The sequence below is a fragment of the Scyliorhinus torazame genome, chromosome 2, assembly GCF_047496885.1.
Source record: "Scyliorhinus torazame isolate Kashiwa2021f chromosome 2, sScyTor2.1, whole genome shotgun sequence".
Classification (NCBI taxonomy): domain Eukaryota; kingdom Metazoa; phylum Chordata; class Chondrichthyes; order Carcharhiniformes; family Scyliorhinidae; genus Scyliorhinus; species Scyliorhinus torazame.
The window spans coordinates 257985164-258561879 of record NC_092708.1 but is presented as its reverse complement, the minus strand read 5'-3'; the positions used below and the strand labels follow the sequence as shown (position 1 = coordinate 258561879).

Genomic DNA, 576716 nt, shown 5'->3' with positions numbered 1-576716 from the left:
GCTCGTTCCTGGTTCGCATGCCTGATGGCTCCATTCGCCGCCGCAATCGCCAGGCTCTTCGCCTGCTTCCGGTCTCGCTATGTGATCATACGCCTGTGGTGTTGGGCGTTCTGACACACAGATGAGCCAACACAGTTGTGTTTGGTACAACGCTGTTTCATTCAAACTTACTATCTACAGTTTTGTCTTGATACTCTGCACGTGGGGACTCCCTGTCTGTGATGTTATTACAGGTCTTGTCGTTGTCCTTGTCCCCAGATCTACTGCCCACCAGGTGTCGTGTTTGTCCTTTTATACTGTCCCTGTCTTTGTCTGTGATTGGTTGTGGTGTTGTGTGTTCTGATTTGTCTGTTGGTGTGTCTATCATGATGTGTGTGTTTGAATATCATGACATCCCCCCTTTTTACAAAGATATGTGCCTACGTGGTTATAAATATAATCGTGTCGTGAGTGCATCTAAGAGTGTGTGTGTTGTGTACAGCGTGTGTATATGACGTAACTATTTACATGGGGCAATGTCGGGTGCGTCATTCTAACGAGGTTGTACCATAACAAAACATGAATGCAAAAAAAAACTTTGAATAGTGGTCCGGTCAAACGATACCTGGAACGATAAACAACAACAGGTTATAATACAGTAGTGTTTAACTTTTTAAATGTATGAACTGTGTTATAAGTCCAGTCTAATGGGTGTGCGACGAATTCGGGTTGACCGTCAGGGTGGCACTCCACTCATCGGCCGGATTGATGGCGTTGACCCTGTTTACATCAATGACGGAAACCCGGAAGGCATCCTGGTCATCTGCATCATTTAGCTGGAAGTCTTTGTGCGTGGGCTGGACGGTCCTGACCTGTCTGCGAGGTTGCCGGAGATGTGTAGGATCCATGGGTTGAACCGCACGACAGTAGGCAGCATAGTGGCCCATCTTGCCACATCGGAGGCACTGTTGGTGTTTAGCAGGACATTGCCCTTTTAAGTGTACAGCTCCACAGTTGCCGCACGTCATGACGTCACGGCGTTCGTTGCGCCACTGCGCATGCGCAGTGCAATCTTGCATTGGGCGCGCCTGCGCAGTGCGTCCCTCGATGTTGCCGTTGGTTTTGGCACGCACAAGCGCGGGAGACCGCGAAAAGCGCGGGAAGCGGGCGATTTCTCCTTTTTCTCCCATGTCCATAAGGAATACTCCCGGATAGATTTCTTCGTTTTGGGAAGGTCACTGATTTCGAGGGTGGAAGGAACGGAGTACTCGGCCATAGCTGTTTCAGACCATGCCCCACATTGGGTGGATCTGGATCTAGGAGACGAGAGGGAGCAGCGTCCACTCTGGCGACTGGATGTGGGATTATTGGCGGATGAGGGAGTCTGCGGAAGAGTGCGGGGATGTATCGAAAGGTACCTGGAGGCCAACGATGATGGGGAGGTCCGAGTGGGGGTAGTATGGGAAGCGCTGAAGGCGGTGGTCAGGGGAGAGTTGATCTCCATCAGGGCTCACAAGGGGAAAACAGAGACCAAAGAAAGGGAAAGATTACTGGGGGAGATTTTGAGTGTGGATTAAAAAATATGCGGAGGCCCCGGACGAAGGACTATACAGGGAGAGGCGACGACTCCAGACGGAGTTCGACCTGCTGACCACAGGGAGGGCAGAGGCACAGTGGAGGAAGGCACAGGGGATGAGATATGAATATGGGGAAAAGGCGAGTCGCCTGTTGGCCCACCAGCTTCAAAAGAGGACAGCGGCGAGGGAAATAGGGGGAGTTAGGGATGAAACGGGAACCACGGTGCGGAGAGAGGGAAGGTAAATGAGGTGTTCAAGACCTTTTATGAGAGGTTATATAGGTCCCAACCCCCGGAGGGAAAAGAGGGGATGCAGCAGTTTCTGGACCAACTAAGGTTCCCGAGGGTGGAGGAGCAGGAGGTGGCAGGCCTGGGGGCGCCAATTGGGGTGGACGAGGTGACTAAAGGGCTGGGGAACATGCAGGCAGGGAAGGCCCCGGGACCTGACGGGTTCCCGGTGGAATTTTATAGGAAATATGTGGACTTGTTGGCCCCGCTGCTGGTAAGAACCTTTAACGAGGCCAGAGAAGGGGGGACCCTACCCTCGACAATGTCGGAGGCGACGATATCACTAATCCTGAAGCGAGATAAAGACCCGCTGCAATGCGGGTCTTATAGGCCTATCTCACTCCTAAATGTGGACGCCAAGTTGCTGGCAAAAGTGCTGACAATGAGGATAGAGGATTGTGTCCCGGGGGTGGTGCACGAAGATCAGACAGGGTTCGTAAAGGGGAGACAATTGAATGTCAACGTGCGACGGCTATTGGGGGTGATAATGATGCCCCCAGCAGAGGGGTAGGCAGAGATAGTGGCGGCAATGGATGCAGAGAAGCCATTTGATAGGGTGGAGTGGGAGTATCTATGGGAGGTGCTGAGGAGGTTCGGGCTCGGGGAGGGGTTTGTCAGTTGGGTTAAACTCCTCTATGGGGCCCCAATGGCAAGTGTGGTCACAAATCGGCAAAGGTCGGAGTATTTTCGACTACACAGGGGAACAAGACAGGGGTGCCCCCTGTCCCCATTACTGTTCGCGCTGGCAATTGAACCACTGGCCATAGCGCTGAGAGACTCCAGAAAATGGAGAGGGGTGGTTAGAGGGGGAGAGGAACACCGAGTGTCACTCTACGCAGATGACCTACTGCTGTATGTGACGGACCCAGTGGGGGGGATGACAGAGGTCATGCAGATATTGAGGGAGTTTGGAGATTTCTCGGGATATAGGCTTAACATGGGAAAGAGTGAGCTTTTTGTGATACACCCTGGGGACCAGAGTAGAGGGATAGATGGCCTGCCGCTAAGGAGAGTGGAAAGAAACTTCCGATACCTGGGGATTCAGATAGCCAGGAGCTGGGGAACCTTACACAGACTTAATCTGACACGACTGGTGGAACAAATGGAAGAGGATTTCAAAAGGTGGGACATGCAGCCACTGTCACTGGCGGGCAGAGTGCAGGCAATTAAGTTGATGGTCCTCCCGAGGTTCCTATTTGTGTTTCAATGTCTCCCTATATTGATCACTAAGGCCTTTTTCAAAAAAATAGATAGGAGCATCATGAGCTTTGTGTGGGCACGGAAGGCCCCGAGGGTAAGGAGGGGGTTCCTGCAATGTAGCAGGGACAGAGGGGGACTGGCATTGCTGAATTTGGGCGACTATTACTGGGCCGCCAACGTGGCGATGATCCGTAAGTGGATGATAGAGGGAGAGGGGGCAGCGTGGAAAAGGCTGGAGATGGCGTCCTGTAAAGGAACGAGCTTAAAAGCGCTGGTGACGGCGCCACTACCGCTCTCCCCGAAAATGTTTACCACGATCCCAGTGGTGGCGGCAACATTAAGTATCTGGGGGCAATGGAGGCGACAGAGGGGTGCGTTGGGAGCCTCGGTGTGGTCCCCGATCAGGAACAACCATAGGTTTGCCCCAGGGAGGTTGGACGGAGGGTTCCAGAGCTGGCACCGGGCAGGAATTAGGAGAGTGGGAGACTTATTTATAGATGGGACGTTTGCGAGCTTGTGAGCACTAGAGGAAAAGTATGAGCTGCCCCCGGGGAATATCTTTAGGTATATGCAGGTGAGGGCGTTCACGAGACAACAGGTGAGGGAATTTCCGCTGCTCCCGACACAAGGGATCCAGGATAGAGTGCTTTCGGGGGTGTGGGTCGGGGAGGGCAAAGTGTCCAAAATATACTGGGAGAGAAGAGGGGGAGGAGCTGGTGGACGAACTGAAGGGAAAATGGGAAGAAGAGCTCGGGGAGGAGATTGAGGAGGGTTTGTGGGCTGATGCCCTAAGCAGGGTAAATTCCTCTTCCTCGTGTGCCAGGCTTAGCCTGGTCCAATTTAAGGTGCTACATGAAGCACATATAACGGGAGCGAGGCTGAGCAGGTTCTTCGGAGTGGAGGACAAGTGCGGGAGGTGCGGGGGAAGCCCGGCGAACCACACACATATGTTTTGGTCGTGTCCGGCACTGGAGGGTATTGGAGGGGAGTGACGGGAGTGATCTCGAAGGTGGTGAAGGTCCGGGGCAAGCCAAGCTGGGGGTTAGCTATATTTGGGGTAGCGGATGAGCCGGGAGTGCAGGAGGCAAAAGAGGCCGATATTGTGGCCTTTGCGTCCCTAGTAGCCTGGCGCAGGATTTTACTCATGTGGAAGGAAGCGAAACCCCCCGGCGTGGAGGCCTGGATAAACGATATGGCAGGGTTCATAAAACTGGAACGGATGAAGTTTGCGCTGAGAGGATCGGCTCAGGGGTTCACCAGGCGGTGGCAACCGTTCCTCGACTATCTAGCGGAATGTTAGGGGGAAAATAGATAGCCAGCAGCAGCAGCCCAGAGGGGGGGGGGGTAAATTGTTTGTGTTCTAGATGGGGTGAGGGGGCGGGTGAGGGGGCGGGGGGGGGGGGGGAGCACTATTTCGTGTTATTTTGTTAGTTCACTATTTTATTTAAACAATGTTATCAACCAGTTATCATGTTACCGGTTTTGTTGATTTATAAGGGGGAAAAATTGTGTTTGGAAACTTTAATAAAATATTTTTTTTAAAAAAAGAAATGTTCCCTTCCAGTCGGGGAACACTTCAGCAGTCAAGGGCATTCAGCCTCTGATCTCCGGGTAAGCGTTCTCCAAGGCTGCCTTCAGGATGCACGACAACGCAGAATCGCCGAGCAGAAACTTATAGCCAAGTTCCGCACGCATGAGTGCGGCCTCAACCGGGATCAGGGATCAGGGATTCATGTCGCATTACATTCATCCCCCACCATCTGGCCTGCGAAATCCTACCAACTGTCCTGGCTTGACACAATTCACACCTCTTTAACCTGGGGTTAACCCATCTCTGGATCTGTGACTTAATTACCTGCAAATGCTCGCATTCTAAGCATTGTCTTGCATCTTTGAATCTGTCTATATATATGTTTCTGGAACCCACCTCTTCATTCACCTGAGGAAGGAGCAGTGCTCCGAAAGCTAGTGATTTCAAACAAACCTTTTGGACTTTAACCTGGTGTTGTAAGACTTCTTACTGTGCTCACCCCAGTCCAACATCTCCCCATCATGGTAATAAGAAGGCAGTAGAGGAGATTTGATGGAGGTATTCAAAATGATGAGGGATCCTGACAGAGTAAATAGCGAGAAATTGTTCACATTGGTGGAAGGATTGAGGACCAAAGGACACCGATTTAAGATGAATGGCCAAAAAAACAGAGGCAAAATGAGGAAAATCAGTTCTAGGCAGCAAAGATCTGGAATGCACTGCCTGAGATTCTGGTGGAGGCAGAATCGACGACGGCTTTCATTGGTTAATTAAGCCAGGGTACGGGGGAAAGGTGAGGCAGTACGGACACAATGGCCGAATGGCCTCTCTCTGCACCTCAGCCATTCTCTGGTCCCATTTATTGTCAGATGTCACATGATCATACGTCGTGCAGTTAGGATGCACCAGCTGTTCAAACCTCCAGGTACGCCCTCAACTGAGTTTGGGAACTGTGTACAGACTGTGGAAAAACAGGTGCACGGCGATTTCATAAATGCTGCCTAAGGCCCACCGAGGTCAAATGGATTCAGCTATCTTTTTACGCAAAGAAGGAAAACAGCAAGCAGCCACATGTGTCCAGCCACTCTTGATTAGTGTCTTCATATTTTAAGTCATCGAACCTTCCCGCACCGACAGGCCATTGAGCCCAGCGCACCTGGCCCAGCAATCTGCGAGAGAGATCCCCTCAGCCCCCACCTCCCAAAAGCCGTCGATAATTTCTCATTCTTAAATGTTTCTCCTCTTCCTGTCTGAAAGCTGTTTCTGGCTTGTGTTTGCAGCAGTGTTTCTCACGGAGCATTCCACACCCTGATAACACTCAGAGTTCAAACTGACAAGCGCAGATAGGACACCTCACTGCAAAACATCTGTGTGTGATCGATTCAGAGATTACACACACAGTCCTGACTCTCTTGGATCTCGTGTGTTGAGTCACACTGGTAACGGGGTCTACTTTAAAGGCAGTGTCTGTGGCAGCAAGATTTAGATAAACCTTCCATTCGACAAAGTACAGGAGTCCACGGCTAATTATCACATCAATTCACCATTAGTAGTGAAATGCACGAGCGCAGCTCATGGGGCTGGATTCTCCGTTTTGGAGACTAAGTCCCCACACCAGCGTGAAAACGGTGGTCTTTTATGCCAGGAAACGGCCACACATTTGCCGTTTTGCTAGGGGCTAGCAGGGATGCAGCGTAGAGCTCGCAGTTCTAGCTGCCGATACGGCCCTGAGCACGTCCGGTTCCGAGGCTACGCATGCGGACGGTGGCGGCCTGCAGCGGCCGCACCGTACTCCACGGCAGACCCAGCCCGCGAACCCAGACCGCAAAAGTAGTGCCTCCCTTTGTCGCTCGCGCACCCCAGACCACTCGCCCACAGTGCCCCCAGCCCCGAATGAAGACCCTCCTGCCCGCGGATCGGCCCTCCCTCGACTGTGGCGGTGCTGGACTGAGTCCGCAGCCGACACGCGAGGTTCCCGAATGGGTGAGACCGTGAGAGTTCCACGCCGTCGGGAACGCAGCATCGCGGGGCGGGCCTCAGGCAATGGCCTGAGGCCGTGGATAATCGGTGCGGCGTACTCCTGGAGAGCAGAGAATACAAAAACCGCTCCCGATATTGGCGCCAGAACAGATTCTTCGCACCATCACCGAACGCGATTTTGGCGTCGGAGAACGGAGAATCCAGCCCATTGTGTTTAGTGAAATGTGTTAGTGTAACTCACAATTTCCAGATGAATTCATTAAAACAGCGAATTACATGAATGCTTTTAAATTGAAAGTGATCGACTAGCGACCTGTACCAGGAATAAACTAGCAATGGAAACAAACAGAAGTTTGCCTTAGTGCACCGCGTGGTGCGGGAAGAAACTTGGAATTGTAACTTGTAATAGCGAGTTGCACTGATGCATTTCACTAAAAGTACTGAGTTACTGAAGCAGTTTACTAGACAAAAACAATTGTAAAGCAACTGCTAGAAGTTGACTAAGATGATTCTATGGTTCTATGATAGATGGCCAACTTGTAGCCACTACTAATAACAGCAACAACTTGCAACCATATAGCGCCATGAAGTGCCTTTGGATATTTTACTGTGTTAACGGTCTTATGGTCTAATTGCACCTTGAACACAATGAAATATCCAAATGGAAATGTTATCAAATAGAATTATGACACCATACCATGTCTAAGTAGATATGAAAGCAGATGACTAAAAGCTTGGGCGAAGAAGCATCATAAAGCAGGAGAACAAGGTAGAGAGGTTTGGGAAGGAAAGTCCAGAGCCTCGGCTGCTGAAGGCAATGGCCACCAATGGTGAAGCGACTAAAATCAGTGAAGCCACAAGTGGTCAGAATTGAAGGAGCGCAGGGCAGCACGGTGGCGCAGTGGATTAGCCCTGCTGCCTCACGGCGCCGAGGTCCCAGGTCCGATCCCGGCTCTGGGTCACTGTCCGTGTGGAGTTTGCACATTCTCCCCGTGTTTGCGTGGGTTTCGCCCCCACAACCCAAAGATGTGCAGGCTTGGTGGATTGGCCACGCTAAATTGCCCCTTAATTGGAAAAAGCGAATTGGGTACACTAAATTTATAAAGAAAAAAAGAATTGAAGGAGCGCAGAGATCTTCGAGGCATGCCGAAAATATCTGAGTTCCTGATTCAGGTTTGAGGAATATAATTTCCATTTGGGGAATTGAAGTTTTAAAAAATAACAGAGTGGAAGCACCAGATTTGGAAGGTTAGTAAAGAAGCTTAAGGTGATTGCAATTCAAAGGAAGGCCTGTGTTTATTTAATAAGGTCAGAGTTGAAGTGGGAAAACACTGAACAAATGGGAAAACAGTCTCTGAGATCCTGCCCCAGCTCGTTCTGAATATGGAGCCGACATGAAATGAAACTGCTTCGTTGTAGAGATTTCTCTTCCGAAGAAGGCAAACCATGTTTACGGCATTAGTTGCCATATTCTGCTGGTGAGGACATGCTGTCCTCATACCGTCTTCATACCGGATTTAAGTTATTCATGTGATACCCCAGATCAAATAAAGATGGAAAAGAAACCAATAAATAAAGGAAGTTTGTAAAGTATTTGTATACTTTTAAATCGAAGGACAGGCTTGGGAATTGAAGTTAATTAGTTAAAATCTCTATGTAGGAAATGCAGGTGTGCCTTGTTGCCATGGGGATACGTTCCAAGAGAGGTACACTTTTGTGAGGGTTTATCTGTGTCTTCCTTCACATATACATGCAATTTACATCTGGATCTGGAACAACTTGGATACAGGCAGAGAGAAAATGCCCCCAGGAGCTGCAGACCACTACGAAAGCAGGCGGTGAAGCCTGTGCTTGAACAAGGGTGTCCAAACGCATGAGGAGCTAAGGAGAGTTAGCAGGTTTCTGAGCCAAATGCTGATGGAAGGACCCCAAGTATTCTCATGTCTCAAGGAAAACAGGAATTTTGAAGAAAATCAAATGCATTCAAGATAGCTGTGGCACCCCCAGAGAAGTGAAGGAGTCCTCAAGTTCCTGGAAAGTATAGGGAAACTCTTGGGTGGAAATAAAAGTCATTCAGGGAGTGACCCATTGAGATTTTTGACTGAAGAATTACACATGAATGAAATATACACCTGAATCCTCTGAGGTGCGACAGACGCGGACACGATTTCCACTCCGCTCTTACTTTTCTACATCACACCAGAGCTCCACGTTCCAGAAATCCTGTCTCTTCTGAAATATGGAGCCTACATGAAATGAAACCAATTCTTTGTCGAGATTGCTCGACAAAAGGGAAGACAACCACTTTTTATGGCATTAGTTGTCATATTATGTAAGGTAAAGAGTTTAAATGACCCAAAATGTATTTGAAACGCTGTGGAGAGAAAGTAAGAGTATAAGGGGGTAGAGTGGGGAAGGTAAGAGCTTAAGATAGCAAGTGGCAGGGAGGCAGGCAGACACGGTGGCAGGTGGGTGAAGTGGTAGGCTGGTAGATGGGTAGGGTGGCAGATGGATAAGGTCATAGGGTGGCAGTTGGGTGAGTGGGTGTGGTGAATGTATTGCTGTAATAATTCACCATGTACATATCTGTATTACGCTGTTTCCCATGTGGGCTCCACCTATGGACCATTGTAAGGTGATGTAACATGTTGGGGCCTGTGTGGGCTCCGCCCCTGGCTCCACCCCTTGAGGGGAGGTATAACGAGCAGTCACCCTGTAGACAGCTCCCACTAACAGATCAGTCGCAGGCAGGCACTGTTCTAGTTGATTAAAACCACAGTTTACTTCTACTCCTGGTTTCGTGTGAATTGATGGTCGCATCAATTTAATCAACTACAATGCCACTATGGAATCGGCCTTCAAACCTGACCGACTGGAACTCGATCCGCAGGCCGCGGAGGTGAAAGATATTTTTTCGCACTGGCTCCGCTGTTTCAAGGCCTACCTCGCCGCCCCCTCCTCGCCTTCCATCACCGACGAACAGAAGCTGAGTCTCCTCCACGCACGGGTGAGCCATCGAATCTCTGTTCAACTCAAGGAAGCCTCCACCTACGCAGACGCCCTCGCGATGCTAGAGCGCCTCTACGTAAGGCCCGTGAATGAGGTATACGCGCGGCATCTCTTCACCACTCGCCGTCAGCGTCCCGAGGAATCACCGGAAGAGTACTTACGTGACCTCAAAGTCCTTGCACGAAGCTGCAATTACCAGGCCGTTACGGCCACTCAACATATGGACCTCGCCGTCTGAAACACCTACGTGGCTGGAGTCAGGTCCAACTACGTGAGACAGCGCCTACTCGAAAAGGGTGCCCTAGATCTGGAAGAGACGGTAAAATTAGCCTCCTCTCTGGAAGTAGCGTTCCAAAGCCAGAACGCGTACCCGTCTGATCCGCGACCCCCTCGTGGACCCCTGACCAAAGAATACCCCAGGCGTGTGCCACCCGGCTGCCCGCCCACCATGGGGGGCTACCCTGTTATTTCTGCGGCCAGCCTCAACACCCCGGCAGCGCTGCCCGGCCCGGAACGCGAACTGCAGCGACTGCGGGAGAAAAGGACATTTTGCTAAAGTTTGCCTGGCCAGGTCCAAAAACTCTAAATCGCAGGCCCGACCCTCAGACTCACAGACCCGCAGATCCCGCAGTGTGACAGCGTGTCTGCCAGCTCCGCCCCCACCCGTGCGACCAACGGGGGTCGCCATCTTGGCCACCATCTGCAACGCCGCCCGACACGTGCGACCAATGGGGGCAGCCATCTTGGAACCGCCCCAGCACCTCCGACCACGCCGGCTACCCACAACTCAGTGCGATCACCTTTGACCAGTCGCGACCCAAACACCCCCGGAGCTCTATGATGACCATCCAGGTAAACGAACACGAAACACCCTGCCTCTTCGACTCCGGGAGCACAGAGAGCTTCATTCATCCAGACATGGTAAGATGCTGCTCGCTCCCAACCTTCCCGGCACATCAGACCATCTCCCTCGCCTCCAGGTCGCACTCGGTGCAGATCCGGGGGTGCACTACCGAAACCCTTGCAATACAGGGCGCCGAGTACGCCAATTTTAAATTATATGTACTCCCTGACCTCTGCGCTCCTCTTCTATTGGGACTGGATTTCCACTGTCACCACAGGAGCCTAACCCTGAAGTTCGGCGGGCCCCTACCCCCACTCACCGTATGTAGCCTCGCGAACCCAAAGGTCGACCCTCCCCCGCTCTTCGCAAATCTCACCTCCGACTGCAAACCCGTCGCCACCAGGAGCAGGCGGTACAGTATCCAGGACAGGACTTTTATCAGGCCCGAGGTCCAGCGGCTCTTGAGGGAGGGGATCATCGAGGCAGCAATAGCCCCTGGAGAGCCCAGGTGCTGGTCGTCAGGACCGGGGAAAAGAACCGGATGGTTGTAGACTACAGCCAAACCATAAATCGTTACACGCACCTCGATGCGTACCCCCTTCCCCGGATAGCGGACATGGTGAATCAGATTGCACACTACCGGGTGTTCTCCACGGTGGATCTGACGTCTGCGTACCACCAGCTCCCAATCCGCCCCGATGCACCACCACTACACGGCTGTTGAGGCAGACGGCCGCCTCTTCCACTTCCTCCAGGACCCCTTTGGTGTCACGAACAGGGTCTCGGTCTTCCAAAGAACGATGGACCGAATGGTGGACCAGTACGGGCTGCGGGCCACATTTCCGTACTTGGACAACGTCACCATCTGCGGCAATGATCAGCAGGTCCACGATGCCAACCTCCAGAAATGTCTCCAAACCGCCCGAACCCTTAACCTCACTTACAACAAGGAGAAATGCGTTTTCCGCACAATCAGACTAGCCACCCTCGGCTACGTCATGGAAAACGGGGTTCTAGGACCCAACCCCGACCGTATGCGCCCCCTCCTGCAACTCCCCCTCCCCCACTGCCCCAAGGCCCTGAAAAGGTGCCTCGGGTTCTTTTCATATTACGCCCAGTGGGTCCCCAACTTTGCGGACAAAGCCCGCCCACTAATCAAGGCCACCATCTTCCCACTGGCGGCTGAGGCCCGGCAGGCCTTCAGCTGCACCAAGGCGAATATCGCCAAAGCCGCGATGCGCGCGGTGGACGAGTCCGTCCCCTTCCAGGCGGAGAGCGACCGCATCAGAGGTTGCCCTTGCCGCTGCCCTCAATCAGGCAGGCAGGCCAGTAGCGTTTTTTTCACGTACCCTCACCACCTACGAAATTCGACACTCCTCAGTCGAAAAGGAAGCTCAAGCCATTGTGGAAGCCGTGCGGCACTGGAAGCACTACCTCGCTGGTAGGAGGTTTACCCTAGTCACCGACCAACGATCGGTAGCTTTCATGTTCGATAATACGCTGCGGGGCAAAATCAAGAATGATAAGATCTTGAGGTGGAGGATGGAACTCTCCACCTATAATTACGATATAGTATATCGTCCTGGGAGGTTCAACGAACTCCCAGATGCCCTGTCCCGCAGCACATGAGCCAGCGCGCAAGATGATCGACTACGTGCTATCCACGATGACCTTTGCCACCCGGGGGTCACCCGGCCTCTCCACTACATCAAGGCCCGCAACCTGCCCTACTCCACTGAGGAGGTCAGAGCCATAACCAGGGACTGTCAAATCTGTGCGGAGTGTAAGCCGTACTTCTATCGACCGGATAAGGCCCACCTGGTAAAGGCATCCCGGCCCTTTGAGCGCCTCAGTATCGATTTCAAAGGGCCCCTCCCCTCCAATAACCGCAATATATATTTCCTCAACAGCATTGACGAGTTCTCCCGCTTCCCCTTTGCAATCCCTTGCCCCGACATGACCGCGGCCACCGTCATTAAAGCCCTACATAGTGTCTTCACCCTGTTTGGTTTCCCCACGTACGTTCACAGTGACCGGGGCTCGTCGTTCATGAGCGACGAACTGCGTCAGTACCTGCTCAGTAAGGGCATCGCCTTGAGCAGGACTACCAGTTACAACCCCCGGGGAAACGGGCAGGTGGAGAGGAAGAACGCGACGGTCTGGAAGACCGTCCTGCTGGCCATACGGTCTAGGAATCTCCCAGTTCCCCACTGGCAGGAGGTCCTCCCCGACATACTCCACTCTATTAGGTCACTCCTTTGCACGGCCACAAACGAGACCCCTCATGACCGCCTATTTGTTTTCCCCAGGAATCCAACTCCGGGGCCTCGCTTCCATCCTGGCTGAAGACACCGGGTCCCGTCCTACTCTGCAAACACGTCAGGAGCCATAAGTCCGAACCCCTGGTTGAGAGGGTCCAGCTCCAACACCCCAACCCCCAGTACGCATACATCAAACACCCCGACGGCTGACAGGATACGGTCTCCCTCCGGGACCTGGCACCCGCAGGTTCCACTACCACCGCCACCCCATCGTACCCCGCCCAACCTATGCTGACCAGCGCCCCCACCCCTACATGGCACTCGCACCCCCTCCCGCCCGTCATTCCCCCTTCACTGACCCACAGGAATGAAGCCCCAGAAGACACGCTCCCGGAGTCCACGTCTATGCCCGCACCGGCGACTTCACTACCGATGCCAGCACGGCGGAGTTTGACACCCGGGCCAGCTGCGATACCAGAGCATCGGCGATCACGGCGCACCTGAACTTATGAACCCTTTACCCCCGCCAGACTTCATTTTTTAACAGGGGATAAATGTGGTGAATGTATTGCTGTAACAATTCACCATGTGCATATCTGGATTACGCTGTTGCCCATGTGGGCTCCACCTATGGACCATTGTAAGGTATTACCTATGATGTAGCATGTTGGGGCCTGTGTGGGCTCCGCTCCTGGCTCCACCCCTTGAGGGGAGGTATAAAGAGCAGTTGCCCTGTAGGCAGCTCCCACTAGCAGATCAGTCGCAGGCAGGCACTGTTCTAGTTGATTAAAGCCACAGTTTACTTCTACTCCTGGTTTCGTGTGAATTGATGGTCGCATCAATGGGTCAGGGGTGAACCAGGTTAGTTTGGGGGAAGTTGGTGTGTTGGAGGGGTAGTCAGGTAGGATCGGGAGCTAGTCATGTCAGGTCAAGTGGGCAATTGAGGGGTTGTGGTGTAGCAGGGTAGTGGGGGCTCATCAGATCAGGTCGGGGGGATAGTTGAGGGGTTGGGCTTAGTCAGGTGTGCAGCTAGTCAGGTGAGGAAGAGTTGGTGGGTCGGGGGAGTTAATCACATCAGGTCGGGGTCTACTCTTTATGGTCAGAGGATCGTCACGGGGTTAGGAGAGTAGTTGGGAAGTGAGGGCTGGTCAGGTCAGGTCAGTGGGGGCAGTGCAGGGGTCAGAGGAGATGTCAAGGGTAATAGCTGGGGGGGAGAGCGGTCTGTGTGAATGATTGGGGGGGGGGGTTCAATTGTATAGTTACCCAGAAGTTAGACTAGGTTTTGTCTGTCTAATATTTCCTGGGAAACTATCCAGGTGGTTAAGTCGAAATTATCCCAAGTCTCTGACTCTTTGCAGAGTTTATCTGAGGGTCCCGGGGAGCAGAGGATTTGCGCACCTGGAGTACAAACTTCCCAGGCAATTCCCACTGAGTTCTTACATTGGGATCTCCGAGGGGTCCAGTACCATATCTTCCGCATACGTCCAGTCTCTGACAACCCGGAAAGCTGAAGCTCTGCATCACAGATTTAGGTTAGTAGTAGTTGCTATGAGTTAATGTTTGTACAGGAGGAGCTGTTGTTTAAACTGTGAAACCCTTGTGTCAAAATTCTTTCTTAATTTATTTTCAAAGTTAATGATCCCCCTCAAGATTGTGACAGAGGATTGGAGAAGTGAAGGAGATTACAGTGAAAAGGAGGGGTGAGGCTATAGAAGCCGATAAGTCACAATAAGTCTCATCCTACAATGAAATGAGAAATAAAACTGGAATATGCACAGCAGCTTAATCAGTGTCTAAAGAAGAAGGTGATGGGGCCCATGTTGACACCAATGGAAATGGTAAGGAGAGATATATATTGGGTGGTTGATCGAATATTGTTGATTTTATACAATCACACCCCCCCCCCCGCCCCCCAAAGTCCAAATAGCTGCCAGAGACTCCTGATGAATGCCTGTGTCTGAAATATTAAATTAGCTTTAGTTTTTCAATGTTTTATAGTCTAAAAATAGCCCTGGTGATTTCTTACACGGTTAGAGTTAAGTTTTACTCTTTGGAGTTTTCCATAACACAGCACACAATCACTCTGGACTGAGTTCGCAGAGGGGGCAAGCAATGAGGGAGGGGTGGGGTGTATTGTCAGGGAAGAGATAGCTGAACTACTGTCCCCTGAAACTGGTGCAATTCTCCAACATTCTGCTTTCCTTTACATCTGACAGGTCACTTCACCCAGAACACTGAGCAGCATGTGTTTTTTATTTACAAAGACCATTTGGAGACATTCTTCAACTGACAAGCTATTTGCCTCGTTTCCATATCAAGGTCGTACCAGCAAGGGCCTGGTGAAGTTTTAATTTTTCTTGAATACGTTAGATAAAAAGTTCTTGATGCGTCCCTCCGTGTGCTTTCCTTCCCATTCCTGAAAGGAGCTGCCTTGTGTCAGGTTCCACGAGCTCTGATAGCCTTCCATTACATCGACCAAGTGATTACTCTTCCTGTGCTGGCTGTTAATGAGCTATTCCACCACAAGACGTGTTGCCGATCAGAGGCCAGATGACCACAGACTGCTTTCCTCTTTGAGGGGGAGAGCTGATTGGTGGTGATATAAACTGAGGATCACCACAGCTCAGGCGAGGGGCATGGTTGAGAAAGCGGGACCTTCATGCATAACCCCAGCAGGTACTCGAGTTGAACCAGCACTGCTGGCTTTGCTCTGCATCTCAAATCAGCTGTCCAACCAACTGACCTAATTGAGTGTAACCTGGATGATGATTAGGAATAACTGTTCACTTTAATCTCTCTTCTCTAAACCAGCAGGAAATAGCCTCGAGATTATACCCGTTCCTCCAATTCTGGCCTCTTCAACATCCCAGATTTCAATCCTTCCACCATTGCCATCCATCCCTTTAGCTACTAAGACCTTTATCTCTGAGATTCCCTCCCTCAACCTCTCTACTACATTTCCTCCATTAATGTATTCTTTAAACCCATCTCTTTGACCAAGCTGTTGTTCACCTGCCTTTGAATGAAATGAATGAAAATCGCTTATTGTCACAAGTAGGCTTCAATGATGTTACTGTGAAAAGCCCCTAGTCGCCACATTCCGGCGCCTGTTCGGGGAGGCTGTTACGGGAATTGAACTGTGCTGCTGGCCTGCCTTGGTCTGCATTCAAAGCCAGCGATTTAGCTCTGTGCTAAACAGCCCCATCTCAACCCAGTGACTGAACATCCATCAATGATCTCCCGGTCTTCAGGACAACTCAAGCACCGTGATGGCCGTTGGAAGCATCCTCCAAGTCCACATTGATGGACTTTCCAGGGTGAATTGCGCATATCTTGCAAACGTGTTGAAGGCCCATGACTTCAATGTCCTCCCGCTCGAAGAAACCCATGTTTCCAACGGCTGACAGGACAGGTGCTACCTTGTCCAACCTCACAACTAGCCTTCACCACCAGAAATATGGCCATGTACATGAAGAATAGCAGCACAGGTTTCAATGTCTTTCACCACATCTGATGAAGCAGCTTCACAGGACACCACCCATTGCACATTACCAACATGTATGCAGCCCCTGATTTTAGATGCTGAAGTCAATGCACCCAAATGCAGAAATCCCCAGCCTTATACTTTGGTAACTATGTGGGGCCACGAAATGAATGAACCAACAGTGAAGACCCCACAGGCTAGGTGATATGCAAAAGATCTGTAACTGGTATTCAATCCCAAACAGGGAGCAACTTTCCATGCTGATCATTGGCAATGGGACTACAATCCTGGACCCCACTGCCGTTTCCAACAATCAAAGCAGAAACACACTCCACACGCTCCAAGTGGCAAAATATTCCCCAACATCCCCAAAGAGCCAACATTGACCCATCATCACCCACAATGACATCAAAATCCCTGAGTTACCAGGCCAAAGACATTTGCGAGAGGGAAGCTATTGACTAAATGGTGACTTGAATCCCTGCCACATCGGAATGCTATCATTGATATCCTTCCCATTGCCACCAAGAAAGGTACCTCGTGCTGGAGAGTCCCACCACATATTTTTATCAAAAAATCATTCATACTATTTGTAAAAGTAACAATTCAAATGTGCAACACAGTTTAATTTCCTTTAATATGGTGCATGGGGCATCTTGATACACTTATTTGTTTTATGTATTGGATGTGGGCATCACTGTAGTTTGCTCGGCCATTTCAGGGTCAACCACATTGCTGTTGGTCTGAAGTCACATGTAGGCCAGACCAGGTAAGGGTGGCAGAGTTCCTAAAGGACATTAGTGAACCTGACAGGTTTTTGCAACAAACGACAATGGTTTCATGGTCATCATAGACTTTTAATTCCAAAGTTTTATTGAATTCAAATTTCATAATTTCCCGTAGTGGGATTCAAACCCGGGTCCCCAGAGCATTACCCTGCGTCTCATAATTTCTAATCCAGGGCAGCACGGTGGCGCAGTGGGTTAGCCCTGCTGCCTCACGGCGCTGAAGTCCCAGTTTCGATCCTGGCCCTGGGTCACTGTCCGTGTGGAGTTTGCACATTCTCCCTGTGTTTGTGTGGGTTTCGTCCCCACAATCCAAAGATGTGCTGGTTAGGTGGATTGGCCACGCTATATTGCCTCTTAATTGGAAAAAAAAATTGGGTACTCTAAATTTATTTTTAAAATAATCATTTCTAATCCAGCGACAATATCACTGTGCCACCACCACCCCAGGGATTGACTGCAATATACAATATACATTGCATGTCAAACATTCTCTGGTGCAAACAGCCTGAGGAGTTTTACATGGGTTCCAGCCTCAGTATACTACAATAGGAGGACTTTAGCCTTACCCCATTGAGCCTTTGTGGAAGTTCCCTCAGTTTTAGTCTGTCCCTCAGCAATGTAGTGCTGGACATTGGCATGTGCCAGTCTGAATAACTTGGTCATCGACAACTCTTTGCACTGGAAAGCCAAGGCATCTTTTACCCAGTTGATGATCCTCCAACAGTATTTATGTTTATCTCAGTGCATGTCCCTGGGAACAAATCATAGAGTGCAAAGACCTGTGTCATGGAGCTGCTCGGGATGAACATGAAAAAAAACCACTGCGTCTCTTTCCAAATTTGCGTTGCAAAGGAGGTAGGTGATGATCACTTCCCCACCACAGTGGCCTCAATAGCAGCACGTGGAGATGCCGAGACTCCAGGCATGCAGGAAGGATCTGCAGGGGAGGAGAACCTTCTCACCGTCAGCCAAGTTACGTCTTGGTACTTGTCTGAAAGCTATGGCAATGAGGCATTCTGCAAAAGGACTTTGACGGTCAGGCTGCTAAAGTCTCTGAACTCAAGCAAGCACCAGCCATGGATTGAGCGTGAAGGTCTGGATGCCAACGGCAAGATTATGGAGCCACTAATCCAACAAAATATCGGATCTCAACTTCACAGTTCACCAAGAACGCCAAGCATTAGAGCAATCATCAACTACACCTGACAATGAGCACAATCCATCCACAAAATCACACTAGCACAGGAGTGAAGGAAAGTTGCAATGCAGTGTATGTTATTCTCCAATTCTGAATAACGCCTGTAGACTTACAGTTAACAGTTAGCAGCAGGCCGTCAACTTCAATCAGTTCTGACTTGACATGCTGAAATTGTGGACATTGTCCCCTCGTCCAATTGTGCTGGAGTAGGTGCAGCACCCTCTGTAAGGTTGCGTCTTTCTGCGTCTCCTGTCGGATTAGGCAAAGCTTCTCATCCGAAGCAGGCAAATTCTCCATGCATAACTGTGTTTGGGTCTCGATTTCTCTGATAGGGGCTGATGGTGCGTTGTCAGTGCCAATGGATCAGGACAGTGCATCGGGAATGGCAAGATCTCTTCCCGGAGTGTGTACTAGGGTGAAATCATACCTTTGCAGCTTCATCATGATGCACTGCAGACGAGGTGTCATGTCATTTAGATCCTTGTCTATGATATGGACCAACGGTCTGTGGTCGGCTTCCACTATGAACGTGGGCAGGCCGTACACATAGTCATGGAACTTCAGAATCCCAGTGAGGAATCCGAGACATTCTTTTTCGATCTGTGCATATCTGCACTCAGTTGGGGTCATGAACCTGGACGCGTATGCCATCGGGACCCAGTCAGACTGGTCGTCCTGTTGGAGGAGAACAGCGCCAATCCCGTCCTGGCTGGCGTCAGTGGAGATCTTGGTGGGTCTGGTTGCGTCAAAGAAAGCAAGGGTCGGTGCCCTCGTTAGTTGCTGTTTGAGATCCACCCATTCATTTTGGTGACGTGTCCACTCAAACGCAGTGGTCTTCCGTAGGAGATTGCGTAAAGCTGCCATCCGTGCGGACAGGTTTGGGATGAACCTGCTGAGGAAGTTGACGAAGCCCAGAAATCGTAGCACCGCCTTCTTGTCATGTGGCGTCTTCATGGCCCTGATTGCAGCGATTTTCACCTCATCAGGGCTGACACCCTGAGATGATATGGTGTCACCCAAAAAGGTTACCGACTCCTTCGCAAATGTGCATTTTGCCTGGTTCAGTTTCAAACCATATTTCTGAATCCTCTGAAACACCTTCTTCAGACGACAGAAGTGTTCTTCTTCAGTGGTGGACCATACGATGATGTCATCCACATAGACTCTGACACCCTCGATGCCCTCGGTCATTTGCTCCATTATCCTGTGGAAGATCTCTGACGCAGAGATAATGCCAAAGGGCATGCGATTGAAGCAGAAACGTCCAAATGGCGTGTTGAACGTGGACAGTAATCTGCTCGGGTCATCGAGCTGTATCTGCCAAAACCCCTACGAGGCGTCGGGCTTGGTGAAGATACGAGCATTCGCCATCTCAGATGTGATCTCTTCATGCTTGGTGATGGGGTAGTGTTCCCGGCGAATGTTCTGGTTCAGGTCCTTCGGGTCTCTACATATGCGAAAATCTCCAGAAGGTTTCTTAACACAGACAATGGAGCTAACCCAGTCAGTCGGCTGTGTGACTCGCAATATTACACCTTGTGACTGCAGTCTGTTGAGTTCCGCTTTCAACTTCTCCCGCAGTGGAGTTGGAACCCTCCTGGGCAGCTGAATGACGGGTTGCCGTCTGTCTTCAGCATGATTTTGTATTGGAAGGGTAAGGTGCCCATGCATTTGAATACGTCGGGGTATTCTTGTAGCATGCTGTGGATTTTAGCTTCCAGGCTTGATGGATCCTTGGTGTGCATGTAAATGTGTTGCACCAGCCGCAGGTCTTTGCAGGCCTGAGGGCCTAACAGTGATGATTTATTGTTGTCTACAATCTCGAATCGTAGCTGCTTGCGTATCGTCTTGTTGTCCACCCGGAGATGGCACGATCCCTTTGAGGCGATCTGATTGCCATTGCAGTCCTTCAGCCGACATGCAGCGGGTATTATTTAATGGTCTCCTGGAATCGAATGGAGATCCTTGCTAGTGAGGAGATTAGCTGAGGCCCCAGTGTCAAGCTTGAAGACTAATGGAAAGTCATTGACTTGCACAGTCGCAGTCCACTCACTGCTGGAATCAATGCTGTTGACCGGGTGAGGCGTGGCGATTGTTGCGTCATGTTCCTCGATTGTCTCGATCGTGTCCATGACAAACGAATTGTCGCAAGCGAGGTTGGCCTCATCCGAGGAATACTCATCATTGGGTTTTTTTGTGGTCCGTTGAGTCTATGCTTTTTACATTGAAGTTCATGTGTTTCTGTCTTGTTGTCTTCATTAGCAGTGGAGCTCTGCACTGTGAGGCAAAGTGGTTGTATTTGCCACACTTTAAACATTGTTTTCCAGAAGCTGGACATTGCCCTTTTAAGTGGGTGTGTCCACAGCGGGGACACGTCATGACGCTGTCCCTCCATGCTCGCGCATGCGCAGTAGGCCTTTCTTCCGTGTCAAATCATCGGGAGAACTGCGCATGTGTGTGGCCTGCATCCAGGTTCGCCCGCGCGGGATTGCCGTTCAAGGAGCGCCTTCTGGAAGCCTGGGCCACCATTTTGACAGGCTCGACCTCGTGGTGAAGGCCTTGGTCCCAGTAAGTAAACCCCTCATATTCTTCTTTACTTTTTTCATAAGTAGAGCTTCTTTGCATGACTGTTTCTAGGGTTAAGTCTTTTCGTTTTAATAAGGATTTTCTAAGTCCCTCATCAGATATACTATTGACTATTTGGTCTCTGATGAGGTAGTCACGGAGGTTTTCAAAGTTGCAGGATTGAGCTACTAATTTTAAATCAGTTACAAAACTGCTGAAAGATTCTCCCGGTTTTTGCAAACGCCTGGTGAACTTGAATCTTTCAAATATCTCATTGACTTCAGATTGACAGTGGGTTTCAAATTTTTTGATGATTATTTCCAGCTTGCCCTTGTCCTCCCCTTCCAGATAGGTAAAGGAATTATATATTTCTAATGCCTGTGGACGTGCCAGGGATAAGAGCAAGGCTATCTTCCTGGCATCAGACGCTGAGGTTAGATCCTTAGCTTCTAGATAAATTTTGAACTGTTGTATAAAAAGTTTCCAATTGGAATGCATATTACCAGTGGTCTTGAGCAGGCGTGGAGGTTGGATTGGGTCCATCGTGCCGATTGGTATCTGAAGGATCCGAATGCTGTGAGGCCTTCCTTGGTCGAATGTCTGGTTTAAATTCTCTTCTCTTACTGGTGTCTAGCTGGCTTGCGGAAACCACTCCTGGTACCATATGTTATTCTCTAATTCTGAATAACGACTGTAGACTTACAGTTAACACAAACACTTTATTCAAAGGGTTCGTTCTGCTTCCAGAGCTCATCTAGATGTCAAACAGTCAAGAAGTATCACCAGTGAAACTAAGGTAAACTGCCAATGCTAAGCTATCCCTGAGTGCTGCTGCTCACTAGCTCTGTCCTTCTAAAAGAGGCGGATCCTGCCTTGGGCTCGACCCTTTTTACCCGTCTCTGATGCTCCCTCTAGTGATGCTGTGGCTGTCACATCTGTGCTGCAGTCCCTGGTGTATGTGCAGATGTATGTACAGATGTACAGATCACTACACAATGAAGGAAAGGAGAGCAGCCAGCAAAGATGTATCACCTCGGAGAATTTTCTTACCAAGTAGGCCCCAAGTGACTCCAATATCTGGAGAAACTAAGTCAATAACATGGAAACTGGAAGCAGCCCAAAAGCATGCTGAGAGGCGATGGTCTAAAACCAGACTGGTTAGCAGAAAAGCTATTTGCCCTGTGTATGATCTACAAACTCCTAAAGTATATCATCCCTCAGAGAAACAGCTCTCTCACCGGGTAGGTGACCCCTGGGGATTGTGATGCCTGGAGAATAGCTGAGGTTCTGGCGGATTCTCAGCTGGTGCCATCAAGTTTTGACCCACATAACACACCTGGGGCCAGATTCCAGAAAAAAACCGAGACAGGTACAGCCTTTGCAGACCTATATTATCAGCTTCTGATAGGCTCGGCCTTAAAGGACTGATGCCGAAACTTACAACGGTCACCCCCTCTCACAAAACAATATCATCATTCTCAGTTAGCAGTTAAATTAAGCCGGAATGGTTAGCTCTGCCTTGTTGTAGTCTCACTGGGGATTGATGGTTGGCTATTTTGATACGAGTGAAACATCTTTATATTCTTCCGAAAACCATAGTTGCGTAGGCGCACTGACATTAACTCTTTGACCAACAGTGTCTCAATACTATTGCAAGTAAGTCTATTTTTGTAAACGTTGATCAAATTCCTACCCCATCTTCTTGCTGTCAATTGTACTCGCCCAGCTTGTTGCCTCTCCCTCAACCATGCATTTGTCAACTCCCCACTTGGCCAGTCCAGTAATCTCCTGGCTTGGCATCCCATTTTTCATAAATGTGAGCCCATCCAAACCTCTGTTGGCAGTCTGTTAACTTGCATCAAGCCTTGTCCCAGGGAGAATAGATGGAGGGTTTTCAGGGTGGCACAGGGCAGGGATAAGAAAGTTGGGGGACCTGTTTGTGGACGGGAAGTTCGCGATCCTGGGTGAGCTGGAGGAGAAGTACGGGCTCCCCCTGGGAAATGCCTTTAGGTATCTACAGGTAAGGGCGTTTGCCAGGTGGCAAGTGGTGGAATTCCCGCTGCTGCCGCCACGCACGATACAGGACAGGGTGCTCTCGGGGGGGTGGGTTGGAGAGGGGAAGGTCTCGGCAACATACCAGGTGATGCAGGAGGAGGAGGCCTCGGTGGAGGTGCTGAAAGGCAAGTGGGAGGAGGAGTTGGGAGAGGAGATCGAGGAGGGGACGTGGGCAGATGCTCTAGGGAGGGTGAATTCTTCCTCTTCGTGCGTGAGGCTCAGCCTCATACAAGTTTAAGGTGCTGCACAGGGCACACATGACCGGGACAAGGATAAGCCAGTTCTTTGGGGGTGAGGACATGTGTGTTAGGTGCTCAGGGAGCCCAGCAAACCACACCCATATGTTCTGGGCATGCCCAGCGTTGGAGGAATTTTGGAAGGGCGTAGCGAGGGCGGTGTCGAGGGTGGTAGGATCCCAGGGTCAAGCCGGGCTGGGGGCTCGCAATATTTGGGGTTGCAGAGGAGCCGGGAGTGCAGGAGACGAAAGAGGCCGGTATTCTGGCCTTTGCATCTCTGGTAGCCCGGCACAGGATTCTTCTTCAGTGGAAGGATGCGAGGCCCCCAAGCATGGAATCCTGGATCAACAATATGGTGGGGTTTGTTAAATTGGAGAGGGTGAAATTTGCCTGAAGGGGATCAGTGCAAGGGTTCTTCAGGCGGTGGCAACCGTTCTTGGACTTCCAAGAACGGTAGACAATGGTCAGCACCAGCAGCCCGGGGGGGGGGGGAGGTTCTGTTTTATCTTTGTTTGTCTATACTGGGGGATCTGAGGGGGTGTATATATTTGCTATGTTTGCTATGTGTTTTGGCGGGTGTTAATATATTATTAATGTATAGGGGGGAGGGGGGCACGGGGTTGTTTTGTTTTGTTTTGTATTTAATTTTATTGGGTTCCTTTTACATTGTGTTGTTGAAATTTTGTGAACACTTTAATAAAAATTATTTTTTTTAAAAACTTGCATCAAGCCCCACTCGCCCATCACTCCTGTACTCACCAACATACATCAACCCCCCAGTTCCTTAACACCCCCAGGTTAACATTTATCATCCTTGAGTTGGACTCCCTCCATTAGCTCTCCCCTTCCTATCTCGGTAACCTACTCCAGCCCGACAGCTCTCTTGATATCTCCGTGTTCCTCTGACTCTGGCCCCTTGGCGCCCTGATTTCCTGCTCCACTTTATAATAATCTTTATTGTCACAAGTAGGCTTACATTAACGCTGCAATGACGTTACTGTGAAAAGCCCCTAGTCGCCACAATCCGGGGCCTGTTCATGTGCACAGAGGGAGAATCCAGAATGTCCAAATTACCTAACAGCACATCTTTCGTGACTTGTGGAAGGAAATCGGAGCACCCGGAGGAAACCCACGCAGACACGGGGAGAACATGCAGACTCCGCACAGACAGTGACCCAAGCTGGGAATCGAACTTGGGACCCTGGCTCTGTGAAGCAACATTGCTAACCAATGTGCTACTGTGCCATCCTTCAGCAGCCTGGAACCTAAACTCTGGAATTCCTCGACTAAAACTCACTACTTCTGTCTTACTTCCCTCAAGATCCTTCTTTAAACGTATCCACTTTTTGACCAAGCTTTTGCTCTCTGCCTCAATGTCTCCTTACGGGTCAAATTGTGTCCAAGCAGATTTTCCCACTGCAAAGGGGAAGACGTTCATGTTTACACCTGCTTACACTGTCAGGTGACCAAGGTCACTCACTGCCCCTTGTTTTAAGAGATCATCCCGTGTCTGAGTCCCGCATCCCAGGCTGCATGATGCCGGAATTCTGATCTCTAATTTCCACACGTATGCATCACCAGCTCTCCTCTTGTTTTTGTGCTCTCAGTTAGCAACTCACCCAAACCCCCACAGCTCTGGCAGCAATGCCTTCTTCCCCCTCCCTGCAACCCTCACAGCAGAAGCCCCCCTTCCCCCACCACCACCCTTCAACTGCAAATGGGGTGGCACAGTGGTTGGCACTGCTGCCTCACAGCGCCAGGGTCCCGGGTTCAAATCCATCCTTGGGTGACTGTCTGTGTGGCGTTTACACTTTCCGCCCGTGTCTGCGTGGGTTTCCTCCGGGTGCTCCGGTTTCCTCCCGCAGCGCAAAGATGTGCAGGTTAGGTGGATTGGCCATGATAAATTGACCCCTTAGTGTCCAAAGATATGTAGGTTAGGTTATGGGGTCATGGGGATGGGGCAGGAGAGTGGGCCTAGGTAGAGTGCTCTTTCGGAGGGTTGGTGCAGACCCGATGGGCCAAATGGTCTTCTTCTGTACTATAGGGATTCTATGATTCTATAATGGAGAACTACATGTTAGGCAGAGGTCCTGACTGCCCTCCTAAGTGGACATAAATATTCCAAGGAAGAGAGGAGACTGTAGTGTAGTGGTAATGTCTGGATAGTAATCCAGAGGTCCAGGCTAATGCTCTGGGGACATAGGCTCAATTCCCAACTCGGTGGAATTTAATAGAATTAATAGAATCTGGAATGAGAAGCTAACCTCGGTAATGATGACCATGAAATTACCATTTGACAAAGATCTAAAGAACTGAAAATGGGATGAGATTTATATTGTTGGGGGCGTGGGAGGGGGGGCATGGAGGAGTGTGGCTGGTAAGAGGGCTAGCGATAGGTGGAGATTGACAAAGATGATGTGGACAAAAGGACAAAGGGGATATAAATGGTGGTGCTTGTGGTGATATGCATCACTGTAAATACACAAAGGGTTAATGCAAATATACTCAGACTAAGTAAACACTAGAGGGAGCACCAGAGACATCATGACACACAGACATTCAACCGATAGGTCAGTAAGATAGGACACGACCAATGGGCAGTCAAGACACCCAGAGGTGACACGACCACAAGGGGGCTACCCAAATAAAAGGACAGGGCACACATGCTCTTTCTCTTTCCGTAGGCGACACTCGGAGAGACAGGGGCAGATCAGGAAGCATCACACCCACCGCATGGCTTAGAGCAGACTGGTTAGTTAGATTGAGTTACTATAGCAAGATTAGCAGGAGAGTCAAACTCAAGTAGGAGAATTGTTAACTGTTCAATAAATGTGTTAAACCTATCTCCAAGTCTGAACCTTCCTTTGTCAGAGTATACATCAAGGAAGCAGCTTATGCTACATGAAGAAGCATAACACAACAGTGCTCAAGGCTACGAAGGGTGCTGATATTGGTACATTAAAAGACCCCAATGTGTTAATGGCAAAACAGGGGTAAGCAATGTGTCAAAGGTGAACTTGGAACAGGGAACAGATGGCCAAAGTGGGATTGGGGGAGGGAGGGGAGACAATCGTGAGGGAAAAACGGATCGATGGAAGTTGACAGAAATAGAAAATGGGGTGAAGGTGGAGGAGGGAGTTCACCGTCTGAAGTTGTTGAACTCAATGTTAAGTCCGGAACATGCCTAATTGGAACTTGAGGTGCTGTTCCTCCAGTTTGTGCTGGGCTTCACTGGAACATTGCAGCAGGCCAAGGATGGACATGTGGACATCCGAGCAGGACGGTGAGTTAAAATGGCAAGTGACAGGAAGGCCTGGGTTCTGCTTGCGGATGAACCGAAGGTGATGGAGGAGTGGACCAGGGTAGCCCAGAGGGAATGGTCCCTGCAGAATGCTGACAAGGGGAGTGATGTGTTGAGAACCCTGACGACCCCAGTGGGTGGGAAGCCATGATTAAGGAAGAAAGTAGACATGTCAGCAGCACCGTTTTGGAAAGTGGCATCATCAGAACAGATTTGATGGAGGTGAAGGAATTGGGAGAGTGGGATGGAGTCCTTCCAGGATGTGGGGTGTGAAGAGCTGTAGTCGAGGTAGCCGTGGGAGTCAGTGGGTTTGTAATGGATATTAGTGGACAATCTATCCCCAAAATTGGAGACAGCGAGGTCTGATTTCTGATCTCTTAATGTACCCTACAGCACACTTCTTAGTCATTATCACCACCATTTACATTTCCTTTGTCGTTTTGTCCAGGACATCTTTGTCCTGCGATGCCCACACACACATGAGAGAATAAAGAGGAGGGAAGTTCTCCCTGGTGGTGTGGCCAATGTTTATCCTTCAACCGACATCACTAAAAACATGATCTGGTCATTATGACGTTGCTGTGTGTGGGGCCCATGCTGTGCACAAATTGGCTGTCCAGGGGCGAAATTCTCCGTTATCGGCGGAAACTCCGCCGATCGGCGCAAAAACCGGCGCAAATCCCACTTGCGTCACGTCATAAAAATGGGCCGATAGTCTGCGGCCCGAAATGGGCTAGCAGCGACGTAACGGGATCCGCGCTTGCGCAGTGGTTCACGCCGTGCAGCGTCATACGCGCTGCACGGCGTGACGGCTCATAAGGCCGCGCAGCTCCCCCCCACCCGACCGGAACAGCCGACCGCAACACCCGACTTGATGGCTGGCCGTCGCTCAGCCCCGAGGTTCGATTCACGCGATGTGGAGGCGCTCCTGGATGCGGTGGAGCAGAGGAGGGACGCCCTGTATCCCGGGCACGGCCGCAGAGTTGCCCCACGCCACAGCCGGCGTCTGTGGAGGGAGGTGGCAGAGGCCGTCACCGCTGTGGCCCTAACACCACGGACAGGCACCCAGTGCCACAAGAAGGTGAACGACCTCGTCAGAGCAGGCAGGGTGAGCGTCCCCCATATCCCCCATATCCCCCATATCCCCCCTCCCCCATATCCCCCCCTCCCCAATATCCCCCCCTCCCCCATATCCCCCATATCCCCCCTCCCCCATATCCCCCCCTCCCCCATATCCCCCCCTCCCCCATATCCCCCCTCCCCCATATCCCCCATATCCCCCCTCCCCCATATCCCCCCTCCCCCATATCCCCCATATCCCCCCTCCCCCATATCCCCCCTCCCCCATATCCCCCATATCCCCCCTCCCCCATATCCCCCCCTCCCCCATATCCCCCCTCCCCCATATCCCCCATATCCCCCCTCCCCCATATCCCCCCTCCCCCATATCCCCGATATCCCCCCTCCCCCATATTCCCCCCTCCCCCATATCCCCCATATCCCCCCTCCCCCATATCCCCCCATCCCCCATATCCCCCCCTCCCCCATATCCCCCCTCCCCCATATCCCCCCCTCCCCCATATGCCCATATCCCCCCTCCCCCATATTCCCCATATCCCCCCTCCCCCATACCCCCCCTCCCCCATATCCCCCATATCCCCCCTCCCCCATATCCCCCATATCCCCCCTCCCCCCATATCCCCCATATCCCCCCTCCCCCCCCCTCCCCCATATCCCCCCTCCCCCATATCCCCCCTCCCCCATATCCCCCCCCCATATCCCCCCTCCCCCATATCCCCCATATCCCCCCTCCCCCATATCCCCCCCCCATATCCCCCCCTCCCCCCATATCCCCCCATATCCCCCCTCCCCCATATCCCCCATATCCCCCCCTCCCCCATATCCCCCCTCCCACCATATCCCCCCATATTCCCCCCTCCCCCATATCCCCCCATATCCCCCCCCATCCCCCATATCCCCCCTCCCCCCATATCCCCCCCTCCCCCATATCCCCCCATATCCCCATATCCCCCCTCCCCCATATCCCCCCTCCCCCATATCCCCCAATCCCCCCATATCCCCCAATCCCCCATATCCCCCCTCCCCCATATCCCCCCTCCCCCATATCCCCCATATCCCCCCTCCCCCATATCCCCCATATTCCCCCCTCCCCCATATCCCCCCTCCCCCATATCCCCCATATCCCCCCTCCCCCATATCCCCCATATCCCCCCTCCCCCATATCCCCCATATCCCCCCTCCCCCATATTCCCCATATCCCCCCTCCCCCATATCCCCCCTCCACCATATCCCCCATATTCCCCCCTCCCCCATATCCCCCATATCCCCCTTCCCCCATATCCCCCATATCCCCCCTCCCCCATATCCCCCATATCCCCCCTCCCCCATATTCCCCATATCCCCCCCTCCCCCATATCCCCCCTCCACCATATCCCCCATATTCCCCCCTCCCCCATATCCCCCATATCCCCCCTCCCCCATATCCCCCATATCCCCCCTCCCCCATATCCCCCATATCCCCCCTCCCCCATATCCCCCTCCCCCATATTCCCCATATCCCCCCCTCCCCCATATCCCCCCTCCACCATATCCCCCATATTCCCCCCTCCCCCATATCCCCCATATCCCCCCTCCCCCATATCCCCCCTCCCCCATATCCCCCCTCCCCCATATCCCCCATATCCCCCATATCCCCCCTCCCCCATATCCCCCCTCCCCCATATCCCCCCCTCCCCCATATCCCCCCTCCCCCATATCCCCCATATCCCCCTCCCCCATATCCCCCCTCCCCCATATCCCCCATATCCCCCCTCCCCCATATCCCCCATATTCCCCCCTCCCCCATATCCCCCCTCCCCCATATCCCCCATATCCCCCCTCCCCCATATCCCCCATATCCCCCCTCCCCCATATCCCCCATATCCCCCCTCCCCCATATTCCCCATATCCCCCCTCCCCCATATCCCCCCTCCACCATATCCCCCATATTCCCCCCTCCCCATATCCCCCCTCCCCCATATCCCCCCCTCCCCCATATCCCCCCTCCCCCATATCCCCCATATCCCCCATATCCCCCCTACCCCATATCCCCCCTCCCCCATATCCCCCCTCCCCCATATCCCCCCTCCCCCATATCCCCCATATCCCCCCTCCCCCATATCCCCCTCCCCCATATCCCCCATATCCCCCCTCCCCCATATCCCCCATATTCCCCCCTCCCCCATATCCCCCCTCCCCCATATCCCCCATATCCCCCCTCCCCCATATCCCCCATATCCCCCCTCCCCCATATCCCCCATATCCCCCCTCCCCCATATTCCCCATATCCCCCCCTCCCCCATATCCCCCCTCCACCATATCCCCCATATTCCCCCCTCCCCCATATCCCCCATATCCCCCTCCCCCATATCCCCCATATCCCCCCTCCCCCATATCCCCCATATCCCCCCTCCCCCATATCCCCCATATCCCCCCTCCCCCATATCCCCCCTCCCCCATATCCCCCATATCCCCAAGTGAATCCAGCCCTAACCTTAACCTCTGCAATGCACGCGCAACCGATGGCGTGCATTCATATACCTGCCTAACACTGTTGCCTTTTACCCCTGCCACCACCGCCCCCCCCCCCAGGAGAAGCGCGCACACAACAATAGGGAGCATGTGAGGACTGGAGGAGGGCCCGCTGATGAGAGGCCACTGACCGTACACGAGGAAAGGGCCCTGGAACTGGCTGGCTGACCTGAGGACCGGGAGGTTGCTGATGCAGAGGTCGGGGCCCCACGAGCAAGTGAGCCACCAACAGCCCGTCCCCATATCCCCCCTCCCCTATATCCCCCTCTCCCGTATCACCTGATCACTGCCTGATGTCTAACCATGCATGCTTCATTGTGTATCGCAGGACCAAACGTCCAGGCACCCATCCCCGCAGATGCAGACCGCCCGCAGGATGCCCCTCGGAGACCACGGGAGACGGAGAGACCCGCACCCTCCAGCATGCGACGCCCGCAGGATGCCCCTCCGAGACCACGGGAGACGGAGAGACCCGCACCCTCCAGCATGCGACGCCCGCAGGATGCCCCTCGGAGACCACGGGAGACGGAGAGACCCGCACCCTCCAGCATGCGACGCCCGCAGGATGCCCCTCGGAGACCACGGGAGACGGAGAGACCCGAACCCTCCAGCATGCGACGCCCGCAGGATGCCCCTCGGAGACCACGGGAGACGGAGAGACCTGGAGCAACAGGGAGACGACACCCCCGTCACGTGCGGGAGCGACCACCCAGCGATGAGGGGGGCAGCCACAGGCCCCCGTCACATCCGAGCCAGGACACCACTACCCAGGACACCACTATCCAGGACACCCCTACCCGGGACACCACTACCCAGGACACCCCTACCCGGGACAGCACTACCCGGGACAGCACTACCCGGGACAGCACTACCCAGGACACCCCTACCCGGGAAGACGAAAGACCGGACAGTGACTCAGAGTGGATGGGTGGAGACGAACCCCCACCCCAAAGTGCCATGGACTCAGAGTGGGACGAAGAGCACGACACAACGCCACTGCTGTCACCAACACCCTCCACCACCGCAGAAACACTCACCACGGTTGGGCACTTTAGTGATGAGGCGTCTGGTACACTCACTGGTGCGCACAACACAGCCGTCCCGGTACAGCAGGTGGAGGTAGGAGCAGCAGAGGGACCGGGCGGTCGGAGGGCAGCCCAGGCCAAGCGAACATCTGCCGCCCAGATGGATCCCGGGTTCCTGCAGTTACCACACCCACACATAGATCCGATGCAACCACCGACACGGAGACGAGCGAATAGGGTGACGGGTGGCTTGCGGCGGCTGCGGTCGCAGGTGGAGGAGTCCACCCGCGTCCAGGAGCTGGGAGTGGTCCCGGTCATGCGTGCCACCCAGGCTGACACCGCACGGGTGGCGTCCGCGGTGGAGGCAATGGGTGCGACGGTGTCAGACATGGGGAACGGTTTGCGAGGCCTGGGGCCTTCCGTGCAGGCGGCGTCTGTGGCCCAGGAAATGGCTGCCCTCTCACAGGAGGCCATGAGCCAGTGCCAGCGCCAGATGGCAGAGGCGCTCAACGCCATAGCCCAGTCTCAGCAGGCCATGGCCCAGTCTCAGCAGGCCATAGCCCAGTCTCTGCAGGCCATGGCCCAGTCTCTGCAGGCCATGGCCCAGTCTCAGCAGGCCATCGCTGAGGGCATCGGCGCCAGTGGCCATGTGCGAGCTGGCGTCGCACTGTCGCAGACAGGGTTCGACAACCCCCTGGGCTCCATGGCTGCAAACCTGCAGACCCCTGTCGATACCAGCACGGGCCTCCAGGACTGGCAGCACCAGATGTCGGGGGCGCGTCGGATGGCCAGTCCGTTCGCATCCCCCACCCATGTAGAGGCCTGGGGGCCATCGGGCACCCCGAGGGAGGAGGAGGTGGTGTGGTCCGTCCCGGCTCCCTCTGTAGGGGAGGTCCCGGTACACCGCGACACCTCGGACTCCCCCCCTTCCGTCCCAGGTGCATCGGGTGGGCAACGGGCAGGACAGGCTGGCAGCTCGCCATCCCAGTCGCCCGGGCCGCAGCCTGGCCCATCTAGGCCAGGACGCCCCAGGAAACGGCCGCCAAAGGGATCCAGTGTCAGAGGGCAGGAATCACAGGAGTCCACCTCCAGTTCTGCTGTACCGTCTGGGGAACCACGTAGACGTAGTCAAAGGGCCCGTAAGGCCAAACAATTAGACACTGAGTAAGTTGGCACGGGTGCAGGGCACAGATGAGTTTTAGGCGCTAGGGCACGTGCATGAACTCCTTTGGTTATTAAAGTCAATGTTACACCTACCGAAGCTGCCTTTGTGCTCTGTCCAAAGTGTGCGGGGGTGTCATGTACGTTGAGCGCAAGTGTGTGTGTGAGGGGTGGTCTTACCTCAGCCCCAGGTGAGTCTGCCCCCTTCCCCCTGGGCCGCCATCAACATCCCCCAGGCAGAGGACGGGACCGTGCGCTGCAGTGTCACAGCCGCATGCAGGGATGGTCCGGGTGGATGGTGGTACTGTGGCCATGGGTCAGACATAGTCCAACGATGTAGAGCCAGGAGCTCATCGGAGGCGGGTTGTCATCATTCTCCATGGCCTGCGATAGACACGCGTCCACCCGCAACTGGGTGAGCCCGGCCCGTTGTGCCGCCGGTGGATCGGCAATTGGGAGTGGGGGGGTGGTGTGCATGCGGGTGGGGTGTGTGGGGTTGGGGAGGGGGGTGATGGTGCTGGGTGGATGGATGGGTGGGGGGTGTGGGTGGTCGGCTGTTGTCATGGTGTGCGGTCTGTGGCCATACTACCCGATTCCCACGCCCATCTAGTCAGTGAAGCGGGCGTCTATCAGTCTGTCCCGTGCCCGCTGGGCCAGCCGGTAACGGTGGACAGCCACCCGTCTGTGTCTACCCCGTCTGCCCTGACCATTGCCCCCATCCCCCTCATCTGGGGAGGACTGGGCCTCTTCCTGCTGCTCCTCCACTCCGCCCTCCTCTGCCTGCGGCACATCGCCCCTCTGCTGGGCTATGTTGTGCAGGACGCAGCACACCACAATGATGCGGCCGACCCTATCTGACTGATACTGGAGGGCGCCCCCAGAGAGGTCCAGGCACCTGAAACGCATCTTCAGCACGCCAAAGCACCTCTCGATCACTCCCCTTGTCGCTACATGGGCATCATTGTAGCGGTTCTCCGCCTCATTGCGTGGCCTCCGTATAGGCGTCATCAGCCACGATCGCAATGGGTAGCCCCTGTCGCCCAGCAACCAGCCCCTCAGCCGGGGATGGCGTCCCTCGTACATGCCGGGGATGGATGACCGCGACAACACGAATGAGTCGTGTACACTGCCTGGGTAACGGGCGCAGACGTGCAGGATCATCATGCGGTGGTCGCAGACCACCTGTACGTTCATCGAATAGGTCCCCTTCCTATTAGTGAACACGGCCCTGTTATCTGCAGGTGGCCGCACGGCGACGTGCATCCCATCGATCGCGCCCTGGACCATGGGGAACCCGGCAATGGCAGAGAAGCCCACGGCCCGGGCATCTTGGCTGGCCCGGTCCACGGGGAAGCGGATGTAGCGGTGCGCCATGGCATAAAGGGCATCTGTCACTGCCCGGATGCACCGATGCACCGATGTCTGCGATATGCCGGACAGGTCCCCACTCGGTGCCTGGAATGACCCCGTTGCATAAAAGTTCAGGGCCACCGTAACCTTGACGGACACGGGGAGAGGGTGTCCCCCGCCAGTGCCACGTGGTGACAGGTGTGCCAGCAGGTGGCAGATGTGTGCCACGGTTTCCCGGCTCATCCGGAGTCTCCTCCTGCATTCCCGGTCCGTGAGGTCCTGGTATGACTGCCGGGGCCGGTACACACGGGGCGCCCTCGGGTGCCTCCGTTGCCGTGGGGCCGCGACGTCCTCCTCCCCCTCCTCGTCCTGTCGGTCAGGTGTCCCTCCAGCCTGGGCGGCTGCCGCCTGCCCCTCTGCGGCAGCCTGCGCCGCCTCTCTGGCACGCTCCTCCTCCTCCTCCTCCTCCTCCTCATCCAGGGCAACATAGACATGAGCGGCTGCCACCACGGCGGCCAACATCGCTGGATGATCTGAAAACATGACGACCTGGTGGGGGGGAGGGGAACGACGACATGTCATCATTGCCCATATCCCCTCCTCCCCCCAGCCAGGTGGCATGGACCGCATGGGTCCAACTGTTGGAGGCTGGCACCTGGCCAGGTGGACCAACTCATTTGCCCTCCCATCACCCACCCCGGCACGGACCCCCTCCCCAACCCCAACCTCCACCCCGGCACGGACCCCCTCCCCAACCCCCAACCTCCACCCCAGCACGGACCCCCCCCCCCAACCTCCACCCCGGCACGGAACCCCTCCCCAACCCCCAACCTCCACCCCAGCACGGACCCCCCCCCCAACCTCCACCCCGGCACGGACCCCCTCCCCAACCTCCACCCCGGCACGGACCCCCCCCCCCAACCTCCACACCGGCACGGACCCCCTCCACAACCCCCAACCTCCACCCCGGCACGGACCCCCTCCCCAACCTCCACCCCGGCACGGACCCCCTCCCCAACCTCCACCCCGGCACGGACCCCCCCCCCAACCTCCACCCCGGCACGGACCCCCTCCACAACCCCCAACCTCCACCCCGGCACGGACCCCCCCCCCCAACCTCCACCCCGGCACGGACCCCCTCCCCAACCTCCACCCCGGCACGGACCCCCCCCCCAACCTCCACCCCGGCACGGACCCCCTCCACAACACCCAACCTCCACCCCGGCACGGACCCCCTCCCCAACCTCCACCCCGGCACGGACCCCCTCCCCAACCTCCACCCCGGCACGGACCCCCCCCCCCCAACCCTCCACCCCGGCACGGACCCCCCCCCCCCCAACCTCCACCCCGGCACGGACCCCCTCCCCAACCCCCAACCTCCACCCCGGCACGGACCCCCTCCCCAACCCCCAACCTCCACCCCAGCACGGACCCCCCCCCCAACCTCCACCCCGGCACGGACCCCCTCCACAACCCCCAACCTCCACCCCGGCACGGAACCCCTCCCCAACCCCCAACCTCCACCCCGGCACGGACCCCCCCCCCCAACCTCCACCCCGGCACGGACCCCCTCCACAACCCCCAACCTCCACCCCGGCACGGACCCCCTCCCCAACCTCCACCCCGGCACGGACCCCCTCCCCAACCTCCACCCCGGCACGGACCCCCCCCCAACCTCCACCCCGGCACGGACCCCCTCCCCAACCCCCAACCTCCACCCCGGCACGGACCCCCTCCCCAACCCCCAACCTCCACCCCGGCACGGACCCCCTCCCGGCACTCCCCCGGAGCCCAGCCTACTCTAACCACCCCCCCCCCCCCGCCGCACACACACACAAGCCGAGACACACCTCTCCTCAGGCAATCAGTCTGCGGCCACGCCATTTCCTGCCCAGAGCCAACCCCCCAGGCCGTCACTCACCTCCTCGCTGGTCGGCGTGAGCCTGGAGCACCGGGTCACGCCGATGAAAAGGAGGTTTGATTCACGTCGACGTGAACGCTCATCACGTCGACGGGACTTCGGCCCATCCGGAAGGGAGAATATCGGCAGGCCGAAAATCGGCTGCCTTGCGCAGACCCGTGACATTCTCCGCGGCAGCGGCGCCATTAACGCCCCGCCGACTTTTCTCCCTTCGGAGACTTCGGCGGGGGCGGGGGCGGGATTCACGGCGGCCAACGGCCATTCTCCGACCCGGCGGGGGGTCGGAGAATGACGCCCCTGTTTCCTACATCAAAACCGCCGTAACCATCAGCTGGATCATTTGATCTCACCATTGGCCAATTGCAAGCCACCTCTATTGTTGGAAGAAATACTGTGGGGAAGGGATCGGGGGGCTGGAAAATCCCACCTGTGTTTCTCTCTTCACTGAAGGATAGAGGTTAGGCTTCAGGCAAGCACAGATCTGATGAGGTAGCTCTCTCAGGTATCTCTTGTTACACACATGGGACAATGAGGTCATCTCTATCAATGCCACAAGGTGGTGTGATTGTAAATCATCCTTGGATTGGATTGGACTTGTTTATTGTCACGTGTACCAAGGTACAGTGAAAAGTATTTTTCTGCGAGCAGCTCAAACAGATCATTAAGTACATGGAAAGAAAAGGGAATAAAAGAAAATACATAATAGGGCAACACAAGGTATTCAATGTAACTACATAATACCGGCATCGGGTGAAGCATACAGGGCTGTAGTGTTCATCAGGTCCGTCCAGAAGAGGGTCGTTTAGGAGTCTGGTAACAGCGGGGAAGAAGCTGATTTTGAGTCTGTTTGTGCGTGTTCTCAGACTTCTGTATCTCCTGCCCGATGGAAGAAGTTGGAAGAGTGAGTAAGCCGGGTGGGAGGGGTCTTTGATTATGCTGCCCGCTTTCCCCAGGCAGCGGGAGGTGTAGATGAAGTCAATGGATGGGAGGCAGGTTCGTGTGATGGACTGGGCTGGGTTCACCACTCTCTGAAGTTTCTTGCGGTTTTGGGCCGAGCAGTTGCCATACCAGGCTGTGATGCAGCCCGATAGGATGCTTTCTATGGTGCTTCTGTAAAAGTTGGCAAGAGTTAATGTGGACATGCCGAATTTCCTTAGTTCCTGAGGAAATATAGGCGCTGTTGTGCTTTCTTGGTGATAGCATCGACTTGGATGGACCAGGACAGATTTTTGGAGATGTGCGCCCCTAGGAATTTGAAACTGCTAACCATCTCTACCTCGGCCCCGTTGATGCTGACAGGGGTGTGTCCAGTACTTTGCTTCCTGAAGTCAATGACCAGCTCTTTAGTTTTGCTGGCATTGAGGGAGAGATTGTTATCGCTGCACCACTCCACTTGGTTCTCTATCTCCCTCCTGTATTCTGACTCATCGTTGTTCGAGATCCGGCCCACTATGGTCGTATCGTAGGGTGACTATGGTCCTTGGGGTGATTAATCAGTTATACCCAGAACAGTATCAAAGGGGCTATGTTAATTTTACAAGTGGGGAACAAAGCTGTGTGGAGGATACAAAGAGCCTGCAAAGTGATACAGACAAGTTAAGATCATTGAGAAAGAACTTGGAGGATGGAATATAATGTGGGGAAGAGTGAAGTCATCCACTTTGGAAGGAAAAATAGAAAAGCAGAATATTTTTTAAACAGTGAGAGAGTGGGAAATGTTGGAGCTCAGTGTCTTTGGACATGAATTGCAGTTAACTTGCAGGTACAAGGAATGTAAATGACTTGTCATCTTTTGTTACAAAAGGATTGGATTATGAGAGTTACAAAACCTTGCTGTAATTATATAGGGTCTTGGTGAGACCACACCTGGAGTATTGTGTGCTGTTTTGATCTCCTTATTTAGGAAAGGAGGTACTTGGCTTGCAGAGAGGGCAGCAAAGGCTCACGAGACGGTTTCCTCGGAAGAGAGGATTTAAAAAAATTAATTTACAGGATGTGGACATCACTGGCTAGGTCAGCATTTATTGCCCATCCCTAGATTCCCTTGATTATGTGGTGTTGAGCTGCCTTCTTGAACCACTGCCGTCCCTCAGGTGTAGGTATACCCACAGTGCTGTTCGGGAGGGAGTTCCAGGATTTTGGCCCAGCGACAGTGAAGGAACGGCGATATATTTCCAAGTCAGGATGATGACTAACTAGGGCGGCACGGTGGGGCAGTGGTTAGCACTGCTACCTCATGGTGCTGAGGACCCGGGTTTGATCCCGGCCCTGGGTTACTGACTGTGTGGAGTTTACACATTCTCCCCGAGTTTGCGTGGGTCTCACCCCCAAACTCATAGATGTGCAGGGTAGGTGGATTGGCCATGCTAAATTGCCCCTTAATTGGAAAAAAAAGAATTGGGTAGTTTAAATTTTTTAAACATTTTTTAAAAAAGGACGGTGACTGACTTAGAGGGGAATCTCAAGGTGGTGGGGTTCCCTGGTATCTGCTGTCCTTGTCCTTCTAGGTGGTTGTGGGTTTCAAAGGTTTTGTCTAAGGAACCTTGGTGAGTTACTGCAGTGCCTCTTGTAGATGATACACACGGCTGCCACTGTGCATTGGTGGTGGAGGGAGTGAATATTTGGGGAAGGGATACCAATCAAGCATGTTGCTTTGTCCTGGATGGTGTCCTGGATGCTGCTTGAGTGTTGATGGAGCTGCACTCATCAAGGCAAGTGGACCATGCCCCTGACATGTGCCTTGTAGGTGGTGGACAGGCTTTGGGGAGTCAGGGGCTGAGTTATTTGGTGCAGGATTCCTCGTCTTTGGCCTGCTCTGGTAGCCACAATATTTATATGGTTAATCCAGTTCAGTTTCTGGTCAACCCCTGATGTTGATTGTGGAGGATTCAGTGATGGTAATGCCATTGAGTGTCAAGGGGTGATGAGGAAACATTTGAGTAGACTTGGCCTCTATTCAATGAAATTTAGAAAAATGAGCAGTGATCTTATTGAACCCCATAAACTGAGTGCAGCTCCAACAACACTTAGGAAGATCCACACCATCCAGAATACAGCAGCCTGTGACAAATGTACAGCATTTAAAGAGTTAATGTTATATTAAGCCTAGCCACTAGAGGGAGCTAAGCGGCAGTGCTATATATTGCACAGACAATCGCCAGGCAGGAATGTTCCCTTCCAGTTGAGAACACTTCAGCAGTCAAGGGCATTCAGGGTAAGTGTTCTCCAAGGCGGCCTTCAGGACGCCCAACAATGCAGAATCGCCGAGCAGAAACTTATAGCCATGTTCTGCACACAAGTACGGCCTCAACTGGGACCTTGGATTCATGTTGCATTACATTCACCCCCCACCATCTGGCCTGGGCTTGCAAAATCCTACCAACTGTCCTGGCTTGAGACAATTCACACCATTTTAACCTGTGATTATCCCTCTCTCCAGGTGCTCCGTCTGGACCTGTAAAGATTTAATTACCTGCAAAGACTCACATTCAAAGTATCGTCTTGCATCATTGACTTTGTCTATATATATATATTTCTGGAACCCACCTCTTCATTCACCTGAAGAAGGAGCTGTGCTCCGAAAGCTAGTGATTCTAAACAAACCTGATGGACTTTAACCTGGTGTTGTAAGACTTCTTACTGTATATTGCACAGGTTCTTGGACTTCTGGGTCAGATGAGGTTGGAGCTCGAGATGATTAGATCCATAGTGTATTGCAAAGTTAGTTAAAATATATTTGTCGTAGTTAATAGATGTAGATAGTGTTAGTGAGTGTAGTTTAATTCTTATATGTATGTTTGCTATTTGGAATACGTGTCAAACTCACACTTAGCAGTGTTAAAATAAAGTTAGTTTAGTTCTTTAAAAAGAGCTTTGTGTATCTTTGTGATCACTACATCTGACATCCTGGAAACGCATCACCAAGATCACCACATGGTACCAGGTTGTGTATTCCAGAAAAGCAAGCAGTAAGAAAGAAGAAAGAAAATAAATCAGCGCATCGCTGTGGTCACTCCCACTTAAAGCAACACTGTCCTGCATTTGGAAATAGGTGTACAACATGTAATAAATTGAATCATTTTGCCACACAATGCAGATTTAACACAACACAACAGAATCAATTTAAAAAGACATTTCAACAGTATAAAAAGTCAACACCATACAAAACAAAGAAGAAGATGAAAAAAATCAAAGATTGATTTAACTATGCCTTCTTCCTTGGACAACTTTGTAATAGAAGTAATCACTAAAACAAATGGAAACGATACTACTGATAAACCAATCAGGCAGCTATCTGATAGAACTAGAGATTGGATAGAAACATTGATCATAAATGGATCAGAGGTACACACACTAATCTGATCACACAATCAGATTTGGGCAATGTGTGGACCCGTCCAAAATATAAGAAGTCACATTGTAGATTAACAGAAGACAATGAAAATGAAATAGCAACAAAAGGTTCATGCTACCTCATAGTTCAGAGGGGTGACATCAAAATTCCACTTGATTTTGACGTTGTGGATGACACAAAATCCTCACTTATTGGAGCAGAGGCATGGCTAAAATTAAAACTGCTGAAATTGACTAAGCATGTCAAAGCATCTCAGCAAAGAAAAATTTAGTACTTAAGGATACGTTATCCAGATCCACAATGCACAAGGACAAAGTTATTGACGGTGTATAAAGTAATGAAGAACAAGCCAACTTCATCACAGCAATGCTACCTCTCACAGATGCTAAACTACAAATAATCAAGGCAGAAACTCTACGAGATACGACACTTCAGCAAGTGATACAATGTCTATGTACTGATGTAGATCCCCAAATTTCTTTCTCTGTCAGTCTGGCCTCAATAAAAGTTGAGACGGATTCGCACGTAAACAGAAGTTATTTATTTAGCTTGCAAGCTTGAATCATCTTACAGAAATGTAAGAGACATCCAGCCTCTTTCATTCCAGAAAACGACTGAACTAAAAGACAAAGGGATCTCTGCAAAATCAATTCAAATGGTATCAAGTTTCACATACTCGACGGACATAGGTCAGCCTATGTCCCTCCTGACCTGTTCGATCTATTCTGATTGGCTCACTTCCAATCCCTTTCTCTGGCCCCTATCAATGAAGCATCACTCTCATAGACACACCTCTTCCTGCTTTTTCCATGCGGTCTCAAATTCCTTTGTCCCTAACTGCAAGAATCAAAGTGGCTTATTTCTACATTACATTAACTAGTAACTCTAAAGTAACTATTTTATATCACATTCGTCATTCCCTCCTTTTATCATTCCATGATAACCGAACTATCCAATCTATAGCTACGGTTCCTCATCTAAAAAGATCCGTCGCTGCATTTCCAATTCCTGTCTTAGCCCCCCTTCATCTGCCTCACCCTCATGGATTTTAACAGTTAAATTTTTTTTTCTCGGTGATTGGGGCGGTGATCTGATCTAGTGCACCCCGCATTCTACCCATCACACATTTAAGGATGGCCAGGCCCACAAAGATGCAGCCGATAGCTACCACTAGATACATGGCCATATTTATCAACCAGTCCTTCCATCCTCCAGATCCCCAGTTACCCCAAGAGTCAGGATCCTGCATCCCGTCCAAGTGATCCCGTATGCGATCCATAAATTTAGTAATGTTAGCGGTCAAGTCCTGAACACCCATGATCCACTTGCCCTGTACTATGGCGCATACCCCACCCTCACGGGCCAGAAGATAGTCAAGAGCATACCGGTTCTGCATTGCAAACAACCGTAGCTGAGACAACTCCTTAGTTATTGCCCCGAGGGCTCCCAAGGTTTCATTTCCCAAGATGGTAAGGCCGCAAATAAAATAATTCCGATCACGAACAGCCAAGGAACCCCCCACACCTCCCAGTGTCAATACGCTCAGAATGCCCCACCCGGCTGAGTGGCCCCGGTTGGGTGCAAGAACCTGAGGTTTTTTCCAGTTCTCGCAAAATTCAGCAGAGACTGCCCGGCGTGCTAACTGATTATGCAGGTTCCACGCCGAAGGGCAGGGGACTGTGGTAGGGACTAGAGTCCCTATAGCAATTCGGCGGGGAAATGGGGTGACAAAACGTTGGTCGCCGTACCATTAAATAAAAAGTAGTATCCTTGTTCCGTGTGGAGACTAGCATCACAATCAGCATATCGGTTGCGTAAGGACCTCCCAGTAGCCCAGTTTATCCAATTTTGAAATGCCCATTCGGGCCGCCCAGCAATGCAGAAAGCCCTATTCCCAACAGTGATATGAGAGACATTCGCCCAGCCACAAAGGAGCTGGAGGCCAGCGTTCAATGGAACGCAAGTGGTGTTATAACAAACGCATTGGCCAGACGCCTGGGTGATATGGCACCTCCTGTCCGTACAGGTGGGAAACAGACATGTTATATTTGTGTCCACCTCTACCAGCAAACAGCCGTACCCTTCACTGCTGAAGCAATTCTCGTACGACCGGGAATCCCTATTGGGAGTGAAGTGGCTAGGTATGTACGCCCTCCACCGTCGCAGCCTATCGTACTGTGAATGGGAATTATCCCGAGGGAGGGGAAGGCAAATAGCCGGTGGTGCTGAATCCGGATCGTAAGGAAGAGTGACTTGCTCGGGCAATGGCTCGGAACGCTGACAATGAACCACCGTTTGGGGAGTGCCCCAAAGCGGTGAAACAGAAAATAACCTAGGCACCGCTGCGGGGTTTGGGTAGCAGACAACCCGTCCCTGGCCATACAGACGGTGGTAAATCTGGTAGAAGAGATTCATACTACCCGGGTTTTCCTCAGTTTGGCCTTTAATTAACTTAAGTGCATCTCCCGGTAACCTACGTTCTAGCTGTACTTCCCTTCTCACACGCCCCGTCCTCTCTCTAGTCCCTTTCTCTTTCTCATGGTCTCTTCCTACACTCTTCTGACAGCCTGATGTTACCTTTATTGTACCACTTTTAACACATCCAAAATCAAATTTACATGTATTCCAAAAACAAGGCAATGTCCATATAATGTTCCCTTCCCATCGCCGGGACCGGTGCAGCTGCTTCATGACTCCCGCATTCTCCTTAACTTTGATGACCTTCCATGAGTCGATACCATGTCCTCGTATATGGGGGCAGCGAAGAACATCACCTTTGCATAGGTGATGTATCCTTGTAGATTGGTTGGGGCTACACAGATACATAATATTCCCCTTTTCCATGTCCATCGCCAATAACACGCCAAGCGAAGTGAGGCCAAATATCAGACAGACGATGCGTAGCCACTCCATCATGCTCCACACCTGTAAAATAGCACTGGAGAAGGGAGGCAGGTTAGTATCCGACCTTTTACAGTAGTGGAGATGGACTCAATTTACAGTGATGTAGGTGGACCCAAGCACTTCGTCCCTCCACTTTAACTGCTGTGGGGGTGGTAAGGAGAACTTGGAAGGGCCCGTCCCATCGCGGCTCCGACCCCTTCCTAGTCCAATTTTTGACCATGACATAACTACCGGGCTGGACTGAAAGTGAGCTAGGTACTGGGGCAATGGCTGGTGAGCCGCACGGACTGGGCCATGGAGTTCCTTGAGCACTTGCGTAAAGGCTAGAACATAGGTGGTCATTTCTTCAGTCATCTGATGAAACTGAACCCGTCTGGGAACCTGCAGGCTCCAAGGAATTCTAAGAGGCCTGCCATAAAGAATCTCGGCGGGAGAGAGCCGGGCCGGTCCCGCAGGTGTAACCCGCAGCTGGAAGAGGGCAACGGGGAGCAACTTAAGCCATGTCAGTCCCGTGTCTGCTCTTAATTTAGCCAATTTAGTTTTGAGGGTCTGATTGTGTCTCTCAACCACCCCGGCTGCCTGCGGTCTGTAAGCACAGTGTAACTGCTGGCGTATGCCCAACTGGGAGCAAAACTCCTTGTTAATTTGTCCAATAAAATGAGGCCCATTATCAGAACTTAACTGAGCTGGTATACCGTACCGGGGAATGATTTCCCTCATCAAGACTTTAACCACAGTAACAGCTTTACTATAGATAGTCGGATACGCCTCAACCCATCTGCTGAACACATCCACAATGACCAAAACATATTTATAACATTGACACCTTTCCAACTCAATGTAATCCATTTGGAGCGTCTCAAAGGGACCACTGGGCAACGGGGTTTGCCCCTTCCCACAAGGGATACCTTTTCCGGTGTTATATTGCTGACAAATCAAACACCGATTACTGATACTTTGGGCCAACCCCTGCATTTTAGGGTGCCACCAAGTGTCCAGCAACAAATCACTAGTCCCTCGAGCCCCACAATGAGTTGCAAAGTGTACACATTCAATGACCCATAAAGCCAGCACATCAGACATACAAGTCTGATGTGCAGGCGTGGTCCATAAAGAGGAAACAGAATCATATGTACAACCTAACCGTTTCCACATTTGTTTATCACTCTCAGGAGCGTCCTCCTGTAACCTTATGACGTCTTGGATGGTTGCCATTGACTTGTCAGAAGCAGACATATTTATAGTAGATCGTTTAGTCTGACTTAACATCTTAGGCACCATCACTTGCTGAATTTGCGCGGCTGTTCGCGCTGCACAATCTGCTCGTTCATTACCAACGTCAACTGGGGTTGTACCATTCGTGTGGGCAGCGCATTTAATAACGGAAATCTGCGCGGGCATAAGGAGGGCCTGCAGTAGGTCATTAACTAAACCCCGGTGGGATATTTGACCACACATAATCATGTCAGGTTGTTCTGACGAAATGTCACTCAAATCGCCCCTTATTGTGGTAGCTTCCTGAATCAAGGCTAAACAGTCGTGGCCAGGTGCGTCTTCATGGACAGGGGGACCACTAAGAAAACAGGCTGGATTGATAGTGGTACAGTATTTAAATGTCAGACGTGGATTGTTCAAAAGGTATATCTCATACCTATTCTGACGAGCTGCGGTAAGATGCTGACCATTCGCCCCATATCCCTGGCATGGTACTGGTCATGGACCTGACGTGTAATATGAGGGCTTACCGAAGCTGACTGTGGCCATAAATGTGGTGATATTGTAACAAAATCGGCTGTACCTTCTTTTCCCGTGACTGTGGCTGTAACCTTGACTGGCCATTCGGTCTCAAGTAATGGCCGGTATTTGTCCTCCAACTCCCTGTTTTGTCCAGTTCTGTCATAGGCCAGGGTAACGTGATGCAGTGACTGTTCAATGTCTAACGTCCACCACTGGGGGGTGATAGAAATATAGCACTGTTGTCTCATCCTCCTCTTCGCTGATCCACCCACCCAAAGTCACTATATTGGAGCTCCTGCTGGTAAACTACCATTTCTGCCGCTTGTTGGGATCGCAGATCATCCTTTTTCATTACATACTCAGTCTTAACCTTTGTAACTGAGCCTCCTTCTTGGCCTACACCCTCCTTCCAGTAAAATCTGACTGCCCTTGCCATCTGGGAAGGGTCGTTCTCTGTCCAATTCATGTTATTACATTTCACAGCAGTAACCACAGAAGGTGGTAGGCAATGCATTAACATAGCACAGTATTGAGGGGAATTCTGACCATTTTGATACAGCAAATCGCCTGACTGCCCCCGGTAGATTTCATTAAAACGCCCCAGACATTCCTATGGCTCGTCAATCTTCCTAGGTTTTAGGTCTAAGATAACAGAAAGATTTATGGGCCTTTGAAATGTGCTATTCAACGCATTCAAGATCTGTGTCCTTCTTTTCTCTATTTGCTCTCTTTTTTTTTAAAACTTAAAAATGTTTGAAAATTCAAATTGAATTACTGCAACTTGCAAGCTTAGCTCTGATCTCAACTCAGAACTAAATTTACAATTTGCTTAACACAAACTTGTATAACATTTACAACTTAATTATTTCTTTATCTTAACAATTTTTCTTTTAACAAGTTTTTTTTCTGTTACATACACATAAGTATTAGCAAAATCAACTATCATAAGTATTAGCAAAATCAACTATCATAAGTATTAGCAAAATTAATTATCATCTCCAGATTGACACTTTTTAAAATGGTGTCCATGATCTTCTTTAAGTTTCTATTAATCTCCAGATAAAATGAGATAAACCTTATTTCAAGTAAGTAAAATTTAAGGTTCTGGCAATTTCAATCAATTGCTTTCGAAAATAATAACTTTTATCAAAGAGGTGGAGAAACCCACTGGTTTCCTTTAATTAATTCAAAACGTAACTTTGCTGGTGTTCACTGACTCAAAGGAAAGGTATCCGATTACACTGCAGACTGGTGCTGTTATCTCAAGGCCTGAGTGAGAAGCACTGTCTGTTTTCAAATCCGCCTGCTGCTGTTAACCCTTTGAGAGACTTCTGCTTCAACCTCACAATCTCAACTAGACCTCGGAACTTTACAGTCCAAGGAGACAATTTTAGCTTAATCAACTATATATTTAAAACACTCACACATAGAGTTGAACCATCTTCAGATTTAAAAACAGTTATACTGGACTGAACCTTCATTAATTAAGTCACATCAGCCTCTGAACCCTGATAATAGACTGAACCTTTATTATTTAAGTCACATCAGCCTCTGAACCCTGATAATAGACTGAACCTTTATTATTTAAGTCACATCAGCCTCTGAACCCTGATAATAGACTGAACCTTTATTATTTAAGTCACATCAGCCTCTGAACCCTGATAATAGACTGAACCTTTATTATTTAAGTCCCATCAGCCTCTGAACCCTGATAATAGACTGGACCTTCATTATTTAAAGTCCCATCAGCCCAAAACCCTAACCCAAGCCGAAACAACAATATGAAATCCCATCAATTAAAGTGCTAATCCCCAGACTGACCTGTGATTTCGTCGAGGCGGTCTTTCTGTGCCAACCGCGAGTGACCAGACTAATCAGACGATAAGAAGAGGGGAACAATCAATGCTGGTCGTTTTCCATTTCTACATTGAGGGCCCTTTGTTCCCGTCCTCCTGTTCATAATCAGTCTAATTCTGATTTCGCAGTTGGATCAGGATCGCCCAGAGAAATCCCGGGTTTCGGCACCAAATGTAGATCCCCAAATTTCTTTCTCTGTCAGTCTGGCCTCAATAAAAGTTGAGACGGATTCGCACGTAAACAGAAGTTATTTATTTAGCTTGCAAGCTTGAATCATCTTACAGAAATGTAAGAGACATCCAGCCTCTTTCATTCCAGAAAACGACTGAACTAAAAGACAAAGGGATCTCTGCAAAATCAATTCAAATGGTATCAAGTTTCACATACTCGATGGACATAGGTCAGCCTATGTCCCTCCTGACCTGTTCGATCTATTCTGATTGGCTCACTTCCAATCCCTTTCTCTGGCCCCTATCAATGAAGCATCACTCTCATAGACACACCTCTTCCTGCTTTTTCCATGCGGTCTCAAATTCCTTTGTCCCTAACTGCAAGAATCAAAGTGGCTTATTTCTACATTACATTAACTAGTAACTCTAAAGTAACTATTTTATATCACATTCGTCACTGACTGGCCCAAAGGAAAATGTGCAAACTTTCGCAATGTCAGAGAGGACTTGACAATCATAGACGACTTTCTACAGTAATTCCATCATGTCTTAGACAACACATTCTCGCACACAACCACGAAGGACATAAAGACATTGAGAAATGTAGAAGATGAGCACGGAAATCAGTGTATTGGCCTGGCATCAACAAGGATATAGACAACTACATTCAACAGTGTCGATATGTCAAACACACCAATCGGCACAATGTAAGCAGACCTTAGTGGAAAGTGAACTAGTTACTCAACCATGGACTAAAGTCTCAATGGACATTTTTACTTTCAAGGCTGTGATTATTTGATAATCATTGACTATTACTCAAATTTTCCGGAAGTTGACACTTGGAGGTTCTTGCACCCGGGGGAGCTTTTTCCTCTTTGGTTCATTAGGTCTACTCGCGGATAGATTTTTTTGTGGTGGGGATGTCGCTATTGGCTGGGATCAAGGGTCAGAATATTGTGATATTGGACCATGCACCACACTGGGTGGACATGGTGTTGGAGAAGGGAATAGTGCAGAGGCTGGAGTGGAGATTAGATGTGGGGCTGTTGGGGCACCAAAGGTTTTGTGATAAGATTGGAAAAGTGATCGAGGAATATGTGCTGTTTAATTGTACGGGTGAGGTCTCACAGGCGGGGGTTTGGAAAGCTTTGAAGGCAGTGGTGAAGGGGGAGGTGATATCGTTTAAGGCAAAGGTGGATAAGGAAGAGAGGGTGGAACGGCAAAGGTTAATAGACAAGATGTTGGAAGTGGAATGGAGGTATGCAGAGGATGTGGATCCAGCACTGTTGGAAAAGAGGAAGGAGTTGCAGGCGTGTTTTGACCGGCTGTCCACAAGGAAGCTGGTGCGCCAATTGAGGCGGGCTCGGGGGCGGTCTACAGATCGGGAGAGAAGGCAGGGCACAAGTTGGCAGGCCAGCTTCGAAGGGAGACAGCGGCGAAGGAAATCGTTCAGGTTCGGGATGGGACAGGGAAGTTGGTGGTGGCTCCGGATGAGATTAATTGGTGTTTTTGAGGAGTTCTATGAGAGGTTGTATAGGTCGGAACCACCTGGTGAGGATCGGGAAATGCAGGAATTCCTGGATGGTTTGGAATCTCCACGGTTAGGGAAGGAGGATAGGACCACATTGGAGGGGATGATAGGGGAGCAGGAGATAAAGGACGCGATTAGGAAGATGCAGTCAGGGAAGGTAGCAAGGCCGGATGGGTTCCCCGTGGAGTACTACAAAAAATAAGTTGGCGCCGCTGATGGTGGGGTTGTTTGATGAGGTGATAGGGGAGGGGGTGCTGCCACAGACTTTGAGACAGGCATCGATATCCTTGTTGCTCAAGAAGGATAAGGATCCAACACAGTGTAGGTCGTATAGGCGCATATCACTCTTGAATGTGGATGCAAATGTACTGGCGAAGGTGTTAGCAGGTAGGTCAGAGAAGTGTGTCCCGAAAGTAATAGGCGACGACCAGACGGGGTTTGTAAGAGGGAGGCAGCTTTTTTCAAACATTAGGATGGTTCTGAATGTAGCTATGGCACCGGTGGAGGGGAGGGAGTCAGAGGTAGTCATGGCGCTGGATGCTGAGAAGGCGTTTGACCGATAGAGTGGGGGTATTTGATGGCGGTTTTGGAGCGGTTTGGGATTGGGGCGCTGTGTGTGGATTGTGTAAAATTACTTCACAGGGAGCCGAGGGCGAGTGTCCGCATGAATAATATGAATTGTGGATATTTTGCTCTACATCGAGGGACCAGGCAGGGGTGTCGTATGTCCCCCCTGTTGTTCGCACTTGGAATTGAGCCTTTGGCCATCGCACTGAGAAATTCGGGGATGTGGAGGGGGATTGTGCGGGGTGGGGGGGGGGGGGGGGGGGGGGGGCGGGGCTGGAGCATAGGGTATCCTTGTACGCAGACGACTTGCTACTGCGTCGGAACCGTGTGCGTCGATGGGTGGTGTACTGGAGCTGCTTTGAGTGTTTGGGTCTTTTTAGGGGTATAAACTAAATTTGGATAAAAGTGAATATTTTGTGGTGTCCCGGCCAGGGGTGGGAGCAGGGGTGGGGGGGCTGCCATTCCATAGGGCGGTCACCCATTTTAGATACCTGGGGGTGCAGGTGGCACGGGATTGGGGGGGAGTGCCATAGATATAACATTACTAGTCTAGTGGGGAGGGTGAAAGCGGATCTGGCAAGATGGGATTGTCTTCCTCTGTCGCTGGCAGGTCGGGTACAGGTAATTAAGATGAATGTATTGCCGCGGTTTTTGTTCATTTTTCAGTGCTTGCCGATCTTTTTATCAAAGGTGTTTTTTAAGGAAGTAGAAAAGATGATTGCCTTGTTCATTTTGGGGGGGCAGGTGGCGAGGATTAAGAAGGTGCTGTTGCAAAGAGGATGGCAGTCAGCGGGGTTGGGTCTCCCAAATTTATTGTATTATTACTGGGCGGCGAATGCTGAGAAGGTGAGGGCCTGGGTTAGAGTGGGGGACTCCCAGTGGGTTAGATTGGAGGAGAGTCTATACAGGGGGTCGGGGTTAGGGGGATTGGCAACAGCACCGTTCCCCATGGCCCTGGAAATATTCAGGGAGTCCGGTACTAGGAGCGACGCTGAAGATCTGGAGGCAGTTGCGGCAGCACTTTAGGTTGTGGGCGGGGTCAAGGGAAATGCCGATACGATGGAATCATAGATTCGAGCTAGGAAGGTGGGATGGGAAAGAGAGGGGAGTTAGGGTATTAAAGGATTTGTTTCTGGGAGGCCGGTTTGCGAAGTTGGAGGAGCTGGGGGAGAAATATGGGTTGGGGCAGGGGGAGATGTTTAGGTATATACAGGTCCGAAATATTGACAGGAAAGAGGTACAGAGCTTTCCGATGGAGCCGGCTGTTTGGAAGAGATATTGGAGAAGAGGGTGGTGTTGGCGATTTGTGGGGTGATTCTGGGGGAAAATAAGGGATCGCTAGAAAGGATTAAGGCACAGTGGGAGGAAGAGTTGGAGGAGGATATTGAAGAGGGGTCATGGTATGAGGTGCTCCGGAGGGTGAATGCGTCAACCTCGTGCGCGGGGTTAGGGCTGATACACTTGAAGGTGGTGTATAGGGCGCACCTCAGAAGGGTGAGGATGAGTCAACTTTTTGAGGGGCTGGAGGATGTTTGAGAATCGCATTCATATGTTTTGGTCCTGTCCAAAGTTGAGGGGTATTGAAGGGAGGTCTTTAAGGTAATCTGAAAGGTGGTGCATGTGGTACTCGAACCGGGTCCCCTAGACGCTATATTTGGGGTGCGTCAGATCGGCCGGGGTAGGAAGCGGGAGGCAGATGTCTTGGCCTTCACCTCGCTAATCGCCCGAAGGTGGATTCTGTGGGGGTGGAGGTCGGCTTGTCCACCTTGTGCCTCGGCGTGGCGGGGGGATCTGCTAGAGTTCTTAACGCTCGAGAAAGTAAAGTTCGAGTTGAGGGGGAGGATAGAAGGGTCCTACAACTCATGGGCCTTATTCATCGTGCATTTTCATGAATTGGATGACATCGAACATTGGGGGGGGTCGGGGAGGGTTGGAATGTATAAGTTATTGATTCTTTTTCATTGGTGTTTTGTAGTCAAAATGTTGGGAGCTGTTTGAGGATGGGTGGGATAAGGGGATTGTTGGCTGGGGAATTGCCATTGCATTTGCTGATTATCTGTTGTAAATTTTGATGAAAATGTGAAAAAGGAGAATAAAAATATTTATTTTTTAAAAGTCCAAGTGATCACAGGGGTGATCCCGTGAGGACAGGCGGACACGGACCAGGCATATCATGTTCATGGACACCCTAGTTAAACCATTTATATTGTTTATGCATATTACCAATGTATAAAGTAAAGATAGTAATCATGTTTGTACATAAACATCAATATCTCCTAAGGAAGGGGGATGTGGTGATATGCCTGTAGATAATATTACATGTATTGAACAGTGCGACCTCCCACCAGCAGGTGGCATCAGATATACGTCAGGGCATATCCGGCTATCTTCAGAAGGTTGTAAGGCGTACATGAGGGCAGTTGTGCATAGGGATAGTTCCAGGGGAGTCTAAAGGAACTCTATGATAATTTGCTCTGTATCTGATTGCTACCTTACCATGTGTACATAATAAATCCTAGTTCTGGCGAAGTCACCAGCACTTCTGTAGATTCATTGCTGGACAAGAACACCGTTCACAAAAACCCGCAGTTGCGTCTCCTGAAGAAAGACCACCCCTGCCTTCAAGGTCCTCAAGTGCACAAAGACCCAAGACCTCTTAACCCGCCTGTTCAGCCCCAGTACGTTACATGTTACAATCATTACAGGAGGCTTGTTCCTCCATTCCCCTCTACTGTCTGCCATCCTCCCCTTCCATTTCTGTCCCCATTAATTTCACCCTAAACCGGGCCCATCCAAGACGGCCGCTCTTCTCCATCCAAGACCCCGCTCCTACTCCAACATTGCCACATCGCATCCCCCCACCTCTCCCCCCTGCCCCCCCCCCCCCCCCCCACGCACCTCACCTCCCTCCCCGCCCGGCCTACCCCCATGGGCACCTCACTTCCGTTCACCAGCATTATCTGCCAGTGTGGCAGCTCCTGGCCAAAGGCTCCTCCTATCTACCCCTCCACCCCTCCCCCCACCCTTCCCTCCCTGGTCTATGCAAACGACTCCCTGTGGACCTCCCCCTCCCCCACCCAATCAAACACAGATCCAAATCCACAGGTCACCTTATCCAAAAAATAAAAACCGCTACAGGCGGATTGTGTGTGAGGGGGGGGGGGGGGGGCTGCTTACGAACGCATTGCCTCTTAGTGAACAATCACAACAACAAAATCACCATACCCGAGAAGAAGAAAAAAAGAAACACCCTCCAGCTCCCACACTGCTCGTGTCTTCCCAACTCCGTTCTTCCGACTCTTTCGTCTTCCATCAACATTCAGTTTTCACCCAGTTTATGGTCTCTAATAAAGCCATTGGCCTCCTCTGATGTTTCAAAATAATAATCCCGGCCTTTAAAAGTCACCCACAGTTTTGCCAGGTACAGCGCCCCAAATTTGATCTGCCTTCGTTGAAGAGACACTTTGGCCCTGTTGAACCCAGTGCGCCTTTTCACCAGCTCTGATCCAATGTCCTGATAAGATTCGTACTTTGTTCCCCTTCCATTCGCAGTTCCGCTTCTCTCTGGTCCACCACAGGCTGTCCTCGTTCTCACCCATGGCAGCTCCCCCGCTCTTGGCTTCTGTCTCAGAGACCTGTGTGCTCTATCCACCTCTGAGGCCTTGTCCAGCACCCCCTCCGCCACCAGCCCTGCCAACATCCTCGAGATGTATCTTGTAGCACTCGTACCTTTCACTCCTTCAGGCAGGCCGACAATACGCAGGTTCTGCCTTCCAGATCTGTTCTCCTGCTCCTCTATCTTTACCCTTAATGATTTTCAAAGGTCTCCCACAAGCCCTACCCCCGCCTCCAATGCCACCACCCAATCACTGTGGTCCGACATCACCCTCTCCATCTCCCGGATCTGTGACCCCTGGGCCTCCAGGCACTTTTTGACTCTCTCCATCGAGTCTTTCTAGGGTGCTACCACTCTTCTGATGGCCTCTGATCGGTTTTCCTGTATCTTCTTTCTTTGTTAGCGGAACTCCTCTCTAATAAACGGCATCAATTGCTCCATCTGGGGTTTTCCGACCTGCGCCAACCATTCCCCCTCCGCCATCTTTCCAATTGTTGATACACCTAAATTCCTTGCCCAGGTCTTTAACCTTCTACTGCCGGGTCTGATAACCAGCAGACATGCCACTTCCAGGGGGACCTTTCCTCCACACCTTCAGCGGCAGTTTCCTGTCAAAATTCCCCCATTTTCAGGTAAAAAGAGCTCAAATTGATGCCTTTGAGCTGGAGCTGCCCTGTGTGCAACCACTCACTCCATGGCCGCCACCGGAAGTCGAGAAGGAAGCTCTTATGAAACAACGGCTAAGGGAGAAGAGCTCCCACGACCACAGCGCCTGCAATCACTGGACTCTGGAACAGTCAGTTGGACAGTCAGAATGCAAAACCAGGCTTCCCAACTCAACAGCGACGTGATGGCCTCAGGTGGCGCCTTGTATGTCAGGAACCGGTGTGGTTAGTTGCAGGTACCCGAACCAGCCCGGCTACCAGCCGCAGAGGCTGATACACTGAGTCTGCTGTCTGTGCCTCCCACACCAGCTGAGATGGAGGCCCTTCCTGCTATCGATGCAGCAAACCCTACGGCTCATCCCAGGATCACCTGCTGCTATCCGCTGCCGTGTGGACAATAACCCGGCTGCCTCCCAGGAACAGCCAACCTGTGTGACTACACGCTCAGGGTGACTGAGCAGACCAAGTTAAAGGATTATGTTCCAACATAAATATGTATGAGCTTCCTCCTGAAAAGGGAGCGGTGGAACACATTAGTGTCAATTCCAGCTCAAGCTCATGCTCCATTATTTTTTAACTGCTATTTTTTTGCATGCATTTGCAGGTTGTCCTAACTAAGACGCGGAAGATGTAGAACGTGCATTCATTTACATGTTGGCAAGTGACCTGCATACCAGTAATGATATGCCATTGTTGATTCGGTTACAGGTAAGAACAATGGAACACTTCTGTAATAAGCTGTTGAAGCTATCATCTGTGTCCTCACTCCCACACAACACGTTAAAAATTACACCACAGACAACATCACCCAAACAGCACTAATTTCTCCTCTCAGCAACCATCCGTGTTTTCACGGAAAACACTGTTTTCAGTGTTTCAGGCTGTTTTCAGATTTGATTCCCCCTTTGCAAGTACTGGCCTATTTCCCAATCTCTCGGGAATTTAGTGTGATCCAATTTTCTATTAACATTCTGGCATCTCCAAAGACGGGCGGATAACACTCGAAGTACCAGGGAAGCCTCGCCGCAGGAATACAATTGTCAGCCGCAAGGGTGCTATAAGTATGACCAAAGGACACAACCCAGGCAAGGCTGCCAGAATCAGCAGTATGTGTGCAGCCCAGGCCGGAAGCCAAAGCCACCTCAGGCCCAGGCCTTGCAAGTCTATCAACCCGTAGAGGATGAAATGATGCAGCTAGACTGCATTATCACCCCTAAGGTTGCCTCGATAAAGATAACTTTCTTGGTCAATAGCCGTTCCCAAGAAATGGAGGTGGATACAGGAGCTGCGATCTCCATCGTCAGGGAACAGACCTTCCAGCATCTCTGGATGGGCAGCTTGCCCCTAGGCCTGTGAGACACCAGGGCCAGGTTGGCCACATGTACAGGGAAACTTTTGACAATTATGGGAACCACTGTGATCCCGGTTACCTTTGGGCAGAAGATGACCCAACTCCTGCTGATATGCAAGGACCAGAATCCAGCCTCTTGGGCAGAGACTGGCCCCCAGAGGATCATCTGGGCTGGTTACACATTTTTAAACCCGGCACTGGTGGACTGTATGAGGTCATTGGCAAAATCCCAAGGTATTCTTGGTAGAATAAAGGGAGCAAGGGCAAAGATTTATGTGGATCCCAGCACCCTACCCAAAAATTTCAGGGTTCGACTAGTCCCATACGCTTTACTTACCAAAGTGGAGACCGAACCTGAACAATTAGAGAGCCTTGGGAATTACAACCAGTGCAGTTTGCAGAGTGGGCTGCACCAGTAGTCCCTGTCCTCAAGCCTAACAAGTTGGTTCATCTTTGCAGGGATTATAAACTAGAGGTTAATAAAGCCTCACATTAAATCAGCACCCCATGCCACGCATAGAAGATCTATATGCCAAACTGGCAGGGGGACAAACCTTCACTAAACTAAGTATGAGCCATGTCTACTCCAGCTAGAATTAGGCAAGTCATCCAAGAAATACGTGACAATATCCATATGGGCTTATATGAGTATACACGCCTACCCTTTGGGGTCTCATCAGCATTTTCAACGCATGATGCAAGACATTCTCCACAGAATACCTAAGGTGGCAGTCTACTTAGATGATGTACTAATCACAGGAAAAAGAGCACCTAGCAAACCTGGAGGAGGTTTGAGATGATTATATGACGCAGGTGTCTGTCTCAAACAAGAACAATGTGCGTTCCAGGCAGGCAAAGTAATCGACCAGGGGTAGCCAGGTGATTAAAAAAGGCCAACGTCCCGTGGAGGATAAAGTTAAGGCCACCAAAGAGGCACCGACCCCGCGACATGCGACAGAATTAAATCTTTCCTCGGCCTCGTAAACTATGGGAAACTTATCCCAAACTTGGCCACTTTGTTGTCACTCCTGCAGACACTGTGGTTGTGGCAGCCACCGCAGGGTGAAGCTCTCGTGAAGGTGAAACATGCATCATCAAACAGCCTGGCTCCTTACAACCCCAAGAGAGAACTGATATTAACATGTGCTGCCTCTCCATATGGAGTAGGGAAGTCCTTTCCCATTGATGGGATGATAGCACAGAGAGACCTATAGCATATGCATCCAGACCCCTGGTGAATGCAGAAAGACTATTCTCAGATGGAAAAGGAGGGATTGGTTGTTATTTTTGGAGTGAAGAAATTCCACCCATACGTCAACAGTTGACATTTCACTATCGTAACCGATCATAAACCCCTACAGGCTCTTTTCAAAGAGCATAAAGCAATTCCCTCCATTGCTTCAGCTCAGATCCAATATTGGGCATTATTGTTATCGGCCGACGAATACTCTCTCTCAATACCCTGAGTCGCCTCCTGCGGCCCACATGCTTGGGCCTCTGCCGACATGTCATCACAAGTTTGAACTTCCTGGCTGCCTTGCCAATGTCTGGAAAGCAGATTCAAGTGCGGGCCCAGAAGGATCCCACACTGACAGAATTACGGCATATGATCCTGAGTGGCGGAAGCAAGGGACACCCCACGGATACAGGAAGCCCCACCTCACTAACCAACAAGAGCTGAGTGTAGAGGATGGCATCATCCTGTGGGGAGCCCGAGTAGTCATTCCCCATCCAGGTCAGCATCCATTCCTGAAGGAATTTCAGAATGGACAACACGGGATATCCAAGATGAAAATGCTCGCCAGGATCTAACTCTGGTGGCCTGGGCTCAATACAGACTGACATCGAGAAGCTGGTGAAGCAGTGCTCCTTGTGCCAGGAGAACCAGACGTTCCCAACTTTTGCCCCTTTGCACCCATGGGAATGGCCAGGAAGACCATGGGTATGGGTGCGTGTGGACTTCGCTGGCCTGTTCTTGGGGTTGATGTTCCTTATTATAGTCGGTGCCCACTCAAAATGGTTGGGGGGGCAGGGGGGGGGGGGGTCAAAACAGGAGACCCGAAAAAGGAACTACCGCCCCAGAAAACCCGAAAGGACCTTCAGAACGGGAGATGGCGCCCAGTGGATCCCAGGAGTCGTGCTGGAAAAGACTGGTCCAGTTTCTTGCAAAGTCCAAGGGAAGGCCGTGAAAAATACCTGGACCACTTGAGAAGCAAGGAACCCACTCCAGCAGAGACGATTTCAGCAGAGACGATGTCCTTGATGCCCATTGCAACTACCTCCGGCCTGGGGACTCAGCCTATGGGGGAATTTGAGAGTCGTTATCACCCCCCCCCCCCCCCCAACCCCCGCAGGGAGAATTCCCCCCCGCCCCCGCAGGGAGAATTCAGAATGTCCAATTCATCTAACAAGCACGTCTTTCGGGACTTGTGGTAGGAAACCGGAGCACCCGGAGGAAACCCACGCATACAGGGGGAGAACGTGCAGACGCCACACAGACAGTGACCCAAGCGGGAATTGAACCTGTGACCCTGGTGCTGTGAAGCAACAGTGCTAACCACTGTGCTACCATCTACCACATTTTAAAAGTATGTTCTTGGTTGTGAACAACTTTAAGATTTCTTGAGGTTGTGATGTGCACTATATAAATACAAGTCTTTATTTATTTTAAATAAACAGCACTTGCCAATCTCAGAGTTGGAAGACGTTCTATTGAATAATTTTGGTTTAAACGGAACCTATTTGGGACTACTCAAAGTTAAAATCCAGGAGCAAGGTAAAGTCATGCACCATTTCCAACGCACACTTTGATTTCCCAGAAAGGATCTTAACTAAACACACCACGTTTCCTTTTAAATTACTGCTGCTGGCCCTGCGTACATCCAAGAGTGCTGTGGATTTGCTTTGAGTCACTAGGCTGCTGGAAGATTAATTAAGGAGCATTCTTCCAAGCTGCTTATCAGTCTGTTAGAGCCTGTGGCTAAATCCCAGTTAAACAATTGCCTTCTTACATTTTGAGTAGATGCAAGCAATGTTTGCCTCCTGCGCCATAGCAACCAGTTGGAAACCTTGCTTCCTATGGGTTTACCCAGTCACAGGAAATTTGTATCTGATCTCAGACTAGAAAGATCCATTGCTTCATTGCTCCTCCGCCACCTCAATTATGTCATTCTTTTCCCCCTAATTTTTTACTGGCTCTCTAATAATCTCCAACAGACAAAGCACAAGAACATGAGGATTAATCCTCGAATCTGCTACACTTTGCAATTAGATCATAACTGTCCTGCGCTCCACTTTCTACATTTGCTCTATATTCCTTGATAGTCTTATCCATTATATGTTTCAACGTAAGAGAGTACATTACTTACCCAGCCCTTTGAGCAATCAGTTTCACCTTTGAATAAATGCAGGCAGTGGAAAGATGAACTCATTCCAGGATTCAAATCGAGCTCAAAATCATGGGGTGGAGTGAGCTTCCCCGGGTGTTGTCTTTCAGAAACACTCATGAAGCAAGATTGACCAGTTCAAGTATATATCCTTCTTGAAATATATCCACCCTCATTAAATGACTGCCTGTACCCCAGTCTCAGGTATACGACATGCAAATATAAACCATTGAACTCCTCGATTCGATTCCAGTCTGCAACTCACTCTCAGGTATCCATTATCCTACAGATAAACCATCTGACCCCTCGTTTAGATTCCAGTCTGTAACTCACTCCCAGGTATCCATTATTCTGTATATAAACCATCTGAACCCCTCGATTAGATTCCAGTCTGTAGCTCACTCCCGGGTGTCCATTATTCAACATATAAACCATCTGAACCCCTCGATTAGATTCCAGTCTGTAAATCACTCCCGAGTATCCATTATTCTATATATGAACAACCTGAAAGGCTCGATTCGATTCCAGTCTGTAGCTCACTCCCGGGTATCCATTATTCAACATATATACCATCTGAACCCCTCGATTAGATTCCAGTCTGTCATTGAATCTCGGGTAACTATTGTTCTAGGAATAAACCAACTGAACCCCCCGATTAGAATTCAGTCTGTAAATCACACCTGGGTATCTTTCTTTCTGTATATAAACTATCTGAACCCCTTCGATTAGATTCAAGTCTGTAACTGACTCCCAGGTATCCTTTTTTCTAAAAATAAACTATCTGAACCCCTTCGATTAGATTCCAGTCTGTAACTCACTCCCGGGTATCCATTATTCTATATATAAACCACTTGTACCCCTTGATTAGATTCAAGTCTGTAACTCACTCCCGGGTATCCATTATTCTATATATAAACCATCTGAACCCCTGGATTAGATTACAGTCTGTAACTCACTCCCGGGTATCCATTATTCTATATATAAACCATCTGAACCCCTCAATTAGATTCCAGTCTGTAACTAACTCCCGGGTATCCATTATTCTATATATAAACCATCTGAACCCCTCAATTAGATTCCAGTCTGTAACTAACTCCCGGGTATCCATTGTTCTGTACATAAACCATCTGAACCCCTCGATTAGATTCCAGTCTGTAACTCACTCCCGGGTATCCATTATTCTATATATAAACCATCTGAACCCCTCAATTAGATTCCAGTCTGTAACTCACTCCCGGGTATCCATTATTCTATATATAAACCATCTGAACCCCTCGGTTAGGTTCCAGTCTGTAACTCACTCCCGGGTATCCATTATTCTATATATAAACCATCTGAACCCCTCAATTTAATTCCAGTCTGCAACTAACTCCCGGGTATCCATTATTCTAGACATAACCAACTGAGCCCCTCAAATAGATTCCAGTCTGTAACTCACTCCCGGATATCCATTATTCTATATATAAACCATCTGAACCTCTCGATTAGATTTCAGCCTGTAACTCATTTCCGGGTGTCCATTATTCTATATATAAACCATCTGAAAGGCTCGATTCGATTCCACTCTAAAACTCACTCCCGGGTGTCCATTATTCAATATATAAACCATCTGAAGCCCCCGATTAGATTCCATCTGTAATTCAATCTCGGGTAACTATTATTCTAGAAATAATCCAACTGAACCCCTCGATTAGATTCCAGTCTGTAACTCACTCCTGGGTATCCATTGTTCTATATATAAACCATCTGAACCCCTCGATTAGATTCCAGTCTGTAATTCAATCTCGGGTAACCATTATTCTACACATAAACCATCTGAACTCCTCGATTAGATTCCAGTCTGTAATTCAATCTCGGGTAACTATTGATCTAGAAATAAATCAACTGAACCCCTTGATTAGAATCCAGTCTGTAACTCACTCCCAGGTATCCTTTTTTCTATATTTAAACTACCAGAACCCCTCAATTAGATTCCAGTCTGTAACTCACTCCTTTTTTAAAAAAAATATATTTTATTCAGATTTTTTGGCCAAACATAACAGTACAAATTTTTTCCTTTTTAACAACAATAAAGAAATAAAAATAACAGTGGCCAGTTTTTAACAAATAAATAAATAATATATAAACAAAAAACTAAATGGCAACTGCCTTATCAAAAATAATTACTCTCCAAAAATACAATCCAACAGTCCAATATACATTACCTAAAACAAATGCCTATACATATATAATGACATCCCTGCGAGCCCGCCCATGTCCTCCCCCCCCCCCCCCCCCCCTCCCCCCTGGGTTGCTGCTGTTACCTTCCCATTCCCTCTATCGTTCTGTGAGGTAGTCAATGAACGGTTGCCACCGCCTGGTGAACCCCTTGAGCTGAACCCCTTAATGCGAACTTTATCCGTTCTAGTTTTATAAACCTTACCATGTCATTTATCCAGGTCTCAACGCCCGGGGGTTTGGCTTCCTTCCACATAAGCAATATCCTTCGCCGGGCTACTAGGGACGCAAAGGCCAAAACATCAGCCTCTTTCGCCTCCTGCACTCCCGGCTCTTCTGCAACCCCGAATATAGCTAACCCCCAGCTTGGCTCGACCTGGACCCCCACCACCTTTGAAAGCACCTTCACCACCCCCACCCAGAACCCCTGTAGTGCCAGACATGACCAGAACATGTGGGTGTGGTTCGCTGGGCTTCTCGAGCATCTCCCACACCTATCCTCTACCCCCAAAAATTTACTGAGCCGTGCTCCAGTCATATGCGCCCTGTGTAGAACCTTGAATTGTATCAGGCTTAGCCTGGCACACGAGGACGACGAGTTTACCCTACGTAGGGCATCGGCCCACAGCCCCTCCTCAATCTCTTCCCCTAGCTCTTCTTCCCCATTTCCCTTTCAGCTCATCTACCATGATCTCCCCCTCGTCCCTCATTTCCCTGTATATATCCAACACCCTACCATCCCCCACCCATGTCTCTGAGATCACTCTATCCTGCACCTCTTGCGTCGGGAGCTGCGGGAATTCCCTCACCTGTTGCCTCGCAAAAGCCCTCAGTTGCATATACCGAAATGCATTCCCTTGGGGCAACCCATATTTTCCCGTCAGTGCTCCCAGACTTGCAAACGTCCCATCTACGAACAGATCTCTCAGTTGCACTACCCCAGCTCTTTGCCATGCTCCAAATCCCCCATCCATTCTCCCCGGGACAAACCTATGGTTATTTCTTATCGGGGACCGCACCGAGGCTCCCGTCCTTCCCCTATGCCGTCTCCACTGCCCCCAAATTTTTAATGTTGCCACCACCACTGGGCTTGTGGTGTATTTCTTCGGGGAGAACGGCAACGGCGTCGTCACCATTGCTTGTCGGCTGGTCCCCTTGCAGGACGCCATCTCCAATCTCTTCCACGCCGCTCCCTCCCCTTCTCCCATCCACTTACACACCATTGAGATATTGGCGGCCCAGTAATAATCACTTAGGCTCGGTAGTGCCAGCCCCCCCCTATCCCTACTACGCTGCAAGAACCCCCTCCTCACTCTCGGGGTCTTCCCGGCCCACACAAAACTCATAACACCTTTCTCAATTCTCTTGAAAAAAGCCTTCGTGACCATCACCGGGAGGCACTGAAACACAAAGAGGAATCTCGGGAGGACTACCATTTTAACCGCCTGCACCCTACCTGCCAGTGACAGGGACACCATGTCCCATCTCTTGAAATCCTCCTCCATCTGTTCCACCAATCGTGTTAAATTAAGCCGGTGTAAGGTTCCCCAATTCCTGGCTATCTGAATCCCTAAGTTCCGGAAATCTCTTGTTACCTTCATCAGCGGTAAATCATCTATTCCCCTGCTCTGCTCCCCCGGATGCACCACAAACAATTCACTTTTCCCCATGTTCAATTTGTACCCCGAAAAATCCCCAAAATCCCTAAGTATCTGCATTATCTCTGGCATCCCCTCCACTGGGTCCGCAACATACAGCAATAAATCATCTGCATACAAAGATACCCGGTGTTCTTCTCCTCCCCTAAGCACTCCCCTCCACTTCCTGGAACCCCTCAGTGCTATGGCCAGGGGCTCAATCGCCAATGCAAACAGTAACGGAGACAGGGGACACCCCTGCCTCATCCCTCTATGAAGACGGAAGTAATCAGACCTCTGTCTATTCGTGACCACACTCGCCACCGGGGCCCTATACAGCAGCTGTACCCATCCGATATACCCTTCTCCAAAACCAAATCTCCTCAGCACCTCCCACAGATAATCCCATTCCACTCTGTCGAATGCTTTCTCGGCATCCATCGCCACCACTATCTCCGCCTCCCCCTCTGGCGGGGGGCATCATCATTACCCCTAGCAACCTCCGTATGTTCGTGTTCAGCTGTCTCCCCTTCACGAACCCGGTTTGGTCCTCATGGACCACCCCCGGGACACAGTCCTCTATCCTCGTCGCCATCACCTTGGCCAGAATCTTAGCATCTACATTTAAAAGGGAAATGGGCCTGTAGGACCCGCATTGCAGCGGGTCTTTTTCCTTCTTTAAAAGGAGCGATATCGTTGCCTCCGACATAGTCGGGGGCAGCTGCCCCCTTTCCCTCGCCTCATTATAGGTTCTCGTCAAAAGCGGGACCAGGAAGTCCATATACTTCCTATAAAATTCCACCGGGAATCCGTCTGGTCCCGGAGCCTTCCCCGCCTGCATGCTCTCAATCCCTTTCACTACCTCCTCCATCTCAATCTGTGCTCCCAGTCCCGCCCTCTCCTGCTCCTCCACCTTAGGGAATTCCAGCTGATTCAAGAAACACATCATTCTCTCCTTCCCTTCCGGGGGCTGAGCCTTATATAACCTTTCATAGAATGCCTTGAACACCCCGTTCACTCTCTCCGCACCCCGTTCCATCTCTCCCTCCTCATCTCTCACCCCCCCTATCTCCCTCGCTGCTCCCCTCTTCCTCAGTTGGTGGGCCAGTAACCGACTCGCCTTCTCTCCATATTCATATTGTACACCCTGTGCCCTCCTCCATTGTGCCTCTGCATTACCCGTGGTCAACAGGTCAAATTCTACATGTAGCCTTTGTCTTTCCCTGTACAGTCCCTCCTCCGGTGCCTCCGCATATTGCCTGTCCACCCTCAAAAGTTCTTTCAGCAACCGCTCCCTTTCCCTACCCTCCTGCTTTCCTTTATATGCCCTGATGGATATCAGTTCCCCTCTAACCACTGCCTTCAACGCCTCCCAGACCACTCCCACCTGAACCTCCCCATTGTCATTCAGCTCCAAGTATCTTTCAATACACCCCCTCACCCTTAAACATACCCCCTCATCCGCCAATAATCCCATATCCATTCTCCAGAGTGGGTGCTGTTCTTTTTCCTCTCCTACCTCCAGGTCCATCCAATGTGGAGCGTGGTCCGAGATAGCTATGGCCGTGTACTCCGTCCCTGTCACCTTCGGAATCAGTGCCCTTCCCAAAACAAAAAAGTCTATCCGTGAGTATACTTTGTGGACATAGGAGAAAAACGAGAACTCCTTACTCCTAGGCCTACTAAATCTCCAGGGGTCTACTCCTCCCATCTGCTCCATGAAGTCCTTGAGCACCCTAGCCGCTGCCGGCCTCCTCCCGGTCCTGGACCTCGATCTGTCCAGCCCTGGGTCCAGCACCGTATTAAAGTCTCCTCCCATTACCAACTTTCCCGCCTCCAGGTCCGGGATACGTCCCAACATACGCCTCATAAAATTTGCATCATCCCAGTTCGAGGCATATACGTTCACCAGAACCACCGCCTCCCCTTGCAATCTGCCACTCACCATTACGTATCTACCCCCACTATCCGCCACTATGGTCTTTGCCTCAAACAGTACCCGTTTCCCCACTAAAATAGCCACCCCCCTGTTCTTCGCATCTAAACCCGAATGAAACACCTGCCCCACCCATCCTTTACGTAGTCTGACCTGGTCTGTCAGTTTCAGATGCGTCTCCTGCAACATAACCACATCTGCCTTTAATTTCTTTAGGTGTGCGAGTACCCGTGCCCTTTTAATCGGCCCGTTCAGTCCTCTCACGTTCCACGTGATCAGCCGGGTTGGGGGGCTCTTTACCCCCCCCCCCCCTTGTCGACTAGCCATCCCCTTTTTTAACCCAGCTCCTCACCCAGTTCCCACGTACCCGTATATCCCCCCGACGGCGCCCTCCCGCCTCGACCACCCCACCCCATACCAGCTCCCCTTCTCCTTAGCAGCAGCAACCCAGTTAACCCCCCCCCTCCGCTAGATCCCTTTCTAGCGTAGTTGCACCCCCCATGTTGCTCCCAGAAGTCAGCAAACTCTGGCTGACCTCAGCTTTCCCCCTTGTTCTCGGCCCCCACTGTGCGAGGCCCCCTCCTTCCTGCGTCCCTGTTCCTGCCATAATTACCATAGCGCGGGAACAAAGCCCGCATTTCCCACTTGGCCCCGCCCCTAATAACCAGCGCCCGGTTTCTCATCTTCCCCCCCCTCCCCCACAACATGGGAAGAGAGAAAAGTTACAGGGTCGCAAGATTAACAACTTGAAAAATCATCCCCTCCCCCTTTTTCCCCCCCTCACCCCACATAATCACCCCACCACTTTGTCCCAAACGTTCTTTTTCTCGCCCGCCTATTCCAGCTTCTCGTCCACAATAAATGTCCACGCCTCTTCTGCCGTCTCAAAGTAGTGGTGCTTCCCTTGGTGTGTGACCCACAGTCTTGCAGGCTGCAACATTCTGAATTTGACCTTTTTGTGAGCACCGCCTTAGCCCGATTAAAACTTGGCCTCCTTCTCGCCACCTCCGCACTCCAATCCTGGTATACGCGGATCACCGCGTTCTCCCACCTACAGCTCCGAGTTTTCTTCGCCCATCTGAGGACCATCTCTCTGTCATTATAGCGGAGAAACCTCACCATTATAGCTCGAGGTATTTCTCCAGCCCTCGGTCCTCGCGCCATAACTCGATAAGCTCCCTCCACCTCCAAAGGGCCCGCCGGGGCCTCCGATCCCATTAGCGAGTGAAGCATCGTGCTCACATATGCCCCGACGTCCGCCCCCTCTGCGCCTTCGGGAAGACCCAGAACCCTTAAATTCTTCCTCCTCGAATTATTCTCCAGCACCTCCAGCCTTTCCACACACCTTTTGTGCTGTGCCTCGTGCATCTCTGTCTTCACCACCAGGCCCTGTATTTCGTCTTCATTTTCAGCAGCCTTTGCCTTCACGACCCGAAGCTCCTGCTCCTGGGTCTTTTGCTCCTCCTTTAGCCCTTCAATCGCCTGTAATATCGGGGCCAACAGCTCCTTCTTCAGCTCCTTTTTCAGTTCTTCCACACAGCGCCGCAGGAACTCTTGTTGGTCCGGGCCCCATACCAAACAGACACCTTCCGACGCCATCTTGCTTTGAGCTTGCCTTCCTTGCCGCTGCTCTAGAGGATCCTCCGCAATCCGGCCGCTTTTCTCACCCTTTTCCATACGTGTCCGGGGGGATTCCCTTCTAGTTTACCGCACAGTGTTTTTAGCCGTTAAAATTGCCGCTGTAGCTCCTATTAAGAGCCCAAAAGTCCGTTCCACCGGGAGCTGCCGAAACGTGCGACTTAGCTGGTCATCGCCGCACCCGGAAGTCTGTAACTCACCCCTGGGTATCCATTATTCTATACATAAACCATCTGAACCCCTCGATTAGATTCCAGTCTGTAACTCACTCCTGGGTATCCATTATTCTATAGATAATCTATCTGAACCCCTCGATTAGATTCCAGTCTGCAACTCACTCCCGGGTATCCATTATTCTATATATAAACCATCTGACCCCTCAATTAGATTCCAGTCAGTAACTCACTCCCGGGTATCCATTATTCTATACATAAACCAACTGAACCACGCGATTAGGTTCCAGCCTGTAACTCACTCCCGGGTATTATTTTATTCTATATATAAACCATCTGAATCCCTCGATTAGATTCCAGCCTGTAAATCACTCCCTGGTTTCCATTATTCTATATATTAACCATCTGAACCCCTCGATTAGATTCCAGTATGTAACTCACTCCAGGGTATCCATTATTCGATATATAAATCATCTGAACCCCTCGATTAGATTCCAGTCTGTAATTAACTCCCGGGTATCCATTATTCTATATATAAACCATCTGAACCCCTCAATTAGATTCCAGTCTGTAACTCACTCCCGGGTATCCATTATTCTATACAAACCATCTGAACCTCTCGATTAGATTCCAGTCTGTAACTAACTCCCGGGTATCCATTGTTCTAGATATAACCATCTGAGCCCCTCAAATAGATTCCAGTCTGTAACATGCTCCCGGGTAGACTAGAGACAAACCACCTGAATCCCTCAATTACATACCAGTCAGTAATTCACTCCGGTGTAATCATTATTCTATATATAAACCATCTGAACCCGTCGATTGTATTCCAGTCTGTAAATCACTCCCAGATATCCATTATCCTATATATAAACCATCTGAACCCCTCTATTAGATCCTCGTCTGTAACTCACTCCCGGGTATCCATTAACCTATATATCAACCATCTGAACCTCTCGATTAGATTTCAGCCTGTAACTCATTACCGGGTGTCCATTATTCTATATATAAACCATCTGAAAGGCTTGATTCGATTCCACTCTAAAACTCACTCCCGGGTGTCCATTATTCAATATATAAACCATCTGAACACCCCGATTAGATTCCATCTGTAATTCAATCTCTGGTAACTATTATTCTAGAAATAATCCAACTGAACCCCTCGATTAGAATCCAGTCTGTAACTCACTCCCGGGTTTCTTTTTTTCTGTATATAAACTATCTGAACCCCTTCGATTAGATTCCAGTCTGTAATTCACTCTCAGGTATCCTTTTTTCTACATATAAACTAACAGAACCGCTTTGATTAGAATCCAGTCTGTAACTCACTCCCGGGTATCTTTCTTTCTGTATATAAACTATCTGAACCCCTTTGATTAGAATCCAGTCTGTAACTCACCCCCGGGTAACTTTCTTTCTGTATATAAACTATCTGAACCCCTTTGATTAGAATCCAGTCTGTAACTCACTCCCGGGTTTCTTTTTTTATGTATATAAACCATCTGAACCCCTCGATTACATTCCAGTCTGTAACTCACTCCCGGGTATCCATTATTCTATATATAAACCATATGAACCCCTCGATTAGATTCCAGTCTGTAACTCACTCCCGGGTATCCATTATTCTATATATAAACCATCTGAACCCCTCGATTAGATTCCAGTCTGTAACTCACTCCCGGGTATCCATTATTCCAGATATAACCATCTGAACGCCTCGATTAGATTCCAGTCTGTAACCAACTCCCGGGTATCCATTATTCTATATATAAACCATCTGAACCCCTCGATTAGATTCCAGTCTGTAACTCACTCCCGGGTATCCATTATTCTATATATAAACCATCTGAACCCCTCGATTAGATTCCAGTCTGTAACTAACTCCTGGGTATCCATTATTCTATATATAAACCATCTGAACCCCTCGATTAGATTCCAGTCTGTAACATACTCCCGGGCAGTCTATATACAAACCACCGGAATCCCTCAATTACATACCAGTCAGTAATTCACACCGGGGTAACCATTATTCTATATATAATCCAACTGAACCCCTCGATTAGAATCCAGTCTGTAACTCACTCCCGGGTTTCTTTTTTTCTGTATATAAACTATCTGAGCCCCTTCCATTAGATTCCAGTCTGTAATTCACTCCCAGGTATCCTTTTTTCTACATATAAACTATCAGAACCGCTTTGATTAGAATCCATTCTGTAACTCACTCCCGGGTATCTTTCTTTCTGTATATAAACCATCTGAACCCCTCGATTAGATTCCAGTCTGTAACTCACTCCCGGGTATCCATTATCCTATATATAAACCATCTCAACCCCTCAATTAGTTTCTAGTCTGTAACTCACTCCCAGATAATATCCATTATCCTATATATAAACCATATCAACCCCTCGATTAGTTTCCACTCTGTAACTCACTCCCGGGTGTCCATTATTCTATAAATAAACCATCTCAACCCCTCGATTAGTTTCCAGTCTGTAACTCACTCCCGGGTATCCATTATTCCAGATATAACCATCTGAACGCCTCGATTAGATTCCAGTCTGTAACCAACTCCCGGGTATCCATTATTCTATATATAAACCATCTGAACCCCTCGATTAGATTCCAGTCTGTAACTCACTCCCGGGTATCCATTATTCTATATATAAACCATCTGAACCACTCGATTAGATTCCAGTCTGTAACTAACTCCTGGGTATCCATTATTCTATATATAAACCATCTGAACCCCTCGATTAGATTCCAGTCTGTAACATACTCCCGGGCAGTCTATATACAAACCACCGGAATCCCTCAATTACATACCAGTCAGTAATTCACACCGGGGTAACCATTATTCTATATATAATCCAACTGAACCCCTCGATTAGAATCCAGTCTGTAACTCACTCCCGGGTTTCTTTTTTTCTGTATATAAACTATCTGAACCCCTTCGATTAGATTCCAGTCTGTAATTCACTCCCAGGTATCCTTTTTTCTACATATAAACTATCAGAACCGCTTTGATTAGAATCCATTCTGTAACTCACTCCCGGGTATCTTTCTTTCTGTATATAAACCATCTGAACCCCTCGATTAGATTCCAGTCTGTAACTCACTCCCGGGTATCCATTATCCTATATATAAACCATCTCAACCCCTCGATTAGTTTCCAGTCTGTAACTCACTCCCAGATAATATCCATTATCCTATATATAAACCATATCAACCCCTCGATTAGTTTCCACTCTGTAACTCACTCCCGGGTGTCCATTATTCTATAAATAAACCATCTCAACCGCTCAATTAGATTCCAATCTGTAATTCACTCCCAGGTATCCATTGTTCTATATATAAACTATCTGAACCCCTCGATTAGATTGCAGTCTGTAACTCACTCCTGGGTATCCATTGTTCTATATATAAACCATCTGAACTCCTCGATTAGATTCCAGTCTGTAACTCACTCCCGGGTATACATTATTCTATATATAAACCATCTGAACCCCTCGATTAGATTCCAGTCTGTAACTCACTCCCGGGTATCCATTGTTCTATATATAAACTATCTGAACCGCTCAATTAGATTCCAATCTGTAATTCACTCCCAGGTATCCATTGTTCTATATATAAACTATCTGAACCCCTCGATTAGATTGCAGTCTGTAACTCACTCCCGGGTATACATTATTCTATATATAAACTATCTGAACCCCTCAATTAGATTCCAGTCTGTAACTCACTCACGGTTATCCATTATTCTATTTATAAACCATCTGAGCCCCTCGATAAGATTCCAGTTTGTAACTCACTCGCGAGGGTCCATTTTTCTATAGATAAACTATGCAAACCCCTCGATTAAATTCCCATCTGTAAATCACTCCCGGGTATCCATTATTCTATATATAAACTATCTGAACCGCTCAATTAGATTCCAGTCTGTAACTCTCTCCCGGGTATCCATTATTCTATATATAAACTATCTGAACCCCTCGATTAGATTCCAGTCTGTAACTGACTTCCGGCAATCCATTGCTCTATATATAAACCATCTGAACCACCCGATTAGATTCCAGCCTGCAACTCACTCTGGGCAGCACGGTAGCATTGTGGATAGCACAATTGCTTCACAGCTCCAAGGTCCCAGGTTCGAATCCGGCTTGGGTCACTATCTGTGCGGAGTCTGCATATTCTCCCCGTGTGTACGTGGGTTTCCTCCGGGTGCTCCGGTTTCCTCCCACAGTCCAAAAATGTGCAGGTTAGGTGGATTGGCCATGGTAAATTGCCCTTAGTGTCCAAAATTGCCCTTAGTGTTGGGTGGGGTTACTGGGTTGTGGGGATAGGGTGGAGGTGTTCACCTTGGGTCGGGTGCTCTTTACAAGAGCCGGTGCAGACTCGATGGGCCGCTGGCCTCCTTCTACACGTAAATTCTATGATATCCATTGTTCTGTGTATAAACAATCTGAACCCCACCAATTTGATTCCAGCCGGTAACTCACTCCCGAGTATCTATTATTCTATATATAAACCATCTGAACCCCTCGATTTGATTCCAGCCGGTAACTCACTCCCGGGTATCCATTATTCTATATATAAACCATCTGAACCCCTCAATTAGATTCCAGTCTGTAACTCACTCCCGGGTATCTATTATTCTATATGTAAACCATCTGAACCCCTCGGTTAGAATCCAGTCAGTCACCCACTCCCGGGTATCCATTGTTCTGTATAGAAACCATCCAAACCCCTCGATTAGATTCCAGTCTGTAACTCACTCCCGGGTATCCATTATTCTATATATTAACCATCTGAATCTCTCGATTAGATTCCAGTCTGTAACTCACTCCCGGATATCCATTATTCTATATATAAACCACCTGAATCCCTCAATTTGATACCAGTCAGTAACTCACACCGGGGTAACCCCTATTCTATATATAAACCATCTGTATCACCCGATTACATTCCAGCCTGTAACTCACTCCCGGGTATCCATTATTCTATATATAAACCATCTGAATCCCTCGATTAGATTCCAGTCTGTAACTCACTCCCAGATATCAATTATTCTATCTCTAAACCATCTGAACCCCTCAATTAGATTCCAGGCTGTAACTCATGCCCGGGTATCCATTATTCTATATATAAACCATCTGAACCCCTCGATTAGATTCCAGTCTGTAACTCACTCCCGGGTATCCATTATTCTATATATAAACTATCTGAACCCCTCAATTAGATTCCAATCTGTAATTCACTCCCAGGTATCCATTGTTCTATATATAAACTATCTGAACCCCTCGATTAGATTGCAGTCTGTAACTCACTCCCGGGTATACATTATTCTATATATAAACTATCTGAACCCCTCAATTAGATTCCAGTCTGTAACTCACTCACGGGTATCCATTATTCTATATATAAACCATCTGAACCCCTCGATTAGATTCCAGGCTGTAACTCATGCCCGGGTATCCATTATTCTATATATAAACCATCTGAACCCCTCGATTAGATTCCAGTCTGTAACTCACTCCCGGGTATCCATTGTTCTATATATAAACTATCTGAACCCCTCAATTAGATTCCAATCTGTAATTCACTCCCAGGTATCCATTGTTCTATATATAAACTATCTGAACCCCTCGATTAGATTGCAGTCTGTAACTCACTCCCGGGTATACATTATTCTATATATAAACTATCTGAACCCCTCAATTAGATTCCAGTCTGTAACTCACTCACGGTTATCCATTATTCTATTTATAAACCATCTGAGCCCCTCGATAAGATTCCAGTTTATAACTCACTCCCGGGTATCCATTATTCTATTTATAAACCATCTTAACCCTCGATAAGATTCCAGTTTGTAACTCACTCGCGAGGGTCCATTTTTCAATCGATAAACTATGCGAACCCCTCGATTAAATTCCCGTCTGTAACTCACTCCCGGGTATCCATTATTCTATATATAAACTATCTGAACCGCTCAATTAGATTCCAGTCTGTAACTCACTCCCGGGTATCCATTATTCAATTTTAAACTATCTGAACCGCTCAATTAGATTCCAGTCTGTAACTCACTCCCGGGTATCCATTATTCTATATATAAACCATCTGAACCCCTCGATTAGATTCTAGTCTGTAACTCTCTCCCGGGTATCCATTATTCTGTATATAAACCATCTGTACCCATCGATTAGATTCCAGTCTGTAACTCTCTCCCGGGTATCCATTATTCTATATATAAACCATCTGAACCCCTCGATTAGATTCCAGTCTGTAACTCTCTCCCGGGTATCCATTATTCTATATATAAACCATCTGAACCCCTCGATTAGATTCCAGTCTGTAACTGACTTCCGGCAATCCATTGCTCTATATATAAACCATCTGAACCACCCGATTAGATTCCAGCCTGGAACTCACTCTGGGCAGCACGGTAGCATTGTTGCTAGCACAATTGCTTCACAGCTCCAAGGTCCCATTTTCGAATCCGGCTTGGGTCACTATCTGTGCGGAGTCTGCATATTCTCCCCGTGTGTATGTGGGTTTCCTCCGGGTGCTCCGGTTTCCTCCCACAGTCCAAAAATATGCAGGTTAGGTGGATTGGCCATGGTAAATTGCCCTTAGTGTCCAAAATTGCCCTTAGTGTTGGGTGGGGTTGCTGGGTTGTGGGGATAGGGTGGAGGTGTTGACCTTGGGTCGGGTGCTCTTTACAAGAGCCGGTGCAGACTCGATGGGCCGCTGGCCTCCTTCTACACGTGAATTCTATGATATCCATTGTTCTGTGTAGAAACAATCTGAACCCCATCAATTTGATTCCAGCCGGTAACTCACTCCCGAGTATCTATTATTCTATATATAAACCATCTGAACCCCTCGATTTGATTCCAGCCGGTAACTCACTCCCGGGTATCCATTATTCTATATATCAACCACCTAAATCCCTCAATTTGATACCAGTCAGTAACTCACACCGGGGTAACCACTATTCTATATATAAACCATCTGTATCACCCGATTACATTCCGGCCTGTAACTCACTCCCAGATATCAATTATTCTATATATAAACCATCTGAACCCCTCGATTAGATTCCAGTCTGTAACTCACTCCCAGATATCAATTATTCTATATATAAACCATCTGAACCCCTCGATTAGACTCCAGTCTGTAACTAACTCCCGGGTATCCATTATTCTAGATACAACCATCTGAGCCCCTCGATTAGATTCCAGTCTGTAACTAACTCCTGGGTATCCATTATTCTATATATAAACCATCTGAACCCCTCGATTAGATTCCAGTCTGTAACATACTCCCGGGCAGTCTATATACAAACCACCGGAATCCCTCAATTACATACCAGTCATTAATTCACACCGGGGTAACCATTATTCTATATATAAACCATCTGGACCCCTCGATTAGATTCCAGTCTGTAACTCACTCCCAGATATTAATTATTCTATCTCTAAACCATCTGAACCCCTCAATTAGATTCCAGTCGGTAACTCACTCCCGGGTATCCATTATTCTATATATAAACCATCTGAACCCCTCGATTAGATTCCAGTCAGTAACTCACTCCCACGTATCCATTATTCTGTATATAAACCATCTGAACCCCTCGATTAGATTCCAGTCTGTAACTCACTCCCGGGTATCCATTATTCTATATATAAACCATCTGAACCCTCGATTAGATTCCAGCCTGTAACTCACTCCCGAGTATCCATTATTCTGTATATAAACCATCTGAACCCCTCGATTAGATTCCAGTCAGTAAGGCAGGTCAGTGCGTGAACAGAGCCGTGGTTTGCATCATGTTTAATGTGGAATTTGTGTGTTGACTTCTTTTTTTTGTTTGTACTGTACAATGTCATTTTTTCTACACGCCTAAAATACCGCAATAAAATTGTTTGTTAAAAAGAAAAAGAATCCGGTCAGTAACACACTCCCGGGTATCCATTATTCTATATATAACCCATCTGAACCACTCGATTACATTCCAGTTTGTAAATCACTCCCGGGTATCCATTATTCTATATATTAACCATCTGAACCCCTCAATTAGATTCCAGTCTGTTACTCACTCCTGGGTATCCATATTCTATATATAAACCTGTGGTCGTCACCACTGTAGTGTTATATTGTATGTATGTGTATTACGGTAAGGCCCCTGTACTACAGATACGGGGGTAGATCCCTGCCTTCTGGCTCCGCCCAGGAGGCGGAGTATAAATGTGCTTGCTATCCGAACAGCAGCCATTTCGTAAGCTGCTGTAGGAGGCCACACATCTCTGTGTAATAAAGCCTTGATTTTTCAGAGATGGACGTCCGAATCAAGTCGGATCGCCTGCAGCTGCATCCTCAAGCAGACCATGGCAAAAAGGACTTCCAACATTGGCTAGCTTGCTTTGAAGCATACATTGCATCTGCGCCAGACCCAATCTCAGAAGCACAGAAGCTCCAGATTCTGTACACGCGGCTGAGCTCCAATGTTTTTCCCCTCATCCAGAACGCGCCTACCTACGCAGAGGTCATGGCACAACTGAAGGAGAATTACGCTCAGCAGACCAACAAGATCTACGCAAGGCACCTCCTATCCACACGGCACCAACTTCCCGGTGACTCTGTGGAAGATTTCTGCCGTGCCCTGCTCGCCCTGGTGAGAGACTGTGACTGCAAGACCGTTTCGGCCACTGAACATTCAAACCTGCTAATGAGAGACGTGTTCGTTATGGGCATAGGGTCTGACTATGTCCGCCAGCGCCTCTTAGAAGGGGCCACACTTGACTTTGCGGCGACCAAGAAACTAGCGCTCTCGCTCACGGACGCCTCACGTGACGTACAGGCTTATGCCCCCGACCGCATGACCCAGCCCCCCTGTGTATCGTGGACCCCGCCAGCGGCCACCCCATCGTGGACCCCATCAGCGACCGCCTTCAGCCAACCCCACGCTTGCGCCGCGCGGCAGCCAACCAACCTCGGTGGACCCAAGTGCTACTTCTGCGGACAGACAACACACCCCCGGCAGCGCTGCCCAGCGCGGAGCGCGCTCTGCAAAGCCTGTGGCAAGAAGGGACATTTCGCTGCAGTGTGCCAGGCCCGCTTAATCGCCGCTATTGTCCTGGCACCCCCCACGTGCGGCCAGTGGGCGCCACTATCTTCCTCTCCTCAGACCACATGCGGCCCGTGGGAGCCGCCATCTTGCTCCACTCACAACACGTGCGGCCCGTGGACGCTGCCATCTTGCTTGCCTCAGAACCAATGGGCACCCGTACCAGCCTCCCCGAACAGGCGCCGGAATGTGGCGACTAGGGGCTTTTCACAGTAACTTTGTTTGAATCCTACTTGTGACAATAAGCGATTTTCATTTTTCATTCATTTCTTGCCTGCCCCAGGATACATGCGGCCCGAGGGTGCCGCCATCTTGTCTGCCCCAGGACACGTGCGGCCCGTGGGTGCCGCCATCTTACCCACCTCAGGACCCCTGCCCGTCGGGCACCTCATCGAGCCGCTCGTCGCCTGCAACCGCCGATGACCAGCCGCATCTCGCCTCGGTCACGATCGACCAGTCCCGACCGCACAACCGCGCGATCTCTTTGACAAAGGTGAAGGTCGACGGGCACGAGATATCCTGCCTTCTGCACTCCGGGAACACTGAGAGCTTCATCCACCCCGATACGGTAAGGCGCTGCTCCCTCGCGGTACACCCCGCTAACCAAAGAATCTCCCTGTCCTCCGGATCCCACTCGATGGCGATCCGGGGGTACTGCATCGCCACCATCACCATTCAGGGCGTAGAGTTCAGCGGCTTCCAGCTCTACGTCCTCCCCAACCTCTGCACTGCCTTGCTACTCGGCCTGGACTTCCAGTGCAACCTCCAGAGCCTAACCCTGAAATTTGGCGGGCCCCTACCACCCCTTACTGTACGCAGCCTCACGACCCTTAAGGTCGACCCGCCTTCCCTGTTGGCAAACCTCACCCCGGATTGCAAACCCGTCGCCACCAGGAGCAGACAGCACAGCGCCCCAGGACAGGACTTTCATCAGGTCTGAGGTCCAGCAGCTGCTGCGGGAAGGCATCATCGAGGCCAGCAACAGCCCCTGGAGAGCCCAAGTGGTAGTGGTGAAAACCGATGAGAACAACTGGATGGTCATTGACTAAGGTCAAACCATCAGTCGGTACACGTAGCTCGACACGTACCCCCTCCCACGCATATCTGATATGGTCAATCAGATTGCACAGTACCGGGTCTTCTCAACAGCGGACCTGAAATTCGCCTACCACCAGTTCCCGATCCGGAAGGCGGACCGCCCGTCCACCGCGTTTGAAGCAGACGGCCGCCTTTACCATTTCCTTAGGGTTCCCTTCGGCGTCACCAACGGGGTCTCGGTATACCAACAGGAGATGGACCGAATGGTTGACCGGTACGGGCTGCGGGCCACTTTCCCATACCTAGACAATGTCACCATTTGCGGCCACGACGAGCAGGACCACAACGCTAACCTTTCCAAATTTCTCCACACCGCCACACTCCTCAACCTAACTTACAACAAGGAGAAGTGTGTGTTCAGCACGAACCGATTAGCCATCCTCGGCTATGTGGTTCAGAATGGAGTTCTCGGGCCCGACCCCGATCGCATGCGCCCCCTCATGGAACTCCCCCTCCCCCACTGCCCCAAGGCCCTCAAACGATCCTGGGGTCCTTTTCGTATTACGCTCAGTGGGTCCCAAACTATGCGGACAAGGCCCGCCCACTCATCCACTCCACCGGTTTCCCACTGACGCCCGAGGCTCACCAGGCCTTCAACCGTTTCAAGGCCGACATCGCCAAGGCCGCGATGCACGCGGTCGACGAGACGCTCCCCTTCCAAGTCGAGAGCGATGCATCAGACGTCACTCTGGCCGCCACCCTCAACCAGACAGGCAGGCCCGTGGCATTCTTTTGCCGCACCCTCCATGCCTCCGAAATTCGGCACTCCTCCATTGAAAAGGAGGCCCAAGCTATCGTAGAAGCTGTGCGACATTGGAGGCATTACCTGGCCGGCAGGAGATTCACTCTCCTCACTGACCAACGGTCGGTTGCCTTCATGTTTAACAACACACAGCGGGGTAAGATCAAAAGCGATAAAATCTTGAGGTGGAGGATCGTGCTCTCCACCTAAAATTATGAGATTTTGTATCGCCCCGATACAAGCTCAACGAGTCCCCCGATGCCCTGTCCCGAGGTACATGTGCCAGCGCACAACTGGACTGACTCAAGACACTGCACGACGATCTCTGTCACCTGGGTGTCACCCGCTTTTACCATTTCATTAAGGCCCGCAATCTGCCCTACTCCATCGAGGAAGTCAGGGCTATCACCAGAGACTGCCAGGTCTGCGCGGAGTGTAAAACGCAATTCTACCGGCCAGACCGTGCGCGCCTGGTGAAGGTCTCCCGTCCCTTTGAACGCCTCAGCATGGACTTCAAAGGGCCCCTCCCCTCCACCAACCGCAACACGTACTTTCTGAATGTGGTCGACTAGTATTCCCGATTCCCCTTTGCCGTCCCATGTCCCGATATGACGTCTGCCACTATCATCAAAGCCCTCAACACCATCTTCGCTCTGTTTGGTTTCCCCGCCTACGTCCACAGCGACCGGGGATCCTCATTTATGAGCGAGGAGCTGCGCCAGTACCTGCTCAACAGGGGCATTGCCTCGAGCAGGACGACCAGCTACAACCCCCGGGGAAACAGACAGGTGGAGAGGGAGAATGGGACGGTCTGGAGGGCCGTCCAGCTGGCCCTACGGTCCAGAAATCTCCCGGCCTCCCGCTGGCAGGAGGTCCTCCCCGACGCCCTTCACTCCATTTGGTCGCTCCTGTGCACCGCGACCAACTAAACCCCCCATGAACGTCTCTTTGCCTTCCCCAGGAATTCCACTTCCGGGGTTTCGCTCCCAACGTGGCTGGCAGCTCCAGGACCCATTCTCCTCCGCAACCACATGCGGCTCCACAAGGCGGGACCCGTTGGTTGAGAGAGTGCAGCTACGCAGTACACCTACGTAGCGTATCCCGATGGCCGGCAAGACACAGTCCACCTCAGGGATCTGGCACCAGCTGGGTCCTCACACAACACCCCCCCCCCGCCCCGGCGCCACACTCCCCTTCCCCGGTGCACCCCACCACAGCCCCCACTCCAGGACAATCTGTCCTCCCCTGCTCCCACCCGGGGATGAAGAGGATTCCGACATGCTCCCGGAGTCACCGAAAACCAAGCCGACGCCTGAGTCGCCACCAGCACTGCGGCGCTCTCAACGACAGATCAAGGCGCCCGATCGTCTAAATTTGTAACCTTCGCTGTAATTTTAAAACCAATCTGTATGTAAATAGTTTTCCACCACCCCTGCTGGACTCATTTTAATAGGGGGTGGAATGTGGTAGTCACCACTGTAGTATTATATTGTATATATGTGTATTACGGTAAGGCCCCTGTACTACAGGTACGGGGGTAGATCCCTGCCTGCTGGCTCCGCCCAGGAGGCGGAGTATAAATGTGTGTGCTCTCCGAACAGCAGCCATTTCGTAAGCTGCTGTAGGAGGCCACACATCTCTGTGTAATAAAGCCTCGCTTACATTCTACTCTCGTCTCGCCGTAATTGATAGTGCATCAACCATTATTCTATATATAAACCATCTGATTCCCTCAATTAGATTCCAGTCTGTAACTCATTCCTGGGTATCCATTGTTCTATATATAAACCATCTGAACTCCTCGATTAGATTCCAGCCTGTAACTCACTCCCGGGTACCCATTATTCTATATATAAAACATCTGATCCCCTCGATTAGATTCCAGTCTGTAACTCATTCCTGGGTATCAATTGTTCTATATATAAACCATCTGAACCCCTCAATTAGATTCCAGCCTGTAACTCACTCCCGGGTATCCATTATTCTATATATAAAACATCTGAACTCCTCGATTAGATTCCAGTCTGTAACTCACTCCCGGATATCCATTATTCTATATATAAACCATCTGAACCCCTCGATTAGATTCCAGTCTGTAACTCACTCCCGGGTATCCATTATTCTATATATAAACCATCTGAACCCCTCGATTAGATTCCAGTCTGTAACTCACTCCCGGGTATCCATTATTCTATATATAAACCATCTGAACTCCTCGATTAGATTCCCGTCTGTAACTCACTCCCGGGTATCCATTATTCTATATATAAACCATCTGAACTCCTCGATTAGATTCCAGTCTGTAACTCACTCCCGGGTATCCATTATTCTAGATATAAACCATCTGAACTCCTCGATTAGATTCCCGTCTGTAACTCACTCCCGGATATCCATTATTCTGTATATAAACCATCTGAACCCCTCGATTAGATTCCAGTCTGTAACTCACTCCCGGGTATCCATTATTCTATATATAAACCATCTGAACCCCTCGATTAGATTCCAGTCTATAACTCACTCCTGGGTGTCCATTATTCTGTATATAAACCATCTTAACCCCTCGATTAGATTCCAGTCTGTAACTCCCTCCCGGGTATCCATTATTCTATATATAAACCATCTGAACTCCTCGATTAGATTCCAGTCTGTAACTCACTCCCGGGTATCCATTATTCTAGATACAACCATCTGAACCCCTCGATTAGATTCCAGTCTGTAACTCACTCCCGGGTATCCATTATTCTATATATAAACCATCTTAACCCCTCGATTAGACTCCAGTCTGTAACTCACTCCCGGGTATCCATTATTCTATATATAAACCATCTGAACCCCGCGATTAGATTCCAGTCTGTAACTCACTCCCGGGTATCCATGATTCTATATATAAACCATCTGAACCCCTCGATTAGATTCCAGTCTGTAACTCACTCCCGGGTGATGTGTTAAGTAAGTTGGTTCAACGTTGACTGCAACTGGATGCAGTGAAACTAGAAACAGCCATCCGACACAGGAGCTGGTCCAACACTGTTTTATTGAACTTCCTGATTGCAGTACATAGTCTGCTGTGAGTTGACACTCGATCAATCTAACTGATAACCTCCTACTGGCTTGACCAGACTAACTCTCTACCTCATGGTGATAGTGCTCACTGGCTTGTGCACTCTTACTATCTCAGTAGCTGTGTCCTATAGAGAGAGGGAGAGTCTTAATGCCCTGTGTGCTTTATAGTGGTTGCGTCCTGTCTGGTGATTGGTTGTTATGTGTTGTGTGTGTTCATTGGTTATCATGTGTGTCAATCACTGCCTGTCTGCATCTCATTGTATACATGAGTGGATATTATGACACCGGGTATCCATTATTCTATATATAAACCATCTGAACCCCTCGATTAGATTCCAGTCTGTAACTCACTCCCGGGTATCCATTATTCTATATATAAACCATTTGAACCCTTCGATTAGATTCCAGTCTGTAACTCACTCCCAGGTATCCATTATTCTATATATAAACCATCTGAACCCCTCGATTAGATTCCAGTCTGTAACTCACTCCCGGGTATCCATTATTCTGTATATAAACCATCTGAACCCCTCGATTAGATTCCAGTCTGTAACTCACTCCCGGGTATCCATTATTCTATATATAAACCATCTGAACCCCTCGATTAGATTCCAGTCTGTAACTCACTCTCGGGTGTCAATTATTCTATATATAAACCATTTGAACCCTTCGATTAGATTCCAGTCTGTAACTCACTCCCAGGTATCCATTATTCTATATATAAACCATCTGAACCCCTCAATTAGATTCCAGCCTGTAACTCACTCCCGGGTATCCATTATTCTATATATAAACCATCTGACCCCTCAATTAGATTCCAGTCTGTAACTCACTCCCGGGTATCCATTATTCTGGAGGGGGGGAGTGGGTCACTATGAGTGAAGCGGAAGAGATCAATTGTCTCGTGACCCAGCATCTAGACCAGGATTTTCCTGTGTAACGTTTCCTGGGGAACAATCCAGGTAAATCGGAATTGTCTGAAGTCTCCGACCCCGACTCACAGTTGGAGATCAGAGGATGCCAGGGAGCATGGGAATTGTCCAGTAGAAGATCCATCTTCCTGGGTTATTCCTACAGTCATTACTTGGAAATTTCCTGGGGCTGCCAACTGTGATTAAATGTATTCCTGGAGGATTCATCCATGACTTGCCCCTACACTCTTGCCATCTGTGAGCATTCACAACCATCCTGTGACTCACTGCTTCCCTACACCAACTACAAACCAAAATGACTCATTCCCAATTGGATGATAGTTGAAAAGGCCAAACAGCCTTTCCCCCTCATATTCAACAATTTATTTATCTGGTAAAGTCCTTATGGTTTTTCGCCAGGTTTGTGCATAGCCGTGTATGGAGATTAATCTTTAATTCCTGGGGACTCCAGGCCAATCCTGGAGGGCTGGCAACCCCAAGACATGAACGGGGTCCTGTAGCACATCTTCTGAGGACCGGACTCACTGATACTGTGAACCCAGGGCCGCCACCCTGTAGTTCAGCAGATAGGAAGCACGGACAGGGTTGCAGGTGCCGGGGAACAGGGTAACAGGGTTGGGGGGGATCTGCTGTAGGGAAGGTGCACGGGGAGGGGGTGATTGGATGGGGGGGTGGATATGTGGGGGTGGGACGGGATAGTTAAGCCGCCGGTGGCCAGGCCCCAGAGTTGGTGAACCTGGTGGTGATAAGCACATCCTGTGTGCGGCGGCCCAGGCACACACGTTGTGTGGTCTCCAGTGGCTACCTGGGCCCCATGCCCTGCCCATGCTGGCCCTCCTCCACATCCTCAACATTGGACGAGGTCTGGTGTTTATCCTCATCCAGCATGTCATTGCTCTGCAGTGCAATGTTATGGAGGACGTTGCAGGACACCATGATGTGGGAGTCCCTCCGTGCTATACTGGAGAGCCCATATATGGGCATATGCATGGGCATCGTAGCGGGTCTCCACATTGGTCTGAGGCCTTCAGGTGGCGTCATCAGCCATGACCACAACGGATAACCCCTATTGCCCAATAACCAACCTCTCACACGGGGGTGCGCGTCGAAGGTGTTGGGTACCGTTGAGTGCGCCAGGATGAAGGTGTCGTGCACCTTGCCCGGGTATCAGGCACAGACGTGCATGATGTACAGCTCATGGTCTCACACCAGCTGCACGTTCATCGAGTGGAATCCTTTCGGTTTGTGAAGACAAATCTGTCATGGACCAGCCGCTCATAGGGCGACATGCGGCCTGTCGAGACCCCCTGGACCCAGGGCATCCCAGCAATGTGGCGAAACCAGGCAACCTGGATGCCCGGTCCATATTCAGCTTGATGCATTGCGTGCCCAGGCATACAGGGCCTCCGTGATGGTGCGGCTGCACCTGCGCACAGAGGTCTGTGAGATCCCAGACAGGTGCCTACGCGGCGCCAGGAAGGACCCCGTCGCGTAGATGTTCAGAGCGACCATCACCTTGACAACCACTGAAAGCAGGTGTCCTCCCCAATAACCCCACTGTTCCAGGTGCACGACGATCTGGCAGGTATCTGTATGGTCCCCCTGCTCAGCCAGAGTCTTCGACAGCATGCCTGGTCCGGCAGGTCCTCGAATGATAGGCGCTGCCGGTCCTCCCCAGGCTTTACGCGGCGCTCCCTTCCCACCTCCTCGGCCTGTTAGGAGGTCGACTCTCCATCCTCACAGGCTGCAGCCTGTCCCTCTGGGGCAGGCTCCGCTGCTGCAGGGTCCACCCCGTATGGCTCCTGCTCGTACAGCCTCAGTGCATTCCCCAGAGTTACGGCGGCTAGGATGAAGGCCACCATTCCTGGTTGGATTCAGAGGTCCATCATCTGCAGGGGGTGATAGGCAGACGTGTTAGCATGGTGTATACATCTGTGCTGCTCCACCGGTGGGTGGTGCCCAGTTTTGGGGAGGCCTACGGTAAGGTGGACGGTGGGGCTGGAATGCAGGGGTGGTGGGTGGGGCCACTCATACGGCCGATGTCATTCTGCGCAACTACGAGTCATTGGGTGTGCAGCAAGATGGCTGCCGTGCAGGCCGCAGCAGTGGCAGTCCATGCCTGGATACCCCAGTCCCAATGGGTCCACCAGACCCCATGGCCCCCCTGGTCACCCCCTGTTACACCCCCCACCCCTCCCCACTACTCGCCCTCCCCCCGACCATGGCAGACACCTTCCCCTGCCAGTGGCAGAACTAACCCTTAACCTAACCATAAACCCTAACCCTAACCTGCCAGCTCTCTCTCCCTCAGCAGCCACAGTCCCGATTTCTAAAATCACAACTGAGGTTCTCCATCAGTAATTTCTCCTGGTGGAGCCGGAGCATCGCAGAGGCCCCAGAAAATACCCGGTCAGGCTCGTTAATGATATGCCAACGCTGTTTACTCTGCGTTCAGAGTAAAATGCATTGATGCCACTATCGAGGCAACGGAGCATGGCATTCAGTTGGGCACCAGGCGCTGGCCACAATTTTCGCCTCATGCATGATTCTTGTCAAATCGCGTTTCGCGATTCTGATATCGCTGGATCCCACCCAGTATATTAATCATGGGTAACTTTAATCTTCATGTGGATTGGGCAGCCATGAAGGAGAATTCATAGTTAGTATTCGGGACAGTTTCCTAGAACAATATGTTGTGGAACCAATCGAGGATCAAGTTATTGTAGTTCTAGCAATGTGTAATGAGGCTGGTTTATTAAACAATCTCAGAGTAGAAGATCTCCTCGGAAACAGTGACCATAACATGGTAGAATTTAGCATTCCGTTTGAGAGTGAAATACTTGGATCAGAAATAACTGTGCGAAACTTAAATTAGGGTAATTCCAAAGGAATAAGAGCAGAGTTGGCTGGAGTGGACTGGGAAAGGAATTTAACAGAAGAGATGATTGATCAGCAATTCACAGTCATTTCTGAAAATAGTTCATGACTCACAACAAAGATATATCCCAGTGAGGAAGAAGGATTCCAGGAAGGGGATAAATCAACCATGGTTAACCAAGGAAGTGAAGGCTGGTATTAAACTGAAAGAAAAAACATTACATGTGGCAAAGATTAGTGGTAAACCAGAGGATTGGGAAAGTTTTAAAAACCAACAAAAGATTACCAAAAAAAGGAGGTAAACTAGCAAGTAATATAAAAATAGACAGTAAGAACTTTTTTTTACATAAAAAGGAAGAGAGGCCAAAGTGAACATAGACGCCTATGAGAATGAGACTGAGGCAATAATAATTGAGAACTAGCAGACATAATCACCTTCACACCCAGCAAGGGCAAACGCCTCATTACCATACATTTAAATACATTATAATATGCAAAGTTGGCTTGAGGCTGAATCTTCCAGGTACGTGCCATGTTCCCACCCAATCGGTATGTCGTGGCGCTGGTCTGACTCACTACTAGTCTCCACAAATGGAGACCAGACATGGTGACCACGCTGAGGGGGCTCGGAGGCCATTGTAACCCCTGGGAGGTCGGGGACATGGCAGGGCAGTTCCTGGCATGCCCAGGGTTTCAGGAGCAGTGCCAAGGGGCCTGAAGGGCCAGGACATTTGGAAGCCCCATAGTGGAGTGCCACTTACTTGGGGCGGCCTGATGCTGGAGACTGGGGGGTGGGGGCAAACATTTGCTGGCAAGGATGGGGCCGGTGGGGGGTCAGGTCACCCTGATGCCTGCATGTTGTGGGGGGTGTGAACCGAACATTTAGTGGTGAAGGAGAGGTTGCCATTGTCAACAGGGGGTCATGATGTCTGTTGGGCAGGGAGGGGGTCTGTCACTTTATTTTGAGATATGGGAACCCTGATCCCTGAGGAGCCAGACCCCGTCCCTCTTAATGGCCGGTGCAAAACACTCCTTCTCCAAGTGCAGGAAGATCGCAATCAAAATCATGTTTTGCACTAATTGTTGCGCCTAAAATGACACTTAATAATAATAATTAGTAATTTTGTGGGAAAATCCCACCCAATGAGTCTACGAAGGGATAGAGATCGGTTAATGAGAGGGCAAAAACTTGGCAGATGGAATATAATGTCGGAAAATGAGAAGTTATCCACTTTGGTATGAAGAATAAAGGAGCTGAATATTATTTAAATGGAGAGAGACTGCAGAAAGCTGCAGCACAGAGGGAGTTGGGGGCCTTTGAGTTTTCCTTTGAAAGGATTTTAACATTTATTTACCCCATCCACTCACTTGACCACCATAATGTGGTCACTTGTCACACTACCAACTTGGGCATCTAATTAATCCAGACGTGAAATTGCAGAAAAATATGTCCCATCAATAAACAGTGCTGCATTATCTTTTTCCCACATACCATTAATGTTGGAATCTGCTCAGGTGCGGCTCATGGTTTTCCGGCCCTCACCCTGTCTCAGCCCATCTGTTCCTGAAATCCTCGTCCTACTTTTATTATTTCTACACCCAATGATTGCAATGCTCTCTTAGCCAGTCAACAATTTTGCACCCTCCATAAACCTGACCTCAAAACTTGTTCTTCGTACCCTAACTCAAACACAGAGTCCCAGTCACCCATATCCCTATCGTTGCGCGCTCCTTGCAACGCGGGAAGGTTCTGTCCCCTTCAGTATGGCGGACGGAGCACTTCATTTTTTAAAAAATATTTTCATTCAAGTTTTCACTTTATATAATACAAAATAACAGAAAAGAATAACACACAGTTACACATATAAACCCCTCAAAACATAAACTAACCTAATACATAGCCCTCCCCCTCTCCCCCTAGTAACTGACGGTGACCAGTTGTGGTAAACCACGGTATTGCATTGTATTGCATTGTGTTGTGTTGTACATGCCTGGGCTTGTCCAGGCTGGCTCCGCCTGTGCCTCCTCCCCTCGGGCTCATGTATAAGTTTAGTTTCGGGAGCCGTTCGGAGGAGGAGGAGCAGTCTCTGTGTGAGTATAAAAACCTACTTTAACCCGGGGATCGCGGCCTAGTTTGGGAACCGTTTGGAGGAGGAGGAGCAGTCTCGGTGTGAGTATAAAAACCTACTTTAACCCGGGGATCGCGGCGTAGTTTCGGGAGCCGTTCGGAGGAGGAGGAGCAGTCTCGGTGTGAGTATAAAAACCTACTTTAACCCGGGGATCGCGGCCTAGTTTCGGGAGTCGTTCAGAGGAGGAGGAGTAGTCTCTGTGTGAGTATAAAAACCTACTTTAACCCGGGGATCGCGGCCTACTTTGGGAACCGTTCGGAGGAGGAGAAGCAGTCTCTGTGTGTAATAACCTAATGGTAACTTCCTGTTTTCCACTTTTTTTTTCAAAAGTGGCGTCAGAGGGAAGCTGTGATCTAATTGGCTGATAGCAAATCTGCCCCAAATTTAAAAAAACACAGCTAAACTCGTAAACAGGTGATGTGCTTGAGCTGCTTGATGTGGGAGCTGGCAGATCCCATTGCGAGCTGCAGCGACCACATCTGCAGTAAATGTTGGCTGCTCGAAGTGCTCCGGCTTAGAGTTGATGAGCTGGAGTCTGAGCTTCAAACACTGAGGCACATCTGGGAGGGGGAGACTTACCTGGACACTGTGTTTCAGGAGGCAGTCACACCTGTCAGAGTAAGTAGTTTAAATCCTGCCAGTGGCCAGGGACAGCAGGGTGTGACTGCAAGTCAGGCAGGTAAAGGGAACCAGCAGTCAGGAACTCAGGAGCCTCAGCCCTTGACTCTGTCCAACAGGTATGAGGCACTTGCTCCCTGTGTGGATGGCGAACAGGGCTGCAGGAAGGATGAGTCAGCTGACCAAGGCACCATGGTTCAGCAGACCATTCAAGGGGAGGGAGTAAATAGGCAAGTTGTAGTTGTAGGGGATTCTATTATCAGGGGGATAGATAGTATCCTTTGTGAGCAGGATAAAGAGTCCCACATGGTATGTTGCCTGCCCGGTGCTGGGGTGCGGGACATCCGCACCCTAGCAGGTTGAGTCTGTAATTAAGAAAGCAAATACAATGTTGTCATTTATCTCAAGAGGCTTGGAACATAAAAGCAGGGATGTACTTCTGAAGCTTTATAAAGCATTAGTTAGGCCCCATTTAGAATACTGTGAGCAATTTTGGGCCCCACACCTCAGGAAGGACATACTGGCACTGGAGCGGGTCCAGCGGAGATTCACACGGATGATCCCAGGAATGGTAGGCCTAACATACGATGAACATCTGAGGATCCTGGGATTATATTCATTGGAGTTTAGGAGGTTGAGGGGAGATCTAATAGAAACTTACAAGATAATGAATGGCTTAGATAGGGTGGATGTAGGGAAGTTGTTTCCATTAGCAGGGGAGACTAGGACCCAGGGGCATAGCCTTAGAATAAAAGGGAGTCACTTTAGAACACAGATGAGGAGAAATTCCTTCAGCCAGAGAGTGGTGGGTCTGTGGAATTCATTGCCACAGAGGGCGGTGGAGGCCGTGACATTGAGCGTCTTTAAGACAGAAGTTGATAAATTCTTGATTTCTCGAGGAATTAAGGGCAATGGAGAGAGAGCGGGTAAATGGAGTTGAAATCAGCCATGATTGAATGGTGGAGTGGACTCGATGGGCCGAATGGCCTTACTTCCGCTCCTATGTCTTATGGTCTTATAAAGGTGGCAAGTCTCTGCCTTCGACGCAGAACTCAAACTATATCCACCAGCGATTACTAGAAGGGGGGACACTTGGCCTCCCAGAGACAGTGCAACTCTCCAACTCGCTGGAGGTGGCCTCCCAGAACATGGGGGCCTACACCTCCGACCGCGTCGCACCCTCGTGGGCCTCGTGGGCGCAGCCATCAACCGACCCTGGTGCGACACAAGGCTGTGCCACGCAGCGGCCCGCCAACGCTGGAGGCCCGAGGTGCTACTTTTGCGGCCAGAGTACTCACCCCAGACAATGCTGCCCGGCACGGAACGCAACTTGCAATGGCTGTGGGAAGAAGGGCCACTTTGCAAAAGCCTGCCAGGCCCCAAAAACCTTGAAGCCCAGCAGCGCTGCCTGTCAGGCCGTCCCCAGCTGCCGCGCCACCGGCCATGTGCGACCCGTGGCCGCCAGCATCTTCGCCGCCATCTTCAATTTTGGCTGCCAGGTGCGACGCATGGGGGCCGCCATCTTTAACGCATCCTCCGACCACCAAGCGCGACCCACGGGGGCCGCCATCTTGGACACCATCGCCGCTGCCACCCGCCACGCGCGACCCATGGGGGCCGCCATCGCCGCTGCCACCCACCACGTGCGACTCATGGGGGCCGCCATCTTGGGACCACTCCGAAGCCTCCCGGGAGCCCAGCAAACCCGACCGTACGCTGGCCGCCGCTACCTCCGTCCGACCTACCAACCACCTTCCGAAGCTCGCCTCCATCATGCTCGACCAATCCCGGCCGCACCACCTCGCGAAGTCTACGATGACCATCCGGATCAATGAACAAAACAAACAAAGAACAAAGAAATGTACAGCACAGGAATAGGCCCTTCGGCCCTCCAAGCCCGTGCCGACCATGCTGCCCGACTAAACTACAATCTTCTACACTTCCTGGGACCGTATCCCTCGATTCCCATCCCATTCATGTATTTGTCAAGATGCCCCTTAAATGTCACTATCGTGGGCAAGAGATGGGCAAGAGATGGCCTGCCTTTTCGACTCCGGGAGCACAGACAGCTTCATACACCCAGATACGGTAAGACGCTGCTCCCTCCCCATCCTACCCGTGACCCAGAAAATCTCCCTGGCTTCTGGATCCCACGCAGTGGAAATCGGGGGGTACTGTGCCGCGACCCTTACTGTACAAGACGTAGGGTACGCTAACTTCAAAGTCTATGTCCTTCCCCATCTCTGCGCTGCCCAATTACTGGGGCTCGACTCCCAGTGCCACCTCCAGAGTCTTACTTTAAAGTTCAGTGGACCCCTGCCCCCCTCACCGCCTATAGCCTCGCGACCTTTAAGGTCGCCCCACCCTCCCTCTTCGCTAACCTCACCCCGGACTGTAAGCCCGTCGCTACCAGGAGCAGACGGTACAGTGCCCAGGACAGGGCCTTTATCAGGTCAGAGGTACAGCGACTCCTGCAAGAGGGGATCATTGAGGCTAGTAACAGCCCCTGGAGAGCCCAAGTGGTGGTCGTCAAGACTGGGGAGAAGCACCGGATCGTCATCGATTACAGCCAGACCATCAACCGGTACACGCAGCTCGATGCGTACCCCATCCCCCGCATATCTGACATGGTCAATCAGATTGCGCAGTACCGAGTCTTCTCCACAGTTGACTTGAAGTCCGCATACCAACAGCTCCCTATCCACCCGGAGGATCGCCAATACACTGCCTTCGAGGCAGATGGCAGCCTCTACCACTTCATCAGGGTCCCCTTCGGCGTCACCAACGGGGTCTCAGTCTTCCAAAGAGAAATGGACCGAATGGTTGACCACTACGGGCTGCGGGCCACGTTCCCGAACTTAGACAATGTCATCATCTGCGGCCATGACCAGCAGGACCATGACGAGAACCTCCCGCACTTCCTCCACACCGCGAAACTCCTGAACCTCACCTAAAATGGAGAAAAATGCGTCTTCCGCACAACCCGCCTAGCCATCCTCGGCTACTTCGTGGAACACAGTGTCCTAGGGCCCGACCCCGACCACATGCGCCCCCTCCTGGAACTCCCCCTCCCCCACTGCCCCAAGGCCCTGAAGAGATGCCTGGGGTTCTTCTCTTACTATGCCCAGTGAGTCCCCAACTATGCGGACAAGGCCCGTCCACTTATTAAATCCACCCTTTTTCCCCTGACGGCTGAGGCCCGCCTGGCCTTTAACCACATCAAGGCAGATGTTGCCAAAGCCGCAATGCACACTGTGGACGTGTCCATTCCATTCCAGGTGGAGGGTGATGCGTCGGACTTTCCTCGGGCCGCTACACTCAACCAGACGGGCAGGCCCGTGGCTTTCTTCTCCCGTACCCTCCATGCCTCCAAAATGCGATGCTCCTCCGTCGAAAAGGAAGCCCAAGCCATTGTAGAAGCTGTGCGACATTGGAGGCATTACCTGGCCGGCAGGCGATTCACTCTCCTCACTGACCAACGGTCGGTTGCCTTCATGTTCAATAACACACAGCAGGGCAAGATCAAGAATGACAAGATTCTGAGGTGGAGGATCGAGCTCTCCACCTACAGCTATGATATCTTGTATCAACCTGGGAAGCTCAATGAGCCCCCAGATGCCCTATCCCGCAGTACATGTGCCAGTGCACAGGTAGACAGACTCCGGGCCCTCCGCAATGACCTCTGTCACCCGGGGGTCACCCGTTTTTTTCACTTCATCAAGGCTCGCAACCTGCCTTACTCCATCGAGAAGGTCAGGTCCGTGATGAAGGACTGCCAGGTCTGTGCGGAGTGCAAGCTGCACTTCTATTGGCCAGACAGAGCACACCTGGTAAAGGCCTCTCGCCCCTTTGAGCGCCTCAGCATCGATTTCAAAGGGCCCCTCCCCTCCACTGACCGTAACGTGTACTTCCTCAACATCATTGACGAGTACTCAAGATTCCCCTTCGCCATCCCGTGCCTGACATGACCTCTGCCTCCGTCATCAAGGCCCTGCACTGTCTTTTCACCCTGTTCGGGTTCCCCGCCTACATAGCAGTGAGCAAGATTCCTCCTTTATAAGCGACGAGTTGCGTCAGTTCCTGCTCAGCAAGGGCATCACCTCCAATAGGACGACCAGCTACAACCCCCGGGGCAACGGACAGGTGGAGAGGGAGAACGCGACGGTCTGGAAGGCCGTCCTCCTGGCCCTACGGTCGAAAGGTCTCCCAGTCTCCCGCTGGCAAGAGGTCCTCTCCGACTCGCTCCACTCCATTCGGTCGCTCCTGTGTAAAGCCACCAACGAGACTCCTCACGAGCGTATGTTTGCTTTCCCCAGGAAGTCCACCTCCGGGGTCTCGCTCCCGTCCGGGCTGGCAGTCCCAGGGCCCGTCCTTCTCCGGAAGCATGCAAGGAACCATAAATCTGACCCCCTCGTCGAGAAGGTCCTGCTCCTCCATGCCAACCCACAATATGCCTACGTGGCACACCAGGACGGGTGACAGGACACAGTCTCCCTCCGGGATTTGGCACCTGCAGGTTCCCCAGCGACCATCACCACCACCCCTGATCCTACACCGTCTTCCCCCACCCCTGCCCACCTACCTCACGAACTACCACCCGCAGGCCCACTGGCGACAATTGCCACCACCTCCACCCATACACCGCCCACCCACCCCCTTCACCGACTCAACATCTGGGTGAAGAAGAAGACAACACGCTCCCGGACGCGCAGGTCTCGACACCGGCGCCCACACCACAGCCGGGACTGAGGCGATCATGGCGGAAGGTCAAGACCCCCAACAGACTTGACCTTTAAGACCACTACATCCCCGCCGGACTCTTTTTTTTAAACAGGGGGTGAATGTGGTAAACCACGGTATTGCATTGTATTGCATTGTGTTATGTGGTACATGCTTGGGCTTGTCCAGGCTGGCTCCTCCCCTCGGGCTCATGTATAAAGGTGCCAAGTCTTCCTTTCCGACCCAGTTCGGGTCCAGAGGCAGGAGGCTTGCTGTTTAGTGTTTTAAAGCCTCAGTTACGTTCATCACTTGTCGTGTGTTTATTGATGGCATATCACCAGTTCCTTGAAATAAACAATAAACGGCGCCAAAAACCCCTCAATTGGCCCCCCTCAAGGTGGGGTGGCACATTTCCGACACAAAATGAACACATACGTGCCACCTGCTGTATGGGATCCTCAGATGCCTGTTTTGCACTTCTTTGAGGGCACCCTTTGCAAAATAGGCTGGTGTATGACCACAGCATGCTCAGCGTTTTCTGATGCAAGGCAACTGTTCTGAACTTTTTGAAGTAATTTCACAGTAATTTCCTGAGGTTTAAAACCAAAATGCCAGCAGATAAAGGTCACCTTCTAATTTGCTAAGAGACCTGACAGAATCACCACAATAACCCTTCCCCACCATGATGGACTCATTCCCCTTCCTCCTTTTCCCCCCTCCTATTGCCAGGTTGGTAGAGCTGGCTAGAGATTAAATGCAGGGCGGTTCCCCATAAAGGAGTAGGTACGAGTTTGGCAAAGCTCCCTATCACCATCACTCAATCATTAACTGCTGCCAGGTAGAGAGTGCCACAAGCTAGAGTTGGCAAGTTCAATGATACATAGGCCTAGATTCTAAAAAAAAAGAAAATCCCTAACCAATAACGTAAGACTTGGACATACACGAGACAGGAGCACTCATTTGACACCTGACATGTTAACTTAGATACACAACCTGCTGATACAGGCCCAGACATGGCCTCTGCTGAAGCAACTTTCAGCTTGGCATTGAGCCTCGTCCAGCTCATTGAAGGTCTCTTTTTCTCAGCCTCAATTATCGCCATTTTATCCAAATGTGTCTCAATAATGAAAAGGCTCCTGTCTACCCTGAGTGGATTGACTGGATCAGCAAGGAAAAGGAACAACTTGCCTTTCACAAGCTCAGGATTTCCCAAAATGCTTTGCAGCCTTGTGACGTGCACTGAATGTGGGACTGTAGAAAACACAGCGGCCACGTTGTTCACAGCACACTCCCACAATGTGGGGTGTTTCTTTATGTTCACTGAGAGGGCCGGCTGGTCTTCGTTTAACTTCTCATCCCAAAGATAGTGGGTGAGATTCTCAATCGGCCGACAGCAGAATCGGGAAACGGGATTGGGCGGAGAACCGTTTTTGATGCCAAAATTGTGGCGGGCGCCGGTTTCACGCCAAATTGAAATTCTCTGGTGCCTCGACAGCGGCGACAATGCGTTCCAGAACACAGGTATAGTAAACACTGTTGCCATATCATTAGTGTGCCTGACCCGGTATTCTCAGGGGTCTCTGCGATTCTCGGCCTCCACTGGGCCGAATTCCCGACGGCAAGGTTCACTTGTGCTTTTAAAAATCATGAAACAGACACCGTGGCTGCTGAGGGAGAGGGGGTACGGAAAGTGTCCAACATCGCCATAATTTGCTGACAGTCCTACTGCTGGCCGGGGGGGCTTCTGCCAGGGCCGGTGGCCAGGAGGTGGGCTATGGGGTCGGGATCGGCGGGCACGGAACACCATTGCCGCGGCCTACAAGGCAGCCATGCAGTTGTGTACTCCGCTGACTGCCCACTGTGAACATAGGGTCACAGGTCATATGGGTGCCCCCCCCCCTAGGCCAACCCCATGGATGTCCTCTAGCCCAAGTTGACCCATCAGTAGGATGGCCGCACTCCAGCACAACCAGTGACATCTTTTTGGCTGGGATAAGTGTGTGTGGGGAGTGTAATGTGTATGTGCGGCTGCAGCTTGTCAGCCTTCCGAGTGTCAATCACGGGCCCAGCGAATCCGGCACCGATTCTCATTGGAATCGATTGTGTTCCATGTGGCGCCGGTGCGAGCCCTTAACAGTCGCTGGATCGGTCCAGGTGCGGCACCAGTTTTGCTGTCGTGGAAGTCCAGGAATCCTGTCCCGGCACCAACACTTAGCTTCAGGAACGAACACCCCCGCCGAGTGGGACTGCAGCACTCCCTCAATACACATCAGCCAAGTAGTGGGACTTGAATCCAGGCCTTACTGACTCAGAGGTGAGAGTGACACCCACTGATCAGGTCGATGTGCAAAGGGCTGGCATTTCTTTTCAAATGTGTTTAAGGGGCATGCTAAGTGTCAGCCGTGGCTCAATGGTAGCATGCTTGCCTCTGTCAGCCCAAATGGATGTGAAAGATCCCAGGACACTCTTTTGAAGAAGAGCCGGGGAGTTCTCCCCAGTGTCCTGGCCAAATTCACCCTTCAACCAAACTTGTGAACAAAGCAATCATGTAGTCCTTGTCTCAATACTGTTTGTGGGATGCTTGTTGTGTGGAGATTAGCTGCCAGATATCATGGCCGAGATTCTCCAACCCTGCCATTTTTCAGGGATTGGCGGGGTTCCCGCCATGCCGGTCGGGGGCTGTTGACAGCGACCCCCCTGGCGATTCTCCGGGCCCCGATGGGCTGGGTGGCCGACAAGATTTGTCCAGTCCCGCCGGCGTACTCACACACGGTGGGACCTGGCAGGTAAGTGTGCAGTGGCCGTCCTGGGAGGGGTGGGGGGCTCCCACCCGGGGGGCGGGGGGGTGGAGCACGGTGGCCTGGCCCGCGATCGGGGCCTACCGATCGGCGGGCGGGCTGGTTCCGTGAGGGCCTTCATTTTCTCCGCGCTGGCCCACTGTGCAGCTCTGCCACATTGCCCGGAGGCCGGCACGGAGAAGGGAACCCCCGCACATGCGCGGAAGTACGCCTGCTGTTCTGCGCATGCGCGGAAATACGCCGCCCGCTCCGCGCATGCACGAACTCGCGCCGGCCCTTCGCAGCCAGCTGGACCTGCGGGAACCACTCCACCGTCAACCTAGCCCCCTAGAAAGTGGAGACTTCCTCACTTTCGGGGGCCGTTGACACGAGAGTGGTTGGTGACGGTTTTCAGGCCGGCATGGGGACATACCCCCATTATATGCCCCACATATTGCAACTGTGACTAAACTTCAAAAAGTGCTTCATTGGCAGTGAAGCACTTTGGGGAATCCTGAGGTTGTGAAAGCAGTTATATAAATTCAAGTATTTCTTTCTTTGCATTTGTTCAAACAGTAATTTTCTGAGACGAAGCCCAGAGAGACTGTTTACTTTCGTTGGAACAAGACAGATAAATGGGAAATGTTTGAAATGACGAGACAAATCAGAATGGGACAGAAGCAGGGGGCAGCACGGTGGTGTAGTGGTTAGCATTGCTCTGGTTCACTGTGTGGAGTTTGGATTTTGCCCCCACAACCCAAAAAAGATGTGCATCATAGGTGGATTGGCCACGCTAAATTTTTTTTTTAATAAACATTTTATTGAGGTATTTCTTTGGCATTGTAACAGCAACAAAATCAACAATGTACATAACAAGAAAAATATAAACATAGTACAAATACTGCCTCCCTCTCCCACAGGTCTTGCCATTGCTTACCCCCCTAAACTAGGCTAACTCACCCCCCCACCCCCCCCCACCCCCACCCCCACCCCCATCTTTCTGCTGACGATTAATTCTCTGCGAGGAAGTCGACGAATGGTTGCCACCTCCGGGCGAACCCCAGTTGAGACCCTCTCATGGCAAACTTAATTTTCTCCAGGCAGAGGAAGCCAGCCATGTCCGAAAGCCAGGTCTCCGATTTCGGGGGCTTTGAGTCCCTCCATGCTCGTAATATACGCCTCCGGGCTACCAGGGAAGCAAAGGCCAGAACATGCACCCCTTTCTCCTCCTGGATTCCTGGATCCTGCGATACCCCAAAAATCGCCACCTCCGGGCTCATTGCCACCCTCATATTTGATACTGTGGACATGGCGTCTGCAAACCCCTGTCAAAATCCCCTCAGTTTTGGACATGTCCAGAACATATGGACATGATTCGCTGGCCCCCCGTGCACTTCGCACACCTGTCCTCCACCTCAAAGAATCTGCTCATCCGGGCCACTGTCATGTGAGCCCGGTGAACAACCTTAAATTGGATCAGGCTGAGCCTGGCACACGTTGCGGTCGCGTTGACTCTACTCAACACGTCCGCCCAAATGCCCTTCTCTATCTCTCCCCCCAGCTCCTCCTCCCACTTTTGCTTCAGCTCCTCGGTCTGCGTCTCTTCCGATCCCATAAGCTCTTTATAAATGTCCGAGACGCTCCCCTCCCCTATACATCCTCTGGAGACCACCTTGTCCTGAATCCCCCTCAGTGGCAGGAGTGGGAAGGTTGCTACCTGCTTCCGCAAAAAGTCCCGCATTGGAATTAATTTCCCCCCGCCAGTGAAAACTTCTCCTCCAGCGCCCTCATATTCGGAAAGCTCCCTTCTGTAAACAAGTCCCCAATCTTCTCAATCCCCGCTCTCCGACAAATTCGGAACCCCGCGTCCATCCTCCCCAGGGCAAACCGATGGTTATCACAGATTGGGGACCACACCAACTCTGCTTCCACATGTCTCCTCCACTGCCCCCAAACTCTATGGGCCGCCACCACCACTGGACTGGTGGAGTACCGTGCCGGCGGGAATGGCAGGGGCGCCGTTACCAACGCCCCCAGACTTGTGCCTTTACAAGAAGCCACCTCCATGCGCACCCATGCCGGCTCACCCCCCACCAGCCACCTCCTCACCATGGCTATGTTAGCCGCCCAGTAGTGATTGCTGAAATTCGGCAGTGCCAGCCCTCCATCCCCCCAACTCCGCTCGAGCATCGCCCTCTTCACCCGCAGGGGCTTGCCCCCCCCCACACACAGCCCACGATAATCTTATTGACCCGCTTAAAAAAGGACCGCGGGATGAAGATGTGGAGGCATTAGAAGACGAATAGGAATCTCGGGAAGACCGTCATTTTTACCGACTGTACTCTGCCCGCCAGAGACAAGGGGAGCGCATCCCATCTCCGGAAATCTTCCTTCATCTGATCCACCAATCGGGCCAAGTTCAATTAATGTCGCCTATCCCAATCCCTCGCCACTTGGATACCCAGGTACCTGAAACTGTCCCCTACCACTCTGAATGGCAGTTCCCCCAGTCGCCTCTCCTGACCTCTCGCCTGGACCACAAACATCTCACTCTTCCCCATATTGAGCTTATACCCCGAAACCGGCCGAATTCCCCTAAAATTCCCATAATTTCTTCCATCCCTTTAATTGTGTCTGAGACATACAGCAGTAGGTCATCCGCATACAGCGAGATTCTGTGCTCCACTCCCCCCGCGCCCCCCCCCCCCCCCCCCCCGGCCCCCCCGGACCAACCCCGTCCAGCCCCTTGAGGCCCTCAGAGCAATTGGCAGCGGCTCTATAGCAAACAGCAGTAGGGAGAGTTGGCATCCCTGTCTCGTCCCCCGGTGCAGTCTAAAATAGTCCGAAATAGTCCTGTTTGTCTGTACAGTTGCAACCGGAGCCCGGTACAGCAACCTAACCCAGTCAACAAAGCCCCTTCCAAACCCGAACCGCTCCAGCCCCTCACATAAGTAATCCCGCTCGACCCGGTCAAAGGCTTTTTCCGCGTCCATCGCAACCATCACCTCAACTTCCCTACCTTCCGGGGGCATCATGACCACGTTTAGCAGCCTTCTCACATTGGCCATCAGCTGCCTGCCCTTAACGAGCCCAGTCAGACCCTCTACTATAACATCCGGCACACAGTGCTCAATCCAGGAGGACAAAATTTTGGCCAGATGTTTGGCATCCACGTTCAGCAAGGAAATCGGCCTGTAAGACCCACATAGCTCCAGGTCCTTGTCCCTTTTCAGAATGAGCGAGATCATGGCCTGTGACATCGTCTTGGGCAGAGCCTCTCTTTCCTTGGCCTCGTTAAAGACCTTTGATTTGTTATGTTGTAGGTGTAACATAAGCGGCTTCCTTGTGGTGCACTTGACAAAGGAAGGTTGAGACGTGGAGATAACCTCAACACGTTTATTAAACTATTTACACTTCACTTAATCGGGTTTGACACCACTGCTAATCCTACTATAGCTACCCAGACTGACTAACCAGTTGCTGCAATCCACGTGGTGGGTGTAATATTGAATCAACCCTGTATCTGTTCTCACTGACTGTCTCCACTGGAAAGAGGCAGATCATATGTGTGGTGTCCTTTATATGTGGGTTGGTGTAATGCCCCCCTGTGGTCGTGTCACCTCCTTGTGTATCGTGAATGTCCATTGGTCTTGTCTATCTAACTGATCTATTGGTTGAGTGTGTGTGTGTGATGTTTCTGGTGCTCCCTCTCGTGTCTAGCTAGCCTACATGCATTTACATTGATGCACATCACCACAACCTTCATCAGCACCAGCCCCAATATTCTGGAGAACTTTTCATAGAACACAGCTGGGTACCCGTCCGGTCCCAGGGCCTTACCCGACTACATGGCCTTCAAACCCTCCACTACCTCCTCCAGACCGATCAGGGCCCCCAGCCCTTCTACCAGCTCCCCATCCACCTTTGGGAAAGTCAGCCCGTCCAAAAAGTGCCTCATCCCCTCCAGCCCCGCAGGGGGTTCCGACCTATACAACCTGGTATAAAATTCCCGAAAGGTCTTGCTCACCCCCGCCTTGTCCCCAACAAAGTTCACATCCCCGTCAACAACTTTCCCTATTTCCCTAGCTGCTTCCCTCTTTCTGAGCTGCTGTGCAAGCATCCTGATGGCCTTCTCCCCGTGCTCATAGATCGCCCTCTTCACCTTTCTGAGCTGTTCCACTGCCCTCCCGGTGGTTAACAACCCAAATTCCGCCTGCAGCCTCCGGGGTTCCCTTAACAGCCCTGCCTCTGGGGCCTCCGCATACCCCCTATCAACTCGTAGAATCTCTTGCCAGTTGGTCTGTTTCTGCCCTATCCGTCCTGTCCCTGTGAGCCCCGACCTAGATCAGCTCTCCTCTCACCACTGCCTTCAGCGCGTCCCAGACCACTGCTGCAACCTCCCCCGTATAGTTTACCTGCAGGTAGTTCAGCATGCACTTCCTCAGCCTCTCGCACACCACTTTGTCCGCCAACAGCCCCACATCCAACCTCCATTGCGGGCGCTGCTTGCTATCCATACTGACCTGCAGGTCCACCCAGTGCGGAGCATGGTCAGAGATCGTAATCGCCGAATACCCCGTGTCCACCATCCCTGCCAACAGGGCCCTGCCCAGAACAAAGAAATCCATCCGGGAGTACACCTTGTGTACGTGGGAGTAAAAAGAAAATTCCTTGGCCCTCGGCTGCCTAAATCTCCATGGATCCACCCCCACCATCTGCTCCATGAACCCTTTCAGCTCCTTTGCCATTGCTAGCACCTTGCCCGTTCTCGAGTATGACCGGTCCAGGCCTGGATCAATAACCCCCTCCCATAATCAACTTGTGCGAATCCAGGTCCGGAATCTTCCCCAGCACCCTCTTTATAAAATCCCCATCGTCCCAATTTGGCGAATATACATTGACCAGCACTACCTTCATCCCCTGCAGCTTGCCGCTAACCATGATATAGCGACCTCCCACATCCGAGACTATTCTCCCTACCTCAAATGTCACCCGCCTGTTAACCAGGATCGTAACCCCTCTAGTCTTTGTATCCAGCCCCGAGTGGAAAACCTGACTAATCCAGCCTTTTCTCAACCTGACCTGATCCACTACTTGAAGGTGTGTCTCCTACAGCATTACCACTTCCGCCTTCAATCCCCTCAGGTGCGCAAACACACGTGCTCTCTTTACCGACCCATTCAGCCCACGGACATTCCAGGTGACCAGCCTAATTGGGGGGTAAAGTGCCCCCTCCCCCCCACCTGCTGGTCAGCCATCCCCTTTCTTGGGCCCGCCTCCAGCCCATGCGCCGTGCCTTCTCCGGCCCGCCCCATGGCAGCCCCCGCCCCCCTCAGTGACCTTCCATCGAAGTCCCTCCCACGTCAGCAGAACCCATCCCCCCCCCCCCCCCCCCCCCCCAGCAACACTACTCTAAAACCCAACCCATCTAATGAACTAAGCATATACACATCCCCCACTGTGCTTCCGTGAGCTAGCTCACCCAGCTAGCTTGATGGGCCACGCCCTGGGTGCCAAGAAGTCTCCCACCTATTGTTCCCTCGCTCCCCTCCCCCCCGCCCATGTAAACAAATTCCCTCCTCTAACAATCCTCAAACAAACACCAAGCAGCAAGAAAACACAAAAACAATAGCACCACCCACCGAAACTCAAACAGGCATGTCTCCATCCCACAAAAGTGCACATCAATAAAAACACACAAGATAAAACACAAAAGGGACATTGCCAACAGCTACTGGGAAAAAGCACCAAAAGAAAAAAACGACAAATCGACTTTTTCCCTCCCCTCCGCCTTTTCCCTAAGCAGAGCTCCAAAAACAGGTACAAAGCAATAAGAGAAGGCATAACCAATTTAAAAACAGGAAAACAAAACCCACCAAATACCAAGGGGGAGAAAAGAAAGAAAAAACACAAAAACAGCAAAAAGGGCCCAATATAGGCCAACAAGTTGTCTCTAAGTCCGAGAGTTCTCAGACTCCCACCAGTCCTTTTCTCGCAAAGTCTAGCGCCTCATCGGGCGACTCAAAATAGTGATGTTGGTCCTCATGCGTGACTCGTGACCCAAAGATGCCCCGGATACAGCAGACCAAACTTCACCTGCTTCTTAAAGAAAATAGCCTTGACTTGGTTGAAGCCTGCCCTCTTCCTCGCCACCTCCACGCTCAGGTCCTGGTACACCCGCCGGATGCTGTTATCCCACTTACAACTCTGCGTGCGCTTGGCCCACCAAAGAATGCATTCCTTGCCCAGGAACCTGTGGAATCTCACCACCATCGCCCTCGGAGGGTCCCACGCCCGTGGCTTCCTAGCACGTGCCCGGTACGCCCTGTCCACCTCCAATGGTCGGGTGAATGTCCCCTCCCCCAGCAGCTTTTCGAACATACCCACCACGTATGCCCCCGCATCTGCTCCATCAGCTCCCTCCGAGAGCCCGACAATTCTTAGTTTCTGCCGGAGGGACCGGTTCTCAAGGTCCTCCACCTTCTCCAAGAGCCCTTTCTGCTGTTCCCAGAGCACCCCCACCTCCAGTTCCACTGCTGTTTGATGCTCCTCTTGTTCAAGCAGAGCCTTCTCCATCTTCTGAAACGCCCGGTCCTGGGCGCCCAGTCTGCTCTCTAGCCGATCAATTGATTCTTTGATCGGGTCCAAGCATTCCTGCTTCTGCCTGGCAAAGCCATCCTGAATGGCCTGGATCACTGGGTCCGTTGGTCGCTGCGCTGCCACCCCAGGGGTCCGACCCTCGGCTATACTGTCTCCCGCTGCAGCTTCAACACAGCTCGTTACTGACTTCCTGTTTCTGCCCTTTCGTGCACTCCTGGTCCTTTACTCCGTACACCAGTGCGTGGAAACAGTGCGCAATTGCCTCAGCCTACGAATTGCCCATTCAAAACCGGAAAAAGTCCAGGGGAAAGGTCCAAAAGTCCGACCAGAGCGGGAGCCACCAAATGTGCGACTTACTCCTCCATAGCCGCCACCGGAAGCTTGGCCACGATAAATTGCCCCTTAATTCGGAAAATGAATTGGGTACTCTAAATTTATAAAGCAAAAAAAAAAAGAATGGGACAGAAGCAGAATAATTCCTGGAAATCCTTCATCTTAAATTTTCTCCAGTGTTGACATGCCAGTGTCACTTAAGTCATGTCCTGCTTGATTTGTTCTTGATACAATTGCAATACAAGACAAGGGAGGAGGTGGCATAGCGTTAATGATACTGGACTAGCAATCCTGAGGTCCAGGCTATTTCTCTGGGGACATGCTAATTCCACCTTCCAGCTCTTGGTCTGGAGCCCTGCAGGTAACAGCACCTAAAGCACAAATCTGGTGTTCTTGATTAATGTGGGGATCTCTTGATTAATAAGGGGATTAGGGGTTATAGGGAGAAGGCAGGAGCTTGGGGATGAGGAACATATCAGCCATGATCGAATGGTGGAGCAGACCCGATGGGCCGAATGGCCTAACTCTGCTCCTATATCTTATGGTCTAATGGGTTCAAATCCCACTGCAGCCGCTGGTAGAATATAAATTTTATTCATAAAATCTGGAATTGGAAAGCTAGTCTCAGTGATGATGACTGTGATAGCTGTCATAGATTGTCACATCTGGTTCACTAATGCCCTTCAGGGAAGTAAATCTGGTCTGGCTCACATGAGACTCCAGACACACACCAATATGGTTGGCTCTTAAATGCCCCCGGAATTAGCTTACCAAGCTATTGTGTTCGGTGGTAATTGGGGGTGGATAGCAAATGCTGGCCTTGCTTGCGAGGCAAACATCCCATGAAAGAATTTTTAAAATTTGAATTCATTATTGTCCCTGCCAACGTACCTCGAATGAGTTACCAATTATTACCTTCCATGCCCCCTTCTTCATCCATTGCCTTTAGATAGGAATATGCCTGGAATTACATAATCTCAGCTGGCATTGCCCGCGCCCAATCATCTCTATCATCTGGTAGTTGGCACCTTATTGCTATAATGAATCTAAATATGCAAGGTGTAATTTCTATTGGGCTGCATTCTCCTCCGCCCGTCACCGGTAGTGGAGTTACTGAAAAGGCAGAGAATCTAGTATTGTCAAAAAAATGGGCGCCAGGTGCCAATCCTTATCCAATGCTCCGGTCAAATTGACCCATTTGCATTCTATTAACGGGCTGGACATTGGATTCTCCAAGTCATCGTGAATCTCTGGTCCTCTGGGCCGGGATTCACGTGGGTGAGAAGTGGTGCAGGAATTTCTCAGCATGGCCCTGGCACAGTGGACATCGTAGTGGCAATCAGAGGGCCCACCCTCACCACCACAATGCAAATCCTGCATACCCTTCCCCCCACCAGAGACCCCCCATAAGAGAGACCCCCACCAGAAACCCCCATTACGAAGACCCCCACCATAAACCCTTCCATAAGAGAGACACCCACCTGAGACCTCTCATAAAAGAGACTATCGCCAAAGACGGTCATTACAGAGATCCTCACAAGAGATCCCTGATAAGAGAGGGCCCCCACCAGAGACCTCCGATCAGAGAGACCCCTGCCTGGAAGCTGGAGAGCAGTCCAGACAGAGAGAGTGAAACAATAATTGCTTTAAAACCTTTTTTTAAAATCCCTTTATTGGCATTTTTCATATTTATAAACAATTGTATATATACATCACATTTTTCTTACCCACTTTAATTTACATAGATTACATAGATTACATAGAACATACAGTGCAGAAGGAGGCCATTCGGCCCATCGAGTCTGCACCGACCCACATTAATCCCTCACTTCCACCTTATCCCCGCAACCCAATAACCCCTCCCAACCCTTATGGACACTACGGGTAATTTAGCATGGCCAATCCACCTAACCTGCACGTCTTTGGACTGTGGGAGGAAACCGGAGCACCCGGAGGAAACCCACGCGGACACGGGGAGAACGTGCAAACTCCGCACAGACAGTGACCCAGCGGGGAATCGAACCTGGGACCCTGGCGCTGTGAAGCCACAGTGCTAATCACTTGTGCTACCGTGCTGCCCCTATATTGACCCTATATACTCATTACTTTAAAATTTACCAGTGCCCTACACCGCTGACTCAGGCAGAGAAAGCAGCAGCTGTAAATTCCTAGAAAATGAAAGCAACATGAGCTGGTTTAAACCCACTCAGATCTTTGATCTGCTAGCCTTTTTTTTACATCAATGTGAAATTGGTTTTACTAGGCTGTGTTTGACACCTTGTACACAGTCAGCTGCTGGATTGTTTAATTTCATTTCCCTTCATGCTTGAATGGATCTCAAATACTCTGCTGTGTAACTAACCACAATGTTTCTAAACATCTAGCTATGATTGGCAGCACTTGGACCACATCAAAAGCAGTTAAGTGCTTTCTGCAGAGTAAAAGATGAAGTGAGAGCACTAAACTGCATTGGCCTGGCTCTGATTTTAAGTTTATGTTTCTACCAGTTCCCGGAGATGTGAATAGCCCCTTCCCACCTCATCACGATAAAGGATGGACATTAAAAAGATGAATCACCTCAGTTATGGAACAGTAGCTAAAGTGAACCTATGCGAGACGTGAGCTAGTCCTCTCTATTCTTTGAAATATACAACCAACATGTGATTCAACCTTTTGTGTGGAAAATGGGTTTGCGATCAACAATGAGAACGCACAGACTGTCACACGGAGCAGGGCTCTTCTTTCCCTCTACTATAAGGTCGGCAACTCTGGCTGGGTATGTTCCGGGAGATGCCGCTGGAAGGGACATCATTGAAAGCCAATGGCGTAGCAGGAGCAGGTCGGGGAACGTGTGAAAATACCAAGACATTCCCACGGGATAATCTCTGTCTGAAACATATCCCTGCCTCATGAAGTTTACATGAGATGTCCACTTTCTTCTGATGAGAAGCCCCTCCCCTGGTTTTGGGCTGGTCCCGGGTAAAGGAGGATCCTACCTGTAAACTCCCAGCTCCAACTCCCGCTGTCCCTGGATCATTGAAAAGCTGCGGCTTGGAGCTGCTGTAACCAATCAGAGCCACGATAATACAATGTCCAACATGCCCAATCAGCAGCCTGAGGAGTCTGAACATGCAGCAAACTCAGAGGGCGCAGCCACAGGCCCCAAACTTGCCCACATTAAATGTGGCGCAAACCAAACAAACATGAGAATAATCCCTGCCTTGGTAAATCTGGCCTGTGTACCTGCTCCATTTTCCATTGATGTTGCAGTTTAATATCTCCTGGCAGGCTTTCTTCGACCACCAGAAGATTATTGCCAATTTCAGAAACTCTCAGACATTCCGGGAGGGATACTCTACGACATTCTATCTAAACCTACACACTGTTTTGCCACATCCCTGCACTAAACACAGGCTCTACTACATTTCCCACAACAGGGTTTCCAGGAAAGAAAAGGAGGCCTTGTTAACCCTTTCATGGGTTTGGGTGTCACTAACAAGCTGCCCATCTCTAATCACCTGGCTGGACCATTTCAGAGGGCAGCGAAGAGTCATGTGTAGGCCAGACCAGGCAGATGTCCTTAGTGAACCAAATGGCTTTTATGACAATTAATGATAGTTTCATGGCCAACATTACTGAGACTTGCTTTTGAATTCCAGATTTATTTATTGAATTCAATTCCACCAGCTGCCGTGGTGGGATTTGAACCCATATCCTGAATGATTTCGCCTGGGACTGTGGTCCTGTGTTATTACCACTACGCCACCACCATCTTCCCCACAATTAAAAATTCACTGTTAAAGTGGAAAAACCTAACCCCGGACACAATCAGTGACATTTATTGACTTCATCTTTTTATCTGCATCTTACCTGGCAAAGTTTAACATCTGCTATTATGTAAACCTTTTTTTTCTCTGCATGGTTGGAGTTTGAGTGCATGTTTGCATGCATTAAGGGAAGTAGGATGCATTTGAACAGTTTCAATATTTTCCTGAATAGGTTTTAGTAAAAAGTAAAGTCGGCATATTCCCTGATGACCATAGGCTACTTCCACCTTTGAGGGGGAGAGCTGACTGGTGGTGATTTAACCTCAGGATCACCACACCTCAGGCGAGGGGCAAGGTTGAGAAGGTGGGGCCTTCATGAATAACCTTAAGCCGGTACAGGAATTGAAACTCCTGTTAGCCACGCTTTGCATCACAAACCCAGCTGTCCAGCCAACTGAGCTCAACCGGTTTTAGCATAATAAAACTAATCCCTTAAATGTTTAATTCAAGAATAATTGTCTGGCTTATTTCTTACAAGATGACAAACAGTCAATTACAGACTGAATCGGTAATCCAGCATTCTTTTAAAATTCAAAACCTCCGCGACAACCAAACGGGGAATGGGAAAGGAGGGAAACCCGTCTATCCCTCCATTGGTTTGCACCACATTTAATGCAGCTAACTTGAGCACATGTGTGGGACCTGCAGCAGCGTCCCCTGAGTTGGTTCAGACTCTCCTGGTTGGAGTCAAACAGTTGGAGCCCTAGGAACATTCCTTCGCAGGACAATATTTCCTTACTAAGGTGTGGTGCATGAACTGGGTACCTTGCCCAAATATTGGCCAACAAAATCTTTGTATAAGCACAATGACGACTCTTTTATATTCTTGCCCTCTAGCAATTAACACGAACATTCCATTCACGTTTTATTTTCAACAAATTTAAAGTACCCAATTATTTTTTTTCCCAATTAAGAGACAATTTAGTGTGGCCAATTCACCTACCCCGCACATCTTTTTGTCGTGTTGGGTGTTCCGATGCACAAATGATCCAACACGGCTGTAGATGGTACAACTCTGTTTTATTGCCTTAAACAATAACAACTACTAACTGCTGGCTGTGGTTCGTGCTTCACCAGCTAACCTGTGGACCCAGCCCTATCACTATCTTGGTGAGGCACTCGTGGCGGAGAACCTCGGCGGTTGCCGACCAGCCACCCTCCGGTAGGTGTATGCGGACGTTGTCTCCAGGCGCCAGGGCAGGAAGATCAGTTGCCCGAGCGTCATGTGCCACCTTCTGCTGAGCACGCTGTTGTTGCATCCTTCGCAGTACTAGAGCATGGTCGGGTTCAGGAACATGAATGGACGGCACAGTGGTCCTGAGGGTGCGACCCATCAACAGCTGGGCTGGCGAGAGGCCTGTGGACAGTGCTTCGAGCGATAGGCCAGCAGGGCTAAACAGAAGTCAGATCCGGCATCAGCAGCCTTGCAGAGGAGCCGCTTCACAATGTGGACGTCCTTTTCCGCCTTGCCATTCGACTGAGGATGCAAGGGACTGGACGTCACGTGTGTGAAGTTGTATGAAGTGGCAAAGGAAGACCATTCTTGGCTCGCAAAGCAAGGCCCGTTGTCAGACATGACGGTGAGCGGAATTCCATGGCGAGCAAAGGTTTCTTTGCAAGCCTGGATGACAGCTGATGATGTCATGTCGTGCAGGCGTATGACCTCCGGATAATTTGAGAAATAGTCAATCAGGATGATGTAGTCCCTGCCAAGCGCATGAAAGAGGTCCACGCTCACCTTCGCCCAGGGGGACGTGACCAACTCATGGGGCTGAAGTGTCTCAGGGGGTTGCGCCGGCTGAAACCTTTGGCAGGTGGGGCAGTTGAGCACCATGTTGGCGATGTCGTCACTGATGCCCGGCCAGTACACAGCCTCACGGGCCCTCCGCCTGAACTTTTCAACTCCGAGATGGCCTTCGTGCAGTTGTTCGAGGACAAGCCGGTGCATGCTGTGTGGGATCACGATCCGGTCCAACTTCAAGAGGACACCATCAATGACGGCCAAGTCGTCCCGGACATTGTAAAATTGTGGGCACTGCCCGTTGAGCCACCCGTCCGTCATGTGGTGCATTACACGCTTGTTATAACCTGCCTGCTTACCATTGGCTGGGGACTAATGACAATCCCACAATCCTGTGGGAGTATGAGCTTCCCCAATGAGGGGGGCGGAGAAACCATTAGTAAACTCCAAGTATAAATAAAGCTGGCCAGTTTGGAACCAGCAGGAAGGAGTGTGCAGCAAGGGACGTTGCTGCTGCTGTTATATATATATATATATGTTATTGTAAATAAATGTTATTACTTTGTATCCTTAAAACTCATGCTGGATTCTTCATCGCCCTCACAAAACTGGCGACGAGGGTTAAAGTGAATAGCTGTCTACACTGCTGAAGCCACCTCCCTGGATTTTTGTTGGATACAGGTTGGAAGGTGTTTTCTATTATACCATACCTCTGTACGGACGTTTGGATGTTTTTGATGCTGCGCTGGAAAGCTGGAACCAGTACGCACAACGGATGCGTTACTATTTCCGGGCAAACAATATCACCGAAAACGAGCGCCAGGTGGTCATATTGCTCACCGCCTGCGGCCCGCATACGTTTGGGGTGATTTGGAGCCTTACGTACCCAGCTGCGCCGGGCACCAAAACGTTTGATGAACTTGTGAATATAGTGGGGCAACATTTTAACCCAACCCCGTCCACGATAGTCCAGCGTTACCGGTTTAATACCGCTGAGAGGACCCCTGGAGAATCCTTTGCCGATTTTCTATCCAGGCTACGCAGGATTGCAGAGTACTGTGACTATGGTGAGACCTTGTCAGAAATGTTATGCGACGTTTGGTTTGCGGTATTAACAATGCGGCCACCCAGAGAAAGTTGTTAGCTGAGCCAACATTGACTTTTTAACAGGCCATTCAAATAGTATTGTCCCGAGAGAGCGCAGAACGAGGCGTGCAGGAGCTACAGGGAATGGAAGTGCATTCCTTGGGGCGCAACCCCTTCCGTCCGAAAACGTCCCCCCGCACTCCTGCGGTACCTTGGGCGAGGTGACGTCCGGACCGACGCCAGTGGCCGTCGGGCATTCCTCCCCAAAGGGAGCCTTCTCCAGAACCAATGGATGAGGAGCCATGTCCGTGTCAGACTTGTAGGCGCCGACCCCGTCGCAGACGCCGGTCCTGGGGACGCCAGAGGCACCGTCGTTCTGACCGAAACTGGGACCAGCCCAGGGGCCGTACCTTCCATGTGGATGAACCTGCGGCGACTACTCCTGAGAACGTGGAGACGGAGGACGACTGCCTGCAGCTGCATTGTGTGGCAGCTCCCTGTGTGGCCCCCATTAAGGTGACAGTAAGGGTCAATGGTCACCCGCTTGAGATGGAGTTGGACACTGGCGCAGCGGTCTCCGTGATCGCCCAGAGGACATTCAACCGCATCAAGCAGGGTATACAGGGTATACATTAACCGACTCACAGGCTAGGTTGGCCACCTACACGGGGGAACCACTGGACATTGTAGGAACTACAATGACCCCTGTTGTTTATGGACGCCAGGAGGGGCATTTCCCACTTATCGTGGTGCGCGGCCATGGGCCCAGCCTGTTGGGTCGGGACTGGTTGCGCCATTTGCGGTTGCAATGGCAGCACATCCTCCAAACAGTTTCTGAAGGGTTGACTGGGGTGCTGGGACGATACCCAGATGTATTCCAGCCTGGTTTGGGGAAAATAAAAGGGGCCGTAGCCCGTATCCAAGTCGAACCAGGAGCCACGCCGCGCTATTTCCGGGCGCGCCCGGTGCCTTACGCCTTGCTCGAGAAGGTAGAAGGGGAGCTCACTCGTTTGGAGAGTTTGGGTATTATCAGGCCCGTCCATTTTGCTGACTGGGCAGCACCAATTGTACCTGTAATGAAGCCAGATGCCACAGTTCGCTTGTGTGGCGACTATAAACTTACAGTAAAATGGCTTCCCGACTCGACCGATATCCAATGCCTCGCATAGAGGATCTCTACGCGAAGCTTGCAGGCGGACTCGCCTTCACAAAATTAGTTATGAGTCACGCCTACCTACAGTTGGAGCTGGACCTTGCCTCCCGACCATATGTAACGATTAATACACACCGGGGCCTGTATGAATATACACGGTTGCCCTTTGGAGTATCCTCTGCCTGCGCTATATTTCAACGTGTTATGGAGGGAATTTTGAGAGGTTTACCACGTGTTGCTGTCTACTTAGATGACGTTTTGATTACAGGGACGTCGGAGCAGGAACATTTGGAAAATCTGGAGGCTGTCCTTAGACACTTTTCGGAGGCTGGAGTCCGTTTACGTCGCGCAAAGTGCGTATTTGAGGCAAAGGAAGTAGTCTACATAGGTTATCGGGTGGACCGCGAACGTTTGCACCCCGTCGCAGAGAAGGTGCGTGCGATTCAACAGGCCCCCGCCCCGACTGTCACTTCGCATCTTTGTTCTTTTCTCGGTCTCGTAAACTATTTCGGGAAGTTCCTCCGCAATCTGGCAACTACGCTGGCCCCGTTGCACCTGCTGCTAAAGAAAAATCACACCTGGGTTTGGGGTCAGCCGCAAGAAACCGCTTTCGGCGGGTAAAGCAACAAATGTCGCCGTCTAACCCACTATGATCCTGGAAAGCCTTTGCTCGTCACATGTGATGCATCCCCGTATGGTATTGGGGCTGTCCTGTCCCACAAGATGGAAAACGGGGCCGAGCGACCGATAGCTTTCGCCTCCCGCACATTGACTGCAGCGGAGAAAAAGTACGCGCAGATCGAGAAGGAGGGCCTGGCAGTGGTTTTTGCGGTGAAACGCTTCCACCAGTACGTGTATGGCCGCCATTTCACTAGAAGATTCCCCGCCCCCGGAGCTTGTGTCTACAGCCGCAGAGACCAGAGACAAGGGAAGGTAGTTCTCACAATCTTCCACTGGTGCCTCCCTTGAAGCCTGCGCAGGTCGTTACAGAACCGAATGGAGATAGAGACGCTGACATGACAGAGGCAGCAGACTCTGACTCCATGATGGAGACACAGGATGCATCAGAGGGGGAATCCTCGGGTCCACGGGCCGTGGATGTACAACCGTTATGCCGTTCATCACGGAAGCGCCGGTCTCCGTCTCGTTACATGCCGCTGGATCCAGCGCCACATGCAAATGGTGTCTGGGCTGCGGCAAAACGAGTCCGACGCCCTCCTTCGCCAGGGTCTTCGGTGGATTCCTTGGACTTTGGGGGGGAGGGATGTTATAACCTGCCTGCTTACCATTGGCTGGGGACTAATGACAATCCCACAATCCCGTGGGAGTATGAGCTTCCCCAATGAGGGGGGCGGAGAAACCATTAGTAAACTCCAAGTATAAATAAAGCCGGCCAGTTTGGAACCAGCAGGAAGGAGTGTGCAGCAAGGGAAGTTGCTGCTGTTGTTATATATATATATATGTTATTGTAAATAAATGTTATTACTTTGTATCCTTAAAACTCGTGCTGGATTCTTCGTGGCCCTCACAAAAACGCTGTAGAAGGGGGTCAGCCGCAGTCTCACGACGAATGTGGGCCAGACGTGCGACAGTGGCCGGCCAATTGGCCGATTTGAAGGCTACTTGTGCGTCAACCTGACAAACTAATCCCTTCGATTCGGGCGGTGTGTTAACCGCCCTGGACAGAGCATCTACGATTATGAGGTCCTTCCCCGGGGTGTAGACGAGTTGGAAGTCGTACCTCTGGAGCTTGAGCAGAATGCGTTGGAGGCGAGGGGTCATTTCGTTGAGGTCCTTCTGAATGATGCCGACCAGGGGGCGATGGTCGGTCTCCACAGTGAACTGGGGAAGGCCATACGCATAATTGTGAAATTTATCGATGCCGGTCAACAAGCCTAGGCACTCCTTTTCAATCTGCGCATAGCGCTGTTCTGTGGGGGTCATGGCACGCGACGCATAGGCGACCGGGGCCCATGATGCGGTGTCATCCCGTTGCAGGAGTACCGCCCCAATGCCGGACTGGCTGGCATCAGTTGAGATCTTTGTATCCCGAGTGGTATCGAAAAACGCCAGTACCGGGGCGGTGGTGAGCTTGACCTTGAGCTCCTCCCATTCACTCTGGTGTGCGGGCAGCCACTGGAATTCCGTTGTCTTTTTGACCAGGTGGCGAAGAGCCGTCGTGTGCGAGGCAAGGTTAGGAATAAACTTCCCCAGGAAGTTGACCATCCCGTGAAAGCGCAGCACTGCCTTCTTGTCTGCCGACTGCTGCATGGATGCGATGGCTGCCACTTTGTCGGCATCCAGCCGCACCCCTGACCGGGAGATGTGGTCCCCCAAAAACTTTAGCTCAGTCTGGCCAAAAGAGCACTTGGCTCGGTTGAGGCGCAGGCCCTGATCCCGTATCCGTGCAAAGACACGCTGGAGACGATTGATGTGCTCCTGTGGTGTGGTGGACCAGATGATCACGTCGTCTACTTAGACGCGTACCCCTTCGATGCCCTCCAACATCTGTTCCATGATGCGATGGAACACCTCGGAGGCCGAGATGATGCCGAACGGCATCCTATTGTAGCAGTATCTGCCAAATGGAGTGTTGAAAGTGCACAGCTTCCTGCTGGACTGATCCAGTTGAATCTGCCAAAAAATCTTTGAGGCATCAAGCTTGGTGAATATTTTTGCCCGAGCCATTTCGCTCGTGATTTCTTCTCGTTTAGGTATGGGGTAGTGTTCCCTCATAATGTTGTGATTCAAATCTTTTGGGTCAATACAGATCTCCGCGGAGCTCGCCGGAGGGCTTCTTGACGCACACCATGGAGCTGACCCATGGCGTTGGCTCCGTCACCCGGGAAAACACTCCTTGGTCCTGCAGGTCCTGCAGCTGCTGCTTGAGGCGGTCTTTGAGTGGTGCTGGGACTCTACGAGGTGCGTGAATGACCGGGGTGGCGTCCGGTTTGAGCCGTATTCTGTAGGTGTAGGGCAGTGTGCCCATGCCCTCGAAAACCTCCTGGTTGTGCGCGAGGAGTGAGTGGAGCTGCGCCCTAAAGTATGCATCCGGGAAGTCGGACGTACCTTCTGGAGACACCCACTGAACGAGGTGGAGGATCTTGCACGCCTGTGCGCCTAACAGAGAGTCCTTCGAGGATCCTACGATTTCAAAAGACAATGTGGCTTTATGTGAGTTGTGTGTAACCTCGAGCTGGCAGGACCCCGTGGCCGGGATGACGTTTCCATTGTAGTCAACCAGCTGACAGTGGGATGGCAGAATCGGTGGTTTAACCTTCAAGGTCTGGAAGGCTGACCATGAGAGGAGATTGGCGGAGGCACCAGTGTCCAAGCGAAATGTGATCTGTGATCGGATGACTGTTAGGATGGCACACCACTCATCGCCCAGATCAATGCTGTGCACTGGCAGCGGCTGGTGGTTCCGACTTGGGGACATCCGGTTCTTGTGGATTACCGCAACGCGGAAGGGTTCCCTGTCTTCGGTATCACTGGTCTGCATGTTGTCAGGATTTAAAAAGAGCAGGAGCTGTGAGTCGGAGCGGAGATTTGAAAAGCGCGGGAGCTGTGAGTTGGAGCGGAGATCCGGAGATTTAAAAAGAGAGGGAGCTGCGAGTCGGAGCGGAGATTTAAAAAGAGCAGGAACTGCGAGTCGGAGCGGAGATTTGAAAAGCGCGGGAGCTGCGAGTCGGAGCGGAGATTTGAAAAGCGCGGAAGCTGCGAGTCGGAGCGGAGATTTAAAAAGAGCAGGAGCTGCGTGTTGGAGCGGAGATTTGAAAAGCGCGGGAGCTGCGAGTTGGAGCAGAGATTTAAAAAGCGCGGGAGCTGCGAGTCGGAGCGGAGATTTAAAAAGCGCGGGAGCTGCGAGTCGGAGCAGAGATTTAAAAAGAGCGGGAGCTGCGAGTCGGAGCAGAGATTTAAATAGCGCCGGAGCTAAGAGTCGGAGCGGAGATTTAAAAAGCGTGGGAGCTGCGAGTCCGAGCGGAGATTTAAATAGCGCCGGAGCTGAGAGTCGGAGCGGAGATTTAAAAAGCGTGGGAGCTGCGAGTCCGAGCGGAGATTTAAAAAGCGTGGGAGCTGCGAGTCCGAGCGGAGATTTAACAAGCGCGGGAACTGCGAGTCGGAGCGGAGATTTAAAAAGCGTGGGAGCTGCGAGTCCGAGCGGAGATTTTAAAAGAGTGGCAGCTGCGAGTCGGAGCAGAGATTTAAATAGCGCCGGAGCTGAGAGTCGGAGCGGAGATTTAAAAAGAGCGGGAGCTGCGAGTCGGAGCGGAGATTTAACAAGCGCGGGAACTGCGAGTCGGAGCGGAGATTTAAAAAGCGTGGGAGCTGCGAGTCCGAGCGGAGATTTTAAAAGAGTGGCAGCTGCGAGTCGGAGCAGAGATTTAAATAGCGCCGGAGCTGCGAGTCGGAGCGGAGATTTAAAAAGAGCGGGAACTGCGAGTCGGAGCGGAGATTTAAAAAGCGTGGGAGCTGCGAATCCGAGCGGAGATTTAAAAAGAGCGGGAGCTGCGAGTCGGAGCAGAGATTTGAAAAGAGTGGGAGCTGCGAGTCCGGGCGGAGATTTAAAAAGATCGCGGCCTAGTTTCGGGAGCAGTTCGGAGGAGGAGGCGCAGTCTCTGTCAGGGAGATGTAGCCACCTAAAATGGCTGATTTCCTATTAATTTGGCCAAAACCCGATTTAAAATAGCTAACCGAAAAAGCTGATGGGAAAAGCAGCCAACAGGACACAAACGGACAGCTGCAGACAGAATAGCGTATTCGGCTCTGGGGAAGTCGGCCCAGGTCGATACTCAAGACTATTAGCAGCACATCAACCCAGACATCTGCAGTTTAATCGGCTATCCCCGGGAACAATTGCAACATATTAGCAATTGAATGCCGGGCCAGACCTGTCGGCGCCTGCCGTGGCCGATACAAAGACAGGTGAGCGACCACCCCCCGATCGAGGAATCGCCCCATTATTGGAGCATATCAAACCCAGTGATTGGGAACAAGTCTATCACTTGGGACTCAGGGTCAAGGGCCGCCCCAAGAGGCGGGAAGCCCCTGGGCCTTATAAAGTGAGGGGCCAAGTTCAGATCTCTCTCTCTCTCTCTCTCCCTTCTTCACCTGCTCGCAACCTTCGCAAGAACATCGACCAGAAACTGTAAGTTTGACTCCAGCGATCGCTACCCGATAGAGATTCCTAGCCATCGACCCGTATCAGCCTTTTGAATCCCGCAGGCCAGATCCAATTCGATTATTTCCCTGACCTGGTGGGCCATCTCCTAAAGTTAAGTATTGGCTAGTAGTGGTAGGTTTTGATTTAGATATTAGGATTATTGTGTAAGTATTGATTGCTGTACATAATAAATGACCGTTGATTTCAATCTTACTAAGCGATGTGCTGACTTATTAATCATAACTCGAGCTTGAACCACGTGGCGGTATCAGAAAGATACCTGGCGACTCGTGAGCAAAGGTGACATAATCAGAGCTAATGGACTAAGGCTAAAAAGAGCAACAGAGAGAACCTGAGAACATCTGAGGCCCTCAGAAGTAAGTGATTTTTACTCATTTTTACTTTTATTACCTTTTTAAATTGTGTGTGTGTGGGGGGCGGGGGGGGGGGAAACTGAAGTGACATCACAGAAAAGCTGTGACCTGAGTGGCTGGTTGGGAATCTACACTAAATTTTAAAAATTAAGCATTTTTTAACTAATTAAACATAATTACTTAATTATAATTTAGAGGGGTATCTAAGCCAGAGATCGGAGAGTACTATATTTAGCTTTCATATTTATAGTAGAAATCTAGTGCTAGGAAACAGATAGTTAACAGTAACTTTTTTAATTTTTTTAAACTTTTAACTTTAATTTACTAATGAATTGACGCAATGTCAGTTAGAGGGGTGCAGTGCTCTGACTGTGAGATGTGGCAGGTCCAGGAGGCTTCCAGCGTTCCGGATGGCTTCATCTGCAGAAAGTGCACCCAACTGGAGCTCCTCACAGACCGCATGGTTCGGTTGGAGCAGCAATTGGATGCACTTAGGAGCATGCAAGTGGCGGAAAGCGTCATAGATAGCAGTTATATAAATGTGGTCACACCCAAGGTGCAGGCAGCGAAATGGGTGACCACCAGAAAGGGCAGGCAGTCAGTGCAGGAATCCCCTGTGGTTGTCCCCCTCTCAAACAGGTATACCCCTTTGGATACTGCCGGGGGGGATAGCCTATCAGGGGAAAACAGCAGCAGCCAGAGCAGTGGCACCACGCCTGGCTCTGATGTTCAGAAGGGAGGGTCAAAGCGCAGAAGAGCAATAGTAATCAGGGACTCTATAGTCAGGGGCACAGATAGGCGCTTCTGTGGACGTGAAAGAGTCTCCAGGATGGTATGTTGCCTTCCTGGTGCCAGGGTCCAGGATGTCTCCGAACGGGTAGAGGGCATCCTGAAGGGGGAGGGCAAACAGGCAGAGGTCATTGTACATATTGGTACTAACGACATAGGCAGGAAGGGGCATGAGGTCCTGCAGCAGGAGTTCAGGGAGCTAGGCAGAAAGTTAAAAGACAGGACCTCTAGGGTTGTAATCTCGGGATTACTCCCTGTGCCACGTGCCAGTGAGGCTAGAAATATGAAGATAGAGCAGCTAAACACGTGGCTAAACAGCTTGTGTAGGAGGGAGGGTTTCCGTTATCTGGACCACTGGGAGCTCTTCCGGGGCAGGTGTGACCTATATAAGAAGGACGGGTTGCATCTAAACTGGAGAGGCATAAATATCCTGGCCGCGAGGTTTGCTAGTGTCACACGGGTGGGTTTAAACTAGTATGGCAGGAGGGTGGGCACGGGAGCAATAGGTCAGAAGGTGAGAGCATTGAGGGAGAACTAGGGAATAGGGACAGTGTGGCTCTGAGGCAGAGCAGACAGGGAGAAATTGCTGAACACAGCAGGTCTGGTGGCCTGAAGTGCATATGTTTTAATGCAAGAAGTATTACGGGTAAGGCAGATGAACTTAGAGCTTGGATTAGTACTTGGAACTATGATGTTGTAGCCATTACGGAGACCTGGTTGAGGGAAGGGCAGGATTGGCAGCTAAACGTTCCAGGATTTAGATGTTTCAAGCGGGATAGAGGGGGATGTAAAGGGGTGGCGGAGTTGCGCTACTAGTTAGGGAGGATATCACAGCTGTACTACGGGAGGACACCTCAGAGGGCAGTGAGGCTATATGGGTAGAGATCAGGAATAAGAAGGGTGCAGTCACAATGTTGGGGGTTTACTACAGGCCTCCCAACAGCCAGCGGGAGATAGAGGAGCAGATAGGTAGACAGATTTTGGAAAAGAGTTTGGATGGCGGATTTCTGAGAGGGTGCAGGTAAGTCTCACAGTCGCTGGTTAGCTTCCACTACTGGTATCATGTCGTGTTGGGTGTTCCGATGCACAAATGATCCAACACGGCTGTAGATGGTACAACTCTGTTTTATTGCCTTAAACAATAACAACTACTAACTGCTGGCTGAGGTTCGTGCTTCACCAGCTAACCTGTGGACCCAGCCCTATCACTATCTTGGTGAGGCACTCAGCACATGGTCTATGTCTGAGTGGCACGCTGTGAGCTCTGTGCTCTGAGCTATCTCCTGGTAGAATGAGCGGGAACTGTGGTGTTCCCTGTTTTATAGTGCGTGTGCTCTCACTGGTGATTGGCTGCGATGTTGTGTGTGTGTTGATTGGTACAACTACCTGTCCATCAGTGTGTGTGTGATTGCACCATGATACGCTGATGTGGATATCATGACACTTTTTGTGTTGTGGGGGTGAGACCCACGCAGACATGAAATGAAATGAAAATCGCTTATTGTCACAAGTAGGCTTCAAATGAAGTTACTGTGAAAAGCCCCTAGTCGCCACATTCCGGCACCTGTTCGGGGAGGCTGGTACAGGAATTGAACCCGCGCTGCTGGTCTGCCTTCGTCTGCTTTCAAAGCCAGCGATTTAGCCCTGTGCTAAACCAGCCCCTTTCATGGACAGAATGTGCAAACTCCACACGGACAGTGACCCAGGGCTGGGATAAAACCTGGGTCCTCGGCACCGTGAGCCAGCAGTGCTAGCCACTGCGCTACCGTGCCACCCTCCATTCGTCTTTTGATTAGTTTTTCTACCTAGCCGTGGTATTTTAGTGATCTGTGCACATATGAACCCCTAAATCTCCCCGAATTGCCACTATTCCTAATTCTTCACGATTTAATTAAACGTAAGATCAAACAGAGACATCGGTTTACATTCCAAATTTTGGACGTATAAAGATTGCCACAGGTTCAATGACACTGGTAAATGGATCTCATGACTTTTATGTTCCAGACTCTGGTTCATGATAAGCAGCAACCCCAATTTCCCATCCTACTCTCTCATCCACCTTCCCATCCAGTGTGCCTGCAGGGGGCTAATCTTTTTTTTTCCCTTTTTATAAATTTAGAGTACCCAATTAATCTTTTCCAATAAATGGGCATTTTAGCGTAGCCAACCCACCTAGCCTGCACATCTTTGGGTTGTGGGGGCGAAACCCACGCAAGCACGGGAAGAATGTGCAAACTCCACACAGGCAGTGACCCAGAGCCGGGATCGAACCTGGGACCTCGGCGCCATGAGGCATCAGGGCTAACCCACTGTGCCACCGTGCTGCCCCACAGGGGGCTAATCTTGCCCGTCTCCTGTCTATCCTGTTGACCCTGTGAACTCTGTCAGCTCTCACTGCCCTGCTACAGAATATCCATTCACTGGTGAACATTTCCATCCAAAAAGCATTTATTTTTATATTCGCTTGTGGGATTTGGGATTCACTGGCTGGGCATTTAAGTGTCAACCACCTTGCTGTAGATCTGGAGTCATAGATAAGCGAGACCAGGTGAGGTTGATAGATTTCCTTTGCTGAAGAATATTAATGAACCAGATGGGTTATTAAGAAAATGGTTTGCATCGTCATCATTAGAGTTTTAATACTAGACTCATACAGAACTCAAATTTCACCATCTGCAGTGGTGAGATTTGGACCACTACCCAGAACATTATCTGTGTCTCTGGATTATTAGTCCAGTGACAATATAACTACACCACTGCCTCCTCTGTGGATATTGCTTTAGCAAACGCCCTGGCATGTTAAATTCACGGGGGGATCAATGAGAATGGGCAGAAGCACACAACACACCCACTTTTGTTTCCACCCACCCCAGCCACTTGTGCCCTGTAATGTTCCGCCCATGTTTCCAGTCGTGGAGAAGACCAAAACAAAAGGATAATAAATATAAGAGCGGGAATTCCACGGCTGTTCACTGGCAGCGGGATCCTCTGGTCCCACCGGCAGTACACTCCCACCCGTGGGTACCCCGGCAGCGTGGGGTGGCTTCAATGGGAATTCGCATTGACAGCAGTGGGAGCAGAGAATCCCACCACCAGCAAATGGCGCCCCACCTCCCACCACCGGGAAACACGCGGCTGGGAGGCCGGAGAATCCCGCCCAAGATAATCATTAATAAATCCAATAAGGAATTCAGGAGAATTTAATTCTTTACCCAGGGAGTGGTGATAATGTAGAACTCGCTCCCAGATGTAATAGTTGAGGGTAATATTGAAGATGAGTACTTGGAAGTGAATGATAAAATAGGACTGAGTCAGCACGGCTTCGTCAAGGGGCGATCATGTCTAACAATCTGTTAGAGTTGTTTGAGGAAGTAACAAGGAAGTTAGACAAAGGAGAACCGTGGATGTGATTTATTTAGATTACCAGAAGGCCTTTGAGAAGGTGCCGCATAGGAGACTGTTAAATAAGTTAAGAGCCCATGGTGTTAAGGGTAAGATCCTGGCATGGATAGAGGATTGGCTGACTGGCAGAAGGCAGAGAGTGGGGATAAAGGGGTCTTTTTCAGGATGGCAGCCGGGGACTAGTGGTGTGCCTCAGGGGGTCTGTGCTGGCACCACAACTTTTCACAATGTGTATAAATGATCTGGAAGCAGGAACTGAAGGCACTGTTGCTAAGTTTGTAGATGATACAAAGATCTATAGAGGGGCAGGTAGTATTGAGGAAGCAGGTGGGCTGCAGAAGGACTTGGACAGGCCAGGAGAGTGGGCGAAGAAGTGGTAGATGGAATACAATGTAGAAACGTGTGAGGTTATGCACTTTGGAAGGAGAAATGGAGGCACAGACTATTTTCTAAATCAGAAGCACGTGCGTCATTCTCCGACCCCCCAGCGGGTCGGAGAATGGCCGTTGGCCGCCGTGAATCCCGCACCCGCCGGTTGCCGAAGTCTCCGAAGGGAGAAAAGTCGGCGGGGCGTTAATGGCGACGCTGACGTCGGAGAATGGCACGGGTCTGCGCAAGGCAGCCGATTTTGGGCCTGCCGATATTCTCCCTTCCGGATGGGCCGAAGTCCGTCGACGTGATGACCGTTCACGTCGACGTAAATCAAACCTCCTTTTCATCGGCGTGACCCGGTGCTCCAGGGTCACGCCGACCAGCGAGGAGGTGAGTGACGGCCTGGGGGTTTGGCCGCTGGGCAGGCGATGGCGTGGCCGCAGTCTGAATGTGTGGGGAGAGATGTGTCTCGGGTTGTGTGTGTGTGTGTGCGGCGGGGGGGGTGGTTAGAGTGGGCTGGGCTCCGGGGGTGTGCCGGGAGGGGGGTCCGTGCCGGGGAGGAGGTTGGGGGGTCCGTGCCGGGGAGGAGGTTGGGGTCCGTGCTGGGGAGGGGGATGGGGGGGTCCGTGCCGGGGAGGGGGATGGGGGGTCCGTGCCGGGGAGGGGGATGGGCGGTCCGTGCCGGGGAGGGAGATGGGGGGGGTCCGTGCCGGGGAGGAGGTTGGGGTCCGTGCCGGGGAGGAGGATGGGGGGATCCGTGCCGGGGAGGGTGATGCGGGGTCCGTGCCGGGGAGGGGGATGGGGGGATCCGTGCCGGGGAGGAGGTTGGGGTCCGTGCCGGGGAGGAGGTTGGGGTCTGTGCCGGGGAGGGGGATGGGGGGCCCGTGCCGGGGAGGGGGATGGGGGGGGGGGGTCCGTGCCGGGAAGGAGGTTGTGGTCCGTGCCGTGGAGGAGGATGGGGGGGTCCGTGCCGGGGAGGGGGATGGGGTCCGTGCCGGGGAGGGGGATGTGGGGGGGGTCCGTGCTGGGGAGGGGGATGGGGGGTCCGTGCCGGGGAGGGGGGTGGGGGGTCCGTACCGGGGAGGGGGATGGGGGGGGTCCGTGCCGGGGAGGAGGTTGGGGTCCGTGCCGGGGAGGAGGATGGGGGGGTCTGTGCCGGGGAGGGGAATGGGGGGTCCGTGCTGGGGAGGGGGATGGGGGGGGGTCCGTGCCGGGGAGGGGGATGGGGGGGTCATTGCCGGGGAGGGGGATGGGGGGGGTCCGTGCCGGGGAGGGTGTTGGGGGGGGGGTCCGTGCCGGGGAGGAGGTTGGGGTCCGTGCCGGGGAGGGGCATGGGGGGGTCCCGTGCCGGGGAGGGGGAGGGGGAGGGGGGGGGGTCCGTGCCGGGGAATGGGATGGGGGGGCAAGTGAGTTGGTCCACCTGGCCAGGTGCCAGCCTCCAACAGTTGGACCCATGCGGTCCATGCCACCTGGCTGGGGGGAAGGAGGGGATATGGGCAATGATGACATGTCGTCCCCCCACCCCCCCGCGCACCAGGCCGTCATGTTTTCCGATCATCCAGCGATGTTGGCCGCCGTGGCGGCAGCCGCTAATGTCCATGTTGCCCTGGATGAGGAGGAGGAGGAGGAGCGTGCCAGAGAGGCGGCGCAGGCTGCCGCAGAGGGGCAGGCGGCAGCCGCCCGGGCTGTAGGGACACCCGACCGACAGGACGAGGAGGGGGAGGAGGACGTCGCGGCCCCACGGTAACGGAGGCACCCGAGGGCGCCCCGTGTGTACCGGCCCCGGCAGTCATACCAGGACCTCAAGGACCGGGAATGCAGGAGGAGACTCCGGATGAGCCGGGAAACCGTGGCACACACCTGCCACCTGCTGGCACACCTGTCACCGCATGGCACTGGCGAGGGACACCCTCTCCCCGTGTCCGTCAAGGTTACGGTTGCCCTGAACTTTTATGCAACGAGGTCATTCCAGGCACCGAGTGGGGACCTGTCCGGCATATCGCAGACATCGGTGCATCGGTGCATCCGGGCAGTGACAGATGCCCTATATGCCATGGCGCACCGCTACATCCGCTTCCCTGTGGACCGGGCCAGCCAAGATGCCCGGGCCGTGGGCTTCTCTGCCGTGGCCGGGTTCCCCATAGTCCAGTGCACGATCGATGGGATGCACGTCGCCGTGCGGCCACCTGCAGATAACAGGGCCGTGTTCACCAATAGGAAGGGGACCTATTCGATGAACATACAGGTCGTCTGCGACCACCACATGATGATCCTGCACGTCTGCGCCCGTTACGCAGGCAGTGTACACGACTCATACGTGTTGTCGCGGTCATCCATCCCCGGCATGTACGAGGGACTCCATCCCCGGCTGAGGGGCTGGTTGCTGGGCGACAGGGGCTACCCATTGCGATCGTGGCTGATGACGCCTGTACGGAGGCCACGCAATGAGGCGGAGAACCGCTAGAATGATGCCAATGTAGCGACAAGGGGAGTGATAGAGAGGTGCTTTGGCGTGCTGAAGATGCGTTTCAGGTGCCTGGACCTCTCTGGGGGCGCCCTCCAGTATCGGTCAGATAGGGTCGGCCGCATCATTGTGGTGTGCTGCGTCCTGCACAACATAGCCCAGCAGAGGGGCGATGTGCCGCAGGCAGAGGAGGGCGGAGTGGAGGAGCAGCAGGTAGAGGCGCAGTCCTCCCCAGATGAGGGGGATGGGGGCAATGGTCAGGGCAGATGGGCTAGACAGGCGGGTGGCTGTCCACCGTTACCGGCTGGCCCAGCGGGCACGGGACAGACTGATAGCCGCCCGCTTCACTGACTAGATGGGCGTGGGAATCGGGTAGTATGGCCACAGACTGCACACCATGGCAACAGCCGACCACCCACACCCCCCACCCAGCACCCTTACCCCCCTCCCCAACCCCACCCACCCCACCCGCATGCACACCAACCCCCCCCATTGCCGATTCACCTGCGGCACAACGGGCTGGGCTCACACAGTTGCGGGTGGATGCGTGTCTATTGCAGGCCATGGAGGATGATGACAACCCGCCCTGCGGTGAGCTCCTGGCTCCACATCGTTTGACTATGTCTGACCCATGGCCACAGTACCACCATCCACCCGGACCATCCCTGCATGCGGCTGTGACACTGCAGCGCACAGTCCCGTCCTCTGCCCGGGGGGATGTTGATGGCGGCCCAGGGGGAAGGGGCAGACTCACCTGGGGCTGAGGTAAGACCACCCCTCACACACACACTTGTGCTCAACGTACATGACACCCCCGCACGCTTTGGACAGAGCACAAAGGCAGCTTCTGTAGGTGTAACATTGACTTTAATAACCAAACGAGTTCATGCACGTGCCCGAGCCCCTAAAACTCATCTGTGCCCTGCACCCGTGCCAACTTACTCAGTGTCTAATTGTTTGGCCTTACGGGCCCTTTGACTACGTCTACGTGGTTCCCCAGACGGTACAGCAGAACTGGAGGTGGACTCCTGTGATTCCTGCCCTCTGACACTGGATCCCTTTGGCGGCCGTTTCCTGGGGCATCCTGGCCTAGATGGGCCAGGCTGCGGCCCGGGCGACTGGGATGGCGAGCTGCCAGCCTGTCCTGCCTGTTGCCCACCTGATGCACCTGGGATGGAAGTGGGGGGAGTCCGAAGTGTCGCGGTGTTCCCGGACCTCCCCTACAGGGGGACCCGGGACGGACCACAGCACCTCCTCCTCCCTTGGGGTGCCCAATGGCCCCCAGGCCTCTACATGGGTGGGGGGTGCGAACGGACTGGCCACCCAACGCCCCCCCCGGCATCTAGCGCTGCCAGTCCTTGAGGCCCGTGCTGGTATCGACAGGGGTCTGCAGGTTTGCAGCCATGGAGCCCAGGGGGTTGGCAAACCCTGTCCGTGACAGTGCGACGCCGGCTCGCACATGGCCACTGGCGCCGATGCCCTCAGCGATGGCCTGCAGAGACTGGGCCATGGCCTGTAGAGACTGGGCCATGGCCTGCTGAGACTGGGCTATGGCCTGCTGAGACTGGGCCATGGTGTTGAGCGCCTCTGCCATCTGGCGCTGGCACTGGCTCATGGCCTCCTGTGAGAGGGCAGCCATGTCCTGGGCCACAGACGCCACCTGCACGGAAAGCCCCAGGCCTCGCAAACCGTTCCCCATGTCTGACACCGTCGCACCCATTGCCTCCACCGCGGACGCCACCCGTGCGGTGTCGGCCTGGGTGGCACGCATGACCGGCACCACTTCCAGCTCCTGGACGCGGGTGGACTCCCGTCACCCTCTTCGCTCGACTCCGGGTCGGTGGTTGCATCGGATCTATGTGTGGGTGTGGAAACTCCAGGAACCCGGGATCCATCTGGGCGGCAGATGTTCGCTTGGGCTGGGCTGCCCTCCGACCGCCCAGCCCCTCTGCTGCTCCTACCTCCACCAGCTGTACCTGTACGACTATGTTGAGCGCACCAGTGAGCGTACCAGACGCCTCATCACTAAAGTGCCCAACCGAGGTGAGTGTTTCTGCGATGGTGGAGGGTGTTGGTGACAGCAGTGGCGTTGTGTCGTGCTCTTCGTCCCACTCTGAGTCCATGGCACTTTGGGGTGGGGGTTCGTCTCCACCCATCCACTCTGAGTCACTGTCCGGTATTTCGTCTTCCTGGGTAGTGCTGTCCCGGGTAGGGGTGTCCTGGGTAGTGCTGTCCCTGGTAGTGGTGTCCTGGGTAGTGGTGTCCTGGGTAGTGGTGTCCTGGGTAGTGGTGTCCTGGGTAGTGGTGTCCTGGCTCGGATGTGACGGGGGCCTGTGGCTGCCCCCCTCGTCGCTGGGTGGCACACGCCTGTGTTGTCGCTCCCGCACGTGACGGGGGCGTCGTTTCCCTGTTGCTCCAGGTCTCTCCGTCTCCCGTGGTGTGCGAGGGGCATCCTGCGGGCGTCGCATGCCGGAGGGTCCGGGTCTCTCCGTCTCCCGTGGTGTGCGAGGGGCATCCTGCGGGCGTCGCATGCCGGAGGGTCCGGGTCTCTCCGTCTCCCGTGGTGTGCGAGGGGCATCCTGCGGGCGTCGCATGCCGGAGGGTCCGGGTCTCTCCGTCTCCCGTGGCCTCCGAGGGGCATCCTGCAGGCGGTCTGCATCTGCGGGGATGGGTGCCTCGACGTTTGCTCCTGCGATACACAATGAAGCATGCATGGTTAGACACGCAGGCAGTGATCAGGTGATATGGGGGAGGGGAGATATGGGGGAGGATGAGATATGGGGGAGGGGGGAATATGGGGGATATGGGGGAGGGGGGATATGGGGGAGGGGATATGGGGGAGGGGGGATATGGGGGAGGGGAATATTGGGGGATATGGGGAGGGGGGATATGGGGAGGGGGATATGGGGAGGGGGATATGGGGAGGGGGGATATGGGGGAGAGGGGATATGGGGAGGGGGATATGGGGGAGGGGGATATGGGGGAGGGGGATATGGGGGAGGGGGGTATGGGGGAGGGGGATATGGGGGAGTGGGGATATGGGGGAGGGGGGATATGGGGGATATGGGGAGGGGTGGATATGGGGGAGTGGGGGATATGGGGGAGGGGGATTTGGGGGAGGGTGGATATGGGGAGGGGGGATATGGGAGAGGGGGATATGGGGGATATGGGGGAGGGGGGATATGGGGAGGGGGGATATGGGGAGGGGGGATATGGGGGATATAGGGGAGGGGGATATGGGGGAGGGGGATATGGGGGAGGGGGATATGGGGAGGGGGATATGGGGAGGGGGATATGGGGAGGGGGGATATGGGGAGGGGGGATATGGGGGAGGGGGGATATGGGGAGGGGGGATATGGGGGAGGGGGGATATGGGGGAGGGGGATATTGGGGTATATTGGGGAGGGGGGATATGGGGGATATGGGGGAGGGGGGATATGGGGGAGGGGGGTATGGGGAGGGGGATATGGGGGAGGGGGGATATGGGGAGGGGGATATGGGGAGGGGGATATGGGGGGGGGATGGGGATATGGGGAGGGGGGATATGGGGGAGGGGGGATATGGGGGAGGGGGGGAAATGGGCGAGGCTCACCCTGCCTGCTCTGACGAGGTCGTTCACCTTCTTGTGGCACTGGGTGCCTGTCCGTGGTGTCAGGGCCGCAGCGGTGACGGCCTCGGCCACCTCCCTCCACAGACGCCGGCTGTGGCGTGGGGCAACTCTGCGGCCGTGCCCGGGATACAGGGCGTCCCTCCTCTGATGAGGGGGATGGGGGGCAATGGTCAGGGCAGACGGGCTAGACAGGCGGGTGGCTGTCCACCGTTACCGGCTGGCCCAGCGGGCACGGGACAGACTGATAGCCGCCCGCTTCACTGACTAGATGGGCGTGGGAATCGGGTAGTATGGCCACAGACTGCACACCATGACAACAGCCGACCACCACACCCCCACCCAGCACCCTCACCCCCCTCCCCAACCCCACCCACTCCTCCACTGCGTCCAAGAGCGCCTCCACATCCTGTGACTGGAACCTCGGGGCTGAGCGGCGGCCAGCCATCCAGTCGGGTGTTCCGGTCGGGTGTTCCGGTCGGGTGGGGGGGAGCAGCGCGGCCTTATGAGCCGTCACGCCGTGCGGCGTGTATGACGCTGCACGGCGTGAACCACTGCGGAAGCGCGGATCCCGTCACGTCGCTGCTAGCCCATTTCGGGCCGGAGACTTTTGAACCATTTTTCCGGCGTGACGCAAGTCAGATTTGCGCCGTTTTTTGCGCTGATCGGCGGACATTGCGCCGATAACGGAGAATTTCGCCCCACATATGGGACTTGGGAGTTCTTTACTGAAGAATAAAGGGATTAAGGGTTATGGTGTTCAGGCCGGAATGTGGAGCTGAATCCACAAAAGATCAGCCATGATCTCATTGAATGGCGGAGCAGGCTCGAGGGGCCAGATGGCCTACTCCTGCTCCTAGTTCTTATGTTCTTATGTTCTTGTTCACGATTCTCTTAAGGTTAACGTGCAGGTTCAGTCGGCAGTTAGGAAGGCAAATGCAATGTTAGCCTTCAGGTCGAGAGGGCTAGAATACAAGAGCAGGGATGTACTTCTGAGGCTCTGGCTCTGGTCAGACCCCATTTGGAGTATTGTAAGCAATTTGGGGCCCCGTATCTATGGAAGGGTGTGCTGGCCTTGGAAAGGGTCCAGAGGAGATTCACAAGACTGATCCCTGGAATGAAGAGCTTGTCGTATGAGGAACAGTTGAGGGCTCTGGGTCTGAACTCATTGGAGTTTAGAAGGATGGGGAGGGATCTTAGTGATACTGCGTGGCCTGGATAGAGTGGATGTGGAGGGAATGTTTCCACTTGAAGGAAAAACTAGAACGAGAGGACAAAATCCTCAGACTAAAGGGACGATCCTTTAAAACAGAGATGAGGAGGGATTTCTTCAGCCAGCGGGCGGTGAATCTGTGGAACTGTTTGCTGCAGAAGACTGTGGAGGCCAAATCCCTGAGTGTCTTTAAAACAGAGATCGATAGATTTTTGATCAATAAAGGGATCAGGGATTATGGGGAGAAGGCAGGAAAATGGGGATGAGAAAAATATCAGCCATGATTGAATGGTGGAGCAGACTCGATGGGCCGAGTGGCCTAATTCTGCTCCTATGTCTTGTGGCCTTATAGCACTTAAGGGAAAGTTAGATGAGTACATGAGGGAGAAGGCAGTAGAAAGATTTCCTGATCGGATGAGGTGAAGTAGAGTGGGAGGGGCTTGTGTGGAACCAAAGTACCAGCATGGAGCAGTTGGACTGAATGGTCTGTTTTTGTCCCGTAAATATGATGTAATTCCATGTGCATATGACTGAGTGTTAGCAGCAGTACCAGAGGGGTTTTGTAAGCTTGCAAATCAAGGCACATTTTCCCAAATAGCAGGTGATGTGTTCCACTTATTGCTTTATTTGGTGGAAAGGAACCCCACCTACAATGCCCCCTTTCCCAGTGAGGGCACAGGCCTGCTTTCTCTCTCCCTTTCTTCTGTTTGATTGACCCTTTGAACATAGGCCCGTTTTCCTTTTATCGGTCAATTCCAGGTTCATGCTTGTCCCACCCCCACCTCCAGTGAGGCCGCTCACCACCAGCCATTAACCTTGGGCATGGGGCATGTCCTTGCCATGTATCAAGGCTTGTCATGCGTTAGTGCTACGTTGATAGCATTCCTGCCTTTGAACCAGAGGTGTTGGATTCAAGTCCCACTGCAGAGGCTTGAGCCCAGAAATCCTAGGCTGACGCTCTGCTGAGGTTGTGCTACACTGTTGAAGTGCTTTTTGGATGAGAAGTTAAAGCAAGGCCCCATTCACACTGTCAAGTAGACACAAAGATCCCACTGCACTACTTCAAAGAGTGGCAGAGAGTTCTCCCTGGACAATATTTATCCGCTGACCATTATGACTAAAAGAGATTATCTGGTTAGTATCTCGTTGTTGTGGGATCTTGCTGAGCACATATCAAGCTGTCACATTTCGCACATTACAACAGTGACTCCACCTCAACTTATTGGTTGCAAAGTGCTTCGGGACATCCTCAGTGTAAGGTGCAGTATCAATCTTTTTTACAAGCGTTCAAAGAGGAACATTTTTGGTGCAATACCTGTCAAGGATGATTAACAGAGAGGGAGAAGGACAGTCGCTGTTTTTCCTGTTGATGAATCCTCCGGGCTGTAATGTTTATCTGCACTGCAGTTGACCCCAGCAGCTGTGAGTGTGATAACAGCTTTGCTGGCCTCGGCCTGTGATAGATTGGGGAGTACCCTACAGATTAGATGCGATGATCTTATCCCACAAGCAGGCTTGAGTCAGGAAGAGGGTTTCCAGGCCCGTGAGTTCACAGTGTTCTGTCGCAACCTAGAATTCGCTGGTGCATGTCCTATCAGTTCGACATTTTCTCCTCACCCTTCAGCTCAAAGACTTGTTGCTAGGGTTGCCCACCCTCCAGGATTGGTCTGGAGTCTCCATGGATTGAAGATCAATCCTGGAAAAAAAATCATTGGGACATTTAAAAAGGATTTTTTTTGTCATTTTTTTTTAACATTTCTCTTTACCAGATATAAAAATATTGAAAATGGTGGGGGGCAGGAAATGGCTGTTTGGTTGACAGTCAAGCATTATCCAATTGGGTAGTTTGCTTTCCCAATTGGTGTAGGAAGGTGTGCATCACAAGGGCAGATGTGTTGGCTGACAAATGGCTGGATTGTGAGGGCAGGTCACGTGACGAGACCTCCAGGAATACATTTAATCACAGTCAGCAACCTTATATGTTGCCCTGTAGGTGGCTGGGAGTGTGGGCCGCATGGTGTGGCAACTCCAATAAGGCCCCTGGAAATATGTGGATGAAAGGATCAATAGCTTATCTCCTAGTGAGAATGTAAGATACAGAGAAAACATTGGAGAAGGAACTTGGGGGATTTTGAGGGAAATTAGGTACAGAAAGAGAAATAAAGAGAAGGGGGGAAAATTGGATTAATATAGAATGTTCCTCTGATTATTTTTCCCTCTCCCTACCCTGCCCTTTATCTCCTCTCCCTACCCCTCCATAAACAGAAGAGTGGTTTTGATCTCTGATTTCCCCCTATGTAACTGGTGGCCTATTTTTATCAACTCTTCAGTTTAGTGTGAGCCACACCTCTATTAATAATCACACAATAAACTCAAGGTAAGGTCAATAAGGTCACATAAGAGAGTTGGTTTTGTGGGTGGGGGGGGACATCATGCCCCTGAACTCATGTTTAGCCATGAGGGCAGGTTAACAAGAGCAACAGGAAGGCAGCACGGTGGTGCAGTGGTTAGCACTGCAGCCTCACGATGCCGAGGAACCAGATTCGATCCCTGCCCTGGGTCACTGCCCGTGTGGAATTCTCACATTCTCCCCATGTTTGCATGGGTCTCAACCCTACAACCCAAAGATGTGTACGGTAGGTGGATTGGCCACGCTAAAGTGCCCCTTAATTGGAAAAATATGAATTGGGTACTCTAAATTGTTTGTAAAAAATGTTTTTAAAACAGAGCAACAAGCTCCAAAATGGCAGGTCAGATGTCAATTGGCCTTAGACTCTGACTGATGACCTGATCTGGCCGCAATGGTACACACACATAATGCCTACAGTTGTAGCCATCTGGGATGGCCACATCCCGATTACAAAATGGACACTTGCAAAGAATGCAGGGAAAATTGGACAATACCGAAAAAGCAAACAGGTGCAAGGTCTGTCTGTTGATTAGAGCTGTAGCTCTCAGACAGGACCGGTACTGCAGAACCATCTACATACTAATGAGCCATCCCCGGGAACAAAAGGCATTTTTAGGTAAACAATACTAAGACAGACATCCCGGCGCCAGAGGAAACTAAAACAAAGCAAACCAACGGTCACCTAGGACACGCCCAGCAACCAGGGAACCCACCCCTCTATTGGAGAAAAATCGATAAGAACAGTTGGGAAATGGCCCAATTAATTGGGGCCAAGTTCAAGGCCCGCCCAAAAGCACGCAAAGCCCTTTTGAGTATAAAAAGGATTCCCCAAGAGAGAATTGCTCTCAGCGAGGAGAGACCCGCCAAAGCTGCTCCAGACCAAGTAAGTTCCAAGTCAACACACGCTATGAGATAGACGCTCCTAGTTGCTACGTTGTAAACAGCTCAACCCAGCAGCCTCAGAACCGAGCAACGGCCATTGTTCCTCTGACTGAGTGGGCACCCGAAGCTAAGTATAGGCTTTTAGTAATAGTGATAGTTTAGGTTGTAGAGTTTTATGCATGAGTAGATTTGACTGTGTGTAAATAAATGAGCATTGCTTTTGAACTTACTAACTGGTGTATCGAGTCTTTGATCAGTATTCGGTTCTGAACCTTGTGGCGGTATCGAAAGATACCTGGCGACTCTTGAGCAAACGTAATTAAACAGAGTCAAATTAAGAGACAACAGCAAGTTAGCAACATTTACTGACAACATCTGACGGGACCCGACTTAGAAGTGACATAACCACTCCGAGAGAACCCAAATTTGAATTGAGAATCCAATTGGAAACAGAAAAACCACAAGCGTAAGAACAGTACTGATCAAGCCTCTGAGATTCGGAAGTGTGTTAATGCATGCGTACTAACAGGAATATAAGGTAAACCTGAGAGATTTTGTTGCGTAAAACTGTCGGGAGTTCTGTAGGCTGGAAATTAGCATAAGCCGTACCCGTGTTTACATCACCACTTTATCACCCCCTGTTCCAAATTCAGTAGAGAACCTAGATAGAGAAAATGGCAATGAAGGCAATGGAACGCCTTATGAACCCCCAGGAATTCGAGGTCGCAGCGACCAGTACAGTAGGACAGTGTCCCGTTTGGGAAGATGAGATCAGGAAATATCTCAAAGGGATATTTGGAGTGAATTCTGCGCCAATGACGAAACTGGTCCCGGGAGTATAGGGCATACTTGGTGGGAGAACCTGTCAGAGATCCACAAGAAAAGCTTAGGGAAAGCTCGCAATCCGATGGCAATCATGTCCTGTTTGGTACAATTACGAGGCACAGAGGAGGTCATTAGGACGCTCCGTAGAGAGATATAGGAAAGAGACAGAAGTAGTGAGATAGACGTGAGCAAAGTAGAGAAGGAGAATAGAGATTTGAGAGAGCAGTTAGCAGCAAGGGACAGAGAGGTGGATGATGCCAAAAGGGCACACCAGTCTTGTCTTGCGCATTTGAGTAGTTTCCAAACGCAATATGATAAGGCCTACCAGGACACGCATTGTGCGGTCTTGGCAAGACAAGAGATCGAGCAACAAGTTGAGAAATTGCAGAAACAGTGCAATGATTTGAAAGCAGCCCTACGAGCACTCCATACATCCACAACGGAACAAAGGCAGAGCTCCGTAGACCACACAAAGTGCTGAAAGCAAATTGCAGAATTGCAATCTCTGCTTTCCGTTCAAAATGGGTTTCAAAGCACATTTGGACCCCAATTAGATCAAGAAAGTGGCCCCGATTGACAGGAATTGAATGAGACTGCCCATAGATACGTACATGGGACATGTACGCAGGAAAAACCCCAGAAAAGGAAAGCGCCCCAACTCCCAACCGAACAGGCAGAACACACCCCCATGAATCCTGTAACCACACACTGCAGGGCCGCAGGAGAAGGAGACACAGATTTCCTCTATACAACCCCGTTAACCGTGACCCAATTACGGGACGCATGTGGAAAAATTACACCGTTCCTTCCCACATCAGACCCCCACTAATTTTTCGCGAAAGTCAAACAGCAGGCTACCATGTACGGCCTGGATGAAAAGGAGCAAGTGAAGCTCACAGTTTTAAGCCGCGACCCTTCAGTCGTGGCAGCCCTTCCCGACCCACAGAATGTAGGAGGAGGCACACTCCAAGAAATGCACACAGCGATTCTTGATGCGATCGGCTATAACAGAGGAGACCCCGTGGAAGGCCTAAACAAGTGTAGGCGAAAGTAGACAGAGCACCCTATTAGCATTTGCTGGACGCTTGTGGATACACTTCACAGCAGTTTTTGGAGAGTTATCCCGCGCCCATTTGTCCCCAGATAATATGGCCAAATGGACTTGAATCCTAGTCTCTCACGCGAAAGACACAGGACAGAAAGCTTGCGCAAAATGGGTTTTGAAGAAATTGTCCCGTGCTTGGGAGCAATCAGTCCAAGGCAAAACCGCATTTATAAAACGCGATAAAGAGCAAGCAGACATGAATCCAGTTAAAGCACACCAGAACCCCGCATGGGTAAATGAGGGCAGGAACAGCCCACCCCAGCCCAAAGCTCAAGAATGTTACAATTGTGGACAGTTAGGACACTTTGCACGAGAGTGCAACGCGCCCCAGCAGCAGCAGAGAAGCCAACAGACAGGCACCCGAAACAGGAATAGGGCAAAGCCGATCCTTAGCGTTAGCGCCCGTTCAGAGAATGCAGACATGAACAGCACCGACTGATGTTGTTCGGGCTCCCCAACTTGAGTCTGCGTCACCCTTTGGGACAAGTCCGGTAGACCGGTAGTAGCAGGCAACGTTCGGGGACACCCCGTAGAATTTCTTTGGGACACAGGAGCGTCCCGCACCACACTCAGTTCCTCCACGATGTTTCAGTGAGAGACGTAGCCCACAACAGACACCATCACACTCAGCGTTTTTACAGGTCATTTACAACAGGGACACATCACAGCCCCTGTAACAATACAAATAGGGAACATAACAACTAAGCACCCCGTAGTTTTGGTTAATCTGCCCCAGACAGCAGAACATATCCTTGGGTTCGATTTCATGAGCTCCCATAACCTTTTTATTGACCCAGTGAACAAGTGTGACTGGAAAATGGCAAAGGCAGCACGAGCCCCCGCCATGCTCACAGTCGGAGAGTATGTAAACAGGATTAGCTCAGTAGGAGACTTCTGGTCCGACCCTCGAGCCATTAGTGCAGACAAACAGGTTAGGGCAGTCCTGCAGGAACATAAAGCAGCATTTGCACAGCACAAGCACGACTGTGGCAAATTGGCCGGCTTTGTGAACATTACAGGTCCCGACCCTAAACCCCAGAAGCAGTACGGATTTCCCCAGGAAGCAGAGGGAGAAATCTCCAAAGTGATAGCGAGTTTGTTGAATCAAGGCATACTCAGGTCAGTAGCCTCCACAAACAACGCACCGATTTGGCCCGTCAGGAAACCGGATGGATCATGGCAACTGACCATTGATTACCGGGAACTGAACAAAGTAACCCATAGCAGCAGCCCCCACCGTAGCCACGGGTCCCGAGACCATGCTCAAACAGGGAATCCAGTCAAATGTTTTTCGGTTTTGGACATTAGCAACGGCTTTTGGTCCATTCCATTGGCTAAAGCGTGCCAATACAAATTCACCTTCACATTCCAGGGACAACAATACACGTGGACGTGCCTTCCACAAGGCTTACATAAATCCCCCTCCATTTTCCACCGACAGCTGGCAAATGGATTAGCAAAACTTTCCCGCCCCGATTGTCTGGTCCAGTATGTAGATGACTTGTTACTACAGACAGACACAAAGGGAGAGCACATTTCGCTTCTTGCCGAACTCCTAGGTCTCCTAAAAGAGATTGATTGTAAAATCAACCCCAAGAAGGCCCAGATTTTGAAAGAGAAAGTGATTTGCTTGGGAACAGTGATCACTCATGGTAAACGCGAGATCGAGACAAAGAGAATTGCCTCGATCGTCAAATTGCCCCTTCCCCACAATGTCTCAGCTATCCGGTCATTTTTAGGACTGGTTGGCTACTGCCGAAACTATATTGACGGTTTCGCCACTAAAGCAGCGCCCCGATCCGAACTTCTCAAGAAGCAGGCGCCTTGGGAATGGCTTCCACAGCATACAGATGCCATGGGTGCTTTAAAAAGAGCACTCAGCACAGCCCCCGCACTGCAGGTCCCAGATCCACTTTCCCCATACGTGATCGAAGTTGCAAGCACCGACTGAACCCTTTCGGACGTGCTCCTTCAGGAACGCCATGACCAATTACGCCTCATAGCATACGCCTCACGCGTGTTAGACCCCGTAGAGCAAGGAGTTTCTGCCTGTGAAAGGCACCTGCTTGCAGTTTTTTGGGCAGTACAGTACTTCGCCTACATTACAGGACTCAACCCCATCACCATCCGCACAGAACGCACACCGACACAGTTATTGTTAGACGGTCGACTTAAAGATGGCACAGTCAGCCAAATCCGCGCAGCCCGTTGGACCCTTCTTTTACAGGGACGGGACATCACAATAAAAAGAACCAAGACCCACACCTTCCTTGCCGATAATTTGCAGTTTGCAGGCACCCCTCATGAGTGTGAGATCATCACCATGAATCAGAACACAGGCGCATTTATTCCCAAAACACCCCCCAGGAAAACAGGTAGTGCACCCCAGAGACCCCAGCCCACAGACACGTGCGCACCCCTGAAGATTTATGTGGATGGCTCCTCCATAGTGTTAAATGGAATGAGAATCACCGGTTGCGGTATTTACGTAGAGGACGCGCAGGGATGCGCCCTAGATGAGATTTCACTAAAGTTGCCAGGACACTTAGGCTTGCAGGCGGCAGAGCTGGCAGCGATTGCATATATTGTAGACCACCCAGACTCGTTCCCGACCCCAGCAGACATCTATTCGGACAGCTTGTATGTCTGTAATAGTTTAACAGAGTTCCTACCCCTGTGGGAAACAAGAGGATTTGTTTCCGCGGACGGTAAACCCCTACCCTCAGCCCCATTACTCCGCAATATCTTAGAGACAGCGAAGGATTGAAAATATGGAATAATTAAGGTTCGCAGTCATCACCGTTCTTCCCCCCCCTGGTAACGTTAAAGCAGACGCCCTAGCGAAGGCAGGCTCCAGGCATGGTTATTTTTGGAACAGCCCCCGAAAGCACCCCAGTACACGCAGTTCAGGTCTCAAAGACCAATATTCAGGATCTAGCGAAGGCACAGAAAGAGGATGAGAAACTCAGGGAAGTTTTAAAGGGAACCTTCCCAGCCCCGTACGACAAGTTTAAAAAAGCAATCACCACACACGACGGTGTGATTTTAAAGGATGGCATTTATACAGTTCCCAGCCAGGACAGGAACCAGATCATTTGTCAGTTCCATGACAATCATGGACACCAAGGAATTGAACCCACCCTAGCCCACCTCAGACCGCTCTGCTGGTGGCCTGATTTAAAAGTCAATGTTACCCACTACAATGAGAATTGCTTAATCTGTGCCCAGAACAATCCAGGCAGATATGCAAAAAAGGCTCAACTTAGTCATACCCACCCCGTTAATGGACCCTGGACAAATCTACAGATAGACGATATAGGACCCCTACCCATGCCGAAATGGTTATATAAGTATGTGTTGGTGGTCATAGACACCTTCACAAAATGGGTGGAAGCATTTCCATCGAGAACTAATACGGCCAAGACAACGGCTAAAATATTTTTCTTTTTAAATATATTTATTCAAATTTTCAACAATTTTCAACAAAACACTCCAACCAGAAAAAAAACGAATAAAGCACAAATCAAGCAAAAATTATACTTGAGATTTCCAACAAAATACAATAACCCCCATTTAACAAATAAACACGCCAGTAAGGAAAACGCCCCACTTTAACCTAAACAAAACAGAAAAACCAAAGGCCCCCACCACCCCGCCCCCTGGGTTGCTGCTGCTGTTGACCTCCACCTAACGTTCCGCGAGAAAGTCTAGAAACGGTTGCCACCGCCTGCAGAACCCCTGCACAGACTATCGCAAGGCAAACTTTATCCTTTCCAGCTTGATGAACCCTGCCATATCGTTAATCCAAGCTTCCATGCTTGGGGGCTTCGCATCCCTCCACATTAGTAGGATCCTCCACCGGGCTACCAGGGACGCAAAGGCCAGAACACCGGCCTCTTTCGACTCCTGCACTCCCAGCTCGTCCGATACCCAAATAGTGCTATCCCCCAGCTCGTCTTGACCCAGGTGTTCACCACTTTGAACATAGTCCTCGCAAAGCCCCCCCAGAACACCTCCAGCGCCGGGCACGTCCAGAACATGTGGGCGTGATTTGCTGGGCTCCCCGAGCACCTCGCACACCTGTCCTCCACCCCAAAAAACCTTCTCATCCTCGCCCCTGTCATATGCGCCCTATGGACAACTTTGAACTGTATTAGGCTGAGCCTGGCGCAAGAGGAGGAAAAATTAACCTTACTCAGGGCATCAGCCCACAGATCTTCATCCAGCTCCTCCCCCACCTCCTCCCACTTAGCCTTTAACTCCTCCACCGAGGCCTCCGGCAGTTCCTGATAGTCGCCGAGACCTTGCCTTCTCCAACCCATACACCTGAAATCACCCTGTCCTGAATCCTTCGTGCTGGGAGACAATGGCTAAAATATTAACACACCACATCTTTACAAGATGGGGACTCCCCCGCAGTATAGAGTCCGATCAAGGCTCCCATTTCACTGGACGTGTAATGAACAACGTCCTCACGATTTTTGGCATTAGACAAAAGTTCCATATCGCATACTACCCCCAGTCAAGTGGTATTGTAGAATGAATGAATAGGACATTGAAATCCACCCTCAGGAAAATGGTACAGCAGAACAACAGCACCTGGGATTCAGTTCTCCCATTGGCTTTAATGTTTATAAGAAACACAGTATCTACATCCACATGTTACACCCCCCACACCCGCATGACCGGACGCCCCATGAAAGGCACTGAGTATTTACTAGGACTGGATTTGGCCAGCCCCGCAGTCACAGCCCTCACGCATGAAAATGCGGCTCAACAATTGATACAGAACATAAAGGCGGCCCAACTCACAGCAGCAGTGAGACTTGGAACCAGGAAGAAACAGAGCAAGGCTTGTTTCGACAAAACAGTACACACCACTGAGTTTGTAGTAGGGCAGCAAGTGATGCTTTCCCTATACAACCCCAGTTCATTCCTTTCCCCTAAATTCTCCAGACCGTACTCCATTTCGGACAAAGTCAGCCCCTCGGTATACAAGATTACATATCCCAATGGTACGTCTGCATGGTTTCACATAAACCAGCTCAAGGCTTATGGCTCGCAGAATAACCACACACACTACATCCTGCTCGCAGCAGCAGACGATCACGCCCCGCCCACAGATGACGTTTTCCTCCCCTCCCCACCCAGTCCAGCCCACCCTCAGACATGACTTCAACTCCACCCCCAGAGGCATGACTCTCCGCCTCTCCCTTCCTTCAAACAGCAGCGACAGCAACAGTGATAGCGATCACGATGACGATAGCCACAGCACACCACGTTATGACTATACCCCTGTACCAGGCCCCACTCCCAGCGATTCCGAGCATGATTCCACTGACCCCTTGGAGATTACATATAACAAAGCCCCTGACCCAGACCCACCACCCGCCGATTATGGATTGAAACATAGTAGCTCCAACCTCGACACACGATTCTGGCACCGAGACAATTCGTTCAGGCTCATCCGGAATGATGAGATGGACCCCAATTCGCCCCAAGCAGCTTTAGCACGGTTACTGCAGTCAAGAGTTTGGCAGCCAGGAGAAGATGATGACATAGAGTCTGACCCCCACCAAACAAATCCCTTTGCGACCCTGTTCGCTATTGAGCAGTGAGGTGTCCAGATGATGGGGGAAAAAAAGGAACCGATGGAGAGATACGGTGTCCTTTCTGATGGAACCTGCACCATGTTTGTTGAATGTTTGTTCGTTAGTGTTAACGTTAAGTGTTGTTCGTAAACTCGAAAGTTCTCACGGCCCCACGTCACCACTCCTTTGATGCCCCCTGGCAGTTAATGGAACAGGTTTGTCCCCAGACTAGAGGAACTAGTTTGTCAACAGAAACCAGTTCAGAGGAACTAGTTTGTCAACAGAAACCAGTTCAGAGGAACTAGTTTGTCAACAGAAACCAGTTCAGAGGAACTAGTTTGTCAACAGAAACCAGTTCAGAGGAACTAGTTTGTCAACAGAAACCAGTTTAGAGGTACAAATTTGTCAGCAAACAACAAGGCAACCCCCACGACGACCACATTCTTACCCGTTCTTGATGGTTGCTCAGGCAGTGGAGAAATGGCACTGGTCCCCGCCCTACCTGAGGACCCCCTCTGGTCAGCTACGCTCGGGTAGAGCACAAATGGCATTGATCGCCGTCCTACCCGGGGATTCCACCCATTTGTTACCCGCCGCGGTCCATACGCACCCCATTTTGGCACTTTCAGTTCAAAATTCTTTTGTTTGGTTTTGGCAATCCTTTGGTTGCTTCCGTATGCTATTTACATCCTAAAACTAAATTTACATCCTAGATCGCACAGGCTGCGAGACAGCTCGCACTATGTCAGTATTTTTCTCGGATGACTTGTCCCAAATATTTGTTTTTTTTTTAAATGAGGGAGTCACAGATGGTGACCAATTATAAAAGGAAATTGGCAACAAAGGACAGACAGACAGGCATATGAGATTTTAAGCAAGATAATAACAGATATTATGCTTGTATTCACAGAACTCCGGAACCTCAGGAACCCCAGAGGAAGACAAAGAAGAAGGCAGAAAGACGGAAAGATGAAGACGACCTCCACCTTGTTCACCTGGATCTTAGCGGGATCCCTTCAGTTGCGCGTGGACACTACCCCCTGACCCCTACCACACAAGCCGTGAATGATTCCCACCCCTGCAATACACAGAACCCCGAGATAGCTAGCCCCGCGACAGGTAACAATACCCCGACCTGGTGTGATAGGTTTATCACCTGGTACTCACTATCGTATGTAGTAGAAGCCCTCTTAGTACTGGCGATACTTTGCAGTGTCGTGCCAGGAAATGGCGAAAGAGAGCATACCGCTCTTGCACCCCGGTATACAGGATTAGGTCCCCAATTTTCGGATTTCACCAAATCCCCGAACCCCTTGACATTAATTAAAGTGCATCCATTTTCTCTTTACATGTATTCCGTTAAATAAACAAATGTAAACCTCTGTGTCTGACTGCCAGGCCAGAGAAATTTGTGTGCTGCTATTTTGTACATTTAAAATGTTGTAGATTATTTTTGATTGTTTGAGTAAGGATAGTTTATTGAGGATAGTTAGAGGTTCCAGTTTTTTATTTTTCTGTAATGCATGCATTAATGTCATAGCGCCCCATAGAGTTTTATAATAATGTATGTATTTAAAATTATTTAGGTAAAATTATGTTTCATAGGATAGGGCAGAGTAGAGCCTGATTATAGGTGCCCCGTTTGGTCAGAGGACGAAGACGACGCAGTAATGTGATCCTTCACGCTTCACGTTGAGGATCACAAGTAGGGAGTGTAGCCATCTGGGATGGCCACGTCCCGATTACAAAATGGACACTTGCAAAGAATGCAGGGAAAATTGGATAATACCGAAAAAGCAAGCAGGTGCAAGGTCTGTCTGTTGATTGGAGCTGTAGCTCTCAGACAAGACCGATACTGCAGAACCATCTACATACTAATGAGCCATCCCCAGGAACAAAAGGCAACATTTAGGTAAACAATGATAAGACAGACATCCCGGACCCAGAGGAGACTAAAACAAAGCAGGCCAATGGCCACCTAGGACATGCCCAGCAACCAGGGAACCCACCCCTCTATTGGAGGAAAATCGATAAGAACGATTGGGAAACGGCCCAATTAATTGGGGCCAAGTTCAAGGCCCGCCCAAAAGCGCGCGAAGCCCTTTTGGGGCATAAAAAGGATTCCCCAAGAGAGAATCGCTCTCTTGGCCTTGGCTCTCAGCGAGGGGAGACCCGCCAAAGCTGCTCCAGACCAAGTAAGCTCCAAGTCAACGCACGCTACGAGATAGGCGCTCCTAGTTGCTATCCTGTAAACAGCTCAACCCAGCAGCCTCAGAACCGAGCAACGGCCATTGTTCCTCTGACTGAGTGGGCACCCGAAGCTAAGTATAGGCTTTCAGTAATAGTGATAGTTTAGGTTGTCGAGTTTTATGCATGAGTAGATTTGACTGTGTGTAAATAAATAAGCATTGATTCTGAACTTACTAACTGGTGTATCGAGTCTTTGATCAGTATTCGGTTTTAAACCTTGTGGCGGTATCGAAAGATACCTGGCGAATTTTGAGCAAATGTCATTAAACAGAGTCAAATTAAGAGACAACAGCAAGTTAGCAACACAGTAACACCTTTAATAATGTGGCATTCAGAATGCGTCACACCAGAAATGATTAACAGAAACACTAATACAAGGACTTCTGGTGGCTCCTGGTCAAAGTGAATTTTTTTGGTCTTTTTCCTGCCCAAAGGGCAAAGTATTTGAGGACAAATTGTACAGAAGTGCCTGGGAAAGGTAATACTCCTCTGGTGTGGCTGGTGGATGGATTCACGGGCAAGGAGTGGTGCAAGAAAGAAAGAGCAGTGGGAGTGGACGAGTCCTTGTGGTGAGCCACAGGAAAAGATGGCAGGAGGCAAGGGGGTTGCACTCCCTGCCCAGTGGTCGATGGAGCAGTTGGTAAAATTCCTGAATAATAAGTTTCGGCAACAGAGGAAAGAGGCTCTGGAAGACTTAGCCAAGGTGGTGGAACCGCTTAGACCTGGGATCGAGTGAGTGGAGCAGAGGCTGGAGTCCTACGGCCTGGCGATCCAGAAAGTGGAGGAGGCGGTGGGGGAGAAATTAGCCTCGTTGGTGGCTGAGGTGGGGGTGATGCGGGAGGTCCAAAAGAGGCTGAAGGAGAAGGTGGAGGATCTGGAGAATCACTCCAGGAGGCAAAGCCTAAGGATTGTCTGGATGCCTGAAGGTGCGGACTTTGCAGTGTATGTGGCAAGAATGCTGGAGAAATTGATGGGGCAGGGGGCCTTTGACCGGGCTCTGGAGTAGACCGAATGCACAGGGCGCTGAGGAGAAGGCCGCAGGTGGGAGAGCCACTGTGTACGATGGTGGTGTGGTTGCATTGCTTTCTGGATAAGGAGAAGATCCTTCAATGGGCGAGGCAGACCAGGAAATGTACCTGGGATCGAGCTGTGGGTTTACCAGGACCTGGGAGCAGAGCAGGCCAAGAGGGGGGCCTGATTCAATTGTATTAAGGCTGTCCTCTTTGAAAAGGGGGTGAGGTTTGCGGTATTGTACCCGGCATGCCTGTGGGTGACTGTCCAGAAGCGAGAATTTATTTTGACACGTCAGAGGAGGCGATCAAATTCATGAGGGACAATGGACTGGGAGGGGTGTGTGGACATTGAACTTTGGAGGAGTTTTGTGTGCTTTTCAAAGTGTTTGGTGGTTGGCTTTCTGGGGCAAGTTCTCAGGGGGAGCAACAAGAGTGAATTGGGGGGTTGCCAAGAGGAAAGTGAGGGGGAGGGAGTTGGTTCTTTCTTCAAGAGTGGGGGGGAGAGGGGGAGAATTGCTGACATGGGTGTGGTTGGTGTGGCGCAGTTGGAAAAGAATCGGTGACGGTAGACATCCGAGGATGGGCCTGGAGCAGCGCATGACATGGTCCGAGGGCAGGCTCCAAAAGGGATATGGATGATCGTCAGGGGAGGGGGCGCAGGGAACCCCCTGACCAGGCCGGTCACATAGAACGTGAGAGGGTTGAATGGGCTGGTCAAACATTCGCATGCGTTCACGTATCTGAGGAGTTTGAAGGCAGACGTGGCCTTCCTGTAGGAGACATACCTGAAGATAGGGGGTCAGAGGTTGAGAAAGGGATGGGTGGGGCAGGTGTTTCATTCGGGGCTGGACACAAAGACAAGGGGCGGCGGTGTTGGTCAATAAGTGGGTGGCATTCGAGGTGGGGAGCATTGTGGCCGATCCAGGGAGATATGTGATGGTGAGTGGGAAGTTGGTGTGGATGCCGGTGGTTCTGGTGAATGTTTATGCCCTGAATTGGGATGACATAGATTTTTTTTTTTAAAATATGTTTATTCAAATTTTCCAACAAAATTTTTAACAAACCCTCCCCCCCCAAATAACAAAAAGAAAGAAACACAAATACAACAGTCAAAAATTATACAAAACTTTTACATTGGGTTTCCCCGTATACAGTAACCGCCCCATATGACATTCAAAGGTACCCGTAGGGAAGCCCCCCCCCCCCAACCCACCCGAATTCCCCCCCCCGAAAGAGACCCCCCCCCCCTCCCCACCGACCTTTGGGTTGCTGCTGCTGCTGACCTCCTCCTAGCGCTCCGCGAGATAGTCTAGGAACGGTTGCAACCGCCTGAAGAACCCCTGCACAGACCCTCGTAAGGCAAACTTTATCCTCTCCAGCTGAATGAACTCTGCCATGTCATTTATCCAGGCTTCCACACTGGGGGGCTTCGCGTCCTTCCATAATAACAAGATCCTCCACCAGGCTACCAGGGACGCAAAGGCCAGGATACCGGCCTCTTTCGCCTCCTGCACTCCCGGCTCGTCCGTTACCCCAAATAGTGCCAACCCCCAACTCGGCTTGACCTGGACTTTCACCACCTTGGACATAGTCCTCGCAAGACCCCTCCAAAACCCATCCAGTGCCGGGCACAACCAGAACATGTGGACCTGATTCGCCGGGCTTCCCGAGCACCTCCCACATCTATCCTCCACCCCAAAGAACCTACTCAACCTCGCCCCTGTCATGTGCGCTCTGTGAGTAACCTTGAATTGTATTAGGCTGAGCCTGGCGCAAGAGGAGGAAGAATTTACCCTGCTCAGGGCATCAGCCCACAGACCCTCATCTATCTCCTCCCCAAGCTCCTCCTCCCACTTGCCCTTTTGCTTCTCTACCGAGACCTCCTCCTCTTCTTTCAGCTCCTGGTGGATCGCCAAAATCCTGCCTTCCCCAACCCATACACCCGAAATCACCCTGTCCCGAGTCCCCTGTGCCGGGAGCAGCAGGAATTCCCTCACCTGCCGCCTCACAAACGCCCTCACTTGCATATACCTGAAAGCATTTCCCGGGGGTAACCCAAACTTCTCCTCCAGCGCCCCCAGGCTCGCAAATGTCCCATCTAGAAACAGGTCCCCCATTCTTCTAATCCCTGCCCGATGCCAGCTCCAAAATCCCCCATCCATCCTTCCCGGGACAAACCGATGGTTCTCCCGAATCGGGGACCAAACCGAGGCTCCCACCTCGCCCCTGTGTCGTCTCCACTGGCCCCAGATCTTCAACGTCGCCGCCACCACCGGACTCGTGGTGTACCTTGTCGGCGAGAGCGGCAGCGGTGCCGTCGCCAGCGCCCTCAGGCTCGTGTCCACACAGGACGCCATCTCCAACCTCTTCCACGCCGCCCCCTCTCCCTCCATTACCCACTTACGGATCATCGCCACATTGGCTGCCCAATAATAGCTGCACAGATTCGGCAGCGCCAGCACTCCCCTGTCCCTGCTACGCTCCAGAAACACCCTCTTTACCCTCGGGGTCTTATTTGCCCACATGAAACCCATGATACTCCTACCTATCCGTTTGAAAAAGGCCTTGGGAATCACAATGGGAAGGCACTGGAACACAAAGAGAAACCTCGGGAGGACCATCATTTTAACCGACTGCACCCTGCCCGCTAGCGAGAGTGGCAGCACATCCCATCTTTTGAAATCCTCCTCCATCTGCTCCACCAACCGTGTCAAATTGAGTTTGTGCAGGGCCCCCCAACTACCAGCCACCTGGATCCCTAAGTACCGAAAGCTCCTTTCCGCCCTCTTCAACGGCAGGTCGTCTATCCCCCTTCCCTGGTCCCCTGGATGCACCACAAAGAGCTCACTTTTCTCTACATTGAGCTTATACCCCGAGAAGTCCCCAAACTCCCTTAGGATCCGCATGACTTCCGCCATCCCCTCCACTGGATCTGCCACATACAGCAACAGGTCGTCCGCATACAGCGACACCCGATGTTCCTCTCCACCTTGGACCAGTCCCCTCCATTTCCTGGACTCCCTTAGTGCCATGGCCAGAGGCTCAATTGCCACTGCAAACAGCAAGGGAGACAGGGGGCACCCCTGCCTCGTCCCTCGGTACAGCCGAAAGTACTCCGACCTCCGCCGATTCGTAACCACACTCGCCACCGGGGCTCTATATAGCAATCTGACCCAGCCGATGAACCCCTCCCCGAACCCAAACCTCCGCAACACTTCCCAAAGATACTCCCACTCCACCCGGTCGAAGGCCTTCTCCGCATCCATAGCTGCCACTATCTCCGCTTCTCCCTCCACTGAGGGCATCATAATCACATTGAGGAGCCTCCGCACATTAGTGTTTAGCTGCCTGCCCCTTACAAATCCTGTCTGGTCCTCATGAATCACCCCCGGGACACAGTCCTCAATTCTCATAGCCAGCACTTTTGCCAGCAACTTAGCATCCACATTGAGGAGCGAGATCGGTCTATACGACCCACACTGCAGTGGGTCCTTGTCCCGCTTCAGGATCAGCAAGATCAGCGCCCCGGACATTGTCTGGGTGCAAGGTCCCCCCCAACCTTGCCTTATTGAATGTTCTCACTAACAACGGGCCTAGCAGGTCCACATATTTCCTGTTAAACTCGACCGGGAACCCATCTGGCCCCGGGGCCTTCTCCGACCACGCTCCCCAATCCTTTACCCAGCTCCTCCACCCCAATTGGCGCCCCTAAACCAGCCACCTCCTGCTTCTCCACCCTCGGGAACCTCAGCTGATCCAAAAATCGTCGCATCCCCTCTTCCCCCGCTGGGGGCTCAGATCTGTACAGATCCCCATAGAAGTCCCTAAATACCTCATTTATTCTCACCACACTCCGCACCGTATTCCCCCCCCGCTATCCTTAACTCCACCTATCTCCCTCGCTGCCTCCCTCTTACGAAGTTGGTGTGCCAGCATCTGACTCGCCTCCTCCCCATAATCATACGTCACCCCCTGCGCTTTCCTCCACTGTGCCTCTGCTTTCCCTGTAGTCAACAGGTCGAACTCCGTCTGGAGGTTCCGCCGCTCCCTGAGTAGTCCCTCCTCGGGGGCCTCTGCATATCTCCAGTCCACCCTTAAGATCTCCCCCACCAACCTCTCCCTCTCCCTGCTCTCTTTCTTCTCCCTGTTGGCCCTAATGGAGATTAACTCTCCCCTGACCACCGCCTTCAACGCCTCCCAGACTACCCCCACCTGCACCTCCCATTGTCATTGGCCTCCAAATATCTTTCAATGCACCCCCGCACCCGCCCGCACACCTCCTCATCCACCAATAATCCCACATCTGGACACCACAGCGGGCGCTGGTCCCTCTCCTCTCCTAACTCCAGCTCCACCCAATGCGGGGCGTGGTCTGAGATGGCTATGGCCGAATATTCCGTTCCCTCCACTTTCGGGATTAGCGCCCTACTCAAAATTTCAAAATCTGTCCGGAGTAGGCTCTATGGACGTGGGAAAAGAATGAAAATTCCCTGGCCTACGGCCAGGCATACCTCCATGGATCCACTCCCCCCATCTGATCCATAAACCCCCTAAGCACCTTGGCCGCAGCCGGCCTCTTACCCGTCCTGGACCTAGAACGGTCCAGTGCTGGGTCCAGCACCATGTTGAAATCCCCCCCCATTATCAACTTCCTACCTCCAGATCCGGAACCCAGCATGCGTTTCATAAATCCGGCATCATCCTAGTTCAGGGCATATACATTCACCAGTACCACCCGCACCCCCTGCAACCTACCGCTCACCATCACATATCGACCTCCATTATCCACTACAATATTCATTGCCTCAAACGACACCCGCTTCCCCACCAGTATTGCAACCCCTCTGTTCTTCGCATCCAGCCCTGAATGGAATACCTGTCTTACCCATCCCTTTCTCAGCCTAACCTGATCTGCCACCTTCAGATGTGTCTCCTGGAGCATAACCACGTCTGCCTTCAGTCCCTTTAAGTGCGTGAACACCTGGGCCCTCTTGACCGGCCCGTTCAGGCCCCTCACATTTCAAGTTATCAGCCGGATTGGGGGGCTGCTCACCCCCCCCCCCCCCCCCCCCCCCCGCCGACTAGCCATCTCCTTTTCTAGGCCAGCCACGTGCCCGTGCCTCCCGCACCCTCCAGTCCCCCAGACGGCGGACCCCCGCCCCGACCACCTCTCCTACTTCCAGCTCCCTTTTGGCCAATGCAGCAGCAACCCTCCCTCTGCCCCCCCTCCCCCCGCTAGATCCACCTGATATGGATTTTATGAGGCAGGTGTTAGGAAGATCCCGGACTTGGGCTTGCATCGGTTGATTAATTGGGGGGGGGGAGATTTTAACACGGTCACAGATCCGTGTTTGGACCGGTCAAGTCCCAAGTTGTCGAGGGTGTTGGCAGTGATGAAGGAACTGAATGGGTTTATGAAGCACAGGGGGGCGGGGGGTTGGGGGGGGGGGACAGGTTTGTGAGGCTGAGAGCGAAGGAATTTTCATACTTCTCCCATGTGCATTGGTTGTACTCCCGGCGTGTTCGGTGATTGTGTATTCTGACCACGTATCGCAGTGGGTGGCCAAGGGTGGGAGGGCTCAGTGTCCGCACTGGAGGCTGGATGTGGGGTTGCTAGTGGATGAGGAGGTGAGGTGGGTGAGGACCGCCATTTGAGGCTTCGTGGAGCTGAACGACATCGGGGAGGTCAGTCAAGGCTGTAGTCAGTGGGGAGTTCATATCAATTTGGGCACATAGGGAGAAAACAGAGCGGGAGGAGATGGCAAGACTGGTGGACGAGATTTTGAGGGTGGACAGGAGATACTCGGAGGCACCAGAGGCAGGGCTGTTGAAGGACAGGCAGAGGCTACAGATGGAGTTTGGGCTAGTCTCTACAGGGAAGGCAGTGGGGCAGTTACGAAGGGTCAGAGGGCTGTGTATGAGTACGGGGAAAAGGCAAGCCGGAAACTGCCCCACCAGTTGAGAAAGCAAGAGGCAGTGAAGGAGACCGGCAGAGTTAGGGATGATAAGGGCAAAGTGGTGATGGACCCGGAGGGGGAGAATGGGGTGTATGAGACATTTTATTTGAAGCTCTACAAGTCGGAGCCCCCAACCGGGGAAGAGGGGATGTGACAGTTTCTAGATGGGTTGTAGTTTCCCAAAGTGGAGGAGGAGCTGGTTCAAGGACTAGGAGCCCCAACTGGGCTGATGGATGGTATGGGGACGGTGCAGGCGGGTAAGTCCCGGGGCCGGATCGGTTCACAGTAGAGTTTTATAGAAGGTTTGGGGCAGATCTGGGGCCACTGCTGATGAGGGCATATAATGAAGCAAGGGAGAGGGGGGAGCTCCCCACTACATTGTCGCAGGCTTCCATCTCTCTGATTTTAAATAAGGAGAAGGATCCGGAGCACTGTGGGTCGTACCGCCCGATATCACTTTTGAACGAGGCGGCAAGTTATTGGTGAAGGTGTTGGCTTTGCGAATTGAGGACTGTATCCCCGGGGGTGATAGGTGAAGATCAGTCGGGTTTTGCTGCATCGTGGCCCACTCTCCCCATTGCTTTTCACCTTGGCGATAGAGCCGCTGGCAATGGTGTTTAGAGCATCAAAGGACTGAAGAGGGATTGAGCGGAGTGGGATGAGCATCATGCACAGGGGCTCATTGTATGCGGGCGACCTGTTATTGTATACTTCTGACCCTATTGGGAACTGTCGCCATTTCTTCATTCTCCTTCTCCAGCCCAATGGAATCACTGTATCTGAGATCAGTCAACTCAGCAGAGCTCAGGGATTAAAGGTGGAACCTTCTTGGTCTGTATACAACTATTACATCCCATATATCTGCTAGGTGGCAGTAGGAAGGGGGGTGGGGGTCAAGTGTATCCCACACGAGAATTCTGTGCTCAATCATGATCTCTTGTGGTAGGGTTTCAGATTTCCTCCTCCTTCTGAGTGCTTGTTTGGTCATACATCCAAGCTACACCTCAAGACCTCAGAAAGGATGTTGTCCTCGCGTGCTTGATTGCGAGTTTCTTCCTTGGTGTACAGCAAAGCATCAACATGGTATACCGACCACATTTGAGGCACAGGTTACTGGATCTGCGTTAGTATAAGGTAATCTTGACAAACAATCTGCTTTGCCATTTTGAACTCCAGTATTTAATGTCATTAAAAAGTCCTGCTGGAGGCACTGCCCACCTTTGCATTCTCTCGCCTGCAGAGACTGGTAACCCTTTGTGTGGGCCTTGCAAAGCAGTCACCAGTTTCTTATCCAAAATGTGTGCAAACGTACATCCTTCGACATGCATGTAAAACTTTTTCAGCGCAGACACGATAGCCAAAGCTTCGCATTCTACCTAAGATCATTTCCATTCAGTCTTTGGTAACGCCAGATAAGAATCATATTTCCAGTAAGAATTAAACATTCCCACATGGGATTTCAACTGAGGAACATCTGTAGGTCAAGGCATGTTTTCAATTTGCTGCACCTTCTGTTTTGACTTGTGTACCCACTGCGCATCTATCCCGTGTCCTAAGAACTCAACTGAGTCACACATACATTTGCACTTCTCTTCCTTGAGGCCGCACTCCATCTCGGTTTATCATGTACTCTTCTTGCAGCTAACCTGTGACTAAAATATCATCCAGTTATGCCTTCACCCCAGGTTGTCCTTGAAGAATCTTTTCTGTGATGATATACATAAAGCAATTCTGTAGGTAATATTATACATGACCTCTGACCACGAGGTGGCTGTGTAAACCCACCATGTGACCCTGAGTCTCGTGGGCTGGGAGTAAGTTGTGCTGAAGGATAGACGTATTTTGCAGTAGCTCTATAGCAGTTAGTTAGTGTTAGTAGTTTATTATTTTATTTATCCTAGTTATCTTTATCATGCAGTTGTTTCACAATAAATTGCTTAAACTAGATGTTCTGTAGTTCATCATTCTTATACTGAACATGACATGGTACCAGGATTGATGATTGAATAAGAACAAGAAGATTCTGCAAAAAAGTCCGAACCGCTAAAAATAACTTGGAAGAAGAAAGAAAATGTGTTTTATCCACAAACCTTGCAAGCTACTGTCAACTGATGCTCAATGCACGATAAAACTTTGAAGCCTGGGATGGAAGGTATCAAGGCACCTCAGCAGCTTCAGATTACCGGAAATGTAGATGAGAATTGGAGAGTGTTTAAGCAAAAGTTTAAAGTCTATGTTGCAGCCATTGGTCTGCAGGCACAGCCCGACGAGAGGTGTATCACATTGCTGCTCACAGTAGCAGGTCCCCAAGCAATTGAAATTTCCAACACATTGAAAGAGTCTGAACTCTTCCTCAAAGGTATTTGAACGTGTGTTAGCCAACTACCATGGCTGACACCCTTGTGTCGAACTCCACACTTAATGGTCACCGATGAATCATAAGGACTATTTCTATTGGGGCTGTTTTGCTTACTTTTACCATATCCGGCCTGTAAATTTCTGATTCCCCTTTGGGGTTCCTCTCTACTTTATTCACTGGAGTTTTTATTAAAACTTAGCACACCCTGCCTAGCGCAGCAATGTGTTGGATGTGGCCCTTCCTGTTGCACCTAAAGCAGATGAAATCTCTGCAGTGACACATTTCTTGGGGGTGATCTCTCCCACATCTATAATATCCGTCATTATTCCTGGGTTGATAAAGTTTTTATTCCTGACCTCTGATTACGATCCTTGTTCCTGGGATCATGGCTGATGCTCCTGTGTGCCTGTTGACCTCGATGCCGCCTTGCAGACATTCCACTCCATGGTTTACCTCACCCTCCTGTACATGCTGAATCTCTGATGCATTCTTCTCAGTGCATTTGTTTGCTTGGGCTATTTCAATCAGCTTATCCAGGGATATCTTTGTCTCGGACAATCATTTCCTGTGCACATCAATGTTGTTGATTCCGCATACCAGACGGTTGTGCAGCATGTCGCTCAACGCTGCACAGAACTCACAGTGTTTGGTCATTTGGCAGAGTCTGGCAACAAAACTGAAACCATCTCCCAGGGATCCCTGACAGCTGAGTTAAACTTATAGTGCTGCAGTATGATGGAGGGTCCGGGGTTGAAGTGCTCTATCACAAGTGTCACCAATCCGGATTAAATAGTCACCCCCCCCCAAGATAGACATAGGGGTCAGGATTCTCTGTTTCGCCCGCTGGGCAATGGGGTTTCCCATTGTCGGGCAGCCCCACGCCGTCGGGAAACCCTCGGGCTGCCAGCAAAATGGAGGATCCCGACGGTGGAGAATTTAGCCCACGAACCACCGTCTCCATTATAGTGGAACAGACTTTCAGGCGACTCCAAATGGGCATTTTGGCCCAGGACCTGCGAGATACCAGGGCCAGGTCAGCCACGTATACAGGGGAGCCATTACGCTTCTTAGGAACCACCGTGCCCTAGTCACACATGGGCAGCAGACAGTCCGAATCCCCTTAATAGTAGCACAAGGACCAGGACCCAGTCTTCTGGGAATAGACTGGCTGCAAAAAATCCATCTGGATTGACAAAAGGTGGAAGCAGGGACGATAGTGACATTTAAGGGACATCTTGACAAATACATGAATAGGATGTGAATAGAGGGATACGGACCCAGGAAGTGTAGAAGATTTCAATTTAGACGGGCAGCATGGTCGGCACAGGCTTGGAGGGCCGAAGGGCCTGTTCCTGTGCTGTACTTTTCTTTGTTCTTTGTTCTTTGTTCACAAAGGAACTCACCAAACACTTCAACTTGTCCAAACCAGAATCTTTTATTGAGTCTCATGTGGTGAGATAGCAATCTGATGCAGAGCATGTTATCATGGAGTCTGCTAACTACTCTGGAACTTGCACCTAGCACTGACCATTCACAGGTATGTCTTATTACCCTCTCAATCTTCTTCTCAAGATGGCTGGATGTGTCTCCCCTTATATCGTAGTCACATATCACATGACCTTGGATGGTCTATGGGCAGACGCGTTGAGTAGAGTCAACGTGTCTGCAACATGTGCCAGGCTCAGCCTGATACAATTTAAGGTTGTTCACCGGGCTCACATGACAGTGATCATACGACGCAGATACCTCCTTCGGTAGTGATGCAGACAGCGATTGAGAAGGAGACGTTGAGTTTGGTGCTAGCTTTGCAACATTTTCACATTTATGTGACCAGCAACCTGTTTGACACCGTTATATATACTGATCATAATCCGTTTATGTTTTTGGAGCGATTCCATAATAACAATGCAAGGCTGTTTCATTGGAGTTTATTGTTACAGTCATTTCATTCAAAAATAGTACATGTGGCAGGACGGGAAAACATGATAGCCGATGCTTTGTCACGAATGTGTTGAACGGAAGCAGTTTCAGTTGGAGGAAGAAGAACAAAAAAAAAAGGACTATATTATTATACCTGTTTGCATGTGTTGTTTTTTGAAACAAAAAAGTATATTTACTGTGTACATTTCTTAAAGGACAGTGAAAAGGTGAAAAATGAAGCCATCTTGAAGTTGATGGTTTATTTTTTATTTCTTGGGGGGAGGTGTCATGTGAGAGTACTTTTAAGAAATGGGTGTTTAAGAAATGGGTGTTTATCAGTGATGTCAGAGTGTGGGTGGAGCTGGGCTGTTTGTCAGCTTTTAACTTTCGTTTTAGGCTGTTTGCTGCAGGGTGTGTTTTAGTTTCGTTTTCAGAGCTGGATAGCTGCAGTCACAGCCAGAAGGGGTATTAGTCTTTCTCTGTGTAATCGAAAGACTGTAAATCGATCCTTCGGTGATTCAAATCTAATAACTATTCTCAGTAGTGACTTTAACCTGAAGTGCCTCTGTTTAAAGGTTTTGTCTAAGTCTTATGGAGGTTAAAAGGACAGCGTACGGATTATTTAGTGTTGTATTCTTTGGGGGTTGTATTTGAATTAATGGCTGCAAAGATGTTCACTGTATGTTTTAAAAAGGTTAACTTGAGTTCAAAGAATAAACATCGTTTTGCTTTAAAAAAATACTTTTCCACTTCTGCTGTACCACACCTGTAGAGTGGGCCATGTGCTCCCCATACCACAATCTGTTAAAAGTTGTGGGTCAGGTGAACTCCATAATACACTTTGGGTTCTCTAAACCCTGGCCCATAACAGTACATGCAGATTTGATCGGACTGTTCATGGGATCTATGCTTCTAATCTTACTGGATGCATATTCCAAATGGATGGATATGCAACGGATTCCACTACTTCCACTCCACCATAGAGAGACTCCCAACAGTCATTCAGCAGCCATGGAATAACGGAGGTCTTCGTAATGGATAACGGGACCCCATTCACCAGTGGGGATTTCAAGGTCTATATGAAGACTAATGGAGTGAAGCACCATGTCACCAATCCTCAAATGGTTGAATCGAACGGGGGGTCAAAACATTCAAGAGTGGCATAAAAAACAAACCACAGGCTCGCTCAAGACAAAATTAGCATGGTTCCTCTTTAATTATAGGACCAAGCCACTCACAACAATAGAAGTGTTGCCAGCGGAACTATTAATGGGTCGGCGCCTCCAGACCAGACTCAGCTTAATAATAATCTTTATTATTGTCACATTAACACTGCACTGAAGTTACTGTGAAAATCCCCGAGTTGCCACAGTCCGGGGCCTGTTCAGGTACACTGAGGGAGAATTCAGAATGTCCAATTCACCTAACAAGCACGTCTTTCGGGACTTGTTGGAGGAAACCAGAGCACCCAGAGGGAACCCATGCAGACACGGGGCGAACATGCAGACGCCACACAGACAGTGACCCAAGCCGGGAATCGAACCTGGGACCCCAACCACTGTGCTACCATGCTGCCCATGATCCCCAACCTAAACAGGAAGGTAGACTTGAAGCAAGAGGCCCAGAAGAAAAACCACAACAGCTGAAGACCAGACAAGGGCCGGGATACTCCAACAATTGGGCTAAGTCCCCATGACCGCAAGAAAACGGGAGCGAATCACTCCGGACTTTTTTCTCCGATTTTGGGCTTGCAGAGTCCCAGCGTGCGCCACGCAGCTCCTGCTGCCGATATGGGGCCCTGCACGACATGGTGGACCCAAACAGTGGGCCGGCACAGAAGGTAGGCACCCCCCAGATCGCACGCGCCAGCCGATCGGTGGCTCCCGATCGCGGGCCTGGCTGTCGTGCAGGCTCCCCCCCCCCCCAGATGACTGATCCCCCCACCAGGATGCCCACCGCAGCCGCGGCGCTGAGCTCCCGCCAGGTGGAAGCATACGAGAACCATGCCGGCGGGATCTTGGCCGGTCGACCGCGGAGAATCGCCGCGGGGGCCTCTTTCAACGGCCCCCGACCGGTGCCGTGTCGACCGTGCGTGCGGGCTGGTCGCTGGCGAATCACGCCAAGATACCGCGGGTCCGACACCCCATTTTCAGCCCCCGCGCCATGCGCGATTGCGGCGCCGGGGCTCAGAGACTCCTGGCCAAGGTCTTTAGGCTGGGTGACACCGTCCTTGTCAGTAATTTCAGAGAAGGATCCCTTTGGATCTAGGGAACGGTAATAGAGAAAACGAGGCCTGTATCATATATGATCAAAACCAGAGAGAATACCTTAAGAAAACATGTGGATCATCTCAGAAGCAGGGAACCATCCACTGAGGAAATGGCTTCTGGAGAAAGAGTATCTTCAGCGTCCTTCATACCAGCCGACAGACATGGGACGCAATCTGTCATGGACCTGAGAGTCAGTCAGCAAAACAATGAGGACTCGATCTCTGAAATGGAAGTAGAAATGACAGGACCCCAGACTGATGGGGGTGGCGAATGTGATAAACCCCACAAGGACCACGGGGGATCAATATTGGAATTCCCCGTGGGGCACGTGGAGTACGAGTTTCCCTGGTAACGGGTAGAAGCCCACCCAGCAGGGACTCATTAATTCAGCCCTTTAAATGCCAGCACGAACCTGAACCGACAGTTCTGGTAGTCCCGGGTTAGGACTCTACTGTTGTCCATCAAGGTAGTGTCTTTACTTTTGATTTATAAATAAACAAAGTTAACTTTCCAAGTCATGATTCCTGGATTACTGCACAATGTGATTCCACGAAACTGGTGGACAGAATGCTGCTGTAGCTAACTTCAAATTACAAGGACGTTGCTCAGGGTTGTTCGAAACGCTCTGAGAACGACAAAGGTCAGAATGCACTATTAACTGGTAAACATAGAGAAGATGATATGGGGCAGAAGATTACAGAGTGAGAACAAGGTCGGCATTGAAAGTGGAAAGAAATGATAAAAGAAAAGGAGTAAGGACCTACGTAAGAGATAGTGACTCAGCCAAACAGCTGGAGGTCACCAAGATGAACTCAACCATGGGTTTCTTTTTGGGGCAATGTGCTTCGACTCAAGGGCCTGCAGTTGGCTTGGGAACTGTTCTTTTCTGAGTTCATTTTTAAACGGACTGCTTTCCCACACATTAAAAAAGAAACTTGGGCAGCACGGTGACGCAGTGGTTAGCACTGCTGCCTCACGGCGCCGAGGTCCCAGGTTCGATCCCGGCTCTGGGTCACTGTCCGTGTGGAGTTTGCACATTCTCCCCGTGTTTGCATGGGTTTCGCCCCCACAACCCAAAGATGTGCAGGGTAGGTGGATTGGCCACGCTAAATTGCCCCTTAATTGGAAAAAATGAATTGGGCACTCTAAATTTATATTGAAAAAAAGAAACTTATTCGGCAACCCTTCTGTCAATTTGGAGAGGGAGGACTCGAAAACTGGGTGACGTTTGCATATTGACAATATTCTGCTAGCAAAGTTCAACCTGACTCATGCCTTCGCATCAGGTGTTCACAAAGTGGTTAGCACTGCTGCATCACAGCACCAGGGACCAGGGTTCAATTCCAGCCTCGGGTGACTGTCAGTGTGGACTTTGCACGTTTTCTCCCTGTCTGCGTGGGTTTCCTCTGGGGGCTCCTGTTTCCTCCCACAGTCCAAGAGCAGGGGATTGGGCCTAGTTGGGGTGCTCTTTCGGAGGGTTGGTGCAGACTCAATGGGCCGAAAGGCCTCCTTCTGCATTGTAGGGATTCTATGAAGTGTTTTCTTTTTCTCAAAGGCCATTCCCCTTTAAGTTGTATTATTTCCACCTCTTCCTTTGTTAGTTTATTTCCCTCATGTCCTGTCACAGGGTAGATCTAGACCTCAGAAGATAAAACATACCGGCATTTATTTTCACCAAAGGTGAAAACAGGTGCTGAAAAGGTGCAATGTGAATGAGACTTGTCTATTCAAATGTTCATGGTTCGCACAATTTCTACCCAAAGTGCTGATGACCATAATTTGAACTGCCCTGGGGGTTGCTAAACAGAAACCTGCAGGTTTTAACATGCAGCTGCTGATCTAATGCAAGTTTTAATGGATCCATTCCCCGTGCCCCTCCCCAACCCACCTGGTGATTGTGCATGTGGCACATTGCAGAGTGGTTCAGAAATCAAGGGCGAGGGCACACAGGTTCTCGGACGTGGCACTAGAGATCCTCGTGGAGGAGGTCCAGAGGCAAAGAGATGTCCTGGTTCCGCAGAGGGTGATACCACCTCGGCCTCCATCCCTCTTGCCTGCAGTGGCTGCTGCTGCTCTACCCAGCCTCATACCCTCCTCTCAATCTTTCTGCAGGACATGGGTCCTTCGAGAAAGATGCCCATGACCTCGGCCCCCCCTTTTGTCGTGTAGCCCCAAATGGGTGCCCAATAATGTAGAGGAGCATGGCAATACCCTTTCAGGTGAAGTCCTCTGGGATAAATGTTGGTTAAATGTTGGTGAAGTCTTGGCGAAGGTTTCAGAAAGCCTCCTGATGTTTCAAAGATCCTACTCACATCTCCAGCTCAACAAACCTGAAATGGTGAGTATCCCTTTAAGTGGTGAGCATCCCTTTAGGTACAGCTTGAAATCCACATACACCATGTCTACTCACTAACAACTTACCACTGTAAGGTAAGCGTGTTATTTGAAGCTCTCACCACCATATCTCTGCATGAGTCCTTTAATAAGCACCAGCAGGAATTTTAGGTGCCAATCAATTGTTTAACAAGTCTCCAGTGGCCATTTCTGAGCACTTTCTTCAACTCCTTTAGCAAGATGGCGTCTAACGCCGAACCGGGACTAAACCAACTGTTGCCACTTAACACCTGTCTTGACCTGCTCTTTACACCTATAGTGCCTAAAGGCTCAGTGAAAATCAACCCCAGAATGTCTAATCAGGAATAGTGATGGTGAGAATGTGGCACTCGCTGCACAAGGAGTAGCTGAGGCCAATAGTGTGAATGTACTCAGAGGAAAGCTGGATAAACACATGAGGGAGAAAGAAATAGTGAGATATTCTGATAGGGATAGTTGTAATGAGGTATGTTGTGTCTTGCCACAGTGTGCTTTTAACCCTTATATGGTGGGCAAAGAACTTCTTATTAATACAATAACATTTATTCAGTCACACAATTAATATTAGCTTATAGAACAATCAAGATTCAAATTAAACCTGAACTTTGGCTTAATTTTGAGTGACTGACAAGTACCCGAGGAGATATTGGCCTGTATCCACATGTTGGTCTCTGCAGTCTCCGCGGTATGGTCTGCTCTTTGGTCTGGTCTGATCCACTTCTTCTGTGTCTGGTCTGTTCTTCCTTCTTCTCCTCTGGATGGTCCAGGGACGTCCTTCACGATGGTCTCTAGAGTCGCCGCTGCTGGTGTGCCTTGGGTGCCTGTTTTTATCCCTCCTGCCTTTTGCAATTTCCCCTGACCTCCTGCCAGTGGGGTCTCAGAAGGGGGTCACGGCACCCACTGGTCCGATTGATGACTTATTGACAGGATACCTGAGCCCGCCCCAGGTGTCCATTGCTGGTGGTGTGGTGTGCACATAACCTGTTGCCATAAAAGGTAACTCGGTGACCGAATGTCTGGCCCGACCAGGGCTTTGACAATGGGCTTGTGCGTATCAATAGGGTGTGATGATCACCTGATCGTTGATTGGCATGCTGGTCTAGACATGTTCTGGCAGCTTATCTGTTGGCTGTGTATTCAAACTTGACCAGTTTGAATTCCCATGGTGCTGTGTGCCGGAGTGTCTGTGGCTTGATTTAAAGTGCCCAATGCTTCAATTTAAAATACACAATTTTAATTCGGCCTAAATCTATGCCTAGGTTACCACAGGTAGAAGACGGCTTGTGTGGAACACCAACTACTGGGCCTGTTTCTGTGCTGTGCGCTCTACATACAAGACTTTTATTAATTTGTTTTTAAGGTGCACCAACCAGAGATGATACCTTCAGCACTGTTGCCTCACAGCCCCAGGGGCTTGGGTTCAGTTCTGGTCTTGGGTGACTGTATGGAGTTTGCACGTTCGCCCCGTGTCTGCGTGGGATTCTTCCGGGTGCTCCGGTTTGCTCCCACAATCCAAACGTGTGCAGTTTAGGTGGATTGGCCATGCTAAAATTGCCCCTTTGTGTCCAAAGATGTGCAAGTTAGATAGATTGGCCATGATCAATGTACAGGGTTACGGGGATACGGCGGGGGAGCGGGACGAGGTAGAGTGCCCTTTTGGATAGTCAGTGCAGACTCAATGGGCTGAATGGCCTCCTTCTGCACTGTAGGGATTCTATGGAACATCCTGTGATTCTGTATCTTCAAGTCCATATGCTCTTCCTCTGCACCGTGCCAGCTTCTCTTCCCAAATGTCCTTTGGACTGTGGGACTAGTCAAACTCACCTGGTGTCACTTTTCCTCAAGCACCATTCTGTTGATAATACAGCACACTTTCTTCTTAAAATATTGAGTGATGACTTTGATTGCCCACCGTGCATCCAATGTGGAGCAGTCAGCCTCATTTACGTGGGACTGTTAATACACTTAGACATGCTGAGTATCATAAGACATAGCAGGAAAACTAGGCCACTCGGCCCATCTAGTCTGCTCCACCATTCAATCACGGCTGGTATTTTTCTCATCCCCATTCTCCTGCTTTCTCCCCATAACGCTTGATCCCCTTATTGATCAAAAAGCTATCTATCTCTGTCTTAAAGACACTCAGTGACTTGGCCTCCACAGTCTTCTGCGGCAAAGAGTTCCACAGATTCACCATCCTCTGGCTGAAGAAATTCTTCCTTATCTCAGTTTTAAAGGATCGTCCCTTCAGTCTGAGGTTGTGTCCTTGGGTTCTAGATTTTCCTACTAATGGAAACATCCTCTCCACGTCCACTCTATCCAGACCTCGCAGTATCCTGTAAGTTTCAATACGATTCCCCCTCAACCTTTTAAACTCCAACGTGTACAGACCGAGAGTCCTCAGCCGTTCCTCATATGACAAGCTCTTCATTCCAGGGATCATTCTTGTGACTCTCCTCTGAACCCTTTCCAAGGCCAGCACATCCTTCCTTATGTACGGGGCCCCAAACTGCTCACAATACTCCAAATGGGGTCTGACCAGAGCCTCTCGACATGAAGGCTCACATTGCATTTGTCTTCCTAACTGCCGACAGAATCTTTAATCAGACTCCTAAGTCCCTTTGTGCTTCCGATTTCCTCAGCCTTTTCCCGTTTAGAAAATAGTCTTTGCCTCCATTCTTCCTACCAAATTGCATAACCTCACACTTTTCCACATTGTATTCCATCTGTCACTTCTTTGCCCACTCTCCTAGCCTGTCCAAGTCCTTCTGCAGCCCCCCCTGCTTCCTCAATACTACCTGTCCTTTTACATATCTTTGCATCATAGAACCATAGAATGCGACCATGCAGAAGGAGGCCATTCAGCCCATCGAGTCTGCGCCAGCCCTTGCAAAGAGCACCTTACCAAAGCCCACGCCTCCACCCTATCCCCGTAACCCTACCTAATCTTTTGGACACTAAGGGGCAATTTAGCATGGCCAATCAACCTAACCTGCACATCTTTGGACTGTGGGAGGAAACCGGAACACCCGGAGGAAACCCACGCAGACACGTGGAGAAAGTGCAAACTCCACACCGACAGTCACCCGAGGCCAGAATTGAACCCAGGTCCCTGGAGCTGTTAGGCATCAGTGCTAACCACTGTGCCACTGTACCACCCTATCATCTGCACACTTAGCAGTGGATTGGCCACACTAAATTGTCCCTCAATTGGAAAAAAATAATTGGGTACTCTAAATTTATTTTGAAAAAATCTGCAAACTTAGCAACAATGCCCTCAGTTCCTGCTTCTAGATCGTTAATGTATGTGGTTCCAACACCGACCCCTGAAGCACACCAATAGTCACCGGCTGCCATCCTGAAAAAGATCCCTTTATCCCAGGCAATTGGATTGCGGTGATATTTGTTACTTGTACAATAATTAGATGGGAATGGTCGCTGTCTAAGACCTTTGAGTCATATTGAACTGAGGGGAGGGTTATTGGATAGAACCCCTTGGGCTGTATGACTCTCATTGAATGTACACGGTGAATATTACATGTAGCACAATTGTATTTGTAGCACCTTATACTTAATTGGAAAAAATAGAATTGGGCACTCCAAACTTATTTATTTTTAAAATTCTCAATGAACATCACTGAAAAACAGGTTATCGGGGTCAGTAACTCATTATTGTTTGTGGGAGCTTGGTGTGCATAAATTGGCTGCAACACAGTGACTGCACCTCAACAATACTTCACTGGCTGGAAATCATTTTACTTCTGCTAATAATCTGGTGACCATCTTTAGTGGCTTGCGTTCTGTTACAAAGCCTTTAAAGCCCTGCGCTTCCCTTGCACGTTTACATTTAACAAACGGAAGGTATAATAGCGGGCACATGCCCAAGGTCAGCACCAACGGGAGGTTCAAAGACGGGCAAATTATACTGAGGTTGGCTGAGAGGGTAGACGGAATTTGGTTTTCACTCTAGAGGCAGCAGCTCTGGCAGTGTGGTACTCCCTTGCCGCTACACTGGAGTGGCTGCTTGGATTCTTGCTCAAATTCTTGGAGGAGGGCTAACAACCTACAATCTCCTGATTCAGAAGTGAGAGCACTAACCCTTGGTGAAGGAAAGAGGCAGACCCCAGGATTAGGCCTGCAGAGATATCCCTTTATCATATCAACAACTCTACAACCCTCAAACTCCTTTGTGCTCCTCAAAATCTAGCCCCTTGTGAAAGTCACATTTCCTTTGCTCCAACATTGGCAGCTGTACCTTCAGCTGCTTTGATCCTAACTTCTTGAAGTCCCTCCCAAAATCCCCACTCTCTCTCTCGCTCTCCTTTTAAAATCCCTCTTTAATACTTTAGTCTTTGACCAAGTTGTTTTTTTGTTCTAGTACGTCCTCAGCATCTTTGACAGGTTACTCTGACAAGGGTGCTCCTTTAATCCTGAAGGAGTCCTTCGGTCCTTACAGGGTTAAATATTATTGTGTGGGTTTAGCACTGGTATCTATGGTAATTAATCAGACTCTCATTGTGCTAGACTGTTTAATATTAAAATACTTATTGACAAACTTTTCATTAGTGAGTGTTATTTGAGGACGGGAAGAGGGAGTTGATAGGGATTAACAGTGTGGCATTGTGTTTCACTGCTTTCCTGGCTATCTTCCTAGCTACCAACCTCCGTTAATTTAGCTCATTCAGAACTGTTAATTTGCATAGAGTTACTGTCACTCATAACCCCTGTGCTCACTGACCTACATTAACTCACAATCTGACAAGGCCCCAATTTAAAATTTTTTAACCTTGCATTCAAATCCTTCCATGGCCTCACCCCTTTCCTTCTTCTGTAATCTCCAGCAGCTCTACAACCCTCGAACGCCTTTGTGCTCCTCAAATTCTAGCCCCTTGTGAAAGTCACATTTCCTTTGCTCCAACATTGGCAGCTGTACCTTCAGCTGCCTTGATCCTAACTTCTTGAAGTCCCTCCCAAAATCTCCACTCTCTCTCTCCTTTTAAGATCCCTCTTTAATACATTAGTCTTTGACCAAGTTGTTGTTTTTTTGTTCTCATACCTCCTCAGCATCTCAGTGCCAGATTAACACCTACTGTAAAGCACCTTGTAATGTTTTAATCAAATAAAGGGCCTTGTATAAAAGCGAATGTTTTGTTGTTGGTTCACTCTCCAGTGTACATTTCAAAGCCTGATTGAGTTGATCAGATGCTTGACTCATTGCTAAAATGTCAGACCAGTGACACACAGCCCTGTAAATAGAACAAAGGTTAGTCCACAGTTCATTGAGAGGCAGGACTTCCACAGTAAGTCACAATCCTCGCTGGATGTCAGGTCACCTGAGATGAGAAACCATTTAACAGGAAATCAATGGGTTACCCTATCTGACTATCCACATACTCACTCTGTTCCAGATTTTGTAGATTCCTTAAAATCTTTGTGTCAAATTGGGAAGAAGAAAACATTTTCTTGCTTTTCTTCTGAAAATGTATTCTCTTCCTCCCATAGTCTGCTGATTCAAGCTGGGGTGTAGGTATCCCCCAACCACCAGTACCTCACCCCAATGTCAGCCCAGTCACATCAATATAGCAGACAGGTCAACAGTGAATATCACCAAAGTGAAGTGTCAACCCCCACAAACAAGTATAAATATACACATGTGTATATTTTACATATATATATACACATATATATAGAATCAATGGATTTTGAGATTCCCATTTCCCCCCACCTCTGCCCACTGCTGGCTAATGAATCAAGGAGCGAGCCCACCCACAATCCTGACATCTTCCCCGCAGCAATTTAAATTTGGGATCAATGTTAAATGCTTTAATGTGAGACTTCCACCCTTTCCTCAGGAGTACTCCCCACCTCAGAGAGCTGCTGACCAATCGGATGGCTGACATCTCTGTCGTGCCAGCCTGGAGCAGTGGCCACTGTTGGGACTACAGGCAGTCCCGCCAAGTTGAGGAACCCAGGACGTCGGGGATCTCAGTGAGTTGGGGGGTGGGGGGTGGTGAGGGGATGCAGGGGGTGAAAGGGTGGAATGGCTTGAGCACTGCCCCACTGGATCCAGGGGGCCTGCAAGTTAGGTTACCCCTACATGCCTGTCACCAGCCTGTACAGATAAAAGTTGCAGGGCCTCCTGCAAGATGTGGGCATCCCCCTGCCCGTGAGTAATATTTCAGCAGGGACAGACATGTGAGGCCCTTAAGTGGCCAGTAATTGGCTACCTAAGGACCTTAATAGGCCCAAGGGAGGGTGGGAAGGCCCCAAGCGGGAAGGCCTAAAGGTCAGGAGGCCCGGGATGGGAAGGCCATGGGTGGGAAGGCCATGGGTGGGAAGGCCATGGGTGGGGGGAAGGCCATGGGTGGGAGGGAAGCCCCCCCCCTCCGCCACCCCATTAAAATTTTAGTCAAATCACAGGCAGGCAGGTATGTGGCTGAAAGACCACATGCTGGATTTACATGCCCCTCGTTTCTTCAAATTCGCTGGCGAGGGAGGGTAAATTCCAGCCCCTAATATCTTACAGCATAGAAAGAGGCCATTTGATCCATTGTGACTCTGTTAACTGACCAATATAATCCCATATCCCAGCTTTTTCCCCCATGTCCTGTTGCGAGGATATTGCCTTCTCAAAGTTCCTATCGAATCTCATTCCACCACTCTGTCAGGTGATGTATTCAAGATCCCCGTGTAAAATAATTTCCCCTCGCCTTCTTTTGTCAATTATTTGAAGTTTGAAATGTCTGGTTACCGATTCATTGCCAGACAGTAATCGACTCCTTCCTTGCTCGAAAAGGAACCCTGGAAATTCTGAATACCTTTGTTAGAGCTCCCCTTACGTTTACCTACTGTAAAGAGAGTAACCCCAACTTCCCCAAACGCTCTACATAACTGAACTCCCTCATCCCTCACCCTGGTAACCCTCCTCTGTATACTCGCCAAGGCCTAGACATCTGCCTCAAGTTTATAGTGGAGGCCAGTGAGGAGTGCATTGAATAGTTGGTCTACAGCTAACAAAGACATGAATGAGTGTATCAGCAACATGTGAGTTGCAGTAGGGGTGCGTATACGTACATACATGTTGTACAAACATGCGCACATACACTCAAGATGATTTTCTTATTCTGATCCTAATTATAAAGCTGTATCCATTCCTTTACTCCCCATCTGAGCTTTAATAACTCAGTGCGGAGCAGAAATTAAAAAAACGGGCCTCTTTGTTGTGTCTTTTAAAGACTTGCAATTTTGTTTGTGTGTGTGTGGCCTGCAAACCAGCTCCTGTCTGAGCTTTAATTCTGACTGGGTTTGTGTCTCCACTGCTTCCCATTGATGCAGTAATTATTACAATTCCTGCTCTAATCCTTATAGAAAAGTCTTAACTCGGAACTACAGGCTACAGATTTGCCTTTACTTGTTTCCCAGGCCTGCAGCTATCGCCCTTGGCCTTCTAGACTGCTCGCTGCCCAGGCCTCCTGCTCCCTGATGGGCCTCCTGCCTTAGTCTGACACTCACTTTCCATGGTGCCTCAGTCTTGTCCTTTACACCACCACCAAACCCCTTCCCCAACCTCGCACACCCACAGCATTGGGCCACAGTTTCCTCAGCACCCAAGAAATGATCTCTCCACATTATACTCCTTTTTAGGTCTTCTGCTTGCATTTGGTGGTTTGTGCTGAGGTGCCACTTCCATTAGTGGCAGCAACCCTCCGCTGCCATGCTTAGTTGGCCATTCTTGATTTGTCTGCTAGGGGTGTGTTCTGGTGTAGACAATCTGAGCACTGTGGCCAACAGCCATCGCAGATGACCCTGGTCTTGTCCACACAGTCGCTTGTGCTGGAAATCATTGAATAACAATGGAAAGCAGGAACCTTTGACCTTCCTACTCCAACTGAGGGGATTGAGAAGGATGGGAGTGGAGCCGTAACTGCCAGGGGTGTGATTATCACAGGTTTGCTGACTCTGGGAGGACTACACTCATGGGTGTGGAGGTCTTATCACCTGACCACCTGACTCCACACTCCCCACACTCACACCATTGGTCTCATTGCCATGGCAATCAAGCAATAATGGCAGCTACAATACCCACGATCCTCTGTGCTTCACAACTACTTTCTCTCTCTCTCGTGGTTCAACCGGCTAGAACTCACTCGTACCTGCATCATGTTGCTTCTTGGAAATCATTGCAGCCTTCTCACTCATAAACTCGGATGGATTTAAACGGGAGCAGAATATTCCCCAATGACTTTTTTTTCTTTCCCAGGAATCACCGAGAGATCAGCCCTAATTCTGGGAGGCTCAGTGCAGCATGGTGGCACAGTGGGTTAGCACTGCGGCCTCACTGCGCCGAGGTCCCAGGTTCGATCCCGGTCCTGGGTCACTGTTCATGTGGAGTTTGCACATTCTCCCCGTGTTTGCATGGGTTTCGCACCCACAACCCAAAGATGTGCAGGCTAGGTGGATTGGCCACGCTAAATTGCCCCTTAATTGGAATTTAAAAAAAAAATTTAATTATTAATTAATTACTCCAGGGTAATCATGGAGTGTGGGCAACAACAACTTGCATTGATATAGAACCTTTATTGTAGTCGAAATTCCTCAAGGAGCTTCACAGGAATGTAATCAAATGACCTGTGCCACCTAGACACAGGGAATGTTGGGTCTGGTGACCAAATGCATGGTCAAAGAGGTAGGTTTTCAGAGGTTTCTTAAAGGAACAGAGAAAGGTAGAGATGTCTAGAGAGAATATTACATGGGACCCATTTAGCTGAAGGTACTACCAACAAAGTTGGGGCAAGTAAGAGGGTAAGGGGGCGGCATGCATAAGAGTCCACAATTAGAGTGCATATATCTCATGGGCTTGTAGGGCTGGAGGGGTTTACAGAGATAGAGAGGGAAGAGGCCAGGGAGGGAGTTAAAAATAAGGATGAGAATGTTAAACTTCGACTTGGGAACTCTGTGCCTTCGGTGGATCAGTGCCCCTCCAGACAGTGCAGTAAACCACCATCTATTGATGGGGCTTCCAAAATAATTTCCACGGAAAGAAACTGATAGATGCCAAGCCAATCAGTTTCTTTAAAGAGAGGGTAGAAATGTTCAACAGATCTCTTGTGCTCTCCTAGATTCACTGTGGGGAGGCTTTGAGCTGCACGACACTTTGATCCTCTAATTGGCCCCTGTGGCCATAAAGAGGAAATTGCTCTCCAATAACCTGCTTTTAATAACAGTACACACATTCCCTGGGGAAGAAAAATGTCGTTTAAGTTAAAATCCGAGCTTTCAGATGGGGGGGGGGGGGAACAAACACCACATGGATCATGCTTAAAGCCATCCAATTCCTTAAAAAGCAGAGAATGAGGTGGGCAGAAATTAGCTTTAACTATCTGACAATTCTATTCTTTTAATTATCCTCTGGTAAATGGCACATTAAACATCAGAATGATAGTGTTTCAGGAACAATATTGTATGAAGTGTGCATGTGCTGTGATGATCAATGGCACTGCAATAACTGTGGAGGGAGCTGGCAGTGTTGGGGTATACAACTGAACCAACCTGATCCGAGTGGTCTGCACGTAACATCCTAGACACCCTGTGGGAAAAGGAAATGGCGGATCCTGTCGGATTGTTCCCTCAGCAGACTGTCAAGGTCATTTGGTAGAATGCTTCATTGCCAGAACTTTCAAACAAGGTCCAAAACTAGCTTGGCTGGTGGTGAGAAAGGCTCTCCCTGTCAAACCCTTCCTACACGCCCAGAGTCTCACCCAACATTACCATTGAGGTGACTGTGGTGAGGAAGAGACTGTTGTTCACCTCCTTGTGGAATGTGCCTTTGCAAAGAAGGTCTGGAGAGAGAGGAGGTGGTGTTTGTTGGGGTTCATCCCGAGCAGCTTTGTGACGCAGGACTCTGTGCTCTACGGGCTGTTCCCAGAGACACACACCGAGACAAACATCAGCTGTTGCTGGATTCTGGTTAGTGTTGGAGTTTGGATTGGGGTTAGGGTTGGTTTGGGGGTTAGGGTTCAGGATGGGGTTAGGGTTCGGATTGGATTAGGGTTAAGGCTGTGGTTTGGTTTGGTTTGGGGGTTAGAGTTTAGGTTGGGGTTAGGATTCAGGTTGGGTTAAGGTTAAGGTTGGGGCTAGGATTTGGGGCTTGGTTCCACCCAGAGGCATGAATACAAAATCTAAACCGTTGCACCGAGGGAGTGATACACTGGCAGAAGTGCCGTCTTTCAGCTGAAATATTATATCATGGCCTAATCTTCCCTCTTGAAAGAACATCAAAGATCTTGGAACAGAATTCCAAAGAGGATTGCAATTACCCCTGGTACCAGTCAATAATTAGCCCTCAATCAACATCTCGTAAAGCAAATTATCCGACCATTGCTATTTGTGGGGAGCTTACTTACTGTGAGCAAATTAGCTGCTGCATTTTGGAAATTATAACAGGTAACACCTCAAAAACACCTCATTGTCTGTTGGGATATCCTGATATCACAAAAGGGGTTTTATAAATGCAAGTACAATTGGCACTTGACCCCCACGACATTTTGACTTGGAAATTAATGCCACCATTGAGCCACAACTAACACAGAGGAGCCCCCCCCCCCCCTCCCACTCCCCATCCGTGGTTTATTGCTTTGGCCTCAGCGCGTATATTTTGTCCAATTCTGGTCATACTTTAGCGGAGACGTCAAGGCCGCACGAAGGCAGAGAAGCGATTTACCAGGGTGGTTCTACAGAAGGCCAATAACCTGAAACATTCTCTTTCTCCACAGATACTTCCCCACCTGCCGAGCTTTTCCAGCATTTCCTCCTTATATTAACTCTTGTTGTGCCAGAGACAAGGGACTTGAGTTACAGTGTGTGGAGAGATGAGAGAAGCTGGGGTTAATCTCCGTCCAGTAGAGATGCTTAAGGGGTGTGTTGATTCTGATGGTCAAAATCATGAGGAGTTTTGGTCAGGTTTCTAGTGGGAAGGGCACTCCAGAGGGCAGGGATTTAAGGTAATTGGCAAAAGAACGAGAGTGGAAGATGAGGGTTTGTTTTGTTGTTGTTAACACTGTACAGAGGATTTAGGAGCAGAAGTAGGCAATCAGATCATGGCTGATCTCTTCCTGGTCTCAAATCCACCTCCCTACCTGTTCCCCATATCCCGTTTTTTAAAATTCAGAAATATATCTATCTCTGTAATCTGGAATGCACTGCCTGAAAAGATGATGTGAAAGCAGGGTCGGTGGTAACACTGAGGAGGGAAATGAACAGATCATTGAAATGAAGATATTGGCAGGGGAAAGGGCAGGAATAACTCGTTCAAAGATCCAGCAGGTGGCACGAGGGGCCGAGTGACCTCCTTCTGGGCAGTGGGTGTGTGTGTGTGATTTGAAGAGTGATGATTAGGAAGAGCGTGCATGCACATTGAGTGCGTGTTTGTGTATTGCCCTGTTGTTGGGCCTGATGTAATTTCCGTTGTTTGGTGGTAGGGGGCTGGCTGTGTAACCTGATCGCTTGCACGTCAAAGCCTGCGGGAAACAGGGGGATGTGGAAGCGGTGTGGCCGGGTAAAGGCAGCAGTCTGCACTTTGGAGCCAGAGGAGTCAGGAGACACAAGAGGGGAGGAAGTCCATTCACTCCCAGGCGCGATGGCGTTGGGACCTCACTGACCACAGGGGGAGTGAAGAAGGGAAAAGGCTGTTGACCCAAACAGAAGGTAATTTGCAGCCAGAGCCTCTCTCTCTCTCCCTCCCTGTTGTATCTGTCCTGCTCCAGCCCTGCCTGCCTGCCACACAAGTTCAGAAAGCTGCATTTTAAACCTTTCAATGACTTTCCCTCTTTCTCCTTCCTTCCCAGCCCCCGGGTCAGCTGTGTTTTGGGTTTGAAAGCCCAGAGTGTGTGTGTGTGTGTGTGTGGTGTAAACAGGGCGGTTGTTCAATCCCTGCTCCCCCAGATTCTGCTCAACTGTGGCGGGACTGTGAGATTCCGAGTTGATCAAGTGGATTCACTTCGGATCCAGTAGGCTTCGCGGCGAAGATCTGAGGGTTTTTTTTTTGCGAAGGACACGTCCACCTGCAAGAGAGAGAGAGAGAAAATAAAGGACAAAAAAGTTAGGTTTTTAAAAAATGTCAGTGAAGCCGCCAAGAGATTGATTTGCCCCAAAGTGTATGAGCGTCAATAACCGGTCAATATCAGAAAGAGGGGTTTCCCCTCAGTGTGAGACGGGATTTGGATTCTGCACTTTGAGCTTTGCAAACAGTGTCATGTGTTTGAAAGGAGTTTGCAATGTGATCGCTGCTCAACCATCGCTCTGAGAATTCCCACTTCCAGCCGTCCCGCGGCTGCATCAAGAGCCGTGGGAAAAAAGCCTCGACTCAATGAAGCGATCAGATGAAAGGGAGCGTGTCCACCTCCTCCCCTTACAGCTACAGTCCCTACAACTGACAAACCCACCTCTCTCACCCCGGCTCCCATTACTAACCCTGCACGCCCCTTCCCCCCCCCCCCCCCCACCTCTGGCCCTCGTCTCACCTCTCCTCCCCCCCCCCCCGCCCCTCTCTGCCCCCCGAGCCCCTCTCTGCCCCCCGAGCCCCTCTCTGCCCCCCGAGCCCCTCTCTGCCCCCCGAGCCCCTCTCTGCCCCCCGAGCCCCTCTCTGCCCCCCGAGCCCCTCTCTGCCCCCCGAGCCCCTCTCTGCCCCCCGAGCCCCTCTCTGCCCCCCCCAGTCCCTCTCTGCCCCCCCAGTCCCTCTCTGCCCCCCCAGTCCCTCTCTGCCCCCCCCAGTCCCTCTCTGCCCCCCCAGTCCCTCTCTGCCCCCCAGTCCCTCTCTGCCCCCCAGTCCCTCTCTGCCCCCCGAGTCCCTCTCTGCCCGCCCGAGTCCCTCTCTGCCCGCCCGAGTCCCTCTCTGCCCGCCCGAGTCCCTCTCTGCCCGCCCGAGTCCCTCTCTGCCCCCCGAGCCCCTCTCTGCCCCCCGAGCCCCTCTCTGCCCCCCGAGCCCCTCTCTGCCCCCCGAGCCCCTCTCTGCCCCCCGAGCCCCTCTCTGCCCCCCGAGCCCCTCTCTGCCCCCCGAGTCCCTCTCTGCCCCCCAAGTCCCTCTCTGCCCCCCGAGCCCCTCTCTGCCTTTTATCCCCTCTGCCCTCCCACACATCCCTCCATGCCCCTCCACTCTCTGTCACTCCACTCTCTGTCCCACCACCATTCTCTGCCTATACACCTCTGCCCCATCCCATACTCTTAACATTTTTAACCGTTCTAAGTTGAGTTGTGCATCTCCAGGCCTCTGTCACGCTTCATGTGGACAGGTCTTTTCTGACATATAACTGATTGCAATTTACATTTCACCAGTGCCTCTGACCTCTGCTCTGCTTTTCTTTAAGGCAAGGTTATCTTATCTAAGCTATTTAACATTGTATATGGTACACCCTGGTGGTTCATCTCTCTTTATCCTCCACCGCATGCAGTTAACTCTTTCCGGTCCAGATTTTGACTGGCACAAATTTAACTACTTCAGGTTCGGCAAGTCACTGTCAATGTGCACTGCTGGTAAATTCTTAAAATAAGTGTCAACTGGGGGATAGTGCTGCTGATCCTCTCTGGCTCCATGTCTCCAGTTGACAAATTTCCCGTTGTAACTTGGCACCCAGAACTATGCCAATACTTCCTGAAGTACTCGCATTCTCAATATGGTACAAAGCAAAGAGAGCCAATGAAATACTACTGAAGAGTATTAAGGTGCAATTATAAGGCAGGTGAGCTATTTCTTGGCCAGTGGAATCCATTGCCTGCAAGAGGTGATATTGCTGCAGGAACAAACAGACCAATGAAATAAATGACGATGGACAGTCCAAAACACAGCCCCAGATTTAGCTCCTTGCCCTCAAACCTAAAGTGGGTCTACAGCAGTGGTGGGCAACCTGCAGTCCAAGCCCACAAGCAACCCATCTGGGTTTTAAGTGTGGCCCAGGCGATATTTTATTGACTGTTGCCCACGCGCAGGGGCTGTTTAGCACAGGGCTAAATCGCTGGCTTTGAAAGCAGACCAAGGCAGGCCAGCAGCACGGTTCAATTCCCGTAACAGCCTCCCCGAACAGGCGCCGGAATGTGGTGTCTAGGGGCTTTTCGCAGTAACCTCATTTGAAGCCTACTTGTGACAATAAGCGATTTTCACATTCCACTGGGTTTCCATCCATGTAGGTTTTCCCCCACCGGTATGACTGATTTGCACGTAAAGCAAGGGCAAGTGAAGTGAGACGTGTGCTGATTGCTCACAACATTGACCATGAGTGCCATGCGCTCCCTCTGTGTCCAATCAAGCGTAAATATTTATTTTGTTTTTACCACTTCAAGTTCATAGAAATCATAGAATCCCTACACTGCAGAAGAGGCCATTTCGCCCATCGAGTCCACACTGAACCTCTGAAAGAGTACCCAAACTAGGCCCACTTCCCCGCTCTATCCCTGGAACCTGCACATCCTTGGACACTAAGGGCAATTTATCATGGCCAATCCACCTAACCTGCACAACTTTGGATTGTGGGAGGAAACCATAGCACCCAGAGGAAATCCACGCAGACACTGGGAGGAAGGCAAACTCCACACAGTCACCCGGAACTGGAATTGAGATCAGGTCCCTAGCACTGTGAGGCAGCACTGCTAACCCTTGTTGATTACAGTTCTACTAATATATGAATGATTAAGCATTTTCTATAACTCTTAATGAAATATTCAGTGTATTAAATGTATTGAATCGTATTCATAGGGTAATGGTTATTGAACAAGCCTGATTACAATCTTGTGGCCCACTGAGATGAAGGAGGGCCACTCAGAACAGTGGTTGGCACTGTTGCTTCACAACTCCAGGGTCCCAGGTTCGATTCCCAGCTTGGGTCACTGTCTATGCGGAGTCTGCACGTTCTCCTCATGTCTGCGTGGGTTTCCTCTGGGCGCTCCGGTTTCCTCCCACAAGTCCTGAAAGACATGCTTGTGAGGTGAATTGGAAATTCTGAATTCTCCCTCAGTGTACCCGAACAGGCGCCGTAGTATGGCAACTGGGGTATTTTCACAGTAACTACATTGCAGTGTTAATGTAAGCATACTTGTGACACTAATAAAGATTATTATTATCATTCAGCCACTCACTGGCGTAGGTTGCCCAACACTGGTCTACGGGACAATGATCATGCTATGACCCATCCCACGTTGAAATCAGGGCTATGGTTAACAGAAAGATTGCTTTAAATTAAAATTGATATGAAAGTGGTGCTGTTTGATGAGAGTTGTGCTGCAAAACCATGGGACAATGGCTTTGCAAACAGAACGTGTCCTTCAACTCACTGCCAACAAAAAACACAACTCAACACATGCCTTTGAGCCAACATGTCAATCTTCCTTCAACCACTGGTTTCGAACAACAACACCTTGCATTTATACCATAACGTATGTTTTGGGGAGATGGTTGCATCGTGTTAATGTCCCTGGACTAGTAATCCAGAGGTCCAGGCTAATACTCTGGAGACACAAGTTCCAATCCCACCATGGAATGGAATGCTATCCTTTATTATGAGAGGAATTGAAAATCAACGTTTGGATGTTCTGTTTCAGTTACTTAGGGCATTAGTGAAACCGCATCTTGCATATTGTGTGCAGGTTTGGTCTCTTTATTTAAGAAAGGATGTAAATACATTGGAGGTGGTTCAGAGGAGTTTACCTGACCTGGAATGTGCGGGCTGTCTTATGATGGAAGTTTGGACAGACAGGGTTCGTCTCCACTGGAGTTTAGGAGGGTGAGGGGTGACTTGATTGAAGTATACAAGATCCTGAATGATCTTGGCTAGGTGGACATTGAAAGGATGCTTCTTCTTGTGGGTGAGTCCAGAACTAAGGACTGTTTTAAAATTGTAGAACAAAGATGAGGAGAAATTTCTTTCTGAGGATTGTGCGACTTTGGAATTCGCTGCCTCAGAAGGGGGTGTGGGTAATTGAATGGGTTGTACCTTCCTGGCTCCCCAGCGTCTCATTTGGAGGGTACCTCGATGATGCGCTGGGGAATCCCTCTTGAAAGTTCACATGTAAGGGTTTATCCGGGTATTGTCCAGAAGGGCTAACTTCCCCTAGCCTGACACGACACTGGACACCTCTGGAGCCCCAGAGCTGTTTGGCCGCCCCTGCCTCATCCGGCCTGAGTGAGGAAGGTCAGGTGAGACGGGGGCATTGGAATTCCAATGAAGGTAAGTCGTTATGGAGTGTCACTCTGAGGAGGTTCCATTAATTTTCAGGTGGAAGTAGAAAGACTCTTGTTGGACAAGGGAAAGGTTAACAGAGATAGATGGAAATGTGGAGCTCAAAACACGAACCGATCAGCCACGATCCTATTGAGTGGTGGAGTAGGCTCGAGGGGGCGAATGGCCTAATTTTGCTCGAATTCCATATGTTCGTCTGGTCATATGACAGCTGTGGCATTTAAATTTAATTAATTAATACATATCAATTGATTCATTTTTTTAAATCCTGAAATTAAAAGCTTGTCACAGTAATGGTGAAATTACCACTGATTGTCCTAAAAAAACATCTGGTTCACTGATGTCCTTTAGGAAAGGAAATCTGTCGTTCTTACCTGGTCTGGCCTACATGTGACTCCAGACCCACAGCAACGTGGAGGAGCATGCTCCCTGCTGTCTGGGCAAATATTTAACCCTTAACTAACATCACTAAAAGTGATTATCTGATCATTATCACCTTGCTGTTTGTGGGATCTTACTGTGCTACACTTCACAGAATCCCTGCAGTGCAGAAGGAGGCCATTTGGCCCATCAAGTCTGCACTGATCCTCCAAAAGTGCACCCTACCTAGGCCCAATCCTCCACCCTATGCCTGTAAACCCACCTAACCTTTAGACACTAAGGAGCAATTTAGCATGGCCAATCCACTTAACCAGCACATCTTTGTCATGTGGGAGGAAACTGGACTACCTGGAGGAAACGCACACGGACAGGGGGAGAATGTGCAAACTCCACGCAGTTACCCAAGGTTAGAATCAAACCTGGGACCCTTGCGCTGTGAGGCAGCAGTGCTAACCTCTAAACCACCTTGCCACTTTGATGAAGTGCCTAGTTGATGAGCTGGACCCTTTACCATCAACAAAGGTCTGAACCTCAGGCTGTGGGGAGCAGAACTGGATCATCACTGTCCGTGCAACAAGCTCCCCTGAACTCAAAGATATCTTTGCTACTCCCTGTCAAAGATATTGACCCCAAAGTTCACTCGCAAAGGGATGCAGCACGGTTTGGTTGGAGATTAAAACATCACATGGTGCTGCCTTGTGTGCATTTTACTTCACTCTGAAACCGGTCAAAGGTCGCAGAGTTGAAATATATCGTTGCAAGCTCTTTTCCATCTGTTCCTAGTAGGAAACAGCAGCAGAGAGAGCAAAGTGCCTCGAAGTCAGTGCCACGTCCCAATCTGGTTGAGTCTGCAAATTCTTGTCTTGATTGTAAAAGTTTTCTCCAGTAGCTGAAGAGTTGTGTTGTCAGGCTGATCTCTCTCTCTCTCACTGTGCAGCTTATGATAGATTGATCTGTCATTGATACTCTGCTCTTCATTCGGGAGAACTCCTCTGCTCTTAGAAATCATCGAATCCCTACAGTGCTGAAGGAGGCCATTTGGGCCATCGAGTCTGCACTGCCCCTTGGAAAGAGCACCCTACTTAAGCCCACGCATCCCTATCCCCATAACCCAGTAACCCCACCTAACCTTTTTGGATACTAAGGGCAATTTATCATGGCCAATCCACCTAACCTGCACATCTTTGGACTGTGGGAGGAAACCGGAGCACCCGGAAGAAACCCATGCAGACATGGGGAGAATGTGCAGACTCCGCACAGACAGTGGGAATCGAACCTGGGACCCTGGAGCTGTGAAGCAACTGTGCTAACCACTGTGCCACCGTGCTGCCCCTAAGTGGTCACCACTTTTTCTAAGTGGTGGCCGTCCACCTGAGGACGACAAACGTCTCATCCGAATAACAGCTCCTCTGACAGTACAGCACTCCGTCAGCATCACACTGGGAATTGTTATGGGTCAGGGTTTAGAGAATCCCAAAGTGTATCATGGAGTTCACCTGACCCACAACTTTTAATAGATTGTGGTATGGGGAGCACACGGCCCACTCTACAGGTGTGGTGCAGCAGAAAATGGACCAGTGGTTTTTAAAATAAAACAATGTTTATTCTATGAACTCAAGTTAACCTTTCTAAAACAAACATCTTAGCAACCAGTAAATCAAATACCCCCCCCAAAGAATACCACACTAAGTAATCTGTATGCTGTTCTTTTAACATCCAAAAGACTTAACAAACCACCTAACAGGAGCACATCAGGGTTTACATTCAAGACTGAAAACATTTATAATTCTTCTGAATTCACCAAATGATTACGAGATAGTCCTTCATGGCAGAGATCAACAGCAGTGCAGCTCACACACACTCAGTGGGGGTCTGCAGGGATCCCTCAGTGGGGGGTCTGCTAGGGATCCTTCAGTGGGGAGTCTGCCAGGGGACCCTCAGTGGGGGGGGTCTGCCATTGGCAGGACTGGAAGATCCCGCCTGTGGGACGGGCCAGAAAATTTCAGCCATTGTCTTTTGGTTGATGGCCCCCTCACTCCCCACCACTGAAGTGTGCTGGGTAAAGTCCACCAACAACATCATACTTGGGTGGAATCAGCAGTGATTACACCGCATATCAGAATTTCGTCTGAGTGTTTTAGTTATTGCATCTCCTGCTTTGCAGTATAACAGTGTAAGGTGTGCAGATATTCAGTGTTAATGTGTCCTCTGTCTTTTCCCACTTAAAATGTATCTAATAAATTGGAATGGACCAGACAGAGTATTAACTTTCCTGTCATTTTCCTCCACTCTTTCACCCCCAGCCGCGTGCTCCTCGGCAATAAGAGGGGGCACGCCATTCGGTGGTGGTGCGATTCTCTGTTCACATCGTTGTCAATGGGATTTTCCATTGAAGATGCTCCATGCCGCTGGGAAACCCGCAGGCGGGGAGTGCTGCCAATGGCTAGAAATCCCAGCCTGTGGTCTTTTTCATTTCTTCCCCCTATCATTCTTCCTGTGCACATGTATCTCCTACCTCTCCCTCGTTCTGTGCCTCTCCATCTTCTCTGTACATGCCTCCACCGTTCTCTATTTTATCCCAATTTGCCGCTCTCTCGCTGACTGCGTGTCTCTCTCTGTCTCTGCAGCATCAACAATTGCATTTATATAACACCTTTTAATGCAGCAAAAGTCACAAGGTGTTTCACAGGAGCAGAATGGTCTACATCTGAACCTGCGGGGCACAAATATCCTGGGGGGGAGATTTGTTAGTGCTCTTTGGGGGGGTTTAAACTAATGCAGCAGGGGCATGGGAACCTGGATTGTAGTTTTAGGGTAAGGGAGAATGAGAGTATAGAGGCCAGGAGCTCAGATTTGACGTCGCAGGAGGGGGCCAGTGTTCAGGTAGGTGGTTTGAAGTGTGTCTACTTCAATGCCAGGAGTATACGAAATAAGGTAGGGGAACTGGCAGCATGGGTTGGTACCTGGGACTTCGATGTTTTGGCCATTTCGGAGACATGGATAGAGCAGCGACAGGAATGGATGTTGCAGGTTCTGGGGTTTAGGTGTTTTAGTAAGCTCAGAGAAGGAGGCAAAAGAGGGGGAGGTGTGGCGCTGCTAGCCAAGAGCAGTATTACGGTGGCGGAGAGGATGCTAGATGGGGACTCATCTTCCGAGGTAGTATGGGCTGAGGTTAGAAACAGGAAAGGAGAGGTCACCCTGTTGGGAGTTTTCTATAGGCCTCCAAATAGTTCTAGGGATGTAGAGGAAAGGATGGCGAGGATGATCCTGGATAAGAGCGAAAGTAACAGGGTAGTTATTATGGGAGACTTTAACTTTCCAAATATTGACTGGAAAAGATATAGTTCGAGTACATTAGATGGGTCATTTTTTGTACAGTGTGTGCAGGAGGGTTTCCTGACACAGTTTGTTGACAGGCCAACAAGAGGCGAGGCCACATTGGATTTGGTTTTGGGTAATGAACCAGGCCAGGTGTTGGATTTGGAGGTAGGTGAGCACTTTGGGGACAGTGACCACAATTCGGTGACGTTTACGTTAAGGATGGAAAGGGATAAGTATACACCGCAGGGCAAGAGTTATAGCTGGGGGAAGGGAAATTATGATGCCATTAGACGTGACTTGGGGGGGATAAGGTGGAGAAGTAGGCTGCAAGTGTTGGACACACTGGATAAGTGGAGCTTGTTCAAGGATCAGCTACTGCGTATCCTAGGATTCTCTGGGAGGCCAGGGAAGAGATTGCTGGACCATTGGCTTTGATTTTTATGTCATCATTGGCTACAGGAATAGTGCCAGAGGACTGGAGGACAGCAAATGTGGTCCCTTTGTTCAAAAAGGGGAGCAGAGACAACCCCGGCAACTATAGACCGGTGAGCCTCACGTCTGTAGTGGGTAAAGTCTTGGAGGGGATTATAAGAGACAAGATTTATAATCATCTAGATAGGAATAATATGATCAGGGATAGTCAGCATGTCTTTGTGAAGGGTAGGTCGTGCCTTACAAACCTTATCGAGTTCTTTGAGAAGGTGACTGAACAGGTAGACGAGGGTAGAGCAGTTGATGTGGTGTATATGGATTTCAGCAAAGCGTTTGATAAGGTTCCCCACGGTAGGCTATTGCAGAAAATACGGAGGCTGGGGATTGAGGGTGATTTAGAGATGTGGATCAGAAATTGGCTAGCTGAAAGAAGACAGAGGGTGATGGTTGATGGGAAATGTTCAGAATGGAGTTTAGTCACAAGTGGAGTACCACAAGGATCTGTTCTGGGGCCGTTGCTGTTTGTCATTTTTATCAATGACCTAGAGGAAGGCGCAGAAGGGTGGGTGAGTAAATTTGCAGACGATACTAAAGTCGGTGGTGTTGTCGATAGTGTGGAAGGAAGTAGCAGGTTACAGAGGGATATAGATAAGCTGCAGAGCTGGGCTGAGAGGTGGCAAATGGAGTTTAATGTAGAGAAGTGTGAGGTGATTCACTTTGGAAGGAATAACAGGAATGCGGAATATTTGGCTAATGGTAAAGTTCTTGGAAGTGTGGATGAGCAGAGGGATCTAGGTGTCCATGTACATAGATCCCTGAAAGTTGCCACCCAGGTTGATAGGGTGGTGAAGAAGGCCTATGGAGTGTTGGCCTTTATTGGTAGAGGGATTGAGTTCCGGAGTCAGGAGGTCATGTTGCAGCTGTACAGAACTCTGGTACGGCCGCATTTGGAGTACTGCGTACAGTTCTGGTCACCGCATTATAGGAAGGACGTGGAGGCTTTGGAGCGGGTGCAGAGGAGATTTACCAGGATGTTGCCTGGTATGGAGGGAAAATCTTATGAGGAAAGGCTGATGGACTTGAGGTTGTTTTCGTTGGAGAGAAGAAGGTTAAGAGGAGACTTAATAGAGGCATACAAAATGATCAGGGGGTTGGATAGGGTGGACAGTGAGAGCCTTCTCCCGCGGATGGAAATGGCTGGCACGAGGGGACATAACTTTAAACTGAGGGGTAATAGATATAGGACAGAGGTCAGAGGTAGGTTCTTTACGCAAAGAGTAGTGAGGCCGTGGAATGCCCTACCTGCTACAGTAGTGAACTCGCCAACATTGAGGGCATTTAAAAGTTTATTGGATAAACATATGGATGATAATGGTATAGTGTAGGTTAGATGGCTTTTGTTTCGGTGCAACATCGTGGGCCGAAGGGCCTGTACTGCACTGTATTGTTCTATGTTCTATGTTCTAATTGACACTGAGCCTCTTAATGAGACATTAGGGCAGGTGACCAAATTCTTGGTCAAAGATGTAGCCTTCAGGAACATCTTCAAGACGGAGAGAGAGGGAAGCAGTGAGGTTTGAGGTCAGATAGGACACCCAAGATGTGAATGATCTGGCTCAGTGTCAGACAATGGAGGAGGATGGAGTCACCGTTTAAGGACTGGGGTTTGTGATGCTGACCCCAGACAATGGATCCGCTGTTCCCAATGTTTTAACTGGAGAAGGTTTCTGCTCATCCAGTACTGGCTGCCAGATGGGCAGGGTGACAAATGGGAGGCAGGGCTGGGGTTGAGAGACGTGGTGATGAGATGGATATCGGTGTCCTCAACTTACACATGGAACTTGGAATTTTGTTTGTGCTTGATGCTGCCAAGGACATGTGTTCTCTCTCTCTCTCTACTTGTCCCTCTACCTTCCTCTGTCTCTATCTCTGTTCCAGCTTTCCCCCCCTCTCTCTCTTCCCCAGCCCCCGACCAATCTTACAGGTGAGCGCTATCCTTTGATTTTGCCTGACAGTCCCTATCTCCTGGCTGGTGAAAGGGCAAAGAAAAACGTTGACTCTCCAACTTCACCTCCAATGACCGTCAAGGCCAATATATATACACCAAGGTGGTAAACAGCAGATAGCACCATGTGGTTGCAGAGGCCTGTTTAAATGAGTGTCTTGCTGCTAAACGGCCCAAATACTGAAGATGATTGGATCCTCCTCACAGTGGCAGAGTGTATCTAACGGGAACATTACAAGTATTGAAAAGGTGAAATGGAAACAGAAAACGCACAATGAGTGAAAAAAGGATTGGTTGCCGTGAATCCTATGTTACAACGGGGGTTTGGGGAATCTGAGGATCTATTCCGGCACATACATTGGCCAAAAACAATGACTTGCATTATGTAGCACCTTTAAGGCAAAAAACCAATCCCAACGTGCTTCATAAGAGTGTTATCAGAAAACAATTGACACTGCGCCACATGAGGAGATATTATGGCAGGTAGGTTTTGAGAGAGAGAGAGATGGAGAGAATTAGGGAGGAAATTCCAGTGCTTGGGGCCCAGGAAGCAGTAGGCTTGGCTGCCAATGGTGCAGCAATTCAAATCGGAGCATGTACCCAGCGAAGATTGGAGGGATGAGAAGTTTGAAGAGGGGTTCTAGGGTTGGATGAGATTACCGAGATAGCGAGGGTTGAGGCCAAGGAGGGATTTGGAAACAAGGATGTGAATTTTCAAACAAAGTCTTTGTTTGACGAGGAGCCATTTAGGTCAGTAAGTTCAGGGGCCCATAGAATCCCTACAGTGCAGAATGAGGCCATCCGGCCCATCGCGTCTGTACCGACCCTCTGAAAGAGCACTTGCCGCCCTATCCCTGTAACCCCGCGCATTGATCATGGTAAATCCCCCTAACCTGTACATCTTTGTACAGTGGGAGGAAACCGGAGCACCCGAAGGAAACCCACGCAGTCAAGGGGAGAACGTGCAAACTCCACACAGACACCCAAGGCTGGAATTGAGCCTGGATCCTTGGAGCTGTGAGGCAGTGGTGATAACCACTGTGCCACCGTGCCGTGATAGGAGAATGAGACATATTGCAAGTTTTTAAAAAAATATATTTTATTGAAAATTTTTGGTCAACCATCACAGTACATTGTGTATCCTTCACACAATAATATAACAGTATAAGTAACAATGACCTGTTTTATAAACAAAGAATAAATAATATATAACAAAAACGAAAACTAAAACTAGATGGCAACTGCCTTGTCTCAGATAAACACTCTCCAAAAATATGATTTAACAGTCCAATATACAATTATTTATAGCAACGACCTATACATATTATACATATATATTAATAACCCTGAGACTCCTTCTGGTTCCCCCCCCCCCCCCCCCCCCCGGGGTTGCTGCTGCTGCCTTCTTCTTTTCCATTCCCTCTATCTTTCTGTGAGGTATTCGACGAACGGTTGCCACCGCCTGGTGAACCCTTGAGCCGATCCCCTTAGGACGAACTTAATCCGTTCCAGCTTTATAAACCCTGCCATGTCATTTATCCAGGTCTCCACCCCCAGGGGCTTGGCTTCCTTCCACATCAACAGTATCCTGCGCCGGGCTAATAGGGACGCAAAGGCCAAAACATCGGCCTCTCTCGCCTCCTGCACTCCCGGCTCTTGTGCAACCCCAAATATAGCCAACCCCCAGCTTGGTTCGACCTGGACCCCCACTACTTTCGAAAGCACCTTTGTCACCCCCACCCAGAACCCCTGTAGTGCCGGACATGACCAGAACATGTGGGTGTGATTCGCTGGGCTTCTCGAGCATCTCGCACACCTATCCTCTACCCCCAAAAATTTACTGAGCCGTGCTCCAGTCATATGCGCCCTGTGTAACACCTTAAATTGAATCAGGCTTAGCCTGGCACATGAGGACGATGAGTTTACCCGACTTAGGGCATCCGCCCACAGCCCCTCCTCAATCTCCTCCCCCAGCTCTTCTTCCCATTTCCCTTTCAGCTCATGACATATTGCAAGTTAAGACATGTCAAGGATGATCATTTAAAATTTGAGGCATTGATGGACAGTACAGGACAGCGAACACAGAGGTGATAGGTGGATTGGAGCAGCGTTCTGCATGCTGTATATTTTGTGACATTGACTCTTCGATCGACTGGGTTTAATGTTGGGAGGTGAAGCCGTCTCCTAGCATAACGACTGATCTGACCTCAGGGTGGGGAGAGGGTGGCTGGTGGTAGTGGGAATTACACTGAATTCCTGATAAAGGCTGTCATGTTCTTTGGTATGGCCATTGTTACTTGAAGAATGTTACTTGAAGAATGTTATGTGATATGACAGGACCTGGACTGCGAGAAATTAAAAGTTGCAGCCTTCTATTCAGTAAAAACGCATGGCAGGGAGTTTGGATGGAAATGTGCAGCAGGCCTGTCTTTTCCAGAGCTTTGAAATGATCACTTTCAGTCATAGTTTTACACCATTCATTTGGTGAAAATGATTAGCACCGAGTACATTTGGAAGTCCACGGAATGTTGGTCATTTTGTCCCTAGCGATGGGTCTCTCTTGACTCTTGAGCTCCCAACCTGCAATTCTGGCACCGTGACAGCCTCTCAGCCACTGAGCAGATCTGTTCTCTTGCTCCCCCGCCCCCCCCCTATCTCTGCTGGACTGTGTTTGATTACCGAACCTTGTCTTCATGTGTCTGTCATGCAGAAAGACAGTCGATCCATTGTGCGCCGATTATTCCAATTAACATATGGTCTGTGAGCATTGAATTGTGGGACAATGGCTGGAGATGGTTGGTTAAGTCAGGGCTTTGTGAATTTAGCCCCTATATGTGAAATTGACTCTTCTAATCTGTCTGTATGACAATAGCAGATTCATCTGTCCAGTCCCCTACTAGATTTACTCAGAGGATCCTTCAAGTGTGACCAACCCTGGAGATATGTTCACCCGTTGCCACAGCAGGAAAGGCCTCATCTGTGCCCTTTCCGCCCACTCGCCATTTTGATTTGGCCTCAATTAAAACACTTTGCCCTTGTGTCACCCACTCTATGGCCTCACTGTCCCTCTCTCTTTAACCTCCTCCAGGCCCCCAACATTTTGGAATATCTGTACTCCTCCAGCCTCAGACACCTTTCCCTCATTTTCACTGCTTCACTTTTGATAGTAGCACCTCTAGTTGTCCATTTCCTCAGATCTGTAATTCCCTCCCGAAACATCCCGATCTCTCTATCTCTCCCTCCACCTGTAAAGCCTATCTCATGATCACCTGACCAAATGTCACTTTGCAGAGCTGAGAACATTCCTGTGAAACACCTTGGGACTTTGAACCATGTTCAAGGTGCCACGCAAATACAACAGCTTGCATTTATATAGCACCTTCTAATGAGGAAAACATCCCCAGGCTCCTCACAGTGTCATTATCAAACAAAATCTGACATTGACAAAAAAGGAGACATTTGCAGGAGGTAACCAAAATCGCTGAAATGGATAGAGAGATGGAGAAGGTTCTGGAGAGAATTCCAGATGCTGGGGTCGAGACAGCTGAAGGCATGGCTGCCTATGGGAGCGCGGCTAAACATGTGGGACATGTTCGTGGCAGCCATTTTACACAGATCATGTATCCCCCCACCACCCCACAGCAGCAGTGCAAGTCTCTCTTTCACTCCCCTCCACCCCCCCCCCCCCCCCCTCCCCACCCCCGCCAGCAGCAGATCAAGTCTCCTCCAACAGCCATGTGATAATGACGAGCTAGCCTGGAAGAGTGATCTTAGTTGAGGGTTAAGCATTGACCTAGTCTTCTTCATGGTGTGCCAAAGGACCTTTTATGTTTACCTAGCTGAGAGGGAAGACAGAACCTTTGCTTGATATTTCACCTGAATGGAAGCACATCATCAGAACTAGTTGAAAGTATGAGATTGAAATAATATTTAGAATGCTCAATATTTATACCCCATCTCCCCAGCTTAAACCTTCACTCCCTCCACCATCTGGACACAGTGGCAGCAGATGGTACCATCTACAAAATGCAGTGTAACAATTTGTCAAAGCTTCCTCGACAGCACCTTCCAAACATCGCAACATCCACCATCTAGAAGAGCAAGGACATCAGGTGCACCACCTGCAACTTCCCCTCCAAGCAGCTCACCATCCTGACTTGGAACTCTATCACCATTCCTTCACTGTCACTGGGTCAAAATCCTGGAGCTCCCTTCAGCGGTGTGAGTGCACCGGCATCAAATGGACCGCAGCGGATCAAGAAGGTGGCTCACCACCGATGTCTCAAGGGAATTCCGGGATGGGCAACACATGCTGGCCTTGCTCGGGATGCCCACATCGCATGAAACAATAAAAAGAAACGCTGGCCTTGCACATATCCCAAGATTGTTTTTAAGAAAATATATCTGCAGTGGGATTTGAACCTAGGACCTTCTGAATGTGAGGAGAGGACATTGCCCAAAGCTGACACCAGCTACATAGGTTTCCTTACTATGGTCCCTCAAGTTTCCTTTTATTAAAATACATTTTTTAAAGTGCCCAATTTTTTTTTTCCAATTAAGGGGCACTTTCCAATTAAGGTGGCCAATTCACCTACCCTGCACATTTTTAGATTGTGGGGGCGAGACCCACGCAGACACGGGGAGAATATGCAAACTCCACACGGCCAGTGTCCCGGGGCCGGAGAACCTGGGTCCTAAGCACCGTGAGGCAGCACTGCTAACCATTGCGCCACCTTGCCGCCCTTACTCCCTCAAGTTTCCACATGGGATAGTGGCCACGGTGTGTTCATTGTTGGTTGTGTTGCTCTGTTTCGGTCCCAACAGCATCGCCAATACTGTGGGTATTTCTATTTATCTTAGTGAACCACAAGCCTTCCCTTATATCGATCAAATGACCACAACCAGTTAGTTAGTTCAAAAGATGGATTGAGTTAGCTCAACATGCAAACACAATATCTACTACGAGTTAATCTACACCTATCAGCTACAATAACCTATACTTAACTTCAGGGCGACCGGCACTGTGCAAATGGATAAGGCCTTTATCTGGATTTCACTTGGCTGATTCAAAGAAAGTGGTTCTGTCTCTGCTGGGCTCATCCGTCAGGTAGCGATCGTTGGTCGTGAACTTAGCTGGCTGTTCCTGCTGCAATTGGGTGGTACAGGCCGGATCCACAAGAGACAGAACCCATGGCTGTGCTCTCTTTTATCCCTCTGGAATTTCACACTCTTTGGGGCGGTCCTTAACCTTGGACCCAGTAGTTCGACAGGGCTCTGATCACTCTCTTCGATTTCGGCCAATAAAGGGGCGAGTGCCTTGGTGGCTGGGCGGGTCTGTTATAACCTGCCTGCTTACCATTGGCTGGGGACTAATGACAATCCCACAATCCTGTGGGAGTATGAGCTTCCCCAATGAGAGGGGCGGAGAAATCATTAGCAGACTCCCTGTATAAATAAAGCTGGCCAGTTTGGAACCAGCAGGAAGGAGTAAGCAGCAAGCGAGGTTGCTGCTTCTGCTGCTGTTGCTGTTGTATATATAAATGTTATTGTAAATAAATGTTATTTCTTTGTATCCTTGAAACTCGTGCTGGATTCTTCGTGGCCCTCACAAAACTGGCGACGAGGGTTAAAGTGAATAGATGTCCACACTGCTGAAGCCACCTCCCTGGATTTTTGTTGGATACAGGTTGGAAGTTGTTTTCTATTACACCATGCCTCTGTACGGACGTTTGGATGTTTTTGATGCTGCGCTGGAAAGCTGGAACCAGTACGCACAACGGATGCATTACTATTTCCGGGCAAACAATATCACCGAAAACAGGCGCCAGGTGGTCATATTGCTCACCGCCTGCGGCCCACATACGTTTGGGGTGATTAGGAGCCTTACGTACGCAGCTGCGCCGGACACCAAAATGTTTGATGAACTTGTGAATTTAGTGGGGCAACATTTTAACCCAACCCTGTCCACGATAGTCCAGCGTTACTGGTTTCATACCGCTGAGAGGACTACTGGAGAATCCCTTGCCGACTTTCTATCCAGGCTACGCAGGATTGTGGAGTACTGTGACTATGGTGAGACCTTGTCAGAAATGTTACGCGACCGTTTGGTTTGCGGTATTAACAATGCGGCCACACAGAGAAAGCTGTTAGCTGAGCCAACATTGACTTTTCAACAGGCCATTCAAATAGTATTGTCCCGAGAGAGCGCAGAGCGAGGAGTACAGGAGCTACAGGGAATGGAAGTGCATGCCTTGGGGCTTAACCCCTTCCGTCCGAAAACGTCCCCCCGCACTCCTGCGGTACCTTGGGCGAGGCGACGTCCGGATCGACGCCAGTGGCCGTCGGACATTCCTCCCCGAAGGGAGCCTTCTCCAGAACCAATTGATGAGGAGCCATGTCCGTGTCAGACTTGTAGGCGCCGACCCCGTCGCGGACGCCGGTCCTGGTGGCGCCAGAGGCGCTGTCATTCCGACTGAAACTGGGACCAGCCCAGCGGCCGTACCTTCCATGTGGATGAACCTGCGGCGACTACTCCTGAGGACGTAGAGACGGAGGATGACTGCCTGCAGCTGCATTGTGTGGCAGCTCCCTGTGTGGCCCCCATTAAGGTGACAGTACTGGTCAATGGTCACCCGCTTGAGATGGAGTTGGACACTGGCGCAGCGGTGATCGCCCAGAGGACATTCGACCGCATAAAGCAGGGTAAAAAGACCCTTACATTAACCGACACACAAGCCAGGTTGGCCACCTACACGGGGGAACCATTGGACATTGCAGGAATTACGATGACTCCTGTTGTTTATGGACGCCAGGTGAGGCGTTTCCCACTTATCGTGGTGCGCGGCCATGGGCCCAGCCTGTTGGGTCGGGACTGGTTGCGCCATTTGCGGTTGCAGTGGCAGCACATCCTCCAAACAGTTTCTGGAGGGTTGACTGAGGTGCTAGTACGATACCCAGATGTATTCCAGCCCGGCTTGGGGAAAATAGAAGGGGCCGTAGCCCATATCCAAGTCGAACCAGGAGCCACGCCGTGCTATTTCCGGGCGCGCCCGTGCCTTACGCCTTGCTCGAGAAGGTAGAAGGGGAGCTCACTCGTTTGGAAACTTTGGGTATTATCATGCCCGTCCGTTTCGCTGACTGGGCAGCACCAATTGTACCTGTAATGAAGCCAGATGCCACAGTTCACTTGTACGGCGACTATAAACTTACAGTGACTACGGCTTCCCGACTCGACCGATATCCAATGCCTCACATAGAGGATCTCTACGCGAAGCTTGCAGGCGGACTCTCGTTCACAAAATTAGATATGAGTCACTGTAGACGCCTACCTACAGTTGGAGTTGAACCCTTCCTCCCGACCATATGTAACGATTAATACACACCGGGGCCTGTATGAATATACTCGTTTGCCTTTTGGAGTATCCACTGCCTCCGCTATTTTTCAACGCATTATGGAGGGCATTTTGAGAGGTTTACCGCGTGTCGCTGTCTACTTAGATGACGTTTTGATCACAGGGACGTCGGAGCAGGAACATTTGGAAAATCTGGAGGCTGTCCTTAGACACCTTTCGGAGACAGGAGTCCGTTTACGTTGCACACAGTGCGTCTTTCAGGCAAAGGAAGTAGTCTACCTGGGTTATCGGGTGGACTGCGAAGGTTTGCACCGAGAAGGTGCGCGCGATTCAACAGGCCCCCGCCCCGACTGACACTTCGCATCTTCGTTCTTTTCTCAGCCTCGTAAACTATTACGGGAAGTTCCTCCCCAATCTGGCAACTACGCTGGCTCCGTTGCATCTTCTGCTAAAGAAAAATCACACCTGGTTTTAGGGTCAGCCGCAAGAAACCGCTTTCCGGCGGGTAAAACTACAATTGTTGTCGTCTGGGTTACTAACCCACTATGATCCTGGGAAGCCTTTGCTCGTCACATGTGATGCATCCCCGTATGGTATTGGGGCCATCCTGTCCCACAAGATGGAGAACGGGGCCGAGTGGCCGATAGATTTCGCCTCCCGCACATTTACTGCAGCAGAGAAAAAGTACGCACAGATCGAGAAGGAGGGCCTGGCAGTGGTTTTTGCGGTGAAACGCTTCCACCAGTACGTGTATGGCCGCCACTTCACTATCGTGACTGATCATAAGCCTCTGCTGGGACTTTTCAGAGAGGATAAGCCAATACCGCCCATTGCTTCTGCACAGATCCAGCGCTGGGCTTTGTTGCTTGCTGCATATGAGTATTCTCTGGAGCACAAACCAGGTACGCAGATAGCGAATGGCGACGCACTGAGCTGATTGCCTTTATCGACCGGCCCCATGTCGACCCCCACGACCGGTGAGGTGATTGTAACCCTAAATTTTATGGACACCTTGCCTGTCACGGCATCACAGATCCGTGAGTGGACCCAGACGGAGCCAGTCCTGTCAAAGGTTCGGCACATAGTCCTGTATGGTGGGCAGCATAGACAGCTCCCAGGCGAGTTGCGGGCATTTTCCTCCAAGCTGTCAGAATTCAGCCTGGAAGACGGCATCCTCTTGTGGGGGACGCGTGTGATTGTCCCGGAAAAAGGACAGGAGCTGATACTAGCAGACTTGCACAATGGGCATCCAGGTGTGACCAAAATGAAAATGTTGGCCCGGAGTTATGTCTGGTGGCCAGGCCTCGACACCGACATTGAGAAGGTGGCCCAAAATTGCTCCGTTTGTCAGGAGCATCAGAAGCTTCCGCCGGCCGGTTACTGGGAATGGCCAGAGCGGCCTTTTTGCAGGCCCTTTTCAAGGATCCATGTTCCTTTTATTAATCGACGCCCAGTCTAAATGGCTAGAGGTGCATAATATGCTAGGCACAACGTCCTGCGCAACAATTGAGAAGATGCGTTTGTCTTTTAGTACACATGGCCTCCCTGAGGTGCTGGTCACGGGTAATGGCACTCCATTCACCAGTGAGGTGTTTGCGAGGTTCATGAAGATGAACGGCATACGCCATATCCGCACTGCCCCTTACCACCCGGCTTCAAATGGGTTGGCGGAGCGGACAGTGCAGACATTCAAACAAGGCCTAAAGAAGCAGTCTTTCGGGTCAATGGAAAAGAGACTGGCTCGCTTTTTGTTTTCGTATAGGACCACCCCCCATGCGGTGACTGGGGTAGCTCCCGCAGAACTCCTAATGGGCCGGAGACTTCGCACCCGCCTTAGTATGGTTTTCTCGGACATTGGCGCCAAAGTATGCCGCACACAAGAACGGCAGGCACAGGGATTTTCTCGGCATCGGCCGATTCGGCAGTTTGTGCCCGGTGACCCAGTGTTCGTTCGCAATTTTGCCGGTGGTGCCCAGTGGGTCCCTGGCGGAATATTTCGCCAAACGGGCCCTATATCTTGCCAGGTGCAAGCCCAGGGTCTTCTCCAGCGCAAACATGTAGACCACGTTTGGTCCAGAAGACTATCCCTTCCAAGGATTCCCCGCCCCCGGAGCTAATTTCTACCGCCGCAGAGACCAGAGACAATGGAAAGTAGTCCTCACAATCGTACTCTGGTGCCTCACTCAAAGCCTGTGCAGGTCGTTACAGAACCGCACGGAGATAGAGACGCCGAGATGACGGAAGCAGCAGGCTCTGACTCCGAGATGGAGACACAGGACGCATCAGAGGGGGAATCCTCGGGCCCACGGACCGTGGATGTACAACCGTCACGGCGTTCATCACGGAAGTGCCGGTCTCCGTCTCGTTACACGCCGCCCGATCCAGCGCCTCGTGCAAATGGTGTCCGGCCTGCAGCAAAACAAGTCCGACGCCCTCCTTCACCAGGATCGTCGGTGGATTCCTTGGACTTTGTGGGGGGGGGGGGGGGGCGGATGTTATAACCTGCCTGCTTACCATTAGCTGGGGACTAATGACAAATCCACAATCCGGTGGGAGTATGAGCTTCCCCAATGAGGGGGGCAGAGAAATCATTAGCAGACTCCCTGTATAAATAAAGCTGGCCAGGTTGGAACCAGCAGGAAGGAGTAAGCAGCATATATATATATATATATATATGTTATTGTAAATAAATGTTATTTCTTTGTATCCTTGAAACTCGTGCTGGATTCTTCGTGGCCCTCACGAAAGGGTCCTTAGCGGTCATTGACCTTGGCAGTTGTGCTTTCTGAGTAAGGGGAGTGGCTGTAGCTGTACCGGTGCTTGATTGGAGTTCTATTGTCCTGGGAGAATGGGCCATTAAAATGCAAACGAGCAGGGGTTTTGATCAGGTCTGGTTACAGGTCAGGCTGTGTCGCTGTCTGAGTCCTGGGTTGGCCATAATTCACATAGTCCTTTGCAGGTGGCCATCTTAGATGGCTGCAATTGAAGTGCAGAAACATATCGGATTCAAGCCCAATCTTTTTCCACATATTAATTTTCAAGTCAGAAATTATAGGATTGAGCAAAGGATTTAAATGAGCAAGACAGGAGAACCATACACAAAAGTGAAAGAAGCCTAAATATAAACAAAACAGGAAGGGAGAGCATTGGATATCCTAAACAAAGGAAGGGCATAAATGACCAAGGAATAGAGTGGAAAAAGTGGTTAAAAATAAAGTGAGAGGAACTTGTATTAAAAATAGGTTGAAGTGTGGAACATTGCACACAGTGTCTGTGATAAAGTGGGGGGCAACTGGAGACGATAATACGTGTGAGGAACCAGATATAGGAGGGATTACTGAGATGTGGCTGTGTGGGTGGAAATAATAGACAAAATGAGATTAATCACACTAATAAAGGTAACCTACAAACGAATCAGGCAAATTAATTAAAAACAGGCAGCAACCATGAAGTGGGATTTTAGCTATCCTGATATTAATTGGATAGAAGACACACGTAAAGGGGATAAGGGAATGGAGTTTCTACAACATGTACATTCCTTTCTCATTCAATTTGTAAGAAATCTAACAAAAGAAGAACACTGTAGAATGGGGAATGTACAAGGGCAGATAACAGTAGTACAAGTAGTTGGAAATCTAGGTAATAGTGACCATAATTTAATATGGTTTAGGATAATAATTGAAGAGGACATGATGAAAAGCAAGGCTATAGATTGGAAGAAGCTCATTTTTGAGAGGCTGAATTGGAAGTGGGAAAACAAATTGGACAGCAATATTGGCAAACAATTATGTACAGCACTTATGGGAAAAATGTAAGTGTTTTGTTTTATTTATTTATTCATGGGATGTGGACATAATTGGTAATTGCCTGGCCACTTGTGTGGCACGAATACAATTTGCGATTATCAGCCGAAGCCTGAATGTTTCCCAGGTCTTCCTGCATGCAGACTCACACAGCTGAGTTACCTGAGGAATTGCAAATGGGACGTCCGAGTCCAAGAAAAGTAGAAATCCAAAAACAAACGAAATACTAATGGTACTACATAAAAATGCAAAGGAGAGATTGAGGGTCGGGAAAGAGACAGGCACTAATATGTGGACAGAGAAGAGTACAGAAATTATGAGGGAGGTTAAATGAAAGGAGTGCAAGGAGAAACTATGGAATTAAAACAACATAAAAGTAATTAAATATTCTACAGGCACATAAATTGTTGAAAAGCTGTGATGGGAATGGGACCACGAACAGATGGACTTGTTAAAAATTATAGACCCTTACTGTGAAATGATCGGATCTGCATATTTAAATCATCTCTTTTAACGCTTCACGAATTTGCATGTCATGCTTGCGCAGGGGCCATGCTAATCTTCTCTGTATCGTTCCAATTTTAGTATATGTGCTGCCAAAGCGAGCCCTGCATATTTAAATCATAATTTAATTAAATATGCCAGAACTGTTTGAAAGCTGATTTTCCCAGCTCCCGGTATCCCCCCCCCCCCCCCCCCCCCCCGGCACCCCCACACGCTCACAGCCGACGCAGCGTGAAGCTGGGGGGAATCGCTACTGTCCTCCATCACCGGAGATCAGACGTGATGCCCATGTCGGGGGTGGGGGGGGGGGGGGGGGGGGCTCGGAGGGCGTTGTAGCCCCAGGTGGTCGGAGATGTAGCAGGTCAGTGTCATGGCACTGCCCCTGGTACCCTGGCAGTGCCAGATAGGCACTGTCAATGGTGGGGCCTGAAAGGGGGTGGGACATGAAGGGGTGCTATGAAAGAGAGAACCATGAAAGGGGGATTTGACAACCCCATAGTGGGGTGTCCATACCTCGGCGGGGAGGGGAGAGGGCGCAGGCGGGCGCGGGGGGAGGGCAGGCGGGCGGCGCTGGTACTGGCATTTTGGTCGGATGGCCTGATGCCAGCAAGAAAGGGGAGTGGCCAAAAGGGAAACCCATTGGAGGGCCCTGCTACCAATGACCCTATGAGGGAGGAAGAGGGAATTTGTTGCCGACGAGGATGGTGGGAAGGGAGGCTGGGCACTGAAGCCCCGATGCCGGCGATGTTGGTGGTGGTGGTGGTGGTGGGAAGGGGGGGGGGGGGGGAAGCCTTTACTGTGCCCTTGTTAAAATTGACACCCCGATCTCTATGAAGCCAGGCTGCGGATACGGGGCCCTGCACTTCCGGTCGGGAGTCCGCGCAAGCGCACCCGTGCGACATGGCGGACTCACACCGCGGACCATGATGAACGAAGTAGGTCCCCCCCCCCCCCCCCGAGATCGCGCGCAGCTGCGGATCGGTGCCGCCTGATCGCTCGCCTGGCCGTCTGTGAGGCTGCCCCGGTGAAGGATCTCCCGCCCCCACCAGGGCGGTTACGGACTGAGTCCGCCGGCCATTCCCGACAGGCAAAACTAGAACCACACCGTCGGGAACTCAGCCAGTTTTCCTGGACTGCAGGGACCTTTGTCAATGGCCCCTTACCATCGCTGTGTAGACCGCGCGGCCGCGATTCGTGGCGATTCTCTGGGGACCGGATATCGGTGTAAATGCCCATTCTTCGCCCCCGCGCCGATCGCGATTTCGGCGCGGAGACTCGGAGAATCCATCCCCGTGTTCATCAGTCCAACAAATTACAAGACATGAATAAACTTGCAGACTTGAGTTCGGAATTTCAACGCTGACAAGTGTCAGATTGTACATTTTGGTGAGAAAAATAATTGAGCCACAGACTACTTTGAAAATAAGCTAAAAGAGGTATGGGAACAAAGAGATCTTGGATTACAAATAAATCACTAAAATAAGGAATCAGGTGATTAAGACCATTTAACGAAAAACAAACCAAGCACAATGGTTTATTCTAGAGGGGTCGAACTGGAAGGTGGAGACATTGTACTCGACTTGTATTGAACCTCGCTTAAATCACACTTTCAATATGCACTTCTGAGAGTCATAGTAGAAAAGGCTAGAGAGGCATTGGAGAGGATACAAAAAGGATTTACAATGATGGTGCAACGGCTGTGACATTATACCGCCAGGTACAAGATGAACAGGCTAGTTCTTGAAAAGAGTGAGCTGAGCGGGTGACTCAATAGAGATCTTCAAATATATGAAAGGCTTTGATAGAGTAGACACAGAGGGTGCAATGTAACCAAAAGGAAAGAGTCCTTTCTGGGCAGAATTAGCGGGGGCTTGTTGTAGCGGGTTCGACCCCGCTATCTAATGGCACTCTGTTTATTTTTAGCCCCCTGGTGGGAAAGCCCCCCTTTCCCTCCCTGTCCCCCATCCCTCCCTGTACCCTCTCACCTGTCCCCCTCCCCTAGGCTGAACTTAGCGGCATTTCCTGCTTTCCTGCACTGATCCGGCAGGTGGAGCTCCGACGTGCAGAAAGAGATCGGGACCCTATTTTTAAATGGGCGCCCCCCATCTCGTGACTCCCATCCCCTCCCCCCCCCCCTGATGCAACCCCTAGACATCCCCCAATGCCCCACCTATAAAGGGGTCATCGATCTTGCCTGCACCCCACCTCAAGCATGCAGTGTACCCCCGGTACGGGCAAAATTCCAGCCTGGCACCTTGGCAGTGCTCCTGAAACCTGGCAGTGCCACTTGGGCATCCTGGCAGTGCCAGGCTGGCACCTAGGTGGTGCTGCCAACGTGCCACCAGGGTGCCACCCTGCCTGGAGGCCGACCACCCGGGGGCCTCCGATCGCCTTGGAAACCCCCCATGCATCGCACCGCCTGGTCCCCATTGTGGGGACTAGTACTGAACTGCACCTGATAGGGGACTCCTCAGCGAGGCCAATAGATACCAGGTGACCGTTCGGTCCAGCGTCAGCATGGTGAAGTGGTGAGACTGGATCCTGCCCACACAACATCTCGCGAGATCTGGTTAGATCTAGTGAGGCATAATGGCTGTCGGGAATATCTGGGGAGACCTCACCTGGGATCTACCGGCCGCCTCGCGTTCCGGTGCCGGGAGATCGAGGCCGGTAGATCGCGCCCAGATGGAATGTTTCCTCTTGTGAGGAAGAGCATAACTGAAGGCCATCGAAATCACCAAGAAATCCGACAGGGACTTCAAAAGAAACTTCTTTACCCAAAGAGTGTTGAGAATGTGGAACACGTGACGACAGGGAGTGGTTGAGATAAAGGACATTGATGCATTTAAGAGGAAGTTAGATGAGCATTGTGGGGAAAAGGGAATAGGGGTTAAGCTGGTAATTGGATGAGGAAAGACGGGAGGACTGATTGGACCAAATTACCTGCTTCTCTGCTGTGTGTTCGGTGTATTTTTGTGATTTTATAAACTCTTGACTGATTGTTCTCAGGATGCTGAGGTAAGCTGTAGAACCTCAAACTATCTATGTGGCTAAAATTTGTCAACGTACCGGCTTTTGCTTGTTGCCCCTGGCTGGTGTACATGACCGAGTGGCACAGTACATGGTCCATTGTAGCCACTGAGGCTCCCCGGGCACTCCTTTCCATTCTTGTTAGATGTCAGTCAGTGAATAGCGGCGCGGTTGCACAGTGGTTAGCACTGTTGCTTCACAGCACCTGGGACCCCGGTTTGATTCCCAACTTGGGTCACTGTCTGTGCGGAGTCGGCATATTCTTCCCGTGTCCTCCGGACACTCTAGTTTCCTCCCACAAGTCCCGAAAGACGTGCTTGTTAGGCAAAATGGATATTCTGAATTCTCCTTCAGTAACTCCATTGCAGTGTTAATGTACGCCTACTTGTGAGACGAATAAAGATTATAAATAAAGATTATTATGAATAGCATTCTCACCTCTGAATTGGAAGGTTATGGGGCTGGTAGGGCAGCAAGGTGGCGCAGTGGTTAGCACTGCTGCCTCACGGCACCGAGGAGCCGGGTTCAATCCCGGCCCCGGGTGACTGTCCGTGTGGAGTTTGCACATTCTCCCTGTGTCTGCGTGGGTCTTACCCCCACAACCCAAAAAGATGTGCAATTGGCCATGCTAATTGCCCCTTAATTGGAAAAACATAATTGGATACTCCGATCCTCACGCCGCGTGTTTCTTGGTGGCTCACTGCTTGCTGCCGGCGGCATTTCGTTTCCTGCTGCTTGTCAGTGGGATTTCCCATTGAAGCCACCCCACACCGCCGGGAAACCCACGGGCAGTGGTGCGCTGCCAGTGGGAAAAGAGAATCTCAACGGATGTGGTTTCTTGTCCCAACTCGGTGACTTGAACATAAAGTCAGACTGGTGCTTCAGTGCAGCTGAGGGAGTGCCACAGGAAGGGGGCTGTCGTCATTCAGATTGAACTGAGGCTCTTTCTATCTTTCCTTTCTCTCGTAACAAGGAATAAACTCCAGTTGTCATTGTAATCTCCATTCAGGCGCTGGTTTTAACGGGTGCTTTGTTTGCAGGATTGAAGAACCTCGAGGACGTGCATCTCACCACTGGTGAGAGCTAGTTACCATGGAGACAGTGACGGAGAATGGCAGTGGTGGCTTCAGTTGGCAGAAGCGGTGCATGACACTGGAGTCCCAGCTCTTCAAGTTTCGGCTGCAGGCAGGCAAGATTCGGGAGCTGTTAGCTGAAAAGGTGAGCAAGGAGGAACACAAAGAACTCCCAACCAGAACGGTTCGGTTCACCCAGTGCGCTCTTCACTAATTTTGAACCGCATTCTTTTTTTTTTAAGGATGGTAAGTCAGGTAAATGTGTGAATGCACCAACTTTCTTGCTACTTTGCCCCTCTCCTGCAATGATACAGCATGGAATGTGACTATTTGGCTCATCGTGCCTGCACTGGCTCTCTGCTAGAACTCCCCAAATAATCCCATTCTGCTACTTTTCCCCACAGGCCTGTAAACCTCCCTTCACACAGTCATCCACTTCTCCTTTAGAAGTTAGGATTGAAGCGGCTTCCTTCACATTCTCAGGCAGTGCATTCTAGAACACAGCAACTCTGCTGTATAATAAGACATTTCCTTCGGTCACCTTTGGCTCCTTTGCTAATCATCAGCCACCTGTGTCCTCTGGTTATCCACCTTTATGCTGACTGAAAGAGTTTCTCCTTATTTACTCTCCCAAACTATTCACGGTTCATGATAAGTCAACTCTGCAGGAAATCCTTTTCCCTGTTTATTTTCTCCCCACGTTCTACATCCTGGGGAACACTTCCCTCCTTTCCGAGAGGTTGGTCAGATTGTTGTTGCTGTGCCCAAGGAAGACCTTTGTGATAGGGATTGCATAAAAGTTTGATAGAATGTGACACCCAGCCTGGGTCAGCTGCCCACTCCATGGAGGCAGGCAGCCGATTAAGGTAATTGTGGACCCACTTCGAGATGATTTTGCACCATTTCTCCCGCCGTTGCAGCGGTCACTTGCTGTGCGTGGTGGCTGCCAGGTCATCCGAGACATTACAGGTTGGGTGGCCATCAGAGATTGAGATTCCATGCCCCAATGACGGGGCCGCAGGGGTCAAAGGCTTCAACTCCATCCATCTCTAATCTTGGGAAGAGGTTTTTCCCCCCCAGCCCAATGGCTCTACCAGAATCAGACCTCTTTATTTGTTGATTTCTCTGCAAGAGCGCCTTCGTTGTCTCTTTCCTGGCTCAGCGATACCCTCCTCTCCTGGCCTGGCATCACTGTGGAGTCTCTTTGGGCCTCCTGTTTTCCTGGCTCCTTAAGTAGCTGCCTCCAGGAAGATTGCAACCAACCGCCACGACGGCCACATCCAGCCCGGAATTGAACCCAACACCGGGATCGAAACCCAACTGGGAAAATCCGGCCCATGATCAATTGATCCAGAAGCCTAGAGTAAGAATCCAGAGAAGAGAGCAGATACTTGGCATTGGGAGAGGATGGGGGATCCTGCACTCACATTAGCGTTGCAAGCCTTTAGAAGATTTAATTGACAATACCATGATGTTGTATTACCAGGATATTAAATGATGGGAACTGGTTTCATAAACTGGCCTTGAATTCGCTTGAGTGTAGAATATTAAGGAGTGGCCTCACCAAGGTTTTGAAAATACCAACAGAGTTTAGTTAAGTAAATCCAGAGAAATGGATCTCTTCCAGTGAGGAAACCCAGAAAGAGGCAACATAGAGTTGATTGAATTGTAGAGCCGGGTATTTTCAGTGTTGATCGAGAGGCTGTTACAATGTAAACAAGGGGCAGTATGTAGATGAGGACGAGGAAGGGACCTTCAAGGATTGATCTTTGAGAGACATCCAAGGTAATTAAGGTGAGAAAATATGTGCGCACTAGAGACACTTCAGTAACAATTGGATGGACAGAAGTAGAATGTAAACGGGGACAGTTACACTCAGATGGATAATGGAGTTGAGGCGTTTGAAGGGAGATGCTGTGGTTGTCCACCTCAAAGGTTCCAGAGAGATGGAGGTAAAGAAACACATTTGAACCGTAGGCATGGCGGAGCATGCTGATATTCCAATGAGGCCACGCCAATTCAGTAGGTTATATTGAAGCCAATGGATCATATAGAATTCAATGGGACTGAACTGGTTTCCACAAGTTATATGAATCCAAATGTGACTGAGCCAGCTCCTGAAGATTAATTGGAACCCAGTTAAATGTGGTACATATGGAAACCAGTTTTATAGAGTTCACTGGAGATTACCAAAGTCCTCTGGTTAAAATAGCAAGCGAGGAACCTATTACCTCTTCACTTGGACCAGAGATTGGCAGGACCAGGGGCTGGGGGTGAGGGGGGGGGGTTGTTGGCGAGGGGTTAAATTGACCGCTTGCTCCAAGGTTTCTGCGCTGTGAAACTGACTTGGGGATCAACAAACGTTTTTATACAAATGTTCTGGCGGAATCAAATCTTCTTGAGTCATCAGGCAGGACCTGGAGATTTAGTGGTAATATTCTAATAAGTGCAAGGGGTGTGGTGGGCTAAAGCAGGAAGACATGAGAGCGTGTTCTGCAGGATCGGAGGGGCAGTCTTGCTGGGTGGTAAGGTTAGATTCTTCCAGAAAATAACTTTGATAATCTAGATTTGCGGGGGCACGGGGCACAGTGGTTAGCACCTCTGCCTCACAACGCCAAGTATCCGGGTTCAATCCCAACCTCGGGTGACTGTCTGTGTGGATGTGTGGAGTTTGCACTTTCTCCCCGTGTGTCAGCATGGGTTTCCTCCGGGTGCTCCGGTTTCCTCCCACAGTCCAAAGATGTGCAGATTAGATGGATTGGCCACGCTAAATTGCCCCTTAGTGTCCAGGGATGTGAAGATTAGGTGGTGTTATGGGGATAGGGTGGGGGGGGTGGGCATAGGTGTGCTCTTTCAGAGGGTCAGTGCAGACACGATGGACCGAATAGCCTCCTTTTGCACTGTAAGAATTCTCTGATTTGGACCAGCACCCCAAACTTCTCCATCCACAGTTGTACCCTAAGTCTGACTGATAGTGCAGTTGTGCGTTTCGATGTCACAGTGGCTAATCACGTTACACTTTAACTATGTCTTGTTAAAATTGTGTCCGAGATCAGACTCTAATTTTCTGTTCATGTAGGTTAGCCTTTCATTCAAAACCTCTGGCACCTGTTTTTCTTAATAGCTCTGGATAAGACGTACAGTATTCTGGAGACCAGTCAACCGTGCTAGTCAGGTGTCAGTCTTGTCTCAGTGGCTTCTCTCTGAGTCAGAAAGTCATGGGTTCATGTCCCACTTTGGAGATGTTTCATAAAATTTCATTCTCAGGATATGGGCATCTCTGGCAAGGCTTTTTATTGCCTACCGCTAGTTGCAGCTGGCTTGTAATGCAGAACAAGGCAGCAGCGCGGGTTCAATTCCCGTACCAGCCTCCCCGAACAGGTGCCAGAATGTGGCGGCTCGGTGCTTTTCACAGTAACTTCATTGAAGCTTAATTGTGACAATAAGCGATTATTATTATTATAAAGTGCTGCCGTCTGTTGCTGAAGTGTTTCCTTGGTGCTGTTGGGTAGGGAGTTCCACGATTTTGACTGTGACAATAAAGTGGTAGAGAGGGGCAGCACGGAGGCGCAGTGGGTTAGCCCTGTAGTCTCACGACGCCGAGGTCCCAGGTTCGATCCCGGCTCTGGGTCACTGCCATGTGGAGTTTGCACATTCTCCCCGTTCTGCATGAGTTTCACCCCCACAACCCAAATGATGTGCAGGTTAGGTGGATCGGCCACGCTAAATTGCCCCTTAATTGGAAAAAATGAATTGGGTACACTAAATTTATAAAAAAATAAATAAATAAAGGGGAAGAGATATATATTTAATACATGTGATACATGGTGTAGTGCAACTTAATAATAATAATAAGAATAATAATCACTTATTGTCACAAGTAGACTTCAATGAAGTTACTCTGAAATGCCCCTAGTCACCACATTTCGGCACCTGTTCGGGGAGGCCGGTACAGGAATTGAACCTGCGCTGCTGGCATTGTTCTACATTGCAAGCCAGCTATTTAGACTGTGCTAAACCAGCTTGGAGGTAAAATGGATGAGAAGGTATTCCATAAACCTGCTAGCATTGTCTTTCCAGGTAGGGGTGGGGGTTGAATATGTTGAGGGTGCTTCTAAGGTAGCTTTGGTGAGTTACTGCAGTGTGTTTTGTAGCCAGCACACACTGTAGCCACAGTACAGAGGTGGTGATAGTGTTGTTTAAGCAGTGAAGTGGGTAAAGTTATTCAGTACGTAATTCATTCTAAAACTTCAGCGCCGGTCTGAGGGAGTGTTTCAATGTCTTCACCCCTGGATGAGACATTAAACCAAGGACCCGACTGCCCTCTCACTGGATGCAAAAGATCTCATGGCACAATTTGAAGAAAAGCAGGGGAGTTATCCCAAGTGTCCAAACCAATATCTATCATTCAACCTTTTTAAAGACAAAGTTTGCCCGGTAATTCGTCTCATTTCTGTTTGCGTGACGTTGTGTATAAATCTGCTGCGCAGCTCACTCCCATTACTGTGGCGGCGGCATTTCAGAAGTTGTCCCGAGGTTCTGAAAGACACTACGTCGTTAGATGCCGTTTCTTTTCTTTCTTTGTACATGTGGTCAGAATGGGATTGTCGATGGTTAAGACCACACCCAGTGAGATGGCGTCAAGTTGCTGTTGGGATGGTCCAAAAGGCTCCACACTTCACAAAGACTCAATGCAGACAGGCTCTGAAGTCCGTTTTCCTCCTCACTTTAAGGCTGTAATCACTGGATCCTGATTAATGCCAGATTCCCCAGTGGTTTCATTCTATAATTAGACATAGAACCTACCAAGGGAGGTGTCGGGATGGGAATGGCACTGGCAATTACCCTTAAATTGCTGGCTTATTATGTCCGTGGTTTCAGCATGAAGGAGCTACACGCCCATCCACCCCCCCCCCCCCCCCCCCCCCCCCCCCCCCCCCCCCCCGCCCCCCTAGAACTGAATCCTGTCACCAGAGGCAACATTTCTCTTGATTGTCCTCTTTTTTAATTTCCACTTCGGAAAAACTTTTCTGCTCTTTGAAGCAGGGAATCTTAATGCTGGGGAATGACAGAGGGATATCAGTGCCTGGGAATGACAGAGGGATATCAGTGCTGGGGAATGACAGGGGGATATCAGTGCTGAGGAATCACAGAGGGATATCAGTCCTCGGGAATAACAGAGGGATATCAGTGCTGGGGAATGACAGGGGGATATCAGTGCCTGGGAATGGCAGAGGGATATCAGTGCCGGGGAATGACAGAAGGATATCAGTGCTGGGGAATGACAGAGATATATCAGTGCTGGGGAATGATAGAGGGATATCAGTGCTGGGGAATGACAGAGGGATATCAGTGCTGGGGAATGACAGAGGGATATCAGTGGGGAATGACAGAGGGATATCAGTGCCTGGGAATGACAGAGGGATATCAGTGCCGGGGAATGACAGAGGGATATCAGTGCTGGGGAATGACAGAGGGATATCAGTGCCTGGGAATGACAGAGGGATATCAGTGCTGGGGAATGACAGAGGGATATCTGTGCTGGGGAATGACAGAGGGATATCAGTGCTGGGGAATGACAGAGGGATATCAGTGCTGGGGAATGACAGAGGAATATCAGTGCTGGGGAATGACAGAGGGATATCAGTGCTGGGGAATGACAGAGGGATATCAGTGCTGGGGAATGACAGAGGGATATCAGTGCTGGGGAACGACAGAGGGATATCAGTGCTGGGGAATGACAGAGGGATATCAGTGCTGGGGAATGACAGAGGGATATCAGTGGGGGACGACAAAGGGATATCAGTGCCTGGGAATGACAGAGGGATATCAGTGCTGGAGAGAGATATCAGTGCTGGGGAATGACAGAGAGAAATCAGTGCTGGGGAATGAGAGAGGGATATCAGTGCTGGGGAATGACAGAGAGATATCAGTGTTGAGGAATGACAGAGGGATATCAGTGCTGGAGAGAGATATCAGTGCTGGGGAATGACCGAGGGATATCAGTGGGGAATGACAGAGGGATGTCAGTGCTGGGGAATGACAGAGAGATATCAGTGCTGGGGAATGATAGAGGGATATCAGTGCTGGGGAATGACAGAGGGATATCAGTGCTGGGGAATGACAGAGGGATATCAGTGCTGGGGAATGACAGAGGGATATCAGTGCTGGGGAATGACAGAGGGATATCTGTGCTGGGGAATGACAGAGGGATATCAGTGCTGGGGGAATGGCAGAGGGGTATCAGTGCCTCGGAATGACAGAGGGATATCAGTGCCTGGGAATGACAGAGGGATATCAGTGCTGGGGGAATGGCAGAGGGGTATCAGTGCCTCGGAATGACAGAGGGATATCAGTGCCTGGGAATGACAGAGGGATATCAGTGCGGGGGAATGACAGGGATATCAGTGCTGGGGAATGAGAGAGGGATATCAGTGCTGGGGAATGACAGAGGGATATCAGTGCTGGGGAATGACAAAGGGATATCAGTGCCTGGGAATGACAGAGGGATATCAGTGCTGGGGAATGAGAGAGGGATATCAGTGCCTGGGAATGACAGAGGGATATCAGTGCTGGGGAATGACAGAGGGATATCAGTGCTGGGGAATGACAGAGGGATATCAGTGCTGGGGAATGACAGAGGGATATCTGAGCTGGGGAATGACAGAGGGATATCAGTGCTGGGGAATGACAGAGGAATATCAGTGCTGGGGAATGACAGAGGGATATCAGTGCTGGGGAATGACAGAGGGATATCAGTGCTGTGGAATGACAGAGGGATATCAGTGCTGAGGAATGACAGAGGGCTATCAGTGCTGGGGAATGAGAGGGATATCAGTGCTGGGGAATGAGAGAGGGATATCAGTGCTGGGGAATGACAGAGGGGTATCTGTGCTTGGGAATCACAGAGGTATATAAGTGTCGGGGAATGACAGAGGGATATCAATGGTGTGGAATGACAGAGGGATATCAGTGCTGGGGAAGACAGAGGGATATCAGTGCCGGGGAATGACAGAGGGATATCAGTGCCTGGGAATGACAGAGGGATATCAGTGCTGGGGAATGACAGGGGGATATCAGTGCTGAGGAATCACAGAGGGATATCAGTCCTCGGGAATAACAGAGGGATATCAGTGCCTGGGAATGACAGAGGGATATCAGTGCTGGGGAATGACAGAGGGATATCAGTGCTGGGGAATGACAGAAGGATATCAGTGCTGGGGAATGACAGAGGGATATCTGAGCTGGGGAATGACAGAGGGATATCAGTGCTGGGGAATGACAGAGGAATATCAGTGCTGGGGAATGACAGAGGGATATCAGTGCTGGGGAATGACAGAGGGATATCAGTGCTGTGGAATGACAGAGGGATATCAGTGCTGAGGAATGACAGAGGGCTATCAGTGCTGGGGAATGAGAGGGATATCAGTGCTGGGGAATGAGAGAGGGATATCAGTGCTGGGGAATGACAGAGGGGTATCTGTGCTTGGGAATCACAGAGGTATATAAGTGTCGGGGAATGACAGAGGGATATCAATGGTGTGGAATGACAGAGGGATATCAGTGCTGGGGAAGACAGAGGGATATCAGTGCCGGGGAATGACAGAGGGATATCAGTGCCTGGGAATGACAGAGGGATATCAGTGCTGGGGAATGACAGAGGGATATCAGTGCTGGGGAATCAGATAGGAATATCAGTGCCTGGGAATGACAGAGGTATATAAGTGCCGGGGAATGACAGTGGGATATCAGTGCTGGGCGAATGGCAGAGAGGTATCAGTGCCTGGGAATGACAGAGGGATATCAGTGCTGGGGAATGACAGAGAGATAGCAGTGCTGGGGATTGACAGAGGAATATCACTGCAGGGGAATGACAGAGAGAAATCAGTGCTGGGGAATGACAGATGGATATCAGTGCTGGGGAATGACAGAGGGATATCAGTGCCTGGGAATGACAGAGGGATTTCAGTGCTGGGGAATGATAGAGAGAAAGCAGTGTTGCGGAATGACAGAGGGATATCACTGCTGGGGAATGACAGAGAGAAATCAGTGCTGGGGATTGACAGAGGGATATCTGTGCTGGGGAATGACAGAGGGATATCAGTCCTGGGGAATAACAGAGGGATATCAGTGCCTGGGAATGACAGAGGGATATCAGTGCGGGGGAATGAGAGAGGGATATCAGTGCCGGGGAATAACAGAGGGATATCAGTGCTGAGGAATGGCAGAGGGATATCAGTGCCTGGGAATGACAGAGGGATATCAGTGCTGGGGAATGACAGAGGGATATCAGTGCTGGGGAATGACAGAGGGATATCAGTGCTGTGGAATGACAGAGAGATATCAGTGTTGAGGAATGACAGAGAGATATCAGTGCTGGGGAATGACAGAGGGATATCAGTGCTGGGGAATGACAGAGGGTTGTCAGTGCTGGGGAATGACAGAGGAATATCAGTGCTGGGGAATGACAGAGGGATATCAGTGCTGGGGAATGACAGAGGGATATCAGTGCTGGGGAATGACAGAGGGATATCAGTGCCGGGAAATGACAGAGGGATATCAGTGCCTGGGAATGACAGAGGGATATCAGTGCTGGGGAATGACAGAGGGATATCAGTGGGGAATGACAAAGGGATATCAGTGCCTGGGAATGACAGAGGGATATCAGTGTTGGATAGAGATATCAGTGCTGGGGAATGACAGAGAGAAATCAGTGCTGGGGAATGAGAGAGGGATATCAGTGCTGGGGAATGACAGAGAGATATCAGTGTTGAGGAATGACAGAGGGATATCAGTGCTGGAGAGAGATATCAGTGCTGGGGAATGACCGAGGGATATCAGTGGGGAATGACAGAGGGATGTCAGTGCTGGGGAATGACAGAGAGATATCAGTGCTGGGGAATGATAGAGGGATATCAGTGCTGGGGAATGACAGAGGGATATCAGTGCTGGGGAATGACAGAGGGATATCAGTGCTGGGGAATGACAGAGGGATATCAGTGCTGGGGAATGACAGAGGGATATCTGTGCTGGGGAATGACAGAGGGATATCAGTGCTGGGGGAATGGCAGAGGGGTATCAGTGCCTCGGAATGACAGAGGGATATCAGTGCCTGGGAATGACAGAGGGATATCAGTGCTGGGGGAATGGCAGAGGGGTATCAGTGCCTCGGAATGACAGAGGGATATCAGTGCCTGGGAATGACAGAGGGATATCAGTGCGGGGGAATGACAGGGATATCAGTGCTGGGGAATGAGAGAGGGATATCAGTGCTGGGGAATGACAGAGGGATATCAGTGCTGGGGAATGGCAAAGGGATATCAGTGCCTGGGAATGACAGAGGGATATCAGTGCTGGGGAATGAGAGAGGGATATCAGTGCCTGGGAATGACAGAGGGATATCAGTGTTGGGGAATGACAGAGGGATATCAGTGCTGGGGAATGACAGAGGGATATCAGTGCTGGGGAATGACAGAGGGATATCAGTGCTGGGGAATGACAGAGGGATATCAGTGCTGGGGAATGACAGAGGGATATCAGTGCTGGGGAATGACAGAGGAATATCAGTGCTGGGGAATGACAGAGTGATATCAGTGCTGGGGAATGACAGAGGGATATCAGTGCTGGGGAATGACAGAGGGATATCAGTGCTGTGGAATGACAGAGGGACATCAGTGCTGAGGAATGACAGAGGGCTATCAGTGCTGGGGAATGAGAGGGATATCAGTGCTGGGGAATGAGAGAGGGATATCAGTGCTGGGGAATGACAGAGGGGTATCTGTGCTTGGGAATCACAGAGGTATATAAGTGTCGGGGAATGACAGAGGGATATCAATGGTGTGGAATGACAGAGGGATATCAGTGCTGGGGAAGACAGAGGGATATCAGTGCCGGGGAATGACAGAGGGATATCAGTGCCTGGGAATGACAGAGGGATATCAGTGCTGGGGAATGACAGAGGGATATCAGTGCTGGGGAATCAGATAGGAATATCAGTGCCTGGGAATGACAGAGGTATATAAGTGCCGGGGAATGACAGTGGGATATCAGTGCTGGGCGAATGGCAGAGAGGTATCAGTGCCTGGGAATGACAGAGGGATATCAGTGCTGGGGAATGACAGAGAGATAGCAGTGCTGGGGATTGACAGAGGAATATCACTGCTGGGGAATGACAGAGAGAAATCAGTGCTGGGGAATGACAGATGGATATCAGTGCTGGGGAATGACAGAGGGATATCAGTGCCTGGGAATGACAGAGGGATTTCAGTGCTGGGGAATGATAGAGAGAAAGCAGTGTTGCGGAATGACAGAGGGATATCACTGCTGGGGAATGACAGAGAGAAATCAGTGCTGGGGATTGACAGAGGGATATCTGTGCTGGGGAATGACAGAGGGATATCAGTCCTGGGGAATAACAGAGGGATATCAGTGCTAGGGAATGACAGAGGGATATCAGTGCGGGGGAATGAGAGAGGGATATCAGTGCCGGGGAATAACAGAGGGATATCAGTGCTGAGGAATGGCAGAGGGATATCAGTGCCTGGGAATGACAGAGGGATATCAGTGCTGGGGAATGACAGAGGGATATCAGTGCTAGGGAATGACAGAGGGATATCAGTGCTGTGGAATGACAGAGAGATATCAGTGTTGAGGAATGACAGAGAGATATCAGTGCTGGGGAATGACAGAGGGATATCAGTGCTGGGGAATGACAGAGGGTTGTCAGTGCTGGGGAATGACAGAGGAATATCAGTGCTGGGGAATGACAGAGGGATATCAGTGCTGGGGAATGACAGAGGGATATCAGTGCTGGGGAATGACAGAGGGATATCAGTGCCGGGAAATGACAGAGGGATATCAGTGCCTGGGAATGACAGAGGGATATCAGTGCTGGGGAATGACAGAGAGAAATCAGTGCTGATGAATGACAGAGGGATATCAGTGCGGGTGAATGACAGAGCATATCAGTGGGGAAAGACAGAGGGATATCAGTGCTGGGGAATGACAGAGGGATATCAGTGCTGGGGAATGACAGAGGGATATCAGTGCTGGGGAATGACAGAGGGATATCAGTGCTGGGGAATGACAGGGGGATATCAGTGCTGGGGAATTACAGAGGGATATCAGTGCCCGGGATTGAGAGAGGGATATCAGTGCTGGGGAATGACAGAGGGATATCAGTGCTGGGGAATGACAGAGGGATATCAGTGCTGGGGAATGAGAGAGAGATATCAGTGCTGGGGAATGACAGAGGGATATCAGTGCTGGGGAATGACAGAGGGCTATCAGTGCCTGGGAATGACAGAGGGATATCAGTGCTGGGGAATGACAGAGGGATATCAGTGCCGGGGAATGAGAGAGGGATATCAGTGCCTGGGAATGACAGAGGGATATCAGTGCTGGGGAATGACAGAGGGATATCAGTGCTGGGGATTGACAGAGGGATATCAGTGCTGGGGAATAACAGAGGGATATCAGTGCTGGGGAATGACAGAGAGATATCAGTGCTGGGGATTGACAGAGGGATATCAGTGCCTGGGAATGACAGAGGGATATCAGTGCTGAGGAATGACAGAGAGATAGCAGTGCTGGGGAATGACAGAGGGATATCAGTGCCTGGGATTGACAGAGGGATATCAGTGCTGGGAAAGGACAGAGGGATATCAGTGGGGAATGACAGAGGGATATCAGTGCTGGGGAATGACAGAGGGATATCACTGCTGGGGAATGACAGAGGGATATCAGTGGGGAATGACAGAGGGATATCAGTGCCCGGGAATGAGAGAGAGATATCAGTGCTGGGGAATGACAGAGGGATATCAGTGCTGGGGAATGAGAGAGAGATATCAGTGCTGGGGATTGACAGAGGGATATCAGTGCTGGGGAACAACAGAGGGATATCAGTGCTGGGGAATGACAGAGGGATATCAGTGCTGGGGATTGACAGAGGGATACCAGTGCCTGGGAATGACAGAGGGATATCAGTGCTGGGGAATGACAGAGAGATAGCAGTGCCTGGGAATGACAGAGGGATATCAGTGCTGGGGAATGACAGAGGGATATCAGTGCTGGGGAATTGCAGAGGGATATCAGTGCTGGTGATTGACGGAGGGATATCAGTGCCTGGGAATGACAGAGGGATATCAGTGCTGGGGAATGACAGAGAGATAGCAGTGCTGGGGAATGACAGAGGGATATCAGTGCTGGGGAATGACAGAGAGATATCAGTGCTGCGGAATAACAGAGGGAAATCAGTGCCGGGGAATGACAGAGGGATATCAGTGCTGGGGAATGAGATAGGGATATCAGTGCTGGGGAATGAGAGAGGGATATCAGTGCTGGGGAATGACAGAGGGATATCAGTGCCTGGGAATGACAGAGGGATATCAGTGCCTGGGAATGACAGAGGTATATAGGTGCCGGAGAATGACAGAGGGATATCAGTGCTGGGGAATGACAGAGGGATATCAGTGCTGGGGAATGACAGAGGGATATCAGTGCTGGGGAATGACAGAGGGATATCAGTGCTGGGGAATGACAGAGGGATATCTGTGCTGGGGAATGACAGAGGGATATCAGTGCTGGGGGAATGACAGAGGGATATCAGTGCTGGGGAGTGACAGAGGAATATCAGTGCTGGGGAATGACAGAGGGATATCAGTGCTGGGGAATGACAGAGGGATATCTGTGTTGGGGAATGACAGAGGGATATCAGTGCTGGGGGAATGACAGAGGGATATCAGTGCTGGGGAGTGACAGAGGAATATCAGTGCTGGGGAATGACAGAGGGATATCAGTGCTGGGGAATGACAGAGGGATATCAGTGCTGGGGAATGACAGAGGGATATCAGTGCTGGGGAATGACAGAGGGATATCAGTGCTGGCGAATGACAGAGGGATATCTGTGCTGGGGAATGACAAAGGGATATCAGTGCTGGGGGAATGACAGAGGGATATCAGTGCTGGGGAGTGACAGAGGAATATCAGTGCTGGGGAATGACAGAGGGATATCAGTGCTGGGGAATGACAGAGGGATATCAGTGCTGGGGAATGACAGGGGGATATCAGTGCCTGGGAATGAGAGAGGGATATCAGTGCTGGGGAATGACAGAGGGATATCAGTGCCTGGGAATGACAGAGGGATATCAGTGCCTGGGAATGACAGAGGTATATAGGTGCCGGAGAATGACAGAGGGATATCAGTGCTGGGGAATGACAGAGGGATATCAGTGCTGGGGAATGACAGAGGGATATCAGTGCTGGGGAATGACAGAGGGATATCAGTGCTGGGGAATGACAGAGGGATATCTGTGCTGGGGAATGACAGAGGGATATCAGTGCTGGGGGAATGACAGAGGGATATCAGTGCTGGGGAGTGACAGAGGAATATCAGTGCTGGGGAATGACAGAGGGATATCAGTGCTGGGGAATGACAGAGGGATATCTGTGCTGGGGAATGACAGAGGGATATCAGTGCTGGGGGAATGACAGAGGGATATCAGTGCTGGGGAGTGACAGAGGAATATCAGTGCTGGGGAATGACAGAGGGATATCAGTGCTGGGGAATGACAGAGGGATATCAGTGCTGGGGAATGACAGAGGGATATCAGTGCTGGGGAATGACAGAGGGATATCAGTGCTGGGGAATGACAGAGGGATATCTGTGCTGGGGAATGACAGAGGGATATCAGTGCTGGGGAATGACAGAGGGATATCAGTGCTGGGGAATGACAGAGGAATATCAGTGCTGGGGAATGACAGAGGGATATCAGTGCTGGGGAATGACAGAGGGATATCAGTGCTGGGGAATGACAGAGGGATATCAGTGCTGTGGAATGACAGCGGGATATCAGTGCGGAGGAATGACAGAGGGCTATCAGTGCTGGGGAATGAGAGGGATATCAGTGCTGGGGAATGAGAGAGGGATATCAGTGCTGGGGAATGACAGACGGGTATCAGTGCATGGGAATGACAGAGGGATATCAGTGCTTGGGAATGACAGAGGGATATCAGTGCTGGGGAATGACAGAGGGATATCAGTGCCGGGGAATGACAGAGGGATATCAGTGCCGGGGAATGACAGAGGGATATCAGTGCCTGGGAATGACAGAGGGATATCAGTGCTGGGGAATGACAGAGGGATATCAGTGCTGGGGAATCAGATAGGAATATCAGTACCTGGGAATGACAGAGGTATATAAGTGCCGGGGAATGACAGTGGGATATCAGTGCTGGGGGAATGGCAGAGAGGTATCAGTGCCTGGGAATGACAGAGGGATATCAGTGCTGGGGAATGACAGAGAGATAGCAGTGCTGGGGATTGACAGAGGGATATCACTGCTGGGGAATGACAGAGAGAAATCAGTGCTGGGGAATGACAGATGGATATCAGTGCTGGGGAATGACAGAGGGATATCAGTGCCTGGGAATGACAGAGGGATGTCAGTGCTGGGGAATGATAGAGAGATAGCAGTGTTGGGGAATGACAGAGGGATATCACTGCTGGGGAATGACAGAGAGAAATCAGTGCTGGGGATTGACAGAGGGATATCTGTGCTGGGGAATGACAGAGGGATATCAGTGCTGGGGAATAACAGAGGGATATCAGTGCTAGGGAATGACAGAGGGATATCAGTGCGGGGGAATGAGAGAGGGATATCAGTGCCGGGGAATAACAGAGGGATATCAGTGCTGAGGAATGGCAGAGGGATATCAGTGCCTGGGAATGACAGAGGGATATCAGTGCTGGGGAATGACTGAGGGATATCAGTGCTGGGGAATGACAGAGGGATATCAGTCCTGTGGAATGACAGAGAGATATCAGTGTTGAGGAATGACAGAGAGATATCAGTGCTGGGGAATGACAGAGGGATATCAGTGCTGGGGAATGACAGAGGGTTGTCAGTGCTGGGGAATGACAGAGGAATATCAGTGCTGGGGAATGACAGAGGGATATCAGTGCTGGGGAATGACAGAGGGATATCAGTGCTGGGGAATGAAAGAGGGATATCAGTGCCGGGAAATGACAGAGGGATATCAGTGCCGGGGAATGACAGAGGGATATCAGTGCTGAGGAATGACAGAGGGATATCAGTGCCTGGGAATGACAGAGGGATATCAGTGCTGGGGAATGACAGAGAGAAATCAGTGCTGATGAATGACAGAGGGATATCAGTGCGGGTGAATGACAGAGGATATCAGTGGGGAAAGACAGAGGGATATCAGTGCTGGGGAATGACAGAGGGATATCAGTGCTGGGGAATGACAGAGGGATATCAGTGCTGGGGAATGACAGGGGGATATCAGTGCTGGGGAATTACAGAGGGATATCAGTGCCCGGGATTGAGAGAGGGATATCAGTGCTGGGGAATGACAGAGGGATATCAGTGCTGGGGAATGACAGACGGATATCAGTGCTGGGGAATGAGAGAGAGATATCAGTGCTGGGGAATGACAGAGGGATATCAGTGCTGGGGAATGACAGAGGGCTATCAGTGCCTGGGAATGACAGAGGAATATCAGTGCTGGGGAATGACAGAGGGATATCAGTGCCGGGGAATGAGAGAGGCATATCAGTGCCTGGGAATGACAGAGGGATATCAGTGCTGGGGAATGACAGAGGGATATCAGTGCTGGGGATTGACAGAAGGATATCAGTGCTGGGGAATAACAGAGGGATATCAGTGCCTGGGAATGACAGAGGGATATCAGAGAAAAGGAATGACAGAGAGATAGCAGTGCTGGGGAATGACAGAGGGACATCAGTGCCTGGGATTGACAGAGGGATATCAGTGCTGGGAAAGGACAGAGGGATATCAGTGGAGAATGACAGAGGGATATCAGTGCTGGGGAATGACAGAGGGATATCACTGCTGGGGAATGACAGAGGGATATCAGTGCTGGGGAATGACAGAGGGCTATCAGTGCTGGGGAATGAGAGAGAGATATCAGTGCTGGGGAATGACAGAGGGATATCAGTGCTGAGGAATGACAGAGGGATATCAGTGCTGGGGAATGACAGAGGGATATCAGTGCTGGGGATTGACAGAGGGATATCAGTGCTGGGGAATAACAGAGGGATATCAGTGCTGGGGAATGACAGAGAGATATCAGTGCTGGGGATTGACAGAGGGATATCAGTGCCTGGGAATGACAGAGGGATATCAGTGCTGAGGAATGACAGAGAGATAGCAGTGCTGGGGAATGACAGAGGGATATCAGTGCCTGGGATTGACAGAGGGATATCAGTGCTGGGAAAGGACAGAGGGATATCAGTGCTGGGGGAATGACAGAGGGATATCAGTGCTGGGGAGTGACAGAGGAATATCAGTGCTGGGGAATGACAGAGGGATATCAGTGCTGGGGAATGACAGAGGGATATCAGTGCTGGGGAATGACAGAGGGATATCAGTGCTGGGGAATGACAGAGGGATATCAGTGCTGGGGAATGACAGAGGGATATCTGTGCTGGGGAATGACAGAGGGATATCAGTGCTGGGGAATGACAGAGGGATATCAGTGCTGGGGAATGACAGAGGAATATCAGTGCTGGGGAATGACAGAGGGATATCAGTGCTGGGGAATGACAGAGGGATATCAGTGCTGGGGAATGACAGAGGGATATCAGTGCTGTGGAATGACAGCGGGATATCAGTGCGGAGGAATGACAGAGGGCTATCAGTGCTGGGGAATGAGAGGGATATCAGTGCTGGGGAATGAGAGAGGGATATCAGTGCTGGGGAATGACAGACGGGTATCAGTGCATGGGAATGACAGAGGGATATCAGTGCTTGGGAATGACAGAGGGATATCAGTGCTGGGGAATGACAGAGGGATATCAGTGCTGGGGAATGACAGAGGGATATCAGTGCTGGGGAATGACAGAGGGATATCAGTGCTGGGGAATGAGAGAGAGATATCAGTGCTGGGGAATGACAGAGGGATATCAGTGCTGGGGAATGACAGAGGGCTATCAGTGCCTGGGAATGACAGAGGGATATCAGTGCTGGGGAATGACAGAGGGATATCAGTGCCGGGGAATGAGAGAGGGATATCAGTGCCTGGGAATGACAGAGGGATATCAGTGCTGGGGAATGACAGAGGGATATCAGTGCTGGGGATTGACAGAGGGATATCAGTGCTGGGGAATAACAGAGGGATATCAGTGCTGGGGAATGACAGAGAGATATCAGTGCTGGGGATTGACAGAGGGATATCAGTGCCTGGGAATGACAGAGGGATATCAGTGCTGAGGAATGACAGAGAGATAGCAGTGCTGGGGAATGACAGAGGGATATCAGTGCCTGGGATTGACAGAGGGATATCAGTGCTGGGAAAGGACAGAGGGATATCAGTGGGGAATGACAGAGGGATATCAGTGCTGGGGAATGACAGAGGGATATCACTGCTGGGGAATGACAGAGGGATATCAGTGGGGAATGACAGAGGGATATCAGTGCCCGGGAATGAGAGAGAGATATCAGTGCTGGGGAATGACAGAGGGATATCAGTGCTGGGGAATGAGAGAGAGATATCAGTGCTGGGGATTGACAGAGGGATATCAGTGCTGGGGAACAACAGAGGGATATCAGTGCTGGGGAATGACAGAGGGATATCAGTGCTGGGGAATGACAGAGGGATATCAGTGCTGGGGAATGACAGAGGGATATCAGTGCTGGGGAAATGACAGAGGGATATCAGTGCTGGGGAGTGACAGAGGAATATCAGTGCTGGGGAATGACAGAGGGATATCAGTGCTGGGGAATGACAGAGGGATATCAATGCCTGGGAATGACAGAGGGATATCAGTGCTGGGGAATGACAGAGGGATATCTGTGCTGGGGAATGACAGGGGGATATCAGTGCTGGGGGAATGACAGAGGGATATCAGTGCTGGGGAGTGACAGAGGAATATCAGTGCTGGGGAATGACAGAGGGATATCAGTGCTGGGGAATGACAGAGGGATATCTGTGCTGGGGAATGACAGAGGGATATCAGTGCTGGGGGAATGACAGAGGGATATCAGTGCTGGGGAGTGACAGAGGAATATCAGTGCTGGGGAATGACAGAGGGATATCAGTGCTGGGGAATGACAGAGGGATATCAGTGCTGGGGAATGACAGAGGGATATCAGTGCTGGGGAATGACAGAGGGATATCGGTGCTGGGGAATGACAGAGGGATATCTGTGCTGGGGAATGACAAAGGGATATCAGTGCTGGGGGAATGACAGAGGGATATCAGTGCTGGGGAGTGACAGAGGAATATCAGTGCTGGGGAATGACAGAGGGATATCAGTGCTGGGGAATGACAGAGGGATATCAGTGCTGGGGAATGACAGGGGGATATCAGTGCCTGGGAATGACAGAGGGATATCAGTGCTGGGGAATGAGAGAGGGATATCAGTGCCTGGGAATGACAGAGGGATATCAGTGCTGGGGAATGACAGAGGGATATCAGTGCTGGGGAATGACAGAGGGATATCAGTGCTGGGGAATGACAGAGGGATATCAGTGCTGGGGAATGACAGAGGGATATCTGTGCTGGGGAATGACAGACGGATATCAGTGCTGGGGAATGACAGAGGGATATCAGTGTTGGGGAATGACAGAGGGATATCTGTGCTGGGGAATGACAGAGGGATATCAGTGCTGGGGAATGACAGAGGGATATCAGTGCTGGGGAATGACAGCGGAATATCAGTGCTGGGGAATGACAGAGGGATATCAGTGCTGGGGAATGACAGAGGGATATCAGTGCTGGGGAATGACAGAGGGATATCAGTGCTGTGGAATGACAGAGGGATATCAGTGCTGAGGAATGACAGAGGGCTATCAGTGCTGGGGAATGAGAGGGATATCAGTGCTGGGGAATGAGAGAGGGATATCAGTGCTGGGGAATGACAGACGGGTATCAGTGCATGGGAATGACAGAGGGATATCAGTGCTTGGGAATGACAGAGGTATATAAGTGTCGGGGAATGACAGAGGGATATCAGTGCTGTGGAATGACAGAGGGATATCAGTGCTGGGGAATGACAGAGGGATATCAGTGCCGGGGAATGACAGAGGGATATCAGTGCCTGGGAATGACAGAGGGATATCAGTGCTGGGGAATGACAGAGGGATATCAGTGCTGGGGAATCAGATAGGAATATCTGTACCTGGGAATGACAGAGGTATATAAGTGCCGGGGAATGACAGTGGGATATCAGTGCTGGGGGAATGGCAGAGAGGTATCAGTGCCTGGGAATGACAGAGGGATATCAGTGCTGGGGAATGACAGAGAGATAGCAGTGCTGGGGATTGACAGAGGGATATCACTGCTGGGGAATGATAGAGAGATAGCAGTGTTGGGGAATGACAGAGGGATATCACTGCTGGGGAATGACAGAGAGAAATCAGTGCTGGGGATTGACAGAGGGATATCTGTGCTGGGGAATGACAGAGGGATATCAGTGCTGGGGAATAACAGAGGGATATCAGTGCTAGGGAATGACAGAGGGATATCAGTGCGGGGGAATGAGAGAGGGATATCAGTGCGGGGGAATGAGAGAGGGATATCAGTGCCGGGGAATAACAGAGGGATATCAGTGCTGAGGAATGGCAGAGGGATATCAGTGCCTGGGAATGACAGAGGGATATCAGTGCTGGGGGAATGACAGAGGGATATCAGTGCTGGGGAGTGACAGAGGAATATCAGTGCTGGGGAATGACAGAGGGATATCAGTGCTGGGGAATGACAGAGGGATATCAGTGCTGGGGAATGACAGAGGGATATCAGTGCTGGGGAATGACAGAGGGATATCAGTGCTGGGGAATGACAGAGGGATATCTGTGCTGGGGAATGACAAAGGGATATCAGTGCTGGGGGAATGACAGAGGGATATCAGTGCTGGGGAGTGACAGAGGAATATCAGTGCTGGGGAATGACAGAGGGATATCAGTGCTGTGGAATGACAGAGGGATATCAGTGCTGAGGAATGATAGAGGAATATCAGTGCCTGGGAATGACAGAGGTATATAAGTGCCAGGGAATGACAGAGGGATATCAATGCCTGGGAATGACAGAGGGATATCAGTGCTGGGGAATGACAGAGGGATATCTGTGCTGGGGAATGACAGAGGGATATCAGTGCTGGGGGAATGACAGAGGGATATCAGTGCTGGGGAGTGACAGAGGAATATCAGTGCTGGGGAATGACAGAGGGATATCAGTGCTGGGGAATGACAGAGGGATATCTGTGCTGGGGAATGACAGAGGGATATCAGTGCTGGGGGAATGACAGAGGGATATCAGTGCTGGGGAGTGACAGAGGAATATCAGTGCTGGGGAATGACAGAGGGATATCAGTGCTGGGGAATGACAGAGGGATATCAGTGCTGGGGAATGACAGAGGGATATCAGTGCTGGGGAATGACAGAGGGATATCAGTGCTGGGGAATGACAGAGGGATATCTGTGCTGGGGAATGACAAAGGGATATCAGTGCTGGGGGAATGACAGAGGGATATCAGTGCTGGGGAGTGACAGAGGAATATCAGTGCTGGGGAATGACAGAGGGATATCAGTGCTGGGGAATGACAGAGGGATATCAGTGCTGGGGAATGACAGGGGGATATCAGTGCCTGGGAATGACAGAGGGATATCAGTGCTGGGGAATGAGAGAGGGATATCAGTGCCTGGGAATGACAGAGGGATATCAGTGCTGGGGAATGACAGAGGGATATCAGTGCTGGGGAATGACAGAGGGATATCAGTGCTGGGGAATGACAGAGGGATATCAGTGCTGGGGAATGACAGAGGGATATCTGTGCTGGGGAATGACAGACGGATATCAGTGCTGGGGAATGACAGAGGGATATCAGTGCTGGGGAATGACAGAGGGATATCTGTGCTGGGGAATGACAGAGGGATATCAGTGCTGGGGAATGACAGAGGGATATCAGTGCTGGGGAATGACAGAGGAATATCAGTGCTGGGGAATGACAGAGGGATATCAGTGCTGGGGAATGACAGAGGGATATCAGTGCTGGGGAATGACAGAGGGATATCAGTGCTGGGGAATCAGATAGGAATATCAGTACCTGGGAATGACAGAGGTATATAAGTGCCGGGGAATGACAGTGGGATATCAGTGCTGGGGGAATGGCAGAGAGGTATCAGTGCCTGGGAATGACAGAGGGATATCAGTGCTGGGGAATGACAGAGAGATAGCAGTGCTGGGGATTGACAGAGGGATATCACTGCTGGGGAATGACAGAGAGAAATCAGTGCTGGGGAATGACAGATGGATATCAGTGCTGGGGAATGACAGAGGGATATCAGTGCCTGGGAATGACAGAGGGATGTCAGTGCTGGGGACTGATAGAGAGATAGCAGTGTTGGGGAATGACAGAGGGATATCACTGCTGGGGAATGACAGAGAGAAATCAGTGCTGGGGATTGACAGAGGGATATCTGTGCTGGGGAATGACAGAGGGATATCAGTGCTGGGGAATAACAGAGGGATATCAGTGCTAGGGAATGACAGAGGGATATCAGTGCGGGGGAATGAGAGAGGGATATCAGTGCCGGGGAATAACAGAGGGATATCAGTGCTGAGGAATGGCAGAGGGATATCAGTGCCGGGAATGACAGAGGGATATCAGTGCTGGGGAATGACTGAGGGATATCAGTGCTGGGGAATGACAGAGGGATATCAGTGCTGTGGAATGACAGAGAGATATCAGTGTTGAGGAATGACAGAGAGATATCAGTGCTGGGGAATGACAGAGGGATATCAGTGCTGGGGAATGACAGAGGGTTGTCAGTGCTGGGGAATGACAGAGGAATATCAGTGCTGGGGAATGACAGAGGGATATCAGTGCTGGGGAATGACAGAGGGATATCAGTGCTGGGGAATGAAAGAGGGATATCAGTGCCGGGAAATGACAGAGGGATATCAGTGCCGGGGAATGACAGAGGGATATCAGTGCTGAGGAATGACAGAGGGATATCAGTGCCTGGGAATGACAGAGGGATATCAGTGCTGGGGAATGACAGAGAGAAATCAGTGCTGATGAATGACAGAGGGATATCAGTGCGGGTGAATGACAGAGGATATCAGTGCTGGGGAATGACAGAGGGATATCAGTGCTGGGGAATGACAGAGGGATATCAGTGCTGGGGAATGACAGGGGGATATCAGTGCTGGGGAATTACAGAGGGATATCAGTGCCCGGGATTGAGAGAGGGCTATCAGTGCCTGGGAATGACAGAGGGATATCAGTGCTGGGGAATGACAGAGGGATATCAGTGCCGGGGAATGAGAGAGGCATATCAGTGCCTGGGAATGACAGAGGGATATCAGTGCTGGGGAATGACAGAGGGATATCAGTGCTGAGGATTGACAGAGGGATATCAGTGCTGGGGAATAACAGAGGGATATCAGTGCCTGGGAATGACAGAGGGATATCAGAGCTGAGGAATGACAGAGAGATAGCAGTGCTGGGGAATGACAGAGGGATATCAGTGCCTGGGATTGACAGAGGGATATCAGTGCTGGGAAAGGACAGAGGGATATCAGTGGGGAATGACAGAGGGATATCAGTGCTGGGGAATGACAGAGGGATATCACTGCTGGGGAATGACAGAGGGATATCATTGGGGAATGACAGAGGGATATCAGTGCCCGGGAATGAGAGAGAGATATCAGTGCTGGGGAATGACAGAGGGATATCAGTGCTGAGGAATGACAGAGGGATATCAGTGCTGGGGAATGAGAGAGAGATATCAGTGCTGGGGATTGACAGAGGGATATCAGTGATGGGGAATAACAGAGGGATATCAGTGCTGGGGAATGACAGAGGGATATCAGTGCTGGGGATTGACAGAGGGATACCAGTGCCTGGGAATGACAGAGGGATATCAGTGCTGGGGAATGACAGAGAGATAGCAGTGCCTGGGAATGACAGAGGGATATCAGTGCTGGGGAATGACAGAGGGATATCAGTGCTGGGGAATTGCAGAGGGATATCAGTGCTGGTGATTGACGGAGGGATATCAGTGCCTGGGAATGACAGAGGGATATCAGTGCTGGGGAATGACAGAGAGATAGCAGTGCTGGGGAATGATAGAGGGATATCAGTGCTGGCGAATGACAGAGAGATATCAGTGCTGCGGAATAACAGAGGGATATCAGTGCTGGGGAATCAGATAGGAATATCAGTACCTGGGAATGACAGAGGTATATAAGTGCTGGGGATTGACAGAGGGATACCAGTGCCTGGGAATGACAGAGGGATATCAGTGCTGGGGAATGACAGAGAGATAGCAGTGCCTGGGAATGACAGAGGGATATCAGTGCTGGGGAATGACAGAGGGATATCAGTGCTGGGGAATGACAGAGGGATATCAGTGCTGGGGATTGACAGAGGGATACCAGTGCCTGGGAATGACAGAGGGATATCAGTGCTGGGGAATGACAGAGAGATAGCAGTGCCTGGGAATGACAGAGGGATATCAGTGCTGGGGAATGACAGAGGGATATCAGTGCTGGGGAATTGCAGAGGGATATCAGTGCTGGTGATTGACGGAGGGATATCAGTGCCTGGGAATGACAGAGGGATATCAGTGCTGGGGAATGACAGAGGAATATCAGTGCTGGGGAATGACAGAGGGATATCAGTGCTGGGGAATGACAGAGGGATATCAGTGCTGGGGAATGACAGAGGGATATCAGTGCTGGGGAATCAGATAGGAATATCAGTACCTGGGAATGACAGAGGTATATAAGTGCCGGGGAATGACAGTGGGATATCAGTGCTGGGGGAATGGCAGAGAGGTATCAGTGCCTGGGAATGACAGAGGGATATCAGTGCTGGGGAATGACAGAGAGATAGCAGTGCTGGGGATTGACAGAGGGATATCACTGCTGGGGAATGACAGAGAGAAATCAGTGCTGGGGAATGACAGATGGATATCAGTGCTGGGGAATGACAGAGGGATATCAGTGCCTGGGAATGACAGAGGGATGTCAGTGCTGGGGACTGATAGAGAGATAGCAGTGTTGGGGAATGACAGAGGGATATCACTGCTGGGGAATGACAGAGAGAAATCAGTGCTGGGGATTGACAGAGGGATATCTGTGCTGGGGAATGACAGAGGGATATCAGTGCTGGGGAATAACAGAGGGATATCAGTGCTAGGGAATGACAGAGGGATATCAGTGCGGGGGAATGAGAGAGGGATATCAGTGCCGGGGAATAACAGAGGGATATCAGTGCTGAGGAATGGCAGAGGGATATCAGTGCCGGGAATGACAGAGGGATATCAGTGCTGGGGAATGACTGAGGGATATCAGTGCTGGGGAATGACAGAGGGATATCAGTGCTGTGGAATGACAGAGAGATATCAGTGTTGAGGAATGACAGAGAGATATCAGTGCTGGGGAATGACAGAGGGATATCAGTGCTGGGGAATGACAGAGGGTTGTCAGTGCTGGGGAATGACAGAGGAATATCAGTGCTGGGGAATGACAGAGGGATATCAGTGCTGGGGAATGACAGAGGGATATCAGTGCTGGGGAATGAAAGAGGGATATCAGTGCCGGGAAATGACAGAGGGATATCAGTGCCGGGGAATGACAGAGGGATATCAGTGCTGAGGAATGACAGAGGGATATCAGTGCCTGGGAATGACAGAGGGATATCAGTGCTGGGGAATGACAGAGAGAAATCAGTGCTGATGAATGACAGAGGGATATCAGTGCGGGTGAATGACAGAGGATATCAGTGCTGGGGAATGACAGAGGGATATCAGTGCTGGGGAATGACAGAGGGATATCAGTGCTGGGGAATGACAGGGGGATATCAGTGCTGGGGAATTACAGAGGGATATCAGTGCCCGGGATTGAGAGAGGGCTATCAGTGCCTGGGAATGACAGAGGGATATCAGTGCTGGGGAATGACAGAGGGATATCAGTGCCGGGGAATGAGAGAGGCATATCAGTGCCTGGGAATGACAGAGGGATATCAGTGCTGGGGAATGACAGAGGGATATCAGTGCTGAGGATTGACAGAGGGATATCAGTGCTGGGGAATAACAGAGGGATATCAGTGCCTGGGAATGACAGAGGGATATCAGAGCTGAGGAATGACAGAGAGATAGCAGTGCTGGGGAATGACAGAGGGATATCAGTGCCTGGGATTGACAGAGGGATATCAGTGCTGGGAAAGGACAGAGGGATATCAGTGGGGAATGACAGAGGGATATCAGTGCTGGGGAATGACAGAGGGATATCACTGCTGGGGAATGACAGAGGGATATCATTGGGGAATGACAGAGGGATATCAGTGCCCGGGAATGAGAGAGAGATATCAGTGCTGGGGAATGACAGAGGGATATCAGTGCTGAGGAATGACAGAGGGATATCAGTGCTGGGGAATGAGAGAGAGATATCAGTGCTGGGGATTGACAGAGGGATATCAGTGATGGGGAATAACAGAGGGATATCAGTGCTGGGGAATGACAGAGGGATATCAGTGCTGGGGATTGACAGAGGGATACCAGTGCCTGGGAATGACAGAGGGATATCAGTGCTGGGGAATGACAGAGAGATAGCAGTGCCTGGGAATGACAGAGGGATATCAGTGCTGGGGAATGACAGAGGGATATCAGTGCTGGGGAATTGCAGAGGGATATCAGTGCTGGTGATTGACGGAGGGATATCAGTGCCTGGGAATGACAGAGGGATATCAGTGCTGGGGAATGACAGAGAGATAGCAGTGCTGGGGAATGATAGAGGGATATCAGTGCTGGCGAATGACAGAGAGATATCAGTGCTGCGGAATAACAGAGGGAAATCAGTGCCGGGGAATGACAGAGGGATATCAGTGCTGGGGAATGAGATAGGGATATCAGTGCTGGGGAATGAGAGAGGGATATCAGTGCTGGGGAATGACAGAGGGATATCAGTGCCTGGGAATGACAGAGGGATATCAGTGCCTGGGAATGACAGAGGTATATAGGTGCCGGAGAATGACAGAAGGATATCAGTGCTGGGGAATGACAGAGGGATATCAGTGCTGGGGAATGACAGAGGGATATCAGTGCTGGGGAATGACAGAGGGATATCAGTGCTGGGGAATGACAGAGGGATATCTGTGCTGGGGAATGACAGAGGGATATCAGTGTTAGGGGAATGACAGAGGGATATCAGTGCTGGGGAGTGACAGAGGAATATCAGTGCTGGGGAATGACAGAGGGATATCAGTGCTGGGGAATGACAGAGGGATATCTGTGCTGGGGAATGACAGAGGGATATCAGTGCTGGGGGAATGACAGAGGGATATCAGTGCTGGGGAGTGACAGAGGAATATCAGTGCTGGGGAATGACAGAGGGATATCAGTGCTGGGGAATGACAGAGGGATATCAGTGCTGGGGAATGACAGAGGGATATCAGTGCTGGGGAATGACAGAGGGATATCAGTGCTGGGGAATGACAGAGGGATATCTGTGCTGGGGAATGACAAAGGGATATCAGTGCTGGGGGAATGACAGAGGGATATCAGTGCTGGGGAGTGACAGAGGAATATCAGTGCTGGGGAATGACAGAGGGATATCAGTGCTGGTGAATGACAGAGGGATATCAGTGCTGGGGAATGACAGAGGGATATCAGTGCTGTGGAATGACAGAGGGATATCAGTGCTGAAGAATGACAGAGGAATATCAGTGCCTGGGAATGACAGAGGTATATAAGTGCCAGGGAATGACAGAGGGATATCAATGCCTGGGAATGACAGAGGGATATCAGTGCTGGGGAATGACAGAGGGAAATCAGTGCAGGGGAATGACAGAGGGATATCAGTGCTGAGGAATGACAGAGGGATATCAGTGCTGGGGAATGACAGAGGGATATCAGTGCTGAGGAATGACAGAGGGATATCAGTGCTGGGGAATGACAGAGGGATATCAGTGCCTGGGAATGACAGAGGGATGTCAGTGCTGGGGAATGATAGAGAGATAGCAGTGTTGGGGAATGACAGAGGGATATCACTGCTGGGGAATGACAGAGAGAAATCAGTGCTGGGGATTGACAGAGGGATATCTGTGCTGGGGAATGACAGAGGGATATCAGTGCTGGGGAATAACAGAGGGATATCAGTGGTAGGGAATGACAGAGGGATATCAGTGCGGGGGAATGAGAGAGGGATATCAGTGCCGGGGAATAACAGAGGGATATCAGTGCTGAGGAATGGCAGAGGGATATCAGTGCCTGGGAATGAAAGAGGGATATCAGTGCTGGGGATTGACAGAGAGAAATCAGTGCTGGGGAATGACAGAGGGATATCAGTGCTGGGGAATGACAGAGGGATATCAGTGCTGGGGAATAACAGGGATATCAGTGCTAGGGAATGACAGAGGGATATCAGTGCGGGGGAATGAGAGAGGGATATCAGTGCCCGGGAATAACAGAGGGATATCAGTGCCTGGGAATGACAGAGGGATATCAGTGCTGGGGAATGACAGAGGGATATCAGTGCTGGGGAATGACAGAGGGATGTCAGTGCTGGGGAATGACAGAGGAATATCGGTGCTGGGGAATGACAGAGGGATATCAGTGCTGGGGAATGACAGAGGGATATCAGTGCTGGGGAATGACAGAGGGATATCAGTGCCTGGGAATGACAGAGGGATATCAGTGCCGGGGAATGACAGAGGGATATCAGTGCTGAGGAATGACAGAGGGATATCAGGTCCTGGGAATGACAGAGGGATATCAGTGCTGATGAATGACAGAGGGATATCAGTGCTGGGGATTGACAGAGGGATATCAGTGCCTGGGAATGACAGAGGGATATCAGTGCTGGGGAATGACAGATAGATAGCAGTGCTGGGGAATGACAGAGGGATATCAGTGGGGAATGACAGAGGGATATCAGTGCTGGGGAATGACAGAGGGATATCACTGCTGGGGAATGACAGAGGGATATCAGTGGGGAATGACAGAGGGATATCAGTGCCAGGGAATGAGAGAGGGATATCAGTGCTGGGGAATGACAGAGGGATATCAGTGCTGAGGAATGACAGAGGGATATCAGTGCTGGGGAATAACAGAGGGATATCAGTGCTGGGGAATGACAGAGGGATATCAGTGCTGGGGGAATGACAGAGGGATATCAGTGCTGGGGAGTGACAGAGGAATATCAGTGCTGGGGAATGACAGAGGGATATCAGTGCTGGGGAATGACAGAGGGATATCTGTGCTGGGGAATGACAGAGGGATATCAGTGCTCGGGGAATGACAGAGGGATATCAGTGCTGGGGAGTGACAGAGCAATATCAGTGCTGGGGAATGACAGAGGGATATCAGTGCTGGGGAATGACAGAGGGATATCAGTGCTGGGGAATGCCAGAGGGATATCAGTGCTGGGGAATGACAGAGGGATATCAGTGCTGGGGAATGACAGAGGGATATCAGTGCTGGGGAATGACAGAGGGATATCTGTGCTGGGGAATGACAAAGGGATATCAGTGCAGGGGAATGACAGAGGGATATCAGTGCTGGGGAGTGACAGAGGAATATCAGTGCTGGGGAATGACAGAGGGATATCAGTGCTGGGGAATGACAGAGGGATATCAGTGCTGTGGAATGACAAAGGGATATCAGTGCTGAGGAATGACAGAGGAATATCAGTGCTGAGGAATGACAGAGGGATATCAGTGCTGAGGAATGACAGAGGGATATCAGTGCTGTGGAATGACAGAGGGATATCAGTGCTATGGAATGACAGAGGGATATCAGTGCTGGGGAATGACAGAGGGATATCAGTGCTGGGGAATGACAGAGGGATATCAGTGCTGTGGAATGACAGAGGGATATCAGTGCTGAGGAATGACAGAGGGCTATCAGTGCTGGGGAATGAGAGGGATATCAGTGCTGGGGAATGAGAGAGGGATATCAGTGCTGGGGAATGACAGAGGGGTATCAGTGCATGGGAATGACAGAGGGATATCAGTGCTTGGGAATGACAGAGGTATATAAGTGTCGGGGAATGACAGAGGGATATCAGTGCTGTGGAATGACAGAGGGATATCAGTGCTGGGGAATGACAGAGTGATATCAGTGCCGGGGAATGACAGAGGGATATCAGTGCCTGGGAATGACAGAGGGATATCAGTGCTGGGGAATGACAGAGGGATATCAGTGCTCGGGAATCAGATAGGAATATCAGTACCTGGGAATGACAGAGGTATATAAGTGCCGGGGAATGACAGTGGGATATCAGTGCTGGGGGAATGGCAGAGAGGTATCAGTGCCTGGGAATGACAGAGGGATATCAGTGCTGGGGAATGACAGAGAGATAGCAGTGCTGGGGATTGACAGAGGGATATCACTGCTGGGGAATGACAGAGAGAAATCAGTGCTGGGGAATGACAGATGGATATCAGTGCTGGGGAATGACAGAGGGATATCAGTGCCTGGGAATGACAGAGGGATGTCAGTGCTGGGGAATGATAGAGAGATAGCAGTGTTGGGGAATGACAGAGGGATATCACTGCTGGGGAATGACAGAGAGAAATCAGTGCTGGGGATTGACAGAGGGATATCAGTGCTGGGGAATAACAGAGGGATATCAGTGCTCGGGAATGACAGAGGGATATCAGTGCGGGGGAATGAGAGAGGGATATCAGTGCCGGGGAATAACAGAGGGATATCAGTGCTGAGGAATGGCAGAGGGATATCAGTGCCTGGGAATGACAGAGGGATATCAGTGCTGGGGAATGACTGAGGGATATCAGTGCTGGGGAATGACAGAGGGATATCAGTGCTGTGGAATGACAGAGAGATATCAGTGTTGAGGAATGACAGAGAGATATCAGTGCTGGGGAATGACAGAGGGATATCAGTGCTGGGGAATGACAGAGGGTTGTCAGTGCTGGGGAATGACAGAGGAATATCAGTGCTGGGGAATGACAGAGGGATATCAGTGCTGGGGAATGAGAGAGGGATATCAGTGCTGGGGAATGACAGAGGGATATCAGTGCCGGGAAATGACAGAGGGATATCAGTGCCGGGGAATGACAGAGGGATATCAGTGCTGAGGAATGACAGAGGGATATCAGTGCCTGGGAATGACAGAGGGATATCAGTGCTGGGGAATGACAGAGAGAAATCAGTGCTGATGAATGACAGAGGGATATCAGTGCGGGTGAATGACAGAGGATATCAGTGGGGAAAGACAGAGGGATATCAGTGCTGGGGAATGACAGAGGGATATCAGTGCCCGGGATTGAGAGAGGGATATCAGTGCTGGGGAATGACAGAGGGATATCAGTGCTGGGGAATGACAGAGGGATATCAGTGCCCGGGATTGAGAGAGGGATATCAGTGCTGGGGAATGAGAGAGAGATATCAGTGCTGGGGAATGACAGAGGGATATCAGTGCTGGGGAATGACAGAGGGCTATCAGTGCCTGGGAATGACAGAGGGATATCAGTGCTGGGGAATGACAGAGGGATATCAGTGCCGGGGAATGAGAGAGGCATATCAGTGCCTGGGAATGACAGAGGGATATCAGTGCTGGGGAATGACAGAGGGATATCAGTGCTGGGGAATAACAGAGGGATATCAGTGCTGGGGAATGACAGAGGGATATCAGTGCTGGGGATTGACAGAGGGATATCAGTGCCTGGGAATGACAGAGGGATATCAGAGCTGAGGAATGACAGAGAGATAGCAGTGCTGGGGAATGACAGAGGGATATCAGTGCTGGGAAAGGACAGAGGGATATCAGTGGGGAATGACAGAGGGATATCAGTGCTGGGGAATGACAGAGGGATATCACTGCTGGGGAATGACAGAGGGATATCAGTGTGGAATGACAGAGGGATAACAGTGCCCGGTAATGAGAGAGAGATATCAGTGCGGGGGAATGAGAGAGGGATATCAGTGCCGGGGAATAACAGAGGGATATCAGTGCTGAGGAATGGCAGAGGGATATCAGTGCCTGGGAATGACAGAGGGATATCAGTGCTGGGGAAAGACTGAGGGATATCAGTGCTGGGGAATGACAGAGGGATATCAGTGCTGTGGAATGACAGAGAGATATCAGTGTTGGGGAATGACAGAGAGATATCAGTGCTGGGGAATGACAGAGGGATATCAGTGCTGGGGAATGACAGAGGGTTGTCAGTGCTGGGGAATGACAGAGGAATATCAGTGCTGGGGAATGACAGAGGGATATCAGTGCTGGGGAATGAGAGAGGGATATCAGTGCTGGGGAATGACAGAGGGATATCAGTGCCGGGAAATGACAGAGGGATATCAGTGCCGGGGAATGACAGAGGGATATCAGTGCTGAGGAATGACAGAGGGATATCAGTGCCTGGGAATGACAGAGGGATATCAGTGCTGGGGAATGACAGAGAGAAATCAGTGCTGATGAATGACAGAGGGATATCAGTGCGGGTGAATGACAGAGGATATCAGTGGGGAAAGACAGAGGGATATCAGTGCTGGGGAATGACAGAGGGATATCAGTGCTGGGGAATGACAGAGGGATATCAGTGCTGGGGAATGACAGAGGGATATCAGTGCCCGGGATTGAGAGAGGGATATCAGTGCTGGGGAATGAGAGAGAGATATCAGTGCTGGGGAATGACAGAGGGATATCAGTGCTGGGGAATGACAGAGGGCTATCAGTGCCTGGGAATGACAGAGGGATATCAGTGCTGGGGAATGACAGAGGGATATCAGTGCCGGGGAATGAGAGAGGCATATCAGTGCCTGGGAATGACAGAGGGATATCAGTGCTGGGGAATGACAGAGGGATATCAGTGCTGGGGATTGACAGAGGGATATCAGTGCTGGGGAATAACAGAGGGATATCAGTGCTGGGGAATGACAGAGGGATATCAGTGCTGGGGATTGACAGAGGGATATCAGTGCCTGGGAATGACAGAGGGATATCAGAGCTGAGGAATGACAGAGAGATAGCAGTGCTGGGGAATGACAGAGGGATATCAGTGCCTGGGATTGACAGAGGGATATCAGTGCTGGGAAAGGACAGAGGGATATCAGTGGGGAATGACAGAGGGATATCAGTGCTGGGGAATGACAGAGGGATATCACTGCTGGGGAATGACAGAGGGATATCACTGCTGGGGAATGACAGAGGGATATCAGTGCTGGGGGAATGACAGAGGGATATCAGTGCTGGGGAGTGACAGAGGAATATCAGTGCTGGGGAATGACAGAGGGATATCAGTGCTGGGGAATGACAGAGGGATATCAGTGCTGGGGAATGACAGAGGGATATCAGTGCTGGGGAATGACAGAGGGATATCAGTGCTGGGGAATGACAGAGGGATATCTGTGCTGGGGAATGACAAAGGGATATCAGTGCTGGGGGAATGACAGAGGGATATCAGTGCTGGGGAGTGACAGAGGAATATCAGTGCTGGGGAATGACAGAGGGATATCAGTGCTGGTGAATGACAGAGGGATATCAGTGCTGGGGAATGACAGAGGGATATCAGTGCTGTGGAATGACAGAGGGATATCAGTGCTGAGGAATGACAGAGGAATATCAGTGCCTGGGAATGACAGAGGTATATAAGTGCCAGGGAATGACAGAGGGATATCAATGCCTGGGAATGACAGAGGGATATCAGTGCTGGGGAATGACAGAGGGAAATCAGTGCAGGGGAATGACAGAGGGATATCAGTGCTGAGGAATGACAGAGGGATATCAGTGCTGGGGAATGACAGAGGGATAGCAGTGCTGAGGAATGACAGAGGGATATCAGTGCTGGGGAATGACAGAGGGATATCAGTGCCTGGGAATGACAGAGGGATGTCAGTGCTGGGGAATGATAGAGAGATAGCAGTGTTGGGGAATGACAGAGGGATATCACTGCTGGGGAATGACAGAGAGAAATCAGTGCTGGGGATTGACAGAGGGATATCTGTGCTGGGGAATGACAGAGGGATATCAGTGCTGGGGAATAACAGAGGGATATCAGTGCTAGGGAATGACAGAGGGATATCAGTGCGGGGGAATGAGAGAGGGATATCAGTGCCGGGGAATAACAGAGGGATATCAGTGCTGAGGAATGGCAGAGGGATATCAGTGCCTGGGAATGACAGAGGGATATCAGTGCTGGGGATTGACAGAGAGAAATCAGTGCTGGGGAATGACAGAGGGATATCAGTGCTGGGGAATGACAGAGGGATATCAGTGCTGGGGAATAACAGGGATATCAGTGCTAGGGAATGACAGAGGGATATCAGTGCGGGGGAAAGAGAGAGGGATATCAGTGCCCGGGAATAACAGAGGGATATCAGTGCCTGGGAATGACAGAGGGATATCAGTGCTGGGGAATGACAGAGGGATATCAGTGCTGGGGAATGACAGAGGGATGTCAGTGCTGGGGAATGACAGAGGAATATCGGTGCTGGGGAATGACAGAGGGATATCAGTGCTGGGGAATGACAGAGGGATATCAGTGCTGGGGAATGACAGAGGGATATCAGTGCCTGGGAATGACAGAGGGATATCAGTGCCGGGGAATGACAGAGGGATATCAGTGCTGAGGAATGACAGAGGGATATCAGTGCCTGGGAATGACAGAGGGATATCAGTGCTGATGAATGACAGAGGGATATCAGTGCTGGGGATTGACAGAGGGATATCAGTGCCTGGGAATGACAGAGGGATATCAGTGCTGGGGAATGACAGAGAGAAATCAGTGCTGATGAATGACAGAGGGATATCAGTGCGGGTGAATGACAGAGGATATCAGTGGGGAAAGACAGAGGGATATCAGTGCTGGGGAATGACAGAGGGATATCAGTGCTGGGGAATGACAGAGGGATATCAGTGCTGGGGAATGACAGAGGGATATCAGTGCCCGGGATTGAGAGAGGGATATCAGTGCTGGGGAATGAGAGAGAGATATCAGTGCTGGGGAATGACAGAGGGATATCAGTGCTGGGGAATGACAGAGGGCTATCAGTGCCTGGGAATGACAGAGGGATATCAGTGCTGGGGAATGACAGAGGGATATCAGTGCCGGGGAATGAGAGAGGCATATCAGTGCCTGGGAATGACAGAGGGATATCAGTGCTGGGGAATGACAGAGGGATATCAGTGCTGGGGATTGACAGAGGGATATCAGTGCTGGGGAATAACAGAGGGATATCAGTGCTGGGGAATGACAGAGGGATATCAGTGCTGGGGATTGACAGAGGGATATCAGTGCCTGGGAATGACAGAGGGATATCAGAGCTGAGGAATGACAGAGAGATAGCAGTGCTGGGGAATGACAGAGGGATATCAGTGCCTGGGATTGACAGAGGGATATCAGTGCTGGGAAAGGACAGAGGGATATCAGTGGGGAATGACAGAGGGATATCAGTGCTGGGGAATGACAGAGGGATATCACTGCTGGGGAATGACAGAGGGATATCACTGCTGGGGAATGACAGAGGGATATCAGTGCTGGGGGAATGACAGAGGGATATCAGTGCTGGGGAGTGACAGAGGAATATCAGTGCTGGGGAATGACAGAGGGATATCAGTGCTGGGGAATGACAGAGGGATATCAGTGCTGGGGAATGACAGAGGGATATCAGTGCTGGGGAATGACAGAGGGATATCAGTGCTGGGGAATGACAGAGGGATATCTGTGCTGGGGAATGACAAAGGGATATCAGTGCTGGGGGAATGACAGAGGGATATCAGTGCTGGGGAGTGACAGAGGAATATCAGTGCTGGGGAATGACAGAGGGATATCAGTGCTGGTGAATGACAGAGGGATATCAGTGCTGGGGAATGACAGAGGGATATCAGTGCTGTGGAATGACAGAGGGATATCAGTGCTGAGGAATGACAGAGGAATATCAGTGCCTGGGAATGACAGAGGTATATAAGTGCCAGGGAATGACAGAGGGATATCAATGCCTGGGAATGACAGAGGGATATCAGTGCTGGGGAATGACAGAGGGAAATCAGTGCAGGGGAATGACAGAGGGATATCAGTGCTGAGGAATGACAGAGGGATATCAGTGCTGGGGAATGACAGAGGGATAGCAGTGCTGAGGAATGACAGAGGGATATCAGTGCTGGGGAATGACAGAGGGATATCAGTGCCTGGGAATGACAGAGGGATGTCAGTGCTGGGGAATGATAGAGAGATAGCAGTGTTGGGGAATGACAGAGGGATATCACTGCTGGGGAATGACAGAGAGAAATCAGTGCTGGGGATTGACAGAGGGATATCTGTGCTGGGGAATGACAGAGGGATATCAGTGCTGGGGAATAACAGAGGGATATCAGTGCTAGGGAATGACAGAGGGATATCAGTGCGGGGGAATGAGAGAGGGATATCAGTGCCGGGGAATAACAGAGGGATATCAGTGCTGAGGAATGGCAGAGGGATATCAGTGCCTGGGAATGACAGAGGGATATCAGTGCTGGGGATTGACAGAGAGAAATCAGTGCTGGGGAATGACAGAGGGATATCAGTGCTGGGGAATGACAGAGGGATATCAGTGCTGGGGAATAACAGGGATATCAGTGCTAGGGAATGACAGAGGGATATCAGTGCGGGGGAAAGAGAGAGGGATATCAGTGCCCGGGAATAACAGAGGGATATCAGTGCCTGGGAATGACAGAGGGATATCAGTGCTGGGGAATGACAGAGGGATATCAGTGCTGGGGAATGACAGAGGGATGTCAGTGCTGGGGAATGACAGAGGAATATCGGTGCTGGGGAATGACAGAGGGATATCAGTGCTGGGGAATGACAGAGGGATATCAGTGCTGGGGAATGACAGAGGGATATCAGTGCCTGGGAATGACAGAGGGATATCAGTGCCGGGGAATGACAGAGGGATATCAGTGCTGAGGAATGACAGAGGGATATCAGTGCCTGGGAATGACAGAGGGATATCAGTGCTGATGAATGACAGAGGGATATCAGTGCTGGGGATTGACAGAGGGATATCAGTGCCTGGGAATGACAGAGGGATATCAGTGCTGGGGAATGACAGATAGATAGCAGTGCTGGGGAATGACAGAGGGATATCAGTGGGGAATGACAGAGGGATATCAGTGCTGGGGAATGACAGAGGGATATCACTGCTGGGGAATGACAGAGGGATATCAGTGGGGAATGACAGAGGGATATCAGTGCCAGGGAATGAGAGAGGGATATCAGTGCTGGGGAATGACAGAGGGATATCAGTGCTTAGGAATGACAGAGGGATATCAGTGCTGGGGAATAACAGAGGGATATCAGTGCTGGGGAATGACAGAGGGATATCACTGCTGGGGGAATGACAGAGGGATATCAGTGCTGGGGAGTGACAGAGGAATATCAGTGCTGGGGAATGACAGAGGGATATCAGTGCTGGGGAATGACAGAGGGATATCTGTGCTGGGGAATGACAGAGGGATATCAGTGCTCGGGGAATGACAGAGGGATATCAGTGCTGGGGAGTGACAGAGCAATATCAGTGCTGGGGAATGACAGAGGGATATCAGTGCTGGGGAATGACAGAGGGATATCAGTGCTGGGGAATGCCAGAGGGATATCAGTGCTGGGGAATGACAGAGGGATATCAGTGCTGGGGAATGACAGAGGGATATCAGTGCTGGGGAATGACAGAGGGATATCTGTGCTGGGGAATGACAAAGGGATATCAGTGCAGGGGGAATGACAGAGGGATATCAGTGCTGGGGAGTGACAGAGGAATATCAGTGCTGGGGAATGACAGAGGGATATCAGTGCTGGGGAATGACAGAGGGATATCAGTGCTGTGGAATGACAAAGGGATATCAGTGCTGAGGAATGACAGAGGAATATCAGTGCTGAGGAATGACAGAGGGATATCAGTGCTGAGGAATGACAGAGGGATATCAGTGCTGTGGAATGACAGAGGGATATCAGTGCTATGGAATGACAGAGGGATATCAGTGCTGGGGAATGACAGAGGGATATCAGTGCTGGGGAATGACAGAGGGATATCAGTGCTGTGGAATGACAGAGGGATATCAGTGCTGAGGAATGACAGAGGGCTATCAGTGCTGGGGAATGAGAGGGATATCAGTGCTGGGGAATGAGAGAGGGATATCAGTGCTGGGGAATGACAGAGGGGTATCAGTGCATGGGAATGACAGAGAGATATCAGTGCTTGGGAATGACAGAGGTATATAAGTGTCGGGGAATGACAGAGGGATATCAGTGCTGTGGAATGACAGAGGGATATCAGTGCTTGGGAATGACAGAGGTATATAAGTGTCGGGGAATGACAGAGGGATATCAGTGCTGTGGAATGACAGAGGGATATCAGTGCTGGGGAATGACAGAGTGATATCAGTGCCGGGGAATGACAGAGGGATATCAGTGCCTGGGAATGACAGAGGGATATCAGTGCTGGGGAATGACAGAGGGATATCAGTGCTGGGGAATCAGATAGGAATATCAGTACCTGGGAATGACAGAGGTATATAAGTGCCGGGGAATGACAGTGGGATATCAGTGCTGGGGGAATGGCAGAGAGGTATCAGTGCCTGGGAATGACAGAGGGATATCAGTGCTGGGGAATGACAGAGAGATAGCAGTGCTGGGGATTGACAGAGGGATATCACTGCTGGGGAATGACAGAGAGAAATCAGTGCTGGGGAATGACAGATGGATATCAGTGCTGGGGAATGACAGAGGGATATCAGTGCCTGGGAATGACAGAGGGATGTCAGTGCTGGGGAATGATAGAGAGATAGCAGTGTTGGGGAATGACAGAGGGATATCACTGCTGGGGAATGACAGAGAGAAATCAGTGCTGGGGATTGACAGAGGGATATCTGTGCTGGGGAATGACAGAGGGATATCAGTGCTGGGGAATAACAGAGGGATATCAGTGCTCGGGAATGACAGAGGGATATCAGTGCGGGGGAATGAGAGAGGGATATCAGTGCCGGGGAATAACAGAGGGATATCAGTGCTGAGGAATGGCAGAGGGATATCAGTGCCTGGGAATGACAGAGGGATATCAGTGCTGGGGAATGACTGAGGGATATCAGTGCTGGGGAATGACAGAGGGATATCAGTGCTGTGGAATGACAGAGAGATATCAGTGTTGAGGAATGACAGAGAGATATCAGTGCTGGGGAATGACAGAGGGATATCAGTGCTGGGGAATGACAGAGGGTTGTCAGTGCTGGGGAATGACAGAGAGATAGCAGTGTTGGGGAATGACAGAGGGATATCACTGCTGGGGAATGACAGAGAGAAATCAGTGCTGGGGATTGACAGAGGGATATCTGTGCTGGGGAATGACAGAGGGATATCAGTGCTGGGGAATAACAGAGGGATATCAGTGCTCGGGAATGACAGAGGGATATCAGTGCGGGGGAATGAGAGAGGGATATCAGTGCCGGGGAATAACAGAGGGATATCAGTGCTGAGGAATGGCAGAGGGATATCAGTGCCTGGGAATGACAGAGGGATATCAGTGCTGGGGAATGACTGAGGGATATCAGTGCTGGGGAATGACAGAGGGATATCAGTGCTGTGGAATGACAGAGAGATATCAGTGTTGAGGAATGACAGAGAGATATCAGTGCTGGGGAATGACAGAGGGATATCAGTGCTGGGGAATGACAGAGGGTTGTCAGTGCTGGGGAATGACAGAGGAATATCAGTGCTGGGGAATGACAGAGGGATAACAGTGCTGGGGAATGAGAGAGGGATATCAGTGCTGGGGAATGACAGAGGGATATCAGTGCCGGGAAATGACAGAGGGATATCAGTGCCGGGGAATGACAGAGGGATATCAGTGCTGAGGAATGACAGAGGGATATCAGTGCCTGGGAATGACAGAGGGATATCAGTGCTGGGGAATGAGAGAGAGATATCAGTGCTGGGGAATGACAGAGGGATATCAGTGCTGGGGAATGACAGAGGGCTATCAGTGCCTGGGAATGACAGAGGGATATCAGTGCTGGGGAATGACAGAGGGATATCAGTGCCGGGGAATGAGAGAGGCATATCAGTGCCTGGGAATGACAGAGGGATATCAGTGCTGGGGAATGACAGAGGGATATCAGTGCTGGGGATTGACAGAGGGATATCAGTGCTGGGGAATAACAGAGGGATATCAGTGCTGGGGAATGACAGAGGGATATCAGTGCTGGGGATTGACAGAGGGATATCAGTGCCTGGGAATGACAGAGGGATATCAGAGCTGAGGAATGACAGAGAGATAGCAGTGCTGGGGAATGACAGAGGGATATCAGTGCCTGGGATTGACAGAGGGATATCAGTGCTGGGAAAGGACAGAGGGATATCAGTGGGGAATGACAGAGGGATATCAGTGCTGGGGAATGACAGAGGGATATCACTGCTGGGGAATGACAGAGGGATATCACTGCTGGGGAATGACAGAGGGATATCAGTGCTGGGGGAATGACAGAGGGATATCAGTGCTGGGGAGTGACAGAGGAATATCAGTGCTGGGGAATGACAGAGGGATATCAGTGCTGGGGAATGACAGAGGGATATCAGTGCTGGGGAATGACAGAGGGATATCAGTGCTGGGGAATGACAGAGGGATATCAGTGCTGGGGAATGACAGAGGGATATCTGTGCTGGGGAATGACAAAGGGATATCAGTGCTGGGGGAATGACAGAGGGATATCAGTGCTGGGGAGTGACAGAGGAATATCAGTGCTGGGGAATGACAGAGGGATATCAGTGCTGGTGAATGACAGAGGGATATCAGTGCTGGGGAATGACAGAGGGATATCAGTGCTGTGGAATGACAGAGGGATATCAGTGCTGAGGAATGACAGAGGAATATCAGTGCCTGGGAATGACAGAGGTATATAAGTGCCAGGGAATGACAGAGGGATATCAATGCCTGGGAATGACAGAGGGATATCAGTGCTGGGGAATGACAGAGGGAAATCAGTGCAGGGGAATGACAGAGGGATATCAGTGCTGAGGAATGACAGAGGGATATCAGTGCTGGGGAATGACAGAGGGATAGCAGTGCTGAGGAATGACAGAGGGATATCAGTGCTGGGGAATGACAGAGGGATATCAGTGCCTGGGAATGACAGAGGGATGTCAGTGCTGGGGAATGATAGAGAGATAGCAGTGTTGGGGAATGACAGAGGGATATCACTGCTGGGGAATGACAGAGAGAAATCAGTGCTGGGGATTGACAGAGGGATATCTGTGCTGGGGAATGACAGAGGGATATCAGTGCTGGGGAATAACAGAGGGATATCAGTGCTAGGGAATGACAGAGGGATATCAGTGCGGGGGAATGAGAGAGGGATATCAGTGCCGGGGAATAACAGAGGGATATCAGTGCTGAGGAATGGCAGAGGGATATCAGTGCCTGGGAATGACAGAGGGATATCAGTGCTGGGGATTGACAGAGAGAAATCAGTGCTGGGGAATGACAGAGGGATATCAGTGCTGGGGAATGACAGAGGGATATCAGTGCTGGGGAATAACAGGGATATCAGTGCTAGGGAATGACAGAGGGATATCAGTGCGGGGGAAAGAGAGAGGGATATCAGTGCCCGGGAATAACAGAGGGATATCAGTGCCTGGGAATGACAGAGGGATATCAGTGCTGGGGAATGACAGAGGGATATCAGTGCTGGGGAATGACAGAGGGATGTCAGTGCTGGGGAATGACAGAGGAATATCGGTGCTGGGGAATGACAGAGGGATATCAGTGCTGGGGAATGACAGAGGGATATCAGTGCTGGGGAATGACAGAGGGATATCAGTGCCTGGGAATGACAGAGGGATATCAGTGCCGGGGAATGACAGAGGGATATCAGTGCTGAGGAATGACAGAGGGATATCAGTGCCTGGGAATGACAGAGGGATATCAGTGCTGATGAATGACAGAGGGATATCAGTGCTGGGGATTGACAGAGGGATATCAGTGCCTGGGAATGACAGAGGGATATCAGTGCTGGGGAATGACAGATAGATAGCAGTGCTGGGGAATGACAGAGGGATATCAGTGGGGAATGACAGAGGGATATCAGTGCTGGGGAATGACAGAGGGATATCACTGCTGGGGAATGACAGAGGGATATCAGTGGGGAATGACAGAGGGATATCAGTGCCAGGGAATGAGAGAGGGATATCAGTGCTGGGGAATGACAGAGGGATATCAGTGCTTAGGAATGACAGAGGGATATCAGTGCTGGGGAATAACAGAGGGATATCAGTGCTGGGGAATGACAGAGGGATATCACTGCTGGGGGAATGACAGAGGGATATCAGTGCTGGGGAGTGACAGAGGAATATCAGTGCTGGGGAATGACAGAGGGATATCAGTGCTGGGGAATGACAGAGGGATATCTGTGCTGGGGAATGACAGAGGGATATCAGTGCTCGGGGAATGACAGAGGGATATCAGTGCTGGGGAGTGACAGAGCAATATCAGTGCTGGGGAATGACAGAGGGATATCAGTGCTGGGGAATGACAGAGGGATATCAGTGCTGGGGAATGCCAGAGGGATATCAGTGCTGGGGAATGACAGAGGGATATCAGTGCTGGGGAATGACAGAGGGATATCAGTGCTGGGGAATGACAGAGGGATATCTGTGCTGGGGAATGACAAAGGGATATCAGTGCAGGGGGAATGACAGAGGGATATCAGTGCTGGGGAGTGACAGAGGAATATCAGTGCTGGGGAATGACAGAGGGATATCAGTGCTGGGGAATGACAGAGGGATATCAGTGCTGTGGAATGACAAAGGGATATCAGTGCTGAGGAATGACAGAGGAATATCAGTGCTGAGGAATGACAGAGGGATATCAGTGCTGAGGAATGACAGAGGGATATCAGTGCTGTGGAATGACAGAGGGATATCAGTGCTATGGAATGACAGAGGGATATCAGTGCTGGGGAATGACAGAGGGATATCAGTGCTGGGGAATGACAGAGGGATATCAGTGCTGTGGAATGACAGAGGGATATCAGTGCTGAGGAATGACAGAGGGCTATCAGTGCTGGGGAATGAGAGGGATATCAGTGCTGGGGAATGAGAGAGGGATATCAGTGCTGGGGAATGACAGAGGGGTATCAGTGCATGGGAATGACAGAGAGATATCAGTGCTTGGGAATGACAGAGGTATATAAGTGTCGGGGAATGACAGAGGGATATCAGTGCTGTGGAATGACAGAGGGATATCAGTGCTTGGGAATGACAGAGGTATATAAGTGTCGGGGAATGACAGAGGGATATCAGTGCTGTGGAATGACAGAGGGATATCAGTGCTGGGGAATGACAGAGTGATATCAGTGCCGGGGAATGACAGAGGGATATCAGTGCCTGGGAATGACAGAGGGATATCAGTGCTGGGGAATGACAGAGGGATATCAGTGCTGGGGAATCAGATAGGAATATCAGTACCTGGGAATGACAGAGGTATATAAGTGCCGGGGAATGACAGTGGGATATCAGTGCTGGGGGAATGGCAGAGAGGTATCAGTGCCTGGGAATGACAGAGGGATATCAGTGCTGGGGAATGACAGAGAGATAGCAGTGCTGGGGATTGACAGAGGGATATCACTGCTGGGGAATGACAGAGAGAAATCAGTGCTGGGGAATGACAGATGGATATCAGTGCTGGGGAATGACAGAGGGATATCAGTGCCTGGGAATGACAGAGGGATGTCAGTGCTGGGGAATGATAGAGAGATAGCAGTGTTGGGGAATGACAGAGGGATATCACTGCTGGGGAATGACAGAGAGAAATCAGTGCTGGGGATTGACAGAGGGATATCTGTGCTGGGGAATGACAGAGGGATATCAGTGCTGGGGAATAACAGAGGGATATCAGTGCTCGGGAATGACAGAGGGATATCAGTGCGGGGGAATGAGAGAGGGATATCAGTGCCGGGGAATAACAGAGGGATATCAGTGCTGAGGAATGGCAGAGGGATATCAGTGCCTGGGAATGACAGAGGGATATCAGTGCTGGGGAATGACTGAGGGATATCAGTGCTGGGGAATGACAGAGGGATATCAGTGCTGTGGAATGACAGAGAGATATCAGTGTTGAGGAATGACAGAGAGATATCAGTGCTGGGGAATGACAGAGGGATATCAGTGCTGGGGAATGACAGAGGGTTGTCAGTGCTGGGGAATGACAGAGAGATAGCAGTGTTGGGGAATGACAGAGGGATATCACTGCTGGGGAATGACAGAGAGAAATCAGTGCTGGGGATTGACAGAGGGATATCTGTGCTGGGGAATGACAGAGGGATATCAGTGCTGGGGAATAACAGAGGGATATCAGTGCTCGGGAATGACAGAGGGATATCAGTGCGGGGGAATGAGAGAGGGATATCAGTGCCGGGGAATAACAGAGGGATATCAGTGCTGAGGAATGGCAGAGGGATATCAGTGCCTGGGAATGACAGAGGGATATCAGTGCTGGGGAATGACTGAGGGATATCAGTGCTGGGGAATGACAGAGGGATATCAGTGCTGTGGAATGACAGAGAGATATCAGTGTTGAGGAATGACAGAGAGATATCAGTGCTGGGGAATGACAGAGGGATATCAGTGCTGGGGAATGACAGAGGGTTGTCAGTGCTGGGGAATGACAGAGGAATATCAGTGCTGGGGAATGACAGAGGGATAACAGTGCTGGGGAATGAGAGAGGGATATCAGTGCTGGGGAATGACAGAGGGATATCAGTGCCGGGAAATGACAGAGGGATATCAGTGCCGGGGAATGACAGAGGGATATCAGTGCTGAGGAATGACAGAGGGATATCAGTGCCTGGGAATGACAGAGGGATATCAGTGCTGGGGAATGACAGAGAGAAATCAGTGCTGATGAATGACAGAGGGATATCAGTGCGGGTGAATGACAGAGGATATCAGTGGGGAAAGACAGAGGGATATCAGTGCTGGGGAATGACAGAGGGATATCAGTGCTGGGGAATGACAGAGGGATATCAGTGCTGGGGAATGACAGAGGGATATCAGTGCCCGGGATTGAGAGAGGGATATCAGTGCTGGGGAATGAGAGAGAGATATCAGTGCTGGGGAATGACAGAGGGATATCAGTGCTGGGGAATGACAGAGGGCTATCAGTGCCTGGGAATGACAGAGGGATATCAGTGCTGGGGAATAACAGAGGGATATCAGTGCCGGGGAATGAGAGAGGCATATCAGTGCCTGGGAATGACAGAGGGATATCTGTGCTGGGGAATGACAGAGGGATATCAGTGCTGGGGATTGACAGAGGGATATCAGTGCTGGGGAATAACAGAGGGATATCAGTGCTGGGGAATGACAGAGGGATATCAGTGCTGGGGATTGACAGAGGGATATCAGTGCCTGGGAATGACAGAGGGATATCAGAGCTGAGGAATGACAGAGAGATAGCAGTGCTGGGGAATGACAGAGGGATATCAGTGCCTGGGATTGACAGAGGGATATCAGTGCTGGGAAAGGACAGAGGGATATCAGTGGGGAATGACAGAGGGATATCAGTGCTGGGGAATGACAGAGGGATATCACTGCTGGGGAATGACAGAGGGATATCAGTGGGGAATGACAGAGGGATAACAGTGCCCGGGAATGAGAGAGAGATATCAGTGCTGGGGAATGACAGAGGGATATCAGTGCTGAGGAATGACAGAGGGATATCAGTGCTGGGGAATGAGAGAGAGATATCAGTGCTGGGGATTGACAGAGGGATATCAGTGCTGGGGAATAACAGAGGGATATCAGTGCTGGGGATTGACAGAGGGATATCAGTGCTGGGGAATGACAGAGGGATATCAGTGCTGGGGAATGACAGAGGGATATCAGTGCTGGGGAATGACAGAGGGATATCAGTGCTGGGGAATGACAGAGGGATACCAGTGCCTGGGAATGACAGAGGGATATCAGTGCTGGGGAATGACAGAGAGATAGCAGTGCCTGGGAATGACAGAGGGATATCAGTGCTGGGGAATGACAGAGGGATATCAGTGCTGGGGAATTGCAGAGGGATATCAGTGCTGGTGATTGACGGAGGGATATCAGTGCCTGGGAATGACAGAGGGATATCAGTGCTGGGGAATGACAGAGAGATAGCAGTGCTGGGGAATGAGAGAGGGATATCAGTGCTGGGGAATGAGAGAGGGATATCAGTGCTGGGGAATGACAGAGGGATATCAGTGCCTGGGAATGACAGAGGGATATCAGTGCCTGGGAATGACAGAGGTATATAGGTGCCGGAGAATGACAGAGGGATATCAGTGCTGGGGAATGACAGAGGGATATCAGTGCTGGGGAATGACAGAGGGATATCAGTGCTGGGGAATGACAGAGGGATATCAGTGCTGGGGAATGACAGAGGGATATCAGTGCTGGGGAATGACAGAGGGATATCTGTGCTGGGGAATGACAGAGGGATATCAGTGTTGGGGGAATGACAGAGGGATATCAGTGCTGGGGAGTGACAGAGGAATATCAGTGCTGGGGAATGACAGAGGGATATCAGTGCTGGGGAATGACAGAGGGATATCTGTGCTGGGGAATGACAGAGGGATATCAGTGCTGGGGGAATGACAGAGGGATATCAGTGCTGGGGAGTGACAGAGGAATATCAGTGCTGGGGAATGACAGTGGGATATCAGTGCTGGGGAATGACAGAGGGATATCAGTGCTGGGGAATGACAGAGGGATATCAGTGCTGGGGAATGACAGAGGGATATCAGTGCTGGGGAATGACAGAGGGATATCTGTGCTGGGGAATGACAAAGGGATATCAGTGCTGGGGGAATGACAGAGGGATATCAGTGCTGGGGAGTGACAGAGGAATATCAGTGCTGGGGAATGACAGAGGGATATCAGTGCTGGGGAATGACAGAGGGATATCAGTGCTGGGGAATGACAGAGGGATATCAGTGCTGTGGAATGACAGAGGGATATCAGTGCTGAGGAATGACAGAGGAATATCAGTGCCTGGGAATGACAGAGGTATATAAGTGCCAGGGAATGACAGAGGGATATCAATGCCTGGGAATGACAGAGGGATATCAGTGCTGGGGAATGACAGAGGGATATCAGTGCAGGGGAATGACAGAGGGATATCAGTGCTGAGGAATGACAGAGGGATATCAGTGCTGGGGAATGACAGAGGGATATCAGTGCTGAGGAATGACAGAGGGATATCAGTGCTGGGGAATGACAGAGGGATATCAGTGCTGGGGAATGACAGAGGGATATCAGTGCTGGGGAATGACAGAGGGATATCAGTGCTGGGGAATGACAGAGGGATAACTGTGCTGGGGAATGACAGAGGGATATCAGTGCTAGGGGAATGGCAGAGGGGTATCAGTGCCTGGGAATGACAGAGGGATATCAGTGCTGGGGAATGACAGAGAGATAGCAGTGCTGGGGATTGACAGAGGGATATCACTGCTGGGGAATGACAGAGAGAAACCAGTGCCTGGGAATGACAGAGGGATATCAGTGCTGGGGAATGACAGAGAGATAGCAGTGCTGGGGAATGACAGAGGGATATCAGTGCCTGGGAATGACAGAGGGATATCAGTGCTGGGGAATGACAGAGGGATATCAGTGCTGGGGAATTGCAGAGGGATAACAGTGCTGGTGATTGACGGAGGGATATCAGTGCCTGGGAATGACAGAGGGATATCAGTGCTGGGGAATGACAGAGAGATAGCAGTGCTGGGGAATGACAGAGGGATATCAGTGCTGGGGAATGACAGAGAGATATCAGTGCTGCGGAATAACAGAGGGAAATCATTGCTGGGGAATGACAGAGGGATATCAGTGCTGGGGAATGAGATAGGGATATCAGTGCTGGGGAATGAGAGAGGGATATCAGTGCTGGGGAATGAGAGAGGGATATCAGTGCTGGGGAATGACAGAGGGATATCAGTGCTGGGGAATGACAGAGAGATAGCAGTGCTGGGGATTGACAGAGGGATATCACTGCTGGGGAATGACAGAGAGAAATCAGTGCTGGGGAATGACAGAGGGATATCAGTGCCTGGGAATAACAGAGGGATGTCAGTGCTGGGGAATGATAGAGAGATAGCAGTGCTGGGGAATGACAGAGGGATATCAGTGCGGCGGAATGACAGAGGGATATCACTGCTGGGGAATGACAGAGAGAAATCAGTGCTGGGGATTGACAGAGAGAAATCAGTGCTGGGGAATGACAGAGGGATATCAGTGCTGGGGAATGACAGAGGGATATCAGTGCTGGGGGATATCGGTGCTCGGGAATGACAGAGGGATATCAGTGCGGGGGAATGAGAGAGGGATATCAGTGCCGGGGAATAACAGAGGGATATCAGTGCCGAGGAATGACAGAGGGATGTCAGTGCTGGGGAATGACAGAGGAATATCAGTGCTGGGGAATGACAGAGGGATATCAGTGCTGGGGAATGACAGAGGGATATCAGTGCTGGGGAATGACAGAGGGATATCAGTGCTGGGAAATGACAGAGGGATATCAGTGGGGAATGACAGAGGGATATCAGTGCTGGGGAATGACAGAGGGATATCACTGCTGGGGAATGACAGAGGGATATCAGTGGGGAATGACAGAGGGATATCAGTGCCCGGGAATGAGAGAGGGATATCAGTGCTGGGGAATGACAGAGGGATATCAGTGCTGAGGAATGACAGAGGGATATCAGTGCTGGGGATTGACAGAGGGATATCAGAGCTGGGGAATAACAGAGGGATATCAGTGCTGGGGATTGACAGAGGGAAACCAGTGCCTGGGAATGACAGAGGGATATCAGTGCTGGGGAATGACAGAGAGATAGCAGTGCTGGGGAATGACAGAGGGATATCAGTGCCTCGGAATGACAGAGGGATATCAGTGCTGGGGAATGACAGAGGGATATCAGTGCTGGGGAATTGCAGAGGGATAACAGTGCTGGTGATTGACGGAGGGATATCAGTGCCTGGGAATGACAGAGGGATATCAGTGCTGGGGAATGACAGAGAGATAGCAGTGCTGGGGAATGACAGAGGGATATCAGTGCTGGGGAATGACAGAGAGATATCAGTGCTGCGGAATAACAGAGGGAAATCATTGCTGGGGAATGACAGAGGGATATCAGTGCTGGGGAATGAGATAGGGATATCAGTGCTGGGGAATGAGAGAGGGATATCAGTGCTGGGGAATGAGAGAGGGATATCAGTGCTGGGGAATGACAGAGGGATATCAGTGCCTGGGAATGACAGAGGGATATCAGTGCCTGGGAATGACAGAGGTATATAGGTGCCGGAGAATGACAGAGGGATATCAGTGCTGGGGAATGACAGAGGGATATCAGTGCTGGGGAATGACAGAGGGATATCAGTGCCGGGGAATGACAGAGGGATATCTGTGCCTGGGAATGACAGAGGGATATCAGTGCTGGGGAATGAGAGAGGAATATCAGTGCCTGGGAATGACATGGGTATATAAGTGCCGGGGTATGACAGAGGGATATCAGTGCCTGGGAATGACAGAGGGATATCAGTGCTGGGGAGTGACAGAGGGATATCAGTGCTGTGGAATGACAGAGGGATATCAGTGCTGGGGAATGACAGAGGGATATCAGTGCTGTGGAATGACAGAGGGATATTAGTGCTGAGGAATGAGAGAGGGATATCAGTGCTGGGGAATGAGAGAGGGATATCAGTGCTCGGGAATGACAGAGGGATATCAGTGCGGGGGAATGAGAGAGGGATATCAGTGCTGGGGAATAACAGAGGGATATCAGTGCCGAGGAATGACAGAGGGATGTCAGTGCTGGGGAATGACAGAGGGATATCAGTGCTGGGGAATGACAGAGGGATATCAGTGCTGGGGAATGACAGAGGGATATCAGTGCTGGGAAATGACAGAGGGATATCAGTGGGGAATGACAGAGGGATATCAGTGCTGGGGAATGACAGAGGGATATCACTGCTGGGGAATGACAGAGGGATATCAGTGGGGAATGACAGAGGGATATCAGTGCCCGGGAATGAGAGAGGGATATCAGTGCTGGGGAATGACAGAGGGATATCAGTGCTGAGGAATGACAGAGGGATATCAGTGCTGGGGATTGACAGAGGGATATCAGAGCTGGGGAATAACAGAGGGATATCAGTGCTGGGGAATGACAGAGGGATATCAGTGCTGGGGATTGACAGAGGGATACCAGTGCCTGGGAATGACAGAGGGATATCAGTGCTGGGGAATAACAGAGAGATAGCAGTGCTGGGGAATTGCAGAGGGATATCAGTGCTGGTGATTGACGGAGGGATATCAGTGCCTGGGAATGACAGAGGGATATCAGTGCTGGGGAATGACAGAGAGATAGCAGTGCTGGGGAATGACAGAGGGATATCAGTGCTGGGGAAGACAGAGAGATATCAGTGCTGCGGAATAACAGAGGGAAATCAGTGCTGGGGAATGACAGAGGGATATCAGTGCCTGGGAATGACAGAGGGATATCAGTGCTGGGGAATGAGAGAGGAATATCAGTGCCTGGGAATGACAGAGGTATATAAGTGCCGGGGAATGACAGAGGGATATCAGTGCCTGGGAATGACAGAGGGATATCAGTGCTGGGGAGTGACAGAGGAATATCAGTGCTGGGGAATGACAGAGGGATATCAGTGCTGGGGAATGACAGAGGGATATCAGTACTGGGGAATGACAGAGGGATATCAGTGCTGTGGAATGAGAGAGGGATATCAGTGCTGGGGAATGAGAGAGGGATATCAGTGCTGGGGAATGACAGAGGGATATTAGTGCTGAGGAATGACAGAGGCATATCAGTGCTGGGGAATGAGAGAGGGATATCAGTGCTGGGGAATGAGAGAGGGATATCAGTGCTGGGGAATGACAGAGGGATATCAGTGCCTGGGGATGACAGAGGGATATCAGTGCTGGGGAATGACAGAGGGATATCAGTGCTGGGGAATCAGAGAGGAATATCAGTGCCTGGGAATGACAGAGGTATATAAGTGCCGGGGAATGACAGAGGGATATCAATGCCTGGGAATGACAGAGGGATATCAGTGCTGGGGAATGACAGAGGGATATCAGTGCTGAGGAATGACAGAGGGATATCAGTGCTGGGGAATGACAGAGGGATATCAGTGCTGGGGAATGACAGAGGGATATCAGTGCTGGGGAATGAGAGAGGGATATCAGTGCAGGGGAATGACAGAGAGATAGCAGTGCTGGGGATTGACAGAGGGATATCACTGCTGGGGAATGACAGAGAGAAATCAGTGCTGGGGAATGACAGAGGGATATCAGTGCCTGGGAATAACAGAGGGATATCAGTGCGGGGGAATGACAGAGGGATATCACTGCTGGGGAATGACAGAGAGAAATCAGTGCTGGGGATTGACAGAGAGAAATCTGTGCTGGGGAATGACAGAGGGATATCAGTGCTGGGGAATGACAGAGGGATATCAGGGCTGGGGAATAACAGAGGGATATCAGTGCTAGGGAATGACAGAAGGATATCAGTGCAGGGGAATGAGAGAGGGATATCATTGCCGGGGAATAACAGAGGGATATCAGTGCCTGGGAATGACAGAGGGATATCAGTGCTGGGGAATGACAGAGGGATATCAGTGCTGGGGAATGACAGAGGGATATCAGTGCCTGGGAATGACAGAGGGATATCATTGCTGATGAATGACAGAGGGATATCAGTGCGGATGAATGACGGAGGATATCAGTGGGGAATGACAGAGGGATATCAGTGCTGGGGAATGACAGAGGGATATCAGTGCTGGGGAATGACAGAGGGATATCAGTGCTGTGGAATTACAGAGGGATATCAGTGCCCGGGATTGAGAGAGGAATATCAGTGCTGGGGAATGACAGAGGGATATCAGTGCTGGGGAATGACAGAGGGCTATCAGTGCCTGGGAATGACAGAGGGATATCAGTGCTGGGGAATGACAGAGGGATATCAGTGCCGGGGAATGAGAGAGGGATATCAGTGCCTGGGAATGACAGAGGGATATCAGTGCTGGGGAATGACAGAGGGATATCAGTGCTGGGGATTGACAGAGGGATATCAGTGCTGGGGAATGACAGAGAGATAGCAGTGCTGGGGAATGACAGAGGGATATCAGTGGGGAATGACAGAGGGATATCAGTGCTGGGGAATGACAGAGGGATATCACTGCTGGGGAATGACAGAGGGATATCAGTGGGGAATGACAGAGGGATATCAGTGCCAGGGAATGAGAGAGGGATATCAGTGCTGGGGAATGACAGAGGGATATCAGTGCTGAGGAATGACAGAGGGATATCAGTGCTGGGGAATAACAGAGGGATATCAGTGCTGGGGAATGACAGAGGGATATCAGTGCTGGGGATTGACAGAGGGATATCAGTGCTGGGGAATGACAGAGAGATAGCAGTGCTGGGGAATGACAGAGGGATATCAGTGCCGTGGAATGACAGAGGGATATCAGTGCTGGGCAATGACAGAGTGATATCAGTGCTGGGGAATGACAGAGGGATATCAGTGCTGGGGAATTGCAGAGGGATATCAGTGCTGGTGATTGACAGAGGGATATCAGTGCCTGGGAATGACAGAGGGATATCAGTGCTGGGGAATGACAGAGACATAGCTGTGCTGGGGAATAACAGATGGAAATCAGTGCCGGGGAATGACAGAGGGATATCAGTGCTGGGGAATGACAGAGGGATATCAGTGCTGGGGATTGACAGAGGGATATCAGTGCTGGGGAATGACAGAGAGATAGCAGTGCTGGGGAATGACAGAGGGATATCAGTGCCGTGGAATGACAGAGGGATATCAGTGCTGGGGAATGACAGAGTGATATCAGTGCTGGGGAATGACAGAGGGATATCAGTGCTGGGGAATGACAGAGGGATATCATTGCTGGGGAATGACAGAGGGATATCAGTGCTGGGGAATAACAGAGGGATATCAGTGCTGGGGAACGACAGAGGGATATCAGTGCTGGGGAATGACAGAGGGATATCTGTGCTGGGGAATGACAGAGGGATATCAGTGCTGGGGGAATGGCAGAGGGGTATCAGTGCCTGGGAATGACAGAGGGATATCAGTGCTGGGGAATGACAGAGAGATAGCAGTGCTGGGGATTGACAGAGGGATATCACTGCTGAGGAATGACAGAGAGAAATCAGTGCTGGGGAATGACAGAGGGATATCAGTACCTTGGAATAACAGAGGGATGTCAGTGCTGGGGAATGATAGAGAGATAGCAGTGCTGGGGAATGTCAGAGGGATATCAGTGCGGGGGAATGACAGAGAGAAATCAGTGCTGGGGATTGACAGAGAGAAATCAGTGCTGGGGAATGACAGAGGGATATCAGTGCTGGGGAATGACAGAGGGATATCAGTGCTGGGGAATAACAGGGGGATATCAGTGCTCGGGAATGACAGAGGGATATCAGTGCGGGGGAATGAGAGAGGGATATCAGTGCCGGGGAATAACAGAGGGATATCAGTGCCGAGGAATGACAGAGGGATGTCAGTGCTGGGGAATGACAGAGGAATATCAGTGCTGGGGAATGACAGAGGGATATCAGTGCTGGGGAATGACAGAGGAATATCAGTGCTGGGGAATGACAGAGGGATATCAGTGCCCGGGAATGAGAGAGGGATATCAGTGCTGGGGAATGACAGAGGGATATCAGTGCTGAGGAATGACAGAGGGATATCAGTGCTGGGGATTGACAGAGGGATATCAGAGCTGGGGAATAACAGAGGGATATCAGTGCTGGGGAATGACAGAGGGATATCAGTGCTGGGGAATGACAGAGGGATATCAGTGCTGGGGAATGACAGAGGGATATCAGTGCTGTGGAATTACAGAGGGATATGAGTGCCCGGGATTGAGAGAGGAATATCAGTGCTGGGGAATGACAGAGGGATATCAGTGCTGGGGAATGACAGAGGGCTATCAGTGCCTGGGAATGACAGAGGGATATCAGTGCTGGGGAATGACAGAGGGATATCAGTGCCGGGGAATGAGAGAGGGATATCAGTGCCTGGGAATGACAGAGGGATATCAGTGCTGGGGAATGACAGAGGGATATCAGTGCTGGGGATTGACAGAGGGATATCAGTGCTGGGGAATAACAGAGGGATATCAGTGCTGGGGAATGACAGAGGGATATCAGTGCTGGGGATTGACAGAGGGATATCAGTGCCTGGGAATGACAGAGGGATATCAGTGCTGGGGAATGACAGAGAGATAGCAGTGCTGGGGAATGACAGAGGGATATCAGTGGGGAATGACAGAGGGATATCAGTGCTGGGGAATGACAGAGGGATATCACTGCTGGGGAATGACAGAGGGATATCAGTGGGGAATGACAGAGGGATATCAGTGCCAGGGAATGAGAGAGGGATATCAGTGCTGGGGAATGACAGAGGGATATCAGTGCTGGGGATTGACAGAGGGATATCAGTGCCGTGGAATGACAGAGGGATATCAGTGCTGGGGAATGACAGAGTGATATCAGTGCTGGGGAATGACAGAGGGATATCAGTGCTGGGATTTGCAGAGGGATATCAGTGCTGGTGATTGACAGAGGGATATCAGTGCTGGGGAATGACAGAGGGATATCAGTGCTGGGGAATGACAGAGGGATATCAGTGCTGTGGAATTACAGAGGGATATCAGTGCCCGGGATTGAGAGAGGAATATCAGTGCTGGGGAATGACAGAGGGATATCAGTGCTGGGGAATGACAGAGGGCTATCAGTGCCTGGGAATGACAGAGGGATATCAGTGCTGGGGAATGACAGAGGGATATCAGTGCCGGGGAATGAGAGAGGGATATCAGTGCCTGGGAATGACAGAGGGATATCAGTGCTGGGGAATGACAGAGGGATATCAGTGCTGGGGATTGACAGAGGGATATCAGTGCTGGGGAATGACAGAGAGATAGCAGTGCTGGGGAATGACAGAGGGATATCAGTGGGGAATGACAGAGGGATATCAGTGCTGGGGAATGACAGAGGGATATCACTGCTGGGGAATGACAGAGGGATATCAGTGGGGAATGACAGAGGGATATCAGTGCCAGGGAATGAGAGAGGGATATCAGTGCTGGGGAATGACAGAGGGATATCAGTGCTGAGGAATGACAGAGGGATATCAGTGCTGGGGAATAACAGAGGGATATCAGTGCTGGGGAATGACAGAGGGATATCAGTGCTGGGGATTGACAGAGGGATATCAGTGCTGGGGAATGACAGAGAGATAGCAGTGCTGGGGAATGACAGAGGGATATCAGTGCCGTGGAATGACAGAGGGATATCAGTGCTGGGCAATGACAGAGTGATATCAGTGCTGGGGAATGACAGAGGGATATCAGTGCTGGGGAATTGCAGAGGGATATCAGTGCTGGTGATTGACAGAGGGATATCAGTGCCTGGGAATGACAGAGGGATATCAGTGCTGGGGAATGACAGAGACATAGCTGTGCTGGGGAATAACAGATGGAAATCAGTGCCGGGGAATGACAGAGGGATATCAGTGCTGGGGAATGACAGAGGGATATCAGTGCTGGGGATTGACAGAGGGATATCAGTGCTGGGGAATGACAGAGAGATAGCAGTGCTGGGGAATGACAGAGGGATATCAGTGCCGTGGAATGACAGAGGGATATCAGTGCTGGGGAATGACAGAGTGATATCAGTGCTGGGGAATGACAGAGGGATATCAGTGCTGGGGAATGACAGAGGGATATCAGTGCTGGGGAATGACAGAGGGATATCAGTGCTGGGGAATAACAGAGGGATATCAGTGCTGGGGAACGACAGAGGGATATCAGTGCTGGGGAATGACAGAGGGATATCTGTGCTGGGGAATGACAGAGGGATATCAGTGCTGGGGGAATGGCAGAGGGGTATCAGTGCCTGGGAATGACAGAGGGATATCAGTGCTGGGGAATGACAGAGAGATAGCAGTGCTGGGGATTGACAGAGGGATATCACTGCTGAGGAATGACAGAGAGAAATCAGTGCTGGGGAATGACAGAGGGATATCAGTACCTTGGACTAACAGAGGGATGTCAGTGCTGGGGAATGATAGAGAGATAGCAGTGCTGGGGAATGTCAGAGGGATATCAGTGCGGGGGAATGACAGAGAGAAATCAGTGCTGGGGATTGACAGAGAGAAATCAGTGCTGGGGAATGACAGAGGGATATCAGTGCTGGGGAATGACAGAGGGATATCAGTGCTGGGGAATAACAGGGGGATATCAGTGCTCGGGAATGACAGAGGGATATCAGTGCGGGGGAATGAGAGAGGGATATCAGTGCCGGGGAATAACAGAGGGATATCAGTGCCGAGGAATGACAGAGGGATGTCAGTGCTGGGGAATGACAGAGGAATATCAGTGCTGGGGAATGACAGAGGGATATCAGTGCTGGGGAATGACAGAGGGATATCAGTGCTGGGGAATGACAGAGGGATATCAGTGCTGGGAAATGACAGAGGGATATCACTGCTGGGGAATGACAGAGGGATATCAGTGGGGAATGACAGAGGAATATCAGTGCTGGGGAATGACAGAGGGATATCAGTGCTGGGGAATGACAGAGGGATATCACTGCTGGGGAATGACAGAGGGATATCAGTGGGGAATGACAGAGGGATATCAGTGCCCGGGAATGAGAGAGGGATATCAGTGCTGGGGAATGACAGAGGGATATCAGTGCTGAGGAATGACAGAGGGATATCAGTGCTGGGGATTGACAGAGGGATATCAGAGCTGGGGAATAACAGAGGGATATCAGTGCTGGGGAATGACAGAGGGATATCAGTGCTGGGGAACGACAGAGGGATATCAGTGCTGGGGAATGACAGAGGGATATCAGTGCTGTGGAATTACAGAGGGATATGAGTGCCCGGGATTGAGAGAGGAATATCAGTGCTGGGGAATGACAGAGGGATATCAGTGCTGGGGAATGACAGAGGGCTATCAGTGCCTGGGAATGACAGAGGGATATCAGTGCTGGGGAATGACAGAGGGATATCAGTGCCGGGGAATGAGAGAGGGATATCAGTGCCTGGGAATGACAGAGGGATATCAGTGCTGGGGAATGACAGAGGGATATCAGTGCTGGGGATTGACAGAGGGATATCAGTGCTGGGGAATAACAGAGGGATATCAGTGCTGGGGAATGACAGAGGGATATCAGTGCTGGGGATTGACAGAGGGATATCAGTGCCTGGGAATGACAGAGGGATATCAGTGCTGGGGAATGACAGAGAGATAGCAGTGCTGGGGAATGACAGAGGGATATCAGTGGGGAATGACAGAGGGATATCAGTGCTGGGGAATGACAGAGGGATATCACTGCTGGGGAATGACAGAGGGATATCAGTGGGGAATGACAGAGGGATATCAGTGCCAGGGAATGAGAGAGGGATATCAGTGCTGGGGAATGACAGAGGGATATCAGTGCTGGGGATTGACAGAGGGATATCAGTGCCGTGGAATGACAGAGGGATATCAGTGCTGGGGAATGACAGAGTGATATCAGTGCTGGGGAATGACAGAGGGATATCAGTGCTGGGAATTGCAGAGGGATATCAGTGCTGGTGATTGACAGAGGGATATCAGTGCCTGGGAATGACAGAGGGATATCAGTGCTGGGGAATGACAGAGACATAGCTGTGCTGGGGAATAACAGAGGGAAATCAGTGCCGGGGAATGACAGAGGGATATCAGTGTTGGTGAATGACAGAGGGATATCAGTGCTGGGGAATGACAGAGGGATATCAGTGCTGGGGAATGACAGAGGGATATCAGTGCTGGGGAATGACAGAGGGATATCAGTGCTGGGGAACGACAGAGGAATATCAGTGCTGGGGAATGACAGAGGGATATCTGTGCTGGGGAATGACAGAGGGATATCAGTGCTGGGGGAATGGCAGAGGGGTATCAGTGCCTGGGAATGACAGAGGGATATCAGTGCTGGGGAATGACAGAGAGATAGCAGTGCTGGGGATTGACAGAGGGATATCACTGCTGGGGAATGACAGAGAGAAATCAGTGCTGGGGAATGACAGAGGGATATCAGTGCCTGGGAATAACAGAGGGATGTCAGTGCTGGGGAATGATAGAGAGATAGCAGTGCTGGGGAATGACAGAGGGATATCAGTGCGTGGGAATGACAGAGGGATATCAGTGCGTGGGAATGACAGAGGGATATCAGTGCTGGGGAATGACAGAAAGAAATCAGTGCTGGGGATTGACAGAGAAAAATCAGTGCTGGGGAATAACAGGGGGATATCAGTGCTCGGGAATGACAGAGGGATATCAGTGCGGGGGAATGAGAGAGGGATATCAGTGCCGGGGAATAACAGAGGGATATCAGTGCCGAGGAATGACAGAGGGATGTCAGTGCTGGGGAATGACAGAGGAATATCAGTGCTGGGGAATGACAGAGGGATATCAGTGCTGGGGAATGACAGAGGGATATCAGTGCTGGGGAATGACAGAGGGATATCAGTGCTGGGAAATGACAGAGGGATATCAGTGGGGAATGACAGAGGGATATCAGTGCTGGGGAATGACAGAGGGATATCACTGCTGGGGAATGACAGAGGGATATCAGTGGGGAATGACAGAGGGATATCAGTGCCCGGGAATGAGAGAGGGATATCAGTGCTGGGGAATGACAGAGGGATATCAGTGCTGAGGAATGACAGAGGGATATCAGTGCTGGGGATTGACAGAGGGATATCAGAGCTGGGGAATAACAGAGGGATATCAGTGCTGGGGAATGACAGAGGGATATCAGTGCTGGGGATTGACAGAGAGATAGCAGTGCTGGGGAATGACAAAGGGATATCAGTGCCTGGGAATGACAGAGGGATATCAGTGCTGGGGAATGACAGAGGGATATCAGTGCTGGGGAATTGCAGAGGGATATCAGTGCTGGTGATTGACGGAGGGATATCAGTGCCTGGGAATGACAGAGGGATATCAGTGCTGGGGAATGACAGAGAGATAGCAGTGCTGGGGAATGACAGAGGGATATCAGTGCTGGGGAATGACAGAGAGATATCAGTTCTGCGGAATAACAGAGGGAAATCAGTGCTGGGGAATGACAGAGGGATATCAGTGCTGGGGAATGAGATAGGGATATCAGTGCTGGGGAATGAGAGAGGGATATCAGTGCTGGGGAATGAGAGAGGGATATCAGTGCTGGGGAATTACAGAGGGATATCAGTGCCTGGGAATGACAGAGGTATATAGGTGCCGGAGAATGACAGAGGGATATCAGTGCTGGGGAATGACAGAGGGATATCAGTGCTGGGGAATGACAGAGGGATATCAGTGCTGGGGAATGTCAGAGGGATATCAGTGCCTGGGAATGACAGAGGGATATCAGTGCTGGGGAATGAGAGAGGAATATCAGTGCCTGGGAATGACAGAGGTATATAAGTGCCGGGGAATGACAGAGGGATATCAGTGCCTGGGAATGAAAGAGGGATATCAGTGCTGGGGAATGACAGAGGGATATCAGTGCTGGGGAATGACAGAGAGATAGCAGTGCTGGGGATTGACAGAGGGATATCACTGCTGGGGAATGACAGAGAGAAATCAGTGCTGGGGAATGACAGAGGGATATCAGTGCCTGGGAATAACAGAGGGATATCAGTGCGGGGGAATGACAGAGGGATATCACTGCTGGGGAATGACAGAGAGAAATCAGTGCTGGGGATTGACAGAGAGAAATCAGTGCTGGGGAATGACAGAGGGACATCAGTGCTGGGGAATGACAGAGGGATATCAGTGCTGGGGAATGACAGAGGGATATCAGTGCTGGGGAATAACAGAGGGATATCAGTGCTAGGGAATTACAGAGGGATCTCAGTGCGGGGCAATGAGAGAGGGATATCAGTGCCGGGGAATAACAGAGGGATATCAGTGCTGGGGAATGACTGAGGGATATCAGTGCCTGGGAATGACAGAGGGATATCAGTGCTGATGAATGACAGAGGGATATCAGTGCGGATGAATGACTGAGGATATCAGTGGGGAATGACAGAGGGATATCAGTGCTGGGGAATGACAGAGGGATATCAGTGCTGGGGAATGACAGAGGGATATCAGTGCTGGGGAATTACAGAGGGATATCAGTGCCCGGGATTGAGAGAGGAATATCAGTGCTGGGGAATGACAAAGGGATATCAGTGCTGGGGAATGACAGAGGGCTATCAGTGCCTGGGAATGACAGAGGGATATCAGTGCCGGGGAATGAGAGAGGGATATCAGTGCTGGGGAATGACAGAGGGATATCAGTGCTGGGGATTGACAGAGGGATATCAGTGCTGGGGAATGACAGAGGGATATCAGTGCCGGGGAATGAGAGAGGGATATCAGTGCTGGGGAATGACAGAGGGATATCAGTGCTGGGGAATAACAGAGGGATATCAGTGCTGGGGAATGACAGAGGGATATCAGTGCTGGGGAATGACAGAGGGATATCAGTGCCTGGGAATGACAGAGGGATATCAGTGCTGGGGAATGACAGAGAGATAGCAGTGCTGGGGAATGACAGAGGGATATCAGTGGGGAATGACAGAGGGATATCAGTGCTGGGGAATGACAGAGGGATATCACTGCTGGGGAATGACAGAGGGATATCAGTGGGGAATGACAGAGGGATATCAGTGCCAGGGAATGAGAGAGGGATATCAGTGCTGGGGAATGACAGAGGGATATCAGTGCTGGGGAATAACAGAGGGATATCAGTGCTGGGGAATGACAGAGGGATATCAGTGCTGGGGATTGACAGAGGGATATCAGTGCTGGGGAATGACAGAGAGATAGCAGTGCAGGGGAATGACAGAGGGATATCAGTGCCATGGAATGATAGAGGGATATCAGTGCTGGGGAATGACAGAGTGATATCAGTGCTGGGGAATGACAGAGGGATATCAGTGCTGGGGAATTGCAGAGGGATATCAGTGCTGGTGATTGACAGGATATCAGTGCCTGGGAATGACAGAGGGATATCAGTGCTGGGGAATGACAGAGACATAGCAGTGCTGGGGAATAACAGAGGGAAATCAGTGCCGGGGAATGACAGAGGGATATCAGTGTTGGTGAATGACAGAGGGATATCAGTGCTGGGGAATGACAGAGGGATATCAGTGCTGGGGAATGACAGAGGGATATCAGTGCCTGGGAATGACAGAAGGATATCAGTGCTGGGGAATGACAGAGGGATATTAGTGCTGGGGAATGACAGAGGGATATCAGTGCCTGGGAATGACAGAGGGATATCAGTGCTGGGGAATAACAGAGGGATATCAGTGCTAGGGAATTACAGAGGGATCTCAGTGCGGGGGAATGAGAGAGGGATATCAGTGCCGGGGAATAACAGAGGGATATCAGTGCTGGGGAATGACTGAGGGATATCAGTGCCTGGGAATGACAGAGGGATATCAGTGCTGATGAATGACAGAGGGATATCAGTGCGGATGAATGACGGAGGATATCAGTGGGGAATGACAGAGGGATATCAGTGCTGGGGAATGACAGAGGGATATCAGTGCTGGGGAATGACAGAGGGATATCAGTGCTGGGGAATTACAGAGGGATATCAGTGCCCGGGATTGAGAGAGGAATATCAGTGCTGGGGAATGACAAAGGGATATCAGTGCTGGGGAATGACAGAGGGCTATCAGTGCCTGGGAATGACAGAGGGATATCAGTGCCGGGGAATGAGAGAGGGATATCAGTGCTGGGGAATGACAGAGGGATATCAGTGCTGGGGATTGACAGAGGGATATCAGTGCTGGGGAATGACAGAGGGATATCAGTGCCGGGGAATGAGAGAGGGATATCAGTGCTGGGGAATGACAGAGGGATATCAGTGCTGGGGAATAACAGAGGGATATCAGTGCTGGGGAATGACAGAGGGATATCAGTGCTGGGGAATGACAGAGGGATATCAGTGCCTGGGAATGACAGAGGGATATCAGTGCTGGGGAATGACAGAGAGATAGCAGTGCTGGGGAATGACAGAGGGATATCAGTGGGGAATGACAGAGGGATATCAGTGCTGGGGAATGACAGAGGGATATCACTGCTGGGGAATGACAGAGGGATATCAGTGGGGAATGACAGAGGGATATCAGTGCCAGGGAATGAGAGAGGGATATCAGTGCTGGGGAATGACAGAGGGATATCAGTGCTGAGGAATGACAGAGGGATATCAGTGCTGGGGAATAACAGAGGGATATCAGTGCTGGGGAATGACAGAGGGATATCAGTGCTGGGGATTGACAGAGGGATATCAGTGCTGGGGAATGACAGAGAGATAGCAGTGCAGGGGAATGACAGAGGGATATCAGTGCCATGGAATGATAGAGGGATATCAGTGCTGGGGAATGACAGAGTGATATCAGTGCTGGGGAATGACAGAGGGATATCAGTGCTGGGGAATTGCAGAGGGATATCAGTGCTGGTGATTGACAGGATATCAGTGCCTGGGAATGACAGAGGGATATCAGTGCTGGGGAATGACAGAGACATAGCAGTGCTGGGGAATAACAGAGGGAAATCAGTGCCGGGGAATGACAGAGGGATATCAGTGTTGGTGAATGACAGAGGGATATCAGTGCTGGGGAATGACAGAGGGATATCAGTGCTGGGGAATGACAGAGGGATATCAGTGCCTGGGAATGACAGAAGGATATCAGTGCTGGGGAATGACAGAGGGATATTAGTGCTGGGGAATGACAGAGGGATATCAGTGCCTGGGAATGACAGAGGGATATCAGTGCTGGGGAATAACAGAGGGATATCAGTGCTAGGGAATTACAGAGGGATCTCAGTGCGGGGGAATAAGAGAGGGATATCAGTGCCGGGGAATAACAGAGGGATATCAGTGCTGGGGAATGACTGAGGGATATCAGTGCCTGGGAATGACAGAGGGATATCAGTGCTGATGAATGACAGAGGGATATCAGTGCGGATGAATGACGGAGGATATCAGTGGGGAATGACAGAGGGATATCAGTGCTGGGGAATGACAGAGGGATATCAGTGCTGGGGAATGACAGAGGGATATCAGTGCTGGGGAATTACAGAGGGATATCAGTGCCCGGGATTGAGAGAGGAATATCAGTGCTGGGGAATGACAAAGGGATATCAGTGCTGGGGAATGACAGAGGGCTATCAGTGCCTGGGAATGACAGAGGGATATCAGTGCTGGGGAATGAGAGAGGGATATCAGTGCTGGGGAATGACAGAGGGATATCAGTGCTGGGGATTGACAGAGGGATATCAGTGCTGGGGAATGACAGAGGGATATCAGTGCCGGGGAATGAGAGAGGGATATCAGTGCTGGGGAATGACAGAGGGATATCAGTGCTGGGGAATAACAGAGGGATATCAGTGCTGGGGAATGACAGAGGGATATCAGTGCTGGGGAATGACAGAGGGATATCAGTGCCTGGGAATGACAGAGGGATATCAGTGCTGGGGAATGACAGAGAGATAGCAGTGCTGGGGAATGACAGAGGGATATCAGTGGGGAATGACAGAGGGATATCAGTGCTGGGGAATGACAGAGGGATATCACTGCTGGGGAATGACAGAGGGATATCAGTGGGGAATGACAGAGGGATATCAGTGCCAGGGAATGAGAGAGGGATATCAGTGCTGGGGAATGACAGAGGGATATCAGTGCTGAGGAATGACAGAGGGATATCAGTGCTGGGGAATAACAGAGGGATATCAGTGCTGGGGAATGACAGAGGGATATCAGTGCTGGGGATTGACAGAGGGATATCAGTGCTGGGGAATGACAGAGAGATAGCTGTGCAGGGGAATGACAGAGGGATATCAGTGCCATGGAATGATAGAGGGATATCAGTGCTGGGGAATGACAGAGTGATATCAGTGCTGGGGAATGACAGAGGGATATCAGTGCTGGGGAATTGCAGAGGGATATCAGTGCTGGTGATTGACAGGATATCAGTGCCTGGGAATGACAGAGGGATATCAGTGCTGGGGAATGACAGAGACATAGCAGTGCTGGGGAATAACAGAGGGAAATCAGTGCCGGGGAATGACAGAGGGATATCAGTGTTGGTGAATGACAGAGGGATATCAGTGCTGGGGAATGACAGAGGGATATCAGTGCTGGGGAATGACAGAGGGATATCAGTGCCTGGGAATGACAGAAGGATATCAGTGCTGGGGAATGACAGAGGGATATTAGTGCTGGGGAATGACAGAGGGATATCAGTGCCTGGGAATGACAGAGGGATATCAGTGCTGGGAAATGACAGAGGGATATCAGTGGGGAATGACAGAGGGATATCAGTGCTGGGGAATGACAGAGGGATATCACTGCTGGGGAATGACAGAGGGATATCAGTGGGGAATGACAGAGGGATATCAGTGCCCGGGAATGAGAGAGGGATATCAGTGCTGGGGAATGACAGAGGGATATCAGTGCTGAGGAATGACAGAGGGATATCAGTGCTGGGGAATGAGAGAGAGATATCAGTGCTGGGGATTGACAGAGGGATATCAGTGCTGGGGAATAACAGAGGGATATCAGTGCTGGGGAATGACAGAGGGATATCAGTGCTGGGGATTGACAGAGGGATAACAGTGCCTGGGAATGACAGAGGGATATCAGTGCTGGGGAATGACAGAGAGATAGCAGTGCTGGGGAATGACAGAGGGATATCAGTGCTGGGGAATGACAGAGTGATATCAGTGCTGGGGAATGACAGAGGGATATCAGTGCTGGGGAATTGCAGAGGGATATCAGTGCTGGTGATTGACAGAGGGATATCAGTGCCTGGGAATGACAGAGGGATATCAGTGCTGGGGAATGACAGAGAGATAGCAGTGCTGGGGAATGACAGAGGGATATCAGTGCTGGGGAATCACAGAGAGATATCAGTGCTGGGGAATAACAGAGGGAAATCAGTGCCGGGGAATGACAGAGGGATATCAGTGCTGGTGAATGACAGAGGGATATCAGTGCTGGGGAATGACAGAGGGATATTAGTGCTGGGGAATGACAGAGGGATATCAGTGCCTGGGAATGACAGAGGGATATCAGTGCCGGGGAGTGACAGAGGGATATCAGTGCTGGGGAATGACAGAAGATTTTTCCATGCTGTTTCCCTGTGCCTTGTCTGTATTGGGTACCTCGAGTTGAAGATTGCCACAAGTTGTGTGCTGGAGGACGTGTGCAGCCCTTCCTATGCAAGGCCAACTCTGTCTGTTTTCATTTATTTCCTGGCTTGGTCCAGTTTGAATTGAGTAGATCTGGAGATTTGCAATGGGCTGTTTTAGTGCTGTTCTCTCTTTGCTGGGTACATCAGAACACCAAGATCTCCTGTTAATGGGAACATCAATTTATACCGTACGCACGGTCCTTCCCTGACTCTCCGTAGTATGCACAGTCATGGTTAATGGAGACGAAAAGATTTTGAACTCCTTGTTTTGTACTGTTCCATTGACTATTGATAAATCACGCACAACACAAATCTCCTACTGTGTCCCATTGAACGCAGCCAGATCAGATATGGCATTAATCAGATTCTAAGAGTGTAGTTGATGTGGAAGCTTGCTGTGTGTTCAAATTGATGGCTGTGTTTCCCATCTTTACAACAGGGACTACACTTCTAAGGTGCTTCATTGTTTGTAAGCTGTATATTGGGATATTCCGAGGTTATGAAAGACTCTAGGCTGGATTTTCCTTGCCCTTCCATTGTGTTTTCCAGCAGGGGAGATGGCTCGCAATTGGCCGAGGGTCGGATCTTCCAGTCCCGCCGATGTTTACAGCATTTTACGTTGTTCGCCGGCAACGCTGCCGGGGAACCCACTGTGGGGGTGACGCCATCATCCCGGTGGCAGAAAGGCCCGGAAAACTCAGCCCTTTGTATAAGTGCAATTCTCTTCTCCCATCTCCCTCCCCACCCTTCCTTGTCTTCGGAGGCAGTGCTCTGGGCACAAGGTGAACCATAAAGTCCTTTATCGTGGTTACGAACATTTTTATCCTTGTTTATCCTGGTTTTAGAAGCGATCGAGCACCTTGTCGCTCCTCCCTATTTATTCTCCGTAAACCCCTTCACCAGTGGTAGCCATGCCTTCAGCGGTCTGGGCCCTAAGCTCTGGAATTCCCTTCATAATGGTTGGATGAGATAGTGGAGGTGGATAGGACGTATTCTGTGACCCCCACGAAGGAGTTATTGATGGAAAGAGAGAGGTTGCAGGGGCAGTTTGATCAGTTGATGACGGGTAGGGTGGTGGGTCAGCTACAGCGGGCGAGGGGGTGTGCAGTATGAATATGGGGACAAGGCGAGTCTCATGCTGGCCCATCAGCTGCAATGGCGTGCAGCGTCGAGGGATATTCTTCAGGTGAGGGCGGGGAGGGGTGTCCGATCCAGATAGGGTAACTTAGTTTTTAAGGGGCTATATAGGGCCGGGCGATGGAGTGTATTGGCATGATGCGGTCAGGGAAGATGCCAGGGCCGGATGGCTTCACGGCGGAATTTTATAAGCCACTCATGACAAGAGTTGGCCCCTGAAGCAGTGGAAAATTCCAAAGATGTGCAGGTTAGGTGGATTGGCCATGATAAATTGCCCTTAGTGTCCAAAATTGCCCTTAGTGTTGGGTGGGGTTACTGGGTTATGGGGATAGGGTGGAGGTGTTGAACATGGGTAGGGTGCTCTTTCCAAGAGCCGGTGCAGACTCGATGGGCCGAATGGCCTCCTTCTGCACTGTAAATTCTATGATAAAAAGGGGAGTTGCCAGCAACGTTGGTGCATGCCTGAAAAAGAAGAAGGATCCCTGGAGTCAGGGTCCTACAGGCCCAATCGCGGCTAAACATGGACGTGAAAGTCCTGGCAAAGGTACTGGTGAGAAGGTTGGAGGGGTTGTGTGCTGGAGGTGGTTTCAGAGCATCAAACAGGCTTTGTGAAGGGGAGGCAGCTCTCTAGTAATATCAGGAGGTTGCTGAATGCAATTATGACCCCCATCGGGAGGGGGGGGGTTGGTGGTGGCATGAGTGCCGGATGCGATCGGTCCATGGCTGCCAAGAAGGCCTTTGATTGGGTATACAGTGGACGTGCATGTGACATTTTGAGGAGGTTTGGGTTTGGGCCGAGGATTGCGGTGTGGGTTTGGTTGTATGCGTCCCCCATGGCAAGTCTGCGAACAAATGAGATGAACCTGCGGTATTTTGAGCTGTATAGGAGGACAAGGCAGGGGTACCTGCTGTTGTTTGTGTTGGCAATTAAGCCCTTGGCGATGGCACTTCAGGCCTCGGTTGAGTGGCGGGGGTTGTGAGGGGTGGCAGGGAGCACCGGGTGTCGTTGTGCCCGATGACTTGTTATCGTTCGTGCCAGGCAGGATCATGGTCTTACTGGAAACATTTGGAGTTTTTTTGTTTTCATTAAGGGCCACTTTATCGTGGCCAATCCACCTACCCTGCACATCTTTGGGTTGTGGGGTGAGACCCACGCAGACATGGGGAGAATGTGCAAACTCCACACGGACAGTGACCTGGGGCTGGGATCGAACCCGGGTCCTCAGCGCTGTGAGGCAGCAGTGCTAACCACCGTGCCATCCTTTTCGAGTTATAAATTAAATGTAGGGAAAAATGAGATGATTCCGGCGAATGTGGTGGGGCAGGGGTAAAACTGGGAGCTCTGTCATTTGATGTGGCTAGGGAGAGGTTTTGGTACTTGGGGATCCTGGTGGTGAAGTTGAACATGCTGGCAAGGTTTCTGTTTGTGTATCAGCCCCTCCCGACTTTTCTCCCCAAGGCGTTTTTCCAGAGGGTAGATGCGCTGGTTTCGGAATTTGTGTGGGCAGGGAAGCGGCCGAGGGCAAGGTGGCCATTTTGCAAAGGCAGAAGCGGCAAGGGGGTTTGACACTCAGTAACTTGTTGCATTATTTTGGGGCAGCGAATGTGGAGAAGGTGAGACGATGGTGGGAGGTGGAGGGGCGGACTGGGTCAGGTTGGAGGAGGGGGTCTTGTAAGGGTACGAGCCTGAGGGCTCTGGGGACGGCCCCTTTGCTGCTCATTCTGAGGAAGTATACAGGGAGTCTGGTGGTGGAGTCGTCTGTACAAATCTGGAACAGCTGAGGAGGCACTTTAAACTGGATCACATGTTGGTATTGACGCCATTGTGTGGGAATCATAGGTTTAAGCTGGTGGGGGAAGGGGGGGGGGAATGGATGGAATGTGGCGGTGGAAGGAGGAGGGGTTGGGGCAGTTCAGGGACATGTTTTCGGAGGGGTGGTTCGCAGGGCGAGAGGAGCTGTAGGCCATGTTTGAGTTACCAAGGCGGAGTGAGTTTCGGTACTGGCAGGTGAGGGACTTTGCGCGTAAGGAGCTGCCCTCATGTACCGGAGTATACGCTTCTGGAGAAATTGCTTCTCCCGGATGAGGTGGGAGATGGTAAGATTGGGGATATATATGGGTGGTTGGGAGAGCAGGGCAAGACCAAAGTGAAAAGGATCAAGCGGAAGTGGGGGGAGGAATAACATTCCTGTGAAGCCTATTTCGGCTGCTTTACTGTGTTCAAGGTCCTGTATAAAGCCACACTGTTGTTTCGATGTACATTGGAAATGGCCGACAGTTATCACAGGATCCCTCTAAAAGGGATCAGCGTAATTATATCGGAACCTAGAAATTCTTGATAATAAAAGATCAAGGCACATCTGTTCCTCCTTTAACCACCTGGTACAGCACGGTAGCATAGTGATTAGCACAGTTGCTTCACAGCTCCAGGGTCCCAGGTTCGATTCCCTGCTGGGGCACTGTCTGTGCGGAGTCTGCACGTTCTCCCCGTGTCTGCGTGGGTTTCCTCCGGATGCTCCGGTTTCCTCCCACAGTCCAAAGATGTGCGGGTTAGGTGGATTGGCCATGACAAATTGCCCTTGGTGTCTAAAAAATGTTAAGTGGGGGTTACGGGGATAGGGTAGATACGTGGGTTTCAGTAGTGTGCTCTTTGTAAGGAGCCGGTACAGACTCGATGGGCCGAATGGCCTCCTTCTGCACTGCATGGATTCTATGATTCTATGTAGGTAGATTCCATTTGGCCCATCAAGTCTGCACCAACCCCCCCGAAAGAGCACTGCACCTGGACCCACTCCCCCGCTCTCCACTTAATCTGCACATTTTTGGTCACTAAGGGCAATTTATCATGGCCAGTCCACCTAACCTGCACATCTTTGGACTGTGGGAGGAAACCGGAGCACCCGGAGGAAACCCGCGCACACACGGGGAGGATGTGCAAAATCCACACAGACAGTCACACCGGCGTTGAGAGGCAGCAGTGCTAAATACTGTGCCACCGTGCCACTCATGATGCAACAATAATGGAGTCCTTGCCTACCACAGGAATCAATCTCTATTGATTAGTCTACAACCGACCCAGAATTTTAACTCACAGAAGGAGGTCATTCTGCCGTTTGTGCCCTTGCCAGCGCAGTGCAACAAATATCCAATTATACCTACCCACCCTCTTCCCGCCCCACACCACTGTTCTTTCCACAAAGTCTTGCCCATTCCCCTTTGAATCTGCTTTCACCAGCATTCCAGGCAGCGTATTGCAGACCAGAACAACTCGCAGCGAAAGAAAATTTATCTTCGTCTCCCCCCCCCCAGTTAGCTTCAAACTGTGTTCCCTGCTCAGCCGTCCTGCTGATGGAAACGGTTTCTCTTTATCCTCTCTACCAAACCCTTTGTGATTTACAACACCTCCATTAAATGTCAGTGTAACCTTCTCTGCTCTCAGGAAAGCAAATCCCAGTTTCTCAGGTCTTTCTACATCGCTGAAATTCTTCATCCCTGGCACGTGCCACGAGGAAAGCCATCAGAGCTGGGAAGGTTGGAAACCAGGGGTCCAAAGTCAGCTGTTCCCCTCAAGCACTTGGCACATAAAGGTCCAAGAAATAACATGGAACAGAAGCACAAGCCAAAAGGGCAAACGTTAGTTGATTACAATGACGAAAGTCACAGTCCCTTTCTCAAAATAACAATCGTTATGAAGTCTTTAATTTACGCTCAGCCTCGGTGGTTGAGAAGCTTTACTGGAGGACTTTACAAAATGCTCGAGTCTTTAGCTGCCAGGCAAAGGAGAAATGTGCTGAAGGGTTATTACAGACAGCTACATTTTTAGCCCTCTCTCTGCTTGCCCGGGAGAAGGCCACATTCAATTCTTGTCTGGGCACATTGACCGAACCTGTAGAAGTGGCAAAGCAGAGGTGACCTAGTACAGCAGGTCACAGGGTGAACAATAAACCCGTTGTTCTGCACAGTGCTATGGGGTTAACTCTGTGTGGGCTGGATTGCTGTGGAAGTGGATTTTGGTGTTGGCTAAAGGAGGAATGATCCAGGGTGACAGGTCACAGGGTGCACAATGAATCTGTTGTACTGTTCGGGCATCCAACTGGGTTAACCCCGTGTGGGCTGGTTTGCTATGGACATGGCCTTCTGTGTTGGGCATGAGAGATGTGTGTGTACGCGTGTGTTTGTGTATACGTTTGAACAATATCCAGCCAGAGCTCAAATCTATGACAAAGAAAAGATCTGGGTGGCACGGTAGCACAGTGGTTAGCACTGTTGCTTCACAGCAGCAGGGACCCAGGTTCGATTCCCAGATCTGCATGTTCTCCCTGTGTCTGCATGGGTTTCTTCCGGGAGCTTCGGTTTCCTCCCATAGGTCCCAAAATATGTGCTTTTTAGGTGAATTGGACACTCTGAATTCTCTCTCAGTGTACCCGAACAGGCGCCAGAATAGGCTGGAGGCGTGGGCTTAAGTGGGGTGCTCTTTCCAAGGGCCAGTGTAGACTCGATGGGCCGAATGGCCTCCTTCTGCACTGTAAATTCTGTGATTACTGTAATTGCAGATTTATTTATTGGATTTAAATTCCTCCAGCTGCCGTGGTTGGATTTGAACCCGTATCCCCAGAGAACTTGCCTGGCATTATTATTCCAGTGACATTGCCACTATGCCACCGTCTCCCCCATATGTTATAAGATTAAAACTTCTAAGGTTATAATTTTTGAGTTAGTCCCAGTACCGCATGACTGAGTTTAGGAATCGACGATCGACCAGGTTCATGCGAGGCTGGAGAATTGTGAGGGCTTCAGATATCTGGGACATTGGGACCAATTCTGGGCCATGAGGGTCATTGTGGGAAAGTTAACCACTGGGGTGGAGAGCTTAAATCAATTTCATCGGCACCAGAATGAAGCATTGGGAAGCAGAACTAAAATGAAGAGGCAAACATCAACTTGAGTAAAGTTCAGAAACTGGAGGGATGAGATGGGGGCAAATGCAAAGCACCCGAGGTGGGTTTCAAATGCAGGTGCCTCGACACAGATAGCAGGCTGAATGAAGACTGGTGATTGTAGGCACACATTGCTATATGTGATAAACTATACTAAAGGTGGCAAGAAAGTATAGGATGATTGGGAACTTAATATTGCTGGTTATAAGGCATTCGGGCAATAGAGGATGAAAAGGCTGCATAATCATGTGTATTATTACGTACTGGAGAGGGATGGTGTAGCAAGACTTGTTTAGTTTGAATTACGGAATAATAGAGGAGTCATGACATTGCTGGGTGTATACTATAGGCCTCCAAATAACGGTAAGGAGATAAAGGAGTAAATTTGCTTACAATTTGCAAGAACTATGGAGTAGTGATAATATGAGACTTCTAACACAATCACTCAACATCCCAAACACTTTACAGCCAGTGACGTACTGTTGGAGACGAGACATTAAACCAAGGCCCTATCTGTCCTCTCAAACAGACATAATAGATCCAAAACACTATTTTGAAGGAGAGTAGCAGAGTTAGCCCCGGTGACCTGTGCAATATTTATTCCTCAATCTACATCATAAAAACAGATCGTCTGCTCATTATCACATTGCTGTTTGTGGGAGCTTGCTGTGAGCTAATTGGCTGCCTCATTTCCCCCATTCCAATAGTGACCACACTTCAAAACTTGGCTGTCGGCTGTTGAAATGCTTTGAGACGCCTGAAGGTCGTGAGAGGTTCTATATAAATGCCGGTCTTTCTTTCCTTTATCATCATGATTATAATAATGATGAAGAAAAACACAAGGTGCGACCAATGATACAAACACTTACCCAGCGAAGACTTTAGTGGTTGAAAAGGGAGCTGGCCCAGCTGGACGGGAATCAGTAACTGGAGTCAAAACAGTAATGAAAGAAAGGAGATGGTTCAAGTACAGAGCAGACATGAGAGGGAAAGGGAAGGGAAACCAAAACTAGAACTCCCTAATTAACTTTAGATGGGGCACAAAGTGTTTCTGAGAATAATAAGGTTCACAATATAGTGGAGAATGAAGCTGAATACAGAAAGTACAGAGATCGACAAAGGGAAACAATAGGGCTGAACGAGAGTATAGGCCGAATTCTCCCTCCATACACCAGAGCCCGACTGCAGTGAATGGGAAATTGGCCGAGTGCCAATTAGTGACTAACACCAAAAAGGAACCCTCCAGTTTTTGAAGCACATAAATAGTAAAAAAGGTAATGAAAGGAAGGTTGGGATGGATTATGGACCAAAAAGGAAATCTTGTGGAGGCAGGGATATTGGTGCTGTGTCTGTCTCCACTCGAGAAGAGAATACAATCAATGGGGAGGTAGTGGTCACTGTTGGAATGGGGGAAACGAGGCAGCCAATTAGCTCACAGCAAGCCCCCACAAACACCAATATGATAATGAGCAGGCAATCTGTTTTTATTAATGTTTTTATCAATGTTTATCCTATTTTTGGATAGGATAAACATTGATAAAGAGGAGGTCGTCAAAAGGTTGGCTGTCCTCAGAGTAAATAAAGCCAGTGTCTCCAGATGGGAGACTGAGGGAAGCAGGGGTGACATTTATAGGGAACAGTAGCACACTGACAAAATTATTTCAACGAGTGATCCAGGGGCCGAGAGAAATGTTCCAGAGACAAGGGTTCAAATCCTACCATAGCAGCTGGGAGAATTTAAATTCAAGGAAATAAATCTGAATTACAGCGAGTCTTTTTAAAAAAAAAAAGAAAATTGAAGAGTGCCCAATTCATTTTTTCCAATTAAGGGGCAATTTAGCGTGGCCAAACCACCTAGCCTGCACATCTTTGGGTTGATGTGGAGATGTTGTAGGGGCAAAACCCACGCAAACATGGGGAGAATGTGCAAACTCCACACGGACAGTGACCGAGAGGCGGGATCAAACCAGGGATCTCAGCGCCGTGAGGCAGCAATGCTAACCACTGTGCCACCGTGCTGCTCTCCTAAAAGCGAGTCTTAAAACCCATAAGGTTTATTAGCAGCGAGACCAGGACAATTTTCAGGCTTGGGCTGAGAAGTGGCAAATAGCATTTGCACCTCGTAGGTACCAGACAATGGCCATCTCCAACAAAAAAAGAATTTGACCATTTCCCTTGACATTAAATTACATTATCATCGCTGAATTCCTCACCATCAACCTTCTAGGAGTGGGGTAGGGGGGGGCGGGGGGCGGTGGTTACCATGACCAGAAACTGAACTGGACTCGCCATATAAACACTGTGGTTACAAGAACAGGTCAGAGGCTGGAATTCTGTTGGAAGTAGCTCACCTCCTAACTCCCAAGGCCTGACGTATCCACAAGGCACAAGTCAGGAGTGTGATGGAATACTCTCCACTTGCCTTGAATGCAGCTCCAAAAACACTCAGGAAGCTCAACACCATCCAGGACATACACCGCTTGATTGGCACCCCTCCACCACCTTACACATTAATTCCCTCCACGACTGATGCACAGTGGCAGCAGTGTGCATTGTCTACAAGATGCACTGCAGGAACTCACCAAAGCATCTTCCAAACCTGCAACCTCTACCATCTAGAAGGATAATGGGAATATTGGGTGGCACGGTGGCAAGCACTGCTGCCTCACAGCTCCAGGGACCCGTATTCAATTCCGGCCTCAGGTGACTGGCAATGTGGAGTTTGCATTTTCTTCCCATGTCTGCGTCTGTTTCCTCCAGGTGCTCCGGTTTCCTCCCACAGTCCAAAGATGTGCAGGTTAGGTGGACTGGCCACGTTAAATTGCCCCTTAGTGTTCAAAAGGTTAGGTGAAGTTACTGGGTTATGGGGATAGGGTGGAGGCGTGGGCTTAAGTAGGGTGTTTTTTCCAAGGGCCAGTGCAGACCCGATGGGCCGAATGGCCTCCTTCTGCACTGTAAATTCTATGATTCTATCACCATCTACAAGTTCCACGCCACACACCACCCTGACTTGGAACTCTATCGGCATTCTTTTACTTTTGCTCGGCAAAATCCTGGAATTCGCTTCCCTCCCTTATTGTAGCGGTTCAATAGGGCAGCTCACCACCACCTTCTCAAGGGCAATTAAAAATGGCTGGCTAGCTTGCCCCTTCGATTATGAGGACCAGGGTTTATAAATATTGCATCCCTGTATAAATAAGAGGTTAAACCTGGTAACTACACTGGCTTGCTAGGCCATTTCAGGGGGCAGTTACAGGCCATACCAGGTAAGGATGGCATATTTCCTTCCCATTAGGGAACCAAATGTTTTTTTTTTACGACAATGGCCATCACTAGACTTTCAATTCCAGAGTTTTAATTGAATTCAAATTCCATCATTTGTCACAGTGGGATACGAACCCGGGTCCCCAGAACACTACCCTGGGCCACTAATTCAGTAATAATACCACCATGCCACTGCATCCATCTGCAGGTGATGCTGTTTTCATGGACCCTAAAAAAGGCTTTTGACAAAGTATCACATGATCAACTTGTTGAGAAAAATAAAACATAAGATTAAAGGGACAATGGCAGCATAGATACAAATTGGCTAAGAGATAATTCAGGGAGTAGTGGTTTAATGGCTCAACGGAGTCTGGCAGTAAACGAACATAGATTTATTTACACTATTTACAAAGGTCTACATAACGCAGCATATCACTCACCGTTCAATCCTACCTGAGAGGACTAACCACACCAGGCCCTGTTTTGGGCCTGCTTTATGTTTGCTCATAACGTGCCCCAGGTGGGACTCCACGAGTCGCAAGGGGAGATCAGTGAAGATTTCCCGTGGTCCTCGTGGGGGTTACGACAAGTGGTGAATGTTTATTTATTTGACTGGAGGTGGGATATAAGGTAGTAATCTGTAGGGTTCAGAGTTCGGCCAGATGTCTTTAGTTATCTTAAGACTTGTACTTTGGTATACAGGGCACAATTTCATATCTTTCCCGTGATACAAACCTCTGAAATGTAGGAAATAATGTCAAGAATAGTAACAAACTTCGGGAGGTCATAGACGGACTGGTGAAGGCAGCAGACACGTGGCAGGCAAAATTTAAAGCAGAGAAGCATAAAGTGATGCATTTTGGTAGGAAGAATGACGAGATGCAAATTAATGTAAAGGGTACAATTTGAAAGGTGTATTCAGGATCAGAGAGAGCTCGGGGTATACATATACAAATCATTGAAGGTGACGGGACAAGTTGAAAAAACTGTCAAAAAGCACATTGGCTCCTTGGTTTAATAATTGGAAGAGTATGGTACAAATAGAAGGGAGTTACACAAAACACTGCTCGAAGAAAACATTGCTTAATCGGTAGCTGGGGTATTATATTCATTAATGGACGCGACACTTAAGGTCCGATGTTAAGGCCCGAGAGCGGGTGCAGGAGATTTACGAGAACAGTCACAGGGAGGAGGGTCGTCTGTTATGTGAAGAGACTGGAGCAGCTGGAATTGTTGAGCAGAGAGGGATAAGTGGAGATTTGGTCGAGGTTCCAGATCATGACATGCGTTCAATATTGTAGATAAGGAGAGACCGTCTTCAGTAGTAGAATAGTTGATAACCAAATACAATAGGGAACAATTTTCAAAAGGGAATTGTGTAAGCACTTGAAAAGGGAAAATATTTACAGGACCATGGGGAAAGAATAGGGCAATGGAACTAACTAGGTAGCTCTACCATAAAGCCTGAGCAGGCACCATGGGTTGAATGGCCTCCTTCAGGACTGTACCATTCTGTTGTACCAAGCATGATCTCAAGCTTTAGATTGCCTGTTATTCTTTGCCCCACTTCCACGCCAACATCTCTGTCCATGGCCTCATACACTCTCCAAATGAAACTCAATGTAAGCTTGAGGACCAGGGCCTCACTTTCAATTCAGCACTTTACAACCTTCTAAAGTCAACACTGAGGTTAATAATTTCAGATCACAAACTTTTCCCCCATTAGTTAGACAGCGGTTGATGGTAATGTCTGTGCTGTTGCCATTTACACCTCCTCTGTGTCTTTTGTTTCTTTACTTGTTCTGTTACCCTCCCCCCCCCATCCCCTCACATTTTCCCTTGCACGATCATCCATTTTGCTATTCTCCTACCTTCCAAGCTATCACACCGACCTTCTCCTCTGTTCTTTCACCCCTTTTCCCTGTCATTGAAATAGTTTGAACCTGTCACATCTCTTAACTTTTTCCAGTTCTGTTTCTCTCTCAAACGCTGCTGGATATGTCTGGCATTTTCTGTTTGTATACGACTTCACCACACTCAAAAGGCCAGCGCAGACCTTCCCACACTCTCCAAACGCATTTAGAGTTTTGCTATTGCTGCTGAGAGAGCAATGCTCAAAGACCAGCCTCCTGGAATCCTTTATCAGTTCTTTGGAGGGTCAAAAAGGAAAGGATTTACATGTATTTATGTAAAGCCATTCTGTGATGATGCACTTTCAGCAACTTCATTAGTGAACAACAAGGGATTTATTTACAAGGATCTACAAGAGCAGCAGCATGTCTGCTGTTGGGTCTGGAATGCCTCCAGCCTAAGAGAACTTCTCTCCTTGGGGTGATTTTCCACTCGAGTCCCGATTGGTCACCCAGGCCAGGCAACCCTTACTCTGCTGTGTTGCCCTTAAAGGGACAATCACCACACTTTCACAAGCATAGAACATCCCAAAACACGTACTTTAGTTGGACACTTCAATGGAACACTAAACACGGCAGCACAGTGGTTAGTGCTGTTTCTTCGCAGCTCCAGGGTCCCAGGTTCGATTCCAGCTTGGGTCACTGTCTGTGTGGAGTCTACACATTCTTCCTGTGTCTGCGTGGGTTTCCTGTTGGCACTCCGGTTTCCTCCCACAAGTCCTGAAAAACGTGCTGTTAGGCAATCTGGACATTCTGAATTCTCCCTCTGTGTATCCAAACTGGCGGCTAGCGGCTTTTAACAGTAACTTCATTGCCAATGCCTCAATATAAGCCTACTTGTGACAATAAGGATTATTATGGAGGAGTGCTACACTATCAGAGGGTTCCACCTTTCCAAATCTACCCTCTCGGCTGGACATAAATGATCCCATGGTATGATTTTGAGGTAGAGCAGGTGAATTCCCCCTGGTCTCCTTGCCTATATCCATCAAAATCACTAAATCCCAAGCTATCTGATTATCTCATTGTTATTTTTGGGAACTGGCAGAGAACAAATTGGTTGCATTACACAAGCAACTGCACTTCAAAAGTACTTCAATAGCTGTGAGTGCTTTAAGATGTTCTGAGGTTGTAAAAGGTGCTTTGGAAATGCAAGTATTTTATTTATTTTCTTCTCTGACCCTCCCTTCTCCTTGAAGACACTCTTGAAAACCGACCCGCTTCATCAAGCATTTGGCCACCTGCCCTAGTCTCACCTCATGTGTTTCAGTGTCACATTTTATCTGACAATGCTCCTCTCGAGCACCTTGGGACGTTTTAGGATGTTCGATGTGCTGTAGGAAAGCCAGTCGTCATTGTTGCTGATTAATAATGGAATCTTCTGGGAAACACCATCTCATGAGAATGAGTTAATTTACATGCCTGGCGAGCAGGATGAAGAAATTGAAATGAGAAAGAGTCTGGAGGAGACTCACTCAGATGACTTAAGAGCGATTCTGCTCTCTGAGGTCTGGGCCTGGTGAGTGAAACAAATTGGAGCTGTAAGTTCTCCTGCCCGAATGCTGCTAAATCAAATGGATCATGTTTCTTGAAGGGCCCGGGGTCAAGAGGAGTATCTGACGAGGTTTACCTCAATCACGCTTACTGAGGAAGGACTTGTACCCATTGTAACCCAGCCCAGAATTTTGTTTTCCAAGCACTTTTCTATCTCTCTCCCATTTCTCTGTATTCTGCTTTGCAGTTTGGGAGTTACTGGCCGGGATTCTCCGACCCTACACCGGATCGGAGAATCCCTTGGGGGAATCCCTTGGGGGAAGCCTCGAATCCCGCCCCGCCGCCGGCTGTCCTGTGCTCCGCTGCCACTTTTCGGGCAGGGGCGGGATTCCCACCATGCCGGTCGGTGCCGCTGATAGCGGCCCCCCGGTGATTCTCCGGGCCTCGTTGGGCCGAGCGGTCATCCATTTTTGGCCAGTCCCGCCAGTGTGAATTACTCATCTCACGCACGGCATGTGAGTATGCAGGGGCGGTCCTCAGGGGGGGGGGGGGGAGAAGCGGGGGGGATCCGACCCCAGGGGGAGCCCCCACAGTGGCCTGGCCTGCGATCGGGGCCCACCGATCTGCGGGCGGGCTTGTGTCGTGGGGGCACTTCTTTCCTCGGCGCCAGGTCCCTGTAGGGCTCCGCCATATTGTCCGGGGGCCGACGCGGGGAAGAGAACCCCCGCGCCTGCGCGGAAATGCGCCGTCCAGTCCGCACATGCACGAGATCACGCGGCGGCCCTTCGCCGTTGGCTGGAGCAGCGCCAACAACTCCGCCGACAACCTAGCCCCCTAGAAAGTTGAGAATTCCTCACCTTGGGGGGCCATTGACTCTGGAGCCGTTGGTGCCGGTTTCCCCACCGGCGTGGGGACTTAGTTCCATTTTCTGAGAATCCCACCCACTATCTGTACCTTGCCTTGGAGATCTTGCCCTTGCACAATGGTAGTCTGCTGCGCCACAACAATTTACATTTTTATAGCATCTTTCAATGTAATCAAATGTGGCAGGAGCATTATCAAATGATCAGTCACAGAAGGAAATTTAAGGACAGCTAACTTAAAGCTTACTCGCTTTTCAGGGGCATCTAAAAGGAAGAAAGAAAGGTGGAGAGACAGCGACATTTGTGGGGGGGAATTCCAGAGCTCAGACCCTATGCAGCCAAAGGCAATGCTGCCATTAACTGGGGGAAGCAGCTGGAGTGTGGAGGGGGGGTGGGAGACCAGAGTTGTCTGAACAGAGTACTCATAGAGGTTAAGGTTTCAGAGGTGGGAGGCGGAGGCCATGACCGATGAAAATTTCAGACATTGCTGGACTGGGAGCCAATATTGGTCAGTCAGTACAAGGGTGATACATTCCAACCATGCCTTTCTCAGGACAGGTTCCAGGAGATGAGCAGTGAACCCTGGAGCGAAATACCTACCGATGTTTCCTGGCGTGCATCTAATGAAAACAGTCGGAGTCTATTCGGCCTCTCCGCATAGCTAACACCCTCCAGACCAGGCAACATCCTGGTAAACCTCCTCTGCAGCCTCTCTAAAGCCTCCACATCCTTCCTGTAGCGTGGCGACCAGAATTGTGCGCAATATTCTAAGTGCGGAATTACCAAGGTTCTATACAACTGCAGCATGACTTGCCAGTTTTTATACTCGATGCCCTGTCCAATGAAGGCAAGCATTCCATATGCTTCCTTGACTACCTTGTCCCCTTGTGTTGCCACTTTCAAAGATCTGTGGACATGCACGCCCAGATCTCTCTGACTTTCTATATTCCTAAGTGGTTGCCATTTACGGTATATTTCCCCTCGATGTTAGACCAACCAAAATGCATTATCTCACATTTGTGCGGATTAAACTCCATTTGCCATTTCTCTGCCCAAGTCTCCAAACTGTCTATGTCCTGCTGTATCCTCAGACAATCCTCAACACTACCTGCCACTCCACCAACCTTGGTGTCATCCGCAAACTTACTAACCAGACCAGCTACATTTTCCTCCAAATCATTTATGTACACTACGAACAACAGAGGCCCCAACACAGATCCCTGTGGAGCACCACTGGTCACAACCTTCCATTCAGAAAAACACCCTTCTACTGGTACCTTTGCCTTCTGTGACTGAGACAGTTCTTTATCCATCTTACCACCTCACCTCTGATCCTGTGTGATTTCACTTTTGTACCAATCTGCCGTGAGGCAACTTGGCAAAGGCTTTACTGAAGTGCATGTAAACAACATCGACCACCCTCCCCTCATCCATCAACATGGAGGATGGAATTGTTGTGCAGCCAATGGTGGGAAAGGTGGGGCAGGGCGGTTGGAAGCAGGAGGTAATGTGATGTAATCTTCAATAGTTGGCAATCTTAGCGCTACCCCCAAAACAAACCCTGATAGTCACCAGATACAGCTCCGCCCCACTGAGTGATTGAGGGGATGGGGTAGGCAGGGAAGAGGCTTCTTTTGATGGACAAGGTGACATTTAGACCAAGGATAGAACTCGGGGCAGAGCTGTAGGAGTTTTTCAGGATGGGGAGCATCTCTTCTCTGTGCCAGGTATACTTGGACCATCATCCCATTGATTATTTTAACGATTTGCAATATAGTAGCTAACATCCTGTCCAGCCGCAATTGGCTAGGCTGGGATGAACATCCTGGGGGTCGCCATTGACCAGAAGCTGAACTGGACCAGCTATATAAATGCTGTGGCTACACTGGCAGGGCAGAGGCTGGGCATTCTGCAGCAAAACCCACCTCATGTCTCCCGTAAGACTGTTCACAAGACACAGGTTAGAAATGCAATGGAATACCCTTGATTTGCCTGGATGAGTACAACTTCAACAGCACTCGAGAAGCTCTGCACCATCCAGGTCAAAGTGGCCTGCTTGGTTGGCACCCCATCCATCACCTTAAACGCTTACTCCCTCACCACCGACGCAGCATGTGTGTACCAACTACAAGATGCACTATCGCAACTCACCACAGCTCCTTTGACAAACTCATCCTTCCAAACTCACGGCTTCTGCCACCTAGACGGATAAGGGTAGCAGGTACCTGGGAACACCATCACCTGCATGTTTCCCTCCAAGCCACACACCCTCCTGACTTGGAATAACATCCTTCACTGTCGCTGGGTCAAATTCCTAGAATTTCTTTCGTACTGACACTGTGAGCAGACCTACACCAGATGGATCAGAGATGTGAGTTTAGATAGATTGGGCATGCTAAAATTGCCACTTAGTGTCCAAATACGTGCAGGTTAGGTGGGATTACGGCGTTGTGGGGATAGGGCGGGAAACTGGGCCTAGGTACGGTGCTCTTTCAGAGGGTTGGCACAGACTCGATGGCCCGAATGGCCTCCTTCTGCACTGTAGGGATTCTACGGATTCTGTGGACCACAGCAGTTCAATTAGGCAGCTCGGAGGCAATTATGGATTGGCAACAAATTCTGCCTTTCCAGACGATGTGCTTAAATCCCATGAACCAGTCAATAAAGAGATGACTTTGAACAAGACTTGGGCCAATGGTCATAGCTTTTGAAGGAATCTTGCTCAGTTTGTCGCCTCTACAAGTAAATCTGCTTTAGAGTTAAGTTCAGAAAGCACCTGCTCAGAGTTTAACACACTGTACGATATAGTCGGATTGAAGTGTTTTACTTGGTGCCCTTCAGGAAGGTGGGAGGTGACTTCCTGTGCTTTAAGGGGCACCAGGAGCCAATATAAGGGAATGGGTGCTTGGGAGTTGTACTAAATCTGGTGTGAAGGGGGAGCCCCTGGCTTCTGTGAGGCCTGCGGCCCAGCGGGGAGCCAACGCCTTTGAGAGAAAGGAGGGAAAAGAAGAATGAGGATGGGAAAAACAGCAGGGAAAGGGCTAAGCTCCCCGACTGATGTGCAGAGCGGGGGATTGACTCAGCAGCTTGTGAAATTCTGGGACCAAAGACATCTGAGTTGACAGCTGGGATTTTAATTGAGACACTCGGCCTTTTGCGAAAACAGATGGAAAGCTACTCGAGCAGCCTGGGGAAGACGGGAGGCTGTGTTATTAAATCTTCCCCAAGTCGGCGGAGAGGCTGATTTCAGGGCTGGTGTGTGCCTTTTACAACTTCCTCATGAGAAGCCTGGACTCAACAGGAGGTGAACGAGTTGGGAGAGAGAGGGGGGGGAAAAATGTTGGTTCAGACAAGCTGTGTAATTATTTTACACACATCAAACAGGTGATTTATGAAACGTAGACTTTCCAGCTTTCTCTCTGTCTGCTGTGTGTTTTTTTTTAATTCCCTTTTAAAGTGAATCCCTGTAAAAGATTTCAACTCTTTTCCCCTCCACCCCAACCATATTTTGGATCAAAGCCTCGGCCTCCACTCTACAATTACACGCCAGCTGCAAATAGGGATCTACATTCCAACAAACAGCCTTCTCCAGGGAAAAATCATTGCCATATATTGGGAAGATTAACCAAAAGAGTGTAGGCGGGATTTTCCACCCATGCCGTGGTTTGTTTCCGGTGCCGGGATGATTCGCCATTGGCGGCGGGCGGGATCACCCGGCCCTGCAAATGTCTATGCCGTTTTTCATGGTTTACCCTGTCCTGCCGCCTGGGAACCTGTCGCTGGCAGCGGAGCGTCACCTTCAGCAAGGCCGGAATGTCTGGCCGGCAGGAAGGATCAAAGAATTCCACCCACTTGTACTTCCATAGTGCCGTTCATGATCTCTCAGGACATCCCAAAGTGCGTTCCAGCCCATTAAGTACTTTTGAAGTGTAGTCACTGTTGTAATGTAGGAAACAAGACCACTAACTTGTGCACAGCAAGCTCCCACAAACAGCAATGTAATAATGATGAGATGATCTGTTTAAAAAAAAAAAAAATTTTTATAAAGGCATATATATCCACAGTAAATACAAAAACAAGAGCAAGAACAAACAGGAAGATCATAATAACTAGTTAATCAACCCCCAAACCCCCCTGTCCTTCCCCTCCTGCCGTCCTTCCTTCCCCGCTTGAATCCCTTTAACCTCCCCCTCCCTCTGCTGACACCTGTCCTCCTTGAAGAAGTCGATGAACGACTTCCACCTACGGGCAAACCCTCTCCAGGCGAGCTTGATCCTCTCCAGCCTCAGGAATTCCGTCAGGTCACTCACCCACAGCCCCGCTTTCGGTAGCTCCGAGTCCCTCCACCCAAACAAAATCTGCCCCCCGGGCTATCAGGGAAGCAAAGGCCAATTGGCCTCTCTCACCCTCCCAGGTGCTCCGACACTCCAAATATCTCCACTTCTGGACTCGGGGCCAACCCCCACACCTCGGACATTACGTTCGAACTACGCCAGAACACCTTCAGCTTCGGACATGCCCAGAACGTTTGGATGTGGTTTGCAGGCCTCCCTGCACACCGCTCACACCTATTCTCTACCCCCTTAAAAAACCTACTCATGCTGGCCTCCATCACGTGCGCCCTATGAACTACCTTGAACGGAATAAGGCTGAGCCTCACACGACGAGGAAGCATTCACCCTCCTCATGGTCTCCTCCCCCATCCCGGCCTCCATTTCCCTCCCAGTTCCTCCTCCCATTTCCGTTTGACTTCCCCTATTGGGGCTCCCTCCTGGTCCATTAGCTTCTTATAAATCTCGGACACCTTACCCTTACCCACTCCTTCCCTCGACAACACCTTATCCTGTAATCCTAAGGGCAGCAAACCAGGAAAGGACGGCACCTGCTTCCTCACAAAATCCCAAACTTGTAAATATCTAAATCCATTCCCGCTGGGCAGCTCGTATTCCTCCTCCAGGTCCTCTAACCTCGCAAAGCTGCCCCCCACAAACAAGTCCCCAAACCGCTCGATCCCTGCCTGTCGCCACCTCCCCTCGCGTGCAAACCCCCCCTGGTGCAGGCCTGCCCAGACTGAGGCACCTTCCAACCTCAGATGTTGCCTCCACTGCCCCCATACCATTAGGGCCACCACCACCATTGGACTCGTGGAGTACCCGGCCGGCGAGAACGGCAGAGGTGCCAACAACAGTGACCCTAAACCCGTTCCCCTACAAGAGAATGCCTCGATCAGCCCCCACGCTGACCCCCTCCCCAACTACACACTTCCTAATCATAGCTATATTAGCTGCCCAATAGTAAGTCATTATATTTGGCAAGGCCAGCACCCCCCCTTTCTCCCGCTCCAATAACACTTTCTTAATCCGTTGATTTTTCCCCACTCACACAAACCCCAAAATCAAAGCGTTGGCCTTGTTTAAAAATAACTTTGGAATGAAGATCGGGAGGTTCTGAAGGACAATTAAGAGCCTTGGCAGCATCGTCATTTTCACTGTCTGCATCTGCCCCGCCAGCGACAGTGACAACACATCCTCCCTCTTATAATCCCCCTTCACCTGCTCCACCAACCGAGCCAGATTCAGTTTATGTAGCTGTGCCCATCCATGTGCCACCTGGATGCCCAAATACCTGAAGCTCGTCCGCACAACCTTGAACGGCATCTCTCCCAACCTCCTCTCCTGCCCCCTGGCCTCGATCGGGAACACCTCACTCTTCCCCATATTTAGCTTGTATCCAGAAAACTGGACAAACTCCTCCAGGATACTCATGATTCCCCCAATACCCTGCTTACAGCGGGACCATTGTCAATGGCTCTGTTGCTGAGGCAAAAAGCAACAGGAAGAGTGGGCACCCCTGCCTTGACCCACGGTGTAACCCGAAGTACCCGGAGTTCAGCCGATTCGGCAGCACGTTCGCTACCAGCACCTTGTACAACAGCCGGACCCAGTCCACAAACCCCTGCCCGAACCCAAACTATCCTTGCACGTCCCACAGATACTCCCACTCCACCTGATCGAGAGCCTTCTCTGCATCCACTGCCACCTCCACATTCTGTCTCGCCGGGGGGAATCATTGTCACGTTTAATAGGCTCCAAACATTTGCCGACAATTGCCTCACCTTTACAAACCCCGTCTAGTCTTCCCCATCACCCCCGGCACACAGTCCTCAATACACGAGGCCAGGATCTTTGCCAGCAACTTAGTGTCCACATTTAATAATGATACCAGGAGGTATGACCCACACTGCTTCGGATCGTTATCTTTCTTCAATATTAGGGATATGGACGCCTGCGACAATGGAGGGGAAATCTTCCCCTATCATTCGCCCCATTATCTGCCCTCACCAGCAGCGGCCCCAGGACCCCCCCCCCCCCTCAAAATGTCTTAGAAAATTCCACAGGGAATCCATCCATGCCCGGCGCCTACCCTGCCTGCATTGTTCCCATACCCTCCATCACCTCCACCAGCCCGGGACCCTCCACCAGGTCCTCCTCCACCTTGGGGAACTCCAACCCATCCAGGAACCGCCGCATTCCCTCCCCCTCTGACCGAGGGCTCCGATTCATATCGCCTCCTCGAATACCTCATTCATCCCCATTTGGTCCAGTACCACTCTGCCCCTCCTGTTCTTCACCCTTCCCATCTCCTTCGCCGCCTCCTGCTTCCCAGGTTGGTGGGCCAGCATCCAGCTAGCTTCTCCCCGTACTTGTACACTGCACCTCTGGCCCTCCGCAACTGCCCCACTGCCTTCCCTGTGGACACCAGCCTAAACTCCATCTGCCGCTTCCGCCTCTCCTTCAGTAACCCTGCCTCCGGGGCCTCCGAATACCTCCTATCCACCCGCAGCTTCTCATCTACCAGCCTTGCCATATCTGCCTGTTCCTCCTTCTCCTTATGTGCCCGGATTGAGATGAACTCCCTCCTGATCACTGCCTTAAGTGTCTCCCATAGCGTGGCAGCCGAGACCTCCCCTGTATCATTCAGTTCCACATACCCCCGGGTGGCGGCCCTCACCTGCTTGCACAGCTCCTCATCCGCCAACAATCCCACACCCAACCTCCACTGTGGGCGCTGTGCCCCCCCCTCCCAGGTCTACTTGTAAATCCACCCTGTGCGGCGCGTTGTTCGAAACCACGATCGCTGGGTACCTAGAGTCGATGACCCATGCCAGCATCGTCTTGTCCACCACGAAAAAGTCAATCTGAGAGTACATCCTGTGCACATGGGAGAAATATGAGAACTCCTTCACTCTCGGCCTCCCAAACCTCCATGGATCCAACACCCCCATGCGCTCCATGAATCCCTTCAGCTCCTTCGCCACCACCGACACCCTCCCCAACCTCGGGCTCGACCGGTCCAACCCTGGTTCAATGACCGTGTTAAAGACCCCCCCCCGCTATGATCAACCGGTGAGAGTCCAGGTACAGGATCTTCCCCACCACATGTCTCATAAACGCCACATCGTCCCAGTTTGGGGAATAAACATTAACCAAAACCATTGGTATCCTCTCCAGCTTCCCACTCACCATCACGGACCTCCCCCACCCCCCCCCAAATCTGCCAGAATGTTCCCAACCTCGAATGCCACCCACTGCTTACCAGCAACACTACCTCCCTCGTCTTCATGTCCAACCCTCGAGTGAAAGACCTGCCCTACTCACCCTTCCTTTCGCCTTATCTGATCCCCGATCTTGTTAAAAAGCCACGTTCGCCTTCAAGCTCCTCAAGTGCTCTAGCACACCCGGCCGTTTACCTGGCCCATTCAGGCCTCTCACATTCCATGTGACCAGCCTGGTCGGAGGGCACCCTTCCCCCATCCCCTGCCGAGCAATCATATCCTTTCTTGGACCAGGCCTCGGCCTATGTCATGCAACCCTCCAGGCCCACCCTTGGATGCCCACTGTCATCACGGCATTTCTTGCTGCGCCACAGCAACCACACCTTTGTCAGCAGCCCCCCTCCCCTAAACAAAACAACAACATCATCCCGCTCTTCTGCGCTAACCACCTGGCCACCCTGCCACTGTGCTCTCGTTAGATAGCCCATCCAGCTAGCCTGGCACCCCCCACCCGAGGCTATTAAGCCTCCTACCCCCCCATTGATTGCCCGCCCCCCCCCGCCCGCATACCTCCATGGAACAAACAACAAAGAAACAAGGAAAATGGTTCACTCACCCTCGACGCTCCCAAGCATCCCGCCACCCAACCCAACAAAACATTTCAGACGTGAAAAGTTCTCCAACAACCATCAAACAAAAAGACAGAAAAAGCAAACATCTCCTCACCGCTCCTCCAAAGTTCAGTGTCCTCCTCCTCTTGCCAGTCCATTGTCTCGTAACAATTCCATCGCATCCTCTGGTGTTCCGAAATAGTGTTCTCGGCTGTTCAAAGTCACCCAGAGGCGAACCGGGTACAACATCGCAAACTTCACCCCCTTTTTAAAGAGGGCAGCCATCACCCGATTGAACCTGGCCCTCCTCTTTGCCAGGTCCGCGCCTAGGTCCTGGTACACCCGAAGCTCACTCCCCTCACAGATGCATCTTCGCGTCTGCCTCGCCTATCTAAAAATATTTGCCTTGTCCAGGAGCCAGTGAAGATGCACCACCATCACCCTCGGTGGCTCATTCGCCTGCCGCTTCCTCATCAGCGCCCTGTGCATTCGGTCAATCTCCAAAGGCTGGTTAAAGGCCCTCTCCCCCATCAGCTTCTCCAGCATCTAAGTACACACATGCCCGTGTCCGCTCCCTCGATGCTGTTTCCAGGTCCTCTACCTTCTCCTTTAACTGCATCTGAGTCTCCCGCATCACACCTATTTCGGCCGCCAACGAGGCAGCTGCTCCTCGTGTTCCCCCATCATCTCCTCCACCTTCCAAGTAGCCAGGTCCTGGGACTCCAGCTTCTGCTCCACCCGGTCAATTCTCGCTTTTAGAGGTTCCACCGCCTTGGCGAGGTCCTCCTGGGCTTCCCTCCTCTGCAGGCTGAACTTCTCGTTCAAGACATTCACCAGTTGCTCTGTCGATCACTGAATGGGCAGAACAGGCCCTACACCCTCCGCCCCCTCCGCCATCATGACCTGTGGCGCACAAAGATTCTCTTGCTCCAACTGCTCCCTTCTTATAGCTCGATTGTCTGCACTGAGGAGCTCCGTTTGCTGTTTCCAAATGGCGTCCCAATCTCCGAGGCCCCCACCCGCTCCCCCCTAGCTGCAACACGCTATTGGAGTGTCGACCCCTGCACCCCCACCAACACAGGGCACTCCCCGTCCAATTGCCAGCGCACAGAAAATGCCAGCTTGGCATCTTGGCAGTGCCAACATGGCACGCTGGCAGTGCCCATGCCTGCTGGCAGTGCCACCTGGTCACCCTGGCAGTGCCAAGATGTCAACCAGGTGGCACTACCAGGGTGCCCAGGTAGCACCAACTATGCCAGGGTACCACCTTGCCTAGGGGGCATGCACCTGGGGGCCTCCAAACCCCTGGGAGACCCCTACAAGTGCCATTCCGTCAGGTCCCCGTTTGTGGAGACCAGTACTGAACGGCACTCGCCTAAGGTCTCCAAGGTGAAGGAGATAGATCCCACGACTCGCGTACTTCGGGAATCTGCATATTGAAGTGAGACTAGATGGCTTGCTTTAATATGTAGATTTGCTAAATAATGATCCCGCCCGCAAAGTCTTGTGAGATCGTGTTAGATCTCGCGAGGGCATTGCGAGCCGGGTAGATCCCAGGAACGAGATCTCCCGGTTTCTATTGGCCACGCTGTGCCAAGGCGAGCTGCGTTTCAGGCGGAGGGTGGCCATAAAATCGTGCCCCAGATCTCTGGACTGATGCTTGAACTCGGTTTCCAGTTCTGAGGCGAGAGTGCTGCCAAATGAGTCACAGCGGAAACATGTGGAAGCAGTGAGAGAGTGGCTGGTGACAAACAAAAGTACAGAAAATAAACAATATAGCACAGAAAATGGCCATTTGGCCCATTATATGTATCATATTGTGGCATTTTTAAAGTACAGGCTTGCAGACCACAAAGGTACAAAACAAACAAGAATTCTATTGGAAAGGTGTTTTTTCACAGGTTGCTAGAACAGACTGACTGTTAGCCCGCCCAAACTGCCGACGTGGTCATGTGATCAAACTCTTAAAGTGACTTTGTTCTAACTAGGAACAAACATGAATACACAACACATATAAGTAAAACAAAACAAGTATTTGCAAGCTGCCTCATTACATGTAGTTGAAATCTCACTGCAATTCTATACAAATGATAGCAGCAGTCTCAGACATTTTGCATAGTGTGGGACTGATTTTGCCAGGAGCCTTGAAGCACCAAATATTTTCTGTGAATCATGAGAATAGTGTGTCTCAGGGAAACTCTCAGATTTCTGCCTGATGGTATGTGGCTTTAACTTAGAAAACACACTTTACTTCAAACGGTTTAGCAAGGGTGAGGAGTGGATGTAGGTGGAATTTCACACACTACAGCTGTCATGACAATACGAAATGATGACTTGAGTGAGATCTACCTCTAATTTCACCTAATAACCAAACCTAATATAGAGGAGCTGTTTTAAAAAATAATAATAAAAGAAACTGACCAATAATGGCTGTCACGAGTCACCTGATGTCTGATATTGTAAGTTTGCCACTTTTCTGGAAAGTCCTTATATGGATTGTCCTGCAGACCTGGCTTGACATGGAGTTTCACACCTGGTGGGCGTGAAAGTCATTTCAAAAAGGGACTCGTGAAAGGAAGACATTAGAAATACAAAGTCCGGACTTTAACCGACTGTGATTCTCTCAATGCTTTGGGTACTGTTAACCAATAGGCACAGTCCATGGAATGGGAGGCCTAAACCTTCCTTATCAGGCCCACCCCCTTAGTCTTTCTGACCTCGCAAAGGAAAGTTTAAAAGATGCCATTCCTACTTGGGCTTCCCGACAGGTCCCAACTCTCCTCCGCTCAGTTGAACAATGGTTTTCTTACTCATGTCTGAATTAAAATCACAATAATGTCATCAGAACTCGCCTTACGTTTAAAGGAGGACCCCACTGGCTTTAGGTGGGCAACATGGCTGCCTGTCCAAAAACCTGGATAAAAATCATTAATGGGGGCCTGGACCTGGCAACTCAAGAGCAGGTAAATTTGAATTGCACTCTCACCAGTTTCCGAAAAGCAGGTAGAGTTAAATTCATTCTCAATGTGTTAGAGTGAGGTACAGGATTGCTATTTAAAGTAAAAGCTCTGTTAAAGACCTTTTAACAGTGGCTTCTCATCCTATAGGTAAGCTTCACTGATTTTGGAAGCAATGTGTTGAGTAAAGGCTCTTCCCATGGATGTTGCTTAATTCTTCTCTTCTGTTCTCCTTACAGATGCAGGAGTTGGAACAAAGAGTGACTGAGGCAGACCAGCGGGCAGAGAATGCAGAGAAACAGGTATCCTGTGTGCAACAGAGTGAGACAAAGGACATGGCTGTCTGTTGTATGAAGTGCCCCTTCTTAGTATGTTTAGTGACACGAGCATAAATTCTCAGTAACAAATAGGATTACCTTAGTGGTGACTTTGAGATTAATCGTTCACTCATGGAGACGCTGTGAACAAACCTGAGAGAAATCAGAGTGGTGATTTCTTTTTAAAATTGCATTTCCTTTGAACACTTTTGCATATTAGTGCTGAAAATATTGTTCACCGAACAAGACCGACTGATGATCGAAAAGCATCAACAAGAGTCAATTTGCTTTCCGAATGATATAGAATCCGTACAGTGTAGGAGGAGGACGTTCAGCCCATTGAGTCAACACTGATCGTCTGAAAGAGCACCCAATCTAGGCCCACTCCCTTGCCCTATCCCTGTAACCCCACATAACCTGCACATCTTTGGACATTAAGGGGCAATTTAGCATGGCCAAAATCCACCTAACCTGCACATCTTTGGACTGTGGGAGGAAATCAGAGCACCCGGAGCAAACCCATGCAGACACTGGGAGGACATGCAGGTCCCCCAAGGCTGGAATTGAACTCGGATCCCTAGTGCTGTGAGGCAGCTGTGCTAACCACTGTGCCACCATGCCACCCAATTGGTGTGAGAAGATGTTACACCCTGAGGACAGGCATGTTCGGCAAACAATGGTGCGAGGCCTCCAAATACATCCATGGAGAGTGAGCTGTCCGAGTTGGGGAGTGAGAAACTTGGTGGAAGCAAGAGTGGGAGAGAGGGAACAAACTGGCATTCTGTCTGTTTTACCTGTGGCCCTGGCATTCATGGTTCTACACATTTGAGCATGCGCAGTTATCTTGGGCGTGATCTACTGGCCAGGTCGCGGTTGAACAGGTGTGCGGCGTGGCTGGTAGATGCCAGGTGAAGCCTCCTGCAAGTTTCTTGGCAGCCAGTACGCTCCCGCGAGGTGTCGGGATCAGGATCCCACCCATAATGGACATGACCAAGCCGTGCGTGCTTAAATCATTTTTAAACTGTCTTCAGCGAGCTCATTCGGGATCTACCAGCCTCCCCAGGGAGTCGGCAGCCAGGCGCCATTCAGTATTGATCCACACGAACATGGGCCAGGTGGAACGACACCCGGGGAGTCTACCAGACCATCGGACGCCCCCTGGGTGGTCAGTGCCCCCTGGCCCTCCTCCTGGAACATGGACACCTTGGCATTGCCAGGCTGGCAAACCCTTTAGCAGTGTCAAGGTGCCTGGGTGGCACTGCAAAGCCAGCAGGAGCACTGCCAATGTGGTAGTGCAGGATGCCAGAGGTGCCCAGGTAGCACTGCCAAAGGTCAGGCCCTGAGGGGGGGTCATGCCCATGAAAGGAGAGGGGTGGGGGGCCTGCAGGGTAGGTAAATAGGGACCTCTGGGAGGTAGGGGAGGGGGGGGGGCTGAAGGGTGGAGGTCCTGAAAGGGGGAGCCTGTAAGGGGTGTGGGGGTCATGAAGAGGGGCCCTCAGGGACCCCATAGCGCGGTGTCCTCACTTGGTAATGCCCGTGTGTGTGGACGGTGACATTGCCTAGGGGTGGAGGGTGGGGGAGAACCTCAAGCTCATTTGGAGATCGGGGCACCCTTTCAAAATGGCACCCCGATCCCTGAAGAGCCGGTCTGGCCAGCGGTTCAGCTCCCCAGTGATGGAAATAATTCTAAATGTGGGCTAGCCTGGAGAGAAATTCCCCAGGGCCCGGAGAAGTGACTATGTGTGGTTAGATAGCGGTGGACAACCCGCTGACAGAGCCAGGGAGAAACTCCCAGCCTAACCCGCCTGAAATGACCCTTAGAAACGTTTCCGTTAGATCACGTCCCTTGTTACGAATCATTTCCTTGGGTGATCACTTTTGGTGGGTGGGCGAACTCGTCAAAATCCTGCCGCCTCCCCTCATGGAATCGTAGAATTGTACAATACAGATGGGAGGCCATTCAGCCCATCATGCCAGTGCCAGCCTTTTAAATGAGTTCTCCAGTTCCTCCACCCCATCCCTGCATTTTTACCATCCAATTTTCTTTTTCAACTGAGTTTAAAAAATATATATATATCCATCACAAGTGCTTTTTGTTTTTGTCATTTCGGTGTACATTCGGGTAAGATTTAGAGTTTGATACTATGGTTATCCCCTTCCCATCCAGCTTCTTCCAAATCCAGGCCCTGAGGCAATGGCTGACACCTCAACCATTGTTTAAGTCCAGGTCAGCCAAGCTAGCACAGATCAGTGACTGACTCTGGGACCCTCCTGGCCTCAATGCCATCGGCTGTGCACTGGGGCATTGTATCCCGTGTATTAAGCCATCGAGGGTTGGGGACCTTTTTACAGCTCTGGTTATGCTGGACCTAATGTATTCCATCCAGTTCTGGTCACCACTCTTTGGAAGGGTGTGAGGGCCCTTGAGAGTGTGCAGAGGGGATCTACCAGCATGGCTTCAGGAATGAGAGATTTTAGCGACAACGTTAGGCTGGAGAAGCTGGGAGGTGTTTTCTTGGGACTGAGGGAAGATTGACAAATGGCAGGTTTGGATCAGGTGGACAAAGAAAAGCTGTTCCCTTTAGCTGATTGTACAAGCATTAGGGGACACAGATTAAAGGTTTTGGACAACACAGGGAGTGGTGATGACCTGGAACTTGCTAGCTTCCAGGACAGTGGAAGTAGGGATAATCAATTATTTCAAAAGATGATAGGGCACTTGAAGGAAACAAACCAGCAGCACAACGGAGATCGAATGGGGGAAATGGGACAGACTGGATTGCTCTACAGGGAGCTGGCATGAACTTGATGGATCGAATGGTCTCTGTCATGATATGCACATAATGAGATCCAGACAGGCAGTGACAGACACCCAGTACAGCCAATCAACACACAGGACAGAACACAACCAATCACCAGGCAGAACACTAGAGGGGGGTTTCCCACTACAAAACACACGAGGCATCAGCACTCTGCCTCTTTCCACTGGTGACAATCACTAGTGACAGTCAGGGTGTATATATCAGTTAGCACCTTCGACATGTGGCTGAGAGCTAGTCTGATCTAGTTAGTTATAGTTAGCACATTTAGATTAGTAGACTGTCAACCCACAGCAAGCTGTGTGCACTGCTCAGCAAGTTCAATAAAACGTATTGAACCAACGTCTAAGTTTGGTGTCTACTTTACAGTACAACTGCATCCAGTTGCAGTCCGTGTTACCCCAGGGTGAATAACACAACAGTCTCCTCCTCTGCCTTAAATGGCCTGTTTGGAAGGAGGTTGCTCATACCCTGACTCGCACCAGGTCCTGTTTACCCATCACCCCTGTGCTCGATGGCTATGCAGGCACCCACTCCAGCAACATCTCAATTTTTAAAAATGCTCCTCCTCATGTTCAACTCCCTCCCTCCCCTTCCAATGGCACCTCCTCCGGCCCGACAACAAATTTCCGGTATCGATGTTTGTCCTGTGAAAGGTCATGGGACGTTTTGTTATGTTGAAGGCGGGGGCAAGATCAAACCAAGTTAATGATGTTAGTGTTGTTGATGGTGTTGTCAGTGTTGATGTTGCTGGTGTGAAGTGGAGTGTGTTTGAAGGTCAGGGCTTGTACAGATTCTGCAGAGCCTCGCGTGGTTACCTAGGTGAGTGGGCCTAGTGCTGGGTTTTTGCTCAGAAGGTTCCCACAGCTCCCCTGGCAACTGATGAATGATTAAGCCCCTCCCCACCACCCCCTCCCCCCACATCCCCAGCTTCACAGCTCATTTGCTCACATCAATGTGTGCGCCTGGGAAAACCCCTGGAGTCAGGAGAGAAATGGAGACAGAGGCAGAATGAGGTATTTTATTGCTTTTAATGAGCAGGCACTGCCCTTCCCCCGCCCTCCACTCTCAACCCTTCCCCATCCATTCTCCAGCAGGAGATTTTACATCTTTGTTACCAATGCACTCAACAATTCCTAAGCGATTGTCGCCTGCCGCTCGCCTTGCAACCTCTGCTGACGTGAACTTTTTTTATAGAATAAATTTAGAGTACCCAATTAATTTTTCCAATTAAGGGGCAATTAAGCATGGCCAATCCACCTAACCAGCACACCTTTGGGTTGTGGGGGCAAAACCTACGCAAACACAAGGAGAATGTGCAAACTCCACACGGATAGTGACTCAGAGCCGGGATCGAACCTGGGCTCTCGGCACCGTGAGGCAACAGGGCTAAGCCACTGCACCACTGTGCTGCCCCTGCTAACGTGAACTTGCGATTCACTGCTGCCCACATCGTAACTCACAGCAAATCCCATTCACTCCTCACCTGATCGCTTGCTGACCTACATTGATTTCGGATCCAGCAACTGCTGAACTTCAATTTTCTCATCGACAAGTTCAAACCCCTCCCTTGGCCTTGTTGTCTCTGTTACTATGCAGGTCGGGAATATACAGTGAATGGTAGAACCCTCGAGTATTGAAAGTCAGAGAGATCTAGGTGTACAGGTCCACAGGTCACTGAAAGGGGCAACACAGGTGGAGAAGTCCTCAAGAAGGCATACGGCATGCTTGCCTTCATTGGCCGGGGCATTGAGTATAAGAATTGGCAAGTCATGTTGCAGCTGTATAGAACCTTAGTTAGTCCACACTTGGAGTACAGTGCTCAATTCTGGTCGCCATGCTACCAGAAGGATGTGGAGGCTTTAGAGAGGGTGCAGAAGAGATTTACCAGGATGTTGCCTGGTATGGAGGGCATTAGCTATGAGGAGCGGTTGAATAAACTCGGTTTGTTCTCACTGGAACGATGGAGGTTGAGGGGCGACCTGATAGAGGTCTACAAAATTATGAGGGGCATAGACAGAGTGGATAGTCAGAGGCTTTTCCCCAGGATAGAGGGGTCAATTACTAGGGGGCATAGGTTTAGAGTAGATGTACGAGGCAAGTCTTTTACACAGAGGGTAGTGGGTGCCTGGAACCCGCTGCCGGAGGAGGTGGTGGAAGCAGGGACGATAGTGACATTTAAGGGGCATCTTGACAAATACATGAATAGGATGGGAGTAGAGGGATACGGACCCAGGAAGTGTAGAAGATTGTAGTTTAGTCGGGCAGCATGGTTGGCACGGGCTTGGAGGGCCGAAGGGCCTGTTCCTGTGCTGTACTTTTCTTTGTTCTTTGTTCTTTGTACTTCCTCCAGCTCCACAATCTTCTGGGATGATCTGTGCTCCTCCGATTCTTATTGCTTCTGCATTGCGCTTCACCCCACCAATGCTGGTGTCTTCACCCGTGTAGGTCCTAAGCTCAGGAATTCCGATCCTCGACCTCTGCCCCTCTACTTTTCTCTCCACCCTGACCAGGTTTTTGGCTCACCTCTCCCCATACCTCCTGATGTGGCTCAGTGTCACATTGTAAGGCTGTCAGAAATAGGAGCAGGAGTAGGCCATTCAATCCCTCCAGTCTAATCCATCATTCCGTAAGATCATGGTTGAACTCCACCAACTCCCCCCCCCCCCCCCCCCCCCCCCCCCCCCGACCACCTTCCACATCTCCCTTGATTCCCTTGGTGCTCAAAAATCTATTAATCTCAGCCCTAAATGTCGAATTCATTGCTCATTGGGTGGAGAATTACAAAGGTTCACCACCCTTTAAAGAAATTCCTCCTGATCTGAGTCCAAAATGGCCGACCTAATTTGAGACTGCGACGCCTGGTTCTAGACTCTCCAACATGGGGACAACCTGTCTGTATCTATTCTGTCAAGCCCACTGAGAATTCTACACTTTTCAGTTGGATCAGCTCTTATCTTCTATCCTGCAAATTTAGGTCCAATCTGATCTATCTCGCATAGGACAATACTCTCATCCCAGGTATTTGTCCAGTGAATCTTTGTTGCACACTTTCTGTACCAAGAATATCCTTCCTTGGTAAGGAGGCCAAAATTGTTCATCTCTGATGATTGCTCTGTGAAGTGCCTGGGATGTTTTATCTGCATTAAAGGTATTATAAACATTCAAGTTGTCATTGTTAAACGGTCGACATTTATTGCCCATCTCTCATTGCCCTTGAGAAGGTGGCGGTGAGCTGCCTTCTTGAGCCGCTGCAGTTCATGTGGTGTAGGTGCACCCACAGTGCTGTTGGGGATGGTGTTTCAGGTTTTTGACTCGGCAACAGTGCAGGAAAGGCGATGGGTGGGATTCTCTGTTGCTCGACGCCGATATCGTAATCGGCGATCGGGCGGATAATCGACTCTGATGCCCAAATCGGGGCCAGCGGCAGTTTGAAATCGATCAGCCATGCTCCGCCCCCTCGGAAATGACGTAATCGTGTTGCGTGGCCCGTGCCGTTGCAAGGGTGTTGCCGCGTCATCGGCAGGCCCTCCAACGATGTCCCGCCCCTGATGGGCCGAGTTCCCGACAGCGCGGGACACGTGTGGTCTCAGAGGTCGGGAACCCGGCCTGGCGGCTATAGATTGTGTCCAGCGCCGCCACACTCGGCCGGGATCCGTGCCGCTGCCTGGGGGACTTCCGGGATGGCTGGTGGGGGTGGGCTGTGCGGTCGCGGATGGCGGGTTTGGTCCGTGCATGGCCAGCGCCATGTTGTATGGCGTGACCGCTGCAGATTGTCGCCTTGCGTATGCGCAGCCACGGACCCGGCCATTCTCAGGCCGTTTTCGGCGCGGGAGCCAGGAGTTTCACCCGGCACCAGTGCTAGCCCCTCACAGGTCCCGGGACCAGTGAGGGGTCAGCGCTGATTATTTCATCGTAAACCTCCCGCGAATGCTCAGTTCGAGCCGGCGCTTAGCCACTGAAACGGAGAATCCAGCCCCATAAGTCTGAAGAGAAAGATAAATATTTATTATTCAACACTCAAATATGTATGTAACCACACCCACTCACGCATCCATACAGACACATACACAGTCAAGAAAAGATTGTGAGATTACAAATGGTAGCATGCACTTTGGTCATGAGAGTTTGAAAGTTCTTTGGTCACATTTGCTTTCCCCGGAATAAAGTCTTTGAAAAGATGTAGACATCTGGGGCGAAATTCTCCGGAAACGGCGCGATGTCCGCCAACTGGCGCCCAAAACGGCGCAAATCAGACGGGCATTGCGCCGCCCCAAAGGTGCGGCATCCTCCGCATCTTTGGGGGCCGAGCCCCAACCTTGAGGGGCTAGGTCGGCACCGGACGAATTTCCACCCCGCCAGCTGGCGGAAAAGGCCTTTGGTGCCCCGCCAGCTGGCGCGGAAATGACATCTCCGGGCGGCGTATGCGCGGGAGCGTCAGCGGCCGCTGACGGCATTCCTGCGCATGCGCAGTGGAGGGAGTCTCTTCTGCCTCCGCCCTGGTGGAGACCGTGGCGGAGGCGGAAGGGAAAGAGTGCCCCCACGGCACAGGCCCGCCCACGGATCCGTGGGCCCCAATCGCGGGCCAGGCCACCGTGGGGGCACCCCCCGGGACCAGATCGCCCCGCGCCCCCCCCAGGACCCCGGAGCCCGCCCGCGCTGCCTTGTCCCGCCGGTAAGGTAGGTTGTTTAATATACGCCGGCGGGACAGGCATTTTAGCGGCGGGACTTCGGCCCATCTGGGCCGGAGAATCGAGCGGGGGGGGGGCCCGCCAACCGGCGTGCCGCGATTCCCGCCCCCGCCGAATATCCGGTGCCGGAGACTTTGGCAACCGGCGGGGGCGGGATTCACGCCAGCCCCCGGCGATTCTCCGACCCGGCGGGGGGTCGGAGAATCTCGCCCCTGATTTTACTGATCCGTTGAAATCTTGAGGTTTCAGAAAATTGATTCACCATGGATGCTTGTCTAATTTGTCTTGTTCCCTCCAGCTTAGGTTATTACAAAGCCCTATAATGAAAGCCCTGGCTCATTTCCTCAAATGGAGGAGTGAAGGCCAACCCAATGTCTTTGTCTCCTGATGGTTCTTAGGCAGGGTTTGGTTTCTTCGCTGTCTTTGTGTTTCTTCTCTTTCTGTTTCAAAAATGTGCTTTATTAAACGTCCTTATCAGAAGGTTTCTGCCGTAAAACCACAGGATCCCTGCAGTGCAGAAGGAGGCCATTTGGCCCATCGAGTCCACACTGGCCCTCTGAAAGAGCACTCTCCTTGGCATACTCCCTACGCCCAACTCCTGTAACCCCACCTAACCGTTGGACACAAAAGGGTAATTTAGCGTGGCCAATCCACCTAACCTGCAGATCTTTGGACACCCAGAGGAAACCCATGCAGACACGGGGAGAACGTACAAACTCCACACAGCCACCCAAGATCGGAATTGAACCTGGGTCCCTGGTGCTGTGAGGCAGCAGTTCTGTGCCACCGTGACAGCAACCCCCCCACCCACCCCCCCGAAATTGGACCCATGTCTCCTCCCTGTTGCAAAATCTCCAGGAAGATGTTGAGTCAGAGTTGAAACCCTTAATTCAAACTCAGCTCACAATTTAAAGTAACTTCTCCCTGCAATCTGGATTCTGATTCCCAGTGAAGTCAATAGCAGCTAGACTGAGGGAAAGTTGTCTGTAGGTAATTTGGACATTCTGAATTCTCCCTCTGTGTCCTCGAACAGGCGCCGGGATGTGGCGACTCGGGACTTTTCACAGTAGCTTCATTACAGTGTTAATTTAAGCCGACTTGTGACAATAAAAATTATTATTATACAGATTGGGATTTTCAGACTTCCAATCCGGCTTCTCCATGTTCACATTTGACTAAGTCACCATTAAATAGCGATGGTCCAGTATGTTTCCTCACAGTTCATTCTCCAGTCATCAGAAAAGTCTCGGCTTTAGACCAGCAGCGTGACAGTTAAAACCATGCAGCAATCGAGGCTTCACCCCAAGGCTTCCAGGTGAAACTTCAAAGGATTTAGGCCCGTCATTAGCCATATGGACAGATTGTCAAAAGAATTCAGACGATTAGCCCTCTCTTGTGTTGTCAAGGTTGGCACTTTACTCAATTACCAGGAAGCAGAGGCCCATTATTAAGACTGAGTGCATGTCAAGGCGGAAGGTTATGAGTGGGGTGTTGGGAGGGTTAGCTTTCCCACACTCTGTGCCTGAGTGTCAATAACTGTCTCCTTTGTGAGCATTCGGTCACAGAGTTGTGTTGTGTCAACACCAGTGAGGGCCTCCGAAGTTTGATCTGTTACCGTCTGCAAAACAGATTTAGCCTCCACTGTTTTTTTTGTGTGTGTGGGAGCTATAGGGGTACTTTGGACTGTGACCTTGTGTGGAGAATGGATGGCTTCAAGTTACAGCCCAACGCAAGCTTTGTTTAGCCGACTTTAAGAGCAGACATTAAACAAAGTCTTGGGTGGTCATTTCCTCAGCTTCTTCCTTCTGTCCAATCCTTTACCCGTAACACTATAATCATCGGGAAGGAATGAAAGGCTGGGCTCTTTTGTCTAAAAAAAGAAAAGGCTGAGTGGCGACCTAATAAAAGTCTTTACAATTATGGAGGGATTTGATGAGGGGAGATGTGGAGAAAAATGTTTTTACATGCGTTTGTCCAAAATTACAGGCCTTAAATGTAAGATATCCACTAGCAACTCCCATAAACTACACATGAGAAACACCTTTATCCAAACAGTAGCTAGAATATGGAATAGTTGAGGTAAATAGCATTGTTTGTTTCAAGAGGAATCCAGGTACATTCAAGAGGGAACCTAATAGAAGGATATGCTGATGGGGTTAGATGTACTAAAGGGAGGAAGCTCTTGGGAAGAATATTCATCAGCATACACCCGTGAACGGCCTGCATCTGTGCTGTCAATTCTATGTAACATCAGCTCTCTGTTTATGTCTCCAACAGAACTGAGAGAAGGTTGACCCCTCCCCCCAGCTGCTGGTACAGAATTCTGCACCAATTCATTTTTCCAATTAAGGGGCAATTTAGCGTGGCCAATCCACCTACCTTGCACATCTTTGGGTTGTAGGGGAGATACCCATGCAAACACGGGGAGAATGTGCAAACTCCACGCGGACAGTGACCCAGAGCCTGGATCGAACCTGGGACCTCGGCTCCGTGAGGCAGCAATGCTAACCACTGCGTCACCGTGCTCCCCTTTAAGATATGCTTATCAATGGAACATCGGAATGTGGAAATGAATCGCCCCATTAGACACGAAGGATAAATCGCAGGGAGCTCACCAGAATAAACTTTCGCTGGAGGGGTAGAACTGAGGGGGCGCTGCCCTGTCAGAGGTGTAAAACTGAGGGGGCGCTGCCCTGTCAGAGGTGTAGAACTGAGGGAGTGCTGCTCTGTCAGAGGTGTAGAACTGAGGGAGTGCTGGCCTGTCTGAAGTGTAGAACTGAGGGAGTGCTGCCCTGTCAGAGGTGTAGAATTGAGGGAGTGCTGCCCTGTCAGAGGTGTAGAACTGAGGGAGTGCTGCCCTGTCAGAGGTGTAGAACTGAGGGAGTGCTGCTCTGTCGGAGGTGTAGAATTGAGGGAGTGCTGCCCTGTCAGAGGTGTAGAACTGAGGGAGTGCTGCCCTGTCAGAGGTGTAGAATTGAGGGAGTGCTGCCCTGTCAGAGGTGTAGAACTGAGGGAGTGCTGCCCTGTCAGAGGTGTAGAATTGAGGGAGTGCTGGCCTGTCTGAAGTGTAGAACTGAGGGAGTGCTGCCCTGTCAGAGGTGTAGAATTGAGGGAGTGCTGGCCTGTCTGAAGTGTAGTAATGAGGGAGTGCTGCCCTTTCGGAGATGTGAAACTGAGGGAGTGTTGGCCTATTGGAGGTGTAGAATTGAGGGAGTGCCGCCCTGTCGGAGGTGTCAAACTGAGGATGTGCTGCCCTGTCGGAGGTTTCGAACTGAGGGAGTGCTGCCCCGTCAGAGGTGTAGAACCGAGGGAGTGTTGCCCTGTCAGAGGTGTAGAACCGAGGGAGTGTTGCCCTGTCGGAGATGTAGAACCGAGGGAGTGTTGCCCTGTCAGAGGTGTAGAACCGAGGGAGTGTTGCCCCGTCAGAGGTGTAGAACCGAGGGAGTGTTGCCCTGTCAGAGGTGTAGAACCGAGGGAGTGTTGCCCCGTCAGAGGTGTAGAACCGAGGGAGTGCTGCCCTGTCGGAGGTGTAGAACCGAGGGAGTGTTGCCCTGTCGGAGGTGTGGAATTGAGGGAGTGCTGCCCTGTCGGAGGTGTGGAACTGAGGGAGTGCTGCCCTGTCGTAGGTGTGGAATTGAGGGAGTGCTGCCCTGTCGGAGGTGTGGAACTGAGGGAGTGCTGCCCTTTCGGAGGTGGAACTGAGGGAGTGCTGCTCTGTCGTGGTGTCGAACCGAGGGAGTGCTGCCCTGTCGGAGGTGTAGAACCGAGGGAGTGTTGCCCTGTCGGAGATGTAGAACCGAGGGAGTGCTGCCCTGTCGGAGATGTAGAACCGAGGGAGTGTTGCCCTGTCGGAGGTGTGGAACTGAGGGAGTGCTGCCCTGTCGGAGGTGTGGAATTGAGGGAGTGCTGCCCTGTCGGAGGTGTCGAACTGAGGGAGTGTTGCCCCTTCGGAGGTGGAACTGAGGGAGTGCTGCTCTGTCGTGGTGTCGAACCGAGGGAGTGCTGCCCTGTCGGAGGTGTAGAACCGAGGGAGTGTTGCCCTGTCGGAGATGTAGAACCGAGGAAGTGCTGCCCTGTCGGAGGTGTAGAACTGAGGGAGTGCTGCCCTGTCGGAGATGTAGAACCGAGGGAGTGTTGCCCTGTCGGAGGTGTGGAACTGAGGGAGTGCTGCCCTGTCGTAGGTGTGGAATTGAGGGAGTGCTGCCCTGTCGGAGGTGTGGAACTGAGGGAGTGCTGCCCTGTCGTAGGTGTGGAATTGAGGGAGTGCTGCCCTTTCGGAGGTGGAACTGAGGGAGTGCTGCTCTGTCGTGGTGTCGAACCGAGGGAGTGCTGCCCTGTCGGAGGTGTAGAACTGAGGGAGTGTTGCCCTTTCGGAGGTGGAACTGAGGGAGTGCTGCTCTGTCGTGGTGTCGAACCGAGGGAGTGCTGCCCTGTCGGAGGTGTAGAACCGAGGGAGTGTTGCCCTGTCAGAGGTGTGGAACTGAGGGAGTGCTGCCCTGTCGGAGGTGTTGAACTGAAGGAGTGCTACTCTGTCGGAGGTGTCGAACTGAGGGAGTGTTGCCCTTTCGGAGGTGGAACTGAGGGAGTGCTGCCCTGTCGTAGGTGTGGAATTGAGGGAGTGCTGCCCTGTCGGAGGTGTCGAACTGAGGGAGTGCTGCCCTGTCGGAGGTGTCGAACTGAGGGAGTGCTGCCCTGTCGGAGGTGTAGAACCGAGGGAGTGTTGCCCTGTCGGAGGTGTGGAACTGAGGGAGTGCTGCCCTGTCGTAGGTGTGGAATTGAGGGAGTGCTGCCCTGTCGGAGGTGTCGAACTGAGGGAGTGCTGCCCTGTCGGAGGTGTCGAACTGAGGGAGTGCTGCCCTGTCGGAGGTGTTGAACTGAGGGAGTGCTACTCTGTCGGAGGTGTCGAACTGAGGGAGTGCTGCCCTGTCGGAGGTGTCGAACTGATGGAGTGCTGCCCTGTCAGAGGTGTCGAACTGAGGGAGTGCTGCCCTCTTGAGGTGCCATCCCAGAAATATTAGCTGGCCATTATACCATTGCAGTTTGTGTGAATCTTCCTATGTTGTAATTGGCTTGCACACTCCTACTTCACAACAGTGACTGAACGTCAAAATATAAGTACTACCATTGAGCCAAGCCTGGCACCTTATAGGCAAGGGAAGGAATTGGCCAAGCCAGTGAGTGCCAGCTCAGCCACTCCGCCACTCAGCCACATGGCACTGGGAGAAGGTGACTCAGGTCCACCAAGGCGAGAGAAGCCACCAGTGAGAATAAATTAAATTGAGTATGCATTCTTTCCTCCCCATCACTGTATACAAGGGTTCTAATGACTTAATCATAAGTGGCCCGAAGGTCACAGCATATCCTTGTCATCCCTAGCTTCAGCTAGCAGTGTCCATTCATTCATTCTATTAGCAACAACAGTGCCTTTCCTGTAAAATGTTTCTACTCAACAATTGTTTTCCTTTTAACCCTCTTCAGGTGCAGGCAATGAGGGAGAAATTGAAAGTGGCGAATGTCCAGACCTGCGAATCAGAGAACAGTTTATTCAAGAGGTACCAAGAAGTAACCAATACATTGCAAGAAAAGGACGATGTGATTCAGAGGCTGGAACAACAATTGGACAAACAGGTACCTCAACAAAACAGTTTGTGTTTGGAACCGAGTATCACAATTGCAATCATAAATCTTCAGGTTATTCGAAAACCAGGCAAGACAGTGAAAAATATTTTAATTTTTGCTTTTCTTCCCTTACATTGATGATAGAGGGCAAGTCTCGAGGGAATCACTGAAACCCTATGTGGTTATAACCCAATATAGTTTTCAATACGTTCTCAGGATATGGGTGTCACTGTAAGGTTGGCTTTTGTCGCCCACCCCTAATTGCCCTTGAGAAGGCATGATGGACCTTCTTTGTGAAATGTTGCAGTCCATGTGGTGAAGGTACACCCACAGTGCTGTTAGGGGATAGTTCCAGGATCTTAACCCAGCGATGGTGAAGGAATGGCAGTATGGTTCCAAGAAAGGATGGTGCATAACTTGGAGTGGAACTTGCGGGTGGTGGTGTTCCCATGCACCTGCTTCCCTTGTCCTTCGAGGTGGTGGAGGTCATTCAATGGTATTACCATCGTTGAGTCTCTCACGATCAATATCCTGGGGGTTACAATTGACCAGAAACTGAACTGGGCTAGCCATATAAATACTGCAGCTGTAAGAGCTGGTTAGAGACTAGGAATCCTGCGGCGAGTAACTCACCTCCTGACTCCCCAAATCCTGTTGCCACCTATAAGGTACAAGTCAGAAGTGTAATGGAATACTCTCCACTTGCCTGGATGAGTGCAGCTTCAATAACACTCAAGAAGCTCAACACCATCCAGGACAAAGCAACCAGGTTGATTGGCATCCCATGCAAAAACATTCACTTCCTCTACCACCGACGAACAGTGGCAGCCGTGTGTACTATCTACAAGATGTCCTGTAGGAACCCACCTAGGCTCCTTTGACAGCACCTTCCAAACCCATGACCACTACCATCTAGAAGGACAAGGACAGCAGATACTTGGGAACACCACCACCTGGAAATTCCCCTCCAAGCCAGTCACCATCCTGACTTGGAAATATATTGCTGTTCCTTCACTGTCACTGGGTCAAAATCCTGGAACTCCCTCTCTAATAGCGTAGTGGATGTACCTACACCACACGGACTGCAATGGTTCACGAAGGCAGCTTATCACCACGGTCTCGAGGGCAACTCGGGATGGACAACAAATGCTGGCCCAGTGAAGCACACATCCCGCAACATGAATTTAAAAATAAAATCATGGGTTTGAGAGGTGTGGAAGGGATTATATATCTGTATATAAAAGGAAGATCCCAGATTTGATTACCAGTGATGCTGACCTCAACAGGTGGCTGTAATTAACTCATGGTGTGTATCCAGTCATTACATTTTAGTCTGAAAACAAAATGGAGGCAAAAGCATGGACAGGAACTGGCCCTCAGATTATTTACATATACAATGGACATAAGGATTAAAGTGTTTGATGTGAGGTAGCCATTACAACGTAGCAGGAAATTTGTGCACAACAAGCACCCTGAACCCTGTAATAGTAACCAAATAATCTGATTTTGTGATGTTGGTTGAGGGAATAAATATTGAGCAAAACACTGGGGAGAAGTCACCTGCTGTTCTTCAGAGTAATCCATGAGACGACTGAGAGGGCAGCATAGGCTCACCCAAACTGCAGCATCTCCGGCAGTGCAGCACTCCCCCAGTAATGCAGCAAAGTGCCAACCTCTTCTACGGGGTTTTGCGTGCCCTCTGCTGCTGGGGAACATGCCACGGTGGGGGGTTGGGGGGGGGGGGGGGGGGGGAATCCGGCCATTGTGTGGAATGGCTGTTTATTATTTTACCTTGAGAGGCCTAGAACCTGTGTATTTGTATCCAACCTTGCAAAGTCCTCGTTCCATCTCACCTTCTTTATGTTTTGTCCTGCATTACTGGTTTATGTTAATTTTTAAATTTGGAACTTTATTCCTGCACAAGATTTGAAAATGATTTTAATTACCTTAATTACATTTCTCAGAACCAGTTAAGAACCCAGGAAGCAAAGGTGATTGAGGAGAAGGCAGCCAGAATCAAAGAGTGGGTGACATTCAAGTTAAGAGAAGTAAGTCCTGAGTTTTAGTTTGTGGTTTAACCTTGAGGCGGCTTTGCAACGTCGGCCGGAATTCTTCCATCCTGCCCATGGCGGGTTTGATGGCAGGCGGGCACAGTGAATCTGGTGGGAGCTGAAAAGTCGGAAACCCGGCAACATAAAATCCCGTTGCAATTCCCCCGATGGCAGGCCAGTGGCACAAACGCCATTTGCCTTCATTTGCATTTTATGGATGCTCATTAAAACAGCTTCCCACTGGCATCCTGTCAGGTCTTTCAATCTTGCATCACGCCAGCAGGAATTTACATTGGCGTCAAGCCCAATTGCTAATGAGCGGTGTGCCATAGTTCACCACAGACTTCAGGGTGAGTGCAACATATAAGAATTATAGAATGATATAATTTACAGTGCAGAAGGAGGCCATTCGGCCCATCGAGTCTGCACCAGCTCTTGGAAAGAGCACCCTACCCAAGCCCACACCCCCACCCTATCCCCATAACCCAGTAACCCCACCCAACACTAAAGGCAATTTTGGACTAAGGGCAATTTAGCATGGCCAATCCACCTAACCTGCACATCTTTGGACTGTGGGAGGAAACCGGAGCACCAGGAGGAAACCCACGCACACACGGGGAGAACGTTCAGACTCCGCACGGCCAGTGACCCAAGCCGGGAATCGAACCTGGGACCCTGGAGCTGTGAATCAATTGTGCTAACCACTATGCTACCGTGCATAGTGCATTTAAATCCATATGAAATACAGATCAGTTCCAATTTTTCCTTCTTTCAAGAATCCTCCCTTTCCTCCCATACCCACGATTTGGGACCACAGTGTGTGCTCCTTATGAACAAACCTGGCCGGCGAGGAACAATTCGATGAGAGTGACCAGTCTTTTTTCCCTGTTGATAAGACTTGGCACAGATACCTGAGAACACCGCCAGATTTGGAAATATATCGGCATTCCTTCACCTTCGCTGGGTCAAAGTCCTGAACTCCCTTCCGAACAGCGCAGTGGGTGTACCTGCACCAGATGGACTGCAGTGGTTCAAGAAGGCCACTCCGCACCACCTTTTCGAGGACAATTAGGGCCAGGCTGTGGTATATTACATGCTGGCGTAGACTCCGGAGCCCTTGAATGAATGGGGGAAAAACAGAGAGGAGAATTGAAAGAAAATAACAAATTCAGTGCATGGAGAGAAGAGTCATTTTCACTTTCCCTGCTCCTCACCAAAAGGCTTTATCCTATTGGTAGGAAGGGAATGTTGCATTCATCTGATCTAGACTCACATGTCTCTCCGCGCAAAAGTCTCGCTAGCGACTAGAGGGAGGAACCCTGTCATGTTCTCCCCATCTTCCCTCCGCCACCTCGGATAGTTATGGCATGCTGAAAGTGGCTAACTTGCTGAAGACCAGAGTTTGAATTCACTCCTTCATGCGCTCGCACCTGGTGCTGCATCCAGGCAATACATCATCATTCCGGAATCTCGGCACATTCCTTGACCTCTAACCCGCTGTTATCATGAGATGAGTAACGTGCATTCCTGGGCCACGATGTCAAAATATTATTAAACACCGAGCCTGGACTTAACCATTTGGAAGAAAGTCCTGCTCTTTGTTTATATTATCCCTCTGCAGTGTTCCAGAATTCTCTTTGTGTGTGGACAGTCGCCCTCAACGGCCTAGCTATAATTTTAAGGTCCTGTCCCCTTGTCCTGGACTCTGCTCACCAGAGGAAATAGTTACACTGGGCGGGACTTTCCCACTGATGGCATTTTCACGGTCCTGCCTATGGCGACCCCTTGCCCTGGGTTCCTCAGCACTGGGAAAACCCGTTTCCGGCGGGACCGGAAGATCCTTCCACCGTGGCAGGATCATGGCAGGCCGCCTTCGCCACAGCAAAAGCCGCTGTGGTGGGGATGGGAAAATCCTACCCTCGTTATCTACCCTATAAATTTCTTAAATCATCTTCAATACCTCCAGTAACTCGCCCCTTAATCTTCCATACTTGGGGAAGACAGGCTGAGCCCATGCAATCTGTCCTCATCATTTAACCCTGCTATCCCGGAATAATTCCAATCGGGGTCACTGGATGATGAGAAGGGCGGGATTGCCAATTGCTTTTCACTTTGTTTCTCGCTCCCCAACTCCGCGTCCTTTGGTTGTCTCCATGGGCCCTGCACCCCTCTCCTCAGTACAGACCAACTCAACCTGACTAAGTTGGAGGAAGTGGAGAAGCTCAGGACTGCATATTATTTATCCCCTTTGGTTGGGAGGCGGTGTTGGGGGGGCGCGGGGGTGGGGGGGAGCTCATCTGTTTACCATTTTGAGCTTTCAACTGTTCAACAATCTCTTCTCTGCTTATCCCAAATTCATATTCATGCTTACCATTGACCCTGTAATCCATGCACATCACTTTTGTGTGGTACTTTATCGAACACCTGGGGCTGAGTTTTTGACACGGCTCGGGGGTGCATTTCGGTGCTCGAGTGGCCACGTTTAATTTTTAGTTGGAGGAAATCCGACTTTCCTCCGTACTCAAACTCCGCACCGTTTTCTTCTGGGGTTTTTTGTGAGTTGGGAGGGCCTAGCGTGCTAAAGGCACACCCGCTACCACTGAGGTCGGGTTCCCCATTTTAAATGGGGGGTTAAAATCAGATTTCCACCTGCTCACCATTTTCATCTAGTGTTTTGCACACCCAGTAAATGCATGGCAGTTTTGAGATTGGTGAAGAAAATGGAAAACCCGCTGAGGTGTCTGGACTATCACAACTTCAAATGTCGCTTTAAGTTGCGAAGTGTGACATGGATGTGTTTTTAATGCAGTGATTCATCATTAGGATCCCAGGTAAGTTGAGGCTTATATTGATCTTTGTGTATTTGTTTGCATGTATTACAGTGCTTTTCTAATGAAGAAAGCGCATCATAATACAGTCAAAAATGATCAATGTCCTGTCAGCCTGTGCTGTCACCTTTCCTACTGTGGTTTGAATGGGTCTGGCTGATTGTTAAAAAAAGCATGGCATTTACACTTGGAAAAAAATCTCACCATCTGCTTCCCTACAGTGATTGAAATGAGCACCTGTTCTTTCTGTCCCAGGGAGCAGTCTATTATTTGGGCAGCTATGTCCGTTACCAATGTTCGGCTGAGTTTCAGGTGCTAATGGATTTCAGCACAGTAGATGTTCCATTCATCTGAGAATGAATGGCATTTCAAGAGGTTGTAATAAGCGATTGTCCCTTTCATGTAGTTTTAATAAATTAATAGAATTACAAGTATTACAAGATTTTGTTTTCATATTCCAGAATGCTATTTGTTTCTCTGTATCAATAATATGGAGGAAACTGAGGAGGCAAGGAGAATATGTAGGGGCAAAGAGTTGGTACAGGGGAATCTGAGTGGTTATGAAAAACACATGGGAGCGTAGAGGTAGCATAGGCAATCTGAAGGGATATGGTCTGGCATGACGCTGGGTAGGGGGGTCGAAATTCTCTGATAATGGGGCTATGATCCGACACCCATGTGAAATTGGGCGCGAATCACCCTGGACCTTCCTGGAGAAAGTCCAGAGTGATTCTCCGTTTTGTAGGGGGCTAGCAGGGCCCCAGAGTGCTCCTCACAGCTCCGGCTGCCAGAATGGGGCCCTGCACTTCTGGCTGCAGGTCCGTGCATGCGTGCGACAGTCGCGTGCGGCGGCCCCGCACAACATGGCTGGCCTGATATATTATCGGGGCCGGCCCTGATAATATAGGCCCCCTCCGAGATTGCGGCATCCGCCAATCGGTGGCCCCCGATCGCGAACCTGGCCGTCCTGGAGGCCCCTCCCCCCTGGTGACGGAACCCCCGCCCCCCACCAGGGTGGCTGCCAACTGAGTCTGCAGCTGCCACTCCGAGCTCCCGTCGGGTGGAACCATGAGTGAACCACGCCAGCGGGAACTCGGGCAGTTGCTGGCGGAGAATCTTTCAATGGCCCCCGACTGGCGCCATGTCAACCGCGCATGTGCGATTGGCGCCGATTCTCCGGTCCCCGGAGAATCGCAGGAGCGGCGTTCTCCACCCACGCGCCGAGCGTGATTGCGGCCCGGAGCCTCGGAGAATCCCGGCCCATGTGGGACAATCAAGGGATGCTTCTAACTGGCCGGCTGTGCGAATCATAAAAGTGGGCAGGCCAGCTTTTCCTCAGCCAAGAGGAATATTTGGTCCCTTAGTTTATCCTTCTGTTTTCAATTGCATTCCCATTCTTTTTTTGTGTAACATTAGAGTACCCAATTAATTTTTTCGAATTAAGGAGCAATTTAGCGTGGCCAATCCACCTAGCCTGCACATCTTTGGGTTGTGGGGGCGAAACCCACACAGAGACAGGGAGAATGTGCAAACTCCACACGGACAGTGACCCAGAGCCGGGATCGAACCTGGGACCTCGGTGCCGTGAGGCAGCAGGGCTAATCCACTGCACCACCGTGCTGCCCCCATTGCATTCCCATTCGTCTGAACCAAAAGGAATAGATTTGTGCTAATGCTGCTTTGGGAAAGTATTACTCACAATGAAATGGATTGAACACCAGACTGTAAGCCCCATTTTTCTCGCCTCAGAAAATACATTTTTATCGTGCGGCCTTTCAGACTAGGATGGATCGAAGGTTGTCAGATGGGAGTGAGGAAGTGAGATTAGTCACAGGTACTGTGGGTAATACAGCTTCACAAGATGGTGTCATTCAGCGAGGGATCCAATTACCAGTTTCCATTGTGTCTTTGTGTATTACACAACTTATTCCAAGATTACTTTACCTAAATTACAATAGAAACTACAGGGGGGTGGGCTTTTGGAAGGGGGGAGGAATTGGAGGCAAGGAAAATCAGAAAAGGTGGTGTTGGGCAAGAATGCCAACGTATTCTTGCCTTCTCCCGCCTAACATGTTTCTGTGCACTATGGTGACCCGCTCAGTAGAGGCGGAAGCCCGTTCAAGTTGTTAAAGAAGCAATTCATTTTCTGACAGCAATGAAATTCTATTGTAGAGTTCAGGGGCTACCCCGTAGAGCCTGACAATCGTGAACTCACAGGAGGTGAGTGCACGAGCAGGGGATGGGAGTGCCTTGAATATAACATGAAACCACACCCGTTCCCCGTCCCCCCACCCCCACACATTGTAGGGGCAAATGGGCAGGCCTGAGGTCATCTCAGGCCTGAGGCAGAGGCTTACGGCTGAATGATCTTCTGAACACCTGCTGCCAGGCGTTGCATTCCGGTGAAGAGGTGACTTAGTCTCCCCTCCAGCTGTTTTGCTCACCTGTTCCGCTCTGCCCTCCCTCCTTCCATTGACCTCGGCAGCGCCCTCTCTGCCGATGCAGCGAAGATCACCATCTACTCTTTAATTCACGCACCCTGAATCACCCTAAACCCGCCTACCATCCCCCCCCCCCCCCCCCCCCCCCCCCGCTATTGGATGCCCACCCAGCAAGCGCCCTCTCAACCTGATGTATCCCGGCAAATTGCGCCAGCGGTACAGCTGCTTCAGTGATCAGGATCGCGAACCAAAAAATGCTCCTGGGCATCGGGAAAAGAAACCCAGGGTGGAGAAATGCAGCCCGCCATTTCAGACCTTCCTGGCCTGCCCACTTTTATGATTCGCACAGAGGTTGCTTGAAGAAGGTGAAAGAAAGGTGCTGTCTAAATGCAAATCCCTTACTTTGTTTTGATTTTGCTTTTTAAAGCTGGAATTCGAAAACCATCATCTCAAAGTAACCACCCGGAAGCAAGCTGAGCAGATTCAAACCCTGCACGCCAAGATTCAAGGTACAGAGACTCTGCCTTCACGAAATTTGGAAGCAGAAAGAATTAAAATGTGAAAAAGTGGCAACACTTTTTATCCTTCATATTCTTGTTTGGCTAACTTAGAACAAGATGCTCCAGTGCACTGACTGACGCGTGGTAACATGAGATTGTGAAGTGGCGGAAGAAATCCTTGGTCTACCTAGGTGGTCCCAAAATGCAAAAGAAAAATTCCCATTCTAGCTTTCATGCCCTTCAAGGGTGCTACCTGGAAAATCATCTTCCGGTTCCTCTTAAACCTGTCGGTTTAATCCACCTCCCAGGGCACATTGTTCCTGCCATTCACCGTTTCATATGCAACTCAAACTGTACATTCCTCCACTTTGGCCTGGCCAATACCTATCCTTCAATCAACATGACAAAACCATGTCATCCGCTCATTTACCACATTGCTGTTTGTGGGAGCTTGCTATGCACAAATTGACTATCAAATTTCACACATTACGACCATGCTTATAGTTCAAAGGTGATTAATTGGTTGTGAAGTGCTGTTTCCTCTGAGGTCCTGGAAATTGAGGGCATACTTCTAATCTGGCAATTGGCCAATGTCAGATGGCACCTTGGCTGAAAGTCTCTTCTAAAAGATTGCAGCACTACACCGGGTCAGGGCTGGATGCTGGATTGCAGCACTACACCGGGTCAGGGCTGGATGCTGGATTGCAGCACTACACCGGGTCAGGGCTGGATGCTGGATTGCAGCACTACACCGGGTCAGTGCTGGATGTCTGGATTGCAGCACTACACCGGGTCAGTGCTGGATGTCTGGATTGCAGCACTACACCGGGTCAGGGCTGGATGTCTGGATTGCAGCACTACACCGGGTCAGGGCTGGATGTCAGGATTACAGCACTACACCGGGTCAGGGCTGGATGCTGGATTGCAGCACTACACCGGGTCAGGGCTGGATGCTGGATTGCAGCACTACACCGGGTCAGGGCTGGATGTCAGGATTACAGCACTACACCGGGTCAGGGCTGGATGCTGGATTGCAGCACTACACCGAGTCAGGGCTGGATGCTGGATTGCAGCACTACACCGGGTCAGGGCTGGATGCTGGATTGCAGCACTACACCGGGTCAGGGCTGGATGCTGGATTGCAGCACTACACCGGGTCAGGGCTGGATGCTGGATTGCAGCACTACACCGGGTCAGGGCTGGATGCTGGATTGCAGCACTACACCGAGTCAGGGCTGGATGCTGGATTGCAGCACTACACCGAGTCAGGGCTGGATGCTGGATTGCAGCACTACACCGGGTCAGGGCTGGATGCTGGATTGCAGCACTACACCGAGTCAGGGCTGGATGCTGGATTGCAGCACTACACCGAGTCAGGGCTGGATGCTGGATTGCAGCACTACACCGAGTCAGGGCTGGATGCTGGATTGCAGCACTACACCGAGTCAGGGCTGGATGCTGGATTGCAGCACTACACCGAGTCAGGGCTGGATGCTGGATTGCAGCACTACACCGGGTCAGGGCTGGATGCTGGATTGCAGCACTACACCGGGTCAGGTCTGGATGATGGATTGCAGCACTACACCGGGTCAGGGTCTGGATGCTGGATTGCAGCATTACACCGGGTCAGGGCTGGATGTCTGGATTGCAGCACTACACCGAGTCAGGGCTGGATGTCTGGATTGCAGCACTACACCGAGTCAGGTCTGGATGCTGGATTGCAGCACTACACCGGGTCAGGGCTGGATGCTGGATTGCAGCACTACACCGGGTCAGGGCTGGATGTCTGGATTGCAGCACTACACCGGGTCAGGGCTGGATGCTGGATTGCAGCACTACACCGAGTCAGGGCTTGATGTCTGGTTTGCAGCACTACACCGGGTCAGGGCTGGATGATGGATTGCAGCACTACACAGAGTCAGGGCCGGATGTCTGGATTGCAGCACTACACCGGGTCAGGGCTGGATGTCTGGATTGCAGCACTACGCCGAGTCAGGGCTGGATGCTGGATTGCAGCACGACACCGAGTCAGGGCTGGATGTCTGGATTGCAGCACTACACCGAGTCAGGGCTGGATCTCTGGATTGCAGCACTACACCGAGTCAGGGCCGGATGTCTGGATTGCAGCACTACACCGGGTCAGGGCTGGATGCTGGATTGCAGCACTACACAGAGTCAGGGCTGGATGCTGGATTGCAGCACTACACCGGGTCAGGGCTGGATGCTGGATTGCAGCACTCCACCGAGTCAGGGCTGGATGCTGGATTGCAGCACTACACCGGGTCAGGGCTGGATGCTGGATTGCAGCACTACACCGAGTCAGGGCTGGATGCTGGATTGCAGCACTACACCGAGTCAGGGCTGGATGCTGGATTGCAGCACTACACCGAGTCAGGGCTGGATGCTGGATTGCAGCACTACACCGGGTCAGGGCTGGATGCTGGATTGCAGCACTACACCGGGTCAGGGCTGGATGCTGGATTGCAGCACTACACCGGGTCAGGGCTGGATGTCTGGATTGCAGCACTACACCGAGTCAGGGCTGGATGCTGGATTGCAGCACTACACCGGGTCAGGGCTGGATGCTGGATTGCAGCACTCCACCGAGTCAGGGCTGGATGCTGGATTGCAGCACTACACCGAGTCAGGGCTGGATGCTGGATTGCAGCACTACACCGAGTCAGGGCTGGATGTCTGGATTGCAGCACTACACCGGGTCAGTGCTGGATGCTGGATTGCAGCACTACACCGAGTCACGGCTGGATGTCTGGATTGCAGCACTACACCGGGTCAGGGCTGGATGCTGGATTGCAGCACTACACCGAGTCAGGGCTGGATGTCTGGATTGCAGCACTACACAGAGTCAGGCCTGGATGTCTGGATTGCAGCACTACACCGGGTCAGTGCTGGATGCTGGATTGCAGCACTACACCGAGTCACGGCTGGATGTCTGGATTGCAGCACTACACCGGGTCAGGGCTGGATGTCTGGATTGCAGCACTACGCCGAGTCAGGGCTGGATTGCAGCAAAACACCGAGTCAGGGCTGGATGCTGGATTGCAGCACTACACCGGGTCAGGGCTGGATGTCTGGATTGCAGCACTACGCCGAGTCAGGGCTGGATTGCAGCAAAACACCGAGTCAGGGCTGGATGCTGGATTGCAGCACTACACCGAGTCAGGGCTGGATGCTGGATTGCAGCACTACACCGAGTCAGGGCTGGATGTCTGGATTGCAGCACTACACCGGGTCAGTGCTGGATACTGGATTGCAGCACTACACCGAGTCAGGGCTGGATGCTGGATTGCAGCACGACACCGAGTCAGGGCTGGATGTCTGGATTGCAGCACTACGCCGAGTCAGGGCTGGATTGCAGCAAAACACCGAGTCAGGGCTGGATTGCAGCAAAACACCGAGTCAGGGCTGGATTGCAGCACTACACCGGGTCAGGGCTGGATGTCTGGATTGCAGCACTACGCCGAGTCAGGGCTGGATTGCAGCAAAACACCGAGTCAGGGCTGGATGCTGGATTGCAGCACTACACCGGGTCAGGGCTGGATGTCTGGATTGCAGCACTACACAGAGTCAGGGCTGGATGTCTGGATTGCAGCACTACACCGGGCCAGGGCTTGATGCTGGATTGCAGCATTACACCGAGTCAGGGCTGGATGACTGGATTGCAGCACTACACCGAGTCAGGGCTGGATGACTGGATTGCAGCACTACACCGGGTCAGGGCTGGATGCTGGATTGCAGCACTACACCGAGTCAGGGCTGGATGACTGGATTGCAGCACTACACCGAGTCAGGGCTGGATGCTGGATTGCAGCACTACACCGAGTCAGGGCTGGATGCTGGATTGCAGCACTACACCGAGTCAGGGCTGGATGCTGGATTGCAGCACTACACCGGGTCAGGGCTGGATGTCTGGATTGCAGCACTACACCGGGTCAGAGCTGGATGCTGGATTGCAGCACTACACAGAGTCAGGGCTGGATGCTGGATTGGAGCACTACACCGGGTCAGGGCTGGATGCTGGATTGCAGCACTACACCGAGTCAGTGCTGGATGCTGGATTGCAGCACTACACCGGGTCAGGGCTGGATGTCTGGATTGCAGCACTACACCGGGTCAGGGCTGGATGCTGGATTGCAGCACTACACCGAGTCAGGGCTGGATGCTGGATTGCAGCACTACACCGGGTCAGTGCTGGATGTCTGGATTGCAGCACTACACCGAGTCAGGGCTGGATGCTGGATTGCAGCACTACACCGGGTCAGGGCTGGATGCTGGATTGCAGCACTACACCGAGTCAGGTCTGGATGCTGGATTGCAGCACTACACCGAGTCAGGGCTGGATGCTGGATTGCAGCACTACACCGGGTCAGGGCTGGATGTCTGGATTGCAGCACTACACCGGGTCAGGGCTGGATGTCTGGATTGCAGCACTACACCGAGTCAGGGCTGGATGCTGGATTGCAGCACTACACCGGGTCAGGGCTGGATGCTGGATTGCAGCACTACACTGGGTCAGGGCTGGATGCTGGATTGCAGCACTACACCGAGTCAGGGCTGGATATCTCGATTGCAGCCCTACACCGGGTTAGGTCTGGATGCTGGATTGCAGCAATACACCGGGTCACGGCTGGATGCTGGATTGCAGCACTACACCGAGTCAGGGCTGGATGCTGAATTGCAGCACTACACCGAGTCAGGGCTGGATGCTGGATTGCAGCACTACACCGGGTCAGGGCTGGATGTCTGAATTGCAGCACTACACCGAGTCAGGGCTGGATGCTGGATTGCAGCACTACACCGAGTCAGGGCTGGATGCTGGATTGCAGCACTACACCGAGTCAGGGCTGGATGCTGGATTGCAGCACTACACCGAGTCAGGGCTGGATGCTGGATTGCAGCACTACACCGGGTCAGGGCTGGATGCTGGATTGCAGCACTACACCGGGTCAGGGCTGGATGCTGGATTGCAGCACTACACCGGGTCAGGGCTGGATGTCTGGATTGCAGCACTACACCGGGTCAGGGCTGGATGCTGGATTGCAGCACTACACCGAGTCAGGGCTGGATGCTGGATTGCAGCACTACACCGAGTCAGGGCTGGATGCTGGATTGCAGCACTACACCGAGTCAGGGCTGGATGTCTGGATTGCAGCACTACACCGGGTCAGGGCTGGATGCTGGATTGCAGCACTACACCGGGTCAGGTCTGGATGCTGGATTGCAGCACTACACCGAGTCAGGGCTGGATGTCTGGATTGCAGCACTACACCGGGTCAGGGCTGGATGTCTGGATTGCAGCACTACACCGGGTCAGGGCTGGATGCTGGATTGCAGCACTACACCGAGTCAGGGCTGGATGCTGGATTGCAGCACTACACCGGGTCAGGTCTGGATGCTGGATTGCAGCACTACACCGGGTCAGGTCTGGATGCTGGATTGCAGCACTACACCGGGTCAGGGCTGGATGCTGGATTGCAGCACTACACCGGGTCAGGTCTGGATGCTGGATTGCAGCACTACACCGGGTCAGGTCTGGATGCTGGATTGCAGCACTACACCGGGTCAGGTCTGGATGCTGGATTGCAGCACTACACCGGGTCAGGTCTGGATGCTGGATTGCAGCACTACACCGGGTCAGGTCTGGATGCTGGATTGCAGCACTACACCGGGTCAGGGCTGGATGCTGGATTGCAGCACTACACCGGGTCAGGGCTGGATGCTGGATTGCAGCACTACACCGGGTCAGGTCTGGATGCTGGATTGCAGCACTACACCGGGTCAGGTCTGGATGCTGGATTGCAGCACTACACCGGGTCAGGTCTGGATGCTGGATTGCAGCACTACACCGGGTCAGGTCTGGATGCTGGATTGCAGCACTACACCGGGTCAGGTCTGGATGCTGGATTGCAGCACTACACCGGGTCAGGTCTGGATGCTGGATTGCAGCACTACACCGGGTCAGGGCTGGATGATGGATTGCAGCACTACACCGAGTCAGGGCTGGATGTCTGGATTGCAGCACTACACCGGGTCAGGGCTGGATGTCTGGATTGCAGCACTACACCGAGTCAGGGCTGGATGATGGATTGCAGCACTACGCCGAGTCAGGGCTGGATGCTGGATTGCAGCACTACACCGGGTCAGGGCTGGATGCTGGATTGCAGCACTACACCGTTGGTGGTCAGGGCTGGATGCTGGATTGCAGCACTACACCGAGTCAGGGCTGGATGCTGGATTGCAGCACTACACCGGGTCAGGTCTGGATGCTGGATTGCAGCACTACACCGAGACAGGGCTGGATGCTGGATTGCAGCACTACACCGGGTCAGGGCTGGATGCTGGATTGCAGCACTACACCGAGACAGGGCTGGATGCTGGATTGTAGCACTACACCGGGTCAGGGCTGGATGCTGGATTGCAGCACTACACCTGGTCAGGGCTGGATGTCTGGATTGCAGCACTACACCGGGTCAGGGCTGGATGCTGGATTGCAGCACTACACCGGGTCAGGGCTGGATGCTGGATTGCAGCACTACACCTGGTCAGGGCTGGATGTCTGGATTGCAGCACTACACCGGGTCAGGGCTGGATGCTGGATTGCAGCACTACACCGGGTCAGGGCTGGATGTCTGGATTGCAGCACTACACCGGGTCAGGGCTGGATGTCTGGATTGCAGCACTACACCGAGTCAGGGCTGGATGCTGGATTGCAGCACTACACCGGGTCAGGGCTGGATGCTGGATTGCAGCACTACACCGAGTCAGGGCTGGATGCTGGATTGCAGCACTACACCGGGTCAGGGCTGGATGCTGGATTGCAGCACTACACCGAGTCAGGGTTGGATGCTGGATTGCAGCACTACACCGGGTCAGGGCTGGATGCTGGATTGCAGCACTACACCGGGTCAGGGCTGGATGCTGGATTGCAGCACTACACCGGGTCAGGGCTGGATGCTGGATTGCAGCACTACACCGGGTCAGGGCTGGATGCTGGATTGCAGCACTACACCGGGTCAGGGCTGGATGCTGGATTGCAGCACTACACCGGGTCAGGGCTGGATGCTGGATTGCAGCACTACACCGAGTCAGGGCTGGATGCTGAATTGCAGCACTACACCGAGTCAGGGCTGGATGCTGGATTGCAGCACTACACCGAGTCACGGCTGGATGTCTGGATTGCAGCACTACACCGGGTCAGGGCTGGATGCTGGATTGCAGCACTACACCGAGTCACGGCTGGATGTCTGGATTGCAGCACTACACCGGGTCAGGGCTGGATGCTGGATTGCAGCACTACACCGCGTCAGTGATGGATGCTGGATTGCAGCACTACACCGGGTCAGGGCTGGATGCTGGATTGCAGCACTACACCGAGTCACGGCTGGATGTCTGGATTGCAGCACTACACCGGGTCAGGGCTGGATGCTGGATTGCAGCACTACACCGAGTCAGGGCTGGATGCTGGATTGCAGCACTACACCGAGTCAGGGCTGGATGCTGGATTGCAGCACTACACCGGGTCAGGGCTGGATGCTGGATTGCAGCACTACACCGGGTCAGGGCTCGATGTCTGGATTGCAGCACTACACCGAGTCACGGCTGGATGTCTGGATTGCAGCACTACACCGGGTCAGGGCTGGATGCTGGATTGCAGCACTACACCGCGTCAGGGCTGGATGCTGGATTGCAGCACTACACCGAGTCAGGGCTGGATGCTGGATTGCAGCACTACACCGAGTCAGGGCTGGATGCTGGATTGCAGCACTACACCGAGTCAGGGCTGGATGCTGGATTGCAGCACTACACCGAGTCAGGGCTGGATTGCAGCACTACACCGGGTCAGGGCTGGATGCTGGATTGCAGCACTACACCGTGTCAGGGCTCGATGCTGGATTGCAGCACTACACCGAGTCAGGGCTGGATTGCAGCACTACACCGAGTCAGGGCTGGATGCTGGATTGCAGCACTACACCGAGTCAGGGCTGGATGCTGGATTGCAGCACTACACCGAGTCAGGGCTGGATGTCTGGATTGCAGCACTACACCGAGTCAGGGCTGGATGTCTGGATTGCAGCACTACACCGGGTCAGGGCTGGATGTCTGGATTGCAGCACGACACCGGGTCAGGGCTGGATGTCTGGATTGCTGCACTACACAGAGTCAGGGCTGGATGTCTGGATTGCAGCACTACACCGAGTCAGGGCTGGATGCTGGATTGCAGCCCTATACCGGACGGTGGTCAGTGCTGGATGCTGGATTGCAGCACTACACCGGGTCAGTGCTGGATGCTGGATTGCAGCACTACACCGAGTCAGGGCTGGATGCTGGATTGCAGCCCTACACCGGACGGTGGTCAGTGCTGGATGCTGGATTGCAGCACTACACCGGGTCAGTGCTGGATGCTGGATTGCAGCACTACACCTGGTCAGGGCTGGATGTCTGGATTGCAGCACTACACCGGGTCAGTGCTGGATGCTGGATTGCAGCACTACACAGAGTCAGGGCTGGATGTCTGGATGCTGGATTGCAGCACTACACCGAGTCAGTGATGGATGCTGGATTGCAGCACTACACCGGGTCAGGGCTGGATGCTGGATTGCAGCACTACACCGGGTCAGGGCTGGATGCTGGATTGCAGCACTACACCGGGTCAGGGCTGGATGCTGGATTGCAGCACTACACCGAGTCAGGGCTGGATGCTGGATTGCAGCACTACACCGAGTCAGGGCTGGATGCTGGATTGCAGCACTACACCAAGTCAGGGCTGGATGTCTGGATTGCAGCACTACACCGGGTCAGGGCTGGATGCTGGATTGCAGCACTACACCGCGTCAGGGCTGGATGCTGGATTGCAGCACTACACCGAGTCAGGGCTGGATGCTGGATTGCAGCACTGCACCGGGTCAGGGCTGGATGTCTGGATTGCAGCACTACACCGAGTCAGGGCTGGATGCTGGATTGCAGCACTACACCGGGTCAGGTCTGGATGCTGGATTGCAGCACTACACCGGGTCAGGGCTGGATGCTGGATTGCAGCACTACACCGGGTCAGAGCTGGATGTCTGGATGCTGGATTGCAGCACTACACCGGGTCAGGGCTGGATGCTGGATTGCAGCACTACACCGGGTCAGGGCTGGATGCTGGAATGCAGCACTACACCGAGACAGGTCTGGATTGCAGCACTACACCGAGTCAGGGCTGGATGTCTGGATGTTGGATTGCAGCACTACACCGGGTCAGGGCTGGATGTTGGATTGCAGCACTACACTGGGTCAGGGCTGGATGCTGGATTGCAGCACTACACCGTGTCAGGGCTGGATGCTGGATTGCAGCACTACACCGTGTCAGGGCTCGATGCTGGATTGCAGCACTACACCGAGACAGGGCTGGATTGCAGCACTACACCGAGTCAGGGCTGGATGTCTGGATGTTGGATTGCAGCACTACACCGAGTCAGGGCTGGATGCTGGATTGCAGCACTACACCAAGTCAGGGCTGGATGTCTGGATTGCAGCATTACACCGGGTCAGGGCTGGATGCTGGATTGCAGCACTACACCGGGTCAGGGCTGGATGCTGGAATGCAGCACTACACCGAGACAGGTCTGGATTGCAGCACTACACCGAGTCAGGGCTGGATGTCTGGATGTTGGATTGCAGCACTACACCGGGTCAGGGCTGGATGCTGGATTGCAGCACTACACTGGGTCAGGGCTGGATGCTGGATTGCAGCACTACACCGTGTCAGGGCTGGATGCTGGATTGCAGCACTACACCGTGTCAGGGCTCGATGCTGGATTGCAGCACTACACCGAGACAGGGCTGGATTGCAGCACTACACCGAGTCAGGGCTGGATGTCTGGATGTTGGATTGCAGCACTACACCGAGTCAGGGCTGGATGCTGGATTGCAGCACTACACCAAGTCAGGGCTGGATGCTGGATTGCAGCATTACACCGGGTCAGGGCTGGATGCTGGATTGCAGCACTACACCAAGTCAGGGCTGGATGTCTGGATTGCAGCACTACACCGGGTCAGGGTTGGATGTCTGGATTGCAGCACTACACCGGGTCAGGGCTGGATGCTGGATTGCAGCACTACACCGGGTCAGGGCTGGATGTCTGGATTGCAGCACTACACCGAGTCAGGGCTGGATGTCTGGATTGCAGCACTACACCGGGTCAGGGCTGGATGCTGGATTGCAGCACTACGCCGAGTCAGGGCTGGATGCTGGATTGCAGCACTACACCGGGTCAGGGCTGGATGCTGGATTGCAGCACTACACCGGGTCAGGGCTGGATGTCTGGATGCTGGATTGCAGCACTACACCGGGTCAGGGCTGGATGTCTGGATTGCAGCACTACACAGAGTCAGGGCTGGATGTCTGGATGCTGGATTGCAGCACTACACCGGGTCAGGGCTGGATGTCTGGATGCTGGATTGCAGCACTACACCGGGTCAGGGCTGGATGCTGGATTGCAGCACTACACCGAGTCAGGGCTGGATGCTGGATTGCAGCACTACACCGGGTCAGGGCTGGATGCTGGATTGCAGCACTACACCGAGTCAGGGCTGGATGCTGGATTGCAGCACTACACCGAGTCAGGGCTGGATGCTGGATTGCAGCACTACACCGAGTTTTGGCTGGATTGCAGCACTACACCGAGTTTTGGCTGGATTGCAGCACTACACCAAGTCAGGGCTGGATGCTGGATTGCAGCACTACACCTGGTTAGGGCTGGATGCTGGATTGCAGCACTACACCGAGTCAGGGTCTGGATGCTGGATTGCAGCACTACACCGAGTCAGGGTCTGGATGCTGGATTGCAGCACTACACCGGGTCAGGGCTGGATGCTGGATTGCAGCACTACACCGGGTCAGGGCTGGATGCTGGAATGCAGCACTACACCGAGTCAGGGCTGGATGCTGGATTGCAGCACTACACCGGGTCAGGGCTGGATGCTGGATTGCAGCACTACACCGATTCAGGGCTGGATGCTGAATTGCAGCACTCCACCGAGTCAGGGCTGGATGCTGGATTGCAGCACTACACCTGGTCAGGGCTGGATGCTGGATTGCAGCACTACACCGAGTCAGGGTCTGGATGCTGGATTGCAGCACTACACCGAGTCAGGGTCTGGATGCTGGATTGCAGCACTACACCGAGTCAGGGTCTGGATGCTGGATTGCAGCACTACACCGAGTCAGGGTCTGGATGCTGGATTGCAGCACTACACCTGGTCAGGGCTGGATGCTGGATTGCAGCACTACACCGAGTCAGGTCTGGATGCTGGATTGCAGCACTGCACCGAGTCAGGGTCTGGATGCTGGATTGCAGCACTACACCGAGTCAGGGTCTGGATGCTGGATTGCAGCACTACACCGGGTCAGGTCTGGATGCTGGATTGCAGCACTACACCGAGTCAGGGCTGGATGCTGGATTGCAGCACTACACCGAGTCAGGGCTGGTTGCTGGATTGCAGCACTACACCGAGTCAGGGCTGGATGCTGGATTGCAGCACTACACCGGGTCAGGTCTGGATGCTGGATTGCAGCACTACACCGAGTCAGGGCTGGATGCTGGATTGCAGCACTACACCGGGTCAGGGCTGGATGCTGGATTGCAGCACTACACCGAGTCAGGGCTGGATGCTGGATTGCAGCACTACACCGAGTCAGGGCTGGATGTCTGGATTGCAGCACTACACCGAGTCAGGGCTGGATGTCTGGATTGCAGCACTACACCGGGTCAGGGTTGGATGTCTGGATTGCAGCACTACACCGGGTCAGGGCTGGATGTCTGGATTGCTGCACTACACCGAGTCAGGGCTGGATGTCTGGATTGCAGCACTACACCGGGTCAGGGCTGGATGTCTGGATTGCAGCACTACACCGGGTCAGGGCTGGATGTCTGGATTGCTGCACTACACAGAGTCAGGGCTGGATGTCTGGATTGCAGCACTACACCGGGTCAGTGCTGGATGCTGGATTGCAGCACTACACCGAGTCAGGGCTGGATGCTGGATTGCAGCCCTACACCGGACGGTGGTCAGTGCTGGATGCTGGATTGCAGCACTACACCGGGTCAGTGCTGGATGCTGGATTGCAGCACTACACCTGGTCAGGGCTGGATGTCTGGATTGCAGCACTACACCGGGTCAGTGCTGGATGCTGGATTGCAGCACTACACAGAGTCAGGGCTGGATGCTGGATTGCAGCACTACACCGAGTCAGGGCTGGATGTCTGGATGCTGGATTGCAGCACTACACCGGGTCAGGGCTGGATGCTGGATTGCAGCACTACACCGAGTCAGGGCTGGATGCTGGATTGCAGCACTACACCGAGTCAGGGCTGGATGCTGGATTGCAGCACTACACCGGGTCAGGGCTGGATGCTGGATTGCAGCACTACACCAGGTCAGGGCTGGATGTCTGGATTGCAGCACTACACCGCGTCAGGGCTGGATGCTGGATTGCAGCACTACACCGAGTCAGGGCTGGATGCTGGATTGCAGCACTACACCGGGTCAGGGCTGGATGCTGGATTGCAGCACTACACCGGGTCAGGGCTGGATGTCTGGATTGCTGCACTACACAGAGTCAGGGCTGGATGTCTGGATTGCAGCACTACACCGGGTCAGTGCTGGATGCTGGATTGCAGCACTACACCGGGTCAGTGCTGGATGCTGGATTGCAGCACTACACCTGGTCAGGGCTGGATGTCTGGATTGCAGCACTACACCGGGTCAGTGCTGGATGCTGGATTGCAGCACTACACAGAGTCAGGGCTGGATGCTGGATTGCAGCACTACACCGAGTCAGGGCTGGATGTCTGGATGCTGGATTGCAGCACTACACCGAGTCAGTGATGGATGCTGGATTGCAGCACTACACCGGGTCAGGGCTGGATGCTGGATTGCAGCACTACACCGAGTCAGGGCTGGATGCTGGATTGCAGCACTACACCGAGTCAGGGCTGGATGCTGGATTGCAGCACTACACCGGGTCAGGGCTGGATGCTGGATTGCAGCACTACACCAGGTCAGGGCTGGATGTCTGGATTGCAGCACTACACCGCGTCAGGGCTGGATGCTGGATTGCAGCACTACACCGAGTCAGGGCTGGATGCTGGATTGCAGCACTACACCGGGTCAGGGCTGGATGCTGGATTGCAGCACTACACCGGGTCAGGGCTGGATGTCTGGATTGCAGCACTACACCGAGTCAGGGCTGGATGCTGGATTGCAGCACTACACCGGGTCAGGTCTGGATGATGGATTGCAGCACTACACCGCGTCAGGGCTGGATGCTGGATTGCAGCACTACACCGGGTCAGGGCTGGATGCTGGATTGCAGCACTACACCGGGTCAGGGCTGGATGTCTGGATGCTGGATTGCAGCACTACACCGGGTCAGGGCTGGATGCTGGATTGCAGCACTACACCGAGACAGGGCTGGATTGCAGCACTACACCGAGTCAGGGCTGGATGTCTGGATTGCAGCACTACACCGAGTCAGGGCTGGATGCTGGATTGCAGCACGACACCGAGTCAGGGTCTGGATGCTGGATTGCAGCACTACACCGAGTCAGGGTCTGGATGCTGGATTGCAGCACGACACCGAGTCAGGGTCTGGATGCTGGATTGCAGCACTACACCGGGTCAGGGCTGGATGTTGGATTGCAGCACTACACCGGGTCAGGGCTGGATGTTGGATTGCAGCACGACACCGGGTCAGGGCTGGATGCTGGATTGCAGCACTACACCGAGTCAGGGTCTGGATGCTGGATTGCAGCACGACACCGAGTCAGGGTCTGGATGCTGGATTGCAGCACTACACCGGGTCAGGGCTGGATGTTGGATTGCAGCACTACACCGCGTCAGGGCTGGATGTTGGATTGCAGCACTACACCGGGTCAGGGCTGGATGCTGGATTGCAGCACTACACCGAGTCAGGGTCTGGATGCTGGATTGCAGCACGACACCGAGTCAGGGTCTGGATGCTGGATTGCAGCACTACACCGGGTCAGGGCTGGATGTTGGATTGCAGCACTACACCGCGTCAGGGCTGGATGTTGGATTGCAGCACTACACCGCGTCAGGGCTGGATGTTGGATTGCAGCACTACACCGAGTCAGGGCTGGATGTTGGATTGCAGCACTACACCGGGTCAGGGCTGGATGCTGGATTGCAGCACTACACCGGGTCAGGGCTGGATGCTGGATTGCAGCACTACACCGCGTCAGGGCTGGATGTTGGATTGCAGCACTACACCGGGTCAGGGCTGGATGCTGGATTGCAGCACTACACCGGGCCAGGGCTGGATGCTGGATTGCAGCACTACACCAAGTCAGGGCTGGATGTCTGGATTGCAGCACTACACCGGGTCAGGGCTGGATGCTGGATTGCAGCACTACACCGGGTCAGGGCTGGATGCTGGATTGCAGCACTACACCGGGTCAGGGCTGGATGTCTGGATGCTGGATTGCAGCACTACACCGGGTCAGGGCTGGATGTCTGGATTGCAGCACTACACAGAGTCAGGGCTGGATGTCTGGATGCTGGATTGCAGCACTACACCGGGTCAGGGCTGGATGTCTGGATGCTGGATTGCAGCACTACACCGGGTCAGGGCTGGATGCTGGATTGCAGCACTACACCGAGACAGGGCTGGATTGCAGCACTACACCGAGTCAGGGCTGGATGTCTGGATTGCAGCACTACACCGAGTCAGGGCTGGATGCTGGATTGCAGCACGACACCGAGTCAGGGTCTGGATGCTGGATTGCAGCACGACACCGAGTCAGGGTCTGGATGCTGGATTGCAGCACTACACCGGGTCAGGGCTGGATGTTGGATTGCAGCACTACACCGGGTCAGGGCTGGATGTTGGATTGCAGCACGACACCGGGTCAGGGCTGGATGCTGGATTGCAGCACTACACCGAGTCAGGGCTGGATGCTGGATTGCAGCACTACACCGAGTCAGGGTCTGGATGCTGGATTGCAGCACGACACCGAGTCAGGGTCTGGATGCTGGATTGCAGCACTACACCGGGTCAGGGCTGGATGTTGGATTGCAGCACTACACCGGGTCAGGGCTGGATGCTGGATTGCAGCACTACACCGAGTCAGGGCTGGATGCTGGATTGCAGCACTACACCGGGTCAGGGCTGGATGCTGGATTGCAGCACTACACCGAGTCAGGGCTGGATGTTGGATTGCAGCACTACACCGGGTCAGGGCTGGATGCTGGATTGCAGCACTACACCGGGTCAGGGCTGGATGCTGGATTGCAGCACTACACCGCGTCAGGGCTGGATGTTGGATTGCAGCACTACACCGGGTCAGGGCTGGATGCTGGATTGCAGCACTACACCGGGCCAGGGCTGGATGCTGGATTGCAGCACTACACCAAGTCAGGGCTGGATGTCTGGATTGCAGCACTACACCGGGTCAGGGCTGGATGCTGGATTGCAGCACTACACCGGGTCAGGGCTGGATGCTGGATTGCAGCACTACACCGGGTCAGGGCTGGATGTCTGGATGCTGGATTGCAGCACTACACCGGGTCAGGGCTGGATGTCTGGATTGCAGCACTACACAGAGTCAGGGCTGGATGTCTGGATGCTGGATTGCAGCACTACACCGAGTCAGGGCTGGATGTCTGGATGCTGGATTGCAGCACTACACCGGGTCAGGGCTGGATGCTGGATTGCAGCACTACACCGGGTCAGGGCTGGATGCTGGATTGCAGCACTACACCGAGTCAGGGCTGGATGCTGGATTGCAGCACTACACCGGGTCAGGGCTGGATGCTGGATTGCAGCACTACACCGGGTCAGGGCTGGATGTCTGGATTGCAGCACTACACCGAGACAGGGCTGGATTGCAGCACTACACCGAGTCAGGGCTGGATGCTGGATTGCAGCACTACACCGGGTCAGGGCTGGATGCTGGATTGCAGCACTACACCGGGTCAGGGCTGGATGCTGGATTGCAGCACTACACCGAGTCAGGGCTGGATGCTGGATTGCAGCACTACACCGAGTTTTGGCTGGATTGCAGCACTACACCGAGTCAGGGCTGGATGCTGGATTGCAGCACTACACCGGGTCAGGGCTGGATGCTGGATTGCAGCACTACACCGGGTCAGGGCTGGATGTCTGGATTACAGCACTACACCGAGTCAGGGCTGGATGCTGGATTGCAGCACTACACCGGGTCAGGGCTGGATGCTGGATTGCAGCACTACACCGGGTCAGGGCTGGATGCTGGATTGCAGCACTACACCTGGTTAGGGCTGGATGCTGGATTGCAGCACTACACCGAGTCAGGGTCTGGATGCTGGATTGCAGCACTACACCGAGTCAGGGTCTGGATGCTGGATTGCAGCACTACACCAAGTCAGGGCTGGATGCTGGATTGCAGCACTACACCGGGTCAGGGCTGGATGCTGGAATGCAGCACTACACCGAGTCAGGGCTGGATGCTGGATTGCAGCACTACACCGGGTCAGGGCTGGATGCTGGATTGCAGCACTACACCGATTCAGGGCTGGATGCTGAATTGCAGCACTACACCGGGTCAGGGCTGGATGCTGGAATGCAGCACTACACCGAGTCAGGTCTGGATGCTGGATTGCAGCACTACACCGGGTCAGGGCTGGATGCTGGATTGCAGCACTACACCGAGTCAGGGTCTGGATGCTGGATTGCAGCACTACACCGGGTCAGGACTGGATGCTGGATTGCAGCACTACACCGGGTCAGGGCTGGATGCTGGATTGCAGCACTACACCGAGTCAGGGCTGGATGCTGGATTGCAGCACTACACCGGGTCAGGGCTGGATGCTGGATTGCAGCACTACACCGAGTCAGGGCTGGATGCTGGATTGCAGCACTACACCGGGTCAGGGCTGGATGCTGGATTGCAGCACTACACCGGGTCAGGGCTGGATGCTGGATTGCAGCACTACACCGAGTCAGGGCTGGATGCTGGATTGCAGCACTACACTGAGTCAGGGCTGGATGCTGGATTGCAGCACTACACCGAGTCAGGGCTGGATGCTGGATTGCAGCACTACACCGGGTCAGTGCTGGATGTCTGGATGCTGGTGTTTCTCTTTTTAGTTTTAGTCTATTTGCTCTGTTTAGGTCACCTTTGTTCATGAGTCGCCAGGTATCTTTATGATACCACCACGTGGTTCAAGTTCAGGTTATGATTAATAACACAGCACACCGCTTAGTAAGGATTAAAACAACGGTCATTTATTATATACAAAAAGCAATAACACCCTAATACTACTTTCTATATACAAACCTATCACTACTGGCCAATACTTAACTTAGGAAGAGCCCACCAGGTCAGGGAAACGAATGGCTTGTCCAATCAAATCTGGCCCGCAGGATTCAAAAGGCTGCTACAGGTCGGTGGCTAGTTGTCTCTACCGGATAGCGATCGTTGGATTCAAACTTACACTTGCCGGTGGCTGGTCTTGCGAAGGTCTCGAGGAGGCGAACATAGAAAACATAGAACATAGAAAATACAGCACAGAACAGGCCCTTCGGCCCACGATGTTGTGCCGAACCTTTGTCCTAGGTTAATCATAGATTATCATTGAATTTACAGAAATGATAAAGAAGATGAGAGAGAAAGAGATCTGAACTTGGACCTTCACTTTTATAGGGCCCAGGGGCTTCCCGCCTCCCGGGGCGGCCCTTGACCCTGAGTCCCAAATGATTGGATTCTGTCCCCAATCTCTGGGGTCGATGTGTCCTATGGCGAGGCGATTCCTCGTTCGGGGGGTGGTCGCTCACCTGTCTTTGTTTTGGCCACTGCAGGCGCCGACAGGTCTGGCCCGGTATTCAATTGCTAATATGTTGCAGTTGTTCCCGGGGATAGCCGATTAAACTGTGGATGTCTGAGTAGATTAGGTGTAAACAGTCCTGAATGCAACTGTGGATACCTGGGTTGATGGGCTGTTGATAGCCCTGAGTATCGATCTGGGCTACGTTCCCAGAGCTGAATATGCAAACCTGTCTGCAGCTGCCTGCTTGTGTCTTCTTGGCTGCTTTTCCCAGCAGTCTTTCGGGTTAGCCGTTTTAAACTGGGTTTTGGCCAGATTCATCGGAACGCAGCCATTTTACATGGCTACAATCCCGCCTTGTGATCCTAACGCGAAGCGTGAAAGATCACATAAATTTTGTCCTCTTCGTTTCCCAACTGTGGGGGGGGGGGGGGGGGCACCTCCCACATGGCCACTACTCTGACCCTAGCTATGCACAAAAATTTACCTAAACAATTCTTGAGGGCGCTATGTGAGGCAGGCGCATGTGTCTGGAAAAAAATAAACCGGGAACCTCTAATTTTACCTGAACAATTCTTCAATTATTATACAATCTTATCTCTCTAAACATACAATAACAATTACAACATTTAATACATTCTTTCCTGGCTTGGCAGTCAAGCTCAGGATCATACATTTCCACACATTCTCTTTTTATTTACAGGAAAAACCGCCAGTGCATGTTTTATTATTCATATGTCGCGGGGGTCTGGGATCTGGTTGTAGCCGAATATCGGGGATTGGATCCAATAGACCGGGGTTCGAGGGCAGTACGCTCTTCTTTTCCACTTGCGGAGGCGCATGGTCTGTACTGCACAACTGAGTATGGCCAATGCTAACAGTGCCTCAATGACGTACGATAGGGAGTACCAAGTTATGAACTTGGCACGCCAGGATAATGCAGCGTGGTTGGTGACTGGGCCCTCGGTACTACGGGGCAGTGAAGCGTTAACGGCAGGGGTGTTTGGAGTAATGGGGTCCGCGTTCCCGCGCAACCAAATGTCCACAAAGATGTTGAGCACGAAGAAAGGAGTCCTCATGGCTGTCCTCTTTCTTTTCTTTTCCTGTTTTTTGCTGGTTTTCTCTGGACTTGGAGCTTCTGGAGTTCTGTAAGACAAGCGTAGTGTGTGTAAATACTTCGGTTTAATATCTGGTGTGTTAGTGTGTCTGTCCTTCTTGGGGCCAATTAAACCCTTATAATTGGTCACAGTATGTGACTCTCCCCCCCCCAATTTTTTTTTTTCAAAACAAATGTTTGGACACTGCACACTTCCCAATGGTGGACCAGTGCTAAGTTTATAATCCAAATATTCCAGGATGTAAATAGTATGTGGCAGCAACCCAAAGGTTGCCTAAATAAAATAAAACTGTTTTTGAAAGAAAAGGTCGAATGAGGTGCGTGTGGGCCGCGACGGGTACGATTTGGGTGGAGTCCCCGGGTAGGACGGCTACCAATACCGTATCTTCCCTACCCGAGCGTTTTTGACCAACGGGGGGGTCCCCAGGCAGGGCGGGCCTCACGCCGTTTCTCCACTGCCTGAGCGACCAAAGAACGGACAAAAATGTAGTCATCATGGTGGGGTTACTGTCCTGATTCTTCCATCAAATCAGAAGAGTAGTTACGATCGGGTGTCTGAGGCAAGTCCTCAGAGGTATCGGCCGAATGGGCGTGTGGCAGTGGGTGTCAGTGGGAAAAGTTAAAAAGTTCAGGTGAATGGGTGTGGGGCGGTGAGAAAATTCTCCTGTAGGACGAACAACATTTAACAAACAGACAGACAACATAAAACATTCTGCAGGTTCCATCAGAAAGGACAACACTTTTCACCAAGTATCTCCTTTAAATCATCATGTGGACACCTCAGTTCTCGGTCGCTACGGGCTCTGCCTTTTTCTTATCAAGAGTGCCGGTCTGTTGGGCACTCTGTGGTTTTTTAGGGCCATTGCAATCTCTAGCAAAATGTCCCAATTGTCCGCAATTGTAGCACTCTTGCGGCTTGGCTGGGGGGCTGTTCTTTCCCTCTACCCAGGCGGGGTTGTGGAGAGTGGTTCTTACTGCCTGCACATCCGCGGCGGCTTGGTTTTCCTTGGGTGTTCTAGTGGCTGATTTACCGTGAGCCGCTTGTTCCCAAACGCGGGACAATCTCTTGACCACCCACTTCTCATTATGAGCCTCCTCCGAGGGGTCATAATTGTTACAGGCATTCTGTCCTGCTTCCGTGGCATGGGAGATAAGGGTGCGGGTCCACTTGGCCATATTGTCTGGGGACAAATGGGCACGATCTACGTTGCCGAAAACGGCTTCAAAATGAATCCACAAGCGTCCTGCGAACGCTGTGGGATGTTCAGACCTTTTCTGTCTGCATTTATTCAGACCGTCTACGGGGTCGCCCCGGTTGTACCCGATCGCATCCAGGATCGAGGTATGCATTTCTGCAAGGGTGCCTCCTCCTACATTCTGTGGGTCGGGAAGGGCTGCTGCGACCGATGGGTCTAAGCTGAGGATCGTGAGCTTTACCTGCTCTTTCTCATCCAGGCCGTACATGGTCGCCTGGTGTTTGACGGTGGCAAAGAAATGGTGTGGGTCTGAAGCGGGGAGGAACGGTGTGATTTTGGCACACGCGTCCCGTAATTGGGTCACTGTGAGGGGGGTGGAATATAAGACTTCCACCTCGTCTGCTGTGGCGGTGCGGTGGGTTGTTACAGGGTTCATGGGAGCCTGTATTATCTGTTGTGTGGGGGGTGGGGGTGCTTTCCTCCTTTGGGGTTTTCCCTGCGCACATGCTCCCTGAATATATCTCTGCGCTGTCTCTTGCAATTCTTCCCAATCAGGGCCGTCTTCCTGTTCTAGACTTTCCCCAAAGGTTTCTTGAAATCCCTTTTGGGCAGAAAGCAGTGCTTTCAAGTCTGCAACCTGCTTTCGGCACTTAGCATGGTCTAAAGTACTCTGCCTTTGTTCCGTTGTTGTGGCGTGGAGCGCTCTCAAGGCTGCCTTGAGATCACTGCATTGTTTCTGGAGCTTCTCTAACTGGTTTTCTGTTTCTTTCTTTACCAGGACTGCACGCTGCAGGTCCTGAAAAGCCTTCTCATATTGTGACTGGAAACTACTCAAGTGCGCCAGACAAGATTGGTGACCCCGTTTGGCGTCAGCCACCTCTTCGTCCTTTGCTGCTAATTTCCCTTTCAATTCCTGGTTCTCTTTCTCAATTTCGCATATATCGGTTTTACTTATCCGATGTATGCCTTCTATTTCCTTGCGGAGCGTCCTGACGACCTCCTCTGTGCCTCGCGATTGTACCAGACAGGACACAATTGCCATCGGCTTGCGCGCTTTTGCTAAACTCTTTCTGTGAATCTCACTCAGGTTCTCCCACCAAGTATGCCCTATACTTCCAGGACCTGAGTCGTCGTTACTGCAGAAATCCTTCCACACGGGCCATCCTTTGCCCTGCAGAATTTTGCGGATTTCCACTTCCCAAACGGGACACTGTTCCGCTCCTACGCTGCTGACTGGTGCGACAGCAAAATCTTCGGGGTTCATGAGGCGCTGCATCGCTTGCATTGCCTGCATGGCTCTCTCTTATCTGCTCGTTACGTTCGAATTTGGAACAGGGGGCCAAGGTGGTGTGGTAGATGCGGGTACGGCTTGCGCTAATTTCCGAAATACCTACTGCCGATAGTTTTGACGCAACAAAAAGGCTATCAGTTTTGCCTTATAACCCTGTTAGTTACGCATGCATATACACACTTCCGAATTGTGAATTATTAACCAGAACCACTTGAACACTTGTGGGTTTTTTTTTTGTTTCCGATTGGATTCTAATTCAAAATGTTGGGGTTCTCCCGGAGTGGTTTTCCATTTCTAAGTCGGGTCCCGTCAGGATGGCGCCAATTATGTTGCTCTTTTTAGCTTTCGTCTATTTGCTCTGTTTAGGTCACCTTTGCTCATGAGTCGCCAGGTATCTTTATGATACCGCCACGTGGTTCAAGTTCAGGTTATGATTAATAATACAGCACACCGTTTAGTAAGGATTAAAACAACGGTCATTTATTATATACAACAAGCAATATTAATACCCTAATACTACTTTCTATATAACAAACCTATCACTACTGGCCAATACTTAACTTAGGAAGAGCCCACCAGGTCAGGGAAACGAATGGCTTGTCCAATCAAATCTGGCCCGCAGGATTCAAAAGGCCGCTACAGGTCGGTGGCTAGGTGTCTCTACCGGATAGCGATCGTTGGATTCAAACTTACACTTGCCGGTGGCTGGTCTAGCGAAGGTCTCGAGCAGGCGAAGATGAGAGAGAGAGAGATCTGAACTTGGACCTTCACTTTTATAGGGCCCAGGGGCTTCCCGCCTCCCGGGGCGGCCCTTGACCCTGAGTCCCAAATGATTGGATTTGTCCCAAATCCCTGGGGTCGATGTATCCAATGGTGAGGCGATTCCTCGATCGGGGGGTGGTCGTTCACCTGTCTTTGTTTCGGCCGCTGCAGGCGCCGACAGGTCTGGCCCGTTATTCAATTGCTAATCTGTTTCAATTGTTCCCGGGGATAGCCGATTTAACTGTGGATGTCTGAGTAGATTAGATGTAAACAGTCCTGAATGCAACTGCGGACACCTGGGTTGATGGGCTGTTGATAGCCCTGAGTATCGATCTGGGCTACGATCCCAGAGCTGAATATGCAAAGCTGTCTGCAGCTGCCTGCTTGTGTCTTCTTGGCTGCTTTTCCCAGCAGTCTTTCGGGTTAGCCGTTTTAAACTGGGTTTTGGCCAGATTAATCGGAACGCAGCCATTTTACATGGCTACACTGGATTGCAGCACTACACCGAGTCAGGGCTGGATGTCTGGATTGCAGCACTACACCGGGTCAGGGCTGGATGCTGGACTGCAGCACTACACCGGGTCAGGTCTGGATGCTGGATTGCAGCACTACACCGAGTCAGGGCTGGATGCTGGATTGCAGCACTACACCGAGTCAGGGCTGGATGTCTGGATTGCAGCACTACACCGGGTCAGGGCTGGATACTGGATTGCAGCACTACACCGAGTCAGGGCTGGATGCTGGATTGCAGCACTACACCGGGTCAGGGCTGGATGCTGGATTGCAGCACTACACCGAGTCAGGGCTGGATGCTGGATTGCAGCACTACACCGGGTCAGGGCTGGATGCTGGAATGCAGCACTACACCGGGTCAGTGCTGGATGCTGGATTGCAGCACTACACCGAGTCAGGGCTGGATGCTGGATTGCAGCACTACACCGAGTCAGGGCTGGATGCTGGATTGCAGCACTACACCGGGTCAGGGCTGGATGCTGGATTGCAGCACTACACAGAGTCAGGGCTGGATGCTGGAATGCAGCACTACACCGAGTCAGGGCTGGATGCTGGATTGCAGCACTACACCGGGTCAGGGCTGGATGCTGGATTGCAGCACTACACCGAGTCAGGGCTGGATGTCTGGATTGCAGCACTACACCGGGTCAGGGCTGGATGCTGGATTGCAGCACTACACCGGGTCAGGGCTGGATGCTGGATTGCAGCACTACACCGAGTCAGGGCTGGATGTCTGGATTGCAGCACTACACCGGGTCAGGGCTGGATGCTGGATTGCAGCACTACACCGAGTCAGGGCTGGATGCTGGATTGCAGCACTACACCGGGTCAGGGCTGGATGCTGGATTGCAGCACTACACCGAGTCAGGGATGGATGTCTGGATTGCAGCACTGCACCGGGTCAGGGCTGGATGCTGGATTGCAGCACTACACCGGGTCAGGGCTGGATGCTGGATTGCAGCACTACACCGAGTCAGGGCTGGATGCTGGATTGCAGCACTACACCGGGTCAGGGCTGGATGCTGGATTGCAGCACTACACCGGGTCAGGGCTGGATGCTGGATTGCAGCACTACACCGAGTCAGGGCTGGATTGCAGCACTACACCGAGTCAGGGCTGGATGTCTGGATTGCAGCACTACACCGGGTCAGGGCTGGATGCTGGATTGCAGCACTACACCGGGTCAGGGCTGGATGCTGGATTGCAGCACTACACCGAGTCAGGGCTGGATGCTGGATTGCAGCACTACACCGGGTCAGGGCTGGATGCTGGATTGCAGCACTACACCGAGTCAGGGCTGGATGCTGGATTGCAGCACTACACCGAGTCAGGGCTGGATGTCTGGATTGCAGCACTACACCGAGTCAGGGCTGGATGCTGGATTGCAGCACTACACCGAGTCAGGGCTGGATGACTGGATTGCAGCACTACACCGAGTCAGGGCTGGATGCTGGATTGCAGCACTACACCGGGTCAGGGCTGGATGCTGGATTGCAGCACTACACCGGGTCAGGGCTGGATGCTGGATTGCAGCACTACACCGAGTCAGGGCTGGATGCTGGATTGCAGCACTACACCGGGTCAGGGCTGGATGTCTGGATTGCAGCACTACACCGGGTCAGGGCTGGATGCTGGATTGCAGCACTACACCGAGTCAGGGCTGGATGCTGGATTGCAGCACTACACCGGGTCAGGGCTGGATGCTGGATTGCAGCACTACAACGAGTCAGGACTAGAACTCATCAGTTGCTGGTGCAGTGGTGCAATTTGAGCCAGTGATGATGAAGGAGCAGCAATATATTCCAAGTCAGAATGGTGTGCCACTTAGCCAGTTGATCTAGTAGAGATATGGAGGGTTGTAGGGGCTAGAGGAGTTTACAGAGATAGGCAGGTGTGTATGGAATGGAGGAGATTATAGAGATAGGGAGGTGTGTAGGGAATTGAGGTTTTTACTCTTATATGGAGGGTTGTAGGGGCTGGAGGTGTTTACAGAGATAGGGAGGTTTGTAGGAAATGGAGGAGGTTACAGAGATATGGAGATGTATAGGGGCTGAAGGAACTAGCAGAGAAAGGGTGGTTGAAGGGGCTGGAGGAAGTTACAGATATAGGGAGGTGTGTAGCGGATGGAGGAGGTTACAGAGATGGGAGGGTTGAAGGGAATGGAGGAATGAGGAACCTGGTGGTATTCCCAGGCACTTGCTGCCCATGTTCCTCTGGGTGACAGAAGCCAGGTGAGTTGTAGGGTCAGAGGAGTCGCCCGTTATTCCCTCCCCAGAAATGAATAGAAAGGTTGGTGTGTGCTGGAAGTTCAGCCAATATAATCCCATTTACACTATTGGCAAAAGCCTCAAGGTGTCCTTTATTATGTTCCCTCTAGCTGAATGGGGACAGAATCCTGTTGCACGAGATTAGCCAGGTGTTTCCCAGTGCTCGGAACTGCACTGCTATCTAATGCCCACCTGGGTAGATCGGGGACCTCAGCGGGGAACTACCTAATGAGGCCGCACTTAGCCCCGTTTTCTGCATTGAGGAGCTCCGCTCGCTGGAACTCCTCAGTGCTGGTGTTCGGTCTCTCGAGCCCCTGATGCAAACCCTGCACCCTCCCCAAGCCCCAATTCACTATAAGGAAGCCCTCAGGCCCCCTCTGCAACCATGCACAGGGCACACCCTGGCCCAATCACCACTGTGCAAAAAATGTCAGCTCGGCACCTTGGCAGGGCCTGGCTCTGCCAGTGTCCCTGCCAGCTGACCTTGGATGCCCAGGTAGCACCAGCAGTGCCAGGATATCACCTTGCCCAGAAGGCCTCCAATCCCCTGGCCTCATTGTGGAGACCAGCACTGAACAGCACTCGCCTGAGATCTCCAAGGGGAAGGGGCTAGATCCCGCAGCTTTGTCAGAACGTGATCCTGCCCACAATGGGGGGGGATTCCCCATCGTGTTGGATCTCCTGAGGCGTGGCGTGCCGGATTGACCCCGGAAGTGGGACCTCCCGGCACCTACCGGTCACATTGCACCATGCTGCTTTTCGGGCGCAACGCGACAAGTAGGTCCCGCCCAATTTCCAGGCGAATGTGCACAGAATGCTCTAAAATCTGGAGAGAAAGCACATCTGTGCAGCTGGAAAAGCTGCACGCCGGGTTTCCTGCCTCAGCCAGCTCTCTGTGCACTGAGGGGGAGACTCCACCCAATATGTTCTTAGTGTTTTATAAATTTGAATCCATCAGCAGGAGAAATTAGCTTCTGTGTATGTGTGGCTCTGAAGATGCAGTGTGCCTGACAGTGTTTTTATATATAGACATAGAGTACTGTTTCAACACCCAGTATTTATCTGATACCTTTAACATGTTAAAGTGTCCCACGGCACTTTGCAGGAAGTCAGACCAAAACTAACAGCAAGTCTTGGAAGGAGATGTTCGAGCAGAATCTGAGGAAAGAGATAGGTGAAACAACATCTTAGAGGGAGATAGAGAGCTGGAGAAAGCACGAGGTTAGCGCCAAGGTAATGCCACTGGACTAGTAATCCAGAGGTCCAGGCTAATGCTCTGGGGACATGGGTTCAAATGCCACCATGAACTGACCAAGACTCTTCAGACAGCATCTTCCAAACCCACGACTGCTCCCATCTGGAAGAACAAGCGCAGCAGACGGATGGGAACACCACTACCTGAAAATTGCCCTCCAAGCCACTCACCATCCTGACTTGGAAATATATCGGCCGTTCCTTCACTGCCACTGGATCAAAATCCTGGATCCCCTTCCCTAACAGCATTGTGGATGTACCTACACCTCAACGACTGCAGGGGTTCAAGAAGGCAGCTCACCACCACCTTCACAGGGGCAATTAATTATGGACTAGCCAGCGATGTCCACATCTCATGATTAAATATTTTTTTCAATGACAGCTGACAGAAAGCTAGCCTCAGTAATGGTGACCATGAAACCACTGTCGATTGTTGTATAAAACCCATCTGGTTGACTAATGCCCTTTAGGGAAGGAAATCCGCCGCCCTTACCTGGTCTGGCCTACATGTGACTCCAGAGCCTCAAAAATGTGTTTGACTCTTAACTGCCCCCTGAAATGGCCTAGCGAGCCACTCAGTTCGAGGGCAATTAGGGATGGGCAACAAATGTTGGCTTCACCAGCAATGTTCACATCCCACGAAAGAAGTAAAAAAAAATCGATCAAGCAAGTTAGGACACACGGAGGCAGTGAAAGGTGCTATATAAATGCAAGTCTTTCTTTCTCCAAACATTTTTTCCTGAGGCTCAGTCCCTCTCACCTTCTGACAATAATGTCAGCAAGGTTCACTCCTTCAGAATTGGCTCTTGCTTGACAAAAAATGTGAAAAACAGCCCAACTCACTACCTGAGGGATTGAATAGACAGCCATTTAGTTGGTTTTGGAAATATCTAATCTTGGGGTTTAATGTTTGACCACTTCCCATAACATTCTGACTGAATGACTTAATGGAACTCAGTAACAGATTTACAGGTCTGAAATGTAATCCTGTGCTTTGTTATTCAATAACTAGGGATTAACAGGTAGGAATGTCCATCACCTTGAGTTGGGCCATTCAGACTTTGCCAAACCAACAGCTCAGCTGTTTCTTACATCAAGAGAAACGAGGCAAGGGTCAGAACCGACGGATTTTCCTAGGCTCCCTTTCATTTCTCAGATTGCAAGAACAATGGGTGCGAATTCCTGAACTCGCCTTCGAAATACTAAATGAGGCCCAATTTTACCATAACCTTCATTACAGTTAAAGTTGAAATTTTATTTCCTAAGTAGTTTGCTTTTAATGTTGGACTTGATGCATGGTTTTGGCGGGAATATAAGAAATGGGAGATGGAGTAGGCTATCAGCTAATACTCCAATGGGCGGCCGCCGCAACTGGGGTATTGTGTCCAATTCTGGGCACCACACTTTGGGAAGGTTTTAGAGAGAGCGCAGAAAGGATTTACGAGAATGGTTCCATGGACGGGGGACATCAGTTCTGAGGATAGATTGGAGAAGCTGGGACTGTTCTTGTTTGGAGATAGTTGAGAGGAGATTTGATAAGATGTTGAAAATGATGAGGTGTCCGGGCAGAGTAGATAAGGAAGGAGAAACTGTTCCCATTGGTGGAGGGTCAAAAACCAGAGGATATTGAGTTGACATGAATGGCACAGACACCAAGGCACTTGAGGAGAAACATTTTCACACAGTGAATAATTAGGATCCTAAATGCACTGCCTGAGGGTGTGGTGGAGGCAGATTCAATTGTGGCTTTCAAAAGGTAATTGGATAATTATCTGTGGAGAGAAAGTGTGCAGGGATGCTGGGAAAACTCAGGAGTGTGGAACTAGCAGATGCTGAGAGCCGTCATGGATACAACAGGCTGAATGGCCTCCTTCTGTGCAAATACTATTCTCTGATTCTACACAGCTCCTCAGGCCTGCTCCGCTCCTGGCTGCTCTTCTACCTCAACACCACATTCCCGCACTATCCCCATAGCATAGAAACTACAGTGCAGAAGGAGGCCATTTGGCCCATCGCAACTGCACCGACCCTCTGAAAGAGCACTCTACCTAGACCCACTCCCAAGCCCTATTCCTGTAACCCCATAACCCCATCTAACCTGCACATCTTTGGACTGTGGGAAGAAACCGGAGAACCCGGAGGAAACTCACGCAGTCACGGGGAGAAAGTGCAGATTTCTCACAGACTTTCACTTGAAGCCAGAATCTAACCTGGGTTCCTGGCACTGTGAAGCAGCAGTGCTAACCACTGTGTCACCTTCATGTATTAGATTCAACAGATTTGTGTTCACACATACTTCTGCAAATCTTGTTCTTGTCACGCCTGTTTCTGTCACGCTATTGTTGTCACAATCAAACCTATTCATTTTACTTGGGGACACTTAAGTGTCAGTTGTACTTGTTTCTCACTCAGCCGAGGGACTTGACTTCTCTGTGGCATGGCGCATTGGGTACGGGGAGCACAGCATTGATTCACGAGGAGACTCCAGATTATTGATTTAACACTGGGTGCGATTCCCGGGGCCCGTCCGATGCGGGGTTATGACCGCAAACTCTCGGGAGAGGGCCATAATGGGATCCTCCCCGTGCCCCCCACCAGTGAAGTAGTCCCGCGCATGAACCTGATTTCCATGAATTTAAATGTATTTCAATATCATTATAATGTTTAACGCTGCTTTGTCCGAGTGTGTTAGATGTCCCCCCTCTGTTGCCGTGATGTCACTCCGGCGGGAATCACTACTGGCTTTCAAAATTAAAAAACAGTTGTGATGACTGTGCCAGGAGTGTGGAGGTGCCTGGAGCCCCAGGGTGGAGGGCTGAGCCAGGGCAGTGCGCCTGGCACTGGTGGTGATGTGGGCATGTCGCGGAACCAGTAATCTGGTAGCCCAGACTAATTCTCTGGAGACATAAGTTCAAATCCCACCACAGCAGTAGGTGGAAATTAAATTCAAATAATAAAAATCTGGAATTGAGAGCCTACTTCAGTAATGGCGATCATGAATCATCAATTGTCATAGAAACCCCTCTGGTCACTAATGCTTTTCAGGGAAGGAAATCTGCCATTTTTATCTGGTCTGGCCTAAATGTCACCCCAGACCCCGGCAATGTGGTTGACTCTGAATTGCCCTCTGAAATGGCCTAGCAAGCCACTCAGTTCATAGAATTTTTCATAGAATTTTCAGTGCAGAAGGAGGCCATTCGACCCATCGAGTCTGCACCGGCTCTTGGAAAGAGCACCCTACCCAAGTCCACACCTGCACCCTATCCCCAATACCCAGTAACCCCACCCAACACTTAAGTTCTCAGGCACTTGGGGGTACATGGGCAAGGAATGCAGCCATTGCCAGTGACACCCACATCACATAAAACAGATTTCTTGGGTGGGTACAATTTTTAAAAAAAAACCACCCTTCCCCCATGATAAGAATCCTTATTTCCCCAGCAAGCACCAGAACCAGACCCTCAAGATCACACCATGGAGAAAGTTGAACGTTGGTTTGTGTGGGGGAGGGATTGGCGATGTGAGGGGTCAGGGTGAAAGATGCAGCAGTGTTGTGGGTGGTCGGGACAGGCAGAGAGTGTGTGACCTTGTAACAGGATTGAAGGCTCAATGTTCCCACCTCAGCTCGTGCTCAAACCCTCTGCCCCCACAGCTAACACCCACCTATCGCTGAGAAATTGCTGGTATGAGGTTATCTGAACTCTTTTGGCAGTATTCACCTACCCACAAACCCCGCACCCAGCTCCCAGATTCAAGTTTTCCCACATCATTCCATTTCTGTCCCACGCTGTCACGCCCTCAATCTTCAGTCAGCCCCCCATTTTGCCCCAGTCACATTTTCCCTCCTCTGTCATACCCCTCTACCTCCATCATAATACCGCAACCCTGTCACACGTCTCTGTCACCCCCCTCCTGCCCCCATTAATTGTTGACAATAAGAAAATATCTCCAACATAAGTGAGGCTACATCCAATTACTAATTGTTATAGTCTGGTGGGGTTCCCAGTAACAACGACTGATTTTATATTGAACAGATTTACAAGGCAAGAGACCAGGAGCGGATATGACGGAAACCTCTGAACCTTCTCCAGTGCCACCGACTCCACAGGCATCCCCCACACTGGAAGCTCCTGACCCAGTTGTAAAGCTTCCCACTGAGGACGGGAAGGAGCTCCTTCAGCACAGCGCCACGGTAACAGCAGAGGAAGGGAGCCTTGGCGACGCCCAAGATCAGCGGAGCTGTAGTCCAATCCAAGCGAGCACAAAGACAGACGTGTGCACTTTGGAGCCTGCTGGTTCGTCCCTTGATAGTCAGTCAGATGTCACAGTGAACAACAGCCCAAAGCTTGAGGGAGCGAGGGCTGAACAGGCTGTGCCCCCATTACGGACGACTAAAGAAACCGCTGTGCAGAGAACATCATCAGACAACAAGAGTACTTCAGCCTCATCGACCACCGCGCAGCTGGCCTTGGACCAGGATGTTTCATCTGACGAGCTCAGCAGCAAGCTCCGCTCACAGAGGCTGGATTCTTCCTCATCCTCAAGTGAGGCCAATGCGCGAAACGCCGGCATACCCCCTGTCCCAGCTGCTAAACTACCCTCGCCAAGGCCCCTTCTGCCAACTTTCACTGCCAAGGAAAGCAGCATTGGCACCAGCATGACCCTGCCCAAGGTGAGGACTCCATTGGTGCCAAGGGACAGCATCCAGCTGGCGAAGAAACACTACAGCCAGCCGCAGTCTGGCGCGGAGAGGTTCAACCACATAGTATGTATTGACATCTGCTCCTTCAAACCCATGGCCTTCCCTCGCCAACCCGTCCAGGTACAGGAGACAGACATTGACGATGTTCCCGAGCAGATGGAAACGGAAGAGTGTGACGGCTCTCCCACGCAGGAGCTTTCCCTCCCATTGCTGTCCGTGTCAAAAGACGTACTGGATTCTGAAAGTGGCAAACGTGTCTCAATCAGCAAGCCTCCGCCGCCACCCTTGCATCGCTTCCCATCTTGGGTAAGATTAAACTTTCCCCGCAGAACATTCAGAATCTGTCTCCTCCTTGGACCCACCCCTCTCGGTATACCTCCCTACTAGGAGTTTTCTTTTCATTCTGTCACTGCATTGGGAGCTGCTGGCTAGGCCAGCATTTATTGCCCATCCCTAAGATTACAAGAGTTGGAGCCCCCCACCAGTATAATGGGGCTCCCCACCCTAGTATAACAGCACTTTCTCTCTTTCCTACAGTTGAATCGCACTCCTCCTAGCCCCCCTAGTTTAATGGTACCCTCCTTCTCCCTGAGTATAACAGTACGCTCTCTCGCGCTCCCAGTTTAACAACACTCTTCCTCTCCCAACTCCCCTCCCTCAATACCATGGCAGGGTGGGTGAGAGGTTCGGATGAGGGAGCGGAGGCAGTGGGATGGGGGTTGGGGATTGTGGGGTTATTAGAATATTTGACTTCTGGATTATGCAGACATTCCGTTCCAGTGCACCCACTTCATAGCTAAATGAAGGCAGGTTTAGATACATTTGAGTAACCCACTCATTTATTTGGCCTTAATTAGTGTATTAATTAGTAACTACCACATTTACTGTCCTGTGTGGACTTTAAATAAGTTTTTCTTATTCATTCACGGAATGTGGATGTCACTGCCTTCTTGAACCGCTGCAGTCTGTGTGGTGGAGGCATACTCACTGTGTTATTAGAGAGGGAGTTCCAGGATTTTGACCCAGTGACAGTGAGGAACAGTGCTGTATTTCCAAGTCAGGATAGTCAGTAACTTGGTGGGGAATATCCAGGTGGTCGTGTTATCACGTACCTACTGCCCTTGCCCTAGGCGATAGAAGTCATAGATGTGAAGATGCTGCCAAGGAGCCTTAATGAGTTCCTGCAGTACATCTTGTAGGTGTACACACTGCTGCAACTGTTTGTTGCTGGTGCAGGGAGTGAATGTTTGTAGATGGGATGCCAATCAAGCGGACTGCTTTGTCCTGGATGGTGTTGAGCTTCTTGAGTGTTGTTGGAGCTGCACTCATCCAGGCAAGTGGAGAATATTCCATTACACGCCTGGCTTGTGCCTTGTAGATGGTGGACAGGCTTTGGGGGGGACGGGAGGTGAGTTACTTGCTTTTAAACTGATTGTCACTGAACCTCAAATGTAACCGCTCCGACACAGGTTTCCTGCTTGGAAACCTGACAGCACCCGATGCTGAAAGGAGCGTGGAGGGAGGAGCAGCTCCTCGTGAACCTGATCCTGGGCCTGGCCAAACCTGCCATGAAACAGCAGCAGGCGACCGAGAGTGTAATCCAACCTGACTGTCTCCCCTCTACCGTGATTACATTCATAGCCAGGTTTCCTTGGAGAGCATGCAGTGTCCACGGGCACCATTGAGGCCTACCATGCCCGCTGGGTATCACAGGGACTGGGGTGCATTATTGACGCTTTTTATCACATTTTAGTTTGATAAGTTTAGTTTTTGTGATTTTTTTTTTTGTTGGTTTGAGGCACTATCCCTTTAAGAGGCTGCCACTTTTAATTTGTTCCTCAGTTTATTTAATTTGGTTTATTTGATTCAATCAAAATAGTTAGAAACCTGGCAGCTGAAGAGAGGTGAGGCTGATTGAATGGAGGAGGTAACTTTTTATTTTTATTCCTTTATTCCTTTCATGGGATGTGCGTGTCGGTGGCAAGGGCAGCATTTGTTACCCAACCCTAATTGCACGAGAAATGAGTGGCCTGCTCGGTCATTTCAGAGGGCAGTTAAGGGTCAGCCACATTGCTGTTGGTCTGGAATCACAAGTAGACCAGACCGAGTAAGGATGGTCTGGCTCGAGGAGGGGGCGGTGAGGGATTGTGGCTGGAGCGGGGCAAGTAGTCCTGTTCCTGGCACAGGAGAGACAATGGCCTAGTGCTAATATGACTGGACCAGTAATCTAGAGGCCCAGGGTAACGCTCTGGGGACATGGGTTCAAATCCCACCACAGCTGGTGGAATTTAAATTCAATTAAACTAATAACTGACCTCCGTAATGGTGATCGTGAAAATATTGTCGATTGTCCGAAAAAAACATCTGGTTCACTAATGTCCTTTAGGGGAGGAAATCTGCTGTCTTTACCCAGTCTGGCCTACATGCGACTCCACATGCACAGCAATTTGGTTGATTCTTAACTGCCTGAAATGGCCTCAAACCATTTGGTACAAGGTCAATTTTGGGATGGGCAACAAATGTTGGCCTTGTCAGCAACACTCACATCCCATGAAAGATTGAGGATTTTAAAGAAAAGGGTCAGTGTGTGTGTGTGTGTGTGTGTGTGTGTGTGTGTGAGCAGTGAACGTCAGACAGATGGCCTGGCAATGCCTTGTGAGCTGGCATCTTGTTCCATCTACCTGTCACATGATTTTGTAGCCCTACTTGCCAACATCTTTAGGCTGGGCTGTTTACTCTCCCAGATCCTCCTGCTAGCCAGGGGCATATTCTCCTGGGGAGGGTCCCCTCAGCTCTGGAACAAAGTTGCCTCCTCCCCTCCCATTCACTTTCGGAATAGTCTTCGGGGTTGGCACGGAGATGCACGAGGTGATTATGTGGTTCCAGACTGGAAGAGAAGACTGCCTGGATTCTCAATATAGGCAGGTTTTTATTCCAAAACACCGGAAAACAACAATTACTGGGATTGCATGTCTGAGCTTTCTTGGAAAATTGACTCACAGTGTACTCGGCATAAATTTATGAGTACTCCTTATCTTACTCGGTTTTCTATATTTGGAACCATCTAAATATGGGCTGAATTTTACACGGGTGGGGATGCTTCACTTTGCTTGGTCAGCTTATCCGGCAGACACTTAACAGTTGTCGGGTTTTAATTAACTAAATTCGGACTTCCAACCCGAAACAGGAGGCATCTTCCATCACCTGGCTACCAGATTGTCTGTGTTTCACTGGGTGACGTGGGCACTTGACGCCAGGCTCCACCGACTCAGCAAATATACCTATGGGGCAGGTGAGAGGGTGGGTAGGCGATGAGCATGGCACCATTGCCATGGCACCCAACTTTTTTACATGCCTGGGACAGTGGGTGGGGGTTAGTAAAATCCAGCCCTTAGCAGAGCAAATAACTGAACGGATCTTGTGTGACTTGGTTCACCGTGACTCAGATCTGTGTGACTACAGAGTAACTACAGCACAGAAACAAGCCATTCTACCCAATGTGGCTCTGCCAGTGCTCATGCTCCCACTCCTCACTATCCGATTTGACCAATATATTCTTCTACCCCTTTCCCCTCCATATTTATCCAGTTTCCCCTTGAATGTATCTACTCCGTTGACCTGTGGCATTCCCGGTGATAGCAGGTTCCATATTCTAACACTCTCTGGGAGATAAAGTTGCCCCGGGTTCCCTATTGGATTTATTCGTGATTATCTTTACCTTACATTCATCAATCCAACTTTTGGCTCCTTTACAAGTGGAAACATCTTGACATCTATCCTATCAATTCTTCATAAATATAAAGACCTCCATCAGGTCACTGCTTGTTCTTCTCTTCTCCAGAGGCTATAACCCCAGCCTATTTAGGTGTCCCTTATATTGATATCCTGACTTCTATCTTCATTTTCTTTGCCCACTTTTGTCACATCAAAACTAAACCGTGTCGATTTGGATTGTTTGGGTGTGTGTTTGTTTACGTGTGTGCGTGTTTACATGTGTGTGCGCGCGCATGTGTGTGTTTGTGTGTGTTTGTTTAAGTGGTTGTTTATGTGTCTGCATTTATGTATGTATGTGTGTTTATGTATGTTTGTGTGCGATTGGGGTGGCACAGTGGTGAGCACTGCTGCAACATGGCGCCGAGGACATGGGTTTGATCCTGGCCCCGGGTCACTGTCTGTGTGGAGTTTGCACATTCTCGCCGAGTGCGCGGGCCTCACCCCACAACCCAAAGATGTGCAGGCGAAGTAGATTGGCCACACTAAATTGCCCCTTAATTTGAAAAAAATAATTGGGTACTCTAAATTTATTTTTAAAATGTTTGTTTGTGAGTGTTTTTGTGTGTGCGGGTTTGAGGTTTTGTGTTTATGGGTATGTATACATGTTTCTGTGTGTACGTGTTTTATGTATATTTTATGTGTGTGTGCATGCATACGTGCTGTGATGCCAGGGACTAAGAACCCTAATAAATAATCCAAATAAATAATCCAACAAAATGATCCAACATATGGAGGCCGTGCAACCCACCAGGCCTGTGCTGGCTATTTCCGACCAGCCCATCGCCCCGCTCCTTATCCATTGTTCTGTAAATGATTTCCCTTTTGGGGGTTGGGGGATGATCGGATTGTAGTTCCGACCACATGTGCCGCTATTCCTACAATCCTCTGGGCAATCCGGGAAACCCAGAATCTTTTTTCCGAGGGAAAACAGGGGGAGGGGAACACAGTTGCAAAGCTGAAACTTAAAGGAAGTAATGGAAGGACCCCACCAGGAAAGAATGGCATGAACACGGAAAAGCTGACCAGCAGCAGTCCTGTGAGAGGTGGATAGATGGATGCTCACTCTCGATTGTGTGCGTGGTGCTGGACTGCCTTTGTTAGTGAAGCAATCTCTCTGCTTTCAGAAAGGAATACATTTATTCAGCCGCTTTCACAACCTCAGAAAGCCCCAAAACTCTTTGCACCCGATGAAGTGCAGCCAGCCTGTTGGAATTCAGGAAATGTGGCAACCAGTCTGCACACAGTAAGATCCCACACAGAGCACTGTGATCGTGGGGAGATTATCCATTTTTACCATGTCAGCTGAGGAATAAATAAAGGATAGGACAAGGAGAACATTAAGTCACAGAATGGGATCTTTTGCCTCCATTCCAAGAGGGCAGACAAGGCCTCGGCTTAATGGCTCATCTGAAAGAGGGTGCCTCCAACAGTGCAGCACTCCCTCTGTACTGCATTGAACGGTTGGCCTAGAATTTGTGCTCGAGTCCTGGAGTGGAACTTGAACCCACAATCTTCTGACTCTGGTGCAAGAGCATTATCCACCGTGCCATGGCTAAGTCACTAGTGAGACCCCTCTCCAGAGTAAATAGTTACATTCCTCTGCCCCTTCTTCAAACAGAGATTGAGATTAAAGATGAGTTACTTGAGCTTTGTACACAGTGACTGATTCCCAATGCCCCATTGAGTCCTTCCCTTGTCTTTACAGGAGGGTCGAATCTACGCCCTGGCCAAGTCTGGCATGAGGATGTCGGATGTGTCCTTTGGAAACAGCTCCCCTAAGAGACGTAAGTACAGCTATTCAAGTCACGCCATTCCTTGACTGTGAGCTCGCGCGTCTGTGTAGCTCTGGCTGCATCACAGTCGTTTCCCAGTCGAAGGGTACGAGGGTGGTATCATTCAGTCAGTACTCGGCTTCATCTCTGGTGAGGCCTATCTTGGAGACCCAACACCTTAACCAGCACAGAGGGAATACTTAGAAACCAATTAGTCAACTGATTGTGTTGCCTCATCAATAGGTAGAATTAGAAGAAAGAAGGACTTGTCTTTCTATGACACCTTTTCCAACCCCAAGCCAATGAACTACTTTTGAAGTGTAGTCATTGGAATGCAGCGTTTTGTTAGTTTACACCATCGAGGGAACAGGTAATCTGTTTTACATTGTGAGATAAATATTGGTCAGGGCATAGGAGAATCTTCTTTGCTGTTCTTCAAATGGAATCTTCTCACATATGCCTGAGGCGGGCCCTTAGTTTAACTTCTCAGCTGAAAGATGGCATCGCCAACAGTGCAGCACTCCCTCAGTGCTGTACTCAGAGCATCTGGAGCAAGGTTTGAACCCAAGGCCTTCCAACGTAAAGGTGAGTGTGCAGCCCTCTGAGCCACAGCTGGACTCTGTGGAGTCACATACCGAGGGCTGGTGACGATGTGCTCATGAATTGGTGCACTAGTGGGTAGGTTAGGTTGTCCAGCATGATGTGCCCTCATATTCCCGTATGTATATGTCAGCAGACTATTTTGTTTAGTAAATTGTAGACAGGCCCAGTCTGTGCCCATGTGGGCATGAGGCCTCGGGCTGCCAACCCGCCAGGATTGTTCTAGAGCCTTCAGCTACTGAAGATTAATTTCCTGGGCAATGCCGTGAGAGAAAGATACTTGAGAGAAATCACATTGGGCATTTTATTTTTAGTTTTGTTTTCTTTGAAACTTGAAAAAAATTATGTATAGAAATATTGGAGATGGGAAGAGGGCCAGTTGGAGGTGTGAGGCCATGTGATGAATCCCCTGGGAATCCCAGAGTTGGCGACCCCAGTGATGTTCCTTTCATGGAGTTGCTGTGTGCAGAGTGGGTGGCCCTCCATTCGCTTGGAAGGGACTCCTGGTCTGGTGAACCTTCCCGTCAACTTGTGAGCTCGAGAAGCTTCTTCCAGTGGCCACTCAAGGTGCTGACTCTGACACCTGCACAGCTGTCCCCGGGAAACGCTGGGTCTCCGATTGCTGCTGCAAACTAACAGGAGCAGCAGCCCCCACTTGGCCCCTGCAGCTCACATCCCAGATAAAAGGGAAGGGCTTCCCCCTGTAATTAAATCCAAGGAATGTGGGCTGTGTTTACCGGTAAATCCTCACGAGCTCAACTTCAAAGCCTTGAATAAACAGAAGACAGGGAGGCAGGTTCTGACGAGGGTTCGGAAGAATCAAAGAGACAGCATGAGAAAGGTGAATTCTAGGCCTTGGCAGAAATGAGTCTGTTTTCATCAGATTTGTTTCTTGGCCATTTTCAGGTTTGTTAGCTCGTTACGCTCTCTGCCCCCTTCAAAGCTGAAGGGAACAACTGCTGAGCTTCTGGATTATTGCTAGTGCCCACCTCACTGATGAAAGGGATCAGTGTCCACCCCTGCAGCTGTTATCCTAGATCACTTCACACCTAAGGTAGGGAGGGCTGATCGTAACCCTGCCCACACACCTTGCAGAAACCGGGCATTACAATCACCCAGGGTTACCTATCTGTTTCTTGCCTCCTACCAGATCCACGGGTGATGGAACCAAAAAAAGTCCAGCAAAGGGAAATGTCGACTTATTTTCCTGGGCCTTGCAGGAGCAGGGGTCAAGTTAATCTGTTCCGCCCTAGGAACCTCACCCTTCACAATGCTTGGGGTTACCCTGCCCTGACATTTTGTTATACGTTTTAGTTACCGTTGTATGAAGAGTCAAAAGTCCTGTTCCTTTTCACCAAACACCATTTATTTCACTTCCACCACCTCTGCACAAAACTCTAACAACACACCACCTGACACAAGGGCCACCTGAAGCCCCTTTACATATAACTGTCAATCATTGGATACTTAACATAAATGAGACAACTAATTGCAATGTCTCTTCATGCATTACTTAACTCTTAACCCATTACTTAACAGTCTCCCCTTGGAGAAAAAAATAATTAGGTGAAAAAAAAATTTCAAGAAACTCAAAAACACACACGCAATTTCCCCCCCCCCCCTTTTTTTCAAATTTTTTTTTTGGAAGAAAAAAAAAAGTCACAGAAACAGGCGCCCTTCATTAACAATATCCAAAAGTTAAATTTCTGTCAATATCTGTGATATATAAAAGGCCATATCCACCGTCTCTACAAAGCTTAACGTCTCAGCAGCCAGAGTGCTTTCGACCACTTTCCTTATTTTCTTTGTTTCCCATACAAGAGGACAACATTTACCATTGTTCCCCAAGAGGAAAATTATAAAACCGCCTGTGCTTGATTTGCATAGGACGCATCACTATAAACTATGAATTTCAAGTGCCTACGATCACCTAAAACCAGGCACCTCAAAACACACTCCTGCATTTTTAGTTTGGCCAAACGTTTATTTGCTCTTATTATGTCTTCCACTTTGGGATCATTCATTTTTGTACTCAACTCTAAGACATCAAAACTCACGTCCGGTCTAGTCTGTCTACCTAACCAATTCAGTTGCCCAATTAAACTTTGCAGTTGCTCTTTTTCCATCGTTAAAACGTTGCATCTTTTTGTGAAAACCCGGCCACAACTAATTGCTATTGGGCTGATGCTTTGCAAATAAGATTGCTGACGTAAAGTTGCCCCTAATTTAGTCTGTCCGATTTCCAGTCCAATATATTTAAATGCACCGGAAGCCTGACTTCCGACCCTGAATTCTTTCCTCAAACCAGAGATTACAAAAGCTTCAAAATCACTAGTCCCACCCCACAAAAATTATTTGATATGCATCATAAAGATGCCAGAAAGGTTCCCTTTATAGTGCCAGTAAAACATTACCGGATCTACTTTCAACTGGTAACAGCCTAACTTTAACAAAACTGACCTTACCATAAAATACCAGACTCTAGATGCAACATTTAAACCACATACACATTTGTTCAACTTCCAGAATACCCCTTCTGTGTTAGCTGCTTCTTTAGGAGGACGGAGAAAAATGTCTCTCTGGAGCTGATGTCCCTGCAAGAAGGCAGCTTTCATATCTATAGATTTACATTCCCATGCCTTTGTGGCTAAAAGAAGATCTTTAAAATTAACCTTTCCTGCTGTAGGTGAATCTACCCTTAAATCCTGATCTTCTAAGCTTTCTTCAAATCCCCTTGCCACAAGCCTGGCCTTTGCCTTATAAGTTCCACCCGGAAGAATCTTTTCCGTGCAAATCCATCTGTGGGACAGAGCACTTTGTCCCCTATCCGGTACTTCCGTGTATACCCCAAATTCACTCCAACTATGCAGTTCTTGCTGTTTAGCATCTTTGATAACTTTTCATATAATTTATTGGAAGCCACCAAAATCTCACGTGCACGTGGGCTTCTACTCCTATTAGTATTCGTAGTCTTACTCATGTTCCGAGACCTTGATAAACTACGTCCCCTCTCCCGCCTGGTAACTTGTTCTATACTGCTACTGCTTGATCTTTCCTATCTGCTGTGGGATGTCCTTTCAAAATTCTCGACCTTTTCCTGCAGACCTGTTCACTAACCGATGTACTATCTGAACTGGCACTGCGTTTCTGTGACCTCCATTTTTGAATTTTGTGTTCCCAATCCATTGTCTTAACTCCCTCCCATGAATGCTGTACATTCAATCAATGTTTATACTTTCCAGTGGCCTTCCCTGCTCTAATAACAGTTGCATCCTTCCATTGACTAGACCCTTCAGGCAAATATGTCACCTTTGTACAAACTTTTGGTAGTTGTCCTTTTGGAAAAATGGTCTTATCCCAGATCTTAAGGTCCACAGCCACAATGTCGTTAAAATCCCTGGCCAAAGGTAGGGTTACTATCGGTCGTGCTGGTGTCCTTCTGTACTTCCTACAAACTTCACAGCAATCACAAACCTGTTCACAAACCTGTTCTATCAGTTTAGTGTAGTCTTCGTCCCTTACCCCTGCATCCTTTAATAAATTTTTCAGCCTCCGAGGAGACGGATGTGTAAATTGCCTATGCAGTTTTAATACAACAAGCTTTTTATTAGCAAGTCCCATTTTCAACTGCCATTAACACATCCTTAACCACTCTACTTGAAATATTATTTTTCAGTAATGGAATACAATAGTGTCCCGACTGTCTAAATTGTAAGTCCACCGTCTTTCCAAAAACTGTTGCCTTATCCTGTTCCATATCCAGTTTCATGTGTGCTTTCTTCATCGACGGTCTGCTCAGAAGCAAAGGTATCTCACTTGATACAACATCCGTGCTAATAAAATGATTCACTCCGGCAATATTGCAAGGGATCACCACTCTTTTCAGCGACTTCAGAGTATTATCATTCCCAAACCTGAAACTTGTGGAACTTTCAAATTCCTTAACCTTGTTACAACTTTCAGCATTCAAGGAGTCCAGGTAACATTTTAACCAGTCAATTCCACACACAGTAGATGTGCAGCCACTGTCCAATACAGCACAATTGAAGGATTCTGCAACCAACACCCTCATTACCGGTGTAAAACTGCTTGTAAATAGGACAATGCCTTCTTTCTGGTCACTATCTTTTTCCTCTTCTGACTCTTCCGTGTCATGTGTCGCTTCAAACACTCTATCTTAATGTTTTGGACAGTTGAAGACATAATGGTATTGAGAGCCACATCGAAAACATCGATTTATCATGCCCCGTGCATTCCTGGGGTTCATCTTCCTACTGTAAGTTCTAACTGGGTTTCTGTCTTCATAATTTCCTTGTCTCGATCTCCTTCTCAAGCCTTGGGCCCTGTTCGTAGCCGTACAATTTCGCCATCCTGTTAGTAGTGTATCTTCCATATTCTGCTTTACAGCAGACTGACCTATTTGGGTCATCAGAGCCATCGGAATCAAATGTTTCCCCAGAAACTTCTTTCAAGCTTTTGTCATCTGATCGAATAAGGTATCCTCATCCGTAAACTGAACTGCTGTCAAAACCAGGAGCCTATCCATGTTGCTCACTCGAGCACAGTCAAGTAATTTAAAGGCCAACACAGACTGTGGAAATTCAAGGTTGTGTTTCTGCAGCCTTTTACATAGTCTGCCAAATTCCATTATATAGTCTTCCATGGAGAATTCCTCTATTTTCCGGAACTTATCAAATTCCGACCATGCTTCATACGCACTTAACAAGTCATCTTTCTTGTAAATCTTATCCATATAATGTAATACAGTCTCCAGACCTTCTTCTGAGTATAACTTCCAAATCCAGCTCAGAAAGCACTTTGTTTTGGATTTTACTGTCATAAGGTCGAGAAAGAGCCAATGCCATACCTTGTTTTCTCTTTCCCAAGGCAGTTGCCTTAGTCCACATAACTACTGCACTTCTCCATTGGTCGTACGTTTCCCTTTCAGAAAATAAGGGGTGATAGTCATATTCAGCCATCTTTATCCTGGGTTTAGCCATGTATCTTTTTTTTTTCCTTCTCACTCACTCCTTGGTTTGATCAGGAAAAGTTGTATCTTTCAAACCTTCACATTTGCACAGCAACCATCCTCTGCTACCATTGTTATACGTTTTAGTTTCCGTTGTATGAAAAGTCAAAAGTCCTGTTCCTTTTCACCAAACACCATTTATTTCACTTCCACAGCCTCTGCACAAAACTCTAACAACACACCACCTGACACAAGAGCCACCTGAAGCCCCTTTACATATCACTGTCAATCATTGGATACTTAACATAAATGAGACAACTAATTGCAATGTCTCTTAATGCATTACTTAACTCTTAACCCATTACTTAACACATTTGAGGCCTCAATATGGGAGAAGCCTGTTTGGTGCCCTGCACCTCGCCTGCCAGTCTTAAATATCTTGGCTTTAAAATGATGGGCTGGTCTCTTCACTGCGAGTATGTGAGGAATTGGCCAGAAGTGAAGTAGATCTCTCAATGTGAGGACGTGTTACAGGTTAGACCAGGACGGGTTAAGCTCTTTATCTTCATTCTAGTGCTAACCTCCTGTTTCTGTTTTGCTGCCCAGTATCAAACCTTCCTGCGAGTATAAGCTCTGGTCCCTTCACGCACCTCATTTACAAGAACGTGACTGTTCCCGTCTACACCACCTTGAAAGGGGTAAGACAATGAACTGTTTTGCAAAAGTATATTGACCAGATATACTGAGGGGCATAGACAGAGTGGATAGTCAGAGGCTTTTCCCCAGGGTAGAGGGGTCAATTACTAGGGGGCATAGGTTTAAGGTGAGAGGGGCAAAGTTTAGAGTAGATGTACGAGGCAAGTTTTTTACGCAGAGGGTAGTGGGTGCCTGGAACTCACTACCGGAGGAGGTAGTGGAAGCAGGGACGATAGGGACATTTAAGGGGCATCTTGACAAATATATGAATAGGATGGGAATAGAAGGATACGGACCCAGGAAGTGTAGAAGATTGTAGTTTAGTCGGGCAGTATGGTCGGCACGGGCTTGGAGGGCCGAAGGGCCTGTTCCTGTGCTGTACATTTCTTTGTTCTTTGTTCTTTGTATATGACCCACAAGGAACTCTTTTAGGACTTTCCAACGCTTTGTCACCATGTTTGGGCAGCACGGTAACAGAAGTGATTAGCACTGTGGCTTCACAGCGCCAGGTTCCCAGGTTCGATTCCCCGCTGGGTCACTGTCTGTGCAGGGTCTGCACGTTCTCCCCGTGTCTGCGTGGGTTTCCTCCAGGTGCTCCGGTTTCTTCCCACAGCCCAAAGACGTGCAGGTTAGGTGGCTTGGCCATGATAAATTGTCCTTAGTGACCAAAAAAGGTTAGGAGGGGTTATTGGGTTATGGGGATAGGGTGGAAGTGAGGGCTTAAGTGGGTCGATGGGCTGAATGGCCTCCTTCTGCACTGTATGTTCTATGTTGTTCTATGTCACTGGGGAGAGATATTCGCACTTCATCGGAAAAGGAGGAAAATGTGGCGAGGCGATTATGAGGCAGGTTGTCCCTTGTTAATTCATTTTAGGGATACTGAGGCCAGTAGGAGCAAGTCAGCCATCACCCCAGCTGTGCTAGCCCACGTTTCACTGTCCATGTACTAAATAGTGCATAGGTCGCTGGGGAGGCACATTAGAAATTATTCTTTCTTTATCCATGGCTGACAGCCAATGAGACAACCAATTTATGTCAAGCCTGCATTGTTTCCGTAACAAGGGCCCGTTTTATGTGAACAGGTTGTTACACTGTCTCACAACCCTTCATCAGGCTGAGTGATTAAAGGAGGGGTGTCCCTCCACTCCCATTAGACACAAATATATCCCAGCTGGGGACAGAGCTCTGGGGCTGGATTCTCCGCCGGCGGGAGTCTCCGTTTTGCCGGCAGCCCGGTGGTATCCCGACGGCGTGGGGCTGCCCCACAATGGGAAACATTGACCGGCCGGCGTAACAGAGCATCCCGCCGGCGGGTTGAGGCAGAAATGTGGAGCGGTGGGGCGGAGCATCCCGTGCTGGTCTTCAGTTCAGCAGCGTTACAGACCTGCTCATTGGTTCATCGTGTCTGGCTTCATCATTAACCACATGTCCATTTTCTCACTCTGTGCTTCCCCAGCTGGTGACGAGCAGTGATCTGTCATCACCGGCCAACTTCCATGTTTTTTGGTTCTGAATGTCACACGTGGACTGGGGAGGAGGCACATTGTGCCATGGAGTCGCCTTTGAAAACTAATTGGAGTGAAATTTTGCCAAATAATTTATCACAAAGACCATAGTTGCAGTTTTATCGCAGGATGGGGTTAAATTCTTAAAAGAAGAGAAACCTGATCCCCCAATCTATGGCAAATGTGCTCCGGTTTAACCAGTGGTCAGGCAAAAGTGACCTGACCTCGTGAGATGTATCAGAAAATATACATTTGATTGAGGTTCGGCTTCAGATTTTAGCAGCCACTTAGATTAACAGCTGCAGAATGTGGGTCTCTCTGACGAGGCCCTCCTTCCCTCCTCCACTCCAGTCCCTAAATGTAGTGCAGGCCTCCCCTTCCCTACAGCCTCTGCAGGCCTTCTGTTTCGGCAGCCAGTGCAGGCCTCCCCCTCCCGACAGCCTGTGCAGGCCTCCCCCTCCTGACAGCCTGTGCAGGCCTCCCCCTCCCGACAGCCTGTGCAGGCCTCCCCCTCCTGACAGCCTGTGCAGGCCTCCCCCTCCCGACAGCCTGTGCAGGCCTCCCCCTCCCGACAGCCTCTGCAGGCCTCCCCATGCCACCAGCCTCTGCAGGCCTCCCCCTCCCGACAGCCTGTGCAGACCTCCCCATGCCACCAGCCTCTGCAGGCCTCCCCCTCCCGACAGCCTGTGCAGGCCTCCCCCTCCCGACAGCCTCTGCAGGCCTCCCCATGCCACCAGCCTCTGCAGGCCTCCCCCTCCCGACAGCCTGTGCAGGCCTCCCCCTCCCGACAGCCTCTGCAGGCCTCCTCTTGCCACCAGCCTCTACAGGCCTCCCCTTGCCAGCAGCTTCTGCAGGCCTCCTCTTGCCACCAGCCTCTGCAGGCCTCCCCATGCCACCAGCCTCTGCAGGCCTCCCCTTGCCAGAAGCCTCTGCAGGCCTCCCCTTCCGTACTCTCAAAGAGCCTAATTTTCCCCATCTCCGGTAGTTTTACAACTAACAAATGAACGTACTCAAAGAAAATAAAAACAGCAGGCAATATTTTTAAAATTTCCCTGATGATATTTCTCCTGGGTTTTGCTCCTGGAGTCTCCAAGCTAATCTTGGAGTTTTGGCAGCCCTGAAGCAAAGCTGGATATTTCTCTACTCCAGTGGCTGAAGTTTCAGACCCTCAGTGAGAGATTGGGTCAGGCCATTTTAACTGCTGTTGTTTGTTCAAAATGAAGAGTTGATTCTTTTCTTCCCGATGGACTTTTCACAGAAAGCCACACAGATCAGCAACATTCCCTTCCCAGATGAGTCCTCAGGATCGGACGATGACAGCAGTTCCCAAGCCAGCTTCCGAACGTCCACCGTGGGATCAGAGCCGAGGAAAAACAGCGGCCCTGGGAGTCCCCGAGCTGTGAAAAGAGGTAGGTGATCAGTGGGATTGCAAACCGAGTGACAGGCATCAGTCCTCAGTGAGCAAAAGAAAAACAATGTGCATTTATGTAACACCTGTCAGCACTTCCATAAGCACTTTGCAGCCAATTAAATACTCTTGAAGTGTTGCAAACAGCGCAGTAGTCCCTCAGTAGCGCACTGAACTTTAGCCTTGATTACGTGTTCCGCTTCCCTGGAGTGGAACTTGAATCCACGGCCTCCTGACTCTGAGGTGAGAATAATGGGCCAAGAGCTGACACTGAAGAACTTTTATGGTATTGGAACATCCCCCGGAGATGGGAATCAGTAGTGATTGAAGTGGTGATCGAAGGCAGGTATAAAGTGGTAGTATTGCAGGAGGCTTTTGTAGGAGAGGAGTGAGGTGGCACAATAAAGGGACGTAGGAACCATGGTGGTTGGCGGATCGTGGAGCAGTTCGATGGTATTAGTGCTCAGGACATTCTACACCGTATCTAACCTTTATTGTGAACACTTGCTGATTGCATTGAAGAGACCCCCCACCTCCTTTACATAAAATATAAAACTACAAACAGCTCGTGGAATGGTGAATAAATTGGGGGCCTACCCATTGTTGAGGTTGCCTAGGTGACGAGCGAACTTGAGCTTTGCCACATAGTCACAATTTAAACGAGTCTGACAAGATTGTAGTTTGATTTAGTCTACCGTACACTTGGTGCACTGAGAAAGATTAGAGTGTGAGGTTTGGATCTACAGAGTAAGTCCCTGCAGGATTTTTTCTGATTGGATGACTGGGCTATAAGTGAGACCTCTTGGCACTGCGAGATTTCTGGTTGAGGTTATCTTGTGCACATGCCTTCATACAGGGTGACCCCATTGAAGTGTTTAAGGGGGAGTCGGTGATCTCGTGGTAAAGTAATGGGTCTAGTAATCCAGAGGCCCAGGCTCTTGGGGCACAGGTTCAAATCCCACTACGGTGAAATTTAAATTCAATGAATAAAATCTAGAATTGGAACAGTAACAGTAACCATGAAACTACCATTGATTGTTGTGAAAGCCCATCTGGTTCACTGATGCCCTTTAGGGAAGGAAATCTGCCATCCCTGCCTGACCTGGCCTACATGTGACTCCAGACCCACAGCAATGTGGTTGACTCTTCACTGCCTTCAGTACAAGGGCAATCAAGGGGCAAGCCCATGAAAGACTAAAGAAAAAAAATGATTGAAGGATTTAATAGGGTGGATAGAGGGAAACTATTTTGTCTGGTGATGGTGAGGGTGGCGGTGAATTAGGGGGCATTCAGGGATAATGCGAGGGAGCACTTCTTCACACATAGGGTAGTGGAAATCTGGAACTCTCTCCCCAAGAGGCTATTGAGGCTGGGGTAAGTTGAAATTTCAGAAGTCCAATTGATGAATTCTTGTTGAGCAGGGATATTAAGGGGTCGAGAATCAAGGCACTCTGATTGAATGATGACGCCTCCTCCTGTCACTAAATTCCAGTTCCTTCACTAACTGCTCATCATTAATGCCTGTGATTGGATGTGGTGGAAATGGTTAATGAATGAGGGAGAAATCACCGTGTGTCTTTCTCTGCAGGGGTCTCGATGTCCTCAGTCAGTTCTGAAAGTGATTATGCCATTCCTCCTGACGCCTGCTCCGTGGACAGCGATTACTCTGAGCCGGAGCACAAACTCCTTCGAACCTGCTCCGTCTACTCATCAGAAAGCAATTGCAATGTAGGTGATCAGACTGTATTTCCACTACATTAAGGGCCACTGAAAAAAGGATTGGGCATCACTTCAAGACAGTTATGGGCAACCTGTGGCCCAAAGGCCACATGTGACCCACCTGGGTTCTGAGTGGGGCCCGCAAGACATTTAGTTGATCGTTGCCCGCACGAAGGGTCACCACATTCCGTTGATTTCCATCCGTGTAGTTCATTTCCCACCGGTATGACTGAAGTGGTACACACACAAAGCAAGGGCAAGTTGCAGTGAGCTGCATGCTGATAGCACACAGCATTGTCTGTGAGAGCCGTGCGCTCCCTCTGTGTCCAAAATGTAAATGTTTCTTTTGGTTTTACCATTTGAAGTTGATAAGTTTTATTAATACATAAATGACTAAGCATTTTCTAGGGCTCGTTCTGAAATGTTCGGCGTGTATTAAATGTATTTAATCGTATTCATGGGGTGATGGTTCGTGAACAATCCTGATTTCCGGGCATGATTTAAAAAAAAAAATTAGAATACCAATTATTTTTTTCCAATTAAGGGGCAATTTAATGTGGCCAATTCACTTACCCTGCACATCTTTGGGTTGTGGGGGTGAGACCGACGCATACACGGGAAGAATGTGCAAACTCCACATAGACAGTGACCCGGGATCGAACCCGGGTCCTTGGCGTCGTGAGCCACCCGATCTGCTCCTCAACCATCTCTCAGAATGGCGGCCCAACCGAGGTTGGCTCCCCCACCTCCCTCCGAGCACCGGGGCAGCAACCCCAGTGACCCCAGGCTCTTTGGCTGTGAGCAAACTCAGCTCCCCGCAGCAGCCTTCCCGCTCGATTTTGGCCTCTCCCATGATTTAATGGCCTTGTCCCGCTCTTGTTTAAGTGCAATGTGGCCATTAAATCCCGCCCCTCATCTTGCGGCCCACTTGAGATGACGGACGGCCACTCATAGGGGCTGGTTTAGCACAAGGCTAAATCGCTGTTTTTGAAAGCAGACCAAGGCAGGCCAGCAGCACGGTTCAATTCCCGTACCAGCCTCCCCGAACAGGCGCCGGAATGTGGCGACTAGGGGCTTTTCACAGTAACTTCATTTGAAGCCTACTTGTGACAATAAGCGATTTTCTTTTCATTTCATTTCATTTTCATTTTTCATTTCATGCGGCCCACTTAGGTTGCCCGTCACTGCTTTAAGGGAGTGGATTAACCATCGAATGTCCCTGGGGCCATACATTCACACCCAACAAAAAGGTTATTTACATGTATTAGTCCACCTGGACAGGTGCAAGCTCCACACAACCATCTCTGTGGGCCAGTTCCCTCCGAGATTGTTGTAAATTAATTCATTTAGCCCCTTTACAAGCTTTTCTGATTCTCCAGTGCTCCTTGATGGTTCTAACCTTGTAACATTTGTCCATGGCTCTCACCTGTGTTTACAGATCGACCAATGTAGGCCAAAAAGTACAGGTAGCTGAAAAAAATATCCGGTTTTCAGACATCAGTCAGAAAAGCTTTTTATAAATTCATTAATGCGATGTGGGTGTCACTGGCAAGGCCAACATTTCTTGCCCACCGCTAATTTCCCTTGAACCGAGTAGCCTGTTAAGCCATTTTGGGGTCAACCACATTGCTGTGGGTTTGGAGTCACAAGTAGTCAGACAGGGCAAGGATGGCAGATTCTCTTTCCTGAAGGACATTAGTGAACCAGATGGGTTTTTACAACAATTAACTTTTTATTGAATTCGAATTTCATCATCTTCCGTGGTGGCATTTGAATCTGGGTTCCCAGAACATTGCTCTGGGACTCTGCTTCAGTGACAATACCACCACATCACCACCTCCCCACTGGTTGTTGTTTAGACATTGTACCTATATTTCATATCATTTACAGCACAGAAACAGTCCATTTAGCCCAACAGGTCTACACGGGAGTTTATGCTGCACTTTTTCCTAATTTACTACACCTTCCAGGAATGGGAAACGGAACTGCAGCTGAAGCTCCTAAAGGGTTACTGGCCCTGATTGGACTTATTCTAGTGCCATGACATGACTTGGGCTGATTGGCTTCACAATTCGAGGTCTTGAGATCTGGTTAGGCCACAACTTGCATCCAGTCCTGGTCTCCCCACTTTGGGAAGGAGGTGAGGGTCCTTGACAGGATGCAGAGGAGATCCATCAGAACAGTTCCGGGGATGGGGAGGATTTTAGCCACAAGGTTGGCTCTGAGAAACTGAGATTGTTCTCCTTGGAGCAAAGGAGATTAAGGGAAGATCTGATCCAGATTCTGGCCAGAATTTAACTTGAATGTGTGGACACGCGCCTCACCTGGAATCATGTGAGAAGATGTCGGACGCACATCCCGATGTCATTGCACCTGTGTGCAATATTATGTCCGATGGGACGCATGCAGGTATTGTTAAGCGGGCAGTTAACTCATTAAGTAGCCAATGATCAGTGACTTTATGTTGCCCGTCTACTTTTACTTGGCTAATCGGCCATGTAGCCTTCACGTTTCCGCTACAAACTCCATCCAGGGCTAAACAAAATAAAAGGAGATATTTGAGGGACGAGGTGCTCCGTGTCAGGTGCTTGAATTTGCATTGTAGACCCAGTTCGCAGCATTTCTTTGAGCTCATTTCATTTGTACACTGCCACAGCTCCCTCAGGCTGCTCCACAGAAGCTGTCATCCTTCAGGGAGTTCAATGGAAACGCCCTCGCTCACCCTCACTTTGCTCGGACACCTGTCCTCTTCCCACCCCACCCCCTCACTTTGCTCGGACACCTGTCCTCTTCCCACCCCACCCCAGCAGCACTTAGCCTTTCTCAGTGTCCGTTTGACGCAGGCTGCCAGTGTGAAATCGCGGTCGAGGGCTGATTGCGGCCAGAAGAACATTCCGGACCCACCGATCCTCTGCATGCAACAAGCGCAAGATTCGGGCCTATCCCAGATTTGGATAAGGTAGACAAATATATGCACGCCCACTAGCTGATGGTACAAGGCCTTGGGGTCACAGATTTAGGTTTTAGAACATAGAACAGTACAGCACAGAGCAGGCCCTTCGGCCCTCAATGTTGTGCCGAGCATTGTCCGAAACCAAGATCAAGTTATCCCACTCCCTGCCATTCTGGTGTGCTCCATGTGCCTATCCAATAACTGCTTGAAAGTTCCTAAAGTGTCCGACTCCACTATCACAGCAGGCAGTCCATCCGCACCCTAACCACTCTCTGAGTAAAGAACCTACCTCAGACATCCCTCCTATATCTCCCACCCTGAACCTTATAGTTATGCCCCCTTGTAACAGCTACATCCACCCGAGGAAATAGTCTCTGAACGTCCACTCTATCTATCCCCCTCATTATCTTATAAACTTCTATTAAGTCGCCTCTCATCCTCCTCCGCTCCAAGGAGAAAAGCCCTAGCTCCCTTAACTTTTCCTCATAAGACCTATCCTGAAAACCAGGCAGCATCCTGGTAAATCTCCTTTGCACCCTTTCCAATTCTTCCACATACTTCCTATAATGAGGTGACCAGAACTGCACACAATACTCCAAATGTGGTCTCACCAGGGTCATGTATAGTTGCAGCATAACCCTGCGGCTCTTAAACTCAAGCCCCCTGTTAATAAACGCTAACATACTATAAGCCTTCTTCACGGCTCTATCCACTTGAGTGGCAACCTTCAGAGATCTGTGGACATGAACCCCAAGATCTCTCTGTTCCTCCACGTTCCTCAGAACCCTGCCGTTGACCCTGTAATCCGCATTCAAATTTTTTCTACCAAAATGAATCACCTCGCACTTATCAGGGTTAAACTCCATCTGCCATTTTGCGGCCCAGCTCTGCATCCTATCAATGTCTCTTTGCAGCCTACAACAGCCCTCCACCTCATCCACTACTCCACCAATCTTGGTGTCATCAGCAAATTTACTGACCCACCCTTCAGCCCCCTCCTCCAAGTCATTGATAAAAATCACAAATAGCAGAGGACCCAGCACTGATCCCTGTGGTACACCGCTGGTAACTGGTCTCCAGTCTGAAAATTTTCCATCCACCACCACCCTCTGTCTTCTATGTGATAGCCAGTTACTTATCCAACTGGCCAAATTTCCCTCTATCCCACACCTCCTTACTTTCTTCATGAGCCGGCCATGGGGAACCTTATCAAACGCAGGAGGTACAAGGAGGACGTGAGCAAAGATTTTTTTACACAGAGAGCGGGACTGACCTGGAACTTGCTCCCTGCAAGGCTGGTGGAAGCGGAGACGATCAGTGATTTTGAAAGGAAATTGGATGGGCATTTGACGGAATTAAACTTTGTAGATTTAAGGGGATAGTTCAGAGGAGTGGGACTGACTGGATTACTCCACAAACTCGGCATTTATTCAAAGGACTGGATGTATCCTTCTGTATCGTATTATATGACCTCCCACCCTGCCTGCACTCACACCATCCTCTCATAGCCTATTGGAAAGCAAACAGTCTTTTCCTTATCTGATTGGATCATTCCTTTTTTAATTTAAAAAAAAAATTGTTAAAGATTTTTTCCGATGAAGGAGCAATTTAGCGTGGCCAATCAACCTACCCTGCACATCTTTGGGTTGTGGGGGTGAGACACACGCAGACCCGGGGAGAATGTGCAAACTCCACACGGACAGCGACCCGGGGCTGGGATTGAACCCGGGTCCTCGGCGCCGTGAGGCAGCAATGCCCCGATTGGATCATTCCTGAGGGTCAATCACCAGCAAACGAGACCGAATCATGTTGGTAAAAAGAAAACTAGGCATATATTTCCAATGTACATCAGATCCCAGCCGGGTCTGCTCTGTTGGTTCCATACCTGACTAACTTTATGCATATCTCAATCATGAATGTCCTGGGGCTCCCTGCCCCCTTAGCGGGGGAGGTCGTATTCGACTGGACTCACTGGGAGACTGTTCCAACCCCATAGGTCTCATGCGGGTTATAACACTGAGAGAGACAGCAAATCTAAAGACTGTACCGTTTCCTCACTCAGGTGCTTGCAGACCCCTTGACCCATTTATATGTCTGTTGGTTGCAGGAGCCTTTAGAAAAATCTGGTTATCTGCTGAAGATGGGGGGCCAGGTAAAGACATGGAAGAGACGATGGTTTGTGCTGAGGAATGGTGAGATCCTGTACTACAAGTCACCTGTGAGTACCCCAAGTCAGAGCGTTGTGTAGAGAAACGGGAGATACTCAGTTTATTATTGGATGGGTCTGAACTTGATGCTTTGAAGACGTGTTAAGTTTTTAACAATATGTTGTGCCCTTTTCTGTCCTTCGGTATTGCAGAGTGATGTCATCCGCAAGCCACAGGGCCGGATTGAACTGGGCTCCTCCTGTCGCATCGTTCGTGGTGAAGGAGCGCAAACCTTCCAGGTGAGGGCCTCCCATCTTCACAGAGCATGGCAGAAAGAATATAGGAGCTCACCTGGAATGTCCATCCCTCCTCGGGGCTGGGTTCGAACCACTGCCTCCCTCTCCACCCTGTCTCAGCCCACCTGCTACTCAACCCCTCGTCCGTGCCTTTGCTACCTCCAGATTCACCTATTCCAATTCTCTCCTTTCCATATTCCCCAACCTGCACCCTCTGTTAACTATGGCTCATCCAGAACTCTGTCTCTCCCGCTCTTGCTGACTTCCGGCCTTGCCGTTTACCAGCCGTGCTGGATCCTGCACTAATCAGTCCTGGCTTTGCCGATTCTGAGCTTGCCGATTTCCGTCCTCGCCAATTCCCAGCATTGCCGATTCTGAGCTTTGCCGGGTCCTGGCTTTGCCAGTTATCAGCTTGGCTGACTCCCGGCCTTGCGTCCCGCCCCTGCCGATTTCCATCCTTGCCACCTGACCTCTATTCTTACCTTAGTTCTTGGGGTCTGTTCTTCAGCAGCTCCTGTCTTCTGGCTCCCCTGCTGACTTCACTCAGCTTCACATCTGATCTTACACGGAAGTACTGGGCTCCATCTATTGGCAAGGATAGTTAGTGCAGGTAGATCTGTGCCTTCAGCTACTACAGGCACTAACCAACTTCAGCCCTTAGTTGGAGCCTGCTCAATCCAAAAGCACTGAACTGAGGTGACCTGTTGAGATTTTCCAGCATTTTCTCTTTTGGAATAGTAAGGAGGGTTGGTTTAGCTCACTTGGCTCGACAGGTATCTTACAGCCTTCTGGACTTAATATTGAGTTCAACAACTTCAGACGGTGAACTCCCTCCTCCTCCTCCACCCCATTTTTTTATTTCTATCAATTTATTTTCATTTCTTCCATTGATCTGCTTTCCCCTCACCATTGTCCCCCCTCCCCCCTACCCCACTTGGGCCAACTGTTCCTAGTGGCCCTTTGACACACTCTTTACCTCTGTTCTGCCAGTCACATATTCTAATCCCTTCTTAGCCTTAAACACCATCGGGCGGGATTCTCCCAGCCCCGCACCGGGCCGGAGAATCCCCGCAACCGCGCCACGCCGCCCCGACGCCGGCATGCAATTCTCCGCATAGCGGAGTTTGGAGTGGCGCCAGTCCGCAGGCCGCTCTACGCGGCCCAGCCGCCGATTCTCCGGCCCGTATGGGCCGAGCGGCTGCTCTAAAAAGGGAGAGTCCCGCCGGCGCCGTCGACACCTGGTGGCAGCCGGCGGGAACTCTGCGCGCAGGGTCGGGGGGTGGCCTGGGGGGGGGGGGGCTCCGATGGGGCCTGGCCCGCGATTGGGGCCCACCAATCGGCGGGCCTGCCTCTCACTCCCCGGGCCTATTTTCTTACGCGCCGGCCCCTGAATTCCCGCGCCACGTTGCATCGGGGCCGGCACGTTGAGGGCGGGTTGGCGCAGTTCGCGCCGGGACTGGAGGCTGGTGTTGTGTTATGTACTCTGGGATAATACAGGGTGCAACTGGATGCAGCTTTAACCAAAAGATATTCCAGACCTTGCAGTTAGTTCAATCTGATTTATTGAACTGTTAGCACAGGTCTCTATGAGTTTGACTCTCTGCTAACCTAAGTGTGGTTACTCTGACTGAACCAGGCTAGCTCTTAGCCATGTGCTGGTGGTGTGATACTGTAAATACACCCTGACTCACCCTGTAGATGTTCATCAGTGGGAAGACGTGGAATGTGAGTGCCTCGTGTATTTTATAGTGAGATACCATCCCTGAGTGTCCTGCCTGCTTATTGGTCATGTCCTGTTCTCTGTGTTCAATAGCTGCCTGTCTGTGCTTGTCTATATATCATTATCTGCCTGTCTGCATATCATGACATCTCCCCTTTTTAAAAATGTTTTGTTGGCACATGGGAACGTACTTACATGTGATGGCATAATTAACACATTTACATGCGGTGGCATATGTGAACATATTTACATGTGAAGACAGCTGTCTAATGTGAGAAAACAGAACATGGCAAACAAAACAAATGTTCATAAGTCCAGTCTCTGGTGCTTGCGTCTGATCCTTGTCGACCGCCGGAGAGGTGGTGGTGGGGACGACGGCGCCTTGACAGGCGGGATGGAAGCCTGACTGGTGGCCTCATAGTTCGAGGTATCAGGAGGTGGCAAAACAACGGATGGAAACGGAGAAGAAAGCGGTTGCGGGCAGGCAACTTTGCGCAGTGCCCGTCTGTTTCGTCGCACAACAGAACCATCAGCCATAGGTACAACATACGAGTGGGGCGCAGCCTGTCAAACAACGACAGCTGGAGCAGACCAGCCACATCCGGCATCTTGATCCTGACAGTGTCTGCCGGGGATAACAGTGGCAAATCGGTGGCATGAGCATCATAGCCCTGCTTTTGCTGGTTTCGGAGCTGCTGCACCTTCTGCAGCACCGGGAGGTGATCCAGGTTGGGCACGTGTATGGCTGGAAGTGTCGTCCGCGGGCCCCTGTTCATCAGGAGTTGAGCCGGCGACATGCCAGTGGACAGTGGGGTCGCCCTGTACGCGAGCAGCGAGAGGTAGATGTCAGAAGCAGAATCCGCGGCCTTGCAGATTAGCTGTTTCACAATGTGCACCCCTTTTTCAACCTTCCCATTGGACTGCGGATAGTGTGGGCTGGAAGTGACATGTTTGAAATGGTACGACTTGACTAACATAGACCATTCATGACAGTGAGTGGGATACCATGCCTGGAGAACGTCTCCTTACAGGCCCTGATGACGGTCCGAGATATGAGGTCTGAGAGCTTCACGACTTCAGGGTAATTGGAGAAATAGTCAATAATCAACATGTAGCCACGACCATTCGCACAAAAGAGGTCGATGCCAACCCTGGACCACGGGGAGGTCTCGATTTCATGCTGCTGGAGCGTCTCCTTGCTCTGCGCTGGCTGGAAGCGTTGACAGGTCGCACAGTTGAGGACCATGTTCGAGATGTCCTGGCTAATACAAGGCCAGGAGACAGCCTGCCTGGCTCTGTGTCTGCACTTCCCGACGCCCAGGTGTCCCTCATGGATTTGGCGGAGCACCAAGCTCTGGAGACTGAGTGGAATGACAATCCGGTCCAGCTTGAGGAGGATACCATCAATCACCGTCAGGCCGTCCTTTATAGTGAGATACCACCCCTGAGTGTCCTGCCTGCTTATTGGTCATGTCCTGTTCTCTGTGTTCATTAGCTGCCTGTCTGTGCCTGTCTGCATATGATGACAGCTGGAGTGGCGTGAACCGCTCCAGCGCCGTGCTGCCAGAATTGGTACTTCCAGCAGCCAGTTCACGCTGTCGTGAAACGCGACGGCTTTTACGACGGCATGGACACTCTGCCGCCGAATGGGAGAATCCCGCCCCCGCATTTACATTCATTTACAGGTCTTCTGCCCTTGGCATCTTTGTCAATCTCCACCTATCCCACCTCACACCCCCCCACAACCGTATAAATCCGACCCCATTTCCAGTTCCTTCTAGCTTTGGTAACGAGTCATCCAGACTCGGAACATTAGCTCCCTTCTCTCTCCACAGATGCTGCTGAGATTGTCCAGTATTTTCTGTTTTTGTGGCTAGACAGGTGGTTTGTGATGCAGAGCGAGATCAGCAGTGTGAGTTCAATTCCTATACTGGCTGAGGTTATTCATGAACGCCCGGCCTTCTCAACCTTGCCCCTCGCCTGAGGTGTGGTCATCCTATGGTGACTTTATCTTGCCTTTTACTGAGGTGAATGCTGTAAATATTTAAAATATTTAATTGCATTTTACATTTGGGGCTAGTTTAGCACAGTGGGCTAAATAGCTGGCTTGTAAAGCAGACCAAGGCCTGCAGCGCGGGTTCAATTCCCGTACCAGCCTCCCCGAACAGGCGCCGCAATGTGGCGACTAGGGGCTTTTCACAGTAACTTCATTTGAAGCCTACCTGTGACAATAAGCGATTTTCATTTCATTTCATTTTTTCATTTCATTTCTCTTATATTTGGGCGGAATGGTGGTGCAGTGGTTAGCACTGCTGCCTCACAGCGCTGAGGACCCGGGTTCGATCCTGGCCCCGGGTCACTCTCCATGTGAAGTGTGCATGTTCTCCCTGTGTCTGCATGGGTCTCACCCTCCTCAACCCAAAAATGTGCAGGGTTAGGTGGATTGGCCACACTAAATTGCCCCTTAATTGGAAAAAAAAAGAATTGGGTACTCTAAATTTAAAAAAAAAAACATTTCTTTTATATTTTGTAATACATTTTACAAATTATTTCTGCTAGGAATGCACAGTTGAGCAAATGTATGGCACTGTATTTCAATGGTGCACTCACCGAAAGAACCTAACTCTGGCTTCAGCGTTAGTTTCTATGGAAACCCATAATTCACATGAAGTTGGTTCACTTAAAGTCACGATTTTCAGGAATGCAACCACAAGTGGGGAATTACTGTACTGCTTTTCCATTCTTGCTACCAAAGTGAACGTGTTCACATTTCCCCACATTATATGCCTGGGTACACCTCTGTGAAACACCGTGGGAAGTTTTACCACAAATTATTATTCCACTAGGAAGTGAAAATTCAGAGTATCAGTTCTAAGTGGATTCACTTCATTCATTCAGTAAAACATACCTTCCTGTGTCAATAGAGACGAATGAGCACTCTACACTTGCCAAATCAACGGGTTGATTTACTTGACTTGAACAAAAAGCTGTTAACTTCCCTGCTGTATCTGACCAGAGCCTGTCTCCGTCTCCTCCCCCCCCCCCCTCCCCAGATATATCCCTCTGTTCATAGTCAGATGGAATCAGAGACTTCCAAACAAAATGGCTGTGATCCTCTGCTCACATTTTCGGCAGGTGGGAAAGCTGGAGGGAACGGAGAATCCAAGAGGTACCCCAAAACAGCATTTGTGGCGGTGGGATTTCCTGTTTCCATTGTCATCCCGCGCTCTCCACCCCCCCCCCCCCCCCCCGCCACCTCCAGTAATGTAATTGGGTTCCTGCCGTGAAAGGTTGCGAACCTCATTACCATATATTTACATCTAATTAGTGGGCCTCCCTGCTCTATTATCCCCCCCCCCCCTCACATTAGATAATCCCGCCCCCCGCCCTGTTTGCAATAGGTCTTGACAAACGAAGACCTGGCGAAGAGAACCTGCCAAGCGCACAGGTAAGCATAGCCCCCAGGTGGGAAAAGGAAATGTCAGGGGCAATGACAGAGGGCACTGGTGGAGAGGGGGTGGCATCCATTGAGGCTCTTGGTGAGGGGGGGGTGTGTGTTCAGTGTGTCCACGGGGGGTTTCCTGTGTCTGTGGGAGGGGGTGGGCGTTTCCTGGGGAGGGGGGGTTGAGTCTCCATGTCCGCCAGTGGTGAGGATCCTTTTTGTTGATCCATCTCTTGAAAGCCCAGATTCCTGGCGGGGTGGGTTCATTCACGTTTTAACTAAGTGACAAAAAAATCTGGTGGGAAAAGCCGGCAGTGGAGCCAGCAGGCAGCACATCACTTTTCCCACCTGAGTTGTCACTGAGTTTTTAAAAAATGAGGAAATTCTGTCCACTGGGTAGCACAGTGGTTAGCACTGCTGCCTCACAACGGCAGAACGTGGATTCAATTCCGACCTGGGTTGACTGTGTGGAGTTGGCACATTCTTCCCATGTCTGCATGGGTTTCCTCCGGGTGCTCCGGTTTCCTCCCACAATCCAAAGAAGTGCAGGTTAGGTGGATTGGCCATGATAAATTGTCCCTAGGTGGGATTACGGGGATAGGGTGGGAGATTGGGCCTAGGTAGAGTGCTCTTTCAGAAGATCAGTGCAGACTCAATGGGCCAAATGGCCTCCTTCTAAGAAAACCTGGCCACAGGTTCGGACAGAGACGCTGACTATTTCCAGCATTTTCTGTTTTTATATTGAACAAATTGAAAAAGTGCTTCCATGTAGCATATTAATGGCACTTCAGAGGTTCCTTCTTTAAAAAAAATGTTTGTGATTATGTTTTGTTTACAAAATCCCAACATTCAAACTCCTGTGGCAAAAAATAGTCCAAAATACGTCAAATCACCGAAAGCATGTTACACAACTCCAAAGGAGATTTGAGAAGGTTTTTTTTCCGAGAGTCTATTGAAGCCGGAATATTCGATGTACCCAGTGTGGGGTGTGTGGCTGAATTTGTTTTTGTTTTGTTTCTAATTTAGAGTACCCAATTCATTTTTTTTCAATTAAGGGGCAATTTAGCATGGCCAATCCACCTAACCAGCACATCTTTGGGTTGTGGGGGCGAAACCCACGCAAACACGGGGAGAATGTGCAAACTCCACACGGACAGTGACCCAGAGCCAGGATCGAACCTGGGACCTCAGTGCCGTGAGGCAGCAGTGCTAATCACTGCGCCACCGTGCTGCCCTATGCGGCTGAATTTGTATTGATGCAGCGGAGCCCTGCTCCAGGGATAATGAGAACTAGAACCCATTCAGTCATCAGTGGTTGAAGAGGACCGCCATCATAATTCATTGCTGCTTGTCTCTCCTGCAGCTGGTGACAGAGAAAAGGACGTACTACCTCACTGCTGACTCCCCAAATATCCTGGAGGAATGGATCCGAGTTCTCCAGAGCATTCTGAAGGTTCAGCTGGCCAGCCCGGTCATCACACAGATTGAATCAAAGCCGTCTGTCAGAGGCTGGCTGACCAAGGTAAGAGGCTGATGGGAACTTTGGCCATGATCCTACACTGTCAAAGCAATCACTCTCCTGCCCTCTGCCTCTCCTACCCCTCGGCCTTTGGATCTGTAAGGACATGCCAATAAACCTCTGGTATCACACCGAAAAGACAGTGAACTCGCTTTTGATCAGCACTCATTGGCTGAATTTTATGGTCCCTAGGGATAGGAGGATCCCCATAAAACACCCCCCACCTCACCCTGCCCAACCACTGCCATTTCTCTCCCCCCCTGGCCTGTCTGCCCCGACTCCCTACTTCCTCCAACCCCACTCACTCTAGCCTGGTCCCAGCAATACCGTCCCTTTGTACTCCAGTTCCTTGGATTTGTAGTCCCAGCAGTGGCCACCACCCACAGTGGCACTGCTGAGCTCAGAGTGCTGTCGGCCATTTGATTGGCTGGAAACTTTCAGAAGCGGTACCTCCTGCCCAAATGGAGGTGAGGTTGAGGTCCCGCCTTAAACAGTTAACGCCCCTCCCAGTGTTAAATGGCCACAGGGCAACATTTAATTCAGTCCATTGGTCTTAAAGATTGATCCTGGGTTCAGTCAGTTGAACTCTTGGCTGTGAATCAAAAGGTAGTGGGTTCAAGCCTCACCCCAGAGATCTAAGCTGTACTTTCATCTTTCAGGTGGTTTTTGGCTTTATAAATAGAATCACTGAATACAAAAACAAGCAAATTGTAATGAGCCTTTATCAAACCGGTTCAGCCTCAACTGGAGTGTTTAGTCCAATTCTGGGCAGCACATGTTAGGAAGGATAGAATGCTTTAGAGAGCGTGGAGAAAAAAGCTCACAAGAATGGTTCAATCAGTTACGTGGCTAGATTGGTGAAGCTGGGACTGTCCTCGGTAGAGAAGTGGAGGATGAGAGGAGATGTGATGGAGGTGTTCATAATCGTGAGGCAACTGGACAGAGTAGATGGAGAAAAACTGGCGGAAGGATTGAGAACCAGACAACACCGGTTTGAGATAAGGGAACCGACAGTGAGTGATTCGGATCTGGAATGCGCTATCTGAGAATGTGGTGGAGATGAATCAGTCACTGCTTTCAAAAGGGAATCAGATAACTCTCTGAAGAGAATAAGATTTACAGCGTGAAGGATGGGGGAGTGAACTAGATCAGTTGCTCCGTCAGAGAAGCCGGCATAATAGGTCGAATGGCCTCATTCTGTACGGTAACCATTCTATGATTCTGAGCCAGATGTTAAACTGAGGACCAATCAGCCCTCTCAGATGGACGTAATAAATCCGATGGTGCTATTCAATGAAGTGTAAGGGATGATCTCCCTGGTGTCCTGTGCAACATTTATTCATCAACCAAGATAACTCAAAAGAGATTATCTGGTTGTTTATCCCAATGCTGTTTGCTAGTGTCTACCACCTTTCTGACATGGCATCATGGCTAAGAAGCACTTTGGAGCATCTCAAGGTCACTTGTTAAGAATCTGTTGATGTTAAATGCGAGGGTATCCCAAAATCCAGAATAATAACTTGGAATACGAGTTTTTAGTGATGTACGTTTTCAATTTGCTATACTGTGAGAAAAGATATGCAAACCAGGGAGGAATAGTCTAATCGTTTTGTGATCAATTAATAAAGAATATTTATTAACTTAAAGGAACACCACATGACAAGAAGGACTATAATACACTACAACGCTTAACTACATTGATGACAATACACACAGTATTACATGAAATTACCCCTTTGACACCCAACTACCTACGTTTCCTGAACTCTGAGACGTCCTTTGTTCACAAACAACATCCAATATTATATAACTCGATAAGCTAGATCCAGCCAATAATTACCGTACACAGGTTATTTGTCCACATTTGGGAAAGCCGTCTTCAGTTTCAGCGAAGGCGTAATCTTCTTGGTTCGACTTTCTGATTTTAATCGGCTGCCCTTTTAGCAATAACTTGTTTTCAGTGGTGACTGTTTTTGTAGCTGGGTGTGACTGTGAGGGTAGCTGCTGCTACTGTGTCCCATTCTATCATTATTGGACTATGGATATATCATTCTTTCCCTTTGATGTTACCCACCCCATGAACCCAGCCTTTTAGCATTGTGGCACTCAGGCAAGTGACCATTTGGAAGCGATGTCTGTTGAAAAGTTCAGTTTTATTCTGGTTACTATACATTCCTCCTACTCCTCGAAAGGCCTCCTGCGCCTGGCCCACACCCGGGCTGGGATATTTATATCCCAGCATATCTAGGGAAAGGGGGGTTAGCCCCATCCGCTCACTTGGGTAGATCGTATTCAGGGGAGGCCACAAGGACTCTGGTGTTGCAGAACCCTGGGCCTCCTGCAGGGTTATAATACCCTTCCACCGCCCCCGTACCCCTCCTCCAAGTCCGATGCGTTGTCCATTGTCCATTTCAACAGGAGGGAAATCCTTTGCCCTCTTCGCTAAGGGCTGATTATCCAGTGTCCTCCGCTCTGAGCCCGGAGGCGTGTAATGGACCTGGGAGCGTCGCTTCCTGATCGAACGCCTGGGTGGTTCCTCAGCCTTTCGTTCGGCAGTCATCCCCGGACCTGGGTTGATGTCCGTGAGCAAAAACTCCATGTCCGACTCCCGCATTTCGGAGTCACAATGTCTGGTCGCCTTGCTGGGTACCACCGGCAACTGCTCCTAAGGGAGGGGCACCACTGAGCTCGGAATCTATGATTGGTCCTCGGGTACCTGTTCCACCCAGCTCTGGAGATGGTCCATGTGTCTATTCGAGTCCTTCCCTTGCTCCATATCCACACATGACTGTGTGGCAAAATTTGGCTCCAATCTATACAAGTTTGCTGATGACACGGTAATAGTGGGTTGGATCTTGAACAACGATGAGTCAGAGTACAGGAGGGAGATAGAGAACCTAGTGACGTGTAATGACAACAATCTCTCCCTAAACGTCAGCAAAACTAAAGAGTTGGGCATTGACTTTAGGAAGCGAAGTATCATACACACCCCTGTCTGCACCAATGGTGCCAAGGTGGAGTTGGTTGAAAGCTTCAAATTCCTAGATGTGCACATCCCCAACAATCTGCCCACATCGACGCTATGACCAAGAAAGCACAACAGCGCCTATACTTCCTCAGGAAACTAAGGAAATTCAGCATGTCCACATTAACTCTTACCAACTTTTATAGATGCATCACAGCCTGGTATGGCAACTGCTCGGCCCAGGACTGTAAGAACTACAGAGAGCCGTGAACACAGCCCAGTGCATCACGTGAACCCGCCTCCCACCCATTGATTCTGTCTACACATCCCGCTGCCTGGGGAAAGCGGGCAGCATAATCAAAGACCCCTCCCTCCCGGGTTATTCTCCCTTCCATCTTCTTCCATTGGGCAGAAAATACAAAAGTCTGAAAACACTCGCTAACCGATTCACAAATAGCTTCTTCCCCACTTTTACCAGACTCCTGATTGACCCTCTTATGGACTGAGCTGATCTCTTCTTACATCTTCTCTACTGAGTGGTATAACACTTTGTATGCTTCACCCGATGTCTGTGCCTGTGTGTTTACATTGTGTATTTATGTATGTCCTATGTTTTTTCATGTATGGAATGATCTGTCTGGACTATACGCAGAACAACATTTCACTGTACTTCAGTACACGTGACAATAAATCGATCATATCTAATCACCTGCACTGCATACGAGACCAGCCCAAAGCGTTTTATGACCATTCCCGGAATCGATAATGCACCGTCAGTAAAATTCTGGACGTAAACAGAATTGCCAGCGGCAAATTCTCTTGGACCTGGTTCGCTTCACTCTGGTCTGTTCCTGCTGAGCCTCGATGTCTGATGAAACGAGGCTCAATCACCTGTGCAAGCGATGACCCATCAAAAGCTCTGTGTACGACATGGTCCTATAGTAGAACAGGAAACGGGCGAGACAGGTTTCTGGTAAGCCTGAGATCTGTTTTCTCATCCCCAGTTTGAATGTCTTACAGCACGTTCTGCCAACCGATTTGAGGTCAGATGATAAGGCATGTCATGGACATGATGGACCCCATTTTGCTTCAAAAAATCCGCAAACTAGTAAACGCAGTGTCATTGTCCAGCACAAGTACAAGGGGCTTTTCACAGGAACTTCATTTGAAGCCTATGTCATGATATTCAGATAAACATATGGTGCAAACACACATACACACTGATGGACAGATCAACGGACCAATCAACACACACGCAACATCACAGCCAATCACCAGTGAGAGCACACGCACTATAAAACGGGGAACACCACAGTTCCCACTCATTCCAGCAGGAGACAGCTCAGGGCACAGAGCTCACAGCGTGCCACTCAGACATACACCATGTTCTGAGTGCCTCTCTAAGATAGTGTTAGGGCTGGGTCCACAGGTTAACGGGTAAATTACGAACCACAGTCATAAGTTTACAGATGTTGTTATCAAGAGTAATAAAACAGAGTTGTACCATCTACAACCGTGTTGGTTCATCTGTATAGCGGAACACCCAACACGACGGCCTACTTGTGACAATAAGCGATTTTAATTTCATTTCAAGTACCTCCGGGAGTCCGTGAATGGTAAAGGTCTGCCTGAGCCACTCGGTGGTGGCACGTGATGTAGTCATCGTCATCCGGTGTACATCCAACCATTTAGAATGCGCGTCTACTATTAGTAGGTACATTGACCCCTGGAAAGGCCAGGGAAATCCACATCCTCATCGCTAGTGTAAAGTCTCAGACAAGTGACCACTCGGGAGCGATGTGTGTAGAAAAGTTTGATTTTATTTATTATTTTATTTTTCCAATTAAGGGCCAATTTAGCATGGCCGATCCACCTACCCTGCACATCTTCCGATTGTAGAGTGAGACCCATGCAGACATGGGGAGAATGTGCAAATTCCACATGGACGGTGACCCGGGGTTGGGATCGAACCTGGGACCTCGGCACCGTGAGGCAGCAGTGCAAACCGCTGTGCCACTATGCTGCCATGATAAGTTCAGTTTTATTCAGGCTACTCGTCACTCCTCTAACTCCCCGAAGGGTCTCCCGTGTCCGGCCAGCACGCGTGTTGGGGTATTTATTTCCCAGCAGTTCTAGGAAAAGTGGGGTTAGCCCCGTCCCCTCATCTGGGTCGATCGTATTCAGGTGAAGCAACAGGGACTCGATGTTGCAGATCCCTGGGCTTCCTGTAGGGTTATCACAAGCTTATAAGTGCCAATTCCCTTATCCTTCCACTTTGAAGTTACATCTCTACCCCATTGTTTTCCCCTCGTCACAGAGGTAAACATTACTTTTCTCACTGGTATGCTTATTCACACATCAAAACACCCTTCAGACAGCTGCCCTTATCAGTTCCCCTTTTTATTTTATTTTGTCCCAATTTCATTTTTTAATCTTAATTTTCCCCAATTCATAACACATTATTGAAATGCCAGATCATTGTTCCTTCATTATGAACGCGTTCAGTGACAACAGTCTACTCTATGGGTTTTCCTGTTCCATCAGCTTCACTTAGCACCTCCAGAGTTCTGTTGGGACAATAGCCCAAATACCCTGGTTCATTAATATCGTTAGAGGTTCAGGGGTGGTGTAGTTTAAGACTGAGATGAGGAGAATTTTTTTTCTCTCAAAGGGTTATTAGTCTGTGGAATTCTCTTCCACCGAAAACCATGGAGGGTGTATCATTCAATTTATTCAAGGCAGAGTCAGATAGATTAAAAAAAAAAATTTAGAATACCACTTAATTTCTTCCAATTAAAGGGCAATTTAGCGTGACCAATCCACCTACCCTGCACATCTTTGGGTTGTGGGGGCGAAGCCCATGCAAACGCGAGGAGAATGTGCAAACTCCACAGGGACAGTGACCCAGAGCCGGGACCGAACCTGGGACTTCGGCGCCGTGAGGCAGCAGTGCTAACCACTCCACTAGCGTGCTGCCCAAGTCGGATAGATTTTTGATGGGCAAGATTGATGAGGAGCAGACAAAAATGTGGAGTTGAGGCCACAGCCAGCGAAGCCGTGATCTTATTGAATGGTGGGGCAGGCTCAAAGCACAGAGAAGTCTTCTCTTGCTCCTAGTTGCTATGTTCCCAGACGGATAGAGGGTTAACATTTCAGCTGAATGTCCTTCCCTCAGAAATGAAAGAAGCAGAGATTTAACAGTTTTGAAGCAAGTACAGAGCTAGCGAAAAGGGGAGGCAGCAAGGGTAGATCCGTGATGGTGGAAGGCGGGGCTGATTAGAGGAGATCTCATTTGATATTGTGAGGTGTCTCAAATGGAAATCTACTTATCAGAATAGGAAAGGGGAAAAACACATAAAGGAAAGTTAAGCATATTTGCAGAAAGTTAAATATTCCAGCAAAAATCTCTGACCTCAGCAATGTGAGGAAGTAAGTAACCTATGCAATGTGATGTTTGCCCACCGTGCACCTTTATTTTAACAGTGGAAATTCCCATTTATCTTTTTCCCCTGAAGACAATAATCCAGACAGGACATTGGGAAAAGAGCCGGGGAGTGGAATGAATTGGATAGCTCGACCAAAGGGCTGACAAAGGAACAATGCGCTGAATGGCTGGATCATTCTATGATTCCGTGATAGTATTCCAGCCTCACTCCCTGAGAACAGTAAAGTAAACAGGATTGGGAAGAAGGATTACTCCGTGTACACACTCTTCCTGCGTGTGTTACAAAAGACCGTCTAGCTGCAGTGTGAGACATCCTAATTCATTAAGAGACAGGCCTGCACAATGAGGACACTGCTTGAGGGAAGCAGACAGTGGAGGGTGTAGGGAGGTGAAATCACTTAATTTGCCCATTTGGCGAAACAGGCGAAATTAGATTATCAATCCATCTCACCGTCCCGATATTCTGTTGCGATAAAGTCAGTGGGTGGATTCTCCAATCCCCCAGCCGCGTGTTTCTCGGCAACGCGCCATGGACAGCACGGTAGCACAGTGGTTAGCACTGTTGCTTCACAGCTCCAGGGTCCCAGGTTCGATTCCCGGCTTGAGTCACTGTCTCTGTGGAGTCTGCACGTTCTCCCCGTGTCTGCGTGGGTTTCCTCCGGGTGCTCCAGTTTCCTCCCACAAGTCCCAAAAGACGTACTGTTGGGTGAATTGGACATTAGGAATTCTCCCTCTGTGTCCCCAAACAGGCGCCGGAATGTGGCGACTAGGAGCTTTTCACAGTAACGTCATTGTAGTGTTAATGTAAGCCTACTTGTGACAATAACGATTATTATTATTTGCTGGTGGCAGGATTCTCTGCCACTTATCAATGGGATTGTCCATTGAAGACACCCCAGACTGCCTGGAAATCCATAGGCGGGTCTGCGCTGCCGGCGGCAACAGAGAATCCCAACAGCCGGAGAATCCTGACCAGTGTCAATAAAGATAGAGGAAGGTGTGGAACAGCTGCTTATCCACTTTGCGGTATGAGCCATGGTCTGATTTCATCCCCGGGATGTGTGGTGTCTGCAGCATTGAGAGTCTGAGTACATAATGTGTTTGTTTCGAGTATGTTTTGACCTCGACACGTTGCCCAAAGCATTCAGCCTGCCAGATGTTTCTCCTGCATCAGCACAACTAAACAGCTGCTTTTCATTTCTGCGTTGGTTGTTGGGGAAGCTGGGTTGCTCACTCAGTTGGCACCAGTTCCGAAGCTATGGTTCAGCAAAACCAATTAAGTCATTTGAACTGGTGCCAGGTCAGAAGAATGTTCAAATCATTTCTGAGCTGTGTTTCCATGATAACAGTTTATTTTCTATCAGTTCTCCTGATTGAAGTTTCTCCCACACAGTTTTCAGCTCAAACCTTTGTCCCACCCTTTCTGCCCTGCACTTAGTGCCAGAGCCGGGCATGGCGGAGTGCCGCAGCCGGGCTGCGCGGAGTGCCGGAGGTGGGGCTGCGCGGAGTGCCGGAGCCTGGGCCACGTGTACTCCAGCTGAGGCCAAACAAGTGTCTTACACAAATTCCACATAACGTCCTTGCTTTTGTACTGTATGGCCCTGTTAATAACGCCAAGGATACTGTATCCTTTATCAACCGCTCTGCTACCTTCAATGGCTTATGCACATATGTACCCAAGTGTCTCTTCTCCTGAATCCTCTTTCAAGTTGTACCATTTATTTTATGTTGTCTCTCCGTGCTGTTCTGACCAAAATAAATCATTTCACATTTCTCCGCATTGAACTTCATCTGCCTCCTGTCTGCCTTTTGAAGTTCGACATGATCCTCCTCACAGTTCACAATTTTCTAAGCCCGTATCATCTGCAAATTTTGAAATTGTGCCCTGTGCGCCAAGGTCTGCGTCATCAATATATAACAGGAAAAGCAAGGTCCCAAAACTGACCCCTGAGGAACTCCACTACAAACCTTCCTCCAGCTTGAAAAACATTGATTAATCACTTAAGTGGATGTGTTAACTATGATTTTCCAAAATCCTTTCAATTTGGGAATGGTCTCACTAGATTGGGAGCTGGGTAATGTTACACACTGTTTTTCAAGAAAGGAGGGAGAGAGAAAATGGGGAACTACAGGTCAGTTAGCCTAGCATTAGTTGATGGAAAAATGCTGGAATCTATTATTAAAGAAGTCCGAACAATTCACTTAGAAAAGCTCAGCATGATCAGAATAAGTCAACGTGGTTTTATAAGAAGTCCTGTTTGACAAATGAATGAGAGTTTTTACGAGGCAATAAGTAGATAAAGGGAAACGAGTAGATGAAGTATAACCTAGATTTCCAAAAAGCATTCGGTAAGGTCACACAAAAAGCTAAAAGGAAGAATTGGGATTTGCTTTATTGTCATGTGTACCGAGGTATTGTTCTGCATACACTCCAGACAGATCATTCCACACATGAAATAAACAGAGGGCATACAAATACACACTGCAAATACATAGGCATCAGGTGAAGCATACAGGAGTGCAGTACTAAGCAGTAGAAAGGATGTGTGAAGAGATCAAATCAGTCCATAAGAGGGTCGTTTAGGAGTCTGATAACAGCGGGGAAGAAGCTGTTTTTGAATCTGTTTGTGCGTGTTTTCAGACTTCTGTGTGTCCTGCCCGATGGAAGAAGTTGGAAGAATGAATAACCCGGGCAGGAGCCGTCTTGGATTATGTTGCCCACTTTCCCAAGGCAGTGGAAGGTGCAGAACGAGTCAACTGATGGGAGGCAGGTTTGCGTGATGGACTGGGCGGTGCTCACGACTCTCTGAAGTTTCTTATGGTCTTGGGCCGAGCAGTTGCCATACCAGGCTGTGATGCAGCCAGATAGGATGTTTTCTATGGTGCATCTGTAAAAATTGGTACGAGTTGATGCGGACCAGCTGAATTTCCTTAGTTTCCTGGGGAAGTATAGGCGCTGTTGTGCTTTCTTGGTCGAAGCGTCAACGTGGGTGGACCAGGATAGATTATTGGTGATGTGCACACCTAGGAGTTTGAAGCTGTCAACCATCTCCACATCGGCACCACTGATACAGACAGGGGTGTGTACAATACTTTGCTTCCTGAAGTGATCAGCTCTTTAGTTTTGCTGAGATTGAGGGAGAGGAAAGAGATTGAGGGAGAGAGAGGTTCATAGAATTTGGGGGTAATACATTAGCATGGACAGAGAGATCGAAAACAGAGAATAGGCATAAAAATGACTCTTCAAAGTTGGCAGTGAATAGTCTAGTGCCACAGGAATCAGTGCTGGGACTTCAGCTATTTACAATCTATTTTAATGACTTGGATGAAGAGACAAGGAGTAATGTATCAAAGTTTGCTGATGATGCCATGCTAGGTGGGAAGGCAAACTGTGGGGAGGATACGGAGAGGCTGCAAAGAGACATAGACAGGTTCAGTGAGTGGGCAACAAGTTGGCAGATGGAGTATCATGTAGGGGAGTGTAAAGTTATTCATTTTGTTCTTAAGAATGAAAAGGCAGAATATTTTTTTAAAAGGTGTGAAACTTTGTAGTGTTGATGTTCAAAGAGACATGGTTATTGTGCTCATACAGGGAAGGCAGAAAGTTCTTTTTTATATATTTAGAGTAACCAATTAATTTTTTCCAATTAAGGGGCAATTTAGCATGGTCAATCCACCTATCCTACACATCTTTGGGTTGTGGGGGCGAAACCCACGCAAATACGAGGAGAATGTGCACACTCCACACGGACAGTGACCCAGAGCCAGGATCGAACCTGGGACCTCGGCGCCGTGAGGCAGCAGTGCTAACCACTGTGCCACCATGCTGCCTGGGAAAGCAGAAAGTTAGCTTGCAGGTGCAGCAAGCAATTGGAAGATAAATGGCACGTTGACCTTTATTGCAACGGGATTAGAAGTAAAAGAATAAAGATGTCTTGCAGAGATCTTTGGTGAGACTGAATCTGGAATACCGCGTTCAGTTTTGGTTTCCACATTTAAGAAAAGGTGGACAAGATTCTCTGGCATCCATTTGACGTGCTTCTTGACAGTGGGAGGGGCCCATCATTTGTCAGCCGCGGGATCCCCCCGCTGTCAATAGGATTTCCTGTTGAATCCACCCCATGTCACTGGGAAACCCGCGGTGGGGGTGCGCCCTCGGTGAGGCAGGAAGATCTCACTCGATATACTTACACTGGAGGCAGTATAGTGAAGGTCCCTAAGATGATGTCCTATGATGAGAGTCTGAGTAAATTGAGCTCACATTCTCTGGCATTTAGAAAAATGCAAGGCGATCTCATTGATACTAACAAAATTCTGAAGGGGCTTGATAGAGTAGACGCTACAAGATTGTTTCCGCTGATTGCGGAATCTAAAATGGGGGCAGAGTCTCAGGATAAGGAGCTGATCATTTAGGACTGAAATGAGGAAAAATTACTTCACTCGAGGAGTTATTTCTACCCCAGAAGGCTGTGGGTGCACCATCATTGAATATATTTAACGCTGGGATAGATAGATCTTTGGTCTCTCAGGGAACAAAGGAGTATGGGAAACACAGGGCAAATATAAAAGAGAAAGGTTAGTGTTAGTGCTAGAATTAAGTATTCAGAGATTAGTACGGTTATAGGAGATGTAAAAAGAGGATGCATGTGAGAGAGCCCGCAGCGAGTCGTCACACCCTGGCGCCATCTTGCTTTAGTGCAATTTTACTGTTTATATGTATTTGAAGACTTTGGGATTGCACTGCGGTAGCTGTAGGTTGCTGGTATATCTTGCTCCTTTCCTTGTGCAGATGAGCCGGGACCATTTATTACATCCTTTTAAAAAATATATATTTTATTAAAGTTTTCAAACACAATTTTTCCACTTTACAAATCAACATAAGAGATAACACAATAACTAATAAGTAACATTATTTAAATAAAATAGTGAACTAGCAAAGTAACAAAAAATAGTGCTCCTCCCCCCTTCCCTCCTCCCTCTGGGCTGCTGCTGCTGACGATCTATTTTCCCTTAACGTTCCGCGAGATAGTCAAGGAACGGTTGCCACCGCCTGGAGAACCCCTGAACCGATCCTCTCAACGCAAACTTCATCCGTTCCAGTTTTATGGACCCTGCCATGTCGTTTATCCAGGCCTCCAAACCGAGGGGTTTCGCTTCCTTCCACATAAGTAATATCCTTCGCCGGGCTACCAGGGATGCAAAGGCCAGAATATCGGCCTCTTTCGCCTCCTGCACTCCCGGCTCTTCCGCTACCTCAAATATAGCTAACCCCCAGCCTGGCTTGACCCGGACCTTCACCACCTTTGAAATCACCCTTGCCACTCCCCTCCAGTACTCATCCAGTGCCGGACACGACCAGAACATATGTGTGTGGTTCGCCGGGCTTCCCAAGCACCTCCCGCGCCTGTCCTCCACTCCGAAGAACCTGCTCAGCCTTGCTCCCGTCATGTGTGCTCTGTGTAGAACCTTGAATTGTATCAGGCTAAGCCTGGCACACGAGGGAGAGGAATTTACCCTACTTAGGGCATCAGCCCACAGCCCCTCCTCAATCTCCTCCCCCAGCTCTTCTTCCCATTTTCCTTTCAGCTCCTCTACCAGCGCCTCCCCCTCATCTCTCATCTCCTGATATATTTCGGACACTTTGCCCTCCCCGACCCATACCCCCAAAATCACTCTATCCTGGATCCCCTGTGTCGGGAGCAGCGGAAATTCCCTCACCTGTTGCCTCGTAAACGCCCTCACTTGCATATATCTTAAGATATTCCCCGGGGGCAACTCATACTTTTCCTCCAGCGCTCCCAGGCTCGCAAACTCCCCGTCAATAAACAAAGTCTCTCAATCTCCTAATTCCTGCCCGATGCCAGCTCTGGAACCCCCCGTCCATCCTTCCTGGGACAAACCTATGGTTATTCCTGATCGGGGACCACACCGAGGCACCCGTCACCCCCCTATGTCGCCTCCATTGCCCCCAGATCCTTAAGGTTGCCACCACCACTGGGTCTGTGGTATACCTTTTCGGGGAAACCAGTAGCGGCGCCGTCACCAGCGCCTTTAGGCTCGTTCCTTTACAGGACGCCATCTCCAGCCTCTTCCACGCCGCCCCCTCCCCCTCCCTCATCCACTTGCGAACCATCGCCACATTGGCGGCCCAGTAGTAATTGTCCAGATTCGGCAACGCCAGTCCCCCTCTGTCCCTGCTGCGCTGCAGGAACCCCCTCCTTACCCTCGGGGTCTTCCCTGCCCACACAAAACTCATAACACTCCTACCTATTTTCTTAAAAAAGGCTTTCGTGATCAAAATGGGGAGACATTGAAACACAAAAAGAAACCTTGGGAGGACCATCATCTTTACCGCCTGCACTCTGCCCGCCAGTGAGAGCGGGAGCATATCCCACCTCTTGAAATCCTCCTCCATCTGCTCCACCAGCCGCGTCAGATTGAGTTTGTGTAGAGTTCCCCAGCTCTTGGCTACCTGAATCCCCAAATATCAGAAGCTCCTTTCCACTCTCCTTAACGGCAGGCCGTCTATCCCTCTTCCCTGATCCCCGGGGTGTGCTACGAAAAGCTCACTCTTCCCCATATTAAGCCTATATCCCGAAAAATCTCCAAACTCCCTCAATATCTGCATAACCTCTGTCATCCCCTCCACAGGATCCGCCACATACAGCAGTAGGTCATCTGCGTAGAGTGACACTCGGTGTTCCTCTCCCCCTCTAACCATCCCCCTCCATTTCCTAGAGTCTCTCAACGCTATGGCCAGTGGTTCAATTGCCAGCGCGAACAGTAATGGGGACAGGGGGCACCCCTACCTTGTTCCCCTATGTAACCGAAAATACTCCGATCTCCTCCGATTTGTGACTACACTTGCCACTGGGGCCCCATAGGGGAGTTTGACCCAACTGACAAACCCCTCCCCGAACCCAAACCTCCTCAACACCTCCCATAAATACTTCCACTCTACCCTATCGAATGCCTTCTCTGCATCCATTGCTACCACTATCTCTGCCTCCCCCTCCGCTGGGGGCATCATTATCACCCCCAGCAGCCGTCGCACATTGACATTCAATTGTCTCCCCTTTACAAACCCTGTCTGGTCTTCATGCACCACCCCCAGGACACAATCCTCGATCCTCGTCGCTAGCACTTTTGCCAGCAACTTGGCGTCTACATTCAGGAGCGAGATAGGCCTATATGACCCACATTGCAGCGGATCTTTATCGCGCTTCAGGATTAGTGATATCGTCGCCTCCGACATTGTCGGGGGTAGAGTCCCCCCTTCTCTGGCCTCGTTAAAGGTTCTCGCCTGCAGCGGGGCCAACAAGTCCACATATTCCCTGTAAAATTCCACCGGGAACCCGTCTGGTCCCGGGGCCTTCCCTGCCTGCATGTTCCCCAGCCCTTTAGTCACCTCGTCCACCCCAATTGGCGCCCCCAGGCCTGCCACCTCCTGCTCCTCCACCCTCGGGAACCTTAGTTGGTCCAGAAACTGCTGCATCCCCTCTTTTCCCTCCGGGGGTTGGGACCTATATAGCCTCTCATAAAAGGTCTTAAACACCTCATTAACCTTCCCTGCTCTCCGCTCCGTAGTTCCCGTTTCATCCCTAACTCCCGCTATTTCCCTCGCCGCTATCTTCTTCCGAAGCTGGTGGGCCAGCAACCGGCTCGCCTTTTCCCCATATTCGTATCTCATCCCCTGTGCCTTCCTCCACTGTGCCTCTGCCTTCCCTGTGGTCAGCAGGTCAAACTCCGTCTGAAGTCTTCGCCTCTCTCTATATAGTCCTTCGTCCGGGGCCTCCGCATATCTTTTATCCACCCTCAAAATCTCCCCCACTAATCTCTCCCTTTCTTTGCCCTCTTTTTTCTCCTTGTGGGCCCTAATGGAGATCAACTCTCCCCTAACCACCGCCTTCAGCGCTTCCCATACTACCCCCACCTGGACCTCACCATCATCATTGGCCTCCAGGTACCTCTCAATACATCCCCGCACCCTTCCACAGACTCCCTCATCTGCCAATAGTCCCACATCCAGTCGCCAGAGTGGGCGTTGTTCCCTCTCCTCTCCTAGTTCCAGATCCACCCAATGCGAGGCATGGTCTGAAACGGCTATGGCCGAATACTCCGTTCCTGCCACCCTCAAAATCAGTGCCCTGCTCAAATCAAAGAAATCTATCCGGGAGTATACCTTATGGACATGGGAGAAAAAGGAGAACTCTTTGGCCAACGGCCTGGCAAATCTCCACGGATCCACTCCCCCCATTTGCTCCATAAACCCCCTGAGCACCTTGGCCGCTGCCGGCCTTCTTCCGGTCCTGGATCTAGACCGGTCTAGCCCTGGATCCAGCACAGTATTGAAATCCCCCCCCCATTACCAGGCTTCCTACCTCCAGCTCCGGGATACATCCCAGCATCCGCTTCATAAATCCCGCATCATCCCAGTTCGGGGCATATACGTTTACCAGCACGACCTCCTTTCCCTGTAATCTACCACTCACCATCACATATCTGCCACCGTTGTCCGCCACTATATTCCTAGCCTCGAACGACACCCGTTTCCCCACCAATATCGGCATCCCTCTATTTTTCGCGTCCAACCCTGAGTGGAACACCTGTCCCACCCATCCTTTCCTTAACCTAACCTGATCCGTCACCTTCAGATGCGTCTCTTGAAGCATGACCACGTCTGCCTTCAGTCCTTTTAAGTGCGCGAACACTCGGGCCCTCTTAATCGGCCCATTTAAGCCTCTCACATTCCACGTGATCAGCTGGATTGGGGGGCCGCCCGCCGACTAGCCATCCCCTATTCTAGGCCAGTCCCCCGTCCAGGTCCCGCGCACCCACCCGTCCCCCAGGCGGCGCACTCCAGTCCTGACCACCTCTTCCCTTGCCAGCTCCCTCTCGCTCCCAGCAGCAGCAACCCAGTTGACCCCCCCCCCCCCGCTAGATCCCCATGGTTACTCCCCCCATGATGATTCCGAAAGTCAGCTGACTCCAACTGACCCCGGCTTCCCCCGCTCTCTCCTTGACCCCCCCGTGTGTGGAACTCTCATTCTCCTTGCGCCTATCTTCCCGCCATCATCTCCCTAGCGCGGGAAAAAACCTGCGCTTTCCTGGATCGGCCCCACCCCCCATGGCGCAGCTCCCCCATTCCCCATCCCCCCCCCCTCAGTCCCTTTTTCCACCGGCGCCCACATTTCTCAGTGTCCCCCCGTCAAGAAGAGAAAAAACCCCGTCTATCGTCCCGATACTGTGAACCTCCCATTCCCCAATTTACATTTCTGTACATCAACATCGTCATCTCCCCACAGCATCAGTCCCTCAGTTCTGGTCCAATTTCTCTTCTTGGATGAAGGTCCATGCCTCATCCGACGTTTCAAAGTAGTAATGTTTGCCTTGGTGCGTGACCCACAATCGCGCCGGCTGCAGCATCCCAAACTTTATTTTCTTCTTGTGAAGCACCGCCTTGGCCCGATTAAAACTCGCTCTCCTTCTCGCCACCTCCGTGCTCCAGTCCTGATACACTCGTATCACCGCATTCTCCCAGCTGCTACTCCGTACCTTCTTGGCCCAGCTCAAAACAGCCTCTCTGTCGGTGAAGCGGTGAAATCTCACCACTATCGCCCTTGGTGGTTCTCCAGCCTTGGGTCTCCTCGCAAGGACCTGGTGAGCCCCTTCCACCTCCAGGGGGCCCGAGGGTGCCTCAGCTCCCATTAGCGAATGGAGCATCGTGCTCACATAAGCCCCAACGTCAGCTCACTCCACTCCCTCGGGGAGACCCAGAATCCGAAGATTCTTTCTCCCCGAGCTGTTCTCCAGGACTTCGAGCCTTTCGATACACCTCTTATGTAGCGCCTCGTGCGTCTCCATTTTTACCGCTAGGCCCAGAATCTCATCCTCGTTCACAGATGCCTTCGCCTTCACCCCACGGAGCTCTTATCGCCTGGGCCTTTTGCGTTTCTTTTAGTCCTTCGATTGCCAATAACATCGGCGCCAGCACCTCCTTCTTTAATTCCTCCACACACCGTCGGAGGAATTCCTGCTGGTCCGTGCCCCATGTCGTCTGGGCTCCATCCGTCGCCATCTTGCTTCTTCCTTCTCTTCTCTGCCGCTGCTCCAAAGGATCCTTCGCAATCTGGCCACTACCACCGATCCTTTCCATACACACCCGGGGGCCTCCTTCCTTCGTCACCCCACACTGGGTTTGGTCAAAAAAAAATTCCGTTGGGGCTCCCAAAAAGAGCCCAAAGGTCCGTTAGAACGGGAGCTGCCGAAAGGTGCGGCTTAGCAGTGCATCGCCGCAACCGGAAGTCCATTTATTACATCCTTAACTCTCCGACAAGAGATCAGCTAATTGGGACTGAGCCTGAATTACCTCCTCTTTCACCAGGGCCTGGGTAGCAGCATCTTCCTTGGTAAAGAGGAATACAAAATTTCTGGTGGCACAGTGGTATTTCCAGTGGACTCAGTAACCCAGGGTAGCACTCTGGGGAACCAGGTTCGAATCCCACCACAACTGATGGCAAAATCTGAATTCATCAAAATTCTGGAAGCTGTTGTCGAGTGATGGAAGCATGAAACCATTGTTGATTTTCGTAAAACCCCATTTAGTTCACTAAAGAACTTATCCGGTCTGGCCTACATGTGACTCCAGACCCACAGCAATGCGGTTGACTCTTAAATGCCCTCTGAAATGGCTCAGTAAGCCATTCATCAAGGACAATTAGAGATGGGCAATAAATGCTGGCCCAGCCCACATCCCATGAATGAATTTTTAAAAATGTAGCACCTCAGATGTGCTTTGTCTCCATGTGTAAATCCCCTTTTTGGTGCCGAGTAAGCCCTCCTCCTCCTCTTAGCGCCATTTTCCTATTTATATGTATTTGAAGACTTTGGGATTGCACTGAGGTAGCTGTAGGTTGCTGATATATCTTACCCCTTTCCTCATGCAGATGTGCTGGGGCCCAATTATTACGTCCTTAACTCTCCGACAGAGGTCAGCTAACTGGGGGTGAGCCTGAGAATGGCTGGTCTTTCTGTCACTTTTTTAAGATGAAGTTTGCGTGCTCTAATTTAGAGGTATGCCAAAGATAAGGGGTGCGATCTAACCAATTGGAACAGAGTCCCGTGATGAGTGTTTAGTCGGGAATTTCCCGGTACTTGAGAAACACTGCGCTATCTATCCGGACTCTGTTCCAAATCAGGGCCTCAGCGGGGAACTTCCCACCGAGATTGCACTTCATCCCATTTCCTGCACGGAGGAGTTCCGCTCGCCACAACTCCTCAATTTAGGAAGAGATCGGATGCCATTTTTAAATGGCATCCCAATCTCTCGACCCCCCCCCCCCCGATGTGACCCCTGAACCCCACCCCCCCCAAAGCCCCAACTCACCTATAAGAGGGTCCTCAAGCCCCCCTGCACCCCAGCTCGCACGCACACGATACCCCCGGGCTGAGCCCCAGCGCAGGACAAATGCAAGCCTGGCACCGCCAGTGCCCCTGCCAGCTGGAATTGCCCCCAGGGCACCTTGGCAGTGCTAGGCTGACACCCAGGTGGTGGTGCCAGGCTGGCAGTGCCAGGGTGCCACCCTGTCCAGAGGGCAAGCTCCAGGGTTTCCGATCCCTTGGGAGACCCCCACAAGTGCCTTTCCGTCTGATCCCCTTTTTTTTTCTCAAAAAATATACTTTATTCATAAAATCTATCATAAACATTGCAGAACATTTCAAATTGTCTTGACTACATTTCCATCAGAGTTACACATTCCCTTGACTTTCTTCCATTCAATTTTGATAACCTTACACACATATTGCTCTTTACGTCACAATTCCTTCTTAAACATTTACATTGTCATGTTTCTTTTATACATTGGAGTGTTAATGACCCAGACCGAGGGGGGTTTACACTGTTACCCGCCCCTCGGTGTACATTTGCTGGTAAGACCTTACACAGTGGTCTTTCCCCATTGCGCCTTGGCGGCAGCTGCCCCAAGCTTGAGTGCGTCCCTCAGCACGTAGTCCTCGACCTGCAACACTCGGTCGAGGACAGCTCTTTGCACTGGAAGATCAGCAAGTTTCGGGCAGACCAAAGAGCGTCTTTCACCGAGTTGATGACCTTCCAGCAGCAGTTGATGTTTGTGGGGACCAGCACCAAATGGAGGTCTCCAAGGCGAAGGGGTTAGGTCCCAACGCCTCAGCTAGGTCAGGGGAATTCATATTCGAGTGAGACTAGCTGTCAGACAATGATTCCACCCATAATGGGAGGGATTCACACCGTGAAGTCTCATGAGATTGCATTAGATCTCGTGTGGCGTGATGAGCCGGGGAGATCCCGGAAGAGGGATCTCCCGGCATCTGCCGTGCCGTGTCGCATTTTGGGCGCAATAGCTGATAGATCGGGCCCAAGCAATCAGTGCCTTTCTGAAGTTGTGGGTTGCACATATCATAAAGTGACAGCAGGTTTCACATTAACCCCGTTATTGTGCGTTCTGTTATTAATCTTATCATGAGAAAGGCTCTTAAAACAACCTGCCCCGGTGATTTTGGAGTATGATCGAAGGAAACTTGCCGAATCAGTCGAAAAGTCAACTCAGAAAGGTTATTTAAATTTTTGTTCTGCATTGAATGGGATAGATAGCTAAGTTGCCTCTGATTTTAAAAGCTGTTTTCTGTTCCGGGGCATAATGTTTGGGTAGAGAGATCGCCTTTCATTTTGCATACCTGCAATTTTTCACCATGGCCAAATAGTGAATATTGGTTAGTGTTCTATTCGAGGTTCCAAACAATTAATAAACTTGGAACAATTTTCCAGGAACCATCTTGTCTCCTGCAGGAGTCAATGATGAGAAGCATTGCATGGAAACAAAATGTTAATTGGATTATTAAAAGGGCGGAGCAGGAACAGGAGTAAACCCGAGGGGCTGAATGGTCCTCTCTTGCTCCTAATTCCTGTGTTCATATTGTAGGTCAAGTCTTGGCTATCGTGAAGTCGTGAGTTCCATTTACATGTCTCATGGTTACCTGATCACAAATGAAACACACTCCCCTGGTGGTTGACTTTTCTTCATGTCTGTTCCAGGTGAGGCACGGCTACTCCAAGCTGGTCTGGTGCTCCCTCATAGGAAAGGTCTTCTACTATTTTCGGAACCAAGATGACAAGGTATGACCAGTGAGCATATTTAGAAACAGACTGAAACCAGCTGATTAAGGGGGGCCATGTACATTCTGACTGCTAACCCTGGTTGCTAACAGCCTCTGCCAAGAATGAGTCATGCGGCTTGAATATATCAGTGTTATCCCAATGTGCTATCCACATGTGGCCAATTGGAAATCCAGATGTGGAAAATTGTTTTTCTGTGTTTGAGGGTTAAATAATGATATGAAAAGCAGAATGTTCTTTGATCTATTATTTTGAAAAATATTTGTATTCAACATTTTTACACAAACAGTACCCCCTCCCCCCCCCCCCCCCACCCACCCCTTGGCAGCAACCAGGTCTCCAAAGTGCAAAATGGACAACCCCCATTCTGTTGGAACACGTCATCTGCCGCTTTCAGAGCAAATTTTACCTTTTCCAAGGCCATAAACTCTTCCACATCCCCAGCCACACTGATGCACAGGGTGGAGAAGCTGACCTCCACCCCAACAGGACCCGCCTGCGAGTGATCAACGAGGTGAAGGCTAAAACATCTGCCCCCGCTCCCGCCTGCAACTCTGGCAGGTCTGACACCCCGAATATGGCCCCCAGGGGACCCGGCGCGAATTCCATCTGCAGAACCTCAGACATGGGCGGGATTCTCCGACCCCCTCCTCCGCCGGGTCGGAGAATCGCCGGGGGCGGCGGCGTGAATCCGGCTGTCGAATTCTCCGGCACTGAAAATTCGGTGGGGGCGGGAATCGCGCCGCGCCGGTCGGCGGCCCACAATGGGCCGAAGTCCCGCTGCTGTCATGCCAGTCCCACCGGGGTGAATCAAACCACCTACCTTACCGGCGGGACTGGCGGAGCGGGCGTGCTCCGGGGTCCTGGGGGGGGGCGGGGCGATCTGGCCCCGGGGGGTGTCCCGGCAGGCCTGTGCTGTGGGGGCACTCTTTTCCTTCCGCGTCGGCCATTGCCTCCGTGATGGCCGATGCGGCAGTCACACCACCCCCCCCGCCGCATGCGCGGGGATGACGTCAGCAGCCGCTGACGCTCCCGCGCATGCGCGGACTTCCGCCGGCCGTCGCAGTCCCTTCGGCCCCGGTTGGCATGGCGTCAAAGGCCTTTCCCGCTGGCCGGCGGCCGCCAACCCCTCCGGCGCGGGCCTAGCCCCACAAGGTGAGGGTTTGGCCCCTAAAGGTGCGGTTCTCTGCACCTTTGGGGCGGCCCGACGCCGGAGTGGTTCCCGCCACTCCATCCCGCCGGGAACCCCCGCCCCGCCGGGTAGGGGAGAATCCCGGCCATGGTGTTAAACACATCCCCCAATATCTCTCCAAATTCGGGCCGGACCAGAACGTATGGACATGGTTGTCTGGGTCCCTCCCACACTGCCCGAAGCTATTCTCCACCTCTTCAAACAGCCGGCTCATCCTCGACTTCATTAAGTGTGCTCTCTGCACACACGAGGTCGAGGTATTGACCCATCGTAACGCTTCACACCATAATCCTTCCGCTAGCCCTTCCCAACTCTTCCTCCCACTTGGCCTTAATTCCTTCCATAGACTCTTTATCCTCCTCCATAATCCTACCATAAATCGCGAGGCAAGTCCACTCTCCAACCCCCCCCCACCGACAACGCCTCCTCCAGCAACGAGGAGGGCGGAGCCACCGGGAAACTCAGAAAAGCCTTTCTTGCGAAATTTCCGCACCTGCATATACCTAAAGCCTTCCTCACGTTGCGGCCCATACCCCACCCCAACTCCTCTAGACTTGCGAATCTCTCCTCCAGAAACAGATCCTTCATCTCTTTCACCCCTTTCTCCTCCCATCACCGGAACCTCGAATCCATCCTACCCGACTCAAACCCATGATTCCCTCTTATTGGCATCATCCTCGACCCCATCCTCACCTTGAACTGCTGTCGGAATTACCCCAGATGCTCAGCATGGCAACCACTATGGAATTCCCAGAATACTTTCCTGGGGCTAGCAGCAGCAGCGCCACCACCATCCACAACCATAAGAACTCCTTTCTTCAACCTGCATTTTCACCACATTCACCGCCCGGTAATAGTGCAACAGATTTGGAAGAGCCAAAGCCCCCGACTATCACCCACTTTGGAGCACTGCGTTCCTTATCCTCACCACCTTCCCTACCCACACAAACAACAAGACCAGCCCATCCACCCTTCGAGAAAATGCCTTTGGCAAATAGACCGGTAGACACTGGAACTGGAACAGGAACCATGGCAAAATGTTCATTTTGACTTGCTGTACCCGGCCAGCCAATGACAAAGGGAGACTATCCCACCTCCCCAGATCCTCCTTCACCTTCCCTAGCAGGCTCGTGAAATTTAGCTTACACCCAAAGGAGATACGACAAAATACTCACTCTTCCCTAAATTCAATTTGTACCCTGAAAATGCCCCATATTTCCCGAGCAACCCCATTATGTCTATCATCAAGCCCGGGACCGTGATATACAGCAGTAAGTCATCTGCCTACCAATACACTCTATGCTCCAACATTCCCACCACCCACCCTCTTTATCCCCTTTCATAAGCCCAAACCCATCAGCGTAATCGGCAAGGGCTCAATTGCCAATGCGAACAAGAGGGGGGACATGGGGCATCCCTGCTTCGTTCCCCAGAATAGTAGAAATACTCCTACTGCATCTCATTTGTCTGCACAAAAGCTGTTGGTTCCTTATATAGCAATTTAATCCAAGTCGCAAACTTAGGCCAATCCCAAACTTCTCCAGTACCGCAAACAGTTATCTCCACTCCACTCTGTGAAATGCTTTCTCCGCTTCCAACGCTACCACCACCTTTGGAAGACACCCCTCCAACCTAACCGCCAGCACCTTCGCCAATATCTTGGCATCCACATTCAGCAGAGAAAAGGGGGCTATAAGACCCACACTCCACTGCGTCCTTTTCCTTTTTCACAGCACCCCCAAGTTCGATTCCCGCTTGGATCACTATCTGTGTGGAATCTGCACGTTCTCCCTGTGTCTACATGGGTTTCCTCCAGGTGCTCCAGTTTCCTCTCCCACCTCCGGCCGCTCCAGTAGCTCCAAAAACTCCCCCATCCCCAACTCATCCTCTAGCGGCTCCGACTTATAGCCCCCTATAAAAGTCCTCTAACACCCTGTTCACCTGCTCCATTCCACCACCAGCCCTCCCGTACCATTCCTAATCCGCAGAATCTCCCTCGCCACTGCCTGCCGATGGAGCTGGCCCACCAACAATAACCATACTCATTCACAACCTCCACACTTGCCGCAACTGCTGAACCGACCTACCCGTAGACAGAGGGTCAAACTTCACCTGCAACTCCTTCCTCCTCATCAACAGCCCCAGTTCCGAATCCCACGCGTATCTTCCATCCACCTCCAAAATCTCTATCGACCGCTGCCACTGCTCCCAGGCCTCCCTATCCACTTTCACCTTAAATACGATGGCCCCTTGTTGCTAACTTTGCCTTAGTTCAATTGCTCTGTTTTATTACCTTTGCTCTTGAGTCGCCAGGTATCTTTATGATACCGCCACGAGGTTCAAGTCCGAGTAATGATCAATAATCCAATACACCGATTAGCAAGGTTTAAATCAAAGCACATTTATTATACACAGTAATCGCTACTCATGCACAAATTCTAAGTTTAAGCTACTTCTACAACTAACAGGCCTATACTTAACTTGGAACTGGGGACTTCCGGGTGCGGCAATGCGGAGCTAAGCCGTGCGATTCGGCAGCTCCCGCTACCACGGACTTTCGGGCTCGCTAGAGGAGCCCCAAAGGAATTTTTTTTGACAAAACCCCGTGGGGAAGGGAAGAGAGAGGTCCCCCTCCAACGCCTATGTAACGGACCCGAAGTGCAACGGCCAGAAAAGCGGCACTGGAGCAACGGGAGAAGCGAGGTAAAGAAAAACAAAATGGCGGCGGCCAGGGACAAAGGGGAGCTGCAGGAGTTCATCAAGCGCTGCTTCGAAGAGCAGTGCGAGGAGATGCGCAAGGAGATGCTGGCGCCAATGCTTTCGGCAATTGAGGGATTCGGGATCACCCAGAAGGCCCACGAGGCTAAGATCCAGGAGGTAGAGAAAAGAGTCAGCCAGAACGAGGACGAGCTCTTGGGCCTGGCGGTGAGAGTGGAGCAGCACGAGGCGCTACACAAGAGGTGGGCGGGAAGACTCAAAGACCTGGAGAACAGGTCGAGGAGAAAGAATCTGCGGATCCTGGGTCTCCCTGAAGGAGTTGAGGGGGCTGATGCCGGGGCATACGCGAGCACGATGCTTGGGGCGATGATGTGCGCGGAGGCCCCTTCGAGGTCGCTGGAGTTGGACGGGGCACACCGGGTGCTGGCGAGGAAGCCCAAAGCAAATGAACCGCCAAGGGCGATGGTGGTGAGATTTCACCGGTTCACGGACAGAGAGTTGGTCCTGAAATGGGCCAAGAAGGAGTGGAGCAGTAAGTGGGACAATGGAGAGATCCAAATATACCCGGACTGGAGCACGGAGGTGGCAAAGCGGAGACCGGGTTTCAACCGGGCCAAAGCGGTGTTGCACCGGAAAGGAGTGAAATTCGCAATGCTGCAGCCAGCGTGACTGTGGGTCACATACAAGGGCCAACACTATTACTTCGAAACGCCTGAAGAGGCGTGGACCTTTATACAAACTGAAAAGTTGGACTCTAACTGAGGGTTTGTGAGGGTGGGGGGGATGTTTGAGGTTTGATGTGTGATGGTTGTTGTATATAGGGGGTCAATCACGCGCAGGACATGTTATATGGGCTGGGGGAGAGAGACAAGGCCGCGACAGGAGCTGCGCCAGAGGGGGCGGAGTGGGCTGCGGAACGCGCGGGAAGAAAGGCGGGAAGGGGAACAAAGGAACGCATATTGATTGGGAGACTCCCACACGGGGAGGTCAATGGGACGGCGGGGGAAGCCGGGGTCAGCAGGTGTCAGCTGACTTACGGGAGTGATATGGGGGGAGCAAAAAAGCTAGACAGGGGTCTAGCAGGGGGGAGGGGAGGGGGGGAAGGCGGGGGGGGAAAGGTTGCTGCTGCACTGGCCGAAAAGGAATGGGACACAGAGGAGGTGGTTGAGACGGGGCCCCCCCGTCTGGGGGACTGGAAGATGAGGGAGGCGTGGACACGGGACTGGCCCAGAAAAGGAGATGGCTAGTCGGCAGGGGGGGGTGTGAGAGCCCCTCCAATCCGGCTGATAACGTGGAATGTGAGGGGGCTGAATGGGCCGGTGAAGAGGGCTCGAGTGTTCGCGCACTTAAAGGGACTGAAGGCGGACGTGGCCATGCTCCAAGAGATTCTCACCTGAAAGTGGCGGACCAGGTCAGGTTAAGAAAGGGATGGGTAGGACAGGTATTCCACTCGGGACTGGACGCGAAGAATAGAGGGGTGGCAATATTAGTGGGAAAGCGGGTGTCATTTGAGGCCAAGACTATTGAGGTGGACAATGGAGGGAGATATGTAATGGTGAGCGGTAGGCTGCAAGGGATGTGGGTGGTGTTGGTAAATGTATACGCCCCGAACTGGGATGATGCAGGATTCATGAAGCGCATGTTGGGGTGCATTCTGGACCTGGAGAAAGGAGGCCTGATAATGGGAGGGGACTTCAGTACAGTGTTGGATCCAGCACTGGACCGCGCCAAATCAAGGACTGGAAAGAGGCCGGCGGCGGCCAAGGTACTTAGGGGGTTTATGGATCAGATGGGGGGAGTGGACCCATGGCGGTTTGCAAGGCCGCAGGCCAGGGAATTTTCTTTCTTTTCCCATGTACACAAAGCCTACTCCTGGATAGATTTTTTTGTTCTGGGCAGGGCGCTCATCCCGAGGGTGGAGGGGACGGAGTATTCGGCCATTGCCGTTTCGGACCATGCCCCGCACTGGGTGGAACTGGAGCTGGGAGAGGAGAGGGACCAACGCCCGCTGTGGCGGCTGGATGTGGGACTGCTGGCGGACGAGGTGGTGTGTGGGAAGGTGAAGGGGTGTATCGAAAGGTACTTGGAGGCCAACGACAACGGGGAGGTGCGGGTGGGGGTGGTATGGGAGGCGGTGATCAGGGGAGAGCTAATCTCCATCAGGGCTCATAGGGAGAAGACAGAGGGCATGGAAAGGGAGAGGTTAGTAGGGGAGATTTTGGACAGGAGATACGCAGAGGCCCCGGAGGAAAGATTACTTGGGGAAAGACGACGGCTCCAGACGGAGTTTGACCTGTTGACCACAGGGAAGGCGGAGACACAGTGGAGGAAAGCGCAGGCGGCGACCTACGAGTATGGGGAAAAGGCTAGTCGGATGCTGGCACACCAGCTCCGTAAAAGGATGGCAGCGAGGGAAATAGGGGGAGTCAAAGATGGAAGGGGAGCCACGGTTCGGAGTGCGACGAAAATAAACGAGGTATTTAAGGCCTTCTATGAAGAGCTGTACAGATCCCAGCCCCCAGCGGGGGAAGAGGGGATGAGACGATTCCTAGACCAACTGAGATTCCCGAGGGTGGAGGAGCAAGAGGTGGCTGGTTTGGGGGCACCAAATGGGCTGTGTCTAGTCTGTGACACTTGGGACGGAATTCTCTGGCCGGTCTCTGGCAGCGGGGTTCTCTGGTTCTACTGGCAGCTCACCTCCGCCCACCAGTTTCCCCACCGCCTGGCTTCAGTGGGAATTCCCATTGATAAGTGGCGGGAGCAGAGAATCCCGCCATCAGTGAGTGGCACGTGGCCTCCCGTCTCCAAGTAGCACGTGCTTAGGAGGCCGGAGAATCCTGCCACAGATAACACTGATATACGTAATTCCTCTGAACATAAATAAAGCAGTTTTGGAAATCCCATTATAAAGAGGACATGGGGAGGCTAAAACTAGGGGACACAGTTGTTTACATTTTAGCAGAGATGAGGATTTTGTTTTCTCTCAGAGGGTCATTCGTCTGTGGAATTCTCTTCCCAGAAAGCAGTTGAGGCCAAAACATTGTCTGCTTTCGAGAAGGATACAGCTCTAGGGGCTAAAGGGACCAAAAGATGGGGGGGTCAAGTGGGAACAGGTTACTGAGTTGGATGATCAACCATGATCATAATGAAGGCCGAATGGCCACTCCTGTTACTATTTTCTATGTTCCCGTGTTTAAAGATGCCTCCAGGAAGCTAAGGAGCGAAATTAAATGAGATTTCATTGCAGAGTGTTGTTGGAGAACAATACTTGACCACAGGTTTCCTTTGAAGGACAATTTGATCAAAAAGTGAAACAGTTGGAGATCTATAGCTATGGGAAGAGAGCAGGGCGGTGAGCTGAATTTTGGAATGCACTACCAATGACCCAGCACACACAATGGGCTGAATGGCCTCACCTACTTCTGTAAACTGGAAGTTATATGTGATATATTGCCATCAATAACAGTTTAGTTTTGTTCTTTATTATGTTTAAACAAAACTTAATTTGGTGTGTTAATGGAATGATTGCTTTATTTTAGATGCCCTGAAACATTTTCTCCTGATATTAAGATTGTAGAATGTTTGTTTAAAGGGAGGAAATTTGAGATCTAAGGAACATAATAGCCAGGTCTCCAATTGGCCTGCTGTTGGGATCTTTGCAAATGGTTCAATAGAATTTATGCTTCCTCTGGGACCATTTGCTCCTCTATCCATGATGACCCTGATCAGGAGACCATAACCAATCCATGGATATTTCCATGTACATCAATGAGTTAACAATCCAAAATGCAAGCTTTAGGAGGTGTGGGTATGGCCATCTCTGTCAGCCAGTTTTCCCCCTCGCTCTGTAGATCCCACACCAACCCTGTCCAACCAACGAAGAACAGCAATCAACAGAGTACAAAGTCAATAAAACAGTGACCTATAGAGCTGCTACAATTTGAAGGGGTCAAACTGTACAGACCTCTGGTCTGACCACACCCTGAGTAGTGTGACAGACCAGACATGCCAGGTCTGGGGATGATGTAGAATAGAATCTTGAGCAGTGGCTGCAGCATCAAGGGCCTGACTGGGTTTGTGAAAGATTAGACAGATCTAGGGGTGGATCAGCTAACAATTGGGCAGCCGACTTGAGTCCACTGTCCATCTCCATAGAGAAAGCCAGAGCCACTTTGAGAGCCAGGCCTCATTTAAGTAGAAGCCAAGCCAAAATGGGAATTGAGGCTGCCTCAATATTGGAAGGGGGGTGTATTTTGTGGGGCAGGTTATTTTTTCCAGACCCAGAAAAATAATTTGAAACTTGCCATTTTGGATGTGTTGTCAGTAAAAATGGCAAATGTGTGAGCGGCCCAGGCTCCAAATAGTCCGCCATTAAATGACAAAAAGGGCCCATGGGATCCTGATTGTCATATTAAAAGAAACCTCCCACCTGAAATCAGTGGGAGTTTCATCCTTTGAGCTCGGCCCTGGGAGAATGGCGATAACCAGGTCATTGTTGGTGACATTGCAGAAGATTGACAGCTCCCATTGTGAGGCCATTTTCCACCTGTAAAGGTTCTTGGCCTAATCCTGTGATGGCTTCATGTGTGAGGGACATCAGCGAAGGAGTTTCACCTTGACTGAAATGCTCCCTTTGCATTTTTAGTTCCCTCTGGGCCACCTGAAAGTCCGCAAGGCTAAAGTTGGAGAGGTAGACCGATCCTGCGATTCCGATGAGGATTACGAGGCGGGAGGCCGAGGGTTCCTCTCATCGCACTTCACTCTGGTCATCCATCCGAAGGATCAAAGTCCGACTTATCTGCTGATTGGTACCAAGCAAGAAAAGGTGAGAGATCTGTTCAATTCGGCCCCAAGTGTGTTCAGGAGAGGGCAGGAGAAAATAAAGAGAATATTTGCCAAGGATAACAGCCTTAGTGTTTTGACTATCATCAAGCTACAGCTATGTGTCTCAGTGGAGTTGCCCTCACTGTGGACAATAGACTCAGGCCTGCACACTGTGGTTCCCAAGATTCTAGGATTGCCCTGTAGTCTTCAGCAATTAAAGATTGATCTCTAGGATGTTGCTGTGAGCAAACCAGGGGAAATGCATAGGGATATTGAAAACATTTCTTGGCGAGATTTTCCCGGATATCAGCAAACGGCGCCTTTGGGTAGGAAAAGACAGCAATGGCCGCTTTGTCAACCATTTGGTGCCAAACAGAGGAAAATAAGCAACCAGCGGTCCCATGACATGTCGCTGGCAGGGCAGCCTCTGATTTGCCCACATCGCCAAAAACGTAGTTAGTCGAGGATCAGGGTGCCATTTTTAAAGGTCGCCCGGTCCAGAAAGAGAAAAGGTGCTGATCCTAGAACTCCTTCCCCAGCGATGCCCGGGGACTGCCTCCTGGCACCCCCAAGCAGTCTGCTGGATTAGCACCTCATTAACCATTTTAAACATTCACTCACTCTACCACCAACACCCGGTGGCAGCCGTGTGTATCATCTACAAGATGCACTGTGGCAACTCACCAAGGCTTCTTCAACAGCACCTTCCAAGCCCATGACCTCTGCACCTCAAACGACAAGGGCAGAAGATATATGGGAACCCTATCACCTGAAATTTCCCCTCCCAAGTTACAACGATCCTGACTTGGAAATATATTGCCGTTCTTTCACTGTCACTGGGTCAAAATCCTGGAATTCCCTTCCTAACAGCTGTGGGTGTATCTACGCTACCTGGACAGCAGTGGTTCAAGAAGGCAGCTCACACCACATTCGTAAAGTAATTTAGGGCTGGGTAGTGCTGGCCTAGCCAGCGACGCCTGATCACGGCAATTAAGAATGTGCAATGAATGCTGGCCTTTCCACATCCCAGTGAGAGAATAAAGTAACTGCTGCAGCTCATTTTTGTAGTGGTTTGATACAGTTTTGCTGGGCCACCTCAAATTCATGTGGACTCGAGTCACATACAGGTCAGACCAGGTAAGAGCAACAGGTTCCCTTCCCTGAAAGACAGAAATGAACCAGTTGGGGTTTTATAACAGTACAACAGTTTCATGGTGACTTCTACAGGTACCAGGGGCTGGATTCTCCGTTTTTGGGACTAAGTCCTGTTGTTGAAAACTCACCACTATTCTTAGAAGTCCCCCTATACCAAAAAGGGCCGACATTCTAAATGGTGAACAGGGATTCTCACTCCCTGACTCCGATGCAGGCTTCGGTGGGTGCTATTCAGGTCAAACTATATTTTCAAGTTATCCCCCGGTATAACCCATACCTTCATCGAAGATTTCATCTACTTACCACTTAGTAGCATCGATCCTGGGTCCCGCATTGCTAAGTAAGTAAAGTAGACTTTGGAATAAGCACTATTTCAGGTTAAAACTTTTAAGTTATTTTATTATTATATTTTTTCTTTAAAAAGCTGCAATTACTGTCTTTACAGAAAGGTAAAAAGATCTTGCTTCTGGATCCTTCTGGTTGGTTGAAGGGACCTTCAGGCCCAACTTGACAATCAATCTTCTTTTTAAAATCTGGTCTTCTTTAGATGTATTCACTGGTGATTCAAAGAATGTGTCCTATCTTTCCCATGGACCGAGCTGTGAGAGCTGACTCTGCTTGCTGTCTCTGAGCTGACTCTGCCGGCTCTTTAAATTCTGGTCTTCCTTAGATGTATTAGCTGTTTTAGCTTGGCTACTTGGCTTTGTCCCTTTCCCATGACCGAGATGTATCAGCTGTTTTATCTTGGCTACTTGGCTTTGTCCCTTTCCCATGACCGAGCTGACTGTAAGCTGACTCTGCTGGCTTCTCTTGTTCCTTCTCTGCTTCTCTCTCCCTCTATCTCCCTCTGGTTCTGGTAGTTCCTGCTCTCGTCTCTGGGTTTATATTCTCTTTCTAACAGTTAGTAAGTTTTTATGACTTTATTGTAAAGTAACTTTTATTTCACTTTGATTGTAAAAAGTATCTTTGATCTAAACATTCTAATACAACTAAGTATTCATTTTGACATGACCTCAGCTCTCAGGTCTCTGATTACAGTGTTTCCTTTGTGATGTTCAAAATGCTTTGATTTCAAGAGGGGTGTGAATTTTGGTTTGGTTCCTGTCATTTATATAGTTTTATTTTCCAATTGTGTCCTCAGCTCACAATTTTGACTTTGATTTTAGCTTTAAATTATGTTTCTCATAGCCTGATAGTCTCCAATTTTCTTTAATTTACTTGGTGCTAGCAGAATTTCACACCTAGAATTGTCACCAAATTCAACTGAACCTCATCCTTTCCTTTCCAGCTGCTGACTAAGATAGTTAATTTCAATGAAGGTGTGAAACATTGCTTTTAGCATAATGCTAAAAATCCACTTGGTTATAACTTGAAATGTTTACATTTATCATTGAACTCAACTGAAACCCTCATCCATGCTTTTCCAGATGCTTACTAAGATGGTTAATTTCAATGAAGGTGTGAGCCATTATTTTTAGCTTCATGCAAAAATCTTGTTTGCTACGTCTGTTTGGAAGGCTGTTTAGCACAGGGCTAAATCGCTGGCTTTAAAAGCAGACCAAGGCAGGCCAGCAGCACGGTTCAATTCCCGTAACAGCCTCCCTGAACAGGCGCCGGAATGTGGTGACTAGGGGCTTTTCACAGTAACTTTATTGAAGCCTACTTGTGACAATAAGCAATTTTCATTTTCAAGAAGGAATCTGCATTTTATAATGCTGCTCTTTGCAGCTGCTGTTAAACCTTCATGGGATCTTGCCCTGTATCCTCTCATGTTTCTCTCAGACCAGATATTGCCAGACCTCCATGTTTCAAATGACACATCTTTCCATATTATCAATTACACCCCGTCTTGACATTTGAAACATAACTAAATCATTTGGTCAATTATCCCCCCATCTAATTGTACTTATTTATCCCCTATCTTTCTCATTTGTATGTACATGTTGTGATTTTAAATTGTGCACCGAAATCAATTCGTAAATGTATCCATATCATGTATACATGACCAGTGTCGACAAGAGTTTTTTTTCGTTCTCTCCTCAAGTCCAATTACTGTGAACTATAGCTGCAGCCGCTCAGGAAGGTAACCCAATAGCTATATCCGTGTGTTTCACTACCTCCAAAGCATTTTACTTCCTTGGGGTAGCAGCACCATAGAAGCTTCCTCATGTCCCTTAGAAACAGCACACAACTCAGTCCATCAGTAACCAAAAAGGTCTTTTGTCCATCACTGGCTGTCTAGTGTCCCATTTTTCTGTCATCCAACTTGCTTTCCGTTTCTCATTGGAATGGTAAATTATGATATCATGTACCACCCACTGATTCCCTTGCCTCATTAATTTAAAAGGTTCAATTGATCCTGCTTCTAATCCTGACTTCCTCACATTAATGTCTAACATTGTCCTGAACCATGTATCTCTGCCAGCCCTGGTTTACAGGAGAGAATATCTTTCTGACAAATTTCCTTCAAATCCCTTTCATCTGTCATCATTTCCCTTACAACATGAAGTGTATATTTTCCATTACAACATTTGCAACATAATAAGCCAACAGTATTCGCAAAACCATATCCAACTATCATTTTTCGTTTTCCAAATAAATTCTCCCTATTGTTAAATACACAGTAAAACAAAAAATTAAGTCTTATCTCAATACATTACTCATTACCTAACCACACAAATAGACTGTGTGTTACAACTTTACATATTTGCAAATGTTTTCACAATTTCAATACTAAAAAATATCGACACATCCCTTCGTGGCTTTGGGACCAATAGTCATTACATACTAAATATGGGCGTGTAAACAACATCAATATTATTTGTGATGTTCTATGCAGTTAAATCAAGAAAACACACTAAACTACCACTATTCCCCCTTTATTAAAACATTCACACAGTTTAGAAATGCTGATCAAGTTCTCGAACGGCACACATACCCCCATTATCATACATAACAGTCCCTACCAATTTACATGACATTTCTTCTTTAATAACTATCACTGCTGTTCAATGCAATATTGTTTACTGCATTGGTAACAATTTTACCGCCGTGGCATCAAGCTACAAAAATTCTTAAACTACTTTCATTTAGTATGTTGGGGTTCCTCGTCAGTCGCTGCTGTCTGCCGAGACCCTTAATAACTCCACCGCGTAGTACATACCCCATGGAGACAGCAGATCATCCATCAGCTGATGCCCAGTTAGAGATGTCTGACCGGAGGTTTCACTGTTCAGTAATAATTTGATATTTTGATTTGTTTCTAACTCGTAAAGTTTTCCTCCTGGCTCTGTCATTTAATTCCCTCAAATATATAGCCAATTGTATCATTAGTTTCCCCCCAATCCTGTCTATTCTTCTCTGGAGTGTAGTTCTCTTCCTTCTTGTGAATTGGTTTGTCTGTTATTTATTTTTTTCCATCTGAAAAATCAAATGAACAGGTCAACGGTGGAGAGGGCCCTATTCTTTAATTTGTACTTTCTATTTTCATTTGGATACTCCAGAAGTGCCCTCTCCAGGACTTCAGGATTTCTTTTACCACCATTTCTTTCCTTTTTCTTTTTGAACTGGTTTATCTTCCTTATCCTTTATATACAACACACAATTAAAGCCTGTTAAGCCTCCTCCTTCTGTCATTGCACCCCTGAGTGAGATTCAAAGAATCTCAAACTCCTCTTTTGCTCACTCAGTGATCCAATCTGGCCGAAACCTTACCCTGATACATTCCTGATATTGCTACTGCATTTACTTTAATTACTTTATTTTGATTACGACTGGATTTTTATGAAGGTAAGTTCCAAACATGACATTTTAACTTCATCATCTGTCCAATCAATGCTGCTAACGGATTTTAATTCACTGTCTTCCCACCAATTGGGTCATGTGTTTTAATTGTGATACAATTTATTTTGCTCCAGATACCATGCTTCTCTAATTCAACTGTATGTTTACTCAGATTCTGAACAATCTTGTCTTTAAATTTTACAGCTTCACTGATTATTTTTCCTGCAGTTTCAGTTGGTAGCTTCACCCAAATTTCCTCTGTATTATCAATTGGTGTAATATCTTAATTTTTACCTGCATCTATTTTTATTAAATCTTTTCCTGCTATCAGATTCTCATTTCCTGATACTGCAAGTAATTCTCCGAATCTAATTGTTGGTCCAATATCTTTATTCTCCAAAGCTCCTTCTACAATGTATGTAACATTCTAAACATCATTATTTTTGCTCGTGGCATTTTGTGATCGTCGGGCACTAGGACCCTGCGGAGCTATGCAGTGTCAATTTCAACCCATCAATTTCAAAGTGACTACCTGCACGCAGCTGACTGCTGCGGAGTACAAACTCTTTATCTGTTTATTCTGAGACCAATTTAGTTCTGAACATACTGATTTACCACCTCATATTACTGATCCCAATTCTACCTGCCATTTATAACTTCGAATTAATGTGAAACCCGGTTTTGCAAAATACACATTTTTAAAAATACAAACACTAATGGAAATTCACATCCTCATTAAACATACACACACTCATTCATCCACTCAGATCTTGGATCTCTACTCTGTAGGGTTTCACAAATCCTTATTAAACACACACACATTTATCCATTGAGATCCTGGACCTCTATTCTGTAGGGTTCTAGTTACTCTTAATAAAAATTGAGACCCCCTCCGTGCTGATAAGTTTCTCTTATGCAGGAGTTCTTTTGCCTCTGTTAAGCTTTTCCACTCATGTTTCATTGCTTCAACTCTCTTGACCGTGTTTCAGAGCAAGAGGATTATTCTAATTGCCATTTTTCGGAATTCTAAGTTCTGTTCCTGGTTGTCCCTTTCAGTTGCACTCTGAAATTAAGGATAAGTACCCTTTCTGGGCCCTATCCAAGGCTAACTAAGGCACTATAGGGAGTATAAGGCTTCATTTTTATCTAAAGTCTAGTCTTTCTTTTATTTAGTTAATTAACTTAAAAGTCGCTGTTTGGTTTAGAAGAAGGTGAATTTTCAATCAGCTTTAAACAAAGCTTCTACTTGTAGGCACTTGCAGCTGGAGCTTGTTAATTAGTTAATTGGATTAGGCCAGTTTTCAGAGGCTAGATTCACAGTATAAAAGTGATCCCCTACAGTGCAGACTTTGTTTGCTCTGAGTGCTGAATTTGGTGCATTTGAGTGCTATAGTGAGAGTTTGGTGACTGAGGGATTACTGAATTTGGTGCATTTGAGTGCTATAGTGAGAGTTGGGTGACTGAGGGAGTGCTGAATTTGGTGCATTTGAGTGCTATAGTGAGAGTTTGGTGACTGAGGGAGTTAGGTGAGGAGGGAGCAAGGTGCTCCTTTCATCTTGTTTCCTACATTTCCACAAAGAGTGAGAAGAGAGCCAGGAGTTTACAGAGAGTGCAGCTGACTGGGAGCAGAGTCGGAGGGCGGTGATCCAGTTGGTCCACAGGGCAGCTATATTCTGTAAGGTAAGAGGGGATGGAGGCTAGGCCAGTTGCATGCTCCTCCTGTAGGATGTGGGTGGTGAGGGATACCACCTGTGTCCCCGCTGCCTATACCTGCGGGAAGTGCACCCAACTCCAGCTCCTCAAAGACCGTGTTAGGGAACTGGAGCTGAAGCTGGATGAACATCGGATCATCCGGGAGGCAGAGGGGGTGATAGAGAAGAGTCACAGGGAGGTAACCACACCCAAGGTACAGGACAAGAATAGCTGGGTTACAGTCAGGGGAAAAAACAAAAACAGGCAGACAGTGCAGGGATCCCTCGTGGCCGTTCCCCTTCAAAACAAGTATACCGTTTTGGATGCTGTTGGGGGGGGATGACCTACCGGGGGAAGGCCCTAGCGGCCAGGTCTCGGGCACTGAGTCTGGCTCTGGGGCTCAGAAGGGAAGGGGGAGAATAGAAAAGCAACAGTTGTAGGAGATTCAATGGTTAGGGGAATAGATAGGAGATTCTGTGGTCGCGAGCGAGACTGCCGGAAGGTATGTTGCCTCCCGGGTGCCAGGGCCACGGATGTCTCGGATCGTGTCTTCAGGATCCTTAAGGGGGAGGGGGAACAGCCAGAAGTCATGGTGCACATTGGTACCAGCGACATAGGTAGGAAAAGGGGTGTGGAGGTAATAAATGAGTTTAGGGAGTTAGGCTGGAAGTTAAAAGCCAGGACAGACAGAGTTGTCATCTCTGGTTTGTTGCCGGTGTCACATGATAGCGAGGCTAGGAATAGGGAGAGAGTGCAGCTGAACACATGGCTGCAGGAATGGTGTAGGAGGGAGGGCTTCAGGTATTTGGATAATTGGAACGCATTCTGGGGAAGGTGGGACCTGTACAAGCAGGACGGGTTGCATCTGAACCAGAGGGGCGCTAATATCCTGGGAGGGAGGTTTTCTAGTACTCTTCGGGAGGGTTTAAACTAATTTGGCAGGGGAATGGGAACCGGATTTGTAGTCCAGCAACTAAGGGAGCCGATATTCAGGACGCCAAAGCGTGTAATGAGGCAGCGGGGAAGGGAACACTGACAAAGGAGAGTACTTGCAGGCACGGATATGGGTTGAAGTGTGTATACTTCAACGCAAGAAGCATCAGGAATAAGGTGGGTGAACTTAAGGCATGGATCGGTACTTGGGACTACGATGTGGTGGCCATCACGGAAACTTGGATAGAAGAGGGGCAGAAATGGTTGTTGGAGGTCCCTGGTTATAGATGTTTCAATAAGATTAGGGAGGGTGGTAAAAGAGGTGGGGGGGTGGCATTATTAATTAGAGATAGTATAACAGCTGCAGAAAGGCAGTTCGAGGAGTATCACCCTAATGAGGTAGTATGGGTTGAAGTCAGAAATAGGAAAGGAGTAGTCACCTTGTTAGGAGTTTTCTATAGGCCCCCCAATAGTAGCAGAGATGTGGAGGAACAGATTGGGAAACAGATTTTGGAAAGGTGCAGAAGTCACCCGGTAATAACTTCCCAAACATTGAGTGGAAACTCTTTAGATCAAATAGTTTGGATGGGGTGGTGTTTGTGCAGTGTGTCCAGGAAGCTTTTCTAACACAGTATGTAGATTGTCCGACCAGAGGAGGGGCAATATTGGATTTAGTACTTGGCAATGAACCAGGGCAAGTGAAAGATTTGTTAGTGGGGGAGCATTTTGGAGATAGTGACCACAATTCTGTGACTTTCACTTTAGTAATGGAGAGGGATAGGTGCGTGCAACAGGGCAAGGTTTACAATTGGGGGAAGGGGAAATACGATGTTGTCAGACAAGAATTGAAATGCATAAGTTGGGAACTTAGGCTGTCAGGGAAGGACACAAGTGAAATGTGGAACTTGTTCAAGGAACAGGTACTACGTGTCCTTGATATGTATGTCCCTGTCAGGCAGGGAAGAGATGGTCGAGTGAGGGAACCATGGTTGACAAGAGAGGTTGAATGTCTTGTTAAGAGGAAAAAGGAGACTTATGTAAGGCTGAGGAAACAAGGTTCAGACAGGGGGTTGGAGGGATACAAGATAGCCAGGAGGGAACTGAAGAAAGGGATTAGGAGATCTAAGAGAGGGCATGAACAATCTTTGGCGGGTAGGATCAAGGAAAACCCCAAGGCCTTTTACACATATGTGAGAAATATGAGAATGACTAGTGCGAGGGTAGGTCCGACCAAGGACAGTAGCGGGAGATTGTGTATGGAGTCTGAAGAGATAGGAGAGGTCTTGAACGAGTACTTTTCTTCTGTATTTACAAATGAGAGGGGCCATATTGTTGGAGAGGACAGTGTGAAACAGACTGGTAAACTCGAGGAAATACTTGTTAGGAAGGAAGATGTGTTGGGCATTTTGAAAAACTTGAGGATAGACAAGTCCCCCGGGCCTGACGGGATATATCCAAGGATTCTATGGGAAGCAAGAGATGAAATTGCAAAGCCGTTGGCAATGATCTTTTCGTCCTCACTGTCAACAAGGGTGGTACCAGGGGATTAGAGAGTGGCGAATGTCGTGCCCCTGTTCAAAAAAGGGAATAGGGATAACCCTTGGAATTACAGGCCAGTTAGTCTTACTTCGGTGGTAGGCAAAGTCATGGAAAGGGTACTGAAGGATAGGATTTCTGAGCATCTGGAAAGACACTGCTTGATTTGGGATAGTCAGCATGGATTTGTGAGCGGTAGGTCGTGCCTTACAAGTCTTATTGAATTCTTTGAGGAGGTGACCAAGCATGTGGATGAAGGTAAAGCAGTGGATGTAGTGTACATGGATTTTAGTAAGGCATTTGATAAGGTTCCCCATGGTAGACTTCTGCAGAAAGTAAGGAGGCATGGGATAGTGGGAAAGTTGGCCAGTTGGATAACAAACTGGCTAACCGATAGAAGTCAGAGAGTAGTGGTAGATGGCAAATATTCAGTCTGGATCCCAGTTACCAGTGGCGTACCGCAGGGATCAGTTCTGGGTCCTCTGCTGTTTGTGATTTTTATTAATGACTTGGATGAGGGAGTTGAAGGGTGGGTCAGTAAATTTGCAGATGATACGAAGATTGGTGGAGTTGTGGATAGTGAGGAGGGCTGTTGTCGGCTGCAAAGAGACATAGATAGGATGCACAGCTGGGCTGAGAAGTGGCAGATGGAGTTTAACCCTGAAAAGTGTGAGGTTGTCCATTTTGGAAGGACAAATATGAATGCGGAATACAGGGTTAACGGTAGAGTTCTTGGCAATGAGGAGGAGCAGAGAGATCTTGGGGTCTATGTTCATACATCTTTGAAAGTTGCCACTCAAGTGGATAGAGCTGTGAAGAAGGCCTATGGTGTGCTCACGTTCATTAACAGAGGGATTGAATTTAAGAGCCGTGAGGTGATGATGCAGCTGTACAAAACTTTGGTAAGGCCACATTTGGAGTACTGTGTACAATTTTGGTCACCTTATTTTAGGAAGGATGTGGAAGCTTTGGAAAAGGTGCAAAGAAGATTTACCAGGATGTTGCCTGGAATGGAGAGTAGGTCTTACGAGGAAAGGTTGAGGGTGCTAGGCCTTTTCTCATTAGAATGGAGAAGGATGAGGGGCGACTTGATAGAGGTTTATAAGATGATCAGGGGAATAGATAGAGTCGACAGTCAGAGACGTTTTCCCCGGGTGGAACAAACCATTACAAGGGGACATAAATTTAAGGTGAATGGTGGAAGATATAGGGGGGGATGTCAGAGGTAGGTTCTTTACCCAGAGAGTAGTGGGGGCATGGAATGCACTGCCTGTGGAAGTAGTTGAGTCGGAAACATTAGGGACCTTCAAGCAGCTATTGGATAGGTACATGGATTACGGTAAAATGATATAGTGTAGATTTATTTGTTCTTAAGGGCAGCACGGTAGCATTGTGGATAGCACAATTGCTTCACAGCTCCAGGGTCCCAGGTTTGATTCCGGCTTGGGTCACTGTCTGTGCGGAGTCTGCACGTCCTCCCCGTGTCTGCGTGGGTTTCCTCCGGGTGCTCCGGTTTCCTCCCACAGTCCAAAGATGTGCAGGTTAGGTGGATTGGCCATGATAAATTGCCCTTAGTGTCCAAAATTGCCCTTAGTGTTGGGTGGAGGTGTTGACTATGGGTAGGGTGCTCTTTCCAAGAGCCGGTGCAGACTCAATGGGCCGAAGGGCCTGTTCTGTGCTGTATTTTTCTATGTTCTATGTTCTATCTTCCTGTTTTAGTTAAGGGTCGATTGGTTATTGGTCTCTAAAGGTTTCTAGGCATCCCTATTCCTCTGGGATGATCCCTCACAATCTGCCTTACTCGAAGGATGATTTATTTTTTGGCCTCCTTTTACCAGTAATGGATGCAAGATTTTCAGTGATGTCACCAAGATGTCTTGCAGACTTTTTCTCAGGGTCAGCATCTTCTAGTCTGCTGATTTTCACACCCAACCTGAGTTTTATGTCCCTCGATCCACAGAATAGCCTTACAAAAGTCAATCACACATGACTTTCCAGACTAAACTCGGCAGGTAAAGTCTGACTCACACACAGACCAGAAACTTCTAATATTCTAGCCTGTGTGCCGGTTAGAAACTTCTAATAGTCTAACCGTTTCTTGGGAACTAGAAACTTCTAATATTCTAGCCCCCACTCTAGCCCCCATTCGGCTCAGCTAGAAACGTCTAATATTCTAGGCCTCCACGCTGGGTGCCTTGGAGAAAGCAAAACAACTGGCTGGGCGTAATTTTCTTTCTCTTTTTTGAAAATATATTTATTCAAATTTTTCAACAAATTTTCAACAAACCCCCCCCCCCCCCACCCCAACAAGAAAAAGAAACAAAAACACAACAAGCCGAAATTATACATAGGATTTCCCCCAGATACAATAACCCCCCAGATAACAGTAGAAAACACAAATAGAGAAAGCCCCCACCTTAACCCAAACGCCACCCCAAAATAAACCCCCCTCCCTCGCCCCCTCCTCCCGGGTTGCTGCTGCTGCTGACCTCCTTCTAACGCTCCGCGAGATAGTCTAGGAACGGTTGCCACCGCCTGGAGAACCCTTGCACAGACCCTCGCAAGGCAAACTTTATCCTCTCCAGCTTGATGCACCCTGCCATGTCATTGATCCAAGCTTCCACACTAGGGGGCTTTGCATCTTTCCACAGTAACAAAATCCTCCGCCGGGACGCTAAGGCCAGAATACCGGCCTCTTTCGCCACTTGCATTCCCGGCTCGTCCGATACCCCAAATAATGCTAACCCCCAGCTCGGCTTGACCTGGCTGTTCACCACCTTGGACATAGTCCTCGCAAAACCCCTCCAAAACTCATCCAGCGCCGGGCATGACCAGAATGTATGGGTGTGATTTGCTGGGCTCCCCGAGCACCTCACACATCTGTCCTCCACCCCAAAGAACCTACTCAACCTCGCCCATGTCATATGCGTTCTGTGAACAACTTTAAGCTGTATTAGGCTGAGCCTGGCACAAGAGGAGGAAGAATTAACCCTACTCAGGGCATCAGCCCACAGACCCTCATCTATCTCCTCCCCAAGCTCCTCCTCCCACTTGCCCTTTAACTCCTCCACCGAGGCCGCCTCCTCTTCCTGCAGCTCCTGGTAAATCGCAGAAACCGTGCCTTCTCCAACCCATACACCCAAAATCACCCTGTCCTGAATCCTACGTGCTGTAAGCAGTGGGAATTCCCTCGCCTGCCACCTCACGAATGCCCGCACTTCCATGTTTCCCGGGGGTGGCCCAAACTTTTCCTCCAGCGCCCCTAGGCTCGCAAACGTCCCATCGATAAACAGGTCCCCCATTCTTCTAATCCCTGCTCGATGCCAGCTCCGAAACCCCCCATCCATCCTTCCCAGGACGAACCGATGATTCTCCCGAATCGGGAACCAAACCGAGGCTCCCACCTCGCCCCTGTGTCGCCTCCACTGCCCCCAGATCTTCAGCGTCACCGTCACCACCGGACTCGTGGTGTACCTTTTCGGCGACAGCAGCAGCGGTGCCGCCGCCAGCGCCCTCAGGCTCGTGCCCACACAGGACACCATCTCTAGCCTCTCCCATGCCACCCCCTCTCCCTCCATTACCCACTTACGGATCGTCACCACATTGGCTGCCCAATAATAGCCACATAGATTCGGCAGTGCCAGCCCCCCCCTGTCCCTGCTACGCTCCAGAAACACCCTCTTCACCCTCGGGGTCTTATTCGCCCACATGAATCCCATGATGCTCCTGCTTACCCGTTTGAAAAAGGCCTTGGGGATCAAAATGGGAAGGCACTGGAACACAAAGAGAAACCTCGGAAGGACTGTCATTTTGATCGACTGCACCCTACCCGCTAGTGAGAGTGGCAGCATATCCCATCTTTTTAAAATCTTCCTCCATCTGCTCCACCAACCGTGTCAAATTGAGCTTGTGCAGGGCCCCCCAACTCCTAGCTACTTGGATCCCCAGGTACCGAAAGCTCCTTTCCGACCTATTCAGCGGTAACTCGTCTATCCCCCTTCCCTGGTCCCCTGAATGCACCACAAAGAGCTCACTCTTCCCTACGTTGAGTTTATACCCCGAAAAGTCCCCAAACTCCCGAAGGATCCGCATGACCTCCGCCATCCCCTCTACTGCATCCGCAACATACAACTCCTCCCCAATCATCAGCATACAACGACACCCGGTGTTCCTCTCCCCCCCCGAACCAATCCCCTCCATTTCCTGGACTCGCTCAGTGCCATGGCCAGCGACTCAGTTGCCAGTGCAAACAACAAGGGGGATAAGGGACACCCCTGTCTCGTCCCCCAGTACAACCGAAAGTACTCCGACCTCCGTCGGTTCGTAGACATACTTGCCCAGGGGCTCTATATAGGAGCCTGACCCAACTGATGAACCCCTCCCCGAACCCAAACCTCAGCAACACTTCCCAAAGATACTCCCACTCCACCCGATCAAAGGCCTTCTCCGCGTCCATAGCTGCCAATACCTCCGTTTCCCCCTCCACCGAGGGCATCATAATCACATTGAGGAGCCTCCGCACATTAGTATTCAGCTGCCTACCCTTCACAAATCCCCTCTGGTCCTCATGAATCACCCCCGGGACACAGTCCTCAATTCTCGTAGCCAGCAACGTAGCGTCAACATTGAGGAGCGAGATCGGTCTATACGACCCACATTGCAATGGATCCTTGTCCCGCTTCAAAATCAAAGAAATCAGCGCCCTGGACATTGTCGGGGGCAAGGTCCCCTCCTCCCTCGCCTCATTAAAAGTCCTCACTAGCAACGGGCCCAGCAGGTCCACGTATTTCCTGTAAAGTTCAACCGGGAACCCATCCGTTCCCGGGGCCTTCCCCACCTGCATGCTCCCCAATCCTTTAACCAGCTCCTCCAGCCCAATCGGCGCCCCCAAACCAGGCACCTCCTCCTCCTCCACCCTTGGGAACCTCAGCTGATCTAGGAATCGTCGCATCCCATCCTCCCCTGCCGGGGGCTCAGACCTGTACAGATCCCCATAGAAGTCCCTAGATACCTCGTTTATTCTTACAGCACTCCGCACCGTATTCCCCCTCTATCCCTAACTCCACCAATCTCCCTCGCTGCCTCCCTCTTACGAAGCTGATGTGCATCCGACTCGCCTTCTCCCCATACTCATACGCCGCCCCTTGCGCTTTCCTCCACTGTCATCAGGTCGAATTCCGTCTGGAGGTTCCGTCACTCCCAAAGTAGCCCCTCCTCGGGGGCCCTCAGCATAGCTCCTGCCACCCTTAAAATCTCCCCCACCAACCTCTCCCTCTCCCTCCTCTCTCTCTTCTCCCTGTGGGCCCTAATGAAGATTAGCTCTCCCCTAATCACCACTTCAACGGCTCCCAGACTACCCCCACCTGCACCTCCCCATTGTCGTTGGCCTCCAAGTATCTTTCAATACACCCCCGCACCCGCCCGCACACCCTCATCCGCCAACAGTCCCACATCAAGGTGCCACAGCGGGCGCTGGTCCCTCTCATCCCCCAACTCCAGCTCCACCCAATGCGGGGCATGATCCGAGATGGCTATGGCCGAATATTCTGTTCCCTCCACTTTCGGGATTAGCGCCCTACTCAAGATGAAAAAATCTATCCGGGAGTAGGCTTTATGAACGTGGGAAAAAAAGGAAAATTCCCTGGCCAGCGGCCTGGCAAACCTCCATGGATCCACTCCCCCCATCTGGTCCATAAACCCCCTGAACACCTTGGCCGCAGCCGGCCTCTTGCCCGTCCTGGACTGAGAACGATCCAGTGCTGGGTCCAGCACCGTGTTGAAGTCCCCCCACCCCATTATCAAGCTTCCTACCTCCAGATCCGGAATCCGACCCAGCATGCGTTTCATAAATCCGGCATCATCACAATTCGGGGCATATACCTTCACCAGTACCACCCGCACCCCCTGCAACCTACCACTCACCATCACATATCGACCTCCATTATCCGCTACAATATTCAGTGCCTCGAACGACACCCGCTTCCCCACCAGTATTGCAACCCCTCTGTTCTTCGCATCCAGCCCTGAATGAAAGACCTGCCCTACCCATCCCTTTCTTAACCTGACCTGATCTGCCACCTTCAGATGCGTCTCCTGGAGCATAACCACGTCTGCCTTCAGTCCCTTTAAGTGCGCGAACACCCGGGTCCTCTTGACTGGCCCGTTCAGGCCCCTCACATTCCAGGTTATCAGCCGGATCAGTGGGCTACTCCCCCCCCCCCCCCCCCCCCGCCACCCCCCCGCCGACTAGCCATCTCCTTTTCTAGGCTAGCCACGTGCCCGCGCCTCCCACACCCTCCAGTCCCCCAGGCGGCGGGCCCCCGCCCCGACCACCTCTCCTACTTCCAGCTCCCCTTTGGCCAATGCAGCAGCAGCCCAGTCCCCCAAGTCTCTATCTCCCCCCCCCCCCCCCCGCCTAGATCCTCATCTAGCCATTTTGCTCCCCCCATGAGACTCCTGTAAGTCAGCTGACTCCTGCTGACCCCGGCCTCTCCCGCCATTCCATCGACCCCCAGTGTGAGAATCCCTCCACCTCCCCTTGGCAATTAGTGTGCGCTCCTCTCCAGCACCGCCCTTCCCCCCCAGCCCCGCCCCCTGCCTTCCCTAGCGCGGGAAAAAGCCCACGCTTTCCTGAGCCGGCCCCGCCCCCTCTGGCGCAGCTCCTTTTTGCGGCCTTATCGCAACTCCCCATCCCCGGGCCTACACCCCCCTCTTCCTCCGAGGGGCCCTGCCCCTCCAACACCGACACCCACACTCTCCCACAGCCCCCACATCAAATCCATTCACCCATCCCCACCCAGCACCAAAACAAAAAGAACATTCCCAAAACACAGTAAACACCGCAATCACCCCCGCGACAAACCCTCAGTTTGAGTCCAACTTTTCAGACTGGATAAAGTTCCATGCCTCATCAGGCGTCTCAAAATAGTGGTGCGATCTTGGAACATGACCCACAATCACACTGGCTGCAGCATTCCGAACTTCATCCCCTTCCGATGGAGAATTGCCTTAGCCCGGTTGAAACCAGTCCTCTTCTTAGCCACCTCCGCACTCCAGTCCTGGTAGATTCGGATCTCCGTGTTCTCCCACCTGCTGCTCCGCTCTTTTTTGGCCCATTTCAGGACACACTCTCTGTCCATAAAGCGGTGGAACCTCACCACTACAGCCCTTGGCGGCTCGTTGGCTTTGGGTCTCCTTGCCAGGACCCGATGAGCCCCATCAAGCTCCAGGGGCCTCGGGAAAGCTCCCGCGCCCATCAGCAAATTGAGCATCGTGCCCACATATGCCCCGGCATCGGGCCCCTCCACTCCTTCAGGGAGACCCAGAATCCGAAGATTCTTTCTCCTCGACCTATTCTCCAGGTCCTCAAATTTTTCCGCCCACCTCTTGTGCAGCGCCTCGTGCGCCTCCACCTTCACCGCCAGGCCCAAGATCGCGTCCTCGTTCTCCGAGGCTTTTTTGCCGCACCTCCCGGATCGCCGCCCCTTGGGCTTTCTGGGTCTCCCCAAGCTTCTCAATTGACGCCTCCATTGGCGCCAGCATTTCTGCCTTCAGCTCTGCAAAGCAGCGTTTGAGGAACTCCTGCTGCTCCTGCGCCCACGCTGCTTGGTCTCCACCTGTCGCCATCTTGCTTTTCCTCCCTCACACTTTCCGCTGCAGCAAAATCACTTTCTTAACCGCTCCACTCCTGGTCCAATCCATACAGTGCCGGGAGAACCTTGCTGTCACCTTCCCACACTGGCAGCCGTCGAACAATTTCTGTTGGGGCCCCTCTAAAGAGCCCAAAAGTCCGTTCCTGGCAGGAGCTGCCGAACGTGCGACCTACCTCGGCATGGCCGCAACCGCCTGGCTGGGCGTAATTAACACGGTGTTAACACGTCGGGTGCCATGTAGAAAATAAAGCAACCCGCTAGGCGTAATTAACAGGGTTTTAATTAAACGTTGGACGCTATGTTGTTGAAAATGCACCACTATTCTTAGAAGTCCCCCTATACCAAAAAGGGCCGACATTCTAAATGGTGAACAGGGATTCTCACTCTCTTACTCCGATGCAGGCTTCGGTGGGTGCTATTCAGGTCAAACTATATTTTCAAGTTATCCCCTGGTATAACCCATACCGTCACCGAAGATTTCATCTACTTAGCACTTAGTAGCATCGATCCTGGGTCCCGCATTGCTATGTAAATAAAGTAGACTTTGGAGTAAGCACTATTTCAGGATAAAACGTTTAAGTTATTTTATTATTATATTTTTTCTTTTAAAAGCTGCAATTACTGTCTTTACAGAAAAGTAAAAAGATCTTGCTTCTGGATCCTTCTGGTTGGTTGAAGGGACCTTCAGGCCCAACGCCGGTCGGCAGGCCCCCCCTGGCGATTCTCCGGCTCGCGATGGGCCTAAGTCCCAGTACTGTAATGACGGTCCCGCCGGCGTGAATTAAACCACCTCCCTTACCGGCGGGACCAGGTGGCGCGGTCGGGCTCCGGGGTCCTGTAGGGAGCGCGGGGTGATCTGTCCCCGGGGGGTGCCCCCATGGTGGCCTGGCCCGCGATCGGGGCCCACCGATCCGCGGACAGGCCTGTGCCATGGGGCACTCTTTCCCCTCCGCGTCGGGCGTGTAGGTCTCCGCGATGGCCGACGCGGAGGTGACTCCCCCCTCCGCATGCGCGGGGATGATGTCAGCAGCCACTGACGCTCCCGCACATCGAGGACTTACGCCGGCCGGCGGAGTCCCTTCGGCCCTGGCTGGCGTGGTGCCAAAGGCCTTCCACGCCAGCCGGCGGGCCGGCAACCACTGCAGCGCGGGCCTAGCCCCTAAAGGTGAGGACTTGGCCCCTAAAGATGCGGAGAATCCGCACCGGGTAGGGGAGAATCCTGCCCTTGGTCTCTGGGTTTATATTCTCTTTCTGACAGTTATTAAATTTTTATGACTTTATTGTAAAGTAACTTTTATTTCACTTTGATTGTAAAAAGTATCTTTAATCTAAACATTCTAATACAACTAAGTATTCATTTTGACATGACCTCAGCTCTCAGCTCTGATTACATTGTTTCCTTTGTGATGTTCAAAATGCTTTGATTTCAAGAGGAGTATTAATTTTGGTTTGGTTCCTATCATTTCTATAGTTTTATTTTCCAATTGTGTCCTCAGCTCATAATTTTGACTTTGATTTTAGCTTTAGATTATGTTTCTCGTAGACTGATAGTCTCCAATTTTCTTTAATTTACTTGGTGTTAGCAGAATTTCACACCTAGAATTGTCACCAAATTCAATAAACCTCATCCTTTCCTTTCCAGCTGCTTATTAATTTCAATGAAGTTAATTTCAATGAAGGTGTGACACATTGCTTTTAGCGTAATGCTAAAAATCCACTTGGTTATAACTTTAAAGGTTTACATTTATCACTTAACTCAACTGAAACCCTCATCCATGCTTTTCCAGATGCTTACTAAGATGGTTAATTTCAATGAAGGTGTGAGCCATTGTTTTAAGCTTCATACAAAAAATCCTGTTTGCTAAGCGTGTTTGGAAGAAGGAACCTGCATTTTATTATCCTGCTTTTTGCAGCTGCTGTTAACCCTTTGTGGGATCTTTCCCTGTATCCTCTCATGTTTCTCTCAGACCAGATATTGCCAGACTTCCATGTTTCAAATGACACATCTTTCCATATTATCAGTTACAGTCCCCATGCCGTCGTGAAAATTGTCGTCTTTTACGCCAGGAAAACTGGTCAAAAGGCCACTGGTTCCCCGTCTTGCTGGAGGCAAGGCAGCCATCGTACAGCTCGCAGCTCTAGCTGCTGATACGGCCCCCAGCACTTCTGGGTCAGAGGCCCCGCATGCGCATGGCGGCGGCTTGCAGCCGCCGCACTGTGCTCCATGGCGGACTCAGCCCGGGGCCAGCAAAGTAGTGCTCGCACACCCCGGACCGCCCGCCCACATTGCCCCCAGCCCCGAATGAAGCCCCCCCCCCACCGCCGATTGGCCCTCCCCCGACTACTGTGGTGGCCCCTGTGAGTCCGCAGCCGCCACGCGAGGACCCCGGACGGTGTGAGCACACGTAAGCCATGCCGTCGGGAATTCGGTCGGTCGGCAACGGAGCATCGTGGGACGGGCCTCAGGCAATGGCCTGAAGGGCCGGATACTCGGAGTACTCCGATTTTCGGGGGGGGGGGGCGGAGAATTTAAAAACAGGCGCCACTCCCGATCTCAGCAGGAAAACGGATTCTCCGCCCCGTCATTGAACGCGATTTCGGCGTCGGGGAGCGGAGATTCCAGACCCAATTTTTAAAAATTTGTGCTTTTAAACTGAATTCAAATTCTCAAACTCTGGTGGATAAGATTTGAACTCATGATCCCTGGATTATTAAGGCAGACCTCTAGATTTCAAATACAGTAACATAACCATTACCCTACAGTAATCTGCTGCTACTCTCTCACTCTCCGTCCCGCGATCTCCCACTCAGACTGAAGCATAATTCCTGTCATTTTTTTTATTATTCACATGTTGTTTCTTCAAAATCTTCTTGTCCAACAGGACACCTGGCAGTACCACTTGACTGTGGCAGCTGGGAGCAGCCATTCCAAAGTGGGCACTGAATATGAGCAGCTCATCGGAAAACTGTTGGATGTCGATGGGGAGCCAAGTGAGTGTGACGCAGCGAGATACTGGAACCGAGGTGACCAAGAGGGCCGGGATCTTCTTGTGGGATGCAAATTAAAAGAATATTCAAAATAGGTTTATTTTGTGAACAATATATGGTGGTGTTCTATTGCACCCATTGCAGACTATGCCAGAGGACTTTAAGATTCTGAGGAAGTTTAGGTAGCCTTGGGATAGATTCGTGGGAGAGTTCAAAACTGAGGGGGGGGGGGGTGGGGGGGAGGTCTTTCTATAGACTAGGGCCAAGATTTAACGCCCGAAAATCGGAGTCCCGTTTTGGGCGTGTATTGTACCCAGTACCGAGAACGACCCCACCATCGGGTCTCGGGTCAGGTTCACCATGTCGCTATTATCTCACTTCCTGCACTGACAAGCTCAGCTTGCCTGTGCAAGAAGAGATCGAGGAGTCCTTTTGCCACTTGGATCTCGCGACCCCGCCCCCAGACTCCCACCGCAGCCTCAGGACCTCCCAACATACCTCTTGGGGGTCCTCAAGCCCCCCCCCCTCCACTCAACCTCTTAAGGGCAGGGCACCCCGGAGCCTGATTCCTGGCAGGGGTAATCTGGCACCCGAGCATGTTGGCACTGCCAACCTGGCACCATGGTAGTGTCTCTTCCAGCCTGGCAGTGTCACCCGTACACACTGGCATTTCCAGCGTGGTACTGCCAGGGTAACTTTGTGGCAGTGCCAAGGTGCCAGGCTGGCAGTGCCAAGATGTCCAGATGGCAGTGGGAGTGTGAGGATGCCACCCTTACCAAAGCCCAGGGCCTCCGAAGGCCTGGGTGGCCTAATGTCGCACAGCAAGGGCGAGATCCAGATCACGACATCTCGCGAGATCTAATGAGATCTCACGCGGTGTTCCGAGCGTCGCAAATCTCGTGAGATCCCTCGCGTGAGATTTAACAACCTCGTCATATCACCGAGTCGGGAATGACGAGGCCGTTTGATCGTGCCCAAGATAGTCACTAATAAATCCAACAAGCAATTGAGGGGAATTCCTTTCCCCAGAGGGTGGTGTAAATGTGAAACCCGCTGTCATATAGATGTATTGAGGCAAATAGCATCGGTTTGGTGTTTTAAGGGGAAGCTAAATAATCACCTGAGGAAGAAATGAATTGAAGGGTGTGCTGATTAGGTGAAGTAGGGTGGAACATAAACACTGGCCTCGACCAGTTGGACTGAATGTCCTGTTTATGTGATGTAAATCCTATGTAACTGAAAGGGTGACAAAGGACTATGAATGAACCTCACACACTGGGATTGGTTTGGAGTCCACCCTGGTACTAATTATAGGTGCTGGAAATATAACAACAGGAGGAGGCCATTCAACCCCTTGAGTCTGTTCACATTCAATTCCGACATGTTTGGCCTCATCCCAGCTCCGTTTACCATCCAAGCCCATGTCCAGGCACCTTACTTTATTTATCTAACAGCATTGATGATGGTGTTGAGGAGGTGGGACTGTGCTTCCCAGTTGAGTTTTCTCTGCCTTGCCCTGGCTCTCTGATTGACAATTGAGGATGAATAAATAATCAGGAGAGAAAACACACCGGCCACCTCCATTATTACAAACAACAGACTTGCCTTGCCCGTGTGGACGCACACCCTTCGATGTGTTGAATGAGCGGGATTTGAGTTGGATTGGAATTCTCTGCACGGTCAGCTAATTTTGGAGTAAAAGCAGAGAATGCGGACAAACCCGGCAGGCCTGACAGCATCTGTGGAGAGAGAAACAGAGCCAACACCTCGAGTCCAACATAGTCGACCGTCCTAATGTTTACAGCTAATTTTGCACACTGCAGGTGCTGTTTAGTATTAACACAGGAAAGTGGAGGCTAGTAGGTTCAACACACTTCTCTTACTGCCGATCGTGTGGAGCAAGATATTTGACACTGATCTGATTATCGTCGTACTGTCACCTCTCAAAGATGGCGGCCACCTCAGTTGGTCTTTGTTTCTGCAAGAACAGCCTGGTCTCTGAGCCGTTTCCATAACAAAGGGTGCTTTTTATCTTTTACAAAGACTGGTTTTCGGATTGACTCGCACACAATCCTCGCCACCCATCCCAACAGGAGAGCCAGTGGACTGGCCTTTGGGTCTGCATCACACACCTTTCGATTCCATTTGGGTGGCCTGAGCAAGAGTTGTACTGTTGCCAACATAACTTGGGGTCATAAAAGCATCCCATCATAAACGCTTCCCATCATATTGAGCTGCAGTCCTTGGAGCAGGGGTAGTTAAGGAGTTTGGGGCAAGTCCAGTGCCAATATGGGTATTATCTACATGGGCCACTGGACTACACCATGAGGAATTGCAAAACCAATAGCTACAAAGATAACTCCTAAATCACACGAGCATTCCCTCTGCCTTTAATTTGTGGGTTTGTCCTTGAACTTTCTGGCTCAGGGATAGGAAGGTGCAGATTCATGGTGTGAATTGTCCTTTGTGACAGATGGGACTTGCTTCTTCTTGGGCAGCACGGTAGCTCAGTGGTTAGTCCCAGGTTCAATTCCCGGCTTGGGGCACTGTCTGTGTGGAGTCTGCACGTTCTCCCTGTATCTGCGTGGGTTTCCTCCGCGTGCTCCAGTTTCCTCCCACAAGTCCCGAAAGATGTGCTGTTAGGTCATTTGGACATTCTGAATTCTCCCTCTGTGTACCCGAACAGGCGCCGGAATGTGGTGACTAGGGACTTTTCACAGTAACTTTGTTGCAGTGCTCATGTTCTTGTGACACTAATAAATATTATTATTTTGCACATAGACTCGCCGACCTGGAAGCATCCTGTCCTGTGCAGCAGCAAAGATGGCCTCCCCAATGCCCTCACCACTCTCCCATCGGAAGCACTGCAGACTGAGGCACTCAAACTCTTCAAGGTAAAAACTGATGTATTACCTTTGATTGGTGCGTAACCAAAGCCGGAATCTTCCCAGAAAGTCACGGAGGGTTGGCTCTGGTGTGAAAATTAGTGTGAAGCTCGCTGGCTTTTCCCACCTTATTGAACAGCACTCTGTGCAACTTCAAAGGGGAAGTGAGACTAACGCCGTCAACTGGAGGGGTGGCCCTAAGAAGGCCGACAACGCAGGAATCCCTCGATCGGGCTGACTTTTATAAAGGCCGCCCCATCTCAGATTTAAACAAAAGGCATCCTCCCTTCACCCCACTGACTGTGAAACACCCAATAGACGTGGGGAACTCACCCCATCCACGGATATCGAGACCCCCATAGGGACAGGGGCAACCCCCACCTCCCACGGATAAGGGGAAACCTCCACCTCCCCCTCCCAACACACACAGACAAAAAGGCAAACTCCGCCCCCTCACGTCCATGGATAAGGGGAGCCCCAGCAATGGAACTCCCCAGAACTCCCCTGGCAGTGCCCCCTCCCAGGCATGCCCTCACCACGTGGGGGCTATAGCTACCTGTGCACTCCCGGGGTGGTCTCCTCGACTGGTTTTCATTTTTAAAACCAGTAGTGATTCGCGCCAGGATGGCTGGGTGGGCAGTTCACATGAGATCGGAAGTAGCGGCGTCAAACTCATTAATGCAATATGAATTTATTGCAAATCAGGCCATTCCTGGGCGTTAACCTGATTACATCACTGGTGGAGGGGGGAGATCTCATTCTGAGATCTCTCCAGCGCAAACCCTATTTTTGCCCTCTCGCGATATTTAGTGGCTCGTACAGGATTTACGCCCATGGCCAATGGGGCCATTAGATTGCGGCCCAAGTGTGGATGTGATCAATTATCTTTTTTTTTTCTGATGTATTTCCTATTGTTGCATGTTAAATGTGTAGCCCAGATGATCCGATGTAAAGATACTGGGTTGAAATTATAGTCCCTCATTCCAGGTGTGTTTTAAATAACAGGTGGCCAGCCCACCTCCTTCTTGCCCACTACTCCTGGTCTGTTTCCCCCATAATATGGGCAGTGGGTAAGGCGTCCATTATGCTATCTGCCTTTATGTGTATTGAGGCCCTTAATTGCCAATTATTTAGGAAGTTAATCAGCCTCCACTGTCACAAAATGCTGGGCAGTGGCAGCCCATCCACAGTACAAAGGCCATTTTTTAAAACTGCTTCTGTGAAAAAGTGGGAAGTGAGGGGTGATGTGTTGGGTACTCTGGATCTGTGGAGACTGCGTTTACCTTAGCAGTAACATAGACAGGCTACCAACACTTGTAATAGTAAAACTCTATTTTATTTAACTCAGAGCTGTTAAACATACTTGCACTGTAGTCGACACTATGTTAGATTGACTGAAGACCTATGCCTAACCTGACCAGCCTATACTGCTAGCACATGGTGGATGTTTGTGCTACTGACTGCGGGCTCTGTCTGTCTCAGAGGCTGCATCCCGAATGAGCGGGAAAGCTGGTGCCCTCTGTCTTTATAGTGACCGTGCCCTAACTGGTGATTGGCTGCTGTGTTGTGTGTGTTGATTGGTCTTGCAGCGTGTCCTAACTGGTGATTGGCTGCTGTGTTGTGTGTGTTGATTGGTCTTGTCAGTGTGAGTCTCTGCACCATCATATACTGATGTGTATATTATGACAAGGGGTGCTGGGGGTGGGGGAGCATTTCAATCACGGGGTGTCATGTGTACATTGGAGGCACCCCCACATACAACCCTCACCCGCTGCAGGGATGCCCCCCCACCAGCTGCTTTCTTCCTGCCTGCCTGGTCTAGAAAACTGGCCCCTCTCATCCCCACACCATAGAGTGGCCAATCCCTTCCTACTGTAAAAGCCCAGGACTTACTGGGATCCATCTTCGATCTCCATGGGCCTCATGGCAAGCCCAGCAGCACACACTACTGAGTTCTGGCACTGATGTGACTGCTGATTGGCTGGCCAGCAGCTCTGGAGGGCAGGATTTCCATTGAAGGCAGAATTCAATGCTCAGCATGTTTTCATTGGGGGGTAGGCTATCTGTTTTATTTTGAGCAAGGGTGGGTGGGTGTGCGTGCTGGGCAGTGCGACGCTTTGTGAAATCTAGCCCATTATTTGCCTTGGCGTGATTCTATTTCCAGTGATCAAAACTGTTTCCCCCATCACCCTTGTCATCACTGACTTCCATTGGCTCTCGATCCACAAAAGCCTCCAAATTAAAATTCTAATCTCGTATTTAAATCCCTTCGAAACCTCCTGTCTCCCTATCTCTAAATTCCTCCAGTCCTACAATTGCTAATTACTCCAACTCTGGCCTCTACTACATCTCTTCCCCAGTCCCACTGGCCCTCCCCCAAATCACTCCATCAGCCACGCCATTGGTGTCTGTACTTTTGCTATCTAGACCTAAACTCTGGAATTCTCTCCATAATCCCTGCTCTCCTGCCTTCTCCAACTTTTCCTAGGGTAGACATGGAGCAGATGGTCCCACATGCGGAGAGACCAGAGTAAACCCCAAATAAACCCAAGAAAGAAAACAGGAGATACTTCTTTACACAAGCGTGATGAGATGTGGAACTCACCACTACAGGGATTAGCTGAGGTGAATCACATAGATGCTTTTAAGGGGAAAGCTAAACAGAACATGAGGAAGAGAGAAATAGAATTATTTTTTTATTTAAAATTAAAAAAAAAAAAAAAATTTCGAGTACCCAATTCATTTTTTCCAATTAAGGGGCAATTTAGCGTGAACATCTTTGGGTTGTGGGGGCGAAACCCACGCAAACCCGGGGAGAATGTGCAAACTCCACACGGACAGTGACCCAGAGCCGGGATCGAACCTGGGACCTCGGCGCGTGAGGCAGCAGGGCTAACCCACTGCGCCACCGTGCTGTCACGAGAGAATTAGAATTGTACACTTATTATACATTGACGGAGCTAAATAAAAATGGGATGCGAGGATGATAAAGCAGAGGATTGGGTCGTTGGGCTGAAGAGTCTATGCTCTGTGTTCAATGGAATTCTATGTAAACTCACCTTTTTGACCATGAGTGGGATTTTCCAGTCCCACCCGCTCTGACACTGGAATATACCCCTTTTCAGTGTCCATCAAATTCTTGTTCTTCTCTGCCATGACCCATCATTCATGGGTCACTCGTATCAATAAGTATCTTTGTACATGACCTTCAGTTGAAATAGTCTATTTGAGCTTCAGTTCCGCATGGTGGGCAGGCCAGGAGTCTCTTGGTTGTCCTTGGTTGGTGCAGTAGGTGCAACCCGTTATATTCATGGACGGATACTTCACCATATTCTTCTGTCCCCACAGTCATGTCAACTGTTCATCAACGTGCTGGTCGAGGCGCCTTCGATTGACTACCATGTATCACTGGCGCAGAATGCACTGCAGGTTTGCTTGGCACACACAGAGCTACAGAATGAGATCTACTGTCAATTCATTAAACAGACCAGCCACAGGCAGCCGCACAACTTCTCCCTCATACAGGTAACCATTATTTAAAGGAATCTCGAGATTCAATCAGTCCTTCAGACTTTGGAGTCAGAAATATTTTTACCTTCAGCATGGGTTTCCCACCTGACTTGGGAGTTTAAGGGAACAAACCCTGGACCTATTCGGTGCGGTAGATAATTGTCTCTCACTTGAAGCCAATAATAGGCTCGTCGGAAGAAACTTACACTTCATACTAATCAGATTCTGGAAATTTTTGTTCTTCCCTGCATGACCCATCATTCATGGGCCATTCATATCAATAGGACTTTTTGTTTGTGACCTTCAATTGAAACAGTCCATTTGAGCTTCAGTAGCGATCATATATTTAACAAAGCATTTACTGAAATCTCTTCTGGCTTCTTGCTTCCTCTGCAGTGCTGGCAGCTTCTGGCTTTGTGCGTCGCACTTTTCCTTCCCCAGCATCATTTCCTGTGGTATCTCAAACTTCACTTGCAACGCCACGCTGACCCCAGGTATGAGACCTCTGTTGTAGTGTACATCAGGGAAAAACGGGTTGGCACGTTATGTGTGTCAGTAGAAATCTAGATAACCATTTCCTGCTGTATTAGAGTTGATGAACATCTGCTTTTTGATATAATTTTCTTTCGAGAATTATAGGGCCTATCTCTCAGTCTTTTAAAAGTTTTGCTCTCTTGTAGTTTTGTTCTTCAGTGTGCACTCCCATTTCCCAGGAAGGCAGGGAAAGCCAAAGCTGTTTCCAATACCACTGTAGCAGCAACTGCTGGGCGTGACTGGGGAATGGTTCTTGCTAGAACTATACTCAGAGGAGACATACTGGTCTCCATTGGCCCTTATTCTCACTCCCAACACTTTGACCAAGATTACTGATCTACCCTGCTTAGTTTTGGAACATTCTGGGCGTGATTCTCTGATCCTGAGGCTAAGTGTTGACGCCATCGTAAATGCCGTTGCGTTTTAGGACGGCGTCAACAGGCCCCAGGATCAGCGATCCTGCGCCTCACAGGGGACCAGCACAGCACTGGAGCGACTCACGCAGCTCCAGCTGCCAATACCAGCGTCAAACGGGCGCCACGGGTCTGTACATGCGCGCTGCGGCTGGCGTGAATTTGCGCATGCGCGTTATGACCGGCACGAACTCGCGCATGCCGCTAGTTTCCTTCTCCGCACCGACCCACGCGCAACATGGCGTAGAGCTACAGGGGCCTGGCGCGGAGTAAAAGAGGCCCCCACAAGAAGAAGCTGGCCCGCCGATCGGTAGGCTCTGATCGCGGGCCAGGCCACGGTGGTGCCCCCCCCCCCCCCCCCGGGTCGTACCCCCATCCCCCCCCCACCAGGCCGCCCCCCGCAGGATGGTCGCCGGGAAGGACCACATGTGAACGGCGCCGGCAGGACTCGGCCTATCTCGGCAGCCACTCGGCCCACCCGCGCGGAGAAAAGCTGGAGGAGCCGCATAGAGCGGCCCCCGACTGGTGCCGCACAGACCGCATCGGCGCCAATGGTGCCGATTCTCCGGTCACCGGTCGTGTGAACCCCCCCCCCCCTCCGATTCTCCGACCCGGCCCGGGGTTAGAGAATCCCACCCTCGATTATGTTTCACATTCAATCAAGTATTCCCAGGTTATGGCTGGAATTCTCTAGCCATTGGGATTCTCTGTTCCCCACTGGCAGTGCACCCCGCTCGTGCGTTTTCCGACCGCATGGCATGGCGTCAATGGGAAATCATATTGACAAGCAGCAGCAGTCAAGAATCCCGTAACTGGTGAACGGCCGCTGCCGAGAAACACGTGGCCGAGGGAAGGGAGGATCCCACCCCAGGTGTAGCATAGTTTAAATGCAGAGTAAAACTCCATTTGTAGTCCCTCATTAAGAAGCCCTAGCCTATCATAGAGTCATAGAATCCCAACAGTGCAGAAGGAGGCCGTTCGGCCCATCATGTCTGCACCAACCCTTTGAAAGGGCACCCTACTTAAGCTCATGCCTCCACCCTATACCCGTAACCCAGTAACCCTGCCTAACATTTAGAAAATATTTTTTTTCAAGGCATTTTCAGATATACAATCAGAATCAGAAGAACAAACAAACAATTCAGTAAACAACGAACAACTACTCCCCCCCCCCCCCCCCCTGCTCCCCTGACGTCAACCCCTATTCACATCCCGCCTTCCCCATTTTAACCCCCTTCAACCTCCCGAGCCCCTCCTTGCTGACCCCGCAAACCTCCTTAAATAAATCAATAATCGGCATCCACCTCCGGGTGAACCCATCTGTCGACCCCCTCAAGGTGAACTTGACCTTTTCCGCCCTCAGGAATTCCGCCAGGTCGCTCAGCCACACCCTGCTTTTGGCAGCTCCGAGTACGCCACCCAAACAAAATCTGTCTCTGGGCTAACAGGGAGGCAAAGGCCAAGACATCAGCCTCTCTCACCCCTTGGACTCCCAGGTTTACCAACACCCCAAATATAGCCACCCCTGGCCTCGGAAACCCCAGCACCTTGGACATCACGTCCAAGACCCCTGCCAGAACCCCTCAGTCTTGGACGCGGCCAGAACATGTGGACATGATTCGCGGCCCCCCCCCCGTGCACCACGCACACCTACCCACCATACCTTTTGACACTAAGGGGCAATTTAGCATGGCCAATCCGCCTAACCTGTATATCTTTGGACTGTGGGAGGAAACCGGAGCACCCGAAGGAAACCCACACAGACACGGGGAGAAAGTGTAAACTCCACACAGTCACCCGAGGCTGGAATTGAACCCGGGTCCCTGGAGCTGTGAGGCAGCAGTGCTAACCACTGTGCCACCGTGCTGTCCCTGTTTAGCACAGATAGCACCCGCAGGGTTATAGTTACATTGGTTATGTTACAGAACTAGTAATCCAAAGACCCCAACTAATAGCCACTCTAGTATGTGACTCCAGTCCTACACCATTGCTGTTGACTCAATTGTCACATCTGAAGGAGCCAGATTATCCACTCTGTTCTGTCAAAGTTCAACTGAAATTCTATTCTGTGGTTCAAGATTTGTGTGGGGCATTCGGACTAGCTTGGATCTATTGGGCCAAATGGCCTATTTCCATTCTGGAAACACTTTCTAAGAAGAAGGCCCAATGCACCTTTTCAGGGAAACCACAAATGGTAATAAATCCCAGACTTGTCGACGATGCTCATATCCAAGAATGAATAGGGTCCGATATCGCTGCGTTTACATATAAATCTCATTCTGATATATCTCCCCATGGATCATACTCCAGGTGACTGTCAGCAGGAGATGTCAGTACAATGTTTTGTGGAGCATGATGTGGGTTGACTGCAGTTATTACTGGAAAAGCGCCTGAGACTATTGAGCAAAACTGCTTATGCTAATCCAGGGCCACTGCTCTCTTTCTTCCCGTCCCAGAACGGAGATTGGCAAATACTCCATCTACTGCCAGAGGTCAGTGGAGCGCACCCTGCGGAACGGGGATCGGGAAGCCAAACCATCCCGGATGGAGATAATGTCAATCCTCCTGCGAAATCCTTACCACCATTCACTACCGTTCAGTATCCCAGTACACTTCATGAATGCTACTTACCAGGTTAGTGATGGCTTCCGAGTACTTGACATGCTAAACGGCTTCTTTGAAAACGCCAGACACGCTTTCGGGCTCACCCGCTGCAGACGTGTAGGCCACATCTGCCACCGCAGCATTATCTAAGGTTCATGTAATTTTTAGTAATAACAGGGTCTAACCAGCCTCATCATTCACTGCAATTGTGCCTCTCGGCAGCAAGGCCCTTACACACACCAAAGTGAAACAGCTGGAAAAGCACTCCTCTGCAAATATTTTTCTCTCCTGAGTGTCATTCAGATTTCCCCCACAATCTTTAGGGGTTTGACTTCCTTTATGAAACTCAATGCTTTGCCAAAACCAGATGTTAGGTGGTCAACGAGAATCCCGGGGCTGTGGTCCACCCCGGCAGAAGGAATTGTTTGGTCTCCAGATTTTATGACAGTCAGTGATCCAGCTTTGGACACCTTTAAGTTGAATTTTAAGCCACAAGAACAACCCTTCACTCCACTTTTGCCATCTTCATATTTCATTCAGGTTGTGGGCTTTGACGGTTCCACCACAGTCGAGGAGTTCTTGCACACGCTTAACCAGGAAATAGGGATGAGAAGACCACTCCATTCGGGATTTGCACTCTTTACGGATGATCCTTCTGGAAAGGATTTGGAACACTGTTTGCAGTGCAGTGTGAAGGTAAGGCTCCTCAATCCCACTGTGGGGGGCATTTTGAGGGGAGCTGGTGTCACCAGCACAGTGGGCTATTCACCAGAATCACAAATATACCTGTCAATCTATCCAACAAATATCCAACAACTTAGAACACTGCCTTACCCCTCACTGTGACACTGATACACCCCACACCCATCACTGTAACACTGATATACCCCACACCCCTCACTGTGACACTGATATACCCCACACCCCTCACTGTGACACTGATATACCCCACACCCCTCACTGTGGCACTGATATACTCCACACCCCTCACTGTGACACTGATATACCCCACGCCCCTCACTGTAATACTGATATACCCCTCACCCCTCACTGTAACACTGATACACCCCACACCCATCACTGTAACACTGATATACCCCAGACCCCTCACTGTGACACTGATATACCCCACACCCCTCACTGTGACACTGATATACCCCACACCCCTCACTGTGGCACTGATATACTCCACACTCCTCACTGTAACACTGATATACCCCACACCCCTCACTGTAACGCTGATATAGCCCACACTCCTCACTGTAATACTGATATACCCCACACCCCTCACTGTGGCACTGATATACCCCACACTCCTCACTGTAACACTGATATACCCCACACCCCTCACTGTAACGCTGATATAGCCCACACTCCTCACTGTAATACTGATATACCCCACACTCCTCACTGTAACACTGATATACCCCACACTCCTCACTGTAACACTGATATACCCCACACCCCTCACTGTGACACTGATATACCCCACACTCCTCACTGTAATACTGATATACCTCTCACCCCTCACTGTGACACTGATATACCCCACACCCCTCACTGTGACACTGATATACCTCACACCCCTCACTGTGACACTGATATACCCCACACTCCTCACTGTAACACTGATATACCCACACCCCTCACTGTGACACTGATATACCCCACACCCCTCACTGTAACACTGATACAGCCCACACCCCTCACTGTAATACTGATATACCCCTCACCCCTCACTGTGACACTGATATACCTCAGCCCCTCACTGTAATACTGATATACCCACACCCCTCACTGTAATACTGATATACCCCTCACCCCTCACTGTGACACTGATATACCCCTCACCCCTCACTGTGACACTGATATACCCCACACCCCTCACTAATACTGATATACCCCACACCCCTCACTGTGACACTGATATACCTCAGCCCCTCACTGTAATACTGATATACCCCTCACCCCTCACTGTAACACTGATACACCCCACACTCCTCACTGTAATACTGATATACCCCTCACCCCTCACTGTGACACTGATATACCCCACACCCCTCACTGTAATACTGATATACCCCTCACCCCTCACTAATACTGATATACCCCACACCCCTCACTGTGACACTGATATACCCCACACTCCTCACTGTTACACTGATATACCCCTCACCACTCACTGTAACACTGATATACCCCACACCCCTCACTGTAATACTGATATACCCCACACCCCTCACTGTGACACTGATATACCCCACACCCCTCACTGTAACACTGATATACCCCACACCCCTCACTGTGACACTGATATACCCCACACCCCTCACTGTGACACTGATATACCCCACACCCCTCACTGTAACACTGATATACCCCACACCCCTCACTGTAACACTGATATACCCCACACCCCTCACTGTGACACTGATATACCCCACACCCCTCACTGTGACACTGATATACCCCACACCCCTCACTATGACACTGATATACCCCACACCCCTCACTATGACACTGATATACCCCACACCCCTCACTGTGACACTGATATACCCCACACCCCTCACTATGACACTGATATACCCCACACCCCTCACTGTGACACTGATATACCCCACACCCCTCACTGAAACACTGATATACCCCACACCCCTCACTGTGGCACTGATATAGCCCACACACCTCACTGTAACACTGATATACCCCACACCCCTCACTGTAACACTGATATACCCCACACCCCTCACTGTAATACTGATATACCCCTCACCCCTCACTGTAACACTGATATACCCCACACCCCTCACTGTGACACTGATATACCCCACACCCCTCACTGTGACACTGATATACCCCACCCCCCTCACTGTGACACTGATATACCCCACACCCCTCACTGTAACACTGATATACCCCACACCCCTCACTGTGACACTGATATACCCCACACCCCTCACTGTGACACTGATATACCCCACACCCCTCACTATGACACTGATATACCCCACACCCCTCACTGTGACACTGATATACCCCACACCCCTCACTATGACACTGATATACCCCACACCCCTCACTGTGACACTGATATACCCCACACCCCTCACTGAAACACTGATATACCCCACACCCCTCACTGTGGCACTGATATAGCCCACACACCTCACTGTAACACTGATATACCCCACACCCCTCACTGTAACACTGATATACCCCACACCCCTCACTGTAATACTGATATACCCCTCACCCCTCACTGTAACACTGATATACCCCACACCCCTCACTGTGACACTGATATACCCCACACCCCTCACTGTGACACTGATATACCCCACCCCCCTCACTGTGACACTGATATACCCCACACCCCTCACTGTAACACTGATATACCCCACACCCCTCACTGTGACACTGATATACCCCACACCCCTCACTGTGACACTGATATACCCCACACCCCTCACTGTAACACTGATATACCCCACACACCTCACTGTCACACTGATATACCCCACACCCCTCACTGTAACACTGATACGGCCCACACCCCTCACTGTGACACTGATATACCCCACACCCCTCACTGTAACACTGATATACCCCACACCCCTCACTGTAACACTGATATACCCCACACCGTGACACTGATAGACCCCACACCCCTCACTGTGACACTGATATACCCCACACCCCTCACTGTAACACTGATATACCCCACATCGCTCACTGCGACACTGATATACTCCACACCCCTCACTGTAACACTGATATACCCCACACCCCTCACTGTAACACTGATATACCCCACGCCCCTCACTGTGACACTGATATACCCCACACCCCTCACTGTAACACTGATATACCCCACACCCCTCACTGTAACACTGATATACCCCACACCGTGACACAGATAGACCCCACACCCCTCACTGTGACACTGATATACCCCACACCCCTCACTGTAACACTGATATACCCCACATCGCTCACTGCGACACTGATATACTCCACACCCCTCACTGTAACACTGATATACCCCACACCCCTCACTGTAACACTGATATACCCCACGCCCCTCACTGTGACACTGATATACCCCACACCCCTCACTGTAACACTGATCTACCCCACACCACTCACTGTAACACTGATATACCCCACACCTCTCACTGTCACACAGATATACCCCTCACTGTGATACTGATATACCCCACACCCCTCACTGTGACACTGATATACCCCTCACCCCTCACTGTGACACTGATATACCCCACACCCCTCACTGTGACACTGATATACCCCACACACCTCACTGTGACACTGATATACCCCACACCCCTCGCTGTGACACTGATATACCCCACACCCCTCACTGTGACACTGATATACCCCACACCCCTCACTGTGACACTGATATACCCCACACCCCTCACTGTGACACTGATATACCCCACACCCCTGACTGTGACACTGATATACCCCACACCCCTCAATGTGACACTGATATACCCCACACCCCTCAATGTGACACTGATATACCCCACACCCCTCACTGTGACACTGATATACCCCACACCCCTCACTGTAACACTGATACACCCCACACCCCTCACTGTGACACTGATATACCCCACACCCCTCACTGTAACACTGATATACCCCACACCCCTCACTGTAACACTGATACACCCCACACCCCTCACTGTAACACTGATATACCCCACACCCCTCACTGTGACACTGATATACCCCACACCCCTCACTGTAACACTGATATACCCCACACCCCTCACTGTGACACTGATATACCCCACACCCCTCACTGTGACACTGATATACCCCACACCCCTCACTGTGACACTGATATACCCCACACCCCTCACTGTCACACTGATATACCCCACACCCCTCACTGTGACACTGATATACCCCACACCCCTCACTGTCACACTGATATACCCCACACCCCTCACTGTCACACTGATATACCCCACACCCCTCACTGTAACACTGATATACCCCACACCCCTCACTGTAACACTGATATACCCCACACCCCTCACTGTAACACTGATATACCCCACACCCCTCACTGTGACACTGATATACCCCACACCCCTCACTGTGACATTGATGTACCCCACACCCCTCACTGTGACACTGATACAGCCCACACCCCTCACTGTAACACTGATATACCCCACACCCCTCACTGTGACACTGATATACCCCACACCCCTCACTGTGACACTGATATACCCCACACTCCTCACTGTGACACTGATATACTCCACACCCCTCACTGTGACACTGATATACCCCACACCCCTCACTGTAACACTGATATACCCACACCCCTCCCTGTAACACTGATATACCCCACTCCCCTCACTGTAACACTGATGTACCCCACATCCCTCACTGTATCACTGATATACCCCACACCCCTCACTGTAACACTGATATACCCCACACCCCTCACTGTGACACCAATAAACCCCATACCCCTCACTGTGGCACTGATACATTTCACACCCCTCACTGTGGCACTGATGTAGCCCACACCCCTCCCTGTATCACTGATATACCCACACCCCTCACTGTATCACTGATATACCTCACACCCCTCACTGTGGCACTGATGTACCCCACACCCCTCACTGTAACACTGATATACCCACACCCCTCACTGTATCACTGATATACCCCAGACCCCTCACTGTGACACTGATATACCCCACACCCCTCACTGTAACACTGATATACCCACACCCCTCCCTGTAACACTGATATACCCCACACCCCTCACTGTGACACTGATATAACCCACACCCCTCACTGTGACACTGATATACCCCAGACCCCTCACTGTATCTGTGTTGCAGTGAGAGGTGTGGGATATATCAGTGTAAAATTGATGCAGTAAGTAATTATGCAATGAGATTATCTAACTGTGTTAATACAGGGCTATTATTTGTGTAATAATTTTAATAATTTTTTGAAGATTTGTGATGTAATTTCAAAATGGGAGCAAGCCCTAAAAGAACTACATCCTGGGAAATATGAAAGCAACAGGATTGTAAGACTGATATATAAAAGCAGGTAAGACCACAGATCAACAACTATACCACAGTGTGTTTTCCCCAAGTATACTCACAATCCTTGTGTTTATAATATACACACAGTGCTGTATCCCTGTGTTCAGAATACACGCACGGTGCCGTATCCCTGTGTTTATAATATACGCACAGTGCTGTGTCTCTGTGCTTCTAATACACGCGTGGTGTCGTTTACCTGTGTTTATAATATACATACGGAATTGTATCCCTGTGTTTATAATATGCACACACTGTTGTATCCCTGTGTTTATAATATGTACAGAGTGTATCTTGTGTTTATAATATGTACATAGTGTTGTATCCCTGTGTTTGTAATATGGACATAGTGTTGTATCCCTGTGTTTATAATATGTACACAGTGTTGTATCCCTGTGTTTATAATACACACAGAGCTGTATACCTGTTTATAATTCACACACGGTGCCCTATCCCTGTGTTTATAATATATACACAGGGTATCTTGTGTTTATAATATGTGCATAGTGTTGTAGCCCTGTGTTTGTAATATGGAAACAGTGTCATATCCCTGTGTTTATAATACACAGTGCTGTATCCCTGTTTATAATTTACACACGGTACCCCATCCCTGTGTTTATAATATATACACAGTGCTCTATCCCTGTGTTTATAATATACATATGATGCCCTAATGCTGTGTTTATAAAATACACATGGTGCCCTGTCCCTGTATTTATAATATATACACAGTGCACTATCCATGTGTTTATAATATACACACGGTGCCCTAATGCTGTGTTTATAATATACACACGGTGCCCTAATGCTGTTTATAGTATACACACGGTGCCCTATCCCTGTATTTATAATATACACACGGTGCCCTATCCCTGTGTTTATAATATACACATGGTGCTCCAGCCCTGTGTTTATAATATATACACGGTGCCCTATCCCTGTGTTTATAATATACACACGGTGCCCTATCCCTGTGTTTATAACATATACACAGTGCTCTCTCCCTGTGTTTATAATATACACACAGTGCTCTATCCCTGTGTTTATAATATACACACGGTGCCCTAATGCTGTGTTTATAATATACACACGGTGCCCTATCACTGTATTTATGATATACACACGGTGCCCTATCCCTGTGTTTATAATATACACACGGTGCTCTATCCCTGTGTTTATAATATACACACGGTGCCCTAATGCTGTGTTTATAATATACACACGGTGCCCTAGCCCTGTATTTATAATATACACACAGTGCCCTATCCCTCTGTTTATAATATACACTTGGTGCTCTATCCCTGTGTTTATAATATATACACGGTGCCCTATCCCTGTGTCTATAATATACACACGGTGCCCTATCCCTGTGTTTATAACATATACACAGTGCTCTCTCCCTGTGTTTATAATATACACACAGTGCTCTATCCCTGTGTTTATAATATACACACGGTGCCCTAATGCTGTGTTTATAATATACACACGGTGCCCTATCCCTGTGTTTATGATATACACACGGTACCCTATCCCTGTGTTTATAATATACAGACGGTGCCCTATCCCTCTGTTTATAATATACACACAGTGCTCTATCCCTGTGTTTATAATATACACATGGTGCCCTAATGCTGTGTTTATAATATATACACGGTGCTCTATCCCTGTCTTTATAATATACACACGGTGCCCTATCCCTGTGTTTATAATATACACATGGTGCCCTAATGCTGTGTTTATAATATACACATGGTGCCCTAATGCTGTGTTTATAATATATACACAGTGCTCTATCCCTGTGTTTATATTATACACTCGGTGCCCTATTCCTGTGTTTATAATATACACACGGTGCCCTATCCCTGTGTTTATAATATACACACAGTGCCCTATCCCTGTGTTTATAATATACACACAGTGCCCTATCCCTGTGTTTATAATATATACACAGTGCTCTATCCCTGTGTTTATATTATACACACGGTGCTCTATCCCTGTGTTTATATTATACACACGGTGCCCTATCCCTGTGTTTATAATATACACACGTTGCCCTATCCCTGTGTTTATAACATATACACAGTGCTCTCTCCCTGTGTTTATAATATACACACGGTGCTCGATCCCTGTGTTTATAATATACACACAGTGCTCTATCCCTGTGTTTATAATATACACACGGTGCCCTAAAGCTGTGTTTATAATATATGCACGGTGCCCTATCCCTGTATTTATGATATACACACGGTGCCCTATCCCTGTGTTTATAATATACACACATGCCCTATCCCTGTGTTTATAATATACATACGGTGCCCTATCCCTGTGTTTATAATATACACACAGTGCTCTATCCCTGTGTTTATAATATACACATGGTGCCCTAATGCTGTGTTTATAATATACACACGGTGCCCTATTCCTGTATTTATAATATACACACGGTGCCCTATCCCTGTGTTTATAATATACACATGGTGCCCTAATGCTGTCTTTATAATATACACACGGTGCCCTATCCCTGTGTTTATAATATACACATGGTGCCCTAATGCTGTGTTTATAATTATATACACAGTTCTCTATCTCTGTGCTTATATTATACACATGGTGCCCTATCCCTGTGTTTATAATATACACACAGTGCCCTATCCCTGTGTTTATAACATACACACGGTGCCCTTTCCCTGTATTTATAATATACACACGGTGCCCTATCCCTGTGTTTATAATATACACATGGTGCCCTAATGCTGTGTTTATAATATACACACGGTTGCCCTATCCCTGTATTTATAATATACACACGGTGCCCTATCCCTGTGTTTATATTATACACATAGTGCCCTAATGCTGTGTTTATAATATACACACGGTGCCCTATCCCTGTGTTTATAATATACACACGATTGCCTAGCTCTGTATTAAAAATATACACACAGTGCCCTATCCCTGTGTTTATAATATACACACGGTGCTCTATCCCTGTGTTTAGAATATACACACGGTGCCCTATCCCTGTATTTATAATATACACACATGGCTCTATCCCTGTGTTTATAATATACACACAGTGCGCTATCCCTGTGTTTATAATATACACATGGTGCCCTATCCCTGTGTTTATAATATACACACGGTGCCCTATCCCTGTATTTATAATATACACACAGTGCTCTATCCCTGTGTTTATAATATACACACGGTGCGCTATCCCTGTGTTTATAATATACACATGGTGCCCTATCCCTGTGTTTATAATATACACACGGTGCCCTATCCCTGTTTTTATAATATACACGCGGTGCCCTATCCCTGTGTTTATAATATACATATGGTGTGCTATCCCTGTGTTTATAATATACACATGGTGCCCTGTCCCTGTGTTTATAATATACACACGGTGCCCTATCCCTGTGTTTATAATATACACATGGTGCTCTATCCCTGTATTTATAATATACACATGGTGCCCTATCCCTGTGTTTATAATATACACATGGTGCCCTAATGCTGTTTATAACATACACACGGTGCCCTATCCCTGTGTCTCTAATATACACACGGTGCCCTATCCCTATGTTTATAATATACACACGGTGCCCTATCCCTGTGTTTATAATAGACACATGGTGCCCTATCCCTGTGTTTATAATATACACGCGGTGTCCTATCCCTGTGTTGATAATATATACACGGTGCCCTATCCCTGTGTTTATAATATACACACTATTGCCTAGCTCTGTATTAATAATATACACAGAGTGTGTTGAGCATTTTGAATTCCGTTCACACATGAGCTGTACATATTTTGGTGATATGCTCCCGGCCTCAGTTGATGTGGCCCATCACTCTGTTATCATTGTCGATAATGGACAGTCAGACTGTTCACCAAAATCCCATTTCATCTGGTGGATTATCATTGACATGTGCCTCTGCCGCCTCTTACTGGACATATATACCTTGACAAACGCGGTTACAAATCTGCAAATAGCATCTGTGTGAGAAACATTGGGCAGAATTTTACCAAAATATGACGAAGTGTAATTTCAAGCGCGATTCCCATCATGACCTTCCTGCACTTAGTCATTTTTTTGGAAGGGCCGTGATTTGCATCAGCATGGAGAGGGATGGGACCTAAACCATTTGCAGATCCGGCTCCTCCGAGATTGGGGCATTGTTCTTAATGCGCGCCCCGATCTCAGAATAGCTCTGCAGACTTCCCACCCCCAGTCGCCAGCATCAGGCCCTTCACCCCCCACCAATCACCAGTGCCAGCGTTGTTGTTTCCTCCCAAACCCCCCAGGTGAGCGACAGTCCGATATGGGGTTGTCAAATATCCTGCCCCTTCAGGCCCTGTCCCTTCAGGCCCCACCCCGTCATGCCCCACCTCCTGGCAGTGTCCCATGGCACTGGCCCCTGGCAGTGCCAATTTGGCACAACACAGGTTTGGAATGCCACGCTCTTGTTCCGGACCACCCACGGGCTACAGTGGCCTCTGAGCCAAGCCCCCTTGCGTGGTCATCACGTCTGGTCTCTGGTTATGGAGACTAGTAGTGATTCGCGCCAGGGTCACGCTGCATCAGCGGGTGGGAGAATTGCAGGAGATGGGAAAATTCAGCTTAAAACAGATCCTGTATATTTAAATGAGGATTTAAATGTGCCAATTGGGCTTGAACCAGATTACGTCTGCAGGGAGGACCTGGGAGCATTGTGAAATGTTTGATGCCCAACGCAAACCCCATTCCAGGGCTCACCAGGTATTTTTTCAACATAGCAGGATTCGTACCAGGCGCAACGCGGTCGGAATATTACCGTCCCAAATCAAAATGCCAGATAGTCCCCACTCAGCACACAGTGAGAGACGGAATAAATACGACAGAATATCCTTTGTTGCTTCACAACGCCAAGGACCTGGGTTCAATCTCTGGCTTGGGTCATTGTCTGTGCGGAGTCTGCGCGTTCTCCCTGTGTCAGCGTGGGTTTCCTCCGGGTGCTCCGGTTTCTTCCCACAAGTCCCGAAAGACGTGCCTGTCAGGTGAATTGGACATTCTGAATTCTCCCTCTGTGTACCCAAACAGGTGCCGGAATGTGGCGACTAGGGGATTTATCACAGTAACTTCATTGCAGGGTTAATGTAAGCCTACTTGTAACAATAATAAAGATTATTATTATTCCACACTGACCTGTCTCTTTGGCCAACTATGCTTTGTACTAGCAGCTCTCTCTCCTGTGCACCTTTGGTTGTCTGTGAATTGTGTGTGGTATTTTCCACACTGACCCCATTATTTTGCACAGAATGTATTTCAGAACTCAGGCAAAGGGCGAAACAGAACGAGAGCGCCTCCTGCTGACTTACCAGGTTAATGATGAGGTGGTGAACGGACGATTCCCTGTCAATAAAGACCTGGCGTTGGAGGTGACTGCATTAATGGCGCAGGTTAGTGTTTGGTTCAAAGAGCAGGTTCGTGTTTGGTTCAAATGGTGCCAGTGTGCACTATTGATGCAGGTGACACAGGAGGCAGATTTTCAGCTCTCTGTTCAAAGGGACATTAACTTTCAATGCATTGGATATGGGCCGGGGTTCTCCAAGCCCGCGCCGGATCGGAGAATCGCTGGAGGGGGGGGCGGCGAGAATCCCGTCACACCGCTCCGACGCTGAGCCGCCGATTCTTCGAGTGTCCGCCGAGTCCCACCTGGCGGGACCTCAGCATTCTGGCTGCAGGGGCCGTCCTGGTGGGGGGGCAGGGGGATCCGACTCCGGGGGGCCTCCACGGTGGCAAGGCCCGTGATCGGGAGCTACCAATCGGCGGGCGTGCTCATTCCGGGGAGGGGGGTCTATGTTCCTCTGTGCGGGCCCGTGTAGTGCTCCGCCATGTCGCACGGGGGCCGGCACAGAGACGGCAGCCATGCGTCGGCGCGGAGACGGACATGGCGCGCAAGCGCGGACCCGTGTTGGCCGTGGCTCGCATGTGCGGACCCGCGCCAGCCCTGGAGGGCTGGCTTTCGGCGCCAGAGCAGCGCACAGCACTCCGGCGCCGTTCTAGCCCCGAAACAAGAGGAGAATTATTGGGCCTGGAGGCCTGTTGACGCCAACGTCGCTCACACCGGGTTTGACGCCGGCGTCAATTCTTTGCCGCAATATCAGTGAATCCCGGCCATGGACACGTTCACGTAAGTCGTCAAACCCCGTTTCCGTCCTCTGCCCCTTACAAAGAACTCGCTGACCCTGCTATTTAGTGCAGCAATCCAATGGTGTGAGGGTGGCCTGTGGGAGACTGTAGGTGGATAGCCAGACTGTTCAGAAAGACTTAATACCAGCAGCATCAAGTTTCTCAAATTATCTCTTTTTCTCGATCATGTTTGTTCCCCTCCTCAGTCTCTCTCTCCTTTTGATTCTTTAGATCATCTGTCCTTTGTGTCCTCTAGCCTCCCTCACTTCCTTTCTCTTCATCTCTTGTCCAACTGTCCTGATCCTCACATCCCGCTCATGCTCTTGCTTATGATTCCCTATTTTTCTCTCTCCCTTGTTTATATCCTCTCCTGTTTCTCATGTTCCCCTTCTGCCTCTTTCACATGTGCCTCCTTCCCTTCTTCTCCCCTTCTCCTCCCCCTCCTTTCTTCCCTCTCTCATGTCTCTGTCATGCTCTCCTCTCTTTACTTTATCCTTATTGTTCCTTTCTCCTTCACGTCCACATCTATTCTGTTTTTGCTCCCGCTCTTTTCTCAGCTTTGTGTGTTGTATGTCACAATTTCCAGAATTCTTTCCTCGAAACAGCTGACTTCCATTGCTTGGGTACCTGTGAGGGTGTTTGGCTTGTTGCTGTAGCCAGTGAGCCACCTTGTAGCAATGGAGCTGTATATTGTTCCAATCATGTTGTCTTCCTTCTTGAAGGAGTGGGAGGGGATGGGACAGCCAAGGCTACCCCTGCCCCCCACCCAGTGGTGACACATACATACCTCCCAGTATGAGACATTGGACAATGTTTGTGGTCAGAAACCCTGGCGAATTGTATTTTCCCCTACTGGGCTCAGCAGCTTCAAAGCTGAATATGGTCACATCAGTTGCCTTTATTGAACCTTCTAGGAAGGAAAGAAGCCATTTTGCCCATTGTACCTCCACTGGATCTTTGAACCAGCTCTCCAATTGGTCCCACGGTCCACGTCTCGCCATAGCCCTGAAAAATTCTGCCTTTTCAAGTATTTGTTTAATCCTCTTCTGAAAGTTACTTCTGACTCTGCTACTGCCGCCTTTTCGGCTGGCGTATTTCAGATCGCAACGCCAGCATAAAAGAAATCTCCTCATATCCTTTTGCCAACTATCTTCAATCCGTGTCCTCTGGTTACTGGCGTGCCTGACTCTGGAAACAGTTTCTCCTTATTTGATTCAATCAAAACCCTTCATCATTTTTGCCCTGCAAAAATTAAAACTGCCCTGCACCTTTGATCAAAGAAGAATCTTCTCCAGTCTCTCCGCAGCTAGCTTAACGTAGACAAGAGAATCCAAGCTAGGACCTTTTTTGGTTGTGCGACTCGGTACTCTACATTACAAAACGTTCAGGAATGGTGCTCATTCCTCTGGGATTTACAAAGGAATCGAGGGATATGGGGATGGGGAAATTGGATTCGAGGTACATCAGCTCTGGTCTATATGACTGTTGGAGCAAGGTCAAGAGATGAGTGGCTGACTCCTGTTCCAATCTGTGTAGTCAAGCTCGGAGTTGCACTGCTGTGTTTTCTTGCATGGGCACTGAAGCAAACAGCTGGCAGCTCCAGGATTCTGTGGGGCAGACCTGCTGTTGACCTGACTCTTTTTAAAATGAAATTTCCCTGCAAGATTCCAGGAGTTGCTGTCTAATTGAAGGATTTTTAACTTTTCTGCCATTCATTCTGGTGGTATGGATGATGCTGACAAGGCCGTCATTTATTACCCACCCCTAGTTACCCTGAAGAAGTTGCTGGCGGACTGCCTCTGTAGTCTGTGTGGTGTAAGTACATCCACAGCGCTGTTCGGAAGGGAGTTCCAGGATTTTGAGTGAAGGAACAGCGGTATAGCTCCAAGTTGGGCTGGTGTGTGGACTTAAGAGGGGACTTTGCAGGTGATGTTGCTCCCAAGTACCTGCTTCCCGCGACCTTCTAGGTGGTAGAGATCATGGGTTTGGAAAGTGGGGCTGAAGGATGAGTTGCTGCAGTGCATCATGGAGATGGTACACACTGTTGCCTCTGTGCGCGTGTGGTGGAGGGAGTGATTATTTACAGTGATGTTTCAGAGTTTGTAATGGGATGTATGATTCCTGCAGGTAGAGTATGGAGATCTGGCACGCCCCAACCCTTCCAGTCCAGGCGGCAGTTCCCAGTCTAAGATGCAGCAGTTTCTGCAGCAGGTTCTGGAGAAATTCTACCCCAAACACTACAGACAAGGCCTCACCCCGGAGCAGATCAGGTAGGCTTCGCTTCTTTTCCGCTTTAACCGTACAAGTGAATTCTCTGCCTTTCACAAGGAAACTCAGTGATCAGAATGAAGCCTAAGAATGCATGACTGTGGTAGTCTGTGTCGAGGTATTACGGTACCTGGTAATGCTGGAACACCATTGGTAGATATTGTATGCTTCCTATTGGTCAAGCTGTATGGTAGCTCCGCCCTGCAAGGCAGGGTATAAGAGCCCATGCCGCTCCAGCAGCCTTCATTCTGTACCTGAGCTGCTGGGGGAAACATCTAGCTTATTAACGCCTTCAGTTGGACTACAACCTCGCCTTAGTGGTCATTGATAGTGCATCAGTGACAGCTTCTGACCTCTTGCCTGATTAAAGCTCAAAGTCAGGCAATGGCCTAAAGAGACCGTTAGCTAAAATTAAAGCTCATGGAACTGAAGGCAAAATATTGACTAAGTTAGGAAATTGGGTGGGTGATCAGAGAGTAGCAATAATGGTTATGTACTTGAATTAGAAGGATATGACTAGCGGAATGCCATAAGACCTGGGTTGGAGTCTCCATATTCACTAATTTATTAATGACTTGGATAACACAATCGAGAGCAAGGTATCCAAGTGTGCTGATGGCAGAAAGATTGGTGGCCGATTAAGAACGTCAAATTACAAAGTGACATTGTTAGATTAATTAGACTGTTATCTGAAAAACGAGAATGCGCTAGGTCACGGGGAGAAGATGGGGGGAGTGGCAGGGAGCTAAATAGCTCCCATGGCGAGCTGGCACATGATGGGCCGAATGCGCCTCAGAAAGGATTTTATTTTCTGTCATTGTAACCATTCCGTGATTCTGTGAAGTGAGTGGATAAACTGTGCCTGGTGGATTTCAGCATAAGTGGCCCAAAGGAAGATTGACCTGAGTGGTACTTAGTTGGTGAAAAGTGTTATTAACCGGAACACCCCTCCTCCACCCCCCTCCCCCACCAACACCCTGAGCCATTAGATAGGGAGATCATCACCTTATTTAGATTTGAAATTCCAGCACGCTCCTGACTGGCCTTCCATATTCTCCCACCCTGTGAGGTTTGGAGAAAATCATTCAGAGTTCAAAGCTCTGCCCCCTGTCCTGTTAAGTACCTTGGGTTGCACTGCCTTCAAAGTAGGTCAACCGGGATTCTCCCTCTGGAAATGTAACACATAAATAATACCACTTGGGTTGGATACTGGCAAGCTGACTAACCATTCCTGACTACTGTCCCTCAGGAAGGATATAATGGCCGTGGCGAGGGTGCTGTGCAGCTTCACCCAAATGAAACCTGGGCTAACTGGGGTTAAAGTGGGGGCAGCTTAGATAAAGCTTTCATTCCCTTGAGTTAATTTTCCAGCTCTTCCCATTGGCAGGATCTTCCGGTCCCGCCAAAGGCACTGGACATTTGAATGGCCCACTGCATTTTCCAGCCCCACCCCTGCCGCAACGGGGCTGGAACATTCCACCGTAGAAGATTGAGAGATGATCACATTGAGGTGTTAAAATGGTGAGATGATTCCGTAGGGCAGCCACAGAGAAACTATTTCCCCCTCTGGGGGAATCGAGACCAAAAGAATATAAGCTTCAAATTAGATAGAAATGTCAGGAGTAAAATCAGGAGGTACTTTTTCACAGAAAGGACAGTGGAAATCTGGAACCCTCTATCTCAAAAGGCTGCATATGAGGGACAATTGAAGCTTATGAGAGGGGTGGTGAGAATTTTGTTGGGTAGCGCCTCCAAGGACAGGGAGCAAACATGGGAGAATGGAGTTGAGTTGCAGGAGAGCCATGATCCAATTGAATTGCGGAACAAGGGGAGGAATGGTCTCATCCTCCTCTTCCGAATATCCCAATATTCCGAATGCTCCTGGAAGACTCAGCACTTTAACAAAGGAGGGGAGAAAATCAAGGTGGGGGGTGGGGGCAGTGGGGTGAAGACAGGAATGTTCCTAATGTACGCCGGCACTCTCTAGATTATCACAGTGCGGTTTCTCTTTATAATTCTGGTCATCTCTGCTCAAACAGACAACTGTCAGACCGACTGGCTACAAAATGGATGCTCCTGAGGGGCTGCAGTGGAGCTGAATGTGTGCGGATTTACCTGACGGTCGCCCGAAAGTGGTCGCTCTTTGGAGCAAAACTCTTCACAGCGAAGGTAAAATCCAAGTAACAAGGGAGGGGGGCAATCAAAAGACAGTAGGAGAATTTCTTGACGGTCCCTAGTTATGCTCTTCCCCACAAGTAGAAACAATCACTCCGGATCCACTGGATCGACACCATTTGTCATTTCAAAAGACACTCGGCTTTTGTTTTTCAAGAGAAAAGAGACCGAGCCTATCAACCCTTTCCCAATATGTGAATATTGATTCTCCTGTTGATTCGACACATCGGAATGTTCAGCAAGGAGTCCAGTTATTCACCACATATTTTGGTGTCGTCTCAAACGTGATGTTAAACCAAGTCTTGATTTTCAGATCCGATTGCAAATACGACATTGAGACTGACCGATGGAGGGGTGGGTGAAGGCACTGGCTTTGCGGCCTCGGGACCTGACTCTGTTCTCCTCAAATGTTGATATTTGAAGATGGAGACTTCCCCATTTGGATCTGTCCAAGGTTGTGTTTTCCCACGCAGTGGGGCCCAATTTACAGACTCAATTTACACACCAAGAGCAAAGGAAAAGCTCAGCAGGCCTGCCAGCATCTGTTTGGAGAGAAACAGAGTTAACGGGTGTGATTTAACGGCCTCGTTGCACCCGGCCTGGTGTTGAGGCGAGGTTGGTGTATTTGCGACATTCTAAACGGCTCGTGAGATTTAACGAGTCTCACAAGACATCGCGATCTGGATCTCGCCTTCACTGGGCGTGATCCAGATCAGCATATTTAAATGAGTCATTAAGCTCATTTACATATGCTTTCACGGAATTCCTGGCTTGGAAATATATCACCGTTCCTTCAATGTCAATGGGTCAAGATCCTGGAACTCCTTCCCTAACAGCACTGGGTGAATCTACACCTCAGGGACTGCAGCTGTTCAAGAAGGTAGCTCACCACCATCTTCTCAAGGGCAATTAGGGATGGGCAATGAACGCTGGCCTGGCCAGAAACACCCACATCACTTGAATGAATATATTTTAAAAACTATATCAAAGACCTTGGTCAGGTCAATGTACACTATATAATAATAATAATAATAATTAATAATTGCTTATTGTCACAAGTAGGCTTCATGAAGTTACTGTGAAAAGCCCCTAGTCGCCTGTTCGGGGAGGCCGGTACGGGAATTGAACCCGCGCTGCTGGCCTTGTTCTGCATTACAAGCCAGCTGTTTAGCCCACTGTGCTAAACCAGCCCCTGCTGGTTATATCATAGAATCCCTACAGTGCAGAAGGAGGCCATTTGGCCCATCGAGTGATTCATGTTCTGCTCATGAAGGCACCTGGCACTCTCAAAACTGGATAGCTCCTGGTATGTATACCCACCCATTTCTGATACCAACCTTGTAAATCTCCTCTGCACCTTCTCCATGGCTTTGACATACTTTTGAAAGTCTGTTGCCCAGAGTTGGCAGCAATACTCTAGATGGGGCCTAACCTGTGATTTATAACCATTTAGCATAATTAAAGTGGTACAATAATAAAACTGCTTAAATAGTGGCAGTAACTTTATTTTGGTAACGTTGATTTTTAATACTATTGTGCGCAGAACAGTATTGATGTGTAGACATTCCACTGTCCAGTACAGCAAAATTTCAGCCATTTTTATATTGAAGAAATGCCATGCTAGCCCCACAACATAATATGCACGTTAGTGTGACACAGTATGATTTCATGTTATTAACCCATCAAAAGAAATAAACAATGTTCCTCAGGTCTGCTTTTCATAACTTCTTTTGCTGTATCCAGTGAGACCTTTTGCCTCTTTCCACTGTATCCAGTGAGACCTTTTGCCTCTTTCCACTGTATCCAGTGAGACCTTTTGCCTCTCCATAAATGTGAGTCTCTAACCAGTTCTTCTCACCTCTCTAGCCAATTGCACCTTCACCCCTTGAAGAGAAGCCAGTGTGGTTAGCGGTGAACGAAGATGGCATCAACATACTCGAGTGCAGCACAATGGTATGAGTCCACTTTGGGAGACAATGGGCCTATTTAAGTCTGATGTGGGTTGACCTGGGAAAGCGTGTTCAACAGCGTGGTACAAAACATTGTTCCCAGGAGTGCGTAATTCTCCCTTCCCAATATTCCTCATTGCTTGCAAGCCTCTCCATTCCGGTACAGGTTTAGCTGGTCCTGGACTGTCGGGCCTGTTCACATCAAATACACTCTGACCTGGGTAAAGAGTGCTCAAAGTTGGTATAGGACTAGCTCATCACAGTACATGAAACATTAGTCTTCTATCCCTCATTCCAGACACAGGCTTTAATCAACCCCTTACATGGGCAGCATAGTGGTTAGCACTGCTGCTTCACAGCGCCAGGGATGGTTCGATTCTGACCTCGGGTGACTGTGCAGTTTTCACATTCTCCCCGCATCTACGTGGGTTTCCTCCGGGTGCTCCGGTTTCCTCCCACAGTCCAAAGATGTACAGGTTAGGTGGACTGGCCATGCTAAATTGCCCCTTAGTGTCCAAAATTTAGGTGGGGTTATGGGGATAGAGTAAGGGTGTGGCCCTAGGTGGGGTGCTCTTTCAGAGGGTCGGTGCAGACCTGATGAGCTGAATGTCCTCCTGGTGCACTGTAGGGATACTAAGATGCTCTCTTACGATCATCCACTGACAGGAATAGGGACAAAATTCACTGGCCATTGCTATTCACTTTTCCCGCCGGCAGCGCACCCCTGCCCTCTTTCCCGGCAGCGTAGGGTGGCTACTGAACGGCACTCACCCAAGGTCTCCGAGGCAAAGGGAATAGATCCAACGCCTCAGGTACATCGGGAATCTGCACATTAAAGTGAGACTAGCTGCCTCGCTTGGGTAGGATTTACATCGCAACGTCTTGAGAGATCGTGTTAGATTTTGAGAGGCACTGTGAGCCAGTTAGTTCCCGGGAGCGGGGTCGCCCGGCTTTTATCTGCCACTCTGCGCCACGGGAGCTGGCTTTCAGGTGCAGCGTGTTGATTGGATTGCGCCCACTATTTTTTCAAACATAAAACCAATGTAGATTCACAGATTATAAATCTCATCAGTGGTGTATTTAATCTCAAACAGGTTGGAGCTCTTTACTAAAACTGTATTACTGCATCTGAAGATGCTTTATCAAAAAATCCTACCCATTATCTCCATGCGTGTTAAAGAAGGAACAATCTTCCCACCATTGTCACTGTTGCCACGAACAGCAGCCACCCTAAAGAGTGAATCCTGACCCATGTATCCCAGCCTAATGCATTAATACATTTAAAAATGCATTTACCTACAAAGGAGTTCCCATAATCGCCTCCAAATCGGAGTTATTCAAAATATGCTTGTGGCAGCTGTTAATGCAAATACATTAATAAATTATAACTGACTGCTGAAAATCCTCTAATGTATTCAGCGTGTTCCACACAATTGTATAATCCTGTATATCACTATACATGTATAATATATGTATATATATATATATATATGAGATATGCTTCCTACCCATAAAATGTAAAGATTTCAGTTACCAGTTTTAATCATCAGTTTTATTTGCAATATTTTGAAATAGTTTTGTAGAATAATCTTTTATTAGTGTCACAAGTAGGCTTACATTAACACTGCAATGAAGTTACTGTGAAAAGCCGCTAGTCGCCACATTCCGGTGCCTGTTCGGGTACACGGAGGGAAAATTCAGAATGTCCAAATCACCTAATGCACGTCTTTCGGGACTTGTGCGAGGAAACCGGAGCACCCGGAGACACAGGGAGAATGTGCAGACTCCACACAGACAGTGACCCAAGCCGGGAATCGAATCCGGGTCCATGGTGCTCTGAAGCAACAGTGCTAACCACTGTGTTATCGTGCTGCCCTCGTCACACGGACTCGAAATGTTAACTCAGTTTCGCTCTCCATAGATGCTGCCTGGCCTGCTGGGTTTTCGCAGCATTTTCTGTTTTCATTTCAGATTTCCAACCTCCGGGTTATTCAGCTTTTACACAAGGGTGGGTTGTAGGCCAATTAATGGCTGGAAGCATGGGGGCAAGTCATGAGGTTGAGACCTCCAGGAATACTTTTAATCACAAGTTGGCAACCCTAAACGGAGAGTCAGCAGCCCCATGTGAACCAACCTCAGCAGCAGGAAGATTCAAAATTTCGACAAGACCTCTCACCGAGGTCGTGAGGGAGGCTGGATTTGCCTGAGAACTTGCATCTTTAGCAAACAATTTGTGAGGGCTGGGATGTATGAGGGAGAATGTGATTAATGGGAAGCCGACATTGAATAATAGGGCGACTCTACATTTTCTGTTGCCATGGAGCAGTAAGCCTGTCATCACTGACAGAAGGTTTGCTTTGTGTTGTTCTCAGCATCTCGTGATAAATTATTCCTACCTGTCGGTCATAACGTTTGGAGGCTGTCGCGATGACTTTATGATTGTGGTCAGCAAGGCTAAGGATGGGAACCCAACAAAGACCACCATTGAGAAACTGATATTTGCTATGGCGAAACCTAAGGTAAGGAATTTTAGATTGCTTACTCGGTTACTGAAACCTTTCTAATTATAGAAACCTACAGCATGGAGGGCCATTCAAATCATCATGCCTCCTGCTGGCAACAGAACTCTGAAATAATTATCCAGATAGTTCCACTCCCCTGCTCTCACCCCAAAGTCCGACAATTATTTTCCTCTTCAAGCAGATATCCAATTCCTTTCTGAAAGTTACTACTGATTCTATTTTCTTCACCCTTTCAAGTAGTGCATTCAGGGTCATCATAACTTGCTGGACAAAAATAATCCGCATCATCCCCTTTAGCCAATTACCTTAAATATTTTTTTTTAATTTAAAGTACCCAATTCTTTTTTTTTCCCAATTAGGTGCAAATTAACGAGGCCAATTCACCTGCCCTGCACTTGTTTGGGTTGTGGGGGTGAGACCCACGCAGACACGGTGAGAATGTACAAACTCCACACGGATAGTGACTGGGGCCGGGATCGAACCCGGGTCCTCAGCGCTGTCATGCAGCAGTGCTAATCACTGCTCCATCGTGCCGCCCTCTCTTTTTTAAAATAAATTTTAAACAATTGAATTTTCACAACTGAGATTTCAGTGTTTGTGGGGGGGGGGGGAATCACCAGGTGTGGAGCTAGGAAAGTAAAATTAAATTGAGCCGCAGGGCAGGCACGATCTATAATGAAAAGGTGAGACAGGCCCAATGGCTCTCTGGGCTACTCAGGGGGCTCACCAGTCTTTACCAAGCAGCAGATTGATGATTCCTGCACGTCAACTTGTGACTGTTCTTACACCCCCAGATCCTGGAGCTGACGCTGATACTTGCCAGTTACATCAACTACAGCAGCTGCCACTCCTCTCCCATCCCACCCAACCCACCTCCCACAACGTTCTCAGGCAAGAAGCTGTGGGAGATCGACAGCAAGCATTTCCCGACCATGACGCGGACTACACAAGGTCCTACCCTGCTCTGAGATGTCACGTTGACGAGCAGCTGACGGTGCGACGAGGTGTGCCCAAAGCTATCGGAGGACAAACCACTTGGGAAGATTCACAAATGGTGCATGGATCACTGTTGTGTCTGGACCTTATCTATTGCAGACTGTATTTAAGTAGTTTTTAGACTTGATTTTATTTTTAATGCTTCATAGATGACCACTACCCATCTTTTGTGAGCTGAGGGCGCAAATCCCAACATGCTTTGTGCCGTCAGTGCTAAGGCTGGTCCCTATGCGGTAAACCAGAACGGTACAGGCTGTTGGGAATGGTGCCCTGACAGGAAAAACACCCTTTATCGAAAAAGACCCTTCTCTGGGTCCCCCCACAAGAACTGAGCGTTTTGCCGACAAGATAAAATCCACCTAATATTAAATTTGAAGCTCCAATTCTGATGGAGTTGAGTGCAAGGGCGAGGTTGTGATGAAGTTGTGCTACTGATAAATTGTTTTTGAGTACAAGATGGGAAAAGTAACAGCAGGACAAGGGTGCCTTTGCATGAAAAACAACAAACAAAAGATCACAGCAGCAACAGTGGCAAGGCAGCGGACCTCCTCCCTGTAGAAATGCTGGCAGCCTCCCTCCATCAGTCAAAATAATCCAAAAAATTGAGTGCAGTTATTTGATGTGGAATCGATGCATGTGAACACTCCAGAGTGACATACCCGGGCTGGGAGTCAACCCCCAAGAGTAACAACCCCCAAGAGTAACAACCCCCGAGCTGGGAGTCAACACCCACAGTAACAACACCCAGAGCAACAACACTCAGAGTAACAGCACCCAGAGTAACAGCACCTGGCCAGGTAGTCAGCACCCAGAGTAATAGCACCCGGTCTGGGAGTCAGGACCCTGAGTAACAGCACCCAGGCTGGGAGTCAGCAAGCTGAGTAACAGCACCCGGGCTGGGAGTCAGCACCCTGAGTAACAGCACCCGGGCTGGGAGTCAGCGCCCAGAGTAACAGCACCCGGGCTGGGAGTCAGCAAGCTGAGTAACAGCACCCGGGCTGGGAGTCAGCACCCGGGCTGGGAGTCAGCACGCTGAGTAACAGCACCCGGGCTGGGAGTCAGCACCCTGAGTAACAGCACCCGGGCTGGGAGTCAGCGCCCAGAGTAACAGCACCCGGGCTGGGAGTCAGCACCCTGAGTAACAGCACCTGGGCTGGGAGTCAGCACGCTGAGTAACAGCACCCGGTCTGGGAGTCAGCACCCTGAGTAACAGCACCCGGGCTGGGAGTCAGCACCCTGAGTAACAGCACCCAGGCTGGGTGTCAGCGCTGAGTAACAGCACCCCAGCTGGGAGTCAGCACCCTGAGTAACAGCACCCGGTCTGGGAGTCAGCAAGCTGAGTAACAGCACCCGGTCTGGGAGTCAGGACCCAGAGTAACAGCACCCGGGCTGGGAGTCAGCACCCTGAGTAACAGCACCCGGGCTGGGAGTCAGCATGCTGAGTAACAGCACACGGGCTGGAAGTCAGCGCCCAGAGTAACAGCACCCGGGCTGGGAGTCAGCACCCTGAGTAACAGCACCCGGGCTGGGAGTCAGCACCCTGAGTAACAGCACCCAGGCTGGGTGTCAGCGCTGAGTAACAGCACCCCAGCTGGGAGTCAGCACCCTGAGTAACAGCACCCGGGCTGGGAGTCAGCACGCTGAGTAACAGCAGGGGCTGGGAGTCAGCACCCTGAGTAACAGCACACGGGCTGGGAGTCAGCGCCCAGAGTAACAGCACCCGGGCTGGGAGTCAGCACCCTGAGTAACAGCACCTGGGCTGGGAGTCAGCATGCTGAGTAACAGCACCCGGGCTGGGAGTCAGCACGCTGAGTAACAGCACCCGGGCTGGGAGTCAGCACCCTGAGTAACAGCACCCGGGCTGGGAGTCAGCACCCTGAGTAACAGCACCCGGGCTGGGAGTCAGCAAGCTGAGTAACAGCACCCGGGCTGGGAGTCAGCACCCTGAGTAACAGCACCCGGTCTGGCAGTCAGCGCCCAGAGTAACAGCACCCGGGCTGGGAGTCAGCAAGCTGAGTAACAGCACCCGGTCTGGGAGTCAGCGCCCAGAGTAACAGCATCCGGGCTGGGAGTCAGCACCCTGAGTAACAGCACCCGGGCTGGGAGTCAGCGCACAGAGTAACAGCACCCGGGCTGGGAGTCAGCACCCTGAGTAACAGCACCCAGGCTGGGTGTCAGCACCCTGAGTAACAGCACCCGGGCTGGGAGTCAGCACCCTGAGTAACAGCACCCGGGATGGGAGTCAGCACCCTGAGTAACAGCACCCGGACTGGGAGTCAGCATGCTGAGTAACAGCACCCGGGCTGGGAGTCAGCACCCTGAGTAACAGCACCCGGGATGGGAGTCAGCACCCTGAGTAACAGCACCCGGACTGGGAGTCAGCACGCTGGGTAACAGCACCCGGGCTGGGAGTCAGCACCCTGAGTAACAGCACCCGGGCTGGGAGTCAGCACCCTGAGTAACAGCACCCGGTCTGGCAGTCAGCACGCTGAGTAACAGCACCCGGGCTGGGAGTCAGCACGCTGAGTAACAGCACCCGGGCTGGGAGTCAGCACGCTGAGTAACAGCACCCGGGCTGGGAGTCAGCACCCTGAGTAACAGCACCCGGGCTGGAAGTCAGCACCCTGAGTAACAGCACCCGGGCTGGGAGTCAGCACGCTGAGTAACAGCACCCGGTCTGGGAGTCAGCGCCCAGAGTAACAGCATCCGGGCTGGGAGTCAGCGCCCAGAGTAACAGCACCCGGGCAGGGAGTCAGGACCCAGAGTAACAGCACCCGGGCTGGGAGTCAGCACCCTGAGTAACAGCACCCGGGCTGGGAGTCAGCATGCTGAGTAACAGCACACGGGCTGGAAGTCAGCGCCCAGAGTAACAGCACCCGGGCTGGGAGTCAGCACCCAGAGTAACAGCACCCGGGCTGGGAGTCAGCATGCTGAGTAACAGCACCCGGGCTGGGAGTCAGCACCCTGAGTAACAGCACCCGGGCTGGGAGTCAGCACCCTGAGTAACAGCACCCGGGCTGGGAGTCAGCACCCTGAGTAACAGCACCCGGGCTGGGAGTCAGCGCCAAGAGTAACAGCACCTGGGCTGGGAGTCAGCACCCTGAGTAACAGCACCCAGGCTGGGAGTCAGCGCCCAGAGTAACAGCACCCGGGCTGGGAGTCAGCACCCTGAGTAACAGCACCCAGGCTGGGAGTCAGCGCCCAGAGTAACAGCACCCGGGCTGGGAGTCAGCATGCTGAGTAACAGCAACCGGGCTGGGAGTCAGCACCCTGAGTAACAGCACCCGGGCTGGGAGTCAGCACGCTGAGTAACAGCACACGGGCTGGGAGTCAGCACGCTGAGTAACAGCACCCGGTCTGGGAGTCAGCACCCTGAGTAACAGCACCCGGGCTGGGAGTCAGCAAGCTGAGTAACAGCACCCAGGCTGGGAGTCAGCACCCTGAGTAACAGCACCCGGGCTGGGAGTCAGCACGCTGAGTAACAGCACCCGGGCTGGGAGTCAGCACGCTGAGTAACAGCACCCGGGCTGGGAGTCAGCACCCTGAGTAACAGCACCCAGGCTGTGAGTCAACGCCCAGAGTAACAGCACCCAGGCTGGGAGTCAGCACCCAGAGTAACAGCACCCAGGCTGGGAGTCAACGCCCAGAGTAACAGCACCCAGGCTGGGAGTCAGCACCCAGAGTAACAGCACCCGGGCTGGGAGTCAGCACCCTGAGTAACAGCACCCGGGCTGGTAGTCAGCGCCCAGAGTAACAGCACCCGGGCTGGGAGTCAACGCCCAGAGTAACAGCACCCAGGCTGGGAGTCAGCACCCAGAGTAACAGCACCCAGGCTGGGAGTCAACGCCCAGAGTAACAGCACCCAGGCTGGGAGTCAGCTCGCTGAGTAACAGCACCCGGGCTGGAAGTCAGCGCCCAAAGTAACAGCACCCGGGCTGGTAATCAGCTCCACGTACACTCCTCTCTTCAGGTTCCACAATATGAATGTATTACTTTTATAACCTGTGGAGCTCATGAAGCCACTGAGGAAGGTGTACTGTTACTTTCAGTTTTATTTCAGGCCACCATGTTACGGGCCTGGATAAGTATAGTTTTGCAGGGAGTGACTGAGCTCAGTAGCTTGACCTTGTCACCAACCCATCTCAATATCCAACCACATTACTTGTGTCTAAAGCATATACCCCATTGCTGACATAGAATCATAGAATTTACAGTGCAGAAGGCAGCCCTTCAACCAATCAAGTCTGCATCGGCCCTTGGAAAGAGTACCCTACATAGCCCACACCTCCACCCTATCCCTGTACACCCAGTAACCTGACCTAACCTTTTAGGGCAATTTAACATGGCCAATTCCACCCCCCCAGTTTTATCCTTTGGTACTGAATGACATTCCTCTTGGCAAAGGACATTTTGAAACTTCCTGCAATTAAGGCTGATGGGTCAGGGTGGAAGTCTGCCTATTCTGCCTCTGTCCCATCCAAGGACCTAAGAATGCACCTCAGAAAGATATATCACTTCCCCACTGAACAGATCTACATTTGGGCCTGAATTTTCCCTCCCAGGTCAGAAATGTGGAATCCAGACAACTCCAAGCCAGCATCCCCAACCCGGGAGTTCCCAAGGATGGCTAGGGTGGGGGGCGTGTCAATGGGAGACATGGCAGATGACCCCAGAAACCGTGTGTATGCTTTGGGTGTGGGGGCGGGCTGGGTGGAAGGTCTGCTTCAGTGCACTGGCTCTGTGTGAAAGTTTACATAAAACAATAAGTCATATAACCCTCCAGTCCTCGTCCCTCACACCCACACACAACCCATACCCCTTCAATGCTACCTCAAGCCCCCACCCATACCCATTGTGCCTTATGCCCTCAATGTCAACCAATGCCCTTTTCCACACCCCTCATGCACCTTTATAGCCCCTATGTCAACTTAGTGCCAACACATGCCCTCCCCCCCCAAACTACCCCCTCTTTGTCCTTACATCTTCCATGCAAACTCACCCAGTATCCATCATGGGCAGACGTCAGGATCCATGCTGATAAAATAAAGTTCTAGGTGTCGATTGCAGACATTTTGGGCGCAATTTAACCAGAGAAAAACTATGTCCAGTTGTGGGGGCACTTAACAGGGTGATTCTCGGTGGCTGCAGCCCCAAGAATTACCTCGCTATTCAACGGCACATGCCGTTTTTTTGGCATTCGAGTCATTTCTACTGGTGAGCCCAGCAGGAAAGGCTCCTCGCGGATCAGGGCGTAATTTTGTCTGGCTGCCCCGATATCCTCCCACCCCCGCCCCCCGTTTTCAACTACCCCTCTCCCCCAAACCTCGGGGAGGACCCGGGAACACCCCTCGCCCCACATCCACCTGGTAAGCCCCCCCCCCTCCCCCCACTTGCCTGAGCCCTTGCAGTGCCAACCTGTTGCCTGGGCATCTTGGCTTTGCCAGCCCAGCACATTGGCATTGCCCCTGCCAGGTTGGCAGTGCAAAGGTGTGTGGGTGCCAGGTTGCTATCCTGCCCTTCCCCCAACCACACGGGGGTCTCTAATCCCCTAGGTGCCAACATAACTGGTCCACGTTTCTGGAAACCAGGAATAAACGGTGCCCTGGCCAGGTCCCCAGACACGGCCGTTGGGTCCCGAATGCCAGGAGAATCCTGTGAATGCATATTTAAGTTAGGCTCATTTAAGTGTACAGATCTGGATCACACCCAGTGAGGGCGAGATCCAGATCACGACATCTTGCGGGATTTTGTTAAATATCACGAGGCATTTTGTGCATCACAAATCTCGCGAGAGGCCTCTCGTAAGATTCAACGGCCTCATCCCAACACCAAGTCGGGCGTGATGAGGCCATTGAATCGTGCCCTTTGTTTTAAAGGCATTCATTTTAAAAAGTTCACTACATTTACATCCCTTCAACTACATAATCCCTTATAAAAGCAACCATTTCATTCAAGTGCTTATTCCCTTATAACAACAAACTTTTTATTCATGTGCTTTAATCCTTTATAAAAACAAATATTGGGGGCAGCATGGTGGTGCAGTGGTTAGCATAGCGCCAAGGTCCCAGTTTCAATCCCGGCTCTGGGTCACGGTGTGGAGTTTGCACATTCTCCCCCTGTTGCGTGTGTTTCGCCACCACAACCCAAAGATGTGCAGGATAGGTGGATTGGCCACGCTAAATTGCCCCTTAATTGGAAAAAATGAATTGGATACTCTTTAAAAAAAAAAATTTTTTAAACAAATATCGGAATTAATAGTCCCACATCAAAGAGTCTATAACTATTTGTGGCAATCAATCAATCTGTGAAATGACAGGCATCCTACAGTGATATTGGAATGTTATGAAATCAGTTCTGCAATAATGATACCCCTCAGTCTTCTGTCAACAGAAAAGATTCTTTTAACAGTCTGCAAGATTTTTTTCAAAGATTTAAATGGCAGGAGTTTTAAATGCACTGACAGCTTGATATTTGCATTTGACAGCTCCTTTTGACACTGTTGAGTTTTTTTGACAGATCTCTTTATATCACTTGGCCACCCAATGGTGCCTTGGGACTATATCCAGAGGGCTATGGAACCTCTCAAAAGGGTACCCCACTTCTCCAAAGGACTCTGCAAAGTTTAGACCTATTCATATTTCCCACTCATGATTAATGAAAATGAGACATGATTGGTTGGAGGCGGCTGTTGATTTATACGGGCAGCTGTCTCCAAAACGCGCATGTGTAAATCCTGACTACCACCTCCCCGACCACTGCCATGAAAATGATGGATGCTGTGTTCTTGGGTGGGACTTCTGGATTTTAGCCAGCTCTCCGTCTTTGTGAAGATCCAGGCCTTTTTTCCCCAAAGCATTCCTACTTCTCTGTGACAATCTACTGTCAATTGAGTGTCAATTTGTTCTGAATTCTGAGCAGTTTCAGACAGTTGGGACCGTTCCCAGCAAGGACCAGACCAATACTAAAGTAAAATGCTGCTGTTGCTGGAAATCTAAATTATGAACAGAATGCTGAAAGTATTCAGCAGGTCAGGCAGCATCTGTGGAGAAGACCCTTTTGGTCGATCACCTTTCATCAAAACTGAAAAATGTTAAAGAGATTTAACAGTGTCGGAGCAAATAGGAACAGGGAAAGAGGAGGAGAGGAAAGAACGAAATGGAAAGTCAATGATAGGGTGGAAGACAGACAGGATTAAATGACAAAACGGATGATGGTGGAAAGAGCCAATGGGACAGTAAAGAAATGAAAAATGTGTCCAGCGCAGGTGCAAATAGTTACAACAGAAGCATCAACAAAGGCTGTCTGAAAGAAATGGGAATAATGATTATGAGCTCAAGTTGTTCAACTCAAAATTAAGGTTGGAAGGCTGGATACGGCCTAAATGAATGATGGGCTGCTGTTCCTCGAGTTTGTGTGACAGATTGGTCACCCCACTTCCTACCGGCTCAGCAGAGCTATGGAATTCCTATTCCACCCGGCTCTAACAGCCATCATTGAACAGGGTTGGATTAAAAGCTGTACGCCAGGTGAATAATGTCTGCCTGACCACATGAACCAAACTAGCTCAGTTCAATGGAAAGTATCCTCTTGGGGCGCTAACGAATCCTATCATGTTGGAGGAGATTTTCCCTGGTCACGGACACTAGTTTCAGCATGTCCCAATCAGCTATGTTTACAGTACCCAGTGAACTTTGTAGGGGGGGGGGGTTGCTTTACAACCAAGGTTTCAGGGAAGAATGGGGTAGTACTGAACAGCTGCTGGCCACGTAGGCAGCCATTAGCTGTCTTGACGGCCGTTTTGCAGCTTTTTGATGGTCCTCCGTCTACTGCTGGAGATGGGGCTCAGGGCCTGACCGGTGAAGACCGCCCTGGCGATTCCTTCACATACAGCCATGGGCGAATTATATCACTGATAGACTTGTAGCATTCTTTATCCACTTTGTTCCTTCACAAGAGACTTGAAGAAGACTTTTTGTTCGAAGATCGGTGCAGAGCCTAAACAGCCGATACAGAACAAATGGAGTTCTCGCAGTGTTGTCCCTGACGATTATGAGTGTGAGTGTAAATACACCACACTGTATAGTATATATTGAATACTTGAATGTGACAGGGACAAACCCATGCCTGTGAATGGTTATACCCAATGTACTGTACCTCTTATTTATTCTAACTGTTGAAGTGAACACTGTGATTTTCACACTTAAATTTGAGCAGTTGCCTATCGTTTGGGAATCAAGGTGTGATTAAAAGGGTAATACTGGAATGTCGTCGTCCCCCCGCCATGACTGGTAGTCAAAATAAAGAATACAAAAATAAAGAGGTAATATAAACATGCTTGCGTGTTATTAATCACCTGAAGCAGATTAATTTCACTACCATTACTTACCATGTGCTACTGGCTACTACCAAGTGGCACACCAAACGTATTTTAATGGAGCATCAGAACAGGTGGCAGAGTGACACAGCAGAAGAGTGTTGGGGCCTTAACCCAGAGGTCAATGGATCAAAACCATTATTAATGGAGCGTTACATTATGTGGATGTATTATGCAACATAATGGTCTGTGATGTTTACTTTTAAATCTTAAACCATTCAGATCTCTTGTTATCCTGTAAATTTGTGTAATGGAGTTAAATGCATTACCACGTAGTAAGTGCAGCATGCTGTGGTGAATAGGTGACTTTGAACCTATAATTCCAAAGTTCTCCATTGCAGAGGTTTTCCTCACCTCGTGAGTGGATCTGTTGTAGTCGAATTGATAAAGATTGATTGTGCTGATGAGTCAACTCCATTATAATTGTTCCAGACAAACATCAGGATCGGAGAAGGCCAATTAAATGGACTGTGGTATTCCATCCAACATTCCGATGTTGCTTTTTGTTTCAATCAAATCGTTGGCTAGACCAGCATTTATTACTCATTCCTAACTGCCCTCGGAAAGGTGATGGTGAGCCACATTCTGAACCTTTTTGACCCTTTGCTTCTTTGGACACTAAGGGGCAATTTATCATGGCCAATCCACCTAACCTGCACATCTTTCGACTGTGGAAGGAAACCCACGCAGACACGGGGACAATGTGTAAACTCCAAACAGTAACCCAAGGCTGGAATCAAACCTGGATCCCTGGCGCCGAGAGACCGCAAGATAACCGCTGTGCCACCGTGGCACCCTGTAACGATCTTCCCTTGTGCGAGGTATGACTCCAGTCAGTCTTCCCCAAGTTCACAACTTCATTTTACTCAGGCTCCTTGGAAAGGACGTACTGGCACTGGAGGGTGTGCAGAGGAGATTCACTAGGTTAATCCCAGAGCTGGAGGGGTTGGATTACGAGGAGAGGTTGAGTAGACTGGGACTGTACTTCTTGGAATTTAGAAGGATGAGGGGGGATCTTATAGAAACATATAAAATTATGAAGGGAATGGATAGGATAGATGCGGGCAGGTTGTTTCCACTGGTGGGTGAAAGCAGAACTAGGGGGCATAGCCTCAAAATAAGGGGAAGTAGATTTAGGACTGAGTTTAGGAGGAACTTCTTCACCCAAAGGGTTGTGAATCTATGGCATTCCTTGCCCAGTGAAGCAGTAGAGGCTCCTTCAGTAAATGTTTTTTAGATAAAGATAGATAGTTTTTTGAAGAATAAAGGGATTAAGGGTTATGGTGTTCGGGCCAGAAAGTGGAGCTGAGTCCACAAAAGATCAGCCATGATCGAGGGGCCAGATGGCCGACACCTGCTTCTAGTTCTTATGTTCTTATGTAAATGCTGCCTTAATGTGAAGGGAACACAGTCACCTGACCTCTGGCTTATAAACCATCACAGTTATAGTTTTGTAGCTAACTCATCATTTTGAATTGATGCTGTTCCATTTGAAGCACCCACTCTAACAGCAAGTACTCACATAAAGCAGCCACTTCTCCCGCTACCGCTGGGAAGCAGAGCAAAAGTAACAGCAAGAGGATTTCAGCACTTGCAACGAGCAGTCATGGTTGGGGCAGCTCACTGATGGAAACAATCCACTCAATACTGACCCTATCACCACTCCTATGTAATGTGCCCACCACCCTTACATTAAAAAATTAACAGCCAGATATTGACCAATCTGTTGCCTGCTATCCCTTCACCCATGGTGTGACCTATCCACCACTTCATCCAGGCCACTCACATTCACATCATAAAACCTGCTGCCCACTTCACCATCCGTTCACCTATATTGTAATTCCGGCAATATTAGATACCCTGCCTACATGGCAACCCACTCATCACCCACATCGTGACCCCTGCTATCCATATACTAACATTTATTTATACTTTGAGTAACCTCAGAATCCACTCTTTTTCGACACTGCACTGGAAAGCAGCTGACACTTTGGGTTTTAGAATAAACGTTTATTGACGAGTAAAAATTGGCTGCTTTCCACAAAATAAAGGTGAACCATTCGAGAATTTCCTGCTTCTCCATTTCACTTCAAAAATAAAACTGCTGCCTGGACATTGGGAGCATACTGGCCTCAGTGAGCTGGATGAAACTGAGGTTACTGCTGCCTGGACATTGGGAGCATACTGGCCTTCGTGAGCTGGATGAAACTGAGGTTACTGCTGCCTGGACATTGGGAGCATACTGGCCTCAGTGAGCTGGATGAAATGCCGGACAAATGAATGGTTTCTTGTTTACACACACTGACATACTGCAGTCACTCTGCGTCTTCATACCTTTCAAATCACTACAAAAGTTAATTTTGCAGTGCACCACATCACCAAAACACCACACACTATGTTCAAGACCATGATCTCCCAGTATATCCTGGATCCTTCTTGGTTTTGGTGACTACATGGTACAACAGCAGCGACTGAACTTAGTAAATCTTTTAATGCCTACTCACTGGTTAAATTACAGCACAACACACACAATCAGCCTTTAAACTGAGCCCCTCCATTACCCTACTTAGAAATAATTGTGGGGGGTGATTATACAACAATAAAATGGTCCAATACAATGCTGGGCACCACTGAATGAGGCATTAGGTGCAGGTCTCCAGAAAGAAATCCTGTTGTTGATTATTACCAGTGTTAGATATTATCTCAGTAATAACACCATTACTAAGTGAGAATGTTGTGTGTTCAGTTCCACTCCAGAGACTTGATCACTAATTCCAGGCTGACATTAACTGCAGTGTAGCTTTTGGTTGAGACATTGGGCACAATTCTCCCAATTTGGCACAATTCTCCCAATTTCTAAGTGGGCTGCAGCAGGAAATGAGGTGGTTCAGGACAATGCAGGGTGCAGTGCCAGGGCACTTCCCTGCGATGTACCCGACCACCCGAGGGCGACAATGGCCTAAGAGTGGTCATCACGTCTGGTATCTGTGGAGACCAGTGATGATTCCCGCTGGCAGGAGCTGGGAGAACCTGGATTAAAACAAATCCTGCATATTTAACTGAGAATTTAAATGCGCTGATCTGGCTCACGCCCCTACTAGGCGTAAACCAGATCATGACAGCTGTAGGCCCGGAGCATCGTAAACTGTTTTGGCACCTGGCACAAATCCCGTTTTGAGCTTCTCCAGGAATTCTCCCGTCAGCGGGATTTGTGCTGGGCGCAACGCAGCCGGAGAATCGCCCCCATTTAACCGAGGCCCCTCTCAGGAGGACATAAATGATCCCATCACTCTATTTCAAAGATGAGCAAGTGTGTGTCCTGGCTAACATTTATCCCTCAACGAACAACACTAAAACAGGTCATCAGGTCATTTCACATTGCTGCAAGCAGACTGGCTGCTGCATTTGCTAAATTACAATACTGACTAGACTTCAAAATACTTCATCAGGGGCTGGTTTAGCACACTGGGCTAAATCGCTGGCTTTTAAAGCAGACCAAGGCAGGTCAGCAGCACGGTTCAATTCCCGTACCAGCCCCCCCCGAACAGGCGACGGAATGTGGCGACTAGGGGCTTTTCACAGTAACTTCATTGAAGCCTACTTGTGACAATAAGCGATTTTCATTTCATTTCTCATTGGCTAGTATAGTGTTCTGACATGTCACATAATTGTGAAAGGCGCTATATCAAGGCAAGTCTTTATTATTGCCAGTGACAAATAAGTTTTAGATGTAAAACAGTTAAATGAACTTCACATTGAAAGTTAACACTTAATTATGTTGCCCATGATGTGATCACTCCAAAGTTCTTCTTGATGAAGTATCTCAACAACAGAAATATTGGGCTGGACTCTCCGCCGTCGGGATGCTCCATTTTGCCAGCACCCCGGGGGTTTCCCGACGGCGTGGGGCTGCCCCACAATGGGAAATCTCATTGACCAGCCGGCGTAATGGAGCATTCCACCGGCGGGGTGAAACAGAAATATGGTGCGGCGGGACGGAGAATCCAGCCCATAGTTTCAAATGGCCGGTGATACCAACTGATGGTGAAGTGATGTTGGCTATTTGGTGGGACCACCTTCTTGACTTTATGAGAGCCGTGGGAAGTTCCCTCTTCTTCAAAGCCTTGCTGCCGCAGTTAGTTGCAGACGAGTCCTTTGATGGGGCGATTGCTTCGTTTAGATACATATTTTTAAATAGCATTCATTGATGACAAATGTCTGCAGCATGGGCAATCGATCCAGGCTCCACCTGAAAGAGTAAATTCCACATCAATCTCTGACAGAGAAGGCTCTCTGGAATAGTCTTTAACCTTTCTTTTGGACTGATAGTATTGAGCCCTGAAAGTACACGTTTTATTGGCCAGTCCTTTCCCCACCTCTCCTGAAAGTCATCTGGCTGGGGTAGAGTTCCGCAGGCACCAGCAGCCCTCAAGTATCCCGTCCAAGTGACTATCTTTCATGTATGAGTCTGGACACCACGGGTTGGTCAGCTGTCCGACTCTCCTGTCCTCCTTTAAGGTGCACCTTAAAACCTAACTCTTTGATCTAGTTTGTTGGTTACCTGCCTTAATATCACCACATGTGGACTGATGTCCATTTTTTGTTGAGGTGCCTTGGGATGTTTTCATATGTTAAAGGTGCTATATAAATATAAATTGTTGTTGTCATTTGACTTCAAATGGCAGCAGCACAGTTAAGCTCACTTGACATTCATTCACATTTAATATCCACCAAATAATAATCCAAAAGAGGAATTTTTGCTTTTTTTCCCCGCCTTGGTTAAAATCAGGATCCAACATTGCAGACTGGTGAGAGAATTAAAGCCGACAGGATCATGAGGAAGTGCCAACTTTGATCCAAAATTGGCTTGGTGGCTGTCAGGGTAATGATAAACAGCTGTTTTTGTGACTGGAAGGCTGTTTCCAATGGGGTTGCCAGGCTTCATCATAGGTCGTTTTTTTGAGGTATATATATCACTGACTTAGGACACGATTAAGAAGATTGGTGGTGATACAAAAATTTACCCTGTGGCTGGCAATGTGACAGAAAGCTGTAGACTGCAAGAAGATATCAATGGACTGGTTAGATGGGCAGAAAGGTGGCAAATGGAATTCAATCTGGAGAAGCGCATTTGGGGGGACAAACAAGGCAAGGGAATGCACAGTTCATGGTCGGATACTGAGAAGTGTGGGTGGGGTGAAAGTAACTTCAATTTCTCCACAACCACCCCTTCCCACCTTCACTCCTGGACACTTAACTTCATGGATCCCTTTGCATGATGGGAAGGAATCATGAAAAACAATTGAACCGTCATTATTACTTCAGAGATTGTGTGGGGGACCTTTTTTTTAAGTCAAGTAAAGTGTTAGGACTCATCACAAGAGGAGTACATTCACAAATAGGGTGAGGATTTAGAATGCATTCCACAGATTCATGGAATTCAGGGCACAGGTTCATTCACCTGAGCACATTTTCCAGCTGTTCAATTATTAAAATCTACAGAAAAGTTGCGCTCATAAAATGTCTTCGAGATAAGGAAAAGCCTACACTGGAGATGATGAATGCAAGGTCTGGCATGTAAACTGACAATATGTAATTGGACAGTGCAAATTCAGTGCATATCAATTGCATATGGACGCTTGGCATCGTTCATCAGAAATCGCTGCGTCCAATATAGTTTCAAATAAATTAATCAATTACACATTGCAATCATGCTGGTCGGAGGATGTAAAGATTTGGATGGTGTTCCTCTCTCCAATATTTCCAAGTAGGCATTAGCCAATCAAAGGAAATTATTTATAGCCTCTGCTGGCACAGTGGTTAGCACTGCTTCCTCACAGCACCAGGGACCCAGGTTCAATTCCGGCCTTGGACGACTGTCTGTGCGGAGTCAGCACGTTCTCCCCGTGTCTGCATGGATTTCCTCCGGGTGCTTCGGTTACTTCCCACAGTTCGAAGAAGTGAAGGTTAGGTGCATTGGTGCAGTGATTCCCGCCTTTGTGGCACAGATGAAATCTTCCCAAGATATTTTGTACTGCAAAATAATTGCAGCTCAAGGTGAAAAGTACCTGCGTGAAATTCTTCACTCACTAACACAGGGAGACTATCCTCATCTATTCAAATGGGTGGGCGGCATTGGGGCACAGTGATTAGAACAGCGCCAGGGACCTGGGTTCAATTCCGGCCTTGGGTGACTGTGTGGGAGTATGCACTTCCTCCATGTGTCTGTGTGGATTTCCTCCCGGTACACCGGTTTCCTCCCACAGTTCGAAGAAGTGTGGAGAGCAGGGTCTCAAAGGAAGAAAAGAAAAATTCCTCTGTGGTTACCACAACCAATCATTTTACCCATAGAAGAATCCCTACGGTGCAGAATGAGGCCATTTGGGCCATTGAGTCTGCATTGACCCACTGAAAGAACACCCTACCTAGACCCACTCCCCCACCCTATCCCTGCAACCCCACCAAACCAACATATCTATGGACACTGAGGGGCAATTTAGCGTGACCAATTCATCTAACCTGCACTTCTTCGAACTGTGGAAGGAAACCAGTGCACCGGGAGGAAATCCACACAGACACAGGGAGGAAGTGCATACTCCACACAAACAGTCACCCAAACCCAGGTCCCTGGCGCTGTGCTAATCATTGTGCCCCAATGCTGCCCACCCCTTTGAATAAATGAGGATAGTCTCCCTGTGTTAGTGAGTGAAGAATTTCACGCAGGTACTTTTCACCTTGAGCTGCATTTATTTTGCAGTACAAAGGAGCATCCGGTGAAAATACCGTGGGAAGATTTCATCCGTGCCACAAATGCAGGAATTACTGCAGGAGGAAAATCAGTCGGGGAAATGTCCCAGGAAAAATCAAAGTCAACCTGATCTTAAAGTTGGATGGAAATGTTTGCTTTAGGAAGTGGAAGTACAGACAAAAATCGACGTCATTTCAATGTGCCATTATCTGCACCAAGAGTATTTGAGTGAAAGATTCTGAAGGTATTTAAAATGTGGTCAGGGGCTGGCTGTAAATGAGAGAGTAAATAATGAGCTGTGAAGGGTCAAGTGGTCTATAATCGGCCTTGGGTTGTGAGTTCTGGTATAAGGATCGTAATTGAGAATATGGAAAGATGTGTCATTTTAAACATGGAAGTCTGGCACTATCTGGTCTGAGAGAAACATGTGAGGATACAGGGAAAGGTCCCACGAAGGGTTAACAGCAGCTGTAAAATGCAGATTCCTTCTTCCAAACAGCCTTAGCAAACAAACAGGATTTTTGAATGAAGCTAAAAACAATGGCTCACACCTTCATTGAAATTAACCATTTTAGTAAGCATCTGGAAAAGCATGGGTTTCAGTTGAGTTAGGTGCTAAACGTAAACCTTTCAAGTTATAACCAAGTGGATTTTTAGCATTACGCTAAAAGCAATGATTCACAACTTCATTGAAGTAAAATCAGCAGATAGAAAAGAATGACTAGGGGCTTAAATATATAGGTGTGAAGCTCTGCTGAAATCAGGTGAATTAAAAAAAACTGGAGACAACCTGTCTACAAGAACACAAATTAGACCCAAATCAAAGTCAAAATTATGAGCTGGGGACATAATTTGATAATAAAACTATAGAAATGACAGGAATCAAAATTTACACCCCTCTTGAAATCAAAGCATTTTGAACATCACAAAGGGCACAATGTAATCAGATCTATGGGCTGAGGCCATACCCAAAATAAATACTTAGTCGTGTTAGAAAAATTCAGATTAAAGGTACCTTTTACAATCCAAGTGAAATAAAAGTTACTTTACAATAAAGTCATAAAAACTTAATAACTGTTAGAAAAATATATAAACCCTGTGAAAGGGGCAGAGAAACAGAGAAGCAGAGAGGGAGAGAAGCAGAGAAGGAACAAGAGAAGCAAGCAGAGTCAGCTTACAGTCAGCTCGGTCATGGGACAGAGCAAAGCAGCCGAGCTAAAACAGCTAATATATCAAAGGAAGACCAGAATTTAAAGAGGAGACAGAGTCAGCTGAGAGACAGCCAGCAGAGCCAGCTCTCACAGCTCGGTGCATGCAAAAGGTAGGACATAGCAACCGAGCTAACCAGCGAATACACCTAAAGAAGACCAGACTTTAAAGAAGATTGATTGTCAAGTTGGGCCTGAAGGTCCCTTCAACGAACCAGAAGAATCCAGAAGCAAGATTTTTTTACTTTTCTGTAAAGACAGTGATTGCATCTATTAAAAGGAAAAATATATATAATAATAAAATAACTTAAAAGTTTTAACCTGAAACAGTGGTTATTCCTAAGTCTACTTTACTTACTTAGCAATGCGGGACCCAGGATCGATGCTACTAAGTGGTAAGTAGATGAAATCTTCGGTGAAGGTATGGGTTATACCGGGGGATAACTTGAAAATATTGTTTGACCTGAATAGCACCCACCGAAGCCGCATCGGAGTAAGGGAGTGAGAATCCCTATTCACCATTTAGAATGTCAGCCCTTTTTGGTATAGGGGGACTTCTAAGAATTGTGGAGAGATTTCAACAACATGGCGGCCAACGTTTAATTAAAACCCTGTTAATTACGCCTAGCGGGTTGCTTTATTTTCTACATGGTGATGTGTTAGGCAGGTTGGTTCAATGTGGACTACACTGGATTCAGGGAAGTTCGAAACAGAAGTCTAACACAGGAGAAGATCCAACACTGTTTTATTCAACTAGATGAACTGCTGTACATATTCAGCTGTGGGTCGACACTATACTGATCTGACTAGTGACCTTGTAGTAGTCTGACCAGACTTACTAGCTACCGCATGGTGTTTGTGCTTGCTAGCTCGTGGACCTTGACTGTCTCAGTAGCTGGGTCCAGAGAGAGCGGGAAACCTAGTGCCCTCTGGCTTTATAGTGGTAGTGTCCTGTCTGGTGATTGGCTGTGCTGTGTTGTATTCTTACTGGTCATCCTACGTGTCAATCACTGCCTGTCTGCATCTCATTATATACATGAGTGGATATTATGACATCTCCGCTTTTTGTTTGGAGTTAAATAAATACTGAGGGGTGTATATATATATATGCCTGACTGTATAAAAACGGTGATTGAACAAACGTATATACATGGGAAGGTGTCGATAGTGCAGATACATGGCAAACTAAGCAATATTTAAAGAGTTAAGTCGATGGATTCAGTCACAAACATTTACAAAAGTTAAGTCTACAGATTCAGTCTTTGTGGCGGGCGACAAATTCTTGTCGATCGCCACAGAGGTGGATCAGGAGCCACCTGCACGTGGAGAGGTGGGATTGCTGCCATTATGGTGGTCGCGTGGGCCGGCAGGATCGCTAGCAGATCGGTGGCCTTGTGGCAGGGTACATCCGGAGGAAGCATGATAGCCGGCTGGAGCACTGTGGTCAGGTGGTGGGTGTGGAACTCTTCGCAATGTCCGTCTGTTGCGCCGTTGCAGGGAGCCATCAGCCATGTGCACAATGAAAGACCTTGGGGCAACTTGTTTGACAACAACAGCTGTGGCTGACCAACGGCCCTCAGGCAACTGGATGCGAACATGATCGGCTGGAGCCAGCTCAGGTAAATCCGTGGCATGAGCATCATATGTGGCCTTCTGTTGGGCCGGGGAATTCTGCACTTTTTGTAGTATCGTGAGGTGGTCAAGGGCTGGGACATGGATGGCTGGAACTGAGGTCCTCAGAGTGCGATTCATGAGCATCTGCGCTGGAGACAACCCAGTGGACAGTGGGGTTGCTCTGTATGCCAGCATCGCCAGGTTCAAGTCGGAGCCTGAGTCTGCAGCTTTGCACAGCAATCTCTTGACAATATGGACCCCTTTCTCGGTATTCCCTTTTGATTGCGGCTAGTGGGAACTGGAGGTTACGTGACGGAAGTTGTAGGACTGTGCAAAATCAGACCATTCTTGGATGTAAAAGCATGGACCGTTGTTGCTCATTACCATGAGCGGTATCCCGTGCCTAGCGAACGTTTCTTTGCAGGCTTTGATTACCGCCTTCGACGTGAGGTCGGACAGTTTCACCACTTCTGGGTAACTGGAGAAGTAGCCGACCAGGAGTACGTAGCCACGCCCCTTGGCGTGAAAAAGGTCTACACCGACTATGGACCACGGAGAGGTCACGATCTCGTGCTGTTGCAGTGTTTCCTTGGGTTGTGCCGGTTGAAACTTCTGACAGGTGGGCAATATCCTGGTTAATGCCCGGCCAGTAAACCGCCTCCCAAGATCTGCGTCGGCATTTCTCGACTCCAAGGTGATCCTCATGGAGTTGGCCCAACACCATAGCCTGCATGCTTTGAGGAATAACGATCCTGTCGCGTTTCAGAAGGATTCCCTCCACAACTGTCAGCTCGTCTTTAACATTAAAGAATTGGGGACATTGTCCCTTCTGCCAGCCATGGGTAAGGTGCTGCATCACACGCTGCAGTAAAGGATCCTTGGCCGTTTCCTCACGAATTTGGACCACCCGTTCGTCAGAGGCTGGGAGGTTGGTGGCACACAATTGCACTTGCGCTTCTATGTGGCAGATGAAGTCACCTTGTTCACATGGTGTGGTGATGGACCGGGATAGGGCATCTGCAATGATCAGCTCTTTGCCTGGCGTGTAGACAAGTTCGAAGTCATAGCGGCCGAATCGAAGAAGAATTCGCTGTAACCGAGGTGTCATGTCATTTAAATCCCTCTGGATTATGTGGTCCGTTTCCACAATGATTTTCGGCAGGTCGTAAACGTAATCATGAAACTTGACTTTCCTGTCAGGAGACCCAGACACTCCTTTTCGATCTGGGCATACCGTTGCTCAGTGGGAGTATTGCCCTGGAGGCATATGCCACTGGAGCCCAAGATGAGGAGTCATCTAGCTGGAGGAGCACCGCCCCAATGCCGTCCTGGCTTGCATCAGTTGATATCTTGGTTTCCTTGGTTGGGTCGAAGAACGCTAGAACTGGGGCTGTGGTGAGCTTTGCCTTCAGCTCACGCCATTCCGCTTCATGCGTGGGCAGCCACTGGAATTCCGTTGACTTCTTGACGAGATGGCAGAGGGCCATGGTGTGGGATGCCATATTGGGAATGAATTTCCCGAGAAAGTTGACCATCCCGAGGAAGCGGAGGACCGCCTTCTTGTCTTTGTGGCGTTGATCGCCAAGACCTTGTCGGCATCTGGCCGCACACCCTGCCGCGAGATGTGGTTGCCTAGAAACTTTATATCAGATTGACCAAATGAGCACTTGGTCCTGTTGAGCTGGAGACCATGTTCATGAATTCGCTGGAAGACCTGCTTGATGAGTTCCTGGGGCGTTGTGGACCAGATGATCACATCGTCCACGTATACTCGTACCCCCTCGATGCCCTCCATCACCAGCTCCATGATGCGATGAAACACTTCGGAGGCAGATATGATACCAAAAGGCATGCGGTTGTAACAGTAACAGCCGAACGGGGTGTTGAACGTGCACAGCTTGCGACTGGACGCGTCCAGCTGTATTTGCCAAAAACTCCGGGAGGCGTCCAGCTTAGTGAAAAAGTTGGCATGAGCCATCTCACTGGTTAACTCTTCACGCTTCGGGATTGGGTACTGCTCCCGCATTATGTCGCGGTTTAGATCCTTGGGATCAATTCAAATGCGGAGCTCCCCTGATGGCTTCTTTACGCAGACCATGGAGCTGACCCAGTCTGTTGGCTCCGTGACCTTCGAGATGATGCCCTGGTCTTGGAGGTCCTGTAGTTGGTTTTTCAGATGATCCTGGAGGGGCGCCGGCACCCGGCGTAGTGCATGGATTACAGCGGTGGCGTTCGGCTTGAGCAGTATTTTGTATCGGTACGGGAGCGTGCCCATTCCATCGAATACACTGTGGTACTGCGTGATAATCTCGTCTATGTCGGCTTGCAAATTTCCATCGGGCGAGGCTGTCGTTGGTGACGATGACATGGTGTGGACTCGCTGAACGAGTTTCAGGAGCTTGCAGGCGCGAGCAACGAGCAGGGACGCCCTGTCAGGCCTGACGATTTCAAATCGTAACGTTGCCTTGATCGCCTTGTTGGATACCGCTAGTTGACACGAGCCACTGGCAGCTATGGCATTGCCATTGTAGTCAAGGAGCTGGCAGGCCGGTGGAAGAATGCTTGGTCGGGCCCGGATGGTGTCAAGGTCAGATTGTAAGATGAGGTTCGCAGACGAGCCGGTGTCGAGTTTAAATCGGGTGCGAACCTTGTTAACTGTGAGGACAGCACACCACTCGTCGTCGGGATCCACACTGAGGATCGAGAGGCGCTGTGCAGGTGTGGTGGAGGCCAGCTCATGTGTGGTTATGATGCCCACCCGATATGGAGACTGGAGGCAGTCAGCATCAGGGTCCGTTGGGATCAAAATCTGGCATGTCTTGTTGTATTGAGCGGACACTTCTGCGCCGCAGTTGGGATCGTTGGCTGCTGAGTGGTGGAGCGGATCTGCAGAGGCCTGCCTAGTGGGCAAGCTTGCCACACTGGAGACAGCGGCGTCCTCTTGCCGGACATTGCCACTTTAAGTGGGCAGAGCCACAATTCGGACAAGTCATGACGCTGACATCAGCGCGATCCGTGCACCATCGCGCATGCGCAGTGCGGTCAGACAACATACGCACCTGCGCAGTCGAGTTTTCGGTCTCGACGTCCACTCAGTTGTGGCGCGCATGCGCAGGGATCCGAGAAAAGCGCGCGAAATGGCCACTCTTCTCGATGCTCAGGCCCTGCATCTGTGCAATGGCCTACTCCCTTTCTGCCTCGTGGGAGGCCAGCTTTGCAGTTTCTGCCGCCCTGATGTGAGAGTAACGATTCTTGGCATGCTCATGGATAACGCACGTCCCGATAGCGACAGAGAGGGTCAACTGTTTGATTTTAAGGAGTTGCTGCCGCAGGGTGTCGGAGTGGACTCCGAAAATGGTCTGATCCCAGATCATGGAATCAGCCGTCGAGTCATAGTTACATGACTGCGCTAGGATGAAGAGATGGGTCAAGAAGGGCTGAAAAGGTTCATCCTTACCCTGAAGCCTCTGCTGGAAGATGTACCATTCAGAGCTCTCATTCACCTCAATGTCGGTGGCTGTCGAACTTCAGCAGGACTGTTTTGAATTTCGTTTTGTCTTCGCCATCGGCGAACGTAAGCAAATTGTAGATATGGATGGCGTGGTCCCCCGCAGTGGAGAGAAATAGCGCGATCTTTCTGGCATCCAATGCTGCCTCGAGGTCGGAGGCCTCGATGTACAAGAGGAACTTTTGCTTGAAGATTTTCCAGTTGGCGCCGAGGTTGCCGGAGATGCGGAGGAGGCTGGATGTTTTCCATTTCGCTGGATGGCTGCTTGCTGGTCGATGCTGATTCACTCGAGGTAGGTCCGTCAAGATCAATATGACTCTGGTACCATGATGTGTTAGGCAGGTTGGTACGATGTGGACTGCACTCGATGCAGGGAAGTTAGAAACAGGTGTCTAACACAGGAGAAGATCCAACACTGTTTTATTCAACTAGATGAACTGCTGTACATATTCAGCTATGGGTCGACACTATACTGATCTGACTAGTGACCTTGTAGTAGTCTGACCAGACTTACCAGCTACCACATGGTGTGTGTGCTTGCTAGCTCGTGGACTCTGACTGTCTCAGTAGCTGGGTCCCGAGAGAATGGGAAACCTAGTGCCCTCTGACTTTATAGTGGTAGTGTCCTGTCTGGTGATTGGCTGTGCTGTGTTGTGTGCTTACTGGTCATCCTATGTGTCAATCACTGCCTGTCTGCATCTCATTATATACATGAGTGGATATTATGACACATTGCACCCGACGTGTTAACACCATGTTAATTACGCCCAGCCGGTTGTTTTGCTTTCTCCGTGGCACCCAGCGTGGAGGCCTAGAATATTAGAAGTTTCTAGGTAAAGCGAGGCTAGAATATTAGACGTTTCTAGCTGAGCCGAATGGGGGCTAGAGTGGGGACTAGAATATTAGAAGTTTCTAGTTCCCAAGAAACGGTTAGACTATTAGAAGTTTCTAACCGGCACACAGGCTAGAATATTAGAAGTTTCTGGTCTGTGTGTGAGTCAGACTTTACCTGCCGAGTTTAGTCTGGAAAGTCATGTGTGATTGACTTTTGTAAGGATATTCTGTGGATCGAGGGACATAAAACTCAGGTTGGGTGTGAAAATCAGCAGACTAGAAGATGCTGACCCTGAGAAAAAGTCTGCAAGACATCTTGGTGACAGCACTGAAAATCTTGCATCCATTACTGGTAAAAGGAGGCCAAAAAATAAATCATCCTTAGAGTAAGGCAGATTGTGTGGGAAAGCCTAGAGAAATGGGGACGTCCAGAAACCTTTAGAGACCAATAACCAATCGACCCTTAACTAAAACAGGAAGATAGTGCCTTAGTTAGCCTTGGATGGGGCCCAGAAAGGGTACTTATCCTTAATTTCAGATTGCAACTGAAAGGGACAACCAGGAACAGAAGTTAGAAATCCGAAAAATGGCAATTAGAATAATCTTCTTGCTCTGAAACACGGTCAAGAGAGTTGAAGCAATGAAACAAGAGTGGAAAAGATTAACAGAGGCAAAAAAACTCCTGCATAAGAGAAACGTATCAGCACGGAGGGGTCTCAATTTTTGTTGAGTACCTAAAACCCTCCAGAATAGAGGTCCAAGATCTCAGTGGATAAATGAGTGTGTGTTTAAGAAGGATTTGTGAAATCCTACAAAGTAGAGACCAATGATCTGAGTGGATGAATGAGTGTGTGTATGTTTAATACAGATTTGCGAATTTCCTTTGGTGTTTGTATTTTTTAAAATGTTGTATTTTGCAAAACCGAGTTTCACATAAATTAGAAGTTGTAAACGGCAGGCAGAAATGTGATCAGTATTATGAGGTAGTAAATCAGTATGTTCAGAACTAAATTGGTCTCAGAATAAACAGATAGAGAAGTTTCTACTCGGCAGCAGTCAGCTGTGTGCAGGTAATTACTTTGAAACTGATGCATTGAAATTGACACTGCATAGCTCCACAGGATCCTAGTGCCCGACGATCACAAGAATGTCACTAGCAAATGAAAAGAAATGATGTTTAGAATGTTAAATACAATGAAGAAGGAGCTTTAGAGAATAAAGATATTGGACCAACAGTTAAATTAAGAGAATTACTTGCAGTATCATGAAATGAGAATCTGATGGCAGGAAAAGATTTAATAAAAATTGATGTAGGAAAAATTAAGATATTAAAACAATTGATAATACAAAGGAAGTTTGGGTGAAGCTACCAACTGAAACTGCAGGAAAAATAATCAGTAAAGCTGTAAAATGTAAAGACAAGATTGTTCAGAACTTACCTTCATAAAAATCCAGTCGTAATCAAAATCAAGTAATTAAAGTAAATGCAGTAGCAATATCAGGAATGTATCAGGGTAAGGTTTCGGCCAGATTGGATCACTGAGTGAGCAAAAGAGGAGTTTGAGATTCTTTGAATCTCACTCAGAGGTGCAATGACAGAAGGAGGAGGCTTAACAGGCCTTAATTGTATGATGTACATCAATGATAAGGAAAATAAACCAGTTCAAAAAGAAAAAGGAAAGAAATGGTGGCAAAAGAAATCCAGAAGTCCTGGAGAGGGCACTTCTGGAGTATCCAAATGAAAATAGAAAGTACAAATTAAAGAATAGGGCCCTCTCCACCGCTGACCTGTTCATTTGATTTTTCAGATGGAAAAAAAAAAATAACAGACAAACCAGTTCACAAGAAGGAACAGAACTACACTCCAGAGAAGAATGTTTTAAACAGGATTGGGGGAAAACCAAATGAGACAATTGGCTACATATTTGAGAGAATTAAATGACAGAGCCCGGAGGAAAAGTTTACAGGTTAGAAACAAATCAAAATATCAAATTATTACTGAACAGTGAAACCTCCAGTCAGACATCTCTAGGCAGCACGGTAGCATAGTGGTTAGCACAATTGCTTTACAGCTCCAGGGTCCCAGGTTCGATTCCCGGCTGGGTCACTGTCTGTGTGGAGTCTGCACGTTCTCCCCGTGTGTGCGTGGGTTTCCGCCGGGTGCTCCGGTTCCCTCCCACAGTCCAAAGATGAGCAGGTTAGGTGGATTGGCCATGCTAAATTGCTCTTAGTGTCCAAAATTGCCCTTAGTGTTGGGTGGGGTTACTGGGTTATGGGGATAGGGTGGGAGTGTGGGCTTGGGTAGGGTGCTCTTTCGAAGAGCCGGTGCAGACTCGATGGGCCGAATGGCCTCCTTCTGCACTGTAAATTCTATGATTCTATGATTCTAACTGGACTTCAGCTGATGGATGATCTGCGGTCTCCACGGGGTATGTACTACGCGGTGGAGTTATTAAGGGTCTCGGCAGACAGCAGCGACTGACGAGGAACCTCAACATGCTAAATGAAAGTAGTTTAAGAATTTTTGTAGCTAGATGCCACGGCGGGAACACTGTTACCAATGCAGCAAACAATATTGCATTGCAGAGCTGGAATAGTTATTAAAGAAGAAATGTCATGTAACTTGTTCGGCACTGTTATGTATGTATGATAATGGGGGTATGTGTGCCGTTCAAGAACTTGATCAGCATTTCTAAACTGTGTGAATGTTTTAATAGAGGGGGAATAGTGGCAGTTTATTGTGTTTTCTTGATTTAACTGCATAGAACATCACGAATAATATTGATGTTGTTAACACGCCATATTTAGTATGTAATGACTATTGGCCCCAAAGCCACGAAGGGATGTGTCGATATTGTACTTTATTTTTAGTATTGAAATTGTGATAACAGTTGCAAATATGTAAAGTTGTAACACACAGTCTATTTGTGTGGTCAGGTAAGGAGTAATGTATTAAGATAAGACTTAATTTTTTTTTTTTTACTGTGTATTTAACAATAGGGAGAATTTATTTGGAAAACGAAAAGTGATAGTTGGATATGGTTTTGCGAATACTGTTGGCTTATTATGTTGCAAATGTTGTAATGGAAAATATACACTTCATGTTGTAAGGGAAATTATGACAGATGAAAGGGATTTGAAGGAAATTTGTCAGAAAGATATTCTCTCCTGTAAACCAGGGCTGGCAGACATACATGGTTCAGGACAATGTTAGACATTAATGTGAGGAAGTCAGGAATAGAAGCAGGATCAATTGAACCTTTTAAATTAATGAGGCAAGGGAATCAGTGGGTGGTACATGATATCATAATTTACCATTCCAATGAGAAACGGAAAGCAATTTGGATGACGGAAAAATGGGACACTAGACAGCCAGTGATGGACAAAAGACCTTTTTGGTTACTGATGGACTGAGTTGTGTGCTGTTTCTAAGGGACATGAGGAAGCATCTATGGTGCTGCTACCCCAAGGAAGTAAAATGCTTTGGAGGTAGTGGAACACACGGATATAGCTATTGCGTTACCTTCCTGAGCGGCTGCAACTATGGTTCATGGTAAATGGACTTGAGGAACGAACAAAAACAAAAAGACTCTCATCGACACTGGTCTGTGATATAGATACATTTAAAAATTGATTTTGGTGCACAATTGAAAATCACAAAATGTACATACAAATGAGAAAGATCGGGGATAAATGTTAGTTAGTACAATTAGATGGGGGGATAATTGACAAAATGATATAGTTATGTTTCAAATGTCAAGACGGGTTGTAATTGATAATATGGAAAGATGTGTCAATTGAAACATGGAAGTCTGGCAATATCTGGTCTGAGAGCAACATGAGAGGATACGGGGAGAAAGATCCTACGAAGGGTTAACAGCAGCTGCAAAGAGCAGGATTATAAAATGCAGATTCCATCTTCCAAACAGGATTTTTGTATAAAGCTAAAAACAATGGCTCACACCTTCATTGAAATTAACCATCTTAATAAGCATCTGGAAAAGCATGGATGAGGGTTTCAGTTGAGTTAGGTGATAAACGTAAACCTTTCAAGTTATAACCAAGTGGATTTTTAGCATTACGCTAAAAGCAATGATTCACACCTTCATTGAAGTAAAATCAGCAGATAGAAAAGAATGACTAGGGGGTCAAATATATAGGTGTGAAGCTCTGCTGAAATCAGGTAAATTAAAGAAAACTGGAGACAACCTATCTACAAGAACACAAATTAGACCCAAATCAAAGTCAAAATTATGAGCTGGGGACATAATTTGATAATAAAACTATAGAAATGACAGGAATCAAAATTCACACCCCTCTTGAAATCAAAGCATTTTGAACATCACAAAGGGCACAATGTAATCAGATCTATGGGCTGAGGCCATGCCCAAAATGAATACTTAGTTGTGTTAGAAACATTCAGATTAAAGGTACCTTTTACAATCCAAGTGAAATAAAAGTTACCTTACAATAAAGTCATAAAAACTTAATAACTGTTAGAAAAATATATAAACCCTGAGAAAGGAGCAGAGAAACAGAGAAGCAGAGAGGGAGAGAAGCAGAGAAGGAACAAGAGAAGCAAGCAAAGTCAGCTTACAGTCAGCTCGGTCATGGGACAGAGCAAAGCAGCCGAGCTAAAACAGCTAATATATCAAAGGAAGACCAGAATTTAAAGAGGAGACAGAGTCAGCTCAGAGACAGCTGAGAGACAGCCAGCAGAGCCAGCTCTCACAGCTCAGTACATGGGAAAGATAGGACATAGCAACCGAGCTAACCAGTGAATATATCTAAAGAAGACCAGACTTTAAAGAAGATTGATTGTCAAGGTGGGCCTGAAGGTCTCTTCAACCAACCAGAAGGATCCAGAAGCAAGATCTTTTTACTATTCTGTAAAGACATTGATTGCATCTTTTAAAAGGAAAAAAATATATATAATAAAATAACTTAAAAGTTTTAACCTGAAACAGTGGTTATTCCTAAGTCTACTTTACTTACTTAGCAATGCGGGACCCAGGATCGATGCTACTAAATGGTAAGTAGATTAAATCTTCTGTGAAGGTATGGGTTATACCGGGGGATAACTTGAAAATATAGTTTGACCTGAATAACATCCACTGAAACCTGCATCGGAGTCGGGGTGTGAGAATCCCTGATCACCATTTAGAATGTCGGCCCTTTTTGGTATAGGGGGACTTCTAAGAATAGTGGTAAGATTTCAACATCAGGATGCAGCAGCAGCACAGCAAAGAGCAACATTAACTCGTATGCATCACATTTGTGACAAGAAGTAAAAGCTAAACGCTTCAACCATTTTCCTATCGGTACGCCGTACCGACTTACTTTTACCTCTGAGTATAGAGGATCAGAGGTGCCCACAGATCCCTGAAGGTGCCAAGATAGAGTGGTTAGGAAGTCGCAAGGGATACTCTCCTTTATGCGCCGAGACTCAGAACATAAAAGCAGATAAGTTATGCTTGAACTATATAAATACTAATTAGGCCACAGCTAGAGTACTGGGAGCAGTCCAAGGAGGATGGGATCACATTAGAGAAAGTACAGAAGAGGTTAACGAGGATGTTGCGAGAAACAGAACGTTAGCTATGAGGAAATATTGGATAGGCTGGGGAAGATTTAATTGAGGTCTATAAATTTATGAGGGGTCACAGTAAAGTGGATAGGAAGGACCTATTTTCCTTAACAGAGAAATCAATAACCTGGAGCACAGATTTAAAGAAACTGGTCGGAGGATGAGAGGGGAGTCAAAGAGAAATTATTTTCACCCAAAGGAGGTGATACATCCTGTGGCTGACAGGGAGAAAGAAAGCTGCAGACAGCAGGAAGGTATCACTGGATGGGTTAGATGGCAAATGGAATTCAATCTCAGAAATCCTCATCTCATTTTAAAATTATTTGGATCTGCACATGAAGTTCTGTAACCTACAAGGCTACATACCAAGAGCTGGAAAGTCGGATTAAGCTGGATAACTCTCTCTCAGCTATCAGCGACATGATGGACCACATGACCTCCTTTTGTGCTGTAAAGTTCAGCAATCCTATGATTCGTCAGTATTTGTACTCAAAAAGCCAAGAGGAGAGCACAGACAGAATTGGCAGAAATCCAACCATGAAACAGTGGCCCTTTGCCAAGACCCTCACATCTGTGCAAATTGATGCGGGATATATTAAAAAATTGATGGGCGTTTGGTGAGTGAGGAAAATTATCTCATGTGGTCATTTCGATGCAGCCCGCCCCAGTGTCAACTGAGAACAGCCCAGGAAAAGAGTGCACAATTACCTGAAAGAATGAGGCCATTACTTGACTGAAGCTACGTTCACTGTTCTGCCTGTCTGTTGTAGGATTTCCTGGCAGCTTCTGTACACCTGGGATAAACAGTCCAGACGTGGTTTGGCACTCTTGAAATAGAAATTTGAGTAGTGTTAAAAATCTTTTACTACTTTGACATTTGTGTACAGATGCGATGCTCAGAATTCAGACTGTAGTCAAAATTCTTCTTTGATTCCTGTTAGCCCTCACGTCCCACAGATGCAGGTCGAGTATACTTTATCCAAAACGCTCCTGGCCATTTGCACTTCAAATTTCAGGTGGTTTGTCTTTCAGATACGGCAGATAAACTTTAATTACAATAGTCCAAAGCCAGGCTAGATGTAGCCTAAAGTAAATGAAATGACTAAAAAGGTAAGGTGTATCACAGAAGAATAAATACAGGTTACCTACAATAAGTTTCTTTTTGACATGTTTACCGCAACAAACGCAAGGTAAACACTGCAGATAAACAACTAGACTTCCCATATTTAAGGTCGATGAGGTTCAGATTTTTGGGTGTGTTGTTTCTGGATTTACAGATAAAGGATACTCGACCTGTATTAGTGAATCACAACGGTCTTCCTCAGTAATGTCGGTGAGCATCAGAAATGTAACATCAGCACCTCGAATGCACTGCCTGGAGTGGTACTGAGCCTCACAATCCACAAGGTGCCTGGTTTGACCCTTGTTCTGTGTTGAGTGTATCTCAGCCAGGCTGAGTGACAACTGGATTGGGCTCAGCTGTGACGTTCCATGCTTCTGACTTAAAAGGTTATGGGTTCAGAGATTTGAACTCAAAATCTAGGCAAACACTCCAGTGCAGTTACTGAGGGAATGTTGCACTGCAGGAGGCCCTTTCTTTCAGCTGTAATGTTAGACCAAGGCACCGTACTCCCTCACAGGTAACTGTAAAAGATCCTCCAGCACTATTTAAAGAACGATTGGGGGGGGGGGGGGAGTTCGACCTGCTGCCCTGCCCAATATTTATCCCCGAATCAACATTGCCAAAACAAATCAAATTAAAACAAATTACCACATTGCTGATTGTGGGGCCTTGCTGTGTGTCAGTGCCTCAAAAGCACTTGAGATGGCCTGACGTCGTGAAAATCATGCATATAAATGCAAGTTATTTCCCCTTTGATTAAACAGTCCACCAACATTCATCTGCAAAGTTCACCAGTGAATAATGTCCAATCAGACAGTATTGTGTGACCACAGCTGGAGCTATAAGTAGTTTCAGGATGCCGGGACAGGATGGTGGAGGAAGCCCACTGCAGTTCCCCATTTGACTGGCAAACCAGCAAACCCCTCTCCTCAAACCCCTTCACAATGATGGTGGACAGAGGTAAAGCCACACTTGGTTGCAACCCCCTTCACGGCTCAGCGGCCACCAATGCACACTCTGTGGGATTATGAAGATTCAGCACTTGAGTATGGTACCGGAGAGATATCAGTGCCTCGTGAAACTGGAGCCCAGCAAGAGGGCGAAGGGTTGGGGAAATAACTCACAGACAAATCAATGCAGAATTTGTTACAAAACCAGTATCATAGATGTTGGTGCGGTAGGATTGCAATGGATGGGGTGGGGGTTGTGGGGGGAGGAGATGAAGGAAACAGAGAGGGAATCATCAGTTACATTCACTCACAACCTTTTGATCTGACCGTGTTTTACCTGGAACACTGGTACCACTTCTGACACTCCTCTGGGGTTCCCAGGGTCTATTAGTAGTATACACAGGTAGTAAATAACCTTCTGCTGCAAGGAAGGACAAACAAAACATCTTATATAATAGGCTTCATCGTTTCTCACAAATTTTCTCCTAGCCTCTCTCCAACATAAATATCCTCTGAAACTGTTGCAGTCTGTCTGATGAAATTATTCCCACAAAGGGGGGGGGGGGGGGCGGATTGTTGTTTTATGGTTGGGGTCTGAAGATTGTGATGGGGGTGGAAGTGTTTATTGTACCATGTTTATGTCATTATTATTATAAGAACTTGCAAATACCCTAATAAAAATATTTATTTAAAAAAATAAATTATTCCCACAATCGTTGCAACTCGTGGGCAGTACAGTAGCACAGTGGGTAGCACAGTTGCTTCACAGCTCCAGGGTCCCAGATTCGATTCCTGACTTGGATTACTGTCTGTGCAGAGTCTGCATGTTCTCCCCATGTCTGCGTGGGTTTCCTCCAGGTGCTCCGGTTTTCTCCCACAGTCCAAAGATACACAGAAGATAGGAGCAGGAGGAGGCCTTTTGGCCCTTCGAGCCTGCTCCACCATTCATCACGATCATAGCTGATCATCCAACTCAATAGCCTAATCCTGCTTTCTCCCCATAGCCTTTGATCCCATTCTCCCCAAGTGCTTTATCCAGCCGCCTCTTGAATATATTCAAAGTTTTAGCATCAACTACTTCCTGTGGTAATGAATTCCACAGGCTCACCACTCTTTGTGTGAAGAAATGTCTCATCATCTCTGTCCGAAATTGTTTACCCTGAATCCTGAGACTGTGACCCCTGGTTCTGGACTCACCCATCATTGGTAACACCGTCCCTGCATCGACCCTGTCTAGTCCTGTTAGAATTTTATAAGTCACTATGAGATCCCCCCCTCATTCTACTGAACTCCAGCGAGAACAATCCCAACCTAGTCAATCTCTCCTCATATGGCAGTCCCGCCATCCCTGGAATCAGTCTGGTAAACCTCCGCTGCACTCCCTCATGAGCAAGAACATCCTTCCTCAGAGAAGGAGACCAAAACTGCACACGATACTCCAAGTGTGGCCTCACCAAGGCCCTGTACAACTGCAGCAACACATCCCTGCTTCTTTACTCGAAACCTCTTGCAATGAAGGGCAACATACCATTAGCCTTCTTTACCGCCTGCTGCACCTGCATGCTTACCTTCAGCGAATGGTGCACAAGGAAACCCAGGTCCCGCTGCACATTCCCCTCTCCCAATTTACAACCATTCAGGTAATAATCTGCCTTCCTGTTTTTGCTTCCAAAATGAATAACCTCACACTTATCCAAATTATACTGCATCTGCCATTGATTTGCCCACTCGCCCAACCTGTCCAGATCTTGCTGTAGGATCCCTGCATCCTCATCACAATTCACCCTCCACCCAATTTGGTATCATCTGCAAACTTTAAGATGTTACATTTTGTTCCCTCATCCAAATCATTAATATATATTGTGGGTCCCAGCACCGATCCCTGTGGCACCCCACTAGTTACTGCCTGCCAATTTGAAAAGGACCCATTAATCCCTACTCTGTTTCCTCCCTGCCAACCAGTTTTCTATCCACTCAATACATTTCCCCAAATCCCATGCGCTTTGCACAATAATCTCTTATGGGGGACTTTGTCAAACACCTTCTGAAAGTCCAAATATACCACATCGACTGGCTCCCCCTTGTCGACTGTACTGGTTACCTCTTCAAAGAATCCCAACAGATTTGTCAAGCGTGATTTTCCCTTCATAAATCCATGCTGACTCTGACTGATCCTGCCACTGCTTTCTAAATGTTTTGCTATAAAGTCATTGATAATGGATTCAAGCATTTTCCCCACTCCCGATGTTAGGCTTACTAGTCTATAAATCCCTGCTTTCTCCCTACCTCCCTTTTTGAATATCGGAGTGACGTGAGCTACCCTCCAATCTGCAGGGACAGTTCCAGAGTCTATAGAATCCCGAAAGATGACCACCAATGCATCCACTATTTCCAGAGCCACCTCCTTAAGCACTCTGGGTGCAGATTGTCAGGCCCTGGGGATTTATCCGCCTTCAATCCCATCAGTTTTCCCAGCACCAGGTCTTTACTAAAATCCCATCAGTTTTCCCAGCACCATGTCTCTACTAAAGATGTGCAGGTTAGGTGGCTTGGTCATGATAAATTGCCCTTAGTGTCCAAAAAGGTTAGGTGGGGTTACAGGATTATGGGGAGAGGGTGGAGACATGGTCTTAAATTGGGTTCTCTTTCCAAGGTCTGGTGCAGACTCGGGGGGCCGGGTGACCTCCTTCTGCACTGTTAATTCTATGATTCTATGAACTGCACCCACCCAGGCAAGTGAAGAGCTTTTCATTATAACCCTGATTTGTGCCTCACAGATACCAGAGAGGCTTGGAGAGTTAGGTGGTTAGCACTTACCTGCTACAGGATACCTACTGTAGTAGCCGTGGCATTTATTTAGCTGGTCCAGTTGAGTTTCCACTCAATGGTAACACCCCCCGCCCCCCCACCCTGGATGTTGATGGTGAGGGAAATTGCCAATGGTAATACCATTGAATGTCAAGGAGATATGGTTAGCCTCTCTCTTCTGCAAGGGAAGCTGTCTCTTTAAATTCAACTTGCAGTTTTTGAGGTACACCCGAACAGAACCGAAGAGGAAAAAAGCAGAACAGAGATATAAACATCAAAAGGAAACGGACCATCTGAGTCTCGAAGGACACAAAAACAAAAAACGAGGTTTGGAAACTAAAACTTCTGGAAAATTGAACCGAATTAAAAGATATAAAAGGACACAGATCTGTCCAAGCAAGGCAGCAGCAGTTGATGAACCCATTGGCAAAAAAACAAGTAAATTGATGAAGGCACAGTCCATATACAGAAACCGAGAATGAGTTGCTGAGGCAGTTTCTGTTGCTTAAAGATAATATTGGTGGATCTACACCATTCAGACCAGTTGAGCAGGCTCTGCAGACACGTACCATTTGTGGTGAAGTCTGTACCCATGGTTCGTTGTGTGCTGCGGTCAGCTGGAGATCAGACTAGCTCCTAGAAGGAACAGAGCTGCAATTCTTCACGAGGAAGACAGAGCTTGAAGGACTTTGTGACCGAGTGTTACCACCAAAATCTGAATGGACTGCTAAGCCAATTCATAATAACTGTTTTAGTTGTGTGTCCCATTTAATTTGCAATTTATAGTTTATATTTGACCACCATTTGCCTGTTAATTCATGTGTAACTGACGGTACTTAGTGTTTGCCTTGCTGACTCTTGTGCAGTAAACAAAAATTATTGTTTTATACTGTGCAATCTTGTGACTTTATTCTTTTAGTAAATTACTAAGATTTCAAATTTTGTCTCGTATTTTAAAAAGTTACTGGTCTCTACCAGATCGCAACACATGTTAGCGACGTCCATTGCGTGGCACAAATGTTACTTGCCACATAACAGATAAAGTCTGAATGTTGTTCCGATCTTGCTGCCTACAGGCATGGACTGCTTCATTGTCTGAGGAATTATGAATGGAACTGCACTTCCGGTGGCAGCCATGGAGGAGTAGGTCGCACATTTGATAGCTCCCGCCTGTGATGGACTTTTGGACCTTTTTCCCCCGTTTATTTCCGGATTTTATGGGATAAATCAGCGAATAGTGACTCAGTGAGGAGAAATCCCCCTCCAGAGTATGGAGAATTGGACCAGAAGTGCCGTGTGAGATGACAAAGTCCTACAAGGAAGACGTGAGCAGAGCTGGCAACGTGGGAAAGCATGGCGGAGAGCAAGGGCCGCGGGGAGACGGCACAGTGGTCGACAGGGCAGCTGGTGAGGTTTTTTGAAGATTGCTTTGCCAAGCTTAAGAAGGACACGCTGGACCCGATCAAGGCTTCAATTGATCAGGTGGTGCAGAATGAAGAGACCCACGGACGAGCGATCCAGGAGGTGGAGAAAAAGATGTCCAAGCAGGAGCAATACATAACCGTGCTCGAGACCAAGGTGGAGTTGATGAATGACCGCCAGAAAAGAATGCAGGAGAAGCTGGAGGACCTGGAGAACAGGTCCAGGAGGCAGAATCTGAGGATCGTCGGCGTCCCTGAAGGTAGTGAGGGATCGGATGCGAGGGACTATGTGACGAACATGCTGGAGAAGTTGATGGGAGCTGAGGCGTTCCCTCAGCCCCTGGAAGTGGATAGAGCGCACAGAGCCCTCATGAAGAAGCCCCGAGCGAACGAGCCACCGAGGGCGATGGTGATATGTTTACACCGATTCCTAGACAAGGAACACGTTCTGCGGTGTGCCAAGAAAGAATGGAGCAGCAAGTGGGAGAATTGTGAGCTGCGTATTTATCAGGACCTGGGCGCGGATTTGACCAAGAGGCGAGCTGGGTTTAATCGGGCAAAAACGGCCCTCTTTAAGAAGGGGGTGAAGTTCTGGATGTTGTACCCAGCCCATCTGTGGGTCACACATGAGGAACGGGACTTCTACTTTGAAACACCGGACAATGTATGGACTTTTATCAAAGAAAAAAGACTGGAGGTGAACTAAAAGACACTGAAGCCTTGGAAAGTACTGTAGTGGCGATTTGTTGTGCTGGGTTGTATAAGTAGTGTTATGTATAAGAAGTTAACTTTGACTTGCAGGGAGCTGGTTGGGGGGGGGGGGGGGGTGGGGGGCGGGTTCTGGGCTGTTTTGTTTTCTGCTGTGGATGTTTTTTCTGATGTTTGTTTCCTGGGGAATGTGATGCTTTGAATATATATGTCCAAGTGGGGGGAGAGGTGAGATAACAATGGGGCGACAGATTGCTTGGTGCAATGGGCGGGCGCTATAAAGTCAGCTTGGGTCAGCTGACTCACGGAAGCACAGTGGGGGGCGAGAAGTGTTAAGCTGGTGCTTGATATGGGGGGTTGGGTTTCTAGTTCTGTTGCGGGGGAGGGGGGAGGGGGAGCTGCTTTGCTGACAGGGGTGGAACTGTCACTCGGGGACAAATGGGAGGGCGGGAATGGCGAATGCCCGAGGGGGGACTCGTGGAGGCCGGGGGACGAGAGCTGTAGGCTGGCCTAAAAAGGGTGATGGCTAGTCGGCGCGGGGGTGAGGTTTGCACGGCCAAGGACAAAGGAGTTTTATTTTTTCTCCCATGTCCACAAGGTATACTCTTGCATTGACTTTTTTGTTCTGAGCAGGGCTCTAATACCAGGGGTGGTGGATACTGAATACTCAGCAATCGAAGTGTCGGATCATGCCCCACATTGGGTGGATCTACAGGTTAGTGTGGAGACTGTGGTGGCTGGATGTGGGGTTGTTAGCGGACAAAGCGATCTGTGGGCAGGTGATCAAGTCCATCCAGAACTACCTGGAAACAATTGATACGGGGGAGGTCTCTGCAGCGATGGTTTGGGAAGCTTTGAAGGCAATGGTCAGAAGAGAATGAATCTCGATACAGGCCCACAGAGAAAAGGCAGAACGGGCTGAGAGGGCTAGGTTAGTTGAGGAGATACTCCAGGTGGACAGGAGATACTCGGAGGCCCTGGAAGCGGGGCTTCTGAGGGAGTGGCGGAGGTTACAGGCGGAGTTTGGGCTGTTGACCACAGGGAAAGCAGTGGATCAGTTCAGGAAGGCAAGGGGGGGGGGACTTATGATGACGGGGGAAAGGCAAGCAGAATGTTAGCGCACCAGCTCAGAAAAAGGGAGGCGGCCAGGGAGATAGGGAGAGTAAAGAATAGAGGTGGGAATGCTGTCCTGGACCCAGTCGGGGTGAATGAGGTGTTTAAGGACTTTTACAGTAAGTTATATGAGTCGGAACCCTCGACGGGGGTGGAGGGGATGAGTCAATTTTTGGATCAGTTGAGGTTCCCGAGGGGTGATGAGGGGCTGGGAGCCCCAATTGAGATTGAGGAAATAATCGAGGGGCCAGAGGGCATGCAGTCGGGCAAGGCCCCGGGGCCGAACGGCTACCCGGTGGAATTCTATAAGATCTTTTCAGAGATACTGAGCCCACTGCTGATGAGGACATTTAATGAAGCAAGAGAGAAGGGAGTCCTCCCCCCAACAATGTCACAGGCCTCGATTTCACTGATCCTGAAACAGGAGAAGGATCCGGAGCAATGCGGGTCGTGCAGGCCAATTTCTCTACTGAATGCGGTCGCCAAACTGCTGGCTAAGATACTGGCCACAAGGATAGAGGACTGTGTCCCGGGGGTGATAGGGGAAGACCAGACCGGATTTGTCAAGTGCAGGCAACTCAAGGCCAACACTTTTAAATGTTATTATGATGCTCTCAGAAGGAGGGGAGGTGGTGGTAGCGATGGATGCCGAGAAGGCTTTTGATCGGGTGGAGTGGGATTACCTGTGGGAGGCGCTGGGAAGGTTTGGGTTTGGTGAGGGCTTCTTTGACTCGGTGCGGTTGCTCTATCAGTCACCAGTAGCAAGTGTGCGTACGAACCGGCTGAGGTTGGGGTATTTTTAACTACACCGAGGGACGAGGCAAGGGTGCCCCCTCTCCCTGTTTGCTCTGGCCATAGTGCCACTGGCCATGGCGTTAAGAGCCTGTAGTTAGTGTAGAGACCCGGGTTAGTGACATGGCTGGGTTTCTCAGTCTCGAGAAAATAAAGTTCGCCTTAAGAGGGTCAATGGTCGGGTTCACCTGGAGGTGACAACCATTCTTTGACTTTCTCGGGGAAAATTAAAAATGTCAGCAGAAGCAGTATTCCAAGGGGGGGGGGGGGGGGGGGCCGCGCGGATTGTTGTTGTATGGTTGGGGTGTGTGAAGATTAGGACGGTGGGGAAATGTTTATTGTACCATGCTTATGTCAGTGTTCTTATTATTATAAAAATTGCAAATACCCTAATAAAAATATATTTTTCAAAATGAATGGAACTGAACAAACACAAACACCTTATAATGGAGAATAAAGGTCACTGATAAAACTGCTGAAGACAGTGGGGCCGAGGGCAGTACTACTCCTGCAGTGATGCTCTGGAGCTACGATAATTGGCCTCTAACAATAACTATAACTTGCAATTTATATAGCACCTTTAATATAATAAAATGTCCCAAGATATTTTTCCCAAATGCTTTACAGGAGCATTACCAAACAAAATTTGATCAAATAACCACCTTCCTTTGTCCTTGGTATCACGCCAGCCATTAGCTATTCTACACCTACGCAACTCCCTGCCTCACCGATCCCCATTCACTTCAGTTTCATCAGGGCTCCATCTTGCTACATTTGGTTGAATCCCGCCTGGTACCTGGGACAGTCACCGCTCTGGAATTCCACACTTCTGTCCATATTTGGGCCCGCACCGTGCCATGGGAAGGCCTGTGCACAGCGGTAGCATCCCTACCTCTGGGCCTGAAGCCCCAGGTTCGGGTCCATGCCTCGGCTTGTTGGCCACAGAAGGAGCGTTCATAACGGGGTTCAAGGGGCTGATAATCAGCTCGGGAATCCTTCCACCACTCCCCCACTTTTCTTCAAAGGGAGAAAAGTGTGTGAGTGAAAAGTGTGTGAGTGAAGGATATGCCTCCATTTCCCCATCCACCGGACAGGCGGAGACTTCCTGCACAGGTCGAGGATGCAGCCAGATATCCAACCTCCCTTCCGGGAGCAGCAAGGTCAGAACGGTTGTTCACCATCAACTGTCACGAAAGGGGAGGCCCTGAAACATTAACTTTTGTTTCCCTCCAGTCTAATTTAGAATGACAAAGTGCAGAATGGGGCAACTTGGCCGACCATATTCATGCCGGCTTTTGGAAAGAGCTATCCAATTAATTCCACCTACTCCTGCTCTTTCCCATAGTCTTTCTCCTTTCCCAGTATTTATCCTTTACCAGTATTTATCCTATTCCCTTTTGTTTTCATCCACCCCCTCCCCCGAGCCAAATACATTTTCCTTCCTCTCTGCAGTTCTCATTTTTAAATGATTTCTTTTCTCTTACATCACCTTTTTAAATCATCCCCCATCGAACTCTCGGAGGGCCTGCTGATCTTTCCCTTTTACCTGTTTTTAAAAAAATCTGTTTTACACCTCCTACACATAATTCTGTTTCCGTTTTGACACTCTTGACAAGAGTTTGTTTTCCTGACTGCTCCCCTCCCCAGCCCCATCTGTCACCTTCTCTCACATTTCAGCTCGAGCTTCGAGGTTCTCTCTTCCAACCACTCATCTCAACCCCAATCCTTAGAAAAAATGCACACCCTAAATAAAAGTATACTTTTGTCAACACCTTTAAAGGAGTTATATATAAACCGTAAATTTTAATATTTTACTTTAAATTGACATTTTTTTAATTGGAATATGAAAGAAGATTAAAAGACATTTCCATCAATTTAAATATATACAGATTCAGAAGCAAAATACTGTACATTCTGGGAAACTGAAATTTAAACAGAACCACTGTAGGGGATTTCCCACTCCAGTTTTCGGTGGGTGGGAATGGTGGCTAGGGGGACATGCAACAGAAATCTCCGAATGGGTTTTGTGCTGTTGGAATTTCCTGTTCCGATTGACCCCGCCAATTATGTAATGGTGTTCCCACCATGAAAGGTCAGGAATCCCATTATTATACATTTCAATATTATTATCGGACTTCCCCGCTTTATTATCCCCATGTGTTAGGATTTCCAATCCCCCCCAGCACCAACGTCACGTTGGCGGGGTTTACAACAGCTTTTGACAAACAGGGACCTGGCAAAAGGAACCCACTGGGGGCGCACAGCTAAGTATAGCTCCGGGGGGAGGGGGGCAGGGGACAGTCATGTCTGGACACAGTGCCAGGGGACAATACTTAGGGGGGGTGGGGGGGGGGGGAAGGAAATTTATCTGGGGAGGGGGGGCATTTTTCTTATTTTAATTCTGTTTACATCGGGGCACTGTTTTTAAGGGGTGCCTCCACCTTTTGAAAGCCGATGTTGCTGGCAGGGCAAGCTTCTCCAGCATGACGTTGTGGGACCCGCCTCCACAATATTTTCTGACTAAGTGGTGTGATGAATGTATAAATTGTTTTTTATATTTCATATTTGTGGCAGTGATGTTATTAAAAATTCTGGTTTATAATACATACAGGAAGTATGTCTACTAAAGTTGTAATTAAGGTGTCATAAAAGGTGAGGTAATCTTTCATTCCAACCATCGAGATGGCTAATGGAACACTGTATTGATTGCAGGAGATTCCCTGGGGTATAGATAATTTGAGGGATTATATTTAGTCCTAGCGAAGCAGGTCATGGGACATCTTGGTGGGATACAGGTGATATAATTGAGAGAAGAGCCAGATCTGCCTGGAGTTGGCAGTTTTGCCAAATGCCGTTAGGTTGAGCAAAAGAGTCTGACAAGACAGAAGGATTTTCAGAATGTTCCTGCAAATAACCTGTTTTGTTAACTTCATCTACAAATGGCATTTGAATTGTATCGCATTGCCTAATTGGAATGAGTGATATGTGTAGATAGTAAGTTAAAGTTTTTTCTTTTATTTAAGAAATTTAATGGATAATTGTAAAGCTATTTCTTTGATGTTAATACGGTTAATTCTGTGTTTAAAGTTTGACTTAACAAACATAAAAGATACCTATTGGGCAGAGTCATCACTCCTGGGGAGAAGTATCCTTTATTCAGTTTTACAGGTTGAAAAATTGTATGGGATTTTTGGCCCGTATCCTAACACAAGTTGGGGTCTGGTCTAGTATCCCAACAGTGGCAAAAATTATGGTGGGAAAAGCTGGTTGTGGAGCTGGCGGGCTACCAAAAAATTGAAAATTCCGCTGCGTCTCCTGCCAACCAATATGGCCGTGCAAGATGGCTGCCAATACCCATCTGCGTTGCGTACTGCTCCAGTATGCACAGAAATCCAATGATGTCACTGCCAGTTCTTGCAGCCTGGGACTCAGAATGGAACGACAGGGAGGGACAGATTTGCAGATGTGAGCGCTAAAATCCTTTCCTTGTGGGATATTTTACTGCAGTCACATTGCGAGTGTTTCTATACTCTCTCTCGCTATCCCAGTATTGTGAGTGGATTGTATGTTGCTGTGAGTGTGAGATAAGGCAATATAGTCTAACATTCACAGCAAAAGACAATCCAAATACGGGGATCGTGAGCCAGAGTTTTGAATCGCTCACCAACGTGACTGCAGAAAGGCACTATATGAATGTGAATTGTTATTCTGTCCTTTCTCAATCTTCCAAAAACGTAGGAATTCTCTCATTTCAAGTGGTTTCTTTATTACAATAATAAAGACAAGCTAAAGAAAGTGTTAGCTTTCCTGATATAATTCCTCACAGGAACTGGTCAGTTTAGATGAAGAATTCTCTTAACCGTTAACCTGCCTCTCATTTTCAGAAGCTGCAGTTATAATTTCTCTGCAGTCGAGAATATCGGTAGATTAAGGAATCGTTATTTTTTGCCTCACTTACCATATAAATAGCTTCATTGATCACAATATCTTTCACCTTTTTCATCTCGATGAACCTCACACTCTCTCTGCCCGAGGCATACAAAGTGTTCATTTGGACTCCAACCGAACCAATTATCAGCACTGACTCTTGATCAATTTTAAATAAATGGAGGTGCAGTATCATTCCAAGGAGAGTCACGATAATGGAAGCTGAGAGCACAGAAGTGTTCTGCAAGAAACCATTCCCAATATCAAATGTCAGTTCAGTTTCTGCCACCTGTTCAGGAAGCAAACTTCAACTTCATGCCAATAATAAAAACAGAACATGCTGGAAATACTCAGCAGGTCATTTTCCTCTTCTGGTGAAATGTTGGGCGGGACTTTCAGCACGACCTGCGAAGGTGGCCTGTCATTGGCCCGTGGTGGGATCTACTGGTCCTGTCATTGTCAACAGGGTATTCCAGTTGAATGCACCCCTCGAAGCCGGGAAACGTACACTAGGGCTGTGTCGTCGCGGGACTGGAAGATCCCGCCAGCATGAACAGCCGGAACTCTGTTTCTCTATGGATGCTGCCTGACCTGCTGAGTGTTTCCAACATTTTGCACTGGTATTCGTGAACGCTTGCAATGTGCACCCACAAAGGTATCTACACTGTTATGTTCAGGCCTAATATCTTTCCCATTACTTTCAGCCATCCATCAGCTTAGGTTCATAATTGTACATGTACAAGGGTTGTCTGTATTTCTCCTAGTGGAAAGTGTGATGGAGTAGGGGTATCCTAGACTCCTTAATGATGTTGTAAACCCTCTAATAAAATTATACTCAGCTGGCCCTGCTCCTCCTGCGCTTTCATTGTACTCCTGCCATTATTTTCTCATCAAACACTTACCCAATTCCCTTTGAAAACCATGGTTGAATCTGACTCTGCCACACTCTCAGGCAACGCATTCCAGATCTTAATCACTCACTGCAAAATTTTCCCCCCCTCATATCACCATTGCTGCTTCTTTTTCGAAGTAGGCCAATCCAGCCCCCCGAGCCTGCGCTACCATTCAATAAGATCATGGTTGATCTCATAGAACATAGAACTGTACAGCACAGTACAGGCCCTTCGGCCCACGATGTTATACCGAACTAGTCTGAAACTAAGATCAAATCAACCAACTCCCAATCATTCGAGTGCACTCCATGTGCCTATCCAATAACCGCTTGAAAGTTCCTAAAGTGTCTGACTCCACTACCATAGCTGGGAGTGTGTTCCACGCCCCAACCACTCTCTGAGTAAAGAACCTACCTCCTATAGGCATCCCTCCTATTTCTTCCACCATGAACCTTATAGTTATGCCCCCTTGTAACAGCTACATCCACCCGAGGAAAAAGTAGCTGAACGTCCACTCTATCTATCCCCCTCATCATCTTATACACCTCAATTAAGTCACCTCTCATCCTCCTTCGCTCCAATGAGAAAAGCCCTAGCTCCCTCAACCTTTCCTCACAAGACCTACCCTCCAATCCAGGCAGCATCCTGGTAAATCTCCTTTGCACCCTTTCCAATGCTTCCACATCATTCCTATAGTGAGGTGACCAGAACTGCACACAATACTCCAAATGTGGTCTAACCAAGGTCTTGTACAGTTGCAGCATAACCTCACGGCTCTTAAACTCAATCCCCCTGTTAATAAATGCTAACACACTATAGGCTTTCTTCACGGCTCTATCCACTTGGGTGGCAACTTTCAGAGATCTATGAACATGAATTCCGAGATCTCTCTGCTCCTCCACATTCTTAAGAACTCTGCCGTTAACCCTGTAATCCGCATTCAAATTTGTCCAACCAAAATGAATCACCTCACACTTATCAGGGTTAAACTCCATCTGCCACTTTTCAGCCCAGCTCTGCATCCTATCAATGTCTCTTTGCAGCCTACAACAGGCCTCCACATTATCCACCAATCTTGGTGTCATCAGCAAATTTACTAGCCCAACCTTCAACTCCATCATCCAAGTCATTGATAAAAATCACAAATAGCAGAGGACCCAGCACTGATCCCTGTGGTACACCGCTGGTAACTGGGCTCCAGGATGAAAATTTACCATCTACCACCACCCTCTGTCTTCTATGTGATAGCCAGTTACTGATCCAATCGGCCAAATTTCCCTCTATGCCATCCCTCCTTACTTTCTGCATGAGCCGACCATGGAGCATCTTATCAAACGCCTTACTAAAATCCATGTATATGAAATGAAATGACATCAACTGCTCTACCTTCATCTATGTACTTAGTTACCTCCTCAAAGAATATAATCAAACTTGTGAGGCAAGACTTACCCCTCACAAATCCGTGCTGACTATCTTGGATTAAGCTGTACCTTTCCAAATGATCATAAATCCTATCCCTCAGGACCCTTTCCAATAATTTACCTATGACCGAAGTAAGACTAACCGGCCTATAATTCTCACGGTTATACCTATTCCTTTTCTTGAACAAGGGGACAACATTCGCCTCTCTCCAGTCTTCTGGCACTATTCCTGTAGACAGTGAGGACATAAAGATCAAAGCCAAAGGCTCTGCAATCTCATCCCTCGCCTCCCAAAGAATCCTAGGATATATCCCATCAGGCCCAGGAGACTTATCTAGCCTCAGGCTTCTCAAAATTTCTAACACATCTTCCTTCCAAATATCTACCTCCTCCAGCCTACCAGCCTGTATCGCACTATCCTCCTCAACAACATGGCCCCTCTCCTTTGTGAACACTGAAGAAAAGTATTCATTTAGGGCCTCTCCTATATCTTCAGACTCCATGCACACGTTCCCACTACTGTCCTTGACCGGCCCTAACTTCACCTTGGTCATTCTTTTATTCCTCACATAAGTGTAAAAAGCCTTGTGGTTTTCCTTGCTCCTACCCGCCAAGGACTTCTCATGCCCCCTCCTAGCTCTCCTAAGCCCTTTCTTGAGCTCCTTCCTAGCTCTCTTGTACCCCTCAAGTGCCCTAACTGAACCTTGTTTTCTCATCCTTACATAAGCCCCCTTCTTCCTCTTGACAAGACAGTCAACCTCTTGATTAACAATGCTACTCCTCCACCTCTTTTACTACCTTCCCTAATCTTACTGAAACGTCTAAACCCCGGAACCTCCAACAACCATTCCTGCCCCTGTTCTATTTACGTCTCCGTAATGGCCACAACATCGTAGTCCCAGGTACCAATCCATGCTTCAAGCTCACCAACCTTATTCCTGATGCTCCTCGCATCTTCAGACTCCATGCCTTGTGTTTCAAGGTACACATTCCCATCTACCCTAATAACCTTCTATTCCATTGTCTAACAAGAATCTATCTACCTCTGCCTTAAAAATATTCAATGATCTTGCTCCACTGTCATCTGAGGCAGAGAGTTCCAAAGTCACAAAACCCTCAGAGAAAATATTTCTCCTCATCTCTGTGCTAAAAAGGCAAGAAGAAGCATCCTCTCAATGCCCATCTGGTCAAGACCATTCAGGATCTTATATACTTCAATCCAAAAAATAGTCTCTGTCCTTGAATGTTACTCTGAGACGGGCTGGATAGCCTATCCCGATCCTGACTCTACTTTTATACAGGGCGGCCTTTGCTCCGTTGAACATGGCTCTTTTTTCCCGCCCATGTCCTGGTACAACCTAATGGAGTGGCCTTTCCATTTGAGATTGCAGTGCTCTCTTGCTCATCGCAGAACCTTCTCCTTTTCCTTCAAACTGTAAAATCTCAGTCACCATACACAGTGGATCTTCAGATCGAGGATTAGGCTGAAGCGAACAATGGGCCCGGTCCAGTTCAGGTGGTTATACCAATCTACCCGCACCCAACATCTTAAAGAACATGCCAAATGGTATTCCGTAGGGATATGGTCCTCAGTCCTCTCTGGCAACCCCACAATCCGGCTGTTCTGCCCCCTGGACCTGTTTTCCAGATCAATCAACTTGGCTCTCATTCTCCTCATGTCTGTGTGGGTCTCACCCCCACAACTCAAAGATATGCAGGTTAGGTGGACTGGCCGTGCTAAATTGCCTCGTAATTGGAGAAAAAAATAATTGGGTACTCTAAATTTATATTAAAAAAAACAAAAAAAATCTTGGCTCTCAACTATTTGTTCATATCAGTTAACAAAGTCAGATCGGTCTCAGTTCCTGCACCAGCATTAAAATTGCACTGCGTATTTTATGTTGCGTCCTACTCATTTCCCTACATTAAATGTCATCCACTATGTGTCCACCTGTCTCTATTCTTCTCCCGGTTCACAATACTTCCACGTTTTGTGTCATGTGCAAATTTTAAAATGATGCCCTGAGCAACATCTAGGTCATTAATTTGGATTAAGAAAAGCAGTGGCCCTAGTACTGATCCTTGGGGAACCCAATGTAAACCTTCCTCCATTGTAAAAAACAAATGTTTACTCTGCTTTCTGTCTCTTGTCACTCAGCCAACTCCAGATCCATGATGCCACTGTCCCTTTTATTCCATGGATTTCAACCTTGCTTGCAAGCTTGTTGTATGGAACGTTAACCAATACCTTTTGAAAGGCCATGGACTAGATTCTCCAATAATGGGGCTATGTGCCCACGCCAGTGTAATAAAGGCTGGCGTTTCACTCTGGACTTTCCTTAAGAAAGTCCTCAGTGATTCTCCCATCTGCAGGGGGCTCGCAAGGCCCCGGAGTGGTTCTCACAGCTCTGGTTGCGGATAAGGGGCCCCGCACTTCCGGGCGGGAGTCCGCGCATGCGCATGGCGGCAGCCACCCCATGCGACATGGCGGACTCGGACCGCGAACCGTGAAGAAAGAAGTAGCACGGGCAGCACAGTGGCTTCACAGCGCCAGGGTCCCAGGTTCGATTCCCCACTGGGTCACTGCCTATAAGGAGTCTGCACGTTCTCCCCGTGTCTGCGTGGGTTTCCTCCGGGCGCTCTGGTTTCCTCCCACAGTCCAAAGACGTGCAAGTTAGGTGGATTGGCCATGCTAAATTGCCCTTAGTGTCCAAAAGGGATAGATGGGGTTTTGGGTTACGGGGACAGGGTGGAAGTGAGGGCTTAAGTGGGTTGGTGCAGACTCGATGGGCCGAATGGCCTCCTTCTGCACTGTGTGTTCTATGTCTAAGTGAAGGGGCGTGTGAAGGGGCGTGTCATGAAGGACCAATCAAAGGCCGCGCGACACCTACCTAACCTGTGCGTCACCACGCCTGGCTCAGCCAATCGGCAGGTATGCTCCGCCCCCCCCCCCCCCCCGCGACGCACTGCCCATCTACCTGGGTGACGCAAAATATGCAGTAAGCGACCAGCCAGACTGCGGCGGTGTACACGAGTACCGTGCGGAGCGACAGCTTCGGAGAGATGACAGTAAATTCGCGACACAGCGAAGAGTGGCGGTTTTGCTCGAGGAGAATGCAGCGGCCGTTTATGTCCTTGAAGTCCGGCGCCATCTTTTCCCACCGGCTGTGCGACCGAGTCTGACGTCAGGTCGCCGTACGCTCGGCGAGACGTCACGGCGTCGGCTCGGGGGCGGGGACATTTACAGGGACATTTTCCCCCTTGACCCAGCTTCCAGGGGGAAAGCCATCCCAGAGAATCTGCACACTGAGAACTGCTGCAGTTACACTGTCACTTCTGTGGCAACATGAAATTCCCTATCACTGATGTTAGCTTAAGGTCTGTATCAGGTGAAGGTATTGACATCTCCATACCTGCTCTGCTGGTTATTTGCAGCCTTTTCTGCAGATTTTTAGCATCCCCTCAGTCAGTACCTTGTAATATGCTAGAATCCTTGTTAAAAGATCAGATAACAAAGCAGCTAGTGATGCAAAATATAATTTTAAAATAACAGATTCCTAAAAGGAAGGTGATGCTAAACAAGCCATCTTGATTTTTTTAAAGAAACAGCAGGGCTGCTTTATGCATGGATTTTTTTCAGAAAGTCTGCAATAAGATACCACAGAAGAGCCTCATGACTACATTTGGGTGCAGGTAGTGGTATAAAATTGATAGAAAAATGAGGAGAGACTATAAAATAAAGGGCTTAATTCTGAAGACAGTTGAGGAACAGAGACACCAGGGGCTTTATTTGCAGAATTTATTGAAAGTGACAGGGCAGCTTGAGAAAGTGGTTCAAAATGCATAAGGAATCCTGGGCTTCGTAAATAAAACCAAGGATGTTACGATGAACATTTATAAAGCAATGGTTGGGTCTTGTAAAGATGCACTTTCACAGACTTCATGAGAAACACAAAACATATTTATTAAGAACAAAAAAACAGCCTCATGGCTGTGGCCAGCTCCCAAAATGTCTCTTTGCCTACAAGACTCACTCACCATGGGGTGATTTGACACAGAGTCCCAATTGGTGCACAGACCATGTGACCCTTACTCTGCTGTGTTGCTCTTAAAGGGACAATATTTCAGAGCCGTCGTCCACAGTAGCACAGTGGTTAGCAATAAAGTGCTTCACAGCACCAGGTACAATTCCTGGCTTGGGTCACTGGCTGGGCGGAGTCTGCATGTTCACCCTGTGTCTGCGTGGGTTTCTCCCAGGTGCTCCGGTTTCCTCCCAAAGTCCAGAAAGATGTGCTTCTTAGGTAATTTGGACATTCTGAATTCTCCCTCAGTGTACCTGGCCAGGCGCCGGAATGTGGTGACTAGGGGCTTTTCACAGTAAGTTCATTGCAGTGTTAATGTGAGCCTACTTGTGACAATAAAGATTATCATTATTCTTAACACCATACCAACACCATATGGAGAGGCTTTGCAGGTCAATATCAGTTCTTTAGATGGGCCAAAGTGTACTAACAGATTTGAGAAATGCAGCAATTGCTTTACGCTGTTGAAAGCTTCCTCCTGGGGAGCCTTTCAAGACCAATGGTGTTTTTTCTTTAACAGAATATGCAAGGAGGGATGCAATGCCATCAATATGTTTCGTAAAACTGATCCACTTCCATCTCAAGAGGCTTCCCATTTACCTGGAGCATTACAGTAATAGGGTTTGCGTTGCCTGTTTTTAAATAAATAAATAAATAATCTTTATTGTCACAGTAGGCTTTCATTAACACTGCAATGAGGTACTGTGAAAAGCCCCTGGTCGCCACATCCCGGCACCTGTTCGGGTACACAGAGGGAGAATTCAGAATTCTCAGTTGGTATGGGAATTGAACCTGTGCTGCTGGCCTTGTTCTGCATCACAAACCAGCTGTCTAGCTCACTGAGCTAAACCAAGGTCTCCTTAAACCAACATGATTCTAGAGGGTGGTTGCCTCCACATCGATAACATCTCCCTTTATACATCACTGACGGATTGGCTATTCTGTGTGTAGTGATCTGTATATCTGTATGTACACAGGAGGTTAATGTAAATACACTACAACTAAGTAATCACTAGAGGGAGCACTAGAGATGTATAAAATAGACAGACGGAAGCCAGGAGCTCTCTCTTCACAGGAAACGCAACTAGTGGAAGGACACAGACAGACAGCTCACATGTAACATCTAGTATATGCTCTGGAGAGAGAACAAACTTACTCAATAAAGCATTTGCTTCAACTGCAAGACTACGAGCTTTATTCGGACATAAGAAATAATATATGGTACAAGGATTGACTTCAGAAAGCTTACTGGATTGAAAAGAGAAGAAAACTCGTACTGGATATTCATTGTACAGATATACATATCATCATTTATCTACCTGTTTTGTACAATTTTCTTGAACACAGTACAGAAAATATGTAAAAAGAAAAAAGGGGGGGATGTAGTGATCTGCATATCTGTATGTCGACAAGAGGTTAATGTAAATACACTACAACTAAGTAATCACTAGAGGGAGCACTAGAGATGTATAAAATAGACAGGTGGCTGAAATTGTTTTCCCACTTCGCTGCTGCTTCAGGGGTTCTGCCACCACGGCTGGCAGCAGGTCCTTGCCCTAACTGAAATTTACCATTTTGTGCACTCTGCAGCTCTGTGCACACTTTGCAACACTTTCCATGGCCAGTGCTATCTCCATTACTCGTTTCAAATTTATGTCAAGCAATCTGCATTGAATAATGTCTTTGTTCACGTCATTTAGGATAGTTCCAAAATCACAATGCTCTTATATTTGCTTCATTTTAGCAATGTAAGTCGCAATGGATTTGCCTGGGTCTCTCAACCTCAAATTAAATTTGGATCTCTGGAGTATGACTGGCAGTTGAAGTTACAGTTGAACCTTCACTAAATCCACAAGCTCACTACATTATTTGGAATCAGGCATGCTTCGGTCTGTAAGATTGCGAATAAGGTTGTAGGTCTGAATTCCACAAACATTTAAGATAATTGCTTTGCGATTCGTCTCCTTCCCTATTTTTGTTGCTTGTAAATAATACCAAGGCACGTGACGTATTCTGTCCAGTCCTTCATGGTGAGTCAATTGGATCTATTCACCCAAAGAAAGGTATTCTGGTGAGAACATTTTTTTTCATACTTCAATTAAAACAGGATACTCACAAATGTCAGGCCAGAGGCAGCATCAGGATAATTATACTCATTGCCAGATGTAAACATGCACTTTCACTGACTTCATTAGAAACACAAACGGTAGTTATTATTCATAATGTCTGTGGCTAGCTCTCAAAATGGTTCTGCCTTGGAGACTCACTTTGGGGTGATTCCACACTCTTGAGTCCTGATTGGTCGAATAGGCCACATGGCCTTTACTCTGCTTGTTTCCTTAAAGGGACAATCACTGGAGTGTTATGTTGAATTCTGGAGTATTATGTTGAATTCTGGCACTGTGCTTTAGGAAGGACGTGAAGGCATTAGAGAGGGTGCAGAAAATGTTCCAAGTATGGAGGCGTTCAGTTATGTGGTGAGATTGGAGAAGCTGGTATTGTTCTCCTTTGAAAAGGTTGAAAGGAGATTTGAAAGAAATGCTCAAAATCTGTGTGGTCTGGACAGAGGAAACAAAAGAATACAGTCCCCATCTGCAGAAGGGGCAAGAACAAGGACCAGAGGGACCTTGGGGTGCATGTCCACTGATCCCCGAAGGCAGCAGGCTAGACAGATTAGGTGTTTACGAAGGCATATGGGATACTTGCATTTGTTAGCTAGTGCATCGAGCTGTGTTTTTCAAACTTTTTTCCAGGGACCCATTTTTACCAACCGGCCAACCTTCGGGACCCATGCCGGCCAACCTTCGGGACCCATGCCGGCCAACCTTCGGGACCCATGCCAGCCAAACTTCGGGACCCATGCCAGCCAACCTTCGGGACTCATGCCAGCCAACCTTCGGGACCCATGCCGGCCAACCTTCGGGACCCTTGCCGGCCAACCTTCGGGACCCATGCCAGCCAACCTTCGGGACCCATGCCAGCCAACCTTCGGGACCCATGCCGGCCAACCTTCGGGACCCATGCCGGCCAACCTTCGCAACCCACGCCGGCCAAACTTCGCAACCCACGCTGGTCAACTTTCGCGACCCACGCCGGCCAACCTTTGTGACTCACGTCGGCCGACATTCGCGACCCACCATTTTCTCTTACCTATAATGCAAGAGCTGAGCCTGCTTGGTCTTCATGATCTCACTCCAATCAGGTACACAGGAGGAGAACGTGGATCTCGTAACTCAGTTTGTAAACTCTGAGTAGCTCCTCTGTTGACTGATTACTACAGTAACTCTTCAACCGGATGAAGTCCACTGTCATAGGGATTGACTGGTCACTGTTTCGATTCAATGCTTTAATGTAGTCTATAAGGTCATCAGAAAACTTAGCCACCCTTCAGTACACAGAGGACGACGATGTGATGATTTCCCATGGCTTTCATTATGTCCCTTGCCAAACATTCAGTCCTGTCCATGATTAAACCATGAGGAATATATACTCTCTCCAGATCATTACAGTAATGTTTAGGGATGTAAAACAAATCGAGGTCGTAGCCTTGTTCATCATCAGTGATCACCACGCAGTCAGCCGCCGCCATGCCGCGACCGCACTTTGACCCCAGGTTCAGGTCCCAACACACCCAGGCCGCATGCGCACTGATGAACGAACACGCTTTCGCAGAGTGCCTGCATGTTTTTAGCAGGTCGCGGCAGCCATTTTCAAAGCCGCACTCAGCCGGCATTGTTAAAAGCTGGCTGCTGCGGTGGTTGCGCGTGAATTCCCGCAAATGTGAACGCCGCGAAGGTTGGCTCCGCAACCCTCCCGACACCCGCCCGTGACCCATCGAAAGGTCATGACCCCCACTTTGAAAATGCCTGCCATAGAATATTAGAGCAGGGAGGTTATGATAGAACTGTGTAAAACGCTCATTAGGTCACAGCTAGAGTACTGTGCGCAGTTCTGGTCTCCACACCATAGGAAAGATGTGAATGCACCCGAGAGGGTGCAGAGGAGATTCATCAGGATGTTATCTGATGTTGGACTGTTTCAGCTATGAAGACAGGCTGGTTATACTGGAGTTGTTTTTCTTAGAGAAGAGAAGGCTGAGGGTGACCTGACTGAGGTGTACAAAATTATGAAGGACATAGATAGGGTGGATAGGAAGAAACTTTTCCCCTTAGTAGAGGGGTCAAGAACCTGGATCCATAGATTTAAGGTAAGGAACAGGATAATTAGAGCAGAGAAAAACTTAAAAGAGTTAAAAGAATTCACTGGAAGAAAACTGTTGGCAACAGTGCCTGTCCCAAGTGAGAATCCTTGGTGTGAAGCTCGTGGTGACTCTTCACTGCTTTATGTGTCTGTAAAGATGTGCGGTAGCATTGTGGATAGCACAATTGTTTCACAGCTCCAGGGTCCCAGGTTCGATTCCGGCTTGGGTCACTGTCTGTGCGGAGTCTGCACATCCTCCCCGTGTGTGCGTGGGTTTCCACCGGGTGCTCCGGTTTCCTCCCACAGTCCAAAAATGTGCAGGTTAGGTGGATTGGCCATGATAAATTGCCCTTAGTGGCCAAAGTTGCCCTTAGTGTTGGGTGGGGTTACTGGGTCATGGGGATAGGGTGCTCTTTCCAAGAGCCGGTGCAGACTCGATGGGCAGAATGGCCTCCTTCTGCACTGTAAATTCTATGATTATCTATGAGGTCTATTCTGAGCAAGGATCTACCAGGTCGATATTGCATTTCTTGAAGAAAGCCTTCAGAGTGTCTCTGAAGCACATTCCTTGTCCTCCTCTTGTTCAGAAGCTTCCTTGAGCTGGGCAAAAAAGATTTGCTTTGGTAGTCGGGATTCTGCCATCCTAAGAGCATAGCCGACCCAGCAGAGTTGGGTTCAGATGACCATGCGCTCGATGCTGGTGCTCTTGATTCTGTAGCCACCTGGCGGGTGTGGCTAAGTTGAGCTTTCTTTGCGTATCTGTCCGGGTTGTTTTGGGCACAGATAAGGCAATTCTCAACGTAGTGCATTATGTCTTCTTTTAAGCTTGGCCAGCAACAGAGCTGCCTGACATGGGCTGTAGTGGGATCAATTCCCTGATGCCCATGACTGTCATGGAACAAATAAATAAGCTGATTCCTGTCCTGTTCAGGAACCACATAAAGGGTGTCTTTTAGGACCACACCGTCATGTGTGGTTAGTGCATTTTTAAATCTAACGTAAGGTGCTGGAAATTTTCCTTTTAAAATCTCCCTGAGATTACTGTCTTGCTTCTGGGCCTGCACTAGATCCTCGATATTAGTCTGTGAGACCTGAACTGCATTCACTGGGGCGCTTTCGGGGGGTGTCCAAAAATGTCCATGCCTGGAACCTGCTTTAGCCAGTGCGTTGGCTTTTACATTTCTAGGTGGGGAGGAACAGTGGTGACTTCGAAGTTTAACAATACCAAAGGTCCTGTCCTGTGCTTTCTCTAAAATGTGGCAGAGCAATGGGGCTGAAGGGAGGGGTTTTCCGTCTGCAGAAACAAATCCTCTTGCTTTCCACAGGGGTAGGAATTCTGTAAGGCTGTTGCAGACATAGAGGCTGTCCGAATATATGTCTGCTGGCTGGGGAAGGAATCTGGGTGATCTATAATATACGCAACGGCTGCTAGTTCTGCCGCCTGCGCGCCTAAATGTCCTGGTAGTTTTAGTGAGATTTCTTCTAGGGCGCGTCCCTGCGCATCCTCGCCATAAATGCCGCATCCTGTAATGCGCTTCCCTTCTAATACTGTGGAAAAACCATCCACATATATCCTTAAGCGTTCGCAAGTGTCTGTGTGCGGGGGTGAACTACCTATCTTTCTGGGGGGGTGTTTTCGCAATAAAGGGGCCTGTGTTGTGGTGCGGTGAGATGATTTCACATTCATGGGGGGGTGCCTGGTTACTGAAGGTTGTCGGCTAGGAAAGTGTGGGTCTTGGTCCTTTTTACAGTGATGTTCCGTCCCTGCAAAAGAAGGGTCCACCTGGCTGCTCTACTTTGGCTGACTGTACCATCCTTAAGTCGTCCGTCCAGTAAAAGTTGGGTGGGGGGTGTGTTCTGTGAGGATTGTGATGGGGTTTGGTCCAGTTATGTAGGAAAAATATTGAACTGCCTAGAAAACTGCGAGCAGGTGCCTTTCACAGGCCGAAAATCCCTGCTCCACCGGATCTAAAAGTATGGAGGCATAAGCCATGGGTCTTAACTGTTCGTGCCGTTCCTGGAGGGGCACGGCCAAAAGGGTGCGGTCAGTGCTAGCTATCTCTATAGCATGGGGGAAAGTGGGTCTGGAACCTGTAGTGCGGGAGCTGCAATGAGGGCTCTTTCCAAAGCATCCACAGCATCTGTATGCTGCGGAAGCCATTCCCAAGGGGCTCCATTCTTTAGGAGTTCCGAGAGGGGTGCTGCCTTGGTGGCGAAACCGTCAATATGGTTTCGGCAGTAGCCAACCAGTCCTAAAAACGACCGGAGGGCTGAAACATTCTGGGGAAGGGGCAATTTGGCAATCGAGTCAATACTTTTGTGCTCGATCTCGCGTTTACCGTGCGTGATAATCGTACCCAAATATATCACTTTGTTTTCCAAAATCTGGGCCATTTTTGGGTTTACTTTGCTGCCAATCTGTTGTAGGAGTTCCAGGAGTTCAGACAGAAGCTCGATGTGCTCTGCCTTGGTGTCTGTTTGCAGTAATAGGTCGTCTACATACTGGACCAGACATTCGGGGCGAGAAAATTTCGATCATCCATTTGCCAGCTGTCGGTGGAAAATGGAGGGGTAGTTGTGGAATCCTTGTGGAAGGCATGTCCACGTGTACTGCTGACCTTTAAAAGTGAAGGCAAATTTGTATTGGCACGCTTTTGCCAATGGAATGGACCAGAATCCGTTACTGACGTCCAAAACCGTAAAATATCGTGAGTTGAGTCCCTGTTTGAGCATGGTCTCGGGACTTGTGGCTACCGTGGGGGCTGCTGCGGGGGTGACTTTGTTGAATTCCCGGTAATCGATGGTCAGTCGCCATGATCCATCGGGCTTTCTCACTGGCCAAATCAGGGCATTATTAGTAGAGGCTACTGATCTAAGTACGCCCTGCTCTAATAAGCTATCGATAACTTTTGCGATTTCTCCCTCTGCCTCTTGGGGAAATCCGTATTGCTTTTGGGGTCTAGGGTCAGGTCCTGTGATTTGAACGGAACCAGTCATCCGGCCACAGTCATGTTTGTGGGTCGCGAATGCTGTCCTGTGCTTCTGCAGAACTGCCCTAACCTGCTTGTCTGTGCTGATTGTGGTCGGGTCAAACCAGAAATCGCCGACTGCGCTAATCTTGTTTGCATACTCACCTATTGTGAGCGTTGCGGGGGCTCTTGCGGATTTTGCCATTTTCCAGACACACTGGTTGACTGGATCAAAGGACAGGTTGTGGGAATTCATAAAAACGATGCCCAAAATGTGTTCTGCTGTGTGGGGCAGGTCGACTAAGACTATGGGGTGCTTGGTGGTGATGTTGCCGATTTGAATGGGTACAGGGGCTGTGATGTGTACCTGTTGTGAGTGGCCTGTGAAGCCGCTGAGGGTGATTGTGGCTGTAGTGGGCCACGTGTCTTTTTGGAACATGGTGGAGGAATTTATTGTGGTGCTGGACCCTCCTGTGTCCCAGAGAAATTTGATGGGCTGTCCCCGTACTTTTGCTGCAACTACTGGTCGGCCGGACCTATCCCAAAGGGTGTCACAGACCCAGGTGGGGAAGTCCGAACACCGTCAGTCTGTTCTGTTCAGATTCGTCTGGTCCGAGCGGGTGCTCACACTATGTACGGGCTCTGTCCTATTCTTATTCAGAGTGCCTGCCTGCTGGGCTTTCTGTGGCTTTCGTGGGGCATTCCACTCTCGTGCAAAGTGACCTAATTGTCCACAGTTGCAACACTCCTGTGGTTTCTGTGGGGGGCTGTTCCGGCCTTCGTTTACCCATGCGGGGTTCTGGTGCGTCTTAACTGTGTGGATATCTGCCTCTGCCTGTTGTTCTTCGGGTTTCTTAATTACGGGTTTGTTTTGGACAGATTGCTCCCAGGCACGGGACAATCTTTTTAAAACCCATTTCTCATTGTGGGCTTCCTCTGAGGTGTCATAGTTGGTACAGGCTTTTTGTCCTGCCTCTGTGGCATGGGAAATAAGGGTGCGGGTCCATTTGGCCATACCGTCTTGGGACAAATGGGCACATTCTAAATTGCCGAAAACAGCTGTGAAATGGATCCACAGGCGTCCAGCAAACGCTGTGGGGTGTTCTGTCTTTTTCTGCCTGCACTTATTCAGGCCTTCTACTGGGTCACTTCTGTTGTAGCTGATCGTGTCTAGGATTGCCATGTGCATCTCTGCAAGGGTGCCTCCTCCGACATTCTGTGGGTCAAGAAGGGCTGCTACGACTGAAGGGTCTAAACTCAAAACTGTGAGCTTCACTTGCTCACGCTCGTCCAGGCCGTACATGGTCGCCTGCTGCTTTACTCTGGCAAAGAAGTGGTGGGGGTCTGAGGTGGGGAGGAACGGTGTGATCTTGTCGCATGCTTCCCGTAATTGGGTCACGGTTAAGGGGGTCGTGTACAGGAATTCCGTGTCTCCTTCCGATGTGACTGTGTGGCGGGTGGTTACTGGGTTCATTTGTGCCTGAACTATCTGCTCTCTGGGGGGTTGGTGTGCTTTTCTCTTTTGGGGCTTTCCTTGCGCACATATTCCCTGAACATATCTATGCGCTGTTTCATTTCATTCTTGCCAATCAGGGCCGTCTTCCTCATTTAATTGGGATCCAAAGGTGCTCTGAAACCCATTTTGCACTGAAAGCAAATACTGCAGTTCCGCAATCTGCTTCCGGCACTTTGCGTGATCTAATGAACTTTGTCTGTGCTCCATGGTGGCAGCATGGAGTGCTCTTAACGCTGCTTTTAAATCGCTGCACTGCCTTTGCAATGCCTCTACCTGTTTCTCTGTCTCTTCTCTTACCAGGACTGCACGTTGCGTGTCCTGATAGGCCTTTTCATATTGGGTTTGGAAGCTGCTCAGATGCGCTAGACAAGACTGGTGTGCCCTCTTGGCATCACCCACCTCTCCGTCCTTTGCTGCCAACTTCCTTCTCAATTCTATATTCTCTTTCTCGATCTCGCTAACATCAACCTTACTCATTCGATGTCTCGCTTCTATCTCTTTGCGGAGCGTCCGAACGACCACCTCTGTGCCTCGCTATTGTGCCAAACAGGACACGATTGCCAACGGCTTGCGAGCTTTTCCTAAGCTTTTCTTATGGATCTCTGACAGGTTCTCCCACGAAGTATGTCCTATACTCCCGGGTCCTGTTTCCTCATTGTCACAGAATTCACTCCAAAGGGGCCATCCTTTCCCTTTGAGATATTTTCTGATCTCTGCTTCCCAAACGGGACACTGACCTACTCTACTGCTGGTCGCTGCGACCACAAATTCTTCAGGGTTCATGAGGCGTTGCATTGCCTGCATTGCCATCTTTCCTCTCTAAATATTCTCTTAAAATTTGGAACGAGGGGTATTAAGGCGGTGCTGTAATTACGGGTACGGCGTTCGCTACTTTCTGGAATACAAACTCCCGACAGTTTTTCGCAACAAAAATCTATCAGTTTTACCTGATAGCCCTGTTAGTTACGCATGCAGAAACACACTTCCGAATTATGAGGATTGATCAGAACTGCTTGAACACTTGTGGTTTTTCTGTTCCCAATTGGATTCTAATTCAAATTTTGGGTTCTCCCGGAGTGGTTAAGCCACTTCTAAGTCGGGTCCCGTCAGATGTCGCCAGTAATATGTTGCTAACTTTTGGTTGGTTCAATTGGCTCTGTTTTATAACCTTTGCTCTAGAGTCGCCAGGTCTCTTTATGATACCGCTACGAGGTTCAAGTTCAAGTACTGATCAATAACTCAACACACCAATTAGTAAGATTCAAATCAAAACAAATTTATTATACACAGTCAATCGCTACTCATGCATAAATTCTACTTAATAAACTATCTCTATCACTAATAGGCCTATACTTAGCTTTGGACTGGCCCACCAGGTCAGGGGAACAAATGGCCTTTCGTTCGGGTTCTGAAACTGCAGGATTCAAAAGCTGGTATGGACTGGTAGCTAGGAGCGCCTATCTCGTAGCGTGCGTTGACTGGAGACTTACTTGGTTGATGCAGGAGCTAGGGCAGGTCACTCTCAAGGGTTGATTCGCTGCTGAGTGACCCTGCCAAGAAGGACAATTTGAACTTGGGGACTCTATAGTCCCCAGGGGCTTCATGCCGTTCAGGGCGGACCCCGTACCTGGTTCCAAGTGATTGGACTAAGTTCTGATCACTTGGATCGATTTCTCCAATAGTGGAGCCGTTCCCTGTTCGCTGGGTGGTCCTTGAGTGTCCGTTGGCTTTCCTTTGTCTTGGCTCCTGCTGGCGCCGAGGAGTCTGGCTTGGCCTTATTCACCTTAAACGTTTCCATTGTACCCGGGGATCGCTCATTAGTATGCAGATGGCTGTGAGTTTCAGTGCTGTCTGGGCTTTTGCAAGTTCTAATACACAGGATTTCTGCACTTGCTAGTTTTTGCTTGTGTTGGCTGAATTTCCCTGCAGCCTTTGTGGATCTCCATTTTAAGTCGGGAAGTGGCCTACCCAGGTGGCTACAATTCCTGCAAGAATACTAATGTTAGTATGCTGTCCTCCCAGCTGATCCGTCTCAGATAGTGTTGATGGTACCTCTCCAGGGCCTTGAGGTGGTGCCTGTACGTAGTTAAGGTTTCTGAGCCTTATAGAAGAGTTGGGTGGACGACCGTATTGTACACACGTATTTCCTGTCAGCATGGATGCCGCGGTCGTTAAAGGCTCTCGTCTTTGGGCGTCCGAAGAAGGCGACTTGTGAATTATTCGATCTCCACATCGATGTCAGTTTTAGAGGAGAAGTGGCGTATCGGAAATGTTCCACGTATGGTAGGGTTTCTCCATTGAGCATGATAGAGGGAGATCTTTCTCTGGGGTGGATTGGTAAAGGACTTGAGTCTTGAGGCTGAGACAGATTCTTTGGTATCCTTCCCTGAAGGTGTCAAGCATGGCTTGGAGATTCTCTTCTGAGAGAGTGGAGATGGCAATGTCATCCACATACTGAAATTCCACGAGCAATATCAGTGTCATTTTCTTCTTGGATTTCAGCCGGTTGAGATTGAAAGTTTTTCCGTCTATCCTGCAGATAACGTCCACTCCACTGAAAGCTTCTTCTTGACAAGGTGAAGCATGGTGACTGTGATGAACGTATGCTACTACAATTCACCACTGTATTATTGTGTTGTATTATGTTGATGTCCTTGTGGGCTCCGCCTGTGGCTCCGCCCCCTCGGGGGTGGTATATAAACCTGTAAGCCTGTAGGCGGCACTCAGTACAGAGCAGTCGCAGGCAGGCACAGATCTAGCGTATTAAAACCACTGTTCACTTCTACTCTTAGTCTCGTGTGAATTGATGGTCGCATCAGTGACGATGAAGACGAAGAAAAGGGTGGGGAGATGACACATCCCTGCTTGGCTCCAGTCTTGACCGCGAAGGTTTCAGTCCTATTTCTGTCAGTGAGGATTGTCGCCGACATCTTGTCGTGGAGGAGTTGGAGAATTTTGAAGGGTTTCTCTGGAAGGCTGGCTTTTGACAGGGTCTTCCAATTGACTGAGTCAAAGCCTTGGTCGGATCGATGGAGGCCATGTAGAGTTATCGATGTTGCTCCTGGCATTTTTCTTGAAATTGCTGAACAGTGAAAATCATGTCTGCAGTTCCACAGTTTGGTTGGAAGCCATACTTGCTTTCCAGAAGGATTTCTTCAGAGACAGGGTGAAGGCAGCTAGTGAGGATTCAATCAATAATCTTCCCAGCGATGGCGAGTAGGGAGATTCTTCGGTAGTACCTACAATCCACTTTGTCTCCTTTCTTGAAGATGGTGGCGATGACGCAAACCCTAAGATCGGCAGCAATTACATCTGTTCAGCAACAGCTGACGAAGATGACGGATGATCTCTTCTCCTCAAAGGTTGAAAATCTCCACTGGGATCCAGTCCACTCCTGTGGCTTTTCCACTCTTCGTGTGTTTGATGGCTGCTTTAACTTTGTCCATGCTTGGTGGGAGTCCAAATTCATCTTTGATGGAGTGTTGGGAGATTTCCTCAAACACTTCCTCAACTATCGCGGTTTGGGAGGTCTTTGAAGTGTTCTCTCCATTGAAGGCTAATGTTTTCTCTGTCACTCAAGAGGGTTCAGCCCATACCTCACACAAGTTTGAGGCCTATTGTATTGGGTCCATATATTGCCCTGGTGGTACTGAAGAAGTCCCGGGTGTCATGCTTGTCAGTGAGGAGTTGCAGCTCCTTAGCTTTCTCAGTGCACCATTGGTTCTTGATTGCCCAAATTCATCTTTGTACCTCCGCCTTGGCTAATTGATGAGCTCTCCTTTTTGCCTTGCTGATTATGTTGTCTTGCCGTAGTGCCTAGATCTTTCCTCTTCTTGTCAATGAGGTCTTGGATGGTGTGGTCGTTTGCATCCAACCAGTCTTGGTGTTTCTTGGTCTTGAAGCCGATGGTTTCTTCACAGCTGGTGATGATGGCTGTCTTCAGCTCTTTCCAGTTTTCCTCAGCCCCATTAGAATAGACTTTGCAGGTTTTGGACATTGTTGGAAGTTCACTAGAATGCTTGGCTCTTGAAGCCGCTCAACGTTGATCTTTTCTCTGAGCTGTTTCTTCATATTCCATTGCTTCTGATGGAGTTTGATGGACATAGAGGAGTGGATGAGCCGGTGGTCTGTCCAGTAGACGTCTACACTTGTCATCACTTTGACATCCTTTTGTTCTTGGATTGGGTGACAAAGTCGACATTGTGCTAGTGCTTTGATCATGGATGTCTCCAGGAAGTCTTGAACTTGTCTTTTTGCTGTGTTAGTGATGATAAGTTGGCGTTCCGCACATTTGGCAAGCAGGTGAACCCCACTGGAGCTGCAAATCCAGACTTCTTCCTTTCAAAGGTTCCTTTCCATATTTGGGAGTCCTTTCCACCCCTGGCGTTGATGTCCCCAAGAAGGATGATTTTATCTTCCATAGGATTGTCGGAGAGTGTGGTGTCCAGCGTGGAGTAGAAACCTTCTTTGGACTCACCATCTCATCATTGGAATCAAGGGTTGGTGCATAGGCACTCACGACCATTGCCTGCTGGTGTTTGGCAAGTTGTAGACGGAGGGTCGTGAGGCTCTCGTTGATGCCAACAGAGAGTTCCGAGAGTCAGTTGACGAATTTGTTCTTGATGGCGAAACCAGCTCCATATGTCCTGGGTTGATTCTAAGGTTTTCCTCTCCCGAAGAAGGTGTAACCACCGCCATCTTCCCTCAGCTGCTCTTTGCCGGCTCTTTGGGTCTCTTGCAGGGCAGCGACCTCAGTGTTGAAGTGCCTGAGTTCATGGTCAACAAGGGCAGTTCTCCACTCCTGTCGATTGTTTTGCTCATTATCCATGAGGGTTTGTTCATTCCAGGTTCCAAAATTCAGTTTAACTTTCATTTTCTGACCATAAGTAGATACGCCTGCTGGATGTAGTTTTCCAGCCAGGTTAGGGACAGAAAAGACGATCTTTAGGCCACCTTTTATAGCTCTTTCCCCATGCGGGGTGAGCAGAGTGAATCCTGAAGAGGGCTGCAGAGTTGTGAGAAAAGCTTTTGAAACGCCCGCCTGTTCCTATTCTAAGATGTGGAGATGCCGGCGTTGGACTGGGGTGAGCACAGTACGAAGTCTTACAACACCAGGTTAAAGTCCAACAGGTTTGTTTCGATGTCACTAGCTTTCGGAGCGCTGCTCCTTCCTCAGGTGAATGAAGAGGTATGTTCCAGAAACATATATATAGACAGATTCAAAGATGCCAGACAATACTTGGAATGCGACCATTCGCAGGTGATTAAATCTTTACAGATCCAGAGATGGGGTAACCCCAGGTTAAAGAGATGTGAATTGTGTCAAGCCAGGACAGTTGGTAGGATTTCGCAGGCCAGATGGTGGGGGATGAATGTAATGCAACATGAATCCCAGGTCCCGGTTGAGGCCGCACTCATGTGTGCGGAACTTGGCTATAGGTTTCTGCTCGGCGATTCTGCGTTGTCGCACGTCCTGAAGGCCGCCTTGGAGAACGCTTACCCGGAGATCAGAGGCTGAATGCCCTTGACTGCTGAAGTGTTCCCCGACTGGAAGGGAACATTCCTGCCTGGTGATTGTCGTGTGATGTCCGTTCATTCGTTGTCGCAGCGTCTGCCTGGTCTCGCCAATGTACCACGCTTCGGGACATCCTTTCCTGCAGCGTATGAGGTAGACAACGTTGGCCGAGTCGCACGAGTATGTACGGCGTACCTGGTGGGTGGTGTTCTCACGTGTAATGGTGGTATCCATGTCGATGATCTGGCACGTCTTGCAGAGATTGCCATGGCAGGGTTGTGTGGTGTCGTGGTCACTGATCTGAAGACTGGGTAGTTTGCTGCAAACAATGGTTTGTTTGAGGTTGCGCGGTTGTTTGAAGGCAAGTAGTGGGGTTGAGGGGATGACCTTGGCAAGATGTTCATCTTCATCAATGACGTGTTGAAGGCTGTGAAGAAGATGACGTAGTTTCTCCGCTCCGGGGAAGTACTGGACGACGAAGGGTATTCTGTCGGTTAGAACATAGAACATAGAACGATACAGCGCAGTACAGGCCCTTCGGCCCACGATGTTGCACCAAAACAAAAGCCATCTAACCTACACTATGCCATTATCATCCATATGTTTATCCAATAAACTTTTAAATGCCCTCAATGTTGGCGAGTTCACTACTGTAGCAGGTAGGGCATTCCACGGCCTCACTACTCTTTGCGTAAAGAACCTACCTCTGACCTCTGTCCTATATCTATTACCCCTCAGTTTAAAGCTATGTCCCCTCGTGCCAGCCATTTCCATCTGCGGGAGAAGGCTCTCACTGTCCACCCTATCCAACCCCCTGATCATTTTGTATGCCTCTATTAAGTCTCCTCTTAACCTTCTTCTCTCCAACGAAAACAACCTCAAGTTCATCAGCCATTCCTCATAAGATTTTCCCTCCATACCAGGCAACATCCTGGTAAATCTCCTCTGCACCCGCTCCAAAGCCTCCACGTCCTTCCTATAATGCGGTGACCAGAACTGTACGCAATACTCCAAATGCGGCCGTACCAGAGTTCTGTACAGCTGCAACATGACCTCCTGACTCCGGAACTCAATCCCTCTACCAATAAAGGCCAACACTCCATAGGCCTTCTTCACAACGCTATCAACCTGGGTGGCAACTTTCAGGGATCTATGTACATGGACACCTAGATCCCTCTGCTCATCCACACTTCCAAGAACTTTACCATTAGCCAAATATTCCGCATTCCTGTTATTCCTTCCAAAGTGAATCACCTCACACTTCTCTACATTAAACTCCATTTGCCACCTCTCAGCCCAGCTCTGCAGCTTATCTATATCCCTCTGTAACCTGCTACATCCATCCACACTATCGACAACACCACCGACTTTAGTATCGTCTGCGAATTTACTCACCCACCCTTCTGCGCCTTCCTCTAGGTCATTGATAAAAATGACAAACAGCAACGGCCCCAGAACAGATCCTTGTGGTACTCCACTTGTAACTGAACTCCATTCTGAACATTTCCCATCAACCACTGTCCTCTGTCTTCTTTCAGCTAGCCAATTTCTGATCCACATCTCTAAATCACCCTCAATCCCCAGCCTCCGTATTTTTTGCAATAGCCTACCGTGGGGAACCTTATCAAACGCTTTGCTGAAATCCATATACACCACATCAACTGCTCTACCCTCGTCTACCTGTTCAGTCACCTTCTCAAAGAACTCGATAAGGTTTGTGAGGCATGACCTACCCTTCACAAAGCCATGCTGACTATCCCTGATCATATTATTCCTAGCTAGATGATTATAAATCTTGTCTCTTATAATCCCCTCCAAGACTTTACCCACTACAGACGTGAGGCTCACCGGTCTATAGTTGCCGGGGTTGTCTCTGCTCCCCTTTTTGAACAAAGGGACCACATTTGCTATCCTCCAGTCCTCTGGCACTATTCCTGTAGCCAATGATGACATAAAAACCAAAGCCAAAGGTCCAGCAATCTCTTCGCTGGCCTCCCAGAGAATCCTAGGATAAATCCCATCAGGACCCGGGGACTTATCTATTTTCAGCTTGTCCAGAATTGCCAACACCTCTTCCCTACGTACCTCAATGCCATCTATTCTATTAGCCTGGGTCTCAGCATTCTCCTCCACAACATTATCTTTTTCCTGAGTGAATACTGACGAAAAATATTCATTTAGTATCTTGCCTATCTCATCAGACTCCACACACACCTTCCCATACCTGTCCTTGACTGGTCCTACTCTTTCCCTAGTCATTCGCTTATTCCTGACATACCTATAGAAAGCTTTTGGGTTTTCCTTGATCCTACCTGCCAAATACTTCTCATGTCCCCTCCTTGCTCGTCTTAGCTCTCTCTTTAGATCCTTCCTCACTACCTTGTAACTATCCATCGCCCCAACTGAAACTTCACACCTCATCTTCACATAGGCCTCCTTCTTCCTCTTAACAAGAGATTCCACTTCTTTGGTAAACCACGGTTCCCTCGCTCGACGCCTTCCTCCCTGCCTGACTGGTACATACTTATCAAGAACACGCAGTAGCTGATCCTTGAACAAGCTCCACTTATCCAGTGTGCCCAACACTTGCAGCCTACTCCACCTTATCCCCCCCAAGTCACGTCTAATGGCATCATAATTGCCCTTCCCCCAGCTATAACTCTTGCCCTGCGGTGTATACTTATCGCTTTCCATCATTAACGTAAACGTCACCGAATTGTGTGTCCCATGTTTATCTTCTGAGGAGGTCGGTGCGGTTTTTTGCTGTGGCGCGTTGGAACTGTCGATCGCTGAGTCGAGTGCCATATCCCGTTCGTACGAGGGCATCTTTCAATGTCTGTTACGCTCCTCCTCATCTGAGCAGATCCTGTGTATACGGAGAGCTTGTCCATAGGGGATGGCTTCTTTAATGTGTTTAGGGTGGAAGCTGGAGAAGTGGAGCATCGTGAGGTTATCCGTGGGTTTGCGGTAAAGCGAAGTGCTGAGGTGACCGTCCTTGATGGAGACGAGTGTGTCCAAGAATGCAACTGATTTTGGAGAGTAGTCCATGGTGAGTCTGATGGTGGGATGGAACTTATTAATGTCATCATGTAGTCGTTTCAGTGATTCTTCGCCGTGGGTCCAAAGGAAATAAATGTCATCGATGTATCTGGTGTATAACGTCGGTTGAAGGTCCTGTGCGGTGAGTAGGTCCTGTTCAAACTTGTGCATGAAGATGTTGGCGTATTGGGGTGCGCATTTGGTCCCCATGGCTGTTCCGTGTGCCTGGATGAAGAACTTGTTGTCGAAGGTGAAGACGTTGTGATCCAGAATGAAGCAGATGAGTTGCAGAATTGCGTCTGGAGGTTGGCAGTTGTCGGTGTTGCGTACTGAGGCTGTTGCAGCAATGCCGTCGTCTAAGAGTAAGACGACTGAATCAAACTCCACCACGCATGTCGGTCCGAAGCTAGGGACTTCCAGATCTCACGCGCCTGTTCCCATCATCTATCACCAATCGCCATTGGGCTTGTATGTGGGGGGTGGGGGGGGCGGGGGTGGTGAATGCTGGTTTCCTCAGCTAAATGCCTGGTGCAGGACATCTTTTTACGTAGGTGTGCCGTTGCACAGCAGCAGACAGACAGTCTTTGATGGAGGGTATGTCCAACTCCAGTGGCAGAGGAACCTTGACGACTGCGTACCTCCCTACCGCTGGAGTCTTCTTCAGCTATCGCAGCCACTGATGCCATGCGAGTGAGTATTGTCCACCAGATCCGTTGTTAAGGACCTGTTTTCGATTGTGGTTCTTCCCCTCTGACCTTACTGTCATGGGGAACCCTGCCAGGAGCTTGACTACCGATGGCATTGTTTTCTGGATCAACAGAATGTTCAAACATTTTCACCATGGCAAAGTGGCAATCCCAGGAAAGGGGCTAACGTAATATAGTTAATTTGTTTTAATCAATGTTTTATTCTTTGTATTCAAAAAAAATCAACAGCAGATGTCATAATATCCACGCATGTATCTAATGAAGTGCAGACAGGCATTGATTGACACACAGGATGACCAGTAAGCACACAGCACAGTGCAGCCAATCACCAGACAGGACACCACCACTATAAAGCCAGAGGGCACTAGGTTTCCCGCTCTCTCGGGACCCAGCCACTGAGACAGTCAGAGTCCACGAGCTAGCACAGTGCAAACACCATGCGGTAGCTAGTGAGTCTGGTCAGGCTACTACAAGGTCTCCAGTCAGTTCAGTATAGTGTCGACCCACAGTTAAATATATATGTTAGTTCTATCGTTCAATAAAACCCTGTTGGATCTTCTACAGTGTTAGAGGTCTGTTTCTCGCATCGCTGCATCAAGTGCAGTCCACACCGAACCAACCTGCCGAATACTTCATGGTACCACGGAGTGATACTGAAAATTGACGGACCTACTTCGAGTGAATCAGCATTGACCAGCAAGCAGCCATCCGGTGACATGGAAAACATCCAGCCTCCTGCGCAGCTCCGCATCTCCAGCAACCTCGGCGCAAATTGGAAGTTCTTCAAGCATAAGTTCCTCTGGTACATCAAGGCCTCCGACCTCGAGGCAGCATTGGATGCCAGGAAGATCGCGCTATTTCTCTCCACCGCGGGGGACCAGGCCATCCACATCTACAACTCCCTCACGTTCGCTGACGGCGAAGACAAAATGAAATTCAAAACAGTCCTGCTGAAGTTTGACAGCCACTGCGACATTGAGATGAATGAGAGCTTTGAACGGTACGTTTTCCAGCAGAGGCTTCAGGGTAAGGATGAACCTTTTCAGTCCTTCGTCACCCATCTCCGCATCCTAGCGCAGTCATGTAACTATGGCTCGACGGCTGATTCCATGATCCAGGATCAGAATCGTTTTCGGGGTCCATTCCGACTCCCTTCGGCAGCAGCTCCTGAAAGTCAAACGTTTGACCCTCTCTGTCGCTACCGAGACGTGCGTTGTCCATGAGCATGCTAAGAATCATTACTCCGACTTCCGGGTGCGGCGATGACCAGCTGAGTCGCACGTTTCGGCACCTCCCGTTGGAACGGACTTTTGGGCTCTCATTAGGAGCCACAATGGCAATTTTTAACGGCCAAAATCACTGTGCGGTGAAATAGAAGGGAATCCCCCCGGATATATATGGAAAAAGGAGAGGATAGCGGCCGGATTGCAGTGGATCCTTTGGAGCAGCGGCAAGGAAGGGAAGATCGAAGCAAGGTGGCGTCAGAAGGTGGCCGTTTGGTATGGGGCCCGGAGCAACAAGAGTTCCTGCAGCGCTGTGTGGAAGAGCTGAAGAAGGAGGTGTTGGCCCCGATGCTACAGGCGATTGAAGGGCTAAAGGAGGCGCAGAGGACCCAGGAGCTGGAGCTTCGGGTCGTGAAGGCGAAGGCTGCTGAAAATGAAGATGAAATACAGGGCCTGGTGGTGAAGACAGAGACGCACGAGGCACAGCACAAAAGGTGTGTGGAAAGGTTGGAAGCCCTGGAGAATAATTCGAGGAGGAAGAATTTAAGAGTCTTGGGTCTTCCCGAAGGCGCAGAGGGGGCGGACGTCGGGGCATATGTGAGCACGATGCTTCACTCGCTAATGGGATCGGAGGCCCCGACGGGCCCTTTGGAGGTGGAGGGAGCTTATCGAGTTCTGGCGCGAAGACCAAAGGTTGGAGAAATACCTCGAGCCATAGTGCTGAGGTTCCACCACTACAACGACAGAGAGATGGTCCTAAGATGGGCGAAGAAAACTCGGAGCTGTAGGTGGGAGAACGCGGTGATCCGCGTATACCAGGATTGGAGTGCAGAGGTGGCGAGAAGGAGGGCAAGTTTCAATCGGGCTAAGGCAGTGCTTCACAAAAAGAAGGTTAAATTTGGAATGTTGCAACCGGCGAGACTGTGGGTCACACACCAAGGGAAGCACCACTACTTTGAGACGGCAGAAGAGGAGTGGACATTCATTGTGGACGAGAAGCTGGAATAGTCTGGCGAGGGAAAGAGCTTCTGGGATAAAGTGCTGGGGTGAGTATGTGGGGCGAGGAAGGGGAAGAGAAGGGGGGGGGGATGATTTTTCAATTTGTTAATTTTTCAATCCTGTAACTTATCTCTCTTCCCCTCGTTGGGGGGGGGGGGAGTATGAGGAACTGTGGGCGCCGGTGGGAAGGAAAGGGGAAGGAGAAGGGAACTGCGCCATTAGGGGCGGGGCCGAGTGGGAAACGCGGGAGTTGCTCCCGCGCTAGGGTAATTATGGCGGGAACAGGGACGCAGGAAGGTGGGGGCCTCGCACAGTGAGAGGCCGAGGGCAAACGGGGAAGCCAAGGTCAGCCAGAGTTTGCTGACTTCTGGGAGTAACATGGGGGGTGTAATTACGCTAGAGGGGGATCTAGCGGGGGGGGGGGGGGAGGGGGGAGGGCTTGGGTGGGTCCTTAGGGGTGTTTTTGTATAGATATTTGTACTTGGTTATGTATATTGGATTGCTTGATTCTATTATTTGGGAGAGCTATTATTTTGTTATGGCAGTTGCCATTTAGTTTATATGTTATTTATTTATTTGTTAAAAACGGTTACTGTTATTTATATTGTTTTATTGTTGTAAAAAGGGGAAAAACCTTTGTACTGTTTTGTTTGGCCGAAAAATGTGAATAAAATATATTTTTTAAAAAAGAATCATTACTCCCACATCAGGGCGGCAGAAAATGCGATGCTGGCCTCCCACGAGGCGGAACGGGTGCAGACCTTTGCACAAATGCAGGGCCTGAGCATCGAGGAGAGAGGCCGTTTTGCGCGCTTTTCCAGGGTCCCTGCGCATGCGCGCCATGACCGAGTGGACGACGAGCCCGACAACCCGACTGCGCAGGTGCGCATGTCGACCAACCACACTGCGCATGCGCGATGGCGCATGGAACACGCTGACGTCGGCGTCATGACGTGTCTGAATTGTGGCTCTGCCCATTTAAAGCGGCAATGTCCGGCAAAAGGACGCCGGTGTCTACAGTATGGCAAGCCTGGCCACTACGCAGCCCTTTGCAGATCTGCTCCACCGCTCAGCAGCCAGCGATCCCAGCTGCGGCGCAGAAGTGTCCGCTCAATACAACAAGGCATGCCAGATTCCGATTCTGACAGCCCAATAGACCCTGATGCTGAGTCTCAAGTCCCCATTCCGGGTGGGCATCATAACTACACATGCGCTGCCTTCCACCACAACAGCGAAACGCCTCTCGATCCTCAGTGTGGATCCCGACGACGAGTGGTCTGCAGTCCTCACAGTGAACAAGGCTCGCATCCGGTTCAAACTGGACACCAGCACATCGGCGAACCTCATCTCGAAATCCAACCTCGACACCATCCGCGCCAGACCAAGCATTCTTCCACCGGCCTGTCAGCTCCTTGACTATAATGGCAACGCCATAGCTGCCAGTGGCTCCTGTCAACTGGGGGTATCCAATAATGGGATCAAGGCGACGCTGCGGTTTGAAATCATCGGGCCTGACAGAGCGTCCCTGCTCGGTGCTCGAGCCTGCAAGCTCCTGAACCTGGTTCAGCGAGTCCACACCATGTCATAATCACCAGCGACGGCCTCATCCGATGGAAACTTGCAAGCCGACATAGATGACAACATCACGCAGTATCACAGCGTGTTCGACGGAATGGCCACGCTCCCATACCAATACAAAATCCTGCTCAAGCCGGACACCACCCTGTAATTCATGCATCTCGCCGGGTGCCGGCGCCCCTCAAGGATCGTCTGAAGAAGCAATTACAGGACCTCCAAGACCAGGGCATCATATCAAAGGTCACAGAGCCCACGGACTGGGTCAGCTCCATGGTCTGCGTCAAGAAGCCGTCTGGGGAGCTTTGCATTTGCATTGACCCTAAGGATCTAAACCGCAACATCATGCGGGAGCATTACCCGATACCAAAATGCGAAGAGTTGACCAGTGAGATGGCTCATGCCAAATTCTTCACTAAGCTCGACGCCTCCAAGGGTTTTTGGCAAATACAACTGGACGCATCGAGTCGCAAGTTGTGCACGTTCAACGCCCCGTTTCGTCGTTACTGCTACAACCAGATGCCTTTTGGCATCATATCTGCCTCCAAAGTATTTCATCGCATCATGGACCAGATGATGGAGGGCATCGAGGGGGTGCGAGTGTACGTTGGCGATGTCTTTATCTGGTCCACAATGCCCCAGGAACATATCGCTCGCCTCAAGGAGGTAGTCCAAAGAATCCATGAATGTGGTCTTCAGCTCAACAGGGCCAAGTGCTCATTTGGTCAATCGGAGATCAAATTCCTAGGTGACCACATATCGCAGCAGGGCGTACGGCCAGACACCGACAAGGTCTCGGCGATCAACGCCATGAAGACCCCGGAGGACAAAAAGGCGGTCCTCCGCCTTCTCGGAATGGTCAGTTTCCTCGGGAAATTCATTCCCAATGTGGCATCCCACACCACGGCCCTCCGCCATCTCGTCAAAAAGTCGACGGAATTCCAGTGGCTGCCCACGCATGAAGAGGAAAGGCGCAAGCTGAAAGCAAAACACACGACAGCCCCGGTTCTAGCGTTCTTCGACCCACCCAAGGAAACCAAGATATCAACTGATGCAAGCCAGGACGGCATTGGGCCGGTGCTCCTCCAGCGGGATGAATACCGGAGGCATACGCTACTGAGTTCCAGTAGCGTATGCCTCCAGGGCCATGGCGCCCACTGAGCAACGGTACGCTCAGATTGGGAAGGAGTGTCTGGGCCTCCTAACAGGGATAATGAAGTTCCACGACTATGTTTATGGCCTGCCGAAATTCATGGTAGAGACGGACCACAGGCCTCTAGTCCATATAATCCAGAAGGATTTTATCGACATGACACCTTGGTTACAGCGTATTCTTCTAAAGCTACGCCGCTACGACTTCGAACTGGTCTACACGCCAGGTAAAGAGCTGATCGTTGCAGATGCCCTGTCCCAGGTCCATTACCACACAGCATGAACAAAGTGACCTCATCTGCCACATAGAAGCCCAAGTGCAGTTGTGTGCCTCGAACCTTCCGGCCTCCGACGAACGGGTGGTCCAAATTCGTGAGGAGACAGCCAAGGATCCTCTGCTGCAGCGCGTGATGCAGCACCTCAGCAATGGCTGGCTGAAGGGGCAATGTCCCCAGTTCTATAACGTAAAAGACGGCCTGGCGGTGGTGGAGCGAATTCTTCTGAAACTCGACAGAATCGTAATTTCTCAGAGTATACATGCTATGGTGCTGGGCCAACTCTATGAGGGTCATCTTGGGGTCGGGAAATGCCGACACAGAGCTCGGGATGAGGAATTGAACTAAAGAAAAGAGCATTAGATTGGGATGACCAGTTAGAATAGTGCATTATGGACATTAATTCGGGTTGCAGGGAGTGAACAAAGAGATTGGACAAAGCATGGCGAGAGGGGGATGGGTAGCTATTAGGACCAGTTCATTGCACAAAGGATACTGCAAAGGATGCTGGGAGAAAGAGGCCCAAGGCATGGAATGTGTAATGGCCAGGTCAAGGAATGTGGGAAAAGGGCCTATAAGAATCTTGTATTTGTCACCGTTACCTTATTTGGTCGTGTGTGAAACTTGATTCCATGTTCATGTGTATGTGATGTTATGAGCTTTGTTTTCACTCACTTCCTCTGGGGATCTCTGGAACAGTGATGGTCCTGGGTTAACAGAGTGAGTCTGGCTTGCAAGCTATTTAAAATAAAATAAAACAATATCTACAAATCCGAACTCAGCCTTATGATTGAGACCAGACGAGACAGAAATAACTCAATTTCATCATTTGGTGGCAGCAGTGGGATTTCTCTGACGAATTCCCGACTATCCGCGAAATCAGAATTAAACCAGCCTTGGATGGAGAGAGGGGAAATGGGCCCACGGTGTGAGTAGATTATAAAGGACCACGTCGGTTTTCCCCTGCCTCATGGTCCAAAGTGGGTTTGGTCACTCGCCTATGGTCGGGTAAGATCGTTCGACGAAATCAAAGGTCAGCCTGGCGGATTAGAAAACCTAATTTCAGTCGATGTAGGCTGAGGGTTAAAACGTAACTGCGGGAATACGGGATAATAATTCAGTTGGTACTGAGGTAATGTTGCCTGGTAATTCAGTTGCATGTGGGTTGAAAATTAAAAATTGGTTATTTTAAATTACACTTTAATTTGGTTAAGGTCCTGAACGGGTTGAGGGAATGTCACAGAGACAATTCAGTTAAGACCGCTGATGGAATGTTCTGGAGACAATTCAATTCCGTGGAAAAAGTTGGGAGATGAATGGCCACTAGGGGGAACCAGAGATTTGGAAAATTCAGAACCGTATCGGAAAAGAGGAGGCATCAGGATTGTTTAAATTTACTTTACAGTTTTGAAGAAGGGAAAAAACGTGCAAATTCAAAGTTTTATTGTCCAGTTGGCTGAGATGAATGAAAGTATGATGCTTTGAATTCCTTCCGTTTGAGTGCAGATCTCGGTGGATGAATGAGTGTGTGTGTTTAATAAGAATTTGTGAACTTCCTCTGGTATTCCTAGTTTTTAAAATGTTGTGTTTTGCAAAACGAAGTTGCACATCAATTAGGAGGTATACACGGCAGTTAAAGTGAGATTTAAAACGGGGTAAGTATTTGAAAGTTCTTTAGCAAACCAGTAATAATGATTAACATTGTGGAAGTTATTTAGAACACAATTCTCAGGAGGTAAACAAGAAGCAAAATCAAAATGTATAAATTGGGATTTGTAAATGATTAAATTAGTTGAACGCGGCATAGTCTTGGTTGTTTAAACAAAAAGGGGAGAGAACAAAGGAATCTAAAATTGAAATGCGAAGACCAGGCATTCATTTCAGTATTTTCTCTGAAAACTCAAATTTAAGATTCGGGGATTTTTCATATAGGAAAGATTATGAATTTTTTACTTTATTTTAAGATTACAAAGGGGGAAAGGAATATCCCAGTAGAATGGAAGAAGGCCATTTTAGAGACGCCCAAACCCCAAACCGTAAGAGGGGCATTGTAGCAGTAAGGGGCTAGAAACACGGGGACCAATGAGACCAGTATTAGGAGGTAGTCGGTGGAAGTGATATGGCACAGCTCCACTGGGTCCTAGTGCCCGCTCAGTTGCAAGAAAGTCACTAGCAGAAGACATGGGGCGCGATTCTCCGCTCCCGCGCCGGTTGGGAGAATCGCCTGGGTCGCCAAATTTTCCTGTGTCGCCGGTCCGACGCCCTCCCGCGATTCTCCCAAGCGGCGAGAACGGCCCCGTCGAGTTCCGCGCGGCGCAGGCCGGAGAATCACCCGAGACACCAAAAATGGTGATTCTCCGGCACCCCTGCTATTCTCAGACCCGGATGGGCTGAGCGGCCAGCCCAAAACGGCGGGTTCCCCCCCGGCGCCGTCCACACCTGGTCGCTGCCGGCGGGAACAGCGCGGGAACGCTGGGGGGGGCGGCCTGCGGGGGGGGGGGGGGTGGTAGGGGGGATCCTACACCAGGGGGGGGGCCTCAAATGGGGTCTGGCCCATGATCAGTGCCCACCGATCGTCGGGCCGTCCTCTCTGAAGGAGGACCTCATTTCTTCCGCAGCCCCGCAAGATCCGTCTGACACCTTCTTGGGGGGCGGACTCGGAGAGGACGGCAACCACGCCTGCGCGGGTTACACCAGTTATGCGGCGCTGGCCGCATCATCTATGCGGTGGCGCCTTGACGCAGTTCCAAGGCCTGGCACGTGTAAATGATGCGGTGCCGCTCCTAGCCCATTATCAGGCCCTGAATCGGTCGGGATAGGGGCCGTTTCGCGCCGTCGTGAACCTCGACAGCGTTCTCGACGGCGCAAACACTCTGCCACCATTTCGGAGAATCCCGCCCATGAAGTTTAGAATGTTAACTACATTACAGATGGAGCTTTAGGGAATAAAGATATGGGACCGGAGCTTAGATTAGGAGTATTGCTTGCAGTATCAGTAAATGAGAATCTGATGGCAGGGAAAGATTAATAAAAATAGATGCAGAAATAAAAAATTAAGATATTAAAACCAATTGATAACGTAGAGGAAATAAGGAAAGCAAACCTAGCAATAGAAAGAATGACACAGGGTTAATCAGCACATAATTCCAGCACACAATCCAGGGAGATCGATACAGGCCGTAAAAGCAATACCCCTTGACCCGAGGTGCCAAATGCGAGCTGGAGATAATGATCAAAGAGTTAGAACAGCACGGAATCATTCAAGAAGTCACATATGCATCAACGAATAGCCCACTTCAGACAGTTAGCAAGCCTGATGGTACATTTAGAATAGTAATGAATTACAAAGCATTAAATAAGGTCACAAAAAGAAAAAAAGAGAAGGATAAACGGTATTTAATAAATCCACAAACTACATTGGAGAAGGTGACAGGCAAAACTTATTTAACTAGTATAGATTTAGCCAACGGATTCAGGAGTGTTCCGTTAGACCCAGACAGCAGGGAAAAGACAGCATTTACCTTTGGCACTAAACATTACGTATACTGTAAATTGCCACAAGGATATGTTAATTCCCCGAACCACTTCCAGGCAATAGTAAGGGAGCTGATTAAAGATGATTTGGCTTTAGTATATATTGATGATGTGCTAATTGGAGATGATGATCAGGGGGACACATGTTGAAAGAGTGACCAAAATTATTAAAACACTTAGTGAAGCAGGATTTAAGATAGGGTTAAAGAAATGCCAGATTGGCAGGAGCGAAGTTGACTTTCTAGGGTATTCAGTGTCAAGAGCAGGTGGGGAAGCCAGTGTTGGGATGAGAGAGAAAGCTGCTAGAATCACAGCGCCCGTTTCACGGGGGTTAGCAAATCATGGGAATTTTGGGGAGTTTGAGACCAGTAGTGGAAGACTTTAGTCTTAATGCTAGACCCATTTATGAAACTTTGAAAGGGGATTTTAGGTGGACCAGTGAAGAACAAAGAACAAAGAAAATTACAGCACAGGAACAAGCCCTTCGGCCCTCCCAGCCTGCTCCAATCCAGATCCTTTATCTAAACCTGTCACCTATTTTCCAAGGATCTACTTCCCTCTTTTCCCCGCTGTTTATATATCTGCCTAGATGCATCTTAAATGATGCTATCGTGCCCGCCTCTACCACCTCCGCTGGCAAAGCGTTCCAGGCACCCACCACCCTCTCCTTAAAAACGTTCCACGCACATTTCCCTTAAACTTTCCCCCTCTCACCTTGACATCGTGACCCCTTGTAATTGACACCCCCACTCTTGAAAAAAAGCTTGTTGCTATCCACCCTGTCCATATCTCTTGAGATTTGTCCTACTTTCTCGATATTGCTCCAAAGCTTCATCAGTTTTAAGTCGCCTAGATCTTATGTATGCTTCCTTTTTCATCTTAGCTAGTCTCACAATTCCACCCGTCATCCATGGTTTCCCGCACCTTGCCATTTCTATCCCTGATTTTCACAGGTACATGTCTGTCCTGCACTCTAATCAACCTTTCCTTAAGACTCCCACATTTCAAATGTGGATTTACCCAATCCACATTCCCTAGCTCCTGCTGAAGAGGAGTTTGGACCAGTTAAAACAGCTGTCGCAACATCCGGGCCATCAGAGGAGAGACATGAGCAGGACGATTTGAGCATTAAATTTGATCTGTATGCAAATGGATATGGTATGGTGCTTGTTAATCACAGTACTCAGACCCCTATCAAACATTGACAGGAAATTGGGCAAGGGCTGAACAAAAGTTTTCGGACATCGCAACATGTCTGGCAGCCATAACAAAAAGGATAGCAGAGATTGAAAATTATCAACCGGGAAGGAAATTTATGTCACAACTGACATTTTAGAATTGACAGAGTTGACCAAGAGACAGGGTTGCCAGCAAGGCACGAATATAGCTCGATGGGAAAGATGGGAAACTATTATTTTAAACCCTGCCTTAATGTTTATTCATAACATTAAAAAGGGACAGAAACTTGATAAATCAGTTAGCAGAACAGAGTTGGTAAATGCTTGGGTGGTATATACGGATGGTAGTAAAGTGAAGGAGGACGAGGAACAATCCAGGTGGGCATCCATTTTTTAAAAATTCAGGAAAGAAAATGGTGGAGAAACAGGGAGTAAAGAAACAGGGCGTAGCATTGAAAAAAACTGAGACACAGATGGAAGAATGGTCACTAGAGTATGCAGGCCCTCCTTTTCCTAGGAGCAGCAAAAGTAATTTGTACTTTTTAATCAAAGCTGATAGCAGCACTGGGAAAGTTGAATTAGAGAATCAGTGGCATCTGGAGCAAAGGAAATTGTACCAGAACTAAAACATCCAACCCAATTAAATAATAACAGAGGGATTATTATAATCCAGAGGCAACCTATCGGCAGCAAACGAAGAAACATAATCAGTAAGGAATTGAGAATTGGGGATGATTGATCAAGGGCTGTTATTAATGGACCTCAGTTTAAAATGATTCATTGTGAACACAATGAAACATCATGTCAAGGATGTGGCACGTTCTGTAGCCCAGTAGTTTGGACAGGGAGTAATCATATGAAACCTAGGAGAATGGCAGATATAGCATTCAGGTGAGTTGATATTGCATTTAGCACGACAGAAATGGGAAAATGCTTCGGCTCCCAGGGAAATTTGGGGAATTCAGTTGTCATGATTGTTTTGTGAAACATCAGGCAACACTGATGATCGAAGTTTGTGACCACATGATAGATTTTGACCAAGGGATGGTGTGATAATGACAAATTGTAATTACTGTGGAGAAAACCTAGCTGATGACGAAGTGATTGTGAAAGGATGTGCAGGATTGTGGAGAAGTGACAAACTTGTGGTACCAATTAGTGAGGGAGTACGTAGTTTAAGAGATGTTGGGATGACCCAGGGACGTAAAATTAGCCTAACAGTGTTTAGAGACTGTATCACTGCAATGATGCCGTGCCACAGGATAGATCATGTCCCCAAACCGCTCGGACAAGGGAAAAGGAATGTTTGGTTGTGAGTGGCAGGGGATAACTGCACTTACTAGCATTATGTAATCAGTGGAGCGGGATGCCAGTGAATTGAAACCTGTTAGCGGCATCGATAGGACAGATGGTAAAGTGAAAATGTCATGGTTGGAAATTACTTTCATAAAAATCCGGTCGTAATCAAAATTAAAGAAATTAAAGTAAATGCAGTAGCACTATCCGACATGTATCAGGGAAAGTTTCAACCCACTTGGATCACTGAGAGAGCAAAGGAGGAGGAATTTGAGATTCTTCAAGTCTCACTCAGGGGTGCAACGATAGGAGGAGGAGGCCTAACAGGCCTTAATCGTATGATGTACGTAAATGATCAGAAGAAAAGGGGGAATGGTGGCAATGGAAGTCCAGAAGTCCTGGAGAGGGCACTTCTGGAACATCCAAACAAGAATAGAAAGATATACATTAAGATATATGGCCCTCTCCGCCTTTGACCTGTTCATTTGGTTTTCAGATTAAGCAAAAATAATACAGACGAAGAACGAGAACTACACTCCAGAGAAGAATGTTTTAAACAGTATTGGGGGAAAACTAATGATACAATTGGCTACATATTTGAGGTAATTAAATGACAGAGCCCAGAAGAAAAACCTTACGGGTTAGAAACAAATCAATATATCAAATTATTACTGAATAGTGAAACCTCCGGTCAGACATCTCTAACTGGACATTAGCTGATGGATGATCTGTGGTCTCCACGGGGTATGTACTACGCGGTGGAATTATTCAGGGTCTCGGCAGACGGCAGCGACTGACGAGGAACCCCCGCATTTCAAATGACAATAGTTTAGGAATTTTGGCAGCTTGATGCCACGGCGGGAAATTTGTAGCCAATGCAGCAAACAATATTGCATTGGAGAGTGTAATAGTTATTACGGACAAAATGTCCTGTAAGTTGTTAGGGACTGTTATGTATGGATTCAATTGGGTTGTAACCCCGAAAGTCGACTGTATTAAATGTGCAAGTGGTGTTATTGCAAAGTAAAACGGCAAACAAACAAATAATGGCAAGTATACACTCCATGCTGTAAGGACAACGGGGATTTGAAGAAAACTGAGTACATGGTTCAGTACAATGTTAGACGTTAGTGTGAGGAAGTCAGGAATAGAAACAGGATTGATTGAAGCTTCTGCAATTCATAAAGCAAGATATTCAATGGATAATACATGATATCATAATTTACCATTCCAGTGAGAAACGGAAAGCACTTCCTAAAAAAAAAAATACCAGTGAGGGATAAAAACCTTTTTGGTCGCTGATAGACTGAGTTGTGTGCTGTTTCTAAGGGACATGAGGAAGCTTCTACGGTGCTGCTACCCCAAGGTAATCAGATGCCTTGGCGGTATTGGAACACACGGATATAGCTATTGGGTTACCTTCCTGAGTAGCGACAGCTATGTTTCACGGTGATTGGACTTGAGGAAAGAACAATACAAAGAGTCTTTCGACACTGGTCTGTGGGATGGATGAATTTACAATTGTGTCATGTGAGAGTACTTTTAAGACATGGATGTTTAAGCAATGTACCTTTAAGAAAACAGTGATGTCAGAGAGTGGCTGGGGCTCAGCTCAGTTCAGCCATTTTGTAGTCTGTGTTTTTCAGGTTTTTAGTTTCAGTTTTAAAAGCAGTGTCTGTGTGTTTTCCAGAGAGCTGCAAGTTTTGCAGTTTGGTTTTGCTGAGAGCAGCTGAAAAGTACCTGGCTGGTTTTGCTGAGAGCAGTTTAAAAGTAGAAAGCCAGTTTGCGACAGTCTCTGCCATTCTACAAAATATATATCCTTTAACCTGATGTGATACTGTTTAAGTCTCTTGGAAGTTTGAAGGAACATTTTAAGGAATTATTTGCTGTTGCAATATTTTCTGAGTTATCTTTGAAGTAAGGGGTGTTAAGAGATCCAATGTTTATTTAAGGTGTTAAGTTGAGTTCATGGAATAAACAGTGTTTTGTGTTTAAAAACCCACGTGTCCATAATTGTAATCCCACACCTAGGGAAAAAACCGTGTGCTCGGAAAAGCAACACATCCATTAAAGGGAGAGGTTGGTTGAACTCCATGATACATTTTGGGGTTCTGAAAACGCCTCGCCCATAACAGTTGATTTCCGTGCACAGTTTACAAATCACAACATGTACACACACATGACAAGGATCGGGGATAGCTGCTAGCCAGTACATCTAGAAGGGGGATATAAACCCTACAGCAGGATTCAGCTCAGAGTCAGCTCTCCGAGCTCGGTCATGGGGTTTTACCTGATGCATGGATTGATAATACTTGTTATTATAATTGTATATTGTATAATCATTGGATGTCTTAATATGTGTTGTAAGATGACTATGGCTCGAATGATGCCGATAGACTCGGCCCATCACCACTCACCAAGATGACATCCTGTTACTGGCGACCATCAAACAAGAAGGAAAACGGACGGAGAGCCAGTGGCTGTAAAAATGTGATGAGGTGTTTATGTACGGAATGTAATGAATTGCGGGACGGTCTTCCAGACTAGACATTGATACAGGTTATTAACCCGGGGATGTTTATAACGGACACTGGAAGTTGTAAGCCTAATCAAACTCCAAATTTGGACCGAGACAGCAACAGGACTATTGTTGGTCTGGCAAATTGTTAGCACACTTTTTGACCAGCAGGGTAAATACCTACCCAAAACATTTCTCTACCAATAAAGACCCTCGTGGCAGAGGTGGAAGAAAATATAACAAGTCTGTTCTCCACCTGGACGGAACGGAGGTGTAGCGTAACCCAGACGTCAGGCCAATGCACCTGCCACAACGTCACCGGTGTCCCGTTGTCGGTGGGTAGCGAAAGAGAATGTTGGTTAGGAGGTGGCATAGTAGTTATCATAGAATGATAAAAGGAGAGAATGAGGAATTGAACTAAAGAAAAGAGCATTAGACTGGGATGACCAGTTGGAATAGTGCATTATGGGCATTAATTCAGATTGCAGGGAGTGAACAAAGAGATTGGACAAAGCATGGCGAGAGGGGGGATGGGTAGCTATTAGGCCAGTTCTTTGCACAAAGGATACTGCAAAGGATGCTGGGAGAAAGAGGCCCAAGGCGAGGAATGTGTAATGGCCAGGTCAAGGAATGTGGGAAAAGGGCCTATAAGAATCTTGTATTTGTCACCGTTACCTTATTTGGTCGTGTGTGAAACTTGATTCTATGTTCATGTGTATAAGATGTTATGTGCTTTGTTTTTACTCATTTCCTGTGGGGATCTCAGGAACAGTGTTGGTCCTGGGTTAACAGAGTGAGTCTGGCTTGCAAGCTATTTGAAATCAAATAAAACAATATCTACAAATCCGAACTCAGCCTTTTGATTGAGAACAGACTGGACAGAAAGAACTCAATTTCATCAGGGAGACGGTCTATTGGCCGGGCATCAGCCAGGACATTGACGACACAGTCGTCAATTGCCCTACCTGCCAGAAGTTTCAGCCAGCTAAACCCAAAGAAACGTTGCAGCAGCACGAGATTGTGACCTCTCCGTGGTCCAAAGTAGGTGTAGACCTTTTCCATGCCAAGGGGCGTGACTATGTACTCCTGGTCGACTACTTCTCCAGTTACCCAGAAGTAGTGAAACTGTCCGACCTCACGTCGAAGGCGATAATCAAAGCCTGCAAAGAAACGTTCGCTAGGCATGGGATACCGCTCACGGTAATGAGTGACAACGGTCCTTGCTTTTACAGCCAGGAATGGTCTGACTTCGCACAGTCCTACAACTTCCGTCACATTACCTCCAGTCCCCACTACCCGCAGTCAAACGGGAAGGCCGAGAATGGGGTCCACATTGTAAAGCGGCTGCTGTGCAAAGCTGCAGACTCAGGCTCCGACTTCAACCTGGCGATGCTGGCATACAGGGCGACCCCACTGTCCACTGGGTTGTCTCCAGCGCAGATGCTCATGAATCGCACTCTGAGGACCACAGTTCCAGCCATCCACGTTCCAGCCCTTGACCACCTCACAGTCCCACAGAAAATGCAGCAGTCACGGGCCCAACAGAAAGCCACGTACGATGCCCATGCCACGGATCTGCCCGAGCTGGCCCCAACTGATCATGTTCGCCTACAGTTGCCTGAGGACGACTGGTCAGCCACAGCTGTTGTGCTCAAACAAGTGGCCCCAAGATCATTCTTTGACCGTATGGCTGATGGCTCCCTGCTACGGCGCAACAGACGGGCACTGCGAAGAGTTCCACGCCCGCTACCTGACCGGCGTGCCCCGCTGCCTACGATGTCTCCTCCGGACGTACCCAACCACGAGGCCACCGATCTAGCAGCAATCCTGCTGGTCCACGCGCCCACCGCGATGCCAGCGATCCCGCCTCTCCAAGCGCAGGCGGCTCCGAATCCGCCTCTGCGGCGATCAACAAGATCCACCACAAAGACTAAATCTATAGACAGAGTTTTTGTACATTTTTTGGACTTCACCAATTGGACCTCTGTAAATATTGTTTTGTTTGCCATGTATCTGCACTATCGCAACCTTCCTATGAATATACCTTTATTTAGACATCATTCTGTATATAGCCAGGCACATATATATATATATATTTCTAAGCATCCACACCTTAGTATTTATTTCAACAAAAATAAAGAGGAGGGAGATGTCATAATATCCACTAATGTATATAATGAGATGCAGACAGGCAGTGATTGACACACAGGATGACCAGTAAGCACACAGCACAGTGCAGCCAATCACCAGACAGGACACCACCACTATAAAGCCAGAGGGCACTAGGTTTCCTGCTCTCTCTGGACCCAGCACTGAGACAGTCAGAGTCCACGAGCTAACAAGTGCAAACACCATGCGGTAGCTAGTAAGTCTGGTCAGGCTAGTACAAGGTCTCCAGTCAGTTTGGTATAGTGTCGACCCACAGTTAAATATGTATGTTAGTTCCATCGTTCAATAAAACCGTGTTGGATCTTCTACAGTGTTAGAGGTCTGTTTCTCGCATCACTGCATCAAGTGCAGTCCACACCGAACTCACCTGCCTAACACATCAGCAGACTCCTGTGAATTTGTTCAGTAACTTTCCTCCAGAGTTTCTTGAAACAAAATTGGATCTATTAAGCCAAGTTTCACTCAGGGACCTGACTTGTCCAGCAGTGACACCAGCTAGGATGATAACAATATTGAAGCATTGGAATATGCAGAAAACAATTTACAAGGATATTCGAAAATTTCAGAGGATAAAATTATCAAGCCAAATTGAGGCTAGAAAATAGAAGCCTAAAAGGAGATCTAATAGATCAAGAGCTGCAAGGTGGCACACTGGGTAGTACTACTGCCTCACAGCGCCGGGGACCCGAGTTCGATTCCCGCATTGGGTGACCGTCTGTGTGGAGTTTGCACATTCTCCCCATGTCTATATGGGTGCTCAAGTTTCCTCCCACAGTTCAAAGATGTGCAGGTTAGGTAGATTGGCCATGATCAATATGCGGGATTATGGGAATAGGACTGGGGAGCGGGCCAGGTAGCGGGGGAGAGGAGGACCCTCTTTCAGAGGGTCAGTGCAGACTTAGTGGGTCCAATGGCCTCCTCCGCACTGTAGGGATTCTATGGAAAGGGGTTTAACAGGATGGACGCGGAAAACAGTTTCCATTTGTGGATGAGTCAAGAACAAGGAGGCTAGAAATCAAATGTTTAAAAAGGAGGAATGTCATTACACACAGTGTAGTGAGAAAGTGGAAATGATGGTGTGGTTTAAACAAATTGCATTGATGCATTAAAGTAGAGGCTTGATTCATACCTCCAGGAGTAGGCATTGGAGGAACACAGTGGTCGAGGGGTAAGAGCTAATTATAGTGGAAGGATGCTTGTGCGGAGTATAAACATTGGCACAGATCAGATGGTTAAATGACCTGTTTCAGTGCAGTTAATTCTAGGTGATCTAACACATCAACTCGGTGTAGTGGCGAAGGAGTGCTGCCCTCATAAGAGAGCCTGTGACATTATTCAAACAAGGGCACGTTTCAATGCGCTGACCAATATTTATCCCTTCACCAATGCCATCTAATACAGATTAACTAGTCGCTTCACAATATACTCATGGATGAGGAAGTCTATTTTTCTCTTTTGATTTGTACATCCAGATAGCTCAAAGCAGTCCCCTCCCACTGTAGCACCTAATTGTTTCTTAAGTGACCCCAGGAGTTTTCTCTGCACTGCTCCATGTGTAAATGTATTGATGTCAGTTGTGGCTCAGTGGGTGGCACTCCTGCCTCTGATTCAGAAGGTCATGGGTTTGAGTGCCAGTCCAAAACTTGAGCATACAATTTAATCTGACAGTCCAGCACAGTACTGTTGGAGGTGTCGTTCTTTGGATGAGATCTAAAAACGATGCCCCATTTCCCCTTTAATGTGGATGTAAGATCACTTGGCATTCTCTGAAGAAGAGCAGAGCCTTACAACACAGCCCGGTTTCTGGCCAGTATTTCTCCCTCAACCAACATCGCTGAAACAGATTTTCTGCTGGTTATCACTGTCCTGTTTGTGGGGACTTGCTGTGTGCAACTTGGCTGCCGACATTAATAGCGGTGACTAAACTTTTGAAGTACTTTATAGAGGGTGAGACTCCTGTGCAGCGCTCCCACAGTGAGCGTGTGGACCAACACAGCAGAAAGAGTGAGAGGATGGGTAAGGGAGCCAGAAACAAATGTAGCTCAAAGTGGTGCACAGAGCGTGCCTAACCAGACCCCGAATGAACAGGTTCTTCCCGGAGCTGGAGGACAAATGGGAACGGTGCCAGAGAGGCCCAGCCAACCACACCCACATTTTCTGGACCTGCCCCAGATTTGTCGGGTTCTGGACAGCCTTCTTCGAGGCAATGTCCAAGGTTGTGGGAGTGAGGGTGGAGACAAGCCCGAAAGTGGCAGACTTTGGGGTATCAGACTAGCCAGAACTCTTTATGGGGAGGAGGGCTGATGACGTTTCCTTTGCCTCCTTAATTGCCCACCGAAGAATCCTGCTCGGCTGGCGGTCAGCAGCACCACCCAAAGCTGCGGACTGACTGTCCGACCTATCGGAATTTCTCCAAATGGAGAACATCAAATTTGCCATCTGGGGGTCGGAAAAGGGCTTCCACAAGATATGGACGCCATTCACCAACTTGTTCCAGGACCTGTTTGTAGCGAACAGCCAATAAAACGGAGTGGAGGGGGACATGGACAAGCCACAGATAGCAATGGGAGGGAAAGGGGGGATGGGTGCAGAGGGGGAGGGGGGATAAAACCTCACAAGAACACAAAACACAAGGGGCACAGCTGCAAGGGGATAGGCCCAAGGGCAAAAGGAGGACCAGAGTGAAGAGCAATAAGTGGATAAGCACAAGCCAGGGCTAACAACAGGCAGGGCAGCAGAGGGAGACAAATAAGGCCCTCAGCCACCGAAAGGAGAGGAAGCAGGCAATTGTAAATATGTATAGTGAGCCTCGCCTGTTCGCACTTTGGTTGACTTTTTTATTTTCTCTCTTGCATAAACCAGAACCGCACCCTGATTGCCTTGGTAAAATACTACTCATGGATACGACGCCTGTAACTCAATGTGTATGAGCACCCTACCTAAGCCCATTCCGCCACCCTATGTCTGTAACCCCAGCTAAACCTGCGCATCCCTGGACATTAAGGGGCAATTTAAAATGGCCAATCCACCTAACCTGCACATATTTGGACTGTGGGAGGAAACTGGAGCACCTGGAGGAAACACATGCAGATACGGGGGGAACGTGCAAACCCCACACAGTCACGCAAGGGCGAATTGAACCTGGGTCCTTGGTGCTGTGAAGCAGCAGTGCGAACCACCGTGCCACAGGTTGGAATGTCCAGCGGCGATGAAAGGTGCTCATTTGACTGCAAGTCTTTTGAACCAGTCAGCTTTCACTTGCTTACCTTTCTGTCATAGTTAAGTTCACAATGGAATGTTGGAGTAAGTTGCAGTTACTCTGACTCTGTTATTCCAATTGCAAGTGGAAGGGCAGAAATGTTTAAATGGAGGTAATTGCAGCTCCTCCAGATCACGGCGGTGGACAACCAGTGTGACAACATGGACACAGTGGGGACAGGTGGTGAAGAGGAAGAGCTGGGTGTCCTCCGTCTACATGTGGAAGCTGTCCTATGTCAGAGGGTGATGTTACAAAGGGGCAAAGATCTAACTGAGGTAGTGGTGGGGGGGGGGGGGGTGAGGGTAGACTCTTGGGGGAACCCGCAAGCAGTGCGGGAGCAGAAGAGAAGTCATTGCTGTGGCTATGGTTGGATTGATGGGTGTAGGACCAATGAAGCAGTCCCACAGAACTAGGGAGTGGAGGAGAGGCATTGGATGAGGATAGTGGGGTCAACAATGTCAAAGCTGCCGAGAGGTTCAGAAGGCTGAGGAGGGGTATTTCACTGTGGTCACAGAAAGTATAATTTGTGATTTGAATAGGGACCATTTCAATATTCTGACAAGGGTGGAAATCTGGTTGGAAGGGTTCAGACATGGAGTTACAGGACAATGGCATGGATTTGGGAGGTGACAGCACATTGAAGGATGTTAGAGATAAAAGGTAGTTTAGAGATGGGCAGTGTTCTAGGACAGAAGGGTCAAGGGTGTCTTTGTCAAGGAGGGAGGTGATGATTTTATTGAAAGGGTGAGGAACATACTGAGGGGAGGGAGCCATTTCCATTGTCAGCTGGTGCAGGGTCCAGGAAGGAAAGTTGTGCTGCAATAGGTCAAGGAAGGCCAAGCGGAGCCCAGCACATCAATGCAAAAGACAAGGCTGAAGCATTTGCAGTCTTCTTCAGCCAGAAATGCTAAGTGAATGATCCAATGGGTCCTCATTCTGAGGTTCCCAGAATCATGGAGGCCGGTTTTCAACCAATCACTTCACATGATATCAAGAAATGGCTGAATGTACTCGATAAAGCAAAGGCTCTGACAAACTCCTGACTGAATTACTAAATACTTGTGCGCCAGAACTAGCTGCATTTCTGACCAAACTGTTTCTGTGCAGCTACAACGCTGATATGTACCCGCCAGTGTAGAAAACGTCCCAGGTTTGTCCTGTCCATAAAATGTCTACTGTCTGTCATCAACAGAGTGATAGATGAAATGAAATGAACTGAAAATCGCTTATTGTCACAAGTAGGCTTCAAATGAAGTTACTGTGAAAAGCCCCTAGTCGCCACATTCCGGCACCTGTTCGGGGAGGCTGGTACGGGAATTGAACCGTGCTGCTGTAGATGGTGTCATCTACAGCGCTGCCAAGTGACACTTACTTCACAATAATATGCTCACCAATGCTTGGTTTGGGTTCTGCCAGGGCCTCATGGCTCCAGAGCTCATTGCAGCTTTGGTCCATACACAGAGACTGTAACTGAATTCCAGAAGTGCAGGCTTGGTGGGCCCCCCCACCACTACCTCAGTTAGATCTTTGCCCCTTTGTAACATCACCCTCTGACATAGGACAGCTTCCACATGTAGACGGAGGACACCCAGCTCTTCCTCTTCACCACATGTCCCCGCTGTGTCCATGCTGTCACACTGGTTGTCCACCACCGTGATCTGGAGGAGCTGCAATTACCTCCATTTAAACATTTCTGCCCTTCCACTTGCCCTTCATTGGAAGGGCCTGTTCCTGTGCTGTAATGTTTTTTGTTCTCTTAGGTGAGTTGGGAGTGACTGACCTTGACAACAAGACAGCATTTGATCAGAGAAAACAGAGCCAACAAGTCTTTCATGGGCAAGGGACCCACCTTCCATCTTCCCTCAGCTGCTGAACACCACATGAGAGGTATTAAGGGTGGCAAGGGCACAGAATGTACTCTGGCTGAGTATGCTTAGATTGGTTCAGTACCACCACTGCTGAAGGATATAGAACATAGAACATAGAACATAGAAAATACAGCACAGAACAGGCCCTTCGGCCCACGATGTTGTGCCGAACCTTTGTCCTAGATTAATCATAGATTATCATTGAATTTACAGTGCAGAAGGAGGCCATTCGGCCCTTTGAGTCTGCACCGGCTCTTGGAAAGAGCACCCTACCCAAACTCAACACCTCCACCCAACACCAAGGGCAATTTGGACATTAAGGGCAATTTATCATTGGCCAATTCACCTAACCCGCACATCTTTGGACTGTGGGAGGAAACCGGAGCACCCGGAGGAAACCCACGCAGACACGGGGAGGACGTGCAGACTCCGCACAGACAGTGACCCAAGCCGGAATCGAACCTGGGACCCTGGAGCTGTGAAGCATTGTGCTATCCACAATGCTACCGTGCTGCCCTTGAGAACAAATAAATCTACACTATCATTTTACTGTAATCCATGTACCTATCCAATAGCTGCTTGAAGGTCCCTAATGTTTCCGACTCAACTACTTCCACAGGGGAAAAAGTCTCTGACTGTCTACTCTATCTATTCCCCTGATCATCTTATAAACCTCTATCAAGTCGCCCCTCATCCTTCTCCGTTCTAATGAGAAAAGGCCTAGCACCCTCAACCTTTCCTCGTAAGACCTACTCTCCATTCCAGGCAACATCCTGGTAAATCTTCTTTGCACCTTTTCCAAAGCTTCCACATCCTTCCTAAAATGAGGCGACCAGAACTGTACACAGTACTCCAAATGTGGCCTTACCAAAGTTTTGTACAGCTGCATCATCACCTCACGGCTCTTAAATTCAATCCCTCTGTTAATGAACGTGAGCACACCATAGGCCTTCTTCACAGCTCTATCCACTTGAGTGGCAACTTTCAAAGATGTATGAACATAGACCCCAAGATCTCTCTGCTCCTCCACATTGCCAAGAACTCTACCGTTAACCCTATATTCCGCATTCATATTTGTCCTTCCAAAATGGACAACCTCATACTTTTCAGGGTTAAACTCCATCTGCCACTTCTCAGCCCAGCTCTGCATCCTATCTATGTCTCTTTGCAGCCGACAACAGCCCTCCTTACTATCCACAACTCCACCAATCTTCGTATCGTCTGCAAATTTACTGACCCACCCTTCAACTCCCTCATCCAAGTCATTAATGAAAATCACAAACAGCAGAGGACCCAGAACTGATCCCTGCGGTACGCCACTGCTAACTGGGATCCAGGCTGAATATTTGCCATCCACCACCACTCTCTGACTTCTATCGGTTAGCCAGTTCGTTATCCAACTGGCCAAATTTCCCATTATCCCATGCCTCCTTACTTTCTGCATAAGCCTACCATGGGGAACTTTATCAAATGCCTTACTAAAATCCATGTACACTACATCCACTGCTTTACCTTCATCCACATGCTTGGTCACCTCCTCAAAGAATTCAATAAGATTTGTAAGGCAAGACCTACCCCTCACAAATCCGTGCTGACTATCCCTAATCAAGCAGTGTCTTTCCAGATGCTCAGAAATCCTATCCTTCAGTACCCTTTCCATGACTTTGCCTACCACCGAAGTAAGACTAACTGGCCTGTAATTCCCAGGGTTATCCCTAGTCCCTTTTTTGAACAGGGGCACGACATTCGCCACTCTCCAATCCCCTGGTACCACCCCTGTTGACAGTGAGGACGAAAAGATCATTGCCAACGGCTCTGCAATTTCATCTCTTGCTTCCCATAGAATCCTTGGATATATCCCGTCAGGCCCGGGGGACTTGTCTATCCTCAAGTTTTTCAAAATGCCCAACACATCTTCCTTCCTAACAAGTATTTCCTCGAGCTTACCAATCTGTTTCACACTGTCCTCTCCAACAATATCGCCCCTCTCATTTGTAAATACAGAAGAAAAGTACTCGTTCAAGATCTCTCCTATCTCTTCAGACTCAATACACAATCTCCCGCTACTGTCCTTGATCGGACCTACCCTCGCTCTAGTCATTCTCATATTTCTCACATATGTGTAAAAGGCCTTGGGGTTTTCCTTGATCCTACCCGCCAAAGATTGTTCATGCCCTCTCTTAGCTCTCCTAATCCCTTTCTTCAGTTCCCTCCTGGCTATCTTGTATCCCTCCAATGCCCTGTCTGAACCTTGTTTCCTCAGCCTTACATAAGTCACCTTTTTCCTCTTAACAAGACATTCAACCTCTCTTGTCAACCATGGTTCCCTCACTCGACCATCTCTTCCCTGCCTGACAGGGACATACATATCAAGGACACGTAGCACCTGTTCCTTGAACAAGTTCCACATTTCACTTGTGTCCTTCCCTGCCAGCCTATGTTCCCAACTTATGCACTTCAATTCTTGTCTGACAACATCGTATTTACCCTTCCCCCAATTGTAAACCTTGCCCTGTTGCACGTACCTATCCCTCTCCATTACTAAAGTGAAAGTCACAGAATTGTGGTCACTATCTCCAAAATGCTCCCCCACTAACAAATCTATCACTTGCCCTGGCTCATTACCCAGTACTAAATCCAATATTGCCCCTCCTCTGGTCGGACAATCTACATACTGTGTTAGAAAAGCTTCCTGGACACACTGCACAAACACCACCCCATCCAAACTATTTGATCTAAAGAGTTTCCACTCAATATTTGGGAAGTTAAAGTCGCCCATGACTACTACCCTATGACTTCTGCACCTTTCCAAAATCTGTTTTCCAATCTGTTCCTCCACATCTCTGCTACTATTGGGGGGCCTATAGAAAACTCCTAACAAGGTTACTGCTCCTTTCCTATTTCTGACTTCAACCCATACTACCTCAGTAGGCTGATACTCCTCGAACTGCCTTTCTGCAGCTGTTATACTATCCCTAATTAATAATGCCACCCCCCCCCACCTCTTTTACCACCCTCCCTAATCTTATTGAAACATCTATAACCAGGGACCTCCAACAACCATTTCTGCCCCTCTTCTATCCAAGTTTCCGTGATGGCCACCACATCGTAGTCCCAAGTACCGATCCATGCCTTAAGTTCACCCACCTTATTCCTGATGCTTCTTGCGTTGAAGTATACACACTTCAACCCATCTCCGTGCCTGCAAGTACTCTCCTTTGTCAGTGTTCCCTTCCCCACTGCCTCATTACACGCTTTGGCGTCCTGAATATCGGCTACCTTAGTTGCTGGACTACAAATCCGGTTCCCATTCCCCAGCCAAATTAGTTTAAACCCTCCCGAAGAGTACTAGAAAACCTCCCTCCCAGGATATTGGTGCCCCTCTGGTTCAGATGCAACCCGTCCTGCTTGTACAGGTCCCACCTTCCCCAGAATGCGCTCCAATTATCCAAATACCTGAAGCCCTCCCTCCTACACCATTCCTGCAGCCACGTGTTCAACTGCACTCTCTCCCTATTCCTAGCCTCGCTATCACGTGGCACCGGCAACAAACCAGAGATGACAACTCTGTCTGTCCTGGCTTTTAACTTCCAGCCTAACTCCCTAAACTTGTTTATTACCTCCACACCCCTTTTCCTACCTATGTCGTTGGTACCAATGTGCACCACTACTTCTGGCTGCTCCCCCTCCCCCTTAAGGATCCTGAAGACACGATCCGAGACATCCCTGGCCCTGGCACCCGGGAGGCAACATACCTTCCGGGAGTCTCGCTCGCGACCACAGAATCTCCTATCTATTCCCCTAACCATTGAATCTCCTACAACTATTGCTTTTCTATTCTCCTCCCTTCCCTTCTGAGCCCCAGAGCCAGACTCAGTGCCAGAGACCTGGCCGCTAGGGCCTTCCCCCGGTAGGTCATCCCCCCCAACAGCATCCAAAACGGTATACTTGTTTTGAAGGGGAACGACCACGAGGGATCCCTGCACTTTCTGCCTGTTTGTTTTTTTCCCCCTGACTGTAACCCAGCTATTCTTGTCCTGTACCTTGGGTGTGGTTACCTCCTTGTAACTCTTCTCAATCACCCCCTCTGCCTCCCGGATGATCCGAAGTTCATCCAGCTTCAGCTCCAGTTCCCTAACACGGTCTTTGAGGAGCTGAAGTTGGGTGCACTTCCCGCAGGTATAGTCAGTGGGGACACCGGTGGTATCCCTCACCACCCACATCCTACAGGAGGAGCATGTAACTGGCCTAGCCTCCATCCCCTCTTACCTGACAGAATATAGCTGCTCTGTGGACTAACTAGATCTCCGCCCTCCGACCCTGCTCCCAGTCAGCTACACTTTCTGTAAACTCCTGGCTCTCTTCGCACTCTTTGCGGAAATGTCGGAAACAAAATGAAAGGAGCACCTTACTCCCTCCTCACCTAACTCCCTCGGTCACCAAACTCTCACTATCGCACTCAAATGCACCAAATTCAGCACTCCCTCGGTCACCAAACTCTCACTATCGCACTCAAATGCACCAAATTCAGCACTCAGTGCAAACAAAGTCTGCACTGTAGGGGATCACTTTTATACTGTGAATCTAGCCTCTGAAAACTGGCCTAATCCAATTAACTAATGAACAAGCTCCAGCTGCAAGTGCCTACAAGTAGAAGCCTGTTTAAAACTTATTGAAAATTCACCTTCTTCTAAACCAAACAGCAACTTTTAAGTTAATTAACTAAATAAAAGAAAGACTAAACTTTAGATAAAAATGAAGCCTTATACTCCCTCGGTCACCAAACTCTCACTATCGCACTCAAATGCACCAAATTCAGCACTCAGTGCAAACAAAGTCTGCACTGTAGGGGATCACTTTTATACTGTGAATCTAGCCTCTGAAAACTGGCCTAATCCAATTAACTAATTAACAAGCTCCAGCTGCAAGTGCCTGCAAGTAGAAGCCTGTTTAAAGCTTATTGAAAATTCACCTTCTTCTAAACCAAACAGCAACTTTTAAGTTAATTAACTAAATAAAAGAAAGACTAAACTTTAGATAAAAATGAAGCCTTATACTCCCTCGGTCACCAAACTCTCACTATCGCACTCAAATGCACCAAATTCAGCACTCAGTGCAAACTATAGCTGCCAGACTGGGCCTGCAGCAGGTGTTGTGGGGACCAATAAGAAGGAAAAACCTATTTAATCTTGACCTCACTAATTTACTTTTTGAAAAATGTATTCTTTCACGTGTCATGTGAGAGTACCTTTAAGACATGGATGTTTAAGCAATGTACCTTTAAGAAAACAGTGATGTCAGAGAGTGGGTGGAGCTGAGGTCAGGTCAGCCATTTTGCAGTTTGGAGGAAAAGAGCTGGTTGTGTGTCTGTGTTTGCAGTGAGCTGGATCTCTGCCATGAAAGACTATCTCTGGATCATTTGGGTGATTTGAACTTATAATAGTGAAGCCTTTAACCTGATGTGATTCTGTTTAAAGGTGTTAAGTCTCTTGGAAGTTTGAAGGAACATTTTAAGGAATTATTTACTGTTGCAATATTTTCTGAGTTATCTTTGAAGTAAGGGGTGTTAAGAGATCCAATGTTTATTTAAGATGTTAAGTTGAGTTCATGGAATAAACAGTGTTTTGTGTTTAAAAACCCACGTGTCCATAATTGTAATCCCACACCTAGGGAAAAAGCCGTGTGCTAGGAAAAGCAACAAATCCATTAAAGGGAGAGGTTGGTTGAACTCCATGATACATTTTGGGGTTCTGAAAACGCCTCGCCCATAACAATTGGGGGCTTGAGGGGGAGAAAAAGCTATCTATTGCATTGGCTTTTGTGAACTTAAAGACAGTGAAGGTTTGTTGCTTTTCCGGTGTGGTATTTTAGTTTAAGTGGGGAGAGTGTTGTGAACAATGGCTCTTTCAGAGGCTCAGAAGTTTTTGGGGGTGGAGAATGTCACACGTAGTACTTTACGGACAGAAACGAAAAGCAGACTGTTAGATTTGGCAAGAACATTGCCGTTAACATTACCTGACAAAATGCGAAAAGATGAGGTAATTATGGCGGTGGTTAAGCATTTAAAGTTGCCTGAGATAGAGTTTGACTCATTGGAAATGGCAAAAATTCAGTTGCAAATTAAACAAATGGAACATGAGAAAGAATTAAAGCGGCTGGAATACGAGAGTGAGAGAGAGGAAAAAGAAAGAGAAAGAGAGAGAGAGGGAAAAAAAAGGGAAAGAGAGAGGAAAAAGAAAGAGAAAGAGAGAGAGAGAGGAAAAAGAAAGAGAAAGAGAGAGAGAGGAATAAGAAAAGGAGAGAGAAGAAAGGAGAAAAGAAAGAATAGCCCTAGCAGAACAAAAAGAAAAAGAAAGGGAGATACAGATCAGGGAAAAAGATAAAGAGAGGGAGTTTGAACCTCAGAAAATGGCCATGAAACATGACAATCAGTTAAAATTGGCAGACGTAAAGGGAAACGTACAGTTGGATGATAGTGATGAGGATAGTGAGAAAGAGCGTCATAGTTGAAGGCTTGGTGGGAATCTATTTAAATATGTCCAAGCATTGCCAAGGTTTGACAAGAAGGAAGTGGAAGCCTTTTTCATTTCATTTGAGAAGGTAGCTAAACAAATGAAATGGCCACAGGACATGTGGGTGTTACTGATTCAAACGAAGCTGATAGGTAGAGCTAGTGAAGTGTTTGCATCACTACCGGAGGAGGTATCTGGAACGTATGAGGAGATGAAGAAATCCATCTTAAGTGCATATGAGCTAGGGCCTGAAGCTTACAGACAAAGGTTTCGAAATTTAAGGAAATAATTTGGTCAAACATACATGGGGTTTGAAAGCCTCAGAGTAATTTTGATAGGTGGATAAGGGCTTTGAAAATAGACCAAGCGTATGAAGCTCTCAGAGAAATTATACTTTTGGAGGAGTTTAAAAATTCAATTCCTGATGTAGTGAGAACTCATGTGGAAGAACAGAGTGTTAAAACTGCGAGATTAGCAGCAAAATGGCAGATGATTATGAATTAGTTCATAAATTAAAGATTGTTTTCCGACATCAGTTTCAGCCGGTGGGGGATAGAAACTGGGGACATGAGAAATACTCAAGTGGTAAAGGCAAAGGTGATCTGATGGGAGATAATAAAGAGAGTGTACCTCAGATTAAAAAAGAAATCAAGGAGGGTGGAAAAGAAATGAAAAGTTTCAAATGTTTTCACTGGAATAAACTAGGCCATGTAAAGTCACAGTGTTGGTGGTTGAAGAAAAGCACTGGGAAGGCTGATGTGGTAAAACAGGATAAGACGGTGGGGTTTGTTAGAGTGGTAAAGGAAAGCCCAAGGGAAGCGAAGGAGGTGCAAACGATTGTACAGCCTGTTCAAGAAGTAATTGTTTAGAAGGTGCCAGATGTCTTTAAAGAATTTACTTGTGTGGGTAAAGTTTACTCATGTGTATCAGGAGGAGCAGGTAAAGAAGTCACAATTTTAAGAAGTACAGGGGCTAGTCAATCTTTAATGGTAAGAGATGAGGAATTATGTAGTTTGGGAAGAATGTTGCCAGAAAAGGTGGTGATATGTGGAATTCAGGGTGAGAGGAGTAGCGTTCCATTATATAAGGTAAGGTTGGAAAGTCCAGTGAAGAGTGGTGAAGTGGTAGTAGGAGTAATAGATAAACTATCTTGTCCAGGAATACAGTTTATCTTGGGTAATAATATAGCTGGATCGCAGGTGGGAGTGATGCCTACTGTGGTTGATAAGCCAGTGAAAAATCAGACAACTGAAGTGTTGAAGGACGAATATCCTGGGATTTTTCCGGATTGTGTAGTAACAAGGTCGCAAAGTCACAGGTTAAGACAAGAGGAGAAATCAAGGAGTGAAGATGAAGTTGAAGTGCAATTATCAGAAAAGATTTTTGAACAGATGGTTGAAAAAGAACAAGAACAGGTGGAGGATGAGGCGGATATTTTTAGTTCAGGAAAATTGGCGGAGTTACAACAGAAAGATGTAGAAATAAAACGGATATATCAGAAAGCATATACGGAAGAGGAATCTGAGAGTATACCAGAGTGTTATTACCGTAAAAATGACGTCTTGATGAGAAAATGGAGACCTGTACATATGCAGTCGGATGAAAAGTGGACAGAAGTTCATCAAGTATTTACAAATGAGAGGGGTGATATTGTTGGAGAGGACAGTGTGAAACAGATTGGTAAGCTCGAGGAAATACTTGTTAGGAAGGAAGATGTGTTGGGCATTTTGAAAAACTTGAGGATAGACAAGTCCCCCGGGCCTGACGGGATATATCCAAGGATTCTATGGGAAGCAAGAGATGAAATTGCAGAGCCGTTGGCAATGATCTTTTCGTCCTCACTGTCAACAGGGGTGGTACCAGGGGATTGGAGAGTGGCGAATGTCGTGCCCCTGTTCAAAAAAGGGACTAGGGATAACCCTGGGAATTACAGGCCAGTTAGTCTTACTTCGGTGGTAGGCAAAGTCATGGAAAGGGTACTGAAGGATAGGATTTCTGAGCATCTGGAAAGACACTGCTTGATTAGGGATAGTCAGCACGGATTTGTGAGGGGTAGGTCTTGCCTTACAAATCTTATTGAATTCTTTGAGGAGGTGACCAAGCATGTGGATGAAGGTAAAGCAGTGGATGTAGTGTACATGGATTTTAGTAAGGCATTTGATAAAGTTCCCCATGGTAGGCTTATGCAGAAAGTAAGGAGGCATGGGATAGTGGGAAATTTGGCCAGTTGGATAACGAACTGGCTAACCGATAGAAGTCAGAGAGTGGTGGTGGATGGCAAATATTCAGCCTGGATCCCAGTTAGCAGTGGCGTACCGCAGGGATCAGTTCTGGGTCCTCTGCTGTTTGTGATTTTCATTAATGACTTGGATGAGGGAGTTGAAGGGTGGGTCAGTAAATTTGCAGACGATACGAAGATTGGTGGAGTTGTGGATAGTAAGGAGGGCTGTTGTCGGCTGCAAAGAGACATAGATAGGATGCAGAGCTGGGCTGAGAAGTGGCAGATGGAGTTTAACCCTGAAAAGTATGAGGTTGTCCATTTTGGAAGGACAAATATGAATGCGGAATACAGGGTTAACGGTAGAGTTCTTGGCAATGTGGAGGAGCAGAGAGATCTTGGGGTCTATGTTCATACATCTTTGAAAGTTGCCACTCAAGTGGATAGAGCTGTGAAGAAGGCCTATGGTGTGCTCGCGTTCATTAACAGAGGGATTGAATTTAAGAGCCGTGAGGTGATGATGCAGCTGTACAAAACTTTGGTAAGGCCACATTTGGAGTACTGTGTACAGTTCTGGTCGCCTCATTTTAGGAAGGATGTGGAAGCTTTGGAAAAGGTGCAAAGAAGATTTACCAGGATGTTGCCTGGAATGGAGAGTAGGTCTTACGAGGAAAGGTTGAGGGTGCTAGGCCTTTTCTCATTAGAACGGAGAAGGATGAGGGGCGACTTGATAGAGGTTTATAAGATGATCAGGGGAATAGATAGAGTAGACAGTCAGAGACTTTTTCCCCGGGTGGGACAAACCATTACAAGGGGACATAAATTTAAGGTGAAAGGTGGAAGATATAGGAGGGATATCAGAGGTAGGTTCTTTACCCAGAGTGTAGTGGGGGCATGGAATGCACTGCCTGTGGAAGTAGTTGAGTCGGAAACATTAGGGACCTTCAAGCAGCTATTGGATAGGTACATGGATTACAGTAAAATGATAGTGTAGATTTATTTGTTCTCAAGGGCAGCACGGTAGCATTGTGGATAGCACAATGCTTCACAGCTCCAGGGTCCCAGGTTCGATTCCGGCTTGGGTCACTGTCTATGCGGAGTCTGCACGTCCTCCCCGTGTCTGCGTGGGTTTCCTCCGGGTGCTCCGGTTTCCTCCCACAGTCCAAAGATGTGCGGGTTAGGTGAATTGGCCAATGATAAATTGCCCTTAATGTCCAAATTGCCCTTGGTGTTGGGTGGAAGTGTTGAGTTTGGGTAGGGTGCTCTTTCCAAGAGCCGGTGCCGACTCGAGGGGCCGAGTGGCCTCCTTCTGCACTGTAAATTCAATGATAATCTATGATTAATCTAGGACAAAGGTTCGGCACAACATCGTGGGCCGAAGGGCCTGTTCTGTGCTGTATTTTTTCTATGTTCTAAGTAGTCTTGCCGGTAGGGTACAGAAAGGAGGTGTTGCGAGTTGCACATGAGGTACCAGTGGGAGGTCATTTGGGAATAAGGAAAACGCAAGCTAAAATCCAGAAACATTTTTATTGGCCTGGACTACATAAAGATGTCGTTAAATTTTGTCAATCATGTCACACATGTCAAGTGATAGGGAAACCTCAAGCAGTGATAAAACCAGCGCCCTTAATACCTATTCCAGCATTTGAGGAACCTTTTACGAGGATCATAATTGATTGTATAGGACCGCTTCCTAAAACAAAAAGTGGGAATCAATATCTTTTGACTGTAATGGATGTGTCTACTAGGTTTCCAGAGGCCATTCCAGTACGTAATATTACAGGAGGAGTTATTTAAATTCTTTACTAGATATGGACTACCCACAGAAATTCAATCGGATCAAGGAAAAAATTTTACTTCAAAGTTATTCAAAGAAGTTATGGATAGCTTAGGAATAAAACAATTTAAATCAACTGCGTGCCATCCAGAATCGTAGGGAGAGTTAGAAAGGTGGCATCAGACATTAAAGACAATGTTGAGGGCGTACTGTCAAGATTATCCAGAGGATTGGGATAAAGGAACCCCATTCGTATTTACATAGAATTTACAGTACAGAAGGAGGCCATTCAGCCCATCGAGTCTGCACCGGCTCTTGGATCTAACCAAGATCCACACCTCCACCCTATTCCCAGAACCCAGTAACCCCACCCAGCACTAAGGGCAATTCTGGACACTAGGGGCAATTTAGCACGGCCAATCCACCTAACCTGCACATCTTTGGACTGTGGGAGGAAACCGGAGCACCCGGAGGAAACCCACGCAGACACGGGGAGAACGTGCAGACTCCGCACAGACAGTGACCCAAGCCTGGAATCGAACCTGGGACCCTGGAGCTGTGAAGCAATTGTGCTATCCACTGTGCTACCGTGCTGCCCACGTATTGTTTGCAATTAGGGATGCACCAAATTAGTCTACCAAATTTAGTCCTTTTGAACTAATCTTTGGTCATGAGGTAAGAGGACCACTTAAATTGATTAAGGAAAAATTGGTAGGTGAGAAATCGGAAATTACACTATTGGATTACGTGTCGAATTTTAGGGAACGATTAAATAGAGCAGGTGAATTGGCTGGACGACATTTGAAAGTCGCACAAAATGTGATGAAACGGGTAGTTGGCAAGAAATCCAAAGTTCATAGTTTTGCCAGTGGGGATAAAGTTTTAGTGTTATTACCAGTGGTCGGGGAGCCTTTAAAAGCTAGGTTTTGTGGATCGTATCAGATTGAAAGGAAATTAAGTGAGGTGAATTATGTGGTAAAAACACCAGATAGAAGGAAGACTCACCGAGTGTCATGCGAATATGCTTAAAAGGTACTTTGAAAGGGAAGGAGAGAAAAAGGAGGTTTTAATGATTTGAACTCAAAGTGACGAACCAAATCCGGATGACTGTGAATTTGACATACCTCAATTTAAATAGGAAAATGAGGATGTTCTTAAAAATTGGGATGAATTGTTAATTTACCTTCCAGAGGGAAAACGAACTGACCTGAAAGAGTTATTGATATCACATGGGCAAGTTTGTAGAGATAAATTGGGAAGTACTAAAATGGCTATACATGATGTAGATGTGGGAAATGCTGATCCTATCAAACAACATCCATATAGACTTAATCGTTTAAAATTGGCACAGGTTAACAGAGAGATTGAGAATATGCTGAAGAATGGCATAATTGAAGTGGGTTGCAGCCAATGGAGCTCACCCATAGTGATGGAACCTAAACCAGACGGTACCCAACGGTTGTGTGTGGACTATCGAAAGGTGAATGCAGTTACAAGAACGGACTCTTATCCTATCCCACCATTGAAGCATTGCATGGAGAAAGTGGGACAATCTGCTTTTATTTCCAACTTCCAGACATGGAAAGAACATTTAAACCATCGTATGGAGTTCTTCGATCGACTTCAGGTGGCGGGTTTGGTGATGAACCTAGTCGAAAGTGAATTTGGAGAAGCCCAAATAATTTCCTTGAGGAGTTTCCGATATCCTCAAGACGAAGGGAGGCAATGCAATCTCTTAACATGAATGAATTTGATCGAACAGCTGTGCAAAAGTTTTGTGGCGTGATTTCTCCACTGATGGAATTGCTGAAGAAACGTAAACAATTTCAATGGACAGCGGACTTTCAACAGGCATTTGAGTGCCTGAAAGCTGTGATCACCAATGCTCCTGTATTGGAGAATTGCAAGGGGCTCTGTGGTCAGATTGAACTAAAGTATCTGATTCTAAAGAGAAATGCCGAGGTGTAGAGGAATGGATGGATCGTGCAGAGACTTTGTTCAAAGAGACTGTCAATTGAGAAGGATTTCGGTTGGAGGAAGAAGAACAAAGAAAAATGGACTATATTATTACACCTGTTTGCATGTGTTGTTTTTTTTTTAAAACAAAAAGGTATATTTACTGTGTGCATTTCTTAGTGGATGGTGCAAAAGTGAAAAATGAAACCATCTTGAAGTTGGTTTATTTTTTTTTCTTGGGGTGCGGTGTCATGTGAGAGTACCTTTAAGACATGGATGTTTAAGCAACGTACCTTTACGAAAACAGTGACGTCAGAGAGTGGGTGGAGCTGAGGTCCGGTCAGCCATTTTGCAGTTTTAAGTTTTGCAGTTTGGAGGAAAAGAGCTGGGTGTGTGTCTGTGTTTGAAGTGAGCTGGATCTCTGCCATGAAAGACTATCTCTGGATCATTTGGGTGATTTAAATTTATAATAGTGAAGCCTTTAACCTGATGTGATTCTGTTTAAAGGTGTTAAGTCTCTTGGAAGTTTGAAGTAACATTTTAAGGGATTATTTACTGTTGCAATATTTTCTGAGTTATCTTTGAAGTAAGGGGTGTTAAGAGATCCAATGTTTATTTAAGATGTTAAGTTGAGTTCATGGAATAAACAGTGTTTTGTGTTTAAAAACCCACGTGTCCATAATTGTAATCCCACACCTAGGGAAAAAGCCGTGTGCTAGGAAAAGCAACAAATCCATTAAAGGGAGAGGTTGGTTGAACGCCATGATACATTTTGGGGCTCTGAATACGCCTCACCCATAACACATGGGATGTGGGCCTTGCTGGCAAGGCAGCATTTGTTCCCATCCCTAATGCCCTTGAACTGAATGGCTTTCTAGTTCATTTCAGAGGCTAGTTGAGAGTCAACCACATTGCTGTGGATCTGGAATCACATGTAGGCCAGACAGGGAAGGACGGCAGATTGCCTTCTCTTGAGGACATTAGTGAAGCAGATGGTTTTTTTACAAGAATCAATGATAGGCTTTTGGTCACCATTACTGAGAATAACTTTCAATTCCCAACTTTATTAATTGAATTTAAATTCCACCAGCAACCGTGATGGGATTTGAACTTGTTTCTCCAGAGAATTAGCCTAGGCCTCTGGACTACTGGTCCAAAGTCAAAAGCACTACACGACTAGTCTCACTCCAAATGCATATCTGACCATGACAGTATTAGCACGAGTGACCCCACACATCCACACAGGAGATGAAGCATGTATTCACATTGAGGATACCAGCCATTGTGTTATGTGGCACGAGCTTTGTGCTAAATGGGAGAGATTCAGAACGGATAAAACAGCTCAAAACTGGGCATCCATGAGCCACTGCGGGCCATCAGCAGCAGAATTATACTCAACCACATGGCTGGCAAATCCCTCATTACCATTATCATCAATCTAGGGAACCAATCCTGGTTAAGTGATGAGTGCAGGAGACCATGCTTTGAGCAACACCAGGCATACCTAAAAATGAGGTGCCAACCTGGTAAGGATACAACACAGGACTATATGGATGCGAAGCAATGGAAGCAGCACATTACTGACAGAGATATTTAATCCCACTAAGGAATTTAAGAATGGTAGAGCAGTTGAAGGGGACTTTAGGAGGTGGGATGCGCTCCCGTTGTCATTGGCGGGGAAGGTTCAGGCAGTAAAGATGACGGTCCTCCCGAGGTTCTTGTTCGTATTTCAGAGCCTCACACTTTTTATTCCCAAGGCATTTTTTAGGAAGGTGAATGCGGTGATTTCAGGGTTTGTGTGAGCGGGTAAAGCCCTGCGGGTGAAGAAGGTGTTGTTGGAGTGGGTCTGGTGAAGGGGGGGTGGGGGGGGGGGGGGGGGGGGGTGGTGCTGGCTCTCCCAAACTTTATAAACTACTACTGGGCGGTGAATATTGCAATGGTCAGGAAATGGGTAGTGGAGGAGGGGTCGGTGTGGGAGCAGATGGAGGCAGCCTCATGTAGAGACATGAGTTTGAGGACACTGTTAATAGTGCCTTTTCCTAGGGTGCAGGCGGTTAAAATGGTGGTCCTCCCGAGATTCCTTTTTGTGTTCCAGTGCCTCCCGGTGGTGATCACGAAGGCTTTTTTCAAAAGAATTGAGAAGAGCATTATGAGTTTTGTGTGGGCTGGGAAGACCCCGAGAGTGAGGAGGGGATTCTTGCAGCGTAGTAGGGACATGGGGGGGCTGGCACTACCGAGCCTTAGTGAGTACTACTGGGCCGCCAATGTTTCAATGGTGTGTAAGTGGATGGGAGAAGGGGAGGGAGCGGCGTGGAAGAGAATGGAGAGGGCGTCCTGCAAGGGGACTAGCCTGCAAGCAATGGTGACGGCGCCGTTGCCGTTCTCACCAAAGAAATACACCACAAGCCCAGTGGTGGTGGCTACATTGAGAATTTGGGGGCAGTGGAGACGGCATAGGGGAGGGACGGGAGCTTCGGTGCGGTACCCGATAAGAAACAATCATAGGTTTGCTCCGGGGAGAATGGATGGGGGATTTGGAGCATGGCAAAGAGCTGGGGTAGTACAATTAAGAGATCTATTTGTAGATGGGACGTTTGCGAGTTTGGGAGCGCTGACGGAGAAATATGGGTTGCCCCAAGGTAATGCGTTTCGGTACATGCAATTGAGGGCTTTTGTGAGGCAACAGGTGAGGGAATTCCCGCAGCTCCCGACGCAGGAAGTGCAGGATAGAGTGATCTCAGAGACATGGGTGGGGGACGGTAAGGTAGCGGACATATACAGGGAAATGAGGGACGAGGGGGAGATCATGGTAGATGAGCTGAAAGGGAAATGGGAAGAAGAACTGGGGGAGGAGATTGAGGAGGGGCTGTGGGCGGATGCCCTACGTAGGGTAAACTCATCGTCCTCGTGTGCCAGGCTAAGCCTGATACAATTTAAGGTGCTACACAGGGCGCATATGACTGGAGCACGGCTTAGTAAATTTTTTTGGGTAGAGGATAGGTGTGTGAGATGCTCGAGAGGCCCAGCGAATCACACCCACATGTTCTGGTCATGCCCGGTGCTACAGGGGTTCTGGGTGGGGGTGGCAAAGGTGCTTTCGAAGGTGGTGGGGGTCCGGGTCGAACCAAGCTGGGGGTTGGCTATATTTGGGGTTGCAGAAGAGCCAGGAGTGCAGGAGGCGAGAGAGGCTGACGTGTTGGCCTTTGCGTCCGTTGTAGCCCGGCGCAGGATATTGTTAATGTGGAAGGAAGCTAAGCCCCCGGGGGTGGAGACCTGGATAAACGATATGGCAGGGTTCATAAAGTTAGAATGGATTAAGTTCGTGTTAAGGGGTTCGGCTCAGGGGTTCACCAGGCGGTGGCAACCGTTCGTCGACTACCTCACAGAAAGATAGAGGGAATGGAAAAGAAGTAGATAACAGCAGCAACCCAGGGGGGAGGGGGGGGGGGGGGGGAGGAATCGGACGGACTCTCAGGGATGTTATTGTACATGTATAGGTATTTGGTATATGTAATTGTATATTGGACTGTTGGACTTTAATTTTGTAGAGTATTTATTTTGGACAAGGCAGTTGCCATTTAGTTTTGTTTTTCTTTTGTTTTTTTTATACATATTATTTATTTATTTGTTAAATACTGGCCACGGCTATTTATATTGCTTTATTGTTGTGTAAAAGAAACACTACGTATTGTTATGTTTGGCCAAAAAACTCGAATAAAATATATATTTTTTTTAAAATAGTGCCTTTTCCGTTCTCACCGGCCTGGTACTCCACAAGCCCGATAGTGGTGGTGGTCCTGAGGGTGTGGGGGCAGTCCTAAGGGTGTGGGGGCAGTGACGGCAGCACATGGGGCTGGAGGGGGCGTCGGTATGTGCAATCACTGGTTTGCTCCAGGGGGCCTGGATGGGGGTTTGGGGGTGGCAGCATGCAGGGACCGCGCGGTTTGGAGATTTGTTTATAGACGGGGGCTTTCCATGCTTGTAAGAGTTGGAGGAGGAATTCGAGCTGCCCAGTGAGTTACTTGCAGGTAGGGCATTTTTATTCAACATTTTAATATTTTACACAAACAGTACCCGATGTCCCCATTAGGTCAACACATGGAGTGTTGACGTTTATTGCAAGGGTATAGAGTATAATGGTCGGGAAGTTTTGCTACACTTGTACAGAGCACTGGTGAGATTGCACCTGGAGTACTGTGGACAGTTTTGGTCTCCTGTCTGAAGAAAGGATATAATTGCATTAGAAGCAGTTCAGAGAAGGTTCACTCGACTGATTCCTGTAACGAATGGCTTATCTTATGAATGAAGGTTGGACAGGTTGAGCCTACACTCACTGGAGTTTAAAAGGATGAGAGATGATCTCATTGAAACATATCAGATTCTAAGGAAGCTTGAGAGAGGGGTAAATGCTGAGAGGATGTTTCCTCTTGTGGGGAATCTAGAGTTGGGGACTCAGCATCAAAATAAGGGGTCTGACATTTACAACAGAGAAGAGAGAATGTTTTTTCTCTTAGAGAGTCGTTATGTGGAAATCTCATTCACAGGGGCAGTAGAGGCTGAGTTGGACAGATTCTCGATCAGCAAGGGAGTCAAAGGGTATAGGGGATAGACAAGGAAAGTAGAGTTGACGCCACAATCAGATCAACCATGATCAAGTGCCAAATGGCCTACTCCTGCTCTTAATCTACATGTTTATTTGTATAATACTGTTAAAATGTAACTATGTACTTTCCGCAGATAAACTCGTACATATGAGCTTGTACATAACAAGCACTGCCGTGTTCAGATAGCAGCTTGCGTGTGAGAATTCAACATTACTGAACTATGTCATGATATCCATATTAACATATCATGGTGCAATCACACACACACTGATGGACAGGTAGACGGACCAATCAACACACGTGCAACATCACAGCCAATCACCAGTGAGAGCACACGCACTATAAAACAGGGAACACCACAGTTCCAGCTCATACCACCAGGAGATAGCTCAGAGCTCACAGCGTGCCACTCAGACATACACCATGTGCTGAGTGCCTCTCGAAGACAGTGCCAGGGCTGGGTCCACAGGTTAGCTGGTAAAGTACGAACCACAGCCAGAAGTTAACAGTAGTTATTATACAGAATAATAAAACAGAGTTGTACCATCTACAACTGTGTTGGTTCGTTTGTATATCGGAACACCCAACACAACAAACTAGTCTTCAAAGTCAGAGCAGAATATTCTTATTGCCCATTGATCCCTGATGACCTTTTCTGTGACAACAGGATGATTGAAGTCTCAGAATGGGGAATAAGGACAGCACATCTCTGTCAGATGTGTTGCAGATCTGACAGAATTTTATGCTCCCCCAAGGTGGGTTCTGAGGCAGGGTGGGTAAAATTGAACGGTTGGGATTAACCCCGGGAACCCGGCCTCTCAAACGCAGGTTCAATTGCCTGCTTGGGCAGGCAAGGCCTCGGACGGGATATCTGCCACTTAAGGGCCTTATCCTGTCCAGCCTCAATCTTTAGGCTGGCGGAGCTGATGCAGAGAGGGTAGGGGAGTGGCGTTAAATCTCTTCATCTTGGGTGGGAAGGGGGTATTCTGTCTCACTCTGAAGGTCCTCTCAGATTTGGGGTGCCGTCCCTCCCCAGGACGTTGGTGCCCTGGGATCCTTTACCCTCCTGACTGAACTCCCGACGCCGCGATTGCCCCTTCCCGACATCCACCCTCCCTTCCCAGGTGTCTCCTGCCTCCTGGATACTGGGGATTTACCTTTTCAAAGGTCCCGGGCCTTAGTTTCAGTCAGAGTGCTGCAGTACCGCTTCTGACCACTGCAGCACTGTGCCTGGCAGGGTTGAAAAGTTCTTCGCCAATCTGGTTGGCCTGTCCACTGCCAATCAATGCTCGAGTGAATGTTAAATGGCAGTGGGGGTTCAAGAGTTAGTGGCTGCACATTAGCCGGTGACTCTAGGATGGTGAGCGCCAGTCACTCAACATCCTTAAAATCTTACCCCATGTGGTTCACATAGGGTTGTCAAGTCTGGCTGGCCATATTCCTGGTGGTTTCATCACATAGCCTCCTGCCTCACCCCACTCCCATCCCATTTCCCCTTCCATTGGTCCATTTATAGAAGTAGTGCCTTCCCACACCAGGGAAGGGAACAGACTCTTAGCATAAAATTTTCCCAGGACGGAAGAGAGGTGTTGAGGGGAGAATTAGATAGGAAAGCCTGGAAAATGAGGCGGGTTTGGATCTGGATGTGATCCCGCCCATTTCCACAATTCCCTGTGGTGGCATTGATGGCGCATAGAGGAACCCTCCCCCCACCGCCCCCCTCCACCCACACCCTCCCCCGAGTCCCTTTAATCTGCTGGACAAGTAATTAAGAGCATGTGGAACTGCTTTGAAGCCAATTAAGTGCTCCTTTAGCCCTAAATCCTGGATTTCCCAGCCAGGGCACTTGTTTTCCAACCTGTCAGTAATTCACCAGGGTTACTGAGGTGGGTGCACAATGGGACAAGTTTTTCCAGTGGAACTGACAGTGGTATTGAGAAGCTGTAGTCAGGGCCAGGTCAGAGGCTGCTGTTCAAAACACTTCTCCCAGAGAATGCTTTTACTGCTGGGCACGTGATTGCCTGTCCAGCATATCGCTCATCTTCAGCTGCACAAATCTGCTGCCAACATTCATCACAGCCCCACTTTCCACCTCTGCTGGGGGTCAAGAGCAGAGACTGCCCTTCTCTCTCTCTCTCTGGGTCTCTTCAGCTCACCAAGTGGCATGGTGCATAAAGGGAATGTAGAGAAGAGTGAGTGGGTGTTCCGAATGGCTTGCGTGTACAGGAAGGAAGGGCAGCATTTGTGGAGAGGCTGTGAGCCATGGGTATGAGAGGGCAATAGGTTGGGGGCCAGTTTGAAGGCTGGCTGCTCAGATGGGGATGTGAGTTGCCTGGAGAGAGAAGTTAGTTGAAATGAAAATGAAAATGAAATGAAATTGAATTGAAATGAATTGTGCTGTTCAGAGGAGTGCTATGATGGAGAATGCTAGGTATGTCCGGGGGTGGGGGGAGCGGGTGGGGCGGGGGGGTATATAAAATGGCTTGTATTTGTATTGCATTTTTCACGACCACTGAACGTTTCAGAGCACTTCACAGTCAACAAAGTATTTCTGAAATGTACTCACTGTTGTAATGTGCACACAAGCTCCCACACATAGCAACGTGATAATGACCAGACAATGTGTTTCTGTGATTTTGATTTGAGGGATTGGCAGAGACACTGGGGTTAGCTCCTCTGCTCTTTCAGATAGTCATGACTAGCCCGTGTTGGACTGGGGTGAGCACAGTAAGAGGTCTTACAACACCAGGTTAAAGTCCAACAGGTTTGTTTTGAATCACTAGCTTTCGGAGCACAGCTCCTTCCTCAGGTGAATGAAGAGGTAGGTTCCAGAAACATATATATGGACAAAGTCAATGATGCAAGATGATACTTAGATTTTTTTTTCTTTCTTAAATTTAGAGTACCCAATTCATTTTTTCAAACTAATTTAGCGTGCCAATGCACCTACCCTGCACATCTTTGGGTTGTGGGGGCGAAACCCATGCAGACACGGGGAGAATGTGCAAACTCCACACGGACAGTGACCCAGAGCCGGGATCGAACCTGGGACCTCGGCGCCGTGAGGCAGCGAGATAATACTTTGATGCGAGTCTTTGCCGGTAATTAAGTCTTTACAGGTCCAGATGGAGCGACTGGAAAGAGGGATAATCACAGGTTAAAGAGGTATGAATTGCCTCAAGCCAGGACAGTTGGTAGAATTCCGCAAGCCCAGGCCAGATGGTGGGGGATGACTGTAATGCAACATGAATCCAAGGTCCCGGTTGAGGCCGTACTCATGTGTGCAGAACTTGGCTGTAAGTTTCTGCTCGGCGATTCTGCGTTGTCGTGTGTCCTGAAGGCCGCCTTGGAGAACGTTTACCCGAAGATCACAGGCTGAATGCCCTTGACTGCTGAAGTGTTCCCCGACTGGAAGGGAACATTCCTGCCTGGCGATTGTCGCGCAATGTCTGTTCATCTGTTGTCGCAGCGCCTGCATGGTCTCACCAATGTACCACACTTCGGGACATCCTTCCCTGCAGCGTATGAGGTAGACAACGTTGGCCGAGTCACACTGAGTCACATCGAACCTGGGAGCCCAGCGCCATGAGGCAGCAGGGCTAATCACTGCGCCACCGTGCTACCCGTAACTAGGAACTAAATTAAAGAACAGGTCCTCAAAGGTTATAATCTCTGGATTACTACCCGAGCCATGTGCGAACTGGCACAGGGATGAGAAAATTAGGGAAGTAAATATGTGGCTAAAGAAGCGGTGCGGGAAGGAGGGGTTGCATTTCATTGGGCATTGGCATCAGTTTTGGGACAGAAGGGATCTGTACCGTTGGGGCGGTCTCCACCTGAACCAATCTGGGACCAGTGTTCTAACGGAAAAGATAAATAAGGTGGTCACAAGAACTTTAAACTAGCAAATGGGGGGGGAAGGGAAGGGTAAATCTACGGGAAGTATAATGATTAATGGGAAGCAAAGCAACAGGTTAGCACGTGGGGAGGTGGATTCAACTACATGGAAAATTATGAAAAAAGTTAAACGGAAGAAGAACTCAGGAGATGTTATTAATGGAGGTGTTAGATTCAAGAAGAAGGTATAAAAACTAGTATAAGGGCAGTTTACTGAAATGCTCGTAGCCTTCAAAACATGATAAATGAGATGATGGCACAAATCATTGCGAATGAGTATGATTTAGTGGCCATTACAGAGACATGGTTGCAGGGTGGTCACGAGTGGGAGTTGAATATCCAGGGGTATCAAACTATTCGGAAAGACAGACAGGAAGGTAAGGGAGATGGTGTAGCTCTGAGATTTAAGGATGACATCAGGGCAGTAGTGAGAGATGATATAAGTTCTATGGAGAAAATGGTTGAATCCATGTGGGTGGAAATTTAAAAGGCAATAAACAAAGAAATAACTGATACATTTAAAATGGTATGGCAGTTGTCATGGCCGATTTTAATCATCATGTCGATTGGTCAAACCAGGTCGGTCAAGGCAGCCTTGCGGAGGTGTTCGTCGAATGTATTCGCGACAGTTTCCTTGAACAGTATGTAATGGAGCCTACGAGGGAGCAAGCTATCCTAGATCTGGTCCTGTGTAATGAGACAGGAATAATTAATTATTTCATAATTAAAGATCCTCTCAGAAGGAGCATTTACAGTATTGGTTGAAATTCAAATGCAGACGGAGGGTGGGAAGGTAAAATCAAATACCAGTGTCAATGGGATGAGGGAGGTGTGTTGAAGGCAGACTGGGAGCAAAGACTTTATGGTGAGACAATTGAGGAACAGTGGAGGACTTTTAAAGCAGTTTTTCCACAGTGCTCAGCGAAAGCATACACCAATGAAGAGGAAGGACTGTAGGAAAATCAGCCATGGATATCTAAGGAAATAAAGGCGGGTATCAAATTGAAAGAAAATGCCTACAAATTGGCAAAGATTAATGGGAAACTATAGGATTGGGAAATCTTTAAAGGTCAACAGAAAAAAACTATAAAGAAAAGTAAGATAGATTATGAACGTAAACGAGCTCAGAATACAAAAACAGATAGCAAAAGTTTCTCCAAATATATAAAACCAAAAAGAGTAGCTGAGGTAAACATTGGTCCTTTAGAGGATGAGAAGGGGGATTTAATAATGGGAAATGAGGAAATGGCCACGGCATTTAACAGATATTTTGTGTCGGTCTTCACAATGGAAGACACAAATAACATGGCAATAATTGATCGCAAGGAGGCAATGGCAGGTGAGGATTTAAAAACGATCATTATGACTAAGGAGGTAGTGTTGGGCAAGCTAATGGGGCTAAAGGTAGACAAGTCTCCTGGCCCTGATGGAATGTATCCCATCTAAAAGAGATGGCGGGGGAAATAGCAAATGCGCTCGTGGTAATTTACCAAATTCGCTGGACTCTGGGGCGGTCCCAGCAGATTGGAAAACAGCAAATGTGACGCCACTGTTTAAAAAAGGAGGTAGACAAAAGGCTGTTTAGCTTAACTTCTGTAGTGGGGAAAATGCTTGAATCTATCATCAAGAAAGAAATAGCGAGACATCTGGATAGAAATTGTCCCATTGGGCAGATACAGCATGGTTTCATGAAAGACAGGTCATGTTTAACTAATTTATTGGAATTCTTTGAGGATATTATGAGCGTGGTGGTCAATGGGGAACTGGTAGATGTGGTATATCTGGATTTCCAGAAGGCATTCGATAAGGTGCCACACAAAAGGCTGCTGCATAAGATAAGGGAGCACGGTGTTACGGGTAATGTATTAGCATGGATAGAAGATTGGTTAACTTACAGAAAGCAAAGAGTGAGGATAAAGGGGTGTTTTTCTGGTTGGCGATCAGTGACTAGTGGTGTGCCTCAGGGCTGAATGTTGGGACCGCAATTGTTTACAATTTACATAGATGATCTGGAATTGAGGACCAAATGTAATGTGCCAAAGTTTGCAGATATCACAAAGATAAGTGGTAGGTAGAGCAAAGTGTGCAGAGGACACTGAAAGTCTGCAGAGTGATAAAGATAATTTAAGTAAGTGGGCAAGGGTCTGGCAGATGGAGTGCAATGTTGGTAAATGTGAAGTCATTCATTTTGGTAGGAATAACAGCAAAATGGACAATTATTTAAATGGTAAAAAATTGCAGCATGTTGTTGAGCAGAGGGACTTGGATGTCCTTGTGCATGAATTAAGAAGGCAAATGAAATTTTGTCCTTCATTGCTCGAGGGATGGAGTGTAAAAACAGGGAGGTTATGTTGCAGCTCTATAGGAACGGGAGGTGATGGGGCCCGTGTGGTAGTCTGTGTAGAGGTATTACGGTACCTGGTAATGCTGGAACACCGTTGGTAGATATTGTATGTTTCCTGTTGGTCAAGCTGTATGCAGCTCCGCTCTGCAAGGCGGGGTATAAGAGCACGTGCCGCCACAGCAGCCTTCATTCTGTACCTGAGCTGCTGGGGGAAACATCTAGCTTATTAAAGCCTTCAGTTGGACGACAACCTCGCTTTAGTGGTCATTGATCGTGCATCAATTTAATAAGCTAGATTTAAAAGGATGGAACTCCGAATCAAGCCGGAGTGTCTGCAACTCCGCCCCCACGCGGCGAACTCAGCGGCAATCTGTAAGCACTGGCTGGCGTGTTTTAAAGGATATCTCGGGGATATCAACCCCGGGGGGCCCCCCTGCTACTTTTGCGGGCAGGCCAAGCACCCCCAGCAGCGCCGCCCAGCCCGCGCATCCACCTGCAAAGGATGCGGTAAAAAGGGCCACTTTGTGGTGGTATACCAGGCCCGTGCGGTCGCCGCGGTCTCCAGCAGCGAATGCAGACCGCCACCACAAACCTCTCCAAGGTCCCCGTGCGGCCAGGGGGCGCCGCCGTCCTCCTACTCCAGGGCCACGTGTGGCCCCCGGGCGCCGCCATCTTGTCCCACGGACGCCACGTTCGATGGATGGGCGCCACCATTTTGTGCACCCCCAGCCATGTGCGACCAATGGGAGCCGCCATCTTGGATGGACTCCCAGGACCCCAGCTCGGCTGACCGCACACCGCCCGATGAGAACACTCAACTGCTGAGATTAGCCTCGGTGACCCTGGATTAGTCCCAGCCTCGAACACTCTCAACTGCTACAAAAACAGTACTAATCAACGGGCATGAGACGTCCTGCTTAATCGACTCTTGGAGCACGGAGAGCTTCATACACCCCGACACGGTAAGGCGCTGTTCTCTCCTCGTCCACCCCGTTAATCAAAAAATCTCCCTGGCCTCCGGTTGCCACTCAGTGGAGATAAAGGGGTTTTGTGTAGCAAACCTCACAGTCCAGGGAAGGGAGTTTATAAATTACCGGCTCTACTTCCTTCCCCTCCTCTGCGCGGCCACACTCCTAGGTTTAGACTTCCAGTGTAATCTCCAAAGTCTAACTTTCAAATTCGGCGGCCCTATACCCGCCCCCCTCACTGTCTGCTGCCTCGCGACCCTCAAGGTCGATCCGCCTTCCCTGTTTGCGAACCTCACCCTGGATTGCAAACCCGTCGCCACCAGGAGCAGACGGTATAGTGCCCAGGATCGGATCTTTATTAGGTCAGAGGTCCAAAGGCTACTGAGGGAAGGAGTCATTGAAGCTAGCAACAGTTCCTGGAGAGCTCAGGTAGTGGTGGTAAAGACCGGGGAGAAGCATAGGATGGTCATCGACTACAGTCAGACCATCAACAGGTTTACGCAGCTGGACGCGTACCCTCTCCCCCGCATGTCTGACCTGGTCAACAGGATCGCGCATTACAAGGTCTTCTCCACGGTGGAGCTTAAGTCCGCCTACCACCAGCTCCCCATCCGCACTAGTGACCGCAAATACACTGCCTTCGAGGCAGATGGGCACCTCTATCACTTCTTAAGGGTTCCCTTCGGTGTCACCAACGTGGTCTCGGTCTTCCAGCGCGAGATGGACCGAATGGATGACCGGTACGGTTTACGGGCAGCATTCCCGTATCTCGATAATGTCACCATCTGCGGCCACGACCAGCAGGACCACTACACCAACCTCCGAAAATTCCTCCAGACCGCAAAGATCCTTAATTTTACACATAACGAGGATAAATGCGTGTTTAGCACCGACCGCCTCGCCATCCTCGGCTACGTAGTGCGAAATGGAGTTATGGGCCCCGACCCTGAACGCATGCCCCCCATTATGGAGTTCCCCCTCCCTCATTGCTCCAAGGCCCTGAAGCGCTGCCTAGGGTTTTTCTCTTACTACGCCCAGTGGGTCCTCAACTATGCGGACAAGGCCCGTTCCCTGATCCAATCCACAGCTTTTCCCCTGTCGATAGAGGCCCGCCAGGCCTTCAGCCGCATCAGAGCAGACATTGCAAAGGCCACGATGCACGCCATCAACGAGTCCCTCCCTTTCCAGGTCGAGAGCGACTTGTCTGACGTAGCTCTGGCGGCCACCCTCAACCAAGCGGGCAGACCCGTGGCCGCCTCCTTACGTACCCTCCATGCTTCCGAAACCCGCCACTCCTCAGTCGAAAAGGAGGCCCAGGCCATAGTAGAAGCTGTGCGACATTGGAGGTATTACCTGGCCAGCAGGAGATTCACTCTCCTCACTGACCAACGGTCGGTTGCCTTCATGTTCGATAATGCACAGCGGGGCAAGAAAAAAAAATGATAAGATCTTGCGGTGGAGGATCGAATTCTCCACCTACAACTACGAGATCTTGTATCGTCCCGGGAATCTAAACGAGCCTCCTGATGCCCTGTCCCGCGGCACATGTGCCAACGCACAAGTGGACCGCCTCCGAGCCCTCCATGAGGACCTCTGCCACCCAGGGGTGACTCGCCATTTCCACTTTATCAAGACCCGCAACCTGCCCTACTCCATCGAGGAGGTCAGGACAGCCACCAGGGACTGCCAAACCTGCGTGGAGTGCAAACCGCACTTCTGCAGGCCAGAGAAAGCGCACCTGATAAAGGCTTCCCGTCCCTTTGAACGCCTCAGCATGGACTTCAAAGGCCCCCTCCACTCCACTGACCGCAACAAGTACTTCCTGAACATGATTGACGAGTACTCCCGGTTCCCATTCGCCATCCCCTGCTCCGACCTGACCACAACCACCGTCATCAAGGCCCTCCACAGCATCTTTGCACTGTTCGGGTTCCCCACTTACATACGTAGTGATAGGGGGCCCTCCTTTATGAGCGACGAACTGCGTCAATTCCTCCTCAGCAAGGGCATTGCCTCGAGCAGGACGACCAGTTACAACCCCCGGGGAAACGGACAGGTAGAGAGGGAGAACGGAACGGTCTGGAAGACCGTCCTACTGGCCCTACGGTCCAGGAATCTCCCAGTCTCCCGCTGGCAGGAAGTCCTCCCGGATGCCCTCTACTCCATCCGGTCACTGCTTTGTACCACAACCAACCAAACACCTCACGAATGTCTCCTTGTCTTCCCCAGGAAGTCCTCCTCTGGGACCTCGCTCCCGACCTGGCTGGCAGCTCCCGGACCCATCCTGCTCCGAAAACACGTGCGGGCGCACAAGTCGGACCCATTGGTCGAGAGGGTCCATCTTCTCCACGCTAACCCCCAGTACGCCTACGTGGCGTACCCCGACGGCCGAAAAGATACGGTCTCTCTACAAGATCTGGTGCCCGCCGGATCCCCACGCATACCCCAGCCACCAGTCCCACCCTCCCTCCCACCAGTGCACCTTACAGGAGGATCGGTCCTTCCGCCGGCCCCCCCCCACCCACTGACGCACCCCGCAGATGCTCCCTTCCCAGGTCAACCATTTTCCCCACGAGATCGAGGCCACATTCCCGGAGTCACAGACTCCCGGGCCTCCACCGGAGTCACCACCGAAACTTCGACAATCACAGTGGACAACCAGGGCCCCCGATCGACTGATTGCTTCATTTTAAAGTGTATAGTTAATTATGAATCATAAATTGTTAATAGTAAATAGAATTGGAAAGAGTTACAAAACGCTGTACGGAGTTATTACGGTACCTCTATAACTATAATTTCTACCACGTTACCATGTTGTAATATCAGGCCACCACCACCGCCAGACTCTTTCTTAACAGGGGTGAATGTGGTAGTCTGTGTAGAGGTATTACGGTACCTGGTAATGTTGGAACACCATTGGTAGATATTGTATGCTTCCGATTGGTCAAGCTGTATGGTAGCTCCGCCCTGCAAGGCAGGGTATAAGAGCCCATGCCACCCCAGCAGCCTTCATTCTGTACCTGAGCTGCTGGGGGAAACATCTAGCTTATTAACGCCTTCAGTTGGACTACAACCTCGCCTTAGTGGTCATTGATCGTGCATCAGCCGGTGCCGGTAAATCCCGCAAGGGAGGTGCCGGAACACCACAGCGCCTCAGGCTCAGCTCCCCCCCTACTGTCCCTGGTACATCCAATGAGCAACAGGCAGAACAGGGTGGTACCACACCTCTTGGGACACCCGGGCAACTGATCTGCCCATCCAGGCTCGGATCGCTCCAGAGGACGGCCGCCAAAGGGGACCCATGTCACAGGGCGAGATTCTCAGCAGATCCACCTGGACGTAGCGTTAGGCCCCGTAAGGCCAGAAAGGTAGACACCAGTTAAGTTGGCACAGGTGCAGCACATAGGATAGCCCGAGGGCACAAACCTTTATAGTTATGCCCACATGTTATTTTCAAAATAAACACCCGTGGGCAAAAGTTCCAACCTGCCTCGGTGCTCTATCGGAGGCGTGTGAGGGATGGATCGAGCTGGGCTGGGCTGGGTGGTGGTGGGGGGGGCGGTTGGTGGGAGAGATGGCAGATAGTGGAGGTAGTCACAGGGGACCCCAGGTCGGACCCTGTACATCGCCTCAGTACCCCTCACCACCCCCTCCCTCTTGTTCCCAACCGTCCCGCCCCTCTGCCGCACCCCGTTCCCACCACCAACACACCAAGGGTTCGATGGGACGTGTGATGGAATGGCCAGCCAGCAAACAGGGATCACCCAGCTGGACAGTGGAAAGTGCTACCATGGGCCAGGGTCAGATGTTGTCAAATGATGGGGAGCACCTGAGTTCATAGCAGAGTAGGTTGTCATCATCCTCCATCCCGTGGACCAGACCCACTGTTACTGCCAACCCAGGGCCGCACCCGCAGGTAGCAACCACGGAGGGGCCTGCGGGGCGAGGGGGGGGGGGGGGGTTGGTGTTGGAAGGGTGGCCATCGGAGGGGTGGTCAACTGGGGGGGGAGGGGTTTGGTGGGAATGGGATGGGATGTTTGTGCCGTCGGCGATTAGAATGCCCGTGAGTTCCGGCCCTAGTGCACATATCCTGTGCCCGCCTGCGCCCCATGTCCTGCCCATCCTCCCCATTCTCATCGTCGGACGAGGCCTGACATTCACCCCCCCTCCTGCAGCACGTCTCCCCTCTGCTCCGTGATGTTGTGGAGGACGCAGCAGGCCACCACGACATGCGATACTCTCCCAGCGCTATAATGCGAAGGCCACTCCAGAGCGGTCAAGGCGCCCAAATGGCATCTACAGGATACCGATGCACCACTTGATCACGTCCCTGGTCGCTGCATCGGCGTCGTCGTAGCAGATCTCCGTGTCGATCTGTGGCCTCCCGATAGGCATCATCAACCACGGGATAAGCCGTGTCGCCCAGGAGTCAACTCCTCACTCAGAGGGTGCACCTCGAACGTGTCAGAAACCGTTGAGTGTGCCAGGATAAAGGTGTCATGCACACTGCCTGTGTATCGGTCAGTTGGTCAGTAACTGCTGGGTGCGGGGCTGTCTCTGCTGGGTGTGGGTCTGTCTCTGCTGGGCGTGGGTCCGTCTCTGCTGGGTGTGGATCCAGCTCTGCTGGGTGTGGGTCCGTCTCTGTTGGGTGTGGCTCCAGCTCTGCTGGGTGTGGGCCTGTCTCTGCTGGGTGTGCGTCTGTCTCTGCTGGGTGTGCATCTGTCTCAGCTGGGTGTGGATCTGGCTCTGCTGGGTGTGGCTCTGCCACTGCTGGGTGTGGGTCTGTCTCTGCTGGGTGTGCGTCTGTCTCTGCTGGGTGTGGCTCTGCCACTGCTGGGTGTGGGTCTGTCTCTGCTGGGTGTGGGTCCGTCTCTGCTGGGTGTGGATCTGCCTCTGCTGAGTGTGGGTCTGTCTCTGCTGGGTGTGGGTCTGCCTCTGCTGAGTGTGGGTCTGTCTCTGCTGGGTGTGGGTCTGTCTCTGCTGGGTGTGGGTCTGTCTCGGCTGGGTGTGGGTCTGTCTCTGCTGGGTGTGGGTCTGTCTCTGCTGGGTGTGGGTCTGTCTCTACTGGGTTTGATCTGTCTCTGGTGGGTATGGGTCTGTCTCTGCTGGGTGTGGCTCTGTCTCTGCTGGTATGGGTCTGTCTCTGCTGGGTGTGGGTCTTTCTCTGCTGGGTGTGGCTCTGTCTCTGCTGGTTGTGGGTCTGTCTCTGCTGCTTGTGGGTCTCTCTCTGCTGGGTGTGGGTCTGTCTCTGCTGAGTGTGGGTCTGTCTCTGCTGGGTTTAGTCTGTCTCTGCTGGGTGTGTGTCGGTCTCTGCTGGGTGAGTGTCAGTCTCTGCTGGGTGTGGGTCTGTCTCTGCTGGGTGTGGGTCTGTCTCTGCTGGGTGTGGGTCAGTCTCTGCTGGCTGTGGGTCTGTCTCTGCTGGGTGTGGGTCTGTCTCTGCTGGGTGTGGGTCAGTCTCTGCTGGGTGTGGGTCCATCTCTGCTGGGTGTGGGTCAGTCTCTGCTGGGTGAATGTCAGTCTCTGCTGGGTGTGGGTCTGTCTTTGCTGGGTGTGGGCCAGTCTCTGCTGGGTGTGGGTCCATCTCTGCTGGGTGTGGGTCTGTCTCTGTGAGTCAGTCTATGCTGGGTGTGTGTCAGTCTCAGCTGGGTGTGGGTCTGTCTCTGCTGGGTGTGGATCTGGCTCTGCTGGGTGTGGCTCTGCCTCTGCTGGGTGTGGGTCTGTCTCTGCTGGGTTGTGGGTCCGTCTCTGCTGGGTGTGGATCTGGCTCTGCTGGGTGTGGGTCTGCCTCTGCTGAGTGTGGGTCTGTCTCTGCTGGGTGTGTGTCTGTCTCTGCTGGGTGTGGGTCTGTCTCTGCTGGGTGTGGGTCTGTCTCTGCTGGGTTTAGTCTGTCTCTGCTAGGTGTGTGTCGGTCTCTGCTGGGTGCGGGTCAGTCTCTGCTGGGTGTGGGTCTGTCTCTGCTGGGTGTGGGTCTGTCTCTGCTGGGTGTGGGTCAGTCTCTGCTGGGTGTGGGTCTGTCTCTGCTGGGTGTGGGTCTGTCTCTGCTGGGTGTGGGTCAGTCTCTGCTGGGTGTGGGTCAGTCTCTGCTGGGTGTGGGTCAGTCTCTGCTGGGTGCGGGTCAGTCTCTGCTGGGTGTGGGTCAGTCCCTGCTGGGTGCGGGTCAGTCTCTGCTGGGTGCGGGTCTGTCCCTGCTGGGTGCGGGTCTGTCGCTGCTGGATTGAAGACTGTCTCTGCTGGGTTGGTCTATCTGCCAGGTTGAAGTCTGTCTCTGCTATGTGTTTGTCTGTCCTGGACTGAAGCCTGTCTCTGCCTCTGCTCGGTATGGGTCATTCTCTGCAGGTTGAAGATGGTCTCTGATGGGTGTTTGTGCTGGTCTGGGGCCTGTTTCTGCTGTGTATAAGTCTGTCTCTGCTGGGCTGAAGTCTATCTCTGGTTGTAGAAATAATTTGAAGTTATTAATTAAGAATGGGTCACATTCAATTTTAATCATACATTTAATTGATCTTATTTAATAATTAATCTAGGAAAGATGTATTGATGCTGGCATCTGGTCCCAGTGTGATTCACTGTACTGAGGTTGTGCACTGTTTCAAATTCAGACTATGCCACATGAATTCAGTTCCTCCAACCCACGCCTCAGTAATTGGACTGGTATTTTTAATCCATGGGGGTGAGTTCCAAAGATCTGGTTGTGTCAGCCTGCAGAATACATCATTTAGACATCAGGCACTGTCTAAAGTTCAGCTTATATCCAGACTGTAAGTCAACATAAAATGACAAAGCTACCCAGATAATGAAAGATTTGAGTAGATATAATGATTCCCTGCAGTTCCTTCAATTCTCTTCATTAAAGAAAAAAATGTTGAGAACATGAGGAAAAGGTCAGAAGATCTCTCTCTGATCTACATCACGATACTTTCAAGTGAAGAGTGCAGTGATGTGGGTCTTATGGTGAGAGTGGGGGAATGAATGGGTGTTTTCCTGTTTTCGCAGGCTCTAGTAGCCCTCCAGTAATTTGTCCAATTGGCCATTATTTGTGGAAGAGGTTGCACAATGAGGGGCAGCAGGCTATGCAACAGTGGAGCAGGGGAAGCCAGGGTCATGTGCGGGCATTGCAACAAAACCTGCCCATAGCAACGTGTTGAAAATCGGCAAGTAATGTGTGACTTGCACACCCTTGCATGCTCTGCAGTCCCTTCCTTGGTACTGTTCAAGGGAGCAATTGCTGTCGGCGTTCTTCCTCCTCCCCAGCCCAGGGAATACAGACACCAAGAGAATGACCCTAACTGCGACCTTGTCGGTGACCAGTAATCTCAACACAGACTGGAAATTGAGCTTGCAAACACATGGTCTAGTTCTGTACTGGGCAGCATCATTTCTCAGTTGATGGTCAGGGGAGATACAATATTGTGCTTACATCATGGCATTGTATGTGTGCAAAAAAACAAGTAAAAGGTTTGCTGGCCATTGATTTAAGAAGACAATGCTCATTTCAATCTGTTGGTTTTGGTTGGAAACTTCCTTAGATTGCAATGAAAAGGAACTCCTTTATGCTATGTGTACCCCTGCATAATTATAGATAAAATTCAGCTCCAATTACCTCCCATCCAAATCTGGGAGTTTAACCAATCACCGACCTCTTTGCCACCGAAACCCCCGCCTACAACTTTGGGAGAGATGGGCAGGTAATTTGCGAGTCCCCTGCATTGCCGCCGAGGATGCGAAAAGCATTGAAAGGTGTCACGAACCAGGTTGTCATAATATACACCAGTATATCATGGTGCAGACACACACACTGATGGACACACAGCGGGACCAATCAACACACACAACACCGCAGCCAATCACCGTTAGAGCACACGCACTATAAAGACAGAGGGCATCAGAGTTCCCGCTCATTGGGGATGCAGCTTCCTACAAGGACAGAGCTTACAGCTTACAGCACAGAGCCTCACCATGTGCTGAGTGCATAGACTGGTTCGGACAGGCATAGGCCTTTAGTTTAATCTAACATTGTGTTAACCCACAGTGAAAGTATGTTCAACAGTTTCTAACTTAATAAAATATTGTTGCACTATTTTAAGTGTTGGTGGCCTGTATGTGTTCCACGGATCCAGAACACCCAACACAACATGATACCAGGAGTTGAGGGATGTTAGAATTTCTTAGACCTACCGGCAAGTGATCTGCCTTCCACCAGCATTCAGCCATCCTGCAAAATGGACAGCGTCCGCCCGCCTCCGCCGCTCCGCATCACCGGTAACCTAGGGGCCAACTGGAAGATATTCAAACAAAGCTTCCAGCTCTACCTTGAAGCCACAGACCGGGAAGCTGCCTCAGACACCAGGAAGATCGCTCTCTTCCTATCCACGGCCGGGGAACATGCCATCCACATTTTCAATTCTCTCACCTTTGCTGATGGTGAAGATAAATCAAAATTCAAGATGGTCCTCCTCAAGTTTGACACTCACTGCAACATCGAGGTGAATGAAAGTTTTGAGCGCTATGTACTCCAACAGCATTTGCAGGGTAAGGATGAACCTTTCCAGTCCTTTCTCACCTACCTCCGCATCCTTGCGCAGTCCTGTAGCTACTGGCCCACCTCCGACTCCATGATACGCGACCAAATCGTTTTCAGTGTTCAGTCCGACCCCGTACACCAGCAGCTCCTCAAGGTAAAACAGCTCACCCTAGCGACCGCCATCGAGACCTGCGTGCTACACGAACACGCCACTAGTCGGTATTCCCACATCCAAGCGGCTGAAACGGCGCGGCAAGGTCCCCACGAGGCAGAATGGGTCCAAGCAATCGAGCAACTCCAGGGCCTCAGCCTGGATGAGGGCGGCCATTTTGCGCGCTTTTCGCACTCCCGCGCTTGTGCGCAACTAACGAGGGGACGGCGATGTCGACGAACGTAATGCACAGGTGCGCACCACGTACGGCCGCACAGTGCATGCGCGGTGGTGCAGCGAACGTACTGACGCTATAACGTGTGGCAACTGTGGCTCCGCCCATTTAAAGCGGCAATGCCCTGCCAAATCCCGACAATGCCTGAGATGTGGCAAACTTGGCCACTATGCTGCTTTATGCAGATCAGCTCAGCCTGCCAACTCTCGTCACTCCAGCCAGCCTCACAGGAATGTCCGGGCCATTCAACCCTCGGTCACCGAGCCCGATTCGGACCTGCTACCCGATATTGACACCGAGGACCCGAAGGCGCCTTTTCGAGTCGGTATCGTTACAAAAAACAGGGTGTCCCCGAAGCAAAGAATCCAGCCTCTATCGGTATACAGCATCGATCCAGACGATGAGTGGTGTGCCACCCTACGGTCACCCGGTCCCAAATACGATTCCGCCTGGACACTGGTGCCTCTGCCAATCTCATTGCGCGGTCTGACCTCCAAAGCCTTTGTGTCAAACAAGCCATCCTCCCATCAGCCTGCCAGCTATTAGATTATAATGGCAATGCCATTGCTGCCAGCGGCTCATGCCAACTTGAAGGGACGCACATGTCACGCAAAGCCATCCTTCCCTTTGAAATTGTGGGCTCCTCGAAAGCCTCCCTGCTTGGCGCGCAGGCATGCAAGCTGTTGAACCTAGTTCAGAGAGTTCACTCTCTCTCTCCTGCTGACACCGACTTCAGGGCGCAGCTCGACGCCATCATCGACCAGCACCACAATGTCTTCGAGGGCAAGGGCACGCTCCCGTACACCTACAAGATTTTATCAAAACCGAATGCCACGCCTGTGGTGCACGCACCTCGCAGGGTCCCAGCACCCCTTAAGGACCGCCTCAAGCAGCAGCTGCAGGACCTCCAGAACTATGGAGTGATTTCCAAAGTCACGGAACTGACCGACTGGGTCAGCTCCATGGTATGTGTAAAAAAGCTTTCCGGCGAATTGAGAATTTGCATTGATCCCAAGGATCTAAATCGCAATATCATGAGAGAGCACTATCCAATTCCCAAGCGCGAAGAGCTCACATGAGATGGCTCGCGCCAAGCTCTTCACCAAACTCGACGCCTCAAAAGGATTCTGGCAAATCCAGCTCGATAAATCCAGCAGGAAACTCTGCACATTTAACACCCCCTTTGGAAGATATTGTGACAACAGGATGCCGTTTGGGATCATCTCTGCATCAGAAGTGTTCCATAGGATTATGGAACAAATGATGGAAGGTATTGAAGGTGTTCGCGTCTATGTCGATGACATAATCATTTGGTCCACCACCCCGCAGGAGCATGTTAGTCGCCTCCAGCGCGTATTCAGACGTATACATGAGCATGGCCTCCGCCTCAACAGGGCCAAATGCTCTTTTGGTCAGACGGAACTCAAGTTCCTCGGGGACCACATCTCCCAATTGGGTGTGCAACTGGATGCGGACAAGGTAGCTGCCATCACAGCTATGAAAACACCAGAGGACAAAAAGGCGGTCCTCCGATTTCTGGGCATGGTCAATCTTTTAAGGAAATTTATCCCTAACTCGCCTCTCATACCACGGCTGTCAGGAACCTGGTCAGGAAGACGACAGACTTCCAATGGCTCCCTGCCCACGAGCGCGAATGGCAAGAACTCAAGGCAAAACTGACCACGGCCCCAGTATTAGCTTTCTTTGATCCAGCAAAGGAGACCAAAATTTTGACCGATGCCAGTCAATCCGGCATTGGGGCAGTGCTCCTTCAACGTGATGAGGCCTCATCATGGGCCCCCGTTGCATATGCGTCATGTGCGATGACCCCCACGGAGCAGCGCTACGCGCAGATAGAAAAGGAGTGCCTGGGCCTTCTGACCGGTGTGGTTAAGTTTCACGATTATGTCTACGGACTTCCTCAATTCACCGTCGAGACCGACCATCACCCGCTGGTCAATATAATACAGAAAGACTTGAACGATATGACGCCTCGCCTCCAGCGTATTCTTCTCAAGCTCCGGCGGTATGACTTCCAGCTGGTATACACCCCAGGCAAAGACCTCATCGTTGCTGATGCTCTCTCCAGGGCAGCCAACACTCCATGTGACCCAGCGGGATTTGTCTGCCAGGTTGACGCCCATGTGGCATTCGCGGCCTCCAATCTACCTGCCACGGATGAACGCCTCGTCCAAATTTGGCGCGAGACGGCGGCTGACCCCTTGCTACAGCGTGTCATGCGCCACCTAACGGACGGGTGGCTTAAGGGCCAATGCCCTCAATTCTATAATGTCAGAGATGATCTGGCGGTAGTAGACGGGGTTCTTCTAAAACTGGACCGCATTGTCATCCCGCATAGCATGCGCCAACTTGTCCTGGAACAACTACACGAGGCCCACCTTGGCGTGGAAAAGTGCCGCCGACGGGCCCGAGAGGCAGTGTACTGGCCCGGCATCAATGAGGACATAGCCAACACTGTGCTCAACTGCCCCACTTGTCAGCGCTTCCAGCCGGCCCAACCACGTGAGACCCTGCAGCCCCATGAGTTGGTCATGTCACCATGGACCAAGGTGGGCATCGACCTGTTTCACGCGCTGGGTAGAGACTGTGTCCTGATCGTGGACTACTTTTCGAATTACCCAGAGGTGATACGGTTGCACGACATCACATCGTCTGCAGTCATTCGTGCATTAAAGAAACATTTGCTCGACACGACATCCCGCTCACGGTTATGTCGGACAATGGCCCCTGCTTCGCCAGCCAGGTCCAACTTTGCCAGGTGGTACAATTTTGCCCATGTGACATCCAGTCCCCTGTACCTCCAATCCAAAGGCAAAGCGGGAAGGGAGTACATATAGTCAAACGTCTCCTATGCAAGGCTGCCGATGCTGGGTCTGATTTCCACCTTGCCTTGCTGGCCTATCGCTCCACCCCACTGTCCACTGGCCTGTCGCCAGCCCAGTTACTCATGAGTCGCACCCTGAGGACGACGGTGCCGTCCATCCATGTCCCAGACCTCGACCACGTTCCGGTCCTTTGCCGGATGCAGCTGTCTCGTGCACAGCACAAAGCGGCTCATGACTCCCGTGCAGCTGATCTCCCTGCTCTGGCACCAGATGACAACGTCCGCGTCCATCTTCCGGATGGGGGCTGGTCTGCAACCGCTGTTGTCCTTCGGCAGGTGGCTCCCCTGCTCGTTCCTGATTCGTCTACCGGATGGCTCTATTCTGCGCCGCAATCGATGCCCCCTTTGTCTCGTTCCACGCTCGCCACGTGATCCTCCACTGTTGCCTCGCCCTCCTGCTGACCCTGCCACGGACTATGCAGAGCTCCCTGTCACTGTCTCCCCCTGACTCTGACGCAGTCCAGCCCGCTCCTGAACCGGCGGCTCTCGACCCACCCTTGAGGCGGTCAACCAGAATTCATCGCCCACCTCAGAAATTTAATTTATGAACTTTGCAGACTTATAGACTCTCTCAATTGTTTTGTTGCTTTGTTTGATCGTTTCTCTGGTTTGTATATAGTGTTGATCTCGTTATTCTTGTTGCATACTGCTTCCCTGCACCAGGCAGCTTCCCATGTAAATAGCTTAGTTCTCATGTACGTAGTCCTGTAAATATGTCTTCGCATCCCACACGTAGTAAGGAACATTCTCACCACGCATTATTTATTGCCGCACACATACATTCTTTTAGAAAAGGGGGGATGTCATAATATACACCAGTATATCATGGCGCAGACACACACACTGATGGACACACAGCAAGACCAATCAACACACACAACACCGCAGCCAATCACCAGTTAGACACACTCACTATAAAGACAGGGGGCATCAGGGTTCCCGCTCGTTCGGGATGCAGCCTCCTACAAGGATAGAGCTTACAGCTTACAGCACAGATCTTCGCCATGTGCATAGACTGGTTTGGACAGGCATAGGTCTTTAGTTTAACCTAACATCGTGTTAACCCACAGTGAAAGTATGTTCAACAGTTTCTAACTTAATAAAATAGTGTTGCACTATTTTAAGTGTTGGTGGCCTGTAGGTGTTCCACGGATCCACAGCACCCAACACAGGTGAGGGAAGGTCAAGGGACATATCACTCCATGCTGAACCCTGCGACGTTACATCTTTGAATATCTCGGGGGAAATTTAACACTTTTGCTCCAAGCAGAGAGCAGCATTGGCAGGGGATGCAGCCTGGCACTCAGCCCCTGATTCTTCTGCTCATTGCTTTTAGTCATGAGCTGGCACAAACCACCTCAAGATGCGTTCACAGCTGGTAGCACACACAATGCCAGGTAACAAACATGCCCCTGGAGTTTCCATAAATATATATGAGTTATCGGGGCATTAAAACCATTTAATGAGCAGCCAATTGATAACTGGGAACGAATGCTGGAAAGAGCAAGATTTGTTGAGTGTCTTAGCACAATGCCATAGGAGATGCCTGACAGCTATGAAGTGGCATGATTTGTGGTTAGCAATTAGTGAGAATTGAAGCAGGGGCTATATGATGCTTTAGTGCATTGCCACATGCACATCAGCCAGTGTGCACTGGACACTGAGGCTAGGGGCGGGAAGGTATGTTACTGTCTGAGTCAGTCAGCACAATGGTTAATCATTAACAATGTGTAGTTGGGGGCAGAAGCGGCCATGAGGTTTCTACATTCCATGGATCAAAGGGTAGGGCACAAGATATCAGAATTCTCTCTGATAATTCAAATCCACATGAAGGCTGGAAGGAGAAGGGGAAGGAAGAAGGATATGTGCAAGAGAGGTGCTGAAAAAAAAACTTTCGGACTTCCGGGTGCGGCGATGACCAGCTGAGTCGCACGTTTCGGCAGCTCCCGGTGAAACGGACTTTTGGGCTCTTGATAGGAGCCCCAACGGCAATTTTAACGGCTAAAAACACTGTGCGGTAAACCAGAAGGGAATCCCCCCTGGATACGGATGAAAAAAGGAGGAGAAAGTGGCCGGATTGCAGTGGATCCTTCAGAACAGCGGCAAGGAAGGCAAGCAAAAACCAAGATGGCGTCGGAAGTTGGCAGTTTAACATGGGGCCCTGAACAACAAGAGTTCTTGAAATGCTGTGTGGAAGAGCTCAAAAAGGAAATGAAGAAAGAGCTGTTGGCCCCGATACTACAGGCGATCGAAGGGCTAAAGGAGGAACAAAAGACCCAGGAGCGGGAGCTTCGGGTCGTGAAGGCAAAGGCAGCCGAGAATGAGGACGACATACAGGGCCTGGTGGTGAAGACGGAGATGCATGAGGCACATCAGAAACGATGTGTGGAACGGTTGGAGGCACTGGAGAACATTGCAAGGAGGAACAACCTGAGGATTCTTGGTCTTCCTGAAGGTGTGGAGGGAGCGGACGTCGGGGCATATGTGAGCACGATGCTGCACTCGTTAATGGGAGCGGAGGCCCCGGCGGGTCCGTTGGAGGTGGAGGGAGCATACCGAGTGATGGCGCGAGGACCGAGAGCAGGAGAAATTCCCAGAGCCATAGTGGTGAGATTCCTCCGTTTTAAGGATAAAGAAATGGTCCTTAGATGGGCAAAGAAAACTCGGAGCAGTAAATGGGAGAACGCGGTGATCCGCGTTTATCAAGACTGGAGTGCGGAGGTGGCGAGAAGGAGGGCGAGCTTTAATCGGGCCAAGGCGGTGCTTCATAAAAAGAAGATAAAATTTGGAATGCTGCAACCGGCAAGACTGTGGGTCACATATCGAGGAAGGCAACACTACTTTGAGACGGCGGATGAAGCGTGGACTTTTATTGTGGAAGAAAAACTGGAATGAGCGGGTTATTAAAAAGAACGTTTGAACAAAGTGGTGGGGCGAATGTGGGGGGCGAAGAGGGGGGTTAAAAAGGGGGGAAAGAGGAGTTTAATGTACTAATCCTGCGATGTGGTAACTTTTCTCTCTTCCACAGGTGGTGATGGGGGGAGGAGGGGAGGTGGAGGAGATGGGGCGTTGGCCATTGGGGGCGGGGCCAAGGGAGAAGCGCGGGCTTGGTTCCCGCGCTATGATAATCATGGCGGGAATAGAGAAGCAGGAAGGAGGGGGCGTCGCACGGTGCGAGCCGAGGTCACGGGGGGAAGCCGAGGTCGGCCAGAGTTTGCTGACTTCTGGGAGCAACATGGGGGAGTAATTACGCTAGCGGGGGATCTAGCGGGGGGATGGGATGGGGGAATTACTGGGTTGCTGCTGCTGGGGAGAGGGGGGAGCTGGTATGGGAGGGGATGGGTGGGGGGGCACCGCCTGGGGGGGATACAGCTGCGTGGGAACCGGGTGAGGAGCTGGAAAAAGGGGATGGCTAATCGACAAGGGGGTGGAGTAGGAAGCCCCCCAACCCGGCTGATCACGTGGAACGTGAGAGGGCTGAACGGGCCGATAAAGAGGGCATGGGTACTCGCACACCTTAAGAAACTTAAGGCAAATGTGGTTATGTTACAGGAAACGCACCTGAAACTGATAGACCAGGTTAGGCTACGCAAAGGATGGGTGGGGCAGGTGTTCCATTCGGGGCTCGATGCGAAAAACAGGGGGGTGGCTATATTAGTGGGGAAGCGGGTAATGTTCGAGGCAAAGACTATAGTGGCGGATAATGGGGGCAGATACGTGATGGTGAGTGGCAAACTACAGGGGGAGACGGTGGTTTTGGTAAATGTATATGCCCCGAACTGGGATGATGCCAATTTTATGAGGCGGATGCTAGGACGCATTCCGGACCTAGAGATGGGAAAGCTGATAATGGGGGGAGATTTTAATACGGTGTTGGAACCAGGGCTGGATAGGTCGAAGTCCAGGACTGGAAGGAGGCCGGCAGCAGCCAAGGTACTTAAAGATTTTATGGAGCAGAGGGGGGTGTAGACCCGTGGAGATTTAGCAGACCTAGGAGTAAGGAGTTCTCGTTTTTCTCCTATGTCCATAAAGTCTACTCGCGAATAGACTTTTTTGTGCTGGGAAGGGCGTTGATCCCGAAGGTGAGGGGAACGGAGTATACGGCTATAGCCATTTCGGATCATGCTCCACACTGGGTAGACTTGGAGATAGGGGAGGAAACAGGATGGCGCCCACCCTGGAGAATGGACATGGGACTAATGGCAGATGAGGGGGTGTGTCTAAGGGTGAGGGGGTGCATTGAAAAGTACTTGGAACTCAATGATAATGGGGAGGTCCAGGTGGGAGTGGTCTGGGAGGCGCTGAAGGCGGTGGTTAGAGGGGAGCTGATATCATTAAGGGTACATAAAGGGAAGCAGGAGAGTAAGGAACGGGAGCGGTTGCTGCAAGAACTTTTGAGGGTGGACAGACAATATGCGGAAGCACCGGAGGAGGGACTGTACAGGGAAAGGCAAAGGCTACATGTAGAATTTGACTTGCTGACTACGGGCACTGCTGAGGCACAATGGAGGAAGGCACAGGGTGTACAGTACGAATATGGGGAGAAGGCGAGCAGGTTGCTGGCACACCAATTGAGGAAAAGGGGAGCAGCGAGGGAAATAGGGGGAGTGAGGGATGAGGAAGGAGAGATGGAGCAGGGAGCAGAGAGAGTGAATGGAGTGTTCAAGACATTTTATAAAAAATTATATGAAGCTCAACCCCCGGATGGGAGGGAAAGAATGATGGGCTTTTTGGATCGGCTGGAATTTCCCAAGGTGGAAGAGCAGGAAAGGGTGGGACTGGGAGCACAGATCGAGGTAGAAGAAGTGGTGAAAGGAATTAGGAGCATGGAGGCAGGAAAGGCCCCGGGACCGGATGGATTCCCAGTCGAATTCTATAGAAAATATGTGGACTTGCTCGCCCTGGTATTGACGAGGACCTTTAATGAGGCAAAGGAAAGGGGACAACTGCTCCCGACTATGTCTGAAGCAACGATATCGCTTCTCTTAAAGAAGGAAAAGGACCCGCTACAATGCGGGTCCTATAGACCTATTTCCCTCCTAAATGTAGATGCCAAGATCCTGGCCAAGGTAATGGCAATGAGAATAGAGAAATGTGTCCCGGGGGTGGTCCACGAGGACCAAACTGGGTTTGTGAAGGGGAGACAGTTGAACACGAATATACGGAGGCTGTTAGGGGTAATGATGATGCCCCCACCAGAGGGGGAAACGGAGATAGTAGTGGCGATGGATGCCGAGAAAGCCTTTGATAGAGTGGAGTGGGATTATTTGTGGGAGGTGTTGAGGAGATTTAGTTTTGGAGAGGGGTATGTTAGATGGGTGCAGCTGTTGTATAGGGCCCCGATGCGTGGTCACGAATGGACGGGGATCTGCATATTTTCGGCTCCATAGAGGGCAAGGCAGGGATGCCCTCTGTCCCCATTATTGTTTGCACTGGCGATTGAGCCCCTGGCGATAGCGTTGAGGGGTTCCAAGAAGTGGAGGGGAGTACTTAGAGGAGGAGAAGAACACCGGGTATCTTTGTATGCGGACGATTTGTTACTATATGTGGCAGACCCGGCGGAGGGGATGCCAGAAATAATGCGGATACTTGGGGAGTTTGGGGATTTTTCAGGGTATAAATTGAACATGGGGAAAAGTGAGTTGTTTGTGGTGCATCCAGGGGAGCAGAGTAGAGAAATAGAGGACCTACCGTTGAGGAAGGTAACAAGGGACATTCATTACCTGGGGATCCAGATAGCCAAGAATTGGGGCACATTGCATAGGTTAAATTTAACGCGGTTGGTGGAACAAATGGAGGAGGATTTCAAGAGATGGGATATGGTATCCCTGTCACTGGCAGGGAGGGTGCAGGCGGTTAAGATGGTGGTCCTCCCGAGATTCCTCTTTGTGTTTCAGTGCCTCCCGGTGGTGATCACGAAGGTTTTTTTTAAAAGGATCGAAAAGAGCATCATGGGTTTTGTGTGGGCCGGGAAGACCCCGAGAGTGAGGAAGGATTCTTACAGCGTAGCAGGGATAGGGGGGGGCTGGCACTACCGAGCCTAAGTGAGTATTATTGGGCCGCTAATATTTCAATGGTGAGTAAGTGGATGGGAGAGGAGGAGGGAGCGGCGTGGAAGAGATTAGAGAGGGCGTCCTGTAGGGGGACTAGCCTACAGGCTATGGTGACAGCCCCATTGCCGTTCTCACCGAGGAACTACACCACAAGCCCGGTGGTGGTGGCTACACTGAAGATTTGGGGACCGTGGAGACGGCATAGGGGAAAGACTGGAGCCTTGGGGGGGTCCCCGATAAGAAACAACCATAGGTTTGCCCCGGGGGGAATGGATGGGGGCTATGGAATGTGGCAAAGAGCAGGAATAACGCAACTGAAAGATCTGTTTGTGGATGGGAAGTTTGCGAGTCTGGGAGTGCTGACTGAGAAATATGGGTTGCCCCAAGGGAATGCATTCAGGTATATGCAACTGAGGGCTTTTGCGAGGCAACAGGTGAGGGAATTCCCGCAGCTCCCGACACAAGAGGTGCAGGACAGAGTGATCTCAAAGACATGGGTGGGGGATGGTAAGGTGTCAAATATATATAGGGAAATGAGGGACGAAGGGGAGACTATGGTAGATGAACTAAAAGGGAAATGGGAAGAAGAGCTGGGGGAGGAGATCGAGGAGGGGCTGTGGGCAGAAGCCCTAAGCAGGGTAAACTCGTCGTCCTCGTGTGCCAGGCTAAGCCTGATTCAGTTTAAGGTATTACACAGGGCGCATATGACTGGAGCACGGCTCAGTACATTTTCTGGGGTGGAGGATAGGTGTGCGAGGTGCTCGAGAAGCCCAGCGAATCATACCCATATGTTTTGGTCATGCCCGGCACTACAGGGGTTTTGGATGGGGGTGACAAAGGTGCTTTCAAAAGTAGTAGGGGTCCGGGTCGAACCAACCTGGGGGTTGGCTATATTTGGGGTTGCACAAGAGCCGGGAGTGCAGGAGGCGAGAGAGGCCGATGTTTTGGCCTTTGTATCCCTAGTAGCCCGGCGTAGGATATTGCTAATGTGGAAAGAAGCCAAGCCCCCGGGGGTGGAGACCTGGATAAATGACATGGCAGGGTTTATAAAGCTAGAGCGGATTAAGTTCGTCCTAAGGGGGTCGGCTCAAGGGTTCACCAGGCGGTGGCAACCGTTCGTCGAATACCTCGCAGAAAGATAGATGGAATGGAAAAAAGAAGGCAGCAGCAGCAGCCCAGGATCGGGGGCGTGGGGGGGGGTGGTGGGGGGAGGGGGGGGGAGGGGGGGAGGAGGAACCAGAAGGACTCTCAGGGTTGTTAGTATATACTGTATAATATGTATAGGTCGTTGCTACAGATAATTATATATTGGACTGTTAAATTATATTTTTGGAGAGTGTTACTTGTGATAAGGCAGTTGCCAATTAGGGTTAGTTTTCATTTTTGTTATTTATTATTTATTCATTTTCTGTTTATAAAATAGGTCATTGTTATTTGTGTTGTTATAATGTTGTGTAAAGGATGCACAATGTACTGTGTTGGTTGACCAAAAATTTTCAATAAAATATTTTTTTAAAAAAAACCTTTCGAATGCTGAGCTACCCAGAGTGGGCTGTTGATAGTATCGGAGCATTTTACAGTGACAAGACTGTAATGGACAAGTTACTGGGTGAGGTACCCTCAATAATGACGATTAGAGATTAAACTGTAAAGAAGGCTTTATTAGACTAATAACTATGCTAGAGCTAGAGACAAGAGCTGACTGTTACAGACCATGAGGCAGCCCTTTATGTATGGCTCCCAGATGGGCGGAGCCAGAGGCGGAGTCCCCAGGGTTCCAAGCCCGGTCTTAAAGGGGACATCACCTTACATGATGATAAGGCAGTAACCGTTCATCACATTCATCCCCTGTTTAAAAAAGAGTCCGGCGGGGGTGAAGTGCCATCATAGGTCCATCCGTCTCGGTGGCCGGATCGTCCTCCTCAATTCGGGCGGTGGTGCGGCGGGCACGGACGTCCCGGTTGAGGGCACATCCAGGAGCACAGCGGTCGGAGCTTCGGTCCGGGTCGGGTCAGGGGAACTAGGCAGGGCCGGGGGTAGCGGTGCCGGCGCTGGCGGGGTGTGTAAAGGGGGGGCGCACCGTAGGGGTTCACCAACGGGTGGTAGGGCCGGAAGGGGGTGTGTTGTAGGGGGCGGCGGGTCCTGCAGGGGAGCGGCGCGGGAAGGGGCGTCTGTGGTGGAGGATCCAGCGGGTGCCAGATCCCGGAGGGAAACCATATCTTGACTGCCATCGGGGTACTCCACGTAGGCGTAACTGGGGTTGGCATGGAGCAGTCGGACCTTTTCGGGGTCCGTTTTATGGCTCCTCGCGTGCCTCCGGAGAAGAACAGGTTCCGGAGCCATCGGCCAAGGTGGAAGCGAGACCCCGGAGGTAGACTTCCTGGGGAAGAGAAACAATCGGTTGTGAGGGGTCTCATTCGTGGCCGTGCAGAGGAGTGACCTAATGGAGTGTAGGGCATCGGGTAGGACCTCCTGCCAGCGGGTGGTTGGGAGATTTCTCGACCGCAGGGCCAGAAGGACAGCCTTCCACACGGTTGCGTTGTCCCTCTCCACCTGCCCGTTTCTCCGCGGGTTATAACTGGTCGTTCTGCTCGAGGCAATGCCTTTGCTGAGCAGATACTGACGCAGTTCATCGCTCATGAATGATGTACCCCGGTCGCTGTGGACATAAGCGGGGAAACCGAACAGGGTGAAGATGCTGTGCAGTGCCTTAATCACCGTGGCTGAGGTCATGTCGGGGCAGGGAATGGCGAATGGGAAATGGAGAACTCATCGATCACGGTGAGGAAATAGGCATAACGGTTGGTGGACGGGAGGGGCCCCTTGAAGTCCACGCTCAGTCGCTCAAAGGGGCCCGAGGCCTTCACGAGCCGAACCTTGTCTGGCCGATAGAAGTGCGGTTTGCACTCCGCACAGACCTGGCAGGCCCTGACCATGGCCTTGACCCCCTTGGTTGAGTAAGGTAGGTTGCGGGACTTGATGAAATGGACGAGACGGGTAACCCCCGGGTGGCAGAGGCCATTGTGGATGTCTTGCAGGCGGTCCTCCTGCGCATTGGCGCATGTGCCGCGGGACAGGGCATCTGGGGGCTCGTTGAGCTCCCCTGGACGATACTTGATATCGTACGAGTAGGTGGAGAGTTTTATCGTTTTTTATTTTGCCCCGTTGCGTGTTATCGAACATATAGGCGACCGTCCGTTGGTCGGTGACGAGGGTAAACCTCCTACCGGCTAGGTAGTGTCTCCAGCGCCGTACAGCCTCCACAATGGCTTGTGCCTCCTTTTCGACTGCAGAGTGTCGAACCTCGGAGGCGGTGAGGGTTCGGGAGAAGAACGCTACTGGTCTGCCTCCTTGATTGAGGGTAGCAGCCAGGGCGATGTCTGATGCATCGCTCTCTACCTGGAAAGGGATGGTTTCGTCCACCGCGTGGATGGCGGCCTTGATGATGTCGGCCTTGATGCGGTTGAAGACCAATTGAGCCTCCGCCGAGAGGGGAAAAGTGGTGGTCTTTAGGAGTGGGCGGGCTTTGTCCGCATACTTGGGGACCCACTGGGCGTAATAGGAGAAAAGCCCCAAGCACCTTTTGAGGGCCTTGAGGTGTGGGGGAGAGTGAGTTCCTTAAGGGGGCGCATGCGGTCGGGGTCGGGACCTAGGACCCCGTCTTCCACGACATAGCCGAGGATGGCCAGCCGGGTGGTGTGGAAAACGCATTTGCCCTCGTTATAGGTCAGGTTAAGGGCTCGGGCAGTCTGGAGGAACTTTTTGAGGTTAGCGTCATGGTCCTGCTGAACATGGCCGCAGATGGTGACATTGTCCAAGTACGGGTATGTAGCCCGCAAACCGTACTGGTCCACCATTTGGTCCATAGCCCTTTGAAAGGCGGAGACCCCATTTGTGACACCAAAGGGGACCCTGAAGAAGTGGAAGAGCCGGCCGGCTGCTTCGAAGGCAGTATAGAGGCGGTCTTTTGGTCGGATGGGGAGCTGGTGGTAGGCGGATTTGAGGTCAACCGTGGAAAAGACTCGGTATTGGGCGATCTGATTTACCATTTCCGCGAAGCGAGGAAGCGGGTACGCATCAAGCTGCGTGAATCGGTTTATGGTCTGGCTATAATCCACGACCATCCGTTTCTTCTCCCCGGACCGGACTACCACCACTTGCGCTCTCCAAAGGCTATTGCTAGCATCGATGACCCCCTCTCCCAGTAAACGCTGGACCTCTGACTTGATAAAAGCCATATCTTGGGCACTGTAGCACCGGCGCCTGGTGGCGACGGGCTTACAGTCAGGAGTGAGGTTCGCGAATAGCGAGGGGGGTGGGACTTTCAGTGTCACAAGGCAGCACACCGTGAGGGGGGGGGTAAGGGCCCGCCGAACTTCAGTGTCAGGATTCGGTGGCTGCACTGGAAATCCAGTCCGAGCAGCAGGGGGGCACAGAGGTGAGGGAGGATATAAAATTTGAAACGGGTGTATTTGGCGCCCTGGATCGAGAGATCCACAATACAGTACCCCGTGATTTGTACCGAGTGGGACCCAGATGCGATGGTTTGGGATGCGGGATGGGTGCGTACGGAGCAGCGCCTTACCGTTTCAGGGTGGATAAAGCTCTCCGTGCTCCCGGAGTCGAAGAGGCATGCAGTGTCGTGCCCGTTGACCTGGACCTGCATCATGGAGTTCTGCAGGTGTTTTGGCCGAGTTTGATCGAGTGTGATCGCACCCAGTCGCGGGTAGTCAGAGTCCTCAGCCGAGTCGGACTCGTAAAATGGCCGCCGCCGCTGGCTGCGCGTGTCGGGTCGAGAAGATGGCCGCCGACAAGATGGCCACTCCCATGATTTGCACGAGGCTGATGACACGTCAGAAGAGGGCGTGTCGGGTCGGTGCGCAGCAGCATTGCGAGGCCTGCGGGCCCGAGAGCCTGATTTTCGGGCCGGCTGTTCTTTGTTTTTCTGGCCCCTGGGTCTGGCCAGGCAGAACCCTCGCAAAGTGCCCTTTCTTCCCGCAGTCGCTGCAGATCGCGGAGCGGGCTGGGCAGCGTGGGCGTGGGTGCTGGCCCTGCCCACAGAAGTAGCATGGTGTGCCCCCATGGTGAGCGGGTCGCTGCGTGGCGCAGGCCTGTAATACGGTTGAGTCTGAGGAAGTCCGGGGGGGCTGGCAGAGTCCGCGGGGTATGTACCCAAGTTATGACGGGCCACCGCCAGCGAGGAGGCGAGCGTTAGCGTCTCCTGGAGGTCGTTTGCACCGTTTTCGAGCAGCCGCTGCCGGATGTAGGTCGAGCGGATGCCGGACACGAAAGCGTCCCTGATGTGCAGGTTCATATGTGTCATGATATTCAAACATACATCATAACACATACATAATGATAGACAGACCAACGGACCAATTAGCACACATAACGCGACAGCCAATCACAGACAAGAGCAGACACAGTATAAAACAAGAAACACGACACTTCCTGGGCAGTCCATCTGGAGACGGCACAGGGCCAGGACCTCATAGCAAAACACTCACACAGTCACAACGTGCTGAGTACCAAGTCTGATGTATAAATAGTTTAATGGAATAAAACAGCGTTGTACCAATCGCAACCGTGTTGGTTCGTCTGTACCTCAGAGCACCCAACACTGCAATATGGACTTCCCCTGTCACATCCTGATGGTCACAGTCCCTGGCAAGCGCGGTGAGTTTTTCAACAAACTCGTCGGGCGATTCCCCCAAGCGCTGCCGGCAGGTAGAGAGCAGATGCCGGGCGTGCACCTCATTGATGGGTTTGACAAACCGCTTGCGGAGCAACCCGATCGCCTCATCATAAGTCGTCGCCTTTTTGAGCGTGGCGGAGATTCTGTGACTCACCCGGGCGTGGAGTAGACGCAGCTTGCGTGGCCCCAGGATGGGAGTCTCTGCGGAGTCCAGGTAGGCCTCAAAGCACCGCAGGCAGTATTTAACAATTTACTTCGCCTCTGGCGTTCGTGCTTCCAGATTGAGCTTCTCTGGTTTTAGGCCTGCGTCCATCCTGAATCTAGTTTAGTCTAATAAATTGAGGTACCCTCAATAATGACGCTTAGAGATTAAACTGTAAAGAAGGCTTTATTAGGCTAATAACTATGCTAGAGCTAGAGACAAGAGCCGACTGTTACAGACCATGAGGCAGCCCTTTATGTATGGCTCCCAGATGGGCGGAGCCAGAGGCGGAGTCCCCAGGGTTCCAAGCCTGGTCTTAAAGGGGACTTCACCTTACATGATGAT

The 576716-nt window shown here is 49.8% G+C and overlaps 3 protein-coding genes, 1 long non-coding RNA gene and 1 other non-coding gene across 9 annotated transcripts; 2 read left to right on the top strand and 3 right to left on the bottom strand.

Moving 5' to 3' along the window:
* Positions 1 to 14032: 14032 nt before the first annotated feature.
* On the top strand, positions 14033 to 39111 carry LOC140407867 (uncharacterized). The gene is made up of 3 exons (XR_011939850.1): positions 14033 to 14200; positions 14301 to 14506; positions 38783 to 39111. It is a non-coding gene; the product is annotated as an uncharacterized lncRNA (long non-coding RNA).
* A 945-nt stretch (positions 39112 to 40056) lies between these two features.
* Positions 40057 to 46657, bottom strand: LOC140397933 (uncharacterized). The gene is made up of 2 exons (XM_072486195.1): positions 46160 to 46657; positions 40057 to 42635 (listed from the first exon to the last, which is right to left on the bottom strand). The coding sequence occupies exon 2, from the start codon at positions 42611 to 42613 to the stop codon at positions 41396 to 41398; it is 1218 nt and encodes a 405-aa protein (XP_072342296.1). The 5' UTR covers positions 42614 to 42635; positions 46160 to 46657; the 3' UTR covers positions 40057 to 41395.
* A 119086-nt stretch (positions 46658 to 165743) lies between these two features.
* plekhh1 (pleckstrin homology domain containing, family H (with MyTH4 domain) member 1) lies at positions 165744 to 451093 on the top strand. Of its 3 annotated transcripts, XR_011937303.1 has the most exons (30): positions 165744 to 165944; positions 192333 to 192510; positions 281593 to 281655; positions 294659 to 294808; positions 296764 to 296847; positions 302547 to 302628; positions 332880 to 333853; positions 339027 to 339105; positions 345269 to 345360; positions 348122 to 348272; positions 349860 to 349999; positions 355051 to 355161; positions 355303 to 355389; positions 361912 to 362070; positions 381547 to 381627; positions 390183 to 390362; positions 409995 to 410103; positions 412882 to 412994; positions 416334 to 416510; positions 416892 to 416989; positions 419899 to 420076; positions 420587 to 420742; positions 426060 to 426157; positions 431449 to 431590; positions 434451 to 434593; positions 436631 to 436760; positions 438633 to 438719; positions 441088 to 441234; positions 442032 to 442896; positions 445828 to 451093. XR_011937303.1 is itself a non-coding variant. In XM_072486189.1 (29 exons), the coding sequence occupies exons 2-29, from the start codon at positions 192385 to 192387 to the stop codon at positions 442203 to 442205; spliced, it is 4311 nt and encodes a 1436-aa protein (XP_072342290.1). In that variant the 5' UTR covers positions 165744 to 165944; positions 192333 to 192384; the 3' UTR covers positions 442206 to 451093. The 3 variants fall into 3 exon arrangements, 2 of the variants coding, with proteins under 2 accessions (XP_072342290.1, XP_072342291.1); XM_072486189.1 differs by having other exon boundaries at positions 442032 to 451093; XM_072486190.1 differs by lacking the exons at positions 165744 to 165944; positions 192333 to 192510 and adding an exon at positions 192534 to 192611 and having other exon boundaries at positions 442032 to 451093.
* On the bottom strand, positions 188261 to 188367 carry LOC140408127 (U6 spliceosomal RNA). The gene has a single exon (XR_011940044.1). It is a non-coding gene; the product is annotated as a U6 spliceosomal RNA (small nuclear RNA).
* A 3199-nt stretch (positions 451094 to 454292) lies between the features above and the next one.
* Positions 454293 to 488452, bottom strand: pigh (phosphatidylinositol glycan anchor biosynthesis, class H). Of its 3 annotated transcripts, none has more exons than XM_072486191.1 (5): positions 488241 to 488452; positions 482980 to 483189; positions 472517 to 472600; positions 470815 to 470933; positions 454293 to 454856 (listed from the first exon to the last, which is right to left on the bottom strand). In XM_072486191.1, the coding sequence occupies exons 1-4, from the start codon at positions 488412 to 488414 to the stop codon at positions 470832 to 470834; spliced, it is 570 nt and encodes a 189-aa protein (XP_072342292.1). In that variant the 5' UTR covers positions 488415 to 488452; the 3' UTR covers positions 454293 to 454856; positions 470815 to 470831. The 3 variants fall into 3 exon arrangements, with proteins under 3 accessions (XP_072342292.1, XP_072342293.1, XP_072342295.1); XM_072486192.1 differs by having other exon boundaries at positions 472517 to 472597; XM_072486194.1 differs by having other exon boundaries at positions 488301 to 488452.
* Between the last annotated feature and the right edge of the window lie 88264 nt (positions 488453 to 576716).

Coding starts and splice junctions, on each gene's coding strand:
- LOC140397933 (XM_072486195.1), bottom strand. CDS start 42,613: ATGATGGAGTGGCTACGCATCGTCTGTCTGATATTTGGCCTCACTTCG.
- plekhh1 (XM_072486189.1), top strand. CDS start 192,385: ATGGAGACAGTGACGGAGAATGGCAGTGGTGGCTTCAGTTGGCAGAAG. Junction 345,361..348,121: donor TCTACACCACCTTGAAAGGG/GTAAGACAATGA, acceptor GACTTTTCACAG/AAAGCCACACAGATCAGCAA. Junction 350,000..355,050: donor CATCAGAAAGCAATTGCAAT/GTAGGTGATCAG, acceptor TGTTGGTTGCAG/GAGCCTTTAGAAAAATCTGG.
- pigh (XM_072486191.1), bottom strand. CDS start 488,414: ATGGCGCCGGACTTCAAGGACATAAACGGCCGCTGCATTCTCCTCGAG. Junction 483,190..488,240: donor GCATATTTTGCGTCACCCAG/GTAGATGGGCAG, acceptor GGTTTCTTGCAG/AACACTTCTGTGCTCTCAGC. Junction 470,934..472,516: donor AAGTGGTACCAGTGTTCCAG/GTAAAACACGGT, acceptor TTCTATTTCAAG/AGTGCCAAACCACGTCTGGA.